At 34.4% G+C, this 411,721-nt stretch overlaps 7 protein-coding genes and 1 long non-coding RNA gene across 11 annotated transcripts; 2 read left to right on the top strand and 6 right to left on the bottom strand.

Moving 5' to 3' along the window:
- Positions 1-13,870: 13,870 nt before the first annotated feature.
- Positions 13,871-197,902, top strand: nompC (no mechanoreceptor potential C). The gene is made up of 18 exons (XM_085960294.1): positions 13,871-14,224; positions 104,574-104,675; positions 128,344-128,445; positions 136,362-136,478; positions 163,875-163,967; positions 165,356-165,569; positions 167,570-167,766; positions 168,824-168,922; positions 171,146-171,448; positions 172,995-174,222; positions 174,677-174,876; positions 176,751-177,287; positions 177,617-177,823; positions 180,268-180,958; positions 185,476-185,690; positions 188,617-188,745; positions 190,014-190,146; positions 196,966-197,902. Exons 1-18 carry the CDS (start codon positions 13,871-13,873, stop codon positions 197,199-197,201), a joined length of 5,157 nt encoding a protein of 1,718 aa, XP_085816420.1. The 3' UTR covers positions 197,202-197,902.
- Positions 188,064-191,019, bottom strand: LOC147078634 (uncharacterized). Its single transcript, XR_015072193.1, has 3 exons — positions 190,666-191,019; positions 189,850-190,618; positions 188,064-188,778 (listed from the first exon to the last, which is right to left on the bottom strand). It is a non-coding gene; the product is annotated as an uncharacterized LOC147078634 (long non-coding RNA).
- A 13,134-nt stretch (positions 197,903-211,036) lies between the features above and the next one.
- LOC147078632 (protein argonaute-2-like) lies at positions 211,037-271,919 on the bottom strand. Of its 3 annotated transcripts, XM_085960293.1 has the most exons (21): positions 267,912-268,095; positions 267,032-267,158; positions 265,668-266,800; positions 265,074-265,244; positions 259,991-260,082; positions 258,972-259,071; positions 254,838-254,961; positions 250,603-250,748; positions 248,505-248,653; positions 245,441-245,540; positions 244,858-244,962; positions 243,109-243,239; positions 242,068-242,179; positions 238,840-239,001; positions 232,322-232,543; positions 219,362-219,451; positions 217,195-217,323; positions 216,972-217,078; positions 215,443-215,548; positions 213,931-214,136; positions 211,037-212,195 (listed from the first exon to the last, which is right to left on the bottom strand). In XM_085960293.1, exons 3-21 carry the CDS (start codon positions 266,205-266,207, stop codon positions 212,102-212,104), a joined length of 2,886 nt encoding a protein of 961 aa, XP_085816419.1. In that variant the 5' UTR covers positions 266,208-266,800; positions 267,032-267,158; positions 267,912-268,095; the 3' UTR covers positions 211,037-212,101. The 3 variants fall into 3 exon arrangements, with proteins under 3 accessions (XP_085816419.1, XP_085816418.1, XP_085816416.1); XM_085960292.1 differs by lacking the exons at positions 267,032-267,158; positions 267,912-268,095 and adding an exon at positions 271,739-271,919; XM_085960290.1 differs by lacking the exon at positions 267,032-267,158 and having other exon boundaries at positions 267,916-268,148.
- A 6,458-nt stretch (positions 271,920-278,377) lies between these two features.
- numb (NUMB endocytic adaptor protein) lies at positions 278,378-359,183 on the bottom strand. 2 transcript variants are annotated; one of them, XM_085960283.1, is made up of 8 exons: positions 315,551-315,728; positions 309,264-309,682; positions 288,626-288,892; positions 287,081-287,232; positions 285,090-285,286; positions 283,088-283,310; positions 279,057-281,200; positions 278,378-278,996 (listed from the first exon to the last, which is right to left on the bottom strand). In XM_085960283.1, the coding sequence occupies exons 2-7, from the start codon at positions 309,351-309,353 to the stop codon at positions 280,780-280,782; spliced, it is 1,350 nt and encodes a 449-aa protein (XP_085816409.1). In that variant the 5' UTR covers positions 309,354-309,682; positions 315,551-315,728; the 3' UTR covers positions 278,378-278,996; positions 279,057-280,779. The 2 variants fall into 2 exon arrangements, with proteins under 2 accessions (XP_085816409.1, XP_085816410.1); XM_085960284.1 differs by lacking the exons at positions 309,264-309,682; positions 315,551-315,728 and adding an exon at positions 358,870-359,183.
- Positions 359,184-360,024: 841 nt separating this feature from the next.
- Positions 360,025-365,045, bottom strand: LOC147078630 (cytoplasmic dynein 2 light intermediate chain 1). Its single transcript, XM_085960287.1, has 3 exons — positions 364,806-365,045; positions 361,475-361,904; positions 360,025-360,533 (listed from the first exon to the last, which is right to left on the bottom strand). Exons 1-3 carry the CDS (start codon positions 364,953-364,955, stop codon positions 360,121-360,123), a joined length of 993 nt encoding a protein of 330 aa, XP_085816413.1. The 5' UTR covers positions 364,956-365,045; the 3' UTR covers positions 360,025-360,120.
- Positions 365,046-371,959: 6,914 nt separating this feature from the next.
- Positions 371,960-375,081, bottom strand: scat (VPS54 subunit of GARP complex scat). The gene is made up of 2 exons (XM_085960259.1): positions 374,895-375,081; positions 371,960-374,777 (listed from the first exon to the last, which is right to left on the bottom strand). Exons 1-2 carry the CDS (start codon positions 374,990-374,992, stop codon positions 372,200-372,202), a joined length of 2,676 nt encoding a protein of 891 aa, XP_085816385.1. The 5' UTR covers positions 374,993-375,081; the 3' UTR covers positions 371,960-372,199.
- A 7,841-nt stretch (positions 375,082-382,922) lies between these two features.
- Gpa2 (Glycoprotein hormone alpha 2) lies at positions 382,923-388,165 on the top strand. The gene is made up of 3 exons (XM_085960444.1): positions 382,923-383,061; positions 385,911-386,074; positions 387,800-388,165. Exons 1-3 carry the CDS (start codon positions 382,923-382,925, stop codon positions 387,890-387,892), a joined length of 396 nt encoding a protein of 131 aa, XP_085816570.1. The 3' UTR covers positions 387,893-388,165.
- A 13,790-nt stretch (positions 388,166-401,955) lies between these two features.
- On the bottom strand, positions 401,956-404,457 carry Gpb5 (Glycoprotein hormone beta 5). The gene is made up of 2 exons (XM_085957520.1): positions 404,243-404,457; positions 401,956-402,198 (listed from the first exon to the last, which is right to left on the bottom strand). Exons 1-2 carry the CDS (start codon positions 404,450-404,452, stop codon positions 401,971-401,973), a joined length of 438 nt encoding a protein of 145 aa, XP_085813646.1. The 5' UTR covers positions 404,453-404,457; the 3' UTR covers positions 401,956-401,970.
- Between the last annotated feature and the right edge of the window lie 7,264 nt (positions 404,458-411,721).

Genomic DNA, 411,721 nt, shown 5'->3' with positions numbered 1-411,721 from the left:
ATTGTGAGCCTACCAAAATTAGATTTGATATAAATAAAAAAAAATAAGCTTTCATTAATTTTACTCATTTCAAGTACACGTTAGTTGTTGATATATAATAGTTCTACAAAACAAATGATATGCGAATAATTAAAAAAAATACATACATTAGAACTGTGATTAATTAGAGTCAAATGCCACACTCACTTTACGCAATCATTAAAAAACATTTGTATGGAAGATTTAAATTTTAACCTCATTTCGGTGCCCACTTCATATTGAAACTACTTACGTTATTATTGCTACAAGAAAACTAGAAAATAACCAACAATATTATCGAATATATTAAAAATTCGTAAAAAGAGGTATTTTCCAATTATTATGTTTATATATTATTGTAACCGTACCAAATCCAAAAACCTTTATTCTGATATCCACTTATTTTATAAATTTTATCACTCATTCACTGCGGACCTGTTAATTACAAATTAATTACGAAATTAAAATAACATGCTAATTATATCTAATGGGCAACGCTATATTTGAGTTGGACGCACGTAATGAGAAAAACAAAGGAACGTCCCATCTTTATGTCACATGCGTACAATCAACTCATTTTATACAATATTTAAAAAATAAAAACAAAATAATACATAATATATGTATTTTCGCCGACTAATTATGATAAATTTTCATTCAGTTTTTTCTATCTAACTAAAGATCTAAGGATTATTGCTTATTTAACAAAATTGCATGTGAAGTGGGCAAGATAAACGAGCTGCTTCAAATAAACTCAAATGCACAACATCAACATGATATACAATTATATCGAAGTGATTGGACCTACCTGCAGGTATGTGCTCTCAGAAGTTTTTAAATGCATTTTTTGTTTTAACTTATGATAATTTTATATTCCATTTACCGGCCAGTATAGATTTAAAATTTACTACCTTACAAAAATGCTTATGAAGTAGGCAAGCTAAACGCTATTAACTTACATAATTATTTACAAATTATTTTTTAACTGATGTATATATACGGGTATATTATTTTATTTTATGTAATATTGAAACCAATTTTGAAATTTCCAGTATACCAATTTTATTTTTTATTAGCAAATAGCAAATCTTACACTACACCATATTTACTCTATAGAGTATATTATAATATGGATGATGAAATGGCCTCGAAAGATGTTTCATCTAATGAGCATCCGAGTAGCATTAGGTAATAACTGAAAAAAATATAAAGATTTTTGTAAATATTTTCCGACATTTCAGTTTCTATTAAAAGTTAACTTAAATTGTTTTCATTTAGTTTTTTATGAAACACCCTATTCTACAAGGTCTAGTATGATTTTTCATTCGACCCACTATACAAATGTATCCATTTCTATACTGCGTGCAGCTTGCCACGTTTTTTCTATTTAGTGTATCCCGTATTGAGTGCAGATTCAGTTTTCAGAGAAAATCGCGTGTCCATTTGGCCCCTTGTTTATTTCCTTCCTCTATTTTTCAATATTCCGTCTCTTTCACACTCTCACAGAATACCATTGCGAAAAATTTTCTCTCCCTCTTTTTATATCTCACAATATTTGAAAACGTTTTTCTATAACTAGGCACCTGAAAATAGTTTACATAATAAAAACATAAATTCTACATGAATATTTATAATATTTTATTTTTATGAATGAAGTGTATTATAATAATTATTGACGTTTTTTATGGAGAAAATCAAGACATAATAAGTTCATAAGAAAATAATATTCTTCTTCTTCTTCTTCTTTCACCCTGTCACGTCCCAACATTGGGGCATAGGGCAAGCACAAGTTGGTGCCACTTCCCTCGGTCTATCGCCAACTCCTGTGCCTCCCGCCATGTCAGACCTGCAGCACGTAGGTCGCTTTTGTAGCATCGCTGCAGGGTGAGGGAGGGCCGGCCACGGCGACGAAACCCTTGAGGCTGTGCCACAAGGGTACGAAATGCCGCACTCTTTGGCGGCATCCGGAATACATGTCCCAGCCACGTAATTCGTCTCTTCGTGATTGTGTCTGCTCACGAACTCGGGTGTTTGTAACGCGGTCGTACCAATGTACCCCTAAGATTCTGCGGAGACATCGATTCTCAAAGCTCAAAAGCCGAGCCTCTTGAAGCTTAGTAAGATGCCATGTCTCACAGCCATACAGGAGCACAGGTAGCACGCACGCGTTAAACAAACGTGAGGACCAAAATAATATAGTTTCTTTAAAATATTACATGTCCAGATCCTTATGATCATATGCATAGTCAAATGCGTTATGTAGCCGATTTTTAAGTACTGATACCGGGGGAAAAGATGAACTCGCATGTCTTCTGGGTAGATTTCCTGATCCGGTATCACTTCGGGTTTCAGGTCATGTGTGGACACCAGGATATATAATTCAAGATAAAACACGTCTTTGATTTGACAGTCCCACGTGGAACTACATTTATTTACGCTAGGGCATAGGCAAACATTGATAATATTACATCGTTTTACATCTGAAGAGGTCTTAAATTAGTTACCGCACTGTCTTTATATTAGGGGTCGGTTTATCATTATTATCCCGCGCACTAAGCACTGATTCACTTCTTCGCTCACTAGGGAATTGATTAACTTTCGTTGGGTTTTTGCGCGAGTCACCGATTGGTATTACAACGATTACGAGTTATTGACGATTGATTTAAAAATGGGCCGGGAGCGTCATTAATTGCGCGGGGGCACGCCTCACGCCCCTCCGGCGTGAAACTTATTTCATGTTATCGCTTTGGTGGGTAGGTCCGGACTGACTTTTTTTTTTTAAAAACATCTTTTAATTTTGGCGGGTCCATTCTACGGAGGGGAAGAGAGAGGGGAAGGTTACTGAACAACGGTACTTCACATGGCCGCTCGATCCCGTCCTAGGTAAAAAAATTATCCACCCTTGTCCCTCGTCGGCACGCCGCTTCGGCCGACAGAATGCGTTTTGCAATTATTATTACGTGGATCAGGGAAGCTAAACATTTAGCCGGGAGCGTTTTGATTAGGTTGCGATTTTGTAATTTGAAACTGCGGACCAAGGGTTTTTTTGTGTGGTGACAGTACCTACATAAAAAACAACGCATAGACAACAAACGCATAGCTAGCAAAAATACTCTTCTAGTGGCGAAGTTGAATCAAAAGTGAGTGTCGTCAAATAATTACTCCTTTAATAGCAAACAAATATATAACCGAATATCATAGTAACTAATCTCGGCTACATACAAATTGTATCGTTAAATATTATCTACATAAACAAAGGGCTCGAAATGGACCGGAGCGCACCGGAGCGCCGTTCCGGTTTATTAAATCGGTAAAATTATCGCTTCGTCTCGTGGAAAAAATATGTTGACTGTCTGAGCTAGATATGCCATATAATAGAACATCTATTTTTTCTGTCTTTATAAAATACACATAAAATTTGATACTAAAATAAATAAATAAATATAAACTATGTAAATATCTTCAGAGAATTGTCAAGCGCTCCTGTTCGTAAACTTTGCCATTTCGAGCGCTGAAATACTGCGATGAGTGAGCTACATTGAACGAATTCCTGATGACAGGAGTCTAAAGATCCTGACCAGGTAGCTACCTTAGCGGAAGCGACCTAGAGGAAGGATAAGAATGAGTGACTATTTATTATATGGATGAAGACAGGAAACAAGAAAGCAGTAGGAGGAAAAATAAAAAATAAGAACATATATCTATTCTCGAATAAATAGAAAATGATTCTCGTCATGTTATTTAAAATTCTAGGAACTACATCTTGAACATAATAAGCTATCTACTTAGTTTTATCGTAAAATAATAATGTAAATGCCATATTACAGCATCGTGAGCCAGAGCTCCGGCTCGGGGCATCGCACTGGATGATTTTAATTGGGCTAGTCACGCAAAATGAAAATTATTATATTTTGAAAAATAAATAATAATTGCAAAATGACTCGAAAACTACAACACCGCCTAATCAATTACTAGCGACGATTATGCTTTCCTCGTTATTTTAGTTTTTATTATGAAAAAGTTATTTGATTCTCTTCCAGTAGGTAGGTAGTTCATTTAAATGTTCTTTTTTATTCTTCTTTGGCTGTTTGATTCTTACATCTTCTTATTCGAGTCACTTCTCTTATGGGTCAATTACATTGAGCTTCTTTATGAGCTGTTTATTGGCGAATTTAAAAGCGGGCGATTCAGCTACTGCGATTTGATGATTACACACAAAACTTTCCATTCGCTGAGAAGCCACAAGCCAGTGACTATTTTGACAGAACGTAGTTCGTTTTTTTACCGGGAGGTTGGTACTGCGCTCTACTGCGCAGACGCAGTAGGCCCACACGCTGGCGTGTAGCGTGTAAATTTGACCGGCTTTCAACTTTTCTCGGTAGAATGTTTACAACCTGCTTATTAGCTTATTCGATGATTACACTGGGCGACTTTACAGGCAGATTGTAAATTCGCTAATATTATAATATTCGCTTGTAAACAGCTCGTAAAGAAGCTCAATGTAATTGAGGCTTTAGTGAATGTTGAAGATTTTTGAGAATTTGAAGAGAATGATAATTGTGCAGGATTTTTTATTGCGAAGGTTTTCCATTGTATTCGACAGCCGTGCCGTTGCTGTAACACAATTCGTGAATATTAGACACTGGTACAATCCGACGTCATTTCTGATATACCTCGTCCTGTACACTATCTTATATACATAATACCAATATTACATTGAATTGTTAACAAAATAAGCCAAATGCTACAAATTAATTGCAATTTACAAAGTCATTTTCAACCGTAGGTATATAATAATTTGCATTGCATGGCCAACAAAGGGCGGCTGACATAACTCTTACTTGGGGGTCTGGACTTCACCTGATCGGTGCCACAGACGAGTTAACTCGCGGGTGCTAGTAAACGTTATAATTTCTGAATAAACTATTTGTGTATATTTTCTATACAATATTTATCATTTTAGTATGAAAATATTCACGATAAACTCGAGAAACATGTTGATTTGGTAAGTTTTCACAAATATTTATCATTCTGTTCCTATTTCATATTTTTTAAGGGATTTATTTTATTCCAAAAATAGGTGACCCTAGTAGAATCACCTAGTGGAAATTGGCTGGCAGTGATAAGGTTAAAAGGAGGCCAACGTGGCGGGTCAAGCAGTTATGTGAGATAAACACACAACAAAACTTTACTCTAATAGTAATAGTCGCCTGCGGCGCAATTTTACTTGAAGAATATTAACGTTCTAAAATAGCACGTGTAGAATTTTATTTTATAATTATTTTTAGTGTATTTCCTGACAAATAAAAGTGGCTATTTATCTAATATGGCATAGGGTCGCATCTTACTTAATTAGCTAAAACAAAAGAGGGTTGTGTTTAGTACTCCATATTATGATGATGAGTGTCGACGACTCGATAACTCGATAATTAATTCATGAAGATTTGTTTAAATACAATAAAATCGCTAAAAATATATGGAATACCATTAATTTTACCTCCTGTGAACACTACTGTAGAACATCAAACAGCCCTTAAACTTGAGTATAGGTAGGGGGCTCGCTTCAGGACGTGGGGACCATGGTGCACTGTATTAGTTCATGTACTTATGTTGAAACGTGCAAAGAATAGAACAACAATGTTAAGTAACCGATGCATTGCTATATTTAAACTTACTGAAATGTAGTTAGAGTTTTTTCAATGCATTTTTAAACCACGTTCATCTATATGCATCGATTTACGAAAGAATTGAATTTGTATGTGCATGCTCAAAATATCTATGAGTAAAGTCCTTTTTGTGGTCCTTCTATGTCTCACATGCTGCGTCCACTAGTTTATCAATGTACCCAAGCTTTAAGCGACGGACGCTCTATCAACGATATCAGTGTGGTACATATCAGAATACAATTATTCGTAATATATTATAGTTCTTGTTATTTGTCTAGGTATAATTAAGGCCGTCAAAAATGTTTGATACTCTTTGACTAATAATTCAATACTTTATGTAGGTATGCAGAAAGCGATATACGGTAAAATATCTATTTGACACATTTTAGTTCTTTCTACAATATGGTACATATCTTTTAAACGTTTATCTGTTAAACGAGATAAAATTTTCAGCATTATAATATTTGACTTGACTTGAAATGAAACCGGAAGAAATGTTAGCCGCCCTCTAAAGTCGACCGCCCATGTGCATTGCACATTTTGGAAGCATGAATGGGGCGGGCGATGTTTAAGCTCGTGAGTATAATGCAGTTTTGTGTTTCGTACGAAAACTTGTGAGCTATTTCACGTTTATGTTTGTTTATAAATAAAACTATTATTAAAATTAAATGCATCGTTCTTCCTAGGAATTCGTTCTCTTTCTTATAATTTGTTTATTGACTCATCATCAATGCACTTTGTAGTTTTCAAAATCTCTTTGATCTTAATTAATAAATATTTTACTTTTTTTCACTGTTTTTTAATGATATTTTGTATTTTGTTTATTTACCCATGTTATCTATTTTGTTTTATTATAATATAATCATTATTGTACTGTATTCATAAGAATGAGGTAAACTGGGTAAGGACGGGAAGGTCTGTCAACTAAAGAGAAATGGCGAAGAATACGAGTCAGTGAACGGCGCTTATGGAAGAAGACAAATCCTACCCTGGAATTGTATCTCCAAGGGAGAAGATGTATGTCAGTGATGTCTTATAACAGAAACTATATGAATTGTTATTTTAAGTACCGTTGATGAACAAATACATAAATATTAACTATTTTATTTTGTTACATTCTTAAATCTTGTAAATTATTCGTTGAATAAAAAAATTGTTAGGTAATTAAAACTATTAGCAAGTTCAAGTAAGTTACAAACAAAAAATCTTGGAGTGATCCGTGACGTCTGTAAGTAATCAAAGTAATACCTACTTTGATTTAAAATACAAAAGCCGATCGCTAAATAGTAGCTCAATTTGGTGCTTCAGTGAGTACTAAAAGGTCAATAGTTAAAATTTGTGGTAATTAAGTGTGACTCCTTTAGCATTGTGGTTAATGTGCGTGAGGGCGATACCCGAGAGATGCAGGTTCGATTCCTGCGGGGTGTCTTACTTTTTTCAAAAACATTTTTTCTATTGGTTATAACATATTTTCTCAAGTCTTTTCAAATACCTACATATAGTCATTACTTGATAATCCCAAATTACGTTATTGTTTTACAGCATTTCAAATATATTATGATAAAGCACTGCAACGCGGTAGCTTTTAAAAATATGTGCACATATATATACGTCATAATAACTTAAAGTCATAATTATTACAAATTTTTCACAGCGTGTTATAATCTACTCTATTAAAACAGAAACCTTCAAGTTGTTCTAGTACTCAGCATTTTCAGAAGGTAAACAGTGGTCATTTTAAAAACACTGTCCAAACAATTTACAATATATCATCGTATTTTTATGAAAGAATTGTTATTGAATTGAAACATTATTACGTATGGTACAGTAAAATCTCCAATAGATTGATTTCATATGATGTATGACGAAAAAGGCTCTTTGCGGAGCCTAGTTTTTCGCTGCCACCAGTGGCGTCCCGTGGGGGTTGAGGGGACAGATTGAGCGTCGCTTGGGGGCGGCAGCTACTCGAAGGGCGGCAAATCGAGGAGAATCATTTGGTTGGTATACCTATATAGAAATAGCTACATAAACATAGTAATAACGAAAATATCCTTACATTAAAAAATCAGCTCACTGGTTGGAAACAAAATGTATTAATTCACATAAAAGGTTTAACGGTGCTGCACTTTTTTTGTTGGGTTCGCGATGTCTAGTTTACTTCCGTACTTAGTTAGTAATATCTAATGTATCAATACAACCCATTTTTAAGATATTGGAGTCATGAAAGGATGATAAAATATACTGTATAAAAAAATGGGGCGTCATTGTGGCGTTGCCATGGGGCGGTATTTTGTCTAGGGACGTCACTGGCTGCCACCTACATCTAACGAACTTTATGAATTCGTCTATCCAGTGGATTAGTTCTGATGGTGCCTGATAGGTTTAACAGAGGGAAACGGTTCCGACCAAGAATATAGCATGGCTGCGAACATGCAGGTAATTGACAGGCACATGTAAATTAAAATTATTTATGACACCAGGATTGGAAACCATCCTTCGCGGTAAAAGGCAAAAATATCTCAAAGGCAGAAGTGACCTACGAGATTCAAGAGAATTATGTATTGCTTAACTGTTACCGTTTACTGCTAACCAAATCACTTCTGATATTGACATATTCCACTTGCGTGAGGATGAGTATACTGCCCTCATAAGCAAAGAGACAGCTATTTGCCAAAGTCACATTTTGAGATAATGAACATACACGTTTTTTAAACATTTATAAGCAAAAGTGATAGTAAAATAAAATAAAAGCAAAAACCAGTATATTTTCAATCGATGTTGTGATTTTGCTTATAAATCCCATTATACTATCTTCTTGCTTAGAATAACTGACGTTTTCATGGAAAAAAACGAAAAAAAATATGTCGATTTTATACTGAAATAAATTTTATTCTGCTTTAGACTATACGTCAAATAGTTCAGAATTTCGCGTAGTGCATTATCCGTTCACTAACTCAATTTGTGATTTTTGTAGAAAAGCTGCCTTTTTCCAAATGGGGGCAGTATTATAGGTGGGCATTGTTTTATAAATTCTTAACATAGCTTAGCTCACTCGGTGTACTTAGTTGTATCTAATTTATATATACATATTTGTATTAACACTTTTCTACTGTTTAATAACTTTTATATAATACTGTTTAAATAATATTTCTTTGTTTCTAAAATGTCATGGTGTGAACATCTTGAATTAATAATTTCTAATGTAAAAAATTGAATTTGAATTTGAATATGACCACGATGAACGAAAAATCAAAAGAATACAATATTTTCGATTTCGATATCCGACGAAGAACTGTCACTGATTGTTATCCAACTAAATGTTTGACATTGCAAGTAGGCGGTATCTACTTGTAGGCGGATATGACAAGCATGCGCACAATCACAAAAAATACTATTTCCGCCCATGTAGGTATCTCTCACCCGCCTACAATAATTTCTTTTATTTCTTTTCCGTCAGAACACAGAGTATTTTCTACAAAGTTTTAAAATCTAGCATATACAATGTTTATTACAATTGAATGACCCTCGGCAATTCAATATTTTGACCAATTATGTTGTATCAATTATTAAACATCCGTTTACATTTATTATGTTACAGATGCTATATAGAAACTTACGTGTCAAAAGAGTCTTTAATCTTATTTTTAATACTATGGTATTAAACGCAATAACTGACGTTATCAAAATGTGTGATGCTAAAAGGATGCTAAGCAAAGAACAATAGATAGATTGTTTTATTTATCATATTTTAACCAGTAATATTGAGACATAATATTTGTTGGCCAAAGTGTTACATATTATTAACAATGCAACTAAAATACTAAGATTTAAAATCAATTTAGATATGTGTAGTTATTAGGCTATTGTCAGGAAAGCAACGTAGGTACATAACAGATGCAAACTTTCTTCACGATTTTTCTAGGATTTTTATAATTGATATTTTGTTTTTGAAACTTTTCTATTTTATGTTTGTTCAATAGTTAATCTATGATTTGAGTTACCCCATTTCCACCCGCCATATATATTCGGCCGCCTTCCATGACGCTATAGACGTGTCAGAATGAAAAGATTTCAGTGCCACAATTCCTTATCCGAAAATGACGCTGCAAGGGACTGATGTAGCAACCATGCGCCTTAATACTTAAATAAAGAGTTTTAGAAAACAAAATAAAATAAAATAAAATAAAAATTAATTTGTATACATAGTATAAATAGTAATGTACTGGTGTACATATAATGTCATGCAATTGACTTCAAACTATAAGTATTCAATATTTTAAAGGAGATACTACAATCCATACACCATCATAATCATCAGCCTGGATCAAGAAGGAAGTCTGTTTGAAGTGACCAATGTCCACTCAGGATTGTGATTCCAAGAAGAACAATTTCACTGCAATTATTATATGTCTTCAAAATCGAAAGAAGTGGGTAATATTATTTTTAATATGCTTGTGAATTTGTCAGCGCGGTCTATAGCGCATTATTAATTAGGGACACATAATATTAATAATACATATTTTAATTGGCTCAACAATCCTATGTGGGTGTCAGCCACCTCACGAAGAGGTTTCGTAACAGATTTTTGTTATACGAGAAATGTATGATAGTAACTTGCTTAACCTATTATATTATTATCCATATACATTAAAAAATATGTGAATTTTTGCCAAACCTGGATTTCGAACCCGGGACCCACGACAATATAAGCCTGACGCGTAAACACTCCGCCATCGATGGCAATGATACATTATAATAGTATTAATAAATTACACACAGACATTATAAATATATACGCACACATACATTTATATAGGCTGGACCTTTCGCTCGGTGAGTGGACAATGACTGAACAAATGTCGTCATAAAGTGGTTCTCAATGGACATTAAACGACCACAGGGATGCGATAAAACCCGCTGGATAGACGAACTCATAAATTTCGGTGGCTTTTCGTGACTGCGAAGAACTAGGGACAAAGAATGGTGGAGGAAGTTAGGGGAGGCCTTTACCCACCAGTGAGTCGACTATGTGTATAGTATATAATATATATTATTTGTAACACTACAGCAGACCGTGAGGCCCAATGACATTAGTGCAGTAAAATAGTAGTGTAGTAATAGAAGCGATACAATCAAAAACACCCAGACTATGAGAAAATCACATAAACGTATTGTGACCTCACCGGGAACGAATCCGGATGTCCCTAATAAGAATCCTTACGCACTAGACTAAGAGAAACACTATTATAGCAATGTCCAATGTTGCCGTGAGGAGGTAATAGTGTTTTAAATATGCTTGTGAATTTGTCGTCGCGATCACCACTGTCATGATAGGATTCTCATTTTTACGATGCGTAACCAGAAGTAATTATGTTAGGCGAAACTGGCACCCTGCTACAACGGCGTCCCCCTTTCAGCATAAAGACGTCAAATGAGTGTAAAATCAGTACATGTAAATTAATCAAACAATATTTAATGTGTGCTAAAGTACAATAACGCTTTTGTAGACTCGCGAGCGTGAGTGCAGAGCTCGGTCGCTTTCAAGCGCTTTGTCATACCGCAAATATAATACGACATCAAACAAATTCACGTATAAAACCGACATTACAATGAAGTTTTCTTGTATGGTTTTAGCTTTGTAATGTGATAATGTATCAAAAACTATGCACGTGATGTGGAAGGTGGAAATAAGGTAAAAGAAAAGCATGTGCCACCTCTTCGCTTAACCCACCCCTACAACATTTCTCTCCATGTTTCTTACGAGGCCGCCGCAGGCAAAGGTTCTTAAAGAATATAGGTAATATTATATTTTTTAATGAAATTGATTTTTTTATTATTATTTAGTATTAGATTAAACACTATTTTTCTAATTTTTCTTACTTACAAAGCTTAAATTAAAATTATATCAAGCAAATCGATGGTAAGTATTAATATTTAAAACACACACATTATATAGTAGTGCTCGAAATGGAAAATTATACGAACCGGAGTGCTCAATAATTTTCAGAAAATATTAACAGATTTTTTTAATTTTATGTAAGTATATTATATACAAATAAGTGTTTAAAATTTTTAAACTGGCTCAGACTCATAAAATAAGAATCTTTAAGCTTGTGGTATGCAAAAGTTAGCAGCACCGCAGGCGAAAAACTTTGTGACACGTCATAATCCATCAGTCGGACAAGTTTCGTCTTAAATTTTAAAAATTATGTAAATAATATAAGGTACATGAATTTAATTACTTTTTAATAATTCACATACCGGAACGCAATATTTAATATTTCCACAAGATGGAGTGATAATTTCGGAGATTTCACGAACCGGAACTGAGTTCCGGTCCGCTACGGTCCATTTGGTGCGCTGATATGTAGTACTTATTCCACTTACAGTGGAATAAATTCTAATTGGTTTAAGTACTGTAATATTCCATTTTAGTCATCTTTTAGACCTGGCTTTCGTCTTTCGGCATCTTAAGGTACTATGCAACGAATACTACCAATATATGGGTTCAAAATATCCACAAAGAATTGATTATTATTAACAATTTTGTGTTTATTTTTTCACGAATGTTATTTCTCAAATCAAGCTATATTTTCTCAGTTAATATCACATGAGAATGTCTCAATTGATAAAATCGGCCAATATCTCAAAAAAAAACTTCTCAGGTCAGAATCGGTCTGTGTCAATATTTTGCAATAACAGTATGAGTGAAGACATTGGTAGAGAAGTGATGCCTTTGAATTTAAGCAGTAAGTTAATAATATGAATCAATCTATTTCTTCCCAGCTAAGTAAAAAGACAGTGTTTTTAGTTTTACTGAAGTGAGAACCCAAGTTTTTAATTATATTTTCTCTTATAGGTATGATGTAAAATTATCGGATTGTTTTGACAAAATCTCTAAATAAGATATGGAATATTATTTCACTAAAACCAAACTCTTTATTCTTTTTACTTAGCAGGGTAGATTTCTTCATTGCGTATATCATCACGTTAACGTAAATATATATATGTAATGATTATATTATCTTTACTTTGTTCATAAATATTCATAATCGTAACTGGCACACAGCTAAACATTATTTCAATTTAATAATATTTTTTATTACATTTAAAAGCATATTATGCCATACTGTAGAAGTAGGTACCAGCATTAAACGCAAGCACACAGTAAAAGCTTGTCGCGAGCTTTGTAGCATACACGTGGCAGCGTTTGAGAGCTTTAGTACAAAGCCACCCTACCACCCCAATCTATGCAAAACTCTTCGTTCTTGAGCTGGCCGCCTTTCATAGCCAGTCAGGCAACCACTCCGCCCTAAGCCACATCTCCCGCCTACCCTACTAGCGTGTCGTCACAAACCAGTAACTCTTTCTCACGGCCCAACATAACCTCAAAGTTCTTCCACTGAAACTTCCACTATATCCAAAATACCCATCCAATAACAATATATCCTTTCTTCTAATAAATCTATACAGTTATGTAATATTGACTTAGCTTTTTTATGGAGTCGGAATATTATTGAGTTAGATTTTTCTACAGATTATAAGCGTGTGACATACTTATTTTTTCAAGGTAATAAAATAATATGGGAATTGTTTTGCTGTGTTGGGTGATTTTTTGGAAAATTCTTTAGCATTGACACGATTATAATTGAAGGAAATTATATTAAAAATAGTAAGTTAAAAATATAGCACATTTATTTATTATTTTTTTCCATTAAAACTGTTGTCTAGTTGTCACACCGTCTGGCCAAATTAGATATTTACTTACAATTAAATATTTGTAATATATTATCAATTTAATCCTTTCACTCTATTCCTATTTCCCTGTATGTGTTTAAAATAATATTAATATAATAATAAGCTAAATTAATGTATATTAAAACATCAATAAATGTTGTGTTAAAGTAGACAAATTTTATTAATAAAACTGTGTGTTAAATTAATGAAAATGACTGACTGAATGTGAGGAAGACAGACTTGTAATAAATCTTTCTTTAATTAATAATATAATCGTGTAATACTAATTGAATACGTCTGTATTCATTTTTAGTAAATAAATTATGCCGTTTAGATAGCATACGAACTGAAATGGCATACGGAAAAGTGTGGAGTAGTCTAGGGCAAATAAACCTGAGAATAAGCAGACAAGACTTGCTGTCAAATAAAGACATCATTAATGCGTGACAATGTCAACTTCGGGTGGGAAAAAGGGGACGGGGAAAGGTCCCCCGAAGAAGAATGTCGTCGAAGAGGACAAAAGCGCAAACGCTGCAAAGGCGGCTGCAGAGAAAGATGCCGAGGTCAAAGATGACTCTGCGGCGGGCAATGGAGACAAGAAAGATGCGGCGAAGGCTGAGGGTGAGGGTTCCAAGCCTCAGAGTGCAGGGGCCAGCTCCAGGGATGCTGCGGCGAAGGTTCTCACCTTGGCGCAGAAAGCGGAGTGGTCGGCTGTGGAGCAGAATCTCAAAAGTATGGAGAAGGTGGTGGCTGCTGGAGGAGAAGATGTGAATGCTGTTCCACTCGCAGGAGTTCTGGATGTGGTAAGAAAATTATCACATTATTATAGCACATTTTTATATGATTTTTCTCACAGTATTGTTATAACATTTAATCTTACATTAATGTGGATACGATTTTAATAAATATGTTATTTAATTAATTAGCTATATAGTTAATTAAAAATTAGTCCAGATATAGAAATCTTTTCCATATATTTTGGGGGAAAAAAATACACGATCATTAAATACCAGAATATAATAAATATTCTGAAACAATTTCGATATAGCTTTCAACCAATTTGTATGGAATATTCATGTATCTTAATTTGTACTAGGCATTCTTTATACATGTATTCACTGCATAATTATAATAAATGTAAGCATTGTTCATTTAAAAATAACAATTAGGAGAGCGTATATTATACAAGGGTAGATATAGAATTTAAAAAAAAGATTATTTATTTGGATAGTTTTTACAAAACTTTATTATAGTTATAAATAAATGTGTAAGTATAATAAAATTATGATTATGTTAACATACTACTAATATCTAATTAGGTTTTCTGGTGCATATATAAAGAATAATATACATACGGTAGTTCTGATATATTATTCATAGAAACGTTTAAAAATAGATTCTTTTAAATTGAAGTGTAGTATAATATAATACGTTGAATTAGTTAGTAAATAATTATTATTAATATGACGTACTATTTAGGAATTTTCTTGTAGTATGTATTAAAAATTAATCCGATTTTAAAATGTGTAATAATTTTTCAAGACATTGCCGTTTTCTGTTTTCCTTGTTAAACTCCTTAACGGCTCATTGGCATCCAATGTTGATTTTTAATTATATATACTTCACCTCAATAACAGCGCGGGTTATATATACGTGGCGCTGAAAAAATCTGTAGGTACATTTAAGATTGGGTCAAGGCCTCTGAGGGAAATATTTTTTTCACCCATGCGTCAGGCTTAGAAGAAAATAATATGTAAATAAACTCGCATTCATTTAATGTAATGTTGCCACCAAATTAGAACGTTTTGTATGTAAGTTTGAGTGTATTTACGAATTTAACCTGTTTTCAACGTTTATACATATTAGAGTGAATATCACTGGCAAAAACTGCCTGTTAGAGCGAGGCAAATGATTCTTAGATGAAAAAACAATAGGCACACACATTATTAACAAAGTTATTGGTATATAATATAACTACGTAATTATAACAATAATATACAGGTAAAAATAACAAGATTATGAATAATATTATTACTTTATGGTATTAACTGTATTTATTTTATTAAAATCTAATAATAATCAGGACCGATTTCGTCCGCTTCAAATATTGACAGCGTCAACTGGTACAAAATAAACAATTATTATTTCCGGCCATGTCCGATCCTAATAAGATCATATGGGCCTCCATAGAGTAGAGGTTTGTATTAACAGATTTTGTTTTTAAGAGAAATAGATGTCAGCTACTTCCTCAACCTATTAGGTCCATACTCTGGCTTTTACACAAATTGAAAAACAAAATGTGTAACTTAAGGGCCGGGATTAGAACCTGGGACCCACGGTGCTATAGGCCGACGCTTAAGCCGTGCGGCCATCGTGGGGTATATACTATAATACAGATTATTATACTAACAAACTTTTAAAAGTAAAATTATTTATTGAAACTATGGGCAATACTCAAATTAACTTCTAAAAAAAATCCCTATTCAAAAATCAATCAATTAAATTTACCTAAATTTTCAGAAAACAACCTTAAGATGATTATACTAATATTTTAGAGTCGTCCACGATGGCCGAGCGGTTATCTCGTCGGCCTATAATATCATGGATCGTGAGCTAGAATCCTAGGTCTGGCAAAAACATGTTATTTTTTAAAGTATGTACGGTAACATCTATTTCCCGTAAAAGTAAACCGTGTCCGGAAACTTGTACGAATGCAGTTCGCTGTATCACACTTCACCGTGAAATTGTGTGTCGGAAATATATGGCCGTATATTAAAGACCGCCCAACCTCTTTGGGTCGTATAGTACTGACATAAAATTCATGTCTAAATAAAACACGGTTCTTGTCAGTTTACACTTTACAGGAAGCCAGCAGGAAATAAATTTTGAAAATAGCCGATATACTGGATTATTTGTTAGGTTCGGTTAGGTTTTCATTCTTGAATTATTCATGAATTTTGCCAAAATCAGCTATGAACATTGAATTAATGGTAAGAAAACTCACGGCGAACTGTGCCACGGTGAAATGTTTTACATACAATTTACATGTAACCAACGTAAACATCTGTTAATACAACCTCCATCACGTAAAGGCACACATGAGTTTCTTATGATCGAACATGGTTTTAAAAAAATGTTTTAGGGTTATTAGAAATTCCTTATTTCGTTGCCTCATTGGTCTTGAATATGCCCTACTTTGAATGCTTTTACTGTTAAGAGCTTTTCATGTACTATGCTCACGACTTGCACCGAGAGGGTAAATGCTCTGCTGACCATTCTTCGAGACTCTGGGAAGTTAATTCAGTTCCCTCCATCCGGAAAGTCGGTCCTCTTCGAGTGTGATGATCAGAGTTGACGCTATTGCCATAAGGCTTCCCCTGGATTTAAATCTTCTTGTTTTTTGCACCTTGTTTGCACCGAAAAATGACTGATCACTTCCACGGGCCGTCTTCTCAATGAGGGCTGCGGTCCTAGTAGGAAGTGTCCCTATAAATCGTAGTAGGATTTACTTTGAGGGGCTTTGAATAAATTGTATTCTAAGTTAAATACTACATATTTTATATACTTACGAGTATGTTCAACATTCTGTAAATGAAGTTCAAATGATGAATTATCCCAGCATCAGTTGAAGTACGGCTTTTTGATAAGCGAGTATTCAAAATAAGACTTCTTCATTTTGAGGGTGTATCGATAATATCCGTGGCTCAAATTGAGCGACTTTTTCTTATGCATACATTTTTTTTTCGACCATGTCCGATCCTAATAGGATCATATGGGCCTCCAAAGAGTAGAGGTTTGTATTAACAGATTTTATTTTTTACGAGAAATGGATGTCAGCCACTTGCTCAACCTATTAGGTCCATACCCTGACTCACACACAAATTGAAAAACAATATGTGTACCTACTTGCCAGACCCAGGATTCGAACCTGAGACCCACGGCGTGATAGTCCAACGCTTATGCCGCGCGGCCACCGTACATACTGTAGTCTAAACTTTACAAGAGATATACATTATTTGGCTACATATTTTTTCCAACTTATACACAATCCAAATGGAAAATCTGTAATTTTTTGTCGCATTGACCTGACATGTGTCCCTGATAACTATCTTATAAATCAAAAGCATCTTGTGTTGTTCTCTCAACGTGAAAAATTAACCTGTCATTAGTAATGCCAATTGGCCAATTATATTCAATTATGTGAGGTGAATTTAGGTGGACGTTGTTTTATAAGTTTTTTTTTAATATGGCTACTTAGTTCAATCGATGTACCTACTTCCATGCACTTTTTTTTACTCACACTATGTATTATTAACTAAAAAAAATTACCAGGTGGAAGTGCCACCTGTCAACGTCATTGGATGTGTATCCTGTCATTTGTTATTTACGACCCTATTAAAATCAACGTTTTTTTTTTGCTTGTCAGTTTATTTTTCAAATTTAGAATGTGCGTTTTTCTCTCAGTTTATACAGTTTAATTGTTTGATACATATTATTTTCCCTGTCTCGCTCTCTCGTACACATTCACACAATATGTTTTCTCTCGTACATTACGGACAAACAAATAGCCAAATAGATAAATCAAAACAAATATACAATGTAATGCGTATAACATGTCATGTGATGAATGTTTTGAATTTGATATATGTCATAATATTCATTGTATTATCTAAAATAAATAATTTTAAATTATTCTTATGTCGAGAAAATGTATTGGTATTTTATATTTGTATTAATATTTCAAACAATCAAACAATATGCATTGTTTAAAGACTAATAATAACACATTTTATACACAAAAGTTTGAGGAATGTAATCCAATGTTAGCTATAAAATGCTTATAATTTTACATGCACACCATGAACAGGCAATACGATTGACTCCTTTTTCATGCATAGATGTATAACAGGTTACAGGCTATAATGAAAACGGTTTTTTTTACTTTAATATAAATAAAACTGCTCCTAACTCTTTTTTTATTATATTATGCCACGTGTAGGTAATTTCTCCTTTAATTATTCACACTCACATTGATGTTCTACATTGTTCTACTAACTTGTTGGGTGTTTTGATCAAAAGTGACGCATTATCCTAGATTTATTATGAATTCGTTGATTAGAGTCCACTCTTTAGTATTTATTATTGTGCCTTTCCAGATTCAATATTGAAGACAACTAAATAAAATTAAAACTACAAAATATTGTTGGAGATTTTCATGATTAATTTTTATTGTAGATATTTGATTTTTGTATAGAAAAAAAGTGACGTCCCAAAAATCAAATGAGCTACAAAATAATTTAAATGTAAGTAAGTAATCAAATAAATATTCTATTTTATATACTCGTATGATCTCTATTGCTAATGCCATCAGTGTGTACTTAGATCTGCAGCATCCCTGAGTTGTTACTTAGACCTTATAATAAAATTCTTAGCATGGTACTTAGACCATGACCAGAAATTCAAAGTTATCTTCTGTAGAAATACAAAATAAATTTAAGTTTTAAAATTATAGAAGCTGCCAAGATTGCTTCACACTGTGAAATCATATTTTTCAAAATGTCTGCTTCATGCAATTTTATTTGACAAATCAGTATTTTGTAACCACAAGTAATACTACTTTTTGGTACTTAGCGCATTAATTAATATACGTATTCACTTTAATTAAAATTATTAAAATTATAATAATAATTCAATTCAATTAATAAAAATATATTTAATACTCATCATTAGCCGGGGTCGATCCAATACTAGATGAAGGCTTTCTCTAGCCCCTTCTAGATATAAAAGTTGTGTGAGTTTTATCAATATTGGTTTAGTACCTTTTGAGCTACAACGAAACTCATTAGACTGACGGAAATTAAAATAAATATTACGAAATAGTCAAAACGCTGATTTGAAACGCAATTTAATTAAAATCATAATTATCAATTACCTACCACTTAATCTTCCGATATTTATAGTTCAACCAAACATCGACGCATTTTTATGTATCCAAGCGTTTTTGTGATAATGTACCCTGCATGTATAAATAATTATAATGCCACATGGTTGAAGCTAATATGAAAAATTATGTACATACCCATTTTTATAAAATTGTTAATAACCATGTCCTTGGTTTTTCGTACAAGGTCGTTTGTTAGTAATTTTTGAACAATCACAAACACCCAGGCTTCACCCAGGCTTTGAGTAAATTACATAAATATATTGTGTCCTCACCGGGTCGAACCCAGAGCTCCCGAATGGAAGGCCAACGCTTTACGCACTGTACCACGAGATCCGCCTGTACCTACCCATTATAAATAATTTATATATTTTTTAAATATGCATATCAGTCTATAAATGTATAACTAAAAAGGCCTCAGTTAAGACTTTGTAGCTTAATAATAAACAAATGTTTATTTATAATATTATTTCAACATTTCATACAGATACTTTAATTTTATATTATAGACATTTGAGGTCTCTGGTTTCAAAACTCACAAACTCCACAATATACCAAAAATGAGTTATGAATGCAGCAATTTTCTTTATTTATTAACATTCTAAACACACAAACTCATATTTAAAACGTATGTGAAAATATGATTTATTTTCAAAACTTACATTTTTCAAATACTTCCATTCCAGCCAATAAAAGTGCAACATTGAACTGTCATGGCCGACAGTTTTTATTTATCTGTGATGGTGTAAACATCACCACGGTTCTTAGTTAAAAATCTCCATAGGCTCACAGAAAAACTAACATTCTCCATGTTTAAATTGAAGATATTTTGTATTTCTAGCAGAAGTTAACATTTTTTTTATTACAGCCCATTTCTTTATCGATTATGCATTGAATCACACTATTTATTTTAAATTGTACTGAGAGGTACAATTGAAACCAGAGCACTCATTTATAACATATGAATACTAGGTATCCACATTATGAAAAAAATATATATCTTATCATCTCAAGAGTCTGGTCAAACTTTCAAACGAAATACGCGATAACACTGATAAGCAACCGAGGATACAGTATATTTATCCAACGTTATTTTTAACCCTACCTGCTAAAATTTTGGGTCAAATTACATACTCATATCGCGTACACCGAGGGCCTACGTATTATTTTCTTTCAAATATATTAAACGTTCAAGGTAAATTTCACCTTGTAGGTTTAATGCACCGCGAATAATATTATTTGTTACCTTGAATAATTCTGCCACATTACGGGCCAGCCGCAAAGAGAGCTTTAATTATTATCGTATGAACTAAATAAATATTATTTTTCCGGATTATTGGTTTCCTATTTTAGAGGTTATATTTCAAAGCTCGGCTTATCTATAAAGTTCTTATTTGCATACATATTAGTGTAATTAATTTACTTTGATAAACGATTTAATAACGGACGAAACCAATATTAGTTAATTGTTAATTTCATTCAATAAAACGCTTATTTTTATCGTACTTATTCCAATTTTATTTAATATCTGGACCGATTTCGTCCGAATTGGAGGGACATTTTTAATTTAAGAATATTAAACATAACAGGCATTTATAATAGCAAATTCAAAAAGTGACATAAAACGCTCAACCAATACATTGAAGTATCCTATCAAATAATATGTCAATTTTGTAGTGCTCCACTGCTACGGATGTTTTTTTTATTATTATTAAATTTTCATCATAAAATCCAATGATAATAGTATATTTGACACTTTGCTACACTGGAATTATTTGAAAATACGGCAACACTGTCGAGTGATAAATAACCTCACCTTTTATGACATTTTGGAGACACTTTGCTATTGAAAATGACGAATAATAAACTTTTTTTTAAAAATACTTTTTTAATTTTAACATTTCTATACATATAATACCGATAAAAACATAGCGGAGTAACTCAAAAAAGGTCCACTCCAACCCTCTGATTAAAATGAATGAAATTGCATAATAATATTTCATAATTCCTCATTCCTCCTCAAAAAAATCAAATATTCTTAATTATCAATTAACATACAACCAAAATATAAAGCAATGGACACTTACAATATCATATTTAATGTATCACAAAACAAATAATTTTCATCAATCAATATTTAAAAACATGATAGGTACCTACATTTGTTTGTTATAAAATTTACAATATAATAATACATTATTACCACTTGATGAACAATCCGGCAAATGGGAGCAGTATTAATTATTCTAACAAAATTATGAGTCAAAAGATATAAAAATATAAATAAATAATAAAGAATATACAATCTGTAAAGCTCTATTAAATCAATAAGACAATCCTGATCATTATTATAGTTAATACGATAAAAGAAATTAGTTAATTGTTTAAGAATATGGTCTGTGATATCCAATAATAATGATTCCATCATTGGAAAAAAATGCTGATTATCTCCACCATGAAGGAAATAAAAATGCTCTCTCTGCTTGTCAAAACATGTATGCAGAACATGGCTCCCACATCCTGAAGCGGGTCCCCTGGCCAGGATATATGGTTGCACCCCCTACCTATCACTAAGGTTAAAGACAGTGTGATACTCTAAAGTAGCGTTATCGAAATGGTGTTCGAGGTAAAATTAATATATACATGATGAGTGGAGGTGGAGTTACTCAAATAATGGTACCTATTCATTGTATACATTCACTTGAATTGTGGTTGTCTAGTTAGGAATAATTATTATTAGTTATCGAGGATTGACACACAACAATTAATAATTGCATCCTACAATTACATATTTTAAAATGTTAACACCGTTGAAGTAAAATATAACAAATTTGTAATGTATATTTATCTCAATTATCTGGTTGACCTGCCACGCAAGGCCTCCCTGAGTTTGTGCACCCGGGCTAGAGTCCTGTCAGCCCCCTCCGTATGAGGGCCATGATGCAGAGAGTTCTTCTGTAGTTATTTGGTAAAATAGCAAAAAAACGATTAATTAGAAATCCTTATCGCCGTAAGTGTTTAATTCTGCATAAGAATTGTTAACTCTCAGTCCAAACCACGATACATTGTATAAAAAACATTTTATTACACATTTAATGTATATGTAAACATGTAAAAATACTGATAATTAGGCAAACGGCGTTGCGATGCGTTGTTCGAAATTTGTAGAGTTTCATCGCTCGGGGCGCGTTATTTTGATTCTTATTCCTATCGTGCCATACCTTAATTTACTGACGTCGTCCACCATCATGGCGACGTTTGCATTATCATCTGCTACCCAGAATAGTTCGGTGGAGCTGCGCTTGTACTAATCACAAAGGTTGTTCTCAAGCCTTGTTTCGATTAAAGTACCTACGTAATTTTTTTGGATGTTAACTGTCAAAACTACATTTAACTTGATAATATCAATGTTCGAAATGTAAGTATGAATCCATGAATTGATTAAATTTACATTCTGTTAATAAAATTGTACCATTTTTCTTATATAATCGTTAAGATTTTAATGAGTGTTTTTTTTCAATATGCACAAGATTACAGAAATGACACATGTTTTCTATAATATTATATAATTTTGAATATTTAAAATACAAATACACACTATACTTTGATAAAATTCAAGGTGAACAGTTTCTTTTAAAGATAATGCAATGTGTTAAATAATACAATTTAACGTTGATAATGAAACATAACACTCTACACATTGTACAATATCTGGAAACTTAAACTTTTCCCGTTGAACCTAATCAGGAAACATTTATAGGTCATGTCAAAACAATGTATTTTTGAAATATTTTTTTTCGTTCATAGATCAAGTTTTGTTGTTAATACTGCCAATCAAATGATTATGTATTGATAACGTTATAAACAATTTTTAAAATAATATTTAAATATAGAAATTTTTTATCTCATTGTCTATGCTTTCTACTTAGATTGTTATTCTTCTTCACGTGGCACTTTGATTAACCATAACAGTTTCGATGATGATCTAAACTCTAAAGCAGTGGTCGAAAACCGGTAACTCATGGGCCGCATATCAGTGATGAGGGGTGGAGGTGGGCTATTAAGATTAGACATAAATATTGCACACTAAACTTTGTCAGTGATACTCATTTAGTTTTCATTGAAATTATAATGAAAATTGCAGATGCTGCTGGTTAGTTTCTTAAATTCAATTAAGCCCTACCTAAACGAAACCATAATAGTGTTGGTAAACTTTGGGTGATACGAAAAAAATTTGCACACTTTTCCATTCATACTTACTTGTTTTCATTGGATTAAGAATACATAAATTACACATATTGTTGGTTATTTTCTTTAATGTATTAAATCCTGCTTAAACCAAACTATAATACATAAAAAAATATTATATCTATAAAATATCTAAAGTTATGTATGATTTAATTGCATAATTTTAGATATTTTATAGATAGACGAATATTTTTTGACTATTATCCAGTGGCGGCTCGACGACTTTCTAGGTGGTGGGGTTTAGCCATTATTTATTAAATATACATACCTACATACTTTCTCATATTGTACATTATGTACCAAGCTACTTATAATAATATGATTTTATAAATGAGGAAACGAGTATTTTTTCAGAATAAATTATATTATGATTATCTGAGTCATTATTTAATCACATCTAAAAATATTAACTTAATTAATAATAATACTTATTATAGACTAACCTTTACCAGTTTTGAACAACAGCATACATTAAGAGTTTTTTACACACTTAGGGGTCATTTGATTCGCTCCCCAGTATGCGTATACTAACGCTAATGCATTCACATTATTTGTAGAACTAGATTTGTACTGCGGCAACGGGATAGGACTGAGTGACCCACGGTCAGCGAAAAATAGACACCATAGCTTTCTTAATTGGTACATAGGTGTCACATAGTCTAAGGGTGTCACCGTAAAATAGAGCGTATTTAAATTAAGTAATTATTTATTTAATAACGCGTAATCATCATTATGTATCTTATTACTATTTTATTTGTAAAATAATAATAAATATCTATGAAATTGTGACGGGCTTGATTGGATTAAATAAATTAAATAGTTCATTTAATCATTGAACTAAGTAGGTATATTATGACAATGATAAAAATATTAGACGTATATTTTTGACATGATAACGTTGTAGGGATAGACCCTACGAACTCTTAAGGGAGAGCCACCCCTGCTATTATCTATTATGGCTTGGTTTATGCAGGATTTAATTGAATTTTAAAAACTAACTAACACTATCTGTATATTGCAATCTTATTTCAATGAAATGTATGACTGACAAAGTTTAGTGTGCATTATTTATGGCGGATCTTAACAGCCTATCTCCACCCTTCGCCACTGCCACTCAATAAACAACAACCAGGGAACACATAATTAATGGGAACTGAAATACCTAACGGATGTGGAGTAACAGGTAACCGATCTCAGGTAAAGGACCACGAGTGTGGAAGAATATGGGATAAACTTAAACACGTGTCAAGAATATTTCATTCTAAGCTTGTCCTTCTTTCTGACGACTACTCTCGACTTATGCACTGACGCTCATTCAATATTGGTGTATTTGAAGGTTGCAACACACACTATTAGACGTCTATAATCTGTGGTTCATTTTCGTAGGACACTCGCACATTCAACACCCTACTTCAAACTGTAGCGTATTGGGGGGGGGGGGGTATAGCCTATTTGAATTATATTTATTAAACTGTTCTGTGATAACAATACAACATTCGGCCCATGACTCATTTAACATGAGTATGAGATACAACATAATATATATGAATATTTTTTAATTCAACGAATAATTGACGACATTTAAGATTGTAACATTTTTATTAAAGATACATAATTATACAGAAACACCTCACAAACTTACCTATTAATCCTTATTTACCTAAAAACTTGACTTACCTAAAAATCTTGTGAGAAGACCGTTAGTTGTGTGACTATTAGTTAATTTGATCGTGATTAGGTAAGGTGCAGGTAACTAAATTGGTGAACCACATTGACCGGAATCCGATGAATATGGGATCAAGTCCCTCTCGGTACTATATTTTTTCTAATATGAATGTTTCTGATGTGTTTCAGAAAAATATATATTTAAATAATTTATAATAATTTCTAGGTCGTGTGTAACAGCGTCTCAATCGAACAGATTCCAATTCAGTCTCTTATTTTACCACATTGTTATTAGCTCGTATTCTTGTTTGTCAGGTACAGATTTTTTCTTGTTTGTCCAATCTTGCAATCGATTTTTAACTAACTTTACGAGTAGCTAGACATTTGAAACTTTCAGAATATATATACAAATATATGAATAATGCGTTCTTTTAATACTTTTAGCCATCTTTAAACAGAATTGAATTCATTTTCAGTTAATTCTGTTTTGTATGGAAAGTTATTTCGGAAAAAATTCGTTGCTAAGGGGATCCTAGCAACTAAACTATTAATATATACGTGCGTTACTATGGAAATCAATATGAAATGTCAAAATGACATTTCAGTATTCTATATTTATTAATACATAGAATTGTCAAGTTTATATGATTCAACAGAAAAATTAAAAACGTGGTATATAAAAAGTTCTTTTTATCTTGTAATTTTGTACATAGAGGACAAAAACTTCGTCTATATTCATGCTGAAATACACAATACAGTAATTACGTTTGATTTGCGACTTATAAGACAGATTAATATAAACTAAAAACTATTATTATATATTTTATTTTAATCGTCAATAGGATAGGATACACATATTCTTTAAAACGTATTTTTTATTATGTTCACATAAATCAATCATTATTTATATTGTAGAGCTGCATTATAATGGTTTTGATTTTTTTTAAGTGACGTTAACACTAATACAAGAGATTCTGATAATACGCGTTCATGCTCAGACTGTCGCGATAGCGTTTGAGATCATACATGTAATAATATTATTTGATTTCTGCAGAACAGATTAATATTCTGTACCCTACTGATTTCCTTCTCATTCAAGATAGTGGCGTTGTCTATCATCTATGTATTTTAATATATTTTATTACGTATTAAAATATTCAAAGAATAAGATTATTAACAATGTTAACGTATACATTAAAAAGGTCATCTCTGGACTTTTTTCAATATAATTAAGTCTATGACCATGAGTTTTAAAACCATTTTATTTATTATTCTCGAAGTTGCAGATGTCATAATTTCTTATAGGTAACTTTTTTCATTTTAATATCGGTTAATACACTGTTTCTTTTAATTGTGCCCCATACCAAACAAATCCCTTGACGAAACTACGATTTATCAGTAAAAATTAATATAGATAATGGTTTAATATCTACTATAATTTGAGTGGGGTAATAATATCATAATATGTAGTTATAAATTTATGTTTGTCTGTTCAAAATAATCTAGTGCTTTAATGCAGCAACCAACGTATTGAACTTTTCTGGAAGACGCATGAAAAAACAAATAAAATGTTCATTATGCTGTAGTAAACTTTTTGTAAATACAAAAATTATTATTTAAGCTTCCGTATAGTTTACTGAGTATATAATTATACACAAACCAAATTGATAAAACTTTGCACATCCGTAGCGATTAGGGATTCCAACCCCGGTATTAGACAACATAGATAGTTTTGCCTGTTATTGTAGTGTCTGGCACTGTCATAATATATATCATCATCATCATCGGCCGGGGTCAATCCACTGCTGGATGAAGGCCTCCCCAAGCGTCTTCCAACTCTCTCGGTCCTGTGTCGTTCGCTGCCACGTATTTCCGCCGAACTTTATCAGTTCGTCAATCCAGCGGCTTTTAGGGAGACCTGTGGCCGTTTCGTGCCCCTTGGGTACCATTGGATGACGGCATTTGTCCAGCGGCCGTCCTTTCGGCGAGCAATGTGCCCCGCCCATCTGCATTTTAGCTGTTTGGCAACGTCTATTACATCGCGTACTCCTGTCTGCTTCCTAACCAATTCGTTCCTCTTACGGTCCTTTCGCGTGATGCTCAACATACATCTCTCCATGCCTCGCTGTGCGACTCTTAGCCTTTGGACATCTCTCGTGTTGAGGGTCCACGTCTCGAAGCCATACGTGAGCACGGGCAGCACACATTGGTTGAACACCCTACGCTTAAGACACAATCGTAGGTCATTCTTGAAGATACTATTCAGACGTCCGAAAGCACTCCATCCCAGCTTTGTTCTGCGAGCAATTTCATCGTGCATGCTTCCGTCTATGGGCACCTGCTGTCCGAGATAGACGTAGCTGCTGACTTGCTCGAGTTGGGTGCCATTAATACAGGGTCCCAAAATCAGTTCCTCATCACTTTTGTCTTTGAGACATTTATATATATATATACTTAGATATATATAAATATATCAAAATTGATCTTGACCCAGTGTTGCCATATTTTTCTATGATGATTATAGTACAAAGGCGTAAAAATTATAATAATTCTGAAAAATATATAGTACAGGAACATTTTTCGTCTTGAATCCTTTAAAATTATAGTATTTTGGTGTATTTGGCGAAAAATTATAGTATTGTACTATAATTATAGTATGGTTGGCATCACTGTCTTGACCCCAAGAGGTAATATCTATATTATATAAAAAGTTTGTGTGTTCAAATTATCTTTCCGACCAGTTCCAATTTTGAATTTTCACGACAGATAAAGTTAGTATATTTTCGATTCGATTTTAATTTCTTTTGTTTGACTTGGCTGTCAGAATTATTTTTATTTTGACATGTTGTTTGCCTAGAAACAGATATTTTATTACGAAACCGGGTATGTACCTACTTCAGATTTTCTCTATTAAGTTTTTCTGTGTGTACTGAGTATAATCGGAGAATTAAAATTTGATATACAGTTGCTAATGTGGAGACACTATTATAGTCAGGCCATGACACGAACTGGTATATTTAGATAGTGCCGGTTATTGATCATACTTAGAATGCAATATGGCAAATTGTGCCTGTAAAATGATGACTGTAGCATATTATTAGAATAAATTGTAATATTTTTAACGAAATTGCAATCAAAAATCATCATTTATTACGAAAAGGCATTATAGGATAATCAATAACTGGCACTACCATCGTAATTATATTAAAATTTGGAAGCTGCTCTAATCTAAACACGAGGTATTCATACAATGTTTAAAAAAAACTCTATATTAATGACGCCATCGATCTGAAAACTTCACTAATAGATAGGTACTTCGTGAACGTTTCCGATAGAAATGGAATAAATAACATGGATGTCGTCGATTTATTTTTTGAGATAATAGCTAATGAAACTGAAGCATTGTATTAGTACGCGTCATCGTTTTACGCGTGTATTTTCTAATTTATACGCGTAAGTTAGGGTAAATGGCGGGAGTTCGAGGTGAAGGGCCGAAGGTGGCCAAGGAAACAAGCCTAATTAGTAAAATATACTAAAGGTATTATGTTCATTTAATAATGCGAATATTAACCAAAAACACACCTACCCTACACACAAACATATCTACCAGGTATTCATTTCATTCATTCACATTTAGTAGTCGCCTTGACTAGTGCTTAGCTATTTATTACAATCATATGATTCACAAGCATCAATATTATGTGTTTAATTTTCATTTCATTTTTCTATGATTCAAAAGTTATAAGATGAATGGTATTTTGGAAGATAAAATTTTAAATGTACATTTTTTTCATTTACAAAACAACCAATAATTTACTATAATAATAACTCCCCAATAGGATTATATCACACATGTATTAGAAAAGTGACTAAACTCAAAATTTGCAATTATTCAGGAGAGACATTTTAATTTTTATTCAATCTTTGAATCTCCGTATTTTCAAAACAATGAGACAAAAATTACGCACATGTAGATGGCGCTAGCGAGGTTCCAGTGATGGTGATAACTGAAAATCGACAAATTTTGAGTTAGGTCTCTTTTCTAATACTTGTGCGATATGGGCCCTCCACAGAATGGAGGTTTGTATTAACAGATTTTTTTACGAGAAATGAACGTCAGCCACTTGCTCAACCTATTACGTATTTAGTTGACGAAAAAATGTATTCTTTTCATTGTCAATAAAACATTTTTAAAAAACCTGCATTTTGGAATGCCATAATTTTCAATCCCGGATTGCAAGCCCTCGTTGCGATGTATAATAATAATTATGTATCAAGCTGATATTATAATTTGGTTTCGTATTCAGAGAAAATCACGGAACCATTAATTTTAAGGTTCATTCTCACGCAGAGGAAAAGCTCGTAGCGAAATTAACGGGTGCTTTCCAAAACACACGGTACCTCAACTAGTTGGCCTTTACTTCTGTTTTCCAATTAACGGCCCACGTGTCTGTGATTTTATTGCCACATTAAACTATTAAACCAGCAGTAGGTATAATAAACAAAAAGGTTGTTTCGTTAAGTTTAATAAATAATTGTAAATGTTCACTTAAACCAAATCCCTAATAATTATTATATTTGTCTAAGTACGCTTTGTTAAAAACACACAAACGTAAAATGTCTGTTTATATATTTTATTTGTATGTATCATGAAATAAATTGATGAAATCGTGAAATTATGAGAATGAAGCATGATTTTATATTATTATCTACTTTGAAATTAGTGTTTCTAATTGGTTGATCACCCGATATACTGGATTATTTGCTAGGTTAGATTTATCATTCTTGAATTCATGAATTTTTCCGAAATCGGCTATGAAAATTGCCGTTGTTCCCGCCTGGCTTCCAGTAAACAGACTTGTACAAATATTTTATAATGAAACATAGTTTTTTTCAATTAAACGGAACGGTCAACTATAACTCCAAAGAAGGATTTATATTATAGCCCAACACAGGGTCTAGGACGATTTAGCGCCGTAACAACTGGACGCCACGCAATTCGAAATTAAATAGACGTTAGGTACTTATAGGTACTTTTAAAAAATATATTTAATATTATTATTTATATTTAAATTATTAGGTATATTATGATTTAATAGTTGGTGAGAATTTAAATATACACACGTAAATAATAATTTACTCGTATATATTATGTTTAAGTTCCAACGAGGCATGGTAATTCTCAATCCGCAATAAAAAAACATTATGTTTATTAAGAGTAAAATAAATAAAAACTACTAAGTATTAGATAGAAACTGATTAAAATTCCTCGTTTACGTTCTGTGTACGTGTCTACGACAGTGCGGCGTCCAATAATTGAGTACCTTGGTATCAAAGTGGGACAAACGCCACCTCCCACTAAATTCATGGTTTCATTGATTATGGTAGTGCAAGTGTTGCTCTTTTCAAAAACTCCACTAAAAGTATCAAAAACGGTAGTTTTCACAGAGATTTTTGGGTTTAAAGTTGGTATGTTATATGAAAAACATACACTTTTCACACATGTTTGTGAGTCTCCTGTAAAATTTTGTAAATGGCTTATGTCCCACTTTGATACCAAGGTACTCAATTGTCCTGGCGCCCAGTTGTCCCATTCCCCCCAACACATGTGTCAACGCAAATGACAGAATTAAAGTAGAATTAACAAAAATAATCAATTTTCAAAACCATTATAATAGAGTTCTAGTATGTACATGCCAATTCAATTAATAGTATAGTATTTATTGAATACTATCTATAGAGTATATACAACAGAGCTACGAGATGCTGGCATGACCTGGAACTACGCAAGAAAACTGGTTAGCGATAAGGATTCTTGGAGACGCAACGTGGTCACTAGATGCTCCAACTAAGAGGACGATGTGGCCGAAGAAGATTAATCATTCAATAGAAACTGAGATAGTAATATATTAAAATATGGATGTCAGCCACTTGCTCAACCTATTGAAAAATAATATGTGTACTTGCCAGAATATGTGATTCGAACCTGGGACCCACAACGTTATAGGCCGACGCAACGACGAAACAAAATCTGTTAATACAAACCTCCATTCTGTGGAGACCTATAATATATGATCCTATTAGGATCGGACATGGACGAAAGAAGAAATGAAGAATATATTAAACGGTCATAAAATACTTATATCAAGGCCAAAATATTTAAATTTCAAAGTCAAATGGAAGGTGCAAAGTGCACTATAATAATGCACACTTTGACAAAAAAAATATTTGAAGATGAATCCTTGAGATCTGATTTAATTACTATTAATATAATATTAATGTTATTAAAAAGTTACATTTTATAAATCTTATCCTAAATTTTAATTAGAATACAGCTTTCGCTTCATAATAACACAATACAATGCATATTTCAAGCAAAATGATCATTCCCAAAATTGCAAATGAGATTGTACAGTTTCAAACAAATATTATGACAGATCGCAATAATACTATTTATAGATTAAGAAACGTTTTCACGATAATTACCTTGAAAGTGATCATGCCATTTTAATTAATTACACAATGAAAAAACATAAAAAATATTAATGACATATGCCTACTACCAGTAACGAAGGGTGGAGGTAGGCTGTTAAGATCCAGCATAAATAGTGCACATTAAACTTTGTTAATCATACATATTTGATTTTATTGACAATTTGTTGGTGTTGATTAGTTTTTTTAAAAATCAATTAAACCCTGCCTAAACCAAGGCATAATAGTTTTGGTATACTTTGGGTGACACGACAAAATTGTGCACACTTTTTCACTCACACTTAGATATTTGTTTTCGTTGCATCAAGAAAACATATTACAGATAGTGTTGGTTAGTTTTTAAAATTCATTAAACCCTGCTTATACCAAGCTATAATAGACAAAAATACTATTCCATCTATAAAAAGCCAAAGTTACATATGATTTAATTGCATAATTTTAGATATTTTATAGGTAGGCGAGTAGTTTTTGACTATTATCTATTATGGCATGGTTTTCGCAGGGTTTAATTAAATTTTAAAAACTAACCAGCACCATCTGTAAATTATAGTCATATTTCAATGGAAAAAATACGAATGACTGACATAGTTTAGTGTGCACTATTTATGGCAGATCTTAACAACCTACCTCCACCATTCGACACTCCTACTACACTCACTACAAAGTATACTGATTATTTAATCTAACCTAAAATTCCCGTGGTCGAATCTATTTTGCAACGTTTTTATTAGATTGAATTCTTATTTGTCCGGTGGTTGTTTATCCAGTACAAATCTTGCAATCGTTTTTTAACTAACTTCCCGACTAGCTAGACATTTGAAACTTTTAGAATATATCAGAACACGATGCCAATGCATTCTTTTAATAATTTCAGTCATCTTTAAGTAGAATTGAATTCATTTTCAGCTAATTCTGTTTTGTATGAAAAGTTATTTCGGAAGAAATCCGTAATCCAATCCACTATTATTGGTTGCTAGATTAGATGCTAATTAAATTATTAACATATACGTGCGTTACTATGGAAATCAAAATGAAATTTCAAAATGACATTTCAGTATTATTTCTATCAAGTACAAATTTTTTTGATCGTTTAAGCTAGTCAAGTCAAGTTTATATGATTCAACAGAAAATTTAAAAACGTTGTATATAAAAAGCTCTTTTTATCTTGTAATTATTTTTTATGTACATACCTACACTAACTTCTTAAATTATTTAAATCATACTTTGTGATTGTCTATCCAGTGGAAGATATTCGTAGGAGCGAGTTCACAATAGATACGAGTATCGACGCAAAATTTGCTTAACAGAATATGAGACAAAAGACTACGATTTTCGTTAAATTTGAGCGATTCACTGAAGCATGGCTTTAAATTAAATCGAATTAACGTGATTATCATATAGATTTCGTCAACTAAAAATAACGACTACGTTTTTATTATAATAAAAGGAGTTTTTTTATTCATTTCGAATGAAATTACAGTAATTTTGATGGAAACTCTACATACAAATAGTAGTTCTCAGTTTTTTTTTACAGCCACGTCATATGAATAGGTAGGTGGGTACGAAAAATTTGCATGCTTTCAGTATCATGATTAATTACCGTTATTTTTTCTCGGTTTGTAGAATTCATGAAATGATTTATTACTCTTGTAGAACTGCATCGTTTTTTTTTAATTACAAAAATAGTTAGTGATAATTTGTTATGAAGTAATGGTAGAGCGCCTGTCTCTTATCAAAGTGTGTTTGATCCATGACAAGCATCTATGATTGTAATAGCCTTTATGTTCCAATCGGAACGTAAAATGCTAATTTAACCTTTTTACAATTATCACCATCAGCCAGTGACGAATTGTGGATGTAGGCTGTCAAGATTCAAGATAAATAATCTTTTATAGTGTTAACTGTCAATTTATCGTGGAACTGCATTGTATAATTTGATTAATTATTTGTTTAATTAAATAAAACACAATTTTATAGTACCTATTCCACATAATATATTAAATTTGGTACCAGTTTCGTCCTCTTCAAAGGGACGTTATGTCCATAACATATATATACCATACTTAATGTCTCTTTAAAAAGGACGAAACCGGTACAAAACTTAATTAATAAAGTGAAATAAGTACTATAAAATTGTGTTTTATTTCATTTAAAAAATTATTAATCAACTAATAAATAGTGTACACTAAACTTTGTCACTCAAACGTAGTTGATTTCGTTGAAATAATACTACAATTTATTCTAAGTAACACATAATACGACAAATTATGTATATGCTATGCAGTATGCACTGTTATACATAAGGCCTTAAATGAACATAAATTGCCACATCAAGTAAGCTCTCAATGGTTTTTAAAAAGATTAATATAATTATTTCCAATTTTTTTGTTGTTTTAAAAAAACATAATTATTATTTACTTATTTACAACAATTATACACACCAGTGGCGAGCGATACATATATGCTATGGATACGATGCATGCATTAATTATTCCAAGATATTCATATGATAGTATAAGTATACATCAAGTTTTTAATTAAATTTAATGGCCCATTATGTACCTCGTACTGCTTCTTATTGGAGCGAGTATGGTGTAGTGTGAGATTTTTCTATCATTATTGCTTTGATGTCATGAACGTTCAATTTAATTGGAAAATATATATGACAGCAAGACTACATTTTTGTTTTTTTTAATATCTGTCATTGAGAATTCAGTACCCCCAGTACGCAGTAATAAAATATTTAAAATTTCGAATATCCGGCGTGAAATAAATGTTTTAAGTACCTATCTCAAAACAACTATTATGATTTAAATATATTATTAGTATGCTTTGAAAGAGCATGTCCTTTCTCAATAAACACCGACGCCATTGTTACATACGATTTAAGGACGTAGCATTTGTACCGTTTTCTTAAATATTTTTTATTAATTTTTTGCATTACAATACTATTTATAGATGAGTCGCCTTAATTCATAACTCATATATTGCAATTTTGTCATTTTTTAGTTAAATAACTATACCAAGTGATTCTAAAGGCATTAATCAATAATATAAAGAAAAATAGTTGGCTATCAAAAGTCACTTTAAACCATGTGAAAATCGTTGACAAAGTTGACTGTTGGTGTCATAACTCACATTTTCAATGGATAATGTGAGTTCTGTCATCAAGGCCTTTCTAACCAATCAGGAAGCTATATTTGTGCTGTGTGTGCAGCCTTAGAAGTATTATAATAATATATATATTAACAAAATAATATAAATCGACTCATTAACTCATTAATATTCAAGGGAGTTAAACACTTTTCTTCTAATTACAAAACAGTGCTCTGGTGGTGTTTTGCTATTATCTCAAAACTCGATTTTTGGAATATGTGAGTTATGACTCTAGAGTCTAGGCAACTCAAATGGAAATTCACTAGTAGATTATATTTGCGTTTGTTTTTCATCTATCTGTAAACCACTATCACTGTTTTGTTCTGAATTAAATAAAATAAAAAAATATATTATATTATTATTGATATAATTGTCCGCGCGTTGACTGACAACGATGACATAGTTTCGTACGATATTAAAAAAGTTATTGCCAATAATATGGACATATAAAATTTTCCATCAAGATATTATTATAAAATGTATTTTTCTTCGAATCCATTCTCGAGCATTCCGTGATTCGATCAAATATGCCGTAATCGTGATATTTAAAAAAAAAACTGTCAAATTTGTTATTTTTATTCAATTTGTGACGATGGTACGGATTTCGTTGTCTACTAACGGACATATATATCTAAATAAAAGTGTCTATGCACAATTAATAGCCGCGGGCAATTGCACGCGTAGATATATTCGAAAAAATATTAAACAATAAATGTATTTCGCTAGTATACACGACTCCCTTTTCTCTCCATACTGGACTCTTTTATCGTAAAGCGAGTGTACATTCACACCTACGATGTCCGCGCGGCTTAAGCGTCGGCCTATAGCGTCGTAGGTCCCAGGTTTGAAGCCTGGGTCTGGCAAGTACCTATATTGTTTTTCAGTTTGTGTATGCATTTCTCGTACTGTACGTTCTCCACTCTGTGGAGGCCCATATGATCTTATCAGGATCGGACATGGTCTAGTGTGCATTCACACGTTTTCTTTCAAAATACTCTTTCGATCGTTATGCGGCTGATTTCACCATAATTATTGTAACGGCACGGCAAAAGTCAATATTTAACATGAAATATTCTTTAAAATTAGCTAAATGGCCACGTCGTGACGGTTTTTAGGTTACACATGAGCAGAATTGATTCTACCGCGCATTTAAAACGTTAATTTTAAAAATAATAACCTACACGCTTTAATATTAAAGTAAAATAATAAATACTAACAGAATTAATTTTCTATTGATCAGTTTGTTACACGCTCGAGATATTAGAGGCCAATAATTAAAGTCCCATCATAAAGCACTGTGTTCTGAAAAAATGGTTCAATGGATTTTAAAAATTGGCATCATCATGATTTCCAGACTTATCAACTTTTGGCAGTAACCCCGCGAATTATGTTTATCATTATAACGACTTGTAATATGACATAAAGTTTCTGTTTATTAGCCACATAAATCAGAGTACATATGCATATACTTACGTGTTTTAGCAAACTAAATAAACATAAATTCTTCGGCACATCTACTATAATTGTAAATTCTATTGAATTTAAGTTTTGTACTATTCCATTTGAGTCGTTTTTTTTCGACCCGGGTTTCACATTTCGCCATCTTCATGCAAAAAGGTAAATACACACTGACAAAATACAATTAATACCAACATATTATATAACAAATCAATATAATAAAGTACCTAGGTGAAAACTGTAACACCCACCTATTAAGTCAAGGATCTCAATAAAACCCGGGTCGTAAAAAACGACTGAAATGGAATAGTACTAGACTTAAATCCATTAGAATTTGAATTCAAATTCCATCAAGTAGAGTATAATATTATGTTTCATTACTTTGTACTCCGGCTCTAGGATGAAAATTGTGTAATATATTTTTTAATTATTTTTTTACATATATTATCTGTCTATTTATTTATTACTACATATATTAATATAAGTAAATGTTTTTTGATCTAATTTTATGCGAGGTAATCAAGCAGAGACGTGTCAGTATAATAGTAAATAATGCAAAAAAGTGCAAAGTTATAAAACGTATACTCTAACCTTCGGTCGATAGTATTAATACTATAATTTTAGTTATAAGTCATATTATCCAAAAAAAAAGTTCAGATATTCAAGTAAATGATTCCAAATAAAATTATTTTTTTATTCAATTCAAGGTTATACAAAAAATTTAAAAAAATGTAGTATTTATAATTTTTAAAAAGATTCTTTATTTTATTGTTATAAATATAAATGACAAATTAATAATGATTGAGGGGTTTTACATCCAAGAATAATTAATAAAGACATGAATGAAAACTCTTGTAAATTTATGATAATATAATTTGTGAAATATTAAAACCGATTTGATGTTTTAATTAATACAGATTTAATTAACCCATTAGGTCAAGTGAAAAAATATACGTCATACATAATTAAATATTGTCAATTATAATTTCGTAAATATTTTAGCAAATCGACATGATAAAATGTTCACTAGAGTGAATTCGCTACACGTGTTTGAATATATAGCTATCAAAAAAAACTGACATATATTTTATAAACAGTATTTTATGGATATACTTTTGGTGTATCATAATTTATACTATCAGCATAGGTTAGTAATTGAGAAAATATGGGAAGGTTTTGACCCAGCAGTAGATCGACGACGAATGATGATATAAATATTCTTCTTCTTTTTTATTATTGAAGAAATAAATACACCTTATTTAATTTTGCAATATTTTTAATATATATTAATTATAATAGTATATTTTTAATAATAATGGGGTTTAAAATAACACTTCTAATATTATAATTTATTAAAATACTAAATACCTATATCCGTAGCTTACGCTCACCACCAGCAGGCCTATTCTAACATATCACTTCATCAATAAAGAGCTAATTGTGATAAATATGTAAAATTTATCACTTTACGTATTCTGGCGGCTAATTATGTAAAAAATTAACCGTCTGAACCTTAAAAATGTGATATCTTTTAACAGCCCCTCTCTTGGCCGTGCTAACTTTGTACGTCAATTTTACATATTGAAAATTGCAATGCAAGACCGACTGTTTTGCTGTAATCGCAAGTGACTAATAAAATTGTGATTTATGTTGATATGTTCATACTTTAGGGATTTAGCAAATAATGTTCTTATCTAATTATACTTTTGGTTTTCATTTAAGTTTAGGAAATATTTGTTGAAAAATCGTTGTGATTCGGCAATGTGATCAAGTATAACACTTTTAATTGAAATCAAGAGTGATATTTCATTGGTGTTAAGAAACTGAAACTGTTTTTCAAATACTGAAATATTTCACGGCTCCCTAGCAGGAGCTCCAAGGCCCCCTAGAGAGCAACGCCCCCCAGTTAGAGAAGTACTGATCTACGCCATACCTAATTACGACGAAATTAACTAATAGTCAAACAATTGAAGCGTCTCTCAAATTTAATTAATATTAGTTAACTACTGGCTTTTGTGGTTTAAATCAAGGTACCAATAAAAAATAAAAACTTACATTGAATCATTTCCGGCGTCATGAATCTCTTCAAACATAATTGCATTTCCCAATAGTAAATAAGTTATTTTTTTCCAACAAATAATTTACAAAATTTAAGGATGTACCATTCTTCAGTAAACATTGCAGACTTCATTATCGATAGAAATCCTCCAATAGGCACTAAAAGTCAAATTGTAAATATTTTATTGTATAAAACTCCTTTTCTCCAATTCCAACATGATTTCCCGATAATTATATGAAAAATTTCATGCAATATTATAGTGTTTTATGCGTTTTAGTTTCAATAAAGAAAGCAACTTTTCCAAGGGAAACTTTTTCGATCAGAAAGAAATCTGAAACGAGTAAACATTATATTCAGCAAAAATGTTTACGATACGATCTTCCAGATCCTACCGATTTCTCCACGTTTGTAGGCTAATATACCTACTTAACGAAGTATTTTATAATTTTCTGATTGCTTGTAATGTTGTAGGCTGTTTATAAAATAAAAATGCCTATACTTGACATGTTATAATATGAACATGTCGAACGAAGATGTCACGTAGCGAAAAAGGTATATTAAGGTATTATCATGATTATTCCATCGTCTCATATAAAAAAGTACTGCGCTGTATAGGCAGTAGCGAAGCACATGCGACTAGAGTTGGGTATTTCCCGAGAAAATCTCAATCTCGAGATTTCCCGAAATGATGAAATTTTGAAATCTCGAGATTCGGGATTTTCAGAAAAGAATTCTCAAGAGTTCTCGATAAATCGGGGTATTTAAAGAAAACCTGTAAAAATCCTAAAATCAGTGTAAAAACAGACAAATTCCAAAAAAAATGATTTTTTTATTTATGTAAATGACAAAATAAAAGTAGGAAAAAATAAATAATTCAAAACATTATATATTAAAATAGAATATCAAAAGACACTGTCAATCGCTGCGTCTGACAATCGCGTACGCTTTTGAAACATAAAATTCTTTGATGTTGCATTAATTGTGTTAAATGCCCCGATCAGTCCTAGAACGTTTTGTGTGTTTCTGTCCACTTTTTTCATACAGATAATCGTTTTTTCAATTAATATTTGATAATAAAGAAATCCCGAGAAAAGATTCTCGAGGTCCGGGATTTCCCGAAATATTAAAAATTTCAATTCTCGAGATTCGGGATGGAAAATATCGAAACATTCTCGAGAATTCCGGTCGGGAAATTCCCGAAACCCAACGCTACATGCGAGTGCACATTAAACTTTGTTAGTCATACGTATAATTTGTTTTTATTGAACTAAGACTACAATAATTAACAGATGGTATTGGTTAGTTTTTTTAAAAATCAATTAAACCCTGCCTAAACCAAACCATAAGTGTTGGTATATTTTGGGCAATGCGATAAAATTGTGCACACCTTTTCATTCGTACGTATTTGTTTTCGTTGGATTAAGAATAAATATTCATATTACACATTTTGTTCGTTCATTTTTTTTAATTAATTAAGCCCTGCCTAAACCAAACGATAATAATTAGATACAAAATATTATTCTATCTATAAAATGTTAAAAGTTATGTATGATTTAATTGCATAATTTTAGATATTTTTTAGATAGACGAGTACGTTTTTACTATTATCTATTACGGCTTGGTTTCGCAGGGCTTAATTGAATTTAAAAAAATAACCAACACCATCCTTGAAAACCTCAGTAACATATCGATAAATTCTAATACAATACATAATAATTCTCAAAGTGCATTAATAATTATTTTGCTTTGCACTTGAAGCTAATTTTAATCAGGTTATTATTGACAAATTGCCCTTTCATTATCTGAATTTTAAAAGACTTATAGACGGATTGGCAGCGCAAAGGATAAAAGTACTCTTACAGGATAATGAAAGACATTTTAAATCCCACTCGGTCAAACTTACGATATTCCTGATGGTTTCAGAATTGACTTTGTATATTAAAATGCATTCTACATAACAATTAATATTACTTGGTTAATATATTATTAGTAAAAAAGGCTTAAAAACTCTATTATACCCACGATTAATTTATTTTAAAATAGCAGATACACGTATTATGCATTATACTTTAATTTCCTGCAATATTCATACAATTCTTCTATTGTTAAAACTACAATAGAAATACGTTTTTTTTCAACACTTTAAGTCATAAAATTCCATTAACGTCTACTAACTAGTTTCATAAGTTTTTCCTCTTTCATTCATACGTTCATACACGGGATTTTCTTTATCTTGATTTCAGATAATGATAGCCCACAGTAATCTAAATCAAGAATCAGAGATGGCTAAAGCTTTTTACAACAAGAATATGTTAATACCTTCATCTTCTGTCTACAGTTAAGGATAGTTATTCTTAGAACATGAATATATGATAACGAATTTTTATGAGGTTTGCAACATCGGATTGACGTTCCTAGAAGGTTTAATTTATGGCTGTACGGCATACGAGGCGAGTTAAGATGTGAGAGCCGACTAATAGATTCAATAATATTTACCATATTATTATCGAGATCAATTGAGTACCTTGGTATCAAAGTGGGACATAAGCCATTTACAAAATTTTACAGGAGACTGACAAACATGTGTGAAAAGTGTCCGTTTTTCATATAACATACCAACTTTAAACTCAAAAATCTCTATGAAAACTACCGTTTTTCATACTTTTGATAGATATTTTGAAAGGAGCATCACTTGCACTACCATAATCAATTAAAACATGAATTTAGTGGGAGGTGGCGTTTGTCCCACTTTGATACCAAGGTACTCAATTGGTCAGTTTATTATAATAATTATCTCCAATTTGTGTAGATAAGACCTTTTAATTGTTAAATGTTAGTTACGCCCAATTACTTTTTACTACTTATTTACAAATGATAATGATTAATATGCATCACGGCTTATATTAATAAATTACATAAGTATGTATTTATTTAATTATTGGTGTCATTAAAAACTTTATAGCATTTTAATTACATAACACGTTAATAGAGTTTAACAAAACATATTTAGTTTAATTTCAATAATATAATTATGGATGCAGTTGGCATTGGCAATTATAATGTTTTGTAAATAAGATTAATTGAATACCATTAAACTTTATGAGACGGCCAGCATGAATCATTATCGATGAAGATACCCTATATATTATTATTTACATAATAATATAAATAAGATGTCAAGTGTCAAATATAAAGAAAACGTGTTAAAAATAGATAATATAGTAAGATGGTTGTTTTTGTTAAAATAAAACAGATTTTTAAAGATATTTAAGATAAAAATGTAGTAAGAAACACAATATGAAAATACTGTCTGAAAAATAATGTTAATTTTGATTTGATAATAATGTTAATTATAATGAAATAAAGTTAATTTAGCAAATTTATATGATTCATAAAAAAACCTAAATCCAAATACAGCTTACCATTTTGTAAGATATCTTTGGTTTTGAGACAAAATACATACGCTTATATGAAAACAGTACACACCGTTAGAGACTTAGAAGTCTTCCTCTTTCTCTGAGCCTCTTCTGATTATTACTATTTTGTCAGACTTATGCCTTTATTGAAAGTATTAGATTTTAGAATAAAACCTCAAACTTACTCAGTTTTGGATTGTTTGGTGTGTAGAGCTTTATTTGATTCAATAATCTCTACTAATATATTATTTGAAATGTCTGCTTCCAAAGCCACGGGTGGTGAATTCTAATTATTTCAGTACATTGTTGAACACTAAACAGCACAATATTAATTATTGCAATTGTCAGAAAAATATGATAAAGACGAATTCAACTGTCAGAAAATGATAGCACAAGTTTTGTTCCAAATTTAAAAACCCTATATATTGTAAAAAATAAATACTAATGACATTTACTTAAAAATTAATGTCACATCTTCATATAAATTTCAGTCAGATATATAATTTTGGAAAATGTGCTGACTTTAGTGGTGATAATATACTGTACGGAATTCTGTATCCAGCATTAATATAACAGTAAATTTAACAGTGTGTTTTCATAAATACCTAATATTTCTTATTAATTTGAGTGTACCTATAACTATTCCATTTCAGTTATTTTTGCGACCTGGGTTTCGTATTTCGGCATCATCAATCACTATGCCCAATTAACAATGACAAATGCATACTGACACAGAATACAGTTAATTCTGGTTTATATAACAAAGTAATACAATAAAAGAATGGAAACACCTAGTTAATAAATGAATTAAGTACAAAACTTAAATCAAATGTAATTTAAATTCAAATTAACCAGAGATCACCAAAGCTGGATAGTGTTAATTTTCTAAATAGTTAACAGTAAAAAAGAAAAATATATTTTAATGGTAATACGTTACATCGTCAATTTGAAAAAAATGCAAAGCTCTCACTCTGTTAACCAGCTTTGAAAGCTCGTTCGCGAGAGGTTAACATTAAGCCGATAGGTAAGAACGCAAGTAGCGGCTGTAGGTTTGCGAATTAACTTTGATATTAATAGCGGTGGCAAGTTTGGCACCCGCGTCGATGTTGGACGATCCCATCCCGATTGGGCTGGTACGAAGCTATTCTCTCACGATTCATTAATCGACAACACGTATATTTTTTTAATACTTGAAAAAATACGTTTATAAGGCCGGCGTTTTGCAGGAATTGATCAAGCTTATACGTTATGTATTAAGTACATTTATTTTATTTATTTATCAATTGATGAAATGACACTTAAATAAACATTAAAATAATCTTATACTTCTCTGAGTTAGGGCGTCATCCATATATATTATCACACCATAATGGAGAAGGATGCCTGATATAGTTACTTAATAAGATAATATTTCTATTAATTTATTTTAATATTTACATAAAAACTTACTTTATTTTCTTCTTTCTTATTTTATATTGGCTGTTATTAGTAATTATATCTGTGTCAGTGTGTATTGTATTTTTTATGTTTCATGGTGTATTGGTCAATAGCTTAAATGCCACAATACTCTTATAAAATAAATCTTTGTTGATGATTAGTGACGAATAAAATGGAAGGGGAGAGGGTGTAGAAAATGTGATGCTACTGCGAACTCACTATTTTCTGAGAACAAAATATTTCGACAGAGTATTATACCAAAATCATTAATTTTCAACGAATTCGGTGTTCAAATATATGACGTAATTTAGAGAGGGGTAAAATGATATTTTGACATAATGTGATAATAGAATGTGGGGGTTCAAAAATACCGAAAATATTTTATGGAAGACAGTTGCTTTTTTATAAAAAAAAATCATAACAATCTTCATTTGTAGGATTGTCGCTTGAGTTAATTGTTGGTGGCATAAAAATACCGCACTATTCCAAAGAATGCATGTATCATAACTATTTTACACTTTATTATTTTTTACTGTATATACATTATACATATATATCTACTATCTAGGTTCATGCAAATATAATTATGTAGGACCACGTTTCCACAATATTTAACAGCAATTCCAGAATATTTTTACCACGTACCTACCTATAGTTAAATTGGTACCTAGCTTAAGAAAAAGTATAATTTTTTGAGTTGGCAGAATTAAAAGCAAATGGCCACTATTTTTTACGTTTTGATTTTCTCAATTATTTACGTACTTATGGTTATTTGTAATTTTGTGTGATTGATTATTTAATTAATAACTTTTTAAGCTTAAAATATAAAATCATTTTTATATTTGTAACGCAAATTAACCGGAGAACGGTATTGACAAAAATCTCAGAATATATGAAGGGTGACGATTGTTATGAATTAACCTGCAATGCGAAAAGTCATTATTATTTTTCAGCTTTACTGACATAATATTATATTATATTCGCTCCATCTCCATAGAAGAAGATTTTCATTAAACATGTTTGATATAAATACATATTAATAATATTATTATCGATGTGCATTTCTATAATCTATTTATTGAGAAATATACCGAATAAGCCAGCGTGAGAGTTTGGCTTAGTTAATAGACGAGAACACGCTAGAAAATCGACATAACAAACCAATAGAGAGAGGGCCTGTACCATTTTTTCGCCGGGGCAAAGCGATTTGACATTAATAATAAATTTTCAAAAAGAGAACGTCGGATTCGTTTGTTTTTTTCTCTTCTTTTTTCCATGTAGGTATTCTTTTGTTTCTTTCATATTATTATATCCATAGACGGAAAATAACGTCACAAAAGTATTGTGACTCAAACAACTGTCATTAGGAAGTAAAAATAAATCTCTTCATACAACAATCGTACAAATTAAATTACATCGGTAGTTATTATAATTGTATAATTTTACTTTGACGATTTGAAATTTCATGCTTTTATATGAAAATAGAGAACGCAAAAACATTACGTTTTATTGAACAATGTTGAATTGTAAATCGTTCAGATTCGCACCATATTATATTGAACAATCAGATGTGATTCCATCATAATCATAAGTGACCCAACAACAAAGAGCGAGTCCTAGCCTCCTCAAAGAACTTTATCCTGGGCCAGTGTTCTCCAGGTGTCCGTCCAACCACCGGAGTCTGGGTCATAAAATCGACGCTACATGGCCCGCTCATCGGCGCCTTCCAAGTTTAACGGATGCGAAGTATATTATGCCGAATATGCCATTCGTGTCTTTCTAATATGGGGCCATATATCTAAAAAGGATTTTCTAGTTATACATATTTACATTTTTAAAAAAATCGATGTTTTTTTTAAATAAATATAAAAAAATATTAAAACTATGAATTAGTCAAAACTGTCTGAACTAAATTTTAATAGTAAATATGACTATAATATATAATTTATGTAATAATAAGATTGGGTCCTTTGACAAATTCACAATGTTTTCAGATACATATTATATTGTATTCATTTTATGCATATACTTAGTTGAAATTGTAAATTATCAAAAAAATGTCTCAAATTGCAAGTTGCCTCTGGTAGGTAAAGACTGCCTTGAGACAGGTTAATATTAAAAACATTATCAATAACGAACTATATTGTCTTTAATAAATAAGAGTAAATAAAATATTTAGGCTATATCTCAGTTGAGGCATGGTCTAAAAAGATCGTGGCTAGACGATGCGCGGATTGCGGGTAGCGGGTGCAAATGTCGCATGCCGACCGAAATATAATTTCTCATATAAATCCATCATGCGTCCATTTAATGTTCTGTTTATTGTTTTATTAGTAACAATAATAATGCATTCATTGACATGTTTTCTTTTTCAAGTAAATGGGTAACGTTTTTAGTCATCTTTAGACGATTTAAAAATTAGTACCCCCGTCGCCATCACGAAACAAATTGATGTATTCACACATCGACGTTCACTCTCCGAATGCCAGCGAGTCCAAAATTTTGTCGCGCCTATAGTTGAAAATTATTTGCCGTTTCACTGATGTATCGTCTTTATAATGACATGTAATACGGAAAACTATTATACATATTGGTTACATGTAAATTGTACGTAAATCATTTCACCGTATCACACTTAATCATGAGCTGTCGTACCGAAAAGAGATGGCCATATAACATTGAGATCAAAAATAGTCAAATCAGACAGTAATGTTGATTTTTTTTTTAATTCACTGATACGTAAAAACATCTACTTGCTAACCTACTTTTGAATCATTCGGAATTTTATAGACCTACATAATATATACGATATGATTATATATTTTTTTTTATTTTCTTATCTACCAATGTTCTACTGTCTTTCCCTTGTATCCTGGTGGTTTTTATTGCGTATTTTTATTACCTGGTGGCAGTACCACCGTTCAACATTCTCATACGCCTGTTCCGTGCCTTCCTCTTTCTTATACGTTTATGTGTATGAGCCAAGGCCTGAACAAAAACGATGCATAAGTGCGAGTGAGAAAGTATTCGCACCCTTATAATCTCTGCGACACGCGCTAGAGTGAGATAAAAGGTTTACAGATGTGGGAGATGGTTTGCTACGGTGTAGCCGCCAAATCTTACCTTATTGCTTAACTAAGCGTCGATAACCGTGTTGGTAAAATTACTATTTTTTGTGTAAAAACATAAAGTCAGTAGTAAATATTTTTATTTAATTAAGTAGAAAAGATGGTTCGATGTGTTGTATTAAAATGTGGTAGCCGTACTGATAAGCAAGAAGATGGTATTACGTTTCATAGGTAAGTTGATACATGTTCGTGATAATTTATTTGTATATTATTATATATTTTAATATCAGTGACATAGTGTATCTTTAAAATAACTCAAATTATGGATATTTTTACCTAATGGTTGCATTTTGACCGCTTAAAAATACTATATAACGTAAAAAATAGAAAAATATATTTTCATTCTGAGCGTCTAGTGCGAACACTTTGGGCGAGCACTAGCGAAATGGTCTATGGTCTCGAACATTTGAATATGAATGCGTTCGCTCGCACACAAACCAATCGCACGGCACGCAGATTCATTTAGCAATGCAATGGGTGGCGTCTAGATGTATCTATAGTCTAAGGTATGAGCAAAACATTGCTGAATTCGTATTATCATTAAGATATGAATTTTATATCAATGCTATACGGCCAACTGCATACGTACAATTTTATTTTCTGGACACAATACTTTTTTGCGGAAATGAAACATTTATTACGCAAACTGAATGAATAAAAATAAAGCAATAATCGTTTTAACTTAACTAGATGTAGGTACGAGATAACGTTGGATTTTAACCAACAAGTCACGGAGTTTAAATTTGTCAGAATTCGTAGACTTTCTAGAATTTTTTTAGAAAAGGTCAAAGCTTTCCGTATTAAAGGTAAGTGGCCGAAACTGGACTTAGGTGTTTTAGCGACTTCTGTGAAGCACACGTGGACGGAAATTAGGTCTAACCCTACTTAGTTCATCCGGAGTACATTAATATTATTACGAGGTATATTATTATTAAAATATTAGAAATTACAATCAATCACGCGGGGTTGACAAATATTACAGTTTTATCAATGACACCAGCGTAAACTCTGTAGAGTAGAAATTAGAATGCTTTCATATTGCTAAGTCATAATAAACGGGAGATGCATTACGTCTGTTTCTTAAAGCATTATGACCAGCGCTCGAAATGGACCGGAGAGCACCGGAACGCAGCTCCGGTTCGTAATATCCCCGAAATTATCACTTCGTGTCGTGGAAAAATGAAATATTGTGTTTCGGTTAAAAACTAATTAAATTCACAAATCTACTTTATGTATACCTACGTATTAAAAATTTTATACAAAACTTGTCGGTTTCGTGGTAAAAATATTATTTACATAATATTATAACGTGTCGTGAACTGTTTACATGCCGCAAATTTAAACATTGCCGTCTGAGCTTGGTAGATATGTGACGAAAAAAATCTAATTTAATTAATAAAATACCTATAAACCAAATTAGATAATTTTGTCTATCTGAAAATTATCAAGCGCTCCGGTTCGTATAATTTTCCATTTCGAATGCTGATTATGACGTGCGGTTGTAACCAGTATTAAGGCGAATGCACCGCCCACAAGAGGTACATAACTGAAAAAAATACAAACCTTTTAATTTGGGACATTTTTATTGCTAATTTACGCTTAAAAATATTTTTATTAAAAGTTAAAGATAAACTTACAAATAAAAAATGTTGCCTACCACAGGGGTGCATCCAAGCCTGTCAATCCCACAGGCCTCCATGTACCTAATAACACCACTGTTAGAGAGTTAATTTCGTGGAAAATTATGTAATTTAAAAAATTTGATGTAGGTATTTATCTGCTTGAGAGCCGAAAAAATTAGTAAGTAGGCAGGTACAAATTTTCACATAATTTGAAACTAAAAATAAAAGAGGACAGCATTCTAATTGTGATTAAGGGCGGCACTTTACTTATGGACGTCACTGGTGTTTATATTAATTTAGATATTATTTATTTGGTTGATTTAATTTATAGTCGGTTAATTTTTTTTTGTTGTAATACCGTTACCTATATTTAAAATAAATTACCATAGTAGATTGTGCTTCCTTTGTTAAACTTTTGAATAATAATATTATTATTATCCATAAAATGTGTCTCATCATTTTTCAATCGCCCCATGTTAATATCTATTTTTTATTATCTATAATAATGGCTACAGAGTGAGTATCGATTGTCAGCCAGCTATATGCACAAGCAAGATCCAAGCGCGAGATCCAGCCCGAAATGCCGTGATCACCAGACATAAAGAATTTTCCAGAACTTTTCAAAGAACTATAAGTCTGCCGCGCTGTTGGCTGTTCGCGTGAATCCAAGGAAATGTGCATCTGTTTATTGTTTCTTTTTGCGGAACGAACGAATGGTATCGTTTGTTAAATGTTGCCATATAAAATTATTCTAAATCAGGACATGTTTAGTTTTGACACATCGTAATATTTCATTGACGACGCAAATAGATTTAATGATGAAATGCTTGTATTGTGTGTATTACAAATATCTATTTATTTTTTTAATATTTTTGATGTGATACTAAAATTTTATTGCCCCCCCCCCCACCCCTCGCTAATACAATTCAATAAACATTTCCTCATTGCAATAAAGAAAATTTAATAAACTAAATTTAAATAATACATATGACCATAAAATAATTAGATGGAATCTGTTAACAAATACACATTTTATAACATTATTATAAAATTGTAAGTTTATCTTTCACTTAAAATAAAAAAATATTTTACTTTTTATACAGTTTAAGTTTTTGTAAATTATCAAAAAAATTTCTCAAATCGCAAGCTTCTTATTTTTCCACTAGGTGCCTCTTGTAGGTAGAGGTATCGCCTTAAGTTCTGTTTATAATTTATTTCACACGTCATAGCAGAGCCCTTTAAAATTGATTTAAAAAAAATAAGTATAGTTGTGCTAAAAAAAGGCTCACCAGGCTATTTCACTGTTTCTTCTATTTTATTGTTTAATTTGTATTTTTCTTGAATTATTGCGATTCATTTATTTTATTTCTTTTGCCATAAAATTATTGTTTGCATTGTTTTTATTTGTACGTTTCATTCTAAATATCATGTTGTGAACGTCTTGAATTAATAATTGGCTATGTGATCAATGTGTCTTTTATAAATAAATAAAAATATAAATTTATATAATTATACCCACAAAAGAAACATTATTGACGGTCCAACAAAAGAGGTTTTCTTTTTATTAGATATATTAACTTGATTAGGCTAAACAACTTGACAAAAATTACGTAAAGTTTTAAAACTACCGATACATATTACATAATAATATTATACTCTTGTGTAAGCAGTCACAAAGCTTTGTAGCCATTAACTACAAGTCGCCATTTTTTGTTCAATTTGTAGTCATCAAGTTAATAATTATTTACCTTAACGCTTCGCGTATTTTGATACGAAACTAAAAAGTCATTTTCCCCCCAATTGTAGCGCCGTCGTTTTCCATTGTGTGCGAAGGAAAATTCTGGCTGATTACGTACGTTATGATGTCATACATAATGTATGACCAATTTTCTCACTTTTCGCGTAAATCCAGCAAGTAACTATTACACATACTCTTCAGAAATAATCGCCGGCATTCCAAGAAGACGGACTTCGGCTTGTAGAATGCGTTAATCACCAGAGCTTTTTTCCCCTGTGAGGTCGCCCTGATTGTAGAAAGTTCTACTACTTTACCCATCAATACAAAGTCAAATAACATGATGCATAATAATGTATTTGATATATTATTAATAATTATTTTTGACAAAGTATTTTATCACAGCGGGTATCTATAAAATTCCTCAAAACGACATCAACCACTACACCACCACCAGTCACTACAAAAAATCACCCCCTTTATCAGCGACAAGTTTCTTTGGCGCTAATGATGAAATCGATTCGTCTGAATATTTAAAAAGGGCCTCGAAACAGTTCAAACCAATTTTACATTTACTTATTTATACCAACGTCTTAAATATTGTTAGATTTTTGTTAATAATTTGCATGTAACCAGGGACGGGTCTAGCGGTAAGCGGACTAAGCGGCCCCGAAGGGCCCCGAGATCTTGGAACGTCTTTAAAGAATTGTCTTACAGACGGATTTTGATAATTTCTGTGATTGGGCGCACTTTATTATGGTTTCGCTACTAAACAGTGGAATGCGAACTATTGAAAGGATCTATCCTACAGAAGTCATTAGAAAATTTCATCAATAATTTCCGAGAAAAATATGAAAACGTTGAAAAAGAGGCAACTGATTTATCAGGAATATCTTTTAATAATGAATATGGACAAACTCGCAGACAACAAAAAAGAGAAATGTTTTTTGATGAAAACAAAGAAGTCGGACATTACAACTAGAGAAGATTTCAAAGTAAATTAATTTTATTTCATAATATGTGATAAGACCAAGGCAGAACTATCGCAAAGAACACAAACATATGAAATAGTTATAGAGCTTTTTCGAATACTTATTGATTGGAATCTATCAATGGAAGAAAAAAAGAATGTGATAAAAAAGTTGATGGATATTTACAAAGATGACATTGATGTTTGTACCTTTGAAGATGAATTTGACCATTTTTTAATATTTCTTAAAGAAAACAAGGACACTATTAAAACCACACTAGACATCTATCGAGCCGTCAAAGAAATGTCTTGCACATTCCCAAATGTATAAATATTATTGAATTTTCCCAACAATCCCCTTATCTAATGCGTCAGGTAAAAGATCGTTTTCTGTTTTAAAGCGTGTAAAAAAATATTTGAGAAGTACTATCGGAGAAGAAAGATTAAATAGTATGGCTATTTTGTATATAGAGCAAGAAATGTCAAACCGAATTGACACTGCCAAAATAATTGACGAATTTGCAAGAAATAAAGCAAAACGAAAATTTATTTAAAAAAAAATATGTTTTTTTTATTCCATTTCTATTGCCTTTGTTATATTTTATGTTAATATATTAATGAGAGTTTCTATGTATAAAACTTTTTTTTCTAACTTGAATTTGGAGGCCTCGAAATTTTTATTGGATTTCAAAGGACTCACTTGTAAAATATTTCAAATGTGAGTTAGAATAGTTCTGCATTCAGCTGACGAAACGCAACCATAAGACGGCGCATGTGCCCCGGGCCTAAGGCAGGAATAACGAATATTTTATACAAATTTGTTAGTATTTTCCATGGACGTGATTTTTTTTAACGAAGGATTGAAAACTCACAAATTAAATAAAACAAAACATTATTCATAAACATGTTTTAAGTAAAATAATTCATTAAATTAATACGGTTTCCAAAATATTCCGGTTGTCAAAACATTATTTTACTTGTGACCCTCTTTACCTCTCCTTATTTATAAACTATTAAATTTTGGTGTGCTAATTTTTATTTGCATGTTGTCTGCACAAATTTGTTAAATAAAACTTCCAATCATTGCTGGAGCAGAAATTATATTGATAAAATTAACAATTTTTTAATATATAATAAAAGAATGTTACATTACTAAGTCTTGTGAAATATTCGTTGAATAAAAAAAATAATTTATTAAACTATAAGCAAGAACAAGTACATAAGTTATTATTAAGATTTTGAGAGATACTGTGACATCGGTTAGTAATTATTAAGGTAATAATATTAATACATTGATTTGCCGAATGTCAAAATTTAACGAAAATTTAGCAAGCGCTTCAGGGAGTATTGTAAAAACCACTAGTTAACTTCGTCGCAATTAGATATGACTTATGTAGCTTAGTTGGTAGAGCACATGGGCGCGAATCCCATGAGTACGGGTTCGAATCCCTCTTACTTATTTTCAATTATATTGATACTTCGAATAAATGTGTTATAAATATGTAGTTTATTGTATTTCAATCACGTCGTATAAAACATGATAACAACGTAATAGTCCATAAAATGGCTGGATCATAGTAGGATAAAAGACTATGTATTTTTTAAATATTTATTTTTATGTTTTATCAATATATTTTGTAGTGAAAAAACCAAATTATCTTTTACAAAATGTCAAAAAAGAAATTGTAGTACTTATAGACAGATCGTAATATAATAAATATAGAATGCATTAGGGACGTTTTATACGAATTAAACATTGATAAACTGTCAATCAAATAAAAAATTAATTGAGCTAGAACTGTCCTCCTAGGATTCTTTTTTGTGAATACTATTAATGAATACTTATATCTCTTATCAACATTGTAATTTCAGTGATTTAACTGTATATTTAAAACTCATAATATCAAGATATTATATAGTCTCAATAAATATGCCTCAACTGGTATTATTTTAAATTTCATTCATAATAGTTTGTGGAGAAATAATATGTACTTAACGATTTTCAGAAAACTACCCCCCGTGACAAATCGCTAATGGTGGTGCCCGCATATATTCTAAATTGCTTACTACGTGCGGCTAATATGCAAGTCTGACTCACGGTTCATGGAAACTCTGATTGAATTTTGTGAGGTCACTCTTAACCTTTTGGGGTCTATGAATTTATTACTATTCATCACTTCCGCTCTAGACGTAGTATATTATTGTATCTCACAATTTGGTAGCATCTATCATTATTGACTTTTTATCTTATTAATTATTTTTCACTGAATATCTTAAACCATTATCTTCTTCTTCATCGTTCCCGCATGTCTGAGGCGATCCTCAGACTATCATGAGATTCTGTCATCTTTAGAACGACCAAGACTTTCCACCCCTCTCGTCCTGTGCTTCTCTCAGAGCAGAGTGAAGGCTGTCCCAGTCAGCTCCCTTACTTGACTACTCCAGCGCGTCTTCGCAATAAATAATAAATATGACCATAAAATAATATGTAATAATAAAGTGGGACCCTTTAACAAATTCACATTTTATAAAAGTTTATCTTTGACTTAAAATAACAAAATATTTTTCATTTTAATGTTTTCAAATAAATATTTATTAATTAATACAGTTGAAATTGTAAATTATCAAAAAAATGTCTCAAATTGCAAGCTTCGTATTTTTTCGCTATTCGCCTCTGGTAGGTAAAAACTTAAAATGGAGCTTTTATGGTATTTTCAGAGCATAGCCCTGGACATTCCTTAAACGTTGTAGATAATCTATTTATATAATTTTGAAGGCTTATTATCCTTTATATTTATTTTAAACATTTGGTGACAGCATAAAGTATTTTTATTACATAAAATAGTATTCTTTTAAGCTTCTCGCTCTAATGTTTTAGAATATAGTCATATTTCAGTACGTCCATGTGCAGTAGTGATAAGATTTTTTAGATTTATTAATTTTTAAACGCATTTACAAAACCATTAGTAAAATTAATGTTAACATTATATAGTGATATATTTACGATAAAAATTTATATTTTATAATCTTTGTGATCCCAAATTTGACAAGAATTAGGCATTTTATTATTAAAAAATGGGCACGATTACCACATTTGAAGATAATTCTAAAGATACTGATTATAAGTCTAAGTCTTTGACCATTCAAATGTGATAAACATTCTACGAATAATGTTTGCTTTATAATAATTATTGACCTAAGAATAAGGTAGTATTTTTTTGAAATACGCCATTTCTATTGGCATTTCCCAGTGGTTAAGCTACAACATAAGGCCGTAGCCATAAATTGACAAACGATAAATGAAATAAGGAGTAAGATCATGTTAACGCGCGTGTTTGAACATGTACCTAACCGAAAAAAAAATATTTTTTTAAAAACGATGGCCTCTCTGCTAACTAGCGATTGTGAAGATTTTCAAGTATTTTTAGAGAAATGTTCTCCTGTCAACTTGAAAGTTACCACGTTTTTAATTTTGACATTTATAAAGCTATCCGAATCTCATAACCAATTGTCTGTATGCTAATAAATTGTGTCGATAATATGCAGTTCGGATTCACGAGTCGCAGTTACCCAGAAAGTGTGATAGCTATTATTATTATGAGGTCACTTTTGACCTTTCGATGTGAATTTACTGTTAACATTAAAAACTGTCGTTAACGACATTATGACGGCTACTCACGTCATTATTTCGCAATCATTTTGTTAGGAGTATTATTTGATTTATAGTAAAATTCGCAATGTCAAAACCACCAATAGAATCAAAAAAATAGATCAGTTTTTTCATACACAGAATATTGATATTAGTAAAGTACCATTTGGGGGTTGTGATAGAGATTTCTCGAGAAATAGTTCGAAAAATAATTTTCGTTTCAATATTTTTATACTGATAAATTCCGAGATTCTTATTTTTCGAGAAATTATTAATAAGAAGCTCTCTTTATCTTAGAGTTTTTTTGCCATTTGTATTCATTTTAATAAAGTTTTTTATTATTATTATTTATCAATTTACCGAGGCTTTGACTGCGACTCGCTGTCATATCACCTCTTTTCATCTAGAGGATGATCCGCCGATTAGGTCATCACTCCAATTCTGTTAAAGAACGTAAAAAATTTGCCAAGCTCTTTGTCTTACCCACTGCCAGGGCACCTTTCAATTCGTCGATATTCTCAAAGATGTCTCTGAGTCGTTCATATTCAGAGCATTGTACTGCTATTTACCTCCAAATTATCACATTCATCGCAGAGCTGCGAATCGCTTCTTTCCATGAGGACATCAAATCTTTTACCCATTGTGTGTCCTGTTTTTAGCCTCAGTATCAGCTTAAGCTAATTTCTCTTCAAATGACTCTACAAACCAGGGTATCAAACGTGGGGATGGTATAATGGACTTTAATAAAATTATGGGCATTTTATTTCACTATTTGTTTATTAATATGTTTGCAAAAATAAAATATTCTATTTGCAATCCTAAATGTGCTTTACGGTTTTTGCACTTATTTAAATCTGACGGAATATGGAGATTACCGACTTTTTAACTAACAGCATCATCTCTTAGCTAGAATTTTTTAACTTTTTGATTTCTTATTACTATCTAAACGTAATGTATGGTTTTATGGTATATCTTCTATAGAAAGTTTCTTTCGACTTTGCTAAATTGAATTTAATGCTTGCAAATCCTGTAAGCTTTTTCTATATACATACATATGATATTTTAACGCTTTGATAGAAAACATTGTTATTCAGTACGTCATTCACGTCATAATATGTTTTACAGAATATGGGTTCAAATTGCAAGCGATTTTCGGCAAATCACGCGATGGTATCTTTAACGGTATTTTTACGGTTTTTTGGCACCATTACATTTGCTAAAATCATTTGATTTATAGAAAAATATATAGTTTAAAGTATATTTTTATACCCCCGCGCTGACACAGGTGCAATAACACCATAACACCTTGATGAATCGGCCAAAGTTTTACTGCATTCGGATTATTAAATTAACTATGACGTGATAAGAATTGTTTACGTTTAACGTCTTTATTTACGAAAAATTGACGAACACAAAGAGTTCATTATTTCGGTTTGTTAACCTTTATAGTTAGAAATAAATTTTTCTATATTATATTTTTAGATAAGATGCATTATTTATTTTTATCGAATTAACAAATAAATAATTACAAGATAAAAAGAACTTTTTTTATACCACGTTTTAAAATTTTCTGTTGAATCATATAAACTTGACAATTCTATGTATTAATAATTTAGGACAAATAAGGCAATTGTCAACAAATCATTTTTTTGCTATTTTGCAACAAACAAACAAATATAGAATACTGAAATGTCATTTTGATTTTCATAGTAACGCACGTATATATAAATAATTTAGTTGCTACGACCACCCCCTTAGCAACCAATAATAGTGGATTGAATTACGGATTTCTTCCGAAATAACTTTTCATACAAAACAGAATCAACTGAAAATAAATTAAATTCTACTTAAATATGGCTAAAAGTATTAAAAGAATGCATTGGCATCGTGTTCTGATAATATATTCTAAAAGTTTCAGATATCTAGCTAGTCGGGAAGTTAGTTAAAAATCGATTGCAAGATTTATACTGGATAAACAACCAACGGACAAACAAGAATACGAGCTAAGAAAAACGTGGTAAAATATTGATAGTATTCAGTCTAAATTGTTGATTAAATAATATATTTTTTTAATGCTTTGTACTGTTTATTATAAATTCTCGTATTTTCGTATCTCGTTTATTACAAACTAAATAAAACATACTATTATTTATAATATTTACTTTGGGAATAAATTAATATTTCTTACAGCATATTGATAGACAGTTCCACGAACGTTTTTACTTACTAAGTTATACTTCTTTAGGTGCATTTGGGAAATCAGATTAGAGTGTATTTTTGGCGTGTGACATGACGTAACACATAATTTATTTTTCCACACGAAAAAAAACGCACTCGATTGGATTCGAACCACCGATTGTTCGGTAAAATAAAAACAACGAGAAACCATTATATAATTTAGTTAATGTATATTTTAGTTAAAGTGTATAGAAATAAACCGACGGCGTTCCAATAAGCGGTCCCTTTTCTTGAGTGTGTAATTTAACAAGATAATTAAGAGCTAGTCAAATAATCTAGTTTATCACAAGTTTTGTTGTGTTACGCCAAAGAAGTATAACTTCTAGCGCGCGTAGATAAGTACACACACCGATTTTTTTAAAGTGAAAAGGTTTTTCGAAGTAGTGGACTAAATTCTACTGATATTCAATGAAACATCATGACTCAAAAACCGTAAAAGAAGACGTAATTGCCGCCGTCGGTATGGGACCCGAAAACTTTGATCAGCAGTCGTACAAGTTGCCAAATGTGTCATTCGTGGCATAGTACCATTGATAAATGTTATCAATATCATTTTCGTTATTGTTTGATATTAAAACACTGATATTAAAAGTACATTAAACTAAAAATATAAACATTGAACTCGACTGGAATTTAAACACAAAACATATCGAACCCAAAGCAAAAAGTAATATGATTAAATAATCATTCGTTGTCATGGTTTTCTCAAGTTATTTTCCGCAATCCTCAAACCGTTTGATTATCTTTTCAACACCTACTATAACACAATTTCACGTCAAAGCTAACGTACTATTCTATATGTATACATCAGTAGCGAAGGGTGGAGGTAGACTGTTAAGATTCGACATAAATAGTGCACACCAAACTTTGTCAGTCATACTTATTTGTTTTCATTGAAATAGGAATACAATTTGCAGATTGTGCTGTTTTAAAATTTAATTAAACCCTGTCTTAACAAAACCATAATAGTTTAGGTATGCTATGGGCGATCCAACAAAAACAGTGCATATTTTTTCACTCATACATATTTGTTTTCGTTGAATTAAGAATACATATTATTACGTAATATGGTGTTGGTTAGTTTTTTAAAATTCATTAAGTCCTGTCTATACCAAATCATAATAGATAAAAAATATTCTTATATCTATAAAATATCTAAAATGATGTATGGTTTTTAGATATTTTATAGTTTTATACTATGACTTCGATTAGGCTTGGATTAATTGAATTTTAAAAACTAACAAACACTATCTATACATTGTAGTCTTAGTTCAATGAAAACCAATTCGTTTGACTAACAAAGTTTACTGTACACTATGTATGTCGGATTTTAACAGCCTACCTCCACCCTCCGCTACAGGTATACTTATTACCACAAAATTACCAATATTGCACTTATTAAAAATTGACCAAAGACCAGAGATATTATCTCATCAAAAAGTTAAAATAGTAAATAATAGGCGAAAGTTTTTCCAGTGCAAACCTACTATATTATAAAATATAAGTAACTACTGTTAGTTACTCTGTACTCCCAAATAAACGACATTGACCTGGCTGTGACTGCGAATAGGTACCTCGAGTAGTTACTTGCTGTTTCGATACTTAGGTAGGCCGCCGAGTGAAAATTCTCCGCTTAAATTGGTCAGTGGAGTTATTTTCGAGGTTGACATTGGAAAACTTTCGATTTGTTCAAACTCCGTGTGGGAAATTTTGTTGCAACCATTTTTTATAACCATTTCACATTCTTCTATTTAAATTTTATTTTTTATACTAATGTGTGTTGTACTGTTTTACTAAAAAAGGTTTAAAACGAAGTTCTTTAATATTCAACAACTAAATCACAAGATGTAAGAATAAAATATTTTTTTATTTGAAATACATAATTCGGAAATCATCAAAAATCATATTAGCATTTCGAACACAATTTCAAACAGAACACTCGACGCGTCATATTTGTATAAATACAATATGAATGTATTTCAAGTAGTCATCCAATATTTTTGTAGTAATCATTGTACTCAGCATTATATAATATGTGACACACTTCAAAATTTATGTTTTGTTGTCAAAACAGATCATAGTGGCGAAAGTGATTGTCAGCATTATCCTCAATCATAACCTAGACCATGCGTCTATTATGATTTATATAATTACGACAATTACTCTTGTAATGTATTGATGTCATTTGTATAAATAGCGAGGACGATCTATAGCTCGCCACCACTCATCTCGAGTCCGTCACTCGATCTACCACTCTATTCGAGTCCATCACTGGACACAGTCACCTGATTAACAGTAGGTCGGTAGTCGCCGCTACCAGATCGTAACTCGGTATGAGCACCCTACTTACCGCGATTACCTACACCGTTAGTCTTTACTCAGACCATTGTAACTCAACAACGTGTACAACCAACAAACAACTACACCACCGCTGCCTCAATATATTAAACACCTACTCCTTCTCATCGATGTCTAATGTGGTGAACCCGACGTTTTACGCAACATTTTGATTTTCAAATCTTTTGATCTTCAAATCTTTTGATCTTCAAACCTTCTTGACATCCCAGCATCATGAACTTCACTCACATATTCAAATCATAAATTGAAAACTAGTTCAAGTGTATGCCTACGAAATAATATCAAACAGTGCATCTCAATAAAACCAGAGTTAAGTGGCTCTCTCAGACAATATGCAAATTTAGTGTCTTACACCTTGACCCAAAAGATCTTATCGAATCACGGGAGGGCGTAATTTTGGATTTTACAACTGGCCATCACCAAATTATCTGCTGCTATACGCGCAACTTTAAAATAGATGGAAGATTTTAATAGCTACAGTTTAGCAAATTTTACATTGATATCTTCTAAGATATTTTGATTTATGTGTATAGTTAACAAAATAAAATAATTAAACAATGTATATATAATACTCTGGCGCCGGGAGAACAATACATTACAATAGGTGGAATCTCGGCTCGGGAGAGTATAGACTAGTGTCGCTTTTCTACTATCAGGAGGCCAAATTTTTGAGTCAAGCAGTATCATAAAATATTAAAATCTGCTTGAAAATGCGAAATAGCTTCTAAGCATGTGGCTTCGAAAAGTATTAGATAATGCAACGGATATATAGGGGGACATTTGTGATTGCGTACGAGTTTGGATTATATTTTAGTCTAAGGACTCCATGATAGCTAATGTCAGCAAGTTAACATGGAAACAAGACGTTAAACTAAAATATGGTAATGAAATTATCATATTTTATTAGTAACTAGTATAATATAATAGTCAGAAAACACACTAAAAATAAATATAAAATAAAATTCTACACTATCTTCTTACTTACTTAAGTAATTACATCGATCTTCATAATATAACATCAAATTACAACGCATAACCACATATTTTAAAAAAATAATATTACAATGAAGAACAATAGCACCTTTTTAGACCTCGACATTTTTATGTGTGCTTATCTCACTTAGCTGACCGAGCTGCCACGCCAGGCCCATCCAACCCAGGACCCCCAGGCTAAAGCCCTGTCAGCTCCCCCACATCCTAAAGCGGGCCCCCAGCCTAGGATCCTCTGCGGGCCCCCCTGCTTATCACTAAGGATAAAGGCAGTGTGATGCTCTACAGTAGCGTTTTCCACATGGTGTACACGGTAAAATTAATCTGTAGGTATATTTAGTGTTTTGTAGTATATTTTAATACATCCATTTGAATTATGGAGATGTCTCGAGTACAGATACACAATTAAAAATTGTGTCGTATAACCATATAATTTAAAATAATATCATTGAAGGAAAATAGCGAGGCAATTTTTTTTACTATTAGAGCATTGTGATGTGTGTTCATGCAACTTATCTGGTCGAGCCTCGCCACGTTGGGCCCCTCCTGAGCCCGGGCCCCCAGGCTAGAGCCCTGTCAGCCCCCACCTTGTGGAGACCATGATGCTTATATTATATTATTATTGTATTTAAATATCGCGTAAATAACCAAAATAAAATATTTTGAAATCACCGACACTTTAATTATTATGTTTTGTATTAAATATTGGTTTTTAGAAACTACAAATTTTTCTTGTGTGTCCAGTACAAATTTTTTCTTGTTTTCCCAAATCTTGCAAACGATTTTTAAGTAACTTCCTGACTAGGTAGACATTTGAAACTTTTAGAATATATCAGAACACGATGCCAATGCATTCTTTTAATACTTTTAGCCATATTTAAGTAGAATTGAATTTATTTTCAGTTGATTCTGTTTTGTATGAAAAGTTATTTCGGAAGAAATCCGTAATTCAATCCACTATTATTGGTTGCTAAGGGAGTGGTCCTAGCAACTAAATTATTAATATATACGTGCGTTACTATGGAAATCAGAATGAAATGTCAAAATGACATTTCAGTATTCTATATTTATTCAGTATTTCTATCAAGTGCAATAAAAAGTTTTTATTAATACATAGAATTGTCAAGTTTATATGAATCAAACGTTTTATTTTAAAATTTAAAAACGTGGTATATAAAAAGTTCTTTTTATCTTGTAATTATTTATGAATTGAATTGTAGCAACACTATTCACGTACATATTATTCACTTATGTTGTAGGTATATCATACTCATCACTCATCAGTATTGTCTACTGCTGTAATTATTATTGGTCCTGATATTTGACCTTAAAAAAAACAAATGTACTTACCTCTTGACGCGCGAAATCTGCGGATCTGGTCATTATTAAATAATTGTGTGAATTAGGCACTATATCTTTTTTTTAGTACAACGTGTAGCCATATTATACATACGTTTGGCACGGAAAAACTTTGGTCTCGATCAGTAATTTATAAAAGGCCCACGCAATTAAAATAAAACCACAAAATCAAATCTCTACGATCAGACACAGTGTAAGCATTTGACTTGAGTGGGTGTAACCTTTATTGATGGCTTTTCCGTGATGATTACATCTTTTCAGCCATTTTATAAATAATGATCAGATTTCTTTGCCTTGCCTTTGTGCCACTTGTTTGCTGGTACTTTAGTTGTTATCAACAAACAGCACAGCTGTATTTAAATTATATTCTGATCAAGATATTCAATAGCTAGGCACCCTTAATTTGGAAATATACTGAAATGTATGTTACATCAGTGCTGGAACAAGCTTAAGGTGCCTGGAATCATGTCACTCCTTTTTAAAACATTGAAGCGGATATCAACTTGATATTCGAATTTAGCAGGTACTCTTTACTGGTTACATGTAAATTATACGTATTACATTTCACCGTGAGCTTTCTTATCGGAAAGAGATGACCGATACTATACGGCGGTGGCGAAGAGTGTAGGTAGGCTGTTAGGATCTGACATAAATAGTGCACACTAAACTTTTGTCAGTCAAACATATTTGTTTTCATTGAACTAAGACTACAATTTACCGATGGTGTTGGTTTTTTGGTCAAATTCAATTAAAACCTGCGAAAACCAAGCCATGATAAATAATATACACAACACACTCGTCTATCTATAAAATATCTAAAATTATGCCATTAAATCATACAAAAATATACTAAAATTATTATGGTTTGGTTTAAGTAGGCTTTAATTGTTTTTTAAAAACTAATACACACCATCTGTGAATTGTAGTCTTAGTTTGATAAAAACAAATACGTACGACTGACGATTAATTAAACTGAAGATTAATGTTCACTATTTATGTTTGATCTTAACCGCCTACCTTCACCCTTCGCTACTGCTATACGGTCATCTATATCTTCATAGCCGATTTTGGCAAAATTCATGAATTCAAGAATGAAAACCTAACCTAACCTAACAAGTAATCCAATATATCGGCTATTTTAACCGTAAACCGTAACCGTGTAAACCAAGAACCGTGATGTACTTAGATATGTATTTTATCTCAGTACTAGACGACTCAAAGAGGTTGGACGATCTTTAATATACGACCATATATTTCCGATACAATATTTCACGGTGAAGTGTGATACGGCGAACTGCATGCATACAAATTTCAGGACATGCTCTTTACTATCTTACATTTGAAGTATGCATTAGCAATAACTAGCGCTTCGATCAAAATTTACAAATTTACAGTTTCGTGCCACGGCCTGACTAAATAGCGGACCTTGGTATTGTATTATTACGGTTGACATTATTATCTTGATCTGCAGTGTGTCCGTAGACTTTGTAGAATTTGTTCACCAGAGTAAATTGTTGTTTTGTGGGATCAAGCAAGCCATGCGTTGCATAAAGGCAGCACATTAAAAAGGGCAGCGAACGAATGAACGAAAACAAATATTACGAGTACAACTTCTGAGTGCAGTGGCGGTTTTCCATGATGAAGACAACTCCATTGTTTCATTAGAAAGTAACGACATCTTATTTTAAAAAATCTTGATAACCTAACTATTATATTGTAATACTTATTGTAATAATTGGTAACATTTTCATAAGAGTGCTTCCAAACTTGTCAACACTACAGACCTCTACGTTAAGTACTTTAAAGTAAATACTCTTTTGAGAAATTTCTTATGAACACGCTCTTCAGAGCAAGCTTATAGGAAATTTCATATTAGAACAAATCGTCTCTGTTCTGGCAGAACACACTAACTGGAGAATACTAGTTTTGAGTAATTTGACTTTGAAGTTGTTAAAATGTTTGAAATAATGGTCTATCATGTGAGTTTATTAAGTAATCGTAAAAAGGATGGCTTTAAAATAAAGACTGTTTATTTATTAAGAAGGTTTCCAGACGGTAAAGTTTGAAATAAGGAAAATTTTGGTACTAACTCAATATGTCATTTTTTTAGAATTAGTGTTTTCTGCCAGAACAGTGACGAAATAGAATATGCAAGAAACGACAATTTGATTGGGACGTTAATTTTGAACTGCTTGATTAAAAGGTTTGATATTGACTGAATAATAATGTGATGTTCGAGTGACGAGTACTTATTTATCGTCTGAGCTCGTTAGTTATACTTTATGTTAATATAAGTTACTATAATTATCTCCGGTTTTTTTTTTAAATATATAAAAAACTAGTTAAATATTTATTATAAGTGTATTTTTGCTGTTAATAAAATGGGCATCGTTTATTCACTAAACACACCTAAAATACAAAATATTGCCCTGGTCAAAGGCTATACTAACCAACTGCGCTTTTTAATCGGGCATATAAATTACGCTAAGTATAAGCTTCGCTTTACGATAATTTCAGAGTATGTATTTCACCACCAAAAGGCGAGGCTTCGGTTTGCAAATAAACAAAACAAAATAAATCTCCGAGAGCTTTTAACCTAATAACACTATCGGGTATATTGCAAAATTGCGAAATAATGTAGACGTAATACAAATAGGAAGTACCTATCGGTGATTCATTTTTCTTATCCTCAATTCACCAAGCATCCTATAGAAAATTCAAAAAACATAGCGGCTAGATAGGCACTAGGAGAATTGTACTGAATATGGGACAGGTTCCTACTATCATATATGTAGCAACTCTTTGCTTTTTTGGAGAAGTTGGCTGTGTTATCCAGTACAGGGTTTATAAGAATATACGGTTCAGTTTTCAGAAATGGCAACAGGGGATAGTTTAAGAGGGAGAGGCACGCCAGCAGAGAACCTAGCGGAAAAATACGAAGCTTGCAATTTGAGATTTTTTTTCGATAATTTACAATTTCAACTGTACTAATTAATAAATATGTATCTGAAAATATTAAAAAGATTTTTTATTTATTTTTTAATTTAAAGATAAACTGGCAATTGTAAAAAAATGTAATAAAATGTGAATTCGTTGCAGGGTCAAATCTTATTATTACATTACATTTTATGGCCATATTTATTATTAAAATTTAGTTTATTAAGTGTTAGATTTTCTGTCGTTTAGATTTTTGACTAATTCATCGTTTTAATATTTTTTATATATATTTTATATAAATGTGTATTACTTGAAATCCTTATTATTTATATCAAATCGAGCTTCAATATTGGGACCAGGTCTAAAATAAAATTTGATGTAAGTAAAATGGATTTCAAGTTATAAACATTTATATTTTTATAAAAATCGATGTTTTTTAAAATATATATAAAAAAATTTAAAACGATGAATTAGTCAAAAATCTAAACGACAGAAAATCTAACACTTAATAAACTAAATTTTAATAATAAATATGGCCATAAAATATAATGTAATAATAAGATTTGACCCTGCAACGAATTCACATTTTATTACATTTTTTTACAATTGCCAATTTATCTTTAAATTTAAAAAAAAAATAAAAATCTTTTTAGTGTTTTCAGATACCTATTTATTAATTACTACAGTTTAAATTGTAAATTATCAAAAAAAAATCTCATATTGTAAGCTTCGTATTTTTCCGTTAGGTGCCTCTTTTCGCCTCTGATAGTATAAGCATCCCCCTTAAGGGCTCTACGTAGGTCAAAATGGAGCTTTTATGGTATTTTCAACGCATAGCCCTGGATATTCCTTAAACGTTGTAGATAATCTATTTATATAATTTTGAAGCCTTATAATCCTTTATATTTATTTTAAATATTTGATGACTGCATAAAGTATTTTTATTACATAAAATAGTATTCCTTTAAACCTCTCGATCTAATGTTTTAGAATATATTCATATATCAGTACATCCATGTGCAGTGGTGTTAAGATTTTTTAGTTTTATTAATTTTCAAACGCATTTATAAAACCATTAGTAAATTTGTTGTTAACATTATATAGTGTAATATTTACGATAAAAATTATATTTATAATCTCTGTGATCCCAAATTTGACAAGAATTAGGCATTTTATTATTCAAAAATGGGTATTCAAAAAAGATAATTTTAAACATACTGATTATAAGCTACACCCACGGTGGCCGCGCGGCTTAAGCGTTGGACTATCACGCCGTGGGTCCCAGGTTCGAATCCTGGGTCTGGCAAGTACACATTGTTTTTCATTTTGTGACTGTCAGGGTATGGACCTAATAGGTTAAGCTAGTGGCTGACATCCATTTCTCGTAAAAACAAAATATGTTAATACAAACCTCTACTCTGTGGAGGCCCATCTGATCCTATTAGGATCGGACATGGTCGAAGAAAAGATTATAAGCTATGTATTTGACCATTTAAATGTGATAAAACAACCTACAAATAATGATTGTTTTATAATAATTATTGACCTAAGAATAGGGTAGTATTTTATAAAAATACGCCATTTCTATTGGCATTTCCCAGTGGTTAAGCTACAACATATGGCCGTAGCCATAAATTGACAAACGATAACTGAAGTAGGGAGTAAGATCATGTTAACGCGCTTGTTTGAACATGTACCGAACCGGGGAAAAAAATCTTTTCCGCCATTCCGTTATCACTAAATTATTAGCATAATAAAACTATGGAAAATTGAGATTTTTTAAAAGAATTATGGTCTGATGAAATGTTCATACATCTGTTAAAATGAGCTGGTAATTATAATTTTGAAAAATAGCCAATATAATGCTCTATATAACCAGTATACAACGCCTAACCTAACCTTACGCCGTTGGTATCGGAGACTTAGAGGCAGTGAGAAAAAACAACCAACGTGTTTATTTGTTTCACATTTTATTTTATTTTAACAAATAAACCAAACATTGTTATATTATAATATAAAACAATTAATTATGTATTACACATATAAGAATAGATTAAAACAAAAGTGTTGCAACCAGTAAAGTTTCCACATATAAATTAAAATATAATAAAGCCTAGCAACATAGTTAACAACACAATAGCATCTCAGTTACGCTAAACTAACAACGACATCTCACAACGGCAAAATTAACCATTAGTATTGACTGTACAATAAGTTTACCAATCAATACAAAATAATCAGATAACTTTTATTACATACATCTACCACTGGCAAAGGGTGGAGGTAGGCTGTTGAGATCCGGCATAAATAGTGCACACTAAACTTTATCAGTCAAACGTATTTGTTTTCATTAAACTAATACTATAATGTGTAGATAGTGTTTGTCAGTTTTTAAAATTTAATTGAACCCTGCATAATCGAAGTTATAATAAAAAATAGTTTATCTATAAAAAATCTAAGACTAAGATATTTTATAGATAAGAGAACATTTTTTATCGATTATGGTTTGGCTTAGGCACGGCATAATGAATTTAAAAAATTTAACCAACACCATAAATATTATGTATTCTTAATTCAGCGAAAACAAATACGTATGACTTAAACATGCACCATTTTTGTCGGATCGCCCATAGCATACCTAAACTATTATGGTTTGGTTTAGGCAGGATTTAATTGAATTTTAAAAACTAACATCTGCAATTTGCATAATTTAGTTCAATGAAAGCAAAACGAGTATCACTGACAAAGTTTAGTGTGCAATATGTAGGTCAAATATTAACAGCCTACCTCCACCCATCGCCACAGGTATCTACTAGTTTTTATTATTAATAATTGAACGTAGTTATGCAGAATCTAGCCAGTCCACAATAATGTAGAGCTGAGATAATGGCACTTTACTAACAACCAATTTTATTTCGTTTTTCATTGCTAAATATCAAGTAAATATTATTTCTTCACTATCTTAACCGAATGACAATTAATAATAATATAACATTAAATTTATATGTAAATTTGTATTATTATACCTACTATATTATGTTCAATAGTTTCAAATGATTGTTGGAAATTTGTTACCAATCATTTCAAAGTAATAATTTACATTTTCCACAATACATTCATAAATTTGCAAAAAATATTTAACCTATTGTAACCCAATTCACCAAAGAGATTTTTTTATAATAAATAGCGTTACGTCAATTACTTGGTAGTTTAATTTGGCTAATCGACGGTTCGTCTGGTTTTTTTTTTACTTTTTTAAATATAGAATTTTCCAGACAGCCACCGTTTTTCATTTATTTTGTTATTCTTGACATACTTGTACATAATGTAGGTAAACACAAACGTATGATTTTTATTTATCACTACGGATACAACTTTTTAACTTGATTCAAACCATAGGCGTACTGCATTTGGGTTAAATACAATTATTAGAAAATACATTTAAATTACTTACTTGCTTTATATATGTATACAATTACACTATTTTTATTATAAATCGAATAAGTCACAAGATTTTAAAGTAACATTCTTTATTGAACATAATTCTGAAATACATCAGAAACACAAATAATATTATTAGAATAAATCTTGAAAAAAAATCTTTCACATTGACCGTAATCTGATGGATGCCGATTCGAGTCCTACCCGGCAACATATTTTTCTAAGACTAGAAAACCGGGTGGCAGTGCCACCTGTCGTCAACATGCATGGCTATGTGATCAATGCGTTTAATGTACGCAGACAGCGAGATAGAGTCTGTGTGTGTGCTGTGCTGCGTTATAGACAGATAAATTAAGACAACAAATATAACGCATGTTTTTCCTTCTGAGGGATTCCAAATTATCTATATTATAATATCTAATATCATGGGACTTATTGGAAAATATTTCTAGTGACTGGTTTATATGCAACTGACATAATACAACTTAAAACGTATACAGTAACTGAAAGGGTAAAAAACATCGTCCAAGATTGTGCACATAATAACGTTCTCCGTTAATACTTAGTATCTCCGTTAATTAACGGTCAATCATCGATGAAAAAATACCTAAAAAAATTGTCTCTTACCGTTAAACGGACATAATAATGTGGACACTCCCAGATAATATGATCGGTACTTTGCAATTCGCCACATAAGCAAGTCGAAGATTCTATTAAAACAGGTTGACAAAAGTTAGAAGCAAATCGTCGTATCGGCTAGGGCTACACTTCAGTTGAGGCATGGTCTAAAAATATCGTGACTAAGCGATGCGCGGATTCTGCAAATGACGCGAGCCGAACGAAATATAATTTATGATAAAAATTCAACACGCGTCCATTTAATGTTATGTTATTGTTATATTAGTATTAATATAGTATATTCATTGACATGTTTTCTTTTTCAAGTAAATGTGTAACGTTTTTTTAGTCATCTTTACACGATTTAAGAATATATTCCTCCGATGCCATCACAAAACAAATTGACGTGCTTACACCTCGACTGTCGGTCTCCGATTGGCGACGAGTGAAAAATTTCGTCCCACCTACTGTTGAAAATTATTTGCCGTTTCACTTATGTATGCTCTTAACTGCATTTCAAAAATAACAACTCAATTTTGACAATGAGGGTCCAGCGTCCTTTACATATATTTACGTTTTGTCATTTTGCATAACTGGACTTCATTTTGTTTCAATTCTTGATTTAAAATAAAATTAGTGTTTATTAACTTTATTATTTTTGGCACAGCACTGTATTTTTCATGTGCAACATCATAGTAATTCCCCGATGAAAACGTATTAGGGAAATTAAAATTAGCCGAATCGATTTTTCTTTTAGCCGCACAGTTTCCGCGCCAATATCCTAAATGGCTTCGATTATAGCCGCCATTATTAAATAATGTGATTAAAAATTATGTTAACCTTCACCGACATTCACAAAATATATTTTTTCTTGCCCCAAATAAATCGTATTTTTTTTGTTATCCGGTTTGGGTAAACGGTAACACTATTTTAACGCGTCAATAAAAACAAGTAGATTTACTATTTAATCTTTTTAAAGTTTACAATGAGTGATTTGTAAAAAGCTATCACAAAGCGAACGAAGGAAGCTTTTTGATATTCACTGACCTACTCTAATTTATCAGAATTAAATACTGGATTTTCGATAAGTAAAATTAGGTGCAATTTGACTACCTACATTCTGACACCTCTCTCAATCTCTGTAACTCTTCGAAGAAGAGCTATTAAAGCACAGTAATAATATAAAATGCTGGCGTATGCCGATAATATCGATATCATTGCCATATCAGAATTGGCGCTAAAAAAGGCATTCACAGCACTAGAAGCCTCTGCCAAAAGAATGGGCTTACAAATAAACGAGGCAAAAACTAAATACATGCCTGTCTATGTCACACCACGAGAAGGCGCACCAAAGCTAGATATTGGTGCATACAAGTTTGATACGGTCGACAGTTTCATATACCTTGGTTCTCTTGTAACTCGACATAATGATATTACAGAAGAAATCAACAAGAGAATCATGTCTGGGAATAAATGCTACTTTGGCCTGTTAAAACATTTTAAGTCCCGCATACAATTTCGCCGAACTAAAAGCACTCTTTACAAGACACTTGTAAAGCCAGTGCTCACCTACGCATCGGAAACTTGGACATTAACACAACGAAATGAAAGAGCCCTGAACATTTTTGAAAGAAAAATTCTCCGCCGTATATATGGACCAATCAGGGACGGCACCAATTGGAGGAGAAGATATAATACTGAGCTCTACGGGCTGTACAAAGATTGCAGCGCAGTTGAATCAATTAAGATTGGGAGACTGCGATGGCTAGGTCATGTGCACCGTATGAATGACAATGAACCGGCAAAAAGAGTGATGTCCAGCAATCCAATAGGGCGTAGAAGAGGAGGCAGGCCAAAGATTCGCTGGTTGGATGGAGCCGCCAGTGACTGCCGTATTCTGGGGGTACCGAATTGGAAAGTGGCCACACTGGATAAGGACATACATAGGGATAATACACGTGTATTTGTCAATTAATTATGATAGTTTACATATCACTTCACTCCCTTCAATGACAGTTTAATCACACAAAATGAAACCGTTTACAAGGAGATAATTATTTTAAATATTACTGCGTCCTAGATAATTTTCTATCTCGACAGAAGTACAGTGATTGACCCGTCTGACTCTCAGGACGAAATTATGAAAACTTTCATCTACCCAATCCTGGCCTTACTTGTGAAGCACTTCAAAAAATGGAAAACTACCAACTACTGTCTGATAACAGGATCTCGTCGATAACCGGAAGTCGCTGTAGTCGCATAATTATGAAAGACTTCTCAGTGACATACCAGTTATGGCGGCAACCACAGAACGGATAATAAATAGAATACCGATAGGCTATATTCAATATGCCGCATCTTGATGCAGTGTTTTGAATGTGTGAGTGTCCTACGAAAATGAAGCACGCATTATGCACGTGCATAGTGTGTGTAATACACCAACATTAAATGCGCGTAAATTCATAAACCGAGAGCAGTTTTCAGTATTCGACGTAAAACGTATTCTTGACACGTGTGTAAGTTTAACTCGGATTCTTCCTTACTCAAGTCGGTTACTTGCTATCGCCTTACCCGTTATGTATTTCAGTTCCCATTATTTCTGAGTTCCCTGGCGGCAACGCCTATTTAAATAATGTATCGGCTTTCTTTTTCTCGACTCCTATTCTTCTTCGCAATAAATAAAAAGTTTACTAATAATAATAATTTAAAAATAGACATATTTTTAATATAAAAAGCATCAAATTACGTAAATTTATAGATCTGTACACCACGAAAGTGTAAAATGAAATGATAAATATAGGGGCGTTCCTAATTTGAAAACAGAAGTGCGATTAATAAACAGAAGGGGCTCGTTCACAGTTTGAACACGTGTACAAGAAGTCCTTGTTCGACAGTATCTAATAGTTCCCTCCAAGCCAAACCGCCCTGCACTACACACGGTCTTAATCAAGCATAATATCCCTACGGTGCTATGTTTGAATGTGAAACAGCAGCAGTTATTTACGCCAGGGAATGAATGTTTCAGGAGCCCAAGTGTGCTTTGACTGAGTTAACTGAGATTGCCAGCTATTTTCATCGCGATAGGATGCACTTAGTTGGTAGAGCACATTGGCGCGTATCCAGTTATCGCAGGTATGAATCCCGCTGCGAGTCGTTATTTTTAAGAAGATGTTTTCTAAGTTATATATTATTTTACTGAGGTGGTTTCAAATGTTGTATGTTACATTTTATTGTTATATTAAGCTTCTTTCAACTTCATCGTTATGATTTAGAGCTAAATTTGTTTATAGTATAAGTATCCATTTTAAAAATACCCACATTACTTTTATATCGTAAAGTTCATAAATAGGCATCACACATTCTGATATTATAAAAATATCCTTCCCTTTCTACGGCGCTTAGTGAAATTTTTCATTCCATAAAAATTGCAGGTCTGCATCAGTGAAGAAAAAAACGCAATAAGGAAATTTGTTTTTCGTTATTAAGTTGGCAAGCCCATTTTCCGGTCTGCATGTTGTTAATAGCGCTTTTAAACTGACCGGCGAGAGATTAAAAAGCAAACCCGATTCGCAAAAATCAAATAGATTGCTTGTTCAATAAACAATGTTTACCGACGATCTATTTAGTCATCGTAATCATAATAAATTGTGCTTCGATAAATGATTTACCTTATTTTGACCATGTATTTATACAGACATAAGAGTAAATTAATGATTGTTTCAGTCAAAGATGTTTGAAATGTCACTCACGTCTGCTTACTCGTTCAATGGATCAAAAAATACACAAGATTCAAGAATGCAACATTATTATTATTGAATATTTTATTATTGCTTTTTTTAACTAACTTATTTAATTAATTGTGCCACCTGCATGGCTATTCTAACGAGTTTACGATAACACGTTTTCGTTATTTGTCTTGATCTCGAATAACACGGATATTACTTTGGTTAATTCAATATACAATTATAAGTACTTAAATTGCATGTTAACACTTATATCACTTAGAAGTTTATTTAACCTAAAACATGAAAAATTATATATGTTTGAGTGCGCTTAGTCTCTCTCAGTTTATATATGGCGTTTATAATAATATGTATATTGTATATTTTACATTTTACAAAAGCTCATTGCTAATATATTGAAAATATTTTACGATATCAATGACATTTCACAGGTAATGGAAGTGTAATACGCCAACTGTGGCTTGGCTAGCTCCGCGGTAATGCTCGTGTCAAAAAAATAGTATTAATTTTTAAAATCGGCACATTTTAAGATGTAATTTCCGTTATATATCCCGCCCTAAGCTAACAGCTCAACCATCTGAGCCTACGTTAAAAAAAATCACGATTGACAGTTTGTAATACGTAATAGCATATTATCACTTTTTTATTGATTTTGGAGTTAAGTGATATGTTAGAATAGCTGGATGAGCTTTCTGAGTTATCGATTATGACGCTAATAAAAAAAGCTCTTTTGCCTAATTTGTGTATCTGTATAGGTATTATGATGACTCTAGTATTAGTAGTCTGTATGTGATGAAATTTTAGTCACGAAAGAATATCTATGACGAAGAATGACTTCGAGTCATGTAGTGTAACCATCCGTCAAAGAAAATATTATTATACAATACATTAGGTATTAGAAATATTTATTAAAATATTTTGTTAATCGCAGTGAACGTGATTTAAACCTAATAATATAAACCTAATGATATGGCGATAGTATAAAAATAAATAAGTAAAATATTTTGTTCAAAACGACAAAGTTATTAGGAAACAAAATCACTAATATAACGCAATATGTACCGGTTTGGTATGGTATATGGCTGAAACTTCTCCGAGGAAGGCATACATGTTACATTAAATAATAGAGCACAAGATAAACCAGTCGATCCGAAACAGAAGACTCCAGATATAGGAACTGCTGGAACGGCCTCAACAACACAAACTTGAAAATTGAAAATAAATTGAATACCCCTCCAAACAAACCCGCCCCGGGCCCTACGTTTGGATATAAAGCATCAGCAGTTTTTTACGCTTGGGAATGTCTCAGGAGCAGATGTCCAAGTCTTGGTTGAGTTTGAACTGAGTTTGAAACTGAGTTTTTTTAAAAGACGTAATTTACTAAAAAGTGCCATGGGAGAGAAAGGCACCGAGACTGAATTTAATGATACATAAGACACAAAAAACAAAGCTAAATCGGCCTCAACGATATACCTGAGACGCATTCTGCAGTTTTTTGAACAGATTATTCGGTACGGACCAGATAACTTGGAGAGACTGGTGGGTTTAGGTAGCCTTCAAGTAAGGCGAAGCAGAGGAAAAGCGACCGCGCACTGGAGCCACAAAGTGAAGGGGCTAATTGATACCATGAAGGGTGGAGAGTCTTAGTAGCTAGTTGAGGTTGATCACGATCCTCGGTCATCAGGAAACGATCAAGGAAAGAATATTACGAAGGCTTGAACACTATATTCTTTGTAATATTTGAACCATATAATAAGAACATACCGATTTATGGAAATAGATTCGGTATTGGGTTTGTATAAAACCAGTAGCGAAGGGTGGAGGTAGGCTGTTAATATCCATCATAAGTAGTGCATATTAAACTTTGTCAGTCGTACGTATTTGTTTTTATCGAACTAAAACTACAATTTACAGATGGTGTGTGTTAGTTTTTAAAAATCAATCATAGCCTGCCTAAACCAAACCATAATAATTTTGGTATATTTTGGGCGATATGACAAAATATTGTGCACACTTTTTCATTCATACATATTTGTTTTCGTTGGATTAAGAATACATATTACAGATATTGTTAATTTATTTTTTTAAATTCATTAAACCCTGCCTACCTATAATAATAATAGATAAAATATAATATTCCATCTATAAAGTATCCAAATATATCTAAATATCTATATAATTTCAATAAAAGCAAATACCTACGTAAGACTGACAACGCTTAGTGTGCACTATTTATGGCGAATCTTAAGAGCCTACCTCCACCCTTCGCCATTGGTATGAACCGTATCTTGCCATGATATGGGTGGTTCACAATAGTTATGGAGCAAGTCCATCAAAATAGATCCTGAGATATTTGGACCTAAAGTTAAAATTCCTTTTGTAAAATTCAGGAATGTTTTCACTATAAATATTCGAAACATAAACAATATTCAGGCTTTTTTAATATTAGGAAATTAATGTTAGCAAAAAACATCATACACACAGTCGTTGCATAAGGGTTCGAGTCATGGAATATGAAAGCAGCTGAAATATTGAGAAAGATCCTGAGGCGGATATACGGACCAATGAATGGTGGTGGGGAGTGGAGAATTAGGTACAACACGGAACTATACCGCTTGTACCAAGATTCAAAACTCTCCACCTTCATAAAACTCCAGAGGCTAAACTGGGCAGGCCATGTCCAGCGCATGCCTGAGTCACGGATACCGAAGAAGATCCTCGAAGGAAACCCACGGGGGAAAAGGCCTGTGGGAAAGCCACGCACACGATGGGGTTATTATAAAAGATACCAACCAGTTGCTAAAAATCAGGAATTGGAAAAGACGTGCGGAGGACCGTTACGGCTGGAGGACGGCGGTGGAGGAGACCAGGGCTCGACTTGAGCTGTAGCGCAATCGAAGTAGAAGAAGAAGAATGTTAGCAAATACCTTTTTATACGGCAGGAGGAACCTGTCATAATGGACATGATTCACATTCAATTTGATGTCTTATCAATTAACACTAGTATCGCCATTTATGCGGAGAATTGTAGAGCTACGATATACTACAATATAGAAATCTGTTTTATCTAGCCACTGAAACAAAAAAAAACGAATTTTATGAAAATTGGACTTGATCCATAATTATTGTGAACCACCCATATTATGGTCACAGTAAATATTAGAATACATAAAGCATCGATTTTAGAGATGCAAATAAAAGTTAATATTATCATAGTGGAGGCAAAACAGCTAATACACGTGCGTCTCCAAGCGAGCCTACAGCCTTATCGATTTAACTTTCTCGCAAAACAGAAGAAGAATAATATGTTATAATATTCGAAATATTATAAGGGAAAAAAATATCCCTTGTCGTATATCACAACAGACTGTCACGAATCTGCATATCAATACAATAATATATACTTCGGGGTTTTAACGGTTCTGTGAGACTTTTAAACTACTTCATGACGTCGTCGCCGTTCACGCAAAAATCGCTGCCAACAGTGGCATCTTTTACTTATAAGTTATATTATTTAAAAGGGTTTTAATTATACAGAAAAATAATAAGAAAATGTATGTCTATTATATATTGTTTAAATAAAAATTAAACTAGTAATTAATTTTTAATATTAATACTATCGACTGAAGGTGCTTGATGGAATTTCAATGTTTAAATTCTAATGCATTTAAGTTTTGTACTATTACATTTGAGTCGTTTTTTTCGACCTGGATTTTGCCTTTCGGCATCTTCAGGCACTATGTGCACTCACCAAAAGGTAAATACACACTGACAACGAATACAATTAATTCGAACTTATATTGCATATATATTTAACCTGACAATGGAGACGGATATCTTTCCGGAAGCATGGAAGATGTCAAAGGTCACTCCAATTCATAAGAGTGGTACGGAGTCATCAGTGGAAAACTATAGGCCGGTAGCTGTTCTCTCTGCACCAGCAAAAGTTCTTGAGATGTTCATGCACAGCATGATTTCTCCAAGGGTTGAGTCATTTATAATGAATGAGCACCATGGATTTAGAGCAGGCCGTTCAACGGAAACAAGCTTGATGGTATTTACTGATTATGTGTCGTCAGTACTAGATAGAGGCAGCTAGGTTGACTGTTCTTACAATGATTTCTCGAAGGCATTTGACAGAGTCGATCACGATATTCTAATGGAAAAACTCCAACTAATTGGATTATCTGATCGATTTCTCAGGTTATTCGGAAGTTATTTTAAGATCGTCAATGATACGTAACGTACGGCCTTTATCAGTCACAGACATTTGAAACATTTTCCGGTGTGCCTCAGGACTCAAACTTGGGGCCATTGCTGTTCACGATTTTTATAAATGATATAGTATCGGTAATTAAAAATGCTATGTTTTTATTGTTTGCTGATGACTTGAAACTCTTCATGGAAGTTGTCACCTTGGACGATTGTCGTCAACTTCAACTTGATATAGATAATATATTATTAGATTGGGGCAGGCGTAACAAACTGGACTTCAATATTGATAAATGCAATGTTTTATCATTTACTAAAGCCTCACGAGTATTGTTTTTCCAGTATTCGATGCATGGCAGAGTTCTCTCGCGAATATCATCTGTAAGAGATCTTGGAATTACGTTTGACAGTAAACTGACGTTTAGTGGTCATATAGATACCATTTGTAAAAAGGCGCTAAACATGTTGGTCTTTGTCTTGCGTACTTCCCGGGTCTTTTCGGATGTTACAGTACTAAAAATTCTCTATAACTCCTTAGTTAGAAGCAGACTTGAGAGTGGGTCTATCGTTTGGGCCCCGCATCAGTTGAAGTACGGCCTTATGGTGGAGAGAGTCCAAAAGAAATTTTTGAGACTCCTTTACTTTCGGCTGTATGGATATTATCCGTGGCTCTATCCGACTGATTTTCTCTTAGGGATGCTTACATACTGTAGCTTAAAATTTATAAGGGATCTTTATTTCACTACATATTTTTTCAGACTTATACGCCGCGTAAATGTGAACTCTGCGATTCTTGGTTGTGTTGGCTTGTGTATCTCTGATAATTACCTTAGGAATCGGGGGCATTCGTTGTTTGTTCTCCCACGGTGCAAAACTAACCTGCCATTAGTAATGCCAATTGGGAGGGCAATAACCATATTTAATGAAATCGCTTTGGATATTGATTTATTCCACTTACGTGAGGATAAATTTAGGTGGACGTTGTTGTATAAGTTTTTAAGATAGGGTCTATCAAACACTCTGTGTGCTTCCATCTACTTTTATTTTATTTTGTTATTTTATTTTATTTCTTTTCTTATTTTATTACTTATTGTATTATTAACTCATACTTCTCTGTATTTTTATTTTTTTAAATTAATAACATTTATTTTATCTCATGTCGTGAACGCTTTGGTTTTATAATTTGTTATGTTCATTATATTATGTAAAATAAAAAAAAATTCACTTACCTATTAAGTCAATTATCACAATAAAAACATAGCCAACAAATTATGAATAGTTGAAGTATTAAATTTATAAAAACCCCCAATCACTAATAATACAATCAATTTATATGTGTATACTTCGTCAAGACCCTAATAATAGATCAATAATGATCAATAAATATGTACTACACTTAAGAGGAATAAAATCGGCAATACTAGGAATTTAATGGAATTAACTAACGAGATATATCAATAATACCTATGAGTTTGTCAGTCCCTGAAGATGCCGAAAGGTGAAACCCGGGTCGCAAAAAAACGACTCAAATGGAATAGTACAAAACTTAAATCCATTGGTAACTTATTTCTTAAAAAAAACATTATAAAACGTACCATTTTTCAACTGCATGTTCATTTCATAAGATAGCAAAGAGATGTTGGAATACTTCGTTTTTCATTTTTATTTATATCGAAACGAGCTAAAATATTGTAACCAATATTCGGCATTACCATATATTATATATTATTATTTATACCTCTATTGATTATATGTACTGATATTTGAAAAAATTACTAAATTCTTAGGAAAATCTCATCTTTTTCGTTTAAGTGGTGTTATAACCGAAATAAATATTGTTTTTTATTTTAATTGCGTAATTTAAATGTTTAAATATAATTTCATATTATACAAATTTCGAAGCCTGAAATGCACACGGATCTTCTACGCTGTTCCAATTTTAAAAACATTATTTTGAAGTCAAACGATAATTACAAATGACAATAGCATTACTGTCATTCGCGTTACGCATTGAAAATAGTTATTGATAAAATTACACGTGAATATTATATTGTGTAGTGTTTCCCTAATATTGCAATGCAATTGATGTTTTACATTTTACATTGATGTTTTCATTGATTATTAATTGTGAAAATATTACTATTACATACCTACGTAATACGTGCATATAATCACTTCAGTTTAATACACTACTATCTAATTTTTCATTAATTATATTGTAGGACGTAGGTGGTTTAATTGATAAACCACATTAGCCGGTATCTGTTGGATAGATTTTTTTCTAATTGGAATGTTTATGAGGTGTTTTCAAATTATGTATAATTTATATATGGAATTCTGTATAACTTCGACGTGCATATTATATTTTTTTAGTGTTTCCCTAATTTTGTAGTACATTAAATATTCATTGTATGTTATTTGGATGTTTTTATTAATAAAATTATTAATTAACTATTACTTTTACATACGTACGACGTAAATACATTCCCAAGTATTATCTAATTTCGTTGTAATTATGTAGAACGCATGTGATTCAATTAATTGGTGAAGCACATTGGCCAGAATCCGTTGATAGATTTTTTTCTATTTTTGGACTTCGGTATGACTTCAATGTGAATATTATATTATGTAGTATATTTGCAATGCATTCAATATTCATTAGAAGGTTTTATTCCGACCATTTGGATGTATTCATTAATAACATTATTTATTGTGGAAATACTATTTTTATAAAACTAAGTAAATACATTCCTAAGTACTTGTACGTATTACGCAACTATCTAATTTCATCGTAATTATGTAGGACACAGGTGGTTCAATTAATTAGTAAAGGACATTAGCCAGAAACCGTTGGATAGATTTTTTTCTAATTTGCGTTTCTGAGATCGTTCTAAATTATGTTTTTATGGGGACCGCCAATCTTTTTCTGTTATTTTCCGTAAGACACATTTCAAAATTAAAGATGCCAGCATAAAGTTTCCGATGAGAACCTAACTTCTTCTTCTTTTTCTTCGATTGCGCTACAGCTCAAGTCGAGCCCTGGCCTCCTCCACCGCCGTCCTCCAGCCGGAACGGTCCTCCGCACGTCTTTTCCAGTTCATGATTTTTAGCAGCTGGTTGGCATCTTTTGTAATGTTGTCACTCCATCGTGTGCGTGGCTTTCCCACTGGCCTTTCCCCCCTGGGTTCCCTTCGAGGATCTTCTTCGGTATTCGTGACTCAGGCATGCGCTGGACATAGCCTGCCCAGTTTATCCTCTGGAGTTTTATGAAGGTGGAGAGTTTTGAATCTTAGTATAAGCGGTAAAGTTCCGTGTTGTATCTAATTCTCCACTCCTCACCATCATTCATGGGTCCGTATATCTGCCTCAGGATTTTTCTCTCAAAGCAATCCACCATTTCATATTTAGCGTCCATGACTCGCGTATGACGGTTTTATAGACCCGGGTCTTAGTTTTTCTGTGGACATTTCTGTATTTGAATATGGGCAGATGAGTACCTAACTAACAGGTTTAATTATAGATTCCAGCATAAAGTTTCCAATAACTAACCTAACCTAACCTAACAGGAATTTAGATGTTATCTTCTACATCGCTAGTTTGATTTTCCACCTAATTATTTGTAGTTTTATTTGATTACGAGAACTGCTGTGTTTTGCGAATGTACTTATAAAACAGATGTTCGCATGTTTAAGTATTACAATAATTTAAAGGTTTTCGAATCAGTGATTCACACAACATGTTTCTCAAACATTTTTTTTTGTACTTAATATCGTTCTCAACCTGTAATCAGCGAAACACGAGCCGATTCTTACCAGTTAGGAGGCAAGCAAGTCAGGTAACTTAATAGTAGCGAATTTAAAGCACGCGCCACACCGTGATATATTGCTCCTGTCACGTTTATCCAATTTTTTCAAAGTCTCTTAGAAATTATAATATATAACCGTTAACTTGTAACTGTAATATGACACAAACGCTAGATGGGCGATCGTTTGAAATGGGTTAATTTAGTCTTTAGTGGGTAGGTATATTTAGTGACATCTTTCATTAGCGAATGTTATTAAATTCCTAACACGTTACCTAGTTCTATTATAGTAGTGACATTTTAATGCGCTTACCTTCTGAAATACCAATACTATCTAAGGTATTTACTGTGCGTTTTAAACACTTTAAATATTCAAAATATTTCAAATTTGTTTTTATACTTGTTTCACCTTCTTTTGTTATTTTAAATAACTATATAAACAAGTAGCGCAACGTGGCATGAAAGCTTGGATGTTGGATATAATGCTTAAAGATCGCAAATTAAAACAATGGATAATGAAGCAGACACGAGTATGCGTTGTAATAGAGGTCGCTAAGCAGATGACATAGCAATCGGCTGGCATACCGTCATACAGTGATACCCAAGGGGCACTAAACGCCCACAGGAACGCCCTCGCTGTATAGAAAACTCATAAAGTTTGGTGGATGTACGTGGCAGAAAATATCTATGGATCGAGAAGAGTGGATTGATATAGGGGAGGCCTTCATCCAGCATAGGATTGACCCCGGCTGATTGTGATGATGATATAATCAAGAATTAACTGTATTCGTTGTCAGTGTGTATTTGTTATTAGTAAGGGTGCGTAGTCCCTGAATATGTCGGCAGGCAAAACCCGGGTCGTAAAAAATTTATCAAATGGAATAGTACAAAAGTAATAAGAATTTACTGCCCTATGTTCGACATTTAGAGTACAACTTACATATCATTTTGAAAAACCTCAATAATAATAAAGAATCTAACATTCTTAAATCTTGTTACTTACCGAATGTCCTGATTTGATCAAAATTTTCCTGATTTAACGGTGGTTCAATATAAAAATACTGACTGCTGATCAATGTCATTGCTGCTGATGAACGAAACAACACCTTTATTTCAATAATTATAGATTTGTTATTTCCTTTACTGTACTGATCCAATAGCACAAGTCATTTAATTATAAACTGTAAACTCAAATTATTTGATGATAATTATAAAACTGTCTTCTGGACGTAGTTCCAATGGCGTAATAAGGGGTCTAGGACGCCACGCAATTCGAAATTAAATAGACGTTAGGTACTTATAGGTACCTTAAAAAATATTTAATATTATTATTTATATTTAAATTATTATATTATGATTTAATAGTAGACGAGAATTTAAATATGCACACGTAAATACTGATTTAATCATGCATATGTTTAAGTTCCAACGAAAAAAGAGTTTTTTATTTTATATAAAGCCTTAGGCATGGTAATTCTCAATCCGCAATAAAAAAAATCATTATGTTAAGAGTAAAATGAATTAAAACTACTAAGTAGTCGATATAAATCCTCGTCTACGTTATGTATACGTGTCTACGACAGTGCGGCGTCCAGTTGTCCCATTTCCGTAATAAGGGATGTCCGGGCAGGGTAGCTTCCCCAGGAACAACTCTTGGTAAAGGCGCAGATGTGGTCTTTCGTTTAACGTGGACGAGTAAATCTCTTTGGTGTTAATTATTATCTTACGCAATACAAGATTACATGTTCGGTTATTGTATAACGATTGTTTAACACACTAACCTAATTAATTATATTCGATGTTAAAAATTCGTTGATTTTCCTTCATATATGATTTTTACATTAAAAAAAAATTTCTTGATATTTTTCAGTTTTTTGGGGTCGTACATTTTGAAAAACAACTCTTATTAGTTATTACCGCATACGATTGTACTAAGTATTTATAATGTTGGTAGCAAGTAGTGTGCATGAATAAAATTTTTGCATTACGGGATTGGGCTTTCTCTATGGCGGCATCCGGAATACGTGTCCCAACCACGTAAAGCGTCTCTTCGTGATAACTTCAATCACCGAAGGCTGTTGTCTCTGCTCACGAACTCGGGTGTTTGTAACGCGGTCGTACCAATGTACCCCTAAGATTCGACGTATTCCGGATGCCGCCAAAGATTGCGACACTTCGCACCCTTGTGGCACAGCCTCAAGGGTTCCGTCGCCGTGGCCGCCCCTCCCTCACCCTGAAGCGGTGCTACAAGAGCAACCAAGGTGCTGCAGGTCTGACATGACAGGAGGTGCAAGAGTTGGCGATGGACCGATGGAAGTGGCGCCAACTTGTGCTTGCCCTATGCCCCAATGTTGAGACGTGACAGGTTGGAAGAAGAAGAAAAAGATTGGACTATAGACTTTAGAGAGCAACTTGAAACCGACCTATTATTTCATGAAAAAATGAACTTCAGCGATGAAGCTCATTTTTGGTTAAATAGCTTCGTAAATAAGCACAATTGGCGCATTTGGAATAATGAAAACCCAGATGCTATTTTTGAAACACCTTTACATCCACAAAAAATAATATTTTGGTGTGGTTGATGGTTTGGATGTGTAATCGGACCGTATTTTTTTGAAAACGAAAATGACAATGCGGTTACTGCCAATGGAGAACGCTACAGAAACAAGATTACTGATTTTTTCTTGCATGAATTATACGATTATGATCTGGACGATATGTGGTTCCAACAAAATAGTACAACATGATATACAGCTCGTGATACAATCAACTTATTGAGAGTTAAATTAAAAACATATATATATCTAGGTAGAGTAGAGGTAGGCAGAGTAAAGCTAGGCTGGAGTGCTTTTGACCGCCTGAATAATGTCTTCAAAAGTGACCTCCCTCTGTGCCTAAAACGCAAAGTGTTCAACTAATATTTGCTTCCTGTAATCACATATGCGTGTGAAACATGGACTCTAAATGAAAGAGAGATCCAGAAACTTATAGTAGCACAACGTGGTATGGAGAGGTGCATACTGGGCATAATGCGAAAGGACAAAAAGAGTAATGAGTGGATAAGGAGACAGACAATAGTTTGCGATGTAATAGAGTTCGCAAAAAATCTCTTGGATTTAAAATGGAAAAAAATCGTTGGACAAATTTAGTCATCCAGTAGTATCCAAGAGGTACAAAACGTCCGCTAGGTAGACCTAGAGGCCGCTGAATCGATGAAATTATAAAGTTCTGCGGAAGTACGTGGCAATGCAATGCACAGGACCGAGAGAAGTGGAATCAGCTTGAAGAGACCTTCATCAAGCAGCGGATAGATTCAGGCTGATGATGATATATCTTATTTGATGACCCTTTATTATGAATATATTGGTGGGGCAATAATTTATAAGCCACGTGATTGTATCCATTTCCATAAAAAAACTCTATTTTGGCCATGTAGCGACGTCTGTTTTATCAATACTGCAGACGAGTTTGTTTTACAACAGTCGAAACGTTTTCTTTTTACGATCCAACTGCCACTTTTCATATTTTATTTCGGATAATGGTTTACATTCTACAATCACAAGAAAGATGTCTTCGCAAAAGCTACGCGTGCCTTCAATAATTTAATAATATAAAAAAAACGACAGACACGTGCCCCATATTATAATCATCTATTTTAGCAGTCAGTCCGTTTGAAATATTTTATTACCATGCTTGTTGGATTCGCCAAAATTATTAACATTTTAAGCCATTCAAACTAAATCTAAAATACATGTAAATTGTACGTAAAACGTTTCACCGTGAAACAGTTCGCCGTGAGCTTTCTTATCGAAAAGAGATTTTATTAGATTCAATATGAATTCAATTTTCATAGCTGATTTTGGCAAAATTCATGAATTCAAGAATGAAACCCTACCTAACCTAACCTAACAAATAATCCAGTATATCGGCTATTTTAAAAAATTGTTTGCTGTCGGCTTCCTGTAAAGTGTAAACCGACAAGGACCGTGTTTTATTTAGACATGAATTTTATGTCAGTACTCTTACGGGCCGCACAAAATTGTGTTTTTGCTAATTACTTTTCAAATGCAAATTAACACGTTAATTACAAAATTAATTAAAAGGGCCCGTAAGCATTGTGTTAATATACGGCCATATATTTCCGATACAACATTTCATGGTGAAGTGTGATACGGTGAACTGCATACGCACACGTTTCCGGACATGTTAAAATTAACTAAATATTTTTTTCATTCTCACAAACAAGAGCTAAATCAAATATGTTTAAAAAATCATTCTTCTATAGAGACTGAGTCTAAATGTATACAATTGAAGCAAAAACAAACCTGGCCTACTGATTAAGTTTGCCACAAAGTGACTTCGTATTGCAAGTTCATTTGAAGATAACTTCACACTTTTCTAATATGCAATTCCTTTCTCATGTCAGATTCACCAAATCAGTTTATCATGCCCATGCGCATCTATTCTATACACAAGACTGCTATCAGCGGTTATCGAGGGTAGTTTATCAAAAATGTTTGTACTGAGGTATTATAATTGTTACAATAAGCTAGCCGTCTAAACAGTAAAAACTGTCTATCTCGCTCTAAAAGTTAGCACAGCCAAGAGAGGTGCTGTTAAAACATAACCCTTATTAAAACAATTACAATTAACTTATTGTAAGAATTATAATACATCAATACAAAAATATGAAAAACTACAGTCGATAGCCGCCGATAGCGGACGATAGCAGTCTTATGTATAGAATAGATGCGACGATTATACATAATATGTGCAAATATTGCCAAAATAAGTCTTATATATACGATTGGATAGTCTCGTGGGCCAGTGCACAAGGCGCTGGCCTTTCATCCAGTAGCTCCGGATTCGATTCCCGGTGAGGACACAATAAATATTTATGTGATTTTATCAAAGCCTGGGTGTTTGTGATTGTTTCACTTCTATTACTAAATATACACCTGTCATTGGGCCTCTCTAGCCCTATTGTAGTATTAAAACGAAAAGAATAACTAAATTTGACTTCAATCTGACAATGCAAGGATCTCACATATTGCTGTATCAAAGCAGACATTTGAATATCAAATGTAGCTATAAATATCTGTAGAATGATACTGCCTTGTATATTTTATATAGGCGGCCAAAATAACTATACAGACCATTATTTTTAAGATAAATAATTATGTAAGTAGGTTATGTAAATAAAGCAACAGACTTCAAACCAGAACGTGAGCTGACATTTTGTTTTTGAGACTGCCAATAGAAGGGGAAAAAATTATGAACTTGTACGTACAATAGATTCGATTCTAAATTCGTATCGCCTTTCCTAATACGGAATGCGTATAAGTTTTTTTCCATCTAGATTCCAAATTCTTTGAGGTAAATTCTATATTATGTCATACTTAGGTTTGGTGTTATCAAAGATTTTTTAAAAGATGTTTATTTCAAATAATTTTTCTTTCAAGCGATTCATTATTAATGGTAAATAATTTATGATATAAATGTCTATATTTTTCTCACATTCACCACATATTATAATAATTTATTTATTTACGATATTACGAGTTTTGATAACTTGGTGAGCTTTATCAAGTATATGGATTCTCGAAGCACTAACGGGTTTGGAGAAACACTTGCGAAAAATAATCATTCGGCTGTTAAAAGGAAAAAGGACTTAACCCACACCATTCAATTTTTATAGGAGGCACAAAAACGTTTTTGCAATGAATTTCGGTCAAAGTTAAAATATACAATATACGTGCATGAAGATAAATATCTTGATGTTTTATGAATTTATTTATTTTAATTAAAATAATAACTTTAAAAAAATAAATAAAAATGAAAATAATAATAAAAGTATTTTTCCCACCTCACTCCTTTAAAAAAAATGCTACATTTAGATAATAATTCGGAATTTTCAGCTAACATCCTTTGAAGACAGCGTGTATTTAGTCGTGTTCAATGTTTTTATCCAATAAAGCTATTTTGAAAAAAAATAGGGTTAATTCTATTTTCCTTTTCTATTGTCGTATGCGATAAGTTGCCACTGAGTGTTAAATACTAACAAACACCTTTTTTTTAATTTTTAATGTTTATACACAGATTATTGAAAATATATTGTTTTAAGAATTTTATGCTTCGCGGAATTGCAGACCGTATGAGTGAGTGTATGCAACAGAGCACTTTTCAGAAGCCACATAGTGCACAAGCTTTTCTACCCTTAGCCTAATTGATTGGTCCAATCGCCCTAAAACCAGGCCTGATGTGTAGGATCATCAACAATGCAGAAAATGATACGGCTGATGATGATTATGATTGCGTATAAAAAATATAATTGATTCCTGTTTCATTGCACCAAGGTGCGAAGGGCATCTATTTACCTTTACGTTTAGCAATATTGATTATAACAATAGAAAATAGTAACAAAAAAAATAAGAAATAACTTCAAATAATTGATTTTGTACAAGAAAGTTTGTCGTCACGCGATTAAGTTTATTTGTTAACCTCCAGGCCGTAGAATAATTACGGTTATAACAATAAATATACCCATTTTAGCATTCCACGTATTATGATCGGTTGTAAGTGGTAACATTAGCTTTCTCGTTAATATGTATATGGTTTGCTAGTAACACAAGCGTTTAACACCATCCAATACTGTCCACATTATTCAATTCCCGATTTGACACATTAATATGGTCACAGCGACGCGTTTGGGCCATAGATGATGACCCACTATAGAAAATAAAATAAAAGCCATAAAATCAAACTACCAACGTTCCAATGTAGTACCTACCTACGTAATCTAAAATCACATCATGTAACTAAACATAACACCCCGTTTACACGTGCATAGATTTACTGTTTAGGGCGGACGTGCTCAGCGTGGGTGAAAAAGGAGCTTTTTTTCTATTTTCATCTGGACATACCTTAAACGTTCTAGATAATCTATTTATATAATTTTGAAGCCTTATTATCCTTTATATTTATTTTAAACATTTGATATGGATAATAAGGCTTCAAAATTATATAAATAGATTATCTACAACGTTTAAGGTATGTCCAGGATCATGCTTTGAAAATAGAACAAAAGCTCCATTTTGACCTACGCTGAGCATGTCCCCCCTTAACAGAAAGTATTATCGCGGCCATAACAAGAAAATGTCTGGGTAAACATGTATTATCCTGCAGTTAGCAGATTGCATGCATGAATCAAAAAAGTTTGGAAGCTTCTGAATTTTCATGCGACAGTAGGATTTTTTCGCCTGCGCAGTAGAACGATAGTAGCGAACCTGCCGGCAAAAAAACAAACTACATACGAATTTTCTGGTAGACCGATTTTCACTACCTGTCAAATATTACCATAAAATGACAACATCGCGTCCTGCTCACTCTTGAAGAATGAGATTGGAGAGATAGTCAGCACTTTTACGTGTAAACAGTTATTGTCATTATAGTTTAAAATACGCACTATTGCTGCCAGTAAATCCATGCACGTGTACAGGCACTAAGTATATTTATTATTGAAGACGACAGTAATGATTAATGAAACACAATAATATCAGTGATTTTTTGTGTATGAACAGTGCGTACCTGTTTTAATGGTTATGCTATAGGCCCCTTTGATGTTAGTTGCAATGATTTTGTTCTGCTTTAGGGATTTTTTTTATTATCAATCTTTTTTAAAATTTCGGTATAATTTTATAACTGTATGATTTCTTTGAACTGTTTCGAGGCCCCCTTTTAAATCTTCTGACGAATCAATTGCGTCAAAGAAAATCGCAACAGTGTGGTAATAGAGTCAAATATTCAGATATATTAATAGAATTTACCAGCAACTGTATTGTCAATCTTCCCTTTGTCTTGGTACCGTTTTATACCGAATATTAGCGATCAAATTCAATAATAATAGTTAGTTTTTTTAAGTTTAATTAAATCCTGAACAAGAAACCCATAATAGAGAAGAGAAGAAATTGTATTATTAAAACTAACAATCTAAAATTAAATATGATTTAATCGCGTAGAAACAATAAATTTTTTAAATGAAACTATTCTTCAGAGTCATGAATCTTCGCAGTGATTGAGTGTATCTGTTTTGTTCTCTTGCCTATTTCAAATTAAGTTGACTAATTGTAGTTGGACGACTGTATTTTTTATTGTATTTTTCTTTTCTTATATTGCCTGTCTTTTCTACTATTTGGCCTGGTCGCTACAAAGTTACATTTTATTGAATTTTAAGTATACTTACTAAGAGCGTGTTTATACTTTTGTATAAGCCTTTTATTTAATTATTGTATTGTTTGTTTCTCTGTGGTCATCTCTCCCACGGCTAATATTAACGTAAAGTCAATCACACTTAGCCGAAGTACACTTAAGTGTGCTGTGAGCTCAGTCTTGGGTAACTTTTCCTGAAATATTCCGGAATATATGATGTTTTACAACAAAACTTGAATACTTCGTATTGCGCCAGATTACGACGGGGTGGTGTGTGAGCGAGTTTGGTCGGTGGAGATATTTAGGGGTAAATAATGAATGATAATCACACAAATTTGATAATGGGCGACATTACGGTCAAATTAGCAAGTTATCACAACACCATCTAATGTGCCGGTCATAGAACTAAATTTGGGTTCTATCGTATTTTAAATCTTTTTGGTACGCTGTGACATTCGACATGAAAACATAATATATACATATTAAAATATATTACAATCGCGACTCGAAGAAATGTGATAAAATTATTTTCAACGCTTTTTAATTTTAAAGGTATGTAGTTTTCACGGCGATACTGCTTATTGGATATAAGGTAAATCATTATATAAATTTACTCAATTATAGAAATCCCATCTGGTGCAGTGGCGAAGGGTGGGGGTAAGTTATTGAGATCCGACGTAAATAGTGCACACTAAACTTTGTCAGTCATACATATTTGTTTTCATTGAACTAAGACTACAATTTATAGATGGTTATGGTTAGTTTTTAAGGATTCAATTAAACCCTGCGAAAACCAAGCAGATAATAGTCAAAAATTACTTGTCTATCTATAAAATATCTAAAATTATGCCATAATTTTAGATATTTTATAGATATAATAATATTTTTAATCTATTATTTATTTAAGAAAACAAAACATTGTGGACATAACAAATCAAAATTCAGGACGTTCACAACATGAGATTTACATTATAACAAATATTACTGTCACAAGAGAGAAGAAGAATAAAATAATAATAATAAAACATTAGCAATTTTATATAAGTAATAAAATAAAGTTTCAAAAACAAAATGCTAAGTACATCATTGAAAATATATATGTCTTTAGGGAGCGCATTTACTAATCTTGCACCCCTCGCTAATGGTGCCTGATAGGCTTGACTCGAGGAAACAGTTCTGACCCAGAATATGTCATGGCTGCGACCACGTAGGTAATTGACAGAAGCATAAAATTTTAATTCTTCAGGACGCCAGGATTAGAAACCATCCCTCGTGATAACAGGCAAAAATGTTTCAAGAGCAGAAGTGATCTGCGAGATTCAAGAGAGTGAAAAGTGAGCGTTCTCATAATAAAACTATTTTAAGCGTCAAAGTATTGCTTAGTTTTGAGTCTTTTCCACTCCTTGATTTAGATATAGGTAGCTAAAACTATTTTTAATCATTTTTTTTTTATTCAGATCTGAATAAAAGTAAAAATCTTCATTGAGATTAGAACGCCCTCAGAAAAATTCAAAAAAAAATAGAAGACGGTTGGATACGAATTTTTAAAAATAGAATTTTAATATTTTTCGTGCGGGTGATTAAAAGCTTCTTTGGGAAAGCTTTATTAAAAACATATATGAGTAATAATTAGACACATTGTATAAAGAAATGAAAGCATACATAAATAATATATAAATATACCAACAAGAATATATTATACAGTGGAAAGGTGGCTATCACAACTCCGCTAACTGTTTTCATGAATAATTATTTCCAAAATGAGATCAAGTTGCTCTCAAAAAAGCCTTCAAATTGGTCATAAAATTATATCGCTGGCTGTGAACACAAACATGGTATTACAGTATTATAAAATTCCTTCAGTGTAAGACTGTCTCACTCTATCACTATTATAAAATAAAGAGTTATAACCTCTATTGTTTTATAGGTGCATTGAATACTTTTGTATTTACAATGTTGTCATACGGGCCTGATACATGGACCATGTGATCCACAGATTGTCAGAAAATAATGGTCGGTCGGGGTTTTGATACATAGATAACACAAGGCATTGACATATTTGAAGGCCCCCGTTCAAAAATATTACCCATGTTATAAACTATCATAGAGTGTTTAAAATATATAATATGGTGATTTTTCACACTTTTCACATACGAATTGTCAAAAATACGCAACATTTAAAGTGTAGAGGTTTTACCCAATTCTACAACTAACACGTTATTGTCTATGCTCATGTTTAGAGCATAGACAATAGCAAGTCGGAAATGATAGTTTTCTATAGACCTTACCTAATTCTATGTAGAGGTTACAAGGGAACTCAGACCTTTTCCAAATTATCAAGTTAAAAGAATCAGGATAAACCATCACACTCAAAAACATAGTTTAATATAATTTCATGCTATCTGCCGTCTAACACTACTAATGTATATGTGCCATATAAACGATATAAAATACCAACGTGTATTTTCCTTCAACACTGCCTATATAATATCATATGTCACATAGAAAAGCAACCCTCTGAATATAAAATAATAACGGGGTAGTTGACTAATCAAATAACAACTTATCTCCTTATAAAAGATACTTATCTACTTTATGGAAAACTTCCACTGATAATGGTATTCTGAAAGATCATTGACCCAATCGTTGACAATGGTAGGTTCTTCAACTAGACGTTTACATTCATTTTCTTATAATATATTTGCACCGATGGATTCTGGTTCCAGCCATGGAATGAATAGAACGCCCATCATTTATTATGAACCCTCTTACAGTTTGTCACACTTTCAACATTAAGGCTGATTATTTGATTAAATAATATGTAATATCAATTTAATGACGGGTTATAACAAGTTACATCGCCCCAAACAAATTAATCTCAAATTATTTTCAATTTTAGGCAAGTGTATATTATACAGTAAATAAAGCAATAGCCTTAGAAACGTAACTAATTTTTATCGTATTGTATGCTTTCTAATATCAAATCCAATCAAACTTCTCCCATAATTTTCACAATTGAATGCAAACAGATGTTATGCATTTTTTGCGTTTATCTCTATATCAGAAAAATGTAGGTACAAGTTTGGTTTCGTTCTACACGTCAAAATTATTGTATAATACATCTTTTTGAATAGTTCTAGGAATCTCATTATAACTTATTTTGCATAATGAGGCGGGTGAGATTACTATATGCCCAACGGATTTTAACTATTTTTACATACTATTTCGAACACTAACTGTTGTTTTCATATTATTACATTGCACCCTACGTGTATATAAACATAATACCTTCCATTACTGCATCTCAGTATCATGCATTTCAACCGAAAACTATTGGCTGACATGGTAATTTTTTTTAAACTGTTCGGAAACTTGAAAAAATAAAATACATGATCTGATTAAATTAAGTAACGGTTCAGTAAATTTAGTATTTATTGTTTGCAAACCGGTACACACCTGATGTATCCCACCACGACTTATCTACCAATTGAAAATAAGTTATATATGAGCAATAAAACTAACATAATTATTTATACTTTGAATTGAATTAATTTTTTCATGGGTTTTTAATATAATTTAAAAAAAAAATTAAATAAGGTTGGCCCTCAAAGTACCGGTAAATCTACTCGCACTGAGTGCTGAGTTGATTTCGCAGAATTTTGTAGATGGATTAATTTATAGCCAATCTATCCCATCTTGAAGGTAGATTCGAAATTTTTTACAATTATCTATTTTCTATTAATGAATAAAGGGCAATAGAATTATAATATAAGTAACAGTGTTTGTTATTTAACCTTTTAGTTTCAGAGAGCTTTTAACATGTGTGTTTCGTTTACAATTGACTCACTTATTAAGTTTCAAACAAACCCTAACAAAGTCAAGTGTTATGCGAGTGAAGTGGTTATGGCTCGCAGCCGGACGTATGGATTTTCCCGCCAAATGTGGGGCAAGCATGGCGGCCGGAAGTGCGCGCCATCTTGCGGCGCGTGACCGCGGCCGATAAGACGACCCGCGGCACACTTCGCGGGTCACTTCGACAACTAACTTTTCACATGTGACCTGACGGGGTCCTAACAATTCGACTCCTTAGTCCTTTAATGCCGTTCGATTCCTATTTTATCCTTGGGCTTATGAAAAAAATTATTGCCTTTAAATAATCTACAGCAGTGTTTCTTAAACTTATATCATGGGCATACCTTGATATAGATTTTGATTATAGCTGTGTACCTAGCTTTTAGTGACTATTGATTTTTTTAATGTTCTATTTTAATTCTTTTCGGGAAAATTTAAGAACTTTTGAAGTGTTTTCCATAGCAATATTTTTTTTTGCATCCATATGGTCACCGTATCAATACACAAGGATAACTTTTTGAATATTAATTTTCTTATTTATTAAATTACAGTACTTACCTACTAATTTCTAACAAAATTATGGTACAAAAATAGGTACTTAATTGTAAAATATATTTAAAAAAATCTTCGAAGTAAGCATATTGTGAAAATGAGGCAAAGGACCTCTGGGAATACTGTACTAATGTTTCTTTCTTACAAACAAAAATGGGACTTAAATTCCAATTTTATAGCGAAAGAAAGAAGACTCCACCTGGAAGAAGCTTTAACATTATTGATAAATACAATATTTTCGTTAAATTAAACATACGCTAAAAATACAATTGCGCACCCATTTAATTCTTTAGTGTATCACCATTGGTACGCGTGCCACAGTGTGAGAGTTATAATTTCTTTAAATCGACTGAATTCTGGAAGCTGTTAAATACTATCCACGCTGTATCTAAATATATCGCAAAGCTACAGCATACTAGTATGACATGAGAAGACAAAAAACTACCCTTGTAGGTACCGCGTGGTGTCAATATGCTCCAGCTAAGAAACATATAATATGAACTAACAGGAAGAACGATAAATTGCTTTATATTATTATTTGAATTAGAGTTTACTTGGTAGATTTATACTACCAAGAGGAATTGTAATATTATTAGACTTTATGACGGCCAGGCTATAAAATTCAATGAATACAAAGTTTCCCGAACGTACTCACATATTGCCAATATTGAATACGCACTTAGTTTACGTGATAAACTTTAATACATACAGACATAACTTTTGAAAATAATATATTCTTATAACATGCGTTTAAATATAGGTAAGTATCCCATATTTATCCACACTTCAGAATTATACCTACCTTCTTACAACCACACTGAGAAGGTAACGAACTTCCTCCTCATTACTTCTGTGTTGCCTGGCTTGAATAGATACTTAATATGATTTTGTAACTATTGCTAAGTAACCAACCCGACTTCATTATCTATCTCTAGATGTGTTGTCAGTTGCAAAATATTTAACATGTAGGTACGATACATTTTTAATAAAGATAATTTCAAAATGAGAGTCACTGTATAATATTTTACGTTGAGCTCATAAACATAATGGCCTTATAAAAAGCTACACGTTTTAACGATATTTTAACTGTGGCATATTATGTGAGATTGTCGACAACTTGTCCGTGAACCACGCGACGTCCCCGGCCTTGACTAAGAGGACAGCCTAACAAGCGACTGGCTGACCGAGACTCCCGCCGACGTCATGTTTTCCACCCTTTTCTTACTCCTGCAAGTCTGCTTCCCCTTGAAGAATGTTACACGTCACCCAAAAGTTGAAAAAATAATATTTCAAGATACGAGGGTTGTCCAAGAATTAAAGACCTTTATTATTTTAAAAATCAGGAAAATTTTATTTTTATAAAAAAATCATACAAAATTTTAGGTACATATCCCCACTATTTTTCGACGTAGTTCCCGTTACGATTGATGCACTTGGTGAGCCGTGGCACTAGGTCCTTGATTCCCTTGTCGTAGAACTCCGCCGCCGCCGTCCTCAAAAATGTTCTCACCTCTTCCTCCACGTCCTCGTCGGTCTCGAAGCATTTTCCAGCTACATGTAGCTTCAGGTTCAAATAACTCGACGCCAGGTCGGGGCTATGAGCAGGATGACGAAGGACATCCCATTTGAATGAGTCCAAACGGTTCAAAAACACCTAAGCGCTTTTCACACGATTTTGTTTGTGAGCTTCCGTCAGCATTTTGGGCACCCAATGAGCACACTTTTGCATTTTCCCCTCAAAATCGTTTATATGGTAGACTTACTGACGTCTGGGATCAAAACTTTGAGCTCACAGACTGCCAGACGGCGATCTTCATGAACTTTATCATTGAGTTTCTTCAATAAAACGTCACTAATTTAAGATCTCCTTCCTCTCTCTTCATCATCATGAACACTCGTTCTACCACTCGAAAACTCAGTACCTACACCACTTCATGACAGTCTGCTCATTCATCACATTACCATAATTGGATGTGACACAACGTTGGATTTCAACAGGGTAGACTCCTTCCTGGTTGAGAAACCGAATGATTGAACTCACCTCGCCGGCGGCGGTATTCGATAGCGGAACGTCCATCTCAAACGGACGCAAAAGTCATACTGAAGCAGCTACCGAGCCGGTTCACCACTCGTTCTGGAGAGGGAAGTCTATCCTACACGTCGGTACTGCCATCTTTTGATAAATAACATCCGCGTCGCCAAAAATGAATAAAGGTCTTTAATTCTTGGACAACCCTTGTAAAACATTTCTTTTATTCAATGAATAATTCACAAGATTTGAAAATATAATATTCTATTATATTGAACATACCTAACTTGAAAACACCTCAGAAATACTAGAAAAAATCACGTTTCAGGCCGAGACTCCCCAAAGGTTGTAGCACCATAATTATTAATGATGATGGTCTGGCACCATCGGATGGCTGTTGGATGACTATATTATATAATACTTATTGTATCACAAAACAGCGATCGTGTTAGAACAACGTTATTATATTTTTTTCCCGATTCTGTAATATATACCTATAAATGGACGACCTACTTAGTGTTGCCAGAAGTGGCTTTGAAAAAAGAAAAACAGCTTATTATGTATGTGGCAATGTGTTGTTATGTGTAATGTTATCGCTTTAAAAGCAGTGTTAACTGTGTATGATTTTACATAAATACATACATTAATTATTTGTTTTTCGACCGATCTCTGTACTTATAGAATACATAGGTAAACCGTGCTATACTAATAGTAGCTCTACCAATAACACAAAAGAATTTTCACAGAATACGATGGATTTTACTGCTTGAAGTTAGCTTGCGTTTACAATGTTATGTGCCACCAGCAGTGCATTTCTATTCAACATTCTTGCAACTTCATGTCAACATTGCCAACCGAATTATTCCGGGAAAAATCTATAATATTAAATTATACCCAGCACTCGAAAGGGAGAATTTTACAAACCGGAGCGCTCGGTAATTTTATGAAAATATTAACATAGTTATCTAATTTTATGTGTTTTATAAAAAATAAGTGTGTGATTTTTTGTTATATTATGGCCATTCTAGCTCAAATGGTAAAATTATTTTTTCCATGAGATGGAACGACAATGTTGCCAATTTTACGACCCGGAACAGCGCTCCGGTGCGTTCCGGTCCATTTTGAGCCCTGATTATAACATAATTTTTAAGAATACAAAACGAAAAATTTACTAAGTACCTATATTTTTGTATATACATCAGCATAGAAAAAAATAGCAACACTACTTCTCGAGAAAAACAAGTGTAAACAGTTAAAGGAATGCGTTCAATACATTCAACTTAGAGGAAAATTGATTTGAGTTACCTTATCTCTACCCGTTATGCCGCAATTTGTCCACGACCCCCATCCATGACGTAATAAACGTGTCAGAATGAAAAAGTTTTAGTATCACACTTATTTGTCCCGAAAAGAAGCTGCACGAGACTGATGTAGCAACCATACACCTTGGTACTTAAAGAAAGAGTTTTGAAAATGAAAATAAAAAAAAAGAATTTATCATTTATCTTTAGTGTCCTCTGTACCCGTGTACTGAAACTCTACCAAGACAGATGAATCAGGAGTTAAAAGTGATGAATCTTAGAAGGAATAAGAATTTTATTATTCCGTCCTCCATTGTTCAAAGTTGGCCATGGCTGATATCAATTCGACATAACCAATTGGCCCCATGTGTGAACGGACTCTGGCAAACAGCTCCGCTTGGTGGGATCCAGTCAATTAATTATAAACCAATCTGTATCAAAAAGCGTCTTTGAACGTTGAAGTGAAGTTGAAGATGAAAATGCATAAGTGTGGACATAAATTAGTGATAACCAAAGAACACTAAATCGTTACATGACCACGCTAAAGTTCTGCAACAAAGTTCTAAAGTTTGACTGTAATACATTCCAGTGAAAATGTGAAAATTGAAAGTGGAAGGAAAACGGAAAAATCGCGATGTTTTCATCAAATAGTGGAACCAATGATGATGATGATGGTGATGGCATGTCCAAGGCATGTGTGCATTAAAAGCAGGTGCATTAAATGAAAAATGTTTCTCAAAAAAAAACTTGTAATAACAAAATTTTCAATAAACAACCATGCGGAATGCAATAAGTAACTGTGTAAGGCTGTTTTTCTTTCGGCCTCTGTTTAAAGTCACGCTCGAGGGTTCAGATTAGGTGAATCGCTGAAGTCGGTGCACTTGGAATGTGAGTTTTTACTTGCACTCCGCTGCACTTGGCGAGTGGGCAATAATAATAAATTTCAAACATTATACACGCAAGGTGAAAGGGGAAAAAATTTCAACCTTGAGATTTCACCCTTTAAGTGACACTTTAGACTAATAAAATATTACATTTTAATATCATTTGGGTCCAATAAAAAAGTAATTAAGGGGTCATGTATAAAAGCACTACCCGTAAACGACATAAAATTAACGCGTCCAGAAAATTGCACGTACGCAGTTGACCGTATCACAGTTATGCATAAGATGTTTTATCGGAAACCGATAGCAGTACAGCACGTCTAAATAAAATAAAAAAATCGGTGCGTGTGCTTATGTACGCGCGTTAGAAGTTATAGGTACTTCTTTTGCGTAACAAAACAAAACTTGTGATTAAATGTTAATTACACACTCTAGAAAAGAGGCCGCTTTCTTTGAGCTAATATAAAACTCACGTCATCGGTAAAGCGTCAATTACATTGAGCTTCTTTATGAGCTGTTTGTTGGCGAATTTACAATCTGCATGTCAAGTCGCCCAGTGTAATCATCGAACAAGCTAACAAACAGGTTGTAAACACTATATCGAGAAAAGTTGAAAGCCGATCAACTTTACACGCTACACGCCGGCGTGTGGGCCTACTGCGTCTGCGCAGTAGAGCGTAGTAGCAACTTCCCGGTAAAAAAACGTTCTGTCAAAATAGTCGCTGGCTTGTGGCTTCTCAGCGAATGGAAAGTTTTGTGTGTAATCATCAAATCGCAGTAGCTGAATCGCCCGCTTTTAAATTCGCCAACAAACAGTTTGTAAAGAAGCTCAATGTAATTGACGGTTAAGAATTTAAAAGGCTATACTTTGGCTGGGGCACGGTCTAAAACGATCGTGATTACGCGACGCGAATATTGTACAAACGTCGCGTGCAGAAGAAAACATAATTTGTCATAAAAAATCAACATGCGTCCATTTAATGCTGTGTTTATTGTTCTATTAGTAATAATAATAATATATTTATTGACATCTTTTCTTTTTCAAGTAAAATGGGTAACGTTTTTAAGTCATCTTTACACGATTTAAGAATTAATTCCCCCGACGCCATCACAATACAAATTGACGTGTTCACAGCAGTTCCGATTAGCAGCGAGTCTGAAATTTCGTCGCACCTATAGTTGAAAATTATTTGCCGTTTCACTGAAGTATGCTCTTAAATGAATTTTTAGCCACTAAGGCTAGGCCCACAATTGGCGTTCCGTCGCGCATCCTCCGCGGCGGAATTTCCGCGTAGTGTAGCGCTGGCCATAAATATGAAATTTAAAAATCGAATGCGTCATATTTTGTCATTTTATACACCGAACTTTGTTCACAGTATATCCATGAACTTTATTTATTTTCCTGCATTGAAAGTGTTAAAATATTTTGAGATATAATCATGAAGGCTTAATTATGGTAGCGAGCAAGATTAGAGGAAAATTCTTGGGAAAACCTTCAAATGCAACTTTGCCTCTTATCAGTTGCGATTTTGTGACTTGAAAAATGTCGACAATATAATTGACGTTATTTTAATAACGACTGCATTTAATTATTGCCCCCTTTTTAATAATCGCAATTACTTTATATTGGTCATTATGACTCACGAACCTCTAAAAACTGCTGAACAAAACTGCATGGAAATTTATACTTTCTTACAAATATGTACTTTAATATTGCAATAATGTAATAACACATTTATTGTACATAATCAAACAGTTTTTACCAAAACTGGAAAGTCTTTTAATATTTTTATTTTACAATACTTGAGTACGATTTTGCAATGTGTTTGTTTAATTAATTTGTTAATATGGACTATTTTTTATTCAACGAATAAAAAAAAATATATATTAAATTATTATAATGCAATCAAGGTAGGTACCAATTATCATGGCCCTCACAAGGGGGGACTGACAGGGCTCTAGCCTGGGGGCCCGGGCTCAGGAGGAGCCTGGCGAGGCAATTCGGCCAGATAAGTGTGATAAACACACATCACAAATTTGCTTTAATAGTAATAAAAGTCGCTATTTTCCTTCAACAACATTGTTATTTAAAGTTAAGTGGTTGTACGATACAATTTTCAATTGTGTATCAATACTCGACATCCCCATAATTCAAATGGATGTATAAAAATATACAATAAAACACTAAACATACACATTAATTTTACTGCGTACACCATTTGGAAAACGCTACTGTAGAGCGTCACACTGCCTTTATCCTTAGCTATAGGTAAGAGGGTTACCAAAGATCCTAGCCTGAGGGCCCGCTTCACGATGTGTGGCCCATGCCTATTATTATTACCTTGATTTAAACTAGAAAAACCAGTCGCCGATATTAGCGAAATTTATAAAGCACTTGTTAATTTCGTCGTAATTAGGTAAGATGCAGGTGAGTAAATTAGTAAAGCAGATAGAATCCTGTCCGGCATCCGATTTTTTTTTTCAAAATTGTTTAATCTTCTATTTGATAGAGTATATGCTTCATAACTTTGCACTCCGGCTTTAGGATGAAAATGATATTATATATTCTAAAAATATATTTTATCTGTCTATTTATTTATTACTACATATGTTAATACAAGTAAATATCATTTGATCTAATTTTATGTGAGGTAATCAAGCAAAAAGGCATATCAGTATATAGTAAACAGTGCAAAAAAGTTATAAAACGTATACCTACTCTATATATTATGTTTTTGATGTGTTTTCAAATCGTATAAATTTTGTAGACATATTATAAATTCATAACATGTCAATATGTTCGACATAATTTCGGTGGTTTTTTGTTACAGGATTAAAAATTATGACCAATTTTGAAATTCCTATTACCGTTTAAACTACAGGTTGTGATTTCAAGAATACTCTCCCCGAGAAATAGTAAGAAAACGTCTGAGAAACGTGTCAAGATTTTCTATACAAATTTTTGAATTGACTATACTATACAATTCGATATAATTATATGAATATTTAATCCGAAAGAAAATGAAAAAAAAAACAAATATTTCAAAAAATAGTTCTCGACGTGATTAAAAGCGTGATTAAAAATTAACACCCACGATGGCCGCGTGGCTTAAACGCCGGCCTATAGAGTCGAGGGTCCCAGGTTCGAATCCTGGGTCTGGCAAGTACACATATTGTTTTTCAATTTGTGTATGAGTCAGAGTATGGACCTAATAGGTTGAGCAAGTGGCTGACATCCATTTCTCGTAAAAATAAAATCTGTTAATACAAACCTCCACTCTGTGGAGGCCCATATGATCCTATTAGGATCGGACATGGTCGAAAGAAAGAAAGATTAAAAGAGTAAAAAATGAAATAAAACTTTAAAAAAAGCTCTTGTTCAATTCAGAACGGGAAAAATATTGAAAAGGAACCGTAAAAAAAGAGTATCTCAAGACATCAATAAACTAATCAACTATTCTTTAATTCTCTAATCTCGATAATCGACAACAAATCAATAGATCAGGAACTCTACCGATAACATAGACAACATCTTATCACTGTCTGATGTTTTCTTCACATTATAAAGTATTTTGAAAACTCTTTTTCGTGTTATTACCACGTTTTTATAAGTTTGTATTCTTGTTTGTCTGGTACAGATTTTTTCTTGTGTGTTCAGTACAATTTTTTTCTTGTTTGTCCAAGATTTTTAACTATTTTCCCGACTAGCTAGACATTTGAAACTTTTATAATATATCAGAACACGACGACAATGCATTTTTTTAATACTTTTGGCCTTTATCTTCGGATCTTCGGATCTTTGGATCTTTAAGCAGAATTGAATTCATTTTCAATTAATTCTTGTATGTTTCGGAAAAAATCGTAAAAATTAATATTTACTACTTACTATTATTGGTTGCTAAGGCGTCCTAGCAACTGAACTATTAATATATATGTGCGTTACTATGGAAATCAATATGAAATGTCAAAATGACAATTACAAGTACAAAAAAAAAGTATTTATTAATACATAGAATTGTCAAGTTTATGTGATTCAACAGAAAATATAAAAACGTGGTATACAAAAAGTTCTTTTTATCTTGTAATTATTTTTATGACTTAATAAGGATTAATTTTATTTAATAACTGTGCAGATCTCTGCTTACACAAAAATATATGTTCTGTTTGTCCAGTGTGATACCTTGAATTTTTTTCATGGCCCAACCTCAGTTTTATTGTGGAATTTTCTCATAAACAGTAACGGCTAATAAACGTTTTAACATTTTCATGGCTAATGTAATAACCTAACAGCCAACTGAAATACGTACAAAAGTCATTACACCACATGTTTAGTTTTATGTAAAAATCGTTAAAAGAATAGATCCACCGTAACAATTGCAGATACTAATTTTGGATTTAAATGTTTTCTACAAACTTCCGAATTTAACTTTATATTCACTTCAATTGATAGCCAGATGCAGCGATCGCTATTATAGCTAATAACCTAACTTAACTCGCAGATCCGAGTATCGTATGTGGCAAAGTATATCGTTAACAGAATTGAAACGAATGTATGTATTGTATTTCCTCTAATTAGTTGAAATTGAAACTAAATATTTACATTACATATTATCTTGATTTATCAATCCGTCAGTATGACGTAACTCATGAGTGAAAACATAATATGTAAAAACAGTATAACCCCTATTTTACGTTTTTTTAAGGGACTGAAGAAAAAAAACCTAATTGGAGGGAAAATGTAAAAGGGGGGTATTGAAAAAAAGAACGTTTAAATTTTATGTTTCTAAAAAAATAACGTTTTATTAAAAAACAACATTCAATTAAAATTTTTATTGAAAAATCGTTCGAATGTCACGACCCAATCATTGTCAAGTGCGCGTAACTCGTATATTTTGAATAGAATTTTGGAAAGAAAAACGTTAATGCGGGTATTAAATGTACTGAAATACATCGGGACTGAAAAAAATACACGCAATTGCCGGGAAAACGTGAATTCCGGGCACGTGAAAACGAGGTTATACTGTATGTGGGAAAGTGCGAAACAAGGAGAAGATGTATTACAAGAGTTAAAATGGGAGAGAATATACACGTAAACACAAATTGATGAAAGAAAATTAATGATATAATTCTCCCATAATAGTTTGACAGATGCTTCCAATGCAGTTGAGTATATATATAAAAAGAAGTATTAAACGACATTACAATTAATTTATGACAGATTGACGGAGAGGTATGAAGAAGAATGTCAGATATGGAACACGATTCTGAGAATGTCAATTTCTATAAGAAAATGCTCGATTCACATTGAAGAGATTTCTGGAGTTAATAAATTGAAATGGAAATGGAAATGTTGACAGTTGGCATTGCCACCTGGTATTTTTATAGTTATACTATTTTATTTGAATGCTGCGTACGATACACATTTTTGACAGCTGTCACTTGCGTTTCTCAATGCTATCACTATTTAGTCGTATCGCAAATTAACATTAAATATATGTTTTGTAACCTCAAGTCTTCACGTATACCTTTCACTGATAATTGCTATTATCTCACCGAATATTATTAGAATCTTAATTCTATGATGGTACACCTACGTCATAATAGAATTAAAATTTAAATTTGGTAAAAGTTGTCTAGTTTCATGGAATAGTACAAGAACAAAATTATTGGCCCAACCAAACTAAAATTACCTAGGTTATAAAACTACAATAATAATATTATATAATACATTGACATAAATTTTATTAAACAATATATTATAAAAAATGAAACGTCTTTAAAGCATACATAATTTTGAAAACACTTATGAGAAAACCTGCATCTCTAAGTGTACGTCCTGAGTGGCAGCGTTCGGCGCAGCGTTGAGCGTTTTGCGCAACTCAAACGTATAACCGTATAAATGTATAACCAAAAAAAGACATTGTCTACGAACATTTTCACACACGGTTATACGTTTGAGTTGCGTAAAACGCTCAACGCTGCGCCGAACGCTGGCACTGAGGACTCACACTAAAGGTGTCATACTTAGGGTCGATTCCTGCGGGCTGAGATTTTTCTCTTGGTTATCATATATTTTCTCAGAAGTGTTTTTAAAATGATGTATGTTCAATAATTAGAATGTTATATTCTTAAATCTGGTGAATTATTCGTTGATAAAAAAGCCTTTAAATCAATTTAAATTCAGTGCCCGAGTTTTTCATTTTCTGCAGATGTCAGCAAGGCGATAATGCTACCCTATTTTCTTCGTTTATATTATGTAAAACTATTTCGAGTGCTTTATTTTACCACGTTTTTATTAGCTCGTATTCTTGTTTGTCCGGTACAGATTTTTTTTTGTGTGAACAGTACAATTTTTTTCTTGTTTGTCCAATATTTGTATTGGACGATTGAACTTCCCGACTAACTAGACATTTGAAACTTTTAGAATATATCAGAACACGACGACAATGCATTCTTTTAATACTTTTGGCTATCTTTAAGCATAATTGAATTCATTTTCATTTAATTCTGTGTTGTATGTTTTAGAAAAAAATCGTTAATAGTAATATTTACTACTCACTAAATTATTGGTTGCTAAGTGGGTCCTAGCAACTAAATTATTAATATATACGTGCGTTACTATGGAAATCAATATGAAATGTCAAAATAACATTTCAGTATTCTATATTTATTCAGTATTTCTATCAAGCACAATAAAAAGTTGTTATTAATACATAGAATTGTCAACAGAAAATTTAAAAACGTGGTATATAAAAAGTTCTTTGTATCTTGTAAATATTTTTAATATTGTTTAATGTTTAGAAATCAAAAAACACACACAAATATGGTGTTGAAATCTGTAATCAAATTGTAAGTTCCTTTGTGGAGAGAGCTGGATATTATTCCGTTTAGGTTTAGACAAAAATCCAAAATTTCCCAAGAGTTGTTTCAGAGAGATTAATTTTTCAATTCAATCAGTTGACAAGGTAACGAATCTTGGTGCAAAATTTCATAACTGTGTCAAATGCTCGTATCCTTTCATAATTTCGCGGAATACGTCTCGTAACAAGTTCATAGGAAAGCTGTTGTGTTCCGAGGGTAGTGGTATGTTTTTAAAGTTATACTTCTTTTGGCGCGTTTGGAAAATCAGGTCAGAGTGTATTTTTGGCGTGTGACATGTAACACATAATTTATTTTTTCACACGAAAAAAAACGCACTCGATTGGATTCGAACCACCGGTTGTTCGGTTATCAGCCGAACGCACTACCTTTACGCCACATTATGATACTGCAATCGTGACGATTATACAGTATAAAATTATAGTTTCGAATTGTTTCGTTGCCTAGGAAGCGAATTTATTTTTGTCGGCCATTTTGCAATTCCTTACGTAAACAAACTATTAAACGCCAGAGTGAAAGTTGGTGCTTTATACTATTATATAACCATTATATAATTTAGTGTATATAAAAAAAGCCAACGGCGTTCCAATAAGCGGTCCTTTTTCTTGTTTGTGTAATTTAACAAGATAATTAAGAGCTAGTCAAAGAATCTAGTTTATCACAAGTTTTGTTTTTGTTTTTTATGCCAAAGAAGTATAACTTCTAACGCTCGTACATAAGTCCACACACTGATTTTTTTATCAATGCATAAACTATTTGTTTTCACTTTACAGGCTACTGGGATGACACCTTTGATGTACGCCGTGAAAGACAACAAAACATCTTTACTGGAGAGAATGATAGAGCTCGGGACTGACGTCGGTGCTAGAAATAACGTAAGTTAATAATTGAATTTATTTTAGTTATTATTAATAATTATCTATGCTGCCAACTTTTAAATCTAAATCATATGTAGCATCTCAGTTTAAGTCTGTCCATTGCAGGCCTTGGCAGCAACCACACGTACGTACCCTGCCCTTCCTAGACCAAACCATAATACTTTTGGTATGCTATGAGTGATCCTACAATAGTGCACACTTTTGCAGTCATCCTTGTTGTTTTTGTTTCAGTTAAATTAAGGATACATATTACCGACGGTGTTGATTATTTTTTTTTAATTCATTAAACCCTGCTTAACCAAACCATAATAGATAAAAAAAAATATTCTTCTATGCCATTAAATCACACATAATTTTAGATGTTTTATAGGTACCTAAGTATATGAAGTTTTTTGATTATTTATCTATTATGGGTTGATTTAGTCTAAGTTAAATACGTATTACTAGCTATGTTCAGTGTGTACTGTTTATGTAAGATCTCAACAGCCTACCTCCGCCTTTCGCCACTGTGTGGTATCAGTTTTGAAGCAGGGTTGGCATTATTACTTTACGGAATAAAACCATGGGGCACAAAGCGCGCCGATTGTCATAAAAAATTTAATGCTTACGTAACAAACTATTGAAAATAACATATTCTTCAATTTTAATTTAAAGTTAACCCCATAATTTTCCACACTCGACATCCTTATCCTGTTATACCACATCCGATAGGGTAAGCCAGTTCCGATAATTAATTTTATGTTCCCTACGTGACACACAAAAAATTACGTTTACCATAAATTGAGAATTGTGCCCTTTCTGTATTAAGCCTGTAATAGTACAGAATAATATGAATAATAATTTAATGCAGTTATAGTATTGGATGCGCTTATTTAGACGAAATTTAAAATATGTGCATTTGCAAAATAAAACACGCACTGCGGTATACATTATGTAGCACTAAAATGAATGTATATTTCAACAATGCGGGGAAATAAAAAATATTAAGGGTGTAATTGCTTTCGAGCGCGATATTTTACATACGAGTACGTTCAATGTTAATTAAGTCATCTGATTAAAAAAATTGGCCCGACAAAAGTTTTTGAAGAAACGCGTCCATACTAATTAATTATACGAGGCTATAATATCACGAGGCAGGCGGCTCTCGTGGTGCAGTGCGTAAGGCGCTGGCCTTCCATCTGAGAGTTCTGGGTTCGATTCCCGGTGAGGACACAATATTTATGTGTTTTTCTCAAAGCTTGGGTGTTTGTGATTGTTCAAAATTACTAACAACCACCTTGTACGAAAAAACAAGTACATGGTTATTAATAATAATAACATAATAATAATAACGTACGAGAAGATCTTCGTAAGTTCAATATGAACCTTGTAGAATCAATTGTTGCGTCAGGAAGGAGCTTACATAAGAACAAGCAGCATCTGTCAATAGGGAGACGGCAGATCACGACACTAAAAGCGCAAGATGGAAGTATCGTGCGTAACTGGGATCATCTACTGGACACTGTTGTAGAGTTTTACAGCGCTATATACAAAGATGACACTGACATCAATTCAGATCTTCCGGTGAACGGAGAATATGGAGATCCTCTTCCCGAGGTTACTACCACAGAGGTGGAATATGCTATAATGTGCATGAAGAGTGGGAAAGCCCCGGGAGAAGATGGGCTGACTATCGATGTTCTCAAACTGGCCGGGAGGACGGTGAGCGAAGTGCTCGCACGTCTGTTCACGTCTTGTCTGCACGAAGAGAACATCCCAGAGTCATGGAAAAATGCCTCCATTATTATTCTCCATAAGAAAGGAGACACTGAAGATCTGAAAAACTATCGACCTATTAGTCTACTGCCAATTCTGTATAAGGTGTTCACGAAAATACTCTCAAACCGTTGGACATGGTTATTAATAATTCTAAAAAAATATTACGGGGCAATAATTTAAGAATTATCTGAGAATTGAAAGAATACAAGTAAAGCTTTTGATATCTCGACTTTTGTTCGTTACTCGATATTTGAGAATTCTCGAGGTCAACAATATTTTTTTTCTCGAGAATTCAAAATTAGTTTATTGATTTCTCGAGAATCTCGAAAATTTATTAAAAAATTCCTTAGGTAAGGTTTTCTTTTCTTGTGCCAAATATTTTTCATGAGCGTATTTAAAAAAAAATTCTAGTGTTTGTTTTCTCCAAAGAATTTCAGATCAAGGTAGGCATTTTTTCTGTTTTAAATTCTCTTTGTTATTTTTCTAGTAACAATAAATTTCTCAAATTTTGGAGATTTTCATTGATTATTTCTCGAGAAATTCAAATTCTCGAAACTTTATTTTAAGATTATCTCAATAACACACCATGAGAGCCAAATGTCAGTAGTCTATACATATACACCGTATCCGATCCTGAAAAGATCATATGGGTCTCCACAGAGTGAAGGTTTGTATTAACAGAATTTTGTATTTACCAGAAATGGATGTTAGCCACTTGCTCAACCTAATAGATGCTCAATCTGACTCAAACACAAATTGAAAAATTTACCACACCCATGATTCAAGCCTGGGACTCACGACACCATAAACCGACACTTACGCCGCTCGGTCATCGTGAACGTACAGATACACAGGCTTCCGACAAAATGTATTGTGACCTTATTGGTAATCGACTTCGAACCCCGAGAATGAGAAGGCAATGATGCTTTACGCATTGGATTTACAAGGGCCACCATTCTGTCACTCGTTGAAATATAGTACGTTTCGTTGTATCTAATATCTCTAAAATGTGGGCTACGTTATCTCACCAATCATCAACATAATTTATTGCGTGATAAAGTCATTACAATATTACAATTTCCACAAACTCCACTTAAAAGAATAGACTCAGAAGTTCTCAAACTCGCTGAAAGTTAATTTTCAAATGTCAAATGTTACACTAGCTAGCTGTGGGGGGCTTTTTAGTGGAATTATTAAGGAAATCCGGACTACAAACGGCTGAGAAAATTTTAATGATAACAATTTCACATTTTTGCACACCGTTAAAAATTTCAGTTAGTTGATTGTTAATCCACGAACATTTATGGGGCAAGCTTTAATTTTATATACCGCAAATTTCGCTGGAAACTTTCAAAATTATTTATATTATATAATTGATTGTGTAAAAATGCAATTTAAATTTTAGGAAAGTTATTAGCATAGATTGATTGAACTCGAGGTATCCTTTAACCATGCCATCGAAACCTAAGGCAGTTCATCATTTCTGAAAAAATGAAAATAATTTAATATATAATGTTAATATGAGGTTTTTCAAAATTATATATTTTCTATAATTAAGAGTCTAATATGTTTAAATCTTGTGTGTGTTCGATATTTCATTATTCTTAATTTATTTTAGAGTGAATACGTTTTAGATGAATGTGCCACCCTCGGAGAGGCGCCTAACGGAAAAATACGATGGTTAGAATTTGAGACACTTTTTTGATAATTTACATTTTATCATACAAATCACATGAAACTCTTTAACGAATTTGCATTTCATAACTGTTTTGGATATGTTTCTATGTATTATGAAAATACCTAAAAATATAAATTATCAAACAAATGCCTCAAATTGTGAGTTCGTATTTTTCCGCTATGTGCTTCTAGTAGACGGATTCATATTAATAATCGTCACCGTTCAGGCAAAAGTCACCAACCCTAAAAACATAGTTTTGAGATATCGCAATTTGAAAGTTTGAAAATGCAGGAAAAATCAGATTTTAATGTTTTTAAGGTTTTATCTACATTAAATTATTTTCTCATGTCTTCTTAATAATTTCTTTAAGGTACTTTTACTTTTTGATGCTAATTAAAACATCTGGAAGGTTTTAAAGGAGGCAAGGTAGCTCAAATTATGGTTTGGTGACTTTTGCTTGTTAATAATCTGAACAATGTTAGCCAAAAGAAGCATCAGTAAAACTCACCATCCATAGTATAGTGACTTTTGCTTGTATATTTATAACGAAGGATTTTTTTTTATAGAGTTAATAATGTCTATTCACCTATAATGACTTTTGCTTGTTAAGATTTTATCGAAAGTCATTTAGTGAAAAACAAATAATTCGGATTTAAGCAAAATTTTACTAACTAATGTACCGAGGTGAGTTTTGCATCTTAAAGAACATAATTTTACGCTTCGGGTGACATACTCAACTCAAAACTGCCATTTTCAGGGTTGGTGACTTTTGCCTGAACGGTGACGTAATAATCTTTTACTGTATTAATACATTTATTTATTTAGAAAAGAGTATTATTTCATTACAGCGATTGGCCAATGTGCCATAATACTTAATAAATACAAATTATAATAATGACTTAATTACAAATTTAATAACAACCAATATAAAAAGAAAGTATGTGCTTATGTAGATATTAAAGTAAAACGATAAATATAATTATAAATTTAACCAATTTAACACATCCACAAACATTATATAGCTAATAAAAAATAAATCAACCTTTATGGTGCATTCAAATAAGTTAATCGCACGATACACAACATCATGAATCATCACATTCATCCTGACAACATCATGAAGACCGTAGAGTTACGAATGATATTGGTGGGAACATGAAAATGAATATTTTCCAGTATATACGGCTTGTAAATGAACCTACGAAGAAAGAAATGCTTTAAAAGAGCAATGACTCCTCGGATGGACAGGGATTGCATTGATAGCATACCCAGAAGAAAACGAGTCGGAAAATTCATTTTATTATCATTATCATAAGGAAAGACTCCGTATGTCCTTAAGTAGAGAAATCTAAAAGATCTATTGTGGACTCGATCCAACTTCATGTGATAATTGAATGTTGATTCGCACGCTGAGAAACGATGGAGTATCATAATGACACAAAAACCTTATGTATATATTATAATATGTTAGTTTACCGACCCCTATAACCCAAATCGTTTATCTTCGACCTTTATTTATACGACACTTGAACCCACATATGTACTGCTACTAATATACCATATTATACTACTGGACATGGGAATCCAATCACGAGCCTAATTTTTGATCCCGGGATATCGGGATTACAATTTGACGATCCCGGGATCCTGGGATTGATCCCGGGATTGACAATTAAAAATTGCAAATACATTGATAAAATCGGTCAAAAATAAATGTAGTATAATTTAATTTATACTATTTAAGAGATTATTTATTGTTAATATTATGCACGTTCAATCTTAGAAATACATAGGTTTAATGGAGTAAATAATATTGTAATAAAAATAAAAATGTGAGAGTGAAACAGTTTTATTTATTTATGAATCTTTCTCATTTTTATTAATTCATGTGAAAAAATAAAATGAATTGCAACACATGGGTAATAAATCAAACCTCATTCTAACTCAGTTTATTTCTAATGTCGTTATATGTTATTAAAAGTATTTTTTCTGTTATATTTTATTTTCCATAATAATTGATAAAAAAAAATCAATCCCGAATATTTCGGCATTATGTTTATCAATCCCGGGATTCATAGGTATCGAAAATAGTCCGGGATCCCGAGATTGGAATCCCTATACTGGACCCATCTAATGTCTAACATTATCATATAGTACCAATAGTATTGCACAGTTAAAATGTTTATGATAATCAGTTGTTCTATTTTCAAATAAATTACCACCCGCATGATTAGAAATTAGGCTGGAAAAATGCTTTGTCAAAAAAGTCGGTCATAATTTCTAGCCCTATTATCCTCATGAAACTCGGCTTCAGAATGTCACGAATCTTTTTAAACTTTCTGTCGTTTTGACATTAGAAAGAAAAGGGTTTAGACTTTGACACGTTGTTAATTACTATAATATTTTTATGAAAAACTGTAAAATGTGACCCGTAAGTTTATATTATAACTTACCTAATATAATAAGTTAAAATGACATAAACAAAATTAAGCAAAGTTTTGAAACTTGGTGGGAATAAATTTTTGATAGCTTATCGTTATTTTGAATTTATATTTTAAATATTATTTAACCTACTGGCAGTAGTGTTTTTAAGTATGTGATGCTGTGGGTCTATTTTTTTTCAAACCATGTCCGGTCCTAATAGAATCATATGGGCCTCCACAGAGTATAGGTTTGTATTAACCGATTTTTTTACGAGAAATGGATGTCAGCCACTTGCTTAACCTATTAGGTCCATATCCTGACTCACACACTAATTTAAAAACAATATGTGTACTTGCCAGACCCAGGATTTGAACTTGGGACCCATGGCGTTATAGTCCACCGTGGGTGGGTACTGTGGGTCTATTCTATACTAATTATCGACCGCTAAAGTGATAAAATGGTAAATATTATCAAACTAGGGAAGGTTTGTATTAAAGTATTAGCACTTATTGTAACAATTACAACAAGTTGGTTGTAATTGTTGCAATAAGTGCTATATTTTAATAACACCTCTTGGCAGTGATAAAATTTAGAGCGAGATAGACAGTTTTGACTGTTTAGACGGCTAACTTATTATGACAATGTAATAAATACTATCACTTTATCGGTGGATAGTCGCCTTGTGTATAGAAAATGGAATAGGAAGATTTGGAGCCAAAGAGATAATCTCTTTGCTTGGAGCTCATTTTGTGAAAAATTGTTTATGCGTTAAACCTCAATTGAGCACATCAATAGTTGTCTACAGTTTTTTTTATACTTTAATTAATTGTTTTATACATCGCTTGATTTTTATGTTTGTAAAAATGTGCAATTTTTACACTGTCTAGCAAAGTTTCATGGAAAACCAGCACTTTTAACCAATGTTATTTAAAATATACAACTTGTATTCGTAAATCTTGAACCGAGTGGGATTAGAATACATAACTTTCACTTGGCAGACAAGTGCTTTACTCTTTAAGTTACCGACTCGAGTGTCCATCTTGCAAACAATTTCTAATAACTAGGTACTATTTAACTAAAGATGTTTTAAAATTCCGTGAAGATAGCTAATGTCTTTTTAATTTAATGTAATGTAAGAATAGCATCACGGCACGTTACGCAGCGCACGAAGTGGAAGATTTTACGTACCGGAGCGCTCGATAAGTGTATGTATTTTATAAAAATATACCTGCAAGCTCAGTCGGTCAAAAAGAGTTATAATTATCTTTGTACTTGAGGCAAGCTAAAATACACATAAAAATCGTGGTTTGTGTAACGATACAAATATTATTTTTTTACTATGATTCTTGTATAAATTGAATTGAATTTTGTATAAATTAAAATATATAGGTACTTAATAATTCACGAACCGAAATGCACTTTTCCACGAGACGGAGCGATAATCTCGGGGATGTCACGAACAGGAACTGCGCTCCGGTTGAATTCGAGCGCTGACGTTACGAAGATACGGACTAGCCGTATAGTGAACTTTTATAACAGAATATACTTGTGGAAAATACTGGGTGTATGATGGCATGAATTTATGAGTAACAAGAAGATAACAATTCTGACCATGAGGTCTCTTATCGCTTTTAACCGAAGAAACAATGTTAAGCCTAGCACCCACGCACGTTCTTGCTCGACGGTTTTACTCGATCGAGCATGTTGACTTGGAAGCATGCTCGTCCTTGCGTCCACACAGTCGAGCAACTCGACACAAGACGCTGTGAGGCCACCGTCGCACCGCCACGACTTCGACCACGAATGAGAGCGAGACCACACTAGCCTTGCCGGTGCGTCCTCACTCCATCACTCAATTTACATCGCGCATGAATTACAGACCTATAATCTTTTTCGGATAGCGCAATTTGTTCGATGTCGAACAAAAAACCATCGAGCCAGATTGTACACACGTTGAGACATGTTGGAATCAGCGTAAAACCATCGAGCAAAAACGTGCGTGTGTACTTACTATTAAACTTGCCTCGGCCATGTGCTACGGCTGCCTCGAGAGAATTTAAACCTAAATCTCCGGTTCTTCAACCCAACCCGATACTACGTTTTGGAAGGCTGCTAAATATCATCCACGGAACTACGGAATCATGGAATGACCTGGTATGACCTCGGGGAATATAGATAAATAACTATTTTAATTAACTTGAAATTCGATAAAATACAAATAGTTCAGTAGCAGCATACTGGTGTCAATATATATATATATTATAATAAATGATAATTACCGTAATTAGGTACAATACAAATGCATTATTAACCTAACATAATTCAATTGTATATTGTATAAATGTTACATATTCACATTTAAATATTTTAAGACCAAAACCGTATAAATTGTAAATGGGTACTATAGCTTCGTTGAAAAAAATTCTTATTTTGTACTACAATCTATAATAGGACCATATATTTATAGTACACATTTTGAGTGTTCAATATTTTATTTTAATTTTGGATCGAGAGTTTTGACACAGATTTTTTTAATAGCGTGTTGACGTACATTTTTATTTAGAATAATAGCACACTATACACTTACCCTATGAACTATAGAGTGATCAAAAACAATTTTAATCTAACTGGACATACCTAATAATAATTAGTCTCTCAAACCTCTACCTTTTCCTTACTAGTCTATTAAAGAAGGACCTCTTGGATAGTCGAGTATTTTCCGTCTTCGATACTTTGGCTACCCCGATGGAGTCACCCCGCTTCCACATAGAAGACGATAGGTGATCATTATACAACACGAATTCTTTATTTAATAAGTCCTACTACTCTGATTCCTAGGTCAATATTGGTGTGGTGAGGCTTTCATACAACATTATTTTACACACATAATTTTGAAAAACACTTGAAAAGACTTTTAAGGACAATGTAGTTGGGAGGGATAGTTACATTGATGTGCAGTTAATTATATTCCTCCATTTATATCTTTAATTTTCTTTATGGCCAGAATTAAATATTTTATATAGTGTTCTTGTGTTGTTTTGTTGTTTAGTATCTTGTAAGGTTTTTGGAAGTCAATTCCATGGTTATGATATCTACATGGAGTTCTGAGAGTCCATCGCTCCTTTTATAGAATGTGGTTTACAGTTCAAGAATTATCTCAAAGAAAACTTAAATAATGTTTAATTAAGTATTTCTTTTATTCAACGGATAATTCACAAGATTTAAGAATGTACCATTCTAATTATTGAACATACATAATTTTGAAAAACACTTCTGAGAAAATATATTATGACTAATTTTGAAAAAAGTACACCCGACAGGAATCGAACCTTCATCTCCTGGGTTTACGCCCCAATCCGCGCATTATCCACTATGCTACGAGGTGACATACTAATGACGACAAATTTTGATTATTTGCCTTTTTAATACCTACTCATTAGCGTTCTTCCAAATCAAGATACTATTTGCGATTTTACTATTGGCGAAAAGATTTTTTCTATTGGTTATAATATATTTTCTCAAAAGTGTTTTTCAAAATAATGTATGTTCAATAATTAGAATGGTACATTCTTAAATCTTGTGAATTATCCGTTGAATAAAAGAAATACTTAATTAAACATTATTTTAGTTTTCTTTGAGATAATTCTTGAACCGTAAACCACATTCTATAAAAGGAGCGATGGACTCTCAGAACTCCATGTGGACAGCATAACCATGAAATTGACTTCCAAAAACCTTACGAAATACTAAACAACAAAACGACACAATAACACTATATAAAATATTGAATTCTGGCCATAAAGAAAATTAAAGATATAAATGGAGGAATATAATTAACTGCACATCAATGTAACTATCCTTCCCAACTACATTGTCCTTAAAAGCAACTACATGGTTATTAAAAATGTAAACCACAATATTATTTCTTTGTCAGTGTGATTCTTCTACTAGCGTAGTCTAGGGCTTAGGCTGATTTTTTTTTTGATCAGAGAACCCTTGAATTGATGCCCTTGACGGATTCTCACTCACACACATGTAATTTGTCTTCGCTTGATTGGAATATTGTTAAATTTTCTGACAAGTATATAAAATACAATAAATATGCTACTTTTTAGTCTGATTCCGATCCTGTCACAAATAAATATCCAAAGATTGAAAGATTTTTTTTGTTGTTGTATATTATGACCTCTAATCCTTATTACTTTTTACATCCCTATACTTAATAGCAGACAGACAAGGCCATTGTCTTACCTGAGACCTTCGTGTATGCGTAGCATATCATCATATAATTTAAATCGTCTTGAAATATCGATATTAAAATATTTATTTGTGTTTTTTCAATTGGGACTAGTCAATTCATTTAATGCAGTCAGGGTGGGGCGTGGGAACTTCTTTTTTTGAAAATAAAACAAAAGACTGTACAGGTTTTTAATTTTTTTATTCTTATTTTCGCCTATCACACAACATTTGACTTTACACCGTTTAAAAAATAATATCTTATAAATGTCGCTCTCCATTGTCAATGCACTGAGTATTCAGTCGAATTCGGAAGTTTCGGTTCACTCTTTCATGCATTCCGACCGCTATATTGGCAATTTTAGCTCGGATGTTGTTCTGTAGGTCTTTCAGGGTCTGTGGACGATCGTTATAAACAAAGGATTTACGATAACCCTACAAGAAATAGTAACAGGGGGCTAAATGAGGTCAGCGCGCAAGCTAGTTTACATCCCCTCTCAGGGAGATCAGCCGCCTGGGGAAGGCTTGTTTCAAAAAAATCCATTGAAACCCTGGAGGTGTGGGCTGTGGCCCCATCAATATTATTTTTTTTCAAATCTTCAAGAGGAAGTATTAACCATACCTATATTTCTCTTCTTCAACGGTTTATTCGAAAGTATTTTTCAAATAAAATACGAGGAAATCAGCGTTACCTCGTTGTATCACTTGATTCGCGTTGCATTACTTTCGACCTGTCGCAGAAGTAAGAGAAAGGGAAGCTGTGAACCCCCGCGCTTTAAACTGATGTGTAATTTCCCTGAACGTCACGCAGTAGGCTCTTTGAACATTATGATTTACCCAAATGATGACCCAAACATCATTTTCACAATGTTGAAAGACAAGTATTGAATAATTTGTAACGCATGAAAAAATTCACTAAGGGGTCGTAAATTACAGATCACAGCATACTTTAAGTTGGAAATGGCTGATTTAATACTTTATATAATATAGTAAGTAATAAGTATAATATAATAAGTAATATATATATATATATATATACCTATATTATTTCTTAAATATTATAATACTCACTAGTTATTTATAGAGATTGTTATAAACTGTATTCGCAATTTTGCTTAAACAAAAACGAATCGAACAGCTACATACATTCAATTCCTGATTGCACTGTAGGCACTTATCGGTGGGGGTTTAAGACCACTAAATTTAGTTCGTTGACTACTTATGGCACGCATAACACAAAGAAAGAAAACTTCTCTAATATTATTAAGAAGGTCAACACAAGTCAGATCCATTTTCTTTTTAGGAGGCTTTACATCCTGACTATCAAATATTAACACAATTTGTATTGCTATTAACTTTCACTGTAAAATTGTAAGTATTTTTTCAGTGAGAACATATGCATGTACTACATTGATAATTTCTACACGGTGAATGCTCCACCAGCATATAGGGTAAAAATATGAAGTTTGCAATTTAAGTCATTGTTTATTAGATAATTTTATTATTTGTTGTTCACGTGGGTATTACGGGCAATGAAAAGGCGGATGATCTGGAAAAGGAAGCTGGCCATTCAGGGGTACCATATCAGTGGATACCAGAAAACCTGGACTGGAATGAGGCTATAAAGAAAATGGGCCAAAGTATGTGGATAGATTTTCACCATAGGGCATCATTAGAAAAGGGGAAATGAAGTAAGTCTAATCTACCATCACCACGAGAGATGCCCTGGTTTGTAGAGTCTCCTTTGACGAGAAATGAGCTTAAGTTAATACTGAGGCTAAGAACAGGGCACACAATGGGCAAAAAATTTGATATCCTCATGGGAAGAAGCAAATCGCAACCCTGCGATGAATGTCATGTTTTAGAGGACATTGTACATATAGCACTACAATGCCCTAAATATGAACTTCACAGAGTACAGCTGCGAATTGCGAATATCTATGAGAATGTCAACGAATTGAAGGGTGTCCTGGCGGTGGGTAAGACGGAAGAGCTAGGCAAAATTGTAAAGTTATTTAACAGAATAGGAGTGAGGACCTGATCGATGGATCCCCTTCTAGAAGAGAAGAGGCGATATGACAGCGAGGTGCAGTCAAAGCCTCGGTAAAATCACAAAAAAAAAACAAACAATTATTTGTAGTCGTTGGTTTTATATTGGTACTTATTATATAAACTATATAAGTCTGTGTTAGCACTACTTTAAGAGGTGCCCGGGAGAAATATAGGTGAACATTGTTCGACAAACGCTGCTCAGAGTAATGTGCTGTGTCAATTATTGTGCTATCAGCTAACGTGTGCGGAAACTTGTACGTATGCAGTTCGCGGTATCACGCTTCACTGTAAAATGTTGTATCGGAAATATATGGCCGAATATTAAAGACCGTCCAACCTCTTTTGGGTCGTACAGTACCTACTGACATGAAATTTATGTCTAAATAAAACACGGTTCTTGTCGGCTTACACTTTACAGGAAGCCAGCAGCAAACACATTTTTAAAACAGCCGATATACTGTATTATTTGTTAGGTTAGGTTAGGTTTTCATTCTTGAATTCATGAATTTTGCCAAAATCAGCTATGAAAATTGAATTAATGTTCATATTAAATCTAATAAAATTGGAGACCGTATAGTATACGGTCATCTCTTTCCGATAATAAATCTCACAGCGAACTATGCTATGGTGAAATGTTTTACATACAATTTACATGTAACCATCAGCTAATCGGATTCCTTTTAATGATCTTAGAGTGGAGTTCGCATTCATGCACCCACACTATACTACTTCATCTTAACATAATATCTCTCGAGGATGGCCTCTGTAACGAGTCCGAATAGTCGAGGAAAGAAGGAAGAAGTATACACGGTGAAAACCCAGCAATCTATAAATATATTATTATGCTATAGGTACCGAAAAACTTTTAATGCAAACAGTTGATTCGGGCTATTTTTCGGGTGAAATAGAAAACATGATTTGAAAAAAAATTACGTAGTTCACACTTTTTTAAATGACAACCAATATTACAATAATTACAATATGAAAAGAACTTCTTATATACAACGTTCTTAAATTTTCTGTTGAATTATTATGCTCAATATGCTCAAACTTGTACTTGATATGAAGTAAATAAAAAACAAACAAAAATATAGAATACTGAAATGTCATTTTGACATTTCATTTTGATTTCCATAGTAACGCACGTATATATTAATAATTTAGTTGCTAGGACCACCCCCTTAGCAACCAATAATAGTCTTTTACTTTTTCGGATTTTTCTGAAATAACTTTCTATATAAAACAGAATTAACTGAAAATTAAATCTGCTTAAGGATGGCTAAAAGTATTAAAAGAATGCATTGGCATCGTGTTCTGATATATTCTAAAAGTATCAAATATCTAACTAGACGGGAAGTTAGTTAAAAATCGATTGCAAGATTTGTATTGGACAAACAAGAATACGAGCTAATAAAAACGTTGTAAAAAATGACTGGATTTTTTAAAACAATACACCTATAAGACAACGCCCTAAAATAATGTCTTTTATAGTGAAGGGCATGGTGTGGTCACCATAGGTATTCGTTTCATGATCATAAATCAAATATGACACGTGACGTATGTAATTTTTTTTTAAATAAATTTACTTTAATTGGAGGTGTGAAATATTAACAGCGTTGTTAATATAATATTATTTCCTTCCTACCAGAGTTGATATCACGGCATTGTACAAGTCATCGTTGAAAAAAACGTGTCAAACCACATTTTATAAGATCACTTAGGCAGATATAATAATAGTTATGAAATTGAAGTTTTTTTTTAAAGCATTATAATGGAGATATATTAATAGGTATATAAAATATATTAACGCTTCATAAGTGCTCTCTTGTTAACGAGCACATTTATTTATTTCGACAAATTAATTTCAATGCGTATTTCACTAGGACGACACAATAATAGTATCCTAATATGTTAGGAAAAGTTTATATAAAAGATAAGAGAAATAATGTTATTAGCCAAAAAAACATCAATCATATTATTAATTAACTATTTTTTATTTAACGAATAATGTAACATTCTAATTATTGAACATACATAATTTTTAAAACACATGTGAGAAAATATTATATTATAACTAATAGAAAATATCTTTTTTTGAAAAAAGTAAGACACTCACAAGTAGGGAATCCAATCCCGAGCCAAAATTGTGGTCCCGGGATTTCGGGATTACAATTTGACAATCCCGAGATTGGCATATTTTTCCATTGTTAATATAAAAATATTATATTTACAAATAATATCGATAAAATCGGTCAAAAATAGATCTAGTATAATTTATACTATTCAAGACATTTATTGTTAATATTGTATACGTTCAATCTTTTTTTAATTCAAAGTTTAATGGAGTAATTAATTTGTAATATAAATAATAATGTGAATTTAATATGATATTGCAGTTTCTGATAGTAAAGCAAATCATGGTGTACTTATGGCCTTTCCGTTTTATAAATCTAATTAGTCAGCCAAATATGAAACTGCCGTAAAACGTATGAGATCATGGTGGAATTACTTTGTTAAAAGTGTGAAGCATTATTTTTTTCCAATCTTTCTCATATTAATTAACTAGCTGACCCGGCAAACTTCGTACCGCCTCAGAATCAATAATCTTGTGTTAACTTATTAGGTGAATTAAATTCAGTTTTTTATTAAGTTAAAATGAATACTCAAAATGAATAAGTTCAATAAATGTGCAAAAATCAAATCAAAATGAAAAGTATTTTAATTATATTGAACTGTACACACTGTACACATACGATGACCACGTGGATTAAGCGCCGGTATATAGTGTCGAGGGTCCCATGTTCGAATCCTGGGTCTGGAAAGTTCACATATTGTAATTCAATTTCAATTCAATGATGACTACCGAGCCAACCTTCAGTCGTTAATTGTGCGGTGGCAAGCCAGGCAGATCCAATGAGTTTCAAAATTCAGCTGGATAGTTGGTTGCTTCGTCTTCGTTTGTTACACAGTTGATAGATTTGAAGGAATGCAGTGGACCAACGATTTGATTTTGAATTGTGAAGTTTAAGTGATCCACATCTTTGTACTTTACCGCAAGAATGCTCGTTCACTCAACCACTTGTCATGTTTGTGATTAGCAATGATGTTCGGTAACACTTTGTTGATGAGTTCGTCCTTAGTTGAGACGAAATTGGAAAAATTCAGCGGAAACGAAATCAATCTGCTTGATTCATCGACAGGAACACGGCCGTTACCGATAGTCAGCAATTGCTTGGAGAAATCTTCGGCAGATGGATCGTTTAGCAATGCAACTCGCATGTTTGTCGTCAGCTGAAGTATCTTCACATAGCACCACAGAGTCGATGATTTGAGGCAAGCATTTATTTCATCAGCAGCGGTCGATCTTGGAATGACTGGTAGTGTTTGGCGAAATTCGCCAGATAGTAGAATCATTACGCCTCGAAAACTTCTTGAGTCATTGCGCAGATCTTTCATAGTTCGATTGAGTGCTTTCAATGCGCATTTGTGCGCCATTGTGCATTCATCCCAGGTGATGATTTTACTTGCTAACAAAACTTTGGCCATTGCTGAGTATTTTGCAATGTTGCAAGTCAGTTTTTCAGTCGGAAATTTCAACGTTGAATGAGGCGTTTGGCATCCTTCTAAAAACGTGGCCGCTATCCCAGAAGAAGCAACTGCTACAGTATTTTCGGATCTCGCACGAACAGTAGCCAAAATCAATGACATGAGGAATGTCTTCCCAGTTCCATCGGGCGCGTCGAGGAAAAATAAGCCACCATTTCCACCATCAATTGCCTTCATTAACGTATCGTACACTTCCTTCTGTTGAGGGTTCAACAGTGGTACATTCGTTCAAACTGATTGGTTCAATGCATCTCGATCATATTCACGATCACGTTCCAATTCTCGATTGAAAGCGTCGTTCATTCCACGATGTGGCGTTGGCATTCCTAACTTGACTAAATAACTGCCGCACATGAAGTAACACATGTATTCGATCAAAAACAAAGCCTGGTTATGTATCTCCTCATTCACCTCGAGATCGGGATTCGCTGAACTGACACAAATTCGATGTAAAATGTCTTCTGACATGTCATCCTTTTACTTGTTCCACAGTTCAGGTGTATTCGATGGGAAGCATGTCGAAATAATGATATTAAAAAATGTGCGTATCTGACTTGGAGATGCAGAAACAATTGCTTCAGCGATTGTCATATCCCAATGAGTATCTTTTTCAAGCAAATTGAGCTGTTGACATGAAGCACAAAATGTTGGGCACACTACACCATTGACAGTTAGACATTTCGACTATCATTCTTTCTTTTGTTTGTTTGTTTCTTCTTTATTGTTTCTGTCATGTATCAGAGATGGCGTTGTATATGGATTTAAATTTTTTGTAATTTTCTTTTATTTTATTTTATTTTCGAATGCGCGAAGTTTTCATCGTTCAAATTCATCGATGTCAGTCAAAAGCCTTTCCATACAAAATGTATGAGAAAATTAATTTTCTTCATAATTTATTTTTTCCGTGATTTATTCGATATTTTAATAGTTATTCTGCTATTCGGGGCGGAGACAAATCCAACAAATCAAAGATCATAAAAATCGGTCCAGCCGTTCTTGAGTTATAAATGGTGTAACTAACCCGACTTTGTTTTATTATATAAAGATTTATGTGAAAAAATAAAATAAATCGGCCACTTACGCATGGGTATAAATCAAACTTCATTCAAACTCAGTTTATTTCTAATGTTATTTGTTATTAAAAGTATTTTTTCTATTCTATTTTCGATTTTATTTTATTTTCCATAAACATTGATAAAAAAATCAATCCCGGGATTCATAGGTATCGAAAATAGCTCGGGATCCCGGGATTGGAATCCCTACTCACAAGTGTTTTCAAAATTATGTATGTTCAATAATTAGAATCTTACATTCTTAAATCTTGTGAATTATACGTTGAATAAAAAAATAGTTAATTAAAAATTATTAGAAAGTTCAAGTAAGTTACAAATAAAAAATCTTGGAGTGATACGTGACGTCGGTTAGTAATTATGTAATTAATACCTACTTTGATTTAAAATACAAAAAGCGATTACCAATAGTAGCTCAATTTGAAAAGCACTTAAGTGAGTATTAAAAATCGAATAGTTAAAATTTGTCGTAATTAAGTATGACTCCTTTAGCATAGTGGACGATGTGCGTGGGCGCAATATCTGAGAGATGCATGTTCGATTCCTGCGGGCTGTCTTACTTTTCTCAAAAAAAGATTTTTTCTATTCGCTATAATATTATATTTTCTCACAAGTGTTTTCAAAATTATGTATGTTCAATTAATTATTATACTGGCTATGGTCTGCGACTTCTTTCGCGTGAAATACGCTAATAAAAATATACAGATATATGGAACGAATAATTAGACTTCTTTCAGATCGATTATAGAGACAATGGTTGGATGTAAGCGCAAGTCTCTTTATCCGCACCTCACCTCATCACTCCACCATTGCTATTGAAGCACTTGGCCTAGTGTGTTTGTTTCGAGAAATTTAGCTTGTAACGTATCGAGAAACTTTTAACTTAGATTTAATAATCGGTACCAACCAAAAATTTACTACGCGGCTCTAGGATGTTTCGGCATTCTCAAGCTTTTTGAAAGCTTAGCTATCAACGAAGCTTCTCAACTTTTGGAGCCTGACGTTCGGTTTTATGATGTTGTTAACCGTTTGGACCCCGCGTCCATCACCGTAACTTTCTCAACCTTTGCAGCCTGCTGTCTGCTGCTGACCGCGGCGCCGAATCGTCATTGACCCTGCTCCTTCTGTTTGCCAAAAATCTAACCACTGATGGAGTGCTTTTCACACGCCAAAAAAAAACAACAATATTTTAAAATACTACATCATTTCAACCTACCTCATTGAAGCGAATTTTTGGCGATGGCTTTTATTAAAACCAATTAATATGTATCGTACAAAACTCAACGTGAAACCTGAAATGTGAGTTTCTAGTTTGATTTTATGATATTATTAAAAACAATGTGGTAAAAAAAACACACTCCTCCACTCAAAAAAGGCGTTATGAATCTACATAGTTTTCGTTTGCGCTTATTTGTCCGCGGTGGTCAATTTACCGTAAAACCAGACATTATTTAGGTAGGTACCAGTCCATTTTACAACGTTTTTATTAGGTCGTATTCTTATTTGTCCGGTGGTTGTTTATCCAGTACAAATCTTGCAATCAATTTTTAACTAACTTCCCGACTAGCTAGACATTTGAAACTCTTAAAATATATCAAAACACGATGCCAGTGCATTTTTTAATACTTTTAGCCCTCTTTAAGTAGAATTGAATTAATTTTCAGTTAATTCTGTTTTGAATGAAAAGTCATTTCGGAAGAAATCCGTAATCCAATCCACTATTATTGGTTGCTAGGGGTCTGGGATCCTAGCAACTAAATTATTAATATATACGTGCGTTACTATGGAAATAAATAATATGAAATGTCAAAATGACATTTCAGTATTATTTCTATCAAGTACAAATTTTTTGATCGCTTAAGCTAGTCAAGTCAAGTTTATATGATTTAACAGAAAATTTAAAAACGTTGTATATAAAAAGTTCTTTTTATCTTGTAATTTTAGTATAACGCTGCAATTAAAATGCAATCAATATATATGTTTTATTTACATGCCCATCAATGTAATTATAGACAAGAGAAAAGGCTTAAACGCGTCTGTGTTTCAATATTCATTGGCAACAGTACCCCACATAAGACCTTTCAAAATCGGTGAATATTTTTTGAACTAATGCAACCAAAATTAATCAACCGTATACAGGTACATCGTCAAGAAAGGGTGGTACAAAAATAACGATTTTTTTTATCATTAATTTCCAATTCAGTTTTTATTTGAACGTAGAAGCGAACATTCGCATTATAACAAATTGTAAGTTTACTACTATCGAGCTTAAAAATAAAAGAATGTTTATTATTAAAACATTTTATGGCATTTCCGGAATGTTTTTATTGTGGTAGATTTAGTAAACAGAACAAATTTAATAGGCAGTGACGTCCCCAGACAGAAGGCCGCCCCTAGGCTGCGCCAAAATGACTCCAATATTTAAGAAATGTGTTATATTAATACATGACTAACAAAATATAGACTGTAATTATTCGCAAATCTGCTCGTGTCATTTCTGGTCACCAAGGATGCCGAAAGGCAACGGAATTAAACTAGACATCGCAAACCCAACAAAAAAATTGAAGTCCCATTGAACCTTTTATGTCAAATAATACATTATGTTTCCAATCGGTAAGCTGAATTTTTAATGGAAAGATATTTTCGTTAGTACTACGTTTAGGTAGCTATTTCTCCTCGATTTGCCGCCTCCAAACGGCGCTCAATCTGCCGACCCACACGGGACTTCACTGTTAATAGGTGTTTTGTATGTTGGCGGACTGAAATTGGAACATGGTGGCTCGCTCATACGCCCCTGTTTTGACTTTCCAGTACAAATGACACAAACATTTAACATATTTTTTCGTGTAAATATCTTGACACTATCTCCACATTCTCTATTAAATCCGTGAGCTTGTCTAATACGTAAATAATTATGATTCAATTCCATATTAAGAAGCCATTTGACAATTCATTTTTTTTATCCAATCTTTTCAGAATACCTTGTGTCGCAATTTGCGCATTTGTCATCATCACGTATCCTCATAGGATAACCATTTAAAATTGAAACTATACGGATTTGGCAACGACATTAATAATTGGACTTAAGGGGGGACATGCTCAGCGTACGTCAAAATGGAGCTTTTATGCTATTTTCAAAGCATGATCCTGGACATTCCTTAAACGTTGTAGATAATCTATTTACATAATATTGAAGCCTTATTATCTCTTATATTTATTTTAAACATTTGATGACTGCATAAAGTATTTTTATTACATAAAATAGTATTCTTTTAAACCTCTCGCTCTAATGTTTTAGAATATAATCATATTTCAGTACGTCCATGTGAAGTGGTGTTAAGATTTTTTATATTTATTAATTTTTGAAAGCATTTATAAAACCATTAGTAAAATTTATGTCGACATTATTATAGTGAAATATTTACAATAAAAAATTATATTGATAATCTCTGTGATCCCAAATTTGACAAGAATTAGGCATTTTATTATTCAAAAAATGGGCAAGATTTACACATTTAAAGAAACTGATTATAAGCTATGTCTTTGACCATTCAAATGTGATGAACATCCTACAAATAATGTTTGCTTTATAATAATTATTGACCTAAGAATAAGGTAGTATTTTTTTGAAATACGCCATTTCTATTGGCATTTCCCAGTGGTTAAGCTACAACATACGGCCGTAGCCATAAATTGACAAACGATAAATTAAGTAGGGAATAAGATCATGTTAACGCGCGTGTTTGAACATGTACCTTTTTTAAAAAAATATTTTTTTTCGGTTAAATTTAAAGTTAATTTCATAGTAGCCCATGAGTATATTTTCAACTTGATTTACATAGCTATTTAGACTCAGTCTAAACGTTTTCTTCAATGTCTGTAGTTTAAATAGTTTCGAAGTTATTTGGTAATTAGGAATACATTTTGGTTCACCGTGTATAATATGTAGATCACGCAAGGATAGCTCTACCATTAAACTTCATTCTTCCCTTTCAAGAATGGGGAAACGGAAAAGGTAGCCAATGAAATGTAGGTTTCATTTTCATTGTGACCATGCTTTATTATGGCGTACATTTCATTTTGTTTTTAATTTAATATTTAAAACGTTAATGCAGATGTAGTGAGAGAAAGACTATATCGTCGGTGTTTTGTAAAAAGGGCGAATCAACCATTTTGGCGAAATCGATTTTTTAATGAAAATACAATATGTACCCTACTAGCTTTGTTGTGTAAAAACGGCGAATTTTTATCTCCACAGGAAAGTACTTAAAAATGATAATCGACTAAAATTAAATTAATTAAAATTACAAAATAAAAAGCAAATGTGACATATTAGGCCTTTTAAAATATTATATAATAATACATATTATAATGACAGTATTCTTTTTAAGCTTTATTATATACTTGTTAGATATTTATAATCATCAACAGGTAAAAAACAAATAAATGTCAAAAGTTAAAAATCCTCCTCCTGTAAAGTAGCATTTTGGTTGATTCGCCCTTTTTACAAAACACCGACGATATGGCCTAACTCAGGTCACTGAAGTGTGGCATACCTATTTCCATAAGTATTGAGGACCTTGTTGGAAGTGCAACTTCACAATTGAAAACTTGTTCTGAGATATTCAGTGTGAAACATTCCGAAATATTTTCTTGCTATTATATGATACGGGTGCATGTTTGTGCTTTTGATATAATATTTTTCCATTATTCAGCTACTTTAGTAATGAAAAAAAAAACTTTTTTATGCTCACTCCCACGATGGCTTATAATGTCGTGGGTCCCAAGTTCGAAACCTGGGTCTGGCAAATACACACATTGTTATTTTTCAATTTGTGTTTGAAATCAGAATATGAACCTAATAGGTTCAGCAAGTGGCTATAAAATCCATTTCTCGTAAAAAAATCTGTCAATACAAACCTTAACTTTATCGAGATATATTATGATCTTATTAGGATCGGACATGGTCAAAAAAAAAACATATAATATATACATAATTTTTGAAACATTTCTGAGAAAATATAATCAATATATAACCAATAGAAAAAATCTTTTTTGAAAAAATTAAAACACCCAGCAGGAATCGAACCTGCATCTCTCGGGTTTCGCGCCCATATATATAGAAAACTATGCTATAGGCGCCATACTTAACCGCGACAAAAATTTAACTAATGACTCTTAATACTCTCTGAAGCGCTTTCCAAATTGAGTTACTATTGGCGATCGGCTTTTGTATTTTAAGTCAAAATAGGTATTACTTTAATTACTAACCGACGTCACGGATCACTCCAAGATTTTTTGTTGTGAATTACTTGAACTTGCTAATAATTTTTAATTAACAATTTTTTTTATTCAACGAATAATTCTTATTACTGAACATAACTTTGAAAACACTTCTGAATAAATATATTATAAACAATAGAAAAAATCTTTTTTGAAAAAACTGGTTCTTAGAAGTGTTTTCAGAATTATGTAAGTATGTTCAATAATTAGAATGTTACATTCTTAAATCTTGTGAATTATTCGATGAATAAAAAATATGTATATATTATATTTATAACGTTGCACCATGTATTACGAAACCAATAAGTATTTTTTCTAGGACTTACATACATACAACTTACTTCACGGTGAAATGACCTCAATGCCATACTGCCATCTGTTTCTGGTAAACGTAAAATTTTCTTGATAATAATTCAAACATATTAAAAACATTGAATAGGTATAATTTCTTGTAATACTAAAAGCTCATTTGACCTGCATGTAGTTATAGTCAAAGTTCTTGTATTGTCACCCTAGTATAAAGGAAATGCTGCGGGAAATGGCGTGATGGAAAACTGCACTCGCGCAGGACAAAGAAAGGAAGAATTATATGCAAACTAAACTGATATTTACGGTAGTTTGTGTGTCATAAAATTTATAGGTCATTTAGTAAAAGATCTGTTTATAATATATACCTTTACTACAACAAATTGATGATGTGTAAACTCGTGTCCATCATTAATACCTAATTATGAATTACGAATTAGAGAATAGATTAATAAATAGAATTCAGATAGGCTAAACCGCAATATATTACATTTTGAATGTGTGAGTGTCCTACAAAAATTAAACACACATTATAGACGTGCAATAGTGTATGTTGCAACATTCAATTGGACCAATATTGAATTTGCGTCAGTACATAAACCGAGAGTATTTGTCATAACGAAGGACAAGCTTAGAATGACGTATTATTGACACGTGTTTAAGTTTATCCATATTATATTTGTGTATGAGTTAGAGTATGGACCTAATAGGTTGAGCAAGTGGCTGACATCCATTTCTTGTAAAAACAAAATTCTGTCCTCCACTCTGTGGAAGCCCATATGATCTTATCAGGATCGGACATGGTCGGAAGAATATTCTTCCACACTCGAGATAGGTCACCTGTGACTACACGCCCGTTAGGTATTTCAGTTCCCATTAATTCTGTGTTCCATGAGTACGTATAATCGATAGAATGTAGTTCACGGTGAATGTCGCATTCCCGGAGATACATTATTATGATAAATTCGGAATGTACATAAATCCTACAACCGTATACTATTATGTTTAGTTGAAACTAATACAATCAGCCGGTGGCGGGTCTGTGGAGGCCTGAGACACTGAATGATTAAAATAATATAAATATTATTTTGTTAATTCTCCGCTTAGGAATAAAATGGTAATTTACCTTTTATCACAATGTTAACACAGCGTGGTAAGGGTTGCTTTTCCTTTTAATTATATATCATGGCGTAACTAACGTTAGCAGGAAGATAATAGCCGAAACTCATTGTTATGTTTTATTCTATTTTAGGACAACTACAATGCATTACACATTTCGGCAATGTACTCCAGAGAGGACGTGGTCAAGCTGCTACTCACCAAGAAAGGAGTGGACCCTTTTTGCACGGGAGGGGTAAGAATACTATGAACTTTACTAAATAATGTAGTGTACTAAAATAGTTAAACCAATAGTAATGGTTTATAATGTATGTATACCATATAAGCGCAAGACAATGCTATTTAAAAATGGTAAAGATATCGGGAATCCTTGAAAGAGTCAAGTGGCTTTATTTTTCCGTATTTAACGCTCACATGCTCAGCGTAGGTCAAAATGGAGCTTTTATGGATTTTTCAAAGCATAACCCTGGACATTCCTTAAACGTTGTAGATAATCTATTTATATAATTTTGAGTCATATTTCAGTACGTCCATGTGAAGTGGTGTTAAGAATTTTTAGATGTATTAATTTTTTAACGCATTTACAAAACCATTAGTAAAATTAATCTTAACATTATATAGTTACATATTTACGATAAAAAATATATTTTATAATCTTTTTGATCCCAGATTTGACAAGAATTAGGAATTTTATTATTCAAAAATGGGCACGATTAACACATTTGAAGATACTTCTAAAGATACTGATTATGAGCTATGTCTTTGACCATTCAAATGTGATAAACATTCTACGAATAATGTTTGCTTTATAGTAATTATTGACCTAAGAATAAGGTAGTATTTTTTTGAAATACGCCATAATGGCATAAAACATTAGAGCGAGAGGTTTAAAAGAATACTATTTTATGTAATTAAAATACTTTATGCAGTCATCAAATGTTTAAAATTAACCGGTTAAGTGCCCAAAGCGTCTTTAGACGCCCTAATTACACCAATTCTTATGTTAATTACTATCAATTAACTAATTGCGGCATAGAAAGGATTAATATAAAGGTTAATAAGGCTTCAAAATTATACAAATAGATTATCTACAACGTTTAAGGAATGTCCAGGGTTATGCTCTGAAAATACCATAAAATCTCCATTTTGACCTACGCTGAGCATGTGGGCCCTTAAAGCTGGCATGTCACGGTGGACGAATATATTATGAATTCACGTATTGTTATGATTTTGGTGGGGATCAGGTGGAGAGAGACGTCGTGGTTGCTTGGTTGTTGAGAGGAGAGTATATTGATCGTTAAAAGAATACGCTGAATACAATAATAAGGATGATAACGTGAGATTATAATCGCGGGTAATGATGTACTGGTGAGATCGATGTGATCAAGAGATTGATTATCTTATTGAACTGAGCGACTCGATTCGTGTTATACACATTTATATTTTTTATAAAAATCAATGTTTTTTAAAATAAATATAAAAAATATTAAAACTATGAATTAGTCAAAAATCTCTTAGGCGATGCTTAAAAAACTTAATAAACTAAATTTTAATAATAAATATGACCATAAAATATTTAATAACAAGATGGGGTCCGATTCAACAAATTCACATTGTATTACATTTTTTACAATTATTGTAAGTTTATCTTTGACTTAAAATAAAAAAATATTTTTCTTTTTAATGTTTTCAGATGCATATATATATACATATTAATTAACACAGTTGAAATTGTAAATTATTAAAAAATGTTTCAAATTGCAAGCATCGTATTTTTCCGCTAGGTTTTCTGTTGGCATTCGAAACAATTCAAACATGCTTAAGAGCATACTTCAGTGAAACGGCAAATAATTTTCAACAGTAGGTGCGACAAAATTTCTCACTCCTCGCCAATCGGAAACCGATAGTCGAGGTGTGCGCATGTCGATTTGTTTGTCATGGCGTCGGATGAAAATATTCTTAAATCTTGTAAAGATGAATAAAAAACTTTACGTATGTACTTTAAAAAAAAAACATGTCAATGAATATACTAATATTAATAGTAATATAACGATAAACATAACATTAAATGGACGCATGTTGGATTTTTATGACAAATTGTATTTCGTTTGGCACACGTCATTTGCACAGTCCGCGCATCGCCTAGCCACGATTTTTTTAGACCATGCTTCAACTTAAGTGTAGCCTTAAATAATTCTACTCCATAAGGTGAATTCTGCGTCTACAGGTGGCACCTAGCGAAAAAATATGAAACTTGCAATTTTAGACAAATCATGTGTAGGTAATAAACTTATTTGAATTAACCATTATTTAACTAAAGACAATAAAAAGAAAAATATTTAAAGTAAACATTTTAAAGATAAACTTGAACTTAAACAAGAATCGCTTAAATATGAGTACTTAATTAAAAAATTAATGCCTTTTTGTTTTGTTATGTTTTGGCAACCCTATGAAACTATAGACCGAAAACGAAACGCTGAAAGTAATGATTGGGTCGTAAAAGATCTTCCGTCATGGCGGAGAGTGAGTGAGTAGTGCCAGGAGGTGTCAGCCTCTACTTGGCTTTACTTTTACAACTCTACCTACTTCTAGAATTTATTCTACATCCACATCAGCCATCTACTTGCTAAACTACTGCAATCATTCAGTCCTAGCCAGTGGCGTGCCTATAAATGGTATATAAATAAATATAATAATGATCCTCTTCATCAACCAGGGTCCGTCTACTGTTGGATACACGTTTCCACTAACAACTTTCTCCTCTTCTCCGTCTCTAATTCTATGCTACCACATACTTAAACTTAATATCCTCCTCGATCCAGCAAGCCTTATTAATGTTCCTTGTATACATATCAGTGGCATAGGGTGTACTGTGTAGATAGGCTTTTAAATGAATTTAGGCGTTTAATTGAATTTTAAAAACTTACCAGCACCATCTGCAATTTTCATTCTTCGTTCAATGAAAACAAAATAAGTATCAATGACAAAGTTTAGTATGCACTATGTATGTCGAATCTTAACAGCCTACTTCCACTCCTCGACGCTGTATACTACAATATGACTACATGTCTTCTTCTTATCATGCCATCCCCTAATAGAAACCAGCCACCATGAGGGCGATCTTTGTTTTATTATCTGCTAGCCTGAATAGTTTGGTGGAGCAAATCATGGAGGTTCTTTAGCCACGGAATGTGGCGTCATCGTGTGCTACGCTTACCATTGATCTGTCTATAGATGACAAGTTTGGGAATTCTGTACTTTTGTCCTCTCATAATGTGTCGGAGGTACTGTAGTTGTCTGGTTTTAATACTACGCAGGCCTTTTAGGTCCTTTCCAATTCGATTGAAAATGTCAACAATTTTCACCCGGTCAGTCTAACGAATTTTGAGGATGCCACATATCGAAAGCCTCAACTATCTATTACATCTCCTGAATAGCGTCCATACCATAGAAAAGGATTGAAAAAGCATGACTAAATTGTTTATTGTACCTCTACACCTCTCACTGTGTACTCCACTGCCTATCCCAAGATATCGTGACGTATCAAATTATCCATCAACACAAGCTACACATATTAAGTTAGGGCTACACGATAAGCTAGTAAGCTGTTTATCTTCATCATCCCAAAAGGACATCAAACCCATCCAAGCCATCATCATCGACACCAAGAAGACCAAATATGGTCCGTCACTACACCCCTTAAATTTCTTCACATACAGGGCCGATCTCAGCAATTTCGGAGCCCGATTGGAGTAGTTGCGCGAGGCCCCCGTTCATGGGGCGCTAATATTATATTCCCATCCGATTAATGGTCATTGCTTCACAGTTTACTTGAAAAACTAAATTATAACTAAACTATTTACAGATAATTTTGATAATACATAAATAATAAAATATGTCAAATCTTTATATTTTCTTACCGTTTTATCAGCAAAATCATTAATATTATTTTCAAATTTTAAATTATTATCTATTTAGAATTGTAATATAGTAAAATAGATTATTTTATCCATGATACAAATATAGTTTCATACTACATATCTTGTGTGTCTTGGGTGTCACAGAGCTCATTTTGACATTGTTTTCCCTAATATTTATATTGGAAACACACCGACGATATTTTTCAATAATACGGTAGAATTTTTCTAAGGATTCTATGATTCTAAAATTCTTCTGCACATGCCTCCTGCGATTGAAACATCTTAAAGTACATTATTGATTTCATTTAAAATCAACTTATTTATTGCCGCTTCAACATTTTTGTTGCGCCCAAAATCACATAGGGCCTGAGACCGGGCCTGTTCACAAAAACATAACAGATCAATAGAATAGAAATGCGAAAGTCAGTCTCCATAGAGCTCACTTTGACGGCACTTTTGGTTTATCAATTAATTAGGGATACTCCAATAAACGTATAAAAACCCTTTAATATCTTCAATATTGTTACCAATAGTTAAATGCGTGTTACGTTTACGTGACAAATTATAATGTCTAATAATACAGACAGAAATATTGAATACAACATATTCTTTAACACGTCCCACATTTCTCCATACTCGATAATCGTACCTTATTACGACTACACCCAGAATGTAGCACACTTGCCATTATTTTGTGTACCCTGTTCACACCCCTTTGTTTGCCCTACATCCACTTTCTAAACTAAACTATGCTATACCTCTTTTTATACGCTTTACTAAAAAAGTCAGCATCTCTTGGGAGCGTTGGTGAAATTTTGAGATATTATATTACTTCTTCCTGGTGATACAACACTTTGTGAGTTTTGGCCTCCACTATCATTATCTTATATCCAGATCTATCCAAATTACCGTCATCCCTAGTATTGGACGCCTAAAATCGTTAAAAATTAACTTTCCCTCTATTTTATACGAAGCTAACCAAATAGTAATTTTCCAATTCGTATCTAATAAGCAGAATATAAAGAAATAGTGTTTTAATCTGTAAGTAAACATTTCATGTTCATTCATATTCAACCTCATATTGGCTATAAAACCAGTAATCTGGGAAATTCTTTCATGCGATTAATCGTAGGTAACGGGGGCCAGCAAGAATGTGCTGCCTATTTTAGGGGGTAAAGTTTTGAAAACTATGGTCCTATGGAAACTATGGAAACTATGGAAATGTGGAATGTTATATACAATATTATATACATTATACAAGACACATAAATGGACGATCTTCTAGCTTGGAATCTACTAAATGAGTAAGTCAGAACTCGCTCTTGGTTGTGAAATCAAAATTAGGTTAGAATGGCCTATATAAACTAGAGAACTCCAGAGTATGATAACATCATCATACGACGATAGTAAGACACAAAATTAAGATATAAGAAAACAACATTATTCAAAAATAAAATCATAAAACTAGTCACATAACTAGTCAAAGCGGACCCGAAAAAGCATTCAGCATCTGGTTCGGTTTGATCCATGGTTTAAACTACTCCGGAGAAACCAGTTGCAAGACTTCACAAAGTGGTTTGAATTTCACCATACTGGAGACTATTTCAAGCTTCACGACCATCACATAAACAGTGGTGATTTTCTTTGACGCATATAACGCAATCGAGTAATCAGATAATTTAAAAGTGGCTAAATCATCATTCCTACTGTCGATTTAATTATATTAATTTGTAGACAATCTGCTCTGAGTTTAATCATGAATACCTTTATAATTTAAACGTCTATATGGACTCGAATTAATGGTGAATTACCTTCACGTAGATACACTAAATTTGCAAGGTTTTATTTGCTCAAATGTGAATTGAAATTTTACTGCTTCAAACTTATAACGTGATTTACACAAGTCATAAAATATAACTGTGGAAATTTCGAATTTGATTCAAATTTCTATTCCCTTCTATGTGTGATAGGAAGTGTCAGGTTAGCAAGAAATATCTGATATTATTGCTTACAGTGAATACGAAAAGTTTTCATGTAATAGGCTTCCCAACTTTGATATACATATTTGCATTATATTTGCATAAGTATTTGTATTTACAAAAAAATAAACTGCATACTATTGTTATTGTCCTAAAATGTGTTATTATTATTAAGTAAAATAATAATTCAAAGAAGAAAATAAAGTTTTTAATCAAAGAATTCGAGTCTAGATCGAAGGCAGTTCGATGTCCGAATTACACGGGTGGTTGTATTGGTAACAAGTTCATTATTTTCATCTTCTATTGGTAGCTCCAAAAACAAAAAGGCGGATCGCGTTCTGGTTGAAAGTATGATGTTTTGTTTACATAACACACTTACGCTTTTCTCAGTATAATATTACGTAATAATTATTCATCTAATTTTAAAATGGTCAATATGTGGCTGTCAACGGATCCGTGTAACCCAGTTCTCAAATAATTATCATCTATTTATTTAACGATTCACAGGCCGCTGACTTAATGGTGAGAAAGGAAAAACATGAGTTGTTAAATATATATTATATTATTTTGCATACAAAATTCACACAGTCAAATTACTTCTTGCAAGTACCTAAGCATTTTTTTCAACTCAGTGATCACGATGGCCGAGCAGATTAAGCGTCGGCTTATAATGTCGTAGATCCCAGGTTCGAACCCTGGGTCTGGCAAATACACATATTGTTTTTCAATTAGATATTAGAGTCAGAGCATGTACCTAATAGGTTGACCATGTGGCTGACATCCATTTCTCATTAAAAAAAAAACAAACATGACGTTGGAGTCTTTGGAGGCCCATAATAATATGATCCTATTAGGATCGAACATGGTCAAAAGAAAAAAATAAATAAAGTTGTCATTCACTCATGAATGTCGATTACAGAGTCCACTGGTGTACATAACTTGCTGTAATCGACTATAAACTCGATTACCTGTTCAAAAATATACTCCTTTATACGTATTATTGATTGACTATCATATTAATTTTTATTAATATCACAATATAGTTTAGTTCAACAAACTTGTGAATCTATCCGCACGCATAATTTTCCGGGTATGGACCTTTTTGAACTCCCTGGCTCTCTTGGCGCAGTCTATAAAATTCATTAATTCGTCAATCTAACGGAATGCTCTCACATTCAACTTCTTAATAAGTTTCTCGTGAAAGAGAAATTTCCCATGATTTGAGAATACTGCACTGATTTTTCGTGAGATAATATGAATGTAATACAATGAAGGGAAGGTTTTGTAAATGGTGAACCTTCAGATTTGATTGGAAAAAAATAATACGACACGCGTCTCGTATGTTGATATACACTGAGAAAAAATGATGGCCGTAGTTGAATGGATATGTAAAGTTTAGTTTTGTTATTTGTTTTGTTGTGTAGTGTTGTATCGTACAAGAGCTTTCTAGCTCAGTTCTTATAAGCTCTTGAGTGTTGGATCACGCATTCATTATAGTATGCTATTTTACTACAGATTCAGTCTTCATATATGAGTAAATTGTAAGTCAGATATATAATAAATTATTTAGTACCATTTTCAATTATTTAAAAAACTGAGTTAATAGACAAATAGGATGTTGTCCCAGTCTTAATAAAATTCTCTCAAATCAATGTGGCTCTATAATTTTGCATAATATATTATAAACTATTTTTATTATTGAATTTTACAGCAAATTTAATTCATAACTCACTGTTATCTAGTTTTTCATATAGATGTATATTTTTACAATCAGAGTGTAAAAAATCAATGCATAAAAAATCCTGACAACATACCTACATATTTCTGTATTTTAATACGCAATGGCGATTTATTGGTTTAATACAATAATATTGCAAAGGGGCCTTCAAACATGTTAAAGACTTGGGCTTCCACGTCCCTTAAATAGCCTTCGGTAAAAAAAATACAACATAGTAATTTTCTAGTCATTTCGATTATCTTATAAATTGGTATACATGATTCCACTGTACCAGCAATCATCGAGACAATCTTTAGTATTAATGCAATCACACCTATATAATCCAATGAAGTTCAAACTAATCGCAATTCAGAGATCTTTAAAATATTTCAACTAAGAGATACCGTGTCCTGTTTTATTAGAACATAATCTTACATTATATTATATTGTATAACATATGAATTGACTGATAAATAAATTATAAAACCACCATTACATATAAAATATTATCTATAATATATGTTGACTATTCCAGAGTCGGCAACAAACAGCAGTTCATCTGGTGGCCAGCAGACAGACGGGAACAGCAACCAGCATCCTCAGAGCACTCCTCACAGCGGCAGGAAAGGATATCAGGACCAAAGCAGACGGGGTAAGATAGCGATTGTGCCTATGTAATTTATAATATTTTATTATTAAATATGTAAAAAGCTACAACAATATTTTGGTTTTGATAGGAACGAAAGACGCTACTACAGTTTTATTTTCAAAGAAAAATAGCATTCAGAAATAAATTGTTACCAGGTTTTTCAGTTGGCATCTTGAAAATTTGATTGCGTGAAAAACGTGTGCATTTAAAAAATAATTAGATACATCGTATCGAATGAATAAAAAAATGTTAGCAATACAATATTTTTTAAATATAAAAATTTAAATATTAAATATTCCAAAAGAAATAGTAAGTATGGCTTGTATTTGATAAAGTTCTTGAGATAAAAATATGTATTTAATAATTCACGAAGAAAAAATATAATAATAGTATGTAGTATTTTTTGTTTAAATTTTAATGCTGTAGAAACTTTATCTGAATACATTCAAATCATACATAATTATTTCGGCCTTCTTCTGAAATAATCAAAAATTAAATAAATTACGCTAAAATGATTCATCACATTTTTAATAACAACAAAAAAAAGTATAATAATTGAAGACGTCAGGCGACATGACAGACCGTTTTCGACGAAAAGCGTGGAAAACTTTTTTTGAAAATTTCTTATTGTTAACAACAGATGGCACTGCTATCTCCAAATAGAAAAATCAGATTTCTTCGGTTCGTGTCTACGCTATATTATATTTTTGCATTATTGCAGGATTGCATTCAATTTTTATCCATCGACATGAAATTAATATTGACGACTTTTTTGATAACATTTTGAATTAATATTTTTTAATAATAATACAATTTTATTTAATAAGCTTTGTTTGTCTTCAAGGTGAATTTGGTTTGTTATATTTTCTTTATACATAATATCAAAATTCCATCACCAACCAATAACTATAAAGATAAGTGATGGCTTTGGCAGATTTTTTATTGTTTTCGAGATAATATGGCTACAGATTTTGACGCATCTTCCTGTCCCATATTAAATGGACTATATGAATATAAGAGGTCAACCATACAAGCCTTGGCTAGTCTTTAAAAATAATTTGGTTTTAAATACATAGTTAATTAAAGTATATTCATATTTCACCATTGGCATTAATATTAGTCACAAGCGATTGTTATCATATTTAGATAGGTATGTATTTATTTTCATTTATTTTTAAGTAAAACCTCATAGTGTAAAATCGTCTGACGGAAAAAAAATTGTGAGACCTAAATTCGTCTTGAAATATATATTATGAATTCCAGAAACTTTCACATAAAAGATTCCTTAGTGGTTAAAATACCTACCTGTCCTGCGCATATATTCTATTCACAAAGCTGCTATCGGCGGCTATCGAGGGTAGTTTATCATATTTATGTAGTGATGTATTATAATTGTTACAATAAGTTAGTTGTAGTTGTTACAATAAGTGCAATGTTTTAATAGCACCTCTCTTGGCTGTGTTAACTTTTAGAGCGAGATTTTTGACAGTTTAGACGGCTAACTTTTTGTATAAATATATATAAATAAATTAGATAAACTACCCTAGATAGCAGCCGATATCAGCCTTGTGTTGTAGATGCGCTGATGTAATAAACATCGATAGAACGTATTTTACTCATTTATTATTATTATTTGTATATTCAATATTATTCTGAAAAGCCGTGACGCGTTTTATACTTTTCTTTATTTATTTTTTCAAAAGGTATTTTTCTTAATAATGATTTCAAATCGTTAGTTTGCACTTTATTGTTAATTGTTTAAACGTTTTACTTTAACCGCGTGTGAAGGCCACATGTTTATTTTTTGTTTCCATTTCAATAATTCTGGCATAATAATGTTATGGAAAAAAGTAATATATTATGGCTTTTTAATATAGATAGACTCGTCCGTTTTATTTGGTATATGTACGTTGCGATTTTTACCGCATTACCTAGTACAGGGGTGGCGAACCTATGGCACGCGAGATGATTTTGCAAGGTACGCGAATGTTTTATTTTGAAAAGAAAAAAAAACTAGTAGGTACCTATTATAATTCAAAAAATGTTTTTTTTTACAAAAAATATTTACAAATAAATGTATAAGTAGGTTATAATATAGGTAATATTAAAAAAAATAATGACAATATGGCTATGCGGATTTTCTTCGGTTTTTAATATTATTTATACCCATAATATTTACCAATTTATTTATTTATTTAGAAAAAGAGTATTACGGCATTACAGCGATTGGCCAATGCGCCATAATACATAATAAATATAAAATTATAAAAATATCTGAATTACAAATAACAACTAATATAACAAGAAAGTAGAAAAGACAGCATGTGTTTATGTAAATATTAAAGAAACATGATAATATATACAATTATAAATTTAACCTATTTAATACGTCCACAAACATTATATTATAGTTAATAAAAAATACATCAACCTTTATGGTGCCATCAAATAAGTTAATCGCACGATACACAGCATCATGAAACATAACATCTGTCCTGCGACGAGATATCTTGAAGACCGTAGAGTTACGAGTGATATTGGTGGGAACATGAAAATTATTATTTGCCAGTATATACGGATTGTAGATGAACCCACGAAGAAGTAAAAAGAAATGCTTTAAAAGAGCAATCACTCTTCGGGTGGACAGGGATTGCATTAATAGCATACTCAAATGAAAACGAGTCGGGAAATTCATTTTATTATCATTGTCATGCGTGTCGATCAATGCCAATCGATGCGTGAACGGAAACGACGAAATGCATGCATAAATGACAGATCGTATTGTATAAAAAATAGGAGGCAAATAGTTTTCAAGAATAAGCATTACGTTTAATGTAAAGATATAATTACAAGGTCGGTCCATAGGCTTGAAGAATTTATTGTTCGAACAATTAAAATATAAAAATATTCGTACGTAAAAAGATTCGCCAACCCTGACCTAGTGGGTATGTCGCATAGTCTGAATTGACATGACGTTACTCTTCAAAAATGAATTCATGCGAGTTCCCGATCGTTATCGCATACGAGGTACAACAAAACCATATTAGGTACTTACTGTGGGTAATAAATATATGAAGATACCGTTTATAATATGAAAAGTAGTAGCAATTCGGGGATCGTCAACGAATTTTGTAAAATAATAATAATAAAAAAAGTGCATAATATTCATCATAATTTTAGAACGCGTCCAGAAGAAATTTCTTCGATGTCTTTATTTTAAGACATAATTTAACTATTTTTCTATCGATAATTCGTCAAATGATTATTTTCCGACTGCCATTCTACAAGGCATGCTTACTTTTCACTCTTTTGAATCTCGTAGGTCTCTTCTGCACTTGAAACACTTTTGCCTGTTATCGCGAGGGATGGTTTCGAATCCTGGTGTCCTTATGAATTTGAATTTACATGCGCTTGTCAATTACCTACGTGGTCCCAGCCATGATTTATTCTGGATCGTAACCATTTCCTCGTGTCAAGCCTATCAGGCACCATTATCGAGGGGTGCAGGACTAGTCAATGCACTCCCCAAAGACGTAGATATTTTCGGTGACGTGGTATGTATTTTGTATTCGAAATTTTATTTTTCTGTATATTGTACTTAAGTATGTTTTATATTTTATTATTATTCTCTCTTGTGAGGGTAATATTTGTTATAATCTAAATCTCATGTTGCGTACGTGTTGAATTTAGATTTGTTATGTCCACAATGTTTTGTTTTCTTAAATAAATACATAAATAACGAATATAATGTTTGAGGCTTTCGCGGTTGTTTTTTATCATAGTAGATTTTTGGGTTTCCACAGTGTGTCCTTCTTTCTTCTTTACTCTACGTTTCGGGCTCATTGCAGAGGCCATTATCAAGAGATGATATGCTTTATGATGAAAATGTAGTGTAGGTTTGTGACTGTAAACGTTGCTCTAAGAATGTCAAAAGGAATCCGATTAGCTAAGAGCAAACGTTGCTCAGAGTAATCTGTCAATCGTTACGACCAGGGATACCGGCTCGAATATTGGATTTTGATGATAGTGCCGGAAGCCATGACGTTTTTAACCGTAATCCATCATCCCTATTAATATTTTCAGGGTTTCTATGGATTTCAATAGCCTCCTTTACCAATCGTGACAAATATCCTTTATCCCGACCCAATTATAACTCAATATAACCCCGAAATACCCACCCGACCCCAAATACCCACCCCGAAAAAACCCAATATAACTCCGAAACGTCGAGTAAAGAAGGAAGAAGGACACACGGTGGAAACCCAAAAATCTACTACGATAAATAACGTAACTAAGAAACCACAAAGTTATGTGTCTAAGCTGAAATAAATATTAATTTAGTCATTGGAGCAACATAATATACGATTACGACCTCAGAATAATTTAAATATATTTTAAATTTGGAACAAACATCTTTGTCATATAGCAATATGTTAAATTTTCTTTGCTTACTGGAGAGGCGATTTTCTTTGACGCAGATGACGCAATCTATTCGTCAGATGCAGGGAAAACAGAGTTAATGGGCACTAAAATACATAACGGATGTGGAGTAACAGGTAAAGGACCACGAGTGTGGAAAAATATGGGGAAAACTTTAAACACGTGTCAAGAATACGTCATTCTAAGCTTGTCCTTCGTTCTGACAACTACTCTCGGTTTGTGCACTGACGCTCATTGAATATTGGTGTGTTTGAAGGTTGCAACATACACTATTGCACATCTATAATGTGAGTTTCATATTTGTAAGACACTCGTATATTCAAAACCCTGCTCCAAAATATAGTGTATAGAGGGGTATAGCCAATCTGAATTCTATGTATTAATCTATTGTTTACATTAATATTTCAATATGTACACGTCAAAATACAGAACATACTAATATGTACCCTAACCAGGCTCTATTTTAAAACTGTATACAACAATATCCACCTATACTCGCTCTCGCTTAAATGTAATATAACGATATTCGAAACAAGTCGTTTGTAATAAATTGTTCTTATAATCATTAGATACTATTATAAAAATAATGGTAGGTACAAGTCTGTTCACTGGAAGCCAAGAACCTAACCTAATCTAACCTAACAAATAATCCAGTATATCGGCTATTTTACAACGTTTTTCTTAGCTCGTATTCTTATTTGTCCGGTGGTTCTTTGTCCGGTACAAATCTTGCAATCGATGTTTAACTCACTTCCCGACTAGCTAGACATTTGAATTTTTTAGAATATATCAGAACACGATGCCAATGCATTTTTTTAATACTTTTAGCCATCTTTAAGTAGAATTGAATTCATTTTCAGTTAATTCTGTTTTGAATGAAAAGTTATTTCGGAAGAAATCCATAATCTAATCCACTATTATTGGTTGCTAGGGGTCTGGGGTTCTAGCAACTAAATTATTAATATATACGTGCGTTACTATGGAAATCAATATGACATGCAAAATGACATTTCAGTATTATTTCTATCAAGTACAAATTTTTTTGATCGTTTAAGCTAGTCAAGTCAAGTTTATATGATTCAACAGAAAATTTAAAAACGTTGTATATAAAAAGTTCTTTTTATCTTGTAATTATTTTTAATTTGTCTGTAACTGGCTTCCGCTAAACAGGCCAGAACCAATAAATAGTTTACACATTTAGGAAGGAATAATAATTAACACTCTGCAGTGAATGTCTATTGGATGATTACAACAATATATTACTATATTTATATTTGAATCGATAGTAACATTATTCAACTTTTATATTGCCAGATTTTATATTTCTTCCAATTCCTTCTTAAACAATAGTGCATTACCATTGTACAAATATAATATAAATATCATTGTAGACCAAATACAGTTTTCACTTTTAACAGATTTCCATTTCTATCTTTCTCAACAGTCTTGTCATTCCAAACTCAATGTTGTTTTGGTCGAAATATAATATATATTGCTATATTTATATTTGAATCGATAGTAACATTATTCAACTTTCATATTGCCCGACTTTATATTTTTTTCCAATTCCTTCTTAAACCATGGTGCATTACCGTTGTACAAATCTAATATATAAAAATCAATGTTTGTTTGTTCGTATTTTATGCGCTGCCATACCGTTCATCCGATTGCGATAAAACTTTGTCAACTTATTGCTTGCACTTGCGCAAAGGTTATAGGCATAGTACTTACAGTAGGTCTTATATATAAAAATGAATGTCTGTCTGTCTGTCCCGTACGCGTTCCTATACCATTCATCCGATTGCGATGAAACTTTGGTGAGTTGTTGTGTATATACCCGCGAAGGTTTCTGAATTAGAAAAACCATATTCTTCTTCTTCTTCATTCTATCTTCGTTTATTCGTATGCTTCCATCCAATTTTAAATTTTTTACTACATACTATTAATAACGTTTGCATATTTTGGATTCGATTTTAATTTAGTGTGCTTTTGTTTGACCTTTACTCCCATTAGAATTATTTTCATATTGCCATATTGTATTACACAGATATTTTAATATTAAAAAGATAATTACTTATTATTATTTTTTAAATATCTAAGATAAATGTATCCACAAAGTGACCCTGAGCGAAGCCGGGTACTTCAGCTTGTATTCTATAAATATCATTGTAGACCAAATACAATTTTCACTTTTAACATATTATTTCCATTTCTATCTTTATTAACAGTCTTGTCATACGAAACAATATTGTCATTCCAAACTCAATGCTGTTTTGGTCGAAATACATTTTGGAATCAAAGTTAGCATTCAGTTTGGGAATGGTTTAGGACACCTGCACCTAGATACAAAATTTAGTCGTCATTTTAAAACTGAATCCATGATAGAATATAATAAATCTGTTTCCAAATAGTTTTGTGAATTCACTTTTGGTATGCAATAAATCCGATTAGGTATTCAAAAAGATTAGGAAATATAATTTATTTGATTTGTTAAGTATAAGTATATAGATTAATTTAAATAAATCGTAACTGTTACCACTATCCTTATAAATTGTTCTTCTTCTTTCGACGGCGTTGTCTCCATTTGTGTCTTTGTCTCATTCACCCGTCACAGCCGGTTACATATAAATTGTACGTAAAACATTTCACCGTGGCACAGTTCGCCCATAGCTTTCTTAACAGAAATCATACATTATACTTTTATTAGATTCAACATGAATATTAATTCAATTTTCATATTTGATTTTGGCAAAATTCATGAATTCAAGAATGAAAACCTAACCTAACAAATAATCCAGTATAGCTGCTGTTTTCAAAATTTGTCTGCTGCTGGCTTCCTGTAAACGTAAAATGTAAAGCGACAAGAACCGTGTTTTATTTAGACATGAATTTTATGTCAGTACTATACTATCCAAAGAGGTTGGACGGTCTTTAATATACGGCCATATATTTCTGATACAACATTTTACGGTGGGGGTCATGTTTACATGTAACCAGTTCCACCAGTTAAAAGACGCCGCATGCATCTCGATAATTGCAGCCACTTTAAGCTGAAGAAATACATCGAGGGGATGGTTTGAATATTATAATATTACAAAACTATACCATTCCGATTTAATTAAACAAATATACATAATTTCTTTATTCGTTATCGTGTATTAAATTAATTTAATATAATACGAGTACCCTAGAAACATTCCAGGTTTTTGGAACTATCACAGCTAATAAAATCAAAATTATAGTTCATAATATTATTGGGTACCCAATATTCATTTCCGCGTTCTGATAATCATATTCATTAGTGAGCTATCTAAATTATATATTCCAACATAAATTATTCGCAAGTTAAACAGTAAAACGACATCAACCCTTTTGTATTCGGTTTCAATTTATAAAGGTAAATAAATACACACGTTGAGTAATATTTTATAAAACACACGGATTTAACTGAAAAGCTTTCATAAACAATATATTTTTCATTTTAGTATATGAGTCATAACTAATATTTTTTTATTTAAATATACCTATTGATTTTGAAGGCATTAATCTACATAAATAAAAATATTTGGGTATCAAAGGTTACTTTAAATATGAGCGATGTGAAAATGTTTGACTGTTGGTGTCATAACTCTCATTTTCATGTGAATTTCATGTGAAAATCGTTGACTGTTGGTGTCATAACTCTCATGTTTCAATGAATAATGTGAATAATTCTCTCACCAAGGCCTTTCTGACTAATCAGGGAGCTCTATTTCTCAGTGTGCTGTGTGCCTGCAGTCATATGAGTGTTATATAATTGTAACCTTACTATAAAGACCTCGTAAGTCCGTTATTATGGAAAAATAAAGTTTTTTAATCATAAAATCATATCAAAACTTCGGCTTTCTAATATACTGTCCATCTATCGACAAATTTTAAAAACTCGTAGGTCTCGTGGTTTCAAACATGGAACTAAAACCTCGTATTTCACAACCAATGTTGGCAGATTCATCGATTAGAGAGGTGTTTAAAATATTGTTTTTATTACGTGTTTTCCTCCCCTTCAACATTCTTCTCAAATAGACTTACGAGGTTTTAATACTAAGGTGACAATATATTATATATTAAATAAAAAAAAATGTAAATCAACTCATTCACTCATTAATATTCATGGTAGTTTAATACTTTTCTTCAATTACAAAAAAGGTGCTCTGGTAGTTTTCTGCGAATCTATTCTTTATTTAATTTTATTTATTAGCGTATCTCAAAACTAGACTGTTGGAATATGTGAGTTATGACTCTAGGCAACTCATAAATAACCACTTCAGGTGTGCAGGCTTGGAATAGAAATAAATACAAATTATTAATGTGAATGGAATACTACCTCTTCTTCCTCTTCGACAGGACTTCGTGATTAAGGATCGTTATATGGATGATTTGACTATCGAACAGCTTTTTTAACGGATTGGTCCCACTCTTCTGCATTCTACGACACGTAAGGGCTGTGGTACTCGCAAATTTTCCTCTGATTTCTTTACATCCATCTCTAATGGCTCTAATTTTCTTATACAGTCTTTGAATTTACTGTGATATTTGGGCTTGTGGTACTTTTAGGGAAATAGCAGAAAAATGCACGTAGTCACAATAAAATCCGAAGTGTAGGTAATTGACAATGAGCACTTGAGTTGCGGTCGGGTTCGATCAAATACCTTTATTTTAATATACTAGTTTACACAGAAACACGTTTATATGGTAGTTACAAACGGTTATGTGATTGATTTTTAACTTATTGACCGATTGGACGAATGGGACAACTGGACGCCAGGACAATTGGGAGCAGCACTATCGAATGAGATAAATTTTATACAGAATATAGACGAGGAATTTCAATCAGTTTCTATCTACTACTTAGTAGTTTTATATTCATTTTGCTCTTAACATCCTGTTTTTTATTGCGGATTGAGAATAATCACGCCTGAGGCTTTATATAAAAATAAAACAATTCTCTTCTCGTTGGAACTTAAACATATGCACAATTAAATCATTATTTATGTTTGCATATTTAATTCACACGAAGTATTAAATAATAATATGACAATTTAAATATAAATAATAATATTAAATATATATCTTAAAAGTACCTGCCTATAAATTCACGGACGTCTATTTATTTTCGAATTTCATTCGATTGCGTGGCGCCCAGTTGTCCTGGCCCCCAATCGTCCTAAACCCATTTCCTCTACTTGCCTGATATCGAAGCGTTTATGTTATGTAGCGCTTTCGCATTTAGAAAGCGCATCTTGATAAAAGCTCAAATTTCAAATTAAATTAAACTAAGTCTGTTTTGGCCAATCGCTTACAATTACAATAATACATTCGTTTACAGGTATTATCGATATATTTGTACTATTGACTAAAATTTAAGTCGCTTTTATTTCCGATTGCTCCAAAAAGGACGAAAGGCATTAATAATTGTATAATAACTTCGGTGAAATATTTCTTCGCAACATTTATACTGTCATGCCAGCAAATAAAAATCCTTTGGATCCTTTCTTTAGGCGGGAAGCCAGCTAGCTTCTGGTCTGATAGTTGCCAATAAACATGCCGTGCTGTGTTTATTACTTGTTCGGAAACTGTCGCATGATAACGTCAACTATTTCCACACCGTGACCCCAGATCAGATGTTATAAACGCATTCAGTATATAATGCAACATTTATAATACCTACGGGCCATCCGAAAATATACCAGAACCTAAATTTGGTGGTTAAATAAGCAAACTTTAGTGCAATATCTTTAATATTAAGCTTAATTTATACATGTAAAAATTTAAGAACTGTAAGCCGGCTGTCACATCAAAACTCGTCTCGTGTGCCGAACAAACCTTCCGAGAACTGAGATCCAGTGTTGCTTGTGAAGACCGCGCACATCTACCTAGCGACAGTCGCGCGGAGCCTTCGAAACGTATAGATATTTGAATGCGGTGATCGGCAAGCCGGTATAGAAATGACCAATTCGTAGGTAATTGTATGTGACTTCGACTCTTCGACTCGGAGCCCGACTTGTCGATTGCAACAGCCAGATGTTTTTTTTCAAACGAAACAGTAGCATTCGACCAATCTGCGGAGCTCCATTTGGCAACGTGTGTTTTGTTGTTTGTGTTTAATAACGGTGACGTCACATCGAACGAGTTTTGATGTGAGAGCCGGCTAATACATTATTTGTCGAGAGAATAAACTGTTCAAATTCCAGGTTAAGTACCATCTTACTGCGGGTCGGAAGCGCTGAATACTAGTCACTTAGGCCCGGCAAGTTACTCGGGCTGGCTCACTAAAACTTAACCCTTTAGTTTCGGTTTTTTGAGTAAAACAAAAATCAATTTTACCATACAAATTATATCCAATCAGTATTTAAATTTTGCCGATAGATCTCATTGTAAGTTGTGGTTGTTAGATATAATTTGTAATCAAACGATTTCTAATTTCGAATTTTGACAATTATTTTTTAATGACTATTCAAATTCAGTTTTAACCACAAAAATATTAGATTTTGATCCGAAAAAAAATATCACTGAATTCTATAAGATGGATTGACTGATTATTTATAATTTAAAAATAATTTCTACATTATTGTTTTATTGATGAAAGCAAACCCTGTTAGATTTTTGTTTGAAATTCACGCTTTTTAACGTATCCTGTAGCGTAAAAAAGGACAATGCAAATTTTCTACTTGATGAGATCGGTTGTTCTTAAACATGACCTAACCAGCATTCGATTCAAAATGTAACATCCCAGACTTGTTTTTTATGGGATAAAAGATAGTGTCGTAATCTCGAGCCCCTTTCAATAAGTATTGAATCATTTACATAACTATGTATAATTATCATACAAGTGTGCTATGTCGAATGTGTTAATTAGTACCGAAATAAATATGTTCGATCCATAAATGAAGGTCCTATTATTAATTTATTACTTACAGCTCTACTCACTTTAATCGAAATCATGTCAAGTTTTCTACCATTTACGGTAAAGTATCATAAAGCGTCAATTACATTGAGCTTTTTTATGAGCTGATTATTGGCAAATTTAAAAGCGGGCGGTTCAGCTACTGCGATTTCATGATTACACACAAAATTTTCCATTCGCTGATAAGCCACAAGCCAGCGAGCGATTTTGACGGAACGTAGTTCGTTTTTTTGCCGGGAGGTCGCTACGCTCCATAATAATGTTTCCATTAAACGTCAAAAAGGTAAATTTCAAAATGAGTAGTTCGTTTTTCCACCACCACGCTCTACTGCGCAGACGCGATACGCCCACAAGCCGGCGTGTAGCTTATAAAGTTGACCGGCTTTCAACTTTTCTCGGTGGAGTGTTTACAACCTGCTTATTAGCTTGTTCGATGATTACACTGGGCGAATTTACAGGCAGATTATAAATTTGCCAATAATCAGCTCGTAAAAAAGCTCAATGTAATTGACGCTTAAGGCTTGGTGTGACAATGTTTAGATATCAAAAACCGAGCTCAACATTTTGTGAAAATTAAAAGCGACAGTTTTATTAATATCCAAATTATTATGTCAAACTTATTAAATAGATTCGCTATGTCTAGAAATAATTCAATACGACAATCACAGTAATAAGACCCATTAAATATCCCTGTTTTATTTGTGGTTAAAACATGATACCAATAATAAGCAGGCATGGCAAAACTTCGGCACCAAATTCTTAAACGCAATTATAGTCATACGAGACAGTGGCGTCTTTTAGTAGTATATATTTTATTACATTTTAACATGATATTGCAATATTTTAAAATTTTACCAAAATTACATTTTTAAATATGGTAACGATTCCTATAAAATATGACAATGAAAACGCACGAACATTATAATGTTAAGTAAAACAAAAAATTAAAAGTTATTTTTTGTTAAACTAATCGCTTTATAGTAATTAGTAGGGGTGATTTTCTTTGACCCGGATGGTGCAATCAATTCTTCAGCAGATTTAAAAAGGGGGCCTTGAAACAATTCAAACCCTTCATTAAATTATAGGAGGATAAAACCGGAAAAACCGTTATTTTTGTCGGAACAAAAAGCGGAACTGAACCGGGAATAAAATATCGGTTTTTTTCTGTGCGGTAAATGTGAAAACACGCGCGTTAACATGATCTTACCCCACTTCAGTTGACGAGAATTGTTCTTGATGTATTTCCAAATAATTTTCATAATTAACAGTATAATTATTAAAATATATATATATATGGCTACGGCCTTGCGGTGCAATCGGTTTCAGAGCCTGGCGCCGGGCTATCATGCAAGTACCATGAAATATTCTAAATTATGGTAGAAAATATTTTTTTAATACAAATAAAAACCGAAAACCAGAAAAACCGTTATTTTTTTCAGAAAGAAAGCCGGAACCGATCAGATGTGCCTATATTTTTTTACTTGAACCGGAACGAAAACCGAAACGCATAAAAGTAACAACATAAAATATTGAAATATACCAAAATCTTTAATATATACGTATTTCTTACAAAAAAAAAGTATACAATATTCCCAACAGCATAGAAAAATCTCTACTACTAATACCAAAGGAGCTCATGATATAACCCTTCAAGCGAATACGTACTTATATACAAACAAAATGAACCACTGGTATTATATAATATATCGAATCATTGTCATTTTCAATATAAATTATATAATTCTAAGAAATAGATACCTTGACATTTGTAATAGGTTTTTTTATGGTTTGTCAAGGCCTCAAAATCATTGAATACGTCGGCCTCGATGTCCCTAAACCTACCAGTGCGCACAATTTGATCATTATTAGGTACCCAAACGTTCTTTCCGTTTTGCGTCGTTGGGATTTGTATTAATTACATAATAATGTTATATATATAAGGTTCGATTCATGCTTACTGCCTGCTTACTTTTTTCAAATAGATTTATTCAATTGGTTATAATACATTTTCTCATACGTCTTTTTCTCATAAATCTTGTGAATTATTCGTCGAATAAAAAATAGTACATTAAAAATTACATAATAACAATAAAGTCGTTCTATTTTTAATACAATACTTATTCCTGACGCCTCTGCACGAATTATTACGTAGTTAATTTAACTAGTGATGATGATGATAAAGGTCTGCGACTTTCGCGGGCAGGCACGCCCCGCCCCCTCCCAACCGACCTTTCGCCGCGAAGAAGAAGACGAAAAGACGGGTTTTCCCACCGCGCGAGATCGCAGAGGGAGGCCCAGTCGGCGCCGCTTTTCCGACGTCGCGACGCCTCACCTGTCACCGGGAAAATTAGCCCGCGCTAATCAACCATACGCGTGTGTGACTGTCTTTCGTGAGGATGCTATTATATTGTGTGTGTGCTGCAATTTAGGAAAAAGAGTGGGGCGTTTTTGGTGGTTCAGTTTTAATAGTGACTTTTTCACAATAATTTCTTCAGACAACTTTTGTGGATAACTAAACTTGTGATAAGTTTATATCGTGATAAAATTTCCATATCAATTTATTTAAATGGAAAAATAATAATCATATATATAACATGCCATAATATTTTTTTCCTAAATAATAATTCGTTAAAATACGATATTCAAAAGGCGGAGAAATAACTATTGGAAATAAAATTAATAATAAAATTTATTGTTTTATTCTTTTCAAACCTTATAATAATAATTTAACCCTTAATAAAACTTTGACGGAAAAATAATATGTGATATTTTTTTTTAAGAAATAACAACACAGTAATATGATTACTATGTTTGTTTAATATTTGTACTGTGAAATCGGTTATAGTGTTCTATAAATCCATAAAACTATAAATGAAACATTTTCGTCCTAGCTTTAAGATTTTTTTCAAAGAGAATTAGAAAATCTATGTTTTCTCCTCAACACCTGTTACAACTGCACACCAATTATTATGTATACCGTGGTATAAAAAAATATAAACATCATTTAAAATATACTTGTAGTAGCAAACCCGTGAGCTCAACCGTCCCAGTGTCAAATCCCAAAAACAGGGATCCGATCGTTAAAATAACACATGAAAAAATTGGATTTTTAAATAAGAAACGAGAAAATCAATAAATAACAAATTGTTTCCCACTGTTTGTAATTATCCGTGGATTAAAAATAGTACAATGATTAATGATAGGTATTGTTATATTTCGTAATTCCAAAGTTTAAAAAAAGACATTATATGGTATAGATATATGTACATATTTCTTTTTTCGACCATGTCCGATCCTGATAAGATCATTATATGGGCCTCCTAACCTTATATGGGCCACTAAGTGGAGGTTTGTATTAACAGATTTTGTTTTTACGAGAAATGGATGTCAGCCACTTGCTTAACCGATTAAGTCCATACTCTGACTCATACACAAATTGAAAAACAATATGTGTACTTGTCAGACCCAGGTTTCGAACCTGGGACCCACGACGCTATAGGCTAATAAGCCGCGCGGCCATCGTAGTTTAATATTAGCTCAATCAATACCACAGAACAGATTAATAAATATAATTCAGATAGGCCACATTTTGTCCTACGAAAATGAAACACAAAATATAGACGTGCAACAGTGTGTGTTGCAACCTTCAAATACACCAATATTGAATGAGCGTCATTGCATAAACCGAGACCAGTTTTCAGAACGAAGTACAAGCTTAGAATCACGTATTATTGACACATGTTTAAGTTTATCCCATATTCTTCCAAACTTGAGATCGGTTATTTATTACTCCACATCCGTTAAGCATTTTATTCCCCGTTAATTCTATGTTCCCTGGTCAATATCAATCTAAAATTTGTATTTAATATGACAGGCACATACGTACTATGTACCTACTACAAATTAACTCATAGATTTTTAATAATATCAATACTATCGACCGAAGGTATTTGATGGAATTTGCGTTTAAATTCTAATGTATTTAAGTTTTATACTATTCCATTTCAGTAATTTTTGGCGTGACGAAAGGTGCAACCCGGGTCGCAAAGAATAACTCAAATGGAATAGTACTAAACTTAAATCCATTATAATTTCACAGATTTTTTACCTTTGATGTGTATTTTCTTTTTATTGTATATTTTTATTGTCATGTAATGCTTATTTTTCACGTATGGATTGATCGAAACGAGCGATTAGTGAGTTCACTTGAGTGTGCAGGACTCTTAGCTTGACTACTCATGTGATTACTTCGGTGAAGCCGAAATAACCAATCATATTATGTTCTTATCACGGAACACCGAAAAAATACTAAGTTCTCTTCCGTCAATAATTGGTATTTAATTCAAATCGTATGCCAATTATTAATCTACAGTGACGTCCCTAGACAGAATTCCGCCCCTAGGCAGTGCCAAAATACCGCCACATTTTTTTATGCAGTACTTTATATTATCATCCTTTCATGATTCCAATATCTAAGAAATGTGTTGTATGGATACATTACTAACAATATATATACCACTAAATCTAATTTAAATGCCATCTCTGCTTCAATAGCCAATATTGCGAGTCTATGGTTTCAGATAGGTAGATTTAAAAATACACTTGACAACTTCCAAAACTCGTAAGTGACTGGCAAACATATTTGGATACATTTTAAATTAGGTATACACGTATCATTGTTGTTCACCAAGAATGTGACGTTCAAGGACAACTGAAGTAAACTAGACATCGCGAACCCGACAAGAAAATCCTTTTAAAACTTTTTTAGTACATAATTAATACATTTTGTTTTCAACCAGTGAGCTGAATTTTTTAATAGAAAGATATTTCCGTTATTATAAAGTTTGGGTAGCTATTTCTATAGGTAGGTAATATATCTAATGATTCTCCTCGATTTGCCGCCCTTTGGGTAACTGCCGCCCCCAAGCGATGCCCAATCTGCCTACCCCCACGGGACGTCACTGTTAATCTATATTCTATAATCACTTCTAGTCAGGAAAATTTATAAAAATAAATGAATTTAAAAAAAATCACTAAATGGTGCTTGAATTTGTCTGGTTCTATATGGATGATTATCATTAGATACTTTACAGTTTAAACCGTTAGAAAGTTACACCATTAACTTCATTAACCTACTAGAGTATAATAATTCTCATTAGGTAGTTATCTTTTATTATGGTAAAACTGCGATTAACTACACGCACATAATATGTAAGCCCTAACAAGAAGTATCAGTGATTATAACTTTTCTGACACCTGTTATAATTCGTGAACAGGATGATATGACCGCTTTTGATTTAAAAGAATATAAATACCTAACGAAGGTTGCCTGATAGGAGATTGGTCCAAAATGGAAGATCATCTATTTTTATTTCGTCATGAAACTTGTAAAAAAAACAATCATGAAAATTAGTAAAGTACAGATTTTGTACCTAAAGTAACATAATAATATGGTAATTGTGCCGCAGATGCCCGCATGAGCTTTTTTACATTTTTTAACGAAAACAGTTTATTCCATGTAGACAGTTATATTAAATAGCATTAAATACCATAATTTCTCTCAGTGCAGATGTTTTTCGATCCAATAATTGTTAATTTTAAATTTTCATTCATTTTGATGCATCATTATCACAAACTAAGATTATATTAGGTTGGGGTATGTTAATTTTGGTAACGTTATGTAAGGTTAGGTTTGGTTTAGTCTTGAAATAATAATTCACCTTTTTAATCTATTCATAACGGAAACTTTTTTTTTAAACCAAAAGTCCATAGACGTCAACTGGTCTATTGATTAAAAGTGGAATAAGTACTACAAAAAAAAATGCGTTTTATTAAATAAAAACAACAATACAAAACTAATAGATTAGGACCGGTTTCGTCCGCCTCAGAGAGGGACATTTTCAACTGAGCCTCTGTCCCTCTGAGGCGGACGAAACCGGTCCTAATCTATTGATTAAAAGTGGAATAAGTACTACAAAAAAAATGCGTTTTATTAAATAAAAACAACAATGCAATGCAGTTCCACCATGAATTGACAGTAAACAAAATAAAATAAATCTTAGTTTTGATTCGATTGCCCTCTTCTTCAACCTCTTTCGTGGAGCTAGGTGCTTACTATGTAATAGATAAATAATTATATTTTTTAATATACCTAACCAACGATTTCAACTTTGACAAACATGTTCGTTTTCAGTTAAACAAGTTAACTATATGAAAATGAGTTTTAAACATATCTTTACCTCAATAAAAAACTAGCTTAACTTCAAAATTGCCAATAATGTTATGTGTACGTCGTCATATACAGTGTATAAATTGGTCCTAAATGTATTATTTTACGACTATAATGCTAGGTGTGGCAAACCGATTATTGATTAACCGGTTAATCTATAAAATAAATTGATTCAACCTTTGGATAATCGAACTGAAAGATTTTGCCGTTCAATTTGACTATTAGGATTTACGAAAACATTCAAATACTATTATAATATATTTTTATATTGAGAACTTTTAATACTAATGTATACAGAATTTCAATGTGTTTTAAGTAGGTATACGTAGTTTTTTAATCACAAATTGGTTATACAAACTTTGGCCTAAAATAATAATTATTGTGGGTGGCTACAATTATTATTCGAATTGTTGAATGTTTTATTTAATAATTGTTCTTTGATTAAGAAACGCAAAGTAATGTAAAAATCAATAAATATAGATACCTACATATTACTATAATATTCACACCTTTACTCATTTTTTTATATGTATGAATTATCCGTGTAATTATATATTATATAATGTATGATTTTAATAAATTAATATATAATTAATAGTAAACTGGGAGTGTCATAAAAACAAAAATCTATAGACACAAATAAGAACAAAAACAGTGAGTGTTCTGCACACGAGATTATAAGTGTAACTTTTGTTTTCCTCTCCATTTTTTGGACACTTAGATTATTAATAGGTACCAACCAAAACTACATCGAATATATATAATAATAGTGTTTTAATTCAATAATTGGTATTTTTTTATTTAAAAAAAATACTTAGGTACTTAAGTAAAATTTAAATGTAAAACTGCCACCTGTAAAATTTTACCAACTGAACATAAAAACAATTTTATATTACTATATGTTAATACTTAGACAAATTGGTACGTTTTAAATGTACGGTGATTGGAACATCGATGCAAATTTAATTTTAAGGTCAGCAGTAGAACATTGAACATTTACAAGCAAAAAATACCCGATCAATCGTATTTATAACCGAGTACCTAGTTCCCCGATTACAATAAAAGTCGAGTAGTATAACAGGCCTAATAATATGTTCGTCCTGAAAAGTTTTTACAGTTGTTGCTCACGGCCGATGCGTGTTTGTTCAAGAATCTTTGCAATAAATAAATTATAAACCGTGCATATATGTATAGCAGTGTATATAAATACATATAGGTATGTTTCCAACTTGAGTATATTTATCAAGCGAATATCTACTCGAATACTATGCATGGAAGAATCTCATTTGAATTGAAATTTTGACATGACACATAAATTCACTTGAGATGTCTCCAGGATTTTTCTTTTAAATATTACTCATCAAATCCACTCCAGAAACAGCACATTGATACCCCATAATTCAGACCATATGTAGCTAAACCTGTTAAATAGGCTAAACGATTATAAACAATATTATTCGCTCAATCGATTTAGATAATTTAGGATATAGGAATAAAGGTGAGAAATGCGAGCATTACAAATATCCAGATAAACGAAAATATACCTTATTGATGTGTATATGTTATTACTTTATGTCATCATATCGAAAGATATAAAGTGTTTCCTTAATGGTGGATTCATTTCAGTGATGATTTGAAACACTTGAAAATCATAATATTAGCAAAATCCTACTCTTATGAGTAGAGACCGGATTATATGCAACATAAAAAGCTAAAAATGAAAAATGCTTAAAATATGCATGAAAAGTGTCAAAATAAATAATAAAAAGATACTAATTTTCAGTTTTTTTTATTTCAAAATTAAATCGACGATAAATTATTAATTAACAATTATTTAACATTTTGTTACCTACTCTTTTAAACGTTAATAATCAGATACAATTCCAAATGTTCAGTAATAAGATTGTGTCTTAGATCACTGAAAATATTTTTATATGTGGTAAAGAACCGTTCCACATCCACTGAGGTAACTGGGCGGTATTTGAATTTGGGTGCTATGTTAGTGCGTATTGTTTCTGGCAAAAGTTCACCCGGCCCATTACTAAAACTAGGTATCAATTTGACACTGATTCAAACAGGAACAGGGGTTACACAGGAACAGAGGTTCGAAGCCTGGGTTATTGTTCAAAATGTTTTCAAACTTCCCTCTAAGTTTACGCGGAAATACCTCTGGCAATGCAGAGTTCATTCCGCGGATTGTATTCATTACCTAACTGATCAAAGCCAAACATTGAGTTTCAAGCTTTTTAATACTCGCAGTATGTGGGAAAAATTAGTGCTAATCACAGCTATGTTTTTTATACTAGAATCGTTAAAAATGCTTCCTTGGATTGACAAACTGCCATAGCTTCTGCACTATCGAAGTCATTTACTACACCTTTGATGGCCTCGAAATATAAAATATAGCGAAAACATGCATCATTACTACATTTTAGGTAAAATATCCAATAACTGGTGAGAATGGGCTAAATATGCAAATGCATGTAATCCGGCCTCTACTTATGAGCAAAGCACACTGAAATTCGACTCGACACGAACATGACCATAAATCATAACTGCCCGTAATATTGCAAGTCTCTCACGCGCACACACTGCCAATAGTAATTCGACGCGACCTGCTGTCAAAACGGATAAACGTCATTGTACATCCGATTAAATAACAACGATTGTGTATTGACGTTGAAGACGAAAATATTAGATACATTAATTATTGTCAATTAAAAAATATACAAATGCTTGGTGTTCCATCTGTTGGAAATATATAAGAATTACAATTCGAATTCAGTGAGATAATCGACTACCGACTAATTTACAACTTTTTATAAGTAGCATATTTTTATCAAATTGAATATTTCCTTGTGATAGAGAAATACGCAAAATGTATCGCTTCATTATAATATCAGTCATTTTTGATACTGGAAATTAGATCACAGCCAGCATTGTTAGATAATTATTTTACCAAATCACTCAAATCAGGATCTTTACCATAAGAAATAAAAAAATCGGGATCTAGGATCAAAAATCGGGACAACCTAAAAACCGCATAGCTCAATATTTCTAATGTTTATTTATATAATATTAATTATGAATGATACAACACAAACTACAGAACACTTTTAACTATCAAAATAAAAATATTAAACAATATTTTTTCCCGACACTCGCATATTTGTTGATTTTACTGAAGATTTTACTTCCTGAAGAGTGTCTTTCTGTTGCCCTATTGGTAAAATTCAACACATGAAGATATCATGTTGAACAAGACAAGTAATATGTTTCATACATCTGACCAAGTCATCTGAGAAAATACCCGTTCGGTATACAAATTAGATTATATGCTTAAAATAAATTATGTTAGCTTGAAAGTCTATTTTTCCGGAAATCGTTGAATAACTGATGCCATTTCTCCGCAGTTTGGTCTTTCGAATTGTTGGCAATCACATCAATAGAAGGTTTCAGCGATTTAATACTTCATACAATTATTACATCACTCAGCCATCACGTTATTGTATCTTAACCTAGACATATATTTTGTATTTATTAAATGATCGTGATTGTAGCTGGCGCAGGACAATCTATTTTTACTTAAAAAACGGGACGTCCCGGAAAAATCGGGATCACAACCTACTTGAAGTTGGACATGCCTGGTGTAAACGAACAAGAAATATAAAAATTAAAACATTCTAATAAGTCACTCTAATATCTATGTCATTCTAATATGTCACATCTAAGGTTTTAACAGCTCAACGACGATATATTATTATTGATCTATTATAAGTCGTCTATTTTATATGCCATAGGCATTTTAGTTTTGCAAATATTTTTTTCTAACTTATTTCATTATACACAGAATTAAACATCTTTATAATCCACTTCGAAGCGAAGCAGACATCGCCTCGATGTCAAAAAGTATGACAACATGATGTTTATGACATCGGTAAAGTTAAAGAGGCAATTCGCAGGCGAAATTCCGTGTCTGGGCTTCATACACTTTCCGACTCGTCCGCCATTTTATTTACATTGAAAACCACGCTTCTTTATTCAAAATGGCCACCCGAAGCATGTGCCAACGTGAACACAAAAGGCTTAGAAAATTATATAGTTATAGGTTTACGAAATTTAGTTAGATATAAAACGGAATTCGTGAAACAATCTGTAAGATTAAAAATATAATCCCATGGTAAAATGATTCTATCATAATATTATATTATTCCTATATTGAGGTTATCAATATTATAATATTATTCCAACAATTTAACCGCTCGATTGATTTAATTTTTATATCATTATGTGATGACATTTACCATTAAATACCTTTTACTTAAAAGCGCCTCTACTACTTGGGGTAGGTATTCTTCTTCTTCAGGCCACCCAAACGTTATGCCTTTATCCCCTTCATCTGTAGTGAATATCTGTGGGAAGTTTGGCGATTCTAAATCGACCTCTGGAGGCTTAGCGACCGCCAGAGGCCGATACAAGGTATGTGGTGTGGTACGTTTGTTACCTGGATTGTCGTCAATTCCATCCGGGGTTGTGGCGCTGCGTTTTTGGCTTACATAATAGCGCCTGTACACGTGCATGGATTTACTGGCAGCAATAGTGCGTATTTTAAACTATCGTGACAATAAATTCGACTGTGTTTAGGAAAAAGGGCGTAACCCTCGATTTTTCGAAAAGTGTTTAATTAGATATTAACAATGTATACAACTAAATACACGTTCTATAAAAAGGAAGTAAGCCGCAAATGCCGAATTAATATCTAAATTCAGGTTTTAATTGAGATTAATTAATTTTTAATTTATGGAAAAAAGCATTTATCCTCCATTTTAATGATTTTTCTGTAATAACTTCTTTAATTATTATTACATCGAAAATATATTACACCAAATCATCAATCATCATACACCAGTGGCGAAGGGTGGAGGTAGGCTGTTAAGATTCGCTATAAATAGTGCACACTAAACTTTGTTAGTCATATGTATTTGTTTTTATTGAACTAAGACTACAATTTACAGATGGTGTTAGTTAGTTTTTAAAAATCAATTAAACCCTGCCTAAACGAAACCATAATAGTTTTGGCCTAATTTGGGCGATACGACAAAATTGTGCACACTTTTTCATTCATAGTTATTTGTTTTCGTTGGATTAAAGATACATATTATACATATTGTTGGTTCATTTTTTTTAATTCATTAAGCCCTGCCTGAACCAAACTATAATAAATAAAAAATATTATTCTATCTATAAAATATTCAAAGTTATGTATGATTTAATTGCATAATTTTAAATATTTTATAGATAGACATGTATTTTTTGACTATTATCTATTATGGCTTGGTTTCTCAGGGTTTAATTGAATTTTAAAAACTAACCAACACTTTCTGTAAATTGTAGTCTTATTTCAATGAAAACATATACGTATGTCTGAAAAAGTTTAATGTGCACTATTTATGGCGGATCTTAACAGCCTACCTCCACCCTTCGCCACTGTCATACACCCAATGTATGTGCCTATCTTTTAAAAAATATTAAAATACAAACTCTCAAAAAACGTTTTTTGCCTCTCCTGTAAAAATTGTTTAGTGAGGATTACGTCCTTTTTCCTAAACACGGTCGAAATGTTTACACGTAAAAGTGCTGACTGTCTCTCCAATCTCATTCTTCAAGAGTAAGCGAGACGCGATGTTGTCATTTTATGGTTCTATTTGACAGGTAGTGAAAATCGATTAACCTCAAAATGAGTAAGTATAGTTCGTTTTTTTGCCGGCAGGTTCGCCACTATCTTTCTACTGCACAGGCACAGACCGAATAAATCCCTAGTGTCATGAAAATTCAGAAGCTTCCAAACTTTTTTGATTCATACATGCAAGCTTGCAATTGCAGGATAATACATGTTTACCCATACATTTTCTTGTTATGGCCGCGATAATACTTACTGTCAACAGTAAATCCATGCACGTGTAAACGAGGTACCTATAACATAAGAAATACAATATGAAAAAAACAGAGGTTGGCACTTCGGGCGTTGCTAAATCTATAGTATAATCTATAATGTATAGTATCATCGTATAAACATAAACGAAAGAAAGACCACCTTACATACAAAAACCCGAGAGCGGTTTGCTATCTCGGCGCTTTGATGGCTGATGACGTAGTTTCCTCAAGTAGCAATTTATCTTTTTTGCATTGCCCTTAATCTGTTTTTACTTTGGTATTTATTTTTTTTTAATACCTAGGGTGGGTGGATCCTGGGCCTTGCACGTATGTCAAGTGGCTGGCCACCATCTTTTACTGTTTATATTATCATGGCACCCACATGCTAAAGCGGGCCCTCCGGCCAGGGCCTTCTACCTATCGCTTATTGTAATGGCATATTATGTGACGCACACAGAAGCGTTTTTAAAATTGTGTAGAGGTAAAAATAAGGGCCTTCAGTGTATTTTTAGCGTTTTTCTTTTTGTAGTTTTGATACACCTACTTGAATTATGAAGATATCGAGTATCAACATAAAACAGAGAAAAATTGCACGTCATAATCTCTTGATGTGTAATGTTATAAAAAATTCGTGATTTGTGTTTATCTCGCATATCTGATCTATCTGATACGCCCGGCCCCTAGGCTAGCCCTGTCAGTCAGTCTTGTGTTGGCCATGGTTTGTATACTCGAGGGAAGGTGGGTCTCAATGTGAAAAGCGCCTAAAGATTCATTCGATATTAATTTGCATACCGAGTTTGGCTATATCGGAATAAACGTTACGCTAATAATATTGTGAAAACATTAACCCAACTTTAAATAGTACACAGAAATACTAGTTTTGTTCGTAAAAGTAATAATTATTAAGTAACGCAAAGATATTTGTTTCTTGAAACTTTATCATACTATTGATTTTTCGCAATGCAGTGACTAAACTAATGTGCAAATTTAGTAAGTTTAATAATCATATTATTTTTCCGTACCTACTGTTTTGTATTTAAATAGATATAATTTCATTCTACTTACGTGTATAGTGTAGTATTCTTCATCGTCGGGCCCTCATGACCAGGGAATCCAATCCCGAGCCAAAATTCATATCTTGGGATTTCGGGATTACAATTTGACAATTCCGGGATTGGCATTTTTTTCCACTGTTAATATAAAAATTTTATATTTACAAATAACATTGATAAAATCGGTCAAAAATAAATCTAGTATAATGTATACTATTTAAGACATTTATTGTTAATATTGCATATATTCAATCTTGGAAATACATTGATTGCTGTTTCTGATAGTAAATACTTAATGAATGGGTTAGCGAGATTTAAAAAAGTAAAGCAAATCATGGTGTACTTATGGCCTTTCCGCTTCATAAACCTAATTAGTCAGCGAAATATAAAACTGCCGAAAAAAGTATGAGATCATGGCGGAATTACTTTGTTAATAGTGCGAAGCATTGTTTTTTTCCAATATTTCTCATTTTTATTAATTTATGTGAAAAAATAAAATGAATCGGCAACTTACACATGGGTATAAATCAAACATCATTCAAACTCAGTTCATTTCTAATGTAGTTATTTGTTATTAAAACTATTTTTTCTGTTTTTTTATTTTATTTTCCATAAAAAATAATAAAAAAAACAATCCAGAAAGTTTCGGGATTAAGTTTATCAATCCCGGGATTCATAGGTATCGAAAATAGCCCGGGATCCCGGGATTGGAATCCCTACTCATGAGGATTGTTTGATAGGATTCCTCTATTTCTCTCTGCATTATTAAAGACACTCAAAGTCTGTGGGAAGCAGAAAGCCCATGGCGTTCTCAATGTTATCCATCTGGAGTGAGTTTTTTTTTTCTCCAGCATTCGGCCTAGAGATTGCAATATCGAATGTAAACACCGATATTCCTCCAAAAATATTTTTTAATAGTCAACTTTTCCACCCAAAATGGTAGAAAATTCTGTATAGAAACCGACGTCGATTATATGCAAGAGATTTTACGCCCAATTTTATTCATTATCACTATTTTCGGATGATTCACTAATTTTAGATAACATATTTTTGCATTATTTCTGCTTTCTACCAAAAATATTAGTATTTTAGATTGTTATAACCAGTTTTTTTGTCTCGATAAATACCGAGATACCGGTTTTTGGAATACCGGCATTAGAATCCCTACTTTTCGTTTCGGCCTCATCAAATAGGAAGATTTTTTCGAGATTGCCTTCCTCTGCGGGCTATTTATTATGTCTAACATATTTTAGAATCCGGCAACGGCATATCGATTAGAGACTGTCTCGAATATGGATTTCGCTGATTATGGAATCACTAGTTTGTTTGGACATCCAGGAGACTCTCAGAATCTGCCCACACCACATTTGAAATGCGTCTATCTACCTGCCTCTTGCAATTATCATCTCAGAGACAAAAATATACTAATCGCAAAGATCTCAAGTAGACCGTGCTCACATAAAATAGCGTGGGGGAACCATTTCGAAAAAGTATCCATAATAATTTATCATTGATTTAACGAAATCTAGCAAGTGCCACTGATTTCTGCATTTACTTTATATACCACATACACAGCCACTTCGCACTTTGAGTCTTGCGATGAATACCTGATCTGCGGATACAATCAATTACGGGTTCTTGCCTATGAGTTATTGCGATCTGTCGCATCCACAAGTGGTTATCAAATGCACTCGGCCAAACGGTTATAATAATTATTAAGATCTGTCTGATAATCTGTAAGATGTCTTTTAGTCAGAATATTAAAGCAAACATTGGATGAGTGATTGCACCAATTCACGAGTGCCACGGATCTTGCACTGATACAGGCCTTGCGTAGAGTAGGGCCAATTTTTCAAGAAGGCTGTACGCCAGCCAAATCATCTGGGTCACGAACCTCAGTCATGTGTCCTGAAAACGAAGAAATACTATTTTATTCGCTTAAATATTTATTTTCTTCCTGGGGGGGGCGGACCTGTTTCTGTGCGCGCCTATTCGTTACGGTAATATTTTTGCTCTTCAAAGTTGGCTGCAGTTTCAATATGGTATTTATTGCCATTTCTATTTTCCTTTTGATTTCAGCCTCGCAGGGATATTTCAAATATAAAACCATATGTTTGTTAATAATAAAATTGTATATTGAAAAAAAAATATTATATCACACCGACTATTCGTCTAAGAATAAAATAAAATAAATATAAATCACGCATAAAACTGATGGTGGTATAAACATAATGTGGTGGTAACAATTTAACATAAGTTCTACAATCAATGCACATTAAAAAAAATATGTACGAAAATTATATTTTAGAATAATATGTCCTTATTCTATCAATGACCAAAATTATTGTGTAGTAAAATGTCTTAACAGATCTGAATCACCTGGCCCCAATAGTCAATTTACTACATCACCTGTATTAAATTAATATTAAAATGTATTTCTGACAAAAATTGAGCATTCGGACAAGTCCTTTTGACTATGGCCTCGCCCTGAGGCAATGTCCAATCGGTGAATTCCGATGTGCCGAGAGAAGCGCAGAATGTCCAACCCGTCCGGGGGTCGCAGGTCCGGTTCAGTCTCCTCTGACGAGAAAGGCGAATGTAGCTCCAATGCCCAGCTTTTTCCACCAAGCTTCAGCCCCCAGCAGTCTCTCGCCAAGCTTGACTTTAGCCTGCTCAAGTCGGAAGCGGCCATCTGGAAGAACAGCAACGACATCAGCTACTTGGAGCTGAATAAGAAGAAGGCTATGCTGAAGGAGTTGACGCCTTGGAGGAAAATAATGGATGACGTTTTGGGTTTGCAGAGGGGGAAGATTCCGCTGTTGCTCGCTGTGGAGGCGGGAAACCAGTCTATGTGCAGGGAACTGCTTTCTGCGCAAACGGCTGAACAACTCAAGGTATGCATGCTTATTTTTATTAGGTAGAAAGCTACTTAAATGCAATTGTTCAAGTGTAATGCCATATTTTGACACTGTCGATTAATTTGATGAAAACTTTCGTATCTGTGTTATTCAGGGCAGGTTCTTTACTCGTCGGATTCCTGTGAAAACACCAATGATTAAACATTTCATTCAAAACTCTGTTCTTACAATAAGAAAGTTTACGCCATATATATAATCCCGCCATACAAAAAAAAACACCCATATTACTTAATAAATGTAGAACAGTGCTGCCAGATCGTAGCTGTTAAGTTTAATTCTTCTGATGTTTCCCATATTCAAATGACATTATGCACGCATTCATAGGAAGTCGTCCAGATCAAGAATCGGGAACCTTTCCAGAATTATGGGTCACATTCAACTTTTAGTTTAAACGAATGTTTTTAAGAGAAGATAAAAAGTGTTGAAATACTACTTTATATCAATCTTTATAGCACATAAATATTTAAAATTCATCGGCCTTTGTAGTCCAGTGAGTAATGTGCTGGCTGACCTTTCACCCGGGGACTCCGGGCTTGATTCCCGGTGAGGTCACAATAATATATTTATGTGCTTTTCTTAAAGCCTGAGTGTTTGTGATTGTTTCACTTATTGATGGGCTAATGTTAATATCCGGTAAGCGACTTTTTACAAATTGTGCAGGAAAAAACTAAATATTTAATATCCCGTAGCTGACTGTTAATAGTTCACACATGCTGTAACTACATAGCATGCCAATAACCCGTAACGTAAAAAGTGGTAAATCAAAGCACATATCACCTAATATAATGATAACATCCAATAACATGTGACAGGATAAACATCCAAATTTGTTATATTACTACTTACCATTTACCTTTTAAATAATTCTAAAGTGACATTTTAAAGTAGAATTCAACACACGTCATGCAACACGCTTGACAGCTTAGGACTATTACAGGGTTATTCCTGCAATGCTTGGATACGGGAAAATACTAAATTGACTGTACCATTTTTGTTAAAATAACTACAGATATGGGAATTTCGCAGTCTATGGGCAGTATTTATGTTGTTTTTAGTACATCAAAAAGTCATTTTCGTCATATAGGTCAGATACGGGGTTTTGACATTAGACAATCGTTATGTTACTATACTACTACCATTAAGCCTCATGGCCTGTTGTAGCGCTAAAAAGAATTTATATGTAGGTATATATATTGTATATATTTAAAAAACAGATAAGATACAAACATAATTAATTTATAAAAACAAAACCGAATGATAAAATATTTTTGAGAAAAAAACAATTGAATTCCAATTTAAATCAAGTTCAATCTAACTGATTTAAACTTTGTTTCTTTGTCGACTTAAATAATATTCCCTGCAAGGCCACGACGACGAACGGTGACTGCGCGCTGCATCTGGCAGCGAGGCGGAGAGATGTGGACATGGTGCGCATCCTGGTGGACTACGGCAGCGGCGTGGACTCCCAGAACGGCGACGGTCAGACGCCCCTTCACATAGCGTCTGCGGAGGGCGACGAGACGCTCGTCAAGTATTTCTACGGCGTGAAGGCGTCGGCGGCCATAGCTGACCATCAAGGTATAACCACACCAAAAAGATACAACAAATCAAAGAAATCGTTACATTTTTATCACAAAATAAAATCAACTGGCTCCACAGACGGACAATAATTATTGTCAACTACTTATCACTTATTAAAACCAAATGCAGAGGGTTACATGTAAGTTGTACGTATGCAGTTCATCGTGGGACACTTATTCGTGCGCCGCAGTACGTGAAACATGAGTTCGTATAACATTTTATCAAATAACGAGTTCTTCGTTGAACATTTCACCGTGGAATACATTATTGTACGTATCTTACAAAATGCGGCGATAGTTTACAAATAGTACTGTTCAAATTAGATTAACCCTAACCTAACATAATCTAGTAAAGACATCTCCACATGTTGTAGCATACGTACAAATGTAGTCCACGGTGAAATGTTCAACGAAGAACTCGTTATTTGATTAAATGTTACACGAACTCATGTTTCACGTACTGCGGCGCACGAATAAGTGTCCTGCGGTGAACTGTTTACGTACAAATTTCCGGATACGAACGCAGAGATATTATCAACGTTTAGTTGGCCTTAACCACGAAACAGATTAATACGATATAAATCCAAAACCATTCACCATAGACTAGTGGTCTTCAAACTTTGTCGACTCACGGAACCCTTAGAATTATAAGCTTTTTTCGGGGAAGCCCATCCCATCCTTGGAATAATATACCTTAAAATAATTACATTTTTTACACAATTTGTCGAATTCTAGGTCTATTTGTCGATTTTTTTTTACTCGTGGAACCCAGGGGTTCTGCGGAACACAGTTTGAAAACCACTGCCATAGACCAAGATTTTGACGCCGAATTATGTTTATGACTTATTTATAGGTATAGTAACGGTCAGACCATAACATACCTATTTGAAATACAAAGCTCCCGGAATGTCCTTAAATATTGCCAATATTGAATACACGTTTCGTTTATGTGAAAAACTTTAATGCATACATACATAACTATTGAAAATAACATATTATTCTATTTCTCCACACTCGAGAATTAAACTTTTTTACTACCACGCCTAGATCACCTATACACGTCAGTGTGACTTTGTGTGTGCATTTAGCCAGTAGCCTAGTCCCTAGACATCTGTGGCGAAGGGTGGAGGTAGGCTGTTAAAATATTGCACACTCAACTTTGTCAGTCATACGTATGTGTGTTCATTGAACTGAAGAATAATGTTAGCTAGTTTTAAAAAATCAATTAAACCCTGCGTAACCAAGCCATGATAGATACTAGTCAAAATATATTCATATAAGTATCTATACAATATCTAAAGTTATGCCATTAAGTCATACACAGTTTTAGATATTGTATAGATAGAAGAATATTTTTTATGTATTATAGGTTAATTAATTTAAAAAAACTACCCAACATCATCTGCAATATTATGTATTCTTAATTCAACGAAAACAAATAAGTATGACTGAAAAAGTGTGTACTATTTTTGTCGTATCGCGGCATAGCATACCTAAACTACTATGGTTTGATTTAGGCAGGGTTTAATTGATTTTTAAAAACTAACAAGCATCCTCTGCAATTTGTATTATTAGTTCAGTGGAAACAAATAAATATGACTGACAACGTTTAGTGTGCACTATTTATGTCGTACCTTAACAGCCTAACTTCACCCCTCGCCAATGCAGGCGTAATACCGCCCCTAAAAACAACATGCAACGTCAAAGTGCTGCTTCGTACTGTATGCAGTATTTTTTTTAATTTTGATATAAATTCATTGTCTACAACCTTTTAGTTTGTCTATTCGAAAAAAATACTTGCTTAAAATCCTAATATGCATATCTACTGATTTTTGTTGAACAGCTGTAGAAGATAGCGTTATGTCCACGATTCCACTACTCGACTGCGGGGCTTCAATATTTAAGAAACAAAATATTAAATTTGATTAGGTAACTTTTGGATGTTTGAAACGTTCAAGAAACACTAACCTACAAGATCTTGTCATTTTTTACATCTAGATCGGACTCCAATGCATTTAGCCGCCGAGAACGGCCACGCATCTATAATAGAACTTTTGGCCGATAAGTTCAAAGCCAGCATTTTCGAGAGGACCAAGGATGGGAGCACTCTGATGCATATCGCTTCCTTGAACGGTCACGCAGACTGCGCCATGATGCTCTTCAAGAAGGGAGTCTATCTGCACATGCCAAATAAGGTGATCAATATTGAAGTCATTCCAATCCCCATTAAAGAAAACTTATAATAATACAATACTACTTCATTAAAATGCGTGGTGGGGCATCTCTCCGCACTTTACCCTATAGGGCAGGGGTTCTTAACCGCGTGCCCGCTATCGATTTTTATAAAAATATAAATGCGTATTATGTAACTCGAAATCCTTTTTATTTCGGTAAGTATATCAATTTGTATTTAGGTATGGTCCCAATATTGAAGCTCGATTTGATATAAATAAAAAGGATTTCAAGTTATCCACATTTATATTTTTATAAAAATCGATTTTTTTTTTGAAATAGATATAAAAAAAATATTAAAACTATGAATTAGTCAAAAATCTCTTAGGCGATGCTTAGAAAACTTAATAAACTAAATTTTAGTAATAAATATGACCATAAAATATATGTGATAATAAGATGGGGTCCAATTCAACAAATTCACATTTTATTAGATTTTTTACAATAATTGTAAGTTTCTCTTTGACTTAAAATAAAAAATATTTTTCTTTTTAATGTTTTCAGATACATATGTATTAATTAACACAGTTGAAATTGTAAATTATCAAAAAAATGTCTCAAGTTGCAAGCCTTAACTGTATTTTATACGCCTTCAAATGAAGAATTTTCCACGTAGTGCCATAAGAAAGTCCAAGTTCTCGAGAATGGCATGTAATTGATTGTTCTGGATTTTCATCCACACTTTGATTCACAGCATCGATATTTTCAGCAGTACGTTTACGTTATTGACAGGTTGGATTCTTAACGTCACAAACATTACCATTTGACTCCAATTTACCAATTAAATTACGAATAGTAAGTATTGTATGTCGATTTTCAAGTAATGCCCGAAACGTAGCTCAAATAACTGATTTGTATACGTTGTACAACTGTGTACATATCTTTCCATGATGATTTGCCAAAAAATACTGAACACAAATGTCAATTTTGGTGGGAATCAGATAAAAATGGCTGCTATGACGTCTATAGTACTAATTTGATAATCCTTTATTATATTATATTGTCATTTTTAATTTATAGGGTGGTGCCCGAAGTATTCACACTGCTGCAAGATATGGACACGTAGGCATCATCAATACTTTACTGCAGAAAGGCGAAAAGGTCGACGTCACCACAAATGTGAGATGGTCTATCATTACTTTCAAGTTTAGTATGAAATAAGTAGGTACCTATACAATGTGTGGTGACTGAAAGTGTCACCAGTAACCAAACTGAGTAGTCGTATTCAAGTACATGCATGCAGTTGCATATTAATAATATGCAATTGTAAATTTTACTCAACTTTATTGTCTGCTGCAAGCGCGCACACAACAAAAAATGATTGATGGGTATTTTGAAAAAATGTCCATAATATTTTTTTAGTTTAATAGCGGCGGGAGTGGCGGGGTTAACAAATCTTTACGGGTACCTCTGTTGAAACCATTTCTCCAACTCCTGACCATCATACCAGTCAATTTGTGACTGGCCACTGTGAATTTGCTGGCAAGCTCTTTGAGCTTGGACTTGCAAACCGTCCGACATGCCCATGCGGAGGGGAAATACAGGATGCCAACCACATCCTCTGGGAATGCCTGAGTATGTGCTCCGAACGGGAGGAGATGCTCAGGTCGGTTCAACCAGCTGTTGGGCCTATCGGGCCCTCCGACTTGGTCAACTTGCACTAAGGCCAATTATCTTTCATTTTAAAAAAAAATGCGGCGTCTTATTGCGGCGATTAGCTTCGATTTCTTTGTTATATATACCTTTAATTCATTTTCTTTTTTGTAATCTACATGTGCTTTTTTCGGCACCTTGCATTAGAGTAAATTATTTAAACTCAGTCAGAGCTCACTTTGAGCATAGCAACCTCAGTCTTGGGTATTTTCTCCCAGGGCATTCCCAGACAAAATTGAAATAGATGCTTCACATCGCCACTATAGGGTCCCGTGATAGGCTCGATTAAGACCGAGTGTGGTGCGGGGCGGGTTTCGGTGGAGGGCATTTAGCTTCAATAGTACATTGCAGTGGGTTTACGTACGAGTTATTGTGACCTGTCGCATCCACAAATGGTTATCAATTGCGCGTGGCTTAACAGTCATACTTATTAGAATTATTACATTGTACCTAGTAGTCAATTTTAAATACAAAAGTGTTATCGCGGCTCGTCTGTCGAGTGCAAAAATGCTCTTATCTAAAAATAGACAGAGCATTTTGCTGCAGCCAATCAGCAACGAGTCGGATCATGTGACGTATCCGCGCCATCTTGCGGATACGAAACAAAACTTGAATATTATTATTAACACCGAATAATTACAGTTTAGTGATTTGACTAGCTGTCTTGTAGTCAACGATTCTCATATGTCTATGAGTCTGCCCGATAATGGTTCCGGCCTCTTTAGAGTTCCATGGAATTAGGTGCTTTGGGGATGACACCTTTTGGCGATTTTACCATGTATTATGTATCCAAAGCAGAATGCAGGAACTCGCCGAAGTAGGCAACAAAGTAGGTTTGAAAATAAATGTAACAAAGATGAAAGTCATGTTCAACTGCTTTGCGAGCCAAAAAGAGATCCTCATCAATGGCACTCAGCTCGAACAGGTGAAAAACTACATCTATCTGGGACAACAAGTGTCTATAGATGGATGTATGTTTGATGCATTGTTCGCAGAGTAAAGCTAGGCTAGCTAGCTGGAGTGCTTTTGGCCTCTTGAATAATGTCTTCAAAAGTGACCTTCCACTGTGCCTAAAACGCAAAGTATTCAACCAGTGTGTACTTCCCGTAATCACATATGCGTGTGAAACATGCACCCTAAGTGAAAGAGAGATCCAGAAACTTAGAGTAGCACAGCGTGGTATGGAGAGGTGCATGCTGGGCATAACGCGAAAGGACAAAAAGAGGAATGAGTGGATAAGGAAGCAGACAAGGGTTTGCGATGTAATAGAGTTCATTAAAAGCCTCAAATGGAGATGGGCTGGAATATAGCTCGAAGAAGAGACAATCGTTGGACAAATTTAGTCATCCAGTGGTATCCAAGAGGTACAAAACGTGCGCAAGGTAGACCTAGAGGCCGCTAGATTGATGAAATGATAAAATTCTGCGGAAGTACGTGGCAACGCAACTCTCAGGACCGAGAGAAGTGGAATCAGCTTGAAGAGGCCTTCATCCAGCAGTGGATAGATTCAGCCTGATGATGATAATGATGATGACTGTGTATTAATTTATCTTTTACAATTATATAGATTAACATTAAATTATTAATAGTATATACACATTGTACGATTGGCTTATGCAAAACAGTTGCAGTCCATCATCGTGGACTATATTTATAACTAACATTGTAATCGAAATGTCTTAAAAATAGGACAACCATACGGCGTTGCATATAGCAGTGGAATCTTGCAAACCAGCCGTTGTGGAGACATTACTCGGGTACGGAGCGGACGTCCACATCAGAGGTGGTCTCCAGCGGGAGACGCCCCTCCATCTAGCATCTAGGGTCGGCGGCGGAGATAGGTGCGCTCTCATGCTGTTGAAGTCAGGAGCTGGTCCCAACCTGGCCACTGAAGATGGACAGACGTCGGTGCACTTCGCGGCGATGCATGGTAATCTTCCAACGCTACTACTTCTGCTTGAGGATGGTGGAGATCCTCTCTTCAAATCAAAGGTATTTTAAATAACTTGAAATTCATAATACTATAATATATTTTTATTTCTTGCGTCGCCTGCATGGAAAGTGATCCACGAATAACGTAGAATAGCAAATGTAGGACTAATAACTTGGCGTCCTAAAATCCTAAATCTCAAAGCACCGTTCTATACCTGAATTCCAATGTGTGTTTGAAGTCAGAGTATGGACCTAATAGGTTCAGCAAATGGTTAACATCCATACTACCATCCATACCATCCACTATAGCCATACCGTATGTTACGAGTTTTTAAGGATAATCTGCATTAAATTTTCAAAACACGTCAGGAAATGTTCGTAGATTCTACCCAATGACGTCCCGTGGAAATAGGCAGGACATACGTTGCATTGGGGCGTCACATTCACAACTCAGTCAAAGCTCAATTGAGAGCGTGGCGACCTCAGTCTTGGATATCTGCTCCTGAGACATTCCCAGGCGTAAACAACTGCTGATGCTTCACACCAAACGTAGGACCTCGTAATACGCTCGATTAAGACTGAGTGTGGTGCGAGGTGGGTAGGTTTTTGGAAAGCCATGTTTATGTTGTGATCTCTACTGATAATAAAGGTATCCATGTGCAATATACATGGATGAACTAGTTAAGTAAATTGAATGTGAAATCTCGTTTTAATTTAACGTGACTATCTACTCGTGTTGATAGCATTCTATAAAATAAATGTAGATGCGTTTCCAAAAATACATTATTAATATATTATTGTATTTAATAAATAATATGTTTACTAGACTTGCTACGGTTTTCTAAGCTAATTGGGTTCTCTCTATTGAGAACAGTTTTGAATGCAAATTCTAAATGTATAAAACTATCAATATAGGAATTTAAAAATAATCCCTCCATTACACATAGAGTTGGGTATTTCCCGAGAAAATCTCAATCTCGAGATTCGGGATTTCCTGAAATGATGAAATTTTGAATTCTCGAGAATTCTCGAGATATCAGAAATTTTTAAAAAAAAACCTGTAAAAATCTTAAAATCAGTGTAAAAATAGACAAATTCCAAAAACATGATTTTTTTTTATTATGTAAGAAGACAAACAAAATAGAAGTAGGAAAACAAAAATAATTCAAAACAATATTTATTAAAATAGGATTTCAAAAAGCACAGACTGTCAATCGCTGCGTCTGACAATCGCGTAAATTTGAGACACAAAATTCCATGATCTTGCAAAAATTGCGCTCATTTTGAGTCGACGTTGGCTTAATTGTGTTAAATGGCCCGACCAGTTTTTTCATATAGAGAATCGTTTTTCAGTTAATATTTGATAATAAAGAAATCCCGAATCCCGAGAAAAGATTCTCGAGATCCGGGATTTCCCGAAATGTTAAAAATTTCAATTCTCGAGATTCGGGACTTAAAATCTCGAAAATTTCTCGAGAATTCCCGTCGGGAAATTCCCGAAACCCAACTCTAATTACACATAGGTACATCTCTGTGCCGCACTAGTTTGATTTATTTTGTTGAGCTATGTATTCGGATGATTAAAATAAATAAATGTAATTTTCAGAAAGGAGAAACTCCCCTCCATCTGGCATCAAAGGGGTGTAGACCTGATATCGTGCGACATTTAATTGAATTCGTCATGCAAAAGCAGGGACCAGAAGCCACGACCGCTTACATCAACACAGTTAATGAAGAGGGAGCCAGCGCGTTGCACTGCGCGTGCCACATCACCCAGGAAGAAGTCGAGGTGAAAGGAGCCGACAGAGAAGTGGTCAAACTACTTCTTCAGCACGGAGCGGACGTCTTCCTCGAGACCAAACACGCCAAAGAAACAGCTTTCCACTACTGTGCCATTGCAGGAAACGACGAAGTCATGTGCGAAATGATAGAGCACATGAATTCAACTGATGTCCAAAAAGCGATGAATAAGCAATCTTCTGTCGGGTGGACTCCACTTCTTATTGCTTGTCACAGAGGACATATGGCTCTTGTAAATACTTTACTAGCTAACCATGCGAGGGTCGATGTCTTCGATACTGACGGACGATCTGCGTTACATCTTGCAGCAGAAATGGGATACCAGCAAGTGTGCGATGCCTTGCTCACAAACAAAGCCTTTATCAATTCCAAATCTAGAAATGGTCGAACCGCTTTGCATTTAGCTGCTATGAACGGTTTTACGCATTTAGTAAAGTTTTTAATCAGAGACCACAATGCAGCGATAGATGTATTGACTCTGAAGAAACAGACGCCTTTACATTTAGCAGCAGGTAGTGGTCAGATAGAAGTGTGTAAACTTCTCTTAGAACTTGGAGCCAATATCGATGCGACGGATGAGCAAGGACAAAAACCCATCCATGCAGCCGCGCAGAACAACTTCAGCGAAGTGGCACAATTATTCTTGCAACAGCACCCTAGTTTAGTAATGGCGACGAGTAAAGATGGAAATACATGTGCCCACATTGCTGCGGTCAGAGGGAGTGTCAAAGTGATAGAAGAATTAATGAAGTTTGATAAAACTGGAGTTATAACTGCTAGAAATAAATTGAATGACTCCACTCCTCTTCAGTTAGCTGCTGAAGGAGGACACGCGGATGTTGTGAAAGCTCTCGTCCGGGCTGGAGCCTCTTGTACAGATGAAAATAAAGCAGGTTTTACTGCTGTTCATTTAGCTGCACAACATGGCCATGGACAGGTGCTAGAGGTGATGAGGTCATCAAACTCGCTAAGGGTATCCAGTAAGAAGCTCGGCTTGACCCCTCTTCATGTGGCAGCTTTTTATGGACAGGCAGGCAAGTATTCAAGCATTATTTCCTTGTGTTTACTTATTATAAACTTTCCATATTCTTCTTCTTAATCCATGTCCGCTCATCATATGGAGCATATGGACACGTGTGGAAGACCAAGAATCCCAAAACTCAATATTACCTAAGTAAATTTGTATGCATTACATGCATTCTACATAAAATCATAATGTTTATGGATCTAAGAATTCAGCCACTAAAGCCAATTTGATCTCTCTCCACATTATGTGATAATGCAAATTGTATGTCATATTTTCCTCAAATGACAATGACTATAGTGTTGCCATAGTGCAACGTTTTCCAATGAGATCACAATTCATTTAGATAACATTCTCAACCCTGGGTATTGTTGAGTTTCTTTCACTAGTGCCCTCATGGTATTGTATAGTGTTATTAACAATAAAAGGATCTTTCTACTATTTTTATTTCAATTTCTTCTCAGATACTGTACGAGAGTTACTAACGCACGTACCAGGGACAGTAAAATCTGATGCACCGACTGGAACATCTTTGGTGGGAGAGCTGGGCAGTGAATCAGGCATGACACCACTCCACTTGGCTGCCTACTCCGGAAATGAGAACGTCGTCAGACTGTTGCTTAACTCCATCGGAGTTCAAGTCGAAGCTGTGACCACTGAAAATGTATGTAACAACACAACTGAAAATAAATGACCGATTGTTTTCATATTAATAATATAATATAATTATGAATTATTATTTTAACACTTACTAGTCTACTGAAGGATGTAAATAGGTAGGATGATAGAATTATAGTATTAAACAATGGCTTGAGGATAGTTTTTAGAATAATATTATATTGAAGTAATCAACATGTCGTAAGTGTCGAATTATCGACAGAATGAATCCCACTGATCTGTGGCAAACTCCATATTGTCACCGTTCAGGCAAAAGTCACCAAACCTAAAAACATAGTTTTGAGATATCGCAATTTGAAAGTTTGAAAATGCAGGAAAAATCAGATTTTAATGTTTTTAAGGTTTTATCTACATTAAATTATTTTCTCATGTCTTCTTAATAATTTCTTTAAGGTACTTTTACTTTTTGATTCTAATTAAAACATCTGGAAGGTTTTGAAGGAGGCAAGGTAGCTCAAATTATGGTTTGGTGACTTTTGCTTGTTAATAATCTGAACAATGTTAGCCAAAAGAAGGATCAGTAAAACTCACCATCCATAGTATAGTGACTTTTGCTTGTATATTTATAACGAAGGATTTTTTTTTTATAGAGTCAATAATGTCTATTCACCTATAATGACTTTTGCTTGTTAAGATTTTATCGAAAGTCATTTAGTGAAAAACAAATAATTCGGATTTAAGCAAAATTTTACTTACTAATGTACCGAGGTGAGTTTTGCATCTTAAAGAACATAATTTTACGCTTCGGGTGACATACTCAACTCAAAACTGCCATTTTCAGGGTTGGTGACTTTTGCCTGAACGGTGACGATATCATTTATTCGACACAAAAAATGAAATAAAATAACTAACAAAGATAGCGAGGAAGATCGATTCATAAACCTTTCGATTAGCAGGCGCGCACGCTGCTGATTGAGCAATTCCACCCCATCGGGTGACTGTTAGTGTTACTTCATTAATTTTCGTAAATTTAATTAGAATAACATCTCAAACAGTCATAACATAACGTCAGTAATTATTATCACATAACATAAATATTTTATTGTTGACCTTTAAATAAAATTTGTATCGATTTTTCAAACATATCCAAGCTATTTCAACCTTATTATGGTAGACACAAACCATTTATTTACGGACTTTTAAAGTATTAGTTTCTGTTGGTATTAATAGATGGCAATACAAAATTCTTATTTTTGAATGAGAGCACATATCGTGCTAATGAAAATTTTTGAGGATCTTTGGGAGATGTATATATCATTATGGCATCTGTACATGTGCATGGATTTACTTGCATCAATAGTGTGTATTTAAAACTATCGCAATAATAACTGTTTACACGTAAAAGTGCTGACAGGACTGTCTCGCCAATCTCATTCTTCAAGAGTAAGCGAGATGCGATGTTGTCACTGTATGGTAATATTTGACAGATCGGGAAAATCGGTTAACCTCAAAATGAGTCTGTGTGGTGTAGAGCATTTTTTTTACCGGCAGGTTCGCCACTATCATTTTACTGCGCAGGTGCAGATATCGCTCAGTCCAATTGTCGCGTAAAAATTCAGAAGCTTCCGAACTTTTTTGATCCATGAATGCAATCTTGCAACTTGCACGATAATAAATATTTACACATGCATTTTTTTATTATTGCCGAGATAATACGTTCTTACTATAAGTAATAAATCCACACATGTATTAACTGGGTATTATGTTGCTCTTTCTTAACATAGTTATAATCAAAAATTAAAATCAAATATCTACGACTTATATTAAATATCAAATAAATATTAAATATCTAAACGACTAAGCCATATGATATCATAATATCATTTTAATTTAACATATTGTAAATGTATTTTCTTGCAGGGTTACAATCCTCTTCATCTCGCTTGCTTCGGTGGGCATATGTCAGTAGTCGGTTTGTTACTGAGCAGATCCGCAGAATTGTTACAAAGCACCGACCGACATGGCAAAACCGGTCTTCATATAGCATCAACGCACGGCCATTACCAAATGGTAGAAGTACTCCTCGGGCAAGGTGCCGAGATTAATGCCACAGACAAAAATGGCTGGACATCGCTGCATTGTGCGGCGAAGGCTGGCCATTTGGACGTCGTGAAGCTGCTCTGCGAGTCTGGGGCCTCGCCGAAAAGCGAGACAAATTTTAGTTGCTCTCCCATCTGGTTCGCCGCCTCCGAGGGACACAACGATGTCCTGGAGTACCTGATGCACAAAGAGCATGATACCTATTCACTGATGGAAGACAGAAGATTTGTCTACAACTTGATGGTGTGTTCGAAGAACTTCAACAATAAACCGATCGAGGAGTTTATTTTGGTTTCACCAGCGCCAGTAGACGCGGCCGCAAAGTTGTCAAATATTTACATCAATTTATCCACAAAGGTAATATATTATGAAACAATAGAAGTGATAAACCTAACCATAAAATAATATGTAGTAATAAGATGGGATCCTATATTTTATAAAATTTTTTTGTTATGTTTACCTTTGACTTAATTAATTAATGAAAATTAATATTCTTTACGCTTTTAATAATTTTAGAAATGTATTGATAAAATAAAACACTTTACTGTGTAATTAATCAATAAATTATCTCAAATTGCAAGCTTTATATTTTTCCGTTAGGTGCTTGTGGTACGCACTATTCACTTTAACAATTGAAATTTTATTAACTGCAATTAATTCCTTTCGAATACGTCTCCGATCTTCAGGAGAAAGAGCGTGCCAAAGACTTAATATCAGCCGGGAAGCAGTGTGAGGCCATGGCCACCGAGCTTCTGGCTCTAGCGGCCGGATCAGACTCAGCCGGAAGGATCCTGACTGCGACTGACAGACGGAATGTGGAATTCCTCGATGTCCTCATAGAGAATGAACAAAAAGAAGTTATTGCACACACCGTTGTGCAGAGATACCTGCAGGTAAAGAAATAGGTAAATCGTATGGACGTATAAACGGAGTAGATACCGATAGTTGGCTGATCAACTGACTTTTAATTGAGTAGGCTGACACTACTCCGTTTTCAATCGGTACCGAATGATTTTATATTATATATATTATTACAGTAGGTATGCTGTATAGCAGTAGTATTAGGAGCTCCGTGAGAATTCACAAAAGCTACCATATTGAAACAAATTATTGGGTAAAATGTAGAATGAAAAAAAGGTTTAACTTGACCTATTTTTAAACAATGAAGTATTTTAAAGTTTACAGTAAAAATCGTGGAATTTAGTTATCAGTATGTCCGCAAAGATCACCGCCTACTACACAGTTTGCTTTATTTCTGTCAAAGCATTTAAAACTTGCACGATAACGTTATATTGACAGACAGCACAGAAACAATTTATTATTATTACAATAGGTAATATATGTATTTATAAAAAAAGGAGGTATCATGTATGAATATTATTGAATATTAATTGTTTAACTAATAACTTTTAAAGACTGATATCATAGATATATCTCATTAGTTAACTCCAATAATTCCCAATATGTTACCATTGTTCCCAGAATGGACGATTTTACAACTCTTGAGTGTAGTATTTTTATTGTTTATAATTAATTACTAATGATCTATTATTAGGTTTTGACGATTTATTATACTCTTATCGAGTGTATTATTATTGATAAGATAGGGGTTTTTTACAAACACTTCAACTATTCATAATTTGTTTGTTATATATTTTTTTATTATGATCCTTGACAGCTAGGTGATAAAGTTTTTACCTACTTTATTGTATTGATTTGTTATATAAGTTAGAGTTAATTATATTCGTTGTCAGTATATATTTGCCGTTTGGTAAGTGTACATAGCGCATGAAGATGCAGAATGTCAAAACCCGGGTCGCAAAAAACGACTCAAATGAAATAATACAAAACTTAAATTGATTAGAATTTATTAAGTATAGGTTTATAATAGCTACAAAAAGTATGTTAAAATAATTATCCCAACAAAATTATTGAATGTGGTTCTAATATGCTTACTTTGAATCTAAAAATCTTTTAAAAATGGTAAGAGACATCGTTTTTATCTATTTAAATGGTTGCTAAGAAGCATTCCGCCTACTGCTTTATATGTAGATTTTATAATTTTCCTTTGTGGATAAAAAATGTCCCAAGGGTTCCCCGCCAAACAAAAATAGTTAGGAATGATTGCTGTAAAAGAAGGTTAAAATTTATTGATAATGTCCATTTAGAATTTAGATGAAACTGGACTTGGGTGTATTTTAATAATTAACAAATTAATAGATATGAATAAATTTATGTGAATCAATATTTTCTTATTTCTTATAACATGTCGTTCCACCAAGAAAAAGCCACAGTAAAAATAATTAGTAATACCAACCATATAAATAGGAGGTAGTAAAGATTAGGAACTCAATATGATGAAATTTTTTGTGAATTCTACAGTTCTAGTAATAAAAATCTTCGTATGTCATAATTTTATTGAAATTCTACTGCATAAACTGACGATAATCAAAATATTATAACTCTGTAATATTATAGTTACCAAAATTATCTAATTATTTGACAAACCCTACAAAGTAATGTTCCCTGCTTACGATATTCAGCCGTTATCTGGTACAAAATGTATTCAATTTCTAAAGAAGTCAGATTCTACAGTCGAACTTGATTATTACGAGGAAGATGGGACCGGCTAAATTTGCTTGTTATAAGCATTACTCGTTATATCCTTATACAAACATTTTTCGCACCACGTTCTTTTTAAGCATAGAACAAAAAAATGCCCCTAAAAATCCCCGAAAGAAGCATTGCATTCATAAGCTACAAAAGAAGTTGTTTATTGTAATGAAGTTCTGAGCCGCCAGCGCTGGTAGGTGCCTACTGGCTTCACAAAGCTTGGATTTTTTACATGCAATTTCAACCATATGCGTGGATACTCTTTCAATGTTGTCGGCGAAAACACCAATTAGGTACTTAGACACTTAACTAGTGTCATAAACGTAATCCGATCCCGGCGGCATCGGTCTAGTTAACTGCCCGGTCGGATTTTATTGCTTAGGGTCGAAAATGTTGTTTTTAAACGATCGACACATTAACAGTTTTGCTCGGTATACCTGAGAAGTAGCTCGGTATAAAAGTGAATAAATGTATGGAGAAAATCATAAACTAAAATGTCAACGAATGTTTCCTCATTTCATCCGAGATCTCGCTATTTCCGTGATCGTAATAACAAAGTTAGACTGTAGTTGGTATATTGTTAAGTTCACACTGACCAGTCATGGAGAAATAGTTTACGTATTATTTGGACTATTTTTTGACTTGTATTTTGTAATTCAAAATTAATATTATTTTTTTTTGTTTATCATTGACATGTTTGTTTTGATTTTGTCTATGTCTGCAGGAACTTTGGCGAGGTAGTCTGACGTGGGCGCCTTGGCGGACCATGGTGCTCTTCTTCGGCTTCATCATGTGCCCGCCGGTGTGGGTGGTCTTCACGCTGCCCCTCGGACACAAATACAACAAAGTGCCCATCATCAAGTTTATGTCGTACCTCACCTCCCACGTCTACCTCATGATTCTCCTCTCGATCGTCGGAATCACGCCGATATTACCCATTGTAAGAAAAGGCCTCGTGCCTTATTGGTACGAATGGATATTACTCGTCTGGTTGAGTGGACTCTTACTTTTCGAATTAACGAACCCGAGTGAAAAATCTGGATTAGGTTGGATTAAGTTAGCTGTACTTTTAAGTGGAATGGCTGGAGTCGCGACTCACGTGATAGGCATGGTGATAGTTCAAGCTATGTATTGGCCGACGCTGATGTACTGTCGGAACCAGTTCTTCGCTCTTTCGTTCCTGCTGGCCTGCGTGCAGATCTTGGATTTTCTGTCGTTTCATCACCTGTTCGGGCCGTGGGCGATCATCATCGGAAACCTCATGAAGGACCTGGCGAGGTTTCTGGCCGTCTTGGCCATCTTCGTGTTCGGCTTCTCGATGCATATCGTCGCCCTCAATCAGCCCTTCACCAATCTGACTCCCGCCGAAGTCAGGGGCCTCAATAGACCCAGGAATTACAAGTACTTCGAGGCTGGTAATATATAATTCCATTTTATTACAATAATAATTCATTATCCTTCATTAACTACTTATTCCAATAACTTAGGTTACAAGAAAATGTTAAAATAATATAATCACCCAGCTGAATCTATAAATAAATACAATAATAATACAATGAATAATAGTGCCTACCAGTAGCAAAGGGTGGAGGTAGGCTGTTAATATCCGCCATATATAGTGAACATTTAACTTTGTTAGTCATACGTATTTGTTTTTATTGAACTAAAACTACAATAATTTACAGATGGTATTGGTTAGTTTTTAAAAATCAATTAAACGCTGCCTAAACCAAACCATAATAGTATTGGTATATTTTGGGCGATACGACAAAATTGTGCAACACTTTTTCATTCATACTTACTTGTTTTCGTTGGATTAAGAATACAATATATTAACATTTTATTGTTGGTTCATTTTTTTTAAATTCATTAACCTCTGCCTAAACCAAACTATAATAGATAAAAAATATTATTCTATCTATAAAATATCCAAAGTTATGTATGATTTAATTGCATAATTTTAGATATTTTATAGATAGACGAATATTTTTTGACTATTATCTATTATGGCTTGGTTTCGCAGTTTAATTGAATTTTAAAAACTAACCGACACCATCTGTAAATTGTAGTCTTATTTCAATGAAAACAAATACGCATTGTTGACAAAATTTAGTGTGCACTATTTATGGTGGATCTTAACAGCCTACCTCCACCCTTCGCCACTCGTACCTACGTACATACAATAATGTTACACAATTTTATATGTTTCATTGAATATTTGAAGAATATCTAATATTCTATAAATTGACTTCATTAGAATCTATATAATTCAAAATTAATTTGGAATAGGTATTCTTTTCTTTGTAGAAAATTATTGTAACTAAAAATTATATTGTTAATAACAATGCATTCTTATGTAAAATATATATAATATTATAATTAATTTAAACCATAATCCCATTTGGTAAGTTTCATGAACACCATCGAGAAAGTACTACTTTTATTATTCAAAACCATCGAGTTTATCAATAACAATTGAAATTGGGAATGTCAATTTCAATACAAATTTCATCGGAAAACTCGTTTCGGAGAACACACTCATTGTGGGATTTTAAGCACTCGTTTCATAAAAGTGATATTACATTATCGGTTTATACTATTCTATTCTTGTGGCTAAATATTAAAAATCCCAATTTAGTCCGATAAGTTGAAATTTCTGATGTCAATATTGTGATGGTTATAATATGTATTTTATTGAAATTGTATTTTTCATAATATTATGGAATGGAACATTGATTCTGTGATGTGATAAAAAATGGGGTGTGTGATAGATATAAATGGCAATTATTTAATGAATGACTTGTGCATCAGATGATGAAGGCCAGGAACGAAGGAGGCGAGGCTTGGCCACCGATGTCGAATGGATTGACACCCCGCAAAAAAAGGGTTATTACACAGATAGCTACCGACGGAAACACAGACAAGGGAGTAAGTTTACAAGAGAGAAAGAGGGAATGAGGAGCAGGTAGGCCGCAACGCACACCGAAACATCACCCGCATCCAATTTACTAATACCACCAAATACTACAAACAACCATAGATAATATTAACGCATCCGGTGCAAAATGAATAGAGAATGCTGTACTTCGATGCGATCCTGGGGAAGTCCTTATTTTTAATTTTTATATTAACCTTTAATAATTATTAATACTTTGAATATACGCTAAAATTTTAATAATTAAGACACAATGGTACACAAATCATTTATTGTCCTTGTTCATAATCAATATTTGTTGCCCGTCATAATACAGAGCTTTGTTATAACGCTTGCTTCTTTTTTTTAAATTAATGTCTCTTTAAATCCAAAGTATGGGTATTTATGACATTCTTCCCTTCCACTTCCTTCTTCCCATATCTTATAAAAATGGTTGACGGAATGGCTAGTAACCAATCCTTGTAAAAATAAAGCTAATTAATAAAGCATATTTCATGTTCTCTGACTTGACGATGATGTGGATAGTAAAGTTTGTCAAAATGATGGCTGTGAAAATAAAACATGTTTTATTTTTTCCAAAACTTAAAAAGATAATGAAAACCTTATATCATTCTCATATAACGTCATTGAACAATAATTGGATTGTCATTAAAAAATATGTATATGAGAATCATTGCCCGAACAAAAGATATACATACTTACTAGTTTTTTTTATCCATAGAAAAATCTTACCTGTAATAAGTATAATAATTTGAAATTGTAATAATTGAGAAACAAAATATTTAAAACCATAAACAACAAAATGCTTCAACTCTAAATACATAAATCTCTTTCTATAATTGTGTTCTGTTATAGGTAGTATGAAACCTTCATTGCTTTTGACTTAGTTTTTTTTTATTTCAATTGTTATATTCTTTTATTATTTATGTTTTTTATGTTATTCAAAAGAAGAACAAATCAAATCATAATTATTAATTAGAACATGTAAGTATCTACTAGATTTAGCACAACTTTGATTTTAATTAATATTAAAAGTTACAAGTGTTTGAAGAATACAATAAATTTATTAGAAACCATTATTTCAACTTACAATTAGTGCAGTAAATTACAATTTTATTTTTAATAACCACCATTTTGAATAATAACCATTTTAACGAGCTTCCGACCTTTGTCATGCAAAGTTTTTTTTTTTTCATTTTAGTCAAATCAAATAATTGAAATGTATCACCATAATCTTGAAACGTTAAAATTATTATAGGCATGCTAATTATTTATGATTGAAAATAAAGACTTCCAACTTAGGGTGTGTACGCAGTGGAACCGAGCGCCCAAAAATAAAGATTTACTCACATTCGATAGTCAATGTGCTGTTATTATGGTATTATCAAAAAAAACAAAGAATTGATTGACGTTTATGTTTCTATTTTCTTATTGCATCAGTTACCATAGCAACAGAAATAAACTGCATTTAGGGGTTGAAAAGAAAAATAATAGAAAAGTATAGTATCAGAAAAATTGCTTTTCTTTAAAAACAATATCTTCTCTACATTCTCTCCCTAGAAAATATAAGTATCTCTACTGTCTTATACAGTCAATAAGTGCAGTCAATAATAGGCAGAATTCTTGTCTCTAAAGCTGTGGTTAGATCAAATTTACATGTTGCAGCACACAAAATGTGTTCCAGAGCAAACCAATAGGTTAAACGATCAGCTCTGTGGAGACCCATATTTGCATTAGGACAAAAATATTAATTTAACACTGTCTAAAGAGTATTGCTATTTTTGCCGTGTTGTGATTTTGAACTGGCATCTGTATTTATGGTAACCATACATTGTTTATCAAAATGAGTGAGAGTAAATCCGTTTCCTTTGGCGCTTGGCCTCACTGCGTAGACTCCTTTAGATATCAATAGAACTGCCTCATAGTACATGCACACACTAATTGACACCTTGTTGAAAGGTCTGTACGGACCTACTGATGATGACATGGAATATTTGGATGTTTCGATGTGCGCTGCGGCACGTACCCCGGACACTAGATTGATGTTGAATGCGACCGTGCTCACTGTACCCAAACCTGAACCCAAACCAAAAGTATAGCAACCCACTTCACCACAGATCGTGACCGTTATGGATTGCGCCCCCGAATGAATGCTTTCCGAAGAATCCATAACGCTGCCGCAATAATTGCATCCCGCGTCGAATGACCATCATCATGAATGATCACAGCATTGAGCATGGAGTTGTTTCTTATTCGTTTCCTTTCCTTTGACCGTGCGTCATTGACTGTCGATGTTTAGAAAAATAAGCGTTTGTTCGTTTTGTTAGTGTCTTGACTTAGAATGTGTGGCTTTTTTTCTTTGCCTCTCGGGACTGTCCTGTCGGCCGATTGAATGTTCATTTCCGTTCTCCCCTTCCCTTGCAGGTAGCATGATCCGCCCGGTAACCGCGGTCTCCGAGGCGTCTCCCGGAATGTTTCCCCCCTCGGAGCTGCCCTTTATCTTTTACTTTCACGCTTTCTTTCTTTGTCTGTCGTTTGGGAATGAAACATCCTTATCTTGTTTTTGGCTGGTTTGTTTTATGTTTTCTTTTACCGTTTATCAATTATGATTTCATAGTGTTGTCTTGGAGCATCCCGTCTGTCTGTGTTAGAGCGTGTCTTGCTTGTTTGTCATCCGTTTCTCCTCGAGAGTGAGGAACTCATGCCCCGTCGTGTGGCGTTTTGCCCGTTCGCAGTCAGGATGACTCCGGTGGAGGCGTTCGAGAAGTTGTTCTTCGCCGTGTTCGGCCAGACGACACCCGACGATCTCAACATCTCACCCGAATCGCGGCCTGAGTGGACGGAGAGCCTCTTCAAAGTGATTTTCGGCGTTTACTTGTTGGTCTCTGTGATCGTGCTCATAAACCTGCTCATTGCTATGATGTCAGACACTTACCAACGCATACAGGTAAATGGACCGCTTTCATTTTCTCTTTTCCCCCTCCTCTCTGATTACAGTGAAAATGAACCCCATCGTGTCGTTCGAGCTGCTCTTTTTCGCCGTCTTCGGCCAGACCACCACCGAACAGACGCGCATCGTGCCGAAGGGCGAGCAGGCCGATTGGACGGAGTATCTTTACAAAATTATCTTCGGAATTTATATGTTGGTGTCCGTGATTGTACTGATCAATCTGCTCATTGCCATGATGTCTGACACGTACCAGAGGATACAGGTAACTTATTCCCTGCCGACTCCCTCTCCCGACAAGGATGCGCTGGTTTCTACAGAACATACTAACCGCCTCATTCTCGAATTGAATTCAAGATTCCTCAGAAAAATATTTATACAACATTTTATTAAATAATGGTAAATTGAGGAACCGAGGATTTAAAAAATTCATGTGATTAGGTGACCATGTTTAACTTCAATATCAATATTTTCCAGCACTTTTCCTGAGAGCATTTCACATAATATTGCTTATAACTTTTGATACAAAACAGTTACACGTTTGAGTCTTTACTCATGCAAAAATAGATATGTGATGGCATGAAAACTACTCCTAACTAATTGTTTACTTATATATTATAACTTCTACCTATTTCATCCTCGGTCCCTCAATTATTCACCAGCAATACTGTTTTTTCCTACAACATAATCTGTGTTGATTGCTAAACAACAAATGAAGGGCCCGGATAAAATATTATCAGTCAAATTAAATAAGTCTGGCTAAATATCTGGCTTAACGCGTTTATTAAAATTTAGTTGCCTGTGTGGACTGTCTGGTTTTTCAGTGACCACCAATAATTTGTGATTGACACGTTTTCAAATATTTACCATAGTCAGAACACCATTGTCAACCGAATTTTGAATCAACTTTTTTGATAAAGAGCTTATAGGCGACTCTCATAGATTGCATACTCAACTGAACTTTAACCAAAATAAGGATTGACAGTATTTTATCCCAGCGTCTTCAAATATAATCAAAACTTCTAGTTCTTCTAATTAGTATTAATAATATTAAAATGAAAACAATTGTAAAATTTATAATTGAATATTGGTTATTGGTACTTAGTTGAATTATTTATATATAATTTCATACCTACTCAAGAACTGTATAGTATATTAATTACCCTCGTACAAAAATATAAAACATAATCTCCTCAAAAATTTATTATCAACAGCCTCATATACAAAATTATAATCTATATACTAATTAATAGAAGAGTGTTTTGTCTGTCTGTCCGTTTCCAACTTCGTATTACAGGCGGCCCTCGACTTTCGAACGTTCTACTTTCGCACAATTCGCTATTTCGTACATTTCTTAAAATTTAGATTTTTGTTGCTCCTCGCTCACCTTCTCAAATACATGAAAGGGTGGTATTCGACTATCTCTTGACAAGTTTATGAAGAAAACGCCTATACCCATTGATAAATAAATATTTTAAAGTACACTTGTTGATGTTATCTTTTTCTTCCATCTACTTTCGAACACATTTTCAAGAACCAATTACGTGCGAAAGTCGAGGGCCGCCTGTATAACACAGCTTATAGACCACATTATTGGTCCCGATTTATTAAAGTTTCATCTTCTTGTGGTGCTTGAAACCATGGTTCCTTATTAGTCTATATAAGCTTCTTCCAAAAAACATTAGCATTTTGCTAATGATATTATCAATCTGTAACCTTCACCGATAGATTTTTCATAGTTGCTTTCCAGCAATGACATTAATATGGACGAATCATCTGGAAAAAAAATGACACTCACTTTATTGTCGGGTCTGCCAAATGGCATAATCTGTTCTAACGCCATTACAATAAAGGTGATATTGCTATAAATTCCTGATGCTTTTTGTTGGATCTGCCGAATGGTTCGGTTCGAACGGGTTCGCTCAAATGAACATTGACATTAGAAATACTGCTCTAACGCCATTACAATAAAGGTCATATTGCTATAAATTCCCGATGCGTGATATCGCATAATGGAAATTGCTTTCCAGATACAATATTGCAAAAAACATGGGTGTAGTCGATTAATTTTTGAGATAATTGACTTTAAACCTTTCATTAATAGATACCTATCTCAAAATAAATTATCCATTCTCGACAGAGAAAATAAATTTTAAAAAAAGGAAACGAAAGTGTCAAATATGAAACGCCATAAATTACACGTTAGCACGTTAAATAAAATATTTTAATGCGAATTATAAGTATCTATCTAGACACTTATAGACAGCCTTTACATTATTATTTACTCTAACCAATCATTAATTAATATCAATGATTTGTTGGGTTGTCAAAAAACTGGAATATCTCTCAAGATTTTACTTGGTTCAATTCCTCGCCGCATTAAACATAAATTTATTAATCCAGAACATAACTGGACTACCTATTTTCCCAAAGTTGAACCCAGCCAATCTTTCTGATAACTATCTTAGACATCGGGAGCATCAGTTGTTCATTCTCCCAAAGTGCAGTACATACTAACCTGTCATTAGTGATGCCAATAGAGAGGGCAATACCTTTTTTTAGCTCACTAGGTGTATTTCTTAATACTTTTTTTTATATTGATTTTGAATATATTTTTCTTATTATGCTGTTTTTGTTTAAGTCTTGTTTTTACATGTCATTTTGTGAATATTTTGAAATTATAATATTGTCAAAATGTTGAAACCTTCAATGTGACAATTTTACCAAAATTATTTTTATATAATATTACCATTTCATTTATATCAATTGAAAATTTATAAACACCACGGCATAATAAATCAAGTTATACGTAGACTAAAACTAAATAATATAATTGAAAGTTTACCTTCACGTATCTGTTTATAGAGCATTTTTTTGTCTCTACTGTAAAATTTCAACTTTGTCACATTGGAGGTTTTAACAGTTCAATGACGATGTTACTTATGATAAATGTAATATTCGCTTTGGGTAAATAAATAAATTCGAATGTGAATGAATTCCAATATGAATAAATTTGAATATAAATATAATTGCTTAATCAACCAGCCATTGTAAAACAGGCCATTTTAAGACTGTCTACAAAGCATAATATATCAGAAAAGACAATGCCTCTCGGAAGATCCTAGAGCCATTTATGTTGACGAATGAATAAATTTACTGTAAACGAATACTAAACATAACATGCGTTTCAGGCCCAATCTGACATTGAATGGAAGTACGGGCTATCCAAGTTGATCAGGAACATGCACCGAACCACGACGGCTCCTTCACCGCTGAATCTTGTCACCACGTGGCTGATGTATCTCATAGCATTGTGCAAGGTATTATTAATTCAAGGAGATTAAACTACTATACTATTGTCCGGCAACTTCATCTTGGCTACGTGGCAAATCTGTGAACTACGTACAGCTAATCGAACTTCCGGTTTCAAATTAGGAACGCCCCCAAATTTTTCATTACATTTTTGACACTTCGTATTGGACGCATCTATCAATTTACGTAATTTGAAGCTTTTTATATTCAAAAGATGTCTAAAACAATACGAAATGATGTTCGAATTATTATCAGTAAACTTTTGATTTATTGCGAAGAAGAAACAGAGTCGTATTTAAAAGGCAACAGGCATACAATACTTTCAACAAGCCCATTTGACGGGTTCCTGTCATGTCAGGTATGTCAAAATTCAGTGTTGTAATACTAGAAATATTTCCCCAAATACTGGAAATTATGTTTGTATATTATAAAGTTATGTGTATCGTAATCTATTTTATTAATATTTTTAGACGTATAATAATTAAGTATAAATGATCATTAGTTAGATAATGAATTGTCCTATTTTTTCCTAATTATTTTCCTAATTTTTAAACCGATAAGTAGGTACATATTGTTTTAAAATTTATGTAAGGTGGATATAATTTAATTTATAGAAAATTATTTTCACAGTATGTGTTTCTACAACAATTTTACTAAAAATACGATATAAAGACATCATTTGTAAATTATAAAACATGTGATTGGGTCATCAATATAATATTGAATATGTTATATCTTTCTACTTCTTGTTTTTTAGTCATAATTTGTGTTCTAGTTATTTAATTAATAAATACCTGCAGCAATATTATCAGTTAATGTGGGTTCAATGATACATTTCCTTCCAAATTCAATAATTACGCTGTATTAATTAACCTAATATAATAGTAATAATTAAGAGGTGAAATTATTTGAAAAAAAAATTCTATTGATATTTATTGAACAATAATTAGACTTATAAATTAATGTACTTATAAACTTACTGAGAATAGAATTGATATAAACTAAAAACCTAATTTCGCGGGATATGTTTTCTCAAAAAATGACAACACTGTGAAATATTCTATACGCGATAAGAGCGACTTCCTGTTGTTGCCTAAATAATGTTGTCGTACAGTAGAGGGAGTAATAAAAACTATAATTTAACACTTTTAGCTTTTTTTATTTTTTTACACATTTTTCTAGAATATTTATATTATACAATCAGAAATCCAATAAATTAGGCATCTTTCTCCGACTTACCTTGTATAAATCTTAATAATTGTTTATGTGTATGCAGGCTCGCATGGCGAAACGGAAAAGGCCAAGTCTCGTCCACTTGATCGGGATGCAGAGGAACCAGATGAGCGCAAGAACCAAGGCCGGTGCCAAGTGGCTCTCCAAAGTCAAGAAGACACAAGTAGCACCAAAAGGTAAATACTATATATACATAATTATAACGGGGTATAATAAAATTAGTTATGCCAATGTAATATTGTTAAATTTAACCAAAAAATTCATTCTATAAGATCAGTTATAAACTTTTTAAATTACAACTGCGGTACGTAATTTTTTTTGATTTTTTGGAGAATTTCGATATTAATATAGAAGGCCCACGACGGCCGAGCGGCTTACGTGTCGGCTTATAATTTCATGGGTCCCAGGCATTCGAATTCTGGCAAATACACATATCAACTGCTTAAACTGCAAATTGGGCAAATTGTTCAGGAAGAAGAAAAAACATAATAATTTAACTATCGAGTGGAATTTAACAATTCCAAAAATACACTTCTATAAATAAGCTGCACTATGAATTAATACACTATTTTAGCTTCCCTTTTATATATAAATAACATTTATATAAAGAGCGGAGTTGTTCCATTTACGATATTGGAAATTTGCCACCTGTGTAGTTCGGAGTTGTTCCATTTACGATATTGGAAATTTGACACCTGTGTAGTTGGCTGTTTATTTATAAGTTTAGTAGTTTGAAATTTTATGTGAGCATAGAAAACATGCTTTATAACAAAATACCATCAAAATGTCATTTTTGGTCAAAAGTGCAGTTGGCTGGTTTGCAGATTAAGCAGTCGATATTGTTTTTCAATTAGTGCTTGGAGTCAGAGTAACCTAATAGATAAAGAATGAACTCAGGTTCATTTTTTTTACAATACAATACAAACATATTAGGATCGACATGGTCAAATGAAAAAAATTATATATTAAGAATATATTACAATCAAAATGGATCCTTTGTGATTATCATTATAATTTCCAATGCATGATGATGCAACACAATATGTGTACAGACCAGTCGGAAGCCAACAGCGGTGGAGTGAGGTTGTACAACTTCGCTTGCGTATTCGTGTCGCTATTCGCTTGGTTACTCGCGAACGGTTATAAATACGGGATACAACAAAAATAATATTGTTTGTAAATGAATTTGCCAATAAACTCAACATGTGTGGTCCCATGTGATTTTGACAATCAGTGCCAGTGCTTGAGAAAAAGTGAAAAATATTTATTGTTGCACGGATAGTGCAATTTGTGCGGGGAGTGCGTCAAACGCTGTGAAGCGAGGGGTTGTCCACACTGTTTTTTGTTCACACTGTTGCGCGAATTCTAAGACCGCGTGAACGGCAAAAACAATAAAATGGAAAACACCACAATGGAAGTGAATGAAACCAAAAAAACGAAGAAGAAAAGAAACGATGATGAAGAGGAAGTGGTTGGAGAAAAAGAAGAAGAATGGCAGACGGTGACCTCTGGAAAAAAACCCAGAAGAGACTCTGGGGTCACTCCAAAGGGAAACCAAAACATCGTCATGATAGCGACGGGAAGTAAAATTCCATTAAAGTTGAAAATAGCGCAGATGCTTCATAAGGCAGGAGTAAAAGTACAGAAAATTTACAATAAAAATTTAAAGACGTACATCCAAGTAGAAGACGAAAAAGAAGCAGATAAAGTGAAACAAGCTGGAGAACTCAAAGATCTCGGTTTTGTGACCAAAGAGAATGACTCCTGCTCTTATGGAGTAATAAGAAAAGTCGATATTGATATGGACCTCCAAGAACTGCAAATGGAAATCAAAAGTGATGCAAAAGTATTCAACCTTAAGAGGTTGACAAGAAAAGGTGATACAGGAGAGCTGACAAAGACTTCGTCAGTTAGTATTAAATTTGGGGAGAAAATATTGCCGAGAACAATTTACATATATGGAGTCTCTTTTGCTGTAGAGCCGTATGTATTCAGGGTTATGCAATGCTATAAATGCTGGCGATATGGGCATATTGCGAACAATTGCGGACGTACAGTAGAAACGTGCCCTAAGTGTGGTGAAAACCACAAAACCTGCGAAAAAAATGAGGAAATTACGTGCATCAATTGCAAAGGTAACCACGCGGCAAACAGCCAAAAATGCCCAAAGTGGCAAGAGGAAAAGAATTGCAAAGAAGCAATGAAAAAAATGAACATACCTTTCAAGGAAGCAAAAAAAAATATGTTAAATAATAGCTATGCTGACATATTAAAACAAAAAAAAATCGTAGGAAGAGATGAAAGCGAAACAATTCAAAAAACTAAGGAAAACAAAAAGAAAGAAGAAGCGGTGGTAGAAGCTTCAGGCTCAACAATAATAGCTACAGGTAGTAGCGTAAAGCCTACAAAAAATAAGAAAAATTCAAAGGGGAAGACAGAGGTTAACGCGATGGGAGAAATTATGAAAGTCTTGCTGAAAGGGGGAGACTGGCAGCAGATCATTAAACAACTAATAATGAAAGCAGTGGACTGGGTATGCAAACAATTCAAAGAAGGACACTTAAAGGAAATTCTAGGGGAGGTTCTGGAGCAAAATGGATAATAAAAAACAAATTAGGATTTTACAATGGAATGCCAGAAGTATGAAGCAAAAAAAGGATGATATAGAACTCTACTTAATAAGACAAAAAATTTCAATAGCAATAATCTCAGAGACTTGGCTGAGGTCTGAATTAGACTATCTAAAATTCAATGATTACACGATGTATAGAAAAGACAGAGGGGATGGTTACGGAGGAATAGCGATTCTGGTGCATAAAACACTGGCGTCTAAAGAAAAGACCCTACAAGGCCTTCCAACTGAACTGGAGGCATGTCAAGTCGAAATCAGAGGGACACAAAAACTAAAAACAGTGACAGCAATATATTGTAAACCCAATGTTACCATTCGGAAAAACGCATGGAGCAGGCTCTTCGATCAAATGGGAGAGGGATCAATTATGGGTGGGGATTTCAATGCACACCACCCAATGTGGGATCATATACTTCGAGACGCAAGAGGAGAGGATGTCGCTGACGTATGCCTTGACTCTGACTTAGTAGCGATTAACAATGGACAAAGTACCAGGGTCGCCCCTCCAAATCAGAGAGGAGCGGCACCGGATATAACATTTATCTCCAATGAGCTGGTACTGGAAACCGATTGGAAAATAGACTCCGATACGATGGGCAGTGACCACTTACCCATTATCATCGAGTTTGTGGAAAATCAATGCCAAACAGAAATCATCCCAAGAAGAAATTACCCTAAAGCAAACTGGGAACAATATCGAGAAATAATCTCAAATGACATAGACAGACTTACAGAACCTACCAGAGATGTACAAGTAGAGTATGATAAATTGGAGGCAATATTGAATAATGGGGCAAATTCAAGCATTCCGAGACTCAAAGTATGCAGTCACCCAAACTTTAGACCAAAACCATGGTGGAACTCCGAAGTATCAAAGGCAATCGCTGAGAGAAGGCTTGCCTATACTCGCTTCAAAAAAATCAGTTCAACAGAAAACTACCTAGAACTAAAGAAAAAGCAAGCCACGACTCGAAAAGTAATCCTAAAAGCCAAAAGAGAAAGTTGGAAAGCATTTTGTGACTCCGTCAACTCGGAGACTTCCTACTCAGAAATGTGGAGAAAAATGAGGTGGATGAAGGGCAAATCGGGAAACAAATTCAAAAATCAACTGGATGAAAGCATGGCGTCACTCCTCCTTCAACAACTAGCAAGTAAAAGTGACGAAACGAAGGAAGAAATCGCAGAACAGGAAACATATAATCCTAATGATACAATGAATGAAATTCTTACAGTGGCGGAACTAAGATCAGTAACCAAAAATAAAGACACTGCCCCCGGCATGGACGAAGTTTCATATTCCATGATCGCTCAGCTGCCAGAGATCGGAAAAAATAAACTAGTGGAGATATTCAACTTAATCATGGAAACCGGCAAAGTCCCTAGGCAATGGAAGGAAACGATGATTATCCCAATCTTAAAACCAGGGCGAGATCCTACCCTAGTGTCGTCAGTCAGACCAATTGCACTCATATCATGCATGTGCAAAACGTTCAACCAGATGATTGCAAGAAGAATCGAATGGTTTGCAGAGAAAAAACAATTATTTCATCACAATACTACGGGATTCAGAAGGCAAAAGTCGACTCTGGAGAACATAGGCAACCTAGTACTAGACATCAATGCAGCACAGGTCAAAAACGAAGTAACCCTGACAACATTCCTGGACATCCAGGATGCATATAATAATGTGCATGTGAAAGAAGTGTCAAGGGTGTTGAATGAATGGGGAATCGGTGGGAAGATCACTAAATATCTTAAGCAGTATTTAAATGAAAGAAAAATCACCATGTGCATTAATAATGAAAAGAAGAGTACGGTATGCTCAAGAGGCCTTCCGCAAGGAGACCCCCTATCCCCATTACTATTCAACATTCTTACAACTGACATATTAAAGTTAATAACAAGGGTCAACATTGTACAATATGCAGATGATTTTGCACTTTTTTGTTCGGGAAAAAGAGTAGATGAATGTCAAAGGTTAATGCAGAAGAGTCTTGACGAAATGAAATTATTATTGGAAACGCGAGGCCTCAAAGTAGCTCCCAGCAAAACTAAGGTGGTTCTTTTTGCCAGAGGCAAGAGACAAAACCAGCTTAACTTAAAAATCGACGGCACTATAATAGAAAGAGTAGACACTTATAAATTTTTAGGTATGAACCTGGACTATAGACTAACGTGGAAGCATCATATTAGTCATTGCGCGAATAGCCTGACACAACCTCTGAACATACTCAAAGTACTGGCGGGAGGTGGGTGGGGCGTACACCCCATTCATATGAGAAGGTTATACACGGCACTCATTAGAAGCCGATTAGATTACGGGAGCATATTTTACCACTCCGCTGCCGAAACTAATTCGGTGAGGCTAGACCGCATCCAGTCCAAAGCATTAAGAATATGTGGAGGATTTATCAGGACAACACCCATTCACGTGCTCCAAGCGGAACTCAGCGTACCTCCACTGAATGTCAGGAGATGGGCACTGGCTACCAAGACATGGATGAAGTGGAAATCTATAATAGATAACCCCATATTGGCAAAGGTGAAACTCCTATACGAGCTTGTTGAAAGCAATACATACTATGAGAAAAGAAAGCTCCCTCTACTGGTAGGAATCCTAAAAGCCACAGAAAGTTGGGAGGTATTAAATACAAAATGCCTAGGTATGTATTCGCTGAGGAGGCCAGTTGGTACCTACGACCTCAGCTCTGTTATCCAACTAGAGGTCAAAGGAATAGACAAACCAAAACGGAGCATAGTATCCGATAAAGGAAGAGAGCGTGTCGAAAAAATGCTGACAGAGAGGTACGCAGGATGGAGCCACCTTTATACAGATGGATCCAAAGATCAGAATAGAGCAGGAGCAGCTCTTGTGATACCAGAAGTAGGTATAAACAAGAGCTGGAAGCTAAACCCAGCAATACCAATAATGACAGCGGAACTCATCGCGATAAACGAAGCAATTAAATACACTTTAAGCGATGATTTCTCGGCGCAATCCGCTGTCATTTTAACAGACTCCAAAAGCGCTTTACAACATCTTGCCGCAGCAACTCGCTCACATAACAGTAAAACCATAGCATACCACATCCTTGACCAGATCGACGCCAAGAAAAATAGAGGTGGAGATCTATGCCTTCAATGGATCCCATCGCACATGGGCATTGAGGGAAATGAAAGGGCAGATGATCTGGCAAAGGTAGCCGGCCATTCAGGGGTACCATATCAGTGGATACCAGAAAACCTGGACTGGAATGAGGCTATAAAGAAAATGTGCCATAGTATGTGGATAGATTTTCACCATAGGGCATCATTAGAAAAGGGGAAATGGAGTAAGTCGATTCTACCAACACCACGAGAGGTTCCCTGGTTTGTAGAGTCTTCTTTGACGAGGAATGAGCTTAAGCTAATACTGAGGCTAAGAACAGGGCACACCATGGGCAAAAGATTTGATGTCCTCATGGGAAGAAGCGAATCGCAGCTCTGCGATGAATGTCATGTTTTAGAGGACATTGTACATATAGCACTGCAATGCCCCAAATATGAGGTTCACAGAGTACAGCTGCGAATTGCAGATATCTATGAGAATGTCGACGAATTGAAGGGTGTCCTGGCGGTGGGTAAGACGGAAGAGCTAGGCAAAATTGTAAAGTTATTTAACAGAATAGGAGTGAGGACCTGATCGACGGATCCCCTTCTAGAAGAGAAGAGGCGATATGACAGCGAGTCGCAGTCAAAGCCTCGGTAAAATCACAAAAAAAAAAAAAAAAAAAAATATGTGTACAGACCTACAAACTTATCTGAAGAATGGGATGGGGGAGCCACTGTCGAAAACTACCCAATTGAGACTCGTAACTGGACAAAATCTGACATTCGAATGACACTTTCAAAATGGCATCCTATGGTAGTTCGTAGTGCCATTTTTGGCCATTCCTTTAGATAAGTTTGTAGGACTGTACTACGTATTATGCTTTGGTATCTATAGTTTTAAATATTTCAATTCTTATGGGAATACTATTTATTACAGTGGGTACCTAGGTCAGTTTTTCGTTGAGACGGAGTAATGTTTAAATGGCAAATTGGGTTTCATTGGCAGTTTAAGTGTTTTTTTTGAAACATCAACTCACCACTGTTCTGATGAGCTTGATGATTCAAATCTGACAATAATAATCCAAAGTTTCTAACTGCATGAATGTAAAATACTAATTCACAAGTCAAAATCCTCGTAACATTTGCATTGTCATGCACGAACTTTTGACGTAATTTCAAACGTCGTGCAAAACAGGATTCCAGACTGCTGCTAGATATGCCAGTCTGCAGTAGGTCAACCTGAGATGACATAATATGACATGGCTTTATACAGAATCCGTAGCGCTGTCCGTAGTACACCTGAGTCCGCTGGGCTCCCAGCTGAGCTTCTCGAGCACGACCCGCATCGAGAACGTGGCTGATTGGGACACCATCGCCAAGCGCTACCGAGCACTGTGGAGGGAGGCGGCCGGGGCCGAGGGCGTGGGAGCCGGGAGGGGAGACTCCGACGACGTCGTCTCTACCATGTCGGAGGCTGCACCCAATGCTGCTGCTCCGACGCAGCCTTGAATCTCTATTGTGTTTCTTCAGCAACTTACTGGTCTTACAAAAACCAGCATTATATTATTCATCCTTCAAATTAAAATAACTTTTGTCATTTATTTCCTCTTGTAACCTTGATAATATGCAGTTAGAGTTTTAGTCAAGTTTAAAAAAGACCAATCGAGTTATACAAATAACTGCAGACTACGTCATGGAATCTATCAATGTTTTCTCCAAAGAGTTTGGACTATGTACTACGAATGTTAAATGTAGTACAAATACAGTGAATGATCGATAAAATATGTGAAATAATGGAAAACGAATTTTGTATGAGCACTATTCTGGAAACCTGACCGAATGAATGATATACATATGCAAGAATCCATTATATTATATATTATATTCACTTGCAAATAATAAAAATGTTACTTATATCTCTGGTTTACTGAATGCAGAAGCAGAGCTAAATGTTTTAGTAACCAGCGCAGTAAAAAAATGTGCCCCATACGTAATGCAAATTTTTCTACGCTTCACGATATTAACTATGACAGTATCTGACAGGCTGCAGATATTTAATGACACACGTTAAATGTAGAGTGAAGCTCCTTACTACAGTCGCTGTATTACCGATTTAGTATTACATAATTATTCAAACAGATGTCACTGTGTGTTTAATTTTTTAGATTATGCAAATAAATCGAAAGTGGCTAGTAATTTGAGTTTAAAGTCGGGTGAGATAACTCGCGAAATTTATATGTTCGACATGTCTATCACGGACTCATAGAGCGAGATAACTCGCTGAGGGCATAGAACTGGTTAAATATGCTGTTAACTTGAAGTACTTCCAAACTTACTATAATCTATATAGGTAAAGAAATTTTGCAAGGTTTTAAATTTGCAAATGTTCTAATATTTTTAGCAATTGAGTATTTCTAGCATTTTTAGCAATTGAGTATTTGATAAAATAGCTAAACCCGTTAAATACTCTTGTTTCATTCGTGAACTAAGGGTAGTTTTTAATTCATTTTAATTTTCTAAAGCTGCATTCAGGCAAAATTTCTGAAACTGTTTCGTAAACTAGTGGTTCTGAACAGTAAATTATCAATTTGATTTTTTTGTCCACAATGAAACTCCAGTTCTACAATGCAATCTAGGCTGTCCATCTCACATACCCCATAATTCACTGATGATTGTGGTTGTATAGTCTATATAGTTCAAACTCTTTGTATATACCCCATTTTATATAATATATGGTCAATTATTTACTTAATCACTAGCTGCATATAAAGGTATATAAAATGTCAGTACCTATAATAATTAATTATATTCTGTACTGTCTTCCCAGTATATTAAATTCAGCTAAATTTTAATTTAATCGGACCTTAAGTGGTTAAAACTTCTTTAAACATGTTAAATCACATACTCAGACAGAAACCTGTTAAGTCTACGCTGGGACTCACAATAATAATGGGAACATATTGTATATTGTCGAAAATTCCTATTAAATTAATTAGATAATATTATAATAAATATGTCCCATGGACTATAATATAAATCACCACCTCGGCTCTAACTTGTTATAAGTGTGATATATTAGTTTTGAGTGAATCTGGTTAGAAGATTAAATCAAAATATGGCAGAATAGGATTCCGTATCGCAAATATTTAGGCATAATATTGTTATTCAATCTTGTATACCTTGTAAATCCAAAACAACTTTTTTTCAGGAAACAATAGAAACCGTCAAACTCTTGTTTTAAATAGAATTTTTTAATTAAAAATATAATAATTTCTTTAAATAAAATAACAGTCAGGGAACACATTCTCAGTCATAAAAAGTTACCGATGCTTCACATCAAACGTAGGATCCTGTGTTATGCCCGATTTAAGAGTGGGTTTGGTAAGACCGTCAACTTCAATGTTCTATAATGACAATGATTCCTGGTATTGACGAAATTTGCTAATTTGTTTGTTATTTGACAAGATTTATGATTGATGATTAGACATATGCAAAAATCTTACAAAGAGGTAAATATTCGATAATATTAGCGTATTCCAAGGCCTGAACAAAAATGAACCATAAGTGCGAGTAAGTAAATTAAATATTTTTTGAATACGTCGCCGGTAAATATAGATTTGACTGGATTACATTCATTTAAATACTGAGAGCATGTGTTGCTGAAATTTATTGTTTTTGTGTTAAATATAAAGTTAGTGGTTATTATTTTTAGTTATTTTAGTAGAACATAATTATGGATAACTATGTTATGTTTAAATTTGGTAGCCGTACTGAGAAGCAACACAATGGTATAACGATAATAATAAAATCGAGGTTCTACTGTGCGTTACTCGTAAGAAACACGCCTTCATTTTGCCGAAAAATAGGTGCTGTCTATATAATTATTACTCTGAGGCGTATTCAATAATAAGGTAATTTTTCCCCAAAATAAGATTTACGAGTTTTACAAGACACACTGATAATATTGATAAAATATGACAATGCCTACTAAAGACAGACCAAAACTACACACATTAGTTGTAATAACCGATCTAAGTAATTTTCTCTTTACAACAAGTTAGAAATGGGATGATGAAAATCATTGACACTGAAAATTTTAATTACTATAAGATGGACTTTGATGGTATAACACCCGATCGCAAAGTTACCGATAAATAAACAAAATATTTCAAATATTATAATTATAAAATATGTACTTAAATAATATAGGTACTATTTATAGTAATGACATGTTACCATGATATCAACATCACGTAGTGTGATGACCTCTTTTGAACAATTGAGCCCATATCTGGAAAACGAGCATTATCCTGAAAACGGCCGTTCAGAGATATTGGCAGTTAAGCATTTCAGTTATGGATAAACAGCGTGCAATACGTAGTCAGTTTAGACCGTCTACTGCCACCTCTTGTTAGAATATCAAATATTTGGTGAGTGCATGCATTGGTGTATGCCGCGTAATTTAAACCGATTTACCAAAAACCAGCGTTATCACGATGACACTCGTTTTCCGGATACGGGGTCAATTGGTTTATTCAAATATATCAATATAATCAATAATTGACTGGGTATTAATTAGTTTTGAAATTATTTTAGAAACATCATGACTGCAATTTTAAAACCTGTTAAGGATTTTCACTGGGGACGGGGATTTTAAAATATACTTGGAAATAAGGGGTTCTGCAGACCGCCGCTAAGAAATTTTATAAATAAATTTTTGAAATATCATTCTGTAAAGCGCTGATGGCCGCACATGAGAACCATTGCTTTAGACTGTGTATATTTTTCTTTACGTGAAAATAATTAAAGATTATTCTAAATGCAGAAAAATTTTGTGCCTCATCGTCAAGTATCCTCGACACTGATAATTATTGTGTTGAAGGCCTTCCCATTCATCATACGCCAAATTCTAGTTTATTGTTGAAATCGAGTAACATTATAAATTTGGTACCTCACAGTAATTAAAATTTCCAGTACAATCATGAATTAAGCCGGCTACAAATGTAACTATATACTTGAGTGCATTTTTTATACCACAAGTATACGGAAGTGTATAAAAGTCTTTTGACTAGAAGCGAAATGAAAATGTTTGCATTGCTATACTGTATACTTGCGCAGGTAATTGAATTGTGTAGCATTTACATAATTCTGAATCAGTTGCGTTTTTTGATGACATAGTTCAAGCGTAAAGTAACACTGTTGAAGAACTTATACAATATAACAAAATGCAATACAGCCGGCCCTCGACTTTCATATGTAATTGGTACCTGAAAATGTCTTTCGAATGTTGAATGTTCGAAAGTAGAGGGATGTAAAAAAAAACATCAAAAAGTGTACTTAAAAATATTTATTTATAAACTTGTCAAGAGATAGTTGAATACCACCCTTTTATGTATTTGAGAAAGTGAGTGAGAAGCATCAACAAAAATCTGAATTTTAAGAAATGTATGAAATAGTGAAATGTGCGAAAGTAGAACGTTCGAAAGTCGAGGGCCGGCTGTACATAAAAAATATACAAGTATAAAGTGCGAAAAGTTTAAGTTGATGTGCGGTGGCTTGAAGAACTAGAATCCCTTCCTCTTGCATTTCAGTATTAATTCCTTCACCTTGAAAGCATTTGACGTTTCTTAAAAGTGCGTAGTATTAGTCATTTAGACGTGTTAATAATGGCAAAAGTTTTGAAAAGTGACAGCAGGAAGATTATAAGTGATCTTACCTCCTACTGTGAAGAAGAAAAACAACAAAATAAGCTCATTCGGCCCTTCAACAACGTTATTGAAAGAGTTGTCGCAATGACAGGTACAAAACACTAGAAATTTTAATGTTGCCATATAAAATTTATCCTACGTACGTTATTGGGAAAAAATGTATATCATTGTATTTGAAAGTTGTGAAAATATATACCTATTGAAGGAGTGGGAAATAATATCTTCCAGTCCTGGCAATACTCCCACAATACTTTGGAATCGAAAACAATATGAGTGCCGCCGCCAAGCCTCACGTTAAACTTTTCGGTCTCTACCACTCAAGTAGGTATACAGTTACATTATTTTGTAGCCAGCTTCAACCAAATTATAATCACCATGAATGTGATGTTAATTTATAAAAAATATATTTACTATTATTTTGTAAATAATAAAATATTTTTTTTAAAATAAGTAAAAATTGTTGAAATATCTTTTAAGAGGAATGATGAATCATGAGTAGGTATTATTTTAAAAGTGATGTGCCTTAAATTAGTTCTGAATATTGTTATTAAAGTATTAAAATAATTATTATAGAACTGTCGAACACTCTACTTACATGATTGAATTGATTCTTCTTCTTCCCTCTGATTAAAAAGTTTTCTAAATTTTTAAACATCAACTAATTACGCATGTCTTATTTTATTCTCAATTAATAAATTTTCTATAAAATATTTGTTATCTCGCTCTGTAAGTATTTTTCACAATATTATAAATATTGCTTTTTTTCAATAAAATATTTACTAATTATTTTTCTTTGCCTTTTTCAAGGGGGGTGGTGACTAAGAACTCTCAAAAGATTTAAAATACTAATTTCATACCAATATCATACCAATAAAATACCAATATCACGCCGTGGGTCCCAGGTTCGAATCCTGGGTCTGGCAAGTACACATATTGTTTTTCAATTTGTGAGTGAGTCAGGGTGTGGACCAAATAGGTTGAGCAAGTAGCTGACATCCATTTCTCGTAAAAAACAAAATCTGTTAATACAAACCTCTACTCTGTGGAGGCCCATATGATACTATTAGGATCGGACATGGTCAAAAAAAAAAAAAAATATCACTGTCTACATTGAATAATGTGTCATTTTAAAATTGTAGGTATTTTATAAAATTATTTACTTTCTTATATTTTAGCATTTATTTGATGGTAAAAGAATAGACTAATCATTATCGAACATGGATATCGTGACAAACAGAAGACTAACAGAATATTATTCAGTTGAAAATATTAAATTAGTAAATGTATGTTTGTTGACAAAATAATATCGTAATTTATTTTTGGGTTTTCACCACATTGTACTTCTTCCTTTTTTCTCAGACGTTTCAGGATTGTTGCAGAGGCCATTATCAAAAGATACGGCCTCTGCAACGAGCCCGAAACATCGAGAAAAAAAGGAAGAAGTACATGTGGTGAAAATTCAAAAATCATTTACGATGTCAAACAACCGTGAAAGTCTCAAATATTATATAACAGAATAATAATTCTCAAAAGCGCTAAAATCACAGATATCTTATGTACGTACCTACCGACATTTATTTGAAAAAATTTAAAATAAAAATTCATAATAATATGATCATTATTTGTGTGGATCATAATAATATTATGACGAGAAAAAAAATCATAATAACCGGAAATTCTTTATAATCAACCTATTAGTATTATCACCCCCCTTAACAAGCAATATTAATAAATTAATTAAATTCATCATATTTTTAGTAAAAGTTTCTCATGGCCAAGAGTTGCCAATTGTTCCAAATTTAATGATAATATTACCTAAATAATTATATACTATTCATTATAAATTGTACAGACGTAATTATAAATATACTATAAATATAAATTATAGAAATATTGTGGAAGAGTATATTTTTGTAACGAAAAATGGTTCCAAAAGTATGTAGGTATGCACAAGTACCTAAGTATGCTTACAATGTTTTTCTAGGTGACATCTGTATCTGTGGTTAACAAACAATGTTTATCGAAGAGCGACAAGAAATCCCATCCTTCTGTCGCTTTATCTCGCAGTATATGTTCCCTTACTTTATGAATAATTGAGGTGCTGAGGATTACACATTATCAAGTTGAGTAAATTAACTTCCATCTCCGCCTATCTTGATGATGTCTGCGCCGGCCACTCTTACGGTGTTCTGGGTCTACCAATCGACCTCCGAATGTCCGGCCTGGTATCTAAGATTTCCCTTAGCGGTTAAGCACTGTCCATTCTTGCTACATGGCCTGTGCATCAGAGCCTGCCAAGTTTATCGAATGTGGAGAAACATTCTTCTCGGAAGAAATTGTAGAGCTCTAGGTTATTATGCTAAATACGCCATTCTTCTCCTTCAAGTATGGGCCCATATATCCTATGTAGCGCCTTCCTCTCGAATATATCGACTGCACGTTTATTAATCTTGGTAAGAGTCCGACACTCCGACCCGTATGTCAGTATTGGTTGGACCAGTGTCTTCTTCAAAGTGAAATATGCGATTAGAAATACTTTATAACTGTTTTCAACATTCTGTAAATGAGATGTTCTTAAATAATCCATTTCGACTTTTTTTAATATTTCTTTTTTGTTTATTATTATTTGTAATCTTTGAAGGAAGCAAATTAGGATATAACCGAATTAAACGATTTACGTTCTGTCTCTCCGTTACTTTTGATGAAATATGCACAGCCTAGACTACATTGCCGGTGCCAATTTAGTACTTTCATTTCGATTCTCAATATTTTAGAAGAAATTTCTCGAATTCATATCACAGATTAAAACCCTCAAAAAATGCATATTGTTTTTGAACTAGTTCAAGGATTGGGTTGGACGAATGGCTGACATTCATTGTAAAATAAAAATACAACCTCCATCTTGTGGTTGGTCTGTTTAGGATCGAACATGGTAATATCCGTGTATGGCGTCAATATGTTGACAAGTTTAAAAACATAGATTCTCAGGGCAGCTATTTGTACACTTGGCTTTCTGTGGTAAATCAGATTACAATATTTTTTTGGATGTTTTTAAATTTTAGTAAAACGTTTGTAAATTCTCAATAAAGTAATATTGAAAAACATTACTGATTTACCAGTCGTCGTTAAACGTCGAGTAAAGAAGGAAGAAGGAGACACGGTGAAAACCCAAGAATATACTACGATAATTACCATAGAAAGCCAAACGTACAAATAGCTGCCCTGAGATTACACAACCATTCACGGATATATTACTGTTCTTGTTTAATTCCTCACCACCTCAATTGATTATAATAATACCTATTTTTTCTTTGTTTTTTTTGTTGTTCGTAATGGCTTCCAGCTATTCTAAATGCAGCCAACCATGTTGATATCCTAAATTTGTAGTTATATTTAAGAGAAAATAATGTCAACTTGTCATCTAGTTGTAAAATTGTGTCAAAATTTGTAAGGTGTAAATATTACCATAGACTAAAATCATTTAAATATAAGCTAAGCTGCACATACAAATATTATTATTAGCTGTAAGATAATTTATTACCTACACTGTAGAAATTTATTTTAAACATAAAATATTTTTACCATTAACAATAAAGATTAGTAAACTAATAAAATGTTGTTTTTTACATTTATTAAATTTATCCTCTTCGCCTTTGATTAAATTATGACGTACCTACACAAAATCATTCATTTTAAGATAGGTTCTATTAGGTTTGAGAGATTGTTTGTTTCGTCAAACCAGAACATTGAAATAATAGCATTTAGATGGTTTTGACTAGAAGGAGACGTGAGTGAAACACAGAAAAACAATCAAAATATAATTGTTTTAAAAGATATTTTGTGAATATCAAGTTTTTTTTAACATTCGTTTATTGATCTTAATTTCAGAAGTTTTTTTAGCCAACAGAATATCACAAGTTTTCATCGAAATATCAAATAAGTAAAAGCGATGATCGTTTGTTTTTCGATTCACTTCAAAAATAGATTCAATTATTGCAATATTCTGGGACTATATATTTTACTCTTCGAGAATCTATCAAACCGCAAAACTTCTTCCATTTTCGACAATGATTCTTGTAGGAGCAGCTTCACCAGACACTGATGTCAATCTGCATTAAATTCTTTCAGACATTTTAGCGTAATTGTAATAGTAAAATCACAAAAATAAGACTTAAAAAGGACACGCTTGCTCAAAAAATAAAGAACTACATACAATGAATAATGTACATATCTGCATGAAAATAAAAAAAAAACAGAGACAGAGGGTCCGAATTGTCAAGGAAAGAAGGAGGAAGAGAACACACGGTGACAATCCAAATATCTAATGCAATGGAAAAAATATTAATACTATCGATCGAGTACTTTATAGAATTTGAATTTACATTATAATGGATTTAAGTTTTGTACTATTCCATTCAAGTCGTTTTTTGCACCCCGGGTTTCGCCTGTCATGCTGTGAAAACAGCAGCATTTCTTTCTAGTCTTATTTGTTACTCTATAGAGCAGGCCTGAGCAAACTACGGGCCCCGGGCCACATGCTACCCGCACAGTATTTCTGTAGGGCCCATTAGCTTTAATCGTATTTCTGAAAAGTGCACTTCTTTCCACATTTTAACGCCATTTTTAAAAATTAAATTTGAATATACATGAATAGCACCATCGAGAAGAAATCTACAAATGTAAACACTCTTAATTCAACAAGACAAATTCAAACAATTTAAAGATTCTGTTCGTAAAACGTATTATTTTTGGATCACCTACATTTTCAATTATGAAAATCAATAAAAACTCATTATCAAGTATCACTGATGAACATTTACAAGCAGTTTTAAGAATCTTAACTACAAAATAAATACCTGAAATTTAAAAAATGTAGAACAATGTAAAATAGTTTCATTCTTCTCATTGAATTGTTGGCTATTAGAGAATCATTTATTTTTTTATGTTAAAATTCTTTTTTCATGTTAATAAATAATATATGTCTAAACATAGTATTTTATTTGCGGCCCGCCGTTCATTTTCAATTTCTAAAGTGGCCCTTGATCCAAAAAGTTTGCCCAGACCTGCTACAGAGGAACAACTTAACCTTGAAATTGCTCAGAATGCGAATTACATAGGGTTAATTAAATTATTGTTACCGTTAGTATTTCTGACTGCTCTTGCATCGTTTTCTCTTGCTTGACAACGCTCTAACTACGTCATATTTTCTGTCTAAACTATCAAACTTCACGTTCATGTGGTATGTTTTTTTATTTGTCGTTCAATTCTGTTGGTCAATAATCCGGTCAATGTACTATTCAAGATACATAAATTAAAGGAGTTGTTTTTTCACAAACTATTAATTTAGGTAATAAATAAAAATCTGCAATCTTAAAAAACTATGTTTTATTCAATAAAATATTAAAATGCCAAAATTTTACAAGTAATAATTACAGACACAAAAAAGCAATGAAATCAATATTATAAGTGATTATGGTTACGGTGTAGCATTAGGAAACTGATATGAAAAATAAGTGAAAAATATAATTATAACTATATTTTAACAAATAGGTAAAATCCACTTATGTTATGTAAAATATAGTAGAAAGTCATTATCCCATTTCAATAAGGAGACTTCAACAAGATAATATTGTTATAATGTTTTGTACACATACATATTTAAATTATATTATAATACAGCTGCATGTCTAAATAAATTTTGAAAACAACTTAAAATATAGGCCAACACTATTTTAAGTCAGTCGGTTAGAAAGAATAACATATTATTGTTAAAATACTAAATTTAACCTAGTGCCTATTTAAAAAAAAATGAATGATTAGTATTTTTCCAAACTGTTCGTGAGAAAAATTAAAAATACGCCATAAATAAAAATTTCACTAAATCAACAAGTTTCTTTACACAATGTTGTGAACATTTTTTTTAAATATCATGAACATACGAGATAGGAAATGAAACGGTATTGGAGAACGGAAGAAGCAACTAAAGTGCTGAGTATTTCAGACACCTGATGATCAGTGAAAAATATCACCTACCGTAAATCCATAATACAAGAGAGAACTCCAGAAAAGAGATCTAAAAAAGTCTAATATCACGGCTGAAGATGAAGAATGTAAAGACCGAGAGCTTTATAAGATCACAGCATCATTGATGATTGTCAAAATTCATAAAAGAGATTGTCACTGCAAATAATTCTTATATTTCCTCATTCGAAAATTATTCATTTAATTTATTCTCGTAAAAACAAAATCTCTTAATACAACCTCCACTCTGTGGGGCCAATATGATCCTCTACAGATCGAACATGGGGAAGTAATAGTAGTAGTAGTTAAAAGGGGTTCCCAACCCACAACTAAAGAAATAAAAGAATAGATATCATTATATACCCAATTCATTTTATTAATTATTGTAACTTGTGATTGTGTTACAAAAGAAAACCAAAAACATTTTAAAACTTCATTACATTAAGTGAAAAAATATTCATTTTTAACTACATATAACAATAGTTCATCTATGAACAACCATTCAGTCTATTAAAAGCAAGTCTCAATGTCAAAAACATAGTAAGGGAGACTAATTACTAAATTTTTCTCAACTTGATTGCTTCTATTTATTTCGTAATGGAGTCCATGTGACAGAAAATAGGCCATAATGACTAGTCTCCCTTATAGACGACTTATTACACCAAACAAATAAAAAAAAAATAGAAAGAAATCATTGAATAGAAGGAATTCAATGGAATTCACGGAGGTTTATAAACTGTCAGGAGAAACATTTTGTATAAATATTAAGGCAGGTTCCAAATCATATCGACCCTTAATCGGCAGAACAACGTAAGCGACAATTTATAAATTTTAGAGAAAGTTTTTTTAAAATTATTTCCGTAATTAGTTCCAAAAATGAATTCTGTTAATGTGGTTAATAATAATTGGTTACTGCGTATACGGAAATTATAAAACAATTGCATTAGTGCTTTTAGTTTTTGAGATAGTGGCGGTAACGCTGTTTTGCTTATGTCTATTTTTCCAGGCATGTAGCTTACGCTATTTGGCGTAGTTGTTTTTATTTATAAATTTCATGCTAATTATCATGACAGGGCATTAATAATGAAGTTTTAAAATAAATAAGATAAGTACCCATTTGTTTTACGAAAGGGGGCATTGTTAAATAAATTAGAAATACTTTGACTTTTTAAATTAATACTTTTGCTTGTAGATACTTAACCACATATAGGTAAAATAAAAATAAATGATTGGTATTTCTAAGGTTTCGCTTATATTATTAATATTATTAGGTATTGTTATTTTTCAAAATGAAATAGGTAGGTACATATCTACTCGTACATAATTAAATATGGGGACCTACTAATTATGATAAAATAAAATCAACAAATCAAACAACCAAAAAAATAATCAACTATTCAGTTTTACAAAAAAATTATTGTCCCACATTTTTAAGCAGCAATATCCTCATTCACATCTTCCTGATCGGTACAGTATCTTCCACTGATAATCCATGTGGCAGTTTTATAAACTCATCCGTCATCTCTGAGGGATATTACATTTAACACATAGACTTTTAAGATCGTTATACTCGATCTCCGATAATGGTGATTTAGCACTATACAGCAAGGGTGGCTGCGCTTAAAGCATCACAGCACTTGATCAGGATCTGATGACATTTTCTAGGTCTAACAGTTAAGTTGTACTGTCACCAGAGTAGGTACAATATTTGGTAAGTTTTTTAATTATGCCTTTCGTAATTCACCAAATTTAATTAGTAGCAGCGAAAGATTTCCAGTCACGGAATTCTGCATATGACATGATGACCTAGCGTTGGAAATGATGGTGGGTCATTTTGATAGTGCCCAAACTACTCTGAATATAAATGACTCAATTGTCGCATGAATGGAATCGACCGGCATCGTAGTACGACCAGTGGGTCTATTCTATACTTATCGACCGCTAAAGTGATAGATATTATCAAACTTAGGGTAGGTTTGTATAAAAATATTAGTACTTATTGCAACAATTACAACCAACGTATTGTAATTGTTGCAATAAGTGCTGTATTTTAACAGCAGCAAGAGAGGTGCTGTTAAAATGTAGTGATTATTGCAACAATTTACAATCAACGTATTGTAATTGTTACAATAAGTGCTAATTCTATGATGCAAACCTATCCTAAGTTTGATAATATTTATCACTTTATCACTTTAGCGGTCGATAAATACAGAATAGACCCACTGGTAATAGAAAATGTATTTCTATCAATTCAATGAAAGTTGAATGTCTCATAAAATAAGATAGCATAGCCAGTGTTGCCCGGTTCTTATTCTGAACAATCACAGTATAATAAATCCTTGATTTTTTCCCGCTTTGTCAGTTCCTATCCAAAGATTTGTGCACGATTGCGGAGATCTCATTACCGCCACGCTTACCATCAGTTTCACCCCATAAAAAGCAGTATACGTTATTTGTTCCACTTTCGTAGATACTTTCATTATAGTATGCGTATTTTCGACTATAATATAAATTTACGGTTTCATCGTCGGGAGTGTTTAGCACCTTCTCGAGGTCAAAACTTGCGCACAAAACGTCATTGTGATTTTACTTTTGGCCAGATCATTAAAGAACATCTCCTTGCATTTATCCTTTACGGTAAAGGGACATTTCTAAGTATCCGTTTCAATTAGCCTAAGTCTCTCGTCACTAGACATATTTGTTACTTTCTCGCAAAAAGAACACTATTATCTTTTTTGGCAGATGAAAGAAAACCCTAGTTGAACTTACTGTCTATTAAATACGTTTCTGAAAACATTCCGAATCACGACATTAGTGGATTCATTCAAAGAATCCAAATTTTCAGTATAAATTTTATATATATTTTTAACATTTCAAAAATCTACAAAAAGATACTATTCTTCGTAGATTATTCCGACAGTAGTGAGATGGAACGGCGGGTAATTATTGTTTAACCCTTTTACTCCCACGGGGCCGATATTTCGGCCCACCATACCTATGCGAAAACTCCATCTGGGCCGATCCATCGGCCGAAAGTTTGGAACCAAATTTACGATTTATTCCAAATTTTTTCCCGTCATATTTCGTCTCATGTAGACGAAGCATTATATTCACTGTGTGTTGGGTGGTGAGTAACATTTATTTTAGTGTCAGCATTGTTTATAATTATGCCATACCCTAATAACTCACAAGTCATAATTGCTCTGCTGTCGAACTTGAGACCAAAGAGGGTCATAAAAATAATAAAACATTATTTTTATGACACATTTTAAATTCTGATATTTCTTTTAGTTGTTTTATGATTCATATATCACATTACAAAATGAATTTTGTAATTTTTTAACTAACAATGGATGCCACTGCATTTTTGGTAAGATGGTGAAAAAATACATGAATATAAATATTATTATAAATGATTTAGTGCTTTGAGACTTATTCTTTGAAATTACTTCATTCCATATCAGTTAGTCGTCGATACTGTATCGAATTCTCTTGCGATTTCGTGAATTGAATAATATTCTTGAATACCTTGACACTTTACGATTTTTTTTGATTACTTTATAAAAATTCTATTTCATAGAGAAATAATAATATGTTTATTTTATTTTTCTGTTACTACATAAGGATAGATTATATTATAAAATTTGATATATCAATTATAAATAAAAAAATGTTGTCACACTTGTTTTGTTGTTCAAACATAGTTTTATCCGTTCATTTCTAAATAAATATTGATACATTATTTTTTTCTTTTGTTTTATTGATGTAAACTATCAATATTATTACTTATTATTGCTTTATACACCATTGAGAACACACAAAAAAAGTTTCAAATTTTTAAAACATGTGTAGAATTAGTTATTTAAAAAAAACTAAATCTACGATTTGTTGTCAAAAAACGCTTGGGAGTTTTCGCATATGCTAGGCTAAATCAGCTGGGAGTAAAAGAGTTAATAAACTCTATTACCAGGTTTATTTTATCTCAGCCAGTTTTTCTGGACGGCGCGAGCTTTCCTCCCAAATCGTTTTTCACACAACTCACTATCAGACGGACCACCGAATAAACCGTACCGTAGCTTAAACTATCAAATAACGTCGGTTACGTTGTTTTGCTCTACTTTATAATACGATACAAGTTAAAACGCTAAAAGGCACAGACCCTAAAAAAATGTCACGAGAATGAGATCGGGCTGTATTATTTTTATCACTTACGCGCTAGGTGATATTGAACAGTTCTCAGTTTAAAACGCAATTTACCAAAAAGTGTCGCTTACGTTGTTCTGCCGATTAAGGGTCGATATATAAAGTCAGTTGAAATAAGTCTATATAGCCCTACCACTATATCATGACAACTGCAAACGTTTCCTGCCGCACTTTTAGATGTTTTTTATGGCCTCGACCCCCGCCGAAGTCTTGACAACTGCATCCAGTGCCATAAAATCATAGCCATGATATAATGGTTCCACTATAGTGGCACATTTTAAGTAACACTATTCAACAAGTAAAATGCCATGGCTGCGATCTCTAGTGATGTATGTGGAGGTCAGGCCCATAAATATGTATGTGAAAGAGCAGGCGAATTTTTAGTTCAGACATCAGCAGCCATGATATAATGGGAAGTGTATATGCGCTTGAGATTTTGTACCTCCATGAAGAAAATTTTATTGATTATTAAATTTATTATACAAAGAACATGGGTTTTTCTTTAATTATTTCTTCCACAACCTTCAGTTTTCTCTGCTCGTAATTTAAATTATCCATATCTATTGTGCAACTGAAAATAAAAATAAATTGAATTGATTAGGTTACTTACTATGCATTAGAATTACTAAATACTATTGAGCCACAATTTGTCAGTGATTAGTGGTTAGAGTGTAGACCGATGTGCGCACACAACCTGGAAATCTGACAACTGTCACATTTTAACTTGAGGTTCACATATATCCGGACACTTTCGTCTACACCAGTAATTTTCATTTTTTTTTTTTGGTTGGCGAAACCCTTGGATCATTTTGTAAAATCTCAGGGAACTTGATGAAAAATTTAAAAATCCACGTGAATACGTGAAGCATTGATATACATAAGCACAGTGGCGACCGCAAACAGAATCAAATTGTCAAATCAAACCTGAAATTTTATGTAATTTTATTATTTGCAAAGAAAGTTAGCGCACAGGCAAAAATTTTGGTATCTCCCTCAAAATCAATACTTTGCTGTAAATGTAACATTGGTGTAGGTAGCAAAGAAACAAAACAAAAAGTGCATAAATGGCGGCGCTACAAATTAAAACTTTTACTAATTCTGTTTGACTCGACGCAACATCACTAATCAAGTTAAATATTTAAAACACTTCATTGTTTAATAACCTTTTTTCTGTTGATAGGTGTATGTATGGAGGTACCTTGCATGCCGCGAATTTTATAGCAAAAATAATTAAAATCAATTTATGTTTCAAGTGGTAAAAACGAATTGTTTCAATTCTGAGTATGTGACGATATTCCCAATACATGTCGTTGAGTGTTCAACATATTTGTTAGTAAAATCCCATATAAAGCGGGACGTCCAAAGATGTCATTTTTGTATGAGCGGCGTTTCGCTCACGGAAAAGTTCGTGTCTTAAGACGTCATTGGCAGCCATCCGGTTAAAAGTATGCCATGAATCGTTGAATGCAAATTCTCGTGGAGCCTCAGAGTTCCGCGGACCCGGTGTCTAGACACCGAGTGTATACAACAAGTGTCTGTGTTGCCAACAGTATGATATTAAAAAGGTATAGTACGCCCAAAATACTATAATTTTGAATATCAGAATTTGAATATTTTATTTTAGAGATTAAAAGTGCGATGCAGAACCATACTTAGGCGCGTAAGTCCTTAAGATAGGCACCTAACTTTAAGGAGGCGATTTCGACAACCTAAGTTCAGTGAGAAAAACATGATATTTATAATCCTTATTAGAACGCCCAAGTGTAAGAGAGAAAGAAGATCTAACCTGTTTTTCTTGTTGGAGCAGTTGCTTAACACAAACAGTTCTGCATCGCGCTCTTAATTTGGACATTAAAAATCCGCCAAAAGTACTAAACTTTCCATATTTCAGTACTATAAATTAGTACAATTAGAAGAAAATTTGGTGAGCCAAGAAAAAAACCCTTGACTTTGATTTAAAATTGAATTTCTTGAATTCATCGGTATGGATTTTTGGTTGGAAGGACGTAAAGTACACTTTTGCGAGAATCAAAAAACCTATATATTTTCAACAGATGACATCGCTTACCAACACTGGTCTGTACACTCTAATAGAGCAGCATCCCTGCAACTGCAGTGTGAATAGATTGTCAGTCTATCAAGAGTGGTGGAATTTATTTGCTAAAGTGCTGACACCAAATTGTAAGATACATGGATGGACATACAAAGATGTACAATACCATAAAAATTAAATAATCCAACATTCAATGTATTAATCAGGCATGGAGTACACCCTTAAAGGGGTTGTAATAAGTGATTATATTTACCCTTCGACCAGAACTTTAGCTCTGGCAGCAGCAAGATGGGCATAGTAAGTGGGGGCCGGGTAAGACACGGCACGGTTGCACCTGGTAAACATGTGGCACAGGTAATATGCCAACTCTTCCACTTCGCTCTCCTTCATATCTGCGTCATCCCACAGGCAATGGTAACGCGTGGGTCGAGCTGTGCCACGGATAGACGCGTGAGAAAGCTAAAAAATAGAAACATTGTAAATACTACTGGTTCAGTAAAAATGACAACCAATTGAGGTGATAAGTTCAATAATGTTGAAAATCTAAAGTACAATCATACTTTACATACACTTTGTATATTTAAAAAAAATATATAATTAGGGGGTTGAGGATCACAGGGGCCTATCTACAATAACATGGTTTTGGGATAAACGCAATTAAAGATTTTTCTACTATGAAATTCATTAAATAAAGCACACTTTACTCAACTATATCGTGTAAACGGCTATACTATGTATGACACAGAGCTTTGTGTTACCAATAAATATGATTACTGCATTATCGAAACCAGGGTTAACTGAACACATTCATTTTTGTAGTTGAACCTTGTGATCCTGAAACCCTGAATTGATCCTTAGTAAGTAACAATGATTTTATGTTCTTTTATTTTATTAATAAAAATAAAACACAATATATTGTCGCCCTCAAGGAAGAACTCACCAACCAACAAAATAAAATCATGAGATAACAGGCTTTTAAACTTTATGAAAATTTAAAATTGCTCTAATTAGCAAATGAAGACAAAGGAAATGTTTTTTTTTGTGTTCATGTACATTACATCTAAAATATGTAACCTTCATTAGAAAAAAATCGAGAAAAACTGTTTTTCGTACTTGGTTAGTTTTTCCATACCCATTCAATGTAGTTACCATAGTAGGTAGTAAATTCGCTTTTTTAATATATTGTGTTTTATTTTAATTGCGTAATACAATGCATTTCCACCATAAATTAATAGCTAATATCCAAGGCCTGAACAAAAACGAACCATAAGTGCGATTTAGAAAGCATTCGGCACGATGTGTTAAGAGTAAAATAGAATTTCTACAGCTGAATTAAATATTTATTGTAAATGTCGCCGGTAAACGTTGATTTGAATGACTACATTTATTTAAAAATTGCGAGCATGTGTTGCTGTAATTTATTGTTTTTGTGTTAAATATAAAGTTAGTGGTAATTATTTTTAGTTAATTTAGTAGAAAATATGGTTAACTATGTGTTTAAATTTGGTAGCTGTACTGAGAAGCAACATGTTGGTATAACGTTTCATAATTAAGTTAATAATAATAAAATTAAGGTTCTACTGTGCATTATACGCAAGAAACACGGCTTCATTTTGCCAAAAAATAGCCACTCTCTTTATATTATTACTCTGAGCTAATAGAGCTCATAGTATACCTACAATAAAAGACTTTTTTTCTTTCTTTCTATTAGAATAGTTTAAAACTTAAATCTATTGGATTTCAAATTGACTGTTGATGTACTTACTAAGTAGAAGTCCATTTCTGTAGGATGAGTTATGACGGTATCGACGCAAGTACCCGCTGGTACGTTGTAGTTCCTGTCAGCATCTCTTTTATCAGTGGGGAAGAATCTAAAAATAACAAATCAAACTTAATCGTTCATGCAGAGAGTTTTGGAACTATTCAACAGAACCAGAGGTTGTGATCGAGAAATCTCATCTCGAGAAATAATCAGTAAAGACCAATCTTGAATCTCAACAAAGCAATTTTTTGAAATTTCGAGAATTCTCATTTCTCGGAAATTCTCGAGAAATTGTCACTAGGCGGAATCGGAATCAAAATTAAAACGGAATGGAATATCTCAGTAAAATAAAAGGCCTTGACTTTTTCAAAATATTTGGCCAAAGATCTAAAAAGGAGTTTTATTCTGAATGGAATTTTTAAAATTTGCCAGTATGTACAAAATGAAAAAAAAACGGTAAGAGGTAATTTCGTAAGTCGATTTCTCGAGAATTTCGAGAATGTTTCTACAAATATAGGTATAAGTATGTATATATTTAAATTTCTCAAATAAGAACACATTATACCTCTCACTAAATGGTTTTTGTAGGCGTACGTACGTACATATAGTAAATTTTTCTTATTTTATTTTGTTTGCGATAAATATATACAGTAAACATACAAAATTCCTTGGGACCAAAAATCGAAAAAAAATTCGAATTACGAAATGTATGGGGGAAAATATTAAAATTTTGAAAAAAAAAATTATTTGATTTTCATTAATTTCGTTTACGATCATAGATGTGCCTACGAAATTTCCGATTCCGTGTGTGTTAAGGGGGGACGTGCGCCGCGTAGGTCAAAATGGAGATTTTATGCTATTTTCAAAGCATTGACCTGGACATTCCTTTAACGTTGTAGATAATCTATTTATATAATTTTGAAACCTTATTATCCTATATATTTATTTTAAACATTTGATGACTGCATAAAGTATTTTACATAAAATAGTATTTTTTTAAACCTCTCGCTCTAATGTTTTAGAATATAGTCATATTTCGGTACATCAATGTGCAGTGGTGTTAATATTTTGTGGGTTTATTAATTTTTAAATGTATTTACAAAATCATTAGTAAAATTAATGTTAACATTATATAGTGACATATTTACGATAAAAAATTATATTGATAATCTCTGTGATCCCAAATTTGACAAGAATTAGGCATTTTATTATTCAAAAAATAAGCAAGATTAACACATTTGAAGAAAATTCTAAAGATACTGATTATAAGCTATGTCTTTGAACATTCAAATGTGATAAACATTCTACGAATAATGTTTGCTCTATAATAATTATTGACCTAAGAATAAGGTAGTATTTTTTTGAAATACGCCATTTCTATTGGCATTTCCCAGTGGCTAAGCTACAAAATACGGCCGTAGCCATAAATTTACAAACGATAAATGAAGTAGGGAGTAAGATCATGTTAACGCGCGTGTTTGAACATGTACCAAACCGAATATTTTTTTAAAAACGGAAAAATGAAATGTTACCTAGTGTGATGCCTCTTCTGCACTACGAAGAATGATATTTTGGGCTGATAATTCGCCTCCAGGGTTGAACAAGCTCGCCTTATAGCCATCAGTTCACTGTTTAGTACCTGCGCATATAAAAATAACCAATAGTTGGTGAATTTATGATTTACGTTCAGTGTATTTTGCAAAGTTTTTAGAGTTTTAAACACTTCTATATAAATATTACAAAAATACAACTCACCGACTCGAATTGGCCATCGGAAACACCATCTCTGAAGATGATAATGTGCTCGGGTTTGAAATTTGTCTTGGAACGGAAAAAGATGAGTTGTTCTTTGATCATGTCACCAAAATCATCAATAATTTCCGTCTGTAAACAACACAATTGAAGCAGTCAGCATTGAGGTATGACAGTCTGTCCTTCTAACCCAGTGGTTTTCAACCTTCCTTGGTCGGCGGAACCCTTGGAGCATTTTGTAAAACTTCGGGGTTAATTATTACAAAAGAGATGTGAAATCGGTGGACAGTGATGATCATGGCCCCCACAAGGGGGGGGGCTGACAGGGCTCTAGCCTAGGGGCCCGTACTCAGGGGGGCCCGGCGTGGCGGGTCAGTCACATATTTAAGATAAACACACATCACAAATTTGCTCTAAGGCATAAAGCCCACCAAAAAAGCGTTCGGTGCGCTCACTACCGAGTAGGCCCCCTCCCACCCGCGCATTACCCTTCACCTATGTAATAAGGGGCTCAAGGAGCACAAAATAATTATTATTATCAGCGTCTCTCATAACAAAGCAATAAAAATATTATTAAATTTCTCGGGGCTTGTAATTAATATAGGACACGCAATAACTAAACAAAGAGTTTACTGTTCTTAAATAATGGCTTCTCGCCAGTCTATCGATGAAGCTTCGAGGAGCGTGATTTTGCTTGCCCTGTTCAATGAATGGACTACGTTGTATTTTCGTTAAGTCGTATCGCTGAGAAGCCAAAAAACGGTGACTCATGGGGCAGGCGGGCACAGTGCGTCGTCAAATCCAGTGTGCGCTGGCGTATTTGATTACGTTGTATTTTTGATGATTTAGACGCTACTTGTGAAATTTTGCGCGAGAGCCCCACTCGCTTCGTTAAGTGGGTTTTACGCCTAATAGTAAGTAAAAAAAAGTCGCCTGCGACGCTATTTCACAAGAGAATTGTATATTTAAAAAATGGGGCCATTAGATGCATTTTGATTGTTTTGTGTTGATACAGTACAACCTCGTTAGTAAGAACACTGTTAATTCAAACTTCGCCGTAATTTGAAATTTTCCTTAAAAAAAAGCCCCTTGAACATTATTTTCATATAAAACCATACCTTTAATTCGAATTTCGTAATTCGAAATGATTTCCCTGGCATACAAAAATATTCAATAAATCATAATAAAGTACACTATTTCATGAGCCAGTCATTGAAAATTGTGACAGACTTTTCTTAAGAAATCAAAAATTACTTATTTTAAGAAGATAATAAAAATAATCCTAACATTTTATGACCCAATTCGGTAGGCACATCTATGATCGGAAACAAAATTAGTGAAAATCAAAAAAAAAAAAAATTTCAAAATTTTAATATTTTTCCCCCATACATGTCATAATTCGTAATTCGAATTTTTTTTTCGATTTTCGGTCCCATGGAATTCGTATTAACGAGGTTTTACTGTACTTGACAACTACATAATTCAAGTAGATGTATTAAAACTACAAAAATCCCTAAAAATAAACCGAAGGCCCTTCCTTGGACACAATTTTGAAAATGCTTCTGTTGTGCGTCACACGTTAAACTTAGCGATAGGTAGGGGGGCCCGCCAAAGATCCTGGCCGGGGGGGGGCATTTTAGGATGTGGGGGCCATGGTGATGATACTTAAGCACAGTGCTGCCCATAACAGAATCGAAGTATCTAAGGTTATTCTCGGTTTTTTACGAATTTCTCGAAATTTACATCTAAAATACTTGAATTATGTACTAAAATTAAAAATCCAATTTAAAAATGAACTCCAGACGCATAATAATTGTGTGCCCTATATTTATAGTCTAGGTCTGTAGTAACCAAGACTCGATTGTATAATTTTCGTGTTTTTTTTAATAAATAATTTTTTTCAAATCTATTTCCCATTTTTTATGTTTTTCATGTCAGTCCTTTTAAAAACGTAGAAATCGTATTTTTCAATCATTGTATTCAAAAGAAAAAATATTTTGAAACAATCCGCCAGTTGACAATCACTGATTTAAATAATTAAAGTTTCACACAAATGTCACTTGGCCTCAATATTGATGACATCGGTAAAATTTTAGGTGCACTTAATTGCGACCCTTTAAAATACAATATAGATAAGATGTGAATGCATATTTCGCTTGAAGTTGGTTACCTTGGGTGGCTGAAGTCTCAGGCAGATATTGTATGGGAAAACACTTATGTGATGTGAAGCAGCTACGGCAGCTATACTCGGCTCATTCATCTGCAAAAAACAATCACATTAAGCAAACACAAACATTATTATGTACATACTACGCATGTACAAATATTTTTACGGATATTTTCAAGAACTTAACACGCTCGGTACCGCAAATGAGAATCCTCGTTATATCAATAATTACGCTGAGTACTGCGCGCGAGGATCCTCGTTTTGTTGCGCGTTTTTAAATAAATATGTTTGCTGTGACATCTATGTATTTTCAACGAAAACAGTTGACATATCGTCGCTTAAGAAACAACACCACGGAAGTCAATTAATAAAAATTTTCAGTGGAAACAAAAAACTTCTCAAAAAATTGAAAATTGATACCTTTTAACTTATTTTTTTTTTGTGTTTAGTTAAAAGAAACACTTTTTTAACTAAACACAAAAAAAATAAGTTAAAAGGTATCAATTTTCAATTTTTTGAGACGTTTTTTGTTTCCCCTGAAAATTTTAATTAATTGACTTCCGCGGTGTTGTTTCTTAAGCGACGATATCCTGTTGGATTATAAAATTCAGTACCGACTGGTATAGATAAAATATCGATATCTGTTTTACCTTCTGTGATATCTATATATATAAAACAAAGTCGGGTTAGTTACACCATTTATAACTCAAGAACGGCTGGACCAATTTTTATGATCTTTGATTTGTTGGATTTGTCTTCGCCCCGAATAGCAGAATAACTATTAAAACATCGGATAAATCACGGAAAAAATAAATTATGAAGAAAATTCATTTTCTCATACATTTTGACATTTTGAACAATGAACCTCACACATTCGAAAATAAAAGAAAAACACAAAAAAATTAAATCCGTATACAACGCCATCTCTGATACATGACAGAAACAAGAAACAAACAAACAAAAGAAAGAATGATAGTCGAAATTTACTGTCAATGGTGTAGTGTGCCCAACATTTTGTGCTTCATGTCAACAGCTCAATTTGCTTGAAAACGATACTCATTGGGATATGACAATCGCTGAAGCAATTGTTTTTACATCTCCAAATCAGATACGCACATTATTTGCTATCATTATTTCGACATGCTTCCCATCGAATCTACCTGAACTGTAGAACAAGTACAAGGATGACATTTCAGAAGACATTTTACATCGAATTCGTGTCAGTTCAGGGAATCCCGATCTCAAGGTGAATGAGGAGATACATAACCAGGCTTTGCTTTTAAAGATCGAATACATGTGTTACCTCATGTGCGGTAGTTTGTTAGTCAAGTTAGGAATGCCAACACCACATCGTGGAATGAACGACGATTTCAATCGAGAATTGGAACGTGAACGTGAATATGATCGAGATGCATTGAACCAATCAGTTCGAACGAATGTACCACTGTTGAATCCCCAACAGAAAGAAGTGTACGATACATTAATGAAGGCAATTAATGATGGAAATGGTGGCTTATTTTTCCTCGACACGCCCGGTGGAACTGGGAAGACATTCCTTATGTCATTGATTTTGGCTACTGTTCGCGCGAGATCCGAAAATGCTGTAGCAGTTGCTTCTTCTGGGATAGTGGCCACGTTGCTAGAAGGATGCCGAACGCCTCATTCAAAGTTGAAATTGCCTGAAACAAAAACCTGCAAACGACTGAAAAACCGACATGCAACATTACAAAACAATCAGTAATGGCTAAAGTTTTGTAAAAAAAAAGTAAAATCATCACCTGGGATGAATGCACAATGGCACACAAACGCGCATTGTAAGCACTCAATTGAACTATGAAAGATCTGCGTTATGACTCAAGAAGTTTTGGAAGCGTAATGATTCTACTATCTGGCGATTTCCGCCAAACACTACCAGTCATTCCAAGATCGGCCGTTGCCGATGAAATAAATGCTTGCCTCAAATCATCGACTCTGTGGCGGCGCTATGTGAAGGAACTTCAGCTGACGACAAACATGCGAGTTGCATTGCTAAACAATCCATCTGCCGAAAATTTCTCCAAGCAATTGCTATCGGTAACGGCCGATGAATCGAACGGATTGATTTCGTTTCCGCTGAATTTTTGCAATTTCGTCTCAACTAAGGACGAACTCATCAACAAAGTGTTACCGAACATCATTGCTAACCACAAAAATCACAATTGGTTGAGTGACCGAGCAGTCTTGCGGCAAAGAACAAAGATGTGGATCACTTAAACTTCACAATTCAAAATCAAATCGTTGGTCCACTGCATTCCTTTAAATCTGTCGACTGTGTAACAAACGAAGACGAAGCAACCAACTATCTAACTGAATATTTAAACTCATTGAATCTGACGATCAACAAATTACAAGGCCAATTCTTGAGTGTTTGTGAATCTATAAAATGAATGTTTCTCTCACGGTCAATTGTACGTAAAATGTTCATGTGTCGGCAACGCACCTGACAACAAAATGAAAAATGTCGTATATCACAAGGTGTTTCAATGAAGGGAATCGACCTGAGTGCAACCCATCCATTTCGTTTTCGCTGAATTTTTGCAATTTCGTCTTAACTAAGGACGAACTCATCAACAAAGTGTTACCGAACATCATTGCTAACCACAAAAATCACAATTGGTTGAGTGAACGAGCATTCTTGCGGCAAAGAACAAAGATGTGGATCACTTAAACTTCACAATTCAAAATCAAATCGTTGGTCCACTGCGTTCCTTCAAATCTATCGACTGCGTAACAAACGAAGACGAAGCACAATTTACAACTGAAGGTTATACGTAGCATGGTCATGTGTCGGCAAACCATCTGCTTTATTCGTTTTCGTACCTGACAACAAAACGAAAAATGTCATATATCACAAGGTGCTTTAACGAAGGGAATCGACCCGAGTGCAACCCATAACAGAAAGTAGTGCAACAATGCTACGCGAATCATTTCGATTCGCTTCAATAAAGCAAATGCCTTGCTGTCACGTGAATTACATTCTTTTGTTTTCTTTTGACCATGTCCGATCCTAATAGAATCATATGGGCCTCCACAGAGTGGAGGTTTGTATTAACAGATTTTATTTTTACGATAAATGGATGTCAGCCACTTGCTCAACGTATTAGGACCATACGCTGACTCATGCACAAATTGAAAAACAATATGTGAACTTCCCAGACCCAGGATTCGAACCTGGGACCCTCGACACTATAGACCGGCGCTTAATCCACGCGGCCATCGTGGGTGTACAGTGTGTACAGTTCAATGTAATTAAAATACTTTTCATTTTAATTTGATTTTGGAACATTTATTGAACTTATTCATTTTAACTTAATAAAAAACTGAATTTAATTCAGCTATTAAATTAACACAAGATTATTGATTCTGAGGCGGTACAAAGTTCGCCGGGTCAGCTAGTTATTAAATAAAAATAACAATTTTATTATAGTGAGACGCCATTTTTGATCATTCTCTCGTGTGACTTTACCGAATTATGTACTGATTTTGAAGACGAAAATTACAGTAATAAGCAATAAAGGGATTCAATAAGGTAAGAGAAATAATTTATCTATGATATTTTATATAATGAATTATGGTTTCTGGCAATATAAATTAATTTTACGTATTTCTTCGTGCACGTAACTTTACTGTCAAAATTTCCGAATGCAAAGTTTGGATGTTCTCATTATTTACCAATCCCTTGATAATGTGCCGATATATTACTTTATAAGATTAGAATATTGAATTATTATGAATATTCTATATAATTATATGTGTTTGAACGAGTATTTAGTTAATTCCACGTGTTTTTCCAACATTCAAAATTTGTTGACTAATGGCGATTTTTGTTGTTGTTCACAGCTGTTCCAAACCAACCGATTTGCCTCCAGAGGACAAAAATTACATAAATAAGCAAAAAAAGGGATTCAATAAGGTAAGATAAATAATTTATCTATGATATTTTATATGTTTATTGATGGTTTCTGGCAATTTAAATTAATTTTACGTGTTTCTTCGTACACGACACTTTACTGTCAAAATTTCCGAATGCAAAGTTTGAATGTTTGCATTATTTGCCAAATACTTGATAATGAGCCGATATATTACTTTATAAGCCTAGAATATTGAATTATTATGAATATTCTATATAATTATATGTGTTTGAACGAGTATTTAGTTAATTCCACGTGTTTTCCCAACATTCAAAATTCGTTTACTAATGGCGATTTTTTTGTTATTTACAACTAATCCAAATCAACCGATTTGCCTCTGATATCCAGATAATTGACTGATCAGATACGTCACAAGATAATAATTTATACGTAAAATATAATTTATATAAGATAATCGAACATTTTGATAAAGCCACATGTTTCCCAAGAATTAAATTCTGTTTACTTATGTCGAATTTTGTTTTGATTCCAGCCTATTTTCACGCATCGAAATAGAGGCCTTTGGAACAGACGACTCCGAGCAGGATTATGCATTCGAGTTATTATATGACTCTGATTCAGATGTTCTACTGGATGCCACCACCGATGTCGCAGACATCACCGATTTCACCGCCGGCCACTCGAGCAACTTTGAGGATGACTTCAACGGTTTCATTAACCGCATTGCAGAGGTGCTAGATGAAACCAGTATGGTGTCAGGAGTCGACACGTCCGAGGACCTACTCCCTGGCCCATCTCAGACAGAAACCAGAGGTCGCGCGGGTGGACGGCGTGGAAGAGGAAGTAGGGGCGGTCGTCCCAGAAGCAGCCGAGGAGGACATGCGAGGTTTAGTGCCAGTGTTACTGAACCGTGGTCAACAGAAGACTACACTCCAGCACCTGGACCGTTTACTGCTGACCCATGTGTAAAAGTGAATGTTGACGTTCAGTCTGTTCATTGATTTTTTAAAAATGTAACCCTAGTCGTAAGTTAGAATTTAAAGATTTTTTAGTAGAGTATTCAATTTCTTTAATGTCTTTTGGTACCGATGTCTCGTCTTCTCCGGCTCTGAGGCGTCATGTGACGCTGGATTCGCCTGTAAGATTATCTGGAGACATGTCCAGACATACCTTACATGCGATTCTAGCGACGCAGAAAAAGGCATATCCAACAAGGCTACGCAAGGTATGTGCCAAAAATAAAAAAAGGGGTGAGACTCGGTACGTGTGTAAAGAGTGTGATGTTCCTCTTCACAAAGGCATCTGCTGGCAGAAATATCACACTATTCGTAATTATTAAACTGTTTTTGATTGTTCCTGAAAGTTTTATTTAAATATTCCCACAAATAAGCCAATAAACCAAGATTATATCATTTACTAGAAAAAACCAATTTCACTCAAATTTGTCCGGGAATAGGGGTAAATTTTATTAAAACCTACAGGGCTGAAAGTGTTAAAAAAAACCATTTTGGACAAGACATTACGAAAACTGCCTGACTGAAAAATACAGTAAAACCTCGCAAATAGTAACACGAATAATTCGAAATTCGCCGTAAATCTAAATCTTCATGAAAAAAAAGTATCTTGAACATTATTTTCATATAAAACCATACCTTTAATTTGAATTTCGTAATTTGAAATGATTTCAGAGTCCCTGGCATACAAAAATATTCAATAAATCATAATAAAGTACACTATTTCATGAGGCAGTCATTGAAAATTGTGACAGACTTTCTTTAAAACATCTAAATTGCTTATTTTATGAAGGTAATAAAAATAATCCTGACATTTTATGACCCATTAACACATCAGTGGCACAACTGCACTCCACTCAAAATAAAAACTATTAGCCTAATCCAGTGGTCGGCAAACTCATTAGTCAACAGAGCCAAATATCAACAGTACAGCGATTGAGATTTCTTTTGAGAGCCAAATTTCTTAAACTTACTATATAGGTAGGTACACTGTTAATGTGATATCATTCTTAATAATGATCTTATTTATTGATAAAAAATAAACTGTAAGTAAGGTATCCATAAAATTAAATCATGACAATGACTGACAAACACTTAATGTGAACAATGACCTTGCATCTCCTTGAAAAGTTTGGAGAAGTCAGGTTCGGATGTTGTTTTTAATTTTAGGCACGATTACAGGTTCTCATCAATAAGATGACTTCTCAATTTACTCTTGATGAGGTTCATGCTTGAAAAAGATTATTCGCATGAATATGTAGAACCGGAAAGGGAAAGAACAGCAATGCAAACAGCGATCATGAGTCAGGAATACCATTCCAGGTATTAAGAATCATCATGTCTTCCTTTTATCCAGGTCTTTCAAAGCAGACTACTAAACTTGTGCTGCGAAACATTTTCACATTTGTTTTTCTCCAATATGTCCATATCAGCACAGAGATGTTCAAATTTTGAGCTCCATAATTCTTTATCCATAAGCTTTATCTATAATTGAGTTGATAATCTTAATCACCAATTCCAAAACTGCGCACAAAGCTCTTCTTGACGAATGATGCAATGGAAAGCAAGTATCTCGTGGTTTATTTCTTTCAAAATAGCAACAACCCCTTTTCTTAAGCTGGTCATACTTAACTTGAAATTGACAAAATTTTGTCAAGTGGAATACGATGTTTTTCCATACACTCAATTATAACATTTGCAATATCCTCTCCACGTGTTTAACATTTGAGTGGCAATAATCCTACCAGTTCTTCTTTAGGACCTGTAGATAAAATAAATCGTTAACTGCTATTGATAAACCTGAAACCAATTAAAGATCTTCGACTTGCTGGTTGGTTATATTCGAAGACATTTTGTTCTCTTAACGGTTTCTGTATATTTTTGACATAAACCAAAATCAAATATCAAAAACGGGCATAAGCGATTATCTTTCATGACGTGTTTTTTCTCCTGAATAGAAGGATCGAAGTTTTAGACATCTGCATCATTTTCGGAATTTTGTTGACATATACCACTTCTGCTAACCACGGATATATAATAGGCATTTAGCTAAATTCACATAGCTTTCATGCATACACATTTAACCCGGTGCGTGCTTCTGTATCGAATGTAGTACGTGAAATTTCACAACACTACGGGGCTACAGCGCTTCTGTCACCAACGCTGTACGCAAAAATTGCCCGGTCAATAATGTAGAAAATAAACGACGCATATTTTTGAAATCTCTACCATAATTTGCCTTGTTTCGTTACAAACGGTGACATCTATATAATATTGTCAAATATATTTTGTTACAATACTAAAAACTTTGATGTTTGACGTCCCTTCGAAGGGCCGTCAATCGTCGCACATTCAATTTTGGTTTGAAACATCGCGCCACTTTACTGCATGTGCGCGCAGTATAGGTATGTAATATCACTGTTGTGAGAGGACTGTGCAAAGAATCGCTCTTGTTGCTTTGCCGTACAAAATATTATGTACTTTACGCGATCTATTGTATTTGTGTGAATTTTATTATAATATTTATAAATATTTTGTCTGTATTATGTTTATGTGTTTTTAACTATACCGTTTAAACTGTTATAAGGTGTTTTAACTATAATTTTTTTGGACTATTTTACCTTTGTATCGTGTGAGTGTTTGGTTTCAAACTCTTTTCAAACTTCAATATGGCTGATGAAAGTGAAGAATTGGACTCTGATTACGAAATGTCCGAAGATGAATTGTAACCATCTGATCTCAGTGATGTAGGTATATCAGAAGAGCCAATTGAACACTTGAGAACATGCGACATCCGGACCCTATGTTCTGATCGTGTATGAGTTTGATGATTTTCAATCCGGCATAGCTAACAATGATTTAACTGACACTTCGCCCGAGTGTCTTTTTTTTGAACATTTTTTAAACCGTGATATAATGCTGAAGGTAGTCCAACAAACATTTTTTTCAACTACCGGTATAATACAGAAGAACTTGAACCAAAATCACGTTCTCATAATTGGGCCGATACAACTGTATCACAACTATATGCATTTTTTGCGGTGTCAATGCTCATGACACGAAACAAACATATGTCACTAGAAGAACACTGGAGTACGGATTATTTTTTAAGTGCACCCATTTTCGGTCAGACGATGCCTAGGGACCGATATGAGTTATTGCTCCAAATGTTACCTCAGATAGACTAAATAAAATTAGGTTACTTTTAGAGCATACACGCAAAATGTTCAAAGAGACGATGATTCCGCAACAAAATCTCTGTATCGATGAGAGCATCATTGTTTTTAAAGGGAGACTTATTTTTAAACAATATATTCCATTGAAGCGTCAACGTTTACGGTATTAAAATGTTCGTGTTGTGCGAACGTTATGACGGGTTATATTTTAGATTTTATTATTTATTGTGGTGAAAGGACAGACATAGTGAATAGCCAAAACTTTGGAAATTCTGGAGCTGTTGTGATAACGCTGCTGACCGAGTACCTGGGCAAAGGGCATTCGTTGTAGTACGATAACTGGTACACCGGTCCAGTTATTCAAGCACCTCCATGAAAATCAAACCAGTACTTGTGGGACTGTACGTAAAAATTAAAGAAATGCCATGCTTCAAAAAGCTGAAAAAGGGGGAAACAGAGGCAAAGTCAAACAGCCCATTGTTGGCTCTCAAATGGTGTGACAGAAGAGATGTTCCACATGCTTACAACCATGCACGATGACTCCTTTGGTCCAACCGGTAAAACTAATTTTAGAACCGGAGAACCCATAATGAAGCCAGAGTGCGTTTTAGAGTATAATAAAAATATGGGGACTGTTAACAAGGCCGATATGATGCTCAGCAGCTTGTCATGCATGAGGAAATCTGTGAAATAGTACAAAACTGTAACATTTCACATGATTGACCTCTATTTATTAAATGCTTTTTATATGTATAAATCTGTTACTGGTAGTAAAAAAACTCTAGGAGAATTTCAATTAGTTGTGATCAGCGGCGGCTCCTCTAATACCATCCAAGTGCTACGCACTGCCTGCATTTCTGAAGACATCACTCAACTTATCATTGTTATTCATATGTGTATCACTCACTTCGCGAAGTAGAACATGTAGCAGTATTATGAACAATACCTCGGTTCATGGGCGCAAAGCGATTGCGATCCAAATGGATTTTCAGTTTGCTCAGGATTACAATGAGGTCATTGTATACTTCTCAAACGGAAGTCCAATGTTCCCATGGTAGCGTTTTGTGTAGCATTTTTTACACACTTTATGATCGGTGCACGAAATTAGGACTCTAGAAACAAAAACGCCAGTTTCTGTTTTATAACAATAATTGGCGAGTTAATTTTTAACAATTCCACATTTAAGATTTAATGAATCGCCAAACTTTTACGAACATACAAACTGCCGCATTTATTTCTAAACCACTCAAATACATTCAGTATAAAAAAAAACACATCTGCGGTTATTTATTTGCTTGACGCATTCATTGTTCGGAGTGTTAAGCCGTAAACCGTGACATTTATTTTTCTTTATTGATATTAAATCATTCTGCTGAAATGAAATCAACTGTTTAAAAACTTTTTTATGAAATAGAATAAATAAACAAAGACATATTTAAATTACCTTCTGAGAAGTTCGACGTTTCGATCTTTTTACACTAAGATATTATCTAAGCTTATAGACACGGCAGCCTTCGGTGATTAAGGTAATCATGGAGAGACGCTTTACGACCTTTACGTGGCTAGGACAAGACGTGTTCCTGATGCCGCCAAAGAGTGTGACACTGCGTACCCTTATGGCACAGCTTCAAGGGTTCCGTTGCCATTGCCGGCCTTCTCTCACCCTGCAGCGGTGCTACAAAAGCGACCTACGTGCTGCAGGTCTGACATGGCGGGAGGCGCAAGAGTTGGCGTTGAACCGAGGGAAGTGGCGTGAACTTGTGCTTGCCCTATGCTCCAATGCTGGGTATAGAAGGTAAACCATTGCACACTACCAGAAAATGCTATTCTGAAGACCACCGGCCGCCACTGGTCGTGATAAAACAATTAGTTGCTAAGTATGCTGTGAAAATCATGAAAACTCCACAACCCAGACCAATCCCACACATTCCGCCCACGGCAAGTAAAAAGCCCAGAAGACGCTTGTCAGGTGTACAGAAATTCAAAAATTAATATAAAAAAAAGTCTCTTATCTAGATAATACAGTAAAACTTTGTTAATACAAATTCCATGGGACCGAAAATCGAAAAAAAATTCGAATTACGAATTACGAAATGTATGGGGGGAAAAAAATTGAAATTTTGATTTTCATTAATTTCGTTTCTGATCATAGACGTGCCTACCGAATTGGGTCATAAAATGTCAGGATTATTTTTATTACTATCATAAAATAAGTAATTTTTGATGTTCTAAGAAAAGTCTTTCACAATTTTCAATGACTGTCTCATGAAATAGTGGACTTCATTACGGTTTATTGAATATTTTTATGTCAGGGACTCAGAAATCATTTCGAATTACAAAATTCGAATTAAAGGTATGGTTTTATATGAAAATAATGTTCAAGGGACTTTTTTTTGGGAACATTTCGAATTACGGCAAATTTCAAATTATCAGTGTTCTTACTAACGAGGTTTTACTGTATGTGTTATCTTTGTAATGTAGCTCTCTGTCTCAGTCCTTGTTATAAAATCTACCACTCTTCAAAACAATTTTAAATATGTAAATAAAAATAAATATGTAACTCATTAATAATATTTAAGAGTACATAAGTGAAACGGCAAATAATTTTCAACCGTATGTGGGACGTAATTTCGGCCGCGTTGCCATTCGGAGAGCGATAGTCGACTTGTGAGCACGTCAATTTGTTTTGTGACGGCGTCGGAGGAATATATTTTTAAATCGTGTAAAGATGACTAAAAAACGTTCCGCATGTACTTGAAAAAGAAACCATGCCAATGAATATACTATTATTATTAGTAATATAACAATAAACATAACATTAAATGGATGCATGTTGGATTTTTATGATAAATTATATTTCGTTTGGCTCGCGTCATTTGCACAATCCGCGCATCACCTCGTCACGATCTTTTTAGACCATGCCTCAGCTGAGGTGTAGCCTTAAGACGATACATCAATGAAACGGAAAATAATTTTCAACTATAGGCGCGATGAAATTTTGGACTCGCTGGCATTCGGAGAGAGAACGTCGAGCGACGGGGGTATTAATTCTTAAATCGTGTAAAGATGACTAAAAACGTTACCAATTTACTTGAAAAAGAAAACATGTCAATGAATATATTATTATTGTTACTAATAGAACAATAAACAGAACATTAAATGGACGCATGTTGGATTTATATGACAAATTATATTTCATTCGGCATGCGTCATTTACACCCGTGACCCGCAATCCGCGCATCACCTAGCCACGATCTTTTTAGACCACGCCTCAACTGAGGTATAGCCTTAATAGCTGTTTAAGTGTCTGCCTAAAAGTTTGTTTAGCTTAAAATTGCGCTATATTTACGACCCTACTCCGGAAAAAACATTATGTGTGATTAATTTATTACCACTTGTGAAGTGTTCTATACTTCCATTGCATGCATACAAGAGCGTGAAAAAAATGTGCACCTTGCAATGCTCTATATCAGTGCTCCGCAACCTTTTCACACCCAGGGCACACCAAAGGTCTTCCCAGAATTCCGCGGCACACCACACGTAAAACAATTTATACACCAAAACAAGGACCCCACATCCTGAAGGGAGACCCCAGACCAAGATCTTTGGTGGGCCCCCCTACCTGTCGCTAAGGTTAAAAACAGCATGATACTCTAAAATAGCGTTTTTTCAAATAGTGTTCGAGGTAAAATTAATGGTATTGATTTTATGTTTAGCGATTTTTCGTATGGTTATATTATTATAATTATGGTTAGTTGTCGGGTTAGGAATAATTATTAGTCGAGTATTGACACAAAAATAATAAATTGTATCCTACAATGAGATGTTTTAAAATATAAATATTGACGTAGTAAAATAGCGCCTTTTTTTTACTCGAAAATGGGAGCTGATCTGCGATAGCCTTGTCGAATGTCCGAGGACATTTTTATTAACTGAAATCCAGAAAATAGCCAATGGAACATCGGCGAAGTACAGTTTTAGCGTCCCGTCGTTCATCAATTCAACAAATTCCTCTCGAATTTATAGGAAAAGTACTTCTATAGAATTTTCTTAGAAGGTTGCAAAAGGGTTTCGTATCCAGTCGCATTGATTGTATGAAAGTACTGTTGAAATTTCTTTTGCAGCAAAGTTAAATGTTTTTGAGACGGATCCAAAATTGATTGCTTGTTTTCAATGGCGGTCTGGTGATTCATTTGGAACATTTGTAGAGATCCTTGTCTAAACTCCTTCTGCCAAAGTTCGAGGTTATTTTTGAATTCTTCTAATTTACCAGAGCACGTCAATATATTTTCATTCTGACCTTGCATTGTTTTATTAAGTTCACGCAGGTGCTCAAATATATTACCAGCCATGTACGCAATTTTGGCTATTGCACCGCGGCACACCGGTTGCGGAGCACTGCTCTATATACATAAAGGCAAATTGGTGGATCTGTTAGAAGTGGTAAGTGATTGTATAGAATTTATTTGTTTGGATATTTTTGACATTATGACTGATTTATTATGGTTTTTTAGTTGTAAAATAATCTGAACATGTCTAGGTGCCCAAAGAGTCGTAAAACTTATTTTTTATTGCCATTTTTATTATAAAACACATACTAAAATCGATAGCATGTATTGGGTTGATAGTTTGTAAAGCATTCAGAGCCATTCATTGGTCGGCATATTGGTATTAAACAGTATGCAGCCAATGACATATGGATTGGTTGGTATGGAGTAGTTTTCAGCCAATAAGATTTTATATCAAGTTCGCCCAGACTGAATGTGAGCAATGTAAGATTTTCGTTTGTGAGAACATCTCCATGAACACAGTGAAAAAATTATACCTCATTGGGTTAAACAGATGAAATAAAGCATTTGTTACCTGTCCAGGACTGGGGTGCGTGACATCGGCTCCGACTATCATGCAGGGCCTCTTAAGGCAGTTGGGGATGATGGAGGCAAACATTTTATGGTTGACGCAGTTTAGTTTGGCATTTACTTTAAGGAGGAGCATCTCCGCAGTTGTAGGTTTGAAGCGTCCAACCGTGTTGCCTTTTATGCACTGGGTTAAGACACCATATCTCAACTCGGCCGTCTGTTTTACCTGAAATTATGTCATAGGTGAATTACGGTCGATATCTCTGAAAAGAATAATATGGATCATTTGGACCGCGGTATGTGTTTGACTCAGTTACACTTTAATTCAGTACCCATGCAAAATTCAAATATATTCTAATTCAACCATTTTTGAAATTGGCACAGCTGTAAAAATAGCTTATTTCTATCTAGTAAAAAATAGTCTGAAATGATATATTATTAGTATACAAACAATATGGAAATATTTTATACAGATATAAGGAAGAAATGTTATTTTTAATGACAAAAGTACTAGAAAAATGGATAGTGCTGTTTTATTTATCTTATTTTTTATTTCTAAAGTTCTCATATATGTACAGTAAAACACTGTTAATACGAACATAGTTGATTCGAAATTCACTGTAATTTCAAAGTGTTACAGTATTTTACCAAATTTTGTATGTTGTAGTTCGAATTTTTTGTCTACGTTCCGCGTCCCATCAATTTCGAATTAAGCGGGTTTTACTGTATGGATAAAAATTGTAGCTTCTAAATCGAAAGGTCAATGGATCGGACTCATCCACTGCCTTTGATTTTTATTTCGTTCGTCGACGAAATCCTTGTCCTAAAAAACCTATTTGGGTCGTATAGTACTGACATAAAATTCATGTCTAAATAAAACACGGTTCTTGTCGGTTTACACTTTACAGCAGTGGTTTCCAAACTTTATGTTACTACGTCTCCCTTTTAAAAAATCAAATCTTGGTGCCCCCCCCCCCTTTTATTTCATTAAATAATAGACACCTTTTAGTCAACAATGTAGGTACTAATACAAAAATGAAAAAAACATATAACAATAAACAAGGTTTTACTACTTAGAGTTGGGTTTCGGGAATTTCCCAACGGGAATTCTTTAGAAATTTTCAAGATGCTCCATCCCGAATCTTGAGAATTGAAATTTTTAACATTTCGGGAATTCCTGGATCTCGAGAATCTTTTCTCGGGATTCGGGATTTCTTTATTATCAAGTATTAATTGAAAAACGATTTTCTATAATATGAAAAAAGTGGACAGAAAATAAGAGAGAATAATAAGAAAGACTGATCGGGGCATTTAACACAATTATTAAGCCAACGTCGACTCAAAATGAGCGCACTTTTTAAACATCAGGGAATTTTGTGTCTGAAAAGCGTACGCCATTATCAAATGCAGCCATTGACAGTCTGTGTTTTTTGAAATTCGATTTTAATAAGTAATGTTTTGAATTATTTTTGTTTTCTACTACTTTCCTACTTCTATTTTGTCTTCTTACTTAAAAAAAAATCATATTTTTTTGGAATTTGTCTGTTTTTACACTGATTTTAGGATTTTTACAGGTTTTTTTTTCTTTTTTTTGATATCTCGAGAATTCAAAATTTCATCATTTCGGGAAATCCCGAATCTCGAGATTGAGATTTTCTCGGGAAATACCCAACTCTATTACTACTTATATCGAAGGTATATTTATTTTTAAATTAATTTGTTTTTCATGCGATGAATGTGCTTGTTTATTAGCACAATCAATTTCAATAGCAGTCAATCCAAATTCATCATCGTTCATTGACAAATGGATTCTATCATGGGCCCCACATCCTGAAGCGGGCCCCCAGGCCAGAATCTATGGCAGGCCCACCTACTTATCGCTGAGGTTAAGGGCAGCGGCGGCTTTTCTAATACCATGCATGTGCGCTGCACTCCTTTTTCCTAAACATCACTTAATGTGCATCAATGCTATTCATAAGTCATCACTCGTTTATCGCAATTTAATCTAAATAAATTTGTAGCAAAAGCATGTACCCACTGAACAGTCATCGAAATCGAGCGCTCGTGTGAGCGCCCTAATATCGATCTTAGTTTGCCATTCATATTACATTGTGTAATAACAGTTCAACCCGACACATGAAACACATAAACAAGTCATATTTACTCAAAATTTTATCGCTGCTTCAGACGCAGCAGTGTTCACAAAATTCGATACAAAAAAAAAAAAAAAACAGTATACCATGTTCTTTTACCAAGTGAGTGAATTATTGTAACATGATGTCATATTTTTAACGCCTGAGTTTTATTGTATTTTGTAGACGAAGCGAGTAAGGGACTGACGCATTGTCGAGTCGAAAAATACGTACCTACCTATTCAAAACAATCGATGGTTATATATTTTTTTTTAAATATTATTTTCTTGAAATATTATTTACCTCCTATCTATATCTATCTATCTATAGCTATCTATAGTCGGCTTTAAATGTTTTGTCACGTTATTTCGATAATTTTGTTCATAAAAATAAATTTTGAATAAAAGATTCCTAATAATACATATAATTATTGTATACCCAGTGAAGTGTATGTGTTTTAAAATGATGTCGGTAAACGTAGACTTTATCAAAAATAATAAGAATTCTTTCGAAGAAAGAGTCAGAATAAAATAAGGATGGTCCGATGACATCTGTGGAAAGTGAAAGGTGTTTTTCAACCCTTTAAAGAATTAAATCGTCTTTAAGAAATACCATGAATCAGGACAGACTTAACTGTCTATCTGTGTTAAGCATCGAGAAAAAACTTTTACAAACAGTTCCAGACTTTAATGACAAGTGATTGAGGTGTTTGCCAAACACAAACAACGCCGAATTGATGTTCTTTTTAAATGAGGTAAGAAAATTTTTAGTGCACCCCCAATGAGACCAATTTTGGAAACCACCGGCCGCCACTGGTTAAGGGCAGTGTGGTGCTCTAATGTAGTGTTTCCTAAATTATACACGGGAGTTATCATTTAAGTATATCAATCATCATATAGGTATCACATCAAATTGCAACGCACAACCTCATATTTAAAATATTTAATAGCTCTGACTTTTTTTTATTATTAACCCTTTTCCTCCTAAGTGATTTAGCCTAGCATATGTAAAAACTCCCAAGCGTTTTTTGCCAAAAATTCGTAGATTTAGTTTTTTTTAAATAAATAATTCTACATGTTTTAAAAATTTGAAACTTTTTTTGTGTGTTCTCAATGGTGTATAAAGCAATAATAAGTAATAATATTGATAGTTTACACCAATAAAATAAAAGAAAAAAATAATGTATCAATATTTATTTAGAAATGAACGGATAAAACTATGTTTGAACTACAAAACAAGTGTGACGACATTTTTTTATTTATAAATGATATATCAAAATTTATAGTATAATCTATTCTTATCTAGTAACAGAAAAAAAAATAAACATAATATTATTTATAAACATGAAATATAATTTTTATAAAGTAATCAAAAAAAATCGTAAAGTGTCAAGGTATTCATGAATATTATTCAATACACAAAATCGCACGAGAATTCGATACATTATCGGGAGCAACTGATATGGGAATGAAGTAATTTCAAAAAATAAGTTTCAAAGCACTAAATCTATTATAATAATATTTATTCATGTATTTTTTCACCATCGTGCCAAAAGAACAGTGGTCCTTCATTCTTCGTTCCGTCAGAGTTCATTAACCCGGCCGCCGCGTCAGTTTCAATATGAAAGAAGCCGGCTCTGCGGTAAGGTTTTTATAAATGCTGTGCTTCGCTGTATTATGATAAATACGGCAATTAAAAATAGCTGGTATAACTGTTATCATGCCTAGATACATAAGGTTCGAAGTGCCACACTAAAAAATAGAATCGATTGTTGAATTTAGCTGTGTTTACTTCAATGAAATCATTGATAGTCCTTTGTATTGAAAAATCGGAGCCATGTTTGATGACGTAGACACGCTTGTGCGCCCATAAAAATTAATAAATCACTCACTATAATATTTTACTCATGTTAGAAACACTTAAAAATGCCATTAAAAATATTGAAAATAATAGCTTTTATGTGTGTGTCGCATATTATTACATGTTTTATGGTTCGCGTAAAGTTGAGTCCACACTGGTTGAAATATTATAATAATTTCTTTTGTTATTTTTTGAGTGAAATTTGGATTTTTACTAGATTAAACTTTTCAGTTTTATTGAGCACTGTGTTATGTTAGTGATTGTCGTTTTATGTTTTATAAAAAAAACAATATTTATTTTGTAAAATCTGCGTAATTTGTAATGCGTAAAGTGCTATAAAACATTTTTTGCGTGAGGTTTTAAAATTTTATAAACATTAAATTGCATGCAAAGATAATATGTAATATCGTTGAAAAGTCAATATTCCATGATTTATATTTTATATTATGTTGTATTATACCCGTGTGTTTTTTTTATACTTACGTTTATTTATACGTTTTATATATTCCTTCATAGTGATTCGTAATTTATTGGTAAAACTCGCAATCGTCCAAACTAAAATATAATAATATATTATATTTTTTCATTCCGTGTGGACGCATCTTTACAAATATTTACGACTTTCAATAATGAGCTCGATTTATGACTTTCAAACAATTGGGGTGACACATGATGACATGACCATGAGTAATAAAAATAAATGACATAATCCAGAACACAAGTTCAAGTACATATTTAGAAATATTTCGACGACACATTATTTATTGTTTTCGGTTCGGTTTTTTGGTTGTCTTTTATTCCCGCAAACATGGTGTTGTTAAGATCGCGGTGAATATTCAACTTTACAAGGTAAATCACTCGGCGCACACTCAACTCGAATGAAAATATTTTGTATGCCTAGTGCGCAGGCGCTGTAAAATACCGCGTAGATTTGAACTGATGCAATCGTACCGGCGAATCTCAATAAATCGAGAGGGTTCGAAAGATCGATGATTATGAAATTAAAACAACATATTTTTGACAAAGTTATATAGGTGGAAGTAGGCGGATGGATCGGGCTATTTTTTAATAAAATTCTCAATGCCGCATGAAAAATATTTCTTGCGTTATCCACAGGTCAAGGTTTGCGTATCTGACTGCTATACGGTCGCCCATGTGTTACGTACTAGCTGTATCCTACCGGAATACGGTCGCCGGGAAAGGGTTAAAATTACTAAATTCATAATTATGTGATATATGAATCATAAAACACTAAAAGAAATCTCAGAATTTAAAATGTGTCATAAAAATAATGTTTTATTATTTTTATGACCCTCTTTGGCTTCGAGTTTGACAGCAAGAACAATTATGACTTGTGAGTTATTAGGGTATGCCACAATTATAATCAAGTGCCACACTAAAATAAATATTAGTCACACCTAACACATACCGAATATAGTGCTTTGTCTACATGAGATGAAATATGAAGGGAAAAAAATTGAATTAAATTGTAAATTTGGATCCAAACTTTCGGCCGATGGATCGGCCCAGATGGAGTTTTCGCATAGGTATGGTGGGCCGAAATATCAGCCGAATGGGAGTAAAAGGGTTAATAAAATAATGTGAAAAGTGCATTAGCAAACTGACCAAGAACTCAGTAAATAGATTTTTGTTTGCATATATATGGTGCAGAAATCATTCAAAAGTGGAAACGTGGCGAACTTATTTTTTTTTGTAATTTTGATTTCCAAAGCTCCAATTTTTTATGAATACCTTCACTTTGTCTTTTTAAATCAGTGAATGCATTGACGGTCGTTGCATTGATTTAATCCCTGTATAATTTCAACCAAATAGACAAGTTTAACAACAAAATTATCATTCCTAAACAAATTTGCCTCAAATTTCAACATTATGATTAAATTTGACCCTTTTATTTCATTTTTTCACGAGATAGCCAGCGTGCTTTACAATAGTATAGAAGTGACGTATTATAAAATTAGTCTCCATATTTTCAGACAGGTTTGCAAAAACCTTTTATAGGACTATTTTTTTTATGTAATTTATAATTAGCGGCTGTTTTATAAACTATGCATTTGCAAACTGCGAACATGTGGCTACATTAATTGTGTTAAACTTTTCGCGCCTCCCTTTACAACACTCCGCGCCTCCCAGTTTGGAAATCACTGCTTTACAGGAAGCCAGCATGGATTATTTGTTATGTTAGGTTATGTTAGGTCAGGTTTTCATTCATCCATGAATTTTGCCAAAATCAGCTATGAAAATTGAATTAATGTTCCTATTGAATCTAATAAAATTGGAGACCATATAGTATACGGTCTCTTTCCGATAGAAATAAACGGCGAACTCACGGTGAACTGTGCCACGGTGAAATGTTTTACGTACAATTTTCATGTAACCGACAAAATCATGGGTAATCATTACAGATCAGCGGGGTGGGGTTCACTTTCCTAGGAATTAGGGAGTCAAAAGGTAAAAAGCATTTACTTCAAAAATGACTCTAATCACGATAAAGAAGAATAGCAGTACTTACCCGTGCATAGTCGTCACCGTAGCTCCCGATAATGGCCACAACGAGCTGCACTTTGTCTTGTTTGGCTGTCATCATAACTGAATCTAGATCTCTTTTCTCGATTTTACGGATGCTTCTCGGCCTGCTGATGGCCATGCCTGCCTTGTTACCAGCGCTGATTAACTGTAAATGAGTACAATAATGGCATCTACATATTACAATGACCAATTTCAGATTTTACCAATGCTCAGAGAATAACTTAACCTTAACCTAATTAATTTGATATTGAAGATAGCGAAATAAAAAATACAAATTACGATAATTTCTTGATACAATAAATTAATATTAGTTATCGTTAACTGACCCCAGGCAAAACAAGGCAGTAACATAACTTCACTTTCATTGACATGAGGGTGCCATATTTACTTATTGCGATTTACACTTTTGGCGCTGTTTTATTTACAGCATAACCTCGATAATTCAAAATCCAAGGGACCCTGAAAATTTGATTTCAAATTAGCAAAAATCGCTATACCTAAATCAAATTTTCCGGAAAAAAAAATTTCATCAATTTGTATGGGGATGATGTAGTATTGAAAAATAGTGTTACGTGGTATTTTTACCAGTGAAAAAAAGTAATTTAATGGTGAACTAGTCCGAAATATGTGTTTTTTACAGTAATTGAGCACTAATTATTGAGACCAAACATAGAAGATCTGGTTCAAGCAGAACAGATCCATCCATCCCATTAAAATTGTTATTGAAATTTAATGTATACTGTACGACAACATTATTTAGGCGACAACAGGAAGTCGCCCTTGTCGCGTATAGAATATTTCTCAGTGTAGTCATTTTTTGAGAAAACAAATCCCGCGAAATTAGGTTTTTAATTTATATCAATTCTATTCTCAGTAAGTAATTAATTTATAAGTCTAATTATTGTAAGATAAGTATCAATAGAAAAATTATTTCAAATAATTTGACCTCTTAATTGTTATTATATTAGGTTAATTAATACAGCGTAATTATTGAATTTGGAAGGAAATATATCATTGAACCCACATTAACTGCTAATATTGCTGCAGGTATTTATTAATTAAATAATTAGAACACAAATTATGACTAAATAAGTAGAAGTGAAAGATATAACATATTCAATATTATATTGATGACCCAATCACATTTTTTTATAATTTACAAATTTTTTATCGTATTTTTACTAAAATTGTTGTAGAAACATATACAGTAAAACCTCGTTAATACGAATTCCATGGGACCGAAAATCGAAAAAAATTTCGAATTACGAATTATGAAATGTATGGGGGAAAATATTAAAACTTTGAAAAAAAAAAATTTTTTTTTTGATTTTCATTAATTTTGTTTCCGATCGTAGATGTGCCTACCGAATTGGGTCACAAAATGTCAGGATTATTTTTATTACCTTCTTAAAATAAGTAATTTTTGATTTTTTAAGAAAATTCTGTCACAATTTTCAATGACTGGCTCATGAAATAGTGTACTTTATCACGATTTATTGAATATTTTTGTATGCCAGGGACTCTGAAATCATTTTGAAATACGAAATTCGAATTAAAGGTATGGTTGTATATGAAAATAATGTTCAAGGGACTTTTTTTTCAGGAAAATTTCGAATTACGGCGAATTTCAAATTATCTTGCTAACGAGGTTTTGCTGTACCTACTGTGAAAATAATTTTTTATAAATTGATTTAATGACAATAATGTTTATTCTTGAAAATATTCTTCTTGCCAATTTATTATTACACTGCCAGTGTACTTAAATGATAATTTATACTTAATTATTATACGTCTAAAAATATTAATAAAACAGATTACGATACACACAACTATATAATATACAAACATAATTCCCAGCATTTGGGGAAATATTTCTTGTATCACAACACTGAATTTTGACATACCTGACATGGCCGCCACCCGTGATATGGGCTTGTTTAAGTATTGTATAGGCTCGCCTTTTAAATGCGACTCTTTTTCTTCTTCGCAATAAATCAAAAGTTTACTAATAATAATTCGAACATCACTTCGTATTGTTTTAACCATCTTTTGAATATAAAAAGCTTCAAATTACGTAAATTGATAGATGCGTCCAATACGAGTGTCAAAAATGTAATGAATAATTTGGGGGCATTCCTTATTTGAAACCGGAAGTCCGATTAGCTGTACTGGAGGGGATCGTAGTTCACAGTTTTGCCACGTAGCCAAGATGAAGTTGCCGGACAATACATAACAATATATATGTAATATTTTCTTAATACATACATGTTTGTAAAAAAATGTTTTATTCACAACAGCCTATAAGCACTGCCGCGCCCGTAGGTATGTGGCCCCCAATTTCTTTAAAATAATATAGATTTTCTTATTTTATTAAAGGGGTCCGCGAGCCATCGAACAATTTTTAAAGGGACCGCCACGCAGGAAATTTTTAAAAGTTTGAGAAATGCTGATCTAGAGTAGAGATGGGAAAACTGGTCGATTTTGAAGACTAAGTGTACTTACTACCAGTATAAAAAAATACTTAGTATATAAACTTGTTCCAAAATACTTACTAGTATTTGGAATATAGATCGTTTGGCGTGTATATGCGACAAAAGTTTGATACTCAACTGAAACTAACTATTCAATATTGACTCAATATTATTAGTATTTTAAAATACGTATCGGCTCAGGGAACTCAGATTGTGTATCGGCTTCAATATAATCGCTAAAAATACGCTAAGCTCCGCTTGTCGAAAAGTCCCATTTATTATAAAATTTTAAATTCATGAGTTGTTTTTAGGTTTTAGTTTTAGGTTACAATATTATTGTTAACAAAAATGAATAACAGTGATTTTTTAAATTTTAAACATGTTTTGAGCGGTATATAACAAGCCTAAGCCTGTGCGTCATCTCACCACTGTGCTGCGACACATAATTTATGACCTATTATTATCCATACATTCGAACACAATAGACTAATAAATTAAAATATACCTATATTCAAGTGCCATTTCGTTTGTGCGCATTTAATGTCAATAGTTTTGAAAGTCTACCAACTGGCGAGTGCACAGAACAGGGACTCGCGATGATATCATGACAAGTTTTTTGGAACAAGTTGCATCCGAAACTTGAGTACACAAACTGGTGACAGTATTTCCAACTCACCTCTAATCTGGAGGCATTATTAAAATGTATCATTATTAAATTTAGTATAGAATGTTATAATCACCATCATGACAAAGTCTTCGGCAGCAGGTTGAGGAGTTCGATCCAGTATCAGAACAATCCAATCGGAGAGGGTGGCGCTGTTCAAAAACTTCGCCCCTCGCCATTGACCATCTCTGAAATCAGAAGTATCACTCATTTCATTACTAACAGTATAACAAATGCTGACACGTACTGCAGTCACTTCAGAAACACCATCGTCAATACATTCCCTCAAAAGTTTTAGGCTCGTGGATTTAAGTGACTGTATTTCGCAATTATCCGACAGCCGTATACAATGCAGTTAAGCATGAATACACACAAAATTCGACAGTTGCTCATGATTTAATTGCGGCTGCCACTTATTTGGACAGGAGGAACGGAAACAAAACCAAGGAACCAACACTCATTCACATTGCTTAATTGGTATAACATTCCACTTAATTGGGACGGTAAATTTAATACCACATGACACATTATTATGTTAGATATAGTCCCAAGAAAAAATATCTAAAACAATTTAATATGATGATGTGATCCGTTATGCTTACCATCGCATCGGTGTGGCACTGCACCGGTTGTTAGGCATGTAGGAATCTACCACTACCGTACCGTATTCAATTAGCGCTACACCGGCTCGCTAAATTTAATTTAAAAATTTATGACCCTTGCCAAAATGCCAAGAAATGATTTGAGACGAGTCAAATTACTTTGATGGATATGTTTAAAAGCCAGCCATTTCATACAACCTGTCAACATTGGCTCATTGAGATAAATGGTGTACCAAAATCTACCATATCATGTCTCTTGCAATGAGAAACAAAGAAAAAAGACAGATTACACTTGATGCATTTTTCCAAATTATATTGTATTTGTACTTATTATTTTATTATTTTCCTAGCCATAAGAAAAAAATAAACTTTTTCGAAAGAAAAGTATAAAAGTGTAGAATTCACTTAATAGGTGCAACCGCTTAATTAGGTCAAAATGCTCTAGTCCCGATGTGTCTTGACGATGAATTAAGCGAAATTGACTGTTCAACAACATATTACATAGTGTTTAATACCGGGGTGTAACTTGGAACTTGTCCTTATATTCCAAGATCGGAGGAGTGATAACTCTCGCATCAACAGCTTGGAACTTCTCTGTCACGTGGATGCCAAACTCCCTCACAGTAGGATCTTGGTTGTATTTCATCTGTAATAAAGACAGTTCACATATAGGCAAAATTCAAAAATTAAGAATCGATAAAATCTATTTCATTACTGTAAATCCTCAGTTTCTGCTCGTTCCGCTGTTAGAATTCAAATAAATATCCAATTACAATCCAATTATTATCTTGAGTACATCAACTCTAACAACGTTTAGGATTAGGGAATTCTGGGATTTATGGAATGGATTCTTAAAAATCCGTGTAAAAAATGAATTTAATTCTAAATTTGAATTATTGACATTTCTGATTCAGATACATAGGTTGCCGTTTATATTTCGGGAATTTACAACACTGGTGTTGCTAGGTGCAATTTGACTTCTGTATTTTGAAGTTTGACATTTTTAACGGCAAAAGTACTTGAACGTTTTAACAAACAGGCGATTTTTATTTTTTTTAAATCCATTTGAAAAATTTATCTCGGCCAAAAATGAAATTAACTCGTGAAAATTTTGGTGCGATTATTTTTCACAACTTTCGACGTGGATTATCGTGGGAACAGTGCATTACTGAACTTAGTACTTTATATGGTGATATAGCACCATCAAAAACTACGGTATATCGCTGGTTCAGCGAATTTTATCGTGGTCGTCGTTTCCTCACAGACGAGCCGCGTGAAGGTCGTCCAAAATCGGTTGTTCCTCCAGAAACCATCGATGCTGTGCGTGTACTGACAATGAAAGATCGTCATGTGACATACTGTAAGATTGAGGCATCTCTGGGCATTAGTAACACTAGCGTGTATACGATCATGCATGAACATTTAGACATGAAGAAGCTATGTTCGCGATCGATCCCGCATAATTTGACAAACGCACAAAAAAGGCGCGTGTCGATTAATGCAATGAAATGTTCAAAAAAATACGATCGAGGTGCTTCAAAAAACGTTTATAAGATTGTTACAGGTGACGAATCTTGGATCTATACGTATTTGCCCGAAAGTAAACAGCAGTCGACCGTATGGGTCTTCCAAAATGAGCTTAAACCAACAAAAGTTGCGCGCGCTCAAGCACTTCAAAGCAAATGGTCGCCTGTTTTTTTCAGAAAAACGGACCATGTCGCAACTGTGCCTTTAGAAAATCGTAGAACAGTCAATTCCAAATGGTACAGAACCAATTGTTTGCCAGAAGTTTTTGGTGAAATAAGGAAAAGCAACCGTCGGCGTCAAATCATCCTTCATCAAGACAATGCGAGTTCTCACACATCGGCTCAAACAAGCGGCCATTTGAGCACCCAAAACATTAAATTGAAGGGTCATCCGCCGTACACCTCCGACTTGGCACCGAATGATTTCTTTTTATTCCCGACAGTCAAAGATAAATTGCGTGATCAACGATTTTCTACGCCAGAAGAGGCGGTTGATGCATTCAAAAACCATGTTTTAGAGTAACCTTCTGCAAAGTGGCAAAAATGCTATTCAGATTGGTTCAAACACATGGAAAAGTGTATAAATTATCGTGGAGAATATTTTGAAAAACAATAAAACTGTTTTCATTGATAAAAAAATCGTTTTTGTTTGTTGTTCCCGAAATATAAACGGCTACCCTCGTATTATTGATGTACATAATTTGAATTTGTCCAAATTTCAGTCCCTGTTATACTCACACTTTCAATGGCCTTCATGACCTTTTGTTTGCGTATATCTGCCGGGCTAGCCGATTCGCCAATCATTTTTGTCGTCTGCCCCGCATCCATCTTGCGGATTATCACCTACAAGCAAAACCATATTCATTAATTTTAATTGCCATTAATACCAAAGGACAACAATATTTCGTGGACCGCTAACGCAGAATTAAATGTAAAATTTTGTTTATTAGTCTTTAAACCACATATTATAACAATAAACAATAACCCCCACAAGGGGGGAGGCTGACAACACACCACAAATTTGCTCTAATAGTAAAAACCAAAAAGAAAATCCAAAAGGATTTAAATGTATTAATTGAGTTAGCATTTACTTGGTAGAATTCCATTTTACAAGAAATGAAAATATAATTAATATTAAATTCTACAGGTTTTTTTAAAAAGGTTTGTCGATAGCTATTTCGGTTGTAACACCATTATCAAGACAATCACAGTCTTGATAATGGTGTTACAACCGAAATAGCTATCGACAAACCTTTTTAAAAAAACCTGTAGAATTTAATATTAATTATATTTTCATTTCTTGATTTAAATGTAGATTTACCTGTCCCGGAAGAATAGTGCACAACTCGACTGGATAATAGATCTTCCTCTCGCTTGTCCTGCTACCGACCCACAGGCAAGGAAAATTTGGATATCTTAACCTGAAATATAATCGAGAATAATTAATACAACACTTTCAATATTATACTCGGAGGTTTCATAAATGAAATGAATCAAATCCATCACACCTAGGCATATCGTTACTGAAATTTATAATTTCATAAGAGTATGTAATTACAGATGAGATTGTTGTCTATGCGAAGGATCCTGAACACTTTAAGAGCATTATGCAGGAACTTGCAAATGAAAGCCGTAAGTAGGTTTAAAGATAAAAAAATCCTAGAAGACGAAAGTAACGATAAACTGCTTTACTGAACCAAATCTGCCCTGCTAAGTAAAAAGAAATGGAAATGAGAACCCAAGTTTTAAACTACCTTTTTTGTAAAATCTTCTAGTAAAAAAATTTGTAATCTCCAAATATACACTGTCTATTTAGAGACTATGTCAAAACAATCCAATAATTTTACATAATATAAGTGAAATGGTGGTTTAAAACTTGGATTCTCATTTCACTAAAACCAAAAACATACAAAACAAAAATATCTTTTAACTTGGCAGGGCAGAAATGCGATCCACATCAATGACACTCAAATCGAGCGGGTCATCAACTACGTCTATCTCAGGACAACAAATGCCTAATGGACGGTGGTATGCATGACGAGATTGCTCGCACGGTATGTACCTAGTGCATTTCTGCTCCTAAATAGTATCTTCTAAGTGACCTCCCATTATGTCTTAACGTTAAGTGTTCAACCGATGTGTGTTCCCAATGCTCACAAACGCATGTGGTCCCTAAATGCTTAAGATGCTGGTTTTTCATTCAGGGGCTTTGAGTTAAATTCCCACTGGTGTGACAATTTTTCAAAGCCTGGGTGATTGTAATTGTTTCACTTATATTACAGTCATTGGGCCTCATGGTCTATATACATATATTTCTTTTTTAAATATCATGTAAGAGAAACACATGGCATAGAAATTTGCACTTCGGGCATAATGCGGAAAGACCACAAAAGAAACCAATGAATAAGGGGGGCAAACAACAGTACGCGACGGTAGAGGTTGCCAAATAGTTGAAATAACGGGCTGGACATGTTGTTCAGCGAGTGGACAACCGTTGGACAATTGCATTCATACAGCGGTACCGAAAGGGCACTTAGCAAACACAGAGAACCTATAAACGCGCTGGATTGATAAACACATAAAGTTCTGAGAATGTACATAGCAGTGAAGAAGAAGAGACTGAAAAGAGTGGAAGGAGCTAGGGGAGGTCTTCATCTAGCAATGGATCGACTAGGCTGATGATATAATTAAATTATCTAATCCATTGAAAAGCAGAATTAAAAATTAATGTTTGTGAACATTTAAAATAACAATGAATTTCGACTGACAGTTTAAAATGGTGATGCTGTAAGCTGAAACGTGAAGAAGACTGGACAATCACCCTCAGTTAAGAGGATGTATTATGAAACATGACACTTTATCTGACATGCCTGCAAATATAGAACCCCATGTCCGCAGAGCGTGGTGCATGGTATCTTCAGACCCATCAAAGAATTCAGTTGGGGTGGAGACAAAGATACTTCTACAAGCTGTACAAAGGACGGATGAGTCATGCATGACAAAGAAACTAACGCTCAGGAAGCCAGTAGGCAAACTAAGATGGAGGGAAAATGTGGAATTGGATTTTAAAAACTTGGGCATCCTGAACTGGAGGGAAGCGGCTTTGGATAAACCAGGATAGAGGCGGACGCGAGAGGAGACAAAGGCCCACATAGAGTCGTATTGCCCAGAAGTAAAACAAGTGAACCCCTATAATTTCAAGAGGTTCAGCTCAGTGGCGGCCAGTGATTTTTTGGATTGTAATTTTTGAGGGTGCGCTGGAAACTTACCTTATTGAAAAATGAAATCAATTCGGCGTTGTTTTTGATTTGGCAAAACGTTATTGACACTTGGGAAATTACCTGTATATTTTATATTTTTAATAAAACATGATGCGAGTTACTTAAATCTTTATTGGGTTAGTTTTAAGAAACGATTGTATCTCTTATAGTAGATAAATACCTCTTACCTTTAACGGAAGCCATCTTATTCTTTGTACATTATTTTTAGCAATTTGTACACTGTATGAATAATGATTATTATGAAACTGGACTTTGTGAAATAGTATTAAGATTTATTAGCTTATCACGAGAATTCATGAATTAATAATTTTCTATATTATAAATACCGACATCATTTCGCGTTTAGTCGACACACAGGATAATGAAATATTAATTTTCCAAAAATGCGGTAGGTAGCAAAATTATTTTTATCTTCACTGATTTAAATTGGAGTACACATAAATCAAAATATCTTACCGATATTGTATTTCTTACCGATTTTAAATTTGGGAAATAATGAATTCTATTGTTTTTAGTTTTACAGGCATTTTACATACGAGATTGCTAAATATGATACTAAACATAATTTGAGCGTGAACGGTAAGCTGCAGCGTCTATAATAACAAACCATAATTCAAATCTGTAATTGCTCTCTACTCAGACAAATATGATGTCATTTTACCCGGTCGACGCACGATATTCTGGAACTTAAGCATGGCGAAAACAATTAGCACGGTTTAAGTTGTTTTATAATGGCTTTAGTTCATACTAAGCTTTGGGTTCATTTTAAGTAAACTAAATATATTGCTGGGGCGGGGCGCAAATGATTTCAGTGAGGATGACGTATAATATGGTGAATAGTGCCAGTGGTTATCGCCTATTGGCAATATGGGCACATCAGTTTATGGTTTGCATTACAATAAGTGAACGATAATATTAAAAAAACTATGAAGAAAAAATATGATTTACGATATTGAACGATGTTTCATAGCAATGCAAGCAGTGCAGTGCACTTGTATGATGTTAGACCAGCCGCCGCTGGTTCAGCTTCTGGATTGATTTTCACAAGATTTGTTATCGATAGATATTATTGATAGTATCAAGAAAAAAGGATCACAAACATACTTGTATCGCCTTTCTCTGAGAAAGTATTCTGTTACGGTCATGACGCGGCCATCATCCATTTTGAATTTGTGACTATCGGGTGACTCCACAACGTCATTCACTCGGTAAGAACGCTTCGTTGAAGCCGTTCCTGGGACCTCGTACTCCACCTGTAAAATAACATATGTAATAACAATAACGTCAACAATAAATTTACCTGCATGGAGTAACGACTTTATTGGCGAGGGGTGGAGGCAGTCTGTTAAGATTCGAGATAAACAGTGCATACTAAATGTTGTCAGTCATAATCATATTAACTAAGAATTCAAATTGGAGATGGTAATGGTTTGTTATTTAAAAATGAATTAAACCCCGACTAATCAAACCATAATAGTTTAGGTATGATATGGGCGATCCAACTAGTGCAGGGGTCGGCAGAAGCGGCTCTTTGCATAGACATTTGCGGCTCTTCAGACATAAACTCCAATTTCATCTCATCTCAAGCAGCCTTATAACTTATGAGTTTTGATTTCTCGGCACAAGTAGACAGCTATAAAACAACTGCCTAAAATAGAAACAATAATATTTGATATAAGAAATAGTTTGCCTGAAACATATGACACGTTAAAAAAAACTAGCTTTTGGTATTCTCACAATCTTTGGCTCCTACTACTTATATGCGAACAAACATTCTCATCTATGAACCAAATAAAAAATAACTTAGAAGCAGAATAATAGATGAAAATTTACAATCATACTGTATTCAATTAAAAATAAGTAGCTATTTGCTAGATATAGTAAAGCTATCAAAAGCGATGCATGGACGCCGTTCTAATTAATTTTTTTAATAAAAAATCTTGAACCTTTTCCCCTAAAAATTCATATCCATATACATATTATATATATGCGGCTCTCTGGTAACTTTGTTATCCTGTTTCCGTGACAATTTGGCTCACTTGACAAACTGCCGACCCCTGGACTAGTGCATACTTTTTCTCAGTCATACTTATGTATTTGTTTTCGTTGAATTAAGAATTTATGTAGTTGTTTTTAATTCATTAAGCCCCGCCCAAACCAAATTGTAATAGATAAAAAATATTTTATAGATAAATATATTTTTTGACTATTATCCATCTATCTGCAATTTGTAGTCTTGGTTCAATGAAAACAAATGCATAGAAGACCTCCAAAGCAGAATGCAGGAACTCGCTGAAGTAAGCAACAAAGTAGGTTTGAAAATAAATGTAACAAAGATGGAAGTCAAGTTCAACTGCTATGCGAGGCCAAAAAGAGATCCTCATCAATGGCACTCTGCTCGAACATGTGAAAAACTAAATCTATCTGGGACAACAAGTGTCTATAGATGGATGTATATTTGATGCAATTGTTCGCAGAGTAAAGCTAGGCTGGAGTGCTTTTGGCCGCCTGAATAATGTCTTCAAAAGTGACCGTCCACTGTGCCTAAAGCGCAAAGTGTTCAACCAGTGTGTGCTTCCCATATGCGTGTGAAACATGAAGAGGTCCAGAAACTTAGAGTAGCACAACGTGGTATGGAGAGGTGCATGCTGGGCATAACGCGAAAGGACAAAAAGAGGAATAAGTGGATAAGGAAGCAGACAAGGGTTTGCGATGTAATAAAGTTCATTAAAAGCCTCAAATGGAGATGGGCTGGACACATAGCTCAAAGAAGAGACAATCGTTGGACAAATTTAGTCATCCAGTGGTATCCAAGAAGTACAAAACATTCACAAGTTAGACCTAGGCCGCTGGATTGATGAAATGATAAAGTTCTACGGAAGTATGTGGCAACACAACGCACAAGACCGAGGAGTGGAAGCAGCTTGAAGAGGCCTTCATCGAGCAGTGGATAGAATCAGGCTGATGATGATGATGACATATTACTGACAAAGTTAAGTATGCACTATTTATGTCGTATCTTAGCCTACCTCCACCCTTCGCCACTGGTATTCTTGCATTAAAAATAATGCACGTCATGCAATAACAGTGAGCAGAAAGAGTATGTAAATGTAATCTGTGAAATAAAACATTCAATTGATACTTATTATATATATATAATTATTGTATAGATATTTATTGAAACGCCATTTGGTTTTTTTACCTTCAAACCTTTAACGTATTTTTTAAGGTTGTCTATTATCCTTTGGTCGAGTGGTCGCGCTGACCTCATAACATCATCTCTTGTGTCATTCAACTCATTGATTAGGTCGAGTACATTCTGTCTCTTAGGGAATCCTTTGTTCGTGACTGAAAAGATAGGAAAAAAAATTATGTTAAATAATGTTAAATTCATACATGTTGCAGGGGTAATGAAGTAAAGACGACAGTCGATATTCATACATTCTACTTAAGTACAATTCGCTATATCGTACAATTCTGAAAATTTAGATTAATGCAAAAAAAAAAAAAAAAATGTACACTTCCATGCAGTTGCTCCCCTCTCCTACGCTCCCCAAAATACTTCACCTTTATAAATTTATAACCATGAGAAACGAAGAAACTGCAGTGTTGATATGGAGAAAAAAAAATTAAAGACTAGGTAAAAAGACTAAAATTCATGATTACAACAAAGATGGAAATAATTGGGCATTCTGAAAGCAGCTTGATCAGATGTTCACGACTTAACCCACAGGCGGCTGACTTTATTTTTGTATATAGAATACTTAATTGACTCAATGTAACATCTATTCAACATCAATTCATTCAAAAATCTATAGAGATATGACAATTTCAATATTAAATGTTACCTTTTTCCTGAAATGTCGTAATTCTATTAAACGCTGTTCTGTTTTATCACTGTTCTGTTTTGTCCGGTTAAAAAATTGAAAAAATGATGGACGGTATGGGAATCGAGATATATTTTTTTAAATAAAGAATCTTACATTACTTATCTATTAATCTTTCTTAAATCTATTAGCGCCTGTACAAGTGCATGGATTTACTTGCAGCAATAGTGTGTATTTTAAACTATCGCGATAATAACTGTTTACACGTAAAATTGCTGACTGTCTCGCCAATCTCATTCTTCAAGAGTAAGTGAGACGCGATGTTATCATTGTTTGGTACTATTTGACAGGTCGTGAAAAATCGGTTAACCTCAAAACGTGTCTTTTCGCATTGTTTTGTTTTTTTAATGACAGTAGGAAAGTATCAAACAATACTCAATGTTAAGATTATAACGGATTCTCATATCCTAGATCCGATTAAATATAACGCACCCGGGGAATAATAATGGCACAACTCGAAAAACTTGTTTTTGCAGAAGAGCAGTTTGAATATTTTATTTTGGTGTTAAATCAGTTTTTTTTTTTTAATTTACTTGATAAAACGTAAAGTTGACATACTTGAGCCATCTCATTTTGAATGTTATCCACAATAACAATGGCACAATGATCACTGAGCCACTATTTCTGCTTGTATTCAAGTAAAATGTTGTAATATGATAATGACAAAAATGCTTTTAACCCGGCGCCCGCTTCTGTCACGAGTGTAGTACGTGAAATTTCGCAAAACTACGGGGCTACAGCGCTTCTGTCGCCAATGTTGTACGCAAAAATGCGCCGGTCGATTATGTAGAATATACATGACGCATGATTTTGAAATCTCTACCATAATTTGCCTTATTTCATTACCAACGGTGACATATATGTAATATTGTCAAATGAATTGTGTTACAATACTAAAACTAAGATGTTTGACATGCCTTCGACAGGCCGTCAATCTACGCTCATTTAATTTTGGTTTGAAACATCGTGCCACTTTACTGCGTTTGCGCAGTATGCGTAATATCACTGTTGTGAGAGGACTGTGCAAGGAATCGCTCTTGTCGTTTTTCCATACAAAATATTACGTATTTTACGCGATCTATTGTATTGTGTGAATTTTATTATAATATTTTGTCTGTGTTATTGTTTATGTGTTTTTAACTATACCATTCATGTGTATTAAACTGTTATAAAGTGTTTTGACTATATTTTTTTGGACTATTTTACCTTTGTTATCGTGTGAGTGTTTGGTTGAGAACTTTTTTCAAACTTCAATATGGCTGGTTTAAGTGAGGAATTGGACTCTGATTACGAAATGTCTGAAGAAGAATTGGAACCATCTGACCTCAGTGATGTAGATATATCAGAAGAGCCAATTGAACACTTGAGAACATGGACATCCGGACCCCATGTTCCGATCGTATATGAGTTTGATGATTTTCAATCCGGCATAGCAAACAGCGATTTGACTGAGACTTCGCCTGAGTGTCTTTTTTTTGAACATTTTTTAAACCGTGATATAATGTTGAAGGTAGTCCAACAAACATTTTTTTCCACTACCAGTATAACACTCAAGAACTTGGACCAAAATCACGTTCTCATAATTGGATCGATACAACTGTATCAGAATTATATGCATTTTTTGCGGTGTCAATGCTCATGACACGAAACAAACATTTGTCACTAGAAGAACACTGGAGTATGGATTGTTTTTTAAGTGCACCCATTTTCGGTCAGACGATGCCTAGAGACCGATATGAGTTATTGCTCCAAATGCTCCATTTTTCCGATCCAACAAGTGTTACCTCAGATAGACTAAATAAAATTAGGTTACTTTTAGAGCATACACGCAAAATTTTCAAAGACACGATGATTCCGCATCAAAATCTCTGTATCGATGAGAGCATTATTGTTTTTAAAGGGAGACTTATTTTTAAACAATTCATTCCATCGAAGCGTCATCGTTTCGGTATCAAAATGTTCGTGCTGTGTGACGTTATGACGGGTTATATTTTAGATTTTATTATTTATTGTGGTGACGGGACAGACATAGTGGATAGCCAAAACTTTGGAATTTCCGGAGCTGTTGTGACAACGCTGCTGACCGAGTATCTGGGCAAAGGGCATTCGTTGTGGTGCGATAACTGGTACACCGGTCCACAGTTATTCAAACACCTCCATGAAAATAAAACCAATGCTTGTGGGACTGTACGTAAGAATCGCAAAGAAATGCCATGCTTCAAAAAGCTGAAAAAGGGGGAGACAGAGGTAAAGTCAAACAGCCCATTGTTGGCTCTCAAATGGTGTGACAGAAGAGATGTCGACATGCTTACAACCATGCACGATGACTCCTTCGGTCCAACCGGTAAAACTAATTTTAGAACCGGAGAACCCATTATGAAGCCAAAGTGCATCTTAGAGTATAATAAAAATATGGGGACTGTCGACAAGGCCGACATGATGCTCAGCAGCTTGTCGTGCATGAGGAAATCTGTGAAATGGTACAAAAAAGTAGCATTTCACATGATTGACCTCTATTTATTAAATGCGTTCTATATGTATAAATCTGTTACTGGTAGTAAAAAAACTTTAGAAGAATTTCAGTTAGTCGTGATAAAACAATTAGTTGCTAAGTACGCTGTGAAAATCACGAAAACTCCACAACCCAGACCATCGACTAGTGAAAATCCATTGAGGTTGTTGCCTAGAACTTTAGCAGATCATTTGCCGCAACACATTCCGCCCACGGCAAATAATAAAAAGCCCAGAAGACGCTGTCATGTGTGCGGAAATTCAAAAATTAATAAAAAAAAAACATCTCTATCTAGATATATGTGTTGTATTTGCAATGTCGCTTTATGTCTCAGTCCGTGTTATAAAATCTACCACTCTTCAAAACAATTTTAAATGTGTAAAGTAAAAATAAATATGTAACTCAGTAATAATATTTAATAGCTGTTTAAGTGTCTGCCTAAAAGTTTGTTTAGTCTAAAATTATTGTGCTATTTTTACGACCCTACTCAGGGAAAAAACATTATGTGTGATTTTATTACCATTTGTGAAGTGTTTCTATACTCGCGTCAAGCACGAGCGTGACGAATAACAAAATGCAAGCCTTGCAGTGCTCCATATACATAAAACAAAATGGCGGAAATCTTATAAATGGTGAGTCTTTGTATAGAATTAATTTCTTCGGATATTTTTGACATTATGACTGATTTATTACGGTTTTTTAATGTTGTAAAATAATCTGAACATGTCTAGGCGCCTAAAGAGCCATAAAACTCATTTTTTATTGCCATTTTTATTATGAAACACAGAAGTTAAATTAAACAAAAACCATCACCGCGGAGAGTGAATTCGTCATACTACAATAGGCCGCGAGTGCCAGGTTAAGGCCACCATTATATTTTTAAGAATTTTGCCGCTATTTGTGCGGATAGTAATGATATCCTGGAACATTTCTGCATACTTAACTCAAAAATGACAAATTTGGACTCGTGCCACTATTATTCCCCGGGTGCGAAAGTGTTGAAAAGATAATGTATATAAGATGCGAGGCTGTTCTTACTGTCCACATTGATGAATGGTTTCCATCCGAGGACAGCGCTCTGGTAGATGCCGTGCCACAGCTCCAGGCCTCCGCCCAGCGACACCGCATTCCCCGGAGGCTGCACGAAAAATGACCTTCCGACCTGCACGACAAAACATTCAATTGGCATACAGTACACACCACCCAGGGAACTAACAAATAATCGGAACTGAAATACCTAATGGATGTGGAGAAGCAGACAACCGATCTCGAGTGCGGAAGAATACAGGATAAACTTAAAACACATGTGAAGAATATGTCATACGCCGAATACTGACAACTGCTCTCGGTTTATGCATCGACGCCCATTTTATATTGGTGTATTGAAGGTTGCAACACGCACTATTGCACGTCCACAATGCGTGGTTTATTTTCCTAGGACACTCACACATTCAAAGCCATGTGTCAAAATATAATGTATTGGAATATAGCCTATCGGAATTCTATTTATTAATCTGTACTGTGATACCACCATTATTGGGTACCTACTACCAGAGGCTGACTGTGAATTTGTCATCCATATAATATAACTGCTACATAAGAATATAAATGTCATTCCTCGATCACCGCACTGCATTAGAAGGCTCGGGAAACGAAAATAGCAATTTCAATTTACTAATCGTTAATACGTACTCCCACCATAACTCCACTCGCAACTTGTCACAGCGTGCGAACCGCCCAATAATTATTTAGTGACAAATTAGATTACCAGCAGAGTATACAATTTTTTTTGTATTTGCTACTAATACACTTTTACTTGTCCACTCCTGTAAACTCGACTCAGTGGGACTAGCAAGTACTAATAATTAATACTAAGCCCGTATAAACAACCCCTTAGAATGCATAGACTTGCTATGCGATCACACAAGTAAAATCACTGCCATTTGAATATATAAATTCAATTCGGTTGATTGCGATCATCGTTTCGCAATATTACAGTCAAAATTCATTGGGAGTCCGCATAACAGTTTATTTTAGGTCATTTATTCAACGGATAGGAATAGCATTTGCAGAACGTAGGTACGAAAACAAATAAGTTTGAATGAAAAAGTGCGCACAATTTTGTCGGTCATCCAAAATAGACCAAAACTATTATAGTTTGGCTTAGGCAGGAATTAATTGATTTTTAAAACCTAACCAACGCCATTTGTAAATTGTAGTCTTAGTTCAATAATAACTAACAAAGTTAATGTGCACTATATAATATGTCGGATCGTAACAGTCTACCTCCACTCTTCGCCACTGATCGACAGTGATTGAGATTATAAAATAATAATCACTAGGCTTAGGATTCTACATCTACATATCGTCATTCTACAATGGAGATTCTAACCAACAAAAAACTTGTAATGAATTCATTTTTGCTGACTCTTTACGTATGCTCCTGTCATTTGTGTCAAACTGACAGGAGGTGGACGGCCGCCATGTTTCATGTTTCGTGCGCATGCCTGTACGCATCTCGTGACGTATACATTTTTTATAGTTTTCTTATTCGCCCGATAAACCACTAACAGCGTTGAATGCGGTTCGAGACTGCATGAATACGGCTCTTAGGTATTTAAATATTTTTTATGAGTGGCCAGCCCCACAACAAAATATCCAATTGTTTCAGACAAAATAGAAACATTTAAGCCCTATTTGTTAGCACCTATTTTTAAATATTTTTGGATAATTACATATTTTTACATATATTGGGTTTAAGTACATATTTTCACATCAACACAATAACACTAGTAAACACAACTGAAATGTTAGAATCATCTACAAAGTTACTAGTGGAGCAAATTAATATTTTCAACAATACTGCTGCTAAAATAAGAAAATATTCCTGGATCAATTGGAATAAAATAAGTACAAAATTAAATAGTGTTTTAAATAAAAATACTGGACTTAAAGCTCTTTTGGAAAATCAATAATTCAGAAATAGTTTCATTTACATATGCAATAATAACATCTGTAGAAGTGGAAAGAAGTTTTTCCATGTATAAAAATTTGCTAGGATCAAATCGTCAAAGATTCACTTTCGAAAATTTGAAGCATTATTATATATTTATTGTAATAAAGCGTTTTCTGTTTGTGAATAAATAATAAATTAAACTGTTGAAATATATATGATTTATTGTAACACTTACTTACATTTTTAGCACCTATTTTTGTTTTTTAGCACATAATTATGAAATTTTAATAACATGTTTTCCAATTATATTATCTACATATTTTAGGTACCTATTATTCATTTTTAGGACATAAAAATCCTAAGCCTAATAATCACAAATAGTGTAAATTGATGTTCAGGTATTCCTCAACTTACGACCCCCTCACTCATGACATTTCGCACTTTTTTTATATTATTTAAATTAAATAATTGATTTGATTCTTGTATAATATAAAAGTGGTCAGAAAGTGAAGGCCTTAGCGTGTGATCTATTTTGTATGACACTAGATTAGTCGACCAAAGACCACAATGACAGATTGAGAAACGAGCAACATCTATAAACATTACTGCAACAAGTTTATTGTATAAAATTATTCCTCCAATAAAATAACCCTATGTTCCCTATGTTACCTATGTTAGGTAACCATATGTACGAGGGTGGGTCAATAAGTCCTTAGAAAAGGCGACAGGTGGCGCGACTAGTACTGTAAGCGGTTTGTTTTCATGCAGCGGCACTACCGATTCAGTATGCTGCGAAGTTTCAATCAGATTGGTCGGGTTGTTGGGTGTTTCTCGTACATTTAAAAAAAAAATTTGCTTGTGGAAAATGGAAAAATGGAAAATGGAGAAAATTGAGTTTAGATCTGTTATTAAACATTTTAATATAAAAGGGTTAACAGCAAAGGAAATAAAAAATGAGTTGGATTTAGTTCACGGCATATCTGCTCCTTCACTTGCAACTATTTATAACTGGTTAAATGAATTTAAACGTGGTCGTACATCAACAAAGGATGAACCACGCTCAGGACGTCCTGTAGAGGTGACTACACCAGAAATGATCAATAAAATCCACGATATGGTGTTAAGTGACCGAAGATTAAAGTTGAGTGAGATAATTGAGGTTACAGGGATCTCAAAAGGTAGCGTCATTTCTATTTTACATAACAAATTGGGCATGAAAAATATTTCTGCAAGATGGGTGCCGCGTTTGCTCACAGTCGACAATAAACGCAATAGGGTGGTGGCCTCTAAAGCCCTGTTGTCGCTCATGCAACGCAATCCGGATGAATTTTTTCTTCGCTTTGTGACTGTAGATGAAACATGGATACACCACTATACTCCCGAGAGGAAAGAACAGTCGAAGCAGTGGATTGCGAAAGGCGAACCATGTCCAAAGAAGGCGAAAACCGTAAAATCAGCTGGTAAGGTTATGGCTACTGTATTTTGGGATGCACGTGAAATTATTTTCGTTGACTATTTGGAAAAAGGAAAAACAATAACAGGGGATTATTATGCATCTTTATTGGACCAGCTAAAAAACAAAATTGAAGAAAAACGGCCTCATTTAAACAGGAAAAAAATCCTCTTTCATCAGGACAATGCCCGTGTTCACACATGTTTACGATCAATGGCTAAAATTGAAGAATTGAAGCTCGAATTGGTCGACCACCCACCGTATTCGCCAGATTTAGCCCCCAGTGACTTTTTCCTTTTCCCAAACTTAAAAAAATGGCTAAGTGGACAACGTTTTTTTTCAAATGAAGAAGTCATCGATCGGACAAATGCTTATTTTGAGGACCTTCCGAAAACTTATTTTTCTGACGGTTTAAAAAAAATTGAGAAACGTCTTACCAAGTGTATTGAGCTCCAAGGAGATTATGTTGAGAAATAAAAAAAAAATACAAAAATAAAAACTGTTTTAATGCTTTTTTCTAAGGAATTATTGACCCACCCTCGTATATAACCCCATATGCAATAAAGAAAAATCTTTACAAAAAAAATCTGAATATCAACCAATTTTTAAATATTTATAGCTGAAGGAATTGTCATATTATATTTATTATTTATTGTTAATGGTTGAGTGGTCCACAATTATTATTCTTTTCATTTACCTGCATCGTAAGTAATTGTGAGTAGGCAAGCAAAATCTAACTAATTGTTTTAAGATTTTAAGTTACCTTAACAAATCCGTTGCGGAAATGCGATGAATGTCTGAGGACGATGTCCATGCATTGGATGGCTCGCTTTATATTGTCCGTGACGCCGGTATTCATGTACCTGTAAGTAAATATTTGGTTAAGTCCAAACAAACAACAACCATCTGTCACGCAGACATTATTTTTACTCCTCAGTTCAGTAAGCATCCGACCTTCAAGGTCACCTTTCCGTTTGGGAAATGTACAAGACCTTCTTGTGCATGCGTAAATTTTCAAAGCCCGCAGAGAGTCACTAGCACAGTCAGCCTGCGAGTGAACAAGTGTACTCAGCACCTGTCGGATTTTGCTTCCACGCAAAATGACGGAACAACTCGAGCTGCGGTATTGCATAACGCTTGACAATGCCCAAGTGGAAACCAATCGTAAGATTTAGCACAACGATGCCGTGGGCATCACAGAAATTAAGAATTGGTACTACCGGTCAGACGACCGTATGTTGGTGGAAAGTGAATTACGTTCCGGCTGACCATCAACAAGCAGAAATGACGACGTTGTTGATCATGTGCGGACTTTGGTAATTAAACACTGAACAAATAAATGATCACCATATTTGAGAGAACACCAATTTGCAACAGTTAACTAGGTGGACAGTATGGTTACTATAATCTATAATTAAACATTTGATCTTTATGACAGTATGGTTACTATAATCTATAATTAAACATTTGATCTTTATGACAGTATGGTTACTATAATCTATAATTAAACATTTGATCTTTATGACAGTATGGTTACTATAATCTATAATTAAACATTTGATCTTTATGACAGTATGGTTACTATAATCTATAATTAAACATTTGATCTTTATGACAGCATATTACTGTAATTGGTTACCCAAATGTTGTATGTTAACTTGGCGAGAGCAAGTGATGATTTCTTCTATAGACATACATAGTGAGATTTTAAGCAACTCAGATATCTGTTGATGTCATAAATTGGCAGCTTTATAATAATTGCAGATAGTTTATAGTCCTTACGTATTAAGAAGTGACATGTCCACGCGTGCGGCATACTTAACGGTCACTTCAAACTTAAGTGGATCTTTTCTTCCTTCTTCTGGAATAAAAATCTGTAAAATAAAAAACACAAATATAACTTACTGTGTGGGTACTAGGGAATTCAATACCGAGCCAAAATTTTGATCGCAGGATTATTTTTTTCAATATTTATAATTATTAATATTGTGTGTCTTGGGAATACATAGGTTTAATGGAGTAAATATAATACTGTAGGAATTTTCATCTTGTGCATTGAAAACAAATCTGTACAGTACTTTGGTACTTCCCCTGCCAATTTTAACACCACACTACTACATACATATTTTACACTTAGCTGTAAGCTCCATCTACTGATGTCAAATAGTATTTCCATATTGAATTGATATCACCATCTCTCTTGTGAATGTGAAATTTCGATTGTTTATCCATTTTTAATAGGAAATTATTTTAGATCGACATTGACTAGTAATTTGAGTTAAAGTCGGGCGAGATACCTCGCTAAATTTGTATGTGCTGTCTGTTGACCACGGCCTCATAGAGCGAGGAAACTCGCTGAAGGCATAGAACCGGTTAATATAATTTTAATTTATATAATCACTCTGTCGAAGAAAGATGTTCAGTTCTTGTTCGAAAACAGAAAACGATCTTGACAAATCCTTTCGGGTTAAATATTGTCAGTCCAATATTTCATCACGTGGCATTTGTCGAATTGCAGGTATTCATGATTTATTATTCTGCATCTTGTCCAAATATTTCCATCTCTGATTGTTTATTTGCTCAAGATATTTTATGCAAAATATACTGATATCAAATGGTATCGCTATAGATGCCTGAATTCCCCATCGAAAAATTCAACAAAGGAAAGATTGTCAGGGAAGAATATAAAACTAATTTTGAGACGGAATGATCTTAATGACTTCTGAATGAACTATTTGTGTATTTGTGAATATTTTCTAAACAAAATTTATCATTTTAGTGTGAAAATATTCACATTACACTCGAGAAATATGTTGATTTGGTAGAATTTTTTAAGGATTTATTTTATTCCAAAAATAGCTGGCCTACAAGTGCCCACCTAGTAAAAATTGGCTGGCAGTGATAAGGTTAATAACCCAAACGAAACGTAAAGCCCTTAAACCTATCTTGTTTACTCCTAATAACATATTAATCCTTTCAACGCGGACGGCATACCTGTCCTCATTATTTGGCCATTCAATATAATTAGCATGTTATTTAAATGCTCCGCGGTCAACAAGTTAAGTGCCCATGGTCACATGAGAATTAAAAAAAAAATTTCACCTGCGTTTTAGTTGCCATAAACATTTGTCTTGTATGAAAGAAAAATATGTACCTCTATTATGTACTAACCGAATTGCCCTGTATCCAAGGTTTTAATTTACACCATGATATTCAGTGTTACCAATTGTCATTGACAAAAACATGCCAGGCGGTATACGAAAACAAGCTATTTGGCTGGGAAAACGCTTGATATTGAAAAAATAAAATTGCAATAAGTACATTTTTTTCCGATCGAAAAAAAGTACAAAAATTGAAAAAATGGCTAACCTACGTGTAAAGATCCCACCATATTTTCCCAGAAACTCATTTCAAAATTGACAAGCAATAATTAATTAATCTAATAACCTACGATAAGCAATCATTAGGTAATACTAGAGTGTGGAATCCCCCCGATAATCGTGTATCCGATGCCACTTGCCTAAGCACACGTTAAATTATAATATTTGATACCATTATATCACTATAACGCCAAGAATGCTCGTATGGTTTCATTGTGTTGTTTTATTTCTCTGATGTACCGACTTACCTTCATCAAATATCTGAAGAAATAAACTAAAAATCTAGATTATTTTCAGCACATTGTAAGCTGTAGAAGGCATCAAAAAATGTTAATAAAATCGCCATAAGCTAGCATTTTTTGCAACCTAGTGACATGACCCGGCTCACGGCTAGCTCAATAATGCTACCGGGCCGTCACTGAGGAGACTAGTGATGAACTGGGAGAGGTGGATCTCCTTTGTAGTATCACAACTTTTGAATTCCCGAATAAAACTCTCAGCTGGTGTGGTGCCGAATTTATTCAGGTACTAGAGTTCACGGTCACACAATAAGGTTAACTGTCATTGTTCCCGTAATTAAATCTCATTAAAGTATCAGCAAACTATTTATTTGTTCACTATAGGATCTCTGTGAAATCTTTCACGAGTTCCCAAAAAGTCACACCTAATTCAGAGAATGTATACGCTGATATTCTTTGGATATTTTTAATTCAAGAAATATTTTCCCATAAGAAAGAAAATATAAATTATTCTTTGGTCACACAGTATTGGGTTTATAAAAAAGAATAGAATTTATTTGTTGTTGTTTATAAAGTTTATTTATGTTCACAGCAGGTTTACAAATATTTATTTGTGTTCACAAACTTGTTTACAAAAGGTTTACTTAATGTTACAAATTTATTTACTAAAATTTGTTTTTATGTTTACAAATTTATTTACTAAAACTTGTTTTATAATTATGTTTACTTAATAAAGTTTCAAAAATTTATTTTATAATCCCGAAAAGATTTGTAAAATTTATTATTACAGACTGAGTTTATTAATTTGTTTTTATAAAACAAATCCGATCGCGTAATTTATCCCGATTACGTCACCTCGTAGGATGAGTAATGAAAAATAAAATTACTCCGCGTGTACGTCACTACCGGCAGATACGTGCTATTCGCGCTGCGTTTTAGCGGCCGACGTCACTACCGACAGATACGTGTTATTCGCGTTACGTTTTGCCCGCCGAAGGGGGACTTACTGGTACGTAGGAATCGCGAATGTACTGAGAACCATGTCTCACAACTTTGCAGTGAGGACTGCTGCTTGCTGAAGATCGCTGGTGAAGAGTGTAGAAACTAATGATTTTACGGGAAAAGTGGTCGCCTTTTATACCCTTCGGATAGAGGTTTAACAGGAAACAGTCCGTAAGGGATAGCAGATCTATATCTTTCTCTCACGGGATGAATTTACGTATATCTCCCGTTCCTGGCAACTTTCTAATAGAGATATCTTCTAATTTAGTCGGGTTAAATTTACTCTACTTTATTTTCGCAAAATTAAGACTCAATAGGGGTGTTTCAAGCACCCTCTAGAACATGTCCCTTAAATACGCAGTTACGATGACGTAAGCAAAATAGTTGATTTTATATGATTTTTCGTGTTCAAACGAAGGGGAAAGTTTCTAGCTTTCCAATGAGGTATCGGAATAGGTATTCGGGTACTAAATAAGGGAATGGCAGTCTTTAAATTTAAAATGTCAAAATGAAAGGTTGACACCCACGTACTAGTCCTTTCCACCACTCTTGGCCTTTTTAGGCCAATAGAATTTTACTAAGTTTTAATAAAACTGTTTGGAGCCGCAGAAACTTTCTCATTCGATATTTACTTTTCGGACGAATATTATTACGAGAAAATACTATAATATTATACTTAACATTTCAACTTAAATATATAAATGCTTAATCCTAACAAGATGTTATACACGAACAGTTACTAACTTATTTAATCTTGCATAGTGACTTTTATATAGTAATATGGATGTAACCTTGAATCTATTTTTACCTCGCGAGCCAGCACAGCTGGGCCGTAAATTCTAGTCGGACAGAATTCAGTTAAAGTTCAAGGTCACACGTCAATTTGTATTTTTTAGTTGCAGTATTTAATTCTTTTATTTACCCAAGATGCGATTAAGATTTATTATTATTTATGGGTAGAAACCCATCTATACCAGAATCTTAAGTTTTTCCAATTGTTACTTTTACAATATTCGTTATAGTCAGTAAGTTATAGCATTAACAAAATCTATAATTATAATTACGCGTCTATAAATATAGGTACGCGTTTACAGTATTTTTATAACGGTAGTTAGCTTCTATCTTGTATTGATAAAATTAGTATTAAAATTCTTTATTCACAATTATACAGTATATAAATTTATAAATATTCAATTTTCTTTTCCAATTTTCATACACTTCCATTATTGCTATAAAAGTTATTGAAGCATGTACTTGCTAAATTTTACGTAAACAATCTCTCCCATAACTTATTTCCTAAGTTTAATGGAGATTTCCCGGAAATTTATATTAAAAAATACATCGCGCTGATATTTCACGACGTGACATTTCGAGGTCTGTGGTCACAGCGTTCCAATTACACTGGAGCACTCTTGATTTTCGGAGGCGAAAATTTTTTACGTACAATTTTATTACATTTACAAAGAAAAGGTTAACAACATACATTTTACTTCCTAATACTAAACGATTACGCTAGTGGTTACCTGTTCATGGTCTTTTTGACCATTTCATTCTTGATTCTTCCATAGTTTAGAACCATGGGACTTATATATCCTGTCTGAACCGTGTCATGAGGTTGTCGCAAGGCTATTGAGAAGTAGAATTGACTACAAGGCTAGATTTGTATAGTTATGTCGTTAAACCATACTCTGCCACAAACACTAACTGAAGGTCGGCGTTTCTGCTCGTGTCACTAGCCTATCGAAAAATGCTAGATCTGGCAAGAAAACGCAACATTGATAACATTCCACACAGGCACCCCACAATATTGTTTTCCGTAATGTTAAAATAATATCAAAAAAATACTTTTGGCCATTAATCAAAATTGTGTCATTTAAAAAAAAAAAAAAAATTAACCGAAAAGCTGTAAAACAAGCAACCATAAATGTAATAAGGTACAAGTGTTCTTGATCGAATAGAAAAATATCTGAAATAATAATAAAAACATATTACAACTTATGCGGATTATCCAGACTTGCTTAGCTTGTCGACCGCAGAGCATTTAGTTATTATTTAATTACCACATTTAAATAGCATGCTAATTATATTGCATGGCCAATTAATGAGGGCACAACAGGTGTGCCATCCGCGTTGAAAGGATTAAAAAGTTAGTTCTTTATGCTGTTGTCAAAATGTAACAGAAGTTGCTACTTACGACCTACAGTTAATATAATATATTATGTAGACCAGTTTGAAAAAACTTACCGTATCGCAGAGTATGTCAGATTTCATGGGCAGCTTATTAATGGAGTATAAATTCTTCTGTCCATCAAAAGCGGGGAAGCGTCCTGGGAAATTCTTCTCCAGGAACTTCAAGACCGCGGGAAACATGAACTTCTTTGGTTTGTCCGGATCGATGGCCACATCGTAATGAATCTAATAAAAACCAAAACCCAATTATTGCTTACATAATATACAAATTGTTTTTAACTGAGGTTTGAAATTTTTTTTTTTTAAATGTTTTTATGTGCTGATTTGTATTTTTGTGAACCATTTAAACTAGAAAGAAAAAGAAAGGTTGGGAAACCTAAGCCAGCGACGGTAGTACATTTTAAAAGGTGACAGAATCCTCGGTGTGAAGAAAGTGGAAGTGTGGGAGCAGCGAAGACTCACGGTAAAAAATAATGCCAAGAATTATGATTCATACACGAGTTATAAAAACTTTGAATGAAACTTAGATTACATCTTCATGACAAGAAATTAATTGTAAATCCGCTATAGTTGCCTTAAGATAGTCTCAACCAACCTTGCCGCTTCCCAAATGGGTCACCTTCAAGTTTAAAATAATTCTTCACTTACCACTTCTTTAATGGTCTTGCTAATTTCAATCGGTAAGTAATTTGTCTCCACTGTAATAGGCCGCCCCTTCTTTTCGCTTCTCGGCTGATTCTTGCGCACCGGGACCATGAGTCCACCCCCGGGGGGTGATGCCCGGCTGGCCGGAGATGCTGGAGCCGGTGTCTGTGGTTGTTTGGGTTGCTGAGGTTGTTTCTGTTGCTGTTTTTGCGGTGGTTGTGCAGGTTGCTGTTGCTGTTGTGGCGATTGCTGTGGTCGCTGGGATGGTTGTTGCTGTGGCTGTTGTTGCTGCAGCGGTTGATGCTGAGGAGGTTGTTGCTGTAATTGCTGGTTTTGTTGCCATGGTTGTTTAGATTGTTCAGGCTTTTGTGACTGCTGCTGAAGTTGTTGTGGAATAACCTCCGGCTTTGCAATGTCCAATGGCAATACAGCAGCAGTTTGTGGAACCTGGCCCTGTCCTTTCTGCTTATTCTTCTTCTTCCCTTGACCGGGTACTTGCTGGGGGCCAGGAGGAGCCTGGGTTGACATCTCTAAACTCCTCATTTGGGGGGCTAGGGCGTCCACCTGCTGAGATGACTGCGGCTGAGGTTCCGCAGCCGGGGTACTACCTCGCTTACCCCATGGTGCCGGTGGCTGTTGGGGGGCGCCCACCTGCTGAGATGACTGCGGCTGAGGTTCCGCAGCCGGGGTACTACCTCGCTTACCCCATGATGCCGGTGGCTGTTGGGGGGCGCCTACCTGCTGAGATGACTGCGGCTGAGGTTCCGCAGCCGGAGTGCTACCTCGCTTACCCCACGGTGGCGGAGGCTGTTGTTGGACGGGCGCTTGGGCAGTCGGTTGAAATTGTACCGGTAAGGGAACATTCAGTGATCTTTGAGCAGGTTCTTGTATGGGTTTCTGCCTCCCTTGATCCTGTCGAGTCGTCTGAATATTGCCAACAATGGAATCATCCAATTTTTTATATTTCGCTTTCCCTTTGCGAGAGGGCTGCGATTGATCAGCCTGCTGAGAGCTTTCGGGAGCTGCAGAGGGTGGGGCGGAGGATATGGTGGAAGGAACAGTGGAGGGCGTAACGACCACTTGCGGCTGAGATGGACCACTCTCTGCCTCCTGCTCAATGTTTCCTTTCTTCTTTCCTACATAGAATACAAAAATGAAATTACATTAATTTAAGAAAAGTAAAGACCCAGTTGTGATCAGACTACGTTAGGAAAAGGGTTAAGATGAATTTGACACACGATTGCACGGAGGACGTATTATACGATATTTGATTTTGATATAATTTTGAAATAAACCAAAAAAAAAAAACATATCAATAGTTAAATATTATTATGATAATATAATGGTATAAAAAACCAAATGATTACCATTTTCATTTCTTCAATATTTCGACACAAACTTTTGATGTTTTGTTTGCATCGGGTTATAAAAACCTTGGATAACTGGATAAATAAAAAAAAATACATTCACGTAGGTACACCTATCTTTCGAAAACTGCCAAAAGTTGGAAAGTCGATAATTTAGATATGTAGAGTTAACAACGAATTATGTGTATACAGTACACTCAGTAATCCGCCGCTCGATTATCCGACAACTACTATAATCCGCCATTATTTTTACTAGTTGAAAGCACAAAATCAAGCTCTATAATTCGCCGGTATTCGACTGTCAAATTCAATAGTCCGTGCGTACAAGTTACAACGCAGATGAGACGGGTTTATTTTGGAAACTTCTGCTTCGTAAAACGTCCGTTCATCGTGAAGAAAGTGCCCAAGAATTGCATCACAATTATGCCGTGCTCCAATGCAACCGGGACACACAAACTGAAGCTGTTGGTAATAGGGAAAGCCAGGAATCTTAAGCCATTCAAGAATATCTGCCTCACTGAACAACTGGTTGTGTCAAGTGATTTAATGTGTAATATTTAGTTAATAAACTTAGTTTTATTTGCTAGTACAAATTTCTCAAAAAAACTATTTTTACGAAATACCTATTTTAATTTTTACCATATTTTGTATGTATGCACCATAATCCGCCGCTTTCACTAATTGGACACTTGTCTGGTTTATGGGGTGGCGGATTACTGAGTGAGTACTGTATATATAAAAATGCTAGAAAAAAAATTCAAGGTCATCCGATAAATAGAAGATACACATAAAGCACAAATAAATTAGCATTATGCCTGATTTTAGAGGGCATATCAAACTTCAAATTGTAACTACTCCATAACATGATTACCAGACTTACTAACTTTTGTCAGTAACACCACGATACTGTCTCACTCGTTTCATTTTTGTGTTTCACTTGTGTAACCTCTCTCTTAAGAAAACAAAAATTATATCAATTGGATAAGTAGCACCTTCATGAAAACTCGTAGTAGGTAACTAATATTGCATTTACTGTTGGTTTTAGCCGACGAAAGAAATTTAATGACTTGATGTTATTGAAACGAACATATTATTGCGACTCGTGGGTGGCTCTATTGACACAGGTGAAATTTAAGATTCCTTTTTTCTCAGGTGGCCACACACAACTTTAATTTTGATATGCACGATGTCGGTGGAATGCTTCCGTCTCCGCAAATCACAAAAACTTTGATTACTACATAATATTGAAAAGTGGACACATCGATATTTCGAAATAGACATAATATGTACAATTTCTACGATAGACATACCAATCGCTAACCTCATCAGTTAGACAAGCAAAAAAAAAGAGCGGATTGCACACACATAAACAAATATTAACTACCTATATAAAACTACACTATTATTCAAAATAACTATGATTTATTTCATATACTGTCTACATGCAGGGTTTTTTTTGTCATGTAACGCGTGGAACGGCGTTCCAGCACATTTTTTCACGGTATTCTTAATGTTTCAAAAGCAATTAGACGAAACGCTCGCGCTTACATAGTTACAATCCATATCTATATAATTCGTCAAAATGATAAAATATTATATTGTTATGAACCGCATGAAATGTGGATGGATTCGAAATTGACGTTCTCATGTGGTAGCAAACGAGAAGTGGACTCGTCCACTATCCCATTGGTCACTCGTGGTCAACGACTGCATGCGCACTTTAGTTCATCAAACTCATCGGACCACCTTTGATACTTTTTCAATCCTTCAAAATACATTGACCAGTGGTTACCAAGAGAAAGACATTCGGCCATAGACACTAACACTAAGAAAAGGAATCGAGACAATTTTCCAGACGAGAATTGGACAAAACTTCGGAAATCAGTTTTTTGAAACTTTTATTCAAATACAGTCGATCTTGGTTATTACGATCACGGGAATAGCGAGATCTCGGATGAATGAGGAAACATTTGTTGACATTTTAGTTTATGACTTTCTCCATACATTTATTCACTTTTATAACGAGCTACTTATCGGGTCTACCGAGCAAAACTGTTAACGTGTTGATCGTTTATAAACAACATTTTCGACCCTAAGCAATAAAATCTGACCGGGCAGTTAACTAGACCAATTCCGCCGGGATCGTATTACGTTTATGACACTAGTGAAGTGTCTAAGTACCGAACTGGTGTTTCTGCCGACAACATTGAAAAAGTATCCATGCGTATGGTTGAAATTGCATGTAAAAAATCCAAGCTTTGTGAAGTCAGTAGGTACCTACTAGCGCTAGCGGCTCGGCAATTCATTACAATAAACAACATCTTTTGTAGTTTATGAATGCCATGCTTGTTTCGGGGATTTTTACCATGGTTTTCAGATTTTTTAATGTTCTATGCTTAAATAGAAGGTGGCGCGAAAAATGATATATAACGATACAACGAGTAATGCTTATATTATAACGAGCAAATTCAGTCGGTCCCATCTTCTTCGTAATAACCAAGTTCGACTGTATAATAAAAGTGAAACAAAGTAATAAAATATATCCTACGTTTTTGTGCAGTTTTATACACAATGAGCTGATTTGTTTTCTTAACTACACTGAAATCTTATTATTATTAATAATTATTGTATCGATTTTTTTATGTCTTTAGAAGGGGAAAAATCATTTATTAAAATGGTTTAAAAACTTTGTACAACAAACAGTGGGCTTCGGTTGTGAAAAGCTTTTGTTAATGTATCTAAATAATTAATATAAAATACCGTGAACCAGTGGCGAAGGGTGGAGATAGGCTGTTAAGATCCGACATAAATAGTGCATACTAAATTTTGTCCGTCAAACTTATTATATTATTATTATTTGTTATAATATAATAAGTTTTATTATTTATACTATATTTTATATTATTATATTATTTTTCATTGAACTAATAGCGCCTGTACACATGCATGGATTTACTGTCGGCAATAGTGCTTATTTTAAACTATCGTGACAATAAAATTACTGTTTACACGTAAAAGTGCTGACTGACTCTCCAATCTCATTCTTCAAGAGTAAGCGAGATACGATGTTGTCATTTTATAGAACTTTATTGACAGGACGTATTGAAAATCGGTTAACCTTAAAATGAGTAGTTCATTTTTTTACCGGTAGGTTCGCCATTATCGGTCTACTGCGCAGGTGCAGATCTTACTTGCGCATAAAAAATTCAGAAGCTTCCAAACTAGTTTGATTCATGCACGCAATCTTGCCAACTGCGGATTTACTGTGAACAGTAAATCCATACATGTGTAAACGGGGTATAAAGACTACAATGTGTAGGTTTTTAAAATTCAATTAAACCCTGTCTAATCCAAAACAAGAGTAGGTAGATAATAGTCAAAAAATATTTATCTATCTATAAAACATCTAAAATTATGACCATATATTATATTTTTAGATATTATATAGATAGGAGAATATTCTATATTGATTATGGTTTGACTAAGCAGGGCTTAATGAATTACTAACACCATCTGTAATTTATATATTCTTAAACAAAAAAGTATGACTGAAAAAGTGAGCACTATTTTGTCGGATTGCCCATAGCATACCGAAACTGGTTTTGGCATGATCTGATTGAATTTTAAAAACTAACCAGCAACATTTAGTGTGCACTATTTATGTTGAATCTTAACAGCCTACCTCCACCCCTCGCCACTGACGTATACGCTATTCCATCCAGGTAAATTTATTGTTGACGTTATTACGTATATTTCACAGGTGGAGTACGAATAATTATGTTCATCACTTGCGAATCCATTTACGTGTATTATCTGTGACTTGATAAAGTAAAAACTTTGATGAACAATGTAGACAGATAGACGAATGCCTCTGCTTGAGGCATGCACAAAACTACTCATTGTGAAATCGGAATTAAAAGTTTAAGTGAAAGTGGATGATGAAGTGATTAGATGTGGACTCAGCCGAAGACATAGGCGATCCAATACTGAGCATGGAGCACTTTCGCTTGTAAAGAAATTTCTATAAGTAGAGTGAAAATTTTCCTACCTAATCGATTCTAACAGTGGCAGAAGTAAATGCTGCAATGCCTGATGGAGTAGGTGATTTTTTTAAATCAATACCCTATCATTGTGCAGTAATGGTACTTTTACAAGCAGCTTATAAAGTAGCTCAATGTCATTGAGGCTTTTGACAGTTAAAAACAAATCCAACAACCAAATGTAACCCAGAGAAAAGTATGATGGTCGTGTCAAGTTTTCATTTGTTTTAAAATTTGGAAACAAATGCTGGCCACAATAATTTGAACTTGCTTTTGTTTGAATCGAATTTAACAAGTTGGTAATGAAATATGTACCTACATACAACCTCTGTATTACATTATTTCATAAATGTCATGTCATCCGTCAAATTCGATTTCTACATTTTATGTTGTGTATGGTAAACAATGACGGCAGCGACACCAATTTAAAGGTGGATTGGTGGATATAACATGACAATATAATTGTGATATTCACAATACAACCACAAAAATACGATTACAAAGTGTTATAAAAATGATTTCAAGTTTGTAAATGTATCTAGGAAACGTAGGTATAATAGTTATATATGCATCAAATACATAGATAAGACAATTAATAGTTGAGGATGCTAAAATATGGTGCAATAATGTAACAACATAGGTACAAGAGGATCACAAAAAACAATACCTTTTTTCCCCATCTTAGCAGAATTGTTTACGTTAATCGCAATAAACGATATCTAGATGTCAACTGAAATTATCGAATTTTGTTAATGCTTCAATAAACTGCAAAACTTTCGACTGCAAAAGTAAATGTTAACAAATACTAATCAGAATACGTTGTGTCCACTTCACTTTTTAACGTCAACGACGAGGTCGACGAGAGCTGCCATGTCAAAGAAAAAAAATACCCGTTACATTAATTTTCCAAATTTTTAAAATACCTAATATAAAATTTCTCGTCGAATAATATTTTAATCTCGAATAATAAGCAGAATACTTTTATTGCTATCAAACTGCTCTCTTCTTACACTTTTCAACATTCAAATTATAATAATAAATAGATAAGAAAATATGTGAATACCAAAGAAATTGAAGACTTCTCTTTAGTAATATACCAACCTATTTTTATTATAATAATTTTGTTTCTGTTCAAAATTATTTTTAACTAGACTCCGATTTCTATAAGCTGGCGTACACGTCATCGCGTCACATTGACGATGGAGTTGGCGGGGAGCGGACGTAATGCTAAGTGCTCGGCCGTAGTCAATTGGCGGGCGCGGCGCGGCGGCGTCTTGCGAAACTCAAACGTATAACCGTGTGTATTATGCCCCAAAAATCACACTGTCTACGAACATTTTACACACGGTTATACGTTTGAGTTTCGCAAGACGCCGCCGCGCCGCCCCCGCGCAACCACTACGTTCTTGCACTAAGTGCAAGAACGTAGTGGTCGCGCGGGGGCGGCGTCTTGCGAAACTCAAACGTATAACCGTGTGTAAAATGTTCGTAGACAGTGTCTTTTTTGGGGCATAATACACACGGTTATACGTTTGAGTTTTGCAAGACGCCGCCGCACCGCGCCCACCAAATGACTACGGCCGAGCACTAAGATGATGAAGCGGGGGGAATTTATGAATTTAGTTCCACTAGTTCATAAAAGAACCTTGATGACGTGCGTGATGCCAGCTTATAGAAATCGGATTCTACATAGTAAAATAGGTAGGTAATTAATTATTAGAGTTTATTTTGTGGAAATAATTATTATTACACATAAAAATCTTGTCATAATAATATATTATTTGAATTTCTTTCAGACGCTGCTTTAAAATAATCGTAATGGATTATTTAGTTTACAAAAAATTAATTACCTATTTTAACAAACCTGAATTGGAGGAAAAGAACTTAGACCTGGCAATACATTATCATTTTCTTTTTCTAGATAGTTTAAAGTGGCCGATGGGGACTCCCGCGACAATTTTGTTGGTGATGTCACAATAATTATTTTTAAAATATTCCAAATAAAAATATATTCAGTTCTCGAAATAGAAAAATTTATGAACCAAAGCGCTCGATAACATACCAAAATAATATTAGTAGGTATGCGATTTTTTTCATATAGGTACCTACTTACCAATAATAATATACCTACCTACTAACAGACAATAACGCAATTACAGTTGACACTCGAGACCGAAATTTTATAGAAAGTAGAAACTGGAATCACCTAAAAACTCTTTGTAACACAAGACATTCGCAATTTATTGGTTGTAGAAATAGAGATTTTGTAGTTTTTAGCAAGCGTCTTGACAATTTTCAAATTACCTAAATGAAAGTACTCAGTAAGTTATGAACCGGAACGCTATTTAAAATTTTTTCACAAGACAGCGCGGTAGTTTCTAGGATTACACGAACCAGAGCCGGCCTCTGATCGATTTCGAGCTCTGATTAGGTACCCACCTACCTATTAGTAGACCATAAACATGACTATCCTAATAATATAATATACCTACCTAGTAGAAGAAATTAATAAGAAAGGTAGAAATGCAAAGCCATAAGCCCTGTCCACATTCAGGCTCTTTTTCATTCGCTAGAATCTAGATGAACGCATTGCAGTCTGCCTCAAACCGATTTAAAAATGGCCATTTATTATGATGAAAGAGCCAGCGCACATAGATCTATCACAGATGGACATCTCTTTAAAATTACAATTTTAAAATAAAGGGGAGCCGCAGAGATCACTGTTTTTTAGCATGGGGCTTAACGCCCGTGGAAACCACTGCTTTAGGTTCCGCCAACCAAAAATAGGTTTAAAATTACTGGTGTCTAGTGAATGCTAACCGATATCTTGGAAAGTTGCTGCCAACATGCTCCGGTCACGCCGCTGAAGGGTACCACAGTATATGGCGGAAATTTTACCTGTGGGGACGTACATAGAAGCCAAATTGGGATATGTGGGGAAACATTAAAAAAGAAAACACAACATTTAACAAGTAATATAATCATATAATTTGGAGTAATATACATTTCTGGCAAATAATTATTCTATTAAGTACATTTTATAAGAACCATATTATACAACGCGTCCAGCTGTCATTTGACAATATGTCTAAGACTCCGTCGAAACTTTAATACAAATAATAATAATGTAACGCCATCACAAAGTAAAAATACATTTTCGCAACATTCCGCAATGTTACCAGCTTAATATATTAGCATATCACTGTTCAATAAACAACGTCATTAACTGTTTTTTTTACGTCTGGGAAATTATATTCCATGTTTAAATTACCAAAATTTTATTAAAATACTGAATGAGTTTTAGGCCAAGTGAATAAAAATGAGTATTAGAAGCATCCATTAAAAAAAACCAATAAGTACATGGTGAGAATCTTAAATATGTATATTCTATTATATTGTGTAATTTCACAAAATATGTACTTCTCATCACATGACATCATTCTGATAACAGATATAGCATGGAATGAAGATATTCTTCTAATACAATGGAATTAAAGAAACCAATCATTCAAGCTTTGAATTATGGACTTATCGGTATTTGTTAATAGACACCTCATATGCTATTACATTATGTTTTCTTCAGTATATACTTGCAAATTACTATAGTAAAGTGTGAAGACCACCTTAATAAAATATGAGAGAAATCCGGTGCAGATCCTGGCCGCCTTCCAAAGTGGTTTCGAAGAAAAATAACCTTTGGCCATTTACTCAACCAATTGGGACCATGCTCCGGATCTAAACACATGTGAATTTACAAGATACGAGATTCAAGCCCGCAACCCACAGCATCAGATGTGGATATTCCGCCAATCGGTCACCACGGTGATAGCTTAATTAACGAGTAATTTTTATTCACTTTGCCTCCTAATATATCAAACCATAAAGATCCATCAACAATAGGTATTATCACTTCATCTTTATTAAATTTATTATGGTGGAACAATTTTATTTAACCTTGAACATGATGAACGTAGATGCAATATCTTATAGAGCGCGGCAATTACGAAGGGGAATGGGATTATTCTTATGATTGCTATTCCTGACTGCCTATTGCATCGCTTTCTCTCGCTCGGTGCCGGTCCATGTCTTATTTTCTGTCAAAACCATTGAATTTCACACTAATGTGATATGTTTATATCAAGGTTTTCTTTTAACCCAGATAACAAGCACAGTGTGGTTCTTCAACGTCCTTGTATATTTATAAAAAAATAATACTTAGTGATAATATCTTATTGTCAACAAAGATCTGAAGTGAGACGTAAATATAACTTAATATCTTTACATTATTGGATAAATTCACAGGTAAAATTTATTAAGTGTATTTAAAAATATAATAACTGTGTTCACAATAATTCAAAATACTAAGGTTAGGTATCATATGAGAGAATCGTTATGTACATAATGCGGCTCTTTTTAGGCTTAGCCACTATAAAAAATAATCAGGTATGTTTTATACAAAAGTCAGATAAAATATTAAGTAAAAATACACTTAATGAATTTTGCCTATAACTCGAGACATGTTTAATCGAAGATGGGAAAGCTTGTCGAGTTAACGTTATGACGTTGATTAGTCGAATTTTGAAAAAAACAATTGAATAATAACAATCTTACATATAATATATATTATAATATTAATAACAGTAAATTAATATTTCAAATAGAAGAGTTAAGATCGTTCGTGTACACAAAGAATTACAAATGAAATGAAAAAGCGGCCGTCAGTAATTGAAAAGAATTTTCAACTAATAGAAAATCCTGACGGTATACGTTGTTATTATTACATAGAATATTTTAATTTTGCTTAATTTTCTTTTTTCTAAATATTTTTTTTCTATATTCAAATGAAAAAAAAAAAAAGAAAAAAACTTACATGTGAAAAGGGTGCAGGATTTTGCATATTTTAATACTAGTTTGACTTGCGAAAGAAGTCGTGGCGCAAAAAACATGTTCAAGGCATTTATTTTCATTGTCAGCGGAACAGACGCTTACGACACGCTCACTAGACTAAAGCCATTTTTATTCATTCGCCTCGGAGCGTTAGAACAGTGCAGCACGAACGAAGAGTCCATATAAACAGATTAACCCACAATTGCCGAGAAAATAAGACATTTTAACTATTACAAACATCTATTGGTCAAAGTGTTGCCCAAAAATTTAAAAAATCATGAAAATTTCGAAATTATGGATATTTCAATTTCGTCTCCATAAAAATTACAATTTTTGTAGCATAAGGACCTTTATTTTTACAACAAGGATTTATTGTAAGCCCCAATTGTGGATTACGGTTATTATATTATAACAAAGTGTTATAATTCCATGGTGTTTGTGCTCACTTCTTTAGATATCATTCTGCACTCCTCTAGAACCCGACGCCGAAAGATTATAATGGTGATACCCTACAAATGGATAAATTCACTCTTAAAGCATACACCTTCTACGATCTAATCACATTGAGCTTAAAAAATATTTATTAATAATATAATTAATGTGAAATACAATAGTATATTTACAAAATCGTGTAACAGTCTTAATTATTAATGATTCTCTTTACGGGGTTAACCCTTCCGCAGACTGAGCTGCCCATCACGGATGAACATTGCGCATCATTAACAGTTACAGACAGGTTACCGAGGGTGTTAGCAGCAAGCGCCACACTGAGACCGTTAAAACTTAAAATTATATTACACTGCATCAAAAGAATCCAATTAAAAATAAATATATATATTACGTTTTATTTTAAAATACTTCTTCAGTATGCCAACACAAAAAGAAATAGGTTAGCTAGTTCACACATCTGTCAAACAAATTCTTATTTCGAAATTACAAGGTTTTACAAGTTCTTCAGTTATCTATCAGAGATGAATATTCGATATGTATTCCTAGAATATCGAAAAAAGAGACATGGATGGATACAATATATGTATGGACATGATTAAGATTATGTGAATTGATTTCTGATCGATTAGACTTGTTATGGGTGCAAGAATCTTACACAGAGGTTCGATAATACTAGCATGATTGAAGTGTGATTAATTAGTTTAACAAGATAAACAGACAGTATGATTTTTCCGTAACTTCTACAATTGACTGAATAATTTTAAATGCATAATCCATGTATCTGCAATATTCTCCAAATAAAATTTAAAACAGTTTTCTTAAAACCTTGTAACATTTAACAGCAGCTCCATGTCAAAATTGGTTGGAAAAAAACAAAAAAATTATTTGTGTCGGAATACTATACAGACGTTAATAATACATAATAATATACCAAAATTTAAGGAATAAAACAACAGGCAAGTCTTTTTTTAAATCTCCACTAAAATAGACAATACCGTATTCCGAATAACAGTACTCTCATAACTTTGTTACAAATTAATAAATATTTTGCATCGTTAGTCTACCTAGTTACATAGGTGCTCTTTATTATGCAACTATGCGGGTAAAATACTGTTACATGTAAAAATCGATGCTGGGCAAGCAAAGGTTAACAAAAAGCATTGTCGACTTAACTTGTGAACCATATACGTCCAAATTACAAAATGTCGTGTATGACAATTAAAGAATTGCTAATGTTTAGGCTAAAAAGTTTTTATTTACAATGCCTAGGAGACTAATTATAATTAAAATATGCAGCAAATATTGTATTATTTATTCGCAAGATGTTTAATCAATCCTGAATTTTATCATTTTGAACAGTAATTGGACATAGATGGTTTGCAAACTTAAGACAGCAATATCAGATTTTTAATCTTTCATTTCGTATTTGAAGGAAAAATTGAAAAATAAAATAAACTGACTTCAATTATTAATAATTACCAATCCTTCTGACATATGTACCTAAAATTAGTAGACTTTCTCATTTTACACTTTAGCATGACAGTTTTCATTAATACAAATAAATAAATCATGTGGTTCGATAAGATTTGAATTATTCTTTATTACAAATTTTGAAAAAATGCCATACTTTTTTTTGTATACACCGTGAATGAGATAGAAAATTTACGGCGCCATTCTTTTTGAGGAGAGCTGTCAAAAGTACATTGCCAATGCTCAATGTAAGCACATCACCGCACTAAAATAAACTTAAAAATATATTCACTATTATAAATTAAGACAGTCCCCTATAAGTTTGCCTGATAATACTATATTTAAAAGCAAGCACGCTTTCAAAAGCAGTCAAGATGGTGTCGTAAATCATTAGCTACATTCACGTGTATAAATGAATTTTGAAAATATATATTGCGTAATTCGTAATTTGACTATCAAAATTCATAATTCAAATTTTTTCATAATTCGAATTTTTTTCGAAATTCCATTCCTTTTGATTTCAAATTAACAAAATGAAGCCACACTCAGATTATACGAAACAACGTTCAAAATACAAATTAAAATTAATTTATACAATATTATCCATCTACCGCGATGATTCCTTATAAAATAGGAGTTAAAAGCTCTGACTCACGAAGTTAAAAAAATGGGCACAAATTATTTGCATGGTGAATAAATCGCTAATGTTGATTACGTATATTACGTATAACCATCAATGTGGCATCCGTTATTGAAACACTATCTCTTCTGAGAGTTAGTGATGTAAAAATATTATTTAGAAAACAAAAAAGACACAAAAACAAAACAAGCTATAAAAACGATGTCTTATGCTAAGAGGTTTAAGCTGTCGAATCATATGAGCTGTATTTAAATACATATGTATCAAATTTCAAATAATTAACGTTAAAAAACTGTTAAAAAGTTCCCAAGTTTATAACATATCGTAAAATAAAGATTCTATATTATTCAAATCAATTAAATCCCGTACTGGTTCACCATCTCTCCAAACAGAAAAGATTGATTTCTTAGATCAAAAAATTCTAAGTATTAGTAGTAGATGAATTACTAAATGAACTAAACAAATTGGAAACGAAATCCTAAATGGACAATGGTATTTATTTAGTACAGTCAAAATTCAATTTGGTTCTCTCGTGAACCGACATAAGATATCACAGAGGAAATTAACAGGACAATCACTCGGGTGTATTGAAACATTTCATGTCCCACGCACTCTATTGGTGAACCAAAAGCAGGCTTTAGAAGACTAATAAATTGTAAATTCCGAAGCTCACATAAGACTCGGGAACCTGGATATTTACTCTGCGAAACGCAGTCCTAAATGTTTTCAAAGGGAAAATTCTCTGCCATATTCATGGGCCAACGCTCTGTTTTGTATAACGATTCCAGCAGCACAGCTCTCTACGCTGGTTAGGTCATGGTCATGGGAACTGCACCTAGATGGACAATCGATGTCTGATACTGTTAACAGTTTCGTTTTTAATATTTTGGTTCTCTTGTAATGATAACAGGGAAAATGAAGAAGACAATCACGTATGTGTACGAGTGATGACAGTAATGATGAGTAATATGTATCATCACCATCACCATCACCATCACCAGTGGTGGAATAGTATACAAAATTTCTACAAAATTGGAATCGTTTGGGTACCATTTATTGAGCATAAATCATTATGACTGACTTAGATAAAAAAAAAAATAATAATTAAGTACTTATATCATAGAACAAACACAACACAACACAATCTTGTTGTTTAGTAAGTTTAAAAGTGGGCTTTGGGTGAGTATTTTGTTCAAACACAAGACAACCGATCGATTAATTTAGCTCATTACCGTTAAGATACCTAATTAAATTATTTAGAACCATAAATATTGTAAATCAAATATTTGAGTCTTGCATCTAATATTCAACAAAACAGAAAATAAGAATTCAATAAATTATGTAGTAAAAGAATATTTTTCATCCCCCAGTTCAAAAACCACGGGCAGTTTTTATGTGTGCTCCCGAGACGCTGTCAGCTTTGAAAATTGAGCAAACCATTGAGTGTCACAATACTGTCAGGATTTTTTTACACTTTGGTGGTTTTATGCTTTGATTGGTTTCAGAGACATTGTGATAAATACGTTTCTTTTTGAGAGTTGCGTGCTTTCTCATAAAGCCACCGCCTCAATCGCTTCATGGAAAATCATCACGTTTTGACAACCCCGTCATGCCACAAGACATAGAGCGTTTATCTCTACAATAGTTTTTATTGAATTTGAAGATAATTTATAGTCCTACACAGGTAGTGGCATTTTGTTATCTAAAAACACATAATTAACAATCTTTAGCAAGTATTGGTGACAGATTATTATTTATCATTTTTTGCATTTTCTATATTAGTAATACTAAGGTGAAGAGTTAAAAACTTATATTTTTTCTCCTTTGTAAAATTTCCAAAGTGAACATTGCGTGGTATTGGAACTAGGGATATGGATTGAGTTGATCATCTTTTACCTTCACAAGTGAATTCTGATCAATCGTATTTAGAATACTATACATAGTAAAGTAACGTGTAAAATTTTCAAGCTTATATGCAAAGAAATACGACCGCTCGGTGGCCGGAATTTCACAAGCTAGTCTCGCCGCCGCAGAATTTACAAAAAACTGTTACACATTTTTGAAGGACGTCACGTTATCCGGTCGCGCTCGTTGAAATCTTTGTTAAGACATTATATTATGAAATACTGAAAACGCGTCGGAAGAACGAGCCACGATTAGAATTACAATCTAGGGAACCTATAATACTAATTGTGAATTAGCCAAAAAGCCTTTCGACAGATATGTAAGTTGCAGACTGTGCCGTAGAAGAGTGGCGGCCCTCACAGGGCCTGCTGGAGGAAAGGGTTGGTGGGGCGGACGGGTGCCGCCCACTCCGCATCGAATGGGTCCCCGCCGAGGGACTGCGCGCGGGACTTGAGGGGAGGGGCGCGCGCCACCCTTCCCAGCCACTGGTCAGGGGCCGGCAGGTCAGCCGGGAGAGGCTGTAGAGGTGGAAGGGGGCCGTGCGAGGGTATTGTGGGCAGGGGGGGCAGGGCGGGTGGCGGTGCCGGACAGGGCTCCTCTGATAGCAGTTGCAGGCCGCGCGCAAGCCGCTGGCACATGGCTGCCACCTCGTCTTCCGGATCGGGTGACAGGGGCAGCAGGGGCTGGTAGGGCTGAGGACCTGAGGCGGGCCGTAGCCTCTCTAGATTGCTCGGCAGATCTCCGATGCGAAGAGACATCTGTCGTTTGAATGGTGAACTGAAAAAGACATATTTATAATTAGTTATGATTAGATACTTAGTTTAAAATGCTTCCATATTTTACAAAAAAAGATAAGACAAATTTGATATACAGTAGGAGAACCTCTGTTGTCCGGATCTCGATTATCCGGATTTCTTTTTGATCATCAGTTTGATGCGATTGTCAAGCTCAAATTACATTGCCAGTTGATTATAACGCCGCTTATAATCTGCCACGATCGCCTTCAATCGTGAAAAGTCTTTTTTGAATCCAACTCAAACGGAGGTGAGTTGTGACAGAATTGCTATAATTCCTATTTTTGGGGATGATTCACTTGACAATCGTGTCGTAGATTACCGAAAACATATGAAACTATCCGATTAACCTCGAGCTTCCAAGTATGACTGTAAATGGCGTGTCCTATCATACGTTTGACATAACATAAATTCGATGTTTACATAATGAAAGCTCCCTATCTTTATTCATTATTTTACAAACAACAATGATAGAAAAGAAAAAAATACAGCAAATACAATCAGCAATTCGTTACTTGGCTAACTGTCATCTACAAATCTCCAATAGTTTCTATTAGCATTTAAAGCAACAATATATTATGAGCATAGCCGGCTGACAGGGCTCAAGCCTGGGGGGCCGTGCTCATGGGGGGCCCGGCGTGGCGAGTCGACCAAATAAGTGAGATAAACACACATCACAAATTTGCTCTAAAACAGGCGCTATTTTCCTTTATGAGTGGTTATATTTTAAAGTATGTGGTTGTGCGATGTAATTTTTAATTGCGTCGTTACGTGATAACTTCATAATTCAAGTGGATGTAAGTATTAAAAATACACTGAAAGATACCCTTAATTTTACTGTGAACGTCATTTGGAAAATGCTACTGTGGAGCGTCACACTGCCTGTAGCCTTAGCGATAGGTAGGGGGGCCCGACAAAGATCCTAGCCTTGGGGCACGCTTCATGATGTGGGGGCCATGATTATGAGGGTAGACTGTTACCACATCCTCTGGGTATGTCCGAGAATGTGCTCCAAGAAGGAAGAGATTCTCAAGTCGGTCCAACCAGCCGTTGGACCCATCGGGCCATCCAACTTGGTCTCCAAAATGGCCAATTGTATTGCTTTTAAAAAATGTGCAGCGTCTTACTGCAAGTGTGAAGATCTCTTCACACAAATTTTGCTATCCGTATTGATTAGCTTCGTTTTTTGTTATATTATTAAATTCTTTTTATTTCTGTTAATTCTCCGTGCCTTTCTCTACATCGGCCTTTGTATTAAGAGTAAAATCATTAGAATCAGTCAAAGCTCACTTGAGAGCGTGGCGAAGACTTGGGTATCTGCTCCTAAGACATTACCAGTGTGGAAAACTGCTGATGCTTCACATCCAAACGTAGGGCCTCGTGATACGCGTGATACCGATAGAGGCCGAGTGTGATGCGAGGCGGGTTGGTTTGAAGGGGTCTGTGTTTGTGTCGTTTAGTGTTGCCACTACCTTGACCAATAAGTATATAATTTTTGGTTTACTTATAATTGTTAACACTAGCAACCGAGCACCGAGCGTATATTATGAAACAATCAAATCAAGCGTCAACACAATCGTGTTGGTAGCTGAATCATCCTCATGATGATAGTTGAAGCTGGTTTGGCCTGCGGTGGAATCGAACCCGCTCCACTAGATTCGCGCAGATAGATGGTTTAATGGAATTTTAAAAACTAACTAACACCTTCGGCATTTTGTATTCGAAGTACAATGAAACAAAATGTAAAAATGACTGACAAAGTGTGCACTATTTATGTCAGATTCCCACAGCCCATCTCTACTCTTCGCCACTTGAATTTATAATACACATAATCGATAACATGATCCATAAAATTTTCTCGAAAACTCACTTGTTATTGAGATGTGAAAAGCCTCTGAAGGAGCCCTGTCGTTCCAGCATGTGGGGTGCAGCGTGGGGGCGCTCGATGGCGAATGGATTAGGTGGGGCCGGTGCCGGGATGGGAGCGGGCAGAGCCACCGGAGCTGATAACGATAGCGGGGAAGAGGGTAATGAGAAACCCCCGTTACTGCTTTCGATGCTCACAGACCGATCCGATCTATTGACTGAACCTCCTAAAACAAAAGTAATATTCGATTATGAAATTGAAATGAAGCAATAAGATGACAAATCAAATAATGTGAAACTGGCAAAAAATGTGATGGTCAAAACTGTAACAAACTTATAAGAGCAGAAACATTATTAATGTGCTTAATATGAACTCGTCAGATCCCTTTATAATTTGTGCATACGTACATTGTAAATTTTACGTTTTTGAAGGCACTTTCAAAAAATGTAAGTAGAGGGAAAACGTAAATTGGGGGTTATGAATTTTTTTTTTAAATCAATCAAATTGGTTTTATAAAAAAAGTGTGTGTACTTATTTATCATGTTAAATTACACACTCATGAAAAAGGACTGCTTATTGGAACGCCGTTGGTTTATTTCTATACACTCTAACTTATATTATTATAATATAATGGTTTCTCGTTGTTTTTATTTTTAAAGTACCAACTGTCACTCTGACGTTTAATGGTTTATTTAGGTAAGGAATTACAAATGGCCGACAATAATAAATTTACTGCCTAGGCAACGGAACAATTTTAAACTATAATATTATACTGTATAATTGTCACGATTGCAGTATCATACTGTGGCGTAAAGGTAGTGCGTTCGGCTGATAACCGAACAATTGGTAGTTCGAATCCAATCGAGTGCGTTTTTTTTCGTGTGAAAAAATAAATTATGTGTTACTGTCACATGCCAAAAATACACTGATCTGATTTCCCAAACGCGCCAAAAGAAGTATAACTTCAAAAATGTAAATTATGTGAAAATAAAAAACAAAAAATGTCAGCAACTGTCGGTGACTATAACATTCAAACCAAACTGCAAAATGACTAACAATAATCATCCTATATTGGCTAAAATAAAAGGCACTGTGGAACTATTTCTCCACAGTCAGTAATTTTGATGTTCAAGCTGACATTATTGGCCACGAAACCAACAGTAAGAACTTCACGAAGGCTTTTAAACACGTCTAGATCCTCTGTCACAAGGTCAAAAAACGGTAAGAAACCAAAATATAATAATATAATCCAATGCTTAGCAAAGAAAAAAATTACTACTCCGACTCCGAAGATCATCTTCACGATTTATGTACAAAAATGTTGTTTTAAAAAAACTCTCTCCTCAAAAATTTCAAATGTAAGTTAGAATAGTTCTGCATTCAGTTGATGACTTATTTAGGCATTTTTGATAAAATTTACAATGTAGTTATTTTAAAGAGATTCATGAAAAAGCTACATGCCAAGAGACAATCGGCACCGATTTGATGCAGAGTGTTGACTACATGATTCTGGACAATCGGCGTCAATTTGGTGCATTGTCCTTGGTAAACATGTTTCGTTTTTTATTTTTAGTTATTTTTATTACAACTAAAAATTACAACTGGGCCTCATAGGTAGGTTACCTGAGCATATTCAAATAATACCTTATGATAGTACTTACAATGAATTTTTAGCAAGTAGTTTCTATATAAAAACAGTGACTTTTTATTTGTTTCAATAAAATGAGCTCAAACGAGTATTTTATTTTTAATGACCAGTTAACCTACCCTCACCCTACCCTACCAGATAAGCCAGCTAGGTTTTTCTATGTAGATTTTGAAAATCATAACCTAATTAAAGGTATTTAACATTGAAGAAAGATTTTTTCAACATTTTCTTTGTGCTGCGTTAAAAATATTTTACAGGTGCCTTTATGTAGCAACATAGCTACAATATAAAAGGGCTCCTTGAAAAACTGGACAACCTTATATACAATTGTATGAAAGAGAAAAGGGATCAAATTACCATTAGAAAGTATTTTGTTGGTATGCGACTTATTGAGCTCGGCTGCAATGACGGTGTCCTTGTCTCGGCGCTGCTTGCGTTCCAGGCAAGCGGCGAAGGCGCAGCCCACCGCGTGTGATAGACGATCACCTGGCTCCCGCGCTGCCAGGAACCCGTGGCACATCCATCGACGTGTCGTGCCGTCCCGGCAAATGTAACTGCAACAATACAAGAGTATGCGATGTAATAGAGGTCGCAGATGTCGAGCAGATGAAATGGCAATGGGCTGGATAAGTCACTCGGTGAGTGTAAAACCGCTGGACAAGTGCTGTCATACAGTGGTCGGTCGTCAAGGGGTACTAAACGCCCACAGGGATGCACTAAAACCGGCTGAATAGACGAACTTAAAAATTTTGGTGGATGGACGTGGCAACAAAAAACTAGTAACTAGGGAGCTTGGGGAGGTCTTCATCCAGCAGTGGATCGACCCCGGCTGATGATGATATTGGAATTATAGTGTATAATACAGATGGATAATGTTTCCCCCATTAAAGACATTAAAAACTGTTGACCTTACATTGTAGCATTGAGATCTCACAATTCAGATTAATTTTGGCATTACTTGAAAGTTTTAAGCTTCAATTATTGACCTCCAAAACTGACAATATTCAGGCCAGTGCATGAAGTTGCAAATTTCGATTACAGCGCTAGTTGTTGATCATTCTTCGAATGCAATAAATATGGTGTTGTAAAATGATAAATTAATTAATTAATTTTAATGAAATATTCCATCTAAAATTGTCATTTAATGCAAACAAACATGTCACCCCACATTGCATTCAAAGATAATAAATTACTACCACTACCATCGGAATTCGCTATTTCAATACCCTGGAATGACTATAGTCGGCCTTGTTGATCTTTGATCATTTTCAACCATTGAAATATATCGATGAACTTAATGAATTAAATTACACTATAATTATAAACAGTCTCATGATGGCCAAGCGTCTCAAACGTCTGCCTATAACGTCGTGAGTCCCAGGTTCGAATCCTGGGTCTGGCAAATACACATATTGTTTTCCAATTTGTGTTTGAGTCAGAGTATGAACCTCTTAGGTTGAGCAAGTGGCTAACATCCATTTCTCGCAAAAACAAAAATCTGTTATTACAAACCTCCACTCCGTGTCTGTGGAGGCCCATATGATGTTATTAGGATCAAACATGGTCACAAACAAGGAAAAAATTAAATCATGCCATAATTTTTTTATTATTATGGAACAAATAACTTACTGACTGCAGATGTAGGTGATAGAAAAATGAACTCTATCGATATTGTAATAAGGGTCAATTTCCAAAATACATTAATTTGTTTACAATAATTTACAGCATGGTTTTTTTTCGCCAACATATATATCTATATCCTGACACAAGATGTTCATCTTATAAATACATACTATGTACATCAAATTGAGCTCTACCTACATTGCATTCTGATTCTTACAGATTTTTTTTCAGTTGTCTAGTATACAGCACTCGAAATGGAAAATTTTACGAACGGGAGCGTTCGATAATTTTATGATAATATTTACATACATAGTTTTCTAATTTTATGTTTATTTTATAAAAATAAGTGTGTTAGGTTGTTTGTTATACCTATGGCTTAACTACCTCAGACGGTCAAATTAATTTTTCCACAAGACGGAGTGATAATTTTGGGAATTTTATAAACCGGAACGGCGCTCCAGTCCATTTTGAGCACTGCTAGTAAACGAATGATTTATCCTGTAGATAAGTATATCAATGTTTTCAACTCCTTAGTCGATCGATGCCCTGGATAAAACACACGGTATTCAAACCAGTAAATAAACCACAAATTTAGAGACAAACATTCTGCCATTACACATCTGTAGGCGCTGTGAAGTTTTATCAATGCAAAATACCCGGCTGACTATCAAAAACAACTCAGATAAGGTACTAAAATAATTTTTAAAGAAGGTTGACGTATTTACCTAAAGCCCCGTTCATGGTTGCGGTCGGGGGCGCAGAAAGAAACTTTCTCGATGGTCTGGTCCACGATGAGCCCTTTGGTGTCTTCTTCTACCACGCGAAGCCCGTCTCCACTCACATGCAGCATGGCGCGGACTGCACGCCGCCGTGAATTCTGAAACAAATGAACAATATTTAGCGCATATTTATTTTTAATTTTTGCATTTCTGGAACATTTCTTATGTGGTCAAATTGGTAGGCACAGAATTAATATTAATATGTAAGTGGATGCATTGAAATATGACAGCATAGCTGCATTGAAATATGACTGCATAGCTGCCACTTTTACCTGGTCTCTGAAATATGAATCTTATAGTGTTGATGATAAATTCACTCCAACTGAATTAGTAATGCCAGCTGGTACGATTTAGAAAAATACATGTAACTTTAAAACATTGTTATGACAGAAGTTGTTCACTCCATTCTAATCAAAATAACTAAGAAAGATGTCATTTGTCACATTACCCAAGTTTCCTAAGTATGTGTGACATTTCAACAGTTAGTTTCGAACAATTTCATCTCCTAATTTGAAGGTTTTGCAATGGTTTTAATCATCAACATTAAATAATGCTTAATGATGTTGATTAACAGAAGATTATATGGACCTCCATAGAGTGGAAGGCTGTGTCAAAAGATTTTTTTTAAGAGAAGTGAATGTCAGTCAGCCACTTGTCCAACGTTTTAGGTCTATACTCGTGGGTACCTAACACGCATTATAAAACATAAATTTTGCCAGACCCAGGATTCGAACCTGTAAATAGTTTGTTATAATACGCATGTGCAAGGGAAGTTGTGCAACTAATTTGCCATGTTGCGATTGATTCAAGTTGCGTTGCGTTGAAGGCAGTAACTACTCACTAATTTCAGCGCGGTAGATTGAGCTTGCGACAGGTACACTAAATGGAGTAGCAGGACCGGTGTAGTTTACTTCATTGTCATTCATGGCACTACAACCTTTGGTGGGTCTTGGCCTGAGGCAAAAACTTCCTCCATCCTGAACAATCCACCGCCGACACTCTAAAATTTCTTTGACCAAGCATTTTTAAATCTCCCGTGGCGCAGTCTAGCCATGTCAATTTCAGCTGTCCAGGTCTTCTCTTGCCATCGGGGGTTGAGTACATAGCCCGCCTCGCCGGTATATCCTCCGGCATGTGGCCGATCCAGCGCAGTCTCAGTAGTTTACTTAGTGTTTTTTTCTTTTTTTAAAACTTTAAATAGTGTTTTATGTGTTTAACAACAAATTAATTTTAATTTGTAAAATTATTAGTATAAATAACAATGCTATCTCAATGTTTCTGGTACAATAGCTCACAGTGAACTGCGATACAGCAAACTGCACACATACAATTTCCTTGTCCCCCATGCCATCCACAACAGTGGGTTTTACAACATAAGTTATTAGGCTCCGTCTATTGGAGATGGTTTTCTCCAACATTTTTATATAGTTTCAATATTAAATTATTAAAAACCAATAAAAACATCTTATAATGTATGAATGGTATTCTCACCCTGAGCACTTTGAGAGCCTCCTCGCAGACCTGCATGCCCCGCGACTCGAACACCTCGACGCAGCCCAGGTACTTGACGGGGAAAGCGCATGTGGCGGCGCGCACGGCCGTCTCGTCCGCCTGCCATTGGTGCGGGCGAGCGCTCTCCGGCCCCCCTCCGCCGCCGCCTCCCCCGCCCCCGTCTCCCTTGCGCCGCCGGAATGAGTCGCGGAACGACCTCCGCAGCCGGTCCATCCCTCGCCCGCCCGTTCGCCGGAACGACGAGTTCTGCAAACAGACAAATTTGGTTAATCAAGATTCATACTCAATTCTTACAACAGCTTACAACTTACAACTTATCAAATACATTTTATATATTATAGTGAACATAACAAATTACAAATTCAAGACGTTCAACAACATAAAAAAGAAAAAAATATTTGTGTTTGGGCATGAGAGTGTACTCTGGAAAATACAGAAACACCACGGTTGAACCGATGAGGTGCCCACGGGGTAAAAGACTAATTCAATGGTACCAAGTCAATGTACTCCTTCTGGATTTCGTAATGACTTGCACCCCAGCCATCTCATGCAGTGCTTTCGATCATCATCGTTTTATAGTGACTGTGTCATGTGAAAATAATAATATATAACAATGAGTTCAAATATATCAATATGGTGATTGCGTTTTTTGTACTTCCTGTTTATTTTATTGTGGTAAATTAATTATAAATTGATAAATAATAATTTACTATTGGAAGCAGCTAGAGACAGCCAGCTGTTTAGCTAGTTAGCTAGGGCTTGCATCCAGCTTGGCGTCGCCATTACATAATGGTGGATTTTAATATAATCATAAAATAAATCTAATAAACATTCAAGTAGTTATTCTTACATGCTGATGGCATCTTGTAATTTTATTATTGATTTACAGCTGTATTCTTACAGTTTTGAACCGCACTTAACGCAGTTAGTGGTTTATCGGCCGAATAAGAAAACTATAAAAAATGAGATGCGTACAGGAATGCGCACGAAAATGAAACGTGGCGGCCGTCCACCTCCTGTCAGTCTGACACATGACAGGAGCATACTTATATACATACGTAAAGAGTCGGCAGAAATCAATTCATTACAAGTTTTTTTGTTGGTTAGAATCGTCATTGAGAACCCATCAATTTTGTAGATCCCGTAGAGCATTTGCAAACTTTAAACAGTAATAATTGTGCCGTTTAAAAAACACATCATGAATAATCCATAGTCTAGATACAATGCTCCCGTGTTTCGATTGCTCACTAAAGACGTCATAAAAAACGCAGTATTTCCCATGGATAAGATGGATTTACGTAACATTACGATAAAATAGGTACTACATAATATGAGCCTACTTGTTACTGCTTTTGATAGTATATATTATGCAATTGGACGCAGTCTGCATTGTTTAAAAATATCACCTAAACTCTAATAAACAAAATTAAAATCTCAAACGCACTGGTAAGACTGTCATAGGCTGATTGGTATAGATAGATCTATAAATGATAATAATAAAATTAGATCCCTTTTTATTTCCGTATGGTACATTAGGACGGAATTCTCAATAATACGGCATCTCATAACATAGATGAAGTTAGCTGCGAGACAAAAGTGTGGCCACTCGATTCCTAAATAAATATTTATATTATTAGAAATATAAAATAAATATGATGGAATAACTAATAAATTATTTAAAGTTCATGATAATTATTCATTTATAATTATTAAATTTATATGGTACCGTTTGCACATTTTTACACCAATTCACAATTTCAATATTTTAAATTAATTATCGGGGAATCAAAATTTAAAAATTGGTAACATTAGTCTCGGCATGACACGTATTACGTCAGAGACGTGACGTCACAATTCAACGGACTCAATTTAGATTTATGCATGCAAATTTGCATTAAATAGCTTGAATGTAGTTTGCTGTTCTATGCATACGCCAGTTAAATATGTAGCGAGTATTGAACCAGTGAATAAGTACACAAATAAACCAAATTAAGGATCGAACCAAATTTGTATCAATAGAAAATTAACAGAATGAGGGGTCATCCATATATAATGTAATTTGTGATTTATTTATTTATTTTTTTTATTTTATTTATAAAAAAAGAGTATTACGGCATTACAGCTTTTGGCCAATGCGCCATAATACATAATACATACAAATATATAAAAATATCTTAATTACAAATAACAACTAATATGACAAGAAAGTGGAAAAGACAGCATGTGTGAATATTAAAGAAATATGATAATATATACAATTATAAATTTATCCTATTTAAAACGTCTACAAACATTATATAATTAATAAAAAACAAATCAACCTTTATGGTGCCATCAAATAAGCTAATTGCACGATACACAGCATCATGAAACATAACATCTGTCCTGCGACGAGGTATCTTGAAGACCGTGGAGCTGCGAGTGATATTGGTGGGAACATGAAAATTAATATTCGCCAGTATATGCGGATTGTAAATGAACCCACGAAGAAGTAAAAAGAAATGCTTTAAAAGAACAATCACTCTTCGGGTAGACAGGGATTGCATTGATAGCATACCCAGAAGAAAACGAGTCGGGAAATTCATTTTATTGTCATTATCATAAGGAAAGAACCCGTATGTTCTTAAGTAGAGAAATCTAAGAAATCTATTGTGGACTCGGTCCAGCTTAATTGTGTGCATGAACCTATTAGGACTCCAAATAATGCTGGCATATTCAAGAATACTCAACACAAATGATACGTATAATGTACGTAGCACTCGGACGTTTTCGAATGATTTTGAAACCCTCATAACAAAACCAAGCATTTTGCTAGATCTAGTACTGATGTTAAGAATATGCTGATTGAAAGTGAACTTTGTATCATACAATACTCCCAAATCTTTTATCTCCGTTACCCTACTCAATATTATACCAGACAATGTGTATGGGAACAATAAGGTGTGCCTTGAACGATTGAATGAAATAATATTACATTTGGAGGTAGCGAATTCAAGTTTATTTAAGATAGACCATTGCGAGATAGCATCTAGGTCAGACTGCAACATCGCACAGCATAATGGGGTTTCAATAGTTCGAAAAAGTTTAAGATCATCTGCGAATAGCAAACAAGAAGAATTGGTTATAACTTTGACAATATCATCAAAAAATATTAAAAACAAAATTGGGCCAAGATTTGAACCTTGAGGAACACCAGAGTTTGTTCTAAAAATCCGCGATTCATTCCCATGATAATCAACAAATTGACGGCGATTTTTCAAATAAGAAGCAAAAAAACATATTATACTATATGACGCGCCAAATGTACAAAGCTTTTGTAATAAAATATCGTGATCAACACGATCAAATGCCTTGGAAATATCTGTGTACACAGAATCAACTTGAATTGACTTATCCATAGAATTTGAAATAAAATTATTATACACTATAAGATTTGTTACTGTGGACCGCCTAAGTCGAAAACCATGCTGCGAATCGGAGAGGCGAGAGTCTATTTGACGGTTGATGTTTATATGTAATATCGATTCAAATAATTTACATGGAGCCGAAAGAACTGCTATTGGCCTATAGTTAGAGATCTCTGATCTAGATCCCTTTTTATGAAGCGGCCTTAGGCGGGTTATTTTCCATGCATCAGGAAAAGTGCTGGATGCTATGATTAAATTAAATATATGTTTAAGCGGAAAGGATATATGTTCGTAACAGCCCTTAACCACATAAGGTGGCAAGCCATCTGGACCAAATGAACTTTTGGGAGACAAATTTGAAAACCCATATTCCATATCTTTCTCGTCAAAAGCTGAGATTTGAATATCTTGCGTTGCAGACGAAGGACCAGCAGAATCGGGGTCAAGTAGCGGTTCTATTGAGCTATAAAGTGATTCAAAATGCTTAGCAAATGCATCAGATATAACATGGTTCTCTATAGGATCATTATTCAACGTCATCATGGCATTGTCTTTTGTAGTACTACTGGAACTAAGCGAATGAATATATTTCCAAAAACAATTAGGATCTGAGACAATATTTCGACCAATCGACGTTAGATATGATTTGTGAGCCGAAGAGATGTCACACTTCAATGAGTTTCTAAGACAGGAAAATTTACTATAATCTGCAGTCCGTCTATGTTTTTTCCACAGTGCATGATAATATGCCTTTGACCTTAGATTATAAATAATTTCTGGCGTAAACCACTTAGGATATGAGTACTTCGGTAGATGAACGAGCCGGCGAGGGAAACAGGAGTCCAGACTATTATAAAATTTATTATAAAAAATAGCTAATGCCGTGTTTACATCAATTTGTTCATATAAAGAGGTCCAATCTGTAGTACTCAAAGAATTATACAGCGCTAAAAAATTTCCATTTGAAAAATTCCATTGCGGATTATGCCTATTCAGTGGAGGAATCGACGAATCATTTCTGTGCGATACATGCTTAAAAGATAAAATTGTGCAAGTAGAGGGATGATAGACATCTTCAGGAACGAGAGGCTCATCACACGCGCTGACCACCGTGCAACCAACGTTAGATAGCACCAAATCAAGCGTCCGACCGAGACTATTTTTCACAGAAGAAAATTGTTTTAAATTAAATAAATTATTAAAGCTGGTATAATCAGATTCAATTATACCAGCGGAATACAAATTAAAATCTCCCAAAATAATTAGTTTTTTGTTGGGCAGTACCAAATTTTCTATTATGTGAAAAAAGTCACTGTATGTAGTCGCTGAGCTGCCGGGAGGGAAATATACAGCGGCCAAGTACAGTGAACAAAAGTTAAAATTAACTTTACACAAATTAAAATCAAAATCATATTCAGTTAAATTTGATCTGGTTGGATATAAAGTTTGTGTGGATAATGCTACCCCATTTCTAATTGCCAGCAAAACGCCCCCACCTCGTCTACCATTTCGACGGTCTGTTCTATGCACAGAATATTCACTTCCGAACAGCTCATTGGCCGATATGGTGTCGTCGAGCCATGTTTCGCTTAGAGCAATTATCGATGGTCGGGCACACAATATACCCTCTTTAAATGTATTTACTTTAGTTTTTAGGCCTCTTACATTTTGATAATAAATCTCACATGACCGAGGTGCGGAAGTTGTTGAATGATGCTTATTATAAGCGAGTCATGCTGAGGATGGGTGAGGGATTTCAATTGAGTAGTCCGTCATTGATCGCTCCCTCTGCTCCGCATACAGGCGAGCCGGACATGTTACACTATGGGTCGGGTGGTCATATGGCCGCTTGTGACGGCGGCAGGCAACGCATTTTGGTGAAGCTTCCTTCACGGGGCAGTCCGCACGGTCGTGGCCTGGTTCGGCACAGTAAGAACAGGTGACGTCTTTTGCCGAGCATGATTTGGCCATGTGCCCATATAAGTGGCATTTATTGCACTTGGTTACCCCTAGATAGTTCTGGAGTGGGAAAGAGTCCCACCCCATGTACAGTCTGTCATCTGCAATGAGAGCAGACCACACCGCGGCAGGTACATACGTGATATAATGGCATCTGCCAGTCCTGGGACCCACCTTGTGGCTGAGGCGTACGGCCTGGTAGGCCTCCTCAGATAGACCCGTTTGCTCTCTTGTAGAGTTGTAAATTGCCTCCCGAAGCTGGGGTTCTGTAGTGGAAGCCGGCATATTAAAAATAATAATGCGAGGCTGCTTTTTTCCTGCAAGTTTAACACTCAGAGCAGTCTCTGAGGTCTCCAGAGCGCTGACGAGACGCTTGGCCTCGTCCTCAGAGCGGGGGTGTACGATAACACCTCCGTTTCTGACGTTTCTAATTTCCGTTATTTGTACCCCAATATCCCTGGGGTTAAGGGACTTCTTGATGAGCTCTCTTGTCGTTTCCGATCGTTTTTCTCCTTCTCCCGTAGGGAAAAAGAGGACTCCAGGCCTTGGTGCTAGCGGCAACAGCGAAGGAAATGCTGACCCGGTGACAGCAGGTGCCGTGAATGGCGCCGCTGCCGGACGCTGCCGCCTTCCTAACGCAGTAGCCCAGGTGGTATCAATAGGGGGGGCAGTGATGGTAGGCTCCTTGTTGATTTGTAATGTGGCAGTTTTGAGAGTTTTCGTCTGCTCTCTTAAATCAGCAATGGCCAGGTTTTGATTTTCAATGCTTAATTGCCTATCACGAAGTTGAATCTGCAGGCCCTTAATCTCGCATTCCTGCGCTACGACTTTTATCTCCAGCTTGGCCATGCACAAATTCTGCCTTCCAACAGCCTCGGAAAGGCTTAGTAGGGCATTATGTAGCTTATCTTTAGAATCAGCCCTAAGGGAGGAGTGCACTTCATGTAAGCACGTTTGTATGTCATCATAGATGACATTATTTTCAGGCTCGGTTGTGGTGTCCGATACTGCTGAATCTATAACGACGTTGCAGTCGCTTTCGACATCCGACGTACTCGGGGGTGCAGGCTGGTGGCTTCTTTGTTTGGTTTTCTTTTGCTTTGGCTCTCTTTCTCCATCTTCAGCAGTAGAGGCCTTATCTTGTTGTGATTTGGGGCTCTTCGGCGAGCGTTCCTTTTTTGACCGCTCGCGTACGCGTGTTCCGATTCCTGAAGCAGTTTTTGCAGGGCCTGGAATGTCCGGTAGCGATTCCCCACGAGGAGGGGTCCGTTTGAGCGGCATATTACTATGCCTTTGCTGCCAATATGATTTAAATGTCTGAACGGTTGCTACCTTAGGATTTTGCAAGATCACTTAGTTTTACCGGAGTGTAGGTCATTATAACTAAACACAAAGTACGATATTAAATTGTTGCCTTAATCCATAATAATAATAAGAAATTACAAAATTACAATATTAAACTATCCCGTTTATTTATTAACTACAAAATCGTTATTATTAATAATTATTATAAATATAAGATGAACTAAATCGAAACAATTTGTACAACGTTAACAAATTTTTATGAAACACCAAATTTAATTACTAGCTTAACACTAATTTAACGATTTATAATGATCGTTTATGAGCGAAATAACTAATTAAGCAAAGCAATTATTTGTAATTAGACGGCGACATAAATTTATTGAAAACACGTCTGTTCACGCCGAAGACTCAACTCCTGATGACGGGGATAGGGGAGGTTGTAGAAAATGTAATGTCACAAGCCAACAAAACATAAACTCACTTTCTTCAGACATTTTACGTCGAATGACAGGGGGTTTAAAAAAGTGATATAGTTTGCACAGGAAAATAATAGATACGATTAATTTGTAATATTTTTTTTACTCATTCGGAAATTTTATAATTCCGCCATCAGAACATGATAGCTAGAGGAAGGGCATATTCTTCAGGCATTGCGACCATGATGAAATCACTTTGCAATGGTGTTAGTGTCATTTGAAAATAACAATACCAACACTAAAATGAGTCGCCTGTATAGCCAGAAGAATTTGACAATTATTTTAGTGGACACTTACTATTATTTTTACATTGAAGTATATACTTAAGTACTATTTGCAAATAAATACTGATAAAAATCGGTAAAGCTCTAGTATTGTGGTTAAGGTGTTTAATGACCAAAAACCAAACCTAATACAACCTACTTTTTTGAGATACAGTAGGTTGTGTTAGGTTTTGGTTTCATTTTTGGTCTCAGAAGACCTCGATCACAACAATGATAATATGGAGTACCTACTATAATAGCCTTACCCAATTTGTTTTATTGTCGAACTCTATATCTCCCTATAGGTTAGGGCCTAAACGCCCTAAACGGTAATACTTATAACAATAAATAAACATTTTTCCAAGATACTGGCGCCAAATTCGATGTTTGAATATTGATATAAAATTCGACAACCTGCACATGGGGAAACAATAGAGATGGGCGAATGGAGATCGATTTGAATCGATTGGTTTAACCTAAACTTTTGAAGTAGTTGTAGTAGGTTCTAATCGTTTTTTTTTTCAAAGAATAACTTCATTAAAACTCTAAATATTTTAAATGGTTTATATTTCTTGCAACACTAAAACAAGATAAATAATAATTAGTGTACGTATATTAGAGAATATAGACTGTTGTTTATCGAATAAACCTTTGTGCATGAGTCGCCTATTTCAAAAAATCATATTATTGTCCAGTTTTAACCAAAAATGAACTAAATACCTATGCAATTTTATTCATTATTATAGCACACACATGTTCTATAAACATTTCCAAAACTAGTCTTTTGTAGCCAGTATGTATAACGGTTGAAAAACATCATCAAATTTCAAAATGCATCTTGTCCGTCTCTGGTGGCAATTTTCAAATATCATGTTTTCCATTGTTACAGAGTATTTTAAACTTTCCCTCAACACGGGAAAGTATATCATGTTCAACAAAACTTTCAAGTGTTTGATTGGAAAAGCCCTCTAGTTAAAATATTAAAAGCATCCACCCACCCAATGGCCCGAGAAAAAAAATGTTATTTTTTCTATGTAGACTTTAGTTAGACGTTCCATGCTAGTTTTATGTGAATATCTCAAAACAAAACCAAACGGACAAGGTGAATTTTGGAAATAGGCAACTCATATTATAATCAACAGTAGAAAAATAACGTAAGGCGTTCAACACTTTAATGCTACTTACTAACCTAGGGGCGGCAAGTTATATGAAAGTATGGTGAAGCAGGCAAGTATGGTGAAAAAGTATGGTAAGGCAGGCTGGTAATCAATTTGCGGCAAAATTTCCACGTTATCATTTTATTATATGGGTACATTATAATGACTGAAGTAAATCCTCCGTGATGCCCTGAATTTTTTTAATCGCTATTTCTCGTAAGTGTTGTCGGCTATTGTTGGCCTGCTTCATTATGTTGTATGAGAAAGCCGATTCCTTGCCCCTCTTTTTATTTAATACCTCTTATGTTACTAACCCTGAATTATTAATATTGTTGGTGGACAGTCATTATAAAATAAAATGCCTAGTACTCGACTTATTAACGTAATTATTTATTTTGTTATAGAGTTGCAACAAAGAAAAATGCTCTTTGTTGATGTATGTATTCGCCAATAATTATGCTAATAAAAGATTTACGAGCATTAGTAGGGAAGTCTACACACTTATTTATATAATATTAAAAATACGATTATTACGTAAGAATGTGGAAAAAAGTTAGATTTTATTTTTGCTTGCTAACAATGCATGGTATAAGACAGAGGTAGCGAACATAACATGGCACGCGAGATTATTTTGCATGGCATGCGTGAGAGAAAACACCAATAATAATAATAATAAATGACAGATCGCATTGTATAAAATATAGCAGACAAAAAATACTTTTCAAGATTAAGCATTACGTTTAATTTATATACGTATATAATAATAGCATAGGTCGGTCTTATGCGTCACATATAATATTATCGTACTGGCCTCATCAGGCGGCGGGGAATACCACGCTGCGAACCTCTATTTTTATCTATTTACAATGCTTGAGACCACTGTAGCGAGAGAATGCCTCATCTGATCGGAGTAATTCTGGTGTCAATTCGTACGCAAATAACGAAATAAATTAATACTTTAACAAAAACAGTTTTATTTCTACCCACAAAAAAATGACTGCACCAAATAAGGAACAAAAACTTGGTGAAGCTTAGTAGTAATTCTGGCAGACGACAGTTTCAAAATTGGTGGACCGAAGTATAGCGTAATTGAAAAAAGTGATATATCTACTACATGTGTGCTATGTTTTGTGAGTGGTATCAAGAACAGTACTTCTCAAACTGGGGGGCGCAGCCCTCTAGGGAGCCCTGGAACTCCTGCCAGGGAGCCGCGAAATATTTCAGTATTTCAACAAATAAGTAGGTATCTCCCAAAATTAAATGAAGACCAAGAGTACAATTTTATTGGATAAGAACACCATTTGCTAAATCTTTAAAATATTATCATATTACGAGGACAGCTCAATAAGAATCGATTGACATTATTAGATCAGATAATTCTTTTTAAGTCGAATTTAATGAAAGAAGTCTTGCAGAATTTTGGATAAGGCGACAGCAAGAATATCCGTCAAACGCAAAAGCAGCATTGTTAATCATAATTCCTTTCGAGACAATATACCTACCTATGCGAAACAATCATTACTGGTAATAAAAAAATCTTTCAACGGAGACTTTGGAGCAAACCCTGCGAAATAACATTTCAAACATTGTACTGGATATTGATTAATTATGTAAAAATATGCAATCATTCCCCTCTCATTAAATTGTGTTTGTAGGCTGTAGCTGTAATAAATTAAGTTAATTTTTTTGTTTTTTTTTTTAATTTTTGCTTTACAAACAAGAAATGAAAAATGTTCTATTATTTTTAATAATAATGTACCTATAATAACAATTAATGGTAAATAAAGTACTATCGGTCACTAAAGACTAAAATTTTTGGGGAGGGGGGGGCCTTGGATTTTTTTTCTGATATCGGGGGCCGTGGTATAACAAAGTTTGGGAAGCACTGAATTCTAGAACATCGTCATTTTTTTAATAGAATTTTTAAAAACAATGTTGTTATCTATGTTACTGCTCGGCACGTCAGATAGTTAAAGTGCCAACATTTCCAAAAGGTTCGCTAACCCTGGTAGAAGACCATTATGATTTATGATTTGACAACACCGTTAGTTACGTGATGATTCATTTCCATGTGAACTACCAAACACAAAAAAATGTCGGAATACGTAAATAATGATGTTAGAGCAAAAACTTAGGGGGGTAGTGAGGCGACGGAATCGAGCGGGGGATCGAAGTCATCGTTGACCTCACCGACTCACTTGACAGTAAATAAATAGTACAAAACATAGCACATGCTATTCCAATATCCAATGTGACTCGTTCTCAGGCACCATACGGCGACTATTCTATACCTACAGTAGAACCTCGACTATCCGGACTAATTGGGGATGAAGATAGTCCGGATAAGGAAAACTCCGGATAATCATCATAATTGACAGGGAATAACAAGTATATTCAGTATGAATATTTTTTATTTGTCTAGATTTACATTATACATACACATATGTATAATAAATATTTTTTTATTAAAAAAAGCAATTATCGATTTCTGGTTCTACCGCGTTTGCGTTACCGGAACTTACTAATGGTCTTTTCAAAATTTTGTTCCATGATTTTTTCAAAGTTGACACATCTAAAGAATTCCAACTATCTGCTGCCACGTAGCAACAATCTTTTAATTTTATTTTCTTGTAGAAGCTGATAACTGTTTCTTCATTATTTTCGTATACTAGCAATAATCGTCGAAGCATAATATGTTTTCTATATAAACGTTTGAATGTTTCTATTACTATTACACCCTGATCAATCGGTTGTAACCGTTATTATTACCGACGTGACTCTTTCTTTCGTCTTTGTATGAACCACATAAAAATACACTCTTCAACTTCTTTATTTCCTGATTTTTTCATAACTTTCCGCTCTGAGCTTCCATCTTCTGACATTAAACAATAATTAGTAAACTTCATAATAGTTTCACTTTGTTTTTTATATCCGAGATGGTTGACGTTCCGACACCATATTTTTATTAGATAGATAACGTCCTGAGTCACCGCGTTTCAAAGCATCGATTATATTATCCAATTTGTCGTTTAATAAAAATAATCCGGATAATCGAAAATCTGGATAATCGAGGTTCTACTGTATATACAAATACACATTCCAAACATACCTTAACAGAAAAATTTCAAAAAAGACATCTGATGAAAATTTGTAAAAATCACTTATTTCAATGTAGTTTTAAGTGCATACCAGTGACGAAGGGTGGAGGTAGGCTGTTCAGATCCGACATAAATAGTGCACACTAAGCTTTGTCAGTCACTCTTATTTGTTTTCATTTAACTAAAGATACAAATTGCATATTTAATAACAAAATATTGGTTAGTTTATAAAAATCAATTAAACCCTGCCTAATCAAAACCATTATACATAGTTTAGATATGCTATGGGCGATCCCCAATAGTGTACATTCAAAAATAGTCATACTTATTTGTTTTCGTTTAATTAAGAATACATATTACAGGTGGTTTGGTTAGTTTTTTAAAATTCAATAAACCCTATCTAAACCAAACCATAATCGATAAAAAATATTCTTCTGGCTAAAAAATATCTAAAATTACGGTATAATGGAAAATTTTTGATATTTTATAGATGAATTAAAATTCTTCACCCTTCTACTACGGCTTGGATTAGGCAGGTCCAATTGAATTTTAAAAACTAACGAACACTACTGATTGTGGTCTTATTCAATAAAAACAAAATGTGCACTATGTATGTCAGAGAGAACAGCCTACCTCCACCCTTTGCCACTGGTGCATACGATATGTATTGAAGGGTAAACATCTGGCATCCGAATACAGACTCAGAGAGAGAAAAAACGATATGACATAATATACAAATTAACACGGTTTGGAAATTCACCCTTATTACACGGGTAGAGTTCATTAAGGCGATACTTCAGTGAAACGGCAAATAATTTTCAAATATAGGCGCGACGAAATTTTGGACTCGCTGGCAGTCTGAGAGCGAACGTCGAGGTGTAAATACGTCAATTTGTTTCGTGATGGCGACGGGGGTATTAATTCTTAAATCGTGTAAAGATGACTAAAAACGTTACACATTTACTTTAAAAAGAAAACATGTCAATGAATATATTATTATTGTTACTAATAGAACAATAAACAGAACATTAAATGGACGCATGTTGGATTTATATGACAAATTATATTTCGTTCGGCATGCGTCATTTGCACCCGCAATCGGCGCATCGCCTAGCCACGATCTTTTTAGACCATGCCGCAACAGAGGTATAGCCAGGGAACTCAGAAATAATGGGAACTGAAATACACAACGGGTAAGGCGATAGCAGGTAACCGACTCGAGTAAGGGAGAATCCGGGTTAAACTTACACACGTGTTAAGAATACGTGTTAAGAATACGTGTTACGTCGAATACTAAAAACTGCTCTCGGTTTATGAATGTACGCTCACTTAATGTTGGTGTATTACACACACTATTGCACGTGCATAGTGCGTGCTTCATTTTCGTAGGACACTCGCACATTCAAAAGCCTGCTTCACCATGCGGCGTATTGAATATTGCCTATCGGTATTCTATTTATTATCTGTTCTGTGGGTATAGCCTTAATTTATCCGTCATTTTCATCTGTACTTCACTACTGTGCGAAAACATCTTCTTGGCTACGCTTCTAGGCGCTCTTGTTTCCTAAATGGAAAGAGCTTGTTAGTTTATAATGAAGTGCAGTTAAAAATGGGCGGAGCAAGTTAGTTCACAGTTTTAACACGTAGTCAAGAAGATGTTTTCGCACTATACTTTATTACGAAATAATAGAAGACTATAATATTATGTCAAAATAAATTTTATTTTAAACACACGTCGTCTAAATCAGATTTTTGATTAATATTATTATTATACAGATGTTCTCTGTCAGGCTTTATTATTTTGACTTTGTGCTAACTTACCTAAAATGAAACACACCGAGGAGGCTCAGCTGTTTATTACTGTGCAAAGAGGACTTTAGTACTTAGGTTAGGATATACCTTAATGAGGTGCCGAATACACAGGTAAAGCTTCCTACGAATAAGGCACTAATTCTGTATGCAAGATAATAAAATAATACATTATTATTATTTAGGTTTAGGAAAACGTACTTTTTGATATTACAATATTATCAATGTATTTAGTAGTTAGTAAGTAATTCTTATTCTTATGCAGACATATAGGTATAACATAATTTATCGTATCAGCATTAAGTTTGTTGAATGTAGCTAATCAAAGAGTCAGTGGTTTTCAAACTTCAACGTCTCGCGTAAAAGTTTTTTGATGGCGCCCTAAGAATATCAAGTAGTAATGTGAGCCTGCTGTTCTTACAACTTGGAATCTTACAACCACAGAAAACAACCAATTTAGACGCACCCAACCAAATGATAACCCTTTAATATACCAAAAATGATACCCTATATTATTTTTAGTTCAAATTTAATGTAAATTCATCGGTACTGTGATGGCAGACAGTTATAACTGCTGTTTTTTTTCTTCACATTTTTAGTTTTCTTCCATAATATGTTTCCAAATTGTACGTTCTTTGATATGGCACAATATTAGAACTGTAACTTTATTGAAAAAACTTCAAAAACTCGAAATTTTGAGTTAGGTCACTTTATTATTGAGCGTGCGTATTCATTAGACCAGGGTTTCCCAAACTATGTTCCGCGGAACACCAGTGGTCCGCGACGGCGTGACCATTTGGAAAGGTTTTATAGACTGCAACACATTTAAAGATCTTCTACTAAGTAGAAGTAAAATAAGTAAAACTAAAATAATTAAAGAATCTACTTCATATTGAAAGGCGAGTGATGACCAATCTCCACTGATATTTATGACGTCAAGTATCTAGATAGGTCATGGGTCCCACAAGGGAGGGGGGGCTGACAGGCCTCTAGCCTAGGGGCCTGGGCTTACAGGGGGCCCGGCGTGAGAGATGGACCAGCCAAGTGAGATAAACACACATCACAAACATGTACTAATAGTAAAAAAATGTCCCCTGCGGCGATGCTTCACTTCAGGCATAGGTACTAACATTTAATAATATGTGGTTTTGCCATATTTACAATTTTTGATTATTGTCGATATTTGACATATCCATAATTATTGTGCATATCAACATAGAAGTGGGTGTATTAAAAATACAAAAAATCGCTAAAAATACTCTCAATTTTACCTCGAACACCATTTGGAATATGCAACTGTAGATCGTCACATTGCCTTTAACCTTGGCGATAAGATAGGGGACTCGCCGAAGATCCTAGCCTGGGGGCCCGCTTCGGGATGTGGGGGCCATGATCTAGGTAAACGGAGGACCATCTTTTCTCACACCGTGCGCATGAAAAAGATGGGGTAGGTATATTGTTTTTAACTGACCAGCTGACAAGTCTAGTCAGTTTAACGAAAGTTGTCAAAATTGGCAGAACGGTTAGCTGCGCTAATAAATAACCAACAAAATAAACTAAGTGTTCCGTTAAAATTTCCGGGTTTGCGAAGTGTTCCATTGCAGAAAAAGTTTGGGAAACCTTGCATTAGACCATGTGATACCATACGATCGAGTGTGATATTTACGCAAACAGAAATCTTTATTGACGACAGCCATAAGCGAATAAATATCTAAGTATCTGGACATTTTCAAAGATTTTGTCAATTCTGATGTACACATATAAAGATCGCTAGTGCCGCAGGCAAAAAAATGTCGATTCAATGGAATTCACTCTAATAATTTAATTGTTTGTATTCCCTTCCTTAGATTGCCACCACAAGCAACGTATGACTTTATATACAAACGGGATGTCACTGCAGTACCCTCGTTTCTCTCAAATCTTTAATCCGTGCGAAGTTACCTCTGTTATCACTCTGAAAATATTTTTAATATAAGGTGCTATTCAAAAACAATTTTGGATCGTATGAGGAAGTATTGGAGGTCACAAACTGGTGCAATCGCAGTGGTATCTATCACTGCGATCATGCATTGTAGTAAGTTTGAATACTACCGCTTTAAATAATTCTTATGTTTGAAGTTGGATTTTGAGCCCGCATATTGAGATAATAATGTTACGAGAGGTACCTACTTACATTGACATCGCATAGTTTGATAGGTGATAACAAGTAATAAGAAGCTGTCCTTGAAAGCTACTTACTGAAAAACCAATGTAGGTACATTCGAAACAAAGCCGAAAACTTTTCGAATATATGTATACAGGGATCATTCTACAGTGGCACCATGGGTAATTATGACAAAAAAACAATTCGCAGTTGTATTGGTATTGTTTGACTCTCCGGCAGCTGTAGCATCATCAGCGGGGTCCATGACAACGATCACCCTCTCGTCCAATAGATCATTTCTGAATATTGTAGATTTGTGCCCAATAAACGTGTTTTTTTAAACTGGCATAAATTAATTAATTTAATTGCGTGATTGAGTTATTCCTTTTCCTCCGCTAAGCGAAGCAGATCCTACGCCCATCCCTATTTTCCAACCCCAACCGTAAACGTAATAAGGTAGAAAAGGTGCTTGAGTTGTATGGCGCATCAGAACTCGTCTGTGAAAAAAATTGGCTTATGGTATGCAAAAGGTTTATATGACTATTGTAAACATTTCAAATTCAAAACACTTTATATTTATATCGATTCATTGTATACAATATTTAAAAAAAGAAACAAATGAATGTCGTTTCTAATGTCACCCGAATTCTGCATATTTATATTATTATCACCCACTGATTTTATACAAGATAAACAAAAAACAAACGAACGACCCATATACTGTCACTTGCATACAATCTACGTTTATATGACTGAATTTATTATCTAATGTCAGTGTCATTTTATTATTATTACAACGTTTTTCTTAGCTCGTATTCTTATTTGTCCGGTGGTTGTTTGTCCGGTACAAATCTTGCAATCGATTTTTAACTAACTTCCCGACTAGCTAGACATTTGAAACTTCTAGAATATATCAGAACACGATGCCAATGCATTTTTAATACTTTTAGCCATCTTTAAGTAGAATTTAATTCATTTTCAGTTAATTCTGTTTTGTATGAAAAGTTATTTCGACACCATTATTGGTTTGCTAAGGGGTCCTAGCAACTAAATTATTAATATATACGTGCGTTACTATGGAAATCAATATGAAATGACATTTCATTATTCAGTATTTCTATCAAGTACACATTTTATTGATCGTGTAAGCTAGTCAAGTCGAGTTTATATGATTCAACAGAAAATTTAAAAACGTTGTATATAAAAAGTTCTTTTTATCTTGTAATTATTTAAAACGTATTTTTATTTATTGATTGTTAGTAATTTTAAAACCTCGGTTTCTTTCGAGCTTCATCTGAGAACTATTGCTTATCTAACAAAAATGCATGTGGAGTGGGCAAGCTAAGCAAGCTGCTTCAAATAAATTTAAATGCATAACTTTGTAGCCTCAAAAATTGTTAATTGTTCTCTATCGACTTATAGTTATACTTATTCAGTTGTTTGACTAGAATAGATCTAAAAATTGCCATCGAACAAAAAGTGAAGTTGGCAAGCTAAAAACAGATACCTATATATTATTGTATGTATATACTTACACGTTTACGTAATATTAAAACCATGCAATTTCCACTATCCAAGATTATTTTTCATTAGCGTATAGCAAATCTCACACCACACCACATTTGCTCCCATATTGAGTAGTTCCGGGCAGCTAGTATTGATTTAAAATTGGGCACGACATTTGTACATACAGTACGGTATTCTCGGAAGAAAGAGGAAAGAAAGCTTTTCCTTGACACCATTTTGGTAGGTACGTCAGAAAACAATTTCTATAACTATAGATACCGAAACTAGAGAGGAGAGAGGTTGATAATCACGTAATTTACGGATAAATCGCTATACCACCATGCCCGGATAATTATTATCGAAGATTGCGCTCAGGGTCCCTAATATAGGGACCAGTGTCGGTCTTCGAAAGTTCGAATAGTTAATTTCATGGCGAAATAATTCAAAAATATTGTCGGCAATTAATGGTCCAACGTTCATAAAGTATTTACTATTTTTTTTATAACATATTTAATTATTAGGACTCAAATCTTAGCATAAGGGTAAATAAGCTACTAGAAGAAATCAGGGGTAGACTTTTCAAGTCATGAGTAAGAGGTCTTCCATAAATGACACACGATTTTCGTTCCGAAACCCTCTGCCCCCTTCTCTAATCGTCACAAAATCTTTTCTAACAAGTCTAAATAACGTCACCTTTGTCCCCTCCCATGGGCTGCTGATCAGTAGGTATCATGTTCTTACAGAATATTTTATTCTCAAAAAAACTTGATTCGTGACGTCACATTTTCTAGTACCATCTATCAACCACAGAACAAAATATATAAAATAAGATAGAAATGTAGTAATAGCCAATCGCTACGGACAGAGGTTTTAAAGCCGGGCTGGGTTTATTATACAGACCACAAGAAACATGAAGGGCGCCCAGTATCCAAAAATATTACCAATATTGAATGGGTGTTTCATTTAAGTGACATACTTTAAACTGGTTTAAGGTATATTATAATACAGGTGTAACTATTGAAAATCACATATTCTTTAACACGTGTTTGGGTTTATCGGTTATCCCATATTTTTCCACACTCAAGATTTAAAACGAGTTACTACCACACCTACAAGGTAAACACACTTCTCATTATTTCTGTACCCCCTTGTCGGATATCATCACATTATCTTAGACCACCCCCCCTCTTCAAGGCGTGGTGTCGCACAAGGACGACCCCTAGGTAGTTAATTTATTGTAAATAAAATAAACATCTGTAAATAATTATATTACTATATATATATATATATATATATATATACCATATATACCGTATTACCAACTTATTACGTACAATCACTGAATTAATCGAAAATTGTATATGACAATATTTTTGCTACGATCGACCATTTTTGAGATATAAGCGAAAAGCCAAAAAAAAATCCCAAAATGTTGCGGTTTTTTGCCCGCCAAAAGTTGTGCCGAAGTCATCCGAATTGGCAAACTCGTTTTTTCTTACTCATTATCATATTATATACAAGTAGGAAAAAAACCTTCTACCCCACCTTTTGCAACCATAACGTCTTTTTCGGTCTAATTTGACTGGACTACCTATAAATAAATTTTCGAAATATTATTCTGTAAAGCGCTGGTGGCCACAGCAAAATCCTATGGTGGCCGCATGCGGCCACCGGGGCCACGCATGAGAACCACTGCGGTCTACAATCACTCGTCGTAGTTGCTAAAATGTATCTCAATATTATGAAAAGTCTAATTTTTCTCTGAAGTACCTACTTGACTGTGAACAAAAAACAAAAGCTGTTTTGTTGTATGTGCATACTCAAGTATAATTATACACACTCAAACGTCCATAATATGTTACAACATATGCGGGTCACATCATTGATCGGTTAGAATCACAAATTAGAGGACACTACTAATTATCGCAGAGGTGAGCATTTTCGCATTGCACATCAAATCAGTGAATCGTTTGTAATATTTTCGCAAGCAATTTGAACATAATAAAACACTAGTTATTGGATTAGTGGAGACATCCCTAATTAATTAGGACGGCAATCCTAATAAGATGGGTACATAAAAATATAACCAACGATTACTGATTTGATTAGTGAACAGATCAGTGATTGGTTAATGATTACTGATTACATAAAAAGATTAGTTGCAATCGAATGAGCTAGTCAATCGACAACATTATTACTGTACAGTGTACTGGCTTAAAAATTAAGTCAAAGACAATGATTAATGTATAGGTCGTAACGTAAGTACTTCAAGATGCTATTAACTCTAATAAGTAATAATTAATAATATTACAGATGTAAGGTAAGTACTTGAGCATTACATGGCCCGATTAATTTCTGGGGTATTATTTTATTGGGGTACTGGTAGGTCGTGTTCAGATCAGATTATTATTTCTATGTTTGCATTTTAAATCATTCACCAAAATTATTCTTACCAGGCGAGTCTCCCACATACAAAAACTCGACATTCAGACCTTAGGGGGAGACGTACAGTGTATGTCAATGTATTAAAGTCAATTTGCAATAACTCCTCTTATTGGGATGAATGTAGTTCATTTTTCAAGTAGGTGAGTAGAGTATACGTTTTATAACTTGCATTTTTTTGCACTTTTTACTACACTAATACGCCTTTGCCTGATTAACTCGCATGCAATTAGATCAAATTCACTTATACTCATTTAGTGCTAACACCGCGACTGGCGCGTTTGGAGTCGTTGGCCATTAGATATAATTAACGTGTTATTTAAATGTGGTAATTAAACGGTTAGCAGTGATTGTGTTTATGCTAATGTAGTAATAAATAAATATAAATTAATATATGTAAAAAAAATATAGAATATAATATCAAGTAAGTACATAATTTTCGTTCGAGAGCCGCAGTGCAAAGTTATGCAGCATATTATACTATACCTACATACATAATAAGAAATACTCAAATATTATGTTTGAACCTAGCTTACTAAAAAATAACCAGAATGGACTTAGTTCACTATGCTTGTGAAACACTCAATTGTACTTACAATATAATGGAAAAATAATGGTATACACCATAGACACATCGTGTACACTGTAAAGACATAAACGCTGTTTTGAAATAATATCCGTTACTGCAACGTACCTAAGTAGAGTTCATTTTTTAACCACATTCGAATATGTTTACAAAATAATATGAACAGATCCAGATGTATATTAGCAGGGTCGTTTATGACTCAGCTTTTATTTTTGAAATGACAACAGGAAATTTCACATAATAATACCTACGCTGTTTATAATAGGTCCACACATACAAGTTATATTATGATACATTATAGTTACCAATGTATTAATTCGTCGCTTACTAGATATAATAAACAGTCTTTCAATAAATGGGATATAAAAGGCATTTATATACCATCTGGCACACATAAAATATTTTAAATAAATGTATACGTAGGTATAACGTGTAAACAAGATGATTCGTAGAATATTATTATTACCCTTCTTAAACCAGCTGGTCCATTGAAGCCCCGCAGATGTCCCCCGCCCAGCCGCAGGGGCTCGTGGGGGGCTGAAGGCTGATTCCCCATAATTCGATACTAATAATAGCACACTCCCCGAACAATCACTTTTCATTAATCACTCTCTCCGTTCGGAGTGCCACAGTTCACCATCACCCTCTCGACACACAATCAATTAATTTCGAACACCACTAGCACTTGCGATTCTTCGAGAAATTCGCATCACTAGTACTTATTATGTCATCTGATATGACTAATCCGAGAGCACTCGCGAATGTTCGAAACTACAGGAAATATGTTCAATTTCATATTTTCCTAGTTTACGAAAGACACAAACATTGATTCAATGTTTGACAAACGCGCCTTGGCGTTCCAAGAACTTAAAATATTATATGAATCTGCAATTTAAAATATGGCCGTTATGTAGTTAATTTATTTACAATATTATAGGCATGCAATCTAGTAGTGATGCACTGAATATCCGGTCAAATACTCGATACTGACATAGGTACCGTAATGTCATTGCGCACCGTGCAATTAAAAACTCGGAACCGGTACCAGGGTTCACTGACCAAATAAAGCACAAAACCACCGTAGTTCGTAATTAAACTTTATTGTTCATTTTAAAAAAATCTTCCACGGATATTATATTATTTGGATTGTTAAAACCTGACTTGACTACTACAGTAGTTAATTGTTAATAATTTCTTACGTGCGTATAACGCGGCTATAGATATATGTATACATATATTAATATATTCGCGTGTACCTACCTACATTTATTTAGATATAGTTTCGCTTTATGATTAGCTTTATAAAAGGTTGAAAATATGGAGGTCAGTCCATTTGTCAGGTATTTTTTCGTGTCCGAAAATACGTACGTACAAGCTAATCGTGGCTGTTGTTTGGGACATATATGGCTGTAAGACATCTCACGGTGAACTGTGCTACCGCTAAATGTAATACTTCCATTTAACATGTAACCGTACGTACGTTAATGGATTTCAAACTTTTTCGTTTCGCGGGACCGTTCGTATGTAAAGATACTTTCAAGTGTTTATTGATGCTTTGGGAATACAATTTCCCTTCGTAATCAGATTCGGGACCCTTTTAGATAGATGCAAATGAAAAATGTCGTCAACAGCATGTGCACTATTTATTGCTCTTCCGTTTCGAAAATGTCAACAAAAATAAGCTAAGTAGGAACGAGTTTCGAAATAGAAGAACAAAATGTGCATTTTTTTAATAAAATGAAACTTAAAAAAGAATACGGACGAAGAGTCGCGTTAGTGATACCTAATATGTAGTTTAGATTTAAAAAAAATAATAAGACAACTAACATCAAAGCATACACATCTATTATTGAAATCGCGTAGATAATTCAATTAAATATTTGATTGTAAGGCCAGTACCTATTACCCGGTTACTTTAATTTGTTAACTAACTAGCATTAGCATACTTAGACTAGTTACCCGGTAGCTTTCATTTTTAGTACCCAGTGCACCAATACGTTGAATGCCGTGTTGTAAAACTAACATAATATTATAATATGAGCCTGATAGGAATGCGCAATGAGTATGGTGGAGTGGGAAAGGAATGCTGCCAGTCGAAAACGATTGAACAATAATATTGTAATGAATTATTATGTATTAAAAAATAGTAAATTATTAAAATAGCAGTGACACTACGGCGCGAGACTTGAATAATTGTTGATGGCGATGGCTAGCCCGCTCGGAAACCGGACGGCCTCGAACCGCGAGTTGCTAATCCCCATGCCAGCGACTCTCAGCAGTCAGCTGCAAAGAATCGGGTATAATTTCAGACTAATAATCTGAAGCCCATACCTACGTCAATTATTAATTTAGGATATTATTCCAAATTCAAATTCCGGATCTCGCAAATTCAGATGTCGTTCCATTTTAAATGAATTGTGAATGAATTTGAACAACCATCTTTCATAAAAAAAATACTGTTCCCTTGTACTGAAATCCTATAATTGCACGTGTAAACGAGGTATTAAGCTATCGCGATAAAAACACTACACGTAAAATAGCTGATTCTCTCAATCGCTCGCCAATCTCATTCTTCAAGAGTAAGCGAGACGCTATGTTGTCATTTTATAGTACTACTTGACAGGTCGTGAAAATTCCCAAGGTTAACCTCAAAATGAGTCTGCTCGGTTAATACGTTTTTTTACCGACAGGTTTGCCACTATTCTTCTTTTTACGCAGGCGCAGATATTGAGCAAATCCCAACTGTCGCGTGAAGATTCAGAAGCTTCCGAATTTTTTTGATTCATGCATGCAATCTTGCAACTTGCATGATAATACGTATTGTCAGCAGTAAATCCATGCACGTGTAAACGGGCTATATTGTGTGTAAACAATGGAAAAAATCAATAGACAAAATTATAGACTTTGTTCATTTTTTTTTAAATACACACGAAAACAAAATAAGCTTCTCAATAATAAATCAAAGTAGGTATTAATTAATATTCGTATTAAAAAAAGTCCTGCGTCGATTTTTTTGTCTTGATTAAATTAATTTATCATTAGTGTTGTACCCGACGTAGGTACAAAACGCTACAAAGAAAATACTCTGTCGCAGATGTGAACTACGGGGGGGCCAGTTATTTTTCAATAAAGGGCTCAATTTAGAGCATATTTACAGAACAAGCGGACATTTATTTTTATTAAAAACGTTCAAAAGAATGCATTGACACAATTTACGAAAAAATTCGCTCTCAGGTGCCGACACCCAAATTGAAATTCTGTTGACGTAATAGGATATTATTTTAAAAAAATCGGTGTGTGTACTTATGTACGCGCGTTAAAAGTTATACTTCTTTGGCGTAACAAAACAAAAACAAAACTTGTGATAAACTAGATTCTTTGACTAGCTCTTAATTATCCTGTTAAATTACACACCCAAGAAAAAGGACCGCTTATTGGAACGCCGTTGGTTTATTTCTATACACTTTAACTTACATAATTATTTATCATTGTTTTTATTTTTAAAGTGACAACTGCCGCCACTATGACGTTTAATAGTTTGTTTACGTAAGGAATTGCAAATGGCCGACAATAATAAATTCGTTTCCTAGGCAACGGAACAATTCTTCGTAAATATAAATTATAAATTCGCTGCCTAAGTAACGGAACAATTCAAAACTATAATAGGTACTGTTCAGTTATCAGGAATACAGCGGAAAACACATTTTGAAAATAGCCGATAAACTGTATTATTTGTTAGTTTGGGTTACCTAGTTTAGGTTAGGTTAGGTTGGGTTTGGTTAGGTTAACCTAACAAATAATCCAGTTTATCGGCTATTTTCAAAATGTGTTTTCCGCTGTATTCCTGATAACGGAACAGTACCCTATAATATTACACTGTATAATCGTCACGATTGCATTATCATACTGTGACGTAAAGGCAGTGCGTTCGGCTGATAACCGAACAATCGTGGTTCGAATCCAATCGAGTGCGATTTTTTTTTCGTGTGAAAAAATAAATTATGTGTTAGTCATGTCACACGCCAAAAATACACTCTGATCTGATTTTCCAAACGCGCCTAAAGAAGTATAACTTCAAAAATTGTGATACTTCGTAATTCTCGAATATTTATACTTTCGAGAAGATTGATTCGGTTTAGTTTAGAGGCTCTGCCGGGCGTAGGTAGGCGATTCTTCAATAAATTGGCGAGGTTCGTGTCTCTCGTCATCGAAGCCTCGTCTTCGTTACTATGTACAATAATTTACCTAACCGTTAGCATTGAGCCGAAGACAAAACCGCAAGACAAGACAATTACTGATGCATTGAAAAATAGACAATACATTCGCAAATCCCAGTCTAAAATTAATATCGTGATGACATGATAATATTATTAAGTAAGTTGTAAGGTTATACCTATCATGTTATTATAAAACATGAATACAATTATTATTTTAATCTACACCTTCATTGAATGCTGTATTTCGAAAACGTTACTAGTCACTGTTAGGGATTCCAATCCCGGGATCCCGAGCTATTTTCCTCTCGCTAACCCATTCATTAAGTCTTTACTATCAGAAACAGCAATCTCATATTAAATTCACATTATTATTTATATTACAATATTATTTACTCCATTAAACTTATGTATTTCCAAGATTGAACGTATACCTACAATATTAACAATAAATGTCTTAAATAGTATAAATTATACTAGATTTATTTTTGACCGATTTTATCAATGTTATTTGTAAATATAAAATTTTTATAGGTATTAACAATGGAAAAAATGCCAATCCCGAAATCCCGGGATCAGAATTTTGGCTCGGGATTGGAGTCCCTAGTCACTATGTATTGTGTTTTCATCAAAATAGTGAAAACACCCTATATAAAAATAAATAGTGAAAAGTGTTAACTGAGTTGTCTTCAAAAAACTACAAAAAATTAACTAATCAATTGGCCCCCACACCCTAAAACGGGCCCTCGGGCCTGGATCTATGACGGCCCCCTCTACCTATCGCTAAGGTTAATGACACGTGTGATTTTCCGTATGGTATTCCGTGTATTTTTAGCGATTTTTAAATAAATCCTGTTGATTTATTAAGTTGTAGGGCACTTACCATAATATTATGAATTTATGAGGCACTGATCGCGACTTCCTTTGGTGGCAGTCAAGTAACATGCAACCATTCGCCATATTGGATAAAAAACCATTTTTTAAGTTATGAAACACAGTTAAAATAAGTATAAAATAAAATTCTAGACGTGAATTATCATTTAATTATGCCAATCATCATATCATATTAAATAACATCTGACAGCCACATAAATTTTCTAATGTTAATAATCATGAAGGAAAATTGCGCCGCAGGCGATTTTTTTTACTATAAGAGCAAGTTTGTGATTTTTTTCTCACGTAACTGGTTGACCCGTCACGCCGGACCCCAGGCTAGAACCCTGTCACCTCCCTCCCCCTTGTGGGGGCCATGATCTAAAGATTCAAGTATGCTGAGATACGTTGAAGAAGCGTGAAACATTCGTCTTAAAAACCTTATATTAAAAAATCGATAAAATATTCTAAAAACGGAATAGGTACTTTGATAAAAACACAAGTTTGTGTGGATTAAAAATAATGTTGGTCATAAAATTTTTTTTTTCATGTTTTAAAATTCAAACAATAACGAACCGCTTCGCGCATCTAAAAATAATAGCTACATTTAGGTATGTACGTATTTATCATGCAATTAATTCATTTTAATGAAAGAAACAGGGGAAATTGGGTCCTATCATTTAATTCCGATAATACAAATTTCAGGTAGATAATTCGCCGAAGGAAAACATTTTGATAATGTGAATACACGATGTAAGTACATTAAAACAGTTTATTATTGTAGTTTAATGTGGGATCTTTCGGATAACTAAATATTAAAATAATCGCGATCTTTATGGAGTACGTAATTACCTTTATATCGTGTTCATTTTTAGTTGTATAAAATAGCTACATAATAGAGTTCTTTCATTATAAATTATTCTGATTTATCAATACTCCCATATCGAGAGCAAGAGGTTCAAATGGGGGCGTAGAGCTAGCTACTATATTTTTTTTGATTTCTACGATTGTTTGTCGTGTCACGTGTGAGCCGATATTTTTTTTTATCACAATGTCAGTGGAAGCCACAACATTACAATGCGTATTGTGCGATAGCATTGATAACACGTGCGTTATATCTACTTTTTATTTATTAATACAATTCACGCAACTACTGAATTATGGTCACAAAGTTATTCGACCGCTGACATAGACGATGTCGCATTCCGATGTGGTTTCGATAGGTGCAACATCGCGATGATTCAAATGTAACCGGATGACCGAATCGCTATCGAGTTTCGATTGACGAGTCATCACCTCACTAGTCGAAAGAATAGAATAGATAATAATAAATAATAATATTCAAATTTAATCGAACAGGAACCATAGCCAATCCAGGCCGGAAAAATATTAGTATTCCGTAAGCCCTAAATACAATATCTCGTTAGTGAGAGGATAAACTTTATTGTAAATCTTTATTCAACTTGGCAGGACAAAGGATTTATAACCCGACGGGGACAGGGTTAGGGAGAGGGAGGAGCGAAGTAAACGTAGCGAGAGGGGCGGAGGGGCTGCATACGTTACTTTTTCCCACAGAAAGAACGCGCAGATGTGAAGAGCGCTTAACGGTCGGCGAACTTTTGAGGATAACTTTTATCAACGATTAAAACTTTTCACGCTTTCAAACCTTTCGATTTCACTAAAACCAACGAATAACTGCGCGACGTGATCGTTGGGAACTTTCGCGTTTGGAAAATAAACAGTTATAACTGGAACTACGAGCGTTTGAAGAGGTAAAGTCGCGAAACCGGTATCGACGACAGACACGCGAAGGACCCGCGGCGCAGTGCGGTCGGACCACGACTAACTTCACGTTTGTTCAGTCCATCGATGCAGGGTTACCTGGTCGAGGCCTGATTTCCCCATTGCAAAATAAATTGACATCAATCAATCATTCATTATCATGCTAAGATTGGCGGCCAAAATAATTTTATCTGTAATCATGAACATATTAAATAGACGCAGTGCGTGAAAAATAAAAAAGGCTCTGATAAACGACCATGTCCATATAAACTGAGTCTATTATATATATATGAAAGTGGTTGAAAAATGAACTGATTTGACAAATATTAAATTTATAAGTAATATGTTTTTAATCGTTATTGTCTTATTATGATAACACGTCTACAGGTGGTCCAAAGGTAAGTAAGTTAAAAATGAACTCTTCGTACGTTGCAACAACGGTACAGTCCTACAAGCATCTAAAGAACGGTCAAAAATGGACCTATGAACACCATTTTGAAAACGTCATTCGAATGTCAGATTCTATCCAGTTGCGAGTCTTGATTGGATAGTTTTCGACTGTAGCTCCCCATCCTTTCTTTAGATAAGTTTGTAGGTCTGTAATGTCCAATGTCCATAGATATTCGTTTAATGTCTTTAACATGCTGTGAAAAGCGTGTGCACTTCATTGTTGAGACATTGTATCGAATGGTGTTTCCTGAATAGCAGTGTCTTTAACAAGCAATGTTGAAATTAAATTTTAATTAAGTTTTTGAAGATTATAATTATTCTTATTTTGATTGTAATCTAAAATTAATACTCTCTTCATTCCCTAAATCTAAAACAAATTCACGACATTATGAAAGCAATACATTCTTCGCAAACTAACCTGACTTTCTACAAAAAGTACAATACAAAATTTTAGTGCACGTAAAAAATTAAATTCCTAATTGGGGGTAATGTTAAAAAACATACCATCGCTAATGTTCTTTGTTTTGTTGGCCGTGTGAAGGGATCATAAAAATTTACGCAAATCGTCATATTAATATGAACATCCACATTGTGGGTTATATTTTATTTTATTAGAAGTGATTATAATAAAATGTATCTAAATACACCTTTTGGCTTGATTAAAATTTATAAAAATGTGATATTTTAATTCGATCAGGCAGTAAACGTAGTCCACAAACCTAAAATACACCAACTAACTGCTCGTCAACAAATGCATATTGCATGAAAACTATTTGAAAGTTGTATAAAAACAAAATATTTAAAATCTTCTAATACAAAGTCCATGTGTTTTTGTATTCACATTGTTCACGTACAGGATGTTGTTAGTATAGACTAGCATCATAAATATACATTTTATGTAGAGCGTTTTCACGATCGCGCGGGTATTACATATTACATTAGTTCCCACTAGGGTAGGAATAATTCACAGCATGGCAACACCAAAGTCAGCTTCGCGCATAAAAAAGAAAAATTAGGGACCGGTATGACTGCAGTTGCCCGTGGTTCGATTCCCTATCAATATTTTTTTTTCAATGGACAGATTCCTAAAGATCGTATGTCATCAACACCAATCCATTCGCATCGCACCAATGCATCGACATGGTAGGTATATTAGATTATTTATTTGTAGAGTAAAAACTTTGAACTTTATAAAATTATATTTAACCAGAGGATCCATAAATATTATCTACACACCTAAACGGGATTCTGAATTAATGCGATACCTACCTGACTAGTGATTGAGACCAAGAAATCTCGTCTTGAGAATTCTCGAGAAATAATCTAAAAAGGTCAATCTCGAATCTCGAGAAATATTTTTTCGCAATTTATCGAGAAATTAACGATACAATTCTGGATCTCGATACAGTGTCTGTTTAGAGATTATATCAAAGTAATTTTACATAAAATAAGAGAAAATGGTAAAAGTTTAAAATTTAGGTTCTTGTTTCACTAAAAACAAAAACACTGCCATTTTACTTAGCAAGGCAATATAATATAAGTAAATTCTTGTTAATTTAATGTTACCGTGTAAAACTTGTTTTTTAATATCATTATCGACCCTATTGCCTAGAACAGTGATGGCGAACCTATGGCATGCGTGCCTCTAGTGTCACGCGAGATGGTTTTACATGGTACGCGCATGTTTTATTTTGAAGAGATAAAAAATTAACCACAATAATTTTAAAAAAAATACAAATACGTTTTGAGTTGTGCGTGCCGCTCAACGCTCCACCGAACGCGCCTACGCTGGACGCGGCCTTAGCGCTTGGCCACAGTGGTAGAGCGGGCAGCGGCATGTATAACTCAAACGTATAATCGTGTGTGATATGCCCGAAAAAAAGACACTGTCTACGAACATTTCACAGATGCGGCAGCGGCGTGGCGTGCGCACAAACGTTTGAGTTGCGCACGCCGCTGCCGCGCCGCCGCCGCCCGACCACTGCGTTCTTGCACTTAGTGCAAGAACGTAGTGGATGCGCGGGGGCGGCGCGGCGGCGTCTTGCGAAACTCAAACGTATAACCGTGTCTAAAATGTTCGTAGACAGTGTCTTTTTTGGGGCATAATACGCACGGTTATACGTTTGAGTTTCGCAAGACGCCGCCGCGTCGCGCCCGCCAATTCACTACGGCCGAGCACTTATAGTAAGTTCTCCGTTAGGTATCGTGGATGCCCTGCCATTCCGCAATTCTGTCAGAACACTGACATAATCTTTATTCAACTGTTGTATTGTGTTGTCCGTTACTCTAAATCTGTTATTAGTTATTAAATCAAAAATGTATCATACGAGCAAGGTAGATTTTTTCAAGGATTATCGGAAGACATTACGATATGTTTAACCATCACAAGTGTCAAAGCTCAGCGTTTTTACTCGTCCGTTGATCAGTAGCAGAGCATAATTATACAAATTGGACGACGTATTGACTTCGGACTTTTGGCTCGTCAATGGCAGGCCCTCATTTCAAAATGATATCAGAAGCGAAACAATATCATAATAATAATATTATGATGACGTACATACTGTGAATAATTCGCCTCTGGCATATTCTGGTGTCAGTTGGACGAGAGAGAGAACGCGTGCTATAACAGTTAGTAGTTATACATGGGAACACTAGACTCTAAAATACGAATGGCCGCAAATAAACCAATATTTTATAAAAACTTTTAGAATTCACCACATAGCAAATATTTTTAAGAATAACATAAATATTTATATTCTTTTTAGACATAAATGTACAATGTTATCTTCGTAAATTATTAAATAAAATTATTTTAACATTAAGTGATCATCTGATGACCAAGAAAATGAATGTGCAATGACTAATAAATGTGTGTGTTCGCGTTCGCAAGCATAGTGAACCAAGTCCATTCTGGTTATTTTTGAGTAAGCTAGGTTCAAACCACAGAACAGATAATAAATAGAATACCAATAGGCTATAATATTCAATACGCCGCATCTTCCTACGAAAATGAAGCACACATTATGCACGTGCAATAGTGTGTGTAATACACCAACATTAAATGAGCGTAAATGCATAAACCGAGAGCAGTTTTCAGTATTCGACGTAAAATGTATTCTTGACACGTGTGTAAGTTTAACCCGGATTCTTCCTTACTCGAGTCGGTTACCTGCTATCGCCTTACCCGTTATGTATGTACCAGTTCCCATTATTTATGAGTTCCCTGGTTCAAACATAATATTCGAGTATTTCTTATTCTGTAAGGGAATGATTTCCCTTACATGATAACTTAAATGGACTCAAAGTAACACTTCAGAATTGCAATCATACCCTTACAGAATTAGAAATATTCAAATATTATGTTTGAAACTAGCTTACTCAAAAATAACCAGAATGGACTTGGTGCACTATGCTTGTGAATCACTCAAATGAGATATTGAAATTAAAATTGATGAATCATAAAGAGTATGTAAATAGAATAATAAAATCAAACCAATTTTACATATTTATTTTTTATGATGATGTGGTTAGCCAAAATGTTATAAGTATGCATATTACTAATAACATATTTCGTAATATTTGATTGTAGATCAGCTTTGACTACTATATCCTTAATACTTTACTTTTATAATAAATTATGTACTTTAACTCAAAAAATACTTATACAATATTTAAATAGTTTTCAAAGCTTTGTTGTTGGTACCTACCAATTTAGTAGGGTTTCATTTCGATATCTCAGGATAAAACATGTCAAAATCTTATTTAGGTATGGTCACAATACGCCTAATATTGAAGCTCGATTTGACATACATAAAAAGGATTCCAAGTTATACACATTTATATTTTTATAAATATCGATGTTTTTTAAAATAAATATAAGAAATATTAAAACTATGAATTAGTCGAAAATCTCTACGACAAAACATAGACAACTTAATAAACTACATTTTAATAATAAATTTGACCATACAATATAATATGTAATAATAAGATGGGATCCTTTGACAAATTCACATTGTATAACATTTTTTTTACAATTGAAGGTTAATAAGATTATTGTATTTACACTGTGTAATTGATACATTTGTAAAAATACTTCTTCTGGTGGAGTGGAGTATTATTTGTTGCAAATTATTTCAATAACTGTATACCTACTTAGTTTACCCAATGATTACTTTCGTCGAACTTGGCACGGGGGTGGCTGTTTCCTCAGCGTCCAAGTCATTTCAGGGTTTTTTTGAGTAATTTATCGGCTACGGGGAATCTAATAATTCGGGGTCTTGGGATATAGCCCCTCTAGATCTACGGTAAATACGGACCTGTGCTTCCTCTGTGTCCAGATCTTTTCAAGGATTTTTTTCAATTAATGTATCGGATACGGGGCCCTAGTTGCCCTACGGTAAATTCGGTTCTGAGGGTACGACCAAAATGAAGAACATAATATCATAAAGCAGTGGTTGCGAACCTATGGCACGCGTTTGAATATAAAAATACCTATAATAATAAGACAGATCGCATTATATAAAAAATATCATGAAAAATACTCTTCAAGAATACGCATTACGTATATAATTGCACAGCTCGGTCCTTAGACTTTATGCGTCACATATAATATTATCGCACTAACCTCATCAGGCGGCGGGGGATGAAATTTCCCAATGAAAAACTGCTCGGCACGTCAGACAGTCGAAAAATAATATTTAGGAAATTTTGGCACGTGTATGTAAAAGGGTTCGCCAACCCTGTCATAAAAGCAATAATTACATGTAATTTATTGTTACGAACGAAGCACATAACATGAATGTGAGTTTGTGTATTTTTATCATTGTGTTTTGTAAATGTCTCCAGTATGAATACGAATTGTGATTATATTATGAAGTATGACAATTGATAAGTATAGTGCCTAAGTTAGTTACAAGATCAAATATTGAAAAACAAAATATTGATTCGAAACTATCAAAAAGTCATACAACCAATATACCTACAACTTATAACAACCATGACAAAACAGAACACGACAAAACAGAACAGTGACAAAACAGAGCATGACAAATCAGAATATGATAAAACAGAACAGTGACAAAACAGAACAGCCAGGGGAAAAATAAAACATTCATTTTTGTGGAATCTATTTATTTACCTAAAAACGCTAGATTTAACACCAACGCCAGATGCATATTTTGAAAGCTAGAAGAATATTTAAAAATGCTAACGGAAGCAATAAGCGTAGAAACACGAATCATCGTTTTCATCAATAGGTTCCATTCATTGTACGAGAAAACAAACTGATTTGTTTAGCATTTGAGCTGTCTTTTCACAGTCCGGTCACACGCTGGAGCCGAAGACTGCTGTCGAAAATACCCGGACGCTAGGAATAAAATGTGGCTACTCATCATAAATCAGTAATACCAACCGGTGTACTCCATCTTCTGTTTTAGGACAATTACCCCCTGGGGCCTGCGCCTGGACGATACCCCACGTATAAAAATACAAACTATAAATAAAATTTCCATATCTTGTGGATACAAAAATTTATTTGAAAGAACAAAATAAGAACACAAATTTTAAAAATATATAGATTTTAACATAATCAGAGAGATAATTTTATTGTGTGCTGTTGAAAATGTTTTTTTTGACCATCCTTTTTTTTTGATCCTAATAAGATCATATTATGGACCTCTACAGAGTGGCGGTTTGTATTAACAGAGTATTGTTTTTACGAGAAATGAATGTTAGCCACTTGTTCAAGGTCCATTTAGGCATTTGCTAGACCAAGGATTCGAACTTAGGATATATTTTACGTTAACCAAAATATACTAAAAATTCGGACCGCTCCCTTTTAGGTATGTATGTGCGCGACTGTCACCGCATGATAACAACTACATTGCGACTGTCATATCGAGTCTTACCCCCCCTCCCACGTTTACTTTCACCGCTACTACATTCCACGTGCCAATATTTCGGTGTGTTCGATATCGCGTGGAGTATTAATTATTAACATTAAAATGCGTAAACCTTTGCGGAAGCAGATGAAGAACATTATTTCGAATGTAAAAGTATTGTGGGGAGAAGAAACAGAAAAGAAAGCTTTTAATTCCTCTCAATAGTGCCAGAGATAGAGTATCTGATATGACAATTCAACACGCAAAGAGCACGTGACGTAACCGCATGCAGCGCTGTGACGTAGAAGACTTGATATAGGGGTTGGTCTACAGTCTACACTCTACATCAGTGCCGAAGGGTGGAGGTAGGCTGTTTTTGTCAGTCATACGTATTTGTTTTTATTGAAATAAGACTACAATGTACAGATGGTGTTGGTTAGTTTTTTTTTTAATTCTATTAAACACTCGTGGTGCAGTGCGTAAGGCGCTGGCTTTCCATCCCGGAGTTCTGGGTTCGATCCCGGTGAGGTCAAAATATATTTACATAATCTAATATGTAAATTCCTCAAGCCTGGGTGTTTTACCACTATTATTGGGCTTCACGGCCTGTTGAGATGTTTAATAAAGAAACAAATAATAATAATAATAATAATAAACACCAAGCCATATTGGATAATAGTCAAAAAACATCTAAAATTATGCAATTAAATCATACACAACTTTAAATATTTTATAGATAGAATAATATTTTTATCAATTATAGTTTGGTTAAGACAGGGCTTTGAATTTAAAAAAAATAACCGAAAATATGAAAATAGTAAATGGCATTCTTAATCCAACAAAAAAATAAGTATGAATGAAAAAGTATGCACAATTTTGTCGTATCGCTCAAAATATACCAAAACTATTATGGTTTGGTTTAGGCAGGGTTTATTTGATTTTTAAAAACTAACCAACAGCATCTGTAAATAAATTATAGTCTTAGTTCAATAAAAACAAATACCTATGACTAACAAAGTATAATGTGCACTATTTATGGCGGATCTTAACAGCCTACCTCCACGATTTCCGAGCGAAGCAGCGCCAAAGCAATTAAAAATATCGGTTTGCTGTAATCCCAAAGAAAACAAATAGGTATGACTAACAAGGTGTAATGTGTACTATTTATGGCGGATATTAACAGACTACCTCCATCCTTCGCTACCGCTCTGCATGGTATTAACCAAATTTAAACATCGTCGACTTTCCCCCTCATATTATAAAAAAACTTACCCCATCGATCAACGCATTCTAAGCCGACATTGTACTTACCGTGGGAACTAGTTATCGGTCATTTCCGCTTCGAAAAAACGATTGTCGATTGCTTGACTAACATCCACTGTTATCTATGATTAGGTATATTTAAAAATGAATTTTAATATGACATTCACACTGTAAAATTAATAGCTCTCTACCCGTTCGGGTAACTTTGACCGACGACGTTCCTCTCTATTTACATTACCCGATAAAACATACTTTTACTATTTTTTTTATATAATATAATTTTATAGCTATAGCGAATCTTTATCTGCATAAAATATAGAAACAAAAGGTACCTATACTTAAACCGTGTCCGGAAACTTGTACGTATGCAGTTCGCCGTATCACACCGTGAAATGTTGTATAGGAAATATATTATGGCCGTATATTAAAGACCGTCCAACCTCTTTGGGTCGTATAGTACTGACATAAAATTCATGTCTAAATAAAACACGGTTCTTGTCGGTTTACTTACACTTTATAGGAAGCCGGCAGCAAACAAATTTTAAAATTAGTCGATATACTGGATTATTTGTTAGGTTAGGTTAGATTAGGTTTTCATTTTTGAATTCACGAATTTTGCCAAAATCAGCTATAATGAAAATGATCACGTTGAATCTAATAAAATTGGAGACCGTATCTTTCCGATAAGAAAGCTCACGGCGAACTGTGCCACGGTGAAATGTTTTACGTACAATTTACATGTAACCTACTTAAACGCATAATAAACAAATCAGCTGATTCGATTTTAATGTAATTCATCCACTTATGGTGACAACGGTTGAATCTATGCACGCGCACCTTACCTCACCACTCCACCGCTGCAATTTAACCACGTAGCCTAGTGTGTTATTCAGTTTTAAGTCAGCATTATATACTTTTAATAAACTAATGTTGTTATTCAACGAATAAGACACAAGATTTCAGAATGCAACATTCTATATACCTGAATATATATAATTTAAAACATCTCATGCATATACCTACACACTAGAAAAAGTCGTTTATGTAAACAAAATAGGTTAGTAATTAAGGAATTAATTGATACCTACTGTCACGCACTGATTTTTCCGCCCCTGTGGGGGGCGCTCCCATAAGGAGTAGTGCTCCCCAGCCGCTCGGTCTGACCCTGGTAGTCAATGTGCCACCGGCGTAATGATGACGACCCCGGCAAGGCCGAACAAAAGCATGCGATATATTTCATGTGTATAAGTCCCGCAGTTTGCTCTGACAGGTCCCACGACTTCTCAGGGTGAACTGCGGATGAATAAGTCGGTCACTGACCATGAGTATAGGTAATAGGTAATAAAGTATAGGATAAAAATTTGAATTAAATATGTTTAGATAAGGGGATAATTAAATTAAATAGGATGGAAAATATGATCTGAATTGTAAGTGTAAATATGAAATATAAATTGTGATGTAATAGATAAAATAATGTAACAACATGCAAGGACTAATGAGAATAATAAAAGGAGACTTATGGATGGGCGTTATAGTACATAGTAAATAAGGTAATTAAGTTGTATTGTAATAGCTCGATGTCACCACGCATCGCACGTACGAGGCGCAATGATTGTTAACATATGCTCATAGGTCCTGTTGCGAAAACTTCCATTTGCACATATGTGCAATCACAAAGTATAGCAACACGTAGGGCAACCATCGATCCGATTTCAATCACGATCCCGCGTAATCAATTTCCATACAAAAATTCGATTTGTAATAGCTACGGCTGTTCCGCGCGCGGCGTTTCCGAATCGGTATTCCGGCAGCTTTCCTGCTCTGACGTACGACGGCGTCTCTGTCGTACGTGTTTGAAACCGATTTCGCGATCCGATTTGCCACTCTGCAGAGACAGAGCCCCTCTCGCTCGCGTATATGACGGCGTCACGCTCACGCGCGACGGGAGAATCGGATCGATGATTTTGGTCGATCAAGGAGACCGCGTACTGGAATAAGGCGCGGGAAATCTTTGATCGGCGAAGTATGAGTATGTACTAAACAATTATTGCTGCCTATATGTCTGGTTGACGGAATAACATCCGTCAACTAGTCGTAAGTATGTGCCGGTGGCGACACCGAGCTGTATTAGATGTTAAGGTAGGAAAGATTGCGCGACAGGCACGCAGATATATTCAATTTAAGTAACGTTCCCTCTAGATATCAATTAATATTAAACTTTCATGTTATAACTAAATTAATGACCTACCGATTTCATATTCTGAGACCAACGTCGAGGAGGTATTCAGGCCGTCGGAGTGCCTCAAAGATTGGCCCTCCAACGGTAGTTGGCCGAAGGGTTGGTATGCGCTATCGTAGGCTTGGTGCCACGAATATGCCAATTTGACCACTGGCATATGAAGCCTTACCATCCAGGCTAACTCAGGAGCGCCCTTGTTTCTGAGTGAGAGGCACCGTCACGCCGCTAGAGCCCACGGGGCCGGCCGCCTCTGTGACGGCCCTCCCTCAGCCATGAGGAGTGTCACCACGCGGGGGGTGTGCTGTATCGATAGGCGATTTGACAACGAATCCGCCGATACCAGGCACTCCTTCGTACGGACATTTTTCGCTTGGCTGGGCCGGAAACAAGGCGCTACTGCTTCTGAAGGTACGTACTCTCAGTACTAGGAGGTACCAGAAAAACATAAGTGACGCGAGGGCGGTTCCGCCCATCAGGAGGTACCGCCTAAGACCTATAATTTGGCGTAACCGGCTTTTACATGGATGTTGCGGATAATCGGCCACGGCACGATTTCCGCCAATCTTCATAGTGAAACCGTTACAGATTTTCGCACCCCCCGAAACGTTGGACAAGGGGATGAAATCGGTCAGATCTGTATAAAAACCCGTGATTTTAGAATCCAGCATCAGTCGTTTTCTGCTCTTACTACCCCGAACCTGCGACGGTCGGCGGTATAATTTTTCTCACATTTCGATATACAAGTCTTCGAGGGACTTGAGGGGAGGTACTCGCTGAGGTCCATAATACCCACCGGTTGATACCTACACCCCTATACCTACTGTCAATCTGACCGTTAGGCGAAGTGTCAGGCAGCGACTTAGCCATTTCATCCGCGTTATAATTTCTGTTTTATTGGACCGGGTTTCCAACCTTTTCGACACAGTGCCCCGTGCTCGCGTAATCTCGACTACCGATAAAAAAATAAATTAGTGCTTAAATAATTAAATAATAAATGTGTTGGTTTATATAATTAGTTATTATATAATAAATAAGACTTTTTTTTAATATTTTGTGGTTTCCGACTTTCATAATTCGAACTTTATAACTTTTGGTGGTCGCGGAACCTAATAAATTGACTTGATACAGTGAATAGTTCTTTTTATTTGGCTATAATATTGTGCCTACCTGTTCTTCCGACATTCGAATGTACCTCCACTCCAGGCCCGGAGCTAGCCGAGGATTCGGAGGCCTACATCGTGGCGCCCAACTTAATGGTGCTGTCCAGGTCGCATAAACCTGGCCGGATCCCAGACCCTGAGATCCTCTACAGCATCACAAATATAGAAATAAATAGTGAGTACGATTTTTAACTGTGTTATACAACATCAAGCTCACTGGAAGAGCAGTGTAGTGCAAAAAGGAACTTTGACATTAATATGAACTATATAATATAAAACAAAAACTTAAAAAAAAAATACTTAGCAAAATTTTAAAAAAAAAACTTAAAAACACTTATAAAATTTTTGCGAAAAGCCAATACTTAGTAAAAATTTTGAAGAAGATTAAAAACACTTGTGAAATTTTTAACAAAAATAAAAAGACTTGTGAAAATTTTAACAAAAATAAAAAGACTTGTAAAATTTCGAAGAAAAAAAAACACTTGTGTAATTTTTTAACAAAAATAAAGACTTGTAAAATTTCGAAGAAAAATAAAAACACTTGTGAAAATTTTAACAAAAATAAAAAGACTTGTAAAATTTCGAAGAAAAATAAAAAAAAAAAAAACACTTGTGAAATTTTTTAACAAAAATAAAGACTTGAAAAATTTCGAAGAAAAATAAAAACACTTGTGAAAATTTTAACAAAAATAAAAAGACTTGTAAAATTTCGAAGAAAAATAAAAATCTTCGTGTAAACACCAAAAACACTTTGAAAAATTTTGTTGAATAAATACTTATAAAAATTTTCGCGTAAAAACAGAAACACTTTGAAAAATTTTGTTGAATAAACACTTATAAAAATTTTCGTGTAAAAACAAAAACACTTTGAAAAATTTTGTTGAAAATACTTATAAAATTTTTGTGTAAATTTAAAAACACTTGGAAAAATTTTCGGATTAAAAACACTTACAAAAATTTTCGTGTTAAAAATAAAAAACATTGTGAAAAGTTCGCGTAAAATGCCATGCCGAATTCGGCACCTTAGAAGACTGCGGCCGAACAAAACGACGCAGCGATGCCAAACAAACGCTGATACCATAGTATAGCTTGTCAGCATGCGTAGGCAGGAGCCAGGATCCGTGAGACCCTCGTATACAGAATTACGGGGCGAAACATGAACGAGCAGACGAATCCGGACAGGAGTCCGCGTGCGAACGCAAACGCGGCCCCTGCGGGACCGGAGGCATCTGAAGGATGGAAGGCGGCCGTGGAGAGTGCGGCTAACACGCCCGACGCCGCATCATCAGCCATGGAGCTGACGATGGTCTTCGGACAAGAATAGTGTTAGTGGGTGAATTACGAAGTGATGAAGAAAGGACACGCGTCGAGTGCCATGAAGGTGGACGAATATTATTGACTTTTCTTTGAAAGCGTAATAGATATATTCCTTTTTTTTGTAAACCTGAATAAAATTTATATGTCATGTCCAACTTTACTAGGTACTGTCACATTTTATTAGATTTAGGGGTTTTGCCTAAGTCCAGCGAAGCGTGTGAGTTGCACAGATGTATAGGAACGTGGGTGGCATATTTCGAGCCAGTAACCGTTTGGACCAGAGCCATGTGTCTAACAACACAGGAAATTAAAAAAAAAAAAATACACGCATCAATTCGTTTCTCTTTTCTGTTGAAAATGAATCATAGTTTGGGATTGTTATTTTAGCAAGACTAGTAAACATTAAATCCCAAGTCTGGCAGCAAATAATATTAAGAAAACAAACCGTAATATTAAGTCAATTTTAGTATGAAATCGCCATGCTTTGATGTGGACATACCAAGGCCGACGCGGTGGGCGGCGCGAACCAGCTGCCCGCCCGAAGGGTGGAGGAGGCTGCGGTGAGACTACAATCGAACAGCCGTTCGACAAACGGTAGGTGCTCTGTATCGACGCCGAAGCTGGCGTCAACATTGTGTAGTAAAATAACCGACTAACATTGTGTCAACTCTGACTAATAATTATTATGCTAACCGATACAGCTGAATCTAGCACCCTGTGTAATTGATTGGTGATTAATACTAAAATTGAAACTAACGATTAAGAAAAATTAATAGTAATGATAATTTTAAATGTGCATGGGAGATTTTTATTAGACATATAACTGATAGAAGCAGAGGCGGCGTGTTGCATCAATTGCCGTAGCTTCTGGTGGCTTTGACTACGCGCTCAGGCGAGACACGACGTCCCAGAACCTGTGCACCGTGACTGGGATGACCAGGCGGAGGTGGCCGGAGTGCCCCTCGCGTCAAAGACCATCGCCAGGGTCACCGTGACAGGGGAGATGTAATCTTGGTCGGCTAGAAACGATCGCCCCAAGACATGCCATTGAGGGAGCCTGAAGTGATCGCGAGCGCACTGTCGGGGCACACTGGAGTGCGTTGATGGGTGATAGTGACACGTCGCCTCATACAAAATAGGTTCTGGCAAGAGTGGCGGGTTGCGTCATTTGCCGCAGCTTCTGGTGGCTTCGACCACGCACGTAGGCGAGGCACGACGCCCCAGAACCTGTTCACCGTGACTGGGATGACCAGGCGGAGGTGGCCAGAGTGCCCCTTGCGTCAAAGACCATCGCCGGGGTTCACCGTGACAGGGGAGATGTAATCTTGGTCGGCTGGATACGATCGCCCCCAAGACACTGCATCGAGGGAGCCTGAAGTGATCGCGAGTGCACTGTCGGGGCACACTGGAGTGCGTTGATGTGAGACAGTGACACGTTACCTCATACAAAATAAATTCTAGCAGGAGTGGCGTGCGAGCGTCGCCAGCCTGAGCTTCTGGTGACCCTGACGGTGCCCGTAGGCGAAACGCGACGTTCCAGAACTCACGCACGGCGTCTGGATGATCGACGAAGTTGCGCGGAGTAACCTCTCGTCCAGTGATCGCCGGAGGCTGCCGTGGTGAGGGAAGGTGGAATCCTGGGTAGCGGACTCGATCGCGCCCAGGACAGAACGCCGCGGAAGCGTAGGACTAGCCATGGACGCTTCGTAGGGGGGCGCTGGAGGGTGACGGTGGACGGCCGACGCACGTAGCTCATGTGCAGCGTAGCAGGATGTGTGATTGTCCATTTTAGGTTTCTTTTACAGGTTCTTTCCTTTTCCGCTTGGCAGGACGCACGGGGAAACGGCGCCAAAAAGGGTCCGTTCTCCCGGCGTCCGCGGACGTACGGTAGGAATCCCGAGCTATACGTCGTGGTTTACTACCGCTATCCTGATGCGCGCAAGAAGAGTCACGCACGTAAGGCAAATAGCTATGGGACGAAGGAGTGCACGCCTTCGCCCAATAAAGCTCTCCAACTGAAAGCACTTACGTGACGTGACAGCAAAGACACCGCGCGCATAAATGGGACAGAGGCCCAGGGTAGCGGAGTACTCACACGGGTATGAGTTGGGTTCCACCACGTCGGAATGGAGGAAGCGGAACGGCGATTAATTCTTTTGTTTTCTTTGTCTTGCTACTAAACCCTAACACGCATGTATAATTCTTGTCCTTTCTTTTTTTTTTTCGCTTGTGTTGTAAATAAACCCATATATGTACGTCTGACGTCGAGGATACGACCGGGGGAACCTCCCTGGCGTATGATCTGTAGGTCCCAGAACGGGCTGCCTGGCTCACACCGGGAAACCTGTACGCCCAACCCTGACGAAGGACTGGGGGAAGGATGCTTCCTTAAGCTCTTGTCCTAACCAACACTCCTCGTCAGGAGGGTAACAGGCAGACTATTTCGTCACCAGCAGCCCGGGAATGAATTATTCTCTAATCCATAATTGCATTGTATAAAAATTTCTCTTTGTTTTCCTTCTCCCATATTCTTGCACCCGACTCTGGGCAAATAATAAATATAAAACATAATTACCCCTCACTGTCATGTGCATGCCGTAGTGTTACGAATTATTTTAGGTATTTTCTTTTGTACGTTTTATCATTAATTTTTTTTTTTTGAGCATGTTTTGTTTCGTGAGGCGGAGCCGAGGGGGGGCCGGTGGCTAGTTGAGGTCAGATCCTGGCGGTGGTTTTGCTTTGGTTGGGGGGATTTGTCACGCACTGATTTTTCCGCCCCTGTGGGGGGCGCTCCCATAAGGAGTAGTGCTCCCCAGCCGCTCGGTCTGACCCTGGTAGTCAATGTGCCACCGGCGTAATGATGACGACCCCGGCAAGGCCGAACAAAAGCATGCGATATATTTCATGTGTATAAGTCCCGCAGTTTGCTCTGACAGGTCCCACGACTTCTCAGGGTGAACTGCGGATGAATAAGTCGGTCACTGACCATGAGTATAGGTAATAGGTAATAAAGTATAGGATAAAAATTTGAATTAAATATGTTTAGATAAGGGGATAATTAAATTAAATAGGATGGAAAATATGATCTGAATTGTAAGTGTAAATATGAAATATAAATTGTGATGTAATAGATAAAATAATGTAACAACATGCAAGGACTAATGAGAATAATAAAAGGAGACTTATGGATGGGCGTTATAGTACATAGTAAATAAGGTAATTAAGTTGTATTGTAATAGCTCGATGTCACCACGCATCGCACGTACGAGGCGCAATGATTGTTAACATATGCTCATAGGTCCTGTTGCGAAAACTTCCATTTGCACATATGTGCAATCACAAAGTATAGCAACACGTAGGGCAACCATCGATCCGATTTCAATCACGATCCCGCGTAATCAATTTCCATACAAAAATTCGATTTGTAATAGCTACGGCTGTTCCGCGCGCGGCGTTTCCGAATCGGTATTCCGGCAGCTTTCCTGCTCTGACGTACGACGGCGTCTCTGTCGTACGTGTTTGAAACCGATTTCGCGATCCGATTTGCCACTCTGCAGAGACAGAGCCCCTCTCGCTCGCGTATATGACGGCGTCACGCTCACGCGCGACGGGAGAATCGGATCGATGATTTTGGTCGATCAAGGAGACCGCGTACTGGAATAAGGCGCGGGAAATCTTTGATCGGCGAAGTATGAGTATGTACTAAACAATTATTGCTGCCTATATGTCTGGTTGACGGAATAACATCCGTCAACTAGTCGTAAGTATGTGCCGGTGGCGACACCGAGCTGTATTAGATGTTAAGGTAGGAAAGATTGCGCGACAGGCACGCAGATATATTCAATTTAAGTAACGTTCCCTCTAGATATCAATTAATATTAAACTTTCATGTTATAACTAAATTAATGACCTACCGATTTCATATTCTGAGACCAACGTCGAGGAGGTATTCAGGCCGTCGGAGTGCCTCAAAGATTGGCCCTCCAACGGTAGTTGGCCGAAGGGTTGGTATGCGCTATCGTAGGCTTGGTGCCACGAATATGCCAATTTGACCACTGGCATATGAAGCCTTACCATCCAGGCTAACTCAGGAGCGCCCTTGTTTCTGAGTGAGAGGCACCGTCACGCCGCTAGAGCCCACGGGGCCGGCCGCCTCTGTGACGGCCCTCCCTCAGCCATGAGGAGTGTCACCACGCGGGGGGTGTGCTGTATCGATAGGCGATTTGACAACGAATCCGCCGATACCAGGCACTCCTTCGTACGGACATTTTTCGCTTGGCTGGGCCGGAAACAAGGCGCTACTGCTTCTGAAGGTACGTACTCTCAGTACTAGGAGGTACCAGAAAAACATAAGTGACGCGAGGGCGGTTCCGCCCATCAGGAGGTACCGCCTAAGACCTATAATTTGGCGTAACCGGCTTTTACATGGATGTTGCGGATAATCGGCCACGGCACGATTTCCGCCAATCTTCATAGTGAAACCGTTACAGATTTTCGCACCCCCCGAAACGTTGGACAAGGGGATGAAATCGGTCAGATCTGTATAAAAACCCGTGATTTTAGAATCCAGCATCAGTCGTTTTCTGCTCTTACTACCCCGAACCTGCGACGGTCGGCGGTATAATTTTTCTCACATTTCGATATACAAGTCTTCGAGGGACTTGAGGGGAGGTACTCGCTGAGGTCCATAATACCCACCGGTTGATACCTACACCCCTATACCTACTGTCAATCTGACCGTTAGGCGAAGTGTCAGGCAGCGACTTAGCCATTTCATCCGCGTTATAATTTCTGTTTTATTGGACCGGGTTTCCAACCTTTTCGACACAGTGCCCCGTGCTCGCGTAATCTCGACTACCGATAAAAAAATAAATTAGTGCTTAAATAATTAAATAATAAATGTGTTGGTTTATATAATTAGTTATTATATAATAAATAAGACTTTTTTTTAATATTTTGTGGTTTCCGACTTTCATAATTCGAACTTTATAACTTTTGGTGGTCGCGGAACCTAATAAATTGACTTGATACAGTGAATAGTTCTTTTTATTTGGCTATAATATTGTGCCTACCTGTTCTTCCGACATTCGAATGTACCTCCACTCCAGGCCCGGAGCTAGCCGAGGATTCGGAGGCCTACACTACCTTAATTTAAAATACCAAAACCGATAGCCAACCTTGTAACGCAATTCGATAAGCATTTCATGTAACAACTACTAGTTAAAATCGTCGTAATTATCTCAGGCGTCCGTAGTTTAATGGTAAAACATACTGGCGTGAATCCAGCAGACAGAGGTTCAAGTCGACGGGCGTCGTATTTTTTTCAACATGAACGATTTTTTTCTAGTATGCATGAGATGTTTTCAAATTATGTATATATTAAGTATTATATATATATAAAAAAAAAAAAAAAAAGATCAGCATTACGCAGTAGAAAAGTGTAAATCAGGGAAGTACACCGAATGAGCTGAGCAGACCTATATTTTAAGAATTTATAAAACAATGCCCAACTATTTCATCCACCCAGGTGGAATATGTCAATGTCGGAAGTGATTTGGTTGAACAAAGTAATTGCCCTCCCAATTGGCATTACCAATGGCAGGTTAGTTATCCACCTTGGGAGAACAAAAAACGGATGCCTTCGATTCCTAAGATAATTATCAGAGACACACAAGCCAATGCCACCAAGAATGGCAGAGTTTCCATTTACGCCACGAATAACTCGGAAAAAATATGTAGCTAAATAAAGATCCCTTCTAAACTATAAACTACAGTATGTAATCATACCTAAGAGAAAGTCGGTCGGATACAGCCACGGATAATATTCATACAGCCGAAAGTAAAGGAGTCTCGAAAATTTCTTCTAGACGTGTACAGGCGCTATTACATTTCTGATATAAAATCACACATTGACTTAAAGTTACTCGAAATTGACAAAACACAAATAAAACCTTTTAATACAATTTAATTTAATAAATAATAATGCAGGATCCATGGCATCAATTTGCCTGCGGGCAGACCATTTCGTTTAAATTAAATTAGACGAATTTATTCAATTTATCAGCCGAATCACGTTGTAGCAAAATGAACCAATTTGGGCCAAACGAAAACATTAAGGCGATTTAATTGAATGATACTATCATTATCATTGATTTCTTTTTCAATTTTGCGTGAAAAAATAAGATGAAATATATAGAACAGTGATTTATAATTAAGACTTTGATAACCATTTTTTATAAAATGCATTGATATTATGTGCATTCATAGATTAATCAACGTTGTCGTGGAACAGAGATACATTTTTAATATGTGATTACAATATTATTAGGAGTCGGTAAATCAGCGCAGCTATTCTGAACAGTTAGCACTTTTTCGTTATTTTCATTAGTCCAAATTAACACGGAAGGCATTCCATATACCTACAAGGCGGTAATCGGCAGCCATCGGCGGTTATCTACAGTAATTTGTATGTTTGTTCTTCCCCCACTCCAGCGAAATTCTTATGATCGCTCAATAAAAAGCGTTTACGTCAAGAGAATTTCGCTGGAGCGGGGAAAAACAAACATTCGTTGGCTTGATGTAAATGCGGCTTTAGAATAACCTCGCATGGCTCTTTGGGTATGCGCGTGCGGCTATAGATATATTGCAAATGAAAATAAAACTGCCACACTTCGAACACCGTGTTTTTGTTTAATGTTTTTCATTGTTATTTTGAGCTTGGAGTAATCAGCTTTTCTGTGAAGGTTTCTGAAATCCATGAATGGTTCACGCGCGTGGCTTTTCAGAAATATTAAATATGAAAATAAAACTAATATACTTGAGGTTATTAGTTTCAAAATCGCTTACTTCCATTTTTTTTGTTCTGATTCTGCGATACTTTTCCATCGTTTGTAGGTATATTCATAAAATACAAAATCCAAATCAGTTTGTTAGTACTTAACATAATATAATTAAATCGGAAGTTGATTGCAAAGTCGGTTATTTTAATATGTTTTTCTATATTCTACGACAAACTTAAATAAAAACATGTTTTTTTAATAATTTTAATGAAGTTGAGGGAATTGATTAATTTCGTTTTTTCCAATTGTTTACCAATATGTTTGCAAAAATAAAATATTTTATTAAATTTGTTCCAGTCCTAACCGTGGTTGATGGCAGCAGTGGCGAAGGGTGGACGTATGCTGTTAAGATTTGACGCAAATAGTGCACATTAAACATTGTCAGTCATTCATATTTGTTTTTATTGAACTAAGACTAGGTACAATAATTTACAGATGGTGTTAGTTTTTAAAAAGCTTGCCAAAATTAAACCATAATAGTTTCGTTATGTTATGGGCGATTCCAGAAAATAGTGCAAACTTTTTCATTCAACTTATTTATTTTCATTAATTGAGTTAGCATTTACTTGGTAGAATTCCATTTTACAAGAAATGAAAATATAATTAATATTAAATTCTACAGGTTACGAACCTGTAGAATTTAACTTATTTATTCATTCAACTTATTTATTTTCATTAATTGAGTTAGCATTTACTTGGTAGAATTCCATTATACAAAAAATGAACATATAATTAATATTAAATTATACAGGCTACGAACCTATAGAATTTAATATTAATTATATTTTCATTTCTTATTTATTTTCGTTGAATTAAAAATACATATTACACATGTTCGCGGTTAGTTTTTTTTTAAATTCATTAACCCAAAACAAAACCACAGTAAATAAAAATATTATACTATCTATAAAATATTCAAAAGTATATATTATGATTCAGTGACATAATTTTAGATATTTTATAGATAAACGATTATTTTTTGACTATTATCTATTATGGCTTGGTTTTCAGAGTATTTAATTGAATTTGAAAAAAAACTAACTAAATAACACTGTAACAATCTGTAAATTTGTAGACTTAGTTCAATTAAAACAAATACGAATGACTGACAAAGTTTATTGTGGACTATTTATTTCGGATCTTAACAGCCTACCTCCACCCTTCGCCACTGGTTGATGGTGTAATATGGAGGTAACCGACTTTGAAATTAACACCTCACATTACTTCCAAAACCTATCAAAATACCGCTGAGAAAACAATGGTTGAAGTAACTATATTATTATTTCAGCTATTTTATTAAATTTGTGGGAGTCGGCGAAGTCTTCACTGAGCCTTTTTTAAAGAGGCACCTAGCGGAAAAATACGAAGCTTGCAATTTGAGAAATTTTTTTGATAATTTACAATTTCAACTGTATTAATGAATAAATATGTATCTTAAAACATTAAAAATAAAAATATTTTTTATTTTAAGTCAAAGACAAACTTACAATTGTAAAAAATGTAATAAAATGTGAATTTGTTCTATCGGACCGCACCCTATTATTACATATATTTTATGGTCATATTTATTATTAACATTTAGTTTATTAAGTTTTCTAAGCATCACCTAAGCGATTTTTGACTAATTCATAGTTTTAATATTTTTTATATCTATTTTAAAAAACATCGATTTTTATAAAAAATATAAATGTGTATAACTTGAAATCCTTTTTATTTATATTAATATAAATATTTTATTTATATTTATAAAAATAATTGACCGCTAGGTGCCCCTTTAAAAAAGGCTCAGTGAAGACTTCGCCTTAAGGTTTCTGAAATTCATGAATAGTGAATGATCCTAGCTTGTGTTACGAATCCTTTCAATGCCAGTGTCAAACAAATTGTTCGCCATTTGATATATTAACACTCTGCCTATTGAAATGTCATTTTCATGTCCTTAACTTAAAGAGAAAAGAGTTATGAAACCCAAATATGTAAGCCTTGGTACTGAATACGACGAATCTGATTCCACTGAGCAATTGGGCTGCTATGAAATAATGATCTTTTTACACTACAGAATGCAGAACATCGATTTTTAACAGACTTGAGTAAATCGACTTAAAAGATAATTAGGGGATTATAAATTCTACATAAACTATCAAATTATTTTTTAAATCCAATCCATAAAAATCTATACCTATAAATGAAGTACGACGAAATAGTTTTATCGTAGAATATTATTCTACTCTATACGAATGTACGTAATTTTATCTCGATGAATTGCCACGAACTGAAGCAATGAAACACTTCTACAAGAAAGTTTACGCGTAAACCCGGTTTAATTTAATGATCATTCTGATAAAGAGATTGAACATACTTAACCAGCCAGATAGTAGGTAGGTATCTACGTAATATGCTGAAAATCCTACCGACCCATTTTTCAAAATCCTGTCATTCGTAGAGTATGCGTTTTATAACTTTGCAATTGTTTGCACTATTTACTATACTAATGACTCTTTGAGTGATTACCTCGCATAAAATTAGATCAAACGATATTTAATTGTATTAATATAATATATTATGTAGTAATAAATAAATATACAGATAATAGGTATATGTAAAAAAAAAATTTAAATCCTAGTTAAGTTATGAAGCATATTATATTCTACTCTAAATAGTTGCTGACTCAATTCGTCATTAAATTATTTTTATACCCTGTCAAAACTAGGGATTTCAATACCGGTATTCATTTTTTTATTGAAAACGAAATACCGGTTTCAAGTTATACACATTTATATTTTTTATAAAAATCGATGATTTTAAAATAGATATAAAAAATATTAAAACTATGAATTAGTCAAAAATCGCTTAGGTGATGCTTAGAAAACTTAATAAACTAAATTTTAATAATAAATATGACCATAAAATATATGTAATAATAGCGTGCGGTCCGATAGAACAAATTCACATTTTATTACATTTTTTACAATTGTAAGTTTGTCTTTGACTTAAAATAAAAAATATTTTTATTTATAATGTTTTCAGATACATATTTATTCATTAATACAGTTGAAATTGTAAATTATCAGAAAAGAAACACTTCTACAAGAAAGTTTACGCGTAAACCCGGTTTAATTTAATGATCATTCTGATAAAGAGATTGAACATACTTAACCAGCCAGATAGTAGGTAGGTATCTACGTAATATGCTGAAAATCCTACCTACCCATTTTTCAAAATCCTGCCATTCGTAGAGTATGCGTTTTATAACTTTGCAATTGTTTGCACTATTTACTATACTAATGCCTCTTTGAGTGATTACCTCGCATAAAATTAGATCAAACGATATTTAATTGTATTAATATAATATATTATGTAGTAATAAATAAATATACAGATAATAGGTATATGTAAAAAAAAAATTTAAATCCTAGTTAAGTTATGAAGCATATTATATTCTACTATAAATAGTTGCTGACTCAATTCGTCATTAAATTATTTTTATACCCTGTCAAAACTAGGGATTTCAATACCGGTATTTCAAAACCGGTATTCATTTTTTTATTGAAAACGAAATACCGGTTTCAAAAATCTAAAATACCGGTATTTTCGGTATTAAGAGAGCATACACGTATATGCTATTTTTTCATTACTTACAAATTAAATTAAGTTTTATCCTGCCAAAACGCAAATACATTGACTGGAAACCAATAAAAGTTAAATAATATTAAAACAAAATCCCTCAAATATACTTATAGAATAATTGTCGCGATGAATTAACATATTTTGAAAAAGAAAACATTCGTGGCAAATATTTCCAATTATTCTATAACTATTATAATTATTGATACGTTTAGAGAACGTCCAACGAACGTTGAATTTCACAGAGATTTTTAGGTACCCGAGACTTGCAGTATTTGTAAAAAATTAGCAGTTCTAAGGTCAACATAATAAATGTAGATAGGTAGGTACTTTATAAGGTTGCTATAAAATAGTGTTTTAAATAAATTGTAATAGTTATATTTATTCATAGGTACTTACTTCTTTTTTCAATACCGGTATTGATATATTCATTCGGTATTGCAATCCCTAGCTCAAAACAAATGCAGCAGCAGGAGCTGTTGGAACCCACATTCTTTAAAGATTCGGTTCCAGTGACAATGTCGAATGGGGCACAGACAGTTCCGTTGTTCGATGCAGTTTAATAACTCATTCGCTGCTGACTAGATAATGATTTTTTAATTACCATCTTTAAAATGCACGTTAATTACATCGATCGGCCGCCTGGTCATTACGCGCCAGGTGCGTCTTCAGCGTCCAAAGTATTAAAAAAAATCAATAAACTCACTTACTTTTAATTATCTTCCTGGTTTGATAGGTATATTATGTACAATAAACAGTTATTTTTATTTCAAATCTCAAAAGTACGATTTTGTTTGTGAAAGATTATAAGACTAGGTGAAGCACATGGACACCACAATTTGTAGGTATTCAAACGCTTATTAAAAAAATACGTAGATACGTACGAACGTAGGTATACTATATAAATTTATATTTTTTTGAAAAATAAAAGAATGAACATAAAAAATAAGAAACAAATAAATGTGTAAGACTCCGACATTATAAGGGGTTCGGTTGAATTAAAGGATCCCCGCTCCCGGTTTCAGAATAATTATTAGGCCTTCTCTTCTCAGAGTTCGGTTCTGATTCTATTTCCTATTCTGGTAGAAACACACAAATTAAAATCAATTAATACGGCAAACTCGTATTGTGCTTCTTATAATATTCAAGATCAAAGATAAGGCTTGTCACATCGTTTTGTAAAAAAAAAACAAGATAATATCTTATACGCGAATGACTTAGGTACATATTGATTAGGGAATCCAATGCCGAGCCAAAATTCTGATCCCGGGATTTCGAGATTACAATTTGACAATCCCGTGATCCCGGGACTGGTCCCGGGATTGGCATTTTTTCCATTGTTTATATAAAAAAATTATATTTACCAATAACATTGATAAAATCGGTCAAAAATAAATCTAGTATAATTTATTGGTACTATTTAAAACATTTATTGTTAATATTGTATACGTTCAATATTGGAAATACATGAGTTTAATAGAGTAAATAACATTGTAATATAAATAATAATGAGAATTTAATATGAGATTGCTGTTTCTGATAGTAAAGACTTAATTAATGGGTTAGCGAGATTTAAAATAGTAAACCAAATCATGGTGTACTTATGGCCTTTCCGCTTCATAAATTAGTCAGCCAAATATGAAACTGCCGTAAAACGTATGCGATCATGGTGGAATTACTTTGTTAATAGTTGGAGTTAAGGATTGTTTTTTTCTTTCTCATTTTTATTAATTTATGTGAAAAAATAAAACGAATCGGCAACTTATACATGGGTATAAATCAAACTCAGTTTATTTCTAATGTAGTTATTTGTTATTAAAGGTATTTTTTCTGTTACATTTTCGTTTTTATTTTATTTTCCATAAACATTGATAAAAAAAAATCAATCCCGGGATTCATAGATATCGAAAATAGCTCGGGATCCCGGGATTGGAATCCCTATTATTGATGTTTAGTTGCGCGGTGCCACAAATATTTGACTGGCAGTTATAGTAGTAGTATGCATCCAGAACATAAGGTCTGTCAAACTGACTGGGTGGATGACTACTCGAGCTATACCGCGTACCGTGGGGTCGGTTGAATGATATCAACTTCTACCAGTAGGTGCCTATTAAATTAAGCGACTAACGTATACATATTATAAAATTATCGTCGTTTCATCACGGAAAACGGCCATTTTGAAACCTTTTTGAGGCAGGCAATGCGCATCCAATGTCTAGTATACGGTCAATTCTTTCCGATAGAAAGCTCACGGCGAACTGTGCTATAGTAATACGTACAATTTACATGTAATCCTCTCATCCTCATCATAAACAGGAATAATCGAGTTTGTCATATAAAAGAAGGCACTCGAAGAAAAAGAAAACACTTTCATACATAATCTGATGTTTTTAAACGGGAATTTTTAAGACAATTATTTGAAATAATATGAGTTTTTTATTTTGAATATGACATTACAGTTTTTGGCTAAAGGCCCATATAATAATATACTGTGAAGAAATGTAAGGTAATATTAAAACAGATATATTAAATATTGCGCAGGTAAACACTAAATGGAAAAATATAAAGATTAGTGGGCAACCCACGAACAAAAGTAATGGCTTATCACTTTAGTAAACGTAAGCATAGGAGGGGGGACATACTTTTCATGAAAAGGGGGCACCGATCCAAAAAATATATTGAAGATTTCCTTACGTGAATGTAGTAGTCATTGCGTCATAATATATAGCAATAATTTGTGAAACTATTTCTGCTTTCCCTGGTCTGGCAGAATTATCAGCACATTTCACTCATCCGTAGTTACAATAATCATTCCGTGCTTTTTTCGTCTATACTGGTGCTTCTCAAACTTGTTTTGTCGTAGCCATCATCATCATCGTCAGCTTAGATTAATCCACTACTGAATGAAGGCCTCGTTAAGCGTACATTCGCAGAACTTAACTGTTTTCGGATGTTTAATACCTCTTGGGTACCACAGGATGACTACATTCACGGTCTGTTTTTCGAGTAATGTATCCACAGTATGGACTATAGCCATTTATATTTAAGTTTTTAGTTACGTGTAAATTGTACATATTACATTTCGCAAAAACTATACATAACAATAAATAACTAAAAAATAACACGGAGCATTCCAAACGGTAATGTTCCAATTTTATTAGATTCAATAAGACTATTAATTTGCACCTACCAGAATTTTATATAAATAAGTAGATATTAGTATCGAAATGGTTGTATTTCTAATTTTATTACCTATCTACCTATTTTCTTCTGCCTTTCCATTGTATTTCGGTGACTTTTATTACGTATCTGTAAGGCATAAAGTCCACCCAAAAAGCGTTCGGTGCGCTCACTACTGAGTAGGCCCCCTCCCACCCGCGCATTACCCTTCACCTATGTAATAAGGGGCTCAAGGAGCACAAAATAATTATTATTATCAGCGTCTCTCATAACAAAGCAATAAAAATATTATTAAATTTCTCGGGGCTTGTAATTAATATCGGACACGCAATAACGAAACAAAGAGTTCACTGTTCTTAAATAATGGCTTCTCGCCCGTCTTATCGACGACGCTTCGAGGAGCGTGATTTTGATTGCCGTGTTCAATGAATGGACTACGTTGTATTTTCGTTAATTCGTATCGCCGAGAAGCCAAAAAACGATGACTCATGGGGCAGGCGGGCACAGTGCGTCGTCAAGTCCAGTGTGCGCTGGCGTATTTGATTACGTTGTATTTTCGATGATTCACATAGAAAATGCGCGAGCGCCCCGCAAGCGTGCTTTAGTGGACTTTATGCCTAAGTGTTTTACTTAGGAATTAATTTGATTTCAATACTATACCACCATATTATTATTATTATATCTCCGTACAACTCACGATTAACTGTAATACGGTCAACTGCATGCGTACAAATTTTCGGACACGGTTCGCTTTGTCAACCGCATGCGCATATTAAATCCTACTTTATTTTCATTGAACGTGATGAGATGACGACAGATTTAACATTTCCACCTGACTATTTATCAGCACATAATAAACGAGGTTAGTTGCCTAGTGTTTTTGAAGAAAAAATATAATAAGATACCTATGTACAGTTTTTTCCTTCAACGTTTCGTAGCCTGGAAGGAAATTCAGAGCGGATCCGTTTGAGAAACACTGGTTTAGATTATTGGAAATATCGGTTATATATTATTAATTGTATATCCAACACGTCGGTTTCGTCTCCCAGTTCTGTCAGTTTTCTTTTAACACTACAACAAGACATACTGCCCAATGACAGTAGTGTATTTAGTAATAGAATAGAAACAATCACAAACACAAAGGATTTGAGAAATAAATAGTATAAGACTTCACCGAGGATAGAACTCGGAGCCCCCGGATAAAAGACCATCATCAGTACCTTACGCTTTGGTTTATGAGAGCCGCCTTCTCGGCTTGCATACGTGGCAAATCCCAGACTACAGTCACATCCAGCCCTTGGGGTTTCCTCACTTCATGGTATCTTCTATCGAAGATTTGCAACCAAATTACAAAATCTAAAACCATTTATAGCAAATCAACAACGCCTTGGACGGACACTGTGATAGAAGAGAATTTCTTTCTGCCTATCTCATAGTCATCATTTACGTCGGTCGAACAGACGAAAGCGCATCTGAAGTCAAACTTAGAAAATTCGAGACCGGCTAACGGGGTCTATTTTTATCTAGACTAGACCTCTAGGGCACAGCAATCAAGGTCTAGGAAGTTCTCTTCTAATACAGAGGATTTCAAACTTTTTCGTTTTAAGCCGCCCTTAAAAATATACCGGTGAGTGGGTGCTGTCGGCACACTGTTTACCAACACTGTTTCTCAAATATTGGAACCAAACCGGACGCAACTACCCTCATTTCTCTATGATTTTGAAGCCATGTTATGGTTAACTTCTCCGCATTACATTGTTGAACCAGTTGCTAGGATTATTTCATGAAATAAAATAACTTTGTCCAAGGCCTTTTTTAAATCAAAAGCTCCTCGAATGACTCCCCTGGATGCCGCAGCGCAACACTATGAAAACCACTGCCCAAAAACACCTAACATTCGTGACAATAAGGGGTTACATGTAAATTGTACGTATTACATTTCACCATAGCACAGTTCGCCGTGAGCATTGTTCGTGGAGCACTGCAGACAATAATGTTCCTTCAAGAATAAAAACCTAACCTAACAAATAATTGAGTAAATCAGCTATTTTAAAAAATTGTTTGCCGCTGGCTTCTTGTAAACAGATAAGAACCGTGTTTTATTTCGACATGAATGTTATCTCACAAAGAGGTTGGACGGTCTTAGATATACGACCATATATTTCCGATTCAAAATTTTACGGTCAAGTGTGATACGGCGAACTGCATACGTTCAAATTTCCAGACACGACAATAAGGGCTTGCGCAGACAGAGCGCGGTCAGGCGGTCTGCGTTCCGCGTTCGGAGTTCGGCGTTCTTTGTACTGTATGGACTTCATACTGTATGGGTACACAGCCGGTGGTCAGACCGCGCCGGTCAATTGGAACGCTGGAGTTCTGGAGTTCTATGCCCGGAATTACAAAGAACGCCGTACCTCCGCTGAGCAGTCACACAACATAGAGCGAAACCACACGGGGGAGTGAGTACGCAACAGCGGTGCTTTCTCACTTCCACTCGCAGTCGGAATATAGCGGTCAAGCATTATGCAGCGCTTGTGTCAGTACAACGTTTGTAAACAAATGGAACGCTTATTGTTGACCGCCACCTGTCTGCTGTCCCTGAACGTTAGCGGTCAACGGTCGGTTGAACGCAGAACTCCGACCGCTCTCTGTCTGCGCAAGCCCTAAGGATCATGATATTCGTTCGGGTGTGTGGATATATTGTGTTTGATAGCGGACGGTAAATCAAAAGTCCACAGAAGAGAACAAGCCTAAATGATTTGATTTTGATTGTAAGTACTAAAAAAATCATTTTTTGATTCTCTCTATGGTGTCAGAACAAGCGTATTTGAATTATTGACATAAAAAAAGTTATCAGCTTAGATCATTCCAAGCTTAACTTCAATCTTCAAAACATTTTGGGACAAAATTAACTTACCTGACGTTATCTGACGAAATATGTAACAGAATATACTTTTTAATGCCTTTTTTCAGATAAACAATGCTTTTAACAAATGCATTAACGTATATTTAAACAAATATTCTTATACTTACAGTTTTAAAATTAATGACAAAAAAAAGTTTAAAAGTGCTATCCTGTAAAATGTCAAAAAATTAGCAAAAGCAGTCAGGCTTGTTCTGTTCTATTGGGTCGATTAGTAGTCTCAAAACTGCGATTTGATTCAAATTATCACCAGTTAAAATGCTCTGGTATTATTACAGTGGTGGCAACTGGCAACATTTTCTAATGAATTACAAAGCTAACTAATTAGACAAAAAACCAGTAATTTACGTTATCAGATTTATTAAAAAAAAAAAATGAAATCGCATAGCAGAGATTACTCGAATCATGTCATAAGTGAAACAAACTTTCAAAAAAAAAAATACCACATTATTCATTCCATTCGCTGGGATTGTTATATAATAATTAACTAAATTTAGCTGTCCGAAAAAAGTATAATAAAATTATAATAATGTAAGTATCTTATGAAAACTTTGCATAATTAAATAATAATTAATTGAGAAGTATTCATATTATTTTGCATGCGATTCGTTTATGGTACCTATCTACTTTTTCTACAATGGTATCTAGGTACATACTAGGAGTAGGCACATAGATATACCTCCATAAAACATGACTTTCTGCTTTAATCATTTTTTTAATATAATCCTCATATGGGATTAAGGTTTTTTTCTACGCAGGTTTTTCCGACCATGTCCGATCCTAATAGGATCATATGGGCCTCCACAGAGTAGAGGTTTGTATTAACAGATTTTGTTTTTTACGAGAAATGGATGTCAGCCACTTGCTCAACCTCTTAGGTTAATCACACACAAATTGAAAAACAATATGTGTATTTCCCAGACCCAGGATTCGAACCTGGGACCCACGGCGTGATAGTCCAACGCTTAAGCCGCGTGGCCACCGTGGGTGTTAGAGTATAAGGTATAAGGCATAGGCTGTAGTGCTAAGGAATCATGCAGACTATAATCGTCAGTGGATGTGTATATCAGATTTTTCACAGTTTTCATTTAGTATAATATTTCTTTGTTTAAGATGATGGCTGAGAAGAAATACTAAATAATATATGATAGTTATTGAATTCACGTACAATTTCTAAGTAAAACATGACAGAGGGCGGTATTTTGAGTTGTTTAAAGCATAAAGAGTTGTTGGAGCGGAGCTCGGAGCAGTGGAGCAATGGGGTTTTAACTGGAGCAGGAGCACCGAAAATTAGTAGTGCTCCACTGCTCCGGATGTTTCTTTTTATTATTAAATTTTCTTCCGAAAATCCAATGAAAATATTATATTTGACACTTTGCAACAATGGAATCATTTGAAATACGGCAACAATGCCGAATGATAAATAACCTCACTTTTTTAACAGAAGAGGCAGATAATGAAAGACGATTTGCTGTCGGTTCTTGTTTAATATAATTTATAATGAAAAGGACGAATAATAAACTTTATTTAAAAACTACTTTTTTTAACATTATTTGTACACGTACAACACCTATTAAAACTTTTTACCTGGAACGGAGTTGGAGCGGAGCAACTCAAAAAAGAGCCCGCTCCAACCCTGGCGTAAACGCGACACTTTTCTTAGGGACGTCAATGTACTTTATTTTAAAACATCTAGACAGTAAATAGACCATTTTCAGTTACACCCATAGACTATAGATACATATAGACGCCACCCGTTGCATTGCTAAATGAAGCTACGTGCCGTGCGTTTGGTTTGTGGGCGAGCGATCGCATTCGCCTATAAATGTTCGAGACCATAGACCATTTCGCTAGTGCTCGCCCAAAGTGCTCGCACTAGACGCTCAGAATTAAAATAAAATTTACTGTTTTTTTACGTTATATAGTATTTTTATGCGGTCAAAATGCAACCAATTAGGTAAATATATCCATAATTTAAGTTATTTTAAAAAAACACTAGGTCACTGATATTAAAATAAATAATAATATACAAATAAATTGTCACGAACATGTATCAACTTACATATGAAACGTAATACCATCTTCTTGCTTATCAGTACGGCTACCATATTTTAATTTTTAATACAACATGCAGAACCACCTTTCCTACTTAATTAACTAAAAATATTTACTACTGACTTTATGTTTAACACAAAAAATAGCAAATTTAGCAACACGAACAACACGCTACGTGAAGCGATTCAGGACAATTTGCCGGCGATATTTTTGGAAACCAACTTAAAAATATGTAGACCTTTTATCTTACTCTAGCGCGTGTCGCAAAGATTATAAGGGTGCCGAATACTTTCTCACTCGCACTCATGCATCGTTTTTGTTCAGGCCTTGGTTACACCATATTTCAAAAACACCAAATATTTTCCAATAAGTATAACCCAATAATAGTTATCGCAGTTTATATATTTGAAATTACTTTACTCTAATTACTCCGTTATTGACTTACGTCGGCGGCCCGAAATGACAAGTGCTTCATCACCAGATGTTTCATTGAATATAGGGTTATACTAAGTTCCATGGTGCAAATATACACGTAATGCAGAGTGCTTGGAATATCTTATAAATGTACCTAAGTATCAAATTTCTAGTCTATATAGTAAAACCATGATTTTTTTCAACACTTTTACTGCGAACAATTATTAGAAAATTGATAAATGCGCCCTTCTGTCAAATAGTTTGTGCACCACTGATTTACGTTACTACGTGGGTCGTAGAATGATGGACCTACATCTAAATTTAATACTCCCTATTTTGTAAACCAAAATACGTTTTATTACAATAAATTGTAGACGTCTTTCCCCTCAAGAGACCTCAATTCGTGAAACAAATAAAGCACTTTGTTTGAAATTCCCAGGGGACTTTTGAGATACTGGAGACCTGAGATAATCTGTCACAATATTATAGAACCAAATAAGAAATATACAATATATGTATGGATATTCTATTTAGTTAAGTAATGGGCCACACTTCCTTACCAAATTTGAAGTGATTAATTATTCGTGACTTCTGTAGGTACTATTTTGGAATGTAAAATGAATTTTATCGCGTGCGAATCAAATCCTCTCGCGTGACATCTTGAGCACAGAAAGGCGAACGATTTGTAAATTGTGAAATCAATTTTAAGTTCATAGGTCACGAAATATAAAAAATATCTATTACGGCCCTATTGTCACAAAAAGAAACACATGTGTTTATACAGGGATTTGGGGCAAACCGATATTTTTAATTGCTTTGGCGCAGCTTCGCACGGAAATCATGATACTATCATCATCAGGGCAGAATTTAAGCCTGAAAAGGCCCCGGCTAATATATATAATTGGGGTCCCCAGAAAAACGATTAAACACGATAATAAAAAAAGTTAAATAATATATTAATAATCTTGCTTTTTTGGTGTATGATTATTACAAGTTTTTCAACCGCGAATGTTTTGATTTTAAATTAAAGAAATCTTAGAAAAAAAAGTTGGACCCAGTAGGGCTCACGTCAATAACTTATAGTTACGTTTTAAGGTAAAGTGTAGTTTTTTCTACCATGTCCAATCCTAAGAAGATCATATGGGCCTCTACAGAGTGTAGGTTAGCCACTTTGCTCAACATATTAGGTCCTTACTCTGCGTGCAAACACACATTGAAAATCAACATGTTAATTTGCCAGACTCGGGGTTCGAACCCGGGACCTACGACATGATAACCTGACGCATAACCTCTCGGCCTCGTTTAGCCTAGTTTTGGCCTAGTTTGAAAAAAACTTAGGCCGACGGCTCGGGCTAAAAAAGGTCTCAAATCTGATGCTGAATGCATGCATACGTTTTTGGGGCGCCGTGTCAATAACAATTATACACTAAGAACGTCGTGAAACGAAAAATTTGTAAAATCATTGGCATATTATGTTAGTAGATGCCCAAGCTGGCCTAGTGAGTAACGTGTCGGCCTGTAATTAGGGAATCCAATCCCGAGCCAAAATTCTGATCCCGGGATTTCGGGATTACAATTTGACAATCCCGGGATCCCGGGACTGGTCCCGGGATTGGCATTTTTTCCATTGTTAATATAAAATTTTTATATTTACAAATAACATTGATAAAATCGGTCAAAAATAAATCTAGTATAATTTATAGGTACTATTTAAAACATTTATTGTTAATATTGTATACGTTCAATCTTGGAAATACATAAGTTTAATAGAGTAAATAACATTGTAATATAAATAATAATGAGAATTTAATATGAGATTGCTGTTTCTGATAGTAAAGACTTAATGAATGGATTAGCGAGATTTAAAATAGTAAAGCAAATAATCATGGCGTAGGTACTTATGGCCTTTCCGCTTCATAAATCTAATTAGTCAGCCAAATATGAAACTGCCGTAAAACGTATGATATCATGGTGGAATTACTTTGTTAAAAGTGCGAAGCATTGTTTTTTTCCAATCTTTCCATTTTTAATAATTTATGTGAAAAAATAAAATGAATCGGCAGCCTACACATGGGTATAAATCAAACTTCATTCAAACTCAGTTTATTTCTAATGTAGTTTTTTTATTAAAAGTATTTTTTTCTGTTATATTTTCGCTTTTATTTTATTTTCCATAAAAATTGATAAAAAAAATCAATCCCGAAATCCCGGGATTATGTTTATCAATCCTGGGATTCATAGGTATCGAAAATAGCTCGGGATCCCGGGATTGTAATCCCTACCTGTAATATAGTGGGTCCCGGATTCGTGTTTCACGAACATGTGTTTGGACCTAATAGGACTTGTTACAAGTGGCTAACATCTATGTCTCCTAAGAACAAAAATCTGTTAACACAATCTCAACCACGTGATCTTCTTAGGATCGGACATGGTTTAAAAAAAATTGTATACCTAGCAAATGATTATGTGTGTTTTTATTCCATTGATTGTCATTTTTTACCCCTGTCGAAACGAACATATTAAGTCCAGTTATCGTCCGACAACAAGAAATCGGCGATAACAGGAAGTCGCTGTAATCGCATGTAGTAGACTTCTAGTGACGTACCTGTCATGGCGGCAACGCGTGCTAGAATAATGTATCGGCTCTCCTTTTAGATGCTACTTTTTTTCTTCTTAGCAATAAACCAAAAGTTTACTAATAATAATTCTAACATCACATCTGATCGTTTTAGAAATATTTTTATCATGAAAAGCTTCAAATTACGTAAATTGACAGATCCGTACACCATTGAAATGATAAATTTGGGGGCGTTCCTCGCTTGTAAACGAAAGTGTGATTAACTACTCTGGAGGGGATTGGTAGTTCACAGTTTTAACAGGTGGACAAGAAGTTCTTGTTCGACAGTAAGTAGGAGATTTCACAAGATTATTCACAAGTTCCTCAAAGATAAATGATTGGGAATCAATGGACTGTAAACATGTGCACACCTTCAATGCAATATTAAAAAGATTATTATTTTTTTATTTGTATAGGTACCCGGTGCCCAGATGGCCATGTTGTGTAGGTATAAATGATTTTCTACATTAAATTGGCAATCGCTAGGTATTGTACACCTGGCCAATGGCAGAGTACCTACATCAAACCACGTTTTCTCAACTCAATTTTATTTTTATTTTACAACATATGAAACGGTTGACATATTCAAACTATTCAGCAGCTGGCATTAACATACATACATACATACTTCACCACCGCAAACCAACTTATTGTTTCAACTTGGCACGGACATACGACTATTTACAGCTTTTAAAAGAAAGTAGCAAATCATATTTGGGGACAGACAAAGATGTTTCTGTTCGTCATTACGTATGAATTTTGTATGTATTTGTATTTTTCCACAAATATGGCGGCGGCAATTTTCTTTGACGCAAATGACGCAACTGATCATCAGAAAAATTAAGAGAAGGCCTCCAAAAAGTTCAAACCAGTCATGAAGATATTAAATTATAACAAAATCTAAAAAAGATGCGAAGGTCAAATTAAATGTAAGATAATTACCAGCGTTGCCATACGTCCCGATTTTTGTGGGACGTCCCGCTTTTTAAAGCAAAAATAGATTATCCCGAGCGGGACAGCTGAATTCACGATTATTCAACAAATACACAGAATATTGAAAAGCTAATTTAATTTATTTTAAGTATATCAACGTATGATTGCTATTTAGACCGAACGGGTATTTTCTCAAATGAATTTAAAATGGTCAGATGCAAGAAACAGATGTTCTATTAAGACGATACTTCAGTGAAACTGCAAATAATTAGCCAATAAATATATTAAACTATAGGCGCGACGAAATTTTATTTTTGTAAAGATGACTAAAAACGTTACCCATTTACTTGAAAAAGAAAACATGTCAATGAATATATTATTATTGTTACTAATAGAACATAGTGTCCACCACCACCCGTCATATATGCACAGCCGTGGGTATGCACGGCCGCTTTCTATGACGCTTTACACGTGTCTGAAAGAAGTGATTTTAAGTGCTCATTCCGTCCCGAGACGGAGCCGCACGGGACTGATGCTGCAACCATGCACCGTAGTGCTTAAAGAAGGAAGTTAAGAAAGATTTTGTTTTGTTTTTTGGACTGGCTCTGATGTCCGCTGACGTTAAGCGCTTTGTGTACCCGCATACTGAGTGTCACGAATTGAAATGGATATAGAACAATAAATGGACGCATGTTGGATTTATATGACAAATTATATTTCGTTCGGCATGCGTCATTTGCACCCGCGACCCGCAATCCGCGCATCGCCTAGCCACGATCTTTTTAGACTATGTCTCCACTGAGGTTAAGGAGGAGGCCTTAAGTTAATAAAATCTGAATTACTTGTTCAATTCAACATGATATAAGTAATCAATAATGCACTGAATTTTACCAATACATTAAGCAGCAGAAAGAAACTCCAGGAAGTAAAATTTTCAGCCAAGTACAAATAGGCAAGTATCGGGAAAAAATATTGTTTAATATTATTATTTCGATATGTAGTTAGTTTTGTGGTTTGTGTTGTGTCATTTATAATTTATATTGTGTATTGTGTAGAAATAAATATTAGAAATATTCAACTATGCGATTTTTAGGTTGTCCCGCTTTTTCCTCCTAAATCTCGTTTTTATGCTAAAAATCATAATTTGGTAAAATAATTATATGGCAACGCTGATGGATTACCCAAAGTATATACATTCATGAAAGCTATTTGCCAAATAAATACTTAATTGATAGAAATACTGCTCTATGTACCTATACGTATTTTGATTTGTAAACAGTGGAGTCTTGTAATTACATGAATAATTTTAATTAAATGCATTCAAATTATAGTTGTGTAATGAACATATACTAAAGAAAAATAATAAATCATTTGAATACATGGATTTATTTAGAAAAATTAAATTTACATAATATAGGCTATGAGTCTAATCCAGACCCGAGATAATCTGAAACTATTGGTTTCAAAGTCACTTGCTTACCCCCCCCCCACTCCCCCATTTTTCATGACTGGTTCTCCAAGTAGATACTTTTTCTTCGTTCAAATGCAATAACGATTTGTACTATCAAATCCACCACATTTTGCTAGTAAAATATGTATGTAACTTGGTTCTAAAGTCGGTTACATTCGTCTGTCGTTATTTTCTATACCTATTAGTCGACTTTATGAATATGATTTTCTAATAATTTTAATGCGTTGTAGGTAATTTTATTTGGCCATTCACCTTTTCTAATTATATAGGAATTTATACGCTTGCAAAAACAAAATATGTAGATATCCCATTCTTAGTCCTAAATGTGATTAATATTAGTTTTTTTGGGATTATCTCGTAATGACTGTTCTAAGACTATCATCTGACGTGAACATTTTTTTCCACCCGCGGCGGAATACAAAAAAACATGAACATTTGTATAAAAACATATTAGGTACTTAGATTTTTTAGAGAAATGTTTGTTGTAAACAGTTTTTTTTATATAATGTTCATTTGTTCACTTTATTTTCGAAATTTTTCCTTATACGATAAACATAAACCACCATTGTGTGCTTAGACAATAGATTGTGTTTCCGGGAAAATTTTACACTCAGGTTTTGAAAAATTCGCATTTTGTTTTAGGATTATTGGTAAGCTCTGATGAAGCGATCGTCTCATCTGCTTCATGTAAAACCGCCACTGCAAAGAGACTGTATAGACCAGTGATTCACAAAGTGGGCGATGAATGGCAAGGGGGCGTAAGGTGGCCGTGGTCTGCCTAAAAGGAGCAGAGAATAGAAATCGATACACAGCACCTATGTACGAATCATTTATTTGTACGTTTTTAAACCATGAAGATTCATATTTTTAAAAAAACAATTAATTTAAGTAAATGAGTTTTCACCAGGAAATGTCATCTATTTTTTAGTGGAACGTAATATTCTATTTGTACGTATAAGAACAGACATATAATTATGTAGGTATTTCGTATTTTCACCAGTAAATTATGTGTTTTGATGAACTTTAACTACAAACACAATTATTATTAGTGTAACTATTTTTTTTTTATCAGAATATAATATTTTTTAATTTTAAATAATATCTACTATAGAAACCAAAGAATTGGCGCTATAAATAGAAGGGGCATTAAACGTTTTCTGATATAACATTTGAAATTATTTAGCAAACGCACAAGCGGTAAACTAAACAAATATAATAATATTAGCATCGCTCAGTTGGCGTTCCGATTTTCTGACACTCTAAACGGCTGCCATTTTTATGTTTATTGTGACTACTACTTACTCGATTGCATTTAATTTTATAAACGGTTTTACACAAATTTTAAAGGATTTTTCAACTAAATAATAATGCCGAAGTGAATGTTTCATTTTCGATGCTTATCTACTCATCGTGGCGGATTGCCATTGTACACAGCCTGCAAATTGGTAAATACATAATATTGTCATAGTAGAAGTGTGAAGTTCTCTTCAAATGAACTTGCAATGCGAAGTCACTTGTAGCTAATTTCATGTGTAGACTAGTGGTCCTTTTTTGCTTCAATTTCAATAGAAGGATGTTTTCAACATCTTTGATAGACCTATCGAAGTAGATGCTCGACCTTCAACATGTTAATATTATGTTTTATTTAATTTTGTATACATCAGTTATTCAGTTTCCTTTTACTTTTTTAAACGTAGGATTTGCTGATTAAATATAATATGATATGCTCTAACTAAAAAGACAATGGGTATTAAAAGTTTGGGTAACTCTGGTAAAGTATAATAAAACCACAGAAAAGAAAAATAAATATTATTATTTATTTTTTTTATTAATTCTAAGTTCCCTGAATCAAACCATAACCAGGGACAATAATTTTATTGTTATTGCAACAATTAATCGAAATTATTGTTATGCCAGCGCTCCATTGGCGAGCCAAAAGTCCGACGACAATAAGTCTTCAGATTTTTCTACGTTCTGCTACTGGCCAACAGACGTTCAACGAAACGAGTATATAATTAATTTGACGAGTAAAACAGTCGACTTTGACAGCATAGATAATATACGTATATCTGACAGTTAAATCGTGATGGCGTTAAATGATACCGACGTTTTATGTTTTTTGGGTTATTGGGTGGCAGATAATGTAATAACGAAGCAAAGGGTACACAAATACTGGGTGAAACATTGGATAAGGAAACGAACGACATTATCCCACACAAATTTAATACGAGAATTGCGTTTGCAACCGAGCGATTTCCGCAATTATTTGCGAATGTCGGAGGATGTATACACAGAACTGTATAATTTGGTCTCCCCATTTATTAAAAAAAAAAATACTATGATGAGGGAAGCTATTTCTCCTCATGATAGATTATGTGCAACCCTGCGATTTTTGGCTGCCGGCGGAACATTCACTGACTTGCATTATAGAACTGCGATTGGAAGACAAACTCTGGGCAAGATAATTCCCGAAACTTGCCAAGTCATCATTGACGTTTTGAAAGGAGAATATTTCAAGGTGTGTATTATATTATACGTCATCTAATAAAGTTGGGCAAATTTACAAATATATCATTAACAAGTAGACATTGGTTGGTCTTATAAAGTGAACGCTTAGTGGATTGTTTTACCTATATAAATCATAGACGGCAACATCATAAGAATGGCAGACAAGATGCATTTGAGATAGGTATATATATAGTCACAAATAAGGCCATCGTTGACATGCTAAATATTCAATAGACCATTAGAATGCTGTACCTAGCCAGGACTCTCCATATAGGCTGTAAGCAAGCTGCTTAATTATTCCTGTTGAATGTATTGTAATACTAGTCATATTCTTCGAAAAGCAAGCATGGAATTTGATTTCTAAATGAGGCCACATAATAATATAGGTTTGCTAACATAGCTCAAATACTTACCATTTGTTGTATCGCTTAAGCTAAGGTTTATAGGCATAAAAACAAACAAAAAAACAAATATTTTTACAAGATATTTATTCATACAAAAAACATTAATTTATTATACCGGCTTTTGTACATTTTTGCTTAATATACGATAAACTGGTTGAGTATGAACAGTAGTTGCTGGCATTATTTTGTCACTTTGTCCCATAAAGGCAACTTCATGCATCAGCTTCTCGGCCAGCAATCTTTGTCCCTGTGACATCGATCGTAGTTTCATGGCCATCATTTTGCCAAAAACATCAAATTCATCTTCAGTCTTGCTTAGTTTGTCGGTGATTAATTCTAACACTTTGTTGGCGCTATCATTCGATTTTTTTCGTTTGAACGATGGGGGTTCTGGTGCTCTATTGAGATTCAACCTTGGAGTAGTCGACAACGTGGATGTTGAAGGCGAATATTCTATCTGTAAATAAAATGTTGATTATTTTTTGTTGCAGTTCCCTGATACGCACGAAGAAATGGAGACGATTGCAGAAGAATTTAATAGTAAATGGCAATTTCCAAATTGCCTGGGCGCAGTTGATGGGAAACACATTGCAATCGTGCCACCTGCAGGCGCCGGCTCCCACTTTTATAATTACAAACATTTCCACAGCATTGTTTTGATGGCGATTGCAAATGCTAATTATGAATTTATTTATGTTGATGTTGGAACAAATGGACATATTTCTGATGGAGGCGTACTGAGAAAATCTGATTTTTTCAAACGTTTAGACGAAGGCAGATTAAAAATACCTGCACCAAAAAAACCTACTGCTAATTCTGATGCACTGCCATTTGTTTATATTGGCGATGAAGCCTTTGCATTACGTAACGATTTCATAAAGCCGTATTCACAAAGGCAATTAAATCACAGTAAAAGAATATATAATTATCGGACATGCAGAGCCAGGCGAATTATAGAAAATGTTTTTGGCATTTTAGCTGCTAGATTCCGCATTTTTCAAGCTCCAATAAACATGAAAATTGAAAATATCAATACAGTTGTATTAACTTGCTGTGTGCTGCACAACTTTCTTCGTCGCAAATCAACACATACTTATACTCCTTCTCATGACCTTGATAGGGAAAATCCTGAGACAGGTTTAATAGAGCTCGGACTGAGGTCACAGGACACCTTAGCGCCTTTGGAAGCAACGACTAATCGGAACTCGACTGCCAATGCTAAGAAAGCGCGAGGAGATTTCGAAAAATATTTTAATACTACCGGGGCTGTCACATGGCAAGAAAGTATGATAAGCAATAGATAAATTAAACCAATGTAACAATTTAGTTAAAATGTTTTACCTCAATACAATCTTCGTTGTTTAACGAGTTGGAGTAACTCTCATCAGGAGACATGTTTTCCAAATCGTCCACCATGCTGGATATTGAGCTCGATTCTGTAAAACAAAATGTAAATTGTTAAAATACAACATAATACTCAAACTTGTTTTTTATTATCTCTCCCCTAAGTACCCATTCCTTCATACGGTTAATATTGATATTGGTATAATTGGTGTAATCCAGTATATCGGGTATTTTCAAAATGTGTTTTCCGCTGTATTCCTCATAACCAAACTGTACCATTAATTTTGATTGATGATTGACGATTTATTGATTGTCTCTGAAGGAACCTAACTCGAGCGATTTTTGATTTTATGATCATTTCTTTTCTTCTTCTTTCGACCATGTCCGATCATAATATGGACCTCCACGGAGTGGAGGTTTGTATTGACAGATTTTGTTTTTACGAGAAATGGATGTCAGCCACTTGCTCAACATATTAGGTCCATACTCTGACTCATACACAAATTGAAATTCAATGTGTACTTGTCAGACCCAGGATTTGAACCTGGGACCCGACCACGACTCAATAAGCCGCGCTTCCACCGCCATGATCGTACCTATATATTATTATTTCTTACCTACCTCAGCAAAGAATAAATAATTTTATTGTGACTAGAAATGATTCATAGCTGTATGTTTTAATTGCTTAATAGTAGCTAATCTAATGCGATGTCACTTTCAGAGATACGACAATGTCATAGTCTGCACGTGTATAATAAATAGCTTTAAAGCATTCCCTCGTACCTATATATTATTATTATTTATTACCTACCTCGGCAAAGAATAAGAAATTTTATTGTGACTAGAAATGATTCATAGCTGTATGTTTTAATTGCTTAATAGTAGCTAATCTAATGCGATGTCACTTTCAGAGCTAGGTACGACAATTTTATAATCTGCACGTGTATAATAAATAGCTTTAAAGCATTCCTACGTACCTTCCATTTGGTCGTTCAAGAACTCCAAATTTTTATAGTACCACAGTTTGGGTAGATAAACTGCGTCTGTGCCGGCTCCGCTTCGATATGATGTCCTTACTTTATTTCTCTCCTTTCTGTAACCCGACCTCAATGTCTGTATTTTCTTTTTAACATCGTCGACCCTTGCCTGCGGCTCCACCTTGATTAAAATCTCCAAAAGTTCCGCATACGCCAAGGACTTGGCATCACGATTCTTGTATAGTGGGCTGGTCGTCTTCCACAACGATGGGTTGTCTTTAAAACAACTAATAAAATCTTCCAAGAAACTTTTCGAATGCACTCGTAGATCTACCATTGTTGTTATCGATGTGAGATGTCCGAACACTTTGAATGACAGTAAAATAATGATGGCGCTGTCGTCCGTCGGCATAGATATAAATAATGTGACGGTAAAGCGTGGTGAACGTACGAATTTCAGCGGCTCGGCGAGTAAAATATCAAACATGTTTGAAATCCAACGAGCCTGGTCTGCGGATTAAAAAGTCCGCAGACCTGGGGTGCTCCACGCGAAAAAAAAGTCCGAAGACTGTAAATCGTCTGACTTGCGTGCCAATGGAGCGCCGGCATTAGGTTACTTTATTTAACTACTCGTTGATCAATTAATTATTCGGTATCAGAATAATTAAGTATTTGTAAATTGAATAGCTCTTTAATAAAGAAAAAAATGATTAAGTATTACCAACATACAATAATTAAAACTGACAGACGGTAAAAATATTTTAACTAGAATAAAATCAATTAAAGAAAAATGGGTTATACCTACCTAACGTAGGTATTGTAATTTAAACAATATTTCGTAAACAATGAACCTACAAGGGTAGTCAACTCAGTTCGGTCACAAATTATTGAATATGCACCTGCATAAATATACCTAGTGCAAAATTAATTATTGTTTGTTTGTTTGGTGATCAGCTGGGTGGAAGACGTCCGTGCAAATAGGTTGTGTTCAAGAAGTCAATATCTCACAATCAAAAAGACCAATAATATAAGAATATAATATTGTATTATCGTTGTCATTGTCATTGTTATCAACATTGGATATTATATGATTATAATAATAATAACTAGGTGTCATAATATAAAATGTATAAGTCGATAAGATAACAAAACGTGAAAAATATAGTAGAAAGTAAATAAACTAATAATTTTGGTACTTACCTATGATAAATGACAGTGTGCAGTGCTGTCACTAGATATAATGAACACTACGAATTACAGAATACGTCTAAATCAGTGTATTCGAATAAATACCGGTATAATACCCATCACTTAGAATAAACGTGGGTTGATATTATATTCCGCGATATTATGAAATGTCAAATGTTATTTTGACGTCGAAAATCTGCGCGATGTGTCCCGTTCTAAATGCTTACACAACCCCTGACATTAAGCAGGTAAATTGCAAAAATGTAACTGATTCCGTTCGCTAATCCAAAACCTCATTATGAGCGAATTAAACAGGCGAAAGTTTTCATTACACCAGAGTTTTAATTTACCCAGAAGCGACGAGGTCAGACTTTGCAGCGACAATCTAACCAATTCAAGTGTCAATATTTCCACTTACCTATATACAGGTCTCACGATGAAAGGGCAGGAATCTTTCAGCAATCGCATTTAGTACCATGGTATAACAGTCTCAATAAAACGCAAACACTTTTTTCAATGTAACGATAGAAAACGGCATATTGGTCCGGAAGGATTTTGGATCGACAGTATGACGTACGACGAAATCCACTCACACTCACTGACAGTCGCACGGATACACACACACACACTGACGGAAACGAAATCACTGATTTGCGCACCTGAGTGAATGGTGAACATAAGTTTCGCTCCAGCAAACACGAGTTCTAAATTTCGACTAAAGCCGCATTCTGTAAAGAGACTTTACTCCCGCCTACGATCACTGCAGTTAAATTATATAGTGGTACTGTTATCAACGCGAAACTAAAAAAATGCAGAAATATTATCTTCGTTGACAACTTTATAACCAATTTTATAAGACTAATAATGTACCTAGGTAGCATGTTTATGTAACAATCTAACATAATATAAAAGTGAGTTATCTAAAACACTCCATTTCAAAAAATATATAGAATATAAGTAGGTAAGTACTTAATGATAATCTTAATTTTATTCAAAACCACGAAATATGTTTTTTTTGCGATTTTAAAATGTGAAATATCTATAAATATACGATTGTAATATAACTTGTAGTAACATAATATATAAATATACCTATTCACAACTTCAATTATTTGAATTCTTACGTACTACTTCGGTACTACAATGATTGAATTCCTTTTTATAGGTATTTGAAGTTATAATTTTAGTTTTATTGATTGACTAATTTTTTATATTAAATATTAATTACTTAAGCTACACAATTATTATGGAATCGATTAAATTTTGTTTCTATCTTTTAAAAATAATATAGTGATTGAATTTAAGCGATGTGCTAATAACCTGTTTGTTTATAGAATTTAAATGATGCGCGCGCTGCACAGAGATCCACTGCCATCTATTCGCATAAGTCCGAAGGAATGATATTGCCATGGTTACAAATTATAATCCCCAGTTTAGGATACCTTTTGCAAGATTTTTGAAAAACGAGACGCTTCACAATAATGAAAAAATATATAGTATATATGCCCATAATGACTTAATACATTTGTAAAAAATACAAGTTCTCTTTTATAATAAATATAATCTATTTTTTGACAATACAATAATATTACAAACCACATAAATTTTATTTTATAATAACATTCATTCATAATGTTATATTTATTGTGTATTAGAAGATACATGGTTGTTAATTATTTGTATCTAAAAACAATTTTAGCTGCTCATCCTTCTGAGACCGAAGGGAATCGATAAACACATCTCTGTAAGCAAAATCCAACGATGGGTCTTCTGGGATGTCGGTGTTCAAAGATACCTGAGGATGTTGAATACAGTACATCTGCTTTATGGACTCCCAACTGCACTCCGCTGTTCCTATGCTTTCCCAAGAATCACTGCCGGGTGCAATAAATAATGGCTTATTTATATCGTGTGCGGCCGACGACTTCATTTGTTTACCAATTCCAAATCCAATATTATTTAAAACTTCTTTCATTTTCTTTACAAGAGTTTGTTCTTTGTTGGTGTAAAATATTATTCCTGCGCCTGTGTGAAGCGCAACGCAGCGCAGAACTTTGAAAACTAATTTCTTATAGCTTGGATCTGAAAAAAAAGGTCAAAATCAATGTCAACCAGTGATGTGCGGCGACTTTTGAGTTTGGGAATGCTCGTGAGCGCTGAAGTGCTTCCCAACTACTAACTGTCAATCCACAAATAGTTGTCCCGCATTTTAAAAAGCATATTATTCCAAAAATTCTACGTAAATCTTTATTAAAAAAAAGTAATCCCGTCATGGGAGGCGTCGATTGATACACAATAACTGACAATCAAGAATAAAGAAAACTAATTGAGTTGTCTTTTGATGCCACTTTGGTATCTAGACATAAAATACAAACATTTTTAGTTACAAATTTATTAAATTATCGTCCACATTTTCAACTAGGTAAAACGGTGAAATGTGAAGCATGAATAGTCTTTTTTCAGACAAAGCATTTCGTAAAAACTCGTACTTTGATTGAGAACAGAATATCTACACCGAAAAAAATAAAAAAAACCAATCAAAATTCAAACCAAACAAAATATTCTTGATTTCGAGAATTTTTGAATCTTGAGAAATCAGAAGATTTATTTCATCTGCTTTCATTGTGGTGCAATTCCAAAACTGCAAGGCATTTTTACACACCTGTCATAAGTAATGTTAAATTATTATTTACGCATGCACCAATTGACTGTATGGGTTCACAATTAACCAATTATGGCTACTACTCTTCTGCAACATATTCTTGGTTACACTTCTAGGCGCTGTTGTCGACTAAATGGGAGGAGCTTGTTGGTTTGTAATGGAAAAATGGAAGGAGCATGTTAGCTCACAGTTTTAACACGTAGCCAAGAAGATGTTCCTGATGAGTAGTGACGGTGATCAAATGATAAAAATGAAAAAAAAAAAAAAAATTAAAGAAAAAGAAAAAGAAGCAATATTTGTGTTTTACACCCAATCTTTATAGAAAAGCAAATTCAAGCCTATAAATTTGATAAGATCTTACCAAGGTCTTTAAAGATGTCATATTTTCCACCAATAATAAATAAAGGTATCGAATTGCGGTGAGTCTTATTTGTTTTATTCATTTTGCTGTCTTTTGGACGAGCGTCGAAATCGAGTTGATTTTTGTATGGTATGCCCAACGTTTGCAGCTTGTCAATAGCGTTGTCTATTGTTATCCACAGAGAGTTCGCTTTCGACAGATCCAGAGTTAAGAAGACATTGAAATTGAGAATACTATGAGCAGTTAATGGGATGTTAACAATCTTCTGAGATGTCTGTGACACGTCGCCTTGAAGTTCCCAGATGTGACAGATATTTTTGTCCACCAAATGAGCCATTCCGCTCTTTCTTCCGAATGTATAATCTAAAACCAAGCTTTCATTTTTGCTCTCGTCTCTGTCCAGAAACTGATTTATCATCGAAGTTTTACCCTAAAAAAATAAATAATCTATGATTTCACATACTTACTTACATCTTTCTTGAAATATCTCCTGTGAATTTTTTTACTATTTTGAATTGACTGTAATTTTATTGTATTTGTTTGCTGTATGTTAAAATATTTCTTCGTTTCCTCATAAGGTTAGCCTTCAGTGCAAGATGGCCGTGAGGGATGCAGCTACCAGTATGCGAGAAAAATCCTGCCTCGTTAGAAATAGTCTATTGTTACAACAAAACGTCATCATCATTAAACTATCAGTCTAGTTTTAATTATGCAATTTTACTGTGTACAATATTGAAAAGAAGCAGGGCCATTGATTTATTCGGCATGAATCAGAGGCAAAAAGAGAAGCAAACGAAATTGCAACATGCCTTTTAAAATTTATATGTGCCACACATGGAACAGGCATTAAAAAATATATTTTACATTCTGATAACTACTGCGGAGGGCAAAATCGCAACCACTATGTATTCTCTATGTTAGAATATGCATCAAATACCCTAAAAATTGACATCGCCCATCGCTTCCTTGGGAAAGGGCATACCCAAAATGAGGGGAAACCGATGCATGCAACAATAGAAAATGCCTAATAACACAAAATTATCGCTGTCCCTGAACAATGGATTATGTTGATTCGCTGTGCGAAAGTTAAAAGTTCAACCATACAAAATAAATGAAATGACTTATGAAGACTTCCTGGACTACTATTAATTAAATGGACTAAGCTATTAGTATCAATTGGATAGTGGCAAGTTATAATTCCATAGTGAAATAGAATAAAGTACTTGCGATATAAGAAACCTTTGGAAGTGTGTATTAAATACACATACGCGAATGATCCATTGACCATCTTACAAACAAGAGGAAGACATGTTGAGTAAAATTGTTTTTCCTGTTGCAGCATATCATCGCTATAGGATTGGTTTGTCGAATATCCGTTTTTGTCAAAATCGACCGTTTAATGCAGAATATTTTTTTGTATCTAAACGGACTAGAACCATCCTTTTTTTTAAATCACTTTGTAATGCTAATGAATACATCATTCACATGCTGTAAAAATACCTATTTAAATATCTCCATGTATTTAAATATAGGATTATGAAATTTGTTTTTCGTCTCCTGAACATTTGGTCTATTCGAGAAACCAATCCTACAGCGACGATATAGTGATAAACAAAACATTGATAAGCTTAAATTTTTTAACCCTTTAAGCGATAACACTCTCATTCCTTACCATAATTTATATCGGTCACTGATGTCTTCATAATGTCAATTGATATTGTCATCATTGACATTATGAAGTTAGAAAAAATAGTCTACTGAGTCGACCTCCACAGAGTGGATGATGTATTAACAGATTTTTGTTTTTTCAAGAAATGAATGTTAGCCATTTGCTCTAATCTAAGCACGCATTGTAAAACAACGTGAGAATTTGCTAGAACCGGCATTCGATCCTGGAACCCACGACATTATAAACCGATACGGTAACCAATTAGCCCTCGTGAACGTCTTAGGGGAGATTAAAATATTATAACGTCAATAACCCAATAATATTTTAAGGCTATCATTCATCTTCGTTTGTGTAATGAAAATTTTTTTGAAATGTATTTATGATTATGTGTGTATTTCACACAACTGTTATTAGAATGCAGCACCCCTGCTTATGTAACCTTTCAAATAGTTAACACCCCGTTTACACGTGCATGGATTTACTGCTGACAGAACGTATTATCGCAGCCATGACAAGAAAATGCACCTGTGAACATGTATTACCATGCAAGTCGCAAGATTGCATGCATGAATCAAAAAAGATTCTGAATTTACACGCTACGGTTAGTTTGTTCGATATCTGTGCCTGCGCAGTAGAACGATAGTGGCAAACCTGCACAGTAAAAAAACAAACTACACCGCGCAGAGGCTCATTTTGAGGTAAACCGATTTTCACTACCTGTCAAAAAAAAATGACAACATCGCATCTCGCTTACTCTTGAAGAATGAGATTAGCGAGACAGTCACCACTTTTACATGTAAACAGTTATTATCGCGATAGTTTAAAATACATACTATTGCTGCAAGCAAATACATGCACCTGTACCATACTCGTTTGAAATTAATAAAACTGTACTGAATTAAGAATCATTGAAGTTAATCTTCTTAAACCCTTCATAATTGCAGCCATCATGAAATCATAAATCTTCATTGTAGATGAACACAATTTTATCATGAAAAATAAGGATTTGGATTACAGTCATTATCAACGGTAACCTAACCTGGAGCATAGGTTTTTTTCAGTTTCACTACAATAATTATGTTACACCATAGACTGCCGTGCACTAACCCATGATAAGAGTTCAGAAGAACCTCGTTAAATTCTCGCTTAGATCACTAAAATGTCAACTTATTCATTAATTCCTATAAAAAGACCCCTCCATATCAATCTCAGACAGCATACGGATGAGAACAAGACCATCACAAGGTTTTAAAACAAGTGATAATGGTAGCCATCAAATATATTATGGGAAACTGGCCATGATGGCCGCGTGGCTTAAGTCATTGGACACTAAAAACGCACCTGGTGCGTAACGATCAGCGGCCGATCGACGTAATTAGCATGCATTTTAAATGTGATAGTTAAAAACTAATTATCTACTCAGCGGTCAATGTGCGTCAGCGTTCGAATCCTGGGTCTGGAAGTACACATTGTTTTTCAATTTTGTGTATGAGTCAGAGTATGGATGATAGGTTGAGCATGTGGCTGACATCCATTTCTCGTAAAAAATAAAATCTGTTAATACAAACCTCCACTCTGTGGAGGCCCATATGATCCTATTAGTATCGGACATGGTCGAAAGAAAAAAAAGAAGAAGAAATATAAAATGTTTGTATTACTCACACTTCCCTTACTGCCAAGGAAAAATATTGAACGCAATGTGCTGTCACTGATAGATTCGGAAGTATTCTTTTTATCCATAATTTTAATTGAGATATCTCTAATTGTTTCGTTGCTTTGTGATTTAACATTGAACTCTGAAAAAGATTCCATGCTGTTTGATCAGTAATAACCATTCGTACACTTGTTTACAAGTAAATTTAAATTTTGTCATTGTTTTCACATCAATGTTTCCATGGTAACAGTCATTTTGTTTTCATAATATACACAACTGATTTTTTCAAAAGAAATTTTATTGTAGTTGGTTAATCAATTTTAATCAATATTTACAACTATATTGTTAATATATTTTATTAGAAATGAATTCACTTGTCTAAGTCCAACCAACTATTGCTGTAAATTTTTTTAATAACATTCTGGAGAGAAAATATAGATATGCCTGATAAGTTTTCTTCTAAGAAGTCCACCATGGGGGATGAAGGAGAACATTTCAATTGGAGGACGACTACCTTTTCAAAAATTGATACCCGTCCACCGCGTCTTATGCCGCTATTATATCTTAAACCTAGAGTTCTTCTACGCCAGGTAGATCTATATGAAAAGGAATTGCACCCAAATATATTGTTATTAGCTGAGATTAACAACATCAACAAGTCAGAAGGAATGATAGACTGCTGGGCAAACGTGAAAAGGGGTATGCAACATTTACGAAGTCGTAAAGTTAACCATTTGAATTATATCGAATTTGAGAACAAAGAAATTTACAAAATAATTAAGCGAGCCCGTTCAAGTAACAAATCAACCGGAGAGCTGTTGCAAGATTGGAAAAAAACAATCAAACACATGAAAAAACTCTCAGCATTTCCAAATTCATTCACAAAGAACACGGTGCCTAAAGAGTTTATGAATATTTCTTCAAACAAACAAAAATTTTGGATGAAATTTGAATCCAATGATCAGACTCTGGGCATTGCGATAATTTCTTTATTCGATAAAGTGTGTCCGAGAACGTGTCAAGTATTTGAAAGCCTCATAAGAGGAGTGTCTTCTGGATATGCCTATTCAGGTACGGCCGTGTTCAGCATCATCCCTGGCATGTATTGTACAATTGGAGACGTGACAAACAACAATGGATTCGGAGGGATCTCATTAGATGAAAAAAACGAAACTCCCGAGAACTTCATATTAAAGCATAGTATCCCCGGAATCCTTTCCATGAAGATATTCAGCGACGGCAGAATGAAAGGCATGTTCAATTTAACCTTCAAACCGATGCCTCTACTCGATGGGAAGAATGTGGTGTTCGGTCGAGTCGTGGCAGGCAGTACGTATCTGTTAGATTATTTGAGCAGGATGGGTTCACCGTTGGGATTTCCACGTGGAAAACCTCACATTAGCAGTTGCGGTTGGATCGATTCGCATAAAAAATATCGACAAGGAGCTATAAATTGTATTTTAAAATAATAACAATAAAAAATCAAAAAAAAAGCATACCAGTTTAAATTATTGTATTCAGATGTATCCCACAAGCGTGTTTACGCACTCTACAAATCAGTGCATGCAAGACCGGCCATAGAAAATGAGCGTGTATACAATCTGTACTACACTAGCCCCGGGGTGTTGTTTTAAATAAATTAATATATTGTACACAATATACTGCCATCTCTTGGCCGATACTTTTATACTTTTACATATTATACTTTTAATATATTTCTAAGGTATTATTTTTTCATATAACTTAACTTGTAACGAGATGTGTTTAGTGCTAGAAATAATGCAATCAACATTAATTTGAGATATCTATATTCAAGAACCGACAAGTCTTAGTCATATTATGGTAAATGATCGAAATCTCTCAAAAAATATGTACCTACATACGTAATATTCCAATGTACCTACTGTAATGTCAATTTTATTTTGATATTTTATGCAATATAGGATTTATCCATTAGTACTTAATTTATATGGGTAGGTACTTATATTGATCTAATTTGTAAATACAATACGATGGAAAAAACTTAATACCCATTTCACGCGCGCATGGATTTACTGCTGACAGTATTGTCACCTCCGAAAGGGGGGTGGGGGTAGGTAAGAGGAGCGCTGGACCCCCCGTGATGATGATGTGTCATGTCAGTCACGGTGATATCGTCTGCTGGCTTCTTTCGGGGACATGCTTATGTTGATTGACAATGCGGAATTATAGGCGAAAACAGGGCGTTTATTTGTCGCAATACATTTACAGTCAAGTAGTACAGCGTAGAAAATATTTAAAAAAAAAAAAAAAATTAAATTTAAAATGGCGGTGACGAAAACCCACTGACCGTATTAGGGGCTGGTAGGGCAGAGTAGGTAGTAATAATACACAACAAACAATTCACAATTATTCTATCTCTGAAAAATGACAAAAACAGCCTCTGGCATATGTACCTGGCTTGTAAGTAGGTACCTCAGGTCTCATATTTCAGACCTTTTCTAGGTACATGCTTTGGAAAGGGGCTGTGAATTTCTTGGAATTTTTATTACCTTCTGCATTTCTTTGCTTGTTAGCTACATATTTTGAAATATTTGAACTAGGTATACAAATACATTTTTTTTTTCAAAATATTCTCAAATCAGATATTCTAGGTATTAGGTACATTGTATGGCTGGGAACTTTGCTTCCAATATTGGTCAAAATTGGATGAAATGTAGGTAATAATATTAAAAATGATAGGTTTTAATAATTACTATTTTTGGCATCTAAAATATTGTGCTGACAATTGTTTTATGTTATATAGGTAACTACAAAATCGTTTGCTATTGATTGGCTTTAAAATTACAGCTTGCTTCTAAGTATTTTTTAAATTGACTAAGTATAGAATTTATAATGACGCTAGGTTTTACTTGGCTTGCTTATAGAATTAATGTAGGTATAAAAAAATGCAGGATTTTATTTATATTAAGGGCTAGACTGATTCTATTAAATTTTGTAGAACTTGCAAAAGGGTGACTATAAATTTCCATACATCTAAACTTACGGGCTAGAAATTTGCCTCGCAGTCGATCTCTTCATGTTTGCATGAATCAGCCCAATGATGATTCAGGCCTCATGGCCTTGGATCCTCTGAGGATGCCATGGTTTAGGCGCTATCAGTATGTATTATTGCGCTCATAATAAAAAAATGCACATGTAAACAAGTATTATCGTGCAAATTGCAAGATTGCATGCGTAAATCAAAAAGGTTTAGAAGCTTCTGAATTTTTACGCGACAATTGGACTGTGCAATATCTGCGCCTGCGCAATAGAACGATAGTAGCGAACCTGCCGCTAAAAAAACGAACTACAAAGCGCAGACTCATTTTGGTGTTAACCGATTTTTATGTCAAATGGTACCATAAAATGACAACATTGCGTATCGCTTACTCTTGATGAATGAGATTGGAGAGTGTGACACCCCCGTATGGTCCCCATTTGGGGATGTCTTTGTGTATCTGGAGACGCCCGAATCGGTATCAAAGCCAACAAATAAAGCGCTGATTACGAAAATAAATAATAATAAAAGAGCCCAGCCGGCAATGCCGTAAATTTTGTATAACCGTTGGAGATTTGCAACGTCGCTTTCTTTTCGACGACGGTTTCGTTGGAAAAAATCACAAGATGGCGCGCAGATCGCGACAAGCAGCAAAATCGGGAACGCGTACATTTCGCCCTCCGTAGAATAAAATTATTAAAAAAATGTAACCATATAGTATAATAAACGTAAATAAACTCGCCGCTTCCATCACAATTCCGGTGTGTCAATTATCTACCTCCAAATCCTAAAACGCAGACGATAAACCAGAAACTAAAAATAAAAGTGACAGTTGAGAAATTTTTCTTACCAAAATGGAGGGGAGTGATAAGTGGCCCCAGTCAACGTGGGACTACGCTTCTTGATTTTGATCGTCTGGAATCAAGAAGCAGGTGGAATTTCTTTCACCCGGACACACCCTGAGATCCAAACACCGGAATAGGAAACGGCGAGGAAGAAACATCCAGAGGCTTGCCCTCTGGTGGCGCTCAACAAAGTATAATAAAAAGCAGTAGAAAGAGGATGCTGCCAAAGCCAAGCCAGTGAAGAAAAGAGCAGAAACACCCGGATTGCGAAGTCAGGGCTCCCGATGTACTCCCGACCAACTGCATCCGCCAGCGAACTTGGCCCACGGACGAGTGTATCGGGCAAGACCCTGGCTCCAACGAGGGAAAACGGCGTCAAATGCCCTGCATCATCAGCCGCTTGAGCCCTCTTCGTCAACAGCAGCGTGTCTGTGAGCCTTGCAATCAGCCCTGGCCCAGATGCACCAGGATGAAGAGAGCTACAAAGCGGCCTTCTTCAGCTGAGCAAAGCAGCCTCCATCATCGGAAAGCAGCCAAGCAGCATCCTCAGCCATTAGCATCATAGATTAGTTAGTTTTAAGTGTTTTGTGTTTGGAAGCGATGTATAATAAGTTATTTCAGTGCTCGAAGTGGAAAATTTTACAACCCGGAGCGGTTGTATGAGGCAGAATGGCGTTCCGGTCCATTTCGGGCCCTGATATATTTTTAAAATTATTTTTATAAACTCTAAAGCCATTTTAAGTATAAAATTAAGTTTTCGCATATTATATTAGTATAATATCAGTGCAGTGCGTGTAATTCGATAGCCGCGGCAGGGCAAGCGAGCAAAAAAGGGGGTCGAGTAATGCGCCGGTATGCATTTTCGTGAGGGATCGACTGATTTTCGGACGGTCGCTGTTGGGAAGGCTGGGTGCGACGTCCTCTCTCAGCATCCGCCCGTACGGTAGACATGGGGAGCCGCGAACCACTACGCCCACAAAGCGGCGTAGTGCTGCATCCGAAACTCTCCGGTTGCCGACGGTCCGAGGGTGTTGAGAGGGCTGGGCGCGACGCCCTCCTCTCTCAGCAGCTTTACGGTAGGCCTGGGAACCGCGAACCACTATGCTACAGTGCTGCATCCGAGTCTCTCCAGCCGCCGACGTACCGGGAGGGCTTCGATCCTTCAACGTCTAGAGACGCAACCACCCCTTATCAAGCCGCCGCACTGTCCAGTTACACACGCTATCGTAATCAGCCCTTAGTTGGCCCGATCCCCATTCGGGCCTTTCCGGAGAGGTGCGCTTGTGACACCCCCGTATGGTCCCCATTTGGGGATGTCTTTGTGTATCTGGAGACGCCCGAATCGGTATCAAAGCCAACAAATAAAGCGCTGATTACGAAAATAAATAATAATAAAAGAGCCCAGCCGGCAATGCCGTAAATTTTGTATAACCGTTGGAGATTTGCAACGTCGCTTTCTTTTCGACGACGGTTTCGTTGGAAAAAATCACAAGATGGCGCGCAGATCGCGACAAGCAGCAAAATCGGGAACGCGTACATTTCGCCCTCCGTAGAATAAAATTATTAAAAAAATGTAACCATATAGTATAATAAACGTAAATAAACTCGCCGCTTCCATCACAATTCCGGTGTGTCAATTATCTACCTCCAAATCCTAAAACGCAGACGATAAACCAGAAACTAAGAATAAAAGTGACAGTTGAGAAATTTTTCTTACCAAAATGGAGGGGAGTGATAAGAGGCAGTCAGCACATTTACGTGTAATTATTATCGCGATAGTTTAAAATACGCACTATTCTTCTTCTTCTTCTTTGACCATGACCGATCCTAATAGGATCATATCGCACCCTCGCAACTAAACTGCCACAATCCAAAAAACGTCAAACAGAGATAATCAGCTTTGAAGTTTTTACCTTCCGCTTTTTGTAGTGTTTTTGAATTATATTTAGATATTGAATGAATATTTGACTTGAATTTGACGACTTAGAGATATGAAATTTTCGGTACATATACTATGAACGATAGACAGTGAAACATAGTAATTAACTCAAAACACGTAATTTTGGACTTGTGGCGGTTTAGTTGCGGGGGTGCGATATGGGCCTCCACAGAGTTGAGGTTTGTATTAACAGATTTAATTTTTATGAGAAATGGATGTCAGCCACTTGCTCAACCTATTCGGTCCATATTCTGACTCATACTCAATTGAAAAACAATGTGTACCTGCCAGACCCAGGATTCGAACCTGGGACCCTCGACATTATAGGCCGGCGCTTAAGCCACGCGCCCGTCAAGGGTACGCACTATTGGTGCAAGTAAATCCATGCACGTGTAAAGTATACGCTATATAACTTTGCACTTTTTACTTCACTGAATCGCCCCTCTGCCTGATTACCTCGCATGAAATGAGATCAAATGATATTCACTTGTATGAATATATGTAGTAATAAGAAAATAAATAGATAATACACGTAAAAAAATATTTTTAGAATATATTACAACATTTTCTTCCTACAGCCGGGAGTGAAAAGTTATGAAGCAGCAACTCTACAGGCGCTAATGCTAACACCAATCGTTTATGGCTGACAAATAAAAACGTTGTTTACCACAAATATTGAAATGTGGATTTATCAGTTTTGGAAAATAGACATCTATCTAATCTTAATGGTATCTGAATTAACTGCTTAATAAATTGATGAATTAAAAATGTATAGAAGTAGAAAAAAAATATCCACACTGTATGGCAAAATTAGTCACCTAATGAACAGTTTGGTACATAACCAGAAAAATAAAACTGTATGAGATTTGTATGAAACAAGCAGTCTGCCGATGGCGGTTTTGTTCTTTTACAATTATTAACGCTCAGATTTATACTCAGTTTTTCTAGAGATTCGGTGTTTACTTGATAATGAATTCATGGTGGTTTATAAAATGCATTTGTTAACTGGTATTCATCACATATAAATATTGCTTTATGACGCATGTTTCGCTCACGTGAGTCAAATCACATATGTGGTTTTATATTATGTTATTATATAAATCAGCTGTTATTATCTGAATATATTTTGATTTGAAATATGCTATAAAGATACCGCAGCGCTGGCGTACAATGTACAATAATTTGGGCGGGAAACAATGGATAGCCAAAGTAAAGAAAGGCAGTCTAAACAGAGTCATTACCCTGCATGGTGTGGTAATCTCAATGATAAATATTAATGATTCAGTTTACCTGAGGTATGATAAGATATAAACAAAATTAGGAAATTCAGCTACTTGATAAATGAAAACAGATATCGATATGCAATTTAAAAAAATTATTAATTTTTAAAAGCAAAAATTCAATCAACTTTCATTAAAACTTTTGGACACGTCTATAAATCGTCAATTTAGGTAACATAAATAATAAACAGTTCTTCAGAAGAATTATTATGTACATGTGTAGTTTATATTTTAGACAGAGTGCATTTATAACACTGTGCACTTTCAAGAATGAGCATTTACACTTTGCCACGAATGCACGCTCCTCCAATCGTTTCAATCACTTCAGCCAAATGTCATCCATACAATTGAGAGCCAACTGTTCGGGCGGTAAGACTTGCAACGTAACCAAAGTCTGAAGGTAAAATGTCAACTCCGAAGTCACGACGCCGTGCTGAGGTCCTCCGTTGCCGACCACGTTCATGCGGATCAACCGGTCCCGAAGCTTGTCCTTGAAGTCACGGTGGACAGTCTGGAAGACGGGACGAAGCTGCTCCGGGGGCAGCACGTCTGCCAGCGCCTCGTGAAGCTTTAACAGGTGGCGGGAGATACTGCGAAACTGAACGGATGGAACAGGTGGCCGGGCCTCCCAGCCATCCAGCTGCGCCCCTAACAACCCACCGGCTATTCCCGAAAGTTTGCTCTCGATCTCCCCAATGTGGCCTTCTAAGTCCCGTCGGACGCCGTCCAAGTTCCGTGAGAGAGCATCGTCGGGCTCCGTATCCGCGAAATACCTCCGGACGGCAGCTAGAGACCAGAGGACGAGCTGTAAGGCGCGTGAGGCGAGGGCTAGATTTGCGGCTGTAATTGTTTTCAGCCCGGCACTCTGAAGCGCACCTGCTCCCAGGACGAGCTGGCAAACCCGCGAGTTGAATGCCCGCAGAAGTTCAGCCAGCGCCTTGCCGACCTGCGGGCGTGTTGCGCCAATCTCCTCCGCCGCCCGACAATACTCCCCGATCATACGGACAGCGAGCAGCGCCACCCCGGGTACCGCAAACGGTTCTCCGTTCACGATGAGGCAGGATCCCGGTAGTTTCTCTTCAGCATCGGGGATATCCGCGTCAGGAAAGCGACCGGTCTCGCCAATGCGGTCAGCGATGGCCTGAAATTCTGATGGCACCTCGGCCCGCTTCCACCGTTCGCTGTCCAATAGGAGGGCAAGCTTGGTCCTCCGCTCGTTGTGAAACCTTTGCACATATCGGATTGCCCGGTTCCTCAGAGCGGTCCGTAGGGCGGGGCAGGGCCTACCGCAGATCTCCTCGCACTCAGCAGTGAAGTCTTCGACGATACGGGACAGGTCAGCCATCTGCCGGCCGTCGACCGGACCATCCCTCTCCCCACCGGAGATGAGACTCGCGCACCGCTCCATTCCATAGTCGCATATTGCTCCCACCGTAGTGGCTAGTGCAGACTCGACCGTCTTCTGGTCCTCCGCGGTGATGGAATCCTCTGATTCAGAGAGTGCAGCCTCCCCTGTCTGGGCAGCGCGGTTGACCAGGCGTCGCAGAGCGTCAGCTCGCCGGAACAGGGCTGCAAGACGGGAGGCAGCCCTCCCGAGTAGCTCTGCACCTCCCGCGCGCCATCCACCACTCTCCCCGGTCCCTCTGACCCACGCATCGCCGTCGGCATCCCTTCCGACGGCGTCCTCAATCATGGCTTGCTTTACGGTGGCCTGGACGGTAGTTACTGCCTCCTCCCGGTACGTCTCAATGAAGCCAAATCGGCGACGCCGGAGGAGGCCCGACACCACTGATGCCAGCTTGTCATCGTCACCGATAAGACCCTCATCTCCTGGTGGGCGGTTGAGGTCGGCCGCCGCAAAACGTTGGAACTCAGTGTTGAGCATCTTGTCGATGAGGCGCTCCATCTCCGCCAGCTGTGAGGGCAGATGACGGAAGGCGTGTACCCCAGAGAGGCGTGCGGCAAGAATAGCCTGTGCGGTGTCGATAAGGTCGAGTGCTGTCACGTAGTCCGCAGTGCTGAGCAACAGCTGGATAGTAGGCTGCGTTTGGTGGACCGTAGACATCAGCTTCAGCTTCTCCAGCACGGAGGCTGCATTGTTTTTGTGTGATGCCAATCTCACGAGTTTGAGAGGATCGTCAGCGAGGTTTAACTTAGTCTGCGAGATGTTCCCACGCAGCCGTCTTACAGAGCGAATCGCTGAACTCATTTGCTCCATTATCGTATCGTGAGAGAGCATCGTGTGAAAGAAGGCGTCTGACTTCTGTGAGACCTGCTCAGCGATTTGGACCTCAACAATATCCAAATAGTGGCTGAGCCTTTCCTGAGATAGCCGGCAAGGCGCTCTTGCGTCCTTGGAGGCGTCTCCCAATCCGGGGAAGACGCTGTCAAAAGTCTCCGAGTCGTTCAGCGGTAGATTCGGCTTGAAGAATATTGAAGGAATAGCCGACAGATCATATTCTGAGGAAAGAATTCGAGCCGCAGCCAGAGGGGGTGCTTCAGTTCGCCCCTGCGCCGTGATGCGCAGGTGCTTGCGATATTTCTTACCGATTCGTCTGAGATATGCGTCAAAGTGTGCGGGAGTCACTTCCGGCAGATGGGGACTATCAGGGAAGAGCGCTTTCTCTATGAAATCATCCCCCCATAATTTAGTGAAGAGAGTGGCCTGTTTCGCGCGGTTGGGGTCGTTGAGGACAGCGGGTAGATTCTGGGCGGCCGAGTACACACTCCAGTGCTCGGCGTGCGCCGCGTCACACAGGACGTGGTGTTTGCGGACGTGGCTTTCGTAGTCTCTGTCGCTCACGCCGTCCAGCGGGAGAGACGCGCAGACGCCGTTGTACCCATACCGACACACGAAGGAGCCCCCCTCCTGAGAACAGTGCCGTTCGCGTAGATGTCTGCAAATCGAAAACATGTATGTTAACATTCCAACTTCTACGACAAAATCTATATTTAAAAAAATTAAATAAAGTAGGCCAGTGTGATTGATTAGGGTTTCAAGATGTAGAATTTACCTTTCAAAGTCGTGTGGTGCTTTAAAGTTTTGGAGCGTGCAATAATGGCAAGTCTCCCAGGACTTCTTTTCGCCCTGCGTTTTAATCGAATATGCCATGACATTTTAAAATATGCTTGCAATTTTGTTTCGATTTATTTTACTAGTATTTAATATTGTGGGGGCTACATACATCATACGATGAGACTAGTTGAAAATACGAAATTTATGACGTTTACTAATTGAGTGCTGCCAGCCTGAAGATAGAGGAACGTAGTCGAGGGATACACAAAATATACTTAATACTTCACCCAAAAAATAATGACACTAATTAATTCTAAAACTTTTATTGAGTACTTATGTATAATGTTCCATTGATAATTTTATGTTTAATGATTTAAAAAAAATACAATAACCTAGCTAGGCTAATACTTCCAGATGTTCTAAACTTACTTCATCGAATTATAAATATGTACTGACAACTTCTATATTTTAATGAATTAAATGAATTAAAAGAGTCCTTTTGTAAAATATTATAAAACATTATTGTTAAAACGTCTTTGGTAGTCAACGTTTTGGCAAAATGTAAAACTAAGAATAATGTAATTGGTAGGTTCATTTTAATAATTATTATGGTACCTATTGAAAGTATTTACAATATGTTTATAATATTATATTTATGCGTTTTAGATAATGTGTAGGTAGGTACCTATTTACTAATATTATTATTAGGTACCTCGCTCTAAAGCAGTGGTGCACAAGCTTTTTGAAAGAAGGGCCGATAATTTATCCATTTTATAATTTTTCACGCGCCGCAAAGGGTGAAAGTGTTGAAAAATAATGATATTGTACTAGATGAGATACCTATTCATTTTATGTTTTATTTTTAATTTAATAGTTACATAATTTTATCAGCAACTTCAATCACTCTCCACTACGTATTACATGCATATTTGCACGATGGAACTTAGTAGTGAGATTTCTGACACTGCATACTTTATACACGTACTATACGAGGGTAGTCCCAGAAGTACCCGACCTAACAAAGAAAACACAAAAAATTTGGGAAAAAAATATTTTTATTTCTCTACGTAGTCTCTTTTTAGGTCGATACACTTTTCCCAGCGATGTTCAATAGCTTCGATACCCTATTTATAGTGACAATCGTGGAGCTCCTCAAAATAGCCATCAACCGCAGACTCCACCTCTTCATTGTTGGCAAATCTTTTACCACCGAGCCATTTTTTCAAGTTTGGAAACAGAAAATAATCCGAGGGGGCTAAATCTGGAGAATAGGGTGCGTGAGGAAGCAATTCGAACTTTAACTCATTGATTTTGGCCATCGCGATAACGGATGTGTGAACTGACGAATTATCCTGATGAAACGAAATTTTCCTTTTCGCCAAATGCTGTTGTTTTTTCTTGATTTCATCACTCAAACGCTGCAATAAGTTTGCATAATACACGCCGTTGATTGATTTTCCTTTCTGAAGATAATCAATGAAAAATACCTCAAGCGCATCCCAAAAACTGACGCCACGACCTTGCCTGCAGATGGAACTGTCTTCGCCATCTTTGGAGACGATTCTCCCCTTTCAGTCGATTGTTTTGACTGTTCTTTTGTCTCAGGTGTGAAGTAATGGATCCATGTTTCATCCATGGTTTTGAATAGACGCAAAAACTCTGCTTTATTGCTGTGAAACTTCGCCAAACACTCGATTGAAACATCCTCACGATGCTGTTTTTGTTCCATTGTGAGTAATCGCGGCACCCACCTTGCGCACAGCTTTTTCATATCCAATTTTTCAGTTAATATATTGTGATGTACAGCAATTTTTGAAATGCCTACCATGTCTACTAGCTCACGCAATTTCAGTCGACGTTCATCCAATACCATTTTGTGGATTTTCGTCACCATTTCTGGCGTGGTCACCTCATTTGGTCGACCACTGCAATGTTCGTCTTGGCAGCTCATACTGCCTCGCTTAAACTCAGCCACCCAATATGTAACAGTTGTAAACAAAGGAGCAGACACCTCCAAAGTAGAATCTAGCGCCGCTTTGATATTGGTTGGACTGAAGCCTTTCAAATGAAAGTATTGTATCACATAACTATGACCAATTTTTTCCATGTTTACAAATTCACCGAGAGCGTTCACTGTTGATGGTTGACAAATAATTACTGAACAACGTAGCGTCGTCAAACTTCAAACTTATGCTTTATAAGGTTGGTACTTTCTATCATGGTCATTATTTTCAAACAACAACTGCTATCTATACGTCAGGTCGGGTACTTCTGGGACTACCGGTAGATAGGTACCTACATATTATTATATCATAAACAAATGTTTTATAATCGAACTGTATTTTTTCTGTTAAGACAAGACTGCACCTGCACCACAGACGGTGTGACTCATTGTAAAAAGATGAATTTCGGTTACAAATCTATGGCCGTGAAAATATAATCATATTAAATAATAAAAAACAGCATAAAGTTTTCTACCAGTGACGATTCAGATTAAATACCATTGCTACTGCATAATTTGTTCACATATTGAACACAGATTTTTATCATATTCAATGAAAAATTTGGTGATGAAGTAGGTACTTGTTATTTTGGGCCGCAACAAAATAAATGCCATTTCGGGCCGCGTTTGTGCACCACTGCTCTAAAGTCTAAATCAACACACCTATTATTATTATTTGACTTTTATTTTCCATGTCTTCCAGGCAAAATATCTTTAGAATTGTAAAAGTTTTGGCAGTGGCGAGTTTAGAGACGTGGAAGCCCGACTCACTGACTGATTTCGACCCTCCCCACAATAAAAAATAACACTTAACATAATAATAATTATTAGGAGGCTCACACATAAAACAATTGTTGGTTTATTTTTTGTGTAGAAGTGTGCAACTAGGTACCCACCTATCTGTTCGAATGGTTATGTTTTGGGCCCCTTTGATATCACTATTCACTAGTAGGGATTTTTATGGCTAATCTTTTCAAGATTATGGTATAATTTAATAATTATTGTATGATCGATTTTAACAGTTCACAGGCACTAGGTTTAAATTTTCTGAATAATTCGATCAATAATTATTGTGTCAAAGAAAATCCCCACTGAGCTTTGGGGCCTAAAGTAAAATAAAATAAGACGTTGGCTGAGTATTTAAAAAAAAACTGGTAAGTAGGTGTATTTCTTTACCTATTAGGTACATAGGAAGAAACGCCTCAGGCGAAACTAATTGAATTGCATAATATTGTCTGGAATGTGATCACAATCTGTGAAATTGTGAGTGGAACCGCATTTATTTGCGATTTTTATGAAATTTCGAGGTGCTTTCTGAGCCAATGGTATTGTTTTGAAATATTATTAGATAGGTATAAGATGTGAACCAATAAGTAATATAATATAATATTTTGATACAATGTGAGTCAATAACTGACCAGATTCCCACAGTAATAAATGTTATATTGCTAATATCACAAGGGATGTTTTTCTAACAATAAATAAGGGATACCTTTTTGAGTAAGTACCGATTATAGGTTAGATTATTTATTATGTGATTTTACAGTGTAAGTATGTATGGCCCCCACAAGGGTAGGGCTCTAGCCTGGGGGCCCGGGCTCAGGAGGGGTCCGGTGTGACGAGTCGACCAGATAAGTGAGATAAACACACATCACAAATTAGCTCTAATAGTAAAAAAAGTACATGTGGCGCTTGTTTCCTTCGATAATGTTATTTAAAATTATGTGGTTGTATGATACAAATTTTAAATGTGTATCGATACTCGACAACTCCATAATTAAAATGGATGTATTTAAATATACAAAAAAACACTAAATATTCATATTAATTGTACTACGTACACCATTTGGAAAACACTACTTTAGAGCGTCACACTGCCTTTATCCTTAACGATAGGTAGGGGGCCCGCCAAAGATCCTAGCCTGGGGGCTCGCTTCAGGATGTGGGGGCTATGTAAGTATGTTCCCACAGTGCTGTGGTAAGAAGTACCTAATAATAAATGGCAAAGGCTGACTATGGCCTCAATGATGTATACCGATGCCAATAGGTATACTTCTAAAAAATGTTGAGACGCCACTGTCCAAGAAAGTCAGCAAATCCTATCTCTAGCCTCCGCGTGGCGTCCCCCGGGCAATGCAGATAATGTGCTGTATAACGCAACATAATATCTGTAGCTAATAGAGAAGGGTGCAAGGCGAAACTCTGGCGCCTTAAAACGAGAGACCTTTGGCTACGGGAAGGATCACCCAGACAGAAAAACCACACACCAACCCGTCTGGACAGCGTGGTGTGTTATGTCCAAAACCTTCATATGAAAACAAAAACTTCTAGAACCCGGCCCTCATTCTCCGGAGGCCAACCTGATACTGATCACGGCAGCGATCAGCGAAGGAAGGCAGAGGGTGCTAAAAATCCCCGGAGACCCGGAAAAGGCTGCCAACAGATGACCATTGCTACATATAACGCAAGAACATTGTCCAGCGATGCCAAACTTGTAGAGTTTCAAGAAGAGCTCCGGAATATCCACTGGGATGTTGTCGGACTCAGCGAAGTAAGGCGTAAAGGTGAGAGTATTATTACTTTACAAAGCGGACATGTGCTGTACTCCAAAGGAACCGATGAAGGACGCACGAGCGGTGTTGGATTTGTTGTCAACAAAGCCTGGAGGGACCGCATAGTCGAGTTCAACTGCATTTCTGACAGGGTCGCAAGCGTGATACTTAAAATCAATGCTAGGTACCGCATTCAGATTTTGCAAGTATATGCTCCGACACAGAGCTATCCTGATGAAAAAGTGGAAGAGTTTTACGAGGAAATAACATCCTTGAAAAATAAAAGTAAATGCCACTTCAACATCATAATGGGAGATTTCAATGCACGTATTGGATCATACCAAAGAGATGACGTAGCGGTCGGACATTTCGGACATGGCTCAAGGGATGGTAGAGGGGACATGCTTGTGGAGTTTGCTGAAACCAACAATCTTCACATCATGAATTCCTTTTTTCAACATAAACCTACACGTAAATGGACGTGGAGAAGCCCGACAGGAAGGACCAGCGAAATCGATTACATCCTCGCTGACAGAAAATATACATTTTTAAACTGTAAGGTGATCAATCAGTTTAACACCGGCAGTGATCACCGGATGGTGAGATGTAAGATAAGATTGAACGTCAAATCAGAAAGATCCAAACTGCAGAAGAAGTCAAATGCTCGCGTATACATGCAGAACAATACTGAATTCCAAAATGAACTCAAAAATGCACTATCGGCTTTCTTAGATGAGAACGAAACCGTTTCCCTATCCAACGCGGAGGATATAACGAATATTATTCTACAATGTGCAGAAAAAACAGGCGTAAAAAGCTCAGAAGTTACACCTTCCACCAAGCTTTCGAAGGCAACATTGAATCTTATGGAGCAGAGAAGGAAAACCAAGAGCGATAGACAGGCACAAAACGATATGGAGTTTTCATCCCTTTGCAAAACCCTCCGAAGGAAGATTAGAGAAGACCTTCGTAAATTCAATGTAAGCCTCATACAAGCAATTGTGAAAGCAGGCAGAAGTTTAAACAAAAACAAGCAATGCTTGTCGATAGGAAAACGTCAAATCACAGCACTAAAAGCAAAAGATGGTTCTATCGTCAGAAATTGGGAACACTTGTTAAGCCGAGTTGAAGAGTTCTACAGCGATCTCTACAGTGATGACACTGACAATACGACTATAGACTTAGATCTTCAGAGAAATGGAAATTCGGAAGACCATACTCCCGAAATTACATCCTGGGAAGTAACCCATGCTTTAAATTACATGAAAAGTGGGAAAGCCCCCGGGGAAGACGGTTTAACGATAGATATCCTCAAAAAGCAGGAAAGGATGCAAATGAAGTACTTGCACAATTGTTCACAGCCTGCATATGCAAAGAGGATGTCCCAGAGGTATGGAAAAATGCCAGCATTGTCATTCTTCACAAAAAAGGTGACAGAGAAGACCTAGCAAATTATCGTCCAATAAGTCTACTCCCTATTCTCTACAAGACGTTCACAAAAATTCTCTCAAACCGTCTGCAAAATGTACTAGACGAGAACCAACCGAGAGAACAAGCCGGATTTAGAGGAGGATACAGCACTATGGACCATATCCAAGTCGTCAGAGAAATCATAGAGCGGTACCAGGAATACAAACTGCCACTATGCATTGGTTTTATAGACTATGAGAAGGCGTTTGATTCGATAAAGAAATGTTCAATACTCGACGCACTCAGAAAACAAGGAATCCCTGGACGCTATATAAATATTTTCAATAATATATACAGTAGCGCAACAGCATCTGTAAATCTCCATAAACCATCGCGCAGATTTCCTATCAGCAAAGGAGTCCGACAAGGTGATACAATCTCACCTAAACTATTTACAGCTACCCTTGAAGACTTATTCAGGCAACTTGACTGGAATGACAAAGGGATCCCCATAAATGGAGAATACCTGAGTCATCTGCGCTTTGCCGATGACATAGTAATTTTCTCGCAAGACTCAGAAGACCTCCAAAGCAGAATGCAGGAACTCGCTGAAGTAAGCAACAAAGTAGGTTTGAAAATAAATGTAACAAAGACGAAAGTCATGTTCAACTGCTTTGCAGGCCAAAAAGAGATCCTCATCAATGGCACTCAGCTCGAACAGGTGAAAAGCTACATCTATCTGGGACAACAAGTATCTATAGATGGATGTATATTTGATGAAATTGTTCGCAGAGTAAAGCTAGGCTGGAGTGCTTTTGGCCGCCTGAATAATGTCTTCAAAAGTGACCTTCCACTGTGCCTAAAGCGCAAAGTGTTCAACCAGTGTGTGCTTCCCGTGATGACATATGCGTGTGAAACATGGACCCTAAGTAAAAGAGAGATCCAGAAACTTAGAGTAGCACAACGTGGTATGGAGAGGTGCATGCTGGGCATAACGCGAAAGGACAAAAAGAGGAATGAGTGGATAAGGAAGCAGACAAGGGTTTGCGATGTAATAGAGTTTATTAAAAGCCTTAAATGGAGATGGGCTGGACACATAGCTCGAAGAAGAGACAATCGTTGGACAAATCTAGTCATCCAGTGGTATCCAAGAAGTACAAAACGTCCACAAGGTAGACCTAGAGGCCGCTGGATCGATGAAATGATAAAGTTCTGCGGAAGTACGTGGCAACGCAATGCACAGGACCGAGAGAAGTGGAAGCAACTTGAAGAGGCCTTCATCCAGCAGTGGATAGATTCAGGCTGATGATGATGATGATGATATCATGGGGTCGACAGTGTTTTTGGTGTTTTTGTGTAAAATCCATTGATTAGGGATGCTCCTATAATCATTGTCCGTGTGGATATATCCCAAGTACAACAAATGTCTATTGGGTTCTCCAACCAATATATGGGCCACCGAGCGAATATTAACGCCACTCTTGTATCAGATATCATACTGTTAACAGTGTTAACTTATGTATATTAAACTCAATGTTTATACAATTGTCTGATAAATTAATCCAATAAAGTATTTTAATAAGAATGATGTAATCTTTAATTACCAATTTTGGACTAATTATTGCAGCCTGGTCAAACCGTGCCTATATACTTACCTAATCTGATACTTCATAACCCATTCTGATAATAGGATCGTTCTGCTTTTAGGACAAAAATTATAACTGAAGAAGTATTTTATCTGAATAATAAAAAATAATAATTATTAATGAATCGCATTAAAACGTTATGCGACTTTCCACTAGGACGGTGGGTAGTTAGTATGACGTCAAACGAAGTTGAAAATACACGAAGCGTGCCGAATAAACACTAAATAATGGACAATAAAATTTAAATATTTTTCCGATTAAAATAAATTTCCTTGAGTATAAAAAATGGGGGAGGATTTTCATTTGAGTCAGTTTGTCATCAGGGAGAGCGGCGTCGCCGCGGTCGCCCGTACACCGGGTTTCGCCCTCACTGATATTAATACCACGTATAATAAAATCATTATTTCGGATTAAACATGATTGTGGTCGCAGAAATGCCACCAACCAGAACTGTTGTGCTAACGATAGTTCTTGCATTAGTCGTGGCTTCGACAGCGCCTCTAATATCGGCGTCGGTTCGTCCAGCGTGGGAAAAGCCTGGTTGCCATTTAGTTGGTAAGCATTGATTCCCTATGATAAAAATATATTTCATATACACAATTTGAAAACATCTCATGCATAACATCATCATCATCATTAGCCTGAATCTATCCACTGCTGGGTGAAGACCTCTCCAAGCTGATTACACTTCTCTCGGTCCTGTGCGTTGCGTTGCCACATACTTCCGCATAACTTTATCATTTCATCGATCCAGCTGCCTCTAGGCCTACCTTGCGGACGTTTTGTACTTCTTGGATACTACTGGATGACTAAATTTGTCCAACGATTGTCCTTTCTTCGAGCTATGTGTCCAGCCCATTTCCATTTGAGGTTTTGAGCAAACTCTATAACATCGCAAACCCTTGTCTGTTGCCTTATCCACTCATTCCTCTTTTTGTCCTTTCGCGTTATGCCCAGCATGCACCTCTCCATACCACGTTGTGCTACTCTAAGTTTCTGGATCTCTCTTTTATTTAGGGTCCATGTTTCACACGCATATGTGATTACACAGGAAGCACACACTGGTTGAACACTTTGGACTTTAGGCACAGTGGGAGGTCACTTTTACAGACATTATTCAGACGGCCAAAATCACTGCCGCTTAGCTGATGCATATACACACTAAAAAAACCATTCTGTAGAAAAAAATATGACAACCGGCGGGACATGAACTTGTATCTGCTGGATTCGCGCCAGTATGTTTTTCCAATTAATCTACGGGCAGCTTACTAAATTACGACGAATTAAACTAGTATTTCCTACATGAAATGCTTATCGAATTGCGTTGTACCTATTGTTTATTTCTACAAAATGATTTTTTCTGCATGCGATCTTTTCAAAATATGTATAAGTATTCAATATTATATAGAATGTTACATTCTCAAATCTTGTGTTTTATACGTTGAATAAAAGAAATAGTTTATTAAAATATATTTCATTACACTTATATGACATACTAATTTTATTATAAAACCATCTTCTGCGAGGCCAGTCATAGTATATGCGAAACCCGATTGAAGGATGTCCAGTTTACGGGGCCCTAGTATTATATTCTCCTCCAATTAACGATCATTGCTTTAATTAAATGATAAATTTTAACAATTATTTATTATTTACTGGTTTACTAATGTTTTAAAATACACATATAATAAAAATATGACATTTTCTAACCGTTTCATCAGCAAAATCGTTTTTCTTTTTTCAAACTTTGAATTCTTTCTATTTAGAAATAATAACAGAAAATCGCAATACAGCAGAACGGCTTTCGATTTTCAATTTTTATCGAATAAAGGGCCGTCCACGTAATATTACGTCACGCTCTAGGGAGGGTCTGATATGATGTATTATGATTTGTGACGAGGAGGGAAGGAGGGGACATAGAAAATGTGACGTCACACAGTAAACAAAAAATATAAAAGGATCTGAAAACACAATAATGAGGGTCCCCTTAAGGATAAATATTGTTTTTTTTCTGTTTTAAAACATTTAGGGGGGGGTGTCAAAATGTGGCGTAATATAAACAGGGGGGGTAAAAGGTTATGTGATGAAATGTGATTATGGGGGGGGGGGGTTAAAAATAACCAAAATCGTATGCGTAATAATATGTCCTCTTTTTCCGCGATTAATATTTTATGTTATTATTTTGTGAAATCCATTTACAATACGTACCCATAATATTTTTGTGTGTTAATTTGTTAATAAATACGATTATGAGATGATTGTAAAATTATTACATTTCGGGCATTAGACTATGGGGCCGCTGCTGATTATAAAAAGTATGTCCTCTTTTTATCATTGTAAAAATATGGGAACCCTAAACCTACCTATAACTGGATTCTGCAGATAGGTACAACGATCGCCGAGGCCCAGAAAACCTCGAAAGATTAATTGTTTTTGGCAGTGTGCTATGTAATATGTGCATTGGGCTAACACAGGGGTTCACAGAGTGTGTCCCGCGGGCCAATTATGTCCTGCGTGACTTTTTGATGTGTCCTGCGAAATTCATATTAAATCTGTAATATTTTTTATTCTTCATATTATCGAATATTAAAAATTACATTTAAAATTAAATATCAACTTTCATGTAAGCCGGACGCTGTTCCCGTAAATATGCAGTTTGAATTAATAGATTTGCAAGAGCACGTGGGAGCAAAAGCATCTTATCGTGTAAAAGAATTTAATTGCATTCTACAAAGGACTTTCATTTGAGGTATATCCAACTATTATAGTCAAACATGCTCATCGAACGGCTTCTTTATTTGGGAATACCTACATTAGTGAAAAAACATTTTCTACAATGAGCATTAATAAATCAAACTTAAGATCAAAATTAACAGACAACCATATCGCAACTGTTTTGAGTATTCACAACACAAAATTCGAGCCTAAATTGTAGGATTTAGTTTCAAACAAACAATTGCATAAAATTTAAATATTATTTTTTAGTGTATTAATAAGAGTAATACTAATGTATATTTAGTTAAAAATATAAGTTTACACAATGAAATATTATTTTTTTGCCTTATGTTTTTTAAAAACAGAAAATATTTACAAAAGAAGGGGAGGGCGGCCCGTCAAATATTTTTGATTTCAAAATTGTCCATTTGACGAAAAAGTTTGCTTGCCCCTGGGCCCGCTAGCAGATAAGGTAAAGTGACCCAGGAGAAGGAAATCTCTGGAAAACTCATGGCATTCACAATAATGCTTGCAGAGGACATGAAAATATGGAGAGTGACGACAAGGTAGAAAGATCTCTAAAATAATTAAAAACTACCTAAGGTCCATTTACAACAGCCAGCACAATCCCCATTAGGTATATATTTTAATTATTAAATTATAACATCTTTATTATTCGCTGTCTTCAGGTCACAGCCGGAAATTGAGCATCCCAGGATGTGCGGAGTTCATAGTGACGACTAACGCTTGCCGAGGGTTCTGCGAATCCTGGGCCTTCCCAGCTCCTGAAGCAAACTCAGCTAGACCTGTCACATCCATCGCGAGGTGCTGTAGCATTATGGATGCAGATACTGTAAATATTTTTTATTTGTTTGAGTTTACAAGGGCACTTACCTACAAGAGCGCAATGGATTCAGGGTTGTGCATGTTCTGATATACCTATCTAGGCATGGGGGACATTACAATATTCGTTTCACTGATTCAATATTATAGGCTATAATAATTTTATGTAATTTTTTTTTTACATAAATAGTGTTACATTAAAATTATTAATTTAAGACGTTCACAACATGACATTTAGAAACAAAGAAATATTATTAAAAGAGTATTACATAAAAAAAGAGATAGATTAGTATTAAGTTATTAAACAGTAAAAAACGTGTAAATACAAAAAATATAAATTAGATAGGTACAAGGAAGTAGATACAACGGATGAGTTAAGCTGACCCTATTTTTAAGAATTTATAAAACAACGTCCACCTATACTCATCCTCGCGTAGGTGATATTGTGATAATTATGTTCGTACATAATAGATTAAATTTTGTGAACGTGAAATATTGTTAATTTATTTATCGTAGGGGGGCTCAAAGTCAGTTAGGTACTGCAGCGGGCCTCTATGTTACTACGCGCGCCACTGAGGATCTCAACTTCATTCAATTCAATTCAGGTTACAAAGTAGAGTTGGGTATTTCCCGAGAAAATCTCAATCTCGAGATTCGGGATTTCCCGAAATGATTTCCAGAAAAGAATTCTCCAGAATTCTCGAGATATCGAGAAATTTAAAAAAAAAACCTGTAAAAAATCCTAAAATCAGTGTAAAAACAGACAAATTCCAAAAAAATATGATTTTTTTATTTATGTAAGAAGGCAAACAATAATAGAAGTAGGAAAACAAAAATAATTCAAAACATTACGTATTAAAATAGGATTTCAAAAAACACAGATTGTCACTGCATCTGACAATCGCGTACGCTTTTGAGACACAAAAGGCTAGATTTGGTTTTCGTTTATTTTGACAATTGTATTGGATATATAAGCAGACGCGCACACAGAAAACCGGTTTGGGAGGAGGGGGGGGGTTAATTAAAAATTTAAAAAATCAATATTTTCTTAATTGCATTTTAAAGCGGCGGGAGGGGGCGGAGTTAAGAAAATCTGGCAGACTCCACAACTTCCAGATTTACTCCGCCATACTTATGGCTTCTCGTCGCTTCAACCGTGGAATACCGAACGTCTCCAGATACGTTCCCCATACCCAGACACTCCGCACTTTAAGTCTAGCGATACACAACTTTCTTGCAAGTACCTATAGCTAAGGGTTATTGCGAGCCATCGCATCCGCAAGTGGTTATCGAATGCGCGTAAATAGCTTAACGGTCATAATTATTATGATTGTCAATGTCCGTTTGTTTGTGTCGTCCGCAATGTCTTGTCTTATTATCGGAATATTAAAGCAAATATTGGATGTCCCAGTTAATTGCACATATTTATGAATGCCAGGGATTTTCCAGTGGCTACATGTCATGTTCATGTCGTGGGATGCCAAGAGAAGTGGGGCCAACCCATTCATAGGCTGTTCGACAGCTAAATCATCCGGGTCACGATCCTCAGTTACGAGGTCCTAACAAAGAAGAAGAAGAAATAACATTCCATTCTCCTAAATAAACTGTATGTTTTTCCTGAGGGGAGGTACGGACCTGAAACACCCCACGACAAACGCATCAGATTAGAATCCACTCAGTTTTTTTGTACAATATAAATACATGTCATAATTCGCATGATTTCTTTAATTTTCAGATTACTGTGAACGTGTTGTGCCTTGATGGGGAAAGAAATATAACAATGAAGTCTGCGACCTCTTGCGATTGTTTTCATTGCCACAAAGGATAATCCCAATGTTGATATCTAATTTTCAATTATGTTACATTATGACCAAAGCTCTATTTTATTGAATAAGTTAGATAATATAAAAGGAATTGTGATTGGTATTTTCTCATTTTTTGGACATCTAGCGATGGAATTTACAAGACACCGGCTAACTATAATTTATTTAAAAAAATCTTTGATAACACATAACTAGATTTCGCACGATCAAAAAACTAAGAGTAATATTTATTTTGAAATTAATAATATTATGAAACAACCAGATGGAAGTATTAATAATGAGGACAGTGTGTATTGAAATAATATTATAATATTTTCAGTACCTACGTCAGAGAATGTTAAATTAATGATAAAATGTTTTGATTGATACATTGTGTCTAATGTTGGTAGTTAATAATATTATATTGTATGATAAAATATACGAGAGATTTCTAAAAATGATAAAGCTTTGTTGTCAATTTATCCCTATAATGTGCAATTTTATAAAAATAATATTTTACAGCAGAGCCAGCTGGCAAAAGCCAGCTGCCTCGTTAGACCTTGCAGTTCGCTTGTAATGTTATATTATTTAAGAATATGTAGCGTAGGTATTTAAAATAAACCATGTACACAGAATCTAATAAAGATATAAATATATAATAAGTGTATTGTAAATAACTGCGTTATGTATTATTTTACGTATTTTATTCTTCGTCGGCACATCGTGCCATACCATCTTTTCAAGAGTTTTGTATAATTCTATAATTATTATTGTATAACCGATTTCTACTGGTTCGAGGCTCACTATTAAATCTTCTGAGTAATCATCGATTGCGTCATATGTGTCAAATAAAATCGCCATTGGGCGCCAAATGAACGTAAAATAAAACGTTGGGTGAGTATTTAAAAAAAAAATAGGTAAGTAGGTGGGGAATGGGACAACTGGACGCCGCAATGTCGTAGACACGTATACAGAACGTAGACGAAGAATTTTAATCAGTTTCTATCTACTACTTAGTAGTTTTAATTCATTTTACTCTTAACATAATGTTTTTTTTATTGCGGATTGAGAATTACCATGCCTAAGGGCTTTATACAAAATAAAAAAACTCTTTTTTCGTTGGAACTTAAACATATGCACGATTAAATCATTATGTACGTGTGCATATTTAAATTCTCACCAACTATTAAATCATAATATAATAATTCAAATATAAACGATAATATATTTTTTTAAATACCTATGAGTACCTAACGTCTATTTATTGTCGAATTGCGTGGCGTCCAGTTGTAGCAAATAGAAAGAAACTCCTCAGGCGAAACTAATTATTGAATTGCGTAATATTGTGTGGAATGTGATCCCAATTTGTGATAATGTGAGTAGTAGTCTGGATTTATTTACGATTTTTATGAAATTTGGAGGCGTTTTCTGAGCCGATCAAGTAATCATACAATTTATTCCCCCATTCTTATAAGGTCGCTTCGCTGTTAGAACAAACATCATAACTGAATAGGTAATAGTAGAAATAGATATTATCCAAACAAAATACTAATCAATGAATCGCATTAAAACGTTAACTATGCGATTTTCCGCTACGACGGTGCGTAGTTAGTATGACGTGAAACGAAATTGAACGTCCATGAAGCGTATCAAATAATCGCTAAATCATAGACCATAAAATTTAAATATTTTTCCGATTAAAATAAATTTTCCCGGATATAAAAAATGCCCGCCGATTTTCATTTCAGTACACTGTGTTTCGACCTCAATGATTTTAATCTCACTTATATAATCATTATTTCGGATTAAAGCGATGCAGAAGGTCAATGTGGTCCCAGAACTTGCATCAACTAGAACTGTTGTGTTAGCGTTGGTTCTTGCATTTCTAGTGGCTTCAACGACGTCGGTTCCGCCAGCGTCGGAAAAGCCTGGTTGCCATTTAGTTGGTAAGCATTGATTCGCTATGATAAAAATATATACTGTTCACTCTTTACTGTTCAGGGATAAATGAACTTTTCTGTAAATCGATTTTTCCGCAACAATAGGACAGCGCTCGAAATGGAAACGATAACGAACCGGAGCGATCAACAATTTTCTGAAGATATTAACATACTCGTAGTTATCAAATTTAATGTGTATTTTATAAAAGTAAGTGTGCTAGAATTTTTGCTATAATTATGACCTATCTAGCTCAGACGGTAAAATTATTTTTCCCACGAGACTGGGCAATAATTTTACCGATTTCACGAACTGGCGGTGCGCGCCGATCCATTTAGAGCCCTGAATAGGAATAAAAAAAGTGTTTAATATCACGTACATCAGGGGTGTCAATAAGTTCGATCGCGAAATGATTTTTGGTCGATCGCAAAAAATATTTTATTTATTTATCCATAATTTGGAAGTGTAATGGGATTTTATTTATTATACATATTTCTATTATCCGGTACCAATAATTTTATTAATGAACCAATAATGGTGGACCGTCCGAACTGAGTATGCATACTGATGTTAGGTGGTTAAGTCTGGGAAAATTTCTACAAAGATTTAGGGATCTAATTAATGATATTAAGCAATTAGATGACTACAAGCAGCTGACAGACGATATTTGGTTACTAGATTTAGCATTTTTAGTCGACATTACAGCAAAACTTAATGAATTAAATTTAGCCACATTTACTTAACTCTCCCACGTGCTGAGGATGTCAGAAGATTTTAAATACACAAATAACAAAACTATTCGATCAATATGACATCGTCTCTGTTCTGACAGAACACACTAACTGGAGAATACTAGTTTTGAGTAATTTGACTTTGAAGTTGTTAAAATGTTTAAAATGGTCTATCATGTGAGTTTATTAAGTAATCGTAAAAGGGATGACTTTAAAATAAAGACTGTTTATTTATTAAGAAGGTTTCCAGACGGTAAAGTTTGAAATAAGGAACATTTTGGTATAACTAACTCAATATGTCATTTTTTCGAATTAGTGTCTTCTGCCAGAACAGTGACGACATATTCTAACCGTTCATCAGCAAAATCATTTTTTTTTTAAAATTTTAAATTCTTGCTATTTAGAAAAAATAAAAGTAAATTGCAAGATTTATCAATTGTTTCTTATTCTATCTCTCGTGGCGTCAATGAATTCCTTTTGAAAGTGTTTTCTTGAATATGTTTATTAGAAACAAGCCAAAGACGTTCTTGAATAATGAGGTTGTTTTTTCCCAAAGATTCTATGATTCTACAATAATTCTACTGCATAAGTATACTGAATTTTAGCTATCTTAGTTAAATTATTGATTTCAGTAGCTTATTTATTGCTGTTTCATTGTTTTTTGTGGCACTTGATATGACCAAGGGTGCGAAGCCTCGCTACAACAAGACCCCCGTTTGGACTCAATCAAACTGTTCAATCGCCTTTAGAACTGGTAAAATCGTATATGTGCTTGCGCTGTGTTATACTTATAGCTTGTATCATTGGGTTTTGGAGATACAATGTTTGCCGAAGCCCAGAGAGCCGCAAGATATTTATTGGTTATGGCAGTGTGGTATATCTGTTTACAACAACCAGCGAAATACCCGTTGAGTATAGTATATTTTAATTATTAAATTTTATTATAACATCTTTATTATTCCTTGTCGTTAGGTAAAAATCAAAAAGTGAGCTTCCCAGGATGTACGGAGACCACAGTGAAGATCAAGGCTTGCCAAGGATTCTGCGCATCATCTCCTAAAGCAAACTCTGCTAAACCTGTCACTCCCAAGGCGCCGTGCTGTAAAATCATGAATAAAATTGATCATGTAAATATTTTTTATTCGTTTTAGTTTACAAGGGCTACAACAAGACTCAGTGGGTTATGATATTCCTATCTAGGCATGGGGGGCATTACAATATTCTTTTCACTAATTCAATATAGGCTTTCACAAATGTGTACCTGGCCGCCACACCTTATGAGTATCAGACCATGAATTCATCTCGCCAGGACTGTATTAAGCATGGCCCCCACATCCTGAAGCCGACCCCAGGCCAGGATCTATGCCACCCCCTACCTATCGCTAAGGTTAAGGCCAATGTGATTCCAAGTGGTTTCCACGGAACCCCAGGGTTAAGGGTATTCCGTATATTTTTAACAATTTTTAAATAAGTCGGCACTGATCGTGACCTCCTTTTGTGATACCCAAGTAACATGGAACCCTTCGCCATATTGGATAAAAAAAGGAAACACACATAAAATACTCATTTATTAGAATTATCATTTATTATATCAATCATCGTTTCTCATCAAATTACATCGCACAGATACATATTTTAATAATCATTAAGGAAAATAGCGCCGCAGGCGACTTTTTTACTATAAGAGCAAAATTATTGTGGTGTTACGGGCATCATGAAATCACCCCAATTACATAATAATATTATTTATTTTATTATAAATTAAAATGCTAACAATTGATTTGTATAATTTCATAGAACGACCATTATAACCGAGCGGCTAGCCCGTCGGCTTATAGTGTCGTGGAATATACACATACCTACCTATTGTTTTCAATATTGTGTATAATTGAACCAATAGGTTGAGCAAGTGGCTAACATCGATTTGTCGTATAAAACAAAAATTTGTTTATACAAACATCCACTCTGTGGAGGCCCATATGATATTTTTAGGATCGGACATGGTAAAAAAAATATATCTATCATTTATCATCTTGAAAAGACTCCTAATACCTAAACAAAACGAAGAAGTAAATCCGTGGTGATCAGTGGCGCGCTTAGTGACGAAGATGCCCCCTACGATAAATAAATTAACAATATTTCACGTTCACAAAATCTTTTATGTACGGATATCAGTGGCGAAGACTCCATACTAGGTGATTATTTAAAGCCTACCTTCTTAAGAAAAATAATTCTTATTTTCATGCTGACGTATTTATATAATCACAAATAATAATATATTCAATATGCCTAGAGACATATATCGTATAATTGTCATAATTTTACGATCTTTTCCCATATTTCAATAAGCACCATCTATGGCATCTCTCGAAAGTTTTAAAAAAAACGGAACACACCGCGTTTTGCTTCACATATTCTATAGGATTATTTTCGCGTGAATCGACGGGTTTTTCAATATGAAGTTTTTTTCTCATTATTTCAAAATGTCTGGCGTCCGCATACAAATGTACAAGCTGTTTCGTTAGCGCATACGTCGCGAGAGCACATTTATTCAAAATAATTAATAAGAAGATAATTTAAAAAAATAATTTCTATGGGATTCAATCACATAAATATGGATTGATTGTTGAACGCTTTCGCTGCTGAAGAGATAATGAGATTTTAATTGCCCCCTTTAAAATGCACGTTAATTACATCGATCGGCCGCCTGGTCATTACGCGCCGTGTGCGTCTTCCGCGTCCAAAGTATTAAAAATATAAAATAATTTATCTCGTGATTTTTATTTATTTATTAGTTCACTCATTAGACAATTTAGATATCTGATATTGTACCTACCTAAGTCTGTGTTTTAAATATAGAAGTATTTTAAAATTATAAATTGTTATGGAACATAATATATAATAAAACAACGGATATTTTCATAGATGATAGGTAATATATTTTGAGCGTATGTTACGTTTATAAATGTTTAGGAAAATACATAAGTAATTCAAATTAATTGCATATTTTTATTAACTAATTATAACACACCAATTAAACTTTTGAAATTTCTTCGTTTTAGCGTACCTATTCATCAGTAGTAATATTGAGTTATCTTCTTATTTCCCGCAAAAATATCTGACAAGCATGGTTACTCCCACAACCTACCTCTTTCAAAAAGTCACCCTTCGCCACTGACGGATATAATATTGACAATATCTGATTTTATTTGTTGTATCCTAGCAACGCATGATTTTAAACGACAGCTGAGCGTTAGTTATGTTAAATCTAATTGAATACCTCTTATTAATAAAATAAAAACATCAATTTATAAGAACTACGCATTTTTATAGATTTCATTATTATGATTTATGAATTTGAAGACCCTATTTTAAAATTTCTCACGAATCGATTGCGTCATTTGCGTTAAAAAAATAACGCCGCTGGAGGCGTGAATCAGAATATACTAACAGGGGAAGACACACAGAACAGATAATAAATAAATCGAATTCCGATAGGCTATATTCAATACGCTACATTTTGATGCAGGGTTTTGAATGTGTGAGTGTCCTACCAAAATGAAACACGCATTATGCACGTGCAATAGTGTGTGTTATTCACCAATATTAAATGAGGGTCAATTCATAAACCGAGAGCAGTAGTTGTCAGTAGGGAACGGATTTATATGCAACAAAAAACATGATTATATGCACTTAAAATGATTAAAATATGCAGTTAAAAAGTTAATTTTCTATGGAAAAAAATTGTAGATAGGCACTTTGCTCAATATTAATAATAAAAATCGGAAAACAAATTATTAATTAATCAATCTAAGTAGTAAATCAATATCAATAAAAGAAAACACAAATATATAGTTACATTACTATTTCCAAAATTGTTTTTTATAAGTGCAAATAATTCAATAAGAAATACAATATAAAATAAACACAACTTTAAAAACAAAAACGACACAATATTTGCGAGTATTTGTTTATTTACGGAAAAAGACCTCTCACCGTCCACAGAGATGATAGGGCAAAATTTAAATAAAGTTTTCACTTTTCTAATAAATCCACACCTGGTCAGTTACGTAAACATAATTTTTTGTTAGTGATTCTCTTTAGATTAGATTTATCTGGATTTTTTGATAAAATATTGACGAATTTTTCGTACTTGTCTCCCATCACACCTGGGATGGAAGGCAATATTGTCTTAACATCTTGCCAAGCGACTTTTAAACGAAATCCTCATGTCTCCTCCAGTTTTAAGAGTACTTCGGGTTAAAAAAAAATGAGTCTAGACTCTAGATCACAGCTATCGTCGGGCAACAGGTATACGATATTTTATAAATAAGAGCAAAAGCCCATAAATATGCATTTATTTATGAAATATGCACTAATGTCTCAAATATGCTCCAACGTCTCAAATATGTATTTATATGTACAATCAAATTTAATTTTTCGATTCTACGTGTCTCAAAACGGATTTCTGTGCAACTCTTATAACTGTGCATACCTACACCCTAACAAAACATGCACTAGGATATAAATCCGGTCCCTAGTTGTCAGTATTCGACGTATGACGTGCCTAAGTTTATCCCCGATTTCAGTCCCAGTTATTTCTGAGTTCGCTGATCAGAATATACAAATAATTGTTCATTTACAGGGGAAGATATGAAGTAGAATCTGACCCGAAAACCTTAATATACGACACACGAATCAAATTAGCATCCATTTAGTTTTTTTGTACAATATACCTCATCATCATCATCAGGGGCGCGACAACCCGGTGTGGGTCCTGGCCTCCTCCAACAGCTCCCTCCACCTGTTCCTATCCAGTGTGGCCGCTTTCCAATTTGGTACCCCCAGAATACGGCAGTCACTGGCAGCTCCATCTAACCAGCGAATCTTTGGCCTCCCTCTTCTTCTACATCCTATTGGATTGCTGGACATCACTCTCTTTGCCGGTTCATTGTCATTCATACGGTGCACATGACCTAGCCATCGCAGTCCCCCAATCTTAATTGATTGAACTGCGCTGCAATCTTTGTACAGCCTGTAGAGCTCAGCATTATATCTTCTCCTCCAATTGGCGCCATCCCTGATCGGTCCATATATACGGCGGAGAATTTTTCTTTCAAAGATGTTCAGGGCTCGTTCATTTCGCAGAGTTAATGTCCACAATATACCTACATGTCATAATTCAAATGATTTCTTTAATTTCAGTTTACTATGAATTGCCGTGAAGGAAAAAGAAATATAACAATGTGGTCTGCGACCTCCTGCCATTGTAATTGCCGCTAATGATGTTACCAATGTCGATAATAATTATCTAATTTTCAATTATGTTACATATATGACCAAAGCTCTATTTATTGAATAAGGATATAAAATGAATAATTGTAATTGGTATTTTCTCATTTTTGGACATCTAGCGATGGAATTTACAAGATACCGGCTAACTGTTATTTATTTTAAAAAAATCTTTCATACCACATGGCTAGATATCGCACGATCAAAAAACTAAGGCCATTCGCTCACGTGAATACTCAAAAAAGACGAGACTGAAACTCCAGCTAAAATGTATTTCAATGGCGGGTCGCTGACGGCAAGACTGGAATCTCTCAGTTTCAAATCGTTTGCGACCGAAACCGAAGAGACGCGACATGCTAGTCTCCCAGTCTCTCAGTTTCTACTCACCCATAAGACAGTGGTACCAACATCAGTATTTTCGATGAAAAATCATATTTTCTTACCAAAATTTCTAGCACTGAACTGAGTCAAACAAGCAATATCAAGTCAAGACGTCAAAAGTTAAAGATGGGCGAACCGATTTTTAATTAAAAAAATGTGGCAGATGTTGAGAAATACTCCTGCTTGTGTAATTACAGGCTGCCAGAATATTCCCTTAAATAAATTACGGAAAAAAACTTAGAATGAACTAGGAAAGACAATGGGTTTGACAGTTTTAGGTTATGAGATTAGTAGGTTTCAGTATCGTCGTGTGCGAAGCATCAGTCACTGGCCAGTTTATGAGTTCCATCACTAACCGGTTCGTCAGATTTCAGTTTCTGCGTGAGCGGATGGCCTAAGAGTAATATTTACTTCGACATTAATATCAACCAAAGGGAAGTATTAATAATGAGGACAGTGTGTACTGAAATAAAATTTTACATCACCTTATAATATTATATAAAATATGTTCAGTACCTATGTCAGAGATGTTTTGATTGATATGTGTCTAATATTGGTAGATATTAATATAATAATATTATATTGTATGATAAAATAAACGAGAGATTTCTAAAAATGATAAAGCTTTGTTGTCAATTTATCCCTATAACGTGCAAATTTATAAAAGTAATGTTATATTATCTAAAAATAGCGTATTTAAAATAAATGTTATATAATTATGGAATCTGTAAGTATGAAGTTATAAATATAATAAGTGAATTGTAAAGAACTGCGTTATATATTGACGTATTTTCTTCTTGTGGATCTGTGGATCATGGACCGGATGATTATAAAAAATATCGTTAGCCCGGTCGCACATGCGAAATCATCTCGACTGCGACATGGTCATAAATCAAAACAGTCGGAATTGTTTCAACTCTCTTCTGCGAACAAATACGGAAAATGCCATAAGAGTAACCTTAGGGCGCTTAAAATAACTTACAATGCCATATTATATTATTCATTATATGTATCTACCGCTACCAGCGTATGGTGATTGCGTATCCATAAAATCCAAAGGCAAACATCGAAGAGAACATGTTAAAATATCAGCAAAGAGTCGTTTAAATAAGAAATTCTTCTGACTGAAACTGAAAAGTTGGTAGATATTATCTGAATAATGAACAAAATAAAATACTAATCAATGAATCGCATTAAAACGTTAACTATGCGATTTTTCACTAGGTATTCGGCATTACGTGAAACGAAGTTGAACGTCCATGAAGCGTGCCGAATAATCACTAAATCAAGGACTATAAAATTTAAAAATTGTTCCGATTAAAATAAATTTTCACGGGTATAAAAAATGGCCGCCGATTTACATTTGAGTACACCGTGTTTTGCCCTCAATGATTTTCAAACCACCTATAATTTAATCATTATTTCGGATTAAAGCGATGCAGAAGGTCAATGTGGTCGCAGAATTTGCATCAACGAGAACTGTTGTGTTAGCGTTGGTTATTGCATTACTTATAGCTTCAACAGCAGCTGTTACCTCACGAACGTCGGTTCGGCCAGCATGGGAAAAGCCTGGTTGCCATTTGCTTGGTAAGCATTGATTCGCTATAAAAATATATTTTCTTTCTCTTATATAAATAATTAATAATACAATTAATACTGGGCATGTCCACTATTTATTACTTATATATTATTCATGAATTCAGATATTAAAATTGTTATTCAATTCAAATTTTTTTTTTACATACCGATACCGTGAACATTACAAATTATAAATTTAAGACGTTCACAACATGACATTTAAAAACAAAGAAACAGTGTAAAGAAGAAATAAATATATGCAGTATCACAAAAACAGTATGAAAAGTAAAGTAAAAGGTACAAAAATTATAAAAAATATAAACTATAAAGCATGGAAGCACACCGAATGAGCTAACTGGACCCTTTGTTAAGACTATATAAAACTACGTCCACCTAATACTCATTCTCACGTAGGTGGAATATATCAACATCCGAAGCGATTTGGTTGAACATAGTTATTGCCCTCCCAATTGGCATCACCAATGGCAGGTTAGTTCTGCTCCTCGGGAGAACAAACAACTGATGCTCCCGATTTCTAAGATAGTTATCAGGGACACACAAGTCAATACTATTAAGAATGGCAGAGTTATCATGTACATATAGACATTTTCAATGATGTACTTTGCATTTTGTTTTTGAAACTGTATTTTTCTGTATAAAATTGTATGTTTTTTGTTTTCAAAATTTATATTTTCTGTATTAAATTGTACTTAAGTATGTTTTGATTATTTTTTTTTGTTATTATTATTATTATTGTTATTATATATTTTTTCTATATTCTCTTCTTCTCTCTTGTGATGGTAATGTTTGACTTATAATGTAAATCTCATGTTGTGTACGTTTTGAATTTAGATTTGTTATGTCCACAATGTTTTGTATTCTTAAATAAATAAATAAGTCGAAAAAAATACGTGGACAAATATTTTTACAGTTTTGACTATTTAGACGGCTATTTTATTGTAACAATTATAATACTTTGATACAAACATGAAAAACTACCCTCGATAGCTGCCGATAGCAGTCTTGTGTATAGAATAGATGCGCAGGATAAAGAATTCATTGGAAAGCATATAGCTTACGCAACACTGCTTGCAGAGAATATGGAAATAATAATATGTAGAGTGCTGATCCAGAATGCCGTAGTATTCCACAGTAATCTTAACCCTCAGTTACAAGCAGTGACGTCCCTAGACGAAATGCCGCCTCATTTTATAAAAAGTATTTTTTATCATCTTTTCGTGACACCAATATTTAATAAATGTGTGTGCATTTATTCTATACACAAGACTCCTTTCGGCCGCTACGGCAGCTATCTAGGGTAGGTTTGTATCGAAGTATTAGCATTTATTGTAACAATTAGAGTAATTTAGTTGTAATTGTTACAATAAGTACTATGTTTTAACAGCACCTCTTTTGGCTGTGGTAATTCAGATTGAGTGTCTACTCCTGAGACATTACCAGGCGTAAAAAACTGCTGATTCTTCACATCCAAGTGTAGGGCCTCGTGATACGCTTGATTAAGACTGAGTCTGGTTCGGGGTGGATTGGTTTGGAGGGGCCATTGTTTCGTGGTGTAAGTGCGACCGGGCTTAACGTCAACTGCTATTATTATTATTACTTTTACATATAGTGAACATTACAAATTATTAATTTAAGACATTTAGGAAAAATAAAGAAATTTTATTAAAACAGTATTTATATAAAAAAAGAAATAAATCAGTATTAAGTTATTAAACAGTTGAAAAGTATAAATACCAAAGTTATAAATTAGATGCAATAAAGTACACCGAATGAGCGGGAATGGGACGACTGGACTCCGGACAATTGGACGCCTCACTGTCGTAGACACGTATACAGAACGTAGACGAGGTATTTTAATCAGTTTCTATCTATCTATTACTTAGTAGTTTTAATTAATTTTACTCTTAACACAGGGGGGGGGGGGCAAACTGCGGCCCGCCGGGTATTTTTTTGCAGCCCGATATCATTAATTGTACTTCTGATAACGAATAACTTTTTTATATTTTAAAAAAAAAATATTGACAACAGATTAAAATTTGTTTAGCAATAGTACGCGATCCATTTTAATAGATGTTGATAGTGTACCGACAGAGCTACAACTTGAAATTATTGATCTGTAGTGTGACACTGATTTAAGAGAATTGCATCGTTGTGAAGAAATCTCCAAATTTTACAATGCCCTTAATTCAGACAAATTCGACCAACGTAAAGATTATGCAAGAAAATCGTTCGTTATTTTTGGATCAACCTATATATTATGTGAACAAACATTTTCGATCATGAACCTCAATAAAAATTCTTAACGATCAAATATCTCCGATGCCCATTTACAAGCAGTTTTGAGAATATCAACTACAAAATTAACACCTGAATTTAAAAAAATGTACAACAGTTTCATACTTCTCATTAATTTTTTTGTAATGTTTATTTTTCGTGATAATCAATAGTTTATATCTAAAAATGATTTTTACTTGCGGCCCGCCGCTCATTTTGAATTCTTGAATTTGGCCCTCCAGCCAAAAATTTTGCCCACCCCTGCTCTTAACATAATGTATTCTTTATTGCGGATTGAGAATTACAATGCCTAAGGCTTTATATAAAATAAAAATCTCTTTTTTCGTTGGAACTTAAACATATGCACGATTAAATCATTATTTACGTCTGCATATTTACATTCTCACCAACTATTAAATCATAAGATAATCATTTAAACATAAATAATGATATTAAATATTTTTTTAAAGTACCTTTAAGTACCTAACGTCTATTTATTTTCGAATTCCGTGGCGTCCAGTTGTCCCGGTGCCACATCGTCCTAGATCCGAATGAGCTAAGCAGATGCTATTTTAAGAATTTAGAACAATACCCATCTATCTATACTCATCCTCATGAAGGTGGAATATGTCAATATCCGAAGTGATTTGGTTGAACGGAGTTATTGCCCTCCAATTATTTGTATTACCAATTAGCAATAACAGGTTAGTTCTACACCTTGGGGGAACAAACAACTGATGCAAAAATCGTCGAATAAAATAACTAAGATCCATTCGTCGGTATGAATTATTAGGAATTAGAAAAAAATATTGTCTTTCGTCTGTGTACGATTTTTACACCGATAACGCAAACCAAATTAAAATTATTGGAATTAGTCTAAAATTACAATCAATTGAATTGAAGTGATTGAAATTGGTTTACACCCACGATGGTCGCGCGGCTTAATCGTCGGCTTATAGCGTCGTGGGTCCCAGATTCGATTCCAGGGCCTGGCAAATATAAAATAAATATTGTTTTACAATTTGTGTTTGGAGTCAAAGTATTAATCAGTAACATTAATTTCTCGTAAAAACAAATCAAGTAAAGAAACCCGCGTCGACTGTCTCCAAATATTGAAAGCACGTTATATTAACTTGACTAACTAATGTAACTATTGAAAATAACATTATTCTTTAACACGTTGTGTTAAAGTTTATCTTATCTTTTATACACTCAGCCTGTATAATTAGGTACAACACCCAATAGGGTAAGCAAGTTCCCATTAATATTGTGTTCCCTGGATTTGAAGCAGGGTATTTTATAGCGGTCAGGCCGTAAAATCCAAGTTTAAATAACAAAGCTTGCCGACGGGCCGCAATATTGTATGCACGTTACATTTACGTAACAAACTTTAATGCATGTTATTATCATACAAACGTAACTATTGAAAATAACATATTCTTCAACTTAACATATTTTTTAATTTATTCCATATTTTTCCACACTGAACATCCGTGGCCTTTTATACCACACCCAGTAGGGTAAGTAGGTTCTTATTAATTTTGTGGTCCCTAGTTGAGGCAAATATATTTTTATGTTTTTGAATTGGAGATGGTCTAATAATAAATGACAACAACAAGCAAGGAATTATTGATTAGAATGAAATAAAAAAAAAACATTGGTTAAAATGAAACTATTGGAGTATGAGAGTCATGCATGAAAAAGACTATTAAAATAAATATTATATTGTTTTATTTAATGACAATAATAACTAATTACATTGTATGAAGAATATTACTGTTACAATTTAATGATATTAATTGGATACATGATTTTTTGGATTCCCTAAGGTCTAAAGACTTCACAACAATCCATCACTTAGTAATAGGATTAGGATGACTTAGAAGTATCTACGAAGACTTGAGAGAACCGACTGTCGCCGAGAGCCATTCGCAGCTGGTGTTGGTAGATGTGCAAACGCCGCACCGGCAGGAGAGTGGGCGTACATATTGGAAGAGACGCGCCTTCATTGCAGCACCCTCCTCGCAGTGTCCAAGGGTGGCCACCGCCGACTCTCGGTTGCCGAACAAGCACACATTATGCCGGGAGTATTTATAAGGGAATTTCCAGTCAGATATCTGAAAACATTTTAAAATGCTACAAACTATACGAAACAAATCTCTTATAACAATCACAGATGTCTTATGGTTTGTACGCAATACCACTCATAGAGACTTTAACGTAGAAACCATTTACGACCACGTCTTAAGAGCATACTTAATAATTTTCAGCAATAGGTTGGATGTAATTTCGCACGCGTTGCCATTCGGAGAGCGATAGTCGACCTGTGAGCATATCAATTTGTATTGTGATGGCGTCGGAGGAATTAATTCTTAAATCATGTAAAGGTGACTAAAAACGTTACGTATTTACTCGAAAAACAAAACATGTCAATGAATATATTATTATTATTACTTAAATAACAATAAACATAACATTACATGCACGCATGTTGAATTTTTATGACAAATTATGTTTTTTTCGTCACGCGTATTTTGCACAATCTGCGCGTCGCATAGTCACGATCGTTTTAGACCACGCATCAGCTGAAGAGCCTGAAAACGTTCTAAAAAAATCTCCAGCTCCATGACAGCAGACTTCCCAAACCAGTCGATCAAAGATCTAAACAATCACGATCCAGCCATCCCCACCTAACTTTCAGGACCACGAGCAATACTGCTCTTAAAGTCATTTTTTCCCCAAATTAGGAGACAAAAAAGAGACCATTTGGTTCCCTCTCCATCTACATAGATATAACAAATAAAATATTCCGCAGTGCTGATTGCGTCAATTGGAAGGATAAACCACTCTATATCCCCTATTTTTCCCAGTTTTTTTTCGTTTTCATTTTTTTCCTTCAGACCCATGACCAGACCCTTCTTTAATAGGTATACAAACGCAAGTACTATAACATATAGCGAGCATAAAACGCCGTTTGGCCTTGGTGCCTCATATTACAACTGTATATAATTAATTGACAGATATCTGAAAAATAACACAGGAAAATGGTACAATATAGTCAAGATTTTTATTAGATTCACGTACGTGTCACTGTGTATGTCAAATGAAATACAAATGACGACGTTGTGTAAAGTGGGATAATAATGAACTCTATGGCTAGTTTGATTTTTTTTTTAAATTTCGATTACTTATCAACAATAATTGAATGTTTATGCCTCCCACCCAGTTACGGCACTGGTACCTGCCCACTGAGGACTTTGCACTGGGACAACTGGATGCTAGGACAAGTGGGTGCCATACTGTCGAATGAAATAACGTTAATTAATGAAATAAATAGACGTTCGTTTCTATTTGATACATAGTACGCAGTAATTTTAATTGATTTTGCTTTTAACATATTTTTATTTATTGCAGATTGAGAATTATTATGCCTGAAACTTAATATAAAAATAACAGAACTGTCTTCTCGTTGGAACTTAAACATATGCACAATTAAATCATTATTTATGTGTACATATTTCAATTCTCAAGAAATATTAAATAATATACAATAGTATTTAAAAAAAAAATAAGTACCTCTAATTCACGAACGTCTATTTATTTTCGAATTTCATTCGAGTTGTCCCGGCGCCGAATCGTCCAGACCCGAGGATTTAACGGAGTTTTCCCAAAAAATATTTGCTAACACTATTAAAATTTACAAATATCTGTTTATGTGATGCAATTCCATGTGATTCATATAAATAAATGATAATTCACGTGTAAAAAATTATTTTAATTATTTTTATTGTATTTCCAGACTAATAAAATAGCTGTTTATCGAATATATTGAAGGGTCGCATGTTACTTGGCTACCTCAAAAAGGGATCGCGATCAGTGCCTTATAATAGAATGACAAGTGTCGACAATTCAATAGTTCAAGTGGATTTATTTAAAAATACTAAAAAACGTCCTTAATTTTACCTTGCGGAACCCTTGCTTTCCATTGGAGACTACCATTTAGGGAACACTAGTGTAGAACATCACGCTATCCTTAACCTTAGCGATATGTATGAGGGCCAGCCAAACATCCTACCCTGGGGGCCTGCTTCAGGATGTGGGGGCCATGGTACGACCAATGTATCTATAGCATAATATAAAATACTCAACGTAGATACCCACCTCAAGGGAACTGCATCGTCCCCAACATGCTGGCAAATCGAGGGTATCCCAGCAGCGCCGTCCTGCGTCATCGAACTGCTGTACGGGCGTCGCATACTTCCTAATGTGACAGCGCAACGTCTGAAGTCCATCTCCGGCGTCTTTCGTCTGGGCCATGGCTGCGGATATTCCCAGCATTGTGATCGTCGTCAGAGCTGCAACAAACGTCATAGCTCTCTGTCCTCCTGAGGATATAATATTACAATTATCATTTTCAAAGTCAACTTCAAAGTTATTTGTCAGTTGTCTTTAAATATAAAGTAATAGGTTACAGCCAAAGTTTAATGGCACTCTGACATTAAATATAAATTAACGTATACTGATACCCTTTTTACATATATGTACTTTTAATGCCATGCTTTATCATTAATCATGGACAGAAAGAAACGATACAATCCAATACAATATTATACCAGTGACATTTATTCAACTTTACAACGTTTTTCTTAGCTCGTATTCTTATTTGTCCGGTGGATGTTTGTCCGGTATAAATCTTGCAATCGATTTTTAACTAACTTCCCGACTAGCTAGACATTTGAAACTTTTAGAATATATCAGAACACAATGCCAATGCATTTTTTTGATACTTTTAGCCATTTTTAAGAAGAATTGAATTCATTTTCAGTTAATTCTGTTTTGTATGAAAAGTTATTTCGATACCATTATTGTTTACTAGGGGGTCCTAGCAACTAAATTATTAATATATACGTGCGTTACTATGGAAATCAATATGAAATGACATTTCATTATTCAGTATTTCTATCAAGTACAAATTTTTTTGATCGTTTAAGCTTGTCAAGTCAAGTTTATATGATCAACTTTATATTTATTTTAAATATTTCAAAAACGAACCTTTTCTAATCGGCGCCTGTTGCACCATCTCACCGCCAGGTGGTGACCTTTTGAATGAGTTTTCTTTTTTATACTCACAATTTTTATAATTTTCTTCTCTCGTGTTTTTCTTTTTACGTACATATTTTTACATAATTCACATTATATGTTAAATGCCACGTTTGTAATGGATTTCTTTCCATTTAACAACGCTTACAACTGCATAGCCACCTTGAATCACTTCGTTTTGCATTTTAATGATAAGTTGACTATGTACCAGTGGCGAGGGGTGGATGTAGGCTGTAACAAATAAGTACAACTGAAAAAATTTGTACTATTTTTATCGGATCGCCCATAGCATACCTAAACTATTATGGTTTGGTTTAGGCAAGGTTTAATTGAATTTTAAAAACTAGCCAGCATACTCTGCAAATTATAATATGCTTAATTTAATGAGAATAAATAAATATGACTGACAAAGTTTAGTGTGCACTATTTATGACTCTTCGCCACCACCGTTGCCAATTTAGCGTTTTTCTAGCCAGATCTAGCATTTTTCGATAGGTAATCTAGCTTGCAAAAAATTTATCTCGCTTATGGCGTTTTTACTAGCGTTTTTTGATGCCTTCAACAGCTTTAAATGTGTTGAAAAAAAGCTAGATATTTAGTTTATTTATTTTCATGCGAATCAAATATCTGACTATCAGACACTAATTAATATTGTACCTATTTTAGTGAGAAATAAAACACGATGAAACAATTTCATGCATTATTTTATGTTTTTGTATATTATAACGAATCTCTGAGTATAGAAAATATTGATTTAACATTTTATTCATCTAAACGGTATGTTCTTTGATTCTCTATGTCTGTACTACAGGAAAGAAGCTCTTGTCTTCAAACATAAAATGAAACTTGAATGCCGTTGACACGATATAGAAAGAGGTATTTGTTGTCAATTTTTAAATATATTTCTGTTAAAACGTGTGACATTTTCACGCCTTTTTTCGATAAGCGAAAGCAGAGGTATTGACATTAATAAAATAAGTAAATGTACTTGCAATTTTATTTTCACAAAATCTAGCGTTTTTTCCTGCCAAATAGCTTGTTTTCATACCCCGTCAGGCATGTTTTTATCAACGACAGTTGGCAACACTGTTCGCCACTGCTATGTATGTAAATAAAATGTGCTCGACATTATTTATCAATTCTATATGTTATACCAGTGGTTTCCAAACTTTATGTTACTACGCCTCCCTTTAAAAAAATCTAATCTTGGCACCTCCCCCCCCTTTATTTCATAAATAATAATATACACCTTTTTAAATAGTTAAAAATGTACAAATACAAAAATGAAAAAAAAAAAAAAAAATAAACAAGGTTGTTATAATTTAAATTTATTTATTTTTCATGCGATGAATGTGCTTGTTAGTACAAAGTGCTCTTCTACTAAACGGGATCGATATTTGGATTTCATTGCAGCTTATGCAGAAAATCCCGTTTCGCATAATTAATATGATGTTACGAATGTTAGCAGTACTTTACTTACAACTTGCATTGCTTTTCTTGACAAAGTATTATATTATTCTTCACTTAGATTCAACCAAAATTGAAATGGGGTTTTTGTTTCAATGAATGATCGCATAATAATTCTACCAAATCTTCCTTTTCAATCCAAATTCATCATCGTTCATTGACAAATGGATTCTATCATGTGCCCCATATCCTAAAGCGGGCCCCCAGGCCAGGATCTATGGCGGGCCCACCTACCTATCGCTGAGGTTAAGGGCAGTGTGGTGCTCTAAAGTAGTGTTTCCTAAATTATACACGGGAGTTATCATTCAAGTATATCAATCATCATATAGATAACACATGAAATTACAACGCACAACCACATATTCAAACTATTTAATAGCCTTGAAATAAAGTAGCGCAGGCGACTTTTTTACTATTATAAAATTATATTATAAAATTAGTCTTCATATCTTTAGACAGGTTTGCAAACAACCTTTTATAGGATTGTTTTTTGTGTAGTTTAAATGTAGTTTATAACTAGCAGCCGTTTTATAAACTATGCATTTGCAAACTGCATACCTGTGGCTACATTAATTGTGTTAAACTCTTCGCGCCTCCCTTTGCAACACTCCGCGCCTCCTAGTTTGGAAATCGCTGTGTTATACTATGTACTTACGAAAAATTAGAAAACTAATGAAAACGTATATTCTGGGGATAACGTTGCCTATAAACGTCATAATAAAAAAATGCCATAATAAACTAATGGTGCGATAAATTATTATGCTCTGTACGGGCAACATTCTACGGCCTACGCCTACGGGTGCTACGCCATACAACATATTAAAAATACGAATTGTCAACACGGTGACGTCCCTTGGGGTAAGTAAGTGCATTACAAACGGGCGGCATATTATAAAAGGCCGCGAATGAAGAGCGAATACAAATATTACAACTTTTAAGAACAGTAGTGATTTTCAATGAAGCAGAAGTGGTCCATGAATAAACAGAACGGTGACAAAACAGAATATGAAAAAACAGAACAATGAAAAAATATAACGGTAATAAAGAAAGCTATGAGTATGACCTTTCAGGAAAAATATAACATTTAATATTGAATTTGTCGTATCTCTATGTGTTGTATTGATTTTTAATAACACAGGTCTTCAAAAGCCTCAATTAAACGGGACTCAACTCGCGGCATGCTAGGTATATCTCGTCTTAATCAATCTAATATGTTCAAAATGCTTGGGTGACTAGGTACAACGAAATAATGAGTTTATTAATTTTGTGGATTTGTGCATGAGTATCAAAATAAATTGACATTTTTACACCGAATGGCCTACATGCAGTGATTACCTATATAATATATTAAATACTTTTTATATATTTCATTTATAAATTTAAGTTTTATAAGTGTTTCATTAATAAATATATACGATAAACAATGCTTTTTTTTCCACTGGCTGTTCTGTTTATTCATGTTCTGTTTTGTCACCGTTCTGTTTCTTAAATTTCTGTTTATTCATGTTCTGCTATAACATTTTTTGTTTTGTCCGGCTACCCATACAAGTATCCACATCTTAGTTTGTATTGTAATGACGGTTAACCGCACATACAACATTTTTAAAAAGAGTGCATCCAAACCTGGCAGCACCAGAGACTTCACGTATAGGTAAATCATTCTACAGTGGCACGGAAAAAGCGACTTGTAGTTGTAGTGGTATTATTTGTTAGCATTAAATTAGGCATTGCAGCAAACAATTCCAACACATACGCGAAACGCCTACGGTGCCACTATAGAATGATTTACCTATACCTAAAATCACCGTGAAATCGACATTAAATATATATATATAACAATACAATGATAGTTATGTTGTCAGGGTTTTTTATAATTCAATCATTCATTAAACTATGATGACGAGACTCTTTAGTGAAGCGACCGTAACGTTTTCTACATGGAAAACCGGGTCTGACTACCCCCACGGGATGTCACTGTTCATATACATCGACGAATTATATGTCTATCTACAGTTTTTTTTATTCATTTTGGCGGAAATACCGGTCTAATAGTAGTAATAAAAGTATCAGTGAATATCATACAATAACACAAAGCAGGGTTATCCATTTATAAATCGCAGGCCAATTGAAACACGACAAGCTGCTGTTGACCCACGATGGTCAATCAGCAACGTACGTGGAATGATTTATATATTTTTGCGGAAAAAATAAATTGTTGTTGTGGCAATATTGTAATCTTGTTGTTATGGATATATGGGTCTCGGCTGTTGTCATATATAATATATTTCGTAAATATTAAACACTGATTAGGTATAATCACAGAATAGATTAACAAATAGAATTCAGATATGTATAGGTACCCCATTACACTACACTTTACATTACATTACACTACATATTGAAGCAATGTGTGAACTGTGAGTGTCTTACAAAAATGAAACACACACTATACACATGTAATAGTGTGTGTTGCAACCTTCAAATACACCAATATTTAATGAGCGTCAGTGCATAAACCAAAAGCAGTTGTCAGAACGAAGGACATGTTTAGAATGACGTATCTTGTGTATAAGTTTATCCCATATTCTTCCACACTCGAGATCAGTTGCATATTACTCCACACCCGTTTTCGGTTCCCATTAAGTATGTGTTCCCTTTGTATAATACAATATTCGCTAGATCTAATAATTATTGACTCCAAGCATTTACGTATTATTTGTACGAAGTGTGCGACAAATAAACTGATAGTTTACTTTAGTCGGCTTTAGTCTTTTGTTTTATATACCAGGCACGCCCCCCCCCCCTAAGAAGGCTTTAACATGGGGGCCGGGCTTAGAGGAGGCCAGGCGTGGCGGGTCGACTAGTTAAGTGAGATAAACACACATCACAAATTTACATTATATAAAAAAGTCGCTATTTTGCATAGTGAATATTAACATTTTGACCATGATTTTTTTCTAGCATACATATTTATATATAGACACATAATCCAGCATTAATAATTCTAGATAGGTACTAAAAAACTCGACTTACCAACTTTTGACCACGATATATTTCCGACCTCCGCACGGCACTATTAAAAGTAAAATATTTTTTTTTATTTAATAAATGTAATTGCGGTGAATAATATTCAATTAATCTAAATTTAATAGTTTATGATTTTTTTCATTCCTGGAGGGGCACCGGGGAGGGGGGAGAGTGGCAGACTCCTCGAGGACCCCTTGTGTGCGCGGCTATCATATTTATTAAATCCATGACATTTATTGTATACTTAACACTGTGTATCCCAACCTTATTTGTGTCATGCCCCACTTCAACACTTCAAAAATCTCCATCAAAACCCTATCAAAATTTCATAGTTAACTAATAAATTCTGAAAAAAATGAATTGCTTCAAATAAAAAATGCACATAGACAATACTATTTTTAATTTAACTTTCGTAAGTACATAAATAAGATGTATATTATGTACAACTCGGAAGAAAATTAGTGCGATCCTTGTGTTTGATGTGAGCTGCAAAGAGTTTTTATGTGAGGTACAAATTTGGTCAATTAGTCTTAAATCTCCACAGTTTGTGATTTGTGATATCAAAACGATTTCTCTTTTTCAGTAACTAATCATTTACAGCGCTAAAGCGCCGCATTCAACTAAATAGTATGATGGGAATGGCAATAGTAATTTTCTGGGAAAGACATGGTTGCAATATAAAAAAAAATATTTTCGATATTTACCATGACTTAATAATGACTTGCACATTGCCTCCCAAAACATTCAAATTGCCCCCCCCCCCCTCCGGTGTGGAGCATACGCCTCACGTTGGGAAACACTGCTTTAACACGTGTTTAATACGATTTGATTAAAGCTATTTCATTGCGAACCAATTAATACCGGTGACTGTTAAGTGTAAGGTGTACTTATTCTACTAGAGATATCAACATACGAGTACTGTGACGTCCCTAGGTGAACTTAGAATCTCATCCCCTTTCATTTTTAGTTTCAAATTGTATGCAAATTTGTTGGGTTATTTAACCTTTTTTACATTACAACGTTTTTCTTAGCTCGTATTCTTATTTGTCCGGTACAAATCTTGCAATCGATTTTTAACTAACTTCCCGACTAGCTACACATTTGAAACTTTTAGAATATATCAGAACACGATGCCAATGCATTTTTTAATACTTTTAGCCATCTTTAAGTAGAATTGAATTAATTTTCACTTAATTCTGTTTTGTATGAAAAGTTATTTCGACACCATTATTGGTCTGGGATCCTAGCAACTAAATTAATAATATATACGTGCGTTACTATGGAAATCAATATGACATTTCAGTATTATTTATATCAAGTACAAATTTTTTTGATCGTTTAAGCTAGTCAAGTTCATATGATTCAACAGAAAATTTAAAAACTTTGTATATAAAAAGTTCTTTTTATCTTGTAATTATTTATTAGTAATCATCTACTGAGCATTATAGCATTTCCACGAAAAACAGTCTCAAACAGCGGTGTTTTAAGTACGTGGAGGTGAGATGAACTGACAGATTTGGAGTCCCCTTTCTGAAAACTTCTAAACCGCCATTGGCTATTATAATACAAAAATAAGAATAATATAATGGATTGCCAGGATCTTTAATACTTACATTATTTTTATTTTTAACCAAGATGTCAGCACTTCCTAACGAATCGACCGCATCCTCTTTCTTTACTGATTTTGCCAGCTTCTGTGACTCGTTCTCTCTTCTGAAAAAATTGGGTCGATGCCCTCTAAAATTGTAGAATATTGTGCATTCCGGTTCAGGTTCAACTGAAATTCAAGATAGGGTCTTCTTTTCCAGGACAATCACGGTTAAACCGGTATGCTTGGCAACCCTAACCACAAATCAAAATTCGTCATGCAGAAATAATCAAGTTTTTACTTACCTACCATAACGTCACTGTTCTGGCAGAAGATACTAATTCGAAAAAATGACATATTGAGTTAGTACCAAAATTTTCCTTATTTCAAACTTTACCGTCTGGAAACCTTCTTAATAAATAAACAGTCTTTATTTTAAAGTCATCCTTTTTACGATT

Source organism: Rhyacophila brunnea, unplaced genomic scaffold, assembly GCF_057557595.1.
Source record: "Rhyacophila brunnea isolate RB1 unplaced genomic scaffold, BYU_Rbru_1.0 scaffold_11, whole genome shotgun sequence".
Taxonomy (NCBI): domain Eukaryota; kingdom Metazoa; phylum Arthropoda; class Insecta; order Trichoptera; family Rhyacophilidae; genus Rhyacophila; species Rhyacophila brunnea.
Note: the sequence above shows the minus strand (reverse complement) of the source record. Positions and strands in the feature narration are given on the sequence as shown.

Excerpts from the sequence above, each read along its gene's own strand:
- nompC (XM_085960294.1), top strand. The coding sequence starts at position 13,871 with ATGTCAACTTCGGGTGGGAAAAAGGGGACGGGGAAAGGTCCCCCGAAG. Across the intron at positions 136,479-163,874 it reads TCAGGACCAAAGCAGACGGG|AGGGGGAAGATTCCGCTGTT; the intron begins GTAAGATAGCGA and ends TTGGGTTTGCAG. Across the intron at positions 171,449-172,994 it reads ATCCTCTCTTCAAATCAAAG|AAAGGAGAAACTCCCCTCCA; the intron begins GTATTTTAAATA and ends TGTAATTTTCAG.
- LOC147078632 (XM_085960290.1), bottom strand. The coding sequence starts at position 267,955 with ATGAAACGAGTGAGACAGTATCGTGGTGTTACTGACAAAA. Across the intron at positions 245,541-248,504 it reads CTCAGAGAAAGGCGATACAA|GTTAAGATATCCAAATTTTC; the intron begins GTATGTTTGTGA and ends ATTATATTTCAG. Across the intron at positions 215,549-216,971 it reads CAGAAGAGGCATCACACTAG|ATTCTTCCCCACTGATAAAA; the intron begins GTAACATTTCAT and ends TGTTATTTTTAG.
- numb (XM_085960283.1), bottom strand. The coding sequence starts at position 309,353 with ATGGGGAATCAGCCTTCAGCCCCCCACGAGCCCCTGCGGCTGGGCGGG. Across the intron at positions 288,893-309,263 it reads GACCAGCTGGTTTAAGAAGG|AACTCGTCGTTCCGGCGAAC; the intron begins GTAATAATAATA and ends GTCTGTTTGCAG. Across the intron at positions 283,311-285,089 it reads CAACAAAATACTTTCTAATG|GAGGTTCAGTCAATAGATCG; the intron begins GTAATTTGATCC and ends CTTTTGTTTTAG.
- LOC147078630 (XM_085960287.1), bottom strand. The coding sequence starts at position 364,955 with ATGGAATCTTTTTCAGAGTTCAATGTTAAATCACAAAGCAACGAAACA. Across the intron at positions 361,905-364,805 it reads TCCTTGGCAGTAAGGGAAGT|GGTAAAACTTCGATGATAAA; the intron begins GTGAGTAATACA and ends TTATTTTTTTAG. Across the intron at positions 360,534-361,474 it reads TGACATCTTTAAAGACCTTG|ATCCAAGCTATAAGAAATTA; the intron begins GTAAGATCTTAT and ends CTTTTTTTTCAG.
- scat (XM_085960259.1), bottom strand. The coding sequence starts at position 374,992 with ATGGCATATTCGATTAAAACGCAGGGCGAAAAGAAGTCCTGGGAGACT. Across the intron at positions 374,778-374,894 it reads GCACCACACGACTTTGAAAG|ACATCTACGCGAACGGCACT; the intron begins GTAAATTCTACA and ends TTCGATTTGCAG.
- Gpa2 (XM_085960444.1), top strand. The coding sequence starts at position 382,923 with ATGATTGTGGTCGCAGAAATGCCACCAACCAGAACTGTTGTGCTAACG. Across the intron at positions 383,062-385,910 it reads GCCTGGTTGCCATTTAGTTG|GTCACAGCCGGAAATTGAGC; the intron begins GTAAGCATTGAT and ends CGCTGTCTTCAG. Across the intron at positions 386,075-387,799 it reads GCATTATGGATGCAGATACT|ATTACTGTGAACGTGTTGTG; the intron begins GTAAATATTTTT and ends TTTAATTTTCAG.
- Gpb5 (XM_085957520.1), bottom strand. The coding sequence starts at position 404,452 with ATGACGTTTGTTGCAGCTCTGACGACGATCACAATGCTGGGAATATCC. Across the intron at positions 402,199-404,242 it reads GACGATGCAGTTCCCTTGAG|ATATCTGACTGGAAATTCCC; the intron begins GTGGGTATCTAC and ends AAATGTTTTCAG.